Here is a 576,716-nt window from a genome sequence, read left to right as displayed (position 1 = left end):
CATTGACAGGCCCGTAAATAGGAATTCATTGTAAAAACGTCTAATAGCGAAAGAGGGTTCCTGTGCTCGCTTTGGGGCAGCAAGGGGACCGTCGCACTAGGGGTTACTTGTCTGTATATGGATAACGCGCGAAGGCCCCCCCCAATGATATCTCAAACCTCCCCTATTTTTTTTTTAATCTGATCTCCGCGAATAAGAACTAAAATGGAGAGTTACAAAGAGAAGTAAAAATGATAAAGTAGCTATAAAAAATTGTAGGGTGACTTAATATCGTCAATACATTAATTAAACAATGTATATATCTATGTATAATTTCCGTATAAAATACTGGATTTTCTCTTCAAAAAATTTTTTTTAAGTTTGATATAGAAAATGTACATAAATTAGAATAAAATCTCAACACGTCCGTCTTATAAAATATTTCAGTATCTTGCGATTAATGATAAATTATCTTTCGCCCATCAATAACACTTAAAGGTTGAAAAGAATGGTAACGTTTTTGGGACACATAAATCAGCTAAAAATCACGTATGATATTTAATTCAACGTCACGTTACTTCTGACGTTATCGAAACGCGCGAACTCGACGTGTGACAGCGCTCAAAAATTCCAGTCGGACTTCTCATGACGACGCGATCTCGCGTATGTAACGCGAAGCGACGAGTCGCTAAATTCATCGTAAAATGTGTAATGCGGAGGATATGGCTTTGCCAGGTATCGATCCCTCATCAATGTCATGACGTCCGCTAAAGTAAGTCAAACTAGAACTTTTTCAAATGTCATAAAACTGTTTTCAAGAAAGTCAAACGTAACTATTTTCTGAATGCTTTTCTGTTTCTTGGTTTTGTAATAAAGAGTTATATACTTGCATTGTACATTTCTTATCCTTACATTAATTTTCTTCAACTCTACATATTTTTTTTTCTTTTATATTATAAAAAACAAAAAAAAATTTTGAATAACCATTTTTCTTTAATAGAAATTGAATTTTTTTTCAAAAATTTGAATGTTTCATTTTTTCTAGCCCCGCAAAAAAAATATAGGACCTCGGTTTCGCGCTGTTATGGGTTGTCGTTTTGCAACAAAGCCTGCGTCGCTTCCGACATTTAGGCGTATACGACGTATCGACTGTACCGCCGAGGAACCGCATCCATTGTAAAAGCCACGGGTCGGGAGAGCCGGCGGCAACCCGGATTGATTTCCATTTGGTTTCATAGTGTGTGACGAGGTAACCCCAAAGTACTCCGGGGTGCCTTCCCTTGCGCTAGAAACGATCCCGGAGAACCGGCCGTGAACCAATCCGGACTGCTGCCTCGCCCTGTTAAAACTATCGGAATAGCTTGAACGGTACTTGGAAATCAGGGCTATGGCGAAGGGCAGAGCGTGCTGCAACGGTTTGTTGCGTACCGTAGGGTTACTCGAGGTAAACTCCGCCTGCGTTACACGAATGCGTTACAACACGCCTAGGTGTTGGTTTGGCCCGTACCGAGGGCAGAATAGCGGTAGGTACCGTAAGTAGTGTACACAGCCAAGTGTTTGTCTTTCGAGATTTATATCGATCGCTCCCTTCTTTTTTTGTCGTTTTAATGAAATAACCTAATTAACGCGCATTATAGACTGCTTATTTAAAAAATAAATTAAATAAAAACTCAAAAATAAAAAGATTAAAGTTAAACATTAATTAAATCGAAATCTAATTAATAACTAAAAATAAAAATTATTTAATTTTATGCAAGTACTAAAAATAGGAATCGATATACAGAAAAAGCATGAAATCAACCTAAAATTATATTTAAATTGTTGAATTATTTTTTTTTTGTTTCGTCACTTAAGATTCTCGAAACGCGACGCAATATGTTAATGTCTAATGATAAAAAGGGGATTGTCGCGCGGAAGAAAATGAAAAATAATCACGCAGTGCCGATCGAAGGGGGTCAGCTTTTCGGCAATCGTAGCGTGAAAACGGACGAGGCCGTGGCGAATCATCGGCGGGCAGTCACGCCCAGACACTATACTCCCTTTTGTATTCAATCCCTCCGTCGCCCCTTGGCAATTTCGTTTACGTGGCCCAGTGGCTCACAATGGCTGGTTCACAAAGGGATGATCGGGTCGCCGCCAATAAACCGGGGGTTACAGGGGAAATCGGACTCGTGCGTCGGATTCTATCGCGAGGATGAGTGGGTCAACCGATAAATGGCACGCCGTCGGCGACGCCGTGACAACGTTGTCGTCGGCGACGATGACGGTGACATAAGCGATCGACGTTGGTGACACTGAATATCACTGCGCCGTTTTGTCAAACCGAGTATAAGATGATAGATGAACTTATTTTGAGATCTCAGCGATCAATATAAATTTCTAGGACATCTTAGAAACCCGGACACTCTCGGTCGTAGCGATCAAAATTAGAGAAATAATTGTTTCAATAAAAAAAAATTAATAAATAAATAAAAACGTCAATAATTTATAGAGATAATTTTTGATACAACTCAAGTAAAGCTTTAATAAATGATAAAACTTTTTTTTTGTCCATTTTAATCTGTGCTAAAATTTAATTTGATACCTAACCGTCAAGAGATATTGATATGCCCAAAATAAAAATCTGAACAAAATAATGTTAATAAAATTAGTTTATATTACGTTACCCTCACATACGCGATGGAAAAAGTTTATAAAAAATTAATTTCTTATTTATAAATGCACGTTACATTACAGTAATTTATCATACAATCTTTTAATAAATAAAAAATACCATGCAGGCATGATAGAAAATTTACGACATGTACAATTTAATTAAAAACAAGTCTTGTGCATAATAACGTCTTTACGCAGAGAATATTACAAGTGCAAAGGGTTAATCCATTTAAATATTTGCAAAATTACGCAGTTGCACCGTACTTAACGTAATCACAAATTGATAGAAGTCGTCTCATATATTCGGTCGCGGCGCTTAATATAACGCAAGTTTACGCGATTTGCGGAGCAGCAATATGATGGAATTAATCTCTCTTAAAGGTCACTGAGTCGTGCATAGGTGAATTACTCTTGAGAGGATTTGAAATTTTTATCGGAAAGCGGCTAAAATCCGGGCGAATGAATTAACTTAGTCAGAAGCGCTTTCGGATCGTGTATGATAGTGCTGAATGATGAGTGAACTGTAAATTTAAAATGCGCTAATCCATCAGAGGCATTATATACAGGGCCGGGCGGTCGTCGGAGTCAAAGAACGGCAAGCTTATCTTAAATTAATCGTGATTCATAGTCGCAGATTGAATACAAAACCTTTAACTTGAAATATACTACTGAAAAACATTCAGAATTATAATGACGTTTAGAATTTTGATAATATGACTAAAAAATGCGTATTTAATTAACACGATACGATTTAGAAAATTAAAAAGGATTGAGAAAAATCATATCCATATAATCTTTCAATTACTAAACTATATAAAATATTAAAATTTGAAATATTATAGTCACGTAAAAAGACGACACAAATAAAATGCACAAGACTGGTAGATAAAAAAATCCATTATATGTATAAAATTAATAGTTATTGTCATTTAATTTACTATTTATTTTAGTAATTAATAAAATCTGATTTTATTGTAACGTTAAAAAAAAATTAGAATCTCTATGTTAAAAAAAAAGTGTGTCTATAAATAATTAACTTAAAATAAGAAAATATTTTTTTTAACGTCTGTTTCTACGCCCGCAGTCGGCTCTCGAAATGCGTCATTTCTGACGTGTACGAAAAGAAAATTATTTCCCCTATCCGGAAGGTTAATCAGCGTGACGAACTTCAGACGTCCAACCATTACTATAGGGACGGTCTGTCTAACGACTCCTTGTTGAGAGTAATCTCGGTGCGATATATGGAAGGATCAAGTCTACGACTAAGCTTTCGATCCCAATGAATCAAATTATCCTCGGAATTAATGCGCCAGTATACGTACGTGCCCGTGAAATATTATGATAGTATCTATCGCTTCGGAAGCTCGAAGGGAGCCACAAATCAATCTGGATCAAATATAGTTGATCCTTCATTCGATTTTATCTAAGAAACCGTGAAAAATTAATCCGTATCTAATTCAAGTTAAAAAAAAAATATTATTTCGCAGTTACGCCAAAAATGGGAGAACGTGAAGCTAAAGCAAAATAACAAAAAGCCTAAATTAAAATGTATTCAAGTGTCTAGATATTTTCTTAAGCAGCCACGGAAAGTGGAATAGAACAGCTTCGTAAAAAGTGAAAAATTTTAACCAAACCCCGCTGAAATCCTTTCGATAAAAATAATTTGATCAAAGCGACAGAAACAGAAAGAGAGAGTAATGCAGCAAATGCGTATTAACAATTATTTATGTTTAAAGATATATCGTCGTAAGACGGCGAAGGTCTTTACACAAACAGCCTTATAAATACGCCCGTATAAAACTTGTAGCTTCAGCTGCAGCTTCAGCGACGCAAAACTTCTCGAGAAGCATTTCTGACAAACGCAAATTCGCCCCGCGGTTCTATGTGAACGTGAAACTTATTCTTAACTAACAATGAATTATACAGAACTTCCCTGGCTACAGAAATTCACTTGACGTAATCGATAAAAAAAAAAGGGGGGGGGAGGGGAAAAACTTTTGCAAGGATTTACGCAACATGTTAACAGCCTATAATAATTATAACATCCGTATACACACGTGCGTGGCCGCGTGCGCGCGTCTAGTAAGCAAGCACGATAAAGCGTAGCAAAAAATAAACTCATATTTTGCGCTATCCTAAAGCAAACGTTCATTTAAAATGCGTAAACTTTCGCAAAGAAGTGTGCATATATTTACACGACGCACTATGTGCGATTTCGCGAGCGCTATTTAAATCGTAATTGATGCGTGGATATATTCGTCTCGGCCGTATTTAGAGCCGTGTTGGTCGCTCCAATTAAAACATCGTATAATTCTCGATATTTAGATAGAGCCAGAAAATTGTGGCTTTCACAAGCAAATTCGCTAAATACACCGAGTCATTTACATTTAGGGATATTTACTGTGAACACTTTATTGATGAGGTGCCTTTTCTCATTATGCAAGCAAGATAATCAATTCAAACTAAGTAAATATCGGTATAAATCTATTTCGTTGAAATATTTTTAATTGAGAAAACGTTAAACCCTAAATGCGGAATAAATTTCTCAGATAAAGATAAAACTGTCCAAAAGAGTTTTTTTTTTTTTTATTATTACATCTATATTTTAATTAAGTGTCACGCGAGAATATTAGATATAATTCTATCGCACACAATCTCGTCACTACCGAATTCTTTTTCTTATTAAAGAAAAGCGGGTCGGGCGGGCGCAGGAATAAGACAACTTGATGAAGAATGACATGCCGTAAGAAATTAAAACGATAAGGTCGTCAAGCGAGTTGGGCTTTTGTTCATACGACGGTCGCTTCCTCTACGTGAGTAATACGAAACGGCGGGAGGCATGAATCAGAATCAGGGGAAGCCAGCGAAAATGAATGACAACCTATTTGTATGACGTGCTCACCCCTCTCTCTCACCCCGGGCCCTTCTCTTGACCCCCGCGAAACCCTTCTCACCCTCCCGCTCATGTAACCGTCGCGTCTTCTTCCTCAGCCATGTCATAGGCAGGTAAAATATCGCGCGCGCACAAAACACGGTTCTGGTTACCACCCGGTGTTACAGCGACGTGCGCGCACGAGAGAGCGAGCGCGTAGGATAAGAAACCGGAAATCTCCGTGACCTATACGGACAGTAAGGCCCCCGCGATGTGATTGCCGTGGGTTCCAGTTTATGCACTGACAGTGAATTATGAGGTGGACAAGAGCCACGGGGGGAAAGCGCGGGCGCCACGTCGAGGCGTTAGACTCGTGCCGGGTTACGATCGTAGGGGATTCCGGGCCTCTATAAACTTGGAACGAGAACGACCGATGTCATTCCGGGACTTGAAGGAGGCGGAATGAAGTGAATGTTATCTACTCACGGAATGCACGCTCCTTTCAGCCACCCCGTAGCCTAGCGATATTTGATAACCCCGCCTGGAGGCGTTAAACCGATATTTTATGTATTTTTCTGTCGTATAATTTCTGTCGTATTTTCGCAATTTTTTTTTACTAAAAGAAACCGTACGCGCGCTATGCGTGAGCTATTTTTTTTTAAATCCCACCCGATTGCAAATTATAAAAAAAAAATAATGCGACTTACCCATCTGCCTCAGCGGAGTTGAAAAATTCGGCCGGTGACTGTAACATAAAAAAGAAAATATTAATTTAGACATGTCAGTTAATTAAGCAGATTAATAAAAAAAAAGAGATTTTTTTTTAATTTATACTTACTTAAAAGTTGCTCCGCCGATGCAGGATGCCTATCCGAGGCCTGCTCCTCCTCTCAGATGGGACGTGACGAGCCATCCTTCCGCGCACAAGACACTCGCGAACGCGACCGTGATTTTAATTCGCGAAAATTACTCAGTGATCACTCTCGCGCGTTCCATGCTCGGCACTCGCGTTTAGAAGTAAGTCGTATGTCGAAAAACTACGCCCGAATACTCAGCGGAACTCCCGGTACGACCGACGAACCGACTGCGGTTCGTATAGTTCTTATCGGCGGTGACGACGCTCGTTGACGACGGCGGATGCAACTGCGTCGATCTGTAACAGAAAGAGATATCAAGTTTAATCGTAGTTATCGTGCTGGATGGGTTTTCGTTAAAGGGAAGTGCGAATTACTTTAGGTACGGAAACATGTGCTTGCTGTGCCGTGCGTAGTACGTGTGTGCTCGCGCGACCGCTGGAGAAGGACAAAGCGATAGTGGGAGTAGTGGGGGAATATACTTGGCGCGCGGCACGTAGGCTCGCGCTCGCTCTCCCCCCCGCCACCCCCTACCCCCCGCGGCTAATTATTCGTTACTTTCGTTCGATTTAATTGTAATATTTAATTAGTATGTCCAGACAAAGACGGTACTTCTGCCAGGTCGTCCTCGATCTCGAAGACCGTCTTTGCCTGGACATATTAATTAAATATCAAAATTAAATCAAACCTCAAAATCAAGCCAAGCGAGAGAAAACTATAGAGAGAATAAAATTGCATTGAACGCCATGCATGATAACGATACGTCGGTTCACGGAATAGAACCAGTTAAGAGGCGAAAACATCCGCAGAAGGAGCTACTCCGGAGTTTCCCTTGGGAGAGTTGAAATGTTTCTCGAGAATCGTGTCGTGCTTCGTTTCTAATTCCGAGTACTATTGCATAGACTTTTCCCACTCCCATTTCGCATTTCTATTGGCGTCTACAAGGGACTAATTTATAAACTGTCTGCAGATTCATTTATTTGCACCGATTGATCGCGCGTGGTATGTGTTAACAGAAACTGTATCACCCATTTCACTGAATTATAAGTTCACGTATACTTTATATGTTCAATAAATGCCTGATCGAACATTCTCAAAATATATAAATCTACCCGGGCTATGTGTTAAATTAATGACAGTATTTTATATAAAATGTGACTACTGTTTTGCAGCATGATGAATAATATTTATAATATGGAAAACTTGATGTTCTTAATGTGATTAATATTTTCCAGTCGCATGCGCTCGGGAATTTATATCTTTTAAATAATTATATTCAATGTAATTATAATAATTAGGATAAAGTTTCAGCTTTAATGAGGAAGAGAAGCAAAATATTTATCGAGACCGTCGTTACACGGTATCCGCTAAATGGAAAACATTTTGTTGATACAATTAAGATAATAAAACTAAAATTAAATGATGATGAATAAAGTTTTATTTTATGTTAGTTGCGTTGGTGGCGATAATAAAAAAAGCTTTATCCCGAGTTTCCTAATTAACATAAGAGAACACGAAAGCATTCACTAATTAGCAGACGCTTTCGTGCGTTAAAATATCAGTCATAAATTCCATGTAATTTTATAGTTTTACTGTAATGCAAGAAACAATTTCATTATTACTTATTGTTGTTCCTATTATTCCATTTGCACGTGTATATAACAGTCTGCCCGTTTGAAAGTGAAAGAGAAGTCTAAATATCACTTAGAGTAATATCCATAGAAATACGTGTTAATCTTTTAATTATTACGCGCATCATATCTTTACACAAAACTTAATATCTCCGTCAAAAAGTAAATAAAACGTATCTTGGAGCAACGCATTCTGTTTACTCGGCGTTTCCCACGTTACAAAGTTTATGGCGACTTTGGCACGCGACCATTTACGACCGAAAGCATAGCGGCGACGGCATACTGCGATCAAGTTTGAAAACCAAAGCGAAGGGGACGTATAATTCCAGCCGGCGAGCGCCAGTCGTATACCGATTTTACGACCATTTCTCACCTTGAAAAACGCGTACGAGCGGTAAAGAGAGGAAAACTGTTATAAAAGACATATAAAGAACGTAAATGCCGTCGTGCGCGAGGGTGGGTTGTGTTGTACAAGCTGGAAAGAGCTTATTGCCGCCAGTTAGTAGCTCGAAGCGGGCTGGAGGCGATTCGGATAAACTGCGTTTCAAATTATCGCTCTTCTTCCGAAGCGGCGAACAGCGGTGCCACGGAGACGTTTATTTCCCTCGCGACACGAGTTACATAATCTTATATTCGCTCCCTTTTATGCAACACGCCCGAGACGCGAATCTACGTACAAGTCCCGAGACACCGAACAGAAATAGCCATGTTTCCTTTCGAGAAATTCGAGGACATTCTCTCGAAAAGTTTAAACGGAGATCTCCGCTACAAACTAATTATTTTAAAATCTAGCCTATTGTGATTTTTAATTCCAATGGCGGTTATTAAAAGGAACGATACTTAAATTTATACTGCCGCTTCGTAGATAAAATGGACCTCGAGTCTGTTATATCGAACTCGGATAATGGTATGCAAAGAAATTCATTTACTTTACCACTGAGAAGGAAAAAAAGAAGGGATTATATGTAACTTATTACTTTTGACGTTGTGATTCAACATGACTGCAGTTTCAGATCAAGAGCTGTAATTAGATTGACGACCGAGGCAGGCTGTTATTTAGAAACCCATTATAGTAGTACAACATTTGCCAACTAATTTTCATCAGGAATTTCTCGAGTGAAAACTGATTTGCAATTGAAATAGAACCAAAGAAGAAGGGGACATGCAAACGTAAATAGATATGCATATATATGAGAGTATTCAGCATAAATTCGATCCCCCAATCTGATAACGATAAATCATTTCTTGTAGGGTAACTGCAATTGTACATTTTGTCTAGCACATACAATATTCGGAAATGATGTCTACTATGTCAATTATTGATAATACGTAAAGCGCTAATTTATTATTTTCAAATATAATTAAAAAAAAAGTTATTTTCTGTCCTTTAAAATGTCATGTAATATTAAATTATAAATCATAAAATGTAAAAATATTAAGAGCAAAATTTTACTCATAAAGTATTGAAATAAAAACAGTTTTTTTGTGATTTAAACAATTGACAATTGGCTCAGAAAAATTCATAGGACAAATATTTCAAAACTGTTTAAAATTAAAAAAATACGTTCTCCTTTACTCGATTATAAAATTATTTAAGACAAAAATAAACGGGTTTTGTTTAGAATGTCGAAAATACAATCCGCAGTTTAAACATTAACAAAATTGAGAGATAGCTTTTAGCGTGTCTTTATAAAATCACATCTTACATTTCGACGGCGAACAACGATCTTCCGATTCCTTTCGCGACAGCTGTCCAAAGTACCGATCTTCGCAGGAGTAATTTAATAGTACTCGACGAAGTAAAAGCCTTCGCACAACGCTTGCGCCCAAAACTGCGAGCGAGATTCGGCGCTTTCCTCTTCGACGAAGTTCGAAACCTTTTAGTGCTTTGTTGAACCCTCCGGTCTCTCAACTTGCCCTCAATCTCATCCCTTCCCATAGTATGAATGCCCTTTTCCCTCCCCCCCCAACCGTCATCGTTATCCGGTACATTTAAGTAACTTTAACTCCTGCTTGGGAACATCGAAGGGTGCTCTTGCACCGCGGCTCGGTGATCGAACACGTCAAGTCGCTTAATATTCTCAATTCGGCTTTACGCTCAAACGACAACGAAAGTTGCTTTAGCGTTAAACACATTGTGCGTAACTTAACGTTAATAAAGAAATTTTCTAAAAGAATCCGAACTTACTTTAAAATTTTACTAAACTATGTTAATACAATCGTCTCCTGCAGACGCAATTTCCTTTCGTTCATTTTCAAAATCCTCTTGCCCGTCCAACCCAACTGCAGCGGTTCGTCACCCCCTTGTCTGATCACCCCTCCCTCCCGTTCATTCCGAAACCTTCCCTGCGCGATTCAGCCTTGTCGTAGTTATCCGGTACATTTAAATAATTGCAAATCCCGAGCACCATTTTAGCGACGATAATTTATTGGAGCAATTCGCGTCGCTCGCTGAAGCGACTCGCTCCGTGGCGAATTCCGGTGCAGCTTCATCCCACCCCTCGTTCGTAATCGTTGTCGCGGTGTATCCACGTGGATTCACCCCTATTCTATGTAACCTTCTTTCATTGACGCCTGGGGCCGAGTTACAAGCTGAGAGGGTAGCTCAGGGGAAGCTGCTGGACTTAAGCCCGTCAATGTTACATCTAAAAACTCTGCGACACCCTCTCTTTTTTTTTTTCTCTCCCGTTCTCATAAGTTTCCTATAATTATCTCAGCCTTGCCAACTTTTGCCAGACAAAATTCTACAACGAGAGTTAGAATATTTCAGAATTTACGTGGGTTAATTAAAAAAAAAACTAAAGAACTGCATAAGTAAGAAAATGGAAAAAAAAGTAATAATAAGTAATAACATTAAGCGAAAAGAAATATCGTGAAGAATGGAAAAGCGGCGTTATAAAGTCACCCTCGTGAAATATGTTCGTGATGCAGCGAGCTGTGGAGTCGATCAGGACTCACGTCGTTTTTCATTCGATACGATGGTAAGCGGAACGGGTCGCATTGCGAAACGTCGGCCATTTGCAAGCGACATCGATCAAAACGCACTCGAAGATTCGTCAAATTTTTATACGTCTCGGTATTTTCAGTTTCACCGAACTGGATCGCACAAATGCAAAAGTAATTCTTTACGCGTTCTTAAAGTGTCAGCGTCGAGCATACAGCTGGTAAAAAGATGTCGAAATCTATTACCGTTTCATTAATAATTAACAAATTAATTTATTAATCAATAAAAATTGTTTTTTTTTTAATCTACTCGTATTGTTATATTGTTCTTATCTTTGAAAAAAATTACATGAAAAAAATATTTTTATGTCGTGAAATTTTTTTAATCGTACGTGATGTTATCTATTGTAGTAGAGTGCGTCATAAAAAAAAAACTTTAATTAGCTTTAATTTACCGGTGCATTATCGCTCCTTTAGTAGCCCATTAGCGATCGAGTTAATTCACGCACTATATGTAATTCGATAAAAATGCTGGGGCTAATAGTACGTGGCTGAAGGGATTCGATTATCACGGACGGCGGTCACGCATACGCGCGGCGAATCGACTTCAAAAATGTAAATGGATAAAAATTAATAAAAATAAATTTTTCCAGTGAAACACGCGCCGCTCGACGAATTAAATGTCTACACGCATGTGGAATTTTTGTCGTCGGATATGTGCGACGTGTGCAAAATACATAGTATTACTGCGAACATATAACAGTTAGGCAGAATTATATGTTATACTCATTAAAGTAATAAAAAATAATTTTTTTTTTAATTCAAGCGTATCATATTTAAGTTACGCGCAATTATACACAATAATAATATTTAATGACATTATGTGATTTTAACGCTTGTCCAAAAAAATTTTGATAGCTGATTTTTATCATTTTCTTGTCAATACTAGACAGTACAAAGCGCGCCCGTAATTTACCTTTCTTCCTTCTGTATTAAAAAAAAAAAACTATTTTACATTCAATAAATGTAAATTACGTACACATTCGAACGTTAAATATATTAATTAATTTCTTTAAAGTGATTACGGAAATTACATACAATTGACTATTCGACAAATACCGTAACGTGTCAATCAGTTAAAAACTTATGATACGTTGAAGTTAATATTGAATATAATATTCAACGTATACATTTTTTTACAACGCGCTATTCTGTGGAAAGATAAAATGTATACAACAAACAATAGCTGATGGCTGGCCTTAAAGCGTACGTGCTTCGCGCGACTTTGCCGTTACTATGCTCGCATTCCTGCGCCGCAGGTGAAACAGATAACACGTGGATAGCGAAGCTCCATCGTACGTGTCGGAAAATAGTTACATTAAAATTGACGAATAAGGCTATCGCCTATCGCGAATTAGCTTCTGTACTTGATGATTTTTACGGTAAGAGTACTTTCAAATGCAATACTGTACGCATAATATTTGTAATTACCTCTAACGCCGTAAATTTAGTTTTTTTCCTTTTTTTTTTTCTTATCCTACTTATAATCGTGTGGTATATATGTATAAATTATTTCGTACTATGCGTAAGAAAAATACTTCTCACGAATACGAGCTCGTCGCGTTATGCGATTTTTAGAAACGCGAATTCTGTATTTAGAAGTGCTCCCTTTTAAAATAGAATCAGTAAATAATATCAGTTTTATTGGCATTATTCATTTACGTGTATTCTTTGCTCTTTAACCGAAAATTAAAAATGGCTGCAAATCAAATAAATAATAATAAATATATGCTTTCATCGTTTTCAAGAGTACACAATAGATTCTATACGTTACACGGTGAGAGATACACTGCGTGCAACATCCGCAATATTTTTCGATCCTTAAAATAAGCGTCAAATAGCAGCATATGCGTCGGCAAACAATTCGTAACAATCTCTGCAATCGGCAGCAATCGAGACCGCGGTGCAAATGTTGCGCGTTTTAATGAATTCGAGTATCATTTATCCGTTTCAGGTTCGAAAATCAATTACAGAAGTACGCGGTAACGTTTAACGAGCAAAAACATATTTTTCGTAATTTTTTAATGCGCCCGTTCTGACACTGCGATTTCACCAAGTGTTGCAACGATGCAACGTGCCGGCAATTTAAATTGATTCACACGTACGAGTGTTTTTCACTGCACAACATCGAATAGAAAAAAAAAAAAAATGAAATAAAATCAAATACGTTATTTTTTTTTTTTTTTCGTAAACGTTGGTTGTAATTCAAAATCTCTAACAATTCTTTTAAATTGAATTTAAATAACGTAGATTATTTCACAATTTAGATCGAGATAAAATAATGACCCCATAAATCCCGATAAATAGCATCGCTTATTGATTTAGCGTGTATCGATATCACAGTCACTGCTTTTAAATTGAAAATCAAAGTTATATGTATAATGGTAAGATAAGTTTGCGATCATTCATTTGTAAAGTGTAATCTAGTGTATTACACGATTAAATACGACTGGAAATAATATTTGCAGAAATATAACGGCATTTCCAAATAAAAAAAGCAATTTTGTTATTATTATACAAATTAATATATGTAAATATTTCATCACGAGTTATACTTTGTTTTAGATATTACCTTCATTAATAAACTTCATTAAACTAATTATTAATTATTCTTCTATTGCCTATAATTTGGCAGTAAAATAATGTGGAAATGATCTTAATAATACATGTGCGATATAACAAACAAGCTTTCTTTTCATGTTTTGCACTGTTAAAATTATAATGCTTACTCGTGCAAAAAAAAAAAAAAAAAAAAATTATACGCAAGGTAATGCATATTAATGAAATTTAGATTTCAATATAATTTAAAATAATGCCAAACTACATTTTAATTGCATTTTGAATGTACTTCGTCAAGAAATTCGAGAACAAAAACCTATCAGTTGATCAATGTTACATTTGTTGTAGCCATAAACCGTTTAATATTCATTTTGTCAGATTTGAACATTGTAATTACACAGGAATTAATGGCGTACACAGATTGTCAACGAGCAATAATAACGCATAATATTGCAAATGATTGAAAAATTAAATTTGTTACGTATTTTAAAAGCTTATCAATATTCATACGATTGTGTAATAATTCCCCTTAATCTGTTAAAAATTCTAATAATAATGGACTAAAATATTGCGTTCGCAAAACAGCTTCTCGCGATCATGCGGCATCAGTTATCGTGGCAGTTTTGCGTAATAAAATTACTGTCCTTTTCCGTAAAATCCAACGCGCAAACAATTTTGTGATTTGGAATATAATAACAATTGCAAATAAAATAAATCAGGTGGACGGGACGACTGAGAGCAGAGAATCTCGAAATACTGTTAGTCAACATTGCCTCGGCACGTTCGTTCACAGTTTTCTCTATTGCTTCGCACAATTTAATTCGCTCTAGTAAACTGCTATATGTTTAATACAAATTGGGATCTCTTAGGGAACAAGGGAATAACATTTCAATCAATTGCACCGGTACCGCGCGATACATCGTGATGTAGCTGAAAATCGATCTAATAGTTCATAGATAGAAATTAGCAACATGTGTTTGCCATTTTTCAACAATGTCGTGTTCAATGTTAAATAAACGCAAAAAAAAAATACACGCGATTAATTAATCGATAATTTGTATATTAATACAACGCGCTATTGCTACGGGTAGTCATCCTTTATGGAATCTGACTGGTCTATGTTGAATATAGTGCCCCTTCGCTACCACGAACAATTCCACGAGTATCCCTTGGGAATATGCGAATGTATGGCGGTGTTTCCATAAATTTAACAATTCCCCGTCCATCGTTCCGCTGTTGTTACCGCAGAAACGAGACTTTCATCGAGAAATGTTAAATAAAAATGGGTTTGTTTAGAAAAAGCCGCAATATTAAATATTCACAATACTGTTATAATTGAATGTAAAAATAATCAATTTTTTTTTCTTCGATTTAATAAATGCTGATATTTAACAAAAACTTCGGTAAGTAATACTACACGGGTAAAAATCTAACATAATCCACTGCAGTTGAAAAAATGATTTTTCTCATCATCAATTAATGCTGGCCTATTCAACAAACAAAACGATAATAATGCTAACCTATTCTTAACGATAATGATGCTCGATAAAACTTTTAATCTAATTTTACAACAGATATTAAACAGACATTAAGAGAGAATTGAATGCTTGTACTGGATGCAAAACAGAATTCTACGTTACAGTGCGAAACAAAACAAAAAAAAAAAACAAACCCCCTAAAAAAAACAAAAAAAAAAAATGAGAGAAGGAACGGAGGAAAGGGGAAACGAGTAGAGAAGTACAGACTCGAAACCATATGCGCAAGCTATACGGCGCACGTCCGAGCGATATCCGGGAATTCTTTTTATCTGCGTTGTAAACTTTTGTGTCTACCATCCGCGCAATTCAACTTCATCGGATAAACCGCTCTGCCATACGCGGAACGCGGCGGTCTACGGGGACGAGTGAAGAATAGCATACGTTTCAATAAATTTTGCCCGACGAGCCACCCACGAGCCGCCACCTGCAACCCCGGGAAATCCATTAAAAACGAATCACTCGAATCAACGTAACGCGATTTCGTAGGTCTACCTCTGTAAAATATGCGGAATTGCGCCGTGATATTAGTTTATTCTTGCTTTCGTCAGTGGCATCGATGTTTTTCATTTCCATATTTTGAAGAAGCCCATTCGTACATTTCATCCTGGTGCATTTCATCCCCTGGTCACAACACCCGACGTTGCGCCGAGCGTTGTGTCGCCACCGAAAAACGCGTTACAGTGAAAGATTCATTCATTACTCCAATTTACTTGATTGAATTTACCCAACTAACATGCGTGTCGTTTAAATTGTTTTAGCTCTCATATTTCTTCTCTTAAAAAAAAGAAAAAAAAAATTGCAACTTTATACCGTTTACGCGAAACATTTCAGATTAAAATAATAGGACCAAATATAATTTCAGTTTAATTTCTTTGGCGTTCTTTTACACTATTATTTGCATACGCGCATATTTTCACGGATTTTAATACGGAAATAATTGACCAATTATAAAATACATCCAATTAACTAAACTAAATCCTAGGACCAGACGTAAACGTAGTTACGCAGAATTACGACCAAGGTAACCGTTTCTTCGCCGCCATCGCGCTTAATTCGACTGTATTGGGCAAACTGTTATGCGGTATAGGATCCGGTCCCGAGGGAGGTGCGGGGCGTAGCATGCGTTTCAATAAATTTCACTACCATGCCCCATCCTTTCCGTCCTTCCTGCCTCCCTTCGTCTCCTAGCCTCCTACACATCCGCGTCGTGCACTCGACTGTACTACAAATTAAACCGGCGTGTACTTCGCTCATCGAACAAAATTTCAACACCGGCTCGACTCGAAACTCGGCACCGTGGGTGACGAAGCATCGCGTTAACACGATGGTACATTCGGGCCCTCGTTGTAAGCGCGACTCGTCGACGGTAATCGAGAGAAGGAGGGGAGGGAAAAGGGTAGCAAAGAGTTGTGTGTTTGGATCTTTGTTGAAATGTAACGACACGGGCGGCTTTCGTTACTATCCACCTTCGATTGAACGAGCAAGCTTTTTCGAGCGGGATTAATCCGCTGCCAGCTCGCTGGAACAAATGTAATGGAGGACAGAACGTTCTCCTGCTAATTGAATGGTGTTATGGAGTAGACATCCAATACATACAGGATAAAAGCTTGTACGCTTTCTATAAATGACGAAAAGCACTTCCTATTGTTCAGACGTGATGTTAACTCTTATTCGTTCACGTTTTTTTTTTTTTTTTTTAAATGGGATTATATTTCTTTGACGTTATACGATTAATGAAGAAAATTCTTAATGACATTAGCTGTCAAAATTGATTTATGTCGCAGGTATCTTTTAATTAGATAACAAACATTTTGTAATTTGTCAAAAGAATCTGCACAGCGCGTAAAATTTTTTAAGTAACTTCACTGATCTGAAGAGAGTAAAAAACTTTAATTGCCTCGTTTATTAAAAAAAATATATATCTGATTACGTTTGATAAAAATACATATAAAATTTCTTTACAATATTTACATTAAAAAGTAAACGGGAAAGTTTTCGACACAAGAAAAATCTTCATTAAATCGTTTAACTATATCGCGAGTGTAATATCGTTAGCAAAAGAGCACTCTACACATTAAACACTAAATATTCCCTCTTCATTGATATCGCGATGTATTCGTGATCCCAGAATATCATTACGAGCTTCTGATGATATTAATCCGACTTGTTTGCATTTACAAATACATTGTATTTATGCCGTTAAATGCTGCAATGCGCAACACATGTAGAGACTCATTTCTATTTCTATAAATGGACAGGAAGTTGCTTTAAAAAGCTCTGAAGAACGAAACGCGTTATTTTTGATTTTACCAGTTTATTTTGCAACTAATGAAAAAATGTTCGCGACAAATAAATCTTGCATTTTCACACTGTATGAAAATCTGATTTTAATTTGGCTCCACAATGTAACAGCCATTCAATAAAAAATATTACTTTGATAACGCTAATCTATATTTAAACAAATGATACGTTTTTAATGATAAAATTCAGTGAACATGATGTTAATAATATTAACTCGATAAATATTGTTCGTAATTTTTAACTTATAAATATTTTATCTATATGTATAATTAAACTAAAATATATTGAGTTCTTTACCCGAAAATTTTATTAAACTAATTGTTAATTTATTACTAGTTATTACTGAATATATTATTAATAACTTTCGTAACTCTCGATGCTATTTTTTGAAATATTAAGAAATTCTATAATTAAAATTTTGTTTAAGTTCTTGCGGTGTTTTTTATGTATCCTATACTTTTTATTATGCATAGGATGTATATGCATATATACATATACACAGCAAATAACTCATTAATATGTATTATCGCTTGGATAAATTTTCGAGACGCTCGTGCAATATTTACGAATGAAATATTCGTGCACATCATAAAATTGAATACACGATGCGATTTATAACGTTGCACGTAGAAGAAAGTACACTAAGTATTAATAAAAAACATTAATAAAACTTTATTTCGCAGCAAAAATTACCAATCAAATTTATAATTCTTGAAATAGAAATGGTAATTAGTAATGTGTTTAGATTTACCTAAATGTATATGATCTAATTTCGTAACGTTATTTATCAACTATGTGTTATAAATTGCGTATGTATGCATATACATATACATTACTACAATTTGTAATATATTATTGAATGGTTAGGTCGGTTTAAATTGCAAAAATTAGGAAAAAATCACGTTTCTAAAATCTCTCTCGGTATCCGAGCGACTAGATTAGGTTTTCGTTTCATTTGAGCGAGCCTAATGTAAATCTAAATTTATCAAATTCATTAATAAGATAAAACCACTAGTGTTGCTATTTGGAATTGTACGAGCGACGGTAAAAGGCTGAAAAGAGTGAGGTGACAACGACCGGAGTAAATATTCGACCATTCGTTTGGAGAGCTCTCTCCAGTTCTCGATCTCTCATTCTTTCTCTTTCTCCCTCACTTTTGTCTATCACACATATACTCCCTACTTGTTTTCGTAACGTGTGCGAGAACGCCTAAATCTTTCGAGCATTTGCCTCAAAAATTTTCCCAATAACAAACATCGCGACGCGTGTTTGTTTACGGAACGTGCCGAGCATGTTCTTTAAATATCGGATACCGTCGAACGCGCCTGACGCGCTCTAATCCTAATAGATGACATTCCACTCTACGATTTTCTCTCAAGATCTAACGTAGCCGTTGATTTATTATCTCGCGTGTGCTTCTCTTTTCTCTCGTCTCTTTTTTTTTTCTTTCCATCGAAAGAACGGGTTCGGCAGTGCACCGCGAGGACCTTTGTTCTCTGAGCGTTCCCCGGGGGGTAGAGAAACTCGTCCTCTGCGAACTCCTTCGTCGGAACTATCCCGTCTCCAGACGGCGAACGTGGTCCATTCGCCCACCAAGAAATATCCTAATTTATTCCGTAACCCGCCTCCGCGTTAGGAAAAGTCGGAGGATCGAAAGAGCCCTTTTCTCGAATACTTTTACCTACTTTTTCACCGCTCAAAGTGCCGAATCGCTTTTGTCAGTTAAATATGCTAGTCATACGACGACAATTAACGATACTAAGGAGCAAATGGATGGGAAAAATATAAAACTGTTCTAAAATGTCTGCGAAGGTAACCCATCATTTATGCATCGATAAAAGAAACAGGTACCTTAACTCGAAGAATAGTTATTATATTTCTTTGACCCACTTTCTTCTTTATAGAGTTAAGAAAAGTGATTTATATAAGCTTTATATAAACATATTCTAAAGTCCTTTTTAAATTAATAATAGTAAATTATAGATTTAAATTATCAAATTAACTGCAATAAATTTTGTTAAAAAATTACGTTAAAAAAAAATTAGACCAACAAACAATTCGATAAAGTTTATTTTAAAAACGCCGATTCTATTCGCGAGAACAGAATTCTCCAGCGTTCCTTAGAGATCGTCGCTGCACATTCGTATGCAATGGATTACGTTCAATAGACAGAAAATATTCCATTTGACAAAAAAGTCGCACATAATCGCGAAAGCTAAAGAGACGCTTGGGAAAATAAGAGCGACAGTGAATTAAGTACAAAAATGAATGCGCGCGAACGATAGAATTATTAAAACGGACGAGGGGTATTGAGGCAATAAATTATACAGAAGACATGGAGCGCGCGTAGAACGAGGAGGATATTCCCCTCCGGGAGATGAAATAATACACGCTATACTTCCTTTATGCAACGCGTCGCGGTGTCTGCCTCGGCGTTTCACCAACCGGCGGATTTTAGCGTCGCCGCAATGCGACCATCGTAATTTCGTTTTCGGCGAGACAAGTGAATTATTTGACTATCTGTGTACGTTATCCAAATAGAGCTATAACACGTTACTTCATCAAAGACGAATTTAATCACTGCCGCCAAAACGATTTTGTCGTTTTGCGTTTATTTAGCTAATTTTTTTTGTCTTAATTTTTTTTTTTTTTTGGTATAATAAACGAATATGATATTTTAATTCCACATAACGAACAAGTTTGCATATGTATACACGCCTCTTTTACAACAAACATTTTTATATAAATATTTCCTCTTCTCACGCGCATTATGTTACGTTACGTCTAGTAAATAAAATTACTATTAACACCCTACGTTCTGAAAACTACTTTCTAAAGTATTCGCAATTCCAAACGTCACCTCTACCTTTATCGATCCCGAGAGTGTCTTTCGAGTGTGACGTCAACAGCGATAATCATCACGCCACCCAAATCGTTTACCTGCTAGCGCTGGATTTAACTTGTAAATTCGGAAAGCGTCGGGCGGACCAGCGAGAGTGAATAAGTAAGCGTATAAAAATATGCGAAAGAGAAAGAGATAAAAGAGAGGAGAGGAACAGTAAACTGTCCCGAAAGATTCTATCGGTGAAATCGCAAAGCGAGACGTGTTTTCAATGAGACATCACGGAAATAAGATATCTCGTGTTTAGACGCGATATTCACTGTCGGTCGATGGGCAAACACAATCGTCGCGATTACAAAGGCCTAAATGCGGGGGAAAAAAATACACACGCGGGACCACTTCGTAGCCCACTTCGGTCCCTTGGGTGCAATCGAGCGTTTCCTACGATTTTCTACCTGCCTCGAAGTAAAAGGCGGCGGTACCTTCATTTTTCCCTCACCGAATGCCGAACCTGCCCAAAATATTGACACTGTGGAAAACTTACGGGCTCGGCGAACTGCCAAAGTACACGGAGAGGCCCGGTCGAGTCCACGTGGTGGAGCAACAGTTACGAGCTGACACGGCTGCGCGAAGCAATTTCTTTCTCGACAACTATATGCGCGATATAATCTAGCGAGAGTCACAAAATTTCGACCTCTGTCTCTAGTGATTCTCTAGTGAGAATCTCGTTCAAAGATCTCGCGGAAAAATTCAAACGACGTTGCAAATCGTGGAGGGTTTTTTTTTTTTGGAGGGGGGACGGACACCCGATCGTCGGTTTTATGCAAAACCAAATATCGCCTGCATCTGAAATAGCAGAGTGACGCACCTAAGATGCAAAACCGAGAAAAGCTACTTGGAATTCTGAGAAAACTCATAGAAATTCGTGTTGTACCTCTGAAGTAGAATGATCTCGTAAAGTGAAGCTACAAAGATTCGTTTGGTCCTTTCTTCAGAAAATAGCATCACTTCAAAGTAATAGCGTACGTTAAGATTCAATGATAAATTTTTACATGGGAAATAAACCAAATAGCTAAATAAACTAAACTATTTTGCAACAGCACAAACATGATTACGTAAAATATAAAATTGAACTATTTCTTGTTAAATTACCTAATTTACGAAAATATATTATATACACACAGTATATATACTTCCAATTATTAAATATTCCCTATAACTTTTTATCTAAAAAAAAAAATCCTTTAAATTTCTTTAATATTAAAGACTTACATTCAAACAAATAAATAATTAAATAATAAAACATTATTATCTTATCATAATCAATCTCTAGTCTCCAAAGATTAAGAAACGCAAAAAGCATTAAAAGTCAAAAGATTTAACATACGTTGTACGAGACCGGACAAACGAAATGCTAAAGCTTTACTTTTCTCGCGGTGCAAAAAAAAACAGTCACGCTTACTTACAAGACGGCAGCGCAAACACGCAAACCAATTTTCCGGGAGGAGCACACCCTTCATCATTGTTCCTGATATAATCTCGCGGAAATCATATTGTCCCGCCACCGACGACTTATTACAGCTACCGATGGAAAATTGCTGACGCACGGAGTTTAATCCGCCGTATAGTTTTCGAGGGGAGGGGGGATTTGATAAAACACCGTGCACCGGAGAAGTACCGAAATATTAAGCCACCAACGCCATCAACACCCACTACCACCGACAGTGCTACTAACGTTGAAACCACCACCACCATTATCGTGCTCGGCCTCGGTTTCACGCACGGAAGCATAACAGAACGATACCATTGGAAATCACGACGGGGCAAATGGCATTTAAGGGCGCTGGAGGATATATGAATTATGGATCCGGTTAGAAGGGGCGTTTTTGCTGATTCTCATATATAAAGGGACGCGACGCGCGGAAAAACTTTCACCCCGATAGACTGCGACGTCCTCGGAAAAACGCGTTAAAGGGCGTCGATAAATGGCGTGCCGAAAAGGGAAACGTTCTTCCTTTAAAGAAATCTCGGGATGATCGTGCAAAAGTGGCTTGAGAATAAATAAGGGTTTTCGATCGAATTGCGAAAAAAGAACGAGGCGCAAAGGGACTTGGACCAGTGTCAATTTTACAAAGGACGAATACGTCACGCGGCGTTTTGCAACCAGTTGCTCTCAAATTGAAACCGAATTTGCGATCGAGTGTTAACCACTTCCTTATAAATTTTGATAAAAAAGATATGACTACGAGAATAAAATTATTTCAATGTATTAGATTCCGATTAATTTTTTTACAGCAAATAAATATACTTTTAAAGAGATATTTAGAATTATAAGCTAAATTAATTTTTTTTATTTTAATATTAAATTATTTCTTAATTAATTATTTGCTTTACAAGAACTTTTATAAAAATTTTGCATGAAAATTTAAAATAATAGTAATACTACCAATAACTACTTTTTTAAATAAAAGCAAGGAAGCAAAGAACACCTGATAGAAAAGCATTACTTTATGCAGTACGAAACGTGAATGATCCCCTTGTGTTATTGGAACTTAAAATTCAGACTAATGGCTGTAACCGCCATGACTAATGGCAATACGCCACCATAAAGTTTTGTAACTACATAGTGAAATCCGATTGCGTACGCATTCATGCCGTATTCTTCGCATTTACCAACTGGAAAGCACGATGAATCACATGTGGTTCAAATTTAATCGTCTGGCGATTTAATCGGCGAGAAACGTTTCGCGATAAGAAAGTCAAGTCGAATAATGCGACATTGAATTCTCTAACAATTGCTATTTTGCAATAACACTTAATTAATATACACTAAAAAAAAGTGTTGTATATTTTTAACTTCGGAAACAATCATTTTCTTTTCAGAAATTAAATTAAAATAAAAATAAATAATAAAAGTATAATAAATGTTAAATATAAAAAAAAAGTTTTGCACTCAATGCATAAAAAAGCCTTTCGCGTTTCCGTAATAGAACAGAGATATAATGAATAGAAAGTCATATATTTATAGAATGATACGACAATAAATTGCGCTCCTGTATCGCGTATCGTAAAAAGTGTCGAATAAAATGTCGCTACGTATTGTCGTCACGCTACCTTTCGCGATCGTACATTTGTGCTCGCGTACATTCGAAATTCGCGACAAACGGGAAAACGTTTTTCTTCGCGTTCGCGCAGCGGCAGTAGTGCATCGCTCGCACAATTACATAGTGCGTATGTGCACGACACACAGCCGAGCTTTTCTCACGAGTATTCACTTTTGCGAGCCCATCTGCGGTGCATTCGAAGCGCGTTCTAAAGGCGCGCTCGCCCCGATAACGATCCTCATTAAATTTATGTACTCGCAATAAATAATAAACCGGCGCGCCGGCGCTCCCCCGAGTGTACATTAAATCGACGATACGTGTACCATTCGACATTATACGCAGCGGGGCGGAGGTGCAAAGTTCTCATTACTTTCCTGGTCCGGCGCACCCCACGCGCGGCGGGTCCGGGCATCGCCATTATTTATCGCCGCAATGGTTAGCCAAGCTTCTTCTAGCGAGAGGTGAAAGAGAGGAGGAAAGAGAGAAAAAGAGGCGGAAAGGGGTTCCTCGGGGTTGACGCTGAGTTTAAGCGAGTCCATTTTTTATCGCTCGTGCATAGAAAGAGGGAGTTTCTCTCGGTCCGTCGAGTCCGCAGACTCGGTGACGACTCTTTCCCACATAGACAATGGGCCGACCCTACTTCTTCCAAGAAGAAATAACCCTGTTTGCCTTGCCACTTCGCATTGACAAGTGTATCACTTCGCGCTAATGTATCGATGGCCGTTTCCTTCTCTCGAAGCTCTTTACGAGTCGGTACAAGATTTTTGAGAAATTGACGTGGGAATGAAAACAGAAGGCACGCAAAGAATTATTGAATTTAAATCTTATAAAATAAGAAAAAAAAATATATATAAAAGAAAGGATAAAAATAATTGTTTTTTTTTCATTATACTATTAATTGCTTTCTAATTAAAATTTTTTTTTCCCCCTTTAAAGTCATAATTCTATTAGAATGCTTCAAAATATGGCCACTAATGTGATTTGTTAAAAACATGATAATATAATTGCTAACACGAGTGCTAATCTGTATTTGCGTCACAGTATCATAATTTTGTCTTTCGCAAAAACTTTCTCAGTCACGCTTCATAGATTTTGTCCCCCCACATTGTTTATTTTGTCCAGCTAAATTTCGTCGGCAGCAGAGTCTCGCCTAGCAGGCGCCGACAAATTTAAGTAAAGCCATTTTTTACGGCACGCATAGAGAGAATCGTAGTCTTGGTCCGGCGAACATTTGGTCGAAGACACCCTCCCGCGGGGCTCGGCAAATCCCGATAAAGTGCTTGGGAATTCTCGCAGAAAGTGCACTTTTCGAACAACTTCTCGCTTGACGTGTTCGCCGATCCCGCAGACGATCGCGCCAACCGGTCATATTTCATATATCTATCGCGATATTGGGGTCAGAGGGGCCGCGCAAAAAAAAAAAAAAAAAAAAAACCATCGACTTTTAATGCACGTATCGTGTCGGTCCTTTTTTTGCCTCGGCTCCTGAATTTCCTGCATATCGATTCGCCAAAGAAAGGCATTTCCCCGGCATAAAACAGTTTTCTTTTTTCATTCGTACACGCTTTAATTGAATATGTAAAGATCCTTGTAGCGCTACTGTATAAGAATATCGATTTAATTATTACGTTCAATTTCGTGATTTTTAATATTCCAAGTCAATATGATTGTAGTTTTAATTTGAAATGCGAACACAGTAGCGAACAAAGGTAACTCCTTGCAGCATCGCTGCTGGTCGTTAGGTCGCAATTAACATTTCAATTCGCGTTGTAAATTTACTCGTACATGATCGTACTGAACATGCACTAGACTCACGTTTGACCCTCTTCTCATTCGAGCATTCGACGAAACGTGCGGTTATTGATTTCGTTTTGCCAGCCCGATCGCGCTGCCGCGGAAGTGCAATAATTTCCACAGACATTTCACCGGAATTTACGAGTACTTCGGGAGAAAAAATACAAAGCCTCCGATGGCTCTTCATTTGATTGGAAAGCCCCGTGTTTTGGAAACAGGCACGCTTCCGCTCCCGCTGCCTATCGATATTTACTATCGTTCCGTTGCCGCGCCAGCGTCGATTAATTATCGAGTATCGCTGACCCGATTAACGAAACAATTCCACCTAATTACGAACAGAAGGCCCTCGCGAGTCGTTTAACCTACGCCTAAATCTTACATTCATTGCCGGGCTTTCACGGAGAAATGTGAAATTGTGAACCGACATTTTACACCTTAACTCGCACGAGAGGCGCCGACGTTTCATATATGCTCGCCTCCTCAATTATTATAATTCAAGTCTCATGTAGCACGTGCACGTGTGGCGGGCAATATATCGTTCTTATTACCCCGACGATCCTCTGCAGCGACGCCTATTTCGCTCCTTCGTGGCACAAACATTCGCACCCCTATATGCCGCTCGCGAAGGATACAGAATGTCCCGGGAGGGATATGCCAGACCTCGGCAGTGTATTATTCTAGCGATTTTCAGCAGGAGAAGGTCGCATAAAGATCCGTTTCAAAATACCGACTGGATTATAAACGAGAGATAAACCCACGTAAAAAAAAAAAAAAAACTTGTACATTATTTTCGTATTATTCAAATGTAGAATAATTCATTACAAATTAACAGTTTTCTCCCAAAACATCCTAAATATTAAACAATCGGAGCATATAACGAGAAAAATTAACTGTATATCTATACACCAGCTGTAGAAGGAAAGGGGTTAATGCAGTGGCAAATTATAAATCGTCTTAACGAGTTTTTGATTACCCACGCCTTTTGCATACAGCGCATAAAAATGTCACCACCGATCGAAATGGCACGAGCATTTCGCTTATCCGCCTTATCCGCGGCGCGTGTTACTTTATCCCGTGTGGAATTGCACGATAATCAAATAATTTCTGGCACGCTACGTGGACGCGACATTTCAGCAGATACAACATGCATCTATCACGCCAATTATCAAGCCTTTCATAGAAAAAGCATCGTTCGTGTTTGCTATTTTTCGCAGAAATTGCTAATCTTTTGGATTTTGTATTAATCTACATTGATATATTTTCCTTATTATCCACAATTATAATTATATTATAATTGTATTATAATTATAATATAATTGTACATAAAGATGTATAAATCAACACATCAGGCAATAAATGTTAATAGACATGTAGACGACGAGCTTATAAAAATAGTATATCAAATTAAAATAATCTTTTAGTGGAAAATTGCAGCAGTACAAAGTTGCAATTGTGTAAAGAGAACTCTTATGATAATGGATATCACATCAAAACGATCGAAGCCGATTGAAAACGTCAACCCATTTAATTTGCGCTCGTAAAAGTTCGAAGAACGCACTGGTTAGAACAAGCTCCAGTGAACACGATAAATGACAACAAAGGATGGACTCGCGTATTTTCCACGATGTGTTATTTCCTTTATCAACAACCGCGTTTTTAAAAAGCACAGAAACGAGAGCGAGTAAGCACAGACGTTCTATTTCCATTAACGTTACTATTGATACGCGAGGAATCGTTACTTTCTTTGAAGAAAGACCTTTTAAAAAGTCCGAACCGTTAGTCGGTCGCGCAGTGAGCACAATTAGATCCGATCTGACACATGAGACGTAGTTCCCTTGCGGTGCATCCGTAAAAAACCGCGCTCTTTTTGTAGAAAAATCAAGAATTTTATTATATCATTCACGACTAAGGTAAAAAAAAAAAATTAATTTTAATAAATCCAGACGAAAAGGAGAGCAGATTATTTTAAATTAAAAAAAAAATAACTAAAAAATTACTGATAATATATATTTTAATTGCATTTAAACGTAGTAGAAAGAATTAGGTAAAATCTAATTACTCGCGATTTTACCTGCCATCTTATGACAGTTACAATTACATATATATTCAAAGAATTTTTTTTTACGAAATGCAATCTAACACATTAATTTTATTCGTGGATAACGAAAATGGCATTGCGGTCATCGTTAAATCTTTTCGTATGACAGCGAGATTCGCGAAGATTTTTTTTTTTTTTTCACAGAAATTACGGTTATCTTTGCCCTATCGTGGCTAACCCGTGTCCACAAAAATCGTTTCAACCCCCGGCAGGAAATGACGCAGCAGCGGGTGGCCAGAAATAAGCCATTTTTGTGCCGGAACTGGTCAGACTATGTCCACTAGCGAACAGAGAGCAAGAAAGCGTACGAAAGAGAAAGACAAAGATAAAGAGGGAGAGAGAGAGAGAGAGAGATACAGAGCTTCACACTATTCCTCGCGGTAATTAAATCAAATGTTCTCAAGAAGAAAGTGCACGGTTTCGAGGACGGTTGAATCGAACGGCCAAGGCGAGGGATTTGTCGTGAAAGGGGCTGATTGCTCGCTAATCTTCGCAAAATTGCGCCGCACGGTACGGGAGTTGAACGTCGGCGATTAGTCGAAGATTTCCAACTTCGACGGCATTGTTTCACAATTCGCGCGGCGGAGTCGCGCGAAAGCGATTAACGTGTAGGAAACTGCTACTTCCTGACTTCGTATTCGAGACAAAGGCGCGTGAGTGCCGGAAAGTGCTTTTCGTCATTAACGATGGCATCGATATGTGCCGGTTGTTGCATATTCGATCGACTGTGTGTTAACAGAATTGATTTCTCCTTAGAAAACTTGTAGCATCGTGAACAGAAAATTAAAAAAAATAAAAAGAAAAAAAATACGAGTTTAATAAAAAGTTATATTTATATATTTGATAATATTTAAATAGTTTGAAAATTAAATAACACACTTGATTGTGTGTGATTAAACAGAATTCTTTTCACTATAAAATTTTCTTTCCTTAGAAAGGCAGCGAAGAATTAAATTTATTAGTACAAAAATTTGCATTCTTTGCGCCTGTTTTCCATTTCAAGCTCTACTGTACGCATAAGGTTTATCTTATCTTCTTCTTCCAACACTTCCCGTGTCATCTCGAGCGTGAAAAAAATTTCTCGCGTGAATAATCCGTGGACTATATGAATCCGGTTGCGCGCGTCCACAAACCCGCATATTTACACGAGTAGCAGCAAACCAGCGAGATTTCAATCCGAAACAAAGGATCATCGGCGGGCACGGGCGAGAGTGGGTTTGAACATTAGGAATACGGATATACTTATTTATGCCGCAGTCGCAGACTGGAATAGAGCAGATACGCGTCATCGTCGCGACCCGGAATTGTATTATCTCCATTCTGCCGCGGGGGACTAACTGAAATTCCTACGCGGCCATAAACACAACACTCTAGTGCGCACACGAACATGCACGGGCATCGAGATCCGGCATTAGTGGGTGTTGAATACTATTCAGTCCCGTTCACGACTGGACCCTTCGAAGCTCTCCTTCTCTCTCTCGATAGCTTGCATTGTGAATGGAATGAAAAACATCCGCTAAAAAGCGTTCATATTTAATGGAAATAAATTGTTTTCGAGAGTGGAGAAACAGAGTTGTTCGTCGTCATTAGAATAACGGGATAAGTTATACATTGATATAAAATCACGATTAAAAAAAAAAAAAAAAAAACCTACATTATTGAAATCAAGTCTGAAATTATTTATGTGCAATAAATAAAAAAAAATGGCAACTGTACGAGACAATTATATTTAAATTATTGCAAAATATTACTGAGAAAATTCAATTTATATATTGTTTAAAATTAATGAATAAAATATAAAATATGTAATATAAAATAAGATATAAAATGATATCTCGTTACTCGTTCGGTCAACAGTTACAACCGAAAAGCCTTTCTCATACGTAACATGTAAGCTCCCTATTAAGGTTAAGTGTTAGGTACTAGACTTATTTCCTTCATTCGCTTCACTGTTCTCTCTTTTATCCGCGCAAGTACAAGAACATGGTCTCCGTCTAACCAGTAAAGACGGAAACGGCGAGGAAAGGGCCTCCCAGTTCTCTAACAATAGAGGAAATTAACCGTCACGCGTCAGGTAGTTCCGTCATTACTGTCCCTCAATCATTCTGCTTCATTCGTGGCTACTCTTTTTTTTTTTTTTTTTTTTTTTTTTCAATATACGTTCGAGTACGATTCCGCTTTCAATCCTTTCTTCTTGAGACATCAAAGTTAATTTATCGCTAATAATCTTTTTTCTTATTTAAAATTTATTTTAATCCCACAGCATATAAAATATCTATCTATTTATGACTTTTATTTTCTCTTTGTAAACACATTTTATTAAGCCACCATGTACAGAAGGTACAAGTGGAAAAGAAATACGATCAAAAGAACACGTGTTATTTTGTTACATTGCGAATGGTCTTTATTAAATTGCTACTGAAATACTGCTATACATTTGCCTCTTGATTACTTGTAAGAGCGAGTATTACCGGCAACGTCATCAGTCGCCGTGGAATCTTTTAAAAGCGTATTATGTTCGTGACATTTACACCGTAATAAAGAACTGATATCGCGCAACTCCGAAGCAAAGCATATAAAATATCCACGCATTGATTTAAAAATAAATGAGACATGACATTTTTAATAATTCGAATTAATCGATTCCACAAAAGCCAACATAAAATAATCTACCGTTTAATTTTATAATTATTCGTTGACCATTATTAGCTACTTCAAAAATTCATGAACTGGAATAATAGACTGGACGAATTCTCGATTATTACATTCTTCGCATACTCTTACTTTCTCTCGTTAATATCGTGCACAAACCCGAGCTCGACTTGAAAGTGGAAGATGTCGAGAAGAAAGGGAAGAAAGGGGCCCCGTCGTCTCACTCACAATGCCCAGCTGACCTGGGCCGGACGGCTCGTCGTTATTAAACCTAAATCATTTGCGTCAGCCACGACTGCCATAACTCACGGCCGCCTTAGTGAAATATGACCGCCGTTCAAATTATTGTGCCTCGAAATCCGCCCCGACCCCTCGGCCGCCCATCGACAGTGTTTCTCGCCAGAAGGACGAGAGTCATCCTGATCTTTCTTCTTCTTATTTTCCCTTACCCCAATCATTTCGCCAGAATCTTCGTCCCCGCGTCATCTGGTAACGTGCCGCGGCCGAGACGATTCCGTAACGCGGCTATGATTTACTACGCGTTTCGGAAACCTTACATTTAAAGCCTCTCCGCACTTGATTTTGCGACCTCGATCACCGTACTTTTTAGATAGACGGGCAATCTCATTCGGGTCTTTTTAAGATTCGCTTTCTGGGAACTCGAGCCTTTTTTTTTTTTCAAGCTTCTATTAATCTCCGTATAATTTCGCGTCCGAAATTTATCGCGCAGGTATAAAAATTTAACTGATATAAAGTTTCGACTAACGCGGCGCGTCAACGTTTCTCCACGCCTTTTTAAATATTATTAAAATATATAAATACGCGTGAAATGCAAACGCGAAATAAATTAATTTTAAATTTACGTTATCGTAAGATTTTTTTTTTTCAGCTTAAGGATAATATACTTAATATTTTTGGAACTTGATACTAACATCCGTCCAAAAAAATAATGATTCTATAAGAATATTCGTCCTGACGTGCATGTATTTATTCATTTTGTTGAACATGTGCGACCACAAAATTGCATCGTTTATATACGACAACTGCGTTCGGCAAAGTGCGCCCTTGTAGCGAAATATCGTAACATGTATCGCATAATATTAAGGCTCGTCGGCGAGCGGCCGGCTGAAATCGTTCAGCTTGCGTACGTCTTATTTATTAGTCATGTAACCGCGTCGGCCGTATTTTACAAGGGCAAGACACAGGCAGACTAAAGGACAGTTTGATGAATCGCCGCTGTTTATGTATTCACTTAAGCCCGAATAATGGCTTTATAAAACATGCTTCGATATTCGGCCACTTGTTATCATTCGTCTTTTATAGCCCTAATAGCTAATTGGAGTAGAAAAAAAAATTAAGACACGCTGACCTTTCAACGACAAAAAAATCTATAGTTGTAAATAAACTAGTACGGTATCAAGGTTGCATACTTAATTAATCACAATTTTATTTCAATTTTATTTCGCGTATTTGTCTCGATGTCATTCTAATCAATTAAGTTGTACAACTTAATCCTGTATTTATGTGGTTTTAACTCAGAATTTTAAATTATTCTTAAAAAAAAAAAGGAAAAGAAAAAAAAACTGTTTATAATTTATAATTATTTATGAAACTAACTTTAGAGCAGAGTAAATCATCAAAAATACACGTTATGCACAACACGTGTGTAAATCAAGAAGATACGGATGCGTTTCGTAAAAAGCAGCGGTGTTAATTATAAAATTCGATTGTCGAAACGAGACGGCCGACTGGTGCCGCCGCGCTTCTCAAACCGTTGGAATGTATTTCTAAAATTTGCACAAGAATCTCTTTATGTCATTTGTGTTTTTATGAGATTACGCGCGTACGTTCATTTCCGCAAAAGGTGGCGACTGCGAGCGAAGTCAGACTACAGCACGAGTGAAATGTGGCGAAAGCTTGATTACTCGGAATTAGATTTCCAACGAGTTTAATTTCTAGAAAGGTTCCCTCACAATTGACGTCGCTGCTCGCTACGCGTCGCGTGGATACTTGCCGGTCTTTAAATAACAAAGGGCGTTAATGTAGCCGACCGACGATTCCAATCAAAAGTTCGAAAAAAATTAATCAAGAAGAACGTGATTTTTCTTCGCAAGAAGTAAAGGTTAACAATTATTGTTTTAACGTCACATAAATATGATTATTTAACAAGAATTAATTAAAATTCGTAAGTTAAATTGTTTGAAAAAAATTAAATACTCTAAATTTGCTTGAATATTATTTACGAGATCTTTAAGTGCTATTGCAAATTTTCTCATTAACGTGTATTTTTTTTTTTTTTTTTTTTTTTTTTAATTAATATAAAACCTGTCTTTTATACGATAATACAATTGACTAAGCTTTTATTACAATTTTTCATATGTCAACGTAAAATTTTAGTAACCGTCGTTATTCTTAGTTCGTTTCCTTACAACTGAAAAGTATAACGATGCTTCTGCGTACGAGAGACTCTGATAATATATCATTCTCTTTTATATTTGTAATGCACGGGAATCTCAGTAAAAGGATGTAAGAATTCAACTGTCATATAAAATGTAAGTTGTCGGAAATTAAAAAGAGAAAGAAAAGATATCGTAACTGGCAAGTGATTGCAGCGGTATAATTCTGAAATATATCTCGGAAGAGACGAAGGGCCACTTATATTCCGTATACCGCGCCATAACCGCAAGGGGCGAAAGGGATTAGTCAACTCTGCCCGTTATATATCACGGGCTTAGGCCACAAAGCGGTGGACGGGTAAAGTATCCACGGGGTATAAACATTCCGACCTGTCGGCCGCTTCAAATTATGGTGAAACTAACATGTCGGAGAAGGTGCACTTCGAAGGATACCGTATCACAGACGTAATGTCGGAACGGTTTCACGCTGATGTCGCGTCACGGTTGTTTTACGCTCGTCTTCATATCCCGCGTTTAGCGTCAAATCCGATCGTATCAATCTCGGCGCGGAATAATATCGAATACCACGTCCATATATTAACCATACGTATTACAAAATCAGAGGCGAGCGCATTTAATAAAATACGAATCGCGATACCGGATTTTGGAGTATTATAATGGTTAATGATGGTTACATTACAATGGAAAATTAATTGACAATTAGTCACTATTGAAAAGCAGGTTAACGTGCGTGCATTAACAATGCAGGGAAGGAAGAATAACTTGGCGTAACATCAAAACAAAACAATACAATGCTATAAAAAAATCTATAAAAATGAGCGGGCAGAATGACACTAAAACGAGAAAACAAAAGTAGTATGCTGTATCAATCTCGTATCAAGCTATGCGATCGAAACGGTCTGACCCTACAAGCTCCTCATTTTTTTTTCCTTTTTTTTTTACCTGCCGCTTTCACACCTTCCTCTCCCTGACGCAACCGGTGTGTCCTTATCGGAACTGAAATTAATCCAACAGCAAATGACTCGCGCTAAACTTTAGACCCGTCTGCCCGGTGCCGCACAAAAGAGATGCTCAAAAAAGATAAAACGTGACCACACTAATCAGCAAGAAATCTTTCTTCTTGACAGTGTTTTTGACCGCGAAAGAATCTGCTTGCCCCGAACCGTGGGATGTAATTGTAGCCGGTTCGGGAATGGTGTTCTTATTCGAAAAGTAGGACTTTCTGCGGGAATACAATGGACGTAATGGGAGGTTGTGCGGGCAGACATCTCGGTGGGCCAAGGAGTTTTTCCAGACGGATGTAAGAAACTCGAAGAAACACGCCGGGAGGTCCTTCAACGTTTCCTCCCGCGCGTTACCTCGCTTACCGATACATCATTCTCCTCACAATTTGTCCAAAAGCCGTGAAAGCTGCGGGTTTTCCTAGAAACGACGCGGAAGCACGGCAACGGAAGCGACAGCTACTTATCCCTTGAGGTTACACCCTATTGCGGTGGAAATTTTTCACAGATGACCTTTTTCTCCCGCGACCCCCTCTGCCTCCTTTCCCCGTAGAGACCGTGTCGCGACTGTTAGAATACTTTGAACGGATTTGGATTAACCGTGGAAATCGACCGAAAATATATACATCTTTTACAATATAATGATTACAACACGTGCAAATGTGTGCATTATTTTAGATTCATTTGGTGAAAATAACGGACGATATGCAAATGGCATTACGAATTTAATGGAGTTAAATGGAACTGCATTAATTTGCTTTAATAAATCCGATAAATCATAATAAAATGTAATTGTCACTTATGAATACATAAGAGCAGCGTAGCGTGATATTAATTAAATAGAATGTGTTGTGTAATGTACGTACGTGTAAACAAATAATTAATATCTTAATAAATCCTATTTTATTTTCTTTTAAAATAATATACTAAACCAAGTAACAAAGATCTAGCGCATTAATTGATACGCAAAGTAATAACAACGTATACGATATCGATTTCGAGAGATCGTAGAATTTATTTATGACCAGACGTAGCAGAAAGCGCGCTATTAACTTCTTAATTTTAATTGTATTCAGTTCTTGAAAATAATTTTCAAAAATACAAATAACCGATCTAATCGACGACGTATCTGAATTCAATCCGATTTAACACGGCTTTTTAAAATAGGATTACCTATACACGCTCGCAGTTATATATTTTTTTTTTATTAAGATATTAAGCTTTAAATGTAGAGGCCACGTAACGTAGAGGATAGAGGTTGAAGAGTGGATCGTAGATAATAGAGAACGAACAAGATAGAAAGAAAGACAGAGATGGAGAGAGAGAAACAGAGAGATAGAAGAAGAGACATTGGGGAGAACCAGGAGAAGATGGTTGTATATCGCGTGTCGGGTCGAGTCTCATTGTCTTCCTGTCAGGACCGCGCAAATATTGCCACCATCTACGGAACGACGACTATGGCCATATACCTATGCAAACAACCGGATAATATGCGCGCGTGTACGTAGGTAGGGTAAGTGGAGGGTCCGTATTTCTAACAAAGCTTCCCGTGTGCGTCACTCCTTTGACACGAGCACGCCGGCGGTCGTATAAAGGATGACAAATCTCGCGCGAGGGATTTTCGCGATCCCCGACGGACGGTCTCGTTTCCGTGAGAGACTCGATAATCTTTTGCCCCCCGGAAGCTCCTACTCTGTATTTCGATGAAACATGTAATACATTCTTATAATTCTCTACCAATTAAATTTTTTTTTTTTGGATCTGACACTCCTATTAATTACCTCGTTCATTTCTGAGAAACTATTCGAACCCACCCATTACACAAAATTCCTATTTCTACATTTAAAATCTACCCGAAGGATATAAAATGATGTGCGGAAAAAAAGACTGGTTTCTTCGTATTTCAAACATGTACACGCAACCAAGGCTTAAAAAATTTTATAACCATTATTACTTTATGATAAATACCTTTTTGCAATTCTTATATTTTACTCTAATTTCAAATTATAAATTGAATATCGATTGTAATGCATATAGTTGCATAAAACTAATTATTTTTGAAAGATCGCAAGAGAGAATTCTGATAAAAAAGCAATCTCTATTCAAACCGCAAAAGCAATCCGAAAACAAATGTACTATTGAACACGCGATTACGTGAACGAAATAATGACGTATTAATGAGCACTTTGTAAGGTATAAAGGTGCTGTTCATTTATTGAAAGCTCCGGCGCGTTTCGGCGGAGCCAATAGTTCGCTCTTAGAAATTTCCATTAACCTTATGCCTTGGCCGGGTGTTGCTGGAAAACGTCGGAATTGTTACAAAGAGCGACCTATCGCGCCAGCTGGTCCAGCCAGGCGGCATGAATTAACTCCTAGGAACCACACCAACCATTCGCCGCAGGTATACATGACCACATTCAGTAACTTGGCTGCAATATGTGTATCCGTTCACTTTACTAAAACTATCTGTATATTGTTGCTACAAAAGCAGCCAAACCAAATAATTTCAAAGCACGATAGCCCGTCTGACCGATCGATTTCACTCTAAATTCTTATCCATCGGCTCTGTACCTGACGAGACTTTGAACTCTACTATAGAATTTTTTATGATACAGTAAAATTTCACGGGAACCATATCAATCAATAGCAACAAATTAATTTACGAATTACGATAATTTACTTGGCTCAGATTCGTGACAATCAAACTTGAATTTTTTTATTTCTACACTTAAATTTTCCATGACAGTTTGTTATTAATTACGTTTAGTGCTATCTGGCTTATTCGCTATCACTATTGGTCATCGTATCATGACTCAATATTCCTGGAAAGCGGCAGTGTGATAGGACAGTCTGTTACGTCATTCCAACCCACCGACTTAAGCTACGTGAATTATGGCCAACCATTCGCCGCGATAAACCATCCGAATTTACGAGCATTGATTCTTACTGTCTGACTAGTTTGCCGACCACACTCCGAGGTGGTTCTTTGAGTTCGACAGAGCACTAGTAATGTGAATAAAATGAGTTACGAGCATTCTAAGAACGTTAAGGAATTTTAGATAAATCCTTTAAACGTTTATAAATTGCTATGCGTCAGAAAAAGATTTTATTAAGCTTCCATTATTAAAAATGTTTTAAAATTCACGAGTGTATTAATATACAAAAAGTTGTAGAGCTTTGATAATATTTTTAATTCTTATAATAATATTTTTCATAAAAATAAAATTCAACGAGTCGTATTATAACATAATAGTATATGTATATTTTAGAACGAATTAAATTCTAGATTAAAAATTTATATTATTAAACGTTTATACCCCAAAAATAAAATATAAGTAATTTACAAGTAAATTGGTCCTAACGTATTATAAATTATGCCGAGTGCATAATACATAAACTTGATGTGCCTATAAAAAATATAGGCTCATTTTAACTTATCAGTAACGCAATAAATATTTTATATGGCAATTGTGATTTTTGCGTATTGCCTAAAAGCGTCATTCTATTCAGAAATAATTCGTAACAAATACTTGAATTTCGAAATACGCGAGTCCTCATAAACATCGCTAGCGTTACGATCGCAAAATTGAGATTACAAATGCACGGGGAGACATTACGGCGATGTCACAAAGCCCGTTTCGGAGTACAGTCGTGGAGCGGGTAATAGCTTGAAAGCCGAATTAACGTCACGCGTATATCCCAGAACGCGGAATCGCAGGTTAAAATATTCTTACCGTCCCCCTGGCGTAATCCGGCCGCCATCTCTTTCCCGTTTTCTCGGTTCATCTCGCCGCTGATAAGGCGCCACCGAAATTGAAAGATCAAAGGATTACCGTTACTGCTTTGTCCTACGATTCGCGTTTTTCACGAGTGCGAATTAACTCTTTCTCTCGAATTAAAATTTGTACCTGCACGCGTGTATTTACACCTGACTGATAATGCATTATATAATGATCTAGTTCGAAAACTTTATCGCACTTTAGCTGAATTATGTGTATAGGAGTTTTAATTATTTATGAATTAAAATTGTAAATTTATTAAAAGTCCACTCTGTATGATGATAGAGATTATTATTAAATTCGGCCAACCGCGATTACGAGATATATAACATTTTTATGAAGGTGCCTCAGGCTCATATTATCGGGTCCTATTTTCGGTACGGTCCGCGTTCCGAATAATGGAGTACTGGAATAACGAGAAATCGATACGACGTGATACCACTTATTTTTTGACGAAAATTTCACCCGCAATTAACTCTCTCGACGTTTTTAAGACAATGTATTTAAAAAAGAATTAAAAAATCTTTTGCATATCATACATATATATTTTACAAATAAAAATATGTATGTAACTAATGTGTAAATAGAAAATATGTGTAAATGTCTATCTATAATAACGGGATACGAGAAAAAATATTGAAACATAATCGATAAATTATACAATATTAATAAAAAAAAATTAAGCGTTTTAATAATAAAGCAAAACGTTAAATGAGTTCACTCACCAATCGTTGCTCTCAGCAGAAAAAAAACTGGTCCGCCTCGCTAAATATGTCGCTGTTATCGTTGTATTTTCCTCTTCATGAAAAGTTGCGTCAGTCACGGATGCAGAAATAGACGGCTGTGTGTCTCATTAGGATCCAGGACAATTGATACTACGCGACACTCCCGATTCACGCACAATTTAACACGCGACGCATGAAAAACGATACGATTACGATACGTACGAGTATTTTATCACGTCGTTACCAATCGTATGTCGCAATTCAACTCAACTACTGTCGATATGAACATCATTATACGCTAGAATAATCACGCGTTTCTATATTTTTATTTCCCCCGATTTCTCGACATACAAATATTAATTTACGAATAATAAAAACACGATTTTAATCGTCCGAGAAATTTTGCTTTACCGACGCGCACTCGAACACCTGAAAATAAAAAAATAAATATAATATTGATCAATTAATTGCACATGTAAATGTCATATATTTTAATTAATATACACATGCTAGCTATTAATGCGTTAAATAAATTTTGCAAATATACAATTAACCGTGCTCACATGATGAAAGTTTGCACATTATTTAACAAGCCGATAGATTTCTTGCACGGCATTAAAAATACGTGTTTAAGACTCGTACAAAAAACATATACTGAAAAGCAGATACGGCATTTGCTTCGGCGACGGCGGTAAATGTACGTGACCTTGTCGTGGTATGTGTTAAAACACACACGACTCCGCAGCAAACGCGATGTCTTTCGGTGTATCTTTCAGTAGATTCAAGTGTCGAATATTCATTACCTGGCCGAGATCTGCTCCCGCGAACCTCAATTCTCGATCTCCTCGGTGACGTTGGAAGTGGCCGCGAACGATTTCCTTTGCGTCGACTAGCGACCAATGTCCCGCAAGAATTCTCGCTTCTCGTCTGGTTCTCAATCCGCACAGCAACAGATTCGGCACCTCATTGTGTTCACGGAAGTCTTTTTCGGTCAAAGTAAAACTCGCGATTCAATACCGGCAATTCCGCGACGACTCAAATCTCCCATTTTTCGGTGCTTCACTCCGATGCCACTTCGCATTTGGTGTCGCGCACGCAGAGTACGCGAAGACGACTGTAGTCGCACGCGAGCAAAGGTTGCTCGAACGAACAGACTGATCGACGCAGGGTACGCGAAGAGGAGTGCTCGTCGTACGCGCTGTCTATCCTTTGCGTCGACTAGCGACCAATGTCCCGCGCGAATCTCGCTTCTCGCCGCGTTCTCAATCCGCACAGCAACAGATTCGGCACCTCATTGTGTTCACGGAAGTCTTTTTCAGTCAAAGTAAAACTCGCGATTCGATACCGGCAATTCCGCGACGACTCAACTCTGCCATTTTTCGGTGCTCTACTCCTACGCCACTGCGCATCTGGTGTCGCGCACGCAGGGTACGCGAAGACGACACTCGTCGTACGCGAGCATAGGTTGCACGGGCGAACAGACTGATCGACGCAGGGTACCCGAAGAGGAGTGCTCGTCGTACGCGCTGGCCATCCGGACCAGCGAACACGAAGTCAACGGAGACGTCTCGTCGTTCGCGAGTAATGGTCGAACAAATGCGAGGTACACAAAGACGACTTCTCCTCGTACGCGAGCAAAGGTTACACGGACCAACAGACGGACGGATCGACGCAGAGTACGCGACGACGACGACTTCTCGTCGTACGCACTGCCTGTCCGGACGAGCGAACACGAGGTACGCCAAGCTTACTTCTCCTCGTACGCGAGCAAAGGTCACACGGACGAACACATGAACGGATCGACGCAGAGTACGCGACGACGACTTCTCGTCGTACGCACTGCCTGTCCGGACGAGCGAACGCGAGGTACACCAAGCTTACTTCTCGTCGTACGCGAGTAGAGATTACATGGACGGATGAACGGATCGACGCAGGGTACGCGGAGACGACTTCTCGACGTACACAAATAATGGCTGGTCGAAGGGACGAACGAAAGGCGAGGACGACTTCTCGTCATATGCTCGTGATGGCTAGACGAACGGACGGAAGCAGCTGATTTTCGTATGACCGATATTCAACAGAATTATTGCCAGGTTAGTTTTAATTCGAGTCTATTACACGAAATCTCTCGACATTCGCGAGAATCATTCGGTGTACGACACGTCGTCCTGACCGAAAGAAGGACGTAACTCGCTTCGGACGTTACTATGGATTTTCGCAATCGACCGACACGACGCGGAATCATATGGGGAGTGCGAGGACGACGATCATCGCCCGAATTTTCCCGTTGCAAGCAACGTAACATTCGGCTACCACCGTGGAGTAAAGAGGAGGCGGAAGGGAGTTTGACGAACGTTACCAAGACACTTACGACTAGTCAGCTGATTATATGTATTTGTATTATATGTAAAAATATGTATTATATGTATTTTACGAATCTCAATCCCACTCTCCCATAAATATCTTGTCGCGTCGCGGAGAAATGTATTCGTCCCAGCGTCTTATTCACTAACCGCGTTCGACCCCAAGCTGTTTATATTATCACATCAAGATACTTTCAGCTAAAATGTATGCGGTTGAATAAAGTCCATCGACTGTATTATGTTCTCAATCTTGTTAGAAAATAGATATGTAACAAAGAAAATATTCTTCTGTTTTAGATCTATCAAAGAAGTAACATTGGTATTTGATACACTGAGGAAAAATTGTTTTGAATTAAGTAAGTATATTTTGTTGCAGTCTTTTTTTTCTTTACGAAAATAGCTATTTATTTTGCTGAAGAAAAATTATTTAGTTTTAAACAAATATACAAATTATTAGATACATTATTTTCTACTAATATGTATGTATATTTTCCAGATTCAATGATTGCATTAAATGAAGAAAAGTACGACATTAAAATCAAATGTACGCAACGTCGACGTGACAAATAAAGCGGATGGATCTCGATGAATCAGTCAGTCAGCGATGCAACCAGATCTTCGACAATTCGTGAAATCAGCTGCTCTTCGAAGAGTAATACATGCGGCGAGATTTACGTCGCGTATCTTTCACTGGAGTCACGATGTCACTCAGTCGTATTTCGGTTTACGACACAGATGCATTCTTGAGGAACATGATGGACAACGAGATTGCCAAATGTTGCTTTACGAGTCTCCAACACAGCCCATGAGCCACCGATAAAATTTAGACGCTAAACACATAAAAATGCTCGTCTGCTGAGCAATAATATTTCACGTTGGCATACGGAATATCTACGCGGATATGCAAAAAGGTACACTGACGTTATGACGCATTGCTATGATTTAAATAAATAAATTATTTATATGTCACCGTTAAGTTTTATCAAAATGCTGGCAATTAACCGTGTACGCTCTCTCGATGCATGACGAGGAGAAGTATTTTATCGTAATTAGTAATATTAATATGATAAAAATACGCTAAAGCGTATTTCTGAAGAGAAGAGTAAATTATAATTATGAAATCTAGAGTTTATAATTACTCAAATTAATTAACGTATAATTAAACATATAAATGCATTTATTTAATAATTAAATTTAATTAAAATTTATTAAATTATAGATTTTAATTTTGTGATTATTAAATTCTACTAATTGCACACTATTTATTCGTGTAAGCGGATATATAAAGTAATTAACATATTAAATATATTGAGAAAAAATTAATAGCGTATATACGTCATGAATTTGGTTAAAAAAAAATAAATTTATATCTTAATCGAAAGTATTTTTGCAAAATGGATAATCAATAAAGATTCAATCTTCTCGTCACCAAAAATCGTTTGTTGCGCGTGATTGGTTTAGATTAAGAAAGAAAAAGCGTGAAATTGCACTGTTAGACTCGTATTCAATAAATTCTATATGATGCAATTTTAAATGGTTTTTATGTGCGAGGGTGTTTCGAGAAATATGCGCGAGAAAATGTTCGCGGCTTTTTTACAACAAAGCTATTGACGCGGGTGGGACCCTTAAAACCAATTTCGTCGGCATTGTGCGTAAATATTGAATCATTGATGCAACTTCCTTTTTTCCCTTGTCGATGTGTTTAACGGTCTTTAAAGCCGAAAATCCAAACGTGCGTAAGAAGACAAAATTCGACCGTCGAAACCATCATTTTTCATTTTTTCCCTTGTCCTTTCAGGTAATCGATTCTTGCGTTACAATCGAGTACCACCCGGAGTTCTTCAGCAAAGTCATGACTCGCTGTAAAATTGATACGCTCGATCAGGTGTGATCGCCATCTGGGAAAGCAAGTCAACAATGAAGCATGCAACCTCACGTTTAACACAGAACTTTTAATGTCACGAAGGTATTATACTAATCAGTCTACGATTAAAATTAAAGATTAACAATATTAATGATTAATAAAATCGATTATGAAGAAAATGACTCAAAGAATAAAACTGAATTACAAACTTATTAAAATATTTAATTTTATCAACGTCGTCAACTATGTTTTAGGTTTATACGTAAATTTTGAAAACTATAAAATATAGAAGTTTACAAATATATTACATTAATAATTTATATTTTATCATGTAAAATTGTTATCTTAGTAGACGTTTCCATTCATTGTAATTTACTATATATTAAAATATGAAATTATGTTTAATTGTTATCCTAATACAAACTTCGGCATGATTGGATTTATAGGTATCGCCGATCAATCAGCGTTCGATATATAATTCGCAAATGCCGGCGTCGGCTCCTCTGTTGGAATTCACGAACCATTCGTAGGCGTTGAGGAAGCAACGGGAGAATTTCCGTGTATTTCGGTGACGATCGACATACGTCGCGCGTGACGCTCACCGTCGACGATTCCTACCATTCCTGATAATGTATGTATGAAATTGCAATTCAGTTTATCGCTCAGTTTCGTTGAAAATACAGATTGCTATGCATCGCAGTGGCGAATTCGAACTTAAGCTCAACTTAAAGCCGCACTACATCCGTGTATGTCACGCGAAAGACTTTAATTTTAATTAAATTAAATAATTAATTCGATAGTACTTAGTATCTGTGTTTTTCGTAAGTCTTTTGCGTAGGAGAAAATTTGATCCGTCTTCCACACGAGATAATTTATATTCAATATTAACACATGAAATTTAAGACGGAAATTATTATATCGCGGATTAAAAAAAAATTATATTTACGAATCTTTTTATTTTAACATGCGTAATTATTTTGTTTAAATTATTTAGACGTTTTAACAATTTGTTTATATTTTACAGATCAACGTAGTTCATAATTCTGCAGCTGCACATCAGTCTCGGTGAGTTAAATATTTTTTAATTTTTTATTAAGATAACAGATTTATGAAAATTATGTCAAATTAATAATTTTTATTTAAGATAAATACAAATATCATATTGTGCATCAAGATAATAGCAATATTTTTATTTTTAAAATAAGTTTGACGTTTTATAAATCTGTTACTTAACGTTTACTTGTGTAACAAATTTATAAGAAATACGGGCGCGACTTTGGCTATGTTTTTGATCATTTATACGACCTACATTTTATTCACACGTTCGTTCAAGTTTCCGTCGCGTACGACGGAAGGATACAGAGGATACCGCACGATCGGTTAAAAATGCAGTGTTCTCCATCACGTAGCGTCGATACGACATCCTTCCGTTTGCACTTTATCTAGCAAACATAAATAATGAAACTATAATCGCCACGATTGTTATCCGCGCGTGAAATACCCTTATACAATATTTATCGTTTACGAGTTCGTTGAAAAATCCAACTGAACAAAATGCGTGACTGCAGAAATCCCATTAAATTAATATTTTAATTCTAATTACACATCAGTTCTCATGGAAAATTTTCCTGCAGTACGATTTTTTAAATTTTTCTATAAACGTTTTTGACAGAAATGTAAATAAAGCTTATATTGCTTTTCAATGATTAATATTACATTGACTGGTACCTTTTATACTTCATACAACATAATTTTCCTATAACAAATTACATTTTTAATAACAAATTTGCAATATGCTTTAATTTTGTTTTAATTTTTTAATTTTGAAATGTCGAAAATAAATATACATATGTAGACATATATCAAACATTGTGATATATCATATAATAGAAATGTATACCGAAGTATATTGAAAACGTATTGGCGAGATTAACCAAAACATTTTGATTACTGCAAGAGAACATATTAACAAAGGGATTTTATTATAAATTCTATATCACGATAATAATTACATGAATTAGTGTGCAATTCGCGCGATATTAATTAATTCCATCTTTCAATTGCTAACATTTGTAAAATATTTCCGAAGGTCTTACCGTGGTTCTTTGAACCCTCGCAAGATTTTAACAACTCACTTACGTTCTGAAAGATCGTTGGCGATGTAGTGTTGATAAATTTAACAGAATTTAAAGTCGCATTAAAGAAGAAAAGAATCCGCCGCGTCACTGCGCTCAACGACCTCATCGCGAGAGGATACCGCCGATTCCTCATCGACTTTATGAGACTCTGTCGCGGGAATGAATCGCCGTCGGTCGCGCTAATGACGATTTCGTCCACGCAAGTGTTCCGTAAGAAAGACTACTCCGCGCTCACGCATGCATTCGCTTACGATCACCGCGATGCTCACGAAATCGGAGTCGTGTCGCCACAGGGAATCACGTAACGCCGCAGGTGTGCCAAACATTTTTCAGACAACGTGAATATCCGCCGGCTCAAAGTTATATGAAATTTCCCGTGGTGAAGCCCGTTTGCCTCTCGTAAATTTTTCTTTCTTTTGCCGTGTAAAGACATTCAAGTTGGAATCGATATGACATTCTTATAATACTTTATTATATTGAACAAATCGATAAAAAACTCGAGTACTTATTAAAGCAAAACAATTTTTTAAATGTAAATAAGAGAAAAATAAAAAATTATAGTCTAAAAAAAAAAAATAATAATAAAATAAAATATTACACTAAACTTAAAAATATCTTTGCAGAAGAAGAAGTTTACGTGTTATATCATGAAGATAATAGATTCTGACTTAAATGTCTTGCTTGCAAATCGCAGTTTGAAATAGAACAGAAATGTCTTTATTGAGTAACGTAAGAAAGATGTATTGCTATCGCGGAACATAATCGTCGATATTCCAGCAACGTCGTTCAAATAGAAGAGCTTCGCGATGCCGGAAAAGCGAGACACGTACATGCTCAAATTTATGTCGGTTAGTCGCGAATGCATGTCTGTGAAGTATTCCGTCTAATGACGCTTTATGCGAACATGCGGACATAATTCACTGAGTGGGTTCTCCCTGCCGTGAGGGAGATCGCACACAACTGTTGATGTAGCAAATATTTTCTAAAATACGTGAGCGCCATGTAATTCGAAATTACACGGGTTCTCTCTTACGATAGTGTCATGTCCACATATCATTTCATATCTGTCTTGATTTATTCGCGACAAATATTGTTTAAATCTAAATCGAAAACAACTGTAGGTACAATAACGAAATCATATAGGTCAATCGATTATGAGATTAGCTGTGATAATTTACAGATCCGAAAAAGGAACATCGGTGCGACGAATATAGCACAGTTAGTATAGTTGGTATAAATATAAAATTACATTTTGTCTCGAGATAATATAGCTCACACTTCTCAACATAAACAGATCACATATCCCGTTGTTTATCGTGATCGTAAGATCAGCTGCCGAGCAATAGATCAGTCATGGGGATGATGTAACGGTGCAGGTGTTCCAAATATTTTTTCAGGAAGCCCTAGCATCTAAATTATGTGAGGAAGTTCTTAGGAAAGGTCTGACCACTGAATCCGATTTCACATATCTTCGTTTAGCCGTAGTAAGAATCGCAGAAACTTTCTTCTGTTACGCGACTCTATTCGTCGCGACAATACTGGTAAGGGATGCATTTTCGTTCGACGAGCTTCCAATATTTTTGTAATAATGTCCAAGCCACGGGGATGAAACGATAGGCAGACAAAATGGGGGAGGGAGGGGGGGAGGGCCAACGGTGACAGGAGCAACAAGGGATATGTCTCAATGTTTGGCTCGATCCTTCAGCTGTCGCTATTGTCGGCATAAAATTGACAATGGCACGGTTCAAATGACGTTCTTAACCTGTATACCTGCAGCGCGCGGGCAATCCCACATCGCGGAGGTCCTATTTCGAAACGATTCTGGGATACTTTTCGGGGACACTTAAGATCATCGCAGCAACCGAACAGTTTGCTCTTTTGTGGCTCCGTTTACGAGCCTCGGCACGCTCATATACCTCTAAAGACCCGAAAAGATAGATGCCTTCCCGTTTTCACTGAAGCCCAAATGTCATTTCGGTCGGAGAAAGTTCTATATGATCATTGTACCGTGATTTTACGGGCGAATTAAATATTGGGAAATTTAGCGTATTAAAATGACATGAAAATTATCGAGTGTTACGACAGACGTGGTCGAAAATAAAAAGAAAGATCCCGATTGTATGGTTATCGAGTGAGTTCGCTAAAATAACAATTCTTAGCTAAGATCTAACTCATCGTATCTACCCACACGAAATAGTCTATGCCACATTGTTTAAATTATCGCCGCTACATATATAATTACGTAATCGAAAGATAGTATTTTCCGTAATGGCATGATTGCGTTGTTTAAAGGGCAAAGCTCTTTAATTTCTTGGTGTTGTTTCTTAAATCTCGAGTCTCCGCGGGCACGAAATGAAAGGGTACCAGCTTCGCCCACACATATATCAATCCTAGGAATCTTCGCGAGATATTTCGGCAGTGTGCCGACCAACGGTCCAAATTACACGGTTTACTCGATCACTTAAACGATAGAAACCAAGTGTTATAGTGCCTGTCTGTCAAACGTAACGCCACACTGCAATTACTCGATAATCTCGGCATTATTTTACGTAACTGACATCCGAAATGACAGTTATTTAACTAAGGTAAATTGCTCATCAAAATAATTCGAATTAATTTGTAGAACGATCATTAACGTCGTTGTTTCTCGGAGTTGCCGACAACGCGCGGCTTCCGTTTCTCGTAAAATACCCTCGGCATAATTAAGAAACGGCTAAACATACATATCGTGGCAAATTCGAGGCGGTAGGAAGCGCGTCCGCTACGTGTTTTGACATCAAGCCCAGAAAAGGCGAGTACGATAGAGGGCTGGCCTTACTATTTCTCTCTCTTCACGTTTCATAAATCTTTCGGCCAGGGTGGTCGAAGCGGCGGCACGTTTGGCATCGAGTTTCGTGTCACGTGTCACACATATTTTATTGCCGCATTTGAAAAATCTCGAAAAAAATGGGAGCAGCTGTTTGTTAGATATATGCGCCGAAAGGGTGCGAGGGACGCGTTTTGTATTTTTGCGACGTATTTTGCTCGACGATCTTTTAATAGTAACGCTTTGATTACAAATTGATAGCGAACGAAGCGACTGGCCAAATGCGAAAATCGTACGAGTCGCTGCTGAATACTTTATGATGTTATAGCGTGCTATGGGTATTCACGCGGCGCGGCCAATTTCGCAGCATATCTGATAAATATTTCCTTTTGACGGGAAGCCGTAGTTATTTATTTTAATCAAACGATCGTCGACGGGACAATAACTTCGCAATTGCCTTCAAACTGTTGTATATAGCAAATTTGCACTTTTACAAAATTGCATGCAAAATTTGCATTACACTTTGCAAATTATTTAACGTAGCTTGCAAAATAAATCGCTATTGTGTACGCTAATCTTTTCAAGCTCCATTTGCAGAACATTGTTGCTGACTGATAAATTTTTTAATATTCATCGATTAGGTCGATATTAAATTACTGTTTTCTTGTAATAAACACAAAGTTATTTTGCTTTTAAATGTCATGTTTTTTTTTGTTTTTTTTTTGTTCTCTTTTTTTTAGTATAGACGTACGAATCCGTTTATAAATAATAAATTTCCTTTGTCGTGTACCGTGTGACTAACCAAATTTCGTTCGATGCAGCCGCATACATCCGTCATTAATAACGCGCGAAACAACGTCACGCTCGTATACGCTGGAATCTCCCGACTAAATTTGCGAGGATTAAGAGAAAGGGTTTCAGCGCGGACGAATCTTTTTTCCGGCTAAGCCCCGCGTGTGCCACCCTTCCGTACTCGAGTGCCTCATAGCTTTCCGCCACGAGCGACAACACACTCGTCATTTACAAAAGCTGCTCGGGCGAGGCTGTCTCTCGACTCTTCTCTCCGCTCTTCGGTATGCGTCCGACTCTCCCTTCCATCAGAATAAATCCGCATCACCTTTTTTAAGGGTCGTCCGCCTGTCGTAGGGATGACTCCCTTTCTCTCTCGTTCTCTCTTCTCCCTTTCTCGGTCGTTCTTCTGTCCGGTGTAATCCGCGTGTTGCGCCTCGGTGCGCATTTCCGGGAGAAAACGAATGCGCACCATGGTCCTATGATTAACTTCTATTCACCGATGGCTTAACCGACCGCGGATTTCAAAGGACACATTGGAGCAATCTCTCTCCCTATGCCTGTCCCGTCCCATCCAATTTGCGAATGCCGCGCGATTTCAAGATGCAATTGATATAGGTGCCCTATATGCGGCTATATTTTCGTCGTAATCCAACGCGGCAGGGCATTTCTGCGATGTGGGGTTGATCTAATTTGATGCATTGAATTAACGCGATTGGCTTAGCGTGGTCGATATTTGCACTTGACTGATTAGTTACTGTGTTCGCATTAAATGCGAGCATTGTTTCTTATTGATCAATAAGATGAGATAGATGATATTATCAATCTCTAAAGTGGGTTGTCGTTATTATTTCATTTTTGCTTGGAAGAAAGAAATACTTCAATTTATAAATAAATATACAATAAATGCACATGACCACTTATGTGAAAAAAAAATATATATATATATAATGAATAAATGAGCTAGATTAGCTATTCGCGAGATATACATTTCTTTCAAACAAATTCAATGATCTTGTTCTATTTTCGCAATCGTGAAACTTTCTGAGATGAAATCGCAATGCAGCGTAGCACACGCAATATTTACTTTCCTTGTTCTCGAAATTTGTCTCTCCGAGGAACGTTTTAATTTCTGGAAACGTGTAGTCAAGTACAGTATATAGTAAATGGTACCCCATTGAAATGTTCCTCCGTTGATAATACAAGCACTACAATCTTCCAAACCGTTATTACTGCATGCGGAATTGCGAATGCGTCGTTGCACCTGAACTCTGTTTCAAAAAACACTTTTTGATGTAATTCTTTACGGTAAATACGTATTCAAGATATAAAAAAAATATATATATTTATAGTAAAAATTATTAAAAATTACAAGAAAAATATAGTACGGTACATTCTCTTTAATCTTTCAAGTTATTTTAGGCACGCTATGTATCTACAGTCATATAAACAGAGAGCTATTGATTTATTGCTAGCGATAAACGCGGAGATTCAAAAGATATCCGTTCACGCAAATAACTGTCAGGGCACTTTCGAAAGCAAACAATCGTTCCGCGAATGTCTGCGCGTTCAGTTCAACTGAAATGCTTGGAAATTCTCCCGTCTAGAAACGACTCTGTCATACGTAGATTGCACAAAGTTTCTCCGCGAGTCTTAATGAGCGCTTAATTAATCGGACAACTTGCACACATCGCAATGTCCATTGAGCCTTAATATGATTCTCGTCAAAGAGGCAATCAGAGACACTATTGACACAAACTTGCCTGGACTTCATAGACTATAAAGTATGTATGTTCGGAAAGTATTGCTGCGGAAAGTAAATTACCTTTCATATTCGTGTAAAGGAAATATATTAGAAATAAGCTTAACACGCGATTTTCAACGTTTAGTAGAAAACTTCAGTCATGTGCACAATTTGATAATAAATATAAAATTAACTTAACTTAAATTACAAAGTTGTAACGAGGAAAATTTGATTAGATTTTGGAATTGACGATCTTTGCTACTTATTATTTAGAAAAAAAAAAAAAAAGAAAAGAAAACTTTGTATTAAAACGCGAGCCATTTTATTCTACTTTAAGATGACACCAAGTATCTTGGTAAACGACATACGAATTTATCGAATGTTACGCGAATACACGCACGAGAGGCGTATGTAAATTTATCTGACGAATAGTTTGCGCCACAAGACGTCTCCGCAGCGCGTTGTAATACCGCGATGTCGTTATGCCTATTCGGATTTCTAAAGCTTGTACACGTGATTCCAACAGTTCTCGTGAGAATTCCGTAGTTCGATAATAATGTTTGACAGGTAATCCTAATGCAATCTGTAATGAGAGCCCCTACCGCGAAACGCGTATTTCTTCATTAACTCGCCTTAGATTGCGACATTCCGTCTCACGTTGTGCATAAGCTGACGTCCTTAACGGAGCTCGATCTCATTTCACATTGTCGTCTCGTCGCACGTCCGCCCGTGTTCCTTCCTTAATAGGTAGGTACCGAAGTGTTTGGCCGAGCAAACGGGCGTGTGTAACCGAGAATAGTCTGCTACGGATTCAAGTTTTCGTGCTAGACAGGAAGCCCGCTGCAGCATCGCTGAAGTTTGCTGCAGCTTTAATCTCCCACATTAAGGGCAGACGAGGGCTTAATTAAGGGAGAGACATAAATCGCGACATATCCCTAACCAAAATTTTGCCTTCGAACAAGCTATCGATAAAAGCATGATAAAACGATGTAACGTTTTCTAGACCATAATTTGATTTGATTTGATTTTAATTAATTTTTAATGCTATCACTTATTTTCTTTTTTTTTTTTTTTTCTTTTTCTTTTTAATGAAAACTGTGAGAAATACTGAAAACTGAAAGAAATAATTTACTTTTATATTATGTCGTTATAAAATAATTAATTAATAATTGTAATTATTAGACATTTAACTAATATCTGAAATTTAAAATTTTCTGGTATCGTCGATTATTCGAATAAACGTGTGACCGAAATTTGTTACAGGAATTTTAAAACCGGGAATGTCGTCAATATGTGTTACTTGTGGAGATGAGATCTGAGTGCTGAGAGGAGGAGCAGGTCTTGGACAGACATCAGGCTTCAGCGGGGCAACCTTGAGGTGAGCTTCATTTTTTTTATTTGTCAAAACTTCGATGGTTTTGCAAAATCGTTTTAATATCAAAAAAGTTTTATACTTAGTAAAGAAATTAAATGTTCAATTATAAAAGAAATTTAATTTAATATCTTAGATATTTTATTCGTACAGTAGAACTTTGGTTTTAATGGTTTAATTGAAAAACTTATTAGAGACGCGTAATTTTTTTTTCTATATACATCAAACATTTTGATCTCTCTATAATGTAATTTTTATATTTGTTTGTTTCAGATTTACTGAAAAACTCCGCTGCTGCGCATCTCTTCTTGGTGAGTCACATGATTTTTTATTTCATTATACGCTATGGTGTTGGAGAAAAATATTACACGCGAATAAATAATCGTAATTAAAATTTTTTTAATAATAAAAAATAAATTGCTATACACACGACACGAAATGAAACTAAGGGAGGGATACCAATTAGTACCGCGGAAAAACGACAATGAATTCAGTTCGATCTAATGCGACTTTTTTAAGATAGAAGACTAAGTAAACACTCGTAACGATATAGTTCCATCATTTCTCTTTATTGTTTCAAGAAAATTCACTTACAACATTTAAAACCAATTTAACTTTGTATATCCGGGAAATAACATTTTGTAGTATCCGTGCTTTTTTCGATATCATCAAAACATGGCACCATAATACTGTTGTCCCAAAAGAGACAACCATTAAGGCGCGCTATTTTCTCATCGCAGGCGGTGAAGATTACTTTGCTATCTCTGCTACGTTTTCTCATTTACTCCGTCTTACCTCGAACGGATATGTCGGACGAAATCGGTTTACGCGAGTTTAGTGGAAAAAGAAAAAAGATCTATCCAATAAGTACGCGATCGCTATTAGTTACGTAAGCTCTTAATTGAGCCGCACGTATATATCGATCTGCCCAGTCTTTAACTCCCGTTGCAGAAAAAGGCTATCAAATTCGATGGTCATTGAACCTGACTTCGACGCAAACTTCGTTACCTCGTTTTACAAAGCTAACTACTTCAGTAACTCATTTTTTTTTTTTTTTTTTTTTTTTTTTTACATTATTCCTCATCTTTTTCTTCGTCAAATCATTTTTTAAGAAATAATAAATTGGGGGAATTTAATATTGTTAAGGTATATGAAATAAGACGTAATACAGTGTTAGCACGAATTTTATTATCGAGATGATTTTACGACGATTACACGCTTAATTAAACAAAAGGAATATATTACATTACGCTCATCTTATCTTCCATCCTCTTCGGCCTTCTTACAGAAGAATATTACTGTACGGTAATCTCGGGAACTTACGTCTCCTCACTATCTTCTTATATGAGAGCAGCGTGTACGGTTTGCTACCATAATACTCGTTCTCATTTCGCATTCCCCTTTACGAACTGACTATGTCATAATACACAGAAATCTTATTTAAACGCCTCCCCCAAGAACCGTTACAATTTACATTGTGCATTCACTCGATGCACTTGTATGTCGCTCTCATTCTTTAACGTTCTCGCACGTCCACTGGTTGATAACGCTATTAAAAAATTTAATACATAAACGTTTAATTTAATGACAGAGAGAATTTTGCAAGTGTGAATAAAAAATGCATAATTACTTTTACAATATCGGCACAATAAAATGGAGATGTAACAGACGTCAGAGTTTCTTTCATGCTTATTAAATTTACCGCTTAAAAATTTCTGAAAGAGCGCGTGTTACTATTCACGAATATAGACCCGTCATGTTCCCTTAATACGTTGCGTACGATAGAAAAAAAAGCAGGCTCTACTTCGTGTTCCTTCTGTTCGGCCCTCACAAGCTACCGTGCACGCTTCCACAACTCGATCCCACCTCCTCGCGTCGCTCGGGCGCAAGTTTGCTCTTCCTGTGTAAGCTCGGACGTTCTGCGCGGACAAGCGCTTAATTAAGCGAATAACATATATCATCTTAACGCCTAACGCCCACCTTCAACTTCCTCGACTACCTTGCCTTGCGGAGGTACACGGTCAGGGCAGGCGGACCCGTAGGTACATCGGGCCCAGTAGAGCCGTTCAGTTCCACCTACCTCACCTCCCATGCCAAGAGAGCTTTGAGCTCCGAGCCACCGAAGATTCTTGTCCTCGTTCCACCACGTCGACCGACGCGTCTTAATATGTTCCCTACGTTTACCGTGTTCCCTACGATCGCGGACGCTGGAAAATCTATGGGGTCACCCGGAAACGTATTACACACTTCGGCGATATTACGCGTTTACACTCTGTCATCCGCACATTGAAAGAGATATTTAATACGAGGAACGAAATAGATTCTGAAAGTGTTACGGTCGCGATATTACTTACGACTCTGTTTATGAGGGTAAATGAATTACAGTCCCAGCAGCATTTTATCGGTTCTAATTATTGAACTTTATTTTTTTTTTTTGTACGCATTTTCTTTTAATATTTGTAGACTAATGAAGTATTAATTATAAAATTATCATTAAAAATATGAATCAAAAATCGGACAGAATTTACGCTTCTATTTAAACCATTGGCTTTGGATGTTTCTAATGTTCTATACGCTTCTAAACGGTTTGATTGCAATTAAGAGCTTGTATACGACATAGCCTTGGGGATTACGAGGGTAAGATAACGGAACGAAGTCGTCTTCTGATTTCCAAAGTGATCGAACGGGCATTTATTGACCTCTCACGACGGTGATTTTAAGGTTAAATTTAGTAGGAAAATGTTTTCGAATGCGTAATTTTCACGGAGAGTAAGGAAATGTTACAAGTATTTCAGGGAGAGAATGAATGTCGTCTCTTACAATGTAATGAGACACTAAATGTAGGAGTAAGAAAGACACACGATTCATACTACCAAATGAAATTGTACGACTCGAATATACGTATCTCTGCTTATCGCTTAACTTATTTACTATCGCGTAGGCAATTATCTTTAAAAAGAAAAGAAAAAAAGAAAGCAGGCAACATTTTAATTTTACAGTTAATATTGAAAGAATTTTTGTTTAATTTTACATAAATTGTGAAATATTAAATAAATGCTTTTATAGATTTATACAAAACGTAGAATGTTTAAAAGTTTGAATACAATTATAATTAATTTTCCACTGAGAAATGTTAATTCCTCTTTTTTGAATATCAATAATATTAATATATGCAGTAAAAGAAAGAAGAAAGAAACATAGGAAAAATGAGAAATTTGTTTCTACTTGTCAGAGATAAAAATTACTTGTGAAAATTTACCTCTCTGGATTCACGTTTCTTTTCTAACTAATCTCAGATACGTTATTTCCTCTGGGATCCTGAGAACAAAATGTTTTAAGCTTGCAAGCGCGCCGGGATTCAACGCGACCTCTTCGTCCGTTAATACGCGGAAAGGAGCTAGCGCGATATTGAATTATCATTAGCAAATTCCATTATAGGACAAACAGCGCAGTCCCCCTGCTAATTGTAACTCGTTAAAGCCTTTAACTATTTGAGTTGGAAGTTACCTTTCTGTAATTTCAATGGCGCTTTCACGGTCGTTCTCTATTCATGCGCGATGAGAGAAACTACTGTCACACCGTCGGGTAAGGACTCCTCCTAAAGACTGAAACGTGTCTAGCATAATTGAGACCATTTGAAATGCCTGCATGAACATTTTCAGTACTCCGCCGACATGCCTGACCTCCTAATAAAGTTATATTATTCAAAATCGTGCGACGGAATGCGCTATTTTCTCTCTTGAATAAGTAGGTAATTCAAAAATTCTTTTAGACCTCGCTTACTCTTAGAATTTTCTTTCGCTTAGGGACAAAAATATAAATTTATAACAGAAAAATATATACGTTGTATTTATCTTTGTTGCTTTAATATTGCGCGTTGCAGTTATACGACGCGTAATAAAACAGTTATAGGCGTTAAAAAAAAAAAAAAAAAGGAGTATAATAATAAAATTTCCGCAAATGACGTATACGTTAGTTGAACGTTTATTAATAGGACATCTTTTCTAAGATGCAGTTTCTCGGGAGTTAATAGAACCGTAACATTACTGTTATCTGTCGATTCATTCGTTCGTATGGGGATGTCATTCATCATACCCAAGGAGTGATCGTTTATATCTTTGAGCTGCTGACATGTTGACAAGTAGCCACCTATTTGAGAGACCGGCTCAGGTCGTGAAGACGTGTGATTAATGTCCCAGAGATAAGAGAGGTAGATCCGACTTCCGGACAACTGACTTAACTTACTCAGACAATGCGTACAATGAAATCACAAGTATCAGTTAATGAAATCGTCAAATTTACCTTACGCTCCGTAAGAAGAAACATCCGCGATCGCAAATACGGAAGATTCAAGCGTCGGGAAAATAGGGATTTGTAGGAGAAAGCTTGCACGCCTTTTCGTACAAATATTTGAAGTTACTTCCCAATGTGTCCCCGTTTGTCACAAATAAAAATTTAATGGGCAAGCTTGTTACACGTAATGTTATTTTTACTTTGACGATGTATAAATGCATCGAATTATTATTAAAGAATTTTTTATACATGTATATGTATAAATAAATTAAAAGTAGCAATGCCTATTTTTTAAAATAAGTTAACATTATCGGAAATTGTTTTTAAAGTTTTTATCGACTAAAATTTATCAATAACGTATCTTTATCATTGAAAAATAAAAGGCTTTAGAATATACGTGCCCAATAATTGATAACGAGATAAATAAGTCATATTTTATAATCGGTTTTCGATTGAATTATAAGTATTTTATCAAGCTATTTTGTAATGGGTTTTTGTAATACGCAATTATAGCTGCATATAAATTACAAATTTTGCAATTGCAATAGTGTATGATAATTACAATTGAACTAATACTTTTTAAAGGCATAAATAACGAAATAGCATAGGATAAAGTACAAAATATTTAGAACCGCCTAAGAAATACGTGATGCAATGCCGTGTAAGCCTTTCATTTAAAATCAGCTTAACGCAACGTAAGCATAACGGCCATCAGCGAAGTAATTTAATGTGTCAGCGGTGGTTAAGTCAGCTCGTATTGGGTGGGAATTACCGCAAATCGTATATTTCGCATTTAGTTGGTGTCAGCGGCAACATACTCGCATATTAGTTATTACGACTGGGCACCAAACAGCTCGAGTGTGTGCCCGCGCTCAAAGCAAATCCAGAATGCTCCATTCTACCTCTGACCATTGCACTCTGCTGCGGTCTGCTAGCGGAATGCGCGCACTTCGAGACAGCCTTTAAAATCCAGCGTCAGGAAAGACATCAAAGGCTTTGTTTGGCGCAATTACTATCGGTGCACAGTGCACCAACCCGCCGGCAAATCCGCTTCGCGCTGGACCGGAAGCGTAACGACGCGAATGGGCAGTGCATTATAAACAGTCGAATTCGTAAACCCCGTGCCGCTTCAGGTTATCCGCGCTTTCTGTTATGGATTGTTCAGTCAATTTGGAGCAAATTTTTAACAATCCCGAGGCAGCATTTTATTTTTGAATTACAAGCGACAGAAACAATAAAAAAAAACAAAAAAAATTGAACGCACCCGGTAACGTTTACAAATTAATCTATTAATAGCAGCAGGTACTTTGGGAAAAACGTAAAACGTAAAATATTTATATACGAAACTAATAAAAGAGATACTTGATTAATTACGAATTTAAATATATTAAAATACAAATTTCTTGGTACATCGAAAATTTTTTTACTACCAGCACGTTATTAACAATTTATTATCAAACAGTTAATGATTGTAAATTTATTTATCAAAGGAAAAATTTTTTTTTATTTTTTTTTGTGATTATCTACTTTTCGATGTTTAATCTCGAAATAATGAAAGCTAGACTTTAAGTCATCGATGGCAAAATTTTGAACTTATGACACGTCTGATAGAACGTGTCACTCGAAAACACGTGTTTATGTTTTTCCTGATGTCGTTTCGAGAGAGGAATTAGGGTTCGACAGACAGAGTGACATGCGAGAGCAGTCGAGGGTCACGCCCGTCTGCCAGTCAGCCTCATGGCAGGAACTTTGAAGTTGATCGATTTAGCAGCTGCAGTCACTCTGTAGATCGTACTCTCTTTAAGCTCGCACTAATGAATCAACCAGTGGAGACAAAAATATCTTAGGATTATCTCATACGTTAGTCGCTCTTGTTAACCTCGTATCTATGTTTTTCTTACGTTTAATTTTAACAGAACAAAATTAAAGCCGTATTTTTAACACGTTTCGATCTAATTGAAGTAGAAAATTTATAAAATTGATGTAATTACCCGTTATTATACACATTAATATTTGGCGTTCCTTTTACGAGAATATCGTAGAGCTCTGCTTAGGGGTTGATAAACGTGGAGATAAAGTGTTGGGATAAAAGAACAATTATTACGGTGTCTGATTCTATTGTATGCAAATAAGAATATAAATGCGGACTAATTTCACGTCTGGCACCTGCAGTGTATACACAGCGAAAGGTCCATCTTGCTTCTCTATTCATGCAGTAAAAGCTCATTACGACTAGTGCCTCCGGAGAAATAAGAACAGGAAAAAGCCTTTTAACATCATTTTTTACCCGGCAATACCATCTTTTAATGTAATTATGCAAAAACTGGGCTGTAATGCAATTATTTATCCATTATCAGAGAATGCATTACTCGTAAAGGTGAGATTTCAAAGAGTCAGGTGTTTGCAAAGTACACATAGGATAAATAATGTGTTCTCTTATCAAAAGAATTATATTAATTTGTAATATATATAATATATATCATAGATTGATTAAATATGATAAAAAGTGTAAACGCGAAGTAACAAGTAATTGATATAAAAATGTCTTGCAAAATAATTTCTACAATTTTGTCATCCACAATTGTTTTTTTTTTTTTTTTTTTGAAATTTTTAATATGATATTCGTTACATTAAAATGAAACAGTTACATTTGAAGATGGAGTAAAATATTAATTAACGTTTTCTCTTTCTAAGTTATCTAAATTATATTACAATTTTCCCTTTGACAATTATATACGCAGTTGAAAAATTATATTATAAAACGTTTGAGTTTGTTGAGTCAGGTTTTTTATTTGAATTAATTCATTACCTCAAATTGTGACCTGAGCTTTTCCCCGACAAATTCAATAAACTTTACCAGCGCACCACTTAAACGATATCGTCCGAATCGCGGCAATTTTTACGCGGAGATTTCCATACGGGCGCGCAACCAGGTGCAGGTGCATCAGACGATCCCCCACAGGTTATTTAGGAAGCGTTTTGCATTAATTATTCAAATGAGCTTGCGCGCCGCCGAGATTATCGCAAGTTACGTGGCTCCTCTTCTTTCGACGACTTCATTACGGGATGCTAACCGACAATGTAAAAGAATATATTTTTAAAAATCAGGAAGTGGCCAACTGGTATCGCCAATATTACTATCGATAGTATTTTTGATTTGCCATTTTATCGTTTATTTATTATTAAGAATGATTACAATCTGGTTTTTTTATTGTAAAACTTAGTAATACAGTCGTACAAGGGATATAACAATATACAAAATTAAAACGAGGACATTTCGATTTGCGATAAAAATTGGATTATTATATGCAGATGATTTTCTCTTTTATTAATACTTCTTAATTGACAAATTGAATTAAAACGTCGACCGAAAGTTTTATCAGTATCTTCTTCTGAGACTTGGAAACTAGAAACTGTCGGGTGCAATGTCAACGGTTTAAATTGGCTTAAGAGACAAGCTTTCTTATGCGACTGCTATTTAGCCGGTGGTATTACCCGATTGCTATGCAAAAGTCAAGAAAATTTCATTTCGCATCCAGTCCTATCGCGTAATTTAATATTACCCCGTTGGAATATTGGATATTCAACCTCGACAGGCGCTGTAGCCCGCGGCAACAGTTGTCTGTTACTGAGCTGGCCGGTTAAATATGCAAAATTCATGCTGAACACGGCAGAAGTGCCCAAAACTACTCCCAACAACCGGACAGTTTTATGACCGTAAATATACTCGCGGATCTTCGTCATTCTAATAACAGGCCGCGTCGCTGTAACAAATTTTATGATCACGTTGAGACACTAATTGCAATTTCATTACGCTAAGAAGCTTTATTATTTTCCCTTTTCTTTTTTTTTTCCTTTTTGCATACTGCACAAATATTCATCTATAATATAACTTCTTACGTACAAAATTGGTAAAAATGTTTCTTGACAATGTCAAGATAAATTTTATACAATTTATTTGCATTATTTACAAACTGCTTTTGCATGTTTTTTTTTTTAATTTTATATATTACTATGTTTTTTTTATTTTTATTTCACTGGTTTTTTATAAATTACATGAATCTATTTTTAGAAAAAAAACATATACGATATCTGTATTTGTACATACAGTAAAATACATGCCACATTAATTATTTTTAGTTTAATATTTTTTGTTGTAACAATTTTGCAAAAGCATGCAGCGCAATTTGCGACTTTTTCTGCATTCAGTTCTTTAATTGTTACGTATCGCAGTACAGCTTCGTTTGTTGTTTCTATTTTCCTGAGGAAAATATGAAATTGTTTCAGAACGTATGGCACTTTAATTTGCGCTAGATAACTTTTCGCGTTGCCCCGTGTATCGTGGCGTAAATACGAAAATAATGCACGAAACAACAATAAAACTTATTCAACCGGAATAAAAATATACAGCGGTAAAACACTTGCGTGCATGGTAGTGGAATCACATTTTTAATAGCGAAAGGGTTAGGTATAACCATCGTCTCCGGCTTCCAACATGAGCAACATTCTTTTTATCTTGCACACCTCTCTATTCCACCGTATTCGAACCGAAAGTCACACGCGCGGTGGCTTTTAAGACTTCTGGCCGAAGGATGTGATATCCGTAATAAAATACGACGCGACTCGAGCACTTAGCGCCTCAATGTAGCGATATGTGCGGGGGACTCGGGCGAAACCACCGTAAAGTAAGGCCCATAAACAGCCCGACGATTTGACCAGGAACGAGCCGGCCGCGTTCGGAATTAAGACATAATTTAGTGCCGTGGCGGCGCTCATTTACGTACCTTTTACGGGAAAAAGATAAACACCGCGCCGAATGCGAGAGATGGCTCTCGCCGTGAAATTACGTGCGTCATTAAAAAGCTTACTTTACACTGATTAAGCGTTTAATAGGGCTGCCGTGACATGCCACGTATATGAAAGCGCTTTCCGTACATGAATATGAATGAATCCTAGTGTTACAGCGACGGGGGGACTACAGGATGGTCGCTATCGATGTTCGCGGCGTGGAGTAGCTTATCGTGGTCAATAATCGTCGTAAGGTTTTTTTAAATAAAGGGGGAGAGGGGAAAAAGGAAATACGAGCGAAGCTAGTTTCTCATGCGACATCGTCCCCGTGTGTCGTGCGGAACACGTAGATGTAGGAAAAATATATGCCGACCGGTTGTGCCGCGTCGAGAAATATACTTATCGTGTTGTAAGTATTCCGATCGACGGAGTCACGCTTGCGTATAACATGAAGAAAGCACATGGCATGTATTTTTCCACGTGGCTTACCGTAATAAGATCCAAAGCTGCGCGAACGAGCACGATATTATCAAGATAACGAAGGCTTCCTTACAAAACACAGGATATAGAGATCTCTTTACGATTCTTATGGAAATGAAAATCTGAAGATCGGCAGAATTTCATCTGTAGTTTACGGAACTATATCGCGGATAAAAATTTCGTAGAAGTCTCACGACAAATTAAAGCTACGAAAAAGAAATATTTTTTCCAATTTTGTTAAGTATTTTTATTGCGTTGAATTATGGCGATAGATTGACGATCTGAAAAGAATTTGATTTTAAAAGAATATACATTGTACGTAGATACCAGAGGCGCGTGCTGGTGTTAGAGGTGCGTGGTTTCAAGGTATTCTTAGAAAATGACGTCGTGTTCGAGGATATTTCGTGACATAAACTTAACATAATTTTTCAAGTGCCGTTTGAAAGTAAAGCACTGTGACAGCACGGAAGCTGTTGAAACTTCCCGTCCCTCTGGAAAACTTAGTTGTGTACTTACTGCTAAAACGCTTGACGTAAGCTGGCGAATAATTGAACGTGAACTAACACGTAATTTTCACGATGAAAAAGTGCAATGCGGCGCAGTTTTAAACGCGAGGCGAAATAGGAGGGTAAACATTTTTAAAGTTGAAAATATCCGTGTTTCGAATCCCGATTACGTCGCCGCATTTTTATAATGCAAATTCGCAAAAACAACATTAACGATGAAATCGCGAACGCAGATATCATTATCCTTGATTATTCACCTATGCGCTTAAGCTACGGAAATATCAACATATTTACCGCGCGGATATTTTCAAGGTATATGTGAAAACGTATATAACGCTATCGATCGCAAAACTACACGAAAAGTACATCTCGCCGCGAAGCTTAATCCATGCTTTATTCTCTCTTTATACGTATTATATCGCTATCGAAAAAACACTCAACTTAAAGTTAAAAGCCTTCTATATACATATATATCATAAAAATGATAATAAAAGATTATCTTACGTATCGTATAATTTTTCAAAACACCGATTACGCGTTTAAAATAATTATTGGGTTAAAATTAAAAAGATGTGAATAATGAGAAAAATTGAAATTAATTTAACATGCAAATGCCTCTGTAGTTATCAAAAAATTATATTTAATAATAGGGACCATATATTTTTGATGGCACAATGCGTTTAATTTTTTGCACTATGATATTGTTCCAACGTTTATATAAACGTAACAATGCGACATTTTGATGCGTGATACGTTTCACAAAAGATATCGCAATCAAAGAAAAATATACGCCCAGCATTTTTGTCGGTTTCAATGAATCCCAATAGTATCAAATATCAGTATAAAAAGATCCGTTGACAAAACAAATATTAAATTTGTTATATTTGTTACCGTGCAAAAAATTTTATTTTAATTAATTAAATCCGGCATTTATTCGCGGCCGAAAAGGCATGAAAAATGCAAATACACGAGGTGCGTTAAGACTCTTCGAAAACGATCGTTTCACGACATCAGCAACCGATCGCGTACTTTTTTCTCCATTTCTCTCTTCAACCTCATCCATTACATCTTGTTGCACTCGAAGAAAGATTGCAGAATGTCGCGTCCCACGGGTGGGCTACCCACAACTTTCGCCACCCTAATTTCTCCTGTACGATCTACTCCAACACTTTCGACCCTTCGGTGTATCAGCTTCTTTTCTCGACTGCTAGTAAGAATAGTAGAGGATTCTCGTCTATCTAAAAATAGATGTGTACTTTAAAAACTCAATATGCGAAGCACTTTAAGGCAGGCTTCAAAATTAGGAAATTAATTTTTCAGGTTTTTTTTTTAATATTTTCTTTTCAAAATCAAAGCGCGGAAAATAGGTATTGTAAAATGTGAATATTGTAAGAAGTCAAAAAGCATGAACGTGATAAAATATTACAAAAATGACAATTATTCTTTAATTTATTTAGTTACTTGTTTCTGTTAAAACGTATATTCACTTCTTTACTGATTTTTCTTTTAAATAACATTTCGTGAAATATGTGTGCGCATTTTCAATTTATTCCACGTTTGGGATCACAAAGTCACGATTCGCTATTGTATTGCTACGGACATGAGTAAAATACTGTGTCGATTGTAAGGAACGAAGACATCGTGTCTCCCGAAATTGTCTAGCGCGAGAAAACTTGCTCGAGGCGAAACTGACGAAGCAAGTAATCACGCAAACAACCAACTCTTACACTCCAAAGAAACGGAGAAAATACGAACGCGACAGTAACGCAGCCTCGAGCATTTCTATGAAGATTTGACCGGAAATACATTGGATTGAAAAAAACTTCAATCTTTGATTTTGAAAAGAAAAAGATTGCAAATAAATACCGATGGATTTTGTTTCTTTTTTTTTTTTTTTTAATTATCGTAGAACAAATTTTTACAGTAAAAATAGGAAAAACGTGGAATATTATAATTAAAACATCTATTAAAATTATAATAAATAAAAACAAATAAGTACTTAATAATTATATTACATTCGTAAAAAAATTAAAATAAAACACTAGATATTTTAGATTCGGAAAAATTTTTAATCTTGTGAATAAAGTCTTTTTATGAAAATTGCTTGTACAAACTAAGTCACGTGTCTCAAAGCACTTGAAGTAGGTAAATTAGAAACAACAATTGGCATCTTTGACAATATAGTAAAAATGTAGAAAAAAAAAAAGAAATAAAATTTGAAAAGGGGGTGCGAAAACCGTGGGAGGAACACGCATGCACACAGAATCACAGGGATGAATTGAATTCGACAAATCTGAAATAGATGGCGAAGGCATCTGGACGGGCTTGCGGTTAATAGAATAGCCGTCGCAGAACCCGCGCGGAATGTGTACACCGAATACGGACGCCACTCTCGCGAAAGAGATAATTCAAGCGTATCCAGCCACGTACTCGCGGGAACTATTCCGGTCTCTTCCACACGTCCGGTGTCGACCTACTTGTACATTGCGTTTCTCAGTACAACCCGTTTGAAAACGAATCGATGCAGTGACAGGCATCTAAAGAATTCACTCGACGACATATGGTTTTCTGAATTCGTAAAACTGATATTCGCGGTAGGCGAAGAGGAATCGTGCACGAAAATGTCCCGTATTTCTTTCGACTTATGGTTTATATGTTCTATTTCAAAGTATATTTTTACGTTTTGCTTTTTTTTTTACATATTATATTGTACATATTGTATAACGTGTTGAAGTGCTTTAACACATTATATGATGTCGATGCAATATGAAATAATCGCAAGATAGTTTATTTCTAACATTTGATCGATACCTAGATAATATTATTAAAAAAAAAAATTTTTTAAGTTATAATATTTTTATATGTTAATTAATTTTCTTTTTAAATAAGCACTTATAATATTTACGATTTATTGTCAGAATGAATATTGGAGACAAATTTTAAATTAGTCTCCTCGGAGCAAATAATAAAAATATCGCGGGATTCTTTCAAGTTTTCGCAATTTGTCATATTTTTTGACCAGAGGCTGGACGAATCGGTAATTCATATGCATAATAGCTCGCGCTTTAGGTGCCATAACTTCTAACCAATTTGGCGTTTCTTTGAAGTGCATATTGGGAGAGTCTTCGACTAAGTGGTTGCTCTCAAAGTGAACCGGCTCTTTCGAAGATCTGTCAAGTGGGCAAGCTTTTAGAGCGAAGGCAGAAAATGACAGGCTGTATGGAATATTGAACGCGGATGCGTTTGAACAGACAACGGCGCGATTAGGGTACACGAAAGATATTTAATAGCTTTTATAAAAACGCTCTTAGTAACTAATAGATATTAGTTCACATTTCAAATCTTTTATTAACGTTACATACCTCTAAAAAGATATTTATTAAATTTATTGAGTGAATAAATTTTTTTTTCTTTTAATATAAATTTGAAAAGAAATTTAATGGAATGATTCTTTGATACAGTAACTGTAGCATAAATAAATTTATTTTTACTATAACCTTTAATAAAAATTAAATATAAAAGCCACGTGTCGTTTCTATGACGAGTACAAATCTGATGTAATTACAGTCGGCACGTAACACGCAATGAATCACGCGTCGGGGATAAGTCCGGACACGTGGTAATCGCGAGGAACCACGAGGGTACGTGGCATCGAATTAATGCCAGTAAAAGCTCGTCGAAAGGCCTAAGAAGTCTCCGGATAAAAATCGAGATCGGGGGAGAAACCGGCTGCAATAAAACGCGTTAACTCACCGTACGATTATTTATAGCCTTAATCGCGTTAATATAGAACCGGCTCACCGACCAGATTTGCCGTCGGTCGATTTTTTAAAGGTCGATTTCTGAAACTTAATAGTGATATATCGAGAACAATCGGCTTGTACTTAACGCGCTATTCATTAGCAGCCGTCTCTCGTCCTACCTTTCGTGCAGTGCGCCGGCTCCTCGTCCTTTATTCCGATAAGCAGGATCGGCGTTACTTAGGGATAATGTATAATTAACGAGACACCCAGGCCGGAATGTTTGAAGGCTCGGCTGACGCGTATAATCCAATCAAATTCGCCTGCGAAGGTGATGGATATCCGTAAAACACGAGAAGATAGTACAACGAGAACAGCCGACGTCGCGTCGCGATGATAATCGAAAAATTGAACGTATAGAAAATCGGATCGTGACAGCTGCGGATCGCGAAGAAAGCGTGGAATGAATAGTGTCGACGAAAAATACAAGACTGTATAAGGTACCGCGTGAGAGACCGTATTCATTTTTCAAAGCAACAAGTCTTGAAAATCTAGTTGAGGTAAATTCTGCACGAGATCAGAAAAATTCTTTATCCCTTGAAAGCTAAATCTTTTATTCCATATAACATCCGTTAGATTTATATATGCGCAGCTGTTGCTCCGATATAGAAATATCCTTTTAAATTATATAAATTTTTATCTTCTTTGTCTCGCGAAGAAAATTCTCGGCACTGCCGTCACAGCTGCACGCTTTTATTTTTCCGGCATCTCATCAGCCGAATATATAAATCTTTACGGCTAGACAAAAGCAGGGAAAAGATGAAAGACATCAATTAAAGACAGGCCTTGGTCTGGTTCGATGTTCGGAAATTCCGCGATGACGGGGGCGTGTGAGCCCCCGGGGATCTTCATATCTCACAACTGACAACATATATGTCTGCAAGATGTTGAGCGCTCGTAATTACGGTTCAGGGCCGCTATTTTCCATGCTTGTAGGCGTTGATGGTTTTGTCCCTGTTAGTAAATTTATGAAAAAAAATATTAACGTATGTACTCCTTTTTTTTTTTTTTAATAGTATTATTGAATTTTTCGATTTTTATTACATAGTACAATAGAATGTAATTAGAAATCAATGTAATTTTTTTAAGCATTGTTAACAAAACAACAATTCGTTTTTTTATTCCTCGAGTAATTTTATAGTGAATATCGATAGCGAACCATTCCTTTTCGCTTATTAAAATCACCGGAGAGTTGGAGTCGCCATAATTAAATTCACCTCGGTCGTGCATTAAGTTCGGTCGCTGATGGAAAGCACATAAAATTTCCGGTTCGTTTACTAATGTCCATCGTGGACGGAGGCTCTCTCCTTATTCGTGCCCTGATGTATTTCCGACGGGACCGTATCCCGCTTTGAGCTTTTTCCTTTTTGATGAAATGGTTATTACTGTCGCAATGGCGAACAGTTCTTTTTCGTTCCGTTTCAGGTCGCAAGCATTGAGACATCGACATCAATGCTCTCGGGTAAACCGACCTATACTTCACGTCGAGACAAATATCGCGAAGCAACCTGAACGTCCATCAAATATTTCTATATAATACATATCTTTTACTACATATAACATATATGAGTAACGTCTACTAAAGTTCCTCTCTTTTCTTCTTTTCTAGACACGATTATTTAATTTGCTGCATTGGTACGATTGAAAGCATCATAAGAGAGATATGTGTTTTAAAATTTATATTACTATAATAATAAGTAAACTTATCATTAAAAAAATTTCGTATTGCGTAATTTTAAACTGGAAAATAATTTTATTACAATTATAATTTTATTATAATAAACGGGGTGTAGTGATTTGACTAAATTAATATACACTCTAATGATGTAATTATATAATAATTTCGTACCGACAATTAAAAATTTATTTATTATTATTTAATATTTTTTTCTTTTTTTTTTAAAGATATTAATTTATCTGACAATGATATTTTATCAAGTCTCTTGGTAAGAATTTTTTTTTTCGTGCAAAAAATATTCTTAGAAATTGTTGACGAGAACACTGCTCGAACTAAGTTCTTTGTTCAGTGACGAAACGTCGCTTGTAACTCGCGACATGCATAGAAACATTTCTGTTTACGAAATGTAGGGTATCAGAAAATGTAAAACATTCCGCCGTTACGGCGGCGGTCGAAGAAAAGTGCTTTTTACCGGCAATTTCAGCGTGGTGCATCGCACCGGTCGGTGTTGAATTTTTATCGAAACGTAGCCGATGGCCGTCCTCTAGACGTAAGGATTTTCATTGTTCAGTGTCCCGGAGATGCAATGCGAGTAAACGCGGAATATGTATGATTCCCGCTTACGGCATCGGCGGCGAGTTATGAATAAAAACATTTTGCGTCCGGTAAAGCAAACGGATACCGCGCACCGGCCGACATATGTACACGTCCATTTTTCTTTCCGTGTCAATCCCTCACGATAATGTGCTGCGCTGTGGAACGAGTACGTGTACCTCGTTCCGCGTTCTCGATCCCATCCCTCGATCAGATCGCGACGGCACCTGCACGCGCGAAACCAGCCACCTGGAGCTACCGTATTTTTTTTTTTTTCTGCGAGCGCGATTAATAATTTATTTCCAGCGCGTGTCGCCCGGACATTTTCGCAGATATGCACGCTACTTTTTGTCTTGTTTAAACGCTTGCTCGTTTAGTGTTCTCGAAACGAAGTCGCGTTAACTATATTACGTTGCTTACAGACCTGCATTAAGAGTTGACGAAACTATTTCTATATTAATATAAAAGAAAAGAAATATATAAAATGACGCTCGAAATATATTATATGTGGACACTTTTTTTTATTCGCAAAAGCTACGTTTGATACTCGTGTTCATACACCGATCTGCATCATTCTAAATCATTTCCAGTACATCGTACGGTCACTATCGTCGGGAATACACGTATAACAACTTCGAGTTGTTGATAGGCAGAATTCATTGCGCCGTATCAGGCTGGTCCGCCGCCGTTCACGGAAATATGTGACTTCATAAAGTCGATTCGTGTTGGGGCGCCTTATCTCGTTCCCGCAAAAGCTACCGCGGTAAACATTAGACAGAGACAAAGGAGAAACTAAAACGAGGGAGAACGATTCCGTTTTAACAGAATTTATGGCTGCGCGTGATTTTCGGCCGCGAGGAAGATTTCCGAGAGCGGATGAGAGAGAGAGAGAGAAAGAGAAGAGTGGGAGAAAGGAAGAGAGAACTCTTTCACGTTCTTTCGCCGGTGCTTCGCAGCCGTGAAAATACTTTTCTTCGCCGATAACGCGGAAACGAGACCGAACGAGATTGCAATAGCTCCGGCGAATGTGTGCATTATAAAGAAATAGCGCAATCTTCGCCGTGTAGAGGCGCGGAAGCAAGAACGGTGAAAAGAAAGGTAGGGTGAGGCGGGTGGAAAAATGCGAAAGAGAGCAAAATGGGAAACGATAAAGAGAACATTCAGGTAGCACGATTGTCCCGGAGTCACAGTACGTCGCCGCGGCATGCGTATCTGCGATTCACACGCAGTCACGCGCCGCGCCGGCACACGTACGTCGCCCGTCGCGCTTTCTCGCTCGTTGAGTCCTTGGCTTCGCGAGACGCGCATGTTACCGTCGCAAAAGAGCTCTTCTACCCCCGGCGGGTGAGATATGGATCTTCCGGCTCGTCGCACATACAGAATAGCGCGCACCGTTATGCGTTAGGTCGCGTTGCGTCACATTACGTTACGTTTGAGGGGATAGGGTTACCCTGGCCAGCCCGGGTCTAGAGAAGAGCACGTAACCACAACGTCACCCCCTCGCCGCACGATCGTTCGACGTTATTATTAATACGCACTCTGTGCGACAATCTCGCGCAGATTGCGCCACGACGAGAAAGGGTCCATTAAGTCTCGCTCTCTCAGAAATAAAATATTTTGTAAGTCATAAATATCGTTGGATATTTTATACGCAAGGAAGTCGTTTCTTTTTTTTTTTTTTATGAGATAATGCGAAGGGTGTACATTATGACTACTTTCCTTTATGAGATTTAGAATTTTGTTAACATTATGATTGAAATATTAGTTAAACTCTATATTAAAAATATCGCAATACAAATATTTATTTTCTCTCTGAGAAAAAAAATTTTGTCTTTTTTTTTTTTTTAAATTTAATAATATTCTTTTCGCAGCGTTTTTAATATTAACGGACGTAAATAAGCGTCAATAAATGCGTGTATTGTTCTAAGTAAGTAAAACGAATGGGAGCTACATCGCGCGTAAGCCCTGGAGCACTTTAATCCCATCGTCGTTTTGGCCCTTTAAAGTTTCAAGCATTTGAAGATAGCCGTTTGCGCTTCGCGCGCGAGAGCTTTATAGATATCGGAGCTTAAAGTACCGCAAGATAACGGATATCTCAATAATAATACGGCAGGGTGGTGCAAACACAAACGCGATGTTGGATTACTGGGCTGCAAACCGAAAGGCCGCGACATCGGAATGAATTAAAGCTCTCTATCCCCTTTAAGCGTTTGCACAAAGCCCGAAGTTTAAGCGAGACTCGTCGGAGAGCACTTCGTTGAATGCGTGAGATAAATCAGCTTCATTATAGAGAACGGCTGTGGTCGCGCGTAAAAGGCGGGCGAAAGAGAATTGCGTAATACATAATACGAGAGTCAAGTATAGCGTGATTCACTGTGCGCGCTTTCTCGGGGCGCGGGCGCGTTCAATTAATACGCGATTACGTACAACGTAGCGGCGCCGCGTAAACGTATAGCCGGAGGTACTATGGGGAGGGTAGCGCGCGAGGGAAGAAGGAATCCTGTGTCGCTTTTCGCGTTTTCCGCCCGTTCGCGTATTTATTACGTCGCCCGACGGCCGACAAACATGAGATACGAAGCACTGCGTACGTGCAGCCCGCGGCAAGTTTGCCGTCTCGTGAAAAGCACGCGCGGAATAATTATGCGCGACGCATCGTCCCGGCGTATTACACCGCGATACTTCCTGTTTAATCCTTCCGCGCTTTCTCTTCTCTCTTACTACATTTCAGCGAAATTTCCACAAACTCGGGTAATGTGATTCTAGTTTAAACAAACCCACGTCCATACATACCATTTGATTATTAAGTATTAAAAGATATCAAGTGAGGATTAATATTTAATGTTATAGCGCAACGAGTAATAAATAATGTACTCTTCTATATCCCCTTTTTAAAATAAGATTGTATTCTTGAAAAAAAAAAATAATTTCGATAAACTGAGAAAAGATTAGGTCCTGAAAATATTACATTATGCCTTTTACAGAATAAATTAAGTTTTTAATTTCTTTTTTTTTAATAATTGTCGGCAATTTTAAAACTATTGAGCTCGCGATAAAGAAGTATTCGAGCATCCTTATTCATAGTAGAAAGAAAACGCGCTCGATTAAAGACACTTTGCAAACTCCAACGAGTTCTTTGATTCATCGCAACCAATATTGCAACGGACATTGCTGAATAATTTTTACATTGACATCTAATGGAAAGGTCACCTCCGTGCGAATTACGTACCGAAGCAGACTGCCAGCTACCACCAGCGTCTCTATTAATCTCGACAATAGGACTCATCGTTGAGCGCAATTATGCCTTTCAGATGCGCTCTCAGTTATGCATCTGAGCAATTACTCTCGCGCGACCCGCAAGCATTGATGCACAAACCGACCGTGTCGTGCAAATCAAAAGAACTACCTCTGGGAAGGGCTCGCAGTAACGAGCAACTTTAAGTCAAGCGCCGCGATTATTACAAGAACAATTCTCGTCGGCGTCTTTCCAATGCAAATCTAATTGCCGTTGGTATCTCGCGTGATATCTCTCTCACAATCAGTCAAGTTCACCATCGGATTGTTCTTGACGATCGCGCGGGTGGCCTCGGGAGAATTAAGGCAATCCATCTGTTTCTGTCTCTTCTGTACGCGTGACGCCACGTTAATAGGCTCATCTCGCATCGACGACGAGATAGTTGATCGTACAATAAAAAAAAATGCAGATAACTATATAATGAACGCGCGTTATCGGGTCGTTTATTTAGTTACGCGTTTCCGCGCTGCGCCAAGCCAACGGTTGGCTCGACACAGCGGAACAGTAGCTATAAGCTTGACGCTCAATATGGCATCCGTTCGCCGAAAACTGGAGCATAATCTCGTTTCCACGGTTTCGTGAATTCGAGGAGACCCGCAGCCATAACGGCGGCGGCGGCGGGCTGCCGCACCGCGTTGCGCCGCAGCGGAAAATCAGTCCGATAACGATAACGACATTTGCAACGTTGCTGCGCGTTTACTCGCTGGCCGACCGACCGGTCGTCGCTCGATCGGTTGTTCGCCCAAACCGAATCATCCTGTATTTGTCCCACGATTCCCGCCGTTCCACGCCGCAGCGATCGGAAAGAAGAGTTTATCGTTCCGTGAAATGCAAACTACCCGGAAACGTAAATAAAACGTTTAACGTTGCCGGGATCGCTGTTGAGTTGAACGTTGCCTCTCGTTGCAAATCGCCACGATAGCATTAGTTTAAATTGGGAACAATCCGTCCGCAGGAAAACTGTAATCACATTTGATTATCTCCTTTGAGAGATAAAAACATTTTTTTCTCTCTCTCTCTCTCTCTCCGTTCAAAGGTAATCGACATTCGTATAAAATGCAATTAAAAATTATGATACTTAAATCGACAAACGGTTTTTATCAATAAGTTTAACTTTAAAATTTTTATTTACAGATTTATAACATACTTTTATAATGCTATTACGACTGTATATTACGAAAATATGTAAATAACGTTATTTCTCTTTCATCGAAATTATATTTTGCGAATCGATTTAATGCAATTACGTGGCACATTGTTTCGAAATGTATGAGTTAATATTCGCGGTAACTTTCGGCAAATATTACGAAATATGAAATCGCGAAATGTGCCGGACGAAGCGACGATCGATCACTTAATTTATTCATCTTGCAAGTCCAAAAGTGATTAGCGCAACGAGGCACGACTTTAGCGAGCCGCGCATTAGCGAATCCGCTTCGATAACGATAACGACATTGGCGTTGTCCCACAGGGCCACCTTGTACCTATCTATCGAGCTACACCCCGACGAACAATTATTCTCCGAACAGAATCGCGTAGTCTTGTTCCGCGACGTGATCCCGATTGCTATGATCAGGCCTGGAACGAGCGTGCATCGACGCGTGAAACACGAGTGGAATGATTATTTCAATTATCCAAATGAACGTCCGCATTGAGTTAGACGACCGCAAGCATCGTCCCGTTGTTGCATCCGTTTCTCGCGAGGGACTTCGAACGAAGCACCGAAATTCTATCAAAGACATATATATTGCGCGCGCCCGAGTGACGCCTTTCTCCAGTTTCTGAGCCGTTTTCCGATGAACACGGCGATGAGAGTTTTCGCCCGACTTGCCGGGAGTTTAATTTCGCGGGCGAGTCTCCTTGACGGAAATGACGGGGAGGACGCGACGGATGGGAGGGAAAAGGGCTCTATTCTTACCGCGAAAAGGGCATGTCTTCCCTTGGCGTGCGAAAGAGTTTAATCCTAGAAAGACTGAGTGATAAAAAGAAACGTCAAGACGGGACAGGCAGAACTGCCGTAATTGAAACCGATTGGAAAGTTTGGGAAAGCTTATTACGAACCGATGCATTAAAGTGATGAACAGAAATTATTTCTTTGTCATCGATAAATCGCTTTTTGACATTCCCGCTTTTAATACAGTAATTTATCATTTTAATTAATATATCCTAATTTTGATTTTATGATAAATCTCCAAGTCGCTCGTGAGCGTATTTTCTTAACGTAACTTCGAGACAGTTACGAAAAATTGAATCTACAGGTAATTTCGTTAAAAAAATTCAGCGTAGCAATTTTCCGAGACATTTTACGCGAATATTAAGACGAGGTGTCTTCCAAGTAAGCGAAAAACGTAGAAAGAGCACCGCTAACAAAAAATTAATTACAGAATCACCGGAGGCAAAGAAACCGCGTGGAATTTTGTTCTCCCCATTGCTCTCTTCGCGATCTTTCGGTTATCGAGTCCCTTCTCTTCGGCATCCGAATTCGATGCCAATCCCATTCTACCTGCTAATAATGTGGGTTCTTGTCCCGGCGAGCCAGAATGCAAATTATTATGCGTGAATAAAATTTCAGCTGCCGCCATTCAGATTCTGCGGTTGCCTCTCCCCCTTCTCGTCCCTCGCTCGCCAATCGTTCGGAAAATAATACTCGCACGAACCACCGTATGTCCACTGCAAAATGCATATGGAATCTACACACATTCGGCCGATGCGTTGTTGTTGCTTATGTTGAAACGTATTAGAATAATTAATGTAATGGAACATTATTGCATGCTTTCAATACTTTCAATTGCTCTTAATAATTAAAATACGATGATATTAAATACAGTAAAATTAACATATACGTTGTGATATAGATTTTTTTTTTATATTTGTTTCAAATATAAAATTTAGCATATAGGATTTAGATAATTGATAAAATACAACATATTAATATGTTACAAAAAAATCAATACCGAACGTTCCGCGTTACAGCGTCCGTTTTACATTGACTAAAAAAATAATTGCTTTTTAAAAGACGGTGACATTTTTGCGCGAAAAAGATTAATCTTTAAATCAATCGTATCATCGTTTTGCATGAAAATGAAATCGCGAGGGGGTGCATCGCAATTTTGTTGCTCGAATGATTAAATACGGTCGCGTAGCCTCGTTATGCTACGCACACGCCATGCAACTGAAAGATCGATTATCGCGCGTTGTCTCTATTTGAACTATTTCGAACTGCGAATCCATCCTCGGAGACAAACGGGCGTCGCGGCATTTGCGCGAATGGTCCAGCGGCCGGCCGTAGTTACGCAGCTGGCCACGTTCCTCCATCACCGATATTAATACGCGCGCATACGTCATTTCGCGGCGTGGCCGAGTAATGTTTATCGTGCGTGCAGATCAATCACTGCGTCGCGGCAGTACACCAAATCGCTTTATGATCTCTCGCAACTATCCCAATCCAGGAACCGCAGCGCGTAAGAATTGTCCCTGGGCATTATCGATCTTCTCGCTTCGGGGTTTGTTTATGACAGGGATATGACCGACGGTAGGGGGATCGGACACTGTGAGTGCGATCATGAGGAAAATCCGACAGTTGTGGACCCAATGTGCGTGACAGTGGAGTAAAGTACTGCCCATCATTTTATTTTTTTTTTTATTTTATTTTTTTTTTAATATACTTGATTGTTAGTCATTAAATCACTCGAGGTACAGGCATAATAAAACGGGATATTCTTTTGACACGGATCATCTCTGTCATTTAAATCGTACTGCGGATGAGCTCGAACCGTAAATGTCGAACCAAGCGGAAAATTAAACAGAAATGTCTAGTATATTAAAAGTAAAATTTTCTATGTATATAAGTACATTCTTTTTAAAGGATTTAATTATCATATTTTTGTTAGTTTAAAAATTAAAAAATTACATTGCTAAAAAAGAAAAGTTAATTAATATAAGTTGCAAAAAAAAGGAAAGATAAATTATTTAAATGAATAATTTATTCACAAGTCGATTCTGATGAGAGCAATTACGTCGTTAAATATTTGACGTACCTGATAATATCTAACGGGATAATTAATTCTAACGAGACTATAGCTTTCGTTAAACGGGCGTAAATTTCACATGGCTCTTCAATTAGACCTATCTAAATTACACAGCCGCCGATTCCGGCCAATCCGTGAACGGTAGGGCCCGTTTATGCTAGCTAGACACCAACACACGTCATACCGCAACCATTGGATTAGACTTGGCGGACTTGACCGTGCGGGAAGATATGTGCGCGACCCAGCTGTGATTCTCATTGAGCGCGCTCATCAATCACCTAAATGTAACACGCATGGCCCGATATCGCGGGTAACCCCTTCGTACCATCTCCCCGCGCACTCTCCGCTCACTTTGTCCTGACATCTGTCAAACGCGACGCAGGCACAGGGCCCACCGCACGCCGGCGCATCCTTTTTACTTTTTTTCCTTTATTATCCGCCGCGGTCCGGCCGCGTCTCCGCGCGCATAATTTCGTATGCGTCCCTAAATAAGTCCGCTCGGATGGCCATTACCATTGATACCGCTTGTCCGTCCGCCTCTCTCCTCGCGTCGACCCTTTCCATTTGTTTCCGACCGGCCCGAGGCCCGAGCGCACGCACGGTCATCACGAGCTCGCCCGGGACAGGTTCGTAAAATATGAAGACTTTAATCAAAAGGGCGACGGAATAAGAGCGAGAATCTCAGACGAAAACTACCGCGACGCGGACAGTGAAGAATTAATGATCGACGCGACCAGAGAAGGGTCGACGATCCTTGAAAATGAGCTGGCCGCGATATTCTGTGTTCTTTTGTGTAACGAACGAACGGATGTATGAACGTCCCGGGTTTGTCAATGCTCGGCCGCGATTCCGTCCGTTTGTGCGACGCGACTTGCTACGAAGATTGATAAACGCGCTGGTCCCCAAAGCAACCGAACAACAAGAAAAAAATATTCGAAAGAAAGGAATTCCTACATCGCTCGCGTTTAACATGAGCTTTTCATATGAGCTTCTACAACTTGTATAGAAATATCGTCACGTGAGACATTGGGGGAATGAGATTTATCTAATATCAACTGCATATTTATTGTAAAAATAGATTAGTTAAATACGTATTACGTACAGTTAGACGATTTGCTTTTACAACTGAAATTTTCCAAAAGATCTGTTTAAAGAAAACTTATCCGCAATAAAGTTCTATTTTATTTTCAGAAAATTACTTATAAACGTGATTCAGATTCCCTTCTGAAATAACATGTTTAATAGTACCGTCGCTACCGGAATTGCGTTTTTATAATCCGTAGAACAACTTTCGCAAGGAAAAATGCTCGCGTTAATGGGGGAAAAGAGAGTAAAAAGAAGATTTTATTAGACAGGATAATTAAAAATGTAATAATTTACATCACTACGCGAAATGAAGGCTTTAATGAAAAGGATAAGAGGCGCGAGCGGGCGGGAGCGATTGGAGGAAAATTGCAGCGACGTCCGGAATAAAAAGTTAATGAACACTGCAAGACTCGTCTGACGTTATAATGCATTCCTTATTGATTATCTTACCCGTTCTGATGGCCCGGTAACGTAATAATTAATTGTGGAATATTGATTACACACGAACATCGTTGGGTTCAGTTTTATTCACATACGTTCAAGTGGAAGTTTAATTCTACATTTATACAATAAATTATTCCGTTATTACCGCTATTATTCATCGATTTTAGATTAATCCATCCACCGATCGGTTTCCTATTTGCTACGTACGAACACTCGCATACCGCTTAGCTTATATCTTCTACTGTCGCTCCTACTGCACACGATCGAATTCGAGCACCTTCGATTTTAGCCGTTCATTGTTTATTCACAACTGTAATGTGAGTATCAGAGAGTATGAAAAGCAAGTTTCTTTATGACGCTTTACGCGGGCGTATCAGGTTACTTTTTACTCGAGTTATGGAGCAGCTGGAAGTGCGAGAATAGCTTGCGCTCAGAAGCAAAATAATTGAGAAACAATGTACGTCGGTTTACGTATCCATAAAATATCGAGACCTTAATTAAAGCAGTAACAGACGGGAGAGAATGAAGCAGAATTGTAGCGACGGCGGCAGTGAAAAATTAATAATAGGAAGCGCGTCGTACTTGAGACACATTACAATTCATCACTCGACTTAATAGATTTCTGTAATCAGATGTTATTCATTCGAAAGGAAATATGACAGCATGTTGAAAGGATTAAAAGGATTGTTTTCCCATTATCATATTTTAATTTGTGGCTGCGTGTCGCGATTTTTACTCTTATCATAGCTCAACTACGATAAATCAAATACATATTTTCTTCTCTTGTGTGTTCTAAAATTTCATCGTATTTAAAATCATAAATTCATAGTGCATATTTTTATGTCGTGTACAAATTCAAATTTGTCTTTTATGAAGTAAATTTAGTTAATTTAAATTAGTATATCTTAAAAGAAAGAAAGTACTGTAAATTTTTTTTTTTTCTTTAAAACGTTTCGCACGCGATTGCAATAATTTTCCCGCATAAATGGAACGTCCGCTTCAGCTGCGTTTCATTCATCTCACGAGCCGGTACAACTATTATTTATGCATACCGCACGTACCTATTACCTGCTGCATCCCGCGTAATCGTAGCCTAAGTCGAATCTCGCACTGGCTCCCAATATATCGAATCAGTTTGCAAATGCAACGCGGAGGAGGAGCGGCGGGGGTAAATGTAATCATCTACATCTAGTTTCCATACTAGACCGGGACCTAGTTAAATCTGTCTCGCAGCAACACCATGATCGAGTCATAATCATAGACAACTAAGTTTCGTATCCGCAAATTTTACATGTTACGTCAATTGAATCGTTACGGAAAGAAAAGTTTGCCATTTAACTGTAAATTTTGTTTAAAGTTTTCCTATTGGTACATATAGAAAAAAAAAAAGAAAAAATGTTTAATAAGCTCGAAGCAGTTTAACAGATAAAAATTAATGGATGTAAAATTTGTAAAGGGAGGAACTTTAATACTGCAATTACATTAGGGTAATGGCAGTTTACGCGTGCACTCGCGTGAAGATTGATTGTTTATGCCGCTCCTACGAAACATTCAACGCGTAAGAGAGCAAGCATCAATTACCTCCGCGCTATAGTAACCGCGAAAATCCGTGGCGCGAAGCAGTTTTTCTCTTTCCACTTTCAGTGATTGCCAAAGAGATTTAGTACCGATGTCGGGGATCGTTTTCGATCGGGCCAAACACGCAGGTAAGATCTACACCTTGGAATTTATTCCACTGTCTGGCCTAACACACGCGCGCGGCAGTATGCCCGTGGAATTTGAACGCCGTGAACTTCACCGGGTTGATTTACGCGCGATGGATAAGTTGTAACTCACCGTTTATATTGATATCAGAGATAGTAAACGTGTTTGATCTGACATTGATATGCTACCGTGGCACATAAAATTTCGGACCCACGCTATCCTGATAAGGTTCTCTTATAACTATACGAAATAATTATTTTCACAAAATTTTAAATTATCTTCTTAACGTGTAACAATTTTTAAACTCTATTTAATGGGATTTAGACAATAATAATTAAATTAAAATACTAATAATAATTAAACTGCTATATATTACTTTGATATGGAATCATGAGAAAGAAAAGATTAAAATACTCCGCTCAGAGTAACCGTGTGGAAGGATAATAATTCCTTATATACACACGCAATTCAGACGAAGACTGCGGCGACGTGTTCGGAATCTTCTACAATCGAGCCGGAATTTGTCGGACGTCGATCACGGGGCGGATTTTCTTGGCGCAGTCAGTAATTTCCCTAAGGCACCGGGCCCGATCAAAGACGAAGTTCGATATTTCAGTAGACGACGCGGCGCGCGGATACAAAGATAGGTGTGGGGGAAGGGAAAAGCAATAATCCCTACATCGGTACGGAGCAATTCATCGGCGAGGATTTCGTGCGGGATTGCGTCAGATTTAACCGTGCTATCCGGTTAAGTTCTCGCGTTTCAAGACTCCGCGGACGACTTCGAGACTCGCGAATGATTGAAGAATTCAAAATCCGAGGAAGAATGATCGTTGCACGCGCTCACGCCGGATAGATAATGCTCTTCAATTTTATTCCGCCGCTCGAAAATCCCTGTATTCGCCGAAGGGTTGAAGTAGGCGCGCGCAATCGGCAACGTGAATAAAAGATGTTAAAAATAAAAGTAATATTCACGCGCAAAAGACGAACGCGCGCCTGAGAAGCTTGCTAACTCTCGAGGCTTTAAATCTTTCTGCGTTGAGGAACATTATATTAGAGCGAACGTAGCCACTTTGCACAAAATTTTCACCCGACTGCTTCGAAATGCAATTCTTGATGTAACAGTCGCACAGTATGCTAAAGAGAAGATAAGGTAATTTTCGAAAGACAGGATTCGCTCCGGCGCAAATCGTGCGCGGACCTAAATGAATTCTGCAATCGCCGGTTTAATTTAAACTGCTGCGCCGACATCATGTACCGACGAAAGTTGATTTAATTTAATGAAATTTAATATAACGTATTCGCGCGCGTACTACGTATGTACGTAGTGTGAATTTGCATAGGTTAATTCTGTTATTCTGCACCACCGGCGTTCATATCTCGTGTCAATTTTTCTCGATAACATTCCTCCATTATATTCATTTTGTCCTAAGTAAATTATTCCACTACTTCTCGAATTGCTATACGCCAATATCGTGAAATTCAACAATTACGCAATAAAACTTTTACAATTAATTTTGTACGTGAGTTTAGTAAAATAATAGAATCTAAAAATTAATTCCGACGTATTCGGCCTACGTCTAACGAAATTAGCTATCGTGGCTGAAAAAAAAAAAAAGTTTTTGTGCGATACGCTTCCTTTGGAGAAACCCATAATACCCTTTCAATACGCAAATCAGCTCGAAAGAGAAGCCATTATACCAGGGCGCTCATCAATTGGATACCCTCGATATCGCGCCGAAATAATACGGCAATCGCGTCCCGCGCAAGAATAAAAACCGGTCTTTGTTCCGGCGCAATTAGTTATGCTGCAACACTTGGAGTTCAATCGACAGCAAAAATCGCGCCATTATATCGCCGTGTGGGAAGAAGAAAAAGCGCGCATTGTCCGCACCCGCGATCTCTCGCCGCGATTTATTTCTCGAAAGGCCCCGCGGGCGTGCGAAGTCACATCGTGATGCGGCTGACGCACGATGATACGACATGATGAGATTTAATTATTGGAATCGATCACGTATATACGCTTTTAATCGAATGGGCGTGGACACGTCGATCGCACGAACAAAGGACCCGGGGAGTTGGTCTCGATTCAGAGAGATCAGGGGAGGTAGAATAGCTCAAGCCGACTTATAACCAACGTATAAATTGGGGTAAACGCACGCTCTCCCTCTCCCTCTCCCTCTTCAGTTTTGTCCCAGGCAAAGGGTTAAACACGGAACGAAAGGAAATAGCAATTAACCCCGAAGTCGCTCGGACGGACGTATCTGAGATTCTCGTTGAAATCGAACGCTGTGTGCGTTTACCATCGTTGAATAAACGGCTTTCAACCTTTTATTCGATAGACTGGATAAGGGTGATTCTTCTAAATGAACGGGCGAAAATTGCGAATATATGTCGAGTAGATTTACTCTCTTCTTTATAGCTTTCATATTACGAGATGCTAGAAAGAATTAAGATCGTAGGGTACAATATAATCTTGAATAAGAATTTTAAGTCTGACGATAGTAATTCGAAATATTACGATTTATTCCGATATGATCCGTTTTAAGTCGAGATTTATGCTTTTGAAGCAAATAAAATTCTAACTACTACTGTATCTTAAAATTGCATTAATATATCTTGATATTTTTATTATAGTAAAATTGGTATATTATATAATACAAAAAGAAATTAGGTAACATATGTACATCATATATGTTTTATACAACTTGTTTTCTTCATTTGCAATATTAATTATTATTGAGATATTTCTCACGGAGACCGTACGAAATTTCAATTTCTAATGCACGAATCGTCCAGTATTTACATATGGGCAAATCGAAATTCCACGTCGAATCCCACGCGGGTTCTCCGTCGACGTCCAACTAAATTATCAGAATTTCGGCGTACTAATTCGCTAGTAAATCCAGCTTTTGAAGTTACATATCGCACACATGCGGTCGCTCGCGGAGCATTTTGCGTCCGCATGAAACTCGCAAATTCGCATTCACGGGATCGCCGCGAAACCGGCGAGGGCGTCGGCGGCGATTCGAGCCCAGCGGGAAATCCACGGAATTGTAATGAAGATGGAGAAAGGGTAAAGAGAAGGGTATACATATAACGTCAAGAGTAAGCGTTACGGGTGAGAAAGGGCGATTAATTCCCAAGACATAGGATTTCCCAATATTCCGTTCCTCGCTCCCTTCGAACGGTAAATCACGGTCGCTGTCTGCGCCCAAAAGGCCTGCCGCTTTTCCGGTTCTTGGTAGTATTCGCGAAATCAATAACGTCGATCGCGCGTCCCACTTTTCAACGCGGAATGTTCACCGTCGCCGCTGACAGAGAATGCTTTATTAAAGTCCAATCAAATCGCCAAAGGCTACACCGGTTATGGCGCGAGCGCGAGCGCTTGTACGTTATTGGGTTTATCGGAAATTTGCTGAGTTCACGCCTTGCGAGCACCCGATGGCTCTGGCTCGCCGATGATTCCTTGCGATCAAATGGAAAGCTCATCTTTAACTCATGAGTGCAAAAAAGAAAAAAACAACTTTCGACTTTGGAAATATTTGGAACAAGAAAAGTTTAAAGTGTTCGTGGCTGCAAAAATTATATCATTAAATTAAAAAAAAAACACATACACACATATAATTAAAATAAAACAATAATAATTATGTTTTAAATAATTTTTTATGTAATTGTAATAGTGCAATTGCATAAATATACACATACATATTTAAAAATCGAATTAACACTATACAGAACATTTTTTTCACCAGAATTTAAAAATGAGCTTTGTATACAGGCACGTATTTTTATTTTTATTGCAAAATTTCGCACTATTAGAAATAATTATAAGCTTATCGCGCGATAATGAAGCAGCCAACGACCAGCTGTTATCGGCCAATGATTCTGCCTTCTGCAAACGACGTTAAACGCTCTTTGATCACCTAGGTTGGGTCTAGACGTCGCCGGTTATTAGTTTGTTTTAGTGGGCAAATCCTCCCTTCCATTTTGCTTCTTTTTTTATTAGCAATTATTAGGCCATCATCGTTCCAAATGAACCTTTCCCAGGCGTGATTTAATCATTCCATCGTTTTTTAACACTGTTCATTGCAACTTATATTAAACATATATTAAATGAGAGCGCGAGTTCGTCAAATGAAGCGACAGAGATTCGATGCGCGAAATTCCTTTGTGATGGCCTGTAATTATTTGGTATATATCGAGCACAGCAATTTAATTGCTTTTTAAAAACTGGTCTTTTGCTCTTCGCGATCATTTTTATAATACGCAATGAATATACACAAGGTATCTTCAGGGATATGGTAATCGGTGATATTCTTTAATGAATACATAAAACGAATAATTTTCTACATTGAAAAGATCTCAGGTGATTAAACGAATATTTTATTTAAAAATATTTAGCACCCGCTGCATGATATTAAAGAGTATTTCAAGTTTAGTATCTCAATTTGTAACATGTTTCTTTGTAATGACAAACAAACATTGCACCTGCGATTTTTTTCTACAGTTTTACATATATTGTATATCTGTACAAGCAACCTCGGCGTTATCCAGCCGTCAACGTTGCATGACGAACGACTATTCGTCATTCTAATCTGATCCGGACTCTTTAACGTGTGCGTGTACATTAAAGCTTTATGCGTATATATTAAAGCTTATTAAATTTTATACTTTTCATTTACAATTGACTTACCTTTTCTTTGCGATCGCGTTTGTTTTTACAATAGAATTACTAAATCTTGGCATAAAATTATTGTAAGTCTTGTTTTAAAAGATTAGGATAATGTCGCAAAATTTTTTTTGCGTTTATCTTATTTAAATATTATTATTATTACGTGCAATTATGAACTTAGTATTTTGGTAAACGTTTTAAAAAATTCGAGAGACGGCACGTGTTTTTAAGAAATGTATTTTCTTACGTCATAATCGAGCAACTTGCCGCGCAATTTGATCTAAGTAGGCGATTTTACGCGGAGATTTTATCCTTCTCTTTTCCCCGTAAAGCTTCTTCCCGGACGATAAATTTGGATCATCCAAATGGATCTTCCACTGTGAACGCAATCGCGCAATGTCACTCTGCCTTTCGTTCATCGGGTGGATTTAGTAGGGATGACGAGTCTCCAAAATCCGTTTGATTGTCTACTTTCGCTTTTTTTTTTCTCTTCCCCTTCGTATGTATTAATCTCTTTTTCTCATGCACTCGTGTCAGATGATCGATTTTATTCTAAATCTGTAATCAAAAGACTTGTTAAGTTTTCATTCTTTTTTTACTTGCAGTATAATCTCTTGTTTAAGTAAGTTGTTTTTATTTTAAATTAACATATTTAATTAATAAGAGCATAGCAAAAATTTAAATTCTTAAAACGTTTTATAAATTATTACGATTTTATTAATATGATACAGATGGGATGAAAATATCTCTATGAAATTTGATGCTTTATTGGTAAAAGAAAATTATTTAACGACAAACTTTTCACGTTATTATACACATTTTATATTCTGTTGTACAAAAAATTAAATCTTAGTAATTCAAATATGTGTATAAAAAAATAACCCACGTTACCACATAATATCACGATGTATTAAAAAGAGATTAGTAGAACGGCGTAAATATTTAATAAGAAACATTCCGAATATCTTATCACAAAGAGAAATTATATGTATATTCATAACGTTATTCTCGAAAGCGCGTTCATATTCGACAAGATACAACTTGAGGGATGTAACGTAATTGTACCCTGTGGCAAGACACAAAGTTGCAAAGTGTCATCCGGGTTATTGCATCCGGTGCTGTCGGCTTTCACGCAGACAGTTCTCTTGATTGCTACGTCGGGCCCCGAATCTTGCACGATCGTCCACGGGTTGGCAAACGCGGGGGACAAAGGGGCGGGTAGGCAAAGGACGTTGGAGGCATGGCAGCGTCTAATTATTATCGGGAAAGGGGAGGGGGGTCTTCGTCGAATGAAGGAGGGCCGGCTGCACGATCCCGGTCCTCCACGTGTGTCTCCAGCCGTGATTGCACATCGCTGTTGCCTTGTAATCTCACCTTCTCTCCTCGGTGCATCGTCACCGAGACCCTCATCCACCTACGGCGTCTCGCTCTTTCGTCGCGCTTTCGTCATCGATTCCCGATAGCCGAAATCCATTACCTCCGATTTCGCCGCAATTACGTTATGCAATCGATTTCCTATTTTATCATACTACGAGAGAAAACTGATTTTTCAATCATAATAATACGCACAACAGTAATATTGATGCATATTTAATATAGATTAGTTGTAAATTAGGACATATAAATTGAAATAAATATTTGATATTATCGGTGAATCAATGAATTTGAATTTAATTAATTTCAGAGGAAAAAGAGAATAGTGTCCGATTCTCTTATTACATTAATTAATTAATGTCAGTATTATTATTATTATTATTAATCTGTAGCAGCACTAACATTAATAATTTTAACAAAACAAAAAATAAGTATTTTATCCATTAGTATTTTAATAATTTTTTTTAATTCTTTCGACCGAAATAAGATTTGCGGTGTCATTAAAGTTTTATTTCGTTGCTCGTTTTAGTTCGCGGCGCTCTAAAGTCCTTTTATTTTCTATGGAAATCACATACTTATAACATAATTTGACATAGTAACGTTACAAGTTTTCGATTTCAATTGTCGAGTCGTGGATCGACTTACTGGAATTTCATTACTGTGCACTTTGAACGCCCGCCTACGCATTACTGTAATCGCTATTATGAAGGATCGTTCAATAATGCATTTAATGTAATCTCACAGCACCCCTTGTTATCGTCGAGCCTTCGATACATCCTCATCCTTTGACATCCTAGTCGCACACCTCTCTCGCTCCTGTCATTCACATTGATTATCTCGGACACATGAGTGTCGTGGAGTACAGTTCTCAACATTGATTCTGTTCTAATCGGTATTACGCAATCTGTTCGCTTTTATTGTTAATTCTTTCTCAACAATTTTCATACACCACTATATAAATTACAAACGAAATGTTACGACGCAATGGTGTCGCAGGAAATAAATATCAGTCGTAGTAACAAAACAGTAAAACAGATATACACGTAACAACAGATAAAGTACATGTCTTAACACTTGTAGAAATTAATATTTTATGTGTAATAATTTCTAATATAGCTGTACATTTAATATTTATAATAATTCACTATAGTACTTTTTATTATTGATGTACGCATTTATCTTAATTAATTGCTCCACCGAGGAATATTGGAGTATCAATATTTATCACATCACATTAAAACAGGCATTTTCAATGCACTTTTATTTGGCGTTCCTTTCGCATCTGTCATATAATCGGCTTGGCATTATGATTACGGGTCTCTAACATTTGATAGGAGTCAGCGATACTTTGGAATAATTGACATGAATGAGCGGTTGACAGGAGCGATTGGAACGTCAAAGAGTGAGGAAACTAAAAGAAGAGGCGCGTCATGATACTGAAAGGAGCACGTCAGATTTTGAATAGCAGTAGACGCAGGTCCGAGCTATAATCGAAATGAATATCTAATAACGTGATAGATAATAAACGACATCTGTTTGTGAATATAATTCAGTATTATGAGTTTTATCTTATTTGTAAATTCATAAATTATATGAATTTCATATAAATATACACTTTTCTTATATAACTTATTATAGTAGAAACTTATCCTTTTTTATTTTATTTTATTTTATTTTTTTTTTTTTTTTTGTATTACAAAGTATTAAAAAATATCTAAGTCTCAAGATACTATTATATTTTTATTAAAAATTGTAGTCTATGAATTGAATTATGAATAAGTTTGACGTATCGGTCGATAGTTACTGAAAGTTAAAGAATTGATTATACTTATTTTTGCAATAAAAAAGCAGCAGAACCGATTCTTGTTTTCAATTTTTAACTCTTTCATAATTAAATAACTGCACTCACAGCACCGTCTTCTCATTAAAAAAGTTTTCTATCCGCCATCTGCGTTGCTCACTCCATCTTCATATTTTATTCTTTAAGAGTCATATATAAGCAGCCTGGTTGCAAAAAAAAAAACCCAATTTATATTCATCTAAGTCGGTTGCACAAATCCGACGTGCTTGTTATTTATTTTATTTTTGTATCTCGTATAATATCTTGTCACATAATGAACACCCAGATCTTTTGCGCAACAATATAAATTCTACTCGGCTGTGCAAAATGAAATATTTTTTAGCGTGATATCATTTTACAGTGCGTACTTGCGCGTTACAAAAAGTTTTATTTTACGCACGGCAACTAATTTAAAGCGCATGCAGTACACGTATTTACAAAATAACACATTAAATTATAATAATGGGTTGTCTTGCTAAAGGTACCGGAGCCGTATTTTCGATTTTAAATATTATCATTTTACGGATATTTACATAAATAATAGCATCGATATATGGAAATGGACGAAAAATTATGCAGCGAGTATCAAACAATACGTAGTCTGAAGGGGAATAAAAAATAAAAATGGGATATAGGCGATAAAGGAAATTAAGATTAAATTATATGAGGAGCGTTATGCGATTAATTCCCTCAAACTTTGTCTCTTTAATTAAAAATTGGACGCGGCGACTAACGATCGAACGGTCAACAACAGTTAGGTGTGCATGCTTGTGATCAAAACACGATTACGATCGTATGACCAATACCGATATTTATGGCCGGTGAGAGCACCCAAATATACATGCATCGTCTTTTCGGTCGGAGATGTATAATAGCGCCGATCACCCGCTGGCTTTCTCCTTAATCCTGACCAGTCACTGTTCAACAATAAGCGCCTTCAAAGCAAGAACTTACCCACGACAAGCGGTCACGTTAACTGACCGAATAGGACTCTCATTAGCTCCTCTTTATTAACGCAGCCTGGTCATTATCTCTGCGCTCGGACTTGTTAGGTCAATAAAACTCGAAACAATTTGTCGCCGTTCAAGAGCAAACTCGAGACGTTGTCTGTTACTTGCGAATAAAAAGAACTTAGTGAAACTTATTTTAAATTAAAAAATTGATATGACGCTTGAATTAATTAGTGATCGATTCTTACGTTCTCGCTTAAAACTTACGTTGATTTTGAGGTTTAATTTTAATATGTAAATAATATATTCAGGCTAAAACGTTTTATTTCTTTTATTTTAGAAGCAGATGCCTCGAGCTCGCCGAACGCATAGAAAAAACGTAAACAGATTTACTCGGCGTTCAGCTCAGCACTTCCGAGAATTTGGTCGAGCTCGGCGCTTCCGAGAACTCGGTGCGATAAGGACACCGGTCAGCTGAGGACTGGACCTATTGCTGTCTCACTTTTTTACGCGGTTGTGTCGTTCTATCTAATGGCCGAAGCCTAACGCTTAGTCTATATGCGGAGCCTCGGGCCTGTGGACGTGACGTAATCGCTCCGCATTTTCGCGTGTTTTCGACCGCGAGTAGGATAATCTCGCATACGAATTAGCGTCGACATCGTTGATTCAATAACGAACGATCGTTTTCTGTACTCCTCTGTTGTACAAATCGTCGTTTTGTGCCTCGTTACGTGGCTCGAAAAAGTGCTTCGGAGAAAAGAGGTTACGTCGCGAGCGGAGAGCGCGAAGCGTCCGCCTGACGTTAGCCGCGTGACGTCATCGAGCTCGGCAACCATCATTACTGACTCGATTCGGTCGCCACCATCTTCAGCTGATTCCAACGATTGTTATTGTCAGAGCGCGAGATCCGCATCTCGCCCGTCTTCGTCGCGGCCGTTTTCATCAAGTGATTTTTTGAACTTGAGAAAGACAAAGTGCGCGCGGGGGAACATTTCGTGTCGCGGCCCGTCTCGTTTCGCTACTCAACGGAAGTTCTCGACGTTCATCCCGCCGACGAGAATCGACGGTGACTCTTGGACCTCGCTTTAAGTCATAGACAGTTCCTTGTTGAAGACGAGCTCGAGTGAAGACCCGGTGGAAGCAAGCGACGCCACGAATAATCGAGAGTGCAAATTTATACAACGAATAATAGTTCGTCGCGCTTCTTAATTTTAATCGCGAAAATTTACCGTCATTCTTTCGATCGTCTCTCGAGTGATGGTATTAGTGATTACAAAAAAAAAAAAAAAACAGAACAGTATAATACAGCATCGAACGATGTAAAGTGCTACAACATGTGAGGATAATTCAGAAACTGCCACGGAAGGAAGGAAGGAAGGAAGGAAGGAAGGACGGACGGACGGACAAACGGAAAATAATCTGCCCTAACCTAACTAAAAGCTACAAATGTAAGTAAACCGGCAAACGCCGTCTATCTTACTTAGATTACTCAATTGCAATGATAATATACTAATTATTATAATAAATTAATGTCCCGATTTATAATGACTCGCGCGAACTAGGATCTTTTGAAAAACTTCTATTATAAATAAAAAAGTATGTGAATAAAAAGAAGGATCCGAGGTTTATAATAATTACTGTTACATCGCTATAAATTTACAAAAAGCACGTTAAAAAAAATTCTTAATGAACTTTGAGATTTGACTGTTATACATATAATTATGAACGCAATGACTAAAATTAATTTCTCGCAAAATGATAGTTCTTTCGTGTAATTATTGATAAGGATAATATATTAAAAAAAAGTAGTTTAATATTCAATGAAACCCCTACCATGCGTCGTGCATTTTCTGCGGAATTTTCATCAATAGGCAATATTTCGCGTTATATCTCGGTCGAAACGCGCTAAAATCACACGGTGACCGAATGAAATAAAATCAACACGTTGGCTTGTAATTTGCGAAAATGTCCGACCGGACGTCGCCGCCGCGTTACGACCCGGTGTTTGTTCGAGCACTTTCAATATTTATGCCGCTTCTGAACGCGTAAAAGCTTCAATAAGCCGGGCTTAATCGTGCAACAGCATTCACGGTGAGCTGCTAATCCGTTGGTGAACGAATAATTGAACGAACATTGAGTCTCGCTACCTTTTGGCAGGTAAAAGAGAAAGGGGAGGGAGGGGTGGGTGAGAGGACGAAACTGCAGCATTATCGAACTGTTCCTATATTATATTATGGTCCCGCGGTAGCTGCATCTGATGGCGATTAGGCCAGTATCAATTAACGCGCGCCCGGCTGCAATTGCTCGCATTAATCTCCCTCCCTTAACGGGTGTCCCTAACAAACGGTAGTAAATCCGCCAGCTCTATCTCGCGCTGTATACGTGTGCGCGATCAAATATTCTATTAATCGCGCATGCTCGTCAAATCGTTATCACCCCGTGTCACTCATACGCCGCGAGTTACTGCTAATGAGAAACGACGAGCGTGGAATATTAATCCGGCAGGGTCAGCTAGCCGCATGAATTTTTTAAATGCATCTGCTATGCACTTAGGTTCACCTTGCGCAAAATATTCGAAACCCGGCGGTACGCGGCAAATGCGCAGTTTTTTTAATTACACGCTAACTCTTAAAATATTACCTGTTGTAACTCCAAAAAATTTTTACCCAGTTACTTCGTCTACTTGCCTCTCCTCTGATAAAGTCACGAAAATATGAATATGTTAATTTTAAAAAGCACGCAAAAGATTTTTGCGATGTATAAACGACGGGATAATTAAAAATCCCAAAACGTACGTCCATTAATTTTTGCACACAAAATATGGAAAGTCGCGCGATTTCTTCGAAACAACAAAACATTTTCTTAAATTATTCCGTACGTGAGATATCATTGAACGAATTATTTTCTCAAGTTATGGAACCACAGCGACATATTTTCTTTAATAATATATACGTAAAAATAACGTGAAGTACGTAATCGAATTTTTATCAGACATTATTTACGACAGCGCATTAAATATTGAATTCTCACTTCCACGCATGGTCCTTCACCCCGTATATATGTATATCAATCCTTTCTTATGACCATCGCAAATTTTTACTGCGGAACGAAGAGCCTCAGAGTAATCGGCACTCAGCTTTAAGTAGAATCGTTCGAGGTCAGTTGTTGCTTCGGTTAAACTAACACTGATCAGCAATTCTCTCTTCTTTCTCGGATCGTAGTTCTCGTATAGACAGGCAGGGAAAATGGAATTAACTGCGGTCAGCATTAACCGAAATTGGCTCTGGCGAAAAGGTAACGCGAAGGCGCCCTCACCCTTTTTCTTAAAAGCATCCCTTTCTTCCGCACAACCATCGTTGTAAAAATATTTACAAGTGCACCCGGCATATTCGATAATCACGGCGAGAAGGCGGCGTAGCTCTGCGCTTCGTAATCTCTTTGAAGCACGATTATTGTATTTTGCAACCCATTTAATTGTCACATTCTACAATATATGTGTATCATGTTTCGTGCATCTTTATTAAACACAAAATTATCATCAAATATTATTTGTTAGTAATGCATCGCGAACGAAAAATATATTAATAGCGACAGAGACGGGTGGGAAAAGACACTTTAAATTTGTTTGTATTTGCAGAAATTTGCTAGAGTGCATCATTGTTAAAATCCGTGATATTAATTTACGTACGATAACACATCGTATTAAAATAAGTTTATTACTTAAAATTTGTTAATTGCCAGATTAACTCGAGACGATACGAGATATAAAAGATTTAGATTGCGCAGGTCATTAAAAATAAAATGCTGCGAGGGTGCAATGCATCCGTTCAGATAACGAGGGCCATTAAAGTCGCGACTAATTCGCAGCATTTGTAAGAAGGACCATTCTTGCTTGTGTATCTTATCGCAGTATCTTTGCCTTGCGCAACTGCTCCATTTGGCAATAAGTAACAATTAGTGCTATTGTTTATTCTTCTCTACTGCGTATCATGCTATCGTGTTACATTAAGAGCGTACTTTCGTAAAGAAAGATAGCCTTCGATTGTACGTTTACTCAAGCTTTTCGCGTCACGTCATATCGCATGAAGCAAATTGTGGAATCGTAGAAATCACTAAAAAAAAAAAAAAGAAATACTCGCGGAAAAGCGGGTAAAATATACGTTTCTTAAATAAATTCGTTATCGATTTTTTTTCTCAGCGGTAATTAGAGAACAAATTATATCATTAATGATAATTTATTAATGTAACATTTTTTATAAGAGCTACAGGTAAAAATTTTATTGAAATAAAATCCACGCCTAAATCGAGAAGCGACACTTAATTATTCATTCGGAGGGTAAATCCAATAAACTTCTATTCCGCGGCTTTATAACTTTCGATTTATTTTTGCGATTTTTGTCCTATCAATTATAAAACTTTCTTACCGCGTATTTTTAACATTTTTATTCAGCGTACGTCGTAAATAGCGCAAGTTCAGCGCGACCCGCGGAAAGCGGAAGATTGATCGGTGCTTCAATATCGCGGATTATCCGCATCGTGGCACAAAAACGAAGACACGTTGTAATAACTCCATTGATCTATATTTTTTCTTTTTTCTTTTTTTATCTCGAGCCATGCAACCGTTAACATTTGTAGGAACCCACGCAAGATTGCGGAGCGTGTGGCGCGACGCTGTTGCGCGTTGAAATCGATAAGTGCATGTTTGCGCGAGAGATATAAAAACATTAACGGCTGGCTATACCGAGCCACCGATCATTATCGCGTTCGTACCGAGAGCAATAACCGTGGTGAGTATGATCTCCCGATTCGCCGCACGCAACGAACGATAAAGTATTTCCTGATATTGTGAAACGAGCGTAAGTTCGCAGAGCCACCACGCGGTTTTCCATGGATATTTTCTACACGCGACAAAAATTCGCTCGTTACAAAAGTGATTAATAACGCGACGTTTGCTAAACGCGTGCATCTGAAGGAGCAATAATTCTCGTGTAATTTACGTATTCCTAGATTTACGGCGAGAGTTGTCGGTTGATAAAAGCGCGGATGTACGTCCATTTAGCTCTTAGGTTTCTTTTTTCCCTCGCGCTGAAAAACACCTGGCTACCTACGCATCGATATCAATGAAAATACACCTGCGGCCGGGGACAGAATTATACTCCCTTATAGTTTTTAATGTCTCTCGAGACGCGTATCGGCGCCAAGTCCCATTACGCGACCACGTTATCCGAGATGCGCACACGTGTCCGCGCGCGCATCTACGAATCCGCCCGCAACGTTCGCCAATTCGCGTGTATCTCTACGTATCCCATAAAATTCCATCTCGGTTACGAGGGACGTGTGTACCGCGAGAAGCCTCGAAAGCCATTGAAATAATTGAACGAAATGGGGAAGCCACGGGTGTTGCGCAACATACGTATGTGCGCGTGTGGCGTTGTAGCACACGTGCACCAGCCGAAAGCAGCGTCGATAGAAAAGCGCCGGAGCGTTTTAAGCCCGGGGTAATCGTTAATTTCACCACAGCGCTCTGTATTGCCCCTTACTTGAGTTCCGGGTGAATTCTTGCAGTATGGCGCCGACATTTCAAGCAACTCTAAAGCCGATACGTGTGACCGTAGTGCAACCGGATAAATTAGAGAGTGAGAGAGAGAAAGAGAGAGCACGTCCAATCACTGTAATTAATTACTCCTTGGAACTTGCAATAAATTCACGCGTCTATTACATAGGGCTTTAAAATTATTTCAAATTATTAAGCGATACATTGACATAAAATTTCGTAATTTTCTGTTCTTAACCACACACACGCGCGGACGTGTTATAAAATAAACATTTATTAATTATAGACTACTATAAGGGGATCCATTGAACTCCAGCTAAACTCGCATATTTTTACATTGTTTGAATAAAATAAATATTTAAAACAAATAAAAGTTACAACAATAGAAAATAGAAACACGAACAGGTAATGAAAGCAAATCTCTTATACATTTTTTTTTCTTTTTTTTATTCACAAGAAATAAAAGCATTAAAAGTACAAACATGCTAAACGTTTCGAATAAAAGTTGCCAGTATTATAAAAAGAGAATTAACTAACGCCGGAGGAGTAACGTAAACTGACAGTATCTATTCACGTCGTTCTCCATTCTCAGCTCGCCCGCTGCTAGCCTCGTCCCACGGTGGTAATGGAAATCTCCCTTAGTACGCGAAGGAAGGAGCACAATTAGAAGCTTTTTGTAGGTCGCGATCTCTTAATTACGGGATCGATCGATCGGCTGAGTCGCCCCGGAGGCGGCGCGGCCCTTCGACGGTCGGCCGAAGGACAGGAGAGTGTACCTTGATGAGGTTGAAATACATATATACACGTGCACACATCTATTTCTATCCGTATCAGAGAGAAAGAGAGAGAGAGAGAGAGTGAGAAGGGGGGGCAGAGAGATAGAGATTGCGGGCTCCGGGCGGTCGAGATGCCTCCCGTCGAGCGGCGTTCTACCACCCGCGGCTCTTTGTCCTTGTTTAGATCCCGCGCATCTCGACGAACGGGCGGGCTTACCGAAAGAGACCATTATATCGGCCCGCAAAGGCCCGCTCATTAATTCCCGTAAAACGACCGTGGAGACCGCTCCGTTCCGTTCCGTTCCGCAGCCGGTACGCGATCCGCCCGGAGGCGGACTCGCGTGTATACCTCGTGACGTAGGCCACGCTAAGGCGGCCTCAGATACGAAGTCGATCGAAATAATCGCGGTAATGACTCGGACGCGATGCGACGATACTTTTTTTTTTTCCCTTCAGTTATCTATCCAATCAAGATAATTTTCTCGTAATTTTAAAAGACAACAAGTCCGACAAATAAGAATCATAGTTCGTATTGTTAAATAAAACAAGACTCTATATTCTAGTAAACCGAATTAACTTGAAAGACTTCTCTCTACTACAGTGGAATTATAAAATATTTTTAAAACATAGTAGTAACTTTACAATTTTTTAAAATGATTGAAATGATATTAATTATTAGAAATAAAAAAAAATTAAATAAAACTCACTCTTGTCTACATCTCTCTCGCATATATTACTATAAAAATATCGTTGGTTATTCGTAGCAAAAGATGTTTAAAGAAACAAATATGTTTAGCATATTAATAAAGAGGCCATACGCGCATATACGTTTTCCTTGTTGAAAAAAAAATTAATTATCAATCAAATCCAGATGCGCACGATTTTGATAGCACACAGCAGTTGTTAAAAACTGACGGCTGCATCGATCGCCACGGTCTACATACCGCGATGTAAAGCACATACGCATTTACTCTACAAGTGTACGCGTGCGTATATGTGTGCCTATCCTCGACATACCTAAGTCGTATACATAGCTCAGACGCTGAAAGGGTGCAAGGGTGTGGATGAAGGTCCTCGTGGACGTTTGAATTACGTTCCTTGAATACAGGCGAATTCTAGTTCGACCTCTATCCATAGCTCCAAATGGAGATATAACCCGAGAGCAGTTCCTGCGATTTAGCTTTTCACGTAATTCGCAAATGTTAGATCGACATCGAACAAGCGCGATCTTCAACACAATTCCATCATTTGCTTTAGTACTTTATCGATTTTACTTTTTTACAAACGTGCACGCATGTACAGACACAGAACGGATACTGAGATATTATTATTATTTTTTTTTGTTTTTTTTTTCTTTCCTCTTTGCGTAATTTTTCTTAAATTAAACAACGCTGTAACGCGATAGACTCCACAATAACTGAATGGTGCTATTCCGCTGCGAGCACGTTAAAAATTCCCCGCGATTGAGCATATACAGTACAAAGATAATAACGACTGGAGGTTTAATAAGAAGATAATTAAGGACGAGCGGTGTGTAATTTTGCGCAATTAGAGAGAAACCGCAGGTAAAGCCGCCGTAATATCTCAACCTTCAGCAGCTCGGCGCAACTCGTAAGATTTATGAGTCGAAAATAATCCACCAAAATTTTATTTCGCTAAATTAGTAAGTTTTAGATGTTTTTTAATTTATATAAATACAAACTGCTGAGAAGAATATTTAAGAATTATTTTTTATTAATATGGAAATAATTAATAATGTCATATTTTTAAATATGCAAAAAATATGTATCGACCAAAATCGTTATATCGTTGAAGAAAAAAATTTTTGTGCCGTTATATAATTTTTTTTTAAATTTTTTTTTTTTATAGCAGTAGTAGTAACGGTTGAATCAAGTAAAATTACATAATTTTCGTATCAAAATTATTACAATCGATCGGATAACAGCTGCGGGCCGATGCAATCTCTCATCGATCAAAAATCTGGGATTCGCGAGTTAGGTTGAATCGTGTGAGACAGCGGAAACGTCAACATCTTAAACGAGCGGTGAATCGGGGCCAAAGTGGCGTGTAATTTTTAAGCAATTAGAGAGGAAATCTCTCGTCGATCGAGGGTGACGAGCCGCGATCTAAAGTTTGACCAGCGGTTCTCTCTCTTTCTCTTTCTCTCTCCTGATCTTTCTTGATCTCTCGCTCTTGATTTCTCTGTTTCTCCTTCTCCGAGTATAATGGCCCCGAGCCCGATAATACACGTCGTGCCTTTTGACAGATGGTGCGAGGACCGGCAAATTGCCGCTTTAAGCTCGTCCGCTGCGTTTATCCCTTCTCACGCTAATGCGAGAACGCGAGCCCGAGACGTTGTTTTGATAATTTATTGAAATCGTCGAGGGTCTAAGTGCCGCAACGCGCTTTACGTAAAAGCGGACCCACCGTCCGTGAAATATATGGCCCTGCGAATTACACGAGACGTCGGACCCGCGTCAGTGGGCAACCCGGCGATACGAAATTTCCCGACGGAAATACGAGAGCGCGTCTCCATACTAATATTCTTGGGACACCGAACACTCAGAACACACAGCTTGACATAAAGTACCTTATCAGTATCTAATAGAGTTTTAACCCTTTCACAATTTGACATCTCTGATTACCCTCTTCGATCTATATTAATAGATTTGGTATAACAATAAATTTTTATTGTGCCGTATATGCTTTTAATTTTTTCAATTTGCATTTCAAAGTTTAGAAAAATAATATTACGATATGATTATTAAAACTAAATTGATTTCAAAGGCCGCAAAGTTATACGAAGCACGCATTTCACTTGTATAAATGTAAGACGGTAACAGCGGGGAATTTGTATTCAATCCGAGTTCCCAATTCGGGTATCCAGCGGGATTAAAAGGGCCTTGATTTAAGCGGGACCGGGGGGATTATCGGGTCTCCGTTATCTCGCACGTAAACTGCATAAAATACAATTGTATCTTTAGGCGTTTCCACCACTGTTTAAGTCGTCTAGTGCATCATGATTCCGTTAAAATGATAAAATTAATATTGCTCTTATCAGTGCTATTGGTAATGGCGACTAACGAAGATTTCATTACTTCATTTATAAGTTGAATGATATATTTAAACATCCTGTATGAACGAACAAAGTTGACACGAAACGAACAGTCGACACACAATCTTTTTCCAAAAATATCAAGTCTTATTTTTGCATAATGTCCAAATAATTATTATTAATTTATCTTATTAACCAGATATTTCCGCGCGCAGTTAGGTATATCTTCTCGGTTAAGATTTTCTCGTTTTGCACATCGAATTCATTGAAAGCGGTATACAATTAGAAGAATTAATGAAGTCTTCGTGTTGGAAGTCTGACGGAAACTAAATAAATAGTCGGAGCATTTTCGTTGCGAATCGACGTTTGACCCGTTTTCTAGTAACTGCTTCTTGCAGACGGACCGAATTTAATAGCTAATCCATTCCGCGGAATACGGAAATACGTCCGTCAATCATCCTGTGATTTCACGCGACATTGCGATGACGGAATTACTCTGCAAATTAATTCACCACTCCGCACGTCTCGTATTTCTACACGTCGATCAGTAGTGTTATATTCATGGATTTTTATCCCTGCGATGAGAACGAGAGGCTCAAACGCTATTGATCCTGGCCAATATAATAGGACAGATTTATTGCATTGCATATTTTACGATGACAGACCTCGCCGGAATACTGTACCTACCTACGTATAAATTTAAGAGTTACACGTTAAAAACCGTACTGGCGAGCCGCAGTAATAATGCACCACTGATAACAATAATAGCAGTATAATTTTTTTTATTTTAATATTTTTTTAAAAACTTCCACCCACACATATATCCGTCTACATTATACGGCAATAACTATTGTAAAGTAATTATTCGAAATTACGATTTTAATAATGATAAAAAATGTTAAAGCGCGTAAAAATAACATTTTATATCAGCGAAAATTTTCCGATGATTACGTCGCTTTTATCGGGGCTGCAATTTAGTCTAATTTATGTTAAACGGCTTGAAATCGCGGGGGATTGTAAAAGATCGATCTTCCGCTTTATTCGTGCAACTCGCCCGTTTCTCTCTTCAAGGGGGGCGGGGGGAATCTCTATCAAAACGGTACGTGCATCGACCCGGATACTATGGAAATGAATAAATAATGTCTAAACTAGTTAAACGATATTGCACTCCTGGAAGCCACCGCGCGGCACCAGATCCTGCATCCATTTGCTTTTCAGAGACGATCTTTCCGTGCTTTCGTCTATTACTTGGCCTCTGAAATGATTAAAAGCGTCGGATGAAAGATTAAAAAAAATGCTGCACTGGAAAGGGGCGCTAACATAATCGCGCGAGCGGCTAAAGAACTTGATAGCGCGCGCCAGTCTGGATCAGATTTGGCGTATCGTAACAGAAAAAAAAAAAAAAAAAAAGAAAGAAATATATTACTCGCCATTTAAATTCTCTCGCGTTAATTATCCTTCCGAAATAGTAAATGATGCTTCTCACGATCATTATCGTTCTAATTCATATTTTATGACGTACATATATTTCAATTGTTTGCTTTTATTTTTTTTTTTAATCTTATAAAGATTTCTCACCGTAAATGGTGCGTTATTTTGTGCGTATTTCGAGGTTCGACTTAATTTTAATATTTAATTAATATGTCCAGGCAAAGACGGTCTTCACGATTTTTGAAATCGAGGACAACGTGGTGGAAGTGTCGTCTTTGTCTGGACATACGAATTAAATATTACAATCATATCGAACAAGAGTAACGAATAGGTAGGCGCGGGGGGTGGGAGGTGGCGGGAGGGAGAGCGAGCGCGAGCCTACGTGCCGCGCGCCAAGTATATTCCCCCACTACTCCCACTCCCGCTTTGTCCTTCTCTAGCGGTCGCGCTAGCACACACGTACTACGCACGGTACAACAAGCACGTGTCTCCGTACCGAAAGTAATTCGCACTTCCGTTTAACGAAAACCCTTTCGGCACGACAACTACGATTAAACTTTGTATTTCTTTTTGTTACAGATCGACGCAGTTGCATCCCGCAGTCGTCAACGTGTATCGTCACCGCCGATATTAATCATACGAACCGCGGTGGGTTCGTCGGTCGTCCCGCGAGATCCGCTGAGTATTCGGGCGTAGTTTTGCGACACACGACTTTCTTCTAATCGCGAGTGCCGAGTATGGAACGCGAGAGTGTTCACTGAGTAAATTTCGCGGTTATAAATTCACGGTCGGGGTGTTCGCGAGTGACCTGTTCGCGGAAGGATGGCTCGGCACGTCCCATCTGAGAGGAGGAGCAGGCTCAGGACGGGCATCATACATCGGCGGAGCAACTTTTAAGTAAGTATAAATTAAAAAAAAAATTCTTTTTTTTTTATTAATCTTATTAATTAACTAACATGTTTAATTAATATTTTTTTTTTTATGTTACAGTCACCGGGCAGAACTCATCAACTCCGCTGAGGCTCATGCAGATGGGTAAGTCCCATCAATTTTTGTAATATAATAAAATGTAAATTTTGTTAACTTCTCGGTTATCGGGTGGGAATCCAATATTATCGATTCGGCGATAATACTTATCAACGCGGATCTTAGTAGGATTTAATGAATAGAGAAAAGAATATTTTTATTTCAATCGATTTCCTCGGGAATACGTGCTTGTCACCGATTAGATATCATCGGCGTTAAACTCTCGATGTGAGGCGTGGGCCCTCGCGAATACCGGCAACGGGTTAGCAATTTATACGTCTCTCGTCGGTACTCTAATCGCCAGACTGACCGAACCATTGCTTCTCACCTTGCTCGGACCGGCGCGGTGCAAAAAGAGAAAGAAACGGACACCGAACGGCGGGAGAAAAGTGGTTGTTTCTTTAAGTGTGGACGCCAGCAGGCAAGTGGAATCGCTTTAATTTCCGCAACGGACGCTGTAATTAAGGGCCCTAGAGCGGGACTCTGCAACAATTAAAATAATGACTAGAGCACCGCGCGACTTGGAAACGTTTAACTCGTGACGCAGGAACCGACGAGGTTGATCTAAATCGATAGTTTTTGGGGCGTAATTGGCCCGCTTTCTCTCGTGGTCTTAATCGTTATTGATTGCCCCCTCGCAACCGCACGCGGAATAACGATAAATTAGAGTCGCGTGAATCACTTTTCTGTAAGTCTCCCGAAGTATTCGTAATAACACGCTAAATCGTGCTTCGTGGCCGGCGAGCCTGATTACGGCCGCGGGCGTAAACCTTCCAAGTAACAAACGTTAGCGTTGCACGACAGGGATACGGCGCCCTCGGGACAGCGGCCTTGTAAAAATAGCGTAGGAACGCGTTAAGGAACGAAGTGACGATGAAGGGAAGAGCGAGCCAACGTTAAGACTCCGACGTAACTCGGAAATAAGAGCAAAGGTACTATTGGGAATGTTTCACTCGGCATATCATGAATTTAAATCGATGTATCTCGCTGAAAGTTGAAAATGAGCGAGATATATGAAAGGTATATACAAAGCGCAGAAATATCAAGCCGGGAAAGTAATGTAAGCAATGTCTGCGATGATGAAACGTTACATAGTACGTTACGTTACACCGCGACGATCACGGCATCGAGAATTGATAGGTTCATTACAAAATATGCATACGTCTGTACACGAGAGAGAAAGCCGATCGGTTCGTACTCGTTCTCGTACGCGATAATAATTATATGAGATGAGTAGAGAAAACGCGCGCGCGCGTACGGAATTGAGGGACTGACAGAAAATTGCTAGGCTGAGAATTTCGGGAACGAGCCAAATTAGGTTTAGCTTCTTCTCTAAGGTTGCGAAGAGCAACAGTTGTCTTCCACCTATTTCAATTCCCGATACTTCCGAACCGTGGAGAACGTGCTACTTCGTAACGGCAGCGGCGGCACAATTCTCCATTGTGCCGTCGACAGTGCAGCGTAATGTCAGCAAACGCCTTGAAAGGTCCTCGAGGGAAGTGTGTTCAAAAGGCCATTGTTCCATCCGTGAAACAAGTGTACGAGTCATTCTTTTAAATTTGATTTGGCCGCACAACGGCACCGCAATCACGCATCTTTCTCTTTCCCTCCGGCCACCCTTCATCCTCCCTCTTTTTCTCGCTCTTTCGCTGCTTCCCTTTTCTTTGCTTTTTTTTTCAACGACTCGCAAATACCTAAAACTGTTACTGGATGTTCACTTTCGGTTAATATTAGGCACTAGGTGAAAATAAATTTTTAGACATCGTAAATATTAAAATTTTGACAAGCTACTAAATATTTTCTGTTATCTTTCTCGGAGTGTCGTATAAAAATCCAAGTTCCCGTTGTCCCTAGTAAGTTCATGGTCGTAACCCTGAGTTATCTGCTTGCAAATTAGCGGCGTCGATTCTTTGAAAGATGTAGATATGCCGCGGATACGGTGTAATAAAAATGGAAATCGACAGGGGGTATCCTGAGAGATCTCCAAGAGCTTCGGGATTTTCGCGCGCAGCTCTCGTCGATAAATCAGAGGTTTAACCTGGATGATCCTAACAAGGACTCCGCAAACTCTTATCTGAACCATATTGATTTGCTCCGTCGCGAAAAGTAGTTAAAAACTATCGTAGTTCTATTATGCAACCTGCAAAGGCAATAAATTATCCCGTAAAAAGACCTTTGTGTTAAAAAACACAATTCTGATCTCGTTTTGAACTTAAAGCGATCGGTCTTATAAAACAAATTTACATTTAACGTACATATAATTTAGCACGTACGACACATTCGTATATACACAATTGACACTACTGAAATAAAATTGTTAAATTTTGCATTTTATCTTTAATTAAAATAGACGTTAATTTGAAAACGAGCAAAGCTATAAGGTTGAATAATTTATTAAAATAAATGGAAATAATGAATACTGTGCGCCTTTATGATTAAAAAGTAATAATTGACACTTTGTTCTTTAACGAAATAATTTCGTTCATTATGAATAATTACTGTACGGATTTTTTTTTTTTTCCAAAAGAAAAAGCTTCGTATTTTTACCACATACATTTTCCTAACTTTCTAATAAAATATTAGCGTGCCGTAAGATTATGCCAATTCATGCCCAACGCATTATTCGAAGCAATCAAGTTCTCTTTTCGGGTCAGAACGAAACGTGCATAACTGGGCGGGTATAACTTCGCTTCAAATTAAAACGGTCTACATTCGCGACCTATGACACGGAGCTCGTTGCCGCACAAAAGGAATGAACTACGTCGTATTTAGCAGACACTTTGCAAAGATATACGATTCGACAAAGTTTGCCCGCGGGGCAAGAAATAAAAGTTTAGTCACATCCAAAACTTTCGCCGCGATATTCGCGATGACGGGAGCGAGAAAGACGACAGCGGTTGAGGAGAAATGGAGAGTGCACGCTTCGTTTCGCCGCCGCTTCCATAAGTTCCGAGAGCAGAATTTCCGTTACAGGGCAGACGTACTTGTCATGTAGATACTTGGCCAAGTACTTCGCTTCGTTCTCAGTCAAAGTACCTACGACAACGAGATGATTCAAAGGCGGTAGCCAAACGCAGTCCTCTCTCTCTTTCTCTCTCTCTTTCTCATTCTCGCTTTCTTTCCTTCCTTTCCGCTCTTTTCTCCAGCGAGCACAAATGTGCACGTCGGAAAAATGCCGGCATAGTATGTACTTTATTTGGAATCTAGCAGACATTTCACAATACCTTGAGGTATCTTAAAAATGTATCACCATTCGCCTTGCACACTGCGAGAGCGGTGCATCGAAAAATAAAAATCGACGTATTCGGAAAAATAATATTAATTTTTACATAATTAATTTAATTATTATGAATAAATGTAATATAATACTTTGACAATTAAGACACATTAATTTTTTTTTTAAATCTCACTTAACGCGATGGACTTTTATTTAATTTTTAAAATAAAATTATCTTGTATTTAAAATTTAAACTGTTAACGACAAGAGTTTCTCCAATATTTTAGAAACAATTGCTAAATCGCGTCACGAAGTAATTAAATGCCCTTCACTCGGAATTCGGTGAGATATTTCCTCGTTCCCGAAACTACGCTTTCGCGCGTTGCGAATTCGTCCGTTCGATCTCCCGTATTTTCACATGTCTCGACGACCAGATTTTCCACGTCGGAAAATTACCAATAAATACATCGTCGTGGTAACGAGCCGCGGCATGAGACGAAGGGAAAGAAGAGAGAGAAAAAAAAAGGGGTCGCCGATCAACCGGGGGTCAACTCGACGGTTAATAGCGCGCGGCCGCGGACGTCTGTTCCCCGTCGGCGTGACAGAAAGAGAACAGGAAATTGTATCAAATTGGAGAGCGGCCCGCGGATTAAGGATCCCTCGAAGCTCTCATGGCTTTTCCCTCCTTTCTCTCTCTTTCTCTCTCTTTCTGCCTCTCTCTTCTTTTTCCTCTCGCGCTAGGCGGTAAGTTCTCGCACATGCCGCGTTGATCCGGGTATTGTTGTGCAAATCCAACAAAAACCGAAACCCCCCCTTCCTTCCCTCTCTGCCGTTCTCTGCGCCCGTCCCGTCTGCCTAATCTCGCGAACCCACTTGAGATCGCAACATGCGGCCGCGAGGCCGCACAATTAATTTATGTAGCATCTGAAGCACTCGTGTGAAAGAGAGAGAGAGAAACAGAGCACGCCACGTTCATCCCCGTTGAATCTCTTGCGCCGTACTCACATGTGAATTCGTCATTGCCATAATCTCGAATAATCTCTCGTTGCCTCTTACTGGATAGTTTTTTTTTTTTTTTTTTCCTTTTAGTTGTCCCCTATATTTACATTTAAAATCACTATGGATTATTTAACTACGGGACATCCCAGTCTGAAATTAAAAATCCGTACGTTTAAACCTGTTGTTTAGCAATGGATGATATATGCGAATGGAAAATAATTCGATTTTTATTTGATTTATGTAAGATCGTAGCTTTAGATTAATTTCTCTCGTTTGAAATACTTACCGTTTACGTGCTGTTATTATTTAATAAAGCTATAGCTAATAGCGGAAGAGGATAATATAATAAATAAAAACAATTACAGCGTGATATCTAATTTAATTTAATAACGTTAACGTGATTTAAAACTTTCGTATCTTATTTCATGGTTCTTGTTTGCAGTAATATATGTATACATATATATGACGCGTATATCCCAGCTGGTAATAGAATATACATATTAATGTCGATGTATTGTTCTTACTGTGCACTTTCTACGCATTATTATTCCACGTAATTTTCCACGATGCCGATGTACGAATGCATACGGCATTTAATTACAAATAACATCGATTTAATTCGGTGACTTGTCTCATTATAACATCTCATATATTTAATTATAAATGATTTAATTAAATCATCACATATTCGTTAACGTCGCGTTAATTTGATAACACGTTTAATTAATACGAGACGACTTGGCAACGTGAATCGTTACTAACGAACATGCGTGAACTGAGCAAAAATAATGGTTAAAATTACGAAAACATTCAACGAAAATTAGAATCTCCCGTAATGAATTACATCATATTATTAGTTAATTACACTACGGCCGTCAGGTATAATTAATGTTCTACGCATGTAGTCCAGTTTTAAATTATATTCTGCGTAGGAACGGTTCCCAAATATCAATCGACTAAAATTCTGATTTGCATTGAAATTTCGGCTATTTTTTACAGTATATTCATTTATCTACTTAATGTTATAATTATATTAAACTATATAACACGTGCGATTTAATTCTTATTATATGTATAAATTACTTTTATTAAACATACGTATGTCGATTTTAAATATATGCGATTTAGGAGACTAAACGATATCTAACGATATCTTAATTAAATTATTAAATACACATTTAATGTCTACTAAAACTAGTAATATACATAAGGTACAACAGTAGCACAAAGACACAAGTTTCTTCGTCACGTGGGTATTAAAATCAGATGCCGTTCCGAAATTAGTTAATTACATCTGATTGTGTGTTACGTCTAACCTATAAACAATTTTTGAAAAAATAAAACGTGAAAAATTACATTATTTATCTCGTAACACTATATGAAACTAAAAACAATTTCGACGTCAAATTAATATAAAAAATAATTTGCGCAAACAAGAAAACTATTAGTTTTAATTTTCTAATTTAAAACTTGATGCACCTTTCGATTATAAATGTTTATAACTCATTATACTTGTAAATTTATTTCACATTTTAGTGATCTCAGTATTTTAATATCGAATTGCACGAGAGCTAATTTATAAAAATAAATATATATATACATTTTTTTTTTTTGTTTTTCTGTTTTGCTTTTTTGTTATGCGTAACAATTACACATTTTCGTCGCGCTGACATTATTTTTATCTCGTGCTATGTAATACCCCGCGACTTTCCATTTTCAGGGAATGCATTTCTGCTCGGTTGGACTGCATTCTCGCACATTTGCATATTGAAAAATCCACGAGCGCGCCGTTTTACCAGGAATTACGATAAAACGTGTATGTAACTCATTTGATGCGGGACAACGCCGAATTGGATTTCACGTGGCATTGCGTAATGTCATTCAATCACAATAGTGATGCTCGCTGATTACTATCTGAAATGTCACTTGACATTTATGAATCTACAAACAGCGCGCGTTATGTACACATATTATCCAAATACACTGCAGGCAGCACGTTTCGCGAATTTATTACTCGTTTTATTTTAAAAATATTACGGGCTGGAAATTTAACGGTCGCTACAGTTTTTACATATAACGTCATATGAATAAAAGTATTCTGACGCTCGTCATATGATACTTAAAAATAAATGAAGAGAGACATTTGCAGGCTAAATTGATTTTCGTAGAGTCATTGAAGAATTAGAGCAATTAATATTGTAATGTATTTCAGAATGATTTTATTTGCGAAGTAAACATGTTAATATATTTATATATAAAATTAAGAATATTTAGACATTTATGTCGAAAGGTGGACCATATAACTCTGAAGTTTATTTTTAATTTTGACTTTATATTATACAATATTTTCGTAAGCCAAAATTAATCCGTAAAAAAATTTATTTCTAATGGATAAAATTTAGAAATGGATTTAAAAAATATTCAGGAGAAAAAGATTTTAGCACGAATCGAGATTCGCGGAATTACCTTCCCTCGTAAAATCCTGAGCTGTCGACCCTTCCGAAACCTGCTCGTTTTTGCCGGACATTCGCAAACGGCGCGATCACACCCCTGTGCTCGTGGGCGCAGAAGTGCATTGTGCCATTGTAAATATAAACTGCGTCTATCGCGAGAGCCGTTTTCCCGACTATTCGTCGCGTTTCTCGGCATATTGCACGCCGTAACCATTTAACCGCGCTCGCGCGCGCTTATTGTACGCGGACAGCATATGGCACGGAAGGTAACGTCTCTATTATGCATCTCTTCCCCCTTTTTGCTACTTGATAAATGGCTGCTCGTATTTAACACGACTAATCGAGCTACATGCATCAATGAAAGAAAGTATCGCGCGAATAAAAATGGACAGTGGAACGTCGAAAGAGAGAATACATTTCTTTTTTTTTTTAAAGTATCCGTCCATTAACTTATCACTTTTACCGGAATTACATTTTAATTAGCGTAATATGGAATGGAGTGAATGATCAGTGAACAGGATCAAAATAATTTATAATTTTAAGCTATTAATAGCTGCTTTCATTGAGCTTCCTCTACTTCTATTCAACGGATAATTAAAGGACCGCTGGTCCGCGAATAACTAAAAATGAGTATAAAGTAAAATCAATGAAACTTTATGCTATATACTATAACAGACAGGAAACCGCATTTATAAGTCGTCGTTACGTATGCGAAATATTAAGTTATTTTATTTTTTTGCCAAACTTTATTTTAATTGAGCATTTTTTTTTTTTTTTTTTTTTTTATTTTGTTAAGTTACATTTTTAGAAGGATTTTGTTGATTTTTTTTTCCACAATCTGTTATTTTATCAGCAGACATATGTCATTAAACATACAATAAATATAAATTATCTTATTCTATTTTATTAAATAATTAAGATTATAACGATAAATATTTTTTTTTTATTCGAAGTAACGCGTCATTATTTTTGGAAGCGTTAAAGATGGCTTTTCGATTTTTCGATAGTAACGCAGCCTGATTTGCGATCTCTGTCTTTTTTCCTATGATTATAAAAAATAGCCATGTAGAAAATACTGGGCAATTTAGTCATAAATCAGCGTTGGCTATCGGTGACAACGTTTATTTATAGAACGGCGGAAACAAACGCATGTTTGGAGAGTTATAGTATATAGGAAATACGCTATAAATACTTGTGCACTCGATCATAAAATAACCAGACGACGATCGTTTGTTTTTCTTTTTTTTTACGTTTAAATATAGTTGTTATTTATAATGTTTTTGCCGGTGTCAAAATCGGTGGTTTGATTTATTTTATCGGCGAACAAAATTATCGTACATTCTAATGACTTCTTGGCAGCGAGAGCTAGATCAAAATATGTTACAAAAATTTTTTTCGCGCTAAGAGAGAAACTAAAAACAAAAAAAAAAAAAAACAAAAAAAAACAAAAAAAATGTCGATATTCTTCTCTTGTTATACGATTAAAGAATCTTTATATAACATAAGGACAATCGCGGCGCGTTTACAAGACCACATTTCCAAGTCAAGTGATCGATAACTCACTCCGCCGAGGGCCGAGCAATTTCGTTCGAACGTGCGGATCGCTTCGTTCACCCGGGTCGTCGTGGCCGTGAAACATTTCTTCAGCCACGCCACGGAAAATCTGTCGGACGTGACGAGCCTGTTCACTTTGCAGGCAGTCGCGCCGACTGCGTGGCACGCAATCACCAGGCAAGATTAACGCCGCGAGTACCTGGCGGCTAATTGAAAGAGAAACACGGCGCAGGCAGGATGTGCCACATGCGGGATGTACTGTCAGCGGAATCTAATAAGCGCCGGGGCCAGGGTATACGCGAAGCACGGGGATGCTTCTTTCGTTTTGAGCGAAATCGAATTGCCGTCATCCCCAGTGTATACAATTGCGATGCACGCGGAATCGGCGCGGCCGCGCCATAACTGTCCCTCCGCCCACCCTTCTATTCTGCCCTTGCTCACTCTTTTTCTCTGTCTCTCTCGCCTTCTCGCGTTCACTCCCTGCCTCCGTCGTTCTCTCGCTCTCCGCAACGAGATTATGGTAATTGACTATCCGACTTGGAAACCCCCATCAGGCATATCAATTACGTACGTATGCATCCCAACCGGGAATTTGCCTTTGATCCGCTCAAACTCCGCGGTAACACAATTCACGCCTGCGTCTAATCTCAAATGGGATTGCCTGATGGCACAAGGGACCCATCGAAATGGGCTTTTCCGACTTCGCGGGGTCGCGAAGACCTTTCGGGACCGTCGCGAAGAGCCCTAATACCCCCCTCGCGAACAAAACGTAATCCAGTCGTTCCCGTTCCGCCGCACAAGCCGTAGAAACAACCTAAGAATCTTGATAGTTGCAAGTATCTAACCGTATCGTGCGATAACGTCGTCGTGATTTCGATAGCCAGCTTATAAATAATTAAAATCTTACACAAATGTTTCTTTTACGTTAATTTAAGATTGTGTACGTAATTACAATGAAATAATTCGTAAAAATACAAGTAATATAAAAAGATTAATTTTTAAATAATCAACGCTTTTAATAAACGATACGTTTATTTAACACCGAAAGTAGTCTGGGCGTTTCAAGATTCAGCCGGGGCTGCGTCGAAGACGCGCGTGATAATTCAAACGTCGATAACATCGCACTTAATCGCGGTATGAAAGAAATCGTTCCGTCAATCGGCCACCCAAAGTTGTCGCTTATTTGGACAGCGTGACGCGCTTCATCGTTTTCGTGCTTCTTCTTCTGATCGTGCGCCACGTCCGCAGCGTAACGGGTAAATCGTTAGATTTATGGTTCTTCCGCGGTTCCACCCTTTCCCTGTAGGGTCGGGGGCCATCCTGGGGCAACCCTGTCTCTCCTCTTCTTCCCATCGCGCGCGGTAGTCCTCCCCGTGCAAAAGCCTGCACCCCCACCTTTCGTTTGTTTCGGAATTTATCGAGCGTCGCGTTTTTCCTCGACGAGCAAAAAACGAGATCGGATCCGTTTCCGCCGAAAACCCGTTCCCGGTTTTCGGGCTGCGGGGGTGGTGATCGACGAGAGGAGTGCTCGAGTGAATCTCGTCGCGCATCGCTGCGGGCTACGCGCTAATCGGGGACACATCGAAATGATATATTTGCAGAAAATAGCGTGAGCTTCGCGGGTTTCGTGGTGACACTGAAGGCGGAGCCAGTCGGGACGCATTAAAATGCACCCTCAAGATTAATTGGGGTTTAAGTCTTTTTGCACAAGCCGTACATTTACTGGCTAATTCTTATGCTGCTCCGTCATCAAATTTAATTTGATTTTATTTTCACCTGTATGTGACAAACGCGTGAAACTTTAGCGGAATTCGTCGCCGCGAGCAACACCATACGATCGGTTTTATCTGTACTGCGTCTATAATCTACCCGTTATGTCGAAAAAGAAAATAAAAACTAACAATCGCTGATACAAAAATCTCTTCATGCCGCGAACGCACGAGTTATACTATATACATACTATATTAAATCAAAAGAAAATAAAAATTAGATTTTTTAAAGTCTGCGTTTTTATATTTAATTTATCATACTATAAATCAAGATTAAAAAGTTAAAATGAATACAACATAAGTTAACTGACAAATAAGACTAATTTTAATTAAAGAGTAAATTAAAAATAAAATATTATATTACGCTCGCACTTAAGTTGAGATCAAAGAGGGGAAAGAAGATTTTTTTTTTTAACACTCTTTATAACTTCCCGATTTTGTAATAAAAATGTTTTTTTTTTTTTTTTGAAACGATAACCGTGCCATTGGTTTGCTATTCAGGTAGCGAACATAATACGTAAGTACATTCGCTTATGTCTTATCGCTCGCAAGTTAAGCCGCGTCCAGCTTGCGGTAAAAGGGCAAAGATCGAAATCTGGAGCGTGCATTACGGGTTAGCAGATTCGATCATCGCCCGCGATTACGGCGAGACTCTCCCTGTATGTCAATTCGCCTTTATCGCGATGGTTTGATAAAATCGGTCAATGCCGTCGTATTATCCGTACATACACGCGCGCGCAAACGCACACTCGTGGGATACCTACGCACGTGCGGAAAACAAAATAACGATCAAAATGCCGCCACCATGAGAGCGCTAATGGCAAACGTTTTCCGTCGAAATGGACGAGTTTCGAAATAGCACGTCGAAAATCGCTATCGAAGCTCGAACAATTGCCCTTCGCGATGTGACGAGTAATGGTTTAAATCCGCTAAAAGGATTGACACGATGAGTTTAGCGGAGAAACTGAAATTGGACGTGCTGTGCAATAACAACTTATTTGCGCTTATATATACATATATATGTATATGTTATATATTAAAATTCAATAATTTTAGGAAGCTATAAACAATGGAACGGAAAATAACAGCACCGTGTAGCTGAACAATGAATTTTGGAATTTAGTGTGGCGAATATTATCGAATAATTTATTCATTTATTGATTACATTCCGAATCCGCAATTATTGATTATCTATATATCGTTTTGGAAAATTAAAAATCTTGCAAATAACATAATAAAAAGTAGAATAGAGATGACTAATAGCAAAATCAGTAATTAATAATTTAACAATTTACTTTATAGTTTGTAATTCTTTTTTTTTTTTTTTTCTTTAATTTTGCATACGTTATGTGTGGAATTACAGTTAAATTTCAAAGTAAAACTGAAAAATAAGGCGCGATTATTTTTACGATCGTTCGCTTTTCTCTTAAATTCTCGTAAATTTGGCGCACTTCGATTGCGCAGACGGGCAAAGGTTCGTAGCAATAAACTGTCGCAAAATAGCAGCGTAAAAATAAAAGTAACGATCTGGGCTTCGGGCTACATTGCAATCGGCGTTCAGACGTTTCCCACCGAAAACGCCGCTTGCTCTCAAAAAGAGCGGCGAGCTTCAGCTTTTAACTGGATCCGCGTGGAACGTGTGGAACCTGCCGAGCCTTGAATGCGCCGAATAATCTTCGATGTCGCTAACGAGAGTACACCCCTTGCCGGGGGTTTACAGGGAGGTTCCGGTCCGAAGTTGTACCAACTCACGCCAACTTGCTATAATAGACGCCTAACGAGATAGCCGAAGCTGAATGCGAGCTATCGCTGTTTCGGGGAACACGTAGCTATCGTTAAATACGATGTAACAAATGCTAGAAAAACAGAGAGAAAGGAAAGATACTTGTAACGTCAGGTCGCACGCCACTTTCTCGTTAATACAAAAGAGAAATTTCATAAAAGCAAGAATTAATAAAAAAAAAAAAAGAGGCGAGGAAAGGGCAGGATTATTTTACGATCAAAATACAGAACTGATAGATTTTATATAATTATGATAATAATTAAAATTTAACAGTTTACGCATCAGATGAGCTGAGGTAGCAATTGTTCGTTTGTGATAAGCCTTAAGAAGGTTTACGTAACGGTGGGAATCAATTTCCACTCGGGTACATATAAAGAAATATTTCAAATTGCTCTCTCTTTCTTTTTTTATAAATATATAGTTTTAATATTAGTTGTACGTATAATTTCATTTATGGCAACCCGTGGAAACTTCAATAAAGCGCGTGATACGATTACGATCGTGATAACTGAATCCCCGTGGTACAGGTATAATTAACATGCATTAGGAACTTGACCATTGCTATCGCTAAGCAGAATCTGATCAAATTATTGGAACGCGCATTACAATACGTGAGATAGGTATGCTGTTAGCGCTGCTTCCTAATCATGCAAGATGTATGATCAATAATAATCTCTAACTTGGATACTTATATTTTAACCAATAATTACAATACCAATACAGCTAGAAAAGATTGAACATATTATAAAATAATTAAACTTAGATCTAATAATCATATAATACATATAATACATGATCCAATTAATATCTCACACAAACTCAATAGAATTTTTCAATAAACTCGGTAGACATGACTTAGCTGCGTTTCAAGTTTTTTATATATTATTAGGTAACGAAACGTAAATATCAGTATTTTTTTTTCTTTTTTTTAAACAGCCATAATATTTGCGGGACAAAGATATTTATATGTTCAGTGAATTAATTTTCTGAAACTAGAAAAAAGAAATAGAATTCTAAAATATATCGTCGACGTCGTTACCAGCAGTGAGCTTAATAGCGCTTCTTTCATGAACCAACGTATAATCGCGAAACTAATTAACTAAGTAATCTCGAGATGAAGAGATAGCTAAAGTTATTTGCTAGGATGGCCTGCAAATGCGCAACGCTTGACAAACTCCAAGGTAACGGTTACTTAAAAACTGCTAATGTCTACTTTTATATATACGCGTCATATATTTGGCGCAACGGAGACAATTAACAAAGTTGTATTAATAATATATACATTTATGCCGCGCATTTTACGATCCGTAAACATCCTTAATACATTATGAATCTCAACGCTATGCATTTGAGCTTTTTTCGCTTACAATCAAGAATAACCTTATCGCTTTACAAAAATATATCAAAAATTAAAATTAATATAATTATAACGTAAAAAAATTTAATTGATTTTTTTTTTCATAACTTTATAAAATAAATAATATGCGTGCATTATTTGGATGAATACTTTTTGGCGAAAGCATAAGGGGGGTATCGTAAGCAAAAATCGTCTAAATAATAGCCTTTGCAAACGAATAAATAATTTCCGTTGATCGCATACAAATATGAACGACGATAATAATGCACTGTAACAGAAAACCCTCTGATAAAAGAGCGATATTATCTTTATCCGCTTCGCTCACTTACTTTATGTTTTCGATTTACGAGAGAGAAGCGAAATTGCACTTTGACGACGCGTTATTAGACGTTTCCTTCCAATGAGACGCGTAGTATGAACGGCTTTTCAGAAATCCACCGTAGTGGCCGGGCAGACGGAAATAGCCGTCAGCCCTCGAAATGATCCAGTTCTGTCTTGCCACATCCTTCCGTGCATGCTGGACAGAACAGTTCATTACTGCCGGTAGATCCGCCCCGACGGATATGGAATTTACAATGACATAAGCCATCGATATACGACCAGCCGCGGCTACTCCGAGTACGGATTAGTCATCCCGTGTAAGTACCACGGGCACGGAGCCGTGTTACGTGCGTAGTAATGTAACAAAGTCACCCTAATTGCCATGCCACGTGTGTGTACGTACACGGCGTATGTTGCCAAACGAACCACGCGTAAATCACTATTACATTAATATTAATTAACGACGCGTCGCGATTGCAATTTCGTGAGACGCGCATCATTTTCAGCAGCGTTATACCTGTCTCGATATTTTAATTAAATAACTTTGACAATACGGGATATAAATGAGACAAGAGCAAGTCTCGCTCTCTTTCTCTCTTTCTCTCTTTTTTGTCAGTGCTTAAGACGTTATCCTGGAAACAGTCGATAAATGACTATCTATTTCTTTCACTCTTTTATTTTTTTAAAGAACTTGAAAAAAAAAAAATTAAAATAAATGTTTTATAATTTTAATTTAATTTATTTCAGTACAAAATATATAAAAAGTAAGGTTTAAAAAAAAGTAATGTAAAAGAATCATTTATATTAAAAAAAGAAAAAGATAAAATTTTTTATCTAGAGGCATATAATTACTTTCTTTTTACGCGAACGTGTATTTAATTTAATTTTATAAATTTTAAAGAAATACGTGATATATAAAAATTGAAGGATATTTTCTTTCAAGTGAAAATTATTGAATTGTTGCATGATATGTTAAATTTATCTCTGACAATTTTAGTATGTATATAATATTCATAAGGTAAATTAATTATTTTCATCAAGCAGTAGATAGCTAAATATATTTATTAAAATAACCTATTCTAGACAATCATCGGGGATATAAATATCTGAAAATAAGCTTTAATAGCAATAGAGATAGATTATTATTTCATCGACATTAATTAACATCACGTCACGATTGCAATTCGCGCAATATACCTATCCCTCATTCAATTCCAATATTGTCGTGATTATTTCAATATTTCGACTGAATAACTCAGGACAAATCCGCTTACTATGAACCCGCTACATTAATAATGATTAACGACGCGCCGCAATACCCTCGATTACACGATATATGCGCGTGGTCTCCGTATTTCTATATCATTTGGTAATCATTTCGATATTCTAATCGGATAACTCGATGTTACACTCGCTATAATTCGGTTTCGGGGCACATCGTGCGTAACGTCGTGCCAAAGTTCCGCATAATACGTCCCGATAGCAACATGACCCCAAATCTCAGCCAAATTCGCGAAAATGCGCAAAAGATTACATCCACGTTCGGTCGACTTCGTAGTTTAGAAGTCGCAAATAATATGTCATCGGTGAAGATTTAACGCGAATTTTCTGCGAACGTTCAACGGCAAACGAACGAGACCTCACAGCGGCGGAATAAACATCTGGAAAATCTCGTGCTCCAAAAAGTTGTCCCGTTCTTTACGCCGAGATACCAACGGCTTGATGTACTCGCGCACACTCGTCGCGCCGAATGAAATCGATTTCCAGGACGAAATATCCATAAAACACGAGAGAACGAGCTCTTCTCTTCGCCGTTGCCTCTCTATTTTCTCTCCCGCGGCTCCGTGGACTTAAGAGAACCCGACAAATTCTCGCGACAACCGATTCCCGTTTGTCCGATTCGTAGGTCTCGCAGGAATTCCTTTCTTCTCGCAGACTACTGTCGCTTTATATTCGTTCCGAGACTACCGTCCCGAGGACAGTAACTGGACGCGCATAACCGAGCTCATCAGTAAGAACGGTCAGTCGCAAGAAGATTGGAATGTATTTCGAGATAGGATATGTCGTATTCAAGAAATATAATCTAACCGGTCATTGTCGTGACCGTCGCAATAATGCGGCTTCCTCGGCTACGTTTAAACTCGCGAGGCTTTTGCGTACACATACGCTGCTCTTGGCGTCATTAGTCGCGGACGCGATTTCCCTTTGAGATCCATTGGTTTGCGACCGGAAGATTCCGGTACCGCCGAACTTTCCCTCGTCCACCTTCGAGCTGGAACGCGACTCAAAAGAATCTCAATATTGATCCTGATTCCTCGCTTATATCCGACGGCCTCAACGAATCAAAGTCTGTCCTGTAATTGGAAACGGCAGCGACTCGTTCGGCTGGAAGATTCACGACTGAATTGCCGTAGGAACACAATTTACGGTGGCGCGCGCGGATGGTGGAAAGAAAAGGGCGGCTATCTTGCCGCCGCGCCAGTGTAACTTTGATATTCCGTTCTTGAGCGAGGGAAGATATGCTAACGATCTGTAAAGAGCACGGCGTGGAAGCTGAACAAAGATTCAGACTACATAAAGATTCGCTGGATAAGTCGCGAGCTAAATTAATCATTGCATTATTACACAGTCAACATATGGGATATTGTTTATGCATTGACCTGCGACGAAAAGACCTAAATTTTAATACGGAAGATAGTTAATTAAAAAAAAAAATTTTTTTTTATTTTAAGAAATATTTTATTCAATAAATCAGTATTTTGATGAAATTGATAGTTTAATACAGGCATAGGTTAATAAAAAATTTAGTAAAATTAATATTCATAAATCGCTTTACGAGGTAATGATAAATATAACATGAATTATTAATTAATTATAATACCGATGTAATATTAATTTGATTGATTATACATTCTCTTGATAAAGAGTTTGTAAAACAATTTTTATATTAAACTTTAAGCAGAGATATATTAATATTACAATATCGCAGAGTATGCGGCTGTTAAATGAAATCAAATTACGTATTAATAATATATATTTTGATATTATTAAAGGCATTATTGAGAGTATTGGTTGTACGTTTAATGCTTCATCTTATTTTCCTTAATGTGACGCGAAAAGTCAACACAAAGATTATCGTCGAGAAAAAAATCGTCAGATGAGAAAAGGCGAAACAACTGTCGGAAAATAAATATAACTGCAATAAATCCAAGCGTTGGAGTGAATTTGTCCATTGGCGAGTAAATTGAGGAGCCGAGGAAAAAATAATTTCAGCCCGGACTGCTGTTGACAGTTTTCGTTCGTTAAGGACTGAATTTGTAAGCACTCGATTTCGCGAAACTCGATTTTCTTGTCGAGGCCCGGGGGAAAAAAATAGAACGGAGCTCGCTCTCTTTTTCGCGTGCGACGATTTCGGAGTGACGGAATTATTTCCGCTCGCAGCTAGCCGATAACGAGTTATTGAACTCGAAGGATAGAAATTGTTGTTCGTCGGTTGCAAAGATTGTCATGCGACGCACAAACAAAACGCGAATAAATTTGAAACGCAGTCATCAGGTCTAAGGCGTCCGGAATTTAATTAACTCTTTCAAAAGTAACTTTCGAACGCGTCATGTACCAAATGTAATCGCATTTTACATCTCGTTCGTTATCTTTCTCTCTTTCTCCAAGTTTGTCATCTTAAACAAAAGTCCTTTCAAGTTAACAACAGTTTTGCATTAAAATTATATGTTTTCGATTTTATTACATATTATCTAACGTTGCTGTTTTGCATTTTTCAACGACAAGCGGAGAGAAAAGTATTTGTAAACTGAAATTAATTGATTCAATGAAATATTCTTTATATTAAAAAAATGCTCTATTTTATATTCATTTTTTTATTTATGCCGGATTATACGGCGAATAAAGAGCAAAATGTGCAGGCTCGGGCAATTTTACCTTCCGTCACTTTTTGCGGTCCTCATCAACGTTTTCATATCGCATATCGGTTTATGTACTCAAAAGTATCAAAGGTCTTCATTAACGTTCACATTAATAACGCAATTTATATGTAAAATCTCGAAGAAACATATCAAAGGCAAACAAAACTCTTCAACAAGTCAAACGCTTTCCTCTGCTTTATGTTCATTAGTTACGTATTATCGCGGCGATGAATCGATACGTTCGTTTATCCACGATGTGAAAAGGGATCTCTCGGTTTTAAAAGGCTGCATTCAGATTTAATCTCGAAACCCGTAAAGCTTATTTGCGTAAAAAACATATTAGCTCTTGAGCATTCAATTGACATGGATTAATATGCGAATTAAAAATAGGAAAATTAGGAAGAAAAATATTATTTAAATGCTCTTACGACAATTTATTATCGTATTCAAAGTCGTACTACACTTACTTTACCTGGAATAAGTTTGAAATAATTAAATATTTACGTAATTACAAGGTATGCACGTACGAAATGTATAAATTAATAAGGTTAATTATGTAACATTTTAATCATTAAGTATTTTTTTTTAATGGCAAAGTGACGTTTTACTGTTTATATTCTACTGCTTAAAACTTCCGTAATGACGCTTAAAAGTACTTAAAGCACCGGTTATAAAGTACCATCCGAGGCCAAAGTTCCTTTTCTACATGGTTGACCTAAGCAGATTTTTTTCCACACCGTAAAGAATAAATTATAGAGCACTATGTCAACCGTTCAGCGCGGAAGTACTTAATCAGACTTGTGTTTAGCCACTTATAAATTATATCTGGTATTAATAAGCTACATTTAACGCAAAAAAAAAAAAAAAAAATAATAATAAATACAGACTCGTGCGTTCGCTAATGAACTAATTTCCGTGGCAATTTTTACAGCCATCAAATAATTGATACGTCATAAATTTCGAATTTTAAAACTGTTACATCAATAATAACTTTTTTTTTTTTATTAATAATAAAATTACAACTAAAGTTTTAATTTAACTGATTTATCAGATACTTTAGATCAGACAGATATTTATTCCGCTTTAGCAATATTACTTTTACATAGCGTAGACGTTCGATTATCCAGCCTCTATACAGTTGACAAGCTACAATCTCCCACTAACTCGATTCTGTATTAACTCGAAATGGAGTTTCCGCGTCTCCGAGTTTAACGCGACGTAAGGCCGTTCAGTTCTAAGCCCGTGCACGCACGCACGTGTATGTATACACTCCTCCAGCGCTTCCTCTCTTCCGCGTGCAATAATATTCCATTTGCGCGTACGACGATTATGCGAGCCCAGACAATCAACGTGCGCGCGCGTGCAGTCACCTCCCGCGGGCGATTATCCTCCATGCTTTGTGAACCATATAGTATATCTCACTCTCTCTCTCTCTCTCTGTCTCTCGCTTTCCTTTCTCTCTCTCACTTTCTCGCTTTCACTCTCGTTTCCGGTCTCTCTTTATCTTGCAAGATTCTCATTCGCGTGCGTATTTCCTCGCACCGCAATAACAGCAATGCCGCGTGGCGCGGGATAATAATAAGGAGAGATAAAGCGCGCCGGGTGTGTGCGAAACTTCCATCGGCGAGAACCAATTAGAGACTGCTCAGGAATCTGACTGCCGACTGAGTTATACGGCTTTGTTACGTAAAACTCGTTCGTCGTGATGGGCGATGTAGCAGAAGTGGTGAGGAAAGTTTCTTTCGCAAATGATCTGCGATTCTCCGCGAATCGAGGGCGCGAATCTCGTCGAGCTTGACCGGACCGGGCTGGACCGGTGAGAAAGAGCGAAATTATTGTTCTCCCTTTGGAATTTTACGTCTTTGTTTTTGCGTCCGAAAGCACCGACGCGTAGCAAGAGCTCGAAATTGACAAGAGCATTCGCAGCGAGGGGTACTTGTATACGTACCCGCGATGATGTAACGATATCGTTCGTTGACTTAAGGTAATAACCTTTGCGCACGTGTGTGTGCATGTATATTGCTTGCGAAGTGATGGAACATGTTGCGCGCACGCTTGCACTGGCATTGGCATGTGGCAAACGGGGAGGAAACCATCAAAATCGCATTGTTAATTTAATTAAGAAAATGTTTACGTATATCTAACCCTTTCGAAATAATTGACGTTTAATTTATAATTATTTAAATTAATTTCCATTAAAGTGTCTAACTTATATATAATTACTTCATTAACTTACAAAGTCAAGAAAACTTAGAAATTAAACATTGCTCTTGTGTTAAAAACAAATTTTCTTTTTTAATTACAACGTAATTTACCAAAAATTTTATTAAAAATAAATGCGAATATTAAAATATCAACTTTATCGCTGCGAAAACGGAACGTTCTCCACACGATTTCCTCGTACTCGATCGCGAAATCGTTAGGGCTCAGATTGCGGGCAAAAAAAAAAAGAAAAAAAAATAGAAGAAACCGAGTTTCGCAGTCACGAAAGATTGCCGGCGTTCTAGTAATCTCACGGGATTAATATTTAATAACCGGAAGGGCCGCGAAGAGAGCCAGTCGAGGGCGAGCACCTTTTCCCCTCTCTCGTCCCTTCTTTCCCCAAACATATCAGGTTTCTGCAACTCTCCAGCAGTTGATCCACCGCTCATCGTAGCGTTATCTCTGACAAAAGCTGACGTGCGCACCCTTATTTCGCTACCACCTGGAGCTGCGACCCTTGACCCACTGTTTTAGTCAGACCATAGAAACAATGAAGCGATCCGACGGCTTCTCATTTCGTCGCCGGTTTCCAATGAGAAAGCAATGTCGATCCAAGAGCTCGCAGACGTATCATTGCCGATGCAAGCTCACCTTCCCGTTTTGCGCACCGCAATCGCGACGAGTTTCCGTTCGACTGTCGCCGACCATTATTGCGGAAACGTCACGGCGGATATTGAAGCACTGTCGAGCGATACGCGCTACGTATCACTCCTAGCTTAGTCGGAAAAAGTACGTGTATTGACCGCGATATTATTCAGCTACGATCCGTCATTTCGAGAGGAGCACAGAGAATAGAGCGAATAAACCGGTAATTGTGTCCCATTGTATTGTAAGGAAAATCTGACGAGACGAGATATTGTCTCTGTACAACTTCCTACTTTTTTTCATTCTTTCTTCACAAAAGAGCATTTCAAAATAATCCGATTTTAAATAACGTGGCTTACGAGTTTTTACAGAAATTTTTTAGATTATTATTATTCGGCAAGAATCTTGAAGTAAAGGTGTAGATTTTTTTTATTTTTTATTTTTTTATTTCTAATACACGTTTGTGTGAGGTTTCTTATTCAAAGTAATACTTTAAACTATCTATAAAAATATCCTCAATTATTTGAATAACGTAAAATACAGCATTAAATTACAAGTGCGTGTGCGACGTCGATTCTGATTTCACAGATCTTTCTGGCTCGTTTACTATTTCAGTTTCCGAGTTCGATTTCAAGAGAGAGAAAAGAGAGAAGGGAGAAGGGTGTGGGTGTCACAGTCTCACGTCGAAACGCGCAAATGTCCGAGGCCGACCCCGGTTTTCGTACCGTCCCTTCGTGCGGCTTTTGTAAAATGTTGGCAGACCGCACAGCACCGCGAGAACAAGCGTCGCTCGGCTATCTCTCACCCCCGTTTCAATTATCTAATTGAAAGTGACGGCACGCCGGCCGTTCGCCCCCGGTCGTTCTCCGCACGTTCTCCCTCGCGCGCTTTCCGCACAACGATTCCACACTCCAGATGCGCGTAACCTGCGATAAATCGTTCCGCACCTCTAGAGAAGCGCCTCTCTCTTCCTCGCATTCTCTCCGTATGCCCGGCCAATAACTGTTAAAGATCCCCATCTGCTTTGTTCCCGGACACGAGCAACCAGGCCGACCAACGAAGGCAATCAAGCCCTTCGGGCTTTGCTGACGCGGGTGTCCGCGGCTCCGCAATTACAACGCACGTCTCGTTATACGCGTGCGTCGCTACGGGGGCAATACGTCTCTTCGCTCGTCCCGATCCTGATTTCCCGACAATTGCGTGGGTGCCTATCGCTTTAGAACCATATCCGATAATATCTGGCTCCGACATTTCATCATGGCCGAAGAACTTTAAGTAGCTCGCAGCCACGAGCATCTCATTTTCTTATTTATTTCTCTCTACCGTTTGTCGTGATAATACATTTTTAATAATTAAAAATATCAATTTGAGCATCCCGATTTATGTTACAGCTCAATAATTTTTTTTTTTTTAGCTTTTTTTTTTTTTTTTTTTTTTTTTTTGCTCATATTAAATTCTCCAGTATGGTAATGTCGGTAGATTTTCTGCGCCCCATCTAGAAATAGTCCTGCTGCGTGTGCACACACGCGGCCACATTGTACAATCGAGCACGCGGCGCATCGTTAGCACATGAGAAAAACGGTCCTTCTTTTATACTTCCCCTTCGGAACGTTGCTCGGAGGTAAGAAAGTTTTTCGCGTTGCCTAGCGGAAATCATCCTGCGGCTTGTTTGCAGGCTCGACATGACAACGATGATTTCCAGAAGCTTAGAATTTCTAAATCCTTTTTTTTATTCTTTCTTTAACATTTTTTCAACTACACATTTTTTTAACGCCATTAACTTATAAAAATAATGTTAAATGCGTGTGTTAAAAAATTATTTTACAAGTTCCATCTAACATCTAAACATGACATTATCAAAAAGTAACAACTGCGGATTAAAAAAAAAAAAAGAAAAATAAAACTTAACTAAAATAATTGTTTAAACAGTTTAAGCTACTCTAACAAACTTTTCTTTTACTGTAATGCACCGTTACTCTCGGCCAAAGTAACACCGTCGGACGTTACACATACGTGTCGTTGTCCGCAAAAAGGATAGACAGTTTCGCACTACGGGTGGGTATGCCTGCCAGCCTAAGAGCCGGCATAAAAATTCATGTCAGGCCACGCCGCGTCGGCTATAACAAGAAGACAACCGTCAGGGGGAGAGAGACCGTGGGTAATCAAGAAACTCCGCGGAAAGGAAAGTAAAGGAGAAGAAACGAGAAACGCGGAGCACTTCGTAAAGTCGGTTCGCATTAGATACTTTTCTCCTAAACTCGCTAAAAGCGAGCCGGCCACGAAACAACGAGGCGGCTCTTTCTCTTCACCGGTCCCGTCCGTCGTGTCCGCGAACGGGAGGCGAACGAAGGTGGAGGAAGCGATGCTCGGGCGCAAACGAACGGCCGTTATACGTACATCCCCGAAGGAAGCATACGTGCTGCCCCGCGTTTTAACAGACAGAGCGAAGCCTCGGCGCGTTTTCGTGACGTCGACTAAAATAATTTGCCCGCTCGATTCGCAAGAGAGTACCGCGATGCTTTCAAGATTAGATTTGCTACCCGTACTCGGAAGAGGGTAAAAATGGGGGAGGGAAGGGGTGGGGTAAAAAAGGAAAGAGATAAGGAATTCCGCTTTTCGCGGAGTTGGCGCGATAGAACTGATTTTTATTAAATTCGTCCGCGATACAATTCCGCTTCGACGGCAAGATTTATCTTCTTATAGGTAAAGAAGATATTTCCGTTCTGTTACTCTTTCCACGGCGAGGATAAAACGCGCCAAGAAGAATAAAGTCTTGTTCTCGAATCTTGAGCTGAGAAGACACTCCGACGTGGAGTAAACTAAAAGTTATATGAAATATGTAAAGAAGGAAAATGAAACTAACAGAAGTAGCATGGAAATGTCATTTTTACATATTGTCAAGATTAAAATTAATTGATTGAAATTTATTTTTCTTGATATTATAATACGGCATAGGATTTCTAAACGTTAAAAAATTTTTATTGGTAAGATATTAATATAAAATAATAAAGAAAAGAGATATTAACTGACGTTAAACTGCAATAAATTATTTAATTGTTATAACAGAATTGAATTGAATTACTGCGTTGAGAGGTTTTGTCTATATCGCGCAGTAAAAAAAAAAAAAGGTTTTATTCAATTTTTAATAAATTAAATGTGTCCGTATTATATCAATATCGTAAAATAAACAAGGCTAGAAATCCGAATGTGTGTTGATTTGGCGCGAAAATTGGTACCAATATAATATTTCTTATCTTTACACGTTCGTATAAATTTCATCCTATCGTCAATAACGAAACATGTTAAATACGCGAATATTGATATGATTGGATATCGAATTCAGCTGAAACTTTAAACGAATACACAATTTATTGCGATTATATTTATTTAATCAACGACGTATACCGTTACATATACGTGCTATATTTCCAACGTTCCTGTAACTTTAAGCGTAAAGTCAAAAATATGCCGAAAAGTGCAGTCGAGACGGAGAAAAGTTTGAAAAGAGAGAAGGAAACGATTCAACCGTTACGTGTGATAGTGAACTAAGGTCGTGGAAAAATCGATAGTTTATATGCACCCAGGTCGCACGGATTGTAATCGTTAAATGTGAGCAACGACTCAACGTTCCTTCCAATAAATCCCAAGCGCCATTTGCAGTAAAGAATCACAGGCTGTCGGCGGACAAATGTTTACGGGTGTGAGTCTGTATCGGGTGCCAATTTCGAGGCGCACGGAACCGGTTTCACAACGGATTAACCCACTTTAATCTCTCGCGCCTTTATTATTTCTATTATAAATCTCTATTACAATCCCCGCGCAAAAATGAATATCGCGTTTATCGCGTTACGGCCGTCACACGTCGTGCGTTTCACTTTTCGTCGCGCGCACAAACAAATGTAGAATTTTCTATTAACGATATATTTTATTATAAAGTTGAAAGCTGCTGCCGCGGATTATATCACAAAACACGCCATAAAATAAATAAATTGCGTTAGTAATAAACGACAGCACAGGTAATTATTAATCTCTTCGTCAGTTATTAAATTATGAAACCGTATATAAAGAAAATAGATATCTTTTTACTTTCAACTAATGATATTCGTATTGATTAGCAAGAGATAAATTTTAATCAGTTTCTGTCAATCGAGTAAGCTCTTATTTTCTTATTTTAATTACTCTTCTTAAATTAACGTTTGTAATTTTACGTACATTAATTAAAAGTAATAAGCTTTTACGTGTTAATTATTCTCATGAAAAAATTCAGAAGAAATTAAGTATTTTTATCTTTCTTTTCAACTCGATGTTTTATATAATTTTACAAAAAATATACTTGTGAGACAAATTTAAAAGTTTATATTATTAAACAAATTATATATTTTATGTAATAAACTAATAGTTTAATGGAATCATAAAATAATTGCATCAGTGTCAACAAATTTACACTTAGGTACGTGTGAATTAATATATGAGCATCTGAATAATAAATACAAGATAATTTTACACAAATATCTCTATGATACCTGCAAATTATATTATAATATGGAATTTGTAAAGTTTTTGTACGTCTATTATCGTGTACATCTAGTATCGCGATGTTATCGTAAAGCGCGATGTAGTGATTAATTAATACAGCTCGTCGTTTTTAGACGTGATGACATGCATCTATCAAAGAATAGAATGCGATGAGACAGAAACTAACGCAGTTGGAACTAACGTATCGTTTCGCCGGTGAAAAACAAAAAGGGGAAGAAAAATATTTTACGAGTCGCCAAATTTTTCATCGCATCATCGCTTTTTTTTTTTTATTTTATTTTATTTTATTTTTTTTATTTTACGTCTGACGCCTCCGTCTCATGCATATTCCGGCGAAATCAGCCGCGCAGCGAGAAATGTGAATTCGAGAGCGAGTTATTTTCAACGTGATATTTTAGCGGGGGTTCTGCCGCGGACGGACAAGCCGCGTAAAAAGTTAGTAAGGCATGAAACAAGAGATAAGAATAGTAAAAGCGGCACGGCGATGCGGGAGCGAGAGCGGCGTGAAAATGCATACTTCTCGAAGCGAAATGCATCACGTTTAAAAATACGTAATCGCAAAAGTTTCGGAGAAGCACGTACTCGTTATGCAACTGCCGTTGCATCACCGCGAGGACCCGCGCGAATTTTCCGCCGACGTACAACTAGACGACGCAATCCGTGCGTCATGATCTGATTTGTCGGAAAGAATCGACACGATCGCTCTTAGAATAAACGACTCTAACGTCGCGCTCGCGAGCAGTAATCCGTATCCGCCGAAATGTTCGACTTTGCAGTTGTAAAGAATTTAATGGATTTAATTTTGTTGGTTTCCTATAATTTGTTAGCAAAAACACTGGGAGTAATATCGTTTCTGTTTATTTTTACGGTGATTAACTTTGGCTTTTGCCGTACCAGCGTACCAGAATGAAAGTTGCAACTCTTTGTGTTCCAACATATCTAATCCAACTGTCAGGAAATACTGGGGGGGTCCCATATTATGTATGCACTTCGTGAAGCTTGCTTTGAAAATTTCTCACATACGTATTTTCTAATTTCTTAATGCATATCATTTTAATGATATTTTTAACAACAAATAATCCCGAGTGGAAATTTATCTAGCAAATCTGATTTTGCAGCTAGTGATAGATCGCGCAGATTAAATATATAACTATCTTCAAAGAATTAAGTTGTCATTTAAAAAAAGAAAAAACAAAATCTGTCTAGTATCGATCGTCTAGTCACTGTCCAGCGCAGATCATGTTTGTAAATACAAGATATCTAGACGTTTTTTTGTCGCGTGCTAGTCTACTGTTGTTGTTCTGACCTGACGCAAGGCTCGCTCGACTGCCGAATTCGCCAGGCAAACCGGTTCCTACCGACCGCCGCCCGCGCGTCCTCCACCATGCGAACTTGGAGCGCGAGTTCGCTGGCCGCGGTCAGCTGTGAGCACGTGCGTGTTTCCATCGGCCAGCGGCCATCGCACTGCAAGTCCACGTGCGCGGGTCGCGCGGGCGGCGGGTTCAGTAGCCAGCGGAAGCAGCAGTCGAGTGCGAACAATTGCAAGTGAGATGTGAGAATGGTAAAAAGGCCTGAAGAATAGCCCGTAGGAAATTATCTCCTTTCCGTCTAAACAATCCTCTTGAATAGTTCTCTTTGCGACGCTTTCTATTTTCCCCGTCAGCGTTGATTTAACACACAAAATTTAATTAACGGAGAAATACCAGACCTCTTGTCGCTAAACAGATTCATTCGCGGGAACAGTATTTCGGCCTTTTGCAATTTACTGTCGCGTTTCTGCGCATACGTAATTCATCACGGTTGCTTTCATACGCGTGAAACGTGCGCCGGCATCGCATTATAATTCGTCAATGCTGGAACAAACGAGCCCGCCCTGCCGCACGCATTAACTCAACGATCGTTTAATGCATTTGGATAACGTTAATATTTTTTTTTCCCCGTCTCTCTTAAAACTTTCAAGCATTATACATCTTAGAGAATTTGATATTAATTCCGTTTTATGATTGGAGCCTTAGCAAATATTTTTGTTTTTACATTTACAACGTAGCTCGTAACAGATTTCATACCTTTTAATTTAAATTTTTATGATGAAAAATATTCTGTTTACCTTTATCTTCGATGCAGGTACAAAATTTTGAAATAGAGCAATAACGATATCAAGTATAAACGTAAAATCTCTATACCAACCAGAACGCTTTACACACACGCGCGCACATACACATCTTGTTATTGGTCGCGACTTGTATCCTATTCCTTTAATATCACGATCCTCTTTTGCGATCATACTAGCATACGAGAGATACATACAGATTTTATATTATCGACTTCATATACGGGACGAAATATTTGCCTTGCGGCTATGTTCGATTTCTCCGATAAAAACGATATGTTCCTCAATATTTCTGCTACCGTATACAATCCGATACACGTTCAATTTGCCTTACGTGTAATTTTATGCGTTACGTACGTCCCGTCAGAGTATTAATAGATCAACGTTCGCAAATACGCGAGAACCGCGTGAAAGAGAAACATGGTGCGGATAACAGCGGCAGTTCTTTTTTACAATATAGTCTAATCGAGGAGCGGTTAATTAATTAATTAATTGCAAAACCGATTTGCAATCACCTGATAATTAATATCGATTGTCATACCCGCAATAGAGCCCTAATTTGCTGTTCTTGCCAAAATTCACTATGCGATAATTATCGAGCTCAAAGCTGCGCATTACTACACGCGGCCGCGTGGACGATTATTTTACGTAATACCCCGCCGCCTAATTTACAGAACGGTGAATATGTCGAGACCACTATTTGAAATCAGGGATTTCAGAATTAGCAGTATGTATATTATCTTTATATTACAGACAAAATTGAACATTATACGGTGACGCGTATACCATTCGTGTTTAATTCCATTCAAAATTCACGAAACGTAAAGTAGTTGCGTTTCTTTAGTATTAAAAGAAAAAAAAAAAAAACACTTGAAACGCTGTCAGTGATAAAAATTCAGATTAGGAAATAAAGTTCTTCTTCCGTGGAAAGATTGACGTGAGATGCTGTACGCGTATTAGAACACGCTTTGCACGCGCATTCCGCATAATGTACTCAAGTTGTACGAGCTGTAGAAGGCTGTGCACCTCTATTCGCGCGGAGCACGTCCTATTTTCCTACTCGTTTCGCGCAATTCCGAATAACGAGATTAACAAGTACCTGAGCGCGAGTTTTGTTTCCACGATGTCGACGCGTTATCTCGTTTCGAGCGCGCACGCGACTTGGACTAATTACGCCGGGGGCTTCCTGAGCGCGCTAATCACGAGAAAATTGACGCAAGTGGCCCGTTGTCAACGCCGCCGTCGGCCTGGGACGTTGCCGCGCGAGATGCGGCCGCGACTCGCGAGGGAACTTTCAACGTGTCATTATCGCGAAATGCAATTTGCCGTTATGCCTTTTAGTGTCTCGCGAGCGCCAAAGAGAGGATACGATCGCGGAAATTTTACAGCGTATATTAAAAGCGCGCCGATAATACCCGCGAGCCCGTAACTACGTGACGTGCGATATGCATAATACCATCATTTTAATAGCCGCGCCGACACCTTCATTTCGTTCATTGTAACGCGAGCTCATCATGTCCCTCGGATCTCCCCTCCCCTCCCCTCCCCTCCCCCGCGCCTCTTTCCATCCCCGATTGCTCGATAAATACATTAGAGCATACGCGCCTGAAATGAATATTTAGTGGCGGCAAAATGCGCTTAGCCGGAAATGTTATTTTGGATCCGTAAATCGATTAAGCTCGTCGACCTGTTAATTAACGCGCGAAGATTGATATCGAGGTCGATGAAGCGAGACTTATGCATATCTATTTGAAGTCAAATCAATGGAAATAAATTCCTTCAAGGAGGAACAAGTCCTGCGATTTAATTTAATTAGTTTTATAATTTAACGTAATTTTCCTAATTTTCTAAATGATTATTTCTAGCTGACATAGATTTTATTTAATTTTTTTTTTATTGTAGAAGACTTGAATAATTAATTAAATACTTACGTTATAAATATATGTAAATAATTTAAACCAATTTTTAATATTTTAATAAGAAGGCTTGAATACTTTCTTTTATTTTTAACTAAATTCTTTGTGTCAATTGTCAAGATCGTTAGTCTTTATTTTTTTATTCACAATGGAATCTGTTAGTTTTTTTTTTTTCTTCTTCTTGATAGCCTATTTATTTTACATTTTCACACATTGTACAAAAAACCAAGTGCTGTCTGATATTTTGACGGCGTAAAAGCGATATGTAAATGTGTAACTTGGACATTCGGCATTTAAGCACGTGGAGCATCGAGCGTTCATCGCGCTCCAAAAAAGTGCCGCCCCATTCAAGACATGTGTTTCTAATATCTCAAGTTCCCGAGCCCCGTCTTCTTAAGCAGATATATTTATATACCCAGAATGTTATACTACATTGCCCCTGAGTCGTCTTCGCGTATTACATCCTTCGCCACAGTGCACGATGTAAGTTCTCCCTCTCGCAACGTTTCACGCAGCAGTGGATCGATAGAAACAAGCGAGATTAAATTTCAAATCTCTCTAATCGCTAGCGGGGACGATGAAATAATTTTGTTCAAGCATTACGTTACAGCATAAGATAACTTGATGCTCCCCTCAATTCTTGTACAGCAGGATTAATAATAAAACGACTAATCAATTTTAATTATTCAAAAAATAAGTTTATTGATAACAAATATCATTTTTATTAATAAATCTAACAAATTTATAATCAATATTCTTACATCTGATAAAAAATAATTTCTAATGTTTTTCTACATTTGTGCACTTCTTTTATTTATTGATTACAATTTTTTTTTTCGCGCAAAACGCAGTGCAGCACTGCTTAACTAATTGGTTACTGTCGTTAATAATTCACGTGAAACAAAAATTAATGCCTCTTGCCGCTTGGTTAGACTTTTATTGAGAACCCCTCCCCCTCCTCCGGATATTGTTATTACCTTCCGGTCTGAAAAAGCCTAGTTCGCTCCTAGTGGCCCTTCTCTCAGCTTTGCTTTTTACTTCAAGAATTTTCTCGCTGCTTGTACATTTTTCAACACGCTTCCCTCGTTCTTCCTAACACTTTCCTCGCTTCTCGTTTTTGATTCAAGCTACGTGGGGCGGCTGACTCTCCTGGGATGTCAAAGAAGGGCGGGTCGACAACGTCCTAATCATGACTCGATCTCGTGGAGGAAGTCGTAAAGACGGTCCCGGTCTCCGGTTCGCGATGGTGATATCCGATATGTCGCAGTTTCCTCTTTCTATTCGCCACCCTTTTGAGCTCTTGCGTGATCTCGATTGTGTGATCGTCACTAATGCGTTTACACCAACCGTCACCGACAGCTCTCCCCCACGCGATTGGTGATACACTGTTATCGCTGCTACTAGATTTTACTTTCGTGCCATGCACGAAAGAAGGGAAAAAAAAACGCGATTTTAAATTTCCATCTATATCTTGCAGTTGATAATATACATATAATCAATAGTGCAAAAATATTGCAAAAATTTTTATTTACATATATATGATGTTATTAAAAGTATCTCGTTATTTTTATTAAAGTGAAGTTTACGCAGTATCAGTGGAAAAACAAAATTTTGTTATTTAGCTATTACGTAAATATTTTTCCTGAATGCTACATAACAAAGTGGCGGCATGATAGCACGGTACTAGATCCTAGAAGTTGGGAAGCGTCATTAATCAAAATATTCAATTAAATGTACGGTACCGTTTCATCGTAATAAGGTTTCTTATTGCCGCTAACAGCGGAAGCAGAGCCGAGTGATTGACATATAGAAATTACAGTTGATTGAATCTAACGGAACGCAGTTTCGCCTAACCGTTTCTCTTGTCACCGAGTTGTTTCCCTCGCGTTTCCTACGCCACTCGTAGCCGGATCATAGATCGCGCGCGACCCTCCTCCAGAATATCGACAAGGGGTAGAGCATCCAAATCGCGTCTTAATCTACTCGTGGAAACGCCGAGGCTGTCGCATTTCCCGAGCTCCCCGAGAAAGAAGGGTAGTTGGAAAACTGTCTAAGAGCAAAAGGGAGAAAGACGGCGAGGAAGCGGGGCTCTTGATCCGCGGGGACTGAGCCCGGGGTTTGATCCCTCACACGTTAAACTAAGTCTCGAAATAATTCAATAACAGCATTAGCAGGCAACGCCCCCATCGTCCCCGGTAGGGACGGAACGTGCCGCGCTCATATATCCCTCGGTGTATAAGCCAGCCCAGGACTCGTGTCCTGCGAGGAGGTGAATTAGTGCCAGCCGCTCTTCATCGGTCCGTCCTTTCTCCCACCGTTTGCAAGATAGATCTGATGCTAATACCCGCCGACTAATTGCATCCCTGTAAGAGCGCGCAGTCTTGACGAGCAGCGCGACCCGCTGCTCGTTCTTTGAGAAGAATCGCCTCCGGTAATCAAAGATCAACGCCCTTCTTCCAGGCTAATCGAGAATAATTTTAATGACTTTAATTTTAACGATAGATTTCTCGACCGTACGATTCCTCTTTCTTGACTAAAATAACGCGGTGCCAATAGTTATTGAATTATAAGTTATCAAGAACGAAGGGCTTATTGTCAGATTCCAAGTTATAATTGAGTAACTAAATCTTTCACGGCTCAAGCTTCAATTTGTACATTAATTTCAATAAAGACAAATAAAGTTTTAAGATTCCTAAGAGTATATTTTAACAAGATTTTTGTTGAAGAATTTAAAAGCCTTGAGGTATGATATAGTTTAATGAAAATGTCTTGAGAGTGAATTTTCTTATTTGATGGTACATTTGCTATCGCGATTTAATTAAAGAATTTATATAAAGTTTGCCGTAAGATTAAAATATTGTTCACAATAATTTGCGAAAAATTAGGTTTATATAATATAATTCTTAATATCAACGACAGGTATCTTGAATTATGCTGCTCGAAGCAAATAAATTGCAAGGAATTTCAGGAATTTAGAACACTCTGTATATGTGACATGTAATTTTGGGACGTGGTTTACAATTTGTGTCGCAAAGGCTCCTAGTACGCGGGACGGAATATTTGTCCAAGTACAAATTCTCTTAGATGAATTTAAGGTCTATTTTATTTGATTTTAGCAAAAAGTTTTTTTTCCTCTTAAATATTTAATAATTAGTAATTAATAATTTATTCAACATTAAAAATAAAAAGTCAGCAAATAAACGTACTATAAGGAAAAAATATTATATATAACGCGCGTATAGTTTTATTTAATTAATTGAAGCGTATTTTTAAGATAACTATAATTAATATTTATATTTCTTTTTGTTACAGATCGACGCAGTCGCATCCGCTGTCGTCAACGAAGTGCCGCTCGCCGATATTTCATTATACGAACCGTAGCCGGTTCGTCGGTCGCTCGGGAGTTCCGTCAGTTATCGGGCGTTTTTTCTTTACGATAATTTTTTACGAGAGTGCCGAAAAATAACGCGCGAAAGTGTTCAGTAATTTTCGCGATTGTAACTTCACCCGGTCGCGTTCGCGAGTTACTTGTGCGCGGAAGGATGGCTCGTCACGTCCCATCTGAGAGGAGGAGCAGGCTCAGGACGGGCATCATACATCGGCGGAGCAACTTTTAAGTAAGTATAAATTAAAAAAAAAAAAAATCTTTTTTTTTTATTAATTTTATTAATTACTTGACATGTCTAAATTAATATTTTCTTTTTTATGTTACAGTCACCGGCAGAACTCAACAACTCCGCTGATGCTCATGCAGATGGGTAAGTCGCATGACTTATTTTTCGTAGTTTGTGATTGAGTCTTAAAAAATAACGCGCGCGTAGCGCATGGTTTCTTCTATATTCTTCAAGAAGCCAAAGAAACGTTAATACGTATATAGTTCTATATTTTAAAACACCAAAATGAGCAATTATCTGTTGCATTAAAATTGACTGCGCATTAATAACATGTCCCTGTGCATTCTCTTCGATAATGCATCATCACATTAATGAAGAAGCGTCGTTTGCATCTTCTTTTCATAATATCCATTATCGATATATCTGGTGGCAGCAGTCACGTCGGCCGGTTATTAACGACCCAAGGCATTAATTTTCGCGACTCGGAAATAGCGCGAAATTTTTCAATATAAACACCCTCCTTCCCTTCCCCCTTGCCACTTAGAGATAACTCGAAATATATTCGCTGCTGCATGTAAAATGCGCACCCGCGTAGAAATATGTACGCGCGCTCGCGTTCGATCGGCGTAACGCCGTGTCGGAATTCATCGGCATTATGTAAGTATACTGTCAGCCACCGCGTATCCTGCAATAAATCCGGGAAATGCCTGTAGCCTAGAATTTCCACGTAATACATCCCGAGCAACATTGCGGCGAGACGTATCGGAATTATAATACATCTCTCTCGTTGCAGAATCGGGACGGTCGCTCACCGCCGTTCACCATCTGCGGAATTATTTATACCGCCTGTTTCGGTTTTATCTCAACTATTTCCAATCCAAAACTGATATTTTATATTTTAAAAACTATATTTGACTTAAGCACATTTTTATAAATAAGGTTTCACGTGTGCTCGTTTTTGGAATTTTTTAATTATCTTAATTATTACTGTCCACATCCGTTTTATCTCATGTTTTCTATTTAAAACAATTATTTCTAATTTTCTTGCGACAGTATAAAAAGAATTATGTCTGACGTTAGTACGTTTCTTTGTATGGAAATTCATATTTAGCCATTTTTTAATTTTTTTTTTAATTATTATTATCTTAATTATTATTTTCTATCGGCGTTACGCGTATAAATTTGAAGATACATTTAGGCGACCGGCTGTGCACGAAAGGATAATAAAGTCTGCTTAATTTTGCGTAATTACACGCCGAGCTAATAAGTTCTATTCAAACTCACGTCCTTTATCATGACGAGATAAATTACACGAGAGAAAATATTGGGCTTTAATTTATTCGCGAAATATTGAATACCGAAGGGAAATAAATAACGCGGCAGTGTCAATGATGCGCGTTAGTAAAAGCGATCGAATAGTTGTGAGAAGTAAATCCTTTTACAATGTTATTTATAGTTTTGATATTTATTCGCACTTATATAAAATATTTTTGGCTTCTAGTATTTACTGTCCGCAGATTTTCTGACCAGAGCGCCAAATCCGATAATTCGACTGCAATCGCGTTAGTACCCACGCGAGAGTTCATTTCACCGCGTTGCGTTATCGCGACGCGGATAACACCGAGACCCGGCCATTAATACGCTTAAAAATGACCGCAAAGCATTGCTTGCGTTCAAAAGAATCATTACTCTTTTCCTCCCTATATACAAAAGTTGACACGTCGAATAATTAAGTTGCCAAACTACGGCGCTCGTAAGAAGTCACAAAGTTCTTCGTTAACAATTTATTAAAAAATATGTATAATTATTTGTCAGACATATTTTCGCGCCTTTCATCGAAATAGTTTTTTTATTCCGGCATCTTTTTCGCGCTGAGTGAAGTCTCACGAATATCTCATTTGGTCTCGACTGACAAAAAAAAAAAAAAAAAAAAAAAAACGAAAGGAGAAAAGGGACGCCGACTAACCGACTAATCGTGTCTTACGCCCGCAGACGCACTTTTGATCCGCGCCGAGTTCACTCCCATAAATATCGCAGACTAGGCAGACTATGCGTGCAGACGAGGAGCACATGGCTCGAGTCCGAGGGCCACCATCGGAAAGACACGTCCTGGGCGGCGGACAACCGTCACCCGACATCTGGCTTCGCCAGTGTGACGATAGCCTCGTTAGTTCCACTCTCGTAATCTTATTATAGGCCGCGTGCTCTTTCTTGGATTTTATTCCGAGTCGCCGGTTAGCCGGCCAACGACTGGCGACCGACGCCTGGTCCACTTGGGAAGCGCAATTTACGATCATTTTCGATGTACTCGTCCTCTTTTTCCCGCAACGTCGTCGGCGTAACCGATATCGCGAGACGACTAGCTTTCGTCCCACCCGCCACTCGCGATATTAAATTTTCAAGCATTCGACGACGCTGCTGCTGGCGCGCTACTCGTGACATAAGTAGCACACTGCCGGCGATATAATATTAAAAGAAGTAGATTATAGATTAGGAAGAACTTACAATTAAATATGGAACGTTACGTATATACATATAAGACGCGATTATTCAAACTGGAGCAATACTTGTCCTTCTTAATAACATTTATAATTCTACTGAACTTAATTATTACGAATTAATTAATTTTTGATTGCACGGTTTTTTGTTTAATTTAATAGTTAATGGATGAAGATAAAATATTTCTGCTTGTTAGGTTGTGTAATATTCTTGACAAAAGGTACTCTACCGCATCTTCTTCTCTAGTTTGTTCCTGCTTTGTTACAGAAAACTTTACAAGTGCTTCCTTCCAGTCTTGACGTGAATTTTCCTTCACGTGCAAGAGGTAAAGAAAATTATTCTGTTCTACTTTTGCATAAGCTTTGAAAACGTCGGTTTGACAGAAATAATATATCCATACAGATTAAGCTAGATAACAAGGGGTCATATATTCTATTTTTTCACTGGTCAAGTTAAATTAATCATTATTGTATTAGCACTTAATTTGTGATTTGGTGACGGCACTTTGCGACATCACTTTGACACTTCCTGCGACAGTATTTGTTTCGCATTATACATATAAAAAAAAAAAAATCTCTCTTTCAAAAAGCTCACGACGAGCGATCGTAACAAGCAGGGCAATCTGTATCGGCGGGCAAATACAATCACGGTCCCGGTAAAATAGAAAAAAAAAATCCCCCAGAGAGAGAGAGAGGATAAAAAATACAAATCAACTGCGCCTACCTCGTTCGAGCATCGAATGCGAAACAACGAACGAGCCGAAGCGCGGACGGCGGAGTAATTAGTCCGGGGCACTTACATAATTCAAAAAGCTCGAAAAAAGATCTCGCCGCAATTTCCCCGGCTTTTTTTTTTTCCTCTTTCTCCGCTGGCCTCCCGTCCCGGACCTTCTTTCTATCCAGCGCCGTACGAGAATACTCAATCACTGTCCCGCAAATAAAGTATTTTAATGCGCGGTCGTTAGCATGCTAATAAACGGTCGGCTTGCATAATTCTCGGCGAGAATAAAGTGGAAGAATGGAGCGGTAGGGAGACAGGAGGGAGAACGGCGAAGAAGACCACGAGAGAGAGAGAGGGTCGATCCTCGGGCCCTCGGGCCCCCTCGCGATTAATTACCGCGCGGTCAGACCGTCATGGTCGATGAGAGTCATTAGTTTCTTCGGGAAATCTCGATGCCGTGGCAGAGCCGGCCTGGAAAATCATGGGGCCTGACGCAAAGTTTGACGGTAAAATCTTTCCTTCTCTGCTTTCGCAATTATAGATATTTACAATCGCGTAATATGTGACACATCGACGTAGATATATGTATATTTGATTTAATTCGGTTTATTCCAACTGGCAAACTCATAGTGCATCGTCGGATTTTTCTTATCGACTAACACGTCGCGGTTTACTCGCGCATGAAACTTGGAGGTATAAATAATATACGAAAAATCTGATCCGGCGTCGATCTAGCGACAGATGTCAAAGTAATAAAGACGTAGAAAAATCTTGAAGAAATGCACTCGTAACAAGAAGCAATCGCGTCGGAAATAGCCCAGTTTCCCCGCGTTATTCCGGCAATGTTAATCCCGCGATCCGCCGTGACCGATCCATTTTTAATGGACGCAGATGGATGGGTCCAGGGGTGGTTTTTTTCCCCTCTCCCCTTTTTGGCCTGGTAAAACGACGAGAGCACAGCGTCCCGGGCTGAAAACCGGCGCGTGGTGTTTGAAGCCGCACGCATCGTACGCGTCGCACGCGTGCATCGTCCCGACAGCCGGCCCTGCCAACAGCCGATGAGACGAAGCGCGAGATTCCGCGCGAGAGCGGCGGGCATCGCTGGGTCGCGGCGAAGCGCTGTAATTACGGCCGTTAGTTCGCGCATACATCAATTATCGATGACACGACGACACGGGTCCGCCGCCCCGGGGCATAGCCCCGACGATGGGAAACGCCGCCGCGTCGCGTCGCGCACTATATCATCGCGCACGCCGGCTTTCCACCGAATCCCCGCGATTCGGCGTTCGATATCAGCACCCCGACGTGATAATCCACGCCGAGACTTCGTCCACCGGAGACACCAGCGAACGCGAGTATCCCTCCAGAGTTTTAAGGTCATCCTCGTATTAATTAATATTATTTCTATTCTACACTCGTGCGCGAGAACAAACGGAGGAACGTCCACCGTTGATCTGGAGATAGAAACGCCAGTGAGAATTTCCTCCTGGACCTCTTTGCAGCGCGTTGCTCGAGCGCCTGGCAAATTGAAATCGAGTAGCGCGTATGCACCATCTTCTAAATGTGACAGAATAGTAGGATTTGCCTTTCTCTTTTTTTTTTTTTTTCCTTTTTTATGCTGCTCGCCCTTCTCTCGAATTACCCGAAACCGATGAAAAGCCCATTAGCTCGCGTCGAAATCAAGCCGACGTGACTAAAAACGCGTTTAATGATCGACGGCGCGCGCGGCACAGCACAGCACCGGCGGTCTTTTCGTTGTCGAGTCATTAAGAGCCAATTTCTCGCGGGGCTTCTATTAATCATGCGCCATCGGAACGCCAGCAGCTTCTACGATCGTTTCCGCGAGCGCACGCATACTTCGCCGCGGATTAATGACCGGTTATGTCGGTACGTATTATTACGCTACACGAGCCGGAGCTCGAGTACAGATGCTTAATCGTCAACGTGGTTGAATTTCGGTAACGTAACTACCACCGAGGCTCGGGATGATCCTGATAAACGGAGGATATAATAAGTTATCTTAACAGATCGTAAGATACGGTCCACTTTATTTTTCATTCGCGACGAACATAAATAATATACAAGAAAGATACCGGATGCGCAAAATTAACGAAGCATTTTTGGATTAATTTTTAGCTTAACGTTGAGGCATTGTGTATAAATTATTATAAAATTATTTGCAAATTATTTTACGCGAATAAATTCGAAATACTACTACGCTCATAATTCAATAGTTCTCGCTCTCTCTTTCTCTCTCTCCCTTCTGTAGCACACAAAATATCAAATTTCAAAAATTTATTACTGCGAATGGGACAATTTGCAATATCATTTTATTGTATTATAATATCGATATTTGCTTTACGCAAATTCCGCGAACGAACACAGATCGTTTCTACAAATGGAATTGTAGAACAAGTTAACTTGATATTAAGTTAACTGGTCGGATATAATTTGGAAAGGAAATACGATAGGAAATACACTTAAAAGAAAAGCGATACCATCGGGAGGAAATAGAGGACATCCAGAGCTGGATAAAAGTGGCATAAATCTGCTGAATCGAGATATCGAGATTGCTGAGTAGTAAAGTCGTTATACGATTTCTTATTTCCAAATAGATCGTAGAAATCTTTATATGTACAGACTTAGAACATTTATTTTAATTAAAAATTATTATCTCAAGTAAAATAACTTCATTCTATGTAGGGTTCGTACATTTAATTTTAAAAATATTAATTTGTCAATTTTTTATTTTAAAATTATTTTACATACCGCGCAAGGTGATAAGATAATCGGTGATTATTTTAATATTCTATAAATAACAGTGAAGAATTAACAGAATATCGATAGACTTGCGGCGATAATTCTGAGTAACATCGTAATAAGTGTTCCCATATCGTTCACATTTCGTGCTCAAACCGGATCCTTTAACATTATAAAAATCAACCTCGGCTGTATACGTAGGCATCCACATTCAGTATCGAGTATAACGATGAACCGGAATCGCTCCGAAATGCCCCGGAAATCGCTCGCGCATTTTCACACGTGCCAGGATTCACGAAACGCGTCCGCTTCCTCCGCGATGCAGATGATATCGCGAAGCCATAAAAACAATTTCCAACGTAGGTCTTCTCGAATCGGGATGATCGCAGCCAGCCGGCGGTATCCTCTCGGAACTGAGAAATCCCTCGTTTCGGAGGAAACGAGGACTTAAATAAAGTCGCGCGCGACCCTTTTTTACGACTGATATACGTTAGCCTGGTCGTTAGCGACAAGCGTGATCGTGCTCTTGACTTACTCTACGTTGAGTCGGTCGAAACATCTCTTCGGGGATATCTGACGCACCTGGCGAACCGCTATGTGAGGTCGTTCTCTTCCTAAGGTGACGAAGATCCTGGAGATTTCAGTGAGATGGAATAACGTTGTATCCGTGTGAGTTTGAAATCCGAGAAAATTACGGCGACATAAAAATTTTTTTTTTAAACAGAAATTGCGACGACAACGAAAAAAAAACCCTGGTTTTTTTTTCTTTTTACGTTAGATTAAATTTTTTTTTCTTTTTACGTTAGATTAAATTTTTTTTTCTTTTTAAATAAAAAAAATTAATCGTTACATTTTTTGTTACGTAAAGTTTTATTTAATATTTGCAATTCATTATTTCTTCGCTGAATCTCCACAAATTCAATTCCGGTTCGTCTGTAGTACAACACGGGTGGGATAACATAAGAGCGGTTACAGCCGCGGAATAGGACAGCAAGGGTCGAAGAGTGATGCGCCTCTTGACCGTGGACCATACGTAAAGCGGACGAAATTAATCGCGCAATAAAAGCTGACAGCTGGACACTAACGTGCTAGTGCACTCCAAATTCCAGAAAATATATCGTTCACACCTGCACGACAAGCAAGGTGAAGCCGAGGCGTTAAAGGCAACTTTATTAGCTTACCTCGAACTTGCCAGGGCAAAATTAACTTGTTGAGAAAAGTATGCAGCAGGTGACATTAATTACTTTAATTGAAATTATAAATAGACACACATCCTTATATTTGAATTAAAATAATTTCCCTCGGTTATTCACATTTTATATTTATATACTGTAAATTATAATTAAATTTACTTCATGTACGTACAATAATGTTATAAATTTTTCCTGCGTGATAAACAAAAAAAAAAGAAAAAGAAAAATGGAAAATGTAAAACATTATTATATAACGAGCGCGCCACGATCTTTGCGGAAGAGTCGGAAAAGTAATTGAGCCTAAAAAGAAAAATACGCCAGTCTTTTAATTAACGTCTCAATCATTAGAAGTTTTAGTTACGTCTTACAGGCAAGTGATTCACCTGCGTGTCTCACCATTATCGCGCGCGACAGCTCGTCGCTCGGGGTTTCGAAACTCGGGGAAGAAACGCGTCGTGTCGCGTTGCGCCGCGCGCCGCTCGAGAGAGGAGCAAGTGTAATTCAATGCCCGATGTGTGCAAGCAGGCAGAAGTAACCGTGCGATAACACGGCATTCCGCTGTGAGAGGCCAGTAATTAAGACCTTAACTGGTCCCAAGAGGTCCCCGACGAGCGCATCGTTCCCTTCTGTCTTATCGCGTGGCGCGCTCGACTGCTCGACGCGCTCGTGGCTTATTTCTACAGACGCCTGAGAGGATGCGGGATACAGCTCAAGTGGCGATATAGTTCTTTCTCTTAAGTAGCTTGTCTCCTCGGATATGGATCGATCGTGCTTAAGACAGATCCACCCGCGACCCGAAAGGTTTTGCACAAGTCGTCGCGATTTAAGTCTCGTTTCGTTTCCCTGATCAATATTTTCAGATACATCGAATATGCATTTTTCTCGCAAAATCTGCTGTTATTATTTTTTTCTTTTTGGTTGATACTAAATTAAATCTTCAAAGATCAGTCGATATCGAGAGTACCGTGCATTACTCTCGTCTCGATTGTATGTACGTATACGTAACGCTGATAAACGCATGCCTAATGGAAACGATTTCACGTGCTCGCTCGCGACGACTGCCGAAACGCGGTAATAGACAGTTTACATTCGGCAATCCTGGCGAACAGAGCGAAACGTTTACCGTTAGCGGTAACCGATTGTTACGTTCGTCGTGCGTGTTCCCAATAGCGCAGTACGGTTCCTTCATGAGTTACTGATTCCCGCAATCAGTGAGAGAGCATCAGACGGCTCAGAATCCCGAAAGATCGCGCACGAACGGGAACACGACGCATCGCAAATTTGTCGCCGAAATAGACGACGGTCGGAAACGTTATCTCGTAAAATACTAAAAAATTAACGCGCAAACGATATATCTTCAACATCCAGAAAATAAATCATCAGAATTGTCTCGATTTTCTTGTGATAAAAGAAAAATTAATAGAATAGTACGAAATTAAAAAAGAAAAATGTATCGTTAATTATCTCTGCTGCGAATGTCCATAAAAAATTTTGTAATAGTAAATCTGGCGCAACTTTATATTTTATTCGGTGCAAACTCGTCGGTCGTAGAATATCACGTACGTTCGACACCGCGCTTAAAAGTTCTTCGGAGATCCCTTTCAGGATCAGGCATCGGCGTTTCCAACCGCAATCGCGATAGCTGTATCTCGTGCCGAGGCACGAGATCGGCCGAATTAGAGTTCTCGGCGGTTTACCCGCGGCCAACGGGGCACAAATTCGACAGGGGGACCGTCGTCAATGGGGGCAGGTGAGCCGGGGCCGATGCTCGAGCATGCATGAAGCACGCGGCCGATTCGGCTGCACTTCAAACGCATTCGAGCGATCGATGCACTCGAAGATATGGGATAGGATTCGTTATTTTGATAGCGGACTCGCGCGATCGTATTCACGGCCACGTCGAGTTGAGTTAAGAAAACGTCCGTGATCGCCGGAGCGATCATAGAAGCATTAATTCTCTGAGAAAAAAAAAAAAAGAAATCGCAAAAATAAATTAAAATTAAACAGTTTGTTATAAGACTGAAATACAAATAGTTCGCTTACACGAGCGGGACTGAATTAAAATAAATTCTCCCTGAAATAAAAGGCATCCTAGCAGCCGTTCTTACATTAATTCACATAAATATATATAAATGAAATATTCATCGCGTATTTAAGCCGCTCATTAAAACATCCTCGGTTATTTGCATTTGACATTTCAGGCGTCGAACCGAATTTATCTGCATTTCTCATTTTAGGGATTGAATCGAGAAAGGGCGCGTTCAATTCTTTTCGCGTTTAAAATTTACTTTTTCGCTGTTTACGGTAAATGCCAGTCAAGTTGCGTAACGGGAACCGTGCTGAATTACCGCACTTGCGTTCTCCGCGGAGGTGAATTTCAGCAGATAAGCCAGGACACCGCACCGTGCGCGTCAGTAGTTAACAGAAAAGGCGGAAACTTTCGGAGCGAGATACGTATAATACGAAGGAGCAACGGGGGCGGTTGTTGCGTACGTGAAGAAAAGTAAACCCAAGCATCCGCCGCCCTTAGCTATCACTTGAAGCATGTAATGCATCCCGTGCACCTACGTGCGGTTTTACCCTCTTCTTTTCTCTCCCCCTGCGGTCCCGGGGCGATTTTCACGGCCGCGTGAACCCTTTCGAACGTGCTCGTGATGTGATCGCGAACGATAGCGTGCCCCGAAATATTTTGACCGGTGCGCGATCACCCTCGTTCTTACAGCGAGCCACTTCGACCGTGTTTCACGACAGATGAGCTAAGAAAAACGCGATAATAAAGAACAATGTTCAGCGTATAAACGACTCATATGTGTAACTTTTTTTTTGCAAAATTGGTCTTATTCTAAAAATCGACGCGACGTGAAAAGAACAAGTGTGTAAGAGTAGCAAATAAACCAATCCTTTTATTTACTCCGCGCGAATGTATTACGTTTGGATAATAAAGCAAATTTCTCGCGGACCACCGCGCGAAAGGAGAAAATAATGCGCTGTTATCGAGAAAAAAAAAAAATTTTTTCTCGATACCTTACGAGGGTCGGCGGGCGATTCGTGTCCCTGGCAATCTTTCCGCGGCAGTCTCGCGAAATTACGAGGGACTTAGGGCAAGCTAGCAGTTGCGCGTGAACAAGGCGAAAACTCCCCTAAACTGACTAACACACGCCGCACTTTCCTGCAGCCGCTTCCAGCGGGTGCCGCTTCGCAAACGGCGAAACTAGACGCAACACACAATACCGACCCGACCACCTCTCTTTGGTATTACTTCGGGCATGTAATAGAGCTCGCGAGGTCGACGGGAACCAAAAGGTGCATCCTTTCCAGGCAAATACCGCCGTGGTACCAGCAGCAACGCGAGAACAAATATTTGATGGAACAAACGATGCATAAACTTGTACCGAGACCGGGGCTGAAAAGCAACGCCAGCAAATACGCGAGATCGCGCGATCGATATATGTATTATGCCACAATATGATATACCGCGTCTGAATTTATTTAGGAACAAAAGAGAAATCACGGAGATATAAAGCGACAGCGCCATTTATGGACATTTGTTTTAATAATGAAATAATTGCCGATATATTTAAGCGATACCTATTGAATATCAAAAGCGCTTTCCTTCGCTTTTAATTCTTCGCTACTACGACTTCAACTTTTTATACATAATGAAAATTAATTTGAACTTTATTTGAATTGCATTAGTTAAATTCAAATTAAAAGTGGAATAATATTATGTATGAGGTATAATTATATTTGAACTGTGCTAGACATTGTAAAAATTTTTAATATTAATTTTATTATAATTAGATATTACGGACTTCGCGCTTGGTGCACGTTATTTACTTTTACTTGCACGTTAAAAAAAATTTCTTTTAATAATAAAAAACTGTTTTGCATGTAATAATTTTTGGCAACAAATTATGGAGGTATTCATATATCTTACGTGGTACTTCGACGCTTCTCATTTTTTTTTTTTAATATACTTCACATATACATTCGGACATTATATTCATCTTTTTAAGATATCCAAATGAAAGAATGTGCCATCGGTTAAACTTACAAGAAACAGTCTTCTTCGGCGCCGATATTTCTTTATTATTTAATTTTTGCTGTGAAAGCATTGATAAGGTTACTGTCTTCCTTTATTAAAAAGAACATTAACAATATATAAGAGTATTGAATATTTAAACAAAAACGGCAATTTAATCACGGGATCGTGTAAAGGGTGTAAAAGATTGAAATAAACGAAAGGATAAATCTGTCAAACTCGAGGTTTCCCGGCGCGGAGATTCCATAAATGCTCAAGAAGTAACAGAAATTTAGGATGAATAAGAAAGTGACCAAAGCCAAAACTCATAGCCAACGTCATCCTTGATCGGCAGCGAAAAGCTCGAGTTACATATTACTCGATGGTAATAAAAATGGTGAAACAAAATTTTACCATCGATTCTACCATTAGAGCTTTCCGCTGTCTAATTAATTTGTAAATACGTATACAGATGTAATATCATTAATTTACTAATATTATAAATCAATATATATATTTAAACATATATTGATAAGTTTTCAAACACATACAGCAATAAAATTTGTAAATTTTCCTTGCAATAATACATTAATTTTTGTGAAATAAAAATTTAATTTAACTTCTTATCGTATTAGATAATAAAGAGTAGAAATATAATTTAAATTAATATTAGGTTAGTAATTAATTAAAGCTTCTGACAATTTTATACGACGATTTTAATAACGAAAGTTTATAGACCACATCCGTAATTACCTATAATTTATCTATGTTGATTTGTTTTATTTGAATACATTCAATTTTATCAAGTGTAAGTATATGTAGTGAAAATGAACAGAGTTGTGACATGACATTTTGCAATAAATCTTGCGTAATGAAAAGCCCGCAATGCGTTCGCACTTTCGGTAAATGCACGTTTCCGGTGGAAATGCAATACCTCACTCACGACTCATTAACGAATTGAAACCCGATAACTATAAAAGGTGCACACATTTGCAATAATGTAAAACCTTTTAACGCTCTAAACTCGAAATGTAAAATGTTTGTTTCACCCAAAAAGAAAAAAGATCGATATCATGAAAAATCGTGGGGCGATACAAAAAAAAAAAAAAAAAAAAAAGAAATGGAGACTAATGTTCTTCTCATTTTTCAAAGCCTTTCGACCGCGTTTTTCGTCTTGACGTACAAGAAACTGCTCGTGTACGCGGTCTTCAACGCTAATTAGTGCATTCTTCGCAGATCCTTGACGGTAACTGACGAGTTTTTAAAGTAAAACGTCTCTTAATCAGCTGTTAAATTTACTAGGACCTAATATGATCTTAATTTGATAGAATGGATTTCATCGTACAAAGGTAAAGAAAGTAATTTGTTTCAACCATGGCAAAGTTTTATTTTTTTTAATAAAATTAATTAAAATACGTACGCGCGATTGCTGTAGAAAGAAAATTAATTAAAATTTCCAATTTATTCTCAGGATAGAATAATTAATTTTATAAATTCCTGTTCGATTTGCAACATTTTAAGCGTCGTGTTTCGATGAGGTCATCTTCGTTCGATTACTGTTAGACTATTCATCCACGAATACATACAGGATAGGCGAAATTACGCGAGGAACGCAGACGTTACATTTAGCAAATTTGACAAATCCTTGCTTGCTCACCGATCATTAAGCTGAATTGACATAAAGCGCAGCCGCCGGGCTATCAGTCGAACAATAGAATGTTTTCATTTCTACCGCATCTGTCGTTTATTCATCCTCGTGCAATTTGACCCAATTTATTATTACTCAACGATTAAATATACAAATGAGCAATTATAATTATATTGAATAGTTAATATCAGTATCATTTAATAAGGTACTTGGTACAAGTTATACAAAAATAATAGTTGCATACATTTAGCTTTAATCTGATAAATATTCTCTTACATTTACCATATTTATCACAGTAAGTAGCAATACTTCACAAAATCGTCAGTATTGCTGCATCATTATTTCATTACGAATCATGCCTTAAAAAAAATATAGAACTAAGATTAGTGCAAAAGTACAAAAAAAATACATTTTATGATGTAGTAATATAAATTATTTGTATGCTTGAACTACTAAAATGATATACTTATTTTAGAATTGACACATGAGCTCTATGATCTTTCAATATTACAATATGGCATATTACAATATACTTCCAATATTCATTTTTTATATTGAAAACCTATAGTATTTACTTGGCATAAATGATAAAATTTTTATTTTGACGTTAGTACTTGCTTATTAATAATAATATAAAAATTATTATTAAGTATAATTAAATAAAGTACAAGGAGTCAACAATGCAAAATTTTTGTTAAAAATTTCAATTTTTTTCAACTTTTTTTTTCATATTCTACATCTCCATTAACATCTTCACTTTCACTTTCAGACTTGCATTTTTTACGTTTTTCTCTTTGATGTTGCTCTTCATATCCAGCATCGCCTCCAGCAAAATCTAATATACAATAATAATTTTATTTATTTATAAAAATATATATATCATAACTTGCCATTTTTTTAATATTACCATTATCTCCTTTTAACGTAATTTGCTTTAATTTTTTTGAATCTTTCAATCTGTTCCTAAACGGAGTTTCCTGCAATAAAATAAAATGTACGTACATGTAAATACATTTACAGTATCACAAATATTATTTTAGATTATTATTTTTTTTAATATTACAATTAAATTCGTAATAATTTTTTAAAACTATTCTATTAAATAATCTAACAAAAGAACCCTTACGTAAAATTTAATAATTTTAAATCAATGATTTTATTTACAAGCATAAACAAAAATAATCTTAAAAAGTAAGCAAAATATATAATACCTCATAAATTCGTTCAATGCGTTCTGGTGTCTTATTAGAATTTTGTCTGCCTTTTAATCCCAAGCTAAAGGGTCCAAAGCCAAATTTAATATATCCGCCAATGAAGATAAATGGTATTAATACTATACATCCACAGAAACTAAGAAATAGAGCATATACAACCGGATACTTGAGGACGATGTTTAACCTTCCTGCAAAACAATGTATAACATAACTAATAGATCGATAATGTTTGAATTTTTGCATTATTAATATTATATCAATTTACTTACCGGTGGCATTGTCTACAAATTCAGATATAACTACTCCAAAGTAGCTTAAAGGTTGAAAAATAACCGTACTTAGAAAATAAGTCAATGCAAAAGCTGGTGTCACTTGCAATGTAGGATTTGTCATAATTGTCTCATAATATTTTTCACAATCGTTTGTGGCTATAAATAAAAAGCATATATTAATTTCTTAAATATATTCGATAATAAAAATATGTTACTCACAAGAAAAATATGCGAGTATCTTATCCCATAGACCCATTTTATGCGGCTGGCAAGTAATTGGCATTTCTGCAAATTGTGCTTGTGCCGCCATTAATTTAATTTCTGCTTCCTGCAAAGTAAAAGAAATTTTTTAGTGAATAATTATAATTTATTATCATTACAAATTTTTTTCAATAATTTATAAATAAACATTTGTTAGAATATATACATCATCTGTAATAAAATTATATATTTGTAAATTACCTTTATAAGTCGCCACCAAGTTATGAAAAAACTAATCACACATATAACATCAATTGTGAGGAAAATAAGTAAACCTCGTGACCATTTTTGCCTCTTGAAAATCATAAAACCAAGTATGACTATAAAAGAGATTATAGGTATGTCCCACTGTAACAATTATAAAAAAATCGATTAAGTTTATGTTATTTTAATACACTCAAAATGTGCAAGTATGTCTCTTACAAATTATGCATAAATAATATTATTCTTACGTGTTCTTTCATAAACAATAGACAATATGTCCAATACTGCAATGCTTTGCTCGTAAATAAATCGAAATAATAAGCAGCTTCCGCTAAATAATGACATGTTGAGTATTCAGATTGCTTAATTGCATTGTCAAGAATTCTATCAACCTCCCTTATCGAACCTTGGCCGTTTATGAAATTTTGAAGATACTCAAATTGCGAAGAAGACATGTCTATGCCAAGCGTTCCGATTAATCTATCGTCAATTTTCTGCAAACAAAATTTTTCAAATTATTCCATATACAAATATAAATTTGTGTATTGTATCTCTAAAGCAATAGACTGTCACAAACAGTTTTAGGCTTTATTCTGTTTAATTACAACAATTTACCTGCATTGCAAAATTCGATAATAATATATTAATCAAACGTTTATAGAAGATTGCTTCCTGAGTATTTCGTTCATCTAGTACACGACAGCTGCATGGCTGTGTCATGGTAAGTGATTGCTCATTTTTTCTTGTCTCTGCCACTAAACTAAAAATTTTTAGATTAAATGAAAGCCAAAACAACTTTATAACATGCTTAAATACTCTATGAAATAACATGTACCTTGGTGTATCTTCTTCATTTTCTTTTTCTGAAGACATATAGAAGAAAGAATATATATTTTTGAGCTCTGGAGTAGATCTAAAATAAAAAAAAAAAATATATTACATTTATATACAAAGTAAAATTTCTGTATATTTTCCATAAACTCTTTGATCAATTTGGATTAAATTTTACATAGTTATTCTCTAAAATCCTAAGAAAAATATAGGCTCCAACATGAAATATGAACATTCTACTATGATTTAGCCTTGCCAATTTTCTAAATATATGCCCAAACCATCCTGGGCAAGTAATTTTAGGTTGGTATAATAAAATTCCCACTAAAATTAAAATACTACTTACGTGACATCATCGATTATGTCAACTTCCTGGCAATGGACATGTAAGAATGCATGTAGGTGAAATGCAATGAATATCAATAATTGAAAGTCATGCATGTTGCACGACGCAAAAAGCCTTTTTACACGTCTCTGGAGAGGTTAAAGAATATTGTTTTATTGTGTCGATTGTGTAGATAACTCGAAATTAAACCACTGCTACTACTCCATAACCAGAACATACGCTCAGAAGTATTCTGACGCACACCGGTACTTTAACTCCTGCAATAACATTATGGCAGTATCGCCAAATTATTAAAAACAACCACCCTACAATTTAGTTCCCTCGAATAATTCTACAAGTTCACCAGACCGGGTTTCTAACCTAATCTATATTTCGCGCGCGTAAATTTAGCCCCTTTTCCGATATCTTTAGTTACTCTGATCTCTGATCAACTCAGGAATCAAACTTCAATTTTTTCACGAAAAAGTTTTTTTTTCGATTATCTTAAGTAATTATCGCGCAATTCATTATGTGGGACGAAAGCTCTACAAATCTTGGAGGTGGATTTTTGAACGATAGCACGCAAGGCGGTGGTTCCGGCAAAAAAGGGCCGCAAAGTAACGAAAAGACCATCGTTCCTGTAATGATAAAACATATCACGTCTTGCACGGGAGATCTACAACTCGCGGGCAGACCCGTGAATACTCTGACAATTGTCGGAGTCATACGTAATATCGAACAAGATACGACAAAGATCTCGTTTACCATCGAAGATGACACAGGTTTACTGTTTTGTTAATTAAAATCTTCATTAATCAGTTATTTTTTTGTTGTTAGCGACAGATTAATTTATATTTGATTTTGTGGAATAGGTGTAATTACTGCCATCATGTGGTTAGAAGCTGATAAAAATCCTGAAGAAAGCGATAATCAAGTGCAGCTTAATACGTATGTGCGAATCTATGGACTGCTACGTACGCACAATAATCAAAAACATATATTAATCTTGCGTATGCATCCTCTAGAGGATCTGAATGATTTGACATGCCACTTCATGGAAATCATGTATCATATACTAAAAGCTAAAAAGCCTAAAGAAGTTTCTGCACCTCCTGCTAATTCATTTATGAGTGATAGCATGATAAGTGGCATGTCTCCTGAACAAATGACAGTTTTAGAGGTTGTCCGGTCGGCGAATGATGTAGACTGTGGTATCGAAAAACGAGATATTTTACTACAAGTACCTAAACATGTAATACCTCGTGTAGATGAGATTTTAGAATTCCTTCTCTGTGAGGGACATATATATACGACCAAATCTGAAGATTGCTTTAAAGCAACTTAAACTATGTATCATCTTTGAAAAGTTTGATCAAACTTATTTGATAATTACAGATACATTTATATTAATTATGGTATTTCTAGTTGTACGTTACATTACTTTTTTTCTTTTTTTTTGTAAATAAATTATTAGAAATCGTAATCTAATATTAAAAGGTTAATGCAAGTAATATTTTTATTTTAAGCATATTCCTGTGTGCACTAAAGTACTTAATAAATTTTGTAACTCTACGGGTATTGAAATAAACTATATTTTTGTATTCAATAAAGCATTTAATAAATAAAAAAAATAAGTTAAGAACTAACTGATCACAAACATACGGGGATAATATTCGACTACGATTGGTTCATTTCTTACGATTTATTTCCATCAATAGAAATTAAGTTTAATTCTAATTTTTATTTTACTTTCTATTTTTTTATCTTAAAAATTAGAAAAAAAAAAATTAAACTTAGATTAATACATCTATTTTGTAGATTTAAGTTTGAATATGTTTGTCCCAAGCTCTTTATTGTGAACATGCATAATAGATCGCGAAGCCATCTTCCCTAACCCCAATGTTCATGTCTGTACTCCATTGTTTGAAACTTTAAAGTGGATTTTTGCAAGCAACATTGTTTTCTATCCACAAACATTTCCGCGAGCGAACTAAATGTTTAAATCGAAACGTTTTATAAGAAAAAGTTTCCTTTATATCTAACGTTAAACATTTTTTTTCAAAATTTTTGTGCGCTTCATAATTCACTACTATGAATAATACAAACGATGTTATGATAAACATATACGACACCTTAGTGCATTTGCGATATCCGCACGTAACTAACGTAGAGTCGAAGGACTTGGAGACGACGATTCTCGACGGCGAAAATAGGATCTCGTTACTTGCTTGGCTCTTAACAGAAAAGTCAGCATCAATTAAAACCCATTTGGGAAAACTAAAAGATGCTGCCTTGGAAGGTACTCTTTTTTTATTCATTTTTCCATAGTATACATTTAATTATTAATTAAAAATTGTATATATATATATGTATATATATATATTTTTTTTTTAGATCAGTTATATGAATATTACTCTCATATTGGAATTTGTAAGAGCAAAAAGATATTATTGGTATGTTTAAGAAATATTTTATTTAACTGTTAGACTATAATAATTATATTGATATTTTACAACAGTGATGTATTTTAAATTAGGGTAAATGTTCCTTAAAAGAGCAACTACCAACTTTAAGACTATTATTGGATTTTATGAGAAAAGTATATGTAAAACCTTCAACAGGTACAAGTGAGGAAGAAGAGACACTTGTGGATATTATTAAAGTATGATTAAATACAATAACAAAGAATAAATATTTAATTAACTGGTATATGAATATTATTAAAATATATGATTAATATATGTTTTTAGTTGTACAGTAATAATGATAGTCAGGATTCTTCTGCTGTTGTTAAATCAAAAATAAGTTATGATGATGCTGTTAAATATTTCGAAGAAAATAAGAAAGAATTATTGAATGATGACAGTAAAGAAACTATAACTGATTTACCTGAAGACTTAGATACAAAGGTATGGCAATGTTATATTAATAAAATCACAAAATAGTATACTAATTATTTAATTTTATGTAAAAAAATCCAGACTGATAACAAACTAATTAAAGAAGATCAGGATTTACTATTTGATAAAGAAAAAGAAAAGTTTATTGAAGCATTTGATACAGTTTCATCTTGGCCAGTAAAAGCAAGAAGCTTAGACGAAAATATTTCCAATTCTATTTGTTCGAATATTAAAAGTATATGCTCTGATTTTTCTTCAGTGAAAAAGGTAAATTTTATCTATAAATTTTACTTACTATAAAATTTTTACGAAAATTAGAATAAAAAATATTTTTACAAAATAAAATATTAAAATCTACAATTATACTCGTAGGTACTGGAAGCGAAAGAAGAGATATCCAATTCGACATTAACAAATGAACTATCAAAGACTTTGGCACCTTTAAATTCAATTATAGAAGATATAGTTATTAACGTTGAGGAACTTCGAAATCTGATGAATACTAGCGATGAATAAGTCTATGTTTAGTATAATTTCTAAGGCTTTGAATATTTATGTAAATACAAAATTACAAAACTATTTATAAAATTGTGTTACAGAAGCATCATATGCTATAATGGTATAAAGGAAAGTACTTTGATAATTTAAAATAAAATTATTATATAGGTTTTTAATTTCTTTTTTTTTTTTTTATTTGTCAATACATTTCTGATAGCTGATAACTTAAGATCTAGGTCGTTCCTTCTTTTCTTTGTAAAGGGCAAGCAAAGAAACGTTTGCAACTTTCACCACCTTGAATCGTACTCCAGGGATATCACCAACGGCGTGACCTTTACGACCAAATCCTGCCACTAAAACTTCGTCGTTCTCTTCGATGTTATTCAGACAACCATCTCTTGGTACAAAAGCTGTAATCTTTTTTCCATTTTTAATCAACTGCACTCTCACGCATTTACGGATAGCAGAGTTTGGCTGTTTGGCTTCGACTCCTCTATTAAATAATAAAAGACCAATAAATTATGACGATAAAAATTACAGACAAAAGTTAAAATTATCACGCGAATATTATACTTACACTTTTTCTAAAACAATGCCTTTCGCGTGAGAAGCACCACCGAAAGGATTAGCCTTCCATCTGGTTCCCAAATGTGCCTTTTTGTAGTCTTTATCGTTCCATCTCTGCTCACGTCTGTGATTCACGTGCTTACGCGCGGTGCGAAGACCTCTTGGTTTACCTGCAATGTGAAATGAAAAATTAGGTTATGCACTATAGTAATGTACTTTCCCTGACGTATACTCTTAGTACGACGAAAAAGTATTATAAATATCTGCATATATTCACATATAAAACGCAATTATTGTGTCGATGTGATTTACGTTAATGTAATTTATTAAATATTATCACGCTGTTTTAATCACACGATGTACATCAAAGAAAAAAAATGCAATTAATGTACTTATAAGTGCACGCAGGATAAATATATTGAGAGAAATATATTCGTCAAATCTTCGTCAACAGATAAGTACTTTTTATAATTAATATGTTTTAAATTACGATAATATTAGCGAAACTCGTAACATACCCATCGTGTCACATGCGATCTACAACCGGAAAGACTCGAACGTCCATGTGCTGAGTGGTGCTGACACGCGCGTTGTACTGTTCCGTTCTGCGTTCCGTTGCATGAGTTTGCACCTTAAGGTTAGATTTATGCTGGATATACACCACCGCGATTTACATCGCGAGCGACACACGCCATATTCAATGTTGTAAAACGATAAAATTGGAAAACATAACTGCAGCAATATTAGTAATAAATTGAATTTACGATCTAAATTAGTTAAACATCATAATGGAATTAGACGAACAACTAGAGATCGTGGCCAGTTATATTTTTGATAATGACAAACTGGTAATTTTGTCTTGCTTATATTTATTCTACATTGTGCCTTATATATACATTTTATTAATTATTATTTTATATTTTTATTAATGTGATAATATTTTTAGGTAACTTACAAATGGTTAAGCAAAGAGCTGCGTGTCCATGTTAACACAGCAAAGCAGATTTTATGGAAATTTTATCAAAAATACAAGAATGATAACATTGAATGCACATATTTGCTAATTGGTCTTCTAAAGGATAAAGGAATGCGCGTAGAGATTGTTAGAGAATCGAATATATCTAAAGCTAAAGAAAAATTTAGTAAAATTTTATCTGAACATATTTATAGTGTTCATAAACCGCTTGTTAATTTAGAACTACTTGCCAATTCTGATTCTGGGGATATAAATTATAGCACAATAAAATGTGAGGCTTGTAAAGAAAGAAGTGATAAAGAAATGCAATTATTACGTTGGGGTGCAGCTGCTAAAAAGATTACAACAGAAAATATGACAAATTCAAAACCAATAGATTCAAAGTCTTCAAAAACAGTACAAAATTCAATGACAGCAAAGAAACATGGATTTACTAATTTATTTAATGTGGGCGAAAAACAAAAATTGGCTTTAAATGATACTGATTCGTCGAAAAAAGATAAAAATCTTTGCAAGGATTCAGTAAAAAACAAAAATTCAATGGGAAAGAATCAAGAATCAACAGAAGAAACTGAAGAATTAATAGAAAAAGTAAAAGATACTGCAGAAAAAGATAAAATCGTCGAGAAAGATAAAAATTCAGTAGAAAAGATTAAAAATTTAACTAAAAAAAATAAAAGCTCCAAAAACAATTCTGCAGCTAAAAAGGTATCTCCACAAAATAATTCTACAAAAAAAGGAGATTTAAATAGTTTTTTTGCAAAGCAAACGTCTCCTACAAAATGTGTAACAGTAACACCGGAAAAGAAAAATGATAATATCAAAGAAGAATTTACCGAAAAAAAAGTAACTAAAGAAAAGAAAACTTTGCATGGGAAAAAACGGAACAGAAGTATAGAAACAAATGAAAATGCTAAGAAACGAAAAAGAATCGTTGTACAGGATGATTCGAGTGATTCAGAGGTGCACAGTGATATAGAGATGGAAGAACCACAACCCGATCCAGAGCCAGAAACTCTTGTAAAACCAAAGAGTCCCTCTCCACCAAAAGTAAAACATGAAAATGGTAAAAGAAAAATATTAAAGTTAGTTAATAAAACTTATAAAGAAGGAGAATATGTTGTAACAAAAAAAGAACATGTATATGTAAGCTGTTCAGAAGATGAAGAAGAAAAAGAAAAAGAGAGAGAGGAAGAAAAAAAAAGAAAAGAAAGAAAAACGGAGATTAAGATAGAGAACACGAAAAAAAAGCAGTCCACGTTAACGGATTTTTTCAAAAGATCTTAGTATCGCTTCAAAATTATATGATTAATTTATAGAAATTTAATTATCTTTATACAATGACAAATTAAATTAAAATTGTTACTTTATAATTTTTTTTTTTTGTATGGCATGTTCTGCAATTTTCACTATAAGTTTTAAACATGTTAAATCGAATATTAAATTTCTTTCACATTGATATTTTTCACAATACGATGAGTAATATGCAACAGATTACATGGCCGATCCACTTATCTGATATGCTATCAGGATCGCCCGTATAGGTGTATTTCTAATGTGACCAAGTATTAATCATTTGGTGATAACTTGTACGTGAAATTGGAATATGGATATCATGTTAAATGTCATTATATTATTTTTATTTGTGTGTAACCAATGTTTATGCGATATATGTAAAACTTGCGTATGTTCTACTTCAAGTAAGTTCAAAAAAAAGTTTGTAAAATTTATTAAATTAATGATAAAAATATGTATCGTTATTTTTGCAGATGAAGGACTAATTATTAATTGTTACGACAAAAACTTAGGAAATAATGAAGTTCTCAACTTCGATCTTCTCACCTTAGATAAGCGCCGACCACTAAACAAACTTATTCTTTCAAAAAATAATATAGTATTTCTACCCATAAATGAACTGAAAAATTTGAAACATTTAAAAGGATTAGATTTGTCTCAAAATCAACTGAATAATATACATTCAGATATTTTTAAACATTTAAACGAGATTGAAGATTTAAACTATTCCAACAACTTACTTTGGGCTTTCGACATTTCTATTCTAAATACAGTTCCTTCTTTGTCTAAACTTAATTTGAGTTATAATTATCTCAATAATTTGGAGTGGAACTCCGAAAATGCAACAAAGTTAAAAACTCTCGATGTTTCTCACAACAATCTCATTGATTTGGTAAATTTAATAAAAATTTTAATTTTGACACTAAGAAAGTTTTTCGTGAAATTTAATGTACGTATTGATATTATTATATACTATACATATATTAATTTTATTTTAATACTTTACAGAATTTTCTTGATGGTATGCCGAAATTAGAATACTTAAATCTCTCCTTCAATAAATTGGCCAGCCTTCCAGTCGATTCGTTACTCAATATGCGGTGTCTGAAAATTCTAAGTGTTAACAATAATGAGCTTCTCTCTCTAAATTTTCAATATTTTTCATTGTCATTATTAGAACTTCATGCAAAAAACAATTTTATTAATACCGTAACATTCGATAAATCATCAATTCATATTTTAAATATTCAAAACAACAGTATTTTTAATTTAAATAATAATTTAACATTATTAGAAGATTTAAAAAGTTTAAATATCAGTAAAAACTTCTTATTGGACTTTCCGGATGTAATTCTGAAAAACTTAGAAACGTTAGATGTATCCTATAATAATTTAACGATAATACCTGAAACAATTTCTAATAAAAATTGTCCAAATTTAAGAATTTTTAAAGCTAATGGAAATCATCTGAAAGATGTAACAATTTGGTCTAATCTAAACTTGGAAATATTTGAAATAAAATTTGTAGAAACGATTGAAAAGATCGATGAAAAAACATTTCTAAAATTAAAAGAAAAAAACAATAGTTGCATTAACATTACTATTTCGAATAATAAAAAATTGAATACGATTCAGGAAAATGTTTTTCAACATATGAACATGTGCTCTGTAAGTATCTTTTATATAAAATATGTACTCGTTATTTTATAAAAGATGCATTTATATAATTTTCTTTCGTTTTTCAGCTAGATTTGAGCAATAATCGCTTTGTATACTTGCCACCAAAACTATTTAATATAAATAAAAATATTTCAAACTTAAATTATCATATTAATATACAAGAAAATCCATTTGTTTGCAACTGCTCGTTGCAATGGATGTTGAACGAATTAGTTCCAAGACTTTACATTAAAAACCGTAATTTTTTAGAAGATTTGAGGTAATTATATAAGTTATACATAATTAAAATATAAAACATTGTGTATATAAATTAATATTGTTATATATCTTATATTTTTAATTAATCATTATTTTTCTTACCTCTTATTGTGATATAACTCGTCAATAAATATATTATTTATTTTTACAATTTATTAGGTGTGCTGGCCCACCTCCATTAGCGAATAAAAGAATGATCCATTGGTACAAATGGGAAGGAGAAGTTTTTTGTGATGAATCTTCACATTTTTTGGAGAGAATGTCTGTTAATATTGCAGGCGTATCTAGCAAGCAAGTAGTGACATTCACAACTGGTCCTGGAACGATCGCTATTCTAGCTACGGCAATCGCTTTGCTTACAATTTTAATGATAATCGGCATTCTATTGACTCGAAGAATGATCGCAAAGAGAAGACGAATCAATCGCAGACTCTAAGTTTTTGTTCTTAAAAAAAGAACATGAAAACCACTGTTGAAAAAAAAATATAAAAGATATTTTTTATTATTTTCTTAGCTTAAATTACATAATAAGCAACGTCTTGCAAAAATTGCATATATTAGATGTCACATTTTATAAATCTTTTTTAATATTTCACCATAATACTTATTGTATAAGAGGAACGGTCTGCAATAATAAATATTAATATAATCAATTACAAGTATACGTGAAGAAATAAAAATTTTTTTTTGCAAACACAAACATACTTTGGTAAGTATAAAATTAAACTTACTTTAATAAATACATTTACAATTTATAATATTTCTTCATACACCTATAAATCACATATTTTTAATATTTTCTGTTATTTTTAATTCATATATTTCCACATTAGAGAATCTCTCTTAAGATATTTAATTATATTTATTTTATAAGTAACATTTTCCTGTTACTGATTACTTTAACTAATTATAACTTGTTCGTAATACGTAAAAATTGCCATCATAGTTGTAATAAAAGACAATAATAAAATTTATATTGAACGCGTAATATTACTAAACATTATCGATTTGCCATTGGCTAGACGTTACCCTTGGAGGAGGATTTTCTCTGAGCTCCGTCAAAAAAGCATTAATGTTTTGATAATAGTTAGGTTGACACCAAGTTTCATTATGTGTGCCATCCACAATTGGAAGTATACGTTTGTATGTGCTTCGGCAATTCTTGTAAAGATCCTGCATCATGCGAGGTGGTACCAACGTGTCCGCCAGACCAGAAATGAACAGAGTGGGCACTGTGACCGAGCGAACTTTCGAAATAGACAAATACTGTAACGAAAAAAGCATAAAAATATAAAAATATATAAAGAAAAAATATATAAAATATAAATACTCGAAAAAAGTAATTCAAAGATGTCATGATATTTTTTAATAACTAAAAGAGTAATACATGGTGTAATTTACAAAATTTAATTTTTCTGTTCTGCTTACCTTATTTTTATATACAAAGAGTGGCAAATATTGTAAAAATTTAGATCCGACAAATAAGGCGGCCATATCTGGAATACTAGTGAAAGTGTTTTCGAGTATAAGGCACCAAATTCTCTGTGAATTTTCTTCTTTTGTGGCTAAATCAATAGCTACTGCTCCACCTTTAAAATTAAAATTCAAAGTTAATTATTATAAACATTTATAATTTACGTAAAAATTAATTATTACAGATTTAATAAAATTCAACAAACGAAATATCTCTACCTAGAGATCTTCCAAATACTATGATTTCATTGGTATTTATATCTGTTCTACTAAAAAGGTAATCTAATCCCGCTCGGGCATCCATATAAAGACCTTCTTCTGATGGAGTGCCTTGCGACAGGCCATATCCCCGATATTCTAACATTAAAATATTACACTGAATATTATGATATAATCCTACTATATTCTGCAATCTGAAAAAAAAAAAATATATATTGTGTAAATCAAACATATCACATAAATAGTACAACTTATTAAATTCAAGTAATAAATAATAAATACCGATGACCCATATTGCCAGCATTGCCATGAAGGAACAACAATGTAGGTACCTTCCTGATTTGATTTTCTGGCTGAGAAACAAAAAACATATGCAATATTGTACCATCTCCAGCTCTAGTATATACACTTTGATAAGGCAAATTAAATAATGAGGGAGCTGGTACATAAACTCTTGAATGGGTTGGTAGTTCTGGATGATAAAGAAGTTGATCTTCTCTATGATAGAGAATTCCTGTAATAATTAAACTAATTAATATTTCTCAATCAATAATAATATTTAAAATGTTACTAGAAAATAAAAGTTTCTGCAGTGAGAATTATATACAAACCAGTTGTGGCAAAACACAGCAAGAAGAAAGCTAAAACTCCGCCATATAACCAATATAAAAAAAAGCATACAAGAATATATGCTCCACTAAAAGCCCAACACTTCATAGCTACATTCCCTAAAAGTCTGATTGGCCTGCTGCGAGCTAAACGTATTCTGAAGGACATTATTTATACTTTGTATAATAAAATTTTGAAGACTTCGCGTTATCTAGATAATCCAATTATTTTTAACAAACAAATGGTTTGCTTTGATTTAATAATAGCCATGATGAACCATTAAATGTACTGCTGTAACTTTTCACATCTTTTCCTATAAAATATTTAAAAAATTAATGATAATTTTAATAATATACTATAAAAAAAGTATATAGCTTTGATTTTCTTACTTTTATTTTTCATATGTAATTATTTTACAGTATTTTATTACATTGCTGCCGAATAAAAAGTAATATTTGTAATAAAAATTTCCTTATTTTACTTACAGATTATTTATTGAAATCAAATCATATTTACTGATATAAAGTCAATTTTTTTAATCTTAATAAACGGATATAAAAAATAGTAAGCAGATTATTTTTGTAAATTATTAATAAAAATTATGTATGTAATATAATCGAACCTGGAAGATGTGATAAGACCAGTTGGATCACAGAAACTGAGACGATCGATTTAATGGAAAATATTATAATAAAAATTAAGTGTTTATGGATCAAACGTTTCATAAAATAACCATTGCTTGTTATTTATCAAGTTATTTCACAATTATTATCGTTGAACGGCACTTGAAAAATCATTAAAAAATTCAGACGTTCACTTAACCTCAACGGTCAACGTCTTGAGTTAAAAAGTTAAAAAAAGTACAGAACGCACAGGCGTACTATGCAGTGTGCGGTAAATTAATCGGACGTGGCAGTGAATTTGATTGGGTCTGCTCCGGTCGCCATATCTAAACCATTCTCGAATAAAAGGAGAGACCGGAGCAACCGGAGACATTAGGGCTTCAATTTGGAGTATGTATAATAAGTGTCCGTTTGCAACGTGTCCAATTGAACTGTAGGCAAGTGCATCGCCACCATATAACCAATAGATGTGTTGGTTAAAAAAGAATTATTATTTAACAATAAAGTTAATTCCGTTACAATCAGTAAATTAACAATTTTTAAGTAAATGTCTTAAGTTATTATTTCCGCGATTCAAGAACTGTATACACTAAAATAAATCAATCAAAGCGCAAAAAAATATAGGCATAAAGAAATAGGCGGTCGTCATGGTTACTGCTTGCAAACGTAAGACATCAGCGGCTATACACTTGTCAAATGTACCGTAAAGTCCGACGTAAGTGACCGCAGGAGCATTCACCTGATACTTTGACGCATTGTTTAAACACTATATGATCGACAAGTAGAATGGATTGGGCCACCGATCTGGAAATTACATCGAAGAAGGTAATTACGAAATTATAAGCGTAAAAATAAAACAAGTTTTCCTATTTTAATGAATTAATGTAAAACTTAACCGAATAAAAAAAAACTGTGACATTTTAATAAAATTGGGTAAACAATAGATCTCGTGCTCCACATAGATTTAAGCTTATCATCCTTTTTCTAATTGTTTTAAATAAAAATCTATTTTACGGGACTCTTCAAGGTAAAATATATAAAATTGAAAAGATTATTACGCTTATCATTTCGTTTTTATTATTATTTTTTTTAAATATTTTGTCTTTTATATTCTTTTATTGTTTTGTCAGTTTTAAATGATTGGTGTAATAAAACTTACAAATAATTAATTTGCAGCTTCTACCTCGCCTGGGTAGGCGTGCAGGAAATTTAGAAGACAGTAAGTTGGATGAGGATCCACTGGAGAGTCCTATTTCTTTGTCATCTGGAAAGTCTGTAGCTATGCAGAGACCGATAGTTCCACCTAGATCAAGGAAAACTGGCTGGGGAGATGAATTAAAAAGTGCCAAGTAAGTTTTAAATATGACATTCATATGGGATTTATGATAAATATATAATTTGTAATGTGTGAACCAATTAATTCAGCTTATTTTGCAAGTGATACATTCAGAAATGATATAATAATGAATTAAAATCAATTTATTAAATTTTAAATTTAATTTAAATACAACCAGTTAATAAAATTCTTTTTTTTTTTTTTCAGATCAAGACCGGCACCAAACATCATTGAACAGTAAGTACAGTATATAAAAAGAAAAATCAGGTATATACTTAACTAATTTTGACAAATTATTTTTTAGGGAACGTTTTCGAGTGGCTGAAAAAGAACAACAAGAAGATGGTGAGTTGATTTAGCATGAGTTGTATATTGATAGACTGTTTAATTGGAATTTTTATCTCCTTTATTGAATATATTTAAATCAATTCTTTATTATTCACGTTGTTGCTTTTTTTTAATATTATCTTTTGTACTTCTAGATATTCCAGTCATACCAGATTTGGATGAAATCCAGGAAGATAATATCTCGTCAGAGATTGCAAGTGCTCCTATGTAAGTTTTTTTAAAAGCCGTATATATAGATAATTAATAAACAATTCAAAATGCAAAAATATTAAATTTTTATTGTAATAAAAAAATGATAAAGAGATTTGTATATTTCCAAAAATAATTTTTAGAATAAACGCAAATAGAGTGACTGCATACGAGGAATTGGATACTGATTTAGTAAAAAATGCTGCTTACACATCGTTGGATGGCGTCAGCCTTTCTCTCCTTGCGGATAAGCTGTACAATGAGAATTTAGTGAAGGAACCGGACGAAGTTTGGAACTGGAATCTCCTCTTTACGCAAATTTCTTCGGAGATTAATAGCGAGACACAGAAAAAGATCGAAGTTTAAAGACGCGTTAGATGACGAGAATTAAAAGTATTTTTGAAAATACTTTTATATTTTAAAATAAAAATTTTATGAATGTTACAACATACTATTACGGTATACTGAAACATACTGGTACTATTATATTTGTTAATATATAGCTCTTTACAATTAAAAAATAACTCTAGAAATTAATTTATTTTTACAATGTATAGTTTAATATCAAATTAAAGTTCATAAAAGTGCATAACATTTTCTTTTCCCATAAAACAGCAAACTACCGAATTATAGTACTCCGATTTGTCGGAGAATAAAAGTCTAAAAAATAAAGGGCAAAACAGTTAATTATCAAAAAATGGCGAACCGCTATCTGCGGTGCCTTCATATGGAAGCGACAAATTACCTCGTCTGACCTATTCGATTACCCCCCAATTTGGAAATCGCGGTACTTCGAGGAGTGACGTGAAGACTCATACCGTGCAGGCGTGCAAATCCGTGGTCGCAAGAAACCACGAACATGCATGCGCAATCGGGAGTCTGACACTCAAGCTACTTGAAGCTTACGACAACGTGACAACACCCACTGAGCAGATCTGCCATATCTCTACGTTAGCGATCAATGTTCAGTTGTGCCATCACTAGCACACGCTTCCGAATGCGTTATGCTTCCAGATAATATATAAAGACTCGACTGATTCGAAAGCATATGTGAGAAACACGAAATTTTTTACCATCGTAAATTCGTCGGACATTTCGTTCCACGCTTCTCCATAAAATATTTCGCGAACGTGAGATGTTGCTAACCCGCCATTAACGACAATCTCGTGTTTATTGTCTAGAAAATCGGACATTGTGAAAACCAACTATTAAGACCACGGCCATCTAGTGGTACATCGATGATTCTATAACCAAACAATGTGCATGACGATATGTGCTGAATACACCTTCAAGCCATCTCATACACTCATACTGACGAAAAGAGATATCTAGTCTCGTAACTAGATTTAAAAAACAGCAGCGTTTTTATCAAATACCGTTCATCGCGACCAGCGTGGAAGATCCTTTATACCGTATGTATCACGCTCCAATACGATCGTGTGTGTAGATGAATATGTATAATGCTGTACTTTGCACCTTTTTAAAAAACATTATATGCCAAGTTTTATTAAGTGTGTAAGTACGCACGGTTAATTTTATATTTAATTTCTATCTGTTAAGCGCGAGTGACATGGCTATAAATATTATCAAGAACAGATTATCCGGATCAATTGGAAAACGTAAGTTGCATACAAAATATTTAATTATATTCTTTGATTTCAATTCTATTACACTCTGTTTCATAAACTCACGTACTTTTGTTTTTATCTTGGAACGATATACAGTGATTAGATTTTCGTATAGTTATGCTACTCTTAAATTTTTTTTAATATTATTGAACTGTTTTGCAGATATACAAACTGCCACTGCTTTGAGGTTCTCCACAGAAATGTCGTCATACAAAACGTTAATGGTATCTACTCCAAAACCATTCGTTTACATGGTCAAGCTAAATAGGCCAGAGAAATTAAATGCAATGAATTCAACTATGTGGAAGTAAGTAATATCTTGTTATCCTTAGACTGTGCATGCATTTAAACGATACGTTATATATGATTTTATTGCATACAATTAGAAAAGCGATTTTACTTTATCGTTCATCGTATGAAAAATAGAGAAAAACGATTTTTTATTTTTATTTAGAGAATTTAAAGAATGCTTTGATGGATTATCAGTCAATCCAAATTGTCGAGTAGTTATTCTGTCGGCTGCTGGCAAAGTATTCTGTGCGGGTAAATTGCGAAATAAGTAATATTATTATTTGTCTGAATGTTGGAAGAATTTTATTTCATAATTAAATAATGTGGCACTGCAGGAATCGATCTGCAAAGCATGATGGAATTAGGCCAGAATTTAGCGGAACATGAAGACATTGCGCGTAAATGTAAAGTTTTAGAGCCTACAATTAAAGATTATCAAGATTCATTTACTGCTATAGAAAAGGTATTGCTATCCATAAAAAAAGAGGTTTTGAGTTTATTTTATTGTGTCTCTATAATGTGTATGATTAATATAATGAGATTCCGTGCAATTGACGTTAATTTGACAGTGCTCGAAACCTGTGATAGCCGCGATACATGGTGCGTGCATTGGTGCAGGTGTGGACATGATATCCGCGGCTGATATACGTTATGCTTCTTGTAATGCATATTTTCAAATAAAAGAAGTTGATATAGGCATGGCTGCCGATGTGGGTACGCTTCAGAGATTTCCAAAAGTTGTAGGATCCGATAGTTTAATAAGAGAACTTGTCTATACGGCGCGAAAATATCCAGCCACTGAAGCGCTGGAAAGCGGATTTATAAGCCGCATGTTAGATAATGAAGAGAGGTAAAATAACAAATACATTGAGATAAAAAACCTGTGATAATTGCATTAGTAATATAAGTTAATTTTTTTCTTTTTAATTGATATTTATATTTTTTTTTAGTTTGTTGAATAAATCATTAGAAATTGCTGAAGATATCGCAAGTAAGAGCCCAGTTGCAGTGCAAGGGTCAAAAATAAGCATGGTGTATTCCAGAGATCATTCTGTCCAAGAAGGATTAGATCATATTGTAAGTGTTTTTTATTATTTTTTAAATATTTTTTTAGAGTTATTTTTCGTTATAAATATATGAAATAAGTCTTCTTGTTTGAGTCTTCTAATATTTTTTATAAAATGTATTATTAAAACAATCGGCTGATTGTTTAATTTATTTATAACACGTTTTATCTCGAAAGGCAATGCATAATAAGGCGATGCTTCAAAGTGAAGATTTTTTAAATGCAGCTATGGCACAAGCGGTAAAAGGAGATCCTCCGGTATTCTCAAAATTATAAGTTATGTCCTTTTTAATATTAATATTTTTTATAAATATTCTCGTTACGGATATATTATTTAGACTATTAATGTGATAATAATTAATACATAAAAAATGACATATATATTTTTTAAAAACATTTATGTACTAAAATATGAAATACATTTATATAACTTTTAATTATTGGTTTTTAAAATATGTCTTATGTTTCGCATAAATTTCTATCTTAAAAAAAAAAGTATAAATATAAAACGCTATCTTTTTAAACAAAATGTATATACAAATTATTTCTTTATTATTGTTTCGTATTAAAATACAATAAATTTAGATTTAATCAATAGCATAACATGATGTATAAATTAAATAATTGCAAAATATGCGTTCAGAATGTACGAACCACATTATACAAGTAATCATTTAGGAAAAGTTTATATCTATTTTTAATATAAAAATAGTGAATCGACTATATAAATATAATACACGTACGGTTAAAAATGAGCCGTTTGTCGATCAATTTCAATAATATCTTCAATAATCTCTTGAACACGTGTTCCAATTTTCTTGGCCAAATCTGCTTTTTCATTATTAGGTAAAAAGAGGTAACGCCAAACCAAATCACCATCAATAATACCTCTTGCAGGATTTCCTTGGTTTCGTACGTAACTTTTGTACGTACTAAATAAAAGAAAAAAAAAATATATATGTATATTCTCGCATTTATATAATTATCTATTTGAAACTTACCGATAAACCTTTGGATTTAAGCCTGCGATATGACAAATGTGCGTAACTAACACGTTTTGTAACATAAGTAATCTTCGATATGTTTTTTCCGGTACTGGTAGAATGTAACCAAGACTGCCATCCAATGATGCTAAAATAGTAAAAAAAGATATATGTGTATATAAAACTTTAATTATTTTAATAAATTAAATAAAATTTAATAAATTAACAAATTAGCGTAAAAAATATACTTTTAATAGAACATTATTTCTTTTTAAAATACACGCTTTGACTTACCATACATAGTTACGTGTCTTTTATCAGCTCCGGAAAAATGCTTTTTGTCATTTGCAGGATCAGTGACTCTGCATCTTATGCGAAAAAACGTGTTTACTTTTTGTCCTAGGTGAAAATCCGCTTTTCTGATTAATTTTTGACCTCCTAAACTTTCTCTAGATTCCGGTTGATACATAAATAAAGCTAAATTGCTCTCTCCATCAGCTACGACAAAACCTAAATTGGAATTATCAATTAAATATTCTATTGTGTATACTTCCGCAGGTCTAAAATCCTGTAACAAGATAAGTTATACATTTTGAATAAATTTATTTAAAAAAATATATACATATATGTATATCAAAAAATTAAAGAAGTAACTTACTCTGCTAACAAGAGAAAGTGTCCTATATTCTTCCTGAAATCTTAATAAACTAATAGATTTGTAAACGTCAGCTATCAGGATAAGGCTTTTAATACTTAGCATTTGATGAATATAAATTTGAGTATCGATAAAAGCGACTCCAACGAGATCGTTATCTTTTAATTGCCAAATATATATCTGCGAAATAAAAAAAAACAGTTTTTAATATCATTTGCAATAAACGGAATTCTCGAAAAGATCGAAAGAATGTACTTTTTGTCCAACAGCTGAGACTAAAAATCCTGATACTTGTGTTATAGCAGTTATAGGTCCTTTTTGCTCCTTCGCATAAATCTGTTTGAATCTGTTTTTTGTTAATGGTTGGCCAGGTTCGGGTACTACTTCAATTATGTCGAATATAAGTATCTAAAAATATTTTAAATACGACAATTTTGATGAAATTTGAAAATATTTTTATGTAAATGTAATACTCACTCGTCCTCTGCTTGTAATATCTTCGCCGTAATTATAATTTGTTCCTAATACTATGTAACCTTTCAGACCAGATCTTGTTCCTTCATAAGCCAGAGATACATTCTTTAAGCAAGTTACATGTTCCCATTGATCCAATTCGATTTTTGTATTGGGAATAGTTTCCCACGAAACTGGAGAAAATAATACAATGGAAAATTGTTCTTGAGAAGGATAAAGAAATCTTTCTGAACGCTCCTCTTCCGTGAATTCCTAATTAATAAAAAAAATGTATATTAGTGGATATTAATTTTTAGCATTATTTTTTAGATATTTAATTTAAAATATAAAAATATGTTCTAAAAAATATAAAAACAAATATTTTTCATACTTTATCTTCGCCATTAAATCTGTAATAACTTTTCAAAGGCTCAGCTGTGCTTATTATAACGCAATAAGTTTTGCTTTCTAAATGATATGTAACAAAATGCGGGGTACATCGTAAAGGAACTTTTCTAACTGGCCATGGAGCATCGTACGATAAATGAGTTGGTAAAACACATATCCGTAGTTCTTCCTAGAAAATGAAATGTATATCGTCTATTATATATAGATTAATTTAAAATATGTTAAGAACATAATACTGTACCTTTCTATTAAAATATAAAAAACCTTGAGGGCAATTAATATTATTAAAAGCAGCGAAAGATGTGATGGAGCCATCAATGCCCATTGGATGCGTGCGTAACTCGCCGCGTCCAGTCAGAAATATCCAATGCGGATAATCACTGCATATAAATACTCCGTTATATCCAGCGATATTGCTAAAGTAGCGCATTACGCAAATACGAGTGTCACTTGTGTTTCTTGGAATATCTTCTTCTTTAGGTCTTGGACTATAGAAAACAAAAATTATTATTCTACATAATAAAAAATAGTGTTTTATAAAATTATTCGAACCTTAAACGTCCGGGAATTATTCCATGATCCAATTTTTTAAACCTTAATTTTAGATATCCTTTTGGGTACCTGTACGCTTGATAAATTTGTAATTCCGAATCAAGACGTACTAAAAGCATTGGGCGATTTCCGTGATGTCCTAGAGCAACCATTAAAATTTCACGGACCTGCATATCGGGATGAGGAATCTCATTAATTGGTGCCGATTGCAAAGTTGTGGATTCCATACTGTCGTGTAACACGTATTGGCCGAAACCAAAATTGCGAATAAGATAAGATAATCGTAAGTCAGGCAAAGAATAAATTTCCAACGTCCCACTGTCTCTATACACAAGAAGCCAATACGTTGATTTCATTTCTTGTAAATGTCTTTGCCACCAAGGTGATTTTTTAACAACTCCATCTGATGTTTTAGGATGCGATGGTGCAGGCATTTGAAATGCTGGGGCATCGCCATACAATAAATCGTCTTCATTGTCGATATTGTTAAGTACGGATGGTTCTTCGACATTATATTCTTCTTCAGTTTGCTCATCATCTGCGTTCTCTGGCAATTGCGTTGTAAAAATTCCACTTACATCTCTATAAGCGCATAACGCTTCTATTTGAGGGCGAAACAGTAAATTAGCAGCTTGAGCGTGCAATCTTGCTGTACCTCTTATTTCTTTAAGTGTTAGTAACATCACTTGTCCATCTTCCGAAAGTAATGCTACGTATGGATCGGCACAACTTGCGAGTACAATTGGACAGCCAAGATCTATAGGCATATGTTGTATTTGTTCGATGCCTTGCAAAAGACGCACTCCCATTTGAGTAACTTGTACAATGTATCGATTAGCACCAAGATTACCGGCAAATACTGTACTCCCCTGTGTGCTAAATCCACTTTGATCTACTTCGTTAATCTCTTGACCAGTTTGCAGAATCATAGTTGAATCTTCTTGACTCAATATTAAGAAAGCATGAGATCCCTCGGTTTCTGTCTTAATTTCATCATTATTTAAAGTACCAATAACAGTCCACATATCTTCACAGCCAGGTAATTCAAATGTCGTCACAACTTGAGGACGTATAGAACGTTGCAATACGCAAAGTGCACCGTTTTTTCCATATCCGGATGTCGTCACAAGTTCTACGTCAGGGTCTTGATTTTGTAGAAATTCTTCAGACAGGAAGGCTGGTTCTCCCATAGAAATATTTCCACATGGTCCAATATTCAATAAACTGTCACATACCTACAAATCGATTGTAAGTATAAAAAAAAAAAATTAATATATTATTAATAATTAAAATTAATATATAAGAAACGTTGTACGTTGCAAGAAAAAAAAAGTGTCGATACCTCAAAAATATATGAAGTAATCTGAATGGATGTATGAGTTTCGCTGCCATATACTTCTAATTCTTCCGGATCTTTGATATCTAATACATCCGATGCCATCCAGTCGCTAAGAAAGTCTTGTTTCGCTTTTTTAGCTGGAGTTTCTTCACTTTCATTTTCTTCAATGGTAATTTCACCACCATTTAAGTTTTTTAATGTTTCTGGCTCCTTTTCCGTAAATCGTAGCAGTAACGAATTACCAAGTCGAGAACCAAGGAAAAGATAATTATCCTCGCACATACATACCTAATAATATATAACAAAGATGTTATTAAAAAATTGATATTTGCGCATACACACAAAATTAAAAATAAGGTAAAATTTGCATACACATGACGTTAATACACTAGCAGCAGCCTTGTCGAAGTGAAATCCACGCACAGATCGCATACTGTCGGCAAAGAGAGACAAAACATAGAGCTCTCCGCTTTTCAAAGAAATGACTAAACGATCCGCAGATATAAATGCTACCTGTGCTCCTTCTAAACTCATTTTTACGCCTTCTTGAGCCTCTACAAAAAAAAAAAAAATAATAATAAGTTTATATTTAATGCTTAATATCGATTTCACAAATCGTAATACGATATAATACAAAAAATTCTGCTTACTTAATGGAAAATTTGTACTCGTGTCTGCTAAACTATTAAGTGACACTCCATAAGGCGGTATACTTTGATTTAAATAAATAAGTGAATTAACTGCCATTATCAAAGTACCACCTAGCGGTTTTTTTACAGGTACAGCTTGATAACAATCAAATGGCAAATTGGAGACTGACCAAATAATAGGATGGACTCTTTGTTGAATGTTTAAAGATATGGCAACCATTGCACAAGTGTCCTGTCTCACTGCAATACGTCTGTAAATGTCGGCCGTAACAGTTCACAATTAATACATTTATATAAACCCGTTTCATTTACCTAATAAATATATAATACTTATCCTTACCCTGAAAACGTCCTTACTGGCTCATATAAAATTAATAATGTAGGTTCGTAATATCCATGTAGAAACTGTAAATCTATCACATTATCCATTTTCTCCTCCAATGTCTTCAATACTATCATGTATGAAGATAATATTGGAGTCTTATTTGAAGACGATAATTTCGCGGTATCAAGTAAATCGCCATCGTCAAGACTGGGATCTTTACGAAAGGGTAATACAACCAGTTTTCTACCAAATATTAACATAACTGCACATCTTCCTTCGGGATCCACTCTTACGATCGGAATATGGTGATGATTTGTCCATCCATCCTAATTAAATAAAATTATAAATTAAACATACTCGCAAAAAATCGAAATTTTATTTCTAAAATTAGAAGTTTAAATTTTTTTTAATTAAATAATTAAATTAAAAAATTTAATTAAAAATAATTTTAATTTGCTGACGATAACGTAAATAAGAACGCGTACGCTTAAAAAACTAAAAATTCAAATTTAAACCCGATCAAAAATTAAGTGTATCTATTCAATCGGCATTTTCACGAAAAAAAAATTAATTAATTAAAAAAAAAAACAACATTAAACACAAATGCTTAAAGAACTATTAACTAAGTCACAAAACATAGGAAGCTCAATTAAATAGTAAAAAATAATGTTTAACAAACAAAAGGCATAGTTTTCCAAAATAAAACAAGCTTAAAATTACTATAAAAATTACAACCTTTATTTCTTCCTCTTCAAAATAATGCAATGACACAGTTCTTAAGTCATGAATATCCTGATCATATTCAACAACTGACAGTTTTGCATCACGGAAGCTGAGCAGCAATGAATCCCTTTGTGATCCAATAAGATGAACAGCTTGCATGGACATAATGTTTCCATGTAAAGTATACTGTGCTAAGCACTCCAATTTCATTTTAGGAGGGCGTAATTCTGAAAGAAAAAAATATATATATATAAATATATAAACGCGCATATACATCTCATTCTTAGAATAAAAAAATCCTGTAAGAGAATTAAAATCTACCTGTGTATTTTTCTCTTCTTGTAACGTCAACGTCGGGAATTAGGCGAAATACTCGTATGACATTCGCGCCGGCTACAACGAGACATTTCTCGGTGCGGTTGAAAAAGTGGCAAGTAATCGCATGCTCGACTCCCGTTGCGGGATGAGTACTTTTACATATGGAATACATGACTGAGTTCACCGGTTATCATAAATTGTCGCGAATGTATATTTTAAAAAGATGTTTACTCTAAATAGATTCGCTCTGTGCAGCGTAAACTAGTTGCAATATACAGGTTAAGAAATCACGTTTGAACCATGGAGGTAAGAAACTTAAAATAGATATAAGGAAGGAATGTGTAGGCGCCATATTTAACTTAGACTATCGCGCGAGTGGCGCGACTTCAAATAGTAATTTATAATAAATAAAAAAAAGGTGAAAAAATTCATAAATAAATCATTATTATATAAAATATAGTGCAGTGCAACACATTCGTATTATTACGCGGGTTCACCAAACCCTATTGTTTTGTATTTCCGATATTAAAAAAATGTATTTTAAGTGCACAGAGTGCTTTAATAAAGTACAAAACGTCACTGATCTACAGTTTCGTGGATCCATGGAGTTCGTTGTGTGGATTTAATATTTAATTATTTGGAGTAAAGGAGGAAACTGTGCGGAGTACATTGTGCGTTGGGCGTTCTGCGTGTGTGATTACAGTTCTTACGATGCTCAATACGTTTAACACCAGTAAGTATATCATCAGAACGTTCCAGCTACGTGTAATCGTATCGCAATAAATTAACAATACTGCTCCGAAACAAAAGTATCATTTTCTTAAATTTTTCAATAATTTTATTTTCGAAAAAACAGTCGACTATTTATTTTTAACGATAAGCTTTCGCGGAATGCTTTGAAATTATTTAACTACAAAATACGTATAATATAATACGCGTTATTATGTAATATTAAACGTTCAAAGTACTAGCAAAAAAAAAAAAATTACGATCGTATCTAAATATTTTTATCTCTCGAACATGCACGGATTGCAATTTACTTTGCATTAAAATTTGATTGTATTTTTACAGCACAAAGTATGCAAAGAATTTTCCTGAGGGCTTACTCTGATGTGAAATTTCCTCAAATTACCACTCATTATACTGTGAAATCTAGGGAAACGGATTCAAGATGGAAAGGTCTGCATCTGTTACAAGTTTTTTTATTATTTTTTTACAACGATATGGATGTTACAGATTTAATGAGAATGTTATTTTTTTATTTTCCAGATGTGAACATGGAGAGATATGTGGATGAAACAGACATTTTAATTGTTGGTGGTGGTCCAGCTGGATTATCAGCCGCTATTCAGGCTCGTAAATTGGCTGAGAAACATGGGAAAGAACTCAAAGTTACTCTTGTTGAAAAGGCATCTGCAATTGGTGGACATATCCTCAGTGGTGCTTGCCTAGATCCATGTGCTCTGAATGAGCTTTTTCCAAATTGGAAAGAATTAGGTGCTCCATTAAATACTCCTGTTGCAGAAGATAAATTTGCATTTCTTACAGAAAAAGGAAGGATATCTATACCTATTTTCAAGGGAATGCCAATGTATAATCATGGAAATTATATAGTAAGGTAAATATATTAATTTAGCAAGACGAACGCATCCCGGCATCGTTCTCCTCTTTTAATAATTATTCTCAATGGCACTAATTATAATTTTTTTTTTCTGTATATGTAGATTAGGCCACGTAGTGACATGGCTTGGTGAGCAAGCGGAAGCTGCTGGTGTCGAGATATACCCTGGTTACGCGGGAGCGGAAGTTTTATATCACGAGGATGGCTCCGTTAAAGGAGTTGCTACAAATGATGTGGGTATTGCTAAAGATGGGTCACCTAAAGATACGTTTGAACGTGGTATGGAACTCCATGCGAAATGCACCATATTCGCAGAAGGCTGCCATGGACACTTAACAAAACAATTGTCAAAGAAATTGAATCTTCGGAAAGATTGCGAGCCGCAAACATACGGCCTCGGATTAAAAGAAGTAATTATCATTTAGTTACATATCTATAAATACAAAAATTTTATTTTTACTTTTTCTAAAGTAATTTTATTTTATTTATTTATTTATTTGTTTTTTAATTTTTTTTTTTTAAGATTTGGGAGATAGAACCAAGCAAACATCGACCTGGGCGAGTGGAACATACAGTTGGTTGGCCACTTAATAGAAATACATATGGTGGATCATTTCTATACCATTTAAATGAAGAAACACCTTTAGTTGCAGTAGGTTTCGTCATAGGATTGGATTACACCAATCCTTATCTATCTCCATTCAAAGAATTTCAGCGGTTTAAACAACATCCTAGTATCAGGCCAACATTTGAAGGAGGAAAAAGGTGAGTATTAATTTATCTCTTTGAAATAAATAAAATAAATACACTTGAAATTGTAATTGTATGTATCGCATTATATGATTTTATTTTATTATAGGATAGCTTATGGAGCTAGAGCATTGGTAGAAGGTGGATTTCAATCTATTCCTAAATTACAATTTCCTGGTGGTTGTCTCATTGGGTGTACAGCAGGTTTTTTAAATGTACCAAAAATTAAAGGAACTCATAATGCCATGAAAAGCGGCATGTTAGCCGCCGAAAGCGTTATTGAAGCGATTGTAGACGCGGAAAGTAACACTTCGCCGACGAAAGGCTTAGAGCCGAAAACCTACACAGACAAAATAAAAAGTAGTTGGATTTATAAAGAATTGAAAACTGTAAGAAATATGAGACCCAGCTTTCATTCTTCTCTTGGACTTTACGGTGGTTTAATGTATTCTGGATTCTCTATGTTATTGGGCGGAAGAGAGCCGTGGACTTTATCTCACGGAGGTAAGAAAATATTTATGCAAAAATTTTATTAAAAAATTAAAAAAAAAATCCTAAACGTTATTTTTAAGTATAATACGTTAAACAATTTCGTACCGTGTGTTTACAGGTCCTGATCATAAAAAGTTGAAATCTGCAGCTGAATCGACGCCAATAGAATACCCTAAACCAGATAATGAGATATCCTTTGATCTTCTGTCGTCTGTAGCTTTAACTGGTACCAATCACGAAGGTGATCAACCACCCCATTTAACTTTAATGGACGATACTATTCCAGTTGAGAGAAACTTAGCTGAATTTGCTGGTCCAGAAGGTCGATTTTGCCCTGCTGGTAAGTCGATTTATTTCACGCTTAAACATTATTTTATAATAAATTATAATTATTGATATTTATGGATTTAATTTTTATTTGTAATTTTTAAACTCATTTCTAACTCTCCGTTATAATTGCAATTTAGGTGTCTACGAATTCGTACCATTGGAAAGTGGAGACGGTGAAAGATTACAGATCAACGCGCAGAATTGCATTCACTGTAAGACCTGCGATATTAAGGATCCGAGCCAGAATATTAACTGGGTCGTGCCGGAGGGTGGCGGCGGACCAGCTTACAATGGCATGTAAAACGGATCCATTGATCAATTCATTGATTGGTTGATGTTGCAAATATTGGATGGTCCATCGGTCGCTCGATAAAGTGGTAATTTGTGATAATTGGTTTTATATTTCTTTTTAACGAAATGAATGAACGTATCGCAGCATCGTAATAACGTTTTTGATTACGTACTGTTATAAAGGTCTAATTATTGAAAAACATTATACAAACAGCATAAATAATTCTTATTCAAATGAATCGATATAATTTTGAGAGGCAGTGAATTTATTAGGAATGAAAAGTATATTTTTTAAGCTATACTGATGTATTTTCACATACATCATTTTTTATATTGTAGGCGTGTAAGAGATAATTTTTCGACTGAAACATTTATTAGGTTCTGTTGAAAAGATATAGTATAAGAGAAACAGCTGAAATGTTTTTATATAAAAGTGTTACTGTTATTTTTTTCATAGAATTTGTATAAATAATTAATCTACATGTTATATTTTTATACAGAAAGGCAAGTATACATATGTACAATTTAATTAATTGCTGGTGTTAATACCTTTTGTTATTATCTCTGTTATCATCCTTTTTCGTAATATTAATCTTATCTTCAGATTCAAGACGCAACAGAAAACTTTTTAAGTTCTCACATTTTAGTTGTTCCGTCGAAAAAAAAAAAATAATATGGTCATTTATGATTAAAGTAGAAAAACCATTTTTGTAGAACAAGAACTTAAAGTTATATCTTTAATCTAAGTTATTCATGTCATTTTTTTTTTTTGCTTACAGCTACAAAATATTTATTTGAAAGACAGCAGCAAGAATAATTGAAACAATTAACATTTTTACATCACAATTTACTAATACAAAAATGACGATGTTAATTACAAAAGAATCATAAAATAATTTAATTCCATTAACAGACGGACAAATATAATAAACTATAATTGAGGATGTATTCGATTGGTAAGCATTATCTGCCTTTGCATGTTCATTAAAGTTTTGGCTAAAAGTTTTACTTTTCCAAACGTAAGTAATTTACGTTCGAATATACGTAAAAATATAAAAGTCTCATCGAGTGTTTACAAATTAGCATACGCTCCTTAGTTACGATTTCTTTATGTAGGTTTTAGCGTTAGATAACATCCGGGTCCCTCTCCCGCAGTTCGCGAAGAATCACCGCGATGACATTAGTGATAACTGCGGAGCGAGCAGCTTTTTTAAAGCGGCCGTAAAGAGTCGCAGGGATACCATTGCGTCTCTCGCCATTCCGCGCACGAGAACGAGAGACGGAAAGTGTCGGTGGCGCGCCTTGCGTTCGCAGCTGATCGCCCTTAGTGTACGTTCCCTCGTGACCGCACGAGAAACCGAAATCGTGACCAAATGGCTGAGAATTTGCGGTGAGTTATTTCGTGGCTCGCGCTCCTGTATCTCATCATTTTCTTTTTCCTATCTCGCGATCGTGCCTGTCGCGCAAATTAGACGTGATTTCATCTATTTTTTTTAGAGGTTATGGATTATGGGTCGCGATCTCTCGATTCATCAAGGTTACACATGGCGCGCCGCCGCTTAAATTTGTAACGTGATATCCCGGCGACCCTTGTCACGAGAATCGATTAATCTTTATCTGTAAAGGGATTCTCCTGCGAAAATGTGCCACCGCACTCGCGCCCGTCCTACGCCCTTTTTTAATTTTCGATTTAAAATACGCATGAACGGTGACATATTTGCGCTGGAATTTAACCAGATCGCGGAGAGAGATATAAAGATTATATAATCGTCAAGGTCGATCGTCTTCGGCGCGATTTCATCACCTATCCACGACGCGGCCGCTTCAAAAATTATATTACGAGACGCGAAAATTGCCCAGGTGTGTTTTAATTTTTTTTGTATTTTTGCAGTATTGCGAATATTTGTTTTCCACTCGAAGATAAACCGCTTGTTTTAATTGCCGTCAATGTAGATTAATTCAATTTCGGTCTAATTTGCAAAAAAAAAAAAAAAAATGTGTTTTAAAAGATGTACAGAACGTATATGGATAGAAATTGTACAAGTAACATTCTCAAACAAATGTTTCAGGGAAGGATTACTGTTAGGCCTGGGGAATCCTCTTCTGGATATTTCAGCAAACGTCGATCACGAATTCTTACAAAAATACGATCTAAAGCCTAACAATGCCATTCTCGCCGAGGAGAAGCACAAGCTTTTGTATGAGGAACTAATGGAGCTGTACAATGCTGACTTTATAGCAGGTGGATCAGTGCAAAATACCATGAGAGTAGCACAGGTAAATAAAACTTGACAATTGGTAAAAAATTATTGTATTTATTTGAAACAAAAAAAATATACAATAAAACTGAATACATTTTCTTACTAGTGGCTGCTGCAAAAACCGAAAGTTGCAACTTATATGGGCTGTGTCGGCAGAGACAAATACTCGAAAATCCTGGAAGATAAAGCAGCTGCAGACGGGTTGAACGTACGCTATCAATACACTGATAAGGAATCAACTGGAACGTGTGCGGTGCTCATCACAGGAAAAGAACGCTCTTTGTGTGCCAATCTGGCAGCCGCAAATTGCTTTTCGCCGTTGCATATCGAAAAACCAGAGAACAAGCATCTGATAGATATTGCGAAATACATTTACATTTCGGTAAACGCAAAAGATTTCTTAATAAATTAATAAGAGAGGAATAAATGATAAAACTTTGCTCTTTATTAAATTTATGCTGTAATTTAGGGATTTTTTCTGACTGTCAGTCCGGAATCCATACAAGCAGTAGCCAAACATGCTCACGAAAACGATAAAGTGTTTATGATGAATCTCAGCGCGCCGTTTTTGTGCGAGTTTTTTCAAAAGCCGATGATGGCGGCTTTTCCTTACGTGGACATTATATTTGGGAACGAAACGGAAGCGGACACATTTGCAAAGGCCAACAATCTCGACGCGACCGATAGAAAGCAGATCGCGCTTAAGATATCGGAAATGGAAAAGATTAATGACAAAAGGAAAAGGATCGTCGTAATAACGCAAGGTACTGAAGCGGTTCTTTTGGCCAAAGACGGAACGATAACGGAGTATCCTGTTATAAAATTGCCAGAGGAAAAAGTTGTGGACACTAATGCCGCCGGAGACGCTTTTGTCGGTGGTAAGTACGAATCTCTCGGTTAAAACAAGCAATTTGCGAATTGTATTGATTGAAAAATTTGTTTCAGGCTTTCTCGCTCAGCTCGTACAAGGAAAAAGCATAGATACGTGTATAAAGTGCGGCATTTGGACGGCGGCGCAGATCGTACAAAGATCTGGATGTACTTACGAGGGAAAACCGAATTTTCAATCTTGATCGATGCCAACGCGGTAGCAGTTACAAGAAATTCTGTACTTAATAAACCGTAATGAATTTTTTACCCATTATTTTTTGTATCTGAGTTATACATTACGAGTGCAATTGTAGCTGAACAATTGTAAAAATATTTATATTTATAGAGATTCAGCACTCTCCTTGTTTTATTGGTACTTAAGAAGATAACCAGATCAACGATCGGCGACGTCGGGATATCGAAGGAAAAAGTGAGAAGAAAGGAAGGCAATTATTTCCCGAATTGATGAAGCGAAATGTCGTCTTGCAAGCGACGCGTCAAGCCGTGAACGTCCACACGGAGACAAACTGCGCAGAACTTCTCCCTCGCGCGTACTTAGATCGCGACACGCTAATTTACATACCGTCGAGGAAAATCAATACGATCACCGAGATATGTAGATATTATACCGAGAATTTGCCGGTTAGCTTCGCATACGCGACCGCTGGTCGGGCGGTATCGTCCGGGAGAGCGTAGGGCATTCAATTATGCGAGACGCCGCACGCGTGCGTCGTGCGGACAGCGGTACGATATGCGGCCGACCTGCGGAGTTCGGAGCGGGATAAATGGATGTATCGAGCGGCAAACGAAAGAGAGAGGAACAAAGAGAGCGAGATGGACGGACGCGGCTGCGGAAAAGGGACGGTTCTTAAAAAAAGATCAATAATCTCATTACGAAATTGCATTGGACACATATCGCCCGTTTTACATATAAACAGCACGAGTAACGCGCTGCACTCGGCAGTGTCATATTAAACCCAGCACCTTCATACGTCGCGTCTTTCACGGCCAGTTACGCCAATCGTCCGATTGCGATATCAGTGCCGGTTTGCTTCTGCTACGAGTAATCGTCACACCTTGCTTCTTTACGCGAACAGATATATAATAACAGAAGCAAGTACAAAGGTAGAGTAATGTTTGACGTCAAAGTTCCGTCGCTGTTCCGCGACGGTCCGTTTTAAATAAAGCTATCGATTTCCATTTAGCACGATAAATATACCCGCAAGGCTTTATGCGAAGAACCGTCCAAGATAAAAACAAAGTCCAACACGTATAAATTGCTGGTTTGTTCATAAGTCCATTCAAATTTTTATAAAAATTAGTTTTTCTTGAATGAAACGTACTTGCTGCATTTCAAGAGTGAAAAAAAATGTATTAGTTATCGAATTTTCTCCTAAATGTCAGACGTTAAAAAAACGTCAGTAAAAAAAAAAAAAAAAAAAAACGATAGCAAAAATTAGCGCGCTAGTCAATCGGACGTTGCTTTAGGTGCTAAACGGAAAGTTTGGGAAGGAGAGAGTAAATTTTTTATTCATGATGTGAGACTAAAAAAGTGATCGCGCCGGAATGAGAGGGAAGACTGGGAGCTACTCCCGGGCGAGTATGTCTCTGTTACGTCTCGTTTGCGGGCAGTTTTCTCAGCTGCGTAGCACTCGTCGCCTTGGCTGGGCAAGCCGGGCAAGCGGACAGCCGTAGTCTTACCAGAGTCTGCCAGACTGGCGGTGGACAGTGGCCGCAAACGAGAACGCGAGAGGTTTGTGCATACGCACACGTTACGCGCGGACTTGTATTTCGCGCGCGTTGCACACGCACGGTAGCGTGCAGGCGTGCACGTATGCATGCACGCGCGCGCGCACGCAACACCTGCGACCGGTCAGCGCGATCGTATTCGTGTAGTGATAGAGTCGGGCGCATTAACGGCGCATCATCGTGTGCACGGAACAGTCACGGATGCGCTAAGTCGCTAATCGTCATTCGCAGCTGGCCGGATTGTCTCTACGCGACGTTCGAGCATAGTTTTTCGTCCGTTCGCGCAATCGCGGAACGCGGGAAAGCAGCTCGCTTCTACGGAAGAACGAAGAGATTTTTGTCCCTGTGAGTGCAAGCAATGTTAACCAATTAACCAAGTCAAAGACCGCGCAGCTTAATAATTCTCTCCGTCACGGTTTTTTATTTTGCTTCTACGTGGTCTTTTACGAAACCCGTCTCGAACGTCTTCCGCATCTATTCATTCGTGCGAACGATCATTAATTTTGGTCAACCCGTTTTTTTTTTCCGGGCAGACATTACGTCATGATACTCGCATCGCACGTGGTTTTGTGCCCGACCGACCGATAGTCGGACCTCGCCGAGTGTACGGCCAGATTATTAACGTGTCCAACCGTACCGGCGACATATGCGCGATTGCGCGCGTTAATCCAACACACGGTCGTCTCGCGACGTACGCGCGTACGACCAACGTACGTGCGACGCGTATTCGCGCGCGCAACGTATATTTCGGCGTAGACGCCATGTGATCGAGCGAGAGGCCGCGGGGCGGTGATTGGCCGACGGAAACGCGTGCAGTTTCAATACTTCGCGGTTCCGCCGTCGTGAGCCAGGCGGAGTAGCGCGCGCTGTGCGCAGTGCACTCCCCATCGCGTGCGCGTAGCGTGTAACCCCCGCGCGACCGCCATCTTTGTCAAGTGGGTAACCTTTGTTGATTTGTGTGAAATGTGACGCCGTTGTCGCGAGATAATTGGTGATCGTGATTACGTATTCCCGTGTTACGGTACATCCGCTGGACCCGCGGCCGCGCGTCGTGCTCTATGGATATATCGATGGGATTGCAGCGCACAGGTAAACGCGCCGCCCGTCTGGGGCTATCGTCGAGACGTATCGTGCGTGCTGGAAGAGCAACCACGCGACCGTCGGCGCCGTCGCCCGATGCCGTGCGAGGCCGGGAGCGGTGGCCGCGGTCGCGCAACGAAAAGAGAGAAAGAGAGAGAGAGACATAGAGTGAGGACGACAACGACGACGAAGATGGATTTCTTGCTTTGCGACGCGCGATAAGCCGCCGGACGTTTTTTCCGTCGGGCCGCGGTTCATCTGTCCACGCGCGGACTCGTACGACGGCGAGTTGGAGGAGCGCATACGCCCGGACGGCGCGCGAGAGGTGTCCGGCGGAGAGCGGAGAGCCCGAGAAGCGGCCCGTGCGACTCCGGCCTCAAGATGGCTGCCCGTCGCACGGGCAGCTCCGACGGCGGCCGCCCGTTCTCGGCCGTCCCGGCGCCGACGGCCAACGGCGTTCGAAGGACGCGTTCCGATCGCCGTTTCCCCACAGACCGCTTGCCTTTGCGTGTCTCGATTAGTTCGTCGCGAGCGCGTCGTTGCGTAGCTTGGTGTCGAGCTCATTACAGTCGTCGCTGTCAAACTCAAACGCGTATGACGTCGGCGCTCCGCTCGTTTCACCGCGATTCGCAGCACGTCGTGGGATCCTGTGCGACAACGGGTACTCAAAATGGCTACCCGCCGGACGGCAAAGTGCCGTTTAATGCGCGGCACCGATCTCGCGAATCCGTTCATCGGCGTTCCCGCGATTTTCCGTCCAAGCGCGCCAATTCATATTCCGCCACGGCCGATCGATCGGTCGCTCGTTCATTCGTCCCTGCTTTTTTACCTTTTCGTCGCGCGCGATCTCTCTTTCTCTTTTCAGCTACATCTCTTTTTTTATTTTACATCCGCCTTTTCGCGTCGCTTCGATCACACTCCGCCGCCGAGACGAACACACGCTCCTCGCGCGTGCACGCTTCGCCGAGCGACGGGCGGCCAGCAGTTGGGGTCGTCCGTTCGCGACAAACCGCTCCTCGGTAGCCGTCGGCAGCTGGCTCGTTCTCTCTCCCTCTTCCTCTTTCTCTCTCTGTCTCCACTCTTCTTCGCGTCCTCACCTTCGCTCGCCGTCGCTCAGCTTGCTCGCTCGCTCGCTCGCTCGTTCGTTCGCTCGTTCGTTCGTTCGTTCGTTCGTTCGCTCATTCGTTCGTTTGTTTGTCGGGCGAGAGGGGCCCCCGACAAACACTCGCAGCCGGCGGCCTCTCTTCGCCCTCGGCCCATCGTCTTAACCGGACGAACGACGGACAAACAGACGGACGTGTTCGTTCAGCCGGTATTTCATTTTGCCTAATAAGATAGCAGCGCGCGAGTGAAGAAACACGACGGAGAGGAGAGCGAGAAGTCCGGCCGCTCTCTCGCCTCCTTCCTCCGTCGCTTTCTACCTCTCTCTTTCCCTCTCTATTCTGTCCTACGCAGTGATCGATCCTGGACTCGTCTACAAGAATTGTAGCGCGTCCCAGAAAGACCTAATAATTTTTCCGTCGGAAATTCGGACCTCATCCGCGTTTTCGTCGCTCCGATAGTGTACCGCCGTCCGTTGCGGAAATTCCTTTCTTTTTTAATTTTTTAATTTTTTTATTTTTTTCGTTCTTTCGCACCGTCTCTCGTGCACTCGTCAATGAGACGTTAAAAGTCCGGCGATGCGTAGTAAAGACGCGAGTACTACCATATCTCTTTTTTTTTTCTCTCTCTCTTTCTCTCATTAAAGCCGCACGATAAAACCGCAGCGATAAACGCGTGGCATTCCATTGACGTTTCCGCGCAAGAAATCTCGCAATCTTTTCTCTCCCGACCTGGACGCTTCTCGCGTCTCTTTGTGCTCGTACGGTTTTTTTCCCCCAATTTCTCGGCCGCGTTTCTTCGAGAATCGCCTTCCACAATCGTGATACCTCACGACTACCACGGGCAAGCAGATAAGCGCGATTGGCGTCAGTCAACATCGCCGGAATCTATATTAATGACTCGCCGCTTTTTTCCTTCGATAGCGGTTTGTGTCTCAAAATACAAAACCGAGATAATGGTCGCTAATCAACGCCGATGCAACGACGAACGTCAGTGCGTTTCGCCGCGTTGTTGCGTCAACCGTCGCGTCATTCTTCCGGCGATAATAATACGCGCCGCGTAACTGGCCTCTTTTTTTTTTTTTTTTTTTTTCCAAGTATCGCTCGACAATAGAATTTTCCGCGACGGCGCGAGCATTCGATTCGCGCAATCTGTTAAAAAAAAAGAAGAATACCCGTGCGCTTTCGATTCTACAGCCGCATTTTCGGTACACGTGTCTCGCATAGATTGTTTCGCCTTCTTCTCAGCCGGAGAAAAGCTTCCGATTTTAGGGCTCGATAGTTACAATTATACCTCTACACCGAAAAACATCGAGTTACCAGGGAAATATTCTCCGGGAGATTTATTCGCAGGGCGACAGCTTCCAGAACGGCCGGGCGTTTTCGAAGCAGCCGTCTTCCGGTTGTTGGGGGATGGGAAAATTCCTGCTGTTGCATTATGCGCGTCTCATTGCGTCGCGAACAGCCGGGAAGACTAGTTGTCGGAAGTCGGGTAAAGTTTTGGCGGGAAAGCCGGGGACCGTCGTCCCCAGGCAGACGTCACCTTCGAGAATAGAACGCGCACATGGTGAGAAGTGTTCCGGTAGCTAAAGAGGGTTAGGGCAAAGCCGGTTTGCTGTCGGTGTCGCCTTTTTTTTTTTTTTCCGCCCTCCTCGACGGGTGTCGGCGCCTAAGCCGCCGGTATACTTATTATCATTGGCCTAGGTCAACTCGTATCGCGACCGCATCGCCGGCGTTACAGCTGTGTCGCCCGATTCTCGTCTAATTAATTCCTTACCGTCGCTTTCGACCACGAATTAAAAAACGTTCGTGTTCATTAATATTTCATCAGACATATCTGATCTACATATAATGCGCGGTTTCGGAAATTTTCAGTCTCAGATTATCGCGGTAAAAATTATTTTCGATCGGCAACGCTCTTACTTTGCCGGTTATTAATTAATTTATCTTTTCAAGCTAATTATTCGCGATTCCCCCGAGACTGTTGTACGAATTGTGGTTTTTACGGACTTAGAAAAATAATTTACCCTCGCAAAGGAAGGGAGAGGTTAATGAGGCTGTAGATTTAATTACATTTAGTAAACGGGAGATATTTGCAGCTAAGTAATGTAATTCCGGATTAAGCGGCTGTTATCCAATTGCCAAGCGAGCGTCATCTTTTAACGCGATTTTCGTCGGTGATCGGAGCCGGGCGATATGGATATTGCACGAAAAACGGTGGGTGGTCTTTGTCTCCTCTCGAACAATGGTTCTGCCTCGACCCGCGGCCGAACTCTTCAGCTATTCTTGCCTGAGAATTGCGCCTCGTGTATCCCGCGTGCACCAAATGAACGCTGCATACACGTACTCAATCAGGAACGTTTAAACCGCGCCGACCACTAATGCCAGGCATAATGTTTCTCACGCTTAGACCAGCAGAAACTTGCAAAAGCTAACGAGAGTTAATTTTTTTTTCTTTCTTTTTTTTATTCTTTTTTTTTTGTGTTTTTTAGCCGAAAGTATAGCAGTTAATTTGACAACGTTTCCAGGGAAAAGGTTGCGAGAAACCTTCGTGTGGCTTCTCAACTTTGTTCCAAGAAGTCTTTTTCCAAATCAGCGCGCTTGTTTTACTTCGAAACTTTTGAATTATTATTTAATATTAAAGTGAGTTTCTTTTTTCTACATTTTTTTTTTCTTTTTTTGTGTAAATTTACTATTCACAAAAAAGTAAAACAGCGTTACTTAAACGATTAAGGGTCGACTGTTCAAGTTTCACCTGTCAAGGTAAACATTGTACGCGTCTGTCTTTATTTTCGTTCTTAAATAGATAAAGATGCATGATAGGTGGCCGTCAGGTGAAGCTTATCAGGGAAACGTCCGCTTTAAAGCGGTCGAGCGTGTGTAAAACGGTGGCTCGTCGTCGGGGTCTTAGAATTCGGATTTTCGTGGCTCCTTGTCGGAGGCAGTTACCTCGGCGATCAATCGATATACCTGCTCTATTCTTATTTTTCGTCGTATCACGACCTCGCGCAGATCCCACGGCGACGGTTCAATGCTACGTATTCGCGCGACCGACTTTAATAATCCGCAGCACACGGCTGAGCTGTTGGCGCGTTGTTGCGCAATACGCGCAGTCGAGCACGGTGATTTTAAATATTTGCTCCATACCGCAATGTGTGTGTGTTTGTGCGCGCGCGCCCCCACGACTCACGCATGCACGCACGGCGTACACACGCGCGCAGGAGAAAGTTCATCGCTCAGGGGGGAAACCGGACAAGTCGTTTACGAGCGGAGTCAAAAATCGCGTGACCCGATCGTAAAGAATCGAACACGCGGTGTTGTATAACTCCACGCGGACAAAGACGCGCGTCGAATAAATCTGTATAATATACTGATCTCCTAAGTCGGTATAATTTCGACGAGTTTGAACGTTGCGAGCACGCGAGGATTACCTTCATGCTCTCGAGCCTGACAACGAAGCGCGCGCTAAACAAGCGCAAGTAAAATTTGTTTTAACGTGCCGTCGCGTATTGCTATTTTTGTACAACGCTCGTAAAAAAAAAAGAAAAAAAAATGATTTGATAAGTTAAAGAATGTAATATGAGCGCGACGCGTCGGAAGGATCGTTTAGCGCCGGGAGCCGAAACTCCGGCAAACTCCCACGCGCGACTTTTGCAACCCTCTTGAATCGCACTCTGGTTTCAGGGTCAGCGCAATAGCCCGCGGTGAGAACGTGAGGAGGCGGAGAGGGCTTAGCATCCAAGCCGGGAAAGCGAAGAGTCATGCAGAATGTAAACGTCCACCGTTGACCGTGACGTCGCCAATCGGCAGGAGGCGGAGGAGGCAGAGAACAAGGGGAGAAGCACTGGCCGTGACTTCGTCACCGTCGTCGTCGTCGCCGTCCGCGCCGTTCGCGCCGCCGACGGAGACGCGATGGACGAGTCCGAGTTGCCCGAGACGTGGTCGGCATGGTTTCTAGACGCGATCCGGAAGATCCGCAGTCAGAAGCAGCGGCCGAGCGTCGAGCGAATATGTCACGCGATACGCCAGCACCACAACTTCCACGAGGAGGAAATCGCCGAGCACCTGGAGTTCGCCGTCAAACGAGGCGACGTGCTCAAGATCTTCAACAAGGGTCAGTCCTCGTACAAGGATCCAGGTATACTCCAAACGAAGAAGCTCAAGGTCACCAAATCGACAGACATAAGCAAGGTTTTGAGCAAGGCTGTGCGCGAACTTGGCGAGCGCGAAGGTTCGACTTTGAGAAATATCGAGAGGTACCTTAGGCAGAGCCATACCGTCGAGGAGGATACTGATGGCGACCTTAGAATCGCTCTTAAGCTCTCTGCCAAGCGAGCGGTTGACCGGGGGCTGGTACTTCAGGATGGCAAGCTCTTCCGGCAAACGGACAGGCCGCCGTTTTTCAAGAAGTTGAACGATGCCAGTAATACGCCGCCCGCGACACCGCCTGCACCTAAGGTGAGTCATTTTAACCAGCTTGCGTCGTACGTGCGTCGTTGATGAATCATTTTCAGGGAAACGCGTCCTGCGATCCACCAAATTTACCAGCCAAGATGTTGATTTGATTGCAGCCTCTTATTTTCTGTGTATTTTCACTGATATAATTTCTTAAAGATAGGAATCTAATTTTATCTTATTTCAGATAATATACATACGTCTAATCTCAGCATGCAATCGAATAGTAAAATTAACTGAAAGTACTGAGATATTTGTCAACTTTAATTAGCCATTATAATGCTAGTTATGAAAATTTTTATTACTGCTAAAATTCTAAGAAGTATTAATAAAGGTAATCATTTAATTTCAGTTTTTATTTAAAACTGAACAGAGTAATAGTAAAATCTCGAGTGAATGACTGGAAATTCCAACGCGTGCAATCATCATTAAACTCTGTGGTAGCTCTGTATTGAGGATTCACCTTTCACGCTTCAATAATAGTTTTCCTAAATCTAGTACGCTGCACAGACCAGATCGTTCTCGCGATCAACACAAAATTGACAATGGAACAAACGGAGCAAACTGCTTAGATCGTTCGAGTCGTAAGGCGTGTGGAGGCAACATTGGTATATACGTCGAATCTAATCGCGGATCTCTTCCCACCGAGTCGCATGCGTTACGCACCGCTCAGCTCGCGCGCAAACAAGACCGAGGCACGACTCGAAGTCGGAAAAGTATTGCCGGGTCACGCCGTAGTGCTCACGTTCCGGCGATGTTGGGAATGTCGGTTGGCGACCGCTCGAGTGGGACGACGGGGGGGAGGAGGTCGCGGCTGGAGAACGGGCCGGAAGGAGCCGAAAGGTCGAGATCGCGCCGGGACGACTTCCGTCGGGCTCGTTTTGTATAACGTTTCTCTCTTATTGATCCTCCACCCGCGGAATCGCGCTCTTTTTTTTTTTCTCTCTCGCCACGTTTCGAGCGCGAAAAATCGCGACGCGCCGACGCGGGTACTACCACCGATACACCCTCGTCGCGCATCAGGTGGCTTTATCTCCCTTTTTCTCCCGCGCGCGCGAGAGAAAGGAGGAATGACGAGCGGCGTACGTTGCTTGACGTCCATTTCCCGCGCTTTTTTTTTTTTTTTTTTTTTTACCCTGCGGCCGTCGTCATTGCGCCGCAAATCGTCGACCTCGGATGCGATCGATTGCCGGCCGCGCGCTGTTTTCCGGAGAACGACCATTTTGAAAATAACATAGCGGGCGAGACCCGGCCGCGGTCGATCGCGACTCGTCAGCGATGGTCAGCCCGCGTTGGTCCCGCGCGCTAACCCGAGTCGCCCGAATAAAAATACCTCCCAGAAAGTTATTGATTCTCAAGCGATCCCGCGAAATGGAACTCACTTGGCTAGGTTTCTACTAGAACGCCGATTGCGCGTGTATTATTAGTCGCCGAGGAAATATGTGGAGCACGCTGGCAATTCTGTCGAGTAGTAATCTCTTGATACATATATTAGTCGGAAAAAAAGCTGAGAGATTCGAAGCAAATTTTGTTGAATTTTCTTATCGCGAACTATTTGGTGCCGTTCCGGAAAGACGGCGGACGGCATCGAGTTTTATGTGACTCGTTAAATATCTATTTAAATAAGTTGCAAATTAAATAGCTGGAACAAATAGATTTTGAGGGTTTTATCGGAGACATGCCAGAGGGTGGTGCGACTTGACATACCGCCGTCGGACTTTGTTTGGTAATGCGATGCAACTAATTTGAGCATCCAATTGAATTGTCAGTATTGGTAACGGCCCGACACAGCGGGGCGATATGCCTTGAATCGCAATGACCCGGGGCGTGTTTCGCGCGACTCCGTCGCGGAATGGAATTAACGGGTGACGTTGGCGCGTGAAGCATTTGCAGCAGGATGCACGCATAAAAGCGCCAATACAGCAAGTCGTCGAATCGTGCAACAGGTCGCAGGCAGCGGCCTGGTGCGAGAAACGGAGGCTGCTTTTGCCCGCATATATATTTTCTCACTAATTTATTGTCTTCTTTGGATTAAGAAAAACAGCAGCCAGCCCCCCGTGTCCGTCTTTTTAAGAATCACTTGCGTCTCATTGCCCTTTGACTTTACTACGTTACTCTCTCATTAAATTGCTAATACGATTAATATAACTTTTAATTAAAATTGTGTTATATAAATTAAAATTATTTATTTTTATTTATCGTAAGCTCCAAGATATTTTTTTAAAATTTGAGATTTAAAAACGAGGACGAGAGAACAGTGAAAGATACTACTTTGTTACGTTTCCGCGCGTGTAGAGAATATTTGTGAAGGACCGTTTCTTGGAAATAATCGCTATATAGTTGCTGCATCGTTGGCGCAACGCGCTCTTAATAAGATGCACCCCTCCGACGCATAAAAGTACCCGCGCAGTGTCTAGCCAGTATTGCCGCGTTACCGGCATTGAAATGAATAATTACGTTCCACGCCGGGACTTACTCACCTTTTACATATGCGATACGTAATGATAGATGGTATCGAATCGCCGATATGTGGAGGCTGATACGCAGATAGCGCGCCAAGACTTCGGAAATTTTTGCTGTCCAAACTACTTTTATAAGTTTCTATAAAATTTTGCGCATTTAAATGTCGAGATTTATTTGAAGATCTGACGTTATATCTCATTACCGCGCATACGCACAAGTTAAGTTATACTTTAATGGATAGTCTTATTATATTTTTATGATATTTATATTTATAATATTACTCAAGACTGATAGATTTTTATCTATTTCGCAGCTGCCAGCTCCATTGCCGATATGCAGAGAGTGCCTGGGTGCCACGATGGCTGGCAACAACAACAACAGCAAACGGAATGCCAACGAGAAGCTAAGCAGGTGCAGCGTCTGTGGCGCGGCTCTGCACAATTCCTGCGCGCCTGCGGATCTCTCGGTGCTCGTCGATCGAGGAATAACCTGGTCTTGCGACGACTGTTCGCCAACCTGTGCTGGCTGTCAGCTAGAACGGGAGTCGCAGAATTATCTCGTCAAGTGCGCCGGCTGCGTAAAATGTTTCCATCCCGCTTGCCTCGATCCTGCCCTCGACAAGAAAAACAAGGCACCCTGGAAGTGTCGGCACTGTCAAACGGCGCATACCCCGGTGAGCAAGGACGACGGGAAACGCGGCAAGACGCAGGATACGAATTCGACCGATGACACGCCAACGAGCGCGAGGAAGAGGCTCAGCAAGTTACGCGAGAGTCGAAAGTGAGTGTATTCGATTAACGATTAGAATAATTTAAATAGAATTAAAATTTAAATTAATATATATTAATGCAATTTTCTATATCAAAATCAATATGCACTTTGTTGAATTTATTGCAGATCGATGGTATCCAGAAAATGCTTGGCGAACGCAACTCCAGGCAAGAAAGGCAGCACGGGAGTGACTCAGGTGGACAACAGCTCGGACGGTAATGCGGGTGTTGTCTCCCCTCGTCAACCACCTTTGATTTCCTCTCCTTTACCACAACCCCCCACCCCACTCGCAGGCCAGGGTAGGCTGCTAGAGGAAAAGAACGACAGGATTTCAAAGGAGAAGCAAAAGTTTTTTAGATTGAGCGCGTTTAATGCCGAACACAGTAAATTGAAGCGGGTGGGGGGCGGTGATAAATCTAGGCCCTCGCGGAGCGTTAACGTTAGGTCAACTCGGGGCGGTACTACGAATCCGAAGAAAGTCGCAACGTCGCGAGTATCTAGCAGCAGTAGCAGCAGCAGTAGCGAGCCCGGTAATAGCAGCGAAAGCTCGGATGGTAGCGATAGTAGCGATGAAAATGACGATCAAGACGACGAAGACGACGAGGAGGGCAATAGCTCAAGCGAGAGCAGTGACTCCTCTTCGTCGGATGAAGCTCAGGATGGCAGAATAGAGTCTCCTAAGGCGAAGGCACCATTCATTTGTGACCTCAACGAGGACAAGCCGTGGGGCTTTGCTGCTGCCGCCGCCAAACTGAACGCAGAATCGCCTTTCTTCAGTAATATTACAAACACCTTTGGTGCGTCATTACCGAAACTCAACGTGGGCGATACGCCAACATTTGGTTTGCATATACAACAACCAGCCGCAGCAGCCAGTTCATCCGACAGTAAAAAGAAAGAAAAAACCGAACGTAACAGCACGCAGACGATCGGTCATACGAGCGCGGATAACAAGGTTAAACCTGGAATTGGCCAATTGAAAAGTCTATTTGATGGCTTGAGTCACTTTTTTTCAGCACCTGCGAACAGCAGGGCGAGACTGGCCGGTGCACCGGCGCCGAATTACGCGCCAGATAGAAGAAAAAGGCCTAATACCGAGGATACTGTTCGAGCGAACAAAATCCCGAGGAGCACGCAAAGAAATAAAGTGGAAGACTCATCTGGTACGAATAAACTCAAAGATCGTAAAAAGACTGAAGCTATCACCGAGATATCAAGAGTACCGAAGCCCGGTATTTTTGTACCTTCTGATGAGAATGTATTAAGCTCGCTTGATGAGAAATTGCCGAGAATGACGCCCTCGAATCTCGTGAAAACCGCGGTGAACAGTAAAAGACACGAGCACGAGAGGAGAAAGTTAATGCGAGATGACGCGTCGTCGCTTATAAAATGCGCCTCTGATGCATCCTCGCCGTCGAGACACGAGCAGCAGCAGCAGCAGCAGCAACAACAGCAGCATTCACGAAAGAAGCAATCAGCTTCGGATATAAGTACGCAGATACGCCACTCTGTACCCGCCGTTGCGAAATCCTCAGGCCTCGGTTCCGATCCTGTCAAGTCAAATCCTAATCCAAAGTCCAATCCACGAGCCTGTACTAGCGCCACCACCACCAACACCACCACGACACCCCGCGCGACACCCTGCTCCACCAGGAAGGGTAAGAGTCTACCCCATCCATTCACAAATCCTAACCTCAATGATGCACCCTAAAAAAAAGTCATGAGAAGACTTCCTTCTAATCTAATCCTCGCTCACGACCACGTGGATGTGTTGGCGGTGTGGTGTATTAAACTGTGTGGTACACGTGCGTCTGATGACCAATAACTTTTTTCAAGAATAACATGACTGTTCCGATTATATTGTACAGTAATTATTCAATTTAAAAACGTATTTAATTAAAAAAAAAATTTATTTTATATTAAAAATATTAATTACAATTTAATATATAATAATGACTGATTTAAAAAGAGATTGCGAACGATCATGTTTTTTTGATAAAACATTTATCTGCTACATAGTGTAAAACCAATGACAATTTGCAGATGTTTAAAAAAAAAATTAAAATATGTATATGTCTTTTTAATTAAGACAGTTCGTCATTCGTTTAATTTGTTTTACACTGTGGACACTATTGTGGTTATTGCATGTTGTTAATCATGTTATTACTTGGCTCTGGCATTTTTTCCTTTGTCCATGCATACATACATTTGGAGATGGATGTCAAAATCAAAAAAATACTAAAACAGTTTTGGAGGATACGTCCTTATGTAGAGACCTTCATCCTGTATTTTAGATTTAGTCAATTTTCATTTTTTCAGGATATTTGTACAGGATAAATAACCATTGTCACATCTACAAATGTACCATATATCATGTACATATAACATTCACACAATTTTTTTTAGAGAAACTTTGGTCTCACACAGTATAATATTTAACTTATTTTTTATTTCGGTCAATTCATCAATTTTTATTATAGACATGGTTTCCATACGTCATTCGCGTAAGACAAGTCTTCTTGAATTTTGACAAGTAAACTTACAGAGACAGATGACAAATTCTATTTTCCAAAAATATGTACGAACAATTGATTTTGCTTGTATACTTTATGCTAAATGGAATCTATTTTGCATATTGTACGACGCTTAATCAAACACTTTGGACTGACTTATTCTCTGTTCCTCCCCTCCTTGTACAAAAAAAATACCAAAATACGATTTCCAGGCACTGAAGATAAACGGCACTGGGTGGCACTTTAACCTCACTCAGCCGCCCTCTTGTACCATTCACACTGGAGCCTACCTGCTGCTGCTGACACTTAGCAGGCACTGTTGTATACCACCGCCCCTTTACCCCTTCACGAAAAAAAAGAAAAAAAAAAGAATAAGAAAAGTTCCTGCCGTCGAAGAGCCAACTTTGATACTCTGCCAACACATCCCAACTAATCTAACCCACAGCTTTGCTTTGGATACTACTCACATTATTAACGGCAAACGAATTATTATTCGCATTCTTTTCTCATATATTAGATTGCTATTGTTACTATGCTAATGCCGTTCGATTAATTTTTTATCTCTATTTGACCAACTGATTTCTCCAACAGGACGTGACTAATACCCTATTTTTTTTTGACATTTAAGTTAGATTAGATTACTTAAATAATTAGTATTTGAATCGTGGTTAATAATTAATAAAATATAAAAAATTAAAATTAACAAAATTTTTTTCTTTTTAATAAAATATTTAAAGAGTGTCATTGTTACAGTAAACTTTTACTTTATAACTTGTGACATTATTAAATATTTACTTTAAAGTTTTAAATTTTTAAACTATACGCACAAAGATATTATAATGTAACATTGAACTATCATATCAAGTTATTTATGACATTTTTTACTTATAACTTTGTTCGTTAGGTTTACTTTTTTACATGTAAAACACATAATTTTTTTCTATATTTTCTCATACAACAAACTATTGCAGTCGTAGGTAGCAGTGTCTCGTACGTAAAGCAATTGCATCGGTGACTTAAATGTTAATTGATGTATGAAATATATATATATATATATTATAAAGCTGTTTGATTAGAGAAAGAAAAATATAGAAAAGAAATGATTGAAAGTTGATAATGTTAACATATACAAGTCACAGGACGAATTCGGTTAACATTCGTAATAATTTTTTGTCTTTTTACAGAGGAACTGATTGTGCCGCAGACATTACCACCAGGAGTTACGCAGAAGGACGTGGATCTCATTAAGGAGGCTCGCGAAAGAGCTCAGCTGACAGTCAGCAATGATGAGAATGAACAACCGTTGTGCGTTAATACGGTAAATGCGTCTGGAAATGCACCACGGAATCCCGCTGCGATAGTATTCGGTAGATACGAGGTTGAAACATGGTATTCCAGCCCGTTCCCTCAGGAATATGCGCGACTACCGAAATTATTCTTCTGCGAATTTTGCCTCAAGTACACAAAGAGCCGAGCGGTATTAGACAGGCATATGGATAAGTGTCAATGGCGACATCCGCCTGCCACCGAGATTTATAGGTGCGATGATTTGTCCGTGTTTGAGGTACGTGACCGTAATAAATATTATAATTTTTTCTTTTGTTTAATTAAGAAACCACTAATACGAATGCTTTAATATTGCAGATTGATGGCAACGTAAACAAAATATACTGTCAAAATCTGTGTTTATTAGCCAAGTTATTTTTGGATCACAAGACTCTCTATTACGACGTAGAACCGTTTCTCTTTTACGCAATGACCAAAAACGACAAATACGGTTGTCATTTGGTCGGTTACTTCAGCAAAGAGAAACATTGTCCAGCTCAGAGGTATAACGTGTCCTGCATTATGACTTTACCGCAGTATCAACGACAAGGTTTTGGCAGGTTTCTTATAGAATTTAGTTACTTGCTATCCAAAGTTGAAGGCATCCCGGGAACGCCAGAGAAACCACTTTCGGATCTCGGTCGAGTGTCGTATCATTCCTTCTGGAAGAGCGTAGTACTCGAGTACCTGGATACGCATCGGAACGATACTAATGTCAAGCTGAATGACATTACAAAAGAGACTGGCGTATCGGCGCACGATATCGCAACAGCGATGCAGTTGCTCGGATTTATAAGATCAGTTCATCTACCGGGAGATGCGAACACTAGTAAAGTGGCTGTGGTAGTTGATTGGAGCAAGGTAGATGCTCACATGGTGAAAGTACGGAAAAGTTTCCGCATCAAGTTGGATCCCGATTGCCTCAGATGGATACCGCTGCTCACACAAATTCCTAATCCGTATCAAAATCCAGAGGAGAGCGGTGACACTGGTTCTGAAATGTCTCCTGCGATAGAACCTAAGCTCGTGCCAGCTGTCGTTGAAAAAATACAAAAAGTGAAAATTAAAAAGAAGCCTCGAGGTAGGAGAGTAAGCCAAAGGAAATCGACACCTTTAAAATCGACATCTTTGAAATCGACTCCTTTAAAATCTACATCTTTGAAATCAACATCTTTAAAATCAACATCTTTGAAATCGACATCTTTAAAATCGACATCTTTAAAATCGACATCTTTGAAATCAACATCTTTGAAATCAACACCATTAAAATCAACCCCGTTGAAACCGAAAGCTTCACAGAAAGCAACAGCCTCTCACTCGTCCAAGGCTTCGTCCAAAGAAGACAGGGATGTTAAAGATACGAAGGAAATTAAAACGATGAAAGAATTAAGAGAATCTGCGAGAGAAAGCCGTAATACTGAGAACGCAGAAAGTCGCAAAGATTCTCGAGCTGAAACAGAAACGAAGACCTTATCTACGCTAAGAAATGCGCGCAGTCTTGGTTCGACAAGAAACGCAACTCCGATAATTTCGCCTAAATCAACGCAAGTAACAATGTCGAGAAGAAGAATTAGACCACCTAAAACGCTTATATCTGAATCAGTTATCACGCCTTTACGAAAACGAAAACATTCCGAAAGGATAGAGGCCGAAGAAGAGAAAATAGAATTAATCAGTAGAAAAAGAACGCGAGAATCTCTAAGAGAAAAAGAAAGAGAGCGGGAAACTGAACGAGATCGTGAGAAAGAGAAAGAAAGAGTCAGAGACAGAGATAGTAAAGCAAAAGAAAGAGAAAGTCTGAAAGAAACTTTGGTGGATACTAGAAAAACACCTCCGAAATTAGACTCGCCGAGTCCGTCGAAGCCGGCAAAGAAACAATGCAAAGTGGATGATCTTTTGTTGAAAGTTACCAACCGGCAGACGAAAATGCAGGCAAAGGAAAAGAAAGCTCTGGAGGAGACGATGCAATGTAATGGTAAAGAAGAAGCGCGGGATATTAAAAGCTCGCCAGTATCCAGGCGGAGTAGAGGTAGTAAAACGACGGCGGAGGCTCTGAAAATGCCACAATTAACGCCGGAGTCTCCCAGCACGAAGAACAGAGCTGAAAGTCCTGTGATACCGCCTCCTCCATTATCTCCGCCGCCCGAGTCGATAAAAAGTTCTCCCGTTCGAAATAATAAACAGCCATCGGTGCCACCGTTAGAATCACCGTCCACGAAGCATTCAAGTAACAATGATAACAAGAGCGAAAGCGCGGAAGACAATGGTTTACCTGTTCCCACGGAAACGGAAGTAGTATCCGCAAGTTCTGGCGAATATGAGGGCGGCGATGAGGATGAAGGTGAAGAGGAAGAAATAGCCGTGCCGACGCCTAAGCCCGTGACGCAATCGGCCTCGCCCAGCATAGAGAACCCCGCAAAAGAATCGTACGAAGACGACAAAACGGATAACAAATGTCAAGAGAAAAGCAACGATGAAAATTCGTTGCGGATGACGGAAGCAGCGGATTTATCACCAGCGGTCGGCGACGATCAGACTGAAACTTTAAACGAATGTGATAAAGACTCCGAGACTGAAAAGCGTCCAGTTTGCAGTCCGGAGGCATCGAAATCAGTACCTGAACCAGTTGCTTCACCAAAAGAAGAGGAAGTCGAAAAAACAGAGATCAATGTTATACCGAAAAAAGATGAGAGTGAAAATTCTTTGAAAGAGGAGCTCGTTCCCGAAACGTCGAAAGATACGAAGATCGATCTGTCTTTGGTTTCGCGAGCAAAAACAGAATCTTTGCCTATAGAGAAAAGAGACGCGGGAGTATTAATTAACGCGACGGTAACGTCAGAAATCGAGCCTCTCGCGTCGCAAGAAAAAATGTTCTCCACTGCGGAGAGTAATCAAGATACAACGTTGCAATTACAGAATCAAACGGAAGAGCTGAAACAGCATTCGCCTGAGAGCGGTAAAACTACTCCACATTTAGAGAATCCAGGCTCAGTAAAAAGAACACCGCCATCGCAACCGGATCTGCCGTCTATGGGAGTCTACACACCGGATTCGACAACTAATTCCGTGCATTCGCTGCATTATAGTCAATGTGACTTGGACGTAAGCCAGTTAGGTTTGGAGTCGCCTACTTCTATAGCCAGCGATCTTGCATCGCAAAACAGCGTGGAAAGACCGCCCAGCGCTTTACCATCTATCCCGCCGTCTGTAAGCGTGCCGATTTCAGTATCTATGCAGATTACGACACCAGTTACGTCGTCAGTGTCGGTAAATATGCCGCAACAAGTACAGTACACCGACTGTTCGATGCCGCAGCATACTCCACCGGGTCATCATCCAAGTATTCATCCGATGCATCAGCCACATACTCCGCAATCTCTTCAGCAACCGCGTACTCCGCAGAGCATCCCGACTCAGAGCCCGCAGCCACTTCCGCAGAGCCATACGCCGCAACCATTGCCTCAATCGCATACGCCACAGAGTATACCTACGCAGAGTCCGCAACCGTTGCCACAGAGCCATACGCCGCAACCATTGCCTCAATCACACACGCCACAGCCGATGCAGCTGTCGCTGGCACAGCAAGCGCAGAGTCAAAGTATGGCGCACAGCCAGTCTCAACAGACGCAATCGCAGCAGCAGCAACCTCAGCCTCAAACACCACAGCAGTCTCAGTCACACAGTAAGCGCGCCAGCGGTTCGCAGACCACGCATCGATCTAGATCGACGCAGCAGAGCAGCAGGTCACATCGGGCCACTCCACCAACGTCACACGCCGCGCAGAGTTCTCAGCACAGTGCCGCGACATCACAGACCAGTCATAGCAGTACCGTGGCACATACTGCTCACGTTACGGTACCGGCTCAGTATCAACAATCGCCGTCGTCGATGAGCGTGCCCACGGCAGTACCGCATCCTCACTCGCATACTCCGCACGCCGCGCATTCACATAACATGGCAATGATTTCGCAGGGCAATTACATGGCAGTGGCGGGCTCGCAAGGCTTTCCTACACAGAATACCTATGTAATTCAACATCGCAGCGGGCGTTCTGGTGCACCAACGCCTTGTACCACCGCTACAAATTTCTACATACAAACAAGCGCGATGCCACCGCATTCACATACTCCGGCGCCGAGCCCGCTTTCTGCCTCCGGTGGTAGTCACCAGACCACTAATTCGTGTAGTCTGGCGAAACTGCAGCAGCTGACCAATGGTTTGGAAATGATACCGCCTACGCCTCCACCTGCGATGAACCTCACGCCACCACCGCCCATCCCGCACACTATGACGCCACCGCAGACATCGCGGCAGTTACCGACGCCACCTCAAGTTGGTCCTCTAGGTTATGCGAAAAATTATTATAATGTCAACAGTGTGCCTCCTGGTACGCCCGGACCGCCCAGCCGATCTACTTCGCGTTCGTCCGCGAATAACATGCCGTCGCTCACGCAACCATATCCCAGCGAGAGTTTATATCGACAGACCCTCGACCCGGGTGGTGCCTGCCCGCAGATGCAAAGTGCCGCGAGCCGCGTCAGTCCGAACGTCGCAGCACTCAACACGAATCTCATGGCCGCTCAGTACAGTTACCGCGTAGCCCAACCAACCACCGGATACATGAATCAGGCAGCACAGCTCGGCGGGTTCATGAATCAGGCGAGTCAACTACCGGTTGGTGTAGTCAATGTGCCGGCTCCGTATCCGCAAGATCCGCATCAACAAAATCCGGCGGCTGTCTACACCACGTATCACGGCTACATCAACGGTGGTCTTATGCAACCTCTCAACAGTTCCATGAGGCCGCGTTAGCCACGACACCAGCTACCACGCTAGCCATCGCGCTCACCTACTCTCAATCGATTCATTATCTTCGATGTTCGAACGGACGAATTAACTTCTTCGCGCGACAAGTTAATGCTCTCTTCGATACGACCTTCGACGAGTCATCTTTAATTTTTAACTACGTGACCGACATCGCATTGGTGGTACTGACTTTTTCAACCAACATTCGCTGTCTTCATCAGTGCTGTTTGCCAACGAGATTTGAGTCTTTGCAACCTTCTTTTTGATCCAGGTACTTTATACAGCCTCCGAAGACGACGATTCTTATCTCGCTACTATTGGATAGTGCCGCGTATCGCGAGAGAACTTAGTGACGCACTTGCAACAGAAACAGGATTTACGTTTGATAATTCAAGTGTTCAAGTATGCTGCTATATTTTTATTTTTTTTTTATTTTTTTTTATTTTTATTTTTTTTTTTGACTGAGTAAAATATATTCGTGAATTATCATAGTGTATTAGCGTGTGTTATGCGCAAGTATATCTGATATTGTTATGCGAATATATAATGCTCATTATTATTTTAACTACACGTTAAATTTCAGAGAGACAAGAGGAGAAAGAATAAAGAGATCTAATCTCTCCACCGACATCTGCTGATAGTGGGATACTTTCTGACCTCCGTACTCGAAGAAGATTCGTATTAAATTGATTCTTAACTTGTCGACAAAGATTGCACACAAGGTACAATTTAATCATAGTTATCGATCGGTGATTCTCCGAAGGCACGAGTTCGTTTACTTGTGCGTTTCAATTAGAAGAAAAATACAAGGGGAACGTGACGTTATCTTGACGGATTTATTTCGACCAAGGTACCGCTGCCTTTCGTCTCTAATTTGAAAGAAAGAAAGGATAAGTGAGGGGAAAAAAAAAAAATAAAAAGTAAGAAATGCGGATACCTATTTTTAGTAGGGCATTCCTTCGCGAAACCGCAGCAGTGTTACGTTTTATGTATTTATATATATAAATATATATAAATATATTTACGAATAATATTCTGTTTGATATTATCAATTGTTGAGCATTGTTGTTTAAGTTGGCACACTTGTACTTTACTGTATTATAAAGAAAAAAAAAAGGTAACTGCGTAACTGCTATGATAATCCTCATTGTATTATTACGAAAGTCGATTAATTGTCGCCGACATCGTCTCACCAATGTAAAATCTTCAATCTCGATCGTCAACGCTATCGTTCACATAATTTTTATCAATTGTTATTATTAATTATTATTATCATTAATAATCATTATTATTGTGACAGATGAAATACACGCAACACGCACATACACACACTCTTATCACACTCACATACATGCATACAGGCTCACACGGGAAATGTAATCATACGTTATATTTTAATTGTCACATATACGATGTCACGCCTTCGTTCGGCATTCATTATTATATGTTTTTATTACCTAATATCGCGAGAGGGTAGCTCTAGTTTCGGAAAGAATAACGGAGCGCGCAATCAGGCCTTTCCACGAAGCGTCGCGGGACTCGTGCCGAAATTATTTTTTGTATCGAAATCGCGAGAGGAAGCGCGCGCGTACGTCGATTTCCCTTCGCGAAATGAAGGAAAAGGAAAAAGGAAAAAAAAAAAAATCGGTAACGTAAGCAACGTTACCGTCAACATATTACCCCGAAACCGCGTAATTTCCCTCCCTCGTTGTGGGCGACGCTTCGCGGAACGGTCGTGACGACAAAAAAAATAATATATTTATGGTACGAAACGTTACGAGTTTAATTTTTTCAGACGAGAGAACGAAAAGAAAAACGAAAGAAAAACCGGCGGATCGCCTAGTTTAGAGTAATTGAATAATAAGATAATTAATAATGTATAAAAATACATCAATATTTATTGTACATAGATCTAAAAAAAGACTACTAACAAATAAAAAAGAAATCAAAAATACGTGATTGTGCGTGATAATGCTTGATTATTTTTCAGATGCTTCGTATGATATGATAACTCAAAATTCTTCTGTGTGAACTCAAGCCTCCGAGTTTAATTACTTTGTCCTGAAAACAAGAATGCGATTAAATATTTAATTTAGTTTGGAGTGTATTTTTTGTTGAGTTTTATATTCTTGTGATTAATCAAATTTATTGTTCGTTGTAAGTATAAGATAACGTTATAAACTTGGTACATTTCTATGTTACACAATTGGCTTGATAGTGATTTAGCGCTGCCTTTTTCGTGGATTACCTTGCATATTTAGACGAACGTTTTCTCTTCCGTTTCTTTTTCTGGCGCAGTTTTTTCTCCTCATTGGCAAGGTCCACGTATTTTTTTCTCTGCTGGGAAGTCATCTGGGACCACTGTTTGCCCGCGGCTCGTGCTATCACGGTGACGTGCTCATTCGGATTCTTGCCACAAAGTTGTAGGAAGAAAATGATGAAAGGGTTTGTTGCTCGGGGCTGGATCTTGTGCTTAATTTGCGAACTCTGGCCTGCGGTTTTACCGCTTCCACTCGCAGCTTGTCTACCTTTCCCGGTATCTGCGCTACGTGAAAGGTAAAACTGCAAAGTACGCTTCTGCGTGCTGTGTTGTGCTCATTGTCTACATTCTGTGCTACGGCGGTAAAAGCGAACAATTGTTGCTTTTACGTTTATATAAATGATTATTAAGTTACACGCGGGACCACGGTATAAAGCAGAAAATGTCTTACTTGCTACGGTCTTCCTTACGATTTTTTTGAATATTCGGTGGTTGCGCGGAATTGCTGTTTCCCATTTCTCACCTTACGTCAAATATTAGCGAATTATACAATATTACTTGATGACTTAATATTTATTGAATAGTTGTCACATTGACATTTGTACCGCGAAGTACAGTCCATTGTTTATTCAGACAACGCTACCGTCGCGGCACTCGCGACTTGCTGGTAGCGGCTCGTGACTGAGTTTAATTAATTTGATATAGCTCCAAAGTTCTCTCGGATTCTCTTCGGTGACGGTAGCGTCGAGAACGGTTGGTAAAGGAAATATCTCGGAACTACCAAAATCGATGTAACGTCACATCGATTTTGGTAGTTTCAAGATATTCCGCTTACCAAGTGCTCCCGGCGCTACCGTCTGTTAAAACATCGAGAGAGGTTAGAAAGATCAATGATCAGATAAAATCAAACAATTTAAAATAAAATAAAATAAAGTTAAATAAGATAAAATAAAATAAAGCACAATAAAAAGAGAATTTATTAAATAATAGCTCATCAAAGTGCGTAACTCAATCCGACTCTGACACGATTTTAATCCTCGATAAATATTTAATTAATAATTACAAAAATGCGTAGAAAAGTTTTTAATTAATCGGATATAACATATAAAAAGTATTTTAGAAATGCGTTTGTTATTCAAATATTATTAATTATTAAATTTATACATTTTGCTATAATAAGATGCCAAAAAATTTATCTGTGTCACATTTTTAATTAATTGTATCTTGTTTAAGTACAATAGTTATCATTTTTCTTCAACATTTCTGTATTTGTATTTGAATTCGGTCTTTATCGGTACGTAATTATTTTTTTTTTTTTTTTTCGTTGAGCTGCTGGCAATCGCGCGCGCTCTCTAACTTCACAAACGATTATTAAATTCGAATTCTACACACGAAGCTGCTTACGACCGTTAGAAGTTTCCGACAGTTATGGTTGTGGTGTTATGGACTGACGACGCCGAAGATCATGGAGCTGGGAGGCAGTGGCTTACGTTTCGGTCAGAGCAAGCGGGCGCTGGAGACCTGCGAAAAGCCTCGTGCCAAATGTAAATATTTCTGCGATCCAGACGAGAAATTACAGAAAATGGATGCGAGTATAAAACAAAGAGACAAATTGGCTCAGGAACTAGTGGCTGTCAGATCTGATTTAGCTGGTATCCGAAGAAGTCTGGGTATTGTATCTGTGATTTAATTAATGAAGATCTCAATTATATACTTTAAATATATATTTGATAAATGTTAAGAATACAGTTTTCATGCTCGATTTTGATTATTAATTTTTGTCATATTTTTTTATACTGTATGATTTTTGTAGCTGAAACTGCAGAAACAGAAATTGCAACAGGGTCAAAAGGATCTCCATACTTTGAATATAAATTTCCTAAGCATTTGCAATCAGACAAGTTCTCTAAGGAAAAAATGGAGCTGGAAGCAAAATTAGATGAAAAAAAGAAAGAAGCTCAAGAGAAGCAAAAGAGAATAATAGAACTACAGGATAAAGTCAGAGAATTCTGTCAGATGGAATCCAAGGTAGAGGAGAAAGCACGAAGATTGGAAGCTTCTAACAAAGAGAGAGATATATTTGAGAAAGAACTGATAGCTACAAGATCAGAATTAGCAGGAATTAAAAGAACATTAGGTACATGATAAAGCATTAATTATATTATCTGAATTTATGTCTTATTTGATGAACAAACAATTGTGGAAAATATTTTACATGGTCCACAGTTGTTTTAATTAATATATGATATGCTTCTTATCTAATAAAATTTTTGTGTGTTGCTTGAGTTAGAACTTGAACGGCAAGAAAGAAGAGATTTAGAAACTAGAGCACTTGGATTAATAAGAGACGCTAAACGCAAATGGGAAAATGCAGAGAAAGATAAAGTTGCACAGTTAAATAAGTATATTGAGGCACAAACTACAAAAATTACAGAACTATGTACAAGTAATAATGAAATGAGTTCAAAGCTGCAGAGAACAGAGTGTGAACTGCAAACTGCAAATGCAGAATTGGATAAATTACGTGTGTTTCAAGTAAGTAACTTTACAGTGAGATAATTTGTACAATTATAAATGTGATTAATGTAAAACCATTAATAATATTAACTCTTTATTATTATGTATATTTATTTAGACACAGTATAAAGAATCTTTAGCAAAGACACGCGAATTAAACAGACAAAGTGTTCAAGGTGTAGGAGTTAAATTAGATGAAATTGCCGCACGCGCTCATACTCAGCTCGCTGAATTGCGAGCGAAATTGGACTTTGAAACGGCAAAAAATACAGATCTCGAGACAAGATTACGAAACGAGCAAGATTCGAACCACTGCCGCGAGTCGAGATTGAACGTTGCTCTAGAACTTGCTCAAAACGAATTAAAAGACTGTCAGGAACAGTTACGTACTATACAAGCCACATTACCCGCGAGAGATAACGAAATCGATACTTTACGCAAACAACTGCAAGAGCGAGCAAGACAGATAGACGATTTGAAGACATCAGAACAAATGCTCACAACTATGCAAGAGCAATTAGAAAAGATGAATTTGGAAAATGAACAATTAAAACAACAATTGCAGGTAAGTACATGAATATTTTCTACACGAACGACATTTAGAAAATATTAAATACAAAGATACAAAATGTATTTAAATTTAATTACATTTCATAGATTGCCAAGTCTGACTTAAATGAAACTATGATGAATTTGGAGCAAAGTGAGGCGCTTGCTGTAAATTTGGAACAAGCGGCTCAGGATAAGGCTGTATTACAGAAGAAATTACAGGACTCTTTGGAAAAAGAGGGTAAATAAAATCTAAAAAACAAAATTATAAATTATTTTTGTTTTATACTCCGTTTTTTAATTTAATTTAATTGTTATTTAATTGCAGAAGAACAATTACGCAGAGTTGGTAATTTGGAGGAATTGTTGAAACGTTTGGAACACAGTGTCACGAAATTAGAAGCAGAAAATGCTACTCTTAGGCACTTGGATGATATGCCAGGTGCAACTCGCACAGCAAATATTGAAATCGATACAAAAGTATTTCATGGTCAAGAAAACGTAGAAAAATTAAAACAAGACATTCAAACATTAAAAGATGATATAAAAGTTGAAAGACAGACAGCAAAACAAGCTCAGTTAGCTTTATGGAAAAAAGAAAAAGAATTATCAGACGCTAACTTAGATAAGCGTATAGCAGTGAGGGAAGCTAAACGAGCTGAGGATAAAATAAAATCATTACAAGAAGAGAAACAAAAGTTACAAGAAAAATTAAGTGGTAAAGCAAAAGAAGAAGAAGAAAACTCTAAAAAATTATTGAAAGAATTAAATATTGCGAAAACATCGTTAAATGATATTACAAAAGAATCGTCGCGAAATAAAATGCAGGCTGATTCAGCACAAAGGGTACATATTATTAAAGTGTTAAACAATTTTTAATATAAATTAAAATTTTTGTAAAATAATTCTTATTTAATGCTAATTATTATTTATTTTTTATATTTTTTAGGCTTTGACTCAAGCTAATCATCAAATCGAGGAATTACAGTCTTCTAGTGCATCGTTACGTAGGGAATTAGATGCAGTTCGTAAACAAATGCGATCGAATCAAGAGCGTGTTGATACCCTGAATGCTGAAAACAGACGTTTAACACAGACAATTGCTAAGTACAACGAAGAAAAATCTGAACTTGAGTCTAAAATCGTAAAATTAGAACAGGATATCAAAGGCTATGAAATAAATAACGAGCTTTTAAAAGAAACATGTACAGTCCTAGAGGAACAATTGACAGACTATGAAAGATTAACAAGTGATCATGAAACACGCGAAAATATGTTAATTCAAGATAAAATGAAATTGCAGAAAGATTTGGAAGCCGCAGAGACAAAAATACGTGAGGCACATATTGCACAGAACGAAGAAAAAACGCGAAGAAAGGTGGCTGAACGTAATATCGAGCGATTAGAATCCGAAACGAGTGATATAGAAAGCGAGAGAAATAGCCTTATCGTTCAAAAAGATCAATATAAAAAACTCGCTCAGCAACTTACTGTACAAGTAGAAGAATTGACTACGAAATGTGGTCAAATGAAGTGCGATATTTCAGAATTAAGTCGTGCTCTGGAAATTGCTAAAGGAGAATCAAGAAATGTGAAAGAAGAAAGTAGTGAATATTTGACGAGAGTACATGAATTGAAAGAAGCAAATTTCGCGCTTATGGGCGATCTGCAAACCAGTATAGATCAAGGCCAAGAATTAAGATCAAGAATAACAGAGTTGGAAAATGTCTTAGAAGAGATGAGACAGTTTTATCAAGAAAGAGAAGTTAAGGCCGAGAGCACTCGACAACAGCAAACAAAGCTGATTGATTACTTGCAGTTAAAATTAGAAGAATGTAGTAAAAAGAAAAAAACTATGTGTGACAAAATACTCGGTGTAAAGCAAAAAGAGAACATGCCACCTGTGGGTACAAGCATGCCTGTAGGATATCGCGAATTGGAAAATCAACTTGCAAAAGAACGGGCAAAGGTTAAGACGTTGACGGATCAGTTGTTAATTCAGAAAGCTAAAACTGCCTTTTCGTCTGCATCTGCACCTGCATCTCCGACAACGCCAGAACGCGAAAGCAAAAAGATGAAAAGTTTTGTAGAGACCAGTAGCTCATTACTTAGACAATTATCTCCGCAGCGGATGGGACATATTTCACATAAATTTAATGTTGGATTACCTATGCGTGCTGGAAGATGTGCGGCGTGTTCAGAGGATATACAATTCGGAAGACATGCCAGCATATGCAGCAAGTGTCAAATTATGACGCATATGGAATGCACATTGTCTGTGTCTACTAATTGTGGAGTATTGAGCGATTTTTCTAAATATTGTCGGGATAGTGATGACAGCTTATCGTCGATTGGAGATAGCGTTCAGACTTTAGCGATTGATCAGCCGGATAAACCAGATGCGGTAAAAAATTGCATTTTATTTATTCTTAGTCTTAATATTTTTATGACAATTTATATATATACATTTTATTTATATATATACATTATTTTATTTATATACATACATTATTTTATTTATATATATACATTTGAATACTTGTTATATAGGATTTACAAACTGCACCTTGTAAAGAACATGAAGTTTCTATGGAAGGCTGGGTAAAAGTGCCTGGTAGATCAAAATCCTGCTGGGAGAGAAAGTATTTGAAATTAGAAGGACCGTGCTTATGCGTATACGAGCATCAGCCATGTGCAGGAATGGCACCGATAAATCGTTTAAATTTAATAGAGAATAATGGCTTTAATGTTTCCGAAGTAGTACAGCAGCCTGACGTATTAGGAACAGCAAAATCTGATGTTCCATTCATCTTCAGAATAGAATCAAATTCTGTAACGACTTGTTGGCCTTCGTCTAGATTGGACGTCATGGCACTGAGTCAGGCTGATAAGAGAAAGTGGATTAAAACTTTAAACTCCCTCGTGATTCAAAATTCATATCCTATAGCTAAATGTAAAAAATATCAAACTGTACTCAGATTAGAAAAACATCAGGTGAGTAATTATTGATAATTTTGTATTTGTATTATATTAATCTTCTAAAATCTAACACGTTTTCTAGTTGGATCTAAATTGCGTTGTGGATTTGGGCACAGAAAATGTGCTTTTGTTGGGTGCACAAGAAGGCCTATTTTCATATTGTGCTTCCAAATCTCAGAGTCTTACTACAATTCGCGGTGTTAAACAAATACACCAGCTATCTTTACATTCTCACTTGGATCTAGCTTTAATGATAGCTGGTGAATACCGCGAATTGGTATACTGTAACTTAAGGTTATTAAAAAATAATGCATTAGCTGCTGATTGTTCTCGACCGGCAATTAACACGAAGAGTGTATCGTCTAATACTAATAGTTGCCATCTTTATCAATTGCAAAACGAGATACTTTGCGCCGCAACTAAATCTCATGTGATGTATGTAATTTTTAATTTAAATACGAATATAACATAGATTGTATTATAATACAATTTTTACTCGATTTATGTATTAATACAGATTATTAAAATGGAAAATTGGAGAAGATTCCGGAAAATTTGAAGAGATTCGTAAACTTGAGTCACAGGAGCCTTGCAGTTGTGCTATATTCACTACAAATTTTCTCATTGTTGGTTGTCATAAATTTTTGCAAATTGATCTACAAACTTATGTCGTAAATGGTAAGCATATAATTACATGCTTAAATAAGTTCTTAAATTTTGTAGTTTTTAAAATAAAACTGAAAATGTATAATGATTTTTATTTTAACAAGAAATATAATTTGGGGGGAAAAAAAAGTAAACCAATGCATTATTTACAGAGTTCCCAGAAGAGGACAATAGTTCAATTAAAGCGGCAATATCAAGCGCAGCGAAACTCGGTATATTTCCTGTTTGTGTTTTAAATATTTCCAGTACAACGTATGGCACGGCGGAGCTTTTACTGTGTTACAATGAATTTGGTGTATTTGTGGATGAAAATGGTAGAAGGACTCGCTCTGTTGATCCAGTGTGGAATAATTTACCTTTTGCTTTTGGTAAGTATCAATTACGTAAATGTAACTCATTAAGCAGTCATATAAATTATTAATTCTGTGTATTATTAACATTTTAGCATTTTGCAAGCCATACTTGTTTATTATTCATTTCTCGTCTGTCGAAGTTATAAAACTAGACATGGAAGCGTATAATTCTTCAGAGAATAATCCCGAACGTACTTTAATCGAATTATCTAGTCCACGTTATTTAGGTACAGCTGGTTCAAAAGGAATTTATGTGGCTACTATTAATTCTTATCTCGAATTATTGAAGATAGATGGTTTTACCAATATGACAACGTTAAACAGCAGTTTAACAAGTCTCGATACATTGTATGTCTTTTTTTTCGAAATGAAATTATCTTCACAGGTAAATCAAAGATATATCAGATTATTAATCGTACTTTTTATTTCAGGGGTCAAGAAGACGAAAGCAGCTCAGAGTTTAGTTTTACATCAAGCTTAATGGAGGCTTTAGATGGACAAGGAAAAAAGGTACACTTTGTTGGAGTGCAAAAATATTGAAATTAATTTTACGTTAAATAATCTTGAATAATATCTAATTTATAATTAATTATTATGCTTCTCTACAAAAATGGTTTATTAATATAAAAAACACATATGTTTTATATATTTAATGAATATTTCAGAACTTGCCGTATTATTAAACCCTTTAATCGTTACAATTTTTTATACGTTTAATCTTACTGCCATTATGTATTGATTTATTACATAATTAATTTTTTTTACATAATATAATTAATAAATATTTGTTTATAAGTATTTTTAAGACATTTGTAATTTAATCAAATAATGTCTAAAATATCGTTCACGTATTATTAATGAACTTTACATTACATAAATTCACTACGTTATAAACGATTGGAGGGTTAAAAAGGTTAAACAATACGCGGCTTTATTTCATATTAGACTTACAAAAATCTTTATATCATTAAGCTTAATTTTTTTTTGAAGTACAATTAGTAAAATAAGGACAATTTTTATCTATAAATAATAAAAGTACGCGTACTTAAATGATTATATCGTGTAAAAATTATTACGATAGCAGCATATCATAATATATTATTTTATATATTAAAAATAACTTTTATATTTTTATAATTTAAGTAGTCTAAAATAAATATAAAAATAAAAATATTTTAATTGCAATATCTGATATTTATATCACTATTTGTTTTTAGAAAATAAGTGTATATCTAATGCTTAAAAATAAAGCCGAGTCAAACGGATACGAACAATTCGGTATTTTGCAGATTTCAAGCGTACATATATTATTATTAATAATATCGTTATTTACAGTTAAACATATCTATTAAATATTGGAAATATTTTTTCCGTGGAGAAACGCTCCAAATAAAATAATTGCAAATTATGAAATTAATAGGCAAACGATTTCCTCTTATCAGATTGTGATGCAACAGAAAATTGCAATCACGAACGAAAAATTTGCGTTATTCCAGGCGGTATACAGAATTGATTCAAGTTCGTAAAATCTTGAGATCATGAATTAACAGTAAGTATATATAACAATACTTAAAAATATTGTTTTTATTTGTTTCTGTATCTTTTTGTATTTTTTTCTTATTCTTAATATCTCCTTAATATCTCAAATACCTTCTTAATATCTTTCTTTTTATTGAAATAAAATGCTGCAATTTAAAGAAATTTCTTTAAATGTTAAAAAAATAGATTACAAGTATTTAATTTAAAAAATTCGCTCGATATTGCATCATACTATGCGTCAATGTAACTAATACAGAATGTTAATGAAGGCATATATTACGTATTCTGATACGATATCCGGCCACCCTTGACTTCTATCGAATATTCATTAGACAAACAGCAGGAAAATATTATAAAAGAAACTTCGCTTGTAACTTATTATAGTTGAAATTATATTGACAGTACTTAATTTTTTATTTGGCTTAGTTTGTTATATTATTGTTTTAGATCACTTTTTCTTATATATAACGATTCAGATTGGAACAACAGCTGCATGAAATAATTAAAAATATATAATTTTTATACTTTTATTTTATATACGTACGTACATATTTGTACAACTTTTAATTTAATAATTTTTTTCTGAACGAGTGTATAAATATTAAAATTTTTTTATGGGTAGAAAAACTGATAAACGTTTCTACACAATGTTATAAAAATTATTCAAATTTATTGTAATTTAGCTTGTAATATTAAAAATGTATATCGCCTGCAAAGCAAAAGTAAGCTTTTCTATTGTAACGAGATTGATAAAAGCATGCTAAATAAGACGTAGATATTCTCATTACAAAATTATTGTCTGTGAATAATAGGTGGTTATTAATAATTTTGCCATTATTTGTAATATTTATGTCTTTTAGAATAGTGCTGAAAATATACTAAGCTATTAAAAAATCGATCTTCTTCACTAGCGATGCATATGTTTAAGAAAGGTCAAAGTAACAATAATGGAATTCATAGGGGGTAGGGAGTCTTTATTATAAAACGTCGTTGATTTCCGCTGTCTCATCTTTTAGTCGCGGTTTGTCGTTCACAAAATCGGTTCATGAGCTCGTCAAGTTGCTTAGAACACTTTAAAACTGTTATATAGTGCAAGAATTAATAAGAAATTTATTTATAAACGTTTTTAGTAATTGATGAAATAACTCAATTAATGAGATAATATTTCAACAATTAACAACACTTTTCTTATTGAGAAAACCATTAAGTGATTTTGGGAACGATGTCTGCGACGAAATCAACTAGAAAAACTTACAAGGCACCTCTACCTGGAGAAGAAATCGTGATCTCTGGTATTGCTGGGAGATTTCCAGATTCTAACAATGTTGAAGAGTTTAAGAACAATTTAATGAGTAAGAAAGATTTGGTTACGGATGACGATCGCCGATGGAAATTAGGTGATTAATAAATCAGCGTAAATTAAGAAATATCTCAGATATAACATGATACAATTTATATATTTTTTTAAATGCTAACAGATCATCCGGATATCCCTCAGCGTACAGGGAAAATTAATGACGTTAACAAATTTGACGCGCTGTTTTTTGGAGTTCATTTTAAACAAGCTCATACGATGGATCCGATGTGCAGGATGTTATTAGAACATGCTTACGAGGCCGTCGTCGATGCTGGAATTAATCCAAAGCAATTACGAGGATCACGAATTGGCGTTTTTGTGGGCGCATGCTTCTCGGAATCGGAAAAGACTTGGTTTTACGAAAAATTACAGGTACGTTATTAACACGTTGAGCGCGGCGTCAGCCGTCGGTGGCTGACGCTGGACTTTTCGTTTAGGCCGCGTTAACCACCGGTGGCTGACACTAAATTTAAGCTGCGTCTGCCACCGATGCAGGGACACTAACCTTTAACATAGACCGCGAAAAAACAACTGACTGACATTTTTGTCGTAACATGATTTTATATCGTCGTAAGTGACGCTTCTAAGTGGCGCGCGTGGGGACTGTTATTAAAATCGGTGCGGCGCTCAAAAAATCTTTTTGATTAGAAATTTCTTTGAGGTAACACATTTGTAACACATTAATAACATTTTTTTTTTTAATTTATAATTTATTTGTCTACTGTTAAACGTAGGATAAAAAGGATGGATAAGTAATGAAAGTCTTAACAATTAAAGAAAATGAATTATGTTCTATTTTTACATACAGATTTTTATTTTAATTAGGTAAATGGTTTTGGAATTACTGGATGTAGCAGAGCCATGCTGGCAAATAGAATTTCTTATTGGCTGGGAGTAACTGGACCATCTTATACTCTGGATTCGGCTTGTAGCTCGAGCTTAGTCGCATTAGAGCATGCTTATCGATGCTTAATAGATGGTCAATGCGAAGGTGCTATCGTGGGAGGATCAAATCTGTGCCTTCATCCTTACGTGTCACTACAATTTTCTCGTCTTGGTATGATCGTTTATTCTCAATTATGTTATAAAAAAAAAAAGATTGATTGATATTTGGAACTGTATATCAAAAGAAATATATAAAGATAAATTGAGAAAAGATCGAGACTTTTGTTAAAACTTGTAATTGCGGCTATACAAGAGAATTAATTAGAAATAAATAATTGAGAATATAGTAGATTATTTTCATATATATTGTAATGATTTCAGGGGTTTTGTCGCCTGATGGTCGTAGCAAGGTGTTTGATATCGATGCGGATGGCTATGCTCGCAGTGAAACAATTTCTGTTATATATCTGCAGAAGGCAAAGAACGCGAAACGGATTTACGCCACACTGGTCTACGGTAAAACGAATTGCGATGGTTACAAGGAGCAGGGCATCACATTTCCATCAAGCAAGATGCAGAGCAAATTGATGAAAGAGTGTTACGCCGATTGCAACTTATCGCCGAACGATTTGTCGTATTTGGAATGCCATGGCACAGGTACCAAAGTTGGGGATCCCGAAGAACTTTACGCGATTGAGACAGCTATATGCAAGGAGAGAACAAACCCTTTGTTGATCGGAGCTGTTAAATCAAACATGGGTCATTCTGAACCCGCTAGCGGCTTGTGTCAAGTTGTAAAGGTAATTTTATTAATTTTTTTTTTTTTAAAGAAATATTTATGAGATAAATAAATTTAATTAAAATTATTGTCATTTATTTTAGGTAATAGGAGCAATGGAAACCGGATTAATTCCACCTAATTTACATTATAATCGGCCACGAGAAGGCTTAAAAGCTCTCGAAGACGGCAGGCTCAAAGTTGTTACCGAGCTGACACCATGGAATGGTGGTTACGTGGGTATTAATTCCTTCGGTTTCGGTGGTGCCAATTGCCACATTATATTGAAATCTTATACGAAAAACAAAATTAATAATGCAGCACCAACTGACGATTTACCGAGGCTCGTAACAGTATCTGGACGTACGGAGGAATCTATTAAAGTATTCTTAGACGACGTAAGTAAAAGCAGTTAAAAAATAATAGATGTGCGGATTGCTTTAAATCTAAAGCGAATCGAATATAATTATTGAAAGCTTAATTAAATTTATTTTTAAGCTATAATATTTTTTCGGCTATCACTATCAACTAAAAAAACTTTTAATTTTTTATAGATTGAAAAGCATCCGGTAGATACTGAATATATTCGTCTGTTACACGACATTTATTCCGATGATATTCAGGGACATTTGTATCGAGGATTTACAATAGTCGGTTCCAAGACTTCGGAGCGTTCCATAAGAGAAACAGAAAATTATTTGGGAGCTGCCAGACCGATTTGGTTTGTGTTTTCTGGTATGGGATCGCAATGGCCTGGAATGGGTATGTATTACATTAATTTCCACAATAAAATTAAAAAATAATTGTATTTTATTTCAATACTTTTTATATTCGCTTTATTAATTTCAAATGTGCTTTATTAATTTCAAGGTGCTGATTTAATGAAATTCCCTGTCTTTGCTGAAGCCATTAAAAAATGCGATGCAATCTTACGACCGCGTGGTGTAGATATTATTAATATATTAACAAACAAAGATAAAACTATTTTTGACAATATTTTACATTCATTCGTGGGTATCGCGGCAGTACAGGTGAGTCACACATAATCGCGTAAGTATTATACATATGCACATGAGATTTTTTAAATTGTATTAATTCTTTATCGTATTTTAATGCAATATAAATTTTATAGATTGGTCTCGTCGATCTCATTACATCAATAGGCATCGTGCCGGATAATATTATTGGTCACTCCGTCGGAGAGCTTGGTTGCGCTTATGCAGACGGATGCTTTACTGCTGAACAAATGATTTTATCAGCATACTCGAGAGGTTTAGCGTCCATTGAAACTAAAGTAATTTACGGTTCGATGGCAGCGGTCGGTCTTGGCTATGACGACGTCAAAGATATGTGCCCGTCTGATATTGAAGTGGCTTGTCACAATTCTGCTGACAGTAGCACTATCAGTGGACCTGCTGATTCGATGAAGGAATTTGTTGCTGAACTACAGGTCTACTTTTGTCTTTTTTTTTTTTTAATAAATTTATATTTTAAATTATTATTTATAAATTAATAAAGCTATTTTGTTGATAAAAATTTGCAATTTTCACAATTTAAAATAATGTTAAAATAATTGTATATCAGTTAAAATATAATTTTAATTAAGCTTATTTGACCAGGCTAAACAAATCTTCGCTAAAGAAGTTCCATGCAGCAATATACCTTATCACAGTCGCTACATCGCGCCTGCTGGACCGAAACTATTGGCTTACTTGAACGAAGTAATTCCTGAACCAAAACCGCGTAGCCGAAAATGGGTGAGCACATCTGTACCTCGCAACAAATGGTCCACTGCGTCTGCGAAGTTGTCGTCCGCCGAATATCATACTAACAATCTTCTAAGTCCTGTACTGTTTGAAGAAACGGCACGTATGATTCCGAAGGACGCTGTGACTATCGAAATTGCGCCCCATGGTCTTCTACAGGCCATTCTAAGGCGATCTCTTGGTTCAGGAGTCACGAATATTGCACTCACTCAGCGCGGTCACAAAGACAATGTCGAGGTCTTATTACAAGCAATCGGTAAGCTTTACAATGCTGGGCTACAACCGAATATTGCGAGACTCTATCCGCCTGTTGAATATCCAGTCAGTCGTGGTACGCCGATGATTTCACCTTCCGTTAGGTAGGTTTGCAAAAATAATTTAAATGTTTCAGTGATTTTTTTTTACAGGCGCGCGCGTAACTCGCGTCTGGGTTTTTTTTTGGTAAGATAATAAACTGAAGTAAATAATTTGATTTTTTTTCAGATGGGAACATTCTGACGATTGGTACGTAACGTCATACAAGACGCAAAAAAAAATTACTTCCGGAGAGAGAAACGTTACTTTGACATTATCAGACGAGGACACTGAATATATGAACGGTCATATTATCGATGGGAAAACTTTGATACCTGCCATTGGGTATCTTGCTATGGCATGGGAAACTATGGGTATGTTGCATGCAGAAATGCACACAGAGCTATCGGTCGTTTTCGAAGATGTCACTTTTATTCGCGCTACCCATATACCGAAGGAAGGCGAAATTCAATTAACAGTTATGGTTCAAAAAGGTATCCTCGATACTTTTAAATATTATATATTCTCATTAATTATAATATATAATTAATCGCGGTAATTATTTTTGCAGGCACTGGCAGATTCGAAGTAACGGAAAATAGCAGTGCTATTGTAACTGGATTTATTCGAATTGTGAAGAATCCCGCGCAAGAAAAGATACCCGCTGCGCTTTTGCCAGAAGATGACGAGGAGGAAGAGGTGATGAATACCAAGGATATTTATAAAGAGTTAAGGCTACGAGGATATCAATATTCAGGAATGTTCCGTTCTTTAAAAAGCGCATCTAAGTCAGGAAACAAGGGACATATTGCTTGGATGGGTAATTGGGTAACGTTTCTCGACAACATGTTACAAATAATGATTCTTGGAATAGATACGAAAGCATTATTTGTACCTACGAAAATACGGAAGATTGTGATCGATACTAAGCTTCACCAGCAAGAAATTCGAAAATTAAATCCAGAAGATAGACGTAAGTTTATTTATTTTTTGACTTTATAATGAATAATTAAATTGTGAAATATATTGTAAAATATATAATTATAGTATAAATTTTATTTTACGAGTTTTGCTATAAAAATGTATATAATAAAACCAGTTACAATTTTTTATTCTAAGATATATTACTTACGGGTAATAACACATTTTTTTATATAAATATATTTATTGTAGAATTTGCTGTACATGTGTACAAAGATATGGACGCTATAATAGCAGGAGGGGTTGAAATCCGTGGTGTTAAAGCTACGGCTATACCTCGTCGATTGACAAGCGGTGATCCAGTTCTTGAAGAATATAAATTTGTGGCTCATCGCGACAGAGCACAAGTATCGCTGAAAGAGGCAATTAGTTTATCCACGCAGATCATGCTTGAATATCATCAAACTATTCATGTAAAGACTATCGAATTGATTGATGATTCCGACGATGTAACGGAGGATAAATTGGCATCACCCATGCTTACTGAAATTCTGGGTAACTTACCCTTGATTCAGTCGAAGATTTATTTGTCAGCACCATCTAATCGTTTTAATGGCAATGACGATTTGCTTTCAAATGTGACTGCCATTGATATAAATAATATACCCAAAGAAGAGAATATTTTACTTGCGGTTGGTATTGGGTTACTCTCAGTAAGTAAGAATCATCAATTAGATAAAATTTTGTCAAAATTGAAAAACGGTGGTTTTATACTGACCCGAGAAAAATCGTTCAAACCCGAGAATCTTTCGATACCGTCAAAATACAACTTAGATGTGATTTTAGAAAAGAATACAGGCGAAGAAACTATTATACTTTTAAAAAAGAAAAAGCAGCTATGTAGAAAGACAGAAATTATCCGGGTTAACAATGATGAGTTCACCTGGCTCGAGAAATTAAATTCGTTCATGAATTTAGAAAATGAGATCGCTGACATGAGGATAATTCTCGTTAGCGAAGGAGATTTAGAAAGTGGTTTGTTAGGATTCGTGAATTGTTTAAGAAAGGAACCAGGCGGAGAAGTGATTAGAAGCATATTGATACAAGATACCAAAGCTCCTAAATTTTCGTTACAAAATCCATTATACTCGGAACAGCTTCAGTTAGATTTACCAATCAATGTATTAAAACCAGGAAAAATATGGGGTTCGTACAGACATCAATTGCTGTCGAGTTTAGAGCCAAAGTTAGTTCATCATGCATATATCGATCAAATGGTACGTAGTATGTAAAAAAAAACATAACTAATATTTTTAATTATTTCTTTACATGCAATTATATAAAGAATTATATATAATATATATTCTTTTTATTTTTAAATAATAGGTAGCTGGTGACTTAAGTTCACTTCGTTGGGTTGAAGGTTCTATACATTCCGATATCAATCAAGATTTGGTTTATGTAGCATACGCGCCACTCAATTTTAAGGATATCATGTTGACTACAGGAAAACTCGTTTTAAATAATAATACAAGCTATGGTCATGATATCGGTTTAGAATGGGCTGGTATCGATACGACTGGTCGTCGCGTAATGGGACTTTGCACTCAAAAGTAATATTCTTAATAAAATATTTTTAACTTTATTTTTGCAAAATTACAACAAAACACCTTTTTTAAAATATTATTTTATATATTTTAAAATACTTTAGTATCTTAAGATTTGTGTCATTAATATATTTATCTTTTTTTAGATGTTTATCGAATATTGTCAAACCTGATAGAAATTTATGCTGGAATATACCTGACAATTGGTCGTTAGAAGATGCGGTCACTGTTCCATGCGTGTATGCAACATGCTATATGGCTTTGTACGTACGTGGCGAGATGAAAAAAGGTGACAAAGTGCTCATTCATTGTGGCTCTGGCGGTATAGGTCAGGCGGCAATACATCTTGCACTTCACGAAGGCTGTGAAGTGTACACCACTGTAGGAACTCCTGAAAAGCGAAAGTTTATCCGTGAAATGTTCCCATCAATCCCGGATGATCATATTGGAAATTCGCGCAATATCAGCTTCGAGCAAATGATTCTTCAACAAACAAATGGTGACGGAGTGGATATCGTTTTAAATTCATTAGCCGAGGAGAAACTCCAAGCGTCGGTTCGTTGTTTGGCGCAAGGTGGTCGTTTCCTGGAGATTGGCAAGTTTGATCTTGCGGCAAATAATCCTTTGGGAATGATGATCTTTTTGAAAGAAGTCAGTTTCCACGGAGTTATGCTTGACAATTTATTTTGTACCTCATCAGTTGAAGAAAAGTTATTTTTAAGAGATCTTTTACACGAAGGAATAAAAAGTGGAGCTGTCAAACCGCTTACTAAAACAGTTTTTAATAAAGACGAAGTAGAAACTGCTTTTAGATATATGGCGGCTGGAAAACACATAGGAAAGGTAAATAACTTTTATTTAAATTTTATTCTTTATAAATACTATAATTAAACACAATCAACTGCTATTGGTTTTTTTTTATTACAATGTTAAAGTTATTTTCCGAATCTTAAATAAATTTTTATTGTTATCAAACTAATTTCTGCTAAAGTTTAATAAGAAAAGTTAAAAAAATTAATAAGTTTATATTACATGTCTTTTATAGGTAATTATAAAAATTTGCGATGAGAAGGAACTCTTTGAAAAGAAACCTATTCTTGCTGATCCTCGATATTACTGTGACAGTAACAAAACTTATCTTATTTTGGGAGGATTGGGTGGTTTTGGATTAGAATTAGCTGACTGGTTAATAATTCGAGGAGCAAAAAATGTAGTGCTGACATCAAGAACAGGAATAAAGAATGGTTATCAGCGCATGAAAGTCGATCGGTGGAAGTCTTATGGAGTGAACGTGCTTATTATTACGGGCGCAGACGCTTCAAATCGCAAAGATTGTGAATTTATACTTAACTCTGCGGAGAAACAAGGCCCTGTAGATGCGATTTTTAATCTCGCCGTGGTGCTGAAGGATTGTATTTGCAAAAATCAAACGCCGGAGTCGTTCGAAGAATCTTTTAGAGCGAAAGCTCGGGCTACAAAAATGCTGGACAAGTTATCCAGAAGTTTGTGTTTAAAACTTCAACATTTCGTAGTTTTTTCTTCGGTTTCTTGCGGCAGAGGAAACGCTGGACAGACAAATTATGGTATGGCTAACTCCGTAATGGAGAGAATTTGCGAGCGTAGAGTAGCGGACGGTTTACCAGGATTAGCTATTCAATGGGGCGCGATAGGCGAAGTTGGCCTTATTGCCGACTGGCAAGACAACAACAAGGAGCTCGTTATAGGTGGTACCTTGCAGCAAAAGATATCTTCTTGCCTTGAGAAACTGGAACACTTTTTACTACAAGATTGTGCGGTAGTATCTAGCATGGTGGTAGCGGAGAAACGTGTAGGAGCTTATGGAGCTGCCAACATTGTGGAAACCGTGGCGAATATAATGGGTAAGATTATTATTTTAAAATAATTATCTAGAAAAAATTAAAAAAGGAGTTAAAAAATAATATGCGTTACATAATTCAATAATTAATGCAGTTTTTCTAAATAAAATTTTTACTATTGTTAAAGAATACATATTAACGATAATTATACTAAATTTAATTATAATTCTTGATACTTTTGCAGGTGTTAAAGATCTAAAAACTGTGGCTCAACAAACTTCATTAGCCGAACTCGGCATGGATTCAATGATGGCCGTAGAGATTAAGCAAACATTGGAACGTGATTACGATGTCTTACTCACTGCGCAGGATATTCGCAATTTGAACTTCGCCAAATTAATGGAAATGCGCGATAAAGATTTGGAACGAGAAAAAGCGAATAATAAAAACAACGAAGAGGCAGTCGAAATAGCTGGTATTCATTTGTTCATTCGATTTATATCAGACAACAATGATTTATCTACCGACACATGTGTGGAATTAGAAACAAGAATGGATCCGCGCAGGATCAAAGTATTCCTCTTACCAGATGTGAAAGGTTGCGCACAGATATTTAATCCACTGGCATCTAAGATCAGATCTACCGCGGCAGTTCTTCAATATGGAATAACACAAATGGGCCCTATGTCGATATCGGAATATGCTGATCATCTTTTACCGGTACGTATATGTGTGAAAAATAAAATGGCATATTTATTCAATTTTTTTTTAACAAAAGTTTTCATTGAATTAAAAAATGTTTAACCATGCCAAATTAACATACGTTTTATTTTCATTTTCAGTACATTTTACCAAAAGCAGAAGAACAAAGAGGTTTTGCCTTAGTCGGATATTCGTACGGTGCAGTAATCACTCTCGAATTAGCAAGACGATTGGAAAAACGAGGTTTGAGCGGAAGAGTAGTTCTAATTGACGGTGCTCCTGAATTTTTGCAAAAGTTAGTGGAGCAGTTTCTTCCATCTACCACGGAAGAAGAACTTCAAAATAATGTCTTGCTTGCAATCATGGATAATATACAATCAGCTTTAAGCGGAAAGGTAAATTTTACTACTGACTGCTAAATAAAATACTTGACGAATGTATCTTTTTATTAATATCTCATTTTTTTTCCAGCTACTTTTGGATCTTGAGAAGTGTATAACTTGGGAACAGAAGCTCGAATCTTTCATTTCGCATATTCCTGAAAATAAAGTAATGTTTTCCACTGAAGATACGAAAAAATTATGTGAAATTATTTATATGCATATTCTCACTGTCCAAAAATACGATTTGTCATCGTTGGGATGGATACGAGCGCCTATAACACTTTTGAAACCTACAGTACAATTTGTCAATATGTCCGATGAAGATTATGGTTTACACAAAGTATTATGCTTCTATATATTTTTTTTATAAATTCAAAGTTTAATTTGCCGTAATCGACATCTAATAACGTAATATTAAAACTATTTTAGATTACGCGAGACAAGGTAGACATACATTATGTCGAAGGCAATCATTTCACGATATTGGACAGCGACAAAGTCATGGCTGCAATTAACGGAGAATCGCTACTTGATCCTAAAGCATTCAGAAAGCTTTTATCGGAAGATCGACCATTCGAAATCGAAGAGCCAGAACGTTCAAGAGTTTAAATTACAAATTGCGGAAACATTGTAATATATTTAATTTATAAATAATATATATGAATATATATTTTTATTAATTTTTGATTTTAGGCCTGTACATACGATGTATTGCACGGGCATGTTCGAGTTTCTGAATAATTAAATTCATGTAATTAATTAATCTAACACATTTAAAACTTAATTTTTTTTTCAACAGCTTTACAAAATATTGTCTACAATATAAAATAACATTTTGTTGCTTTTAAATATCTATTTTAAAGTAAGTGATGTAGGTTTTTTTATTTTTCGGGTAAAATTATTGTTACGTAGTTTAAATAAAAAAAAATTTTTAATAAAACGATTAATATAAGGTTTAATTAAGTTGTAATTAATTCTTTACAACAAAAAATTAATCCAAAGCTAATTAGTTTAAACTTTTTTCAATAAACAATACACAAGTATAAAAAATAATGCATACACTTAAAATAATTAATAGTAAATTTGTATTAACTTTCTTATTCTAAAATTGAGAGATTAAAATTTTAAATGCAGTTTTGTGCATTATGTAATTATATTTCAATGCAAAATTAATACATACACACTAATATATATCCAACCATTCATAATAAACGCTCATTACATGTTATCATTTATTATTTTCATTTTTTAATAATTATTTTTCATTTACTCAACATTATTTTTTAAATATCAATTAAAAAATGTATTAGTGATATAAAAGTTAGAATTAATTTGCTCTATTCTAAGAATATGTTTTCGATTTTTTTAAATTAACTTTTTTTACATTTTTCTTTCACTACTAATATTTGTTACTAAAATTAAAATTAAAAAAAAAAAGGAGAATTGAGCGATTTTTCTTTTCAGAAAAGAATAAAAACATCGCAATAAACGCATTTTCGTAATTTGAAGAAAATCTAAGGTAGGATGTTATACTATATATTTACTATTAAAAAAAATGTATAATCATGAAACACAAAATATAAAAAGATACTTCGGTAATATCCATGTGCCATTAATAAGAATAAAGATTAATGAAATATTTTTTTATTAAATAAGACTTCAGCCCAATGATTTTAGAATAAATAGAATCAATTTAAATATGATTATTTAATAAAAATGATATATTTAACATGCGTTTCAAACTTATGCAAATGCAGAATCACTCAAATGATTATTATTTAATAAGAAACATATCTTAATTCTTATTCTAATCTACTTTACATATTGAAACTTTTTCAATTCAGAATACAATATTTATATATTTTTGTTTTTAATATATGTATAGAAATGGAGTAAGCTGCACTAACCAAAGATCCTCATAATTCCATTGGCTCGAACGGTGATGTCGTGTTGGATAATATGCTATTTAAATCAGGTATAGTGTCGTTATTATTATTGTTGTTGTTAGTATTGTTATTGTCATCAGACGTATTCGGAATTGGCGTTGGAGTATCTCTCGATGGTAGAATGCGAAGATGTCTATTTGGTGGTTCCCAAAGTACTAGAGCCATAGACGGCCTTTCTCTACAAGAAAAAAAAAGAAGCTTGATTTAGCTCTTAGAATACATGTAGTAGATATACAAATTTTTTTTCTCTCTCCTTTTTGCTTTCAAAAGTAAAACGTTATATTTTAATAAAATAATAATGTGTACTTACAATTTAGATATAAGAGTTGTTGGTAGAATAGGTTCTTCTTGCAATCGCTTAAGTTCCTCTGATAGAACCAGTCTTGGATGTAATTCGTTTGTTTGTTCGGTATTTATTGTATTTGCTGCATCAACATCTAGATCCATATCTAATAGCTTATGACAGGAAGATGATGTGTGAGCAGTAGAAGTTGATGGCACTGGATGTTCTGTTTCGAAATTAGAACTAATATGCAGATCTTTAAAATGTGCAGTTATTTTTTCCTCTGTTATAAATTGCTTTGCTTGACGCCTGTTTAAGGAATAACATGTTAAAGATTTTTTTTTTTTTGCACAATTAAGTTGTAGGTATTGTATACAATGCATAGCACTCACATATCTATAATGTCTGGTGTTTCTAATTTCCTTTTCTGATGTAGTATTGGTCCAGAACTGGTCTCCCCAGTGAATCTAACTATTTCTGATTGCTGTAACCCTGGTACACTCCATGGAATACTTATTGGTGGTACCTGGGGTGTTTGCATCCATGGTCCAACCTGCTGCTGCTGAGGATTTTGTTGGTTCATCATCTGCTGGAAGATGGACTGTGGTGTACACAAGTATGCTCCACCCATTGTATTCTAAAATAAAAAATATGAGCATGCAAACAAGTAAGGTATTGCACACAATAAAATAAAATTTTCCTTGTAACAGTAATATAAAACAGACTACATAAAATTATTTCATGATTTAAACAATATAAACATTTAAATGTACAAAGTATTCAATAATATTAATTTTAGCAGAACATATGTTTGATATTTTATTAACCAAAATGCTTACATTATATCACTTTTGCATATACAGTAGATTTTATAACATTAAAACAAAAGCAACAAAGGCATAGAAATTTGCTAATTAGTGTAACATTTGTCTCCTTAAAAAAAAAAAAAAAAAAAAATTTAGTCACATTATGTATTCAAAATATATTCCATTTTAATTAATAATAATTAATTACAAATCGAAGCATTAGTAAAACTACATCGTATAAAAATCGTAGAAATTCTTACAGACACTGACGACCAAGAACAGTTCTTTATTTCGCGTTACTTTTATACCGTATACACGTATTACTTCACACTCACTGTCATTTGGCACACCGGAGGACTGGGTTGTGAGTCTACAGGACGGTCTTGTGGATCCAGGGTATCGCTCGATTATCTACAGAAACGTGTTAACGTAACGTTGTCAATTTACAGGTAAATAAACGGCTGCTCCAAAGGATTGCAGCGAGTCTTCTTGGCCAGACGCTAACCTGCGCGTCTTGGAGCCACAAACGGACGTCGCGTCGCAGTCTTGTTCACTTTGAGAAACGTGCAAGGTGTCGGTGCCACTCGTGTTGCTCTGCACCGTACCGTGTCTCGCCTCGTTCTACAAGTATCGCGCCATGGATCGCGATCTTGGGAAACTCGAGAAAAGTTGTGAAGCTTCTCGAACTTCTCTGCACTTCTCTGCTCCACTGCAATGTTTATACAATCGAGTGCGGGCTTGCAAGTCAGATACGAGCACTGCGGATTCGTGATATGGCGTATAATTATCGTTGATCGGTAACCAGAAGCTCTATTGGCGACAAAGTTCTCGATGTCGACGGCACGCAATGTACCTGACGTCAGACGCGCGACATAACTTTTTAACGCAACGGCAACAAAAATATGAACTCTGCGAGCAAGGTGAGAAGGCTAAAGCTGCCAGGTTTTATACATCCCAGTCGCGTTTCGTTCTGTTATCGCTTTGAGAATCGCGCGCGATGTCGATTGTGAAGGAAGGAGTCGCGCAGTCGGCTGAAAACAGTAAAACAATTAGTCGAAAAGTATTATTGTATTTTTAGGTTAAATTGATCGAGGATATCATTTCGATTTGGTATAATTTAACGTTAACAAGCACGTGTGATTGAACGCAATTAAAAAGATACTTACGTTTAGGTGGGCGAGATCTTCGCTGCGGCCGGTGTGGCCTTCAACAAGTTAGGCGAGCTAACAATGCAACTGCATCCTACCTCGGATTCCTTAGCCGGGTAAGTTAAGTAGAAATAATCTAGAAGATATGTAGTTTCAACGTATAGCCCGGAAATAAAAGTGTAGATAGATCTGAACCACGTCTAGAAAATGCAAGCAATTAATTATGAGGCTGCATAAAAATCGTATAAAAATTAATTTGTCATTGTTATAATTGTTTAAGAGTGTGAACACGTGCAGTGGAATAAAGCAACTCGGAACGAGAGCAGAATCAATTACAAGTGTTCGATTTACACTTGCAATCGATTCCACTCTTGTTGCTTTATTCCGCCGTGTGTTTGCACCTTAAGACAATTCCCCGGTAGTTTATTACATCTGCCATAAAATAGTCTCGTTGATTTTTCAATACGGTTGCAATATTTTCGATCTCTTACGTAATTGCAACAAGCCCCACGTTCTTATTTTAACTTCTCGACCCCTCGTTGTGTAGTAAGTGGGCTGACGAGGATATTGAGATGCTCCGTCAGTCAGTCAGGGTCTTCAGCGAAGAATTGAGCAGAATAAGCGAGCACATCAAGAGTCGGACCGTGTAAGTTTTTACAGACTGCCGTTGTGGCGGTCAGGTCCGGATCTCACATCGCATCCATCGCTTTCTTTTCCAGCTCCCAAATACGAACCACCCTGAAGAAGAAGGCGTTCGAGGAGGCGGGGATGACGGTCAGGCAGCAACAAATTCTACCTCAGCAGTCGCAGCAGTCGGTGATTCAGCAGCAGCAGGTGACCAAGCAGCAGTCGACGTCCGGCAACCAGAGTCTGATGGGAAAATCTGCGGAAGTTACGCTGAACATGCTCAACGCGCCTGAAACCGAAGTGGACGTCGAAGGGCTACCCGAGGAGTGCCAAGTGAAGCTCGAGTTCGAAGAAGGGGCTACCGAGGAGGTCACCGGGTAGCTCCCTTGTTCAAAAGTTAAGCGAAGTGAACGAGTAAAAGAATTGACAGTATCGCGTTCATCTTTTGTATCATTTAATTGGCCGTTAAGCATTCGAACTTTGACTAATTCTTAAGCATCAGTTTCACGTAAACCTATAATATATAAGTTACTCTTTTGTAATAAATGTGGGAAAACCTAGCGCGATATTACCCTTCCTTTTCCTTACTTATTTTTTTTAAGTACGAACTTTATTACAGATAACGCTAAACGCTTCGTTCGTAAGTTTCCGACGCCAGTGTCATCCTTGATCGACAGCGAGAAGCTCGAAGTTGCGTATGCCCGATAGTAATTACCCTCGCGTGCACGCGTACTTACCGATTGTGCCGCCGTGTGTGACGCATCTTGTAGATCCCGCCAACTGACAGATTAGTCGTTCAGTTCAACATCTGTGGCACTCGTTCAGTGACAGTCGCGCGATGCGGTTGTCGGAGTAGGTAAGCAGCATTGTTCTCTCGATCGCAGCCAATTTTTCGCTCGAATGTGCGCGCGATGACGTAAATGAGGGGAGAGAGAAACGACTCGCACAACAGCGAATTCATCACTGTCTGGACTCGATTACTCACGGAGAGTGACCGTGCCATCCGGCCAAACGAAACGTTGTTCGTCACAATAACAACGGAAACGCCGACGTCATGGAAGGAGGCGTCGTAGAAAGCTCGAGCAGCGACAATCTGATCCGATCCGAGGACGAGGAGGCCCTCCAAGGATGCTGCAGCCCGAAAAAGATGCCCTACCGATTTCTGGGCCTGGCCCTCATGTGCCTCCTTGGATTCGGTACGTATTCGACAACATTGTTTGCGTTGCATGAACGTTTGCGTTACTCATCTGCCACTGCTCGGAGAAAGGATCCGATATCGCGTTGTCCGTTGTCTCCCCTCGCGAGACTCGTAACTTTTCCCATTTCTGCGATTTCCCCTTGTACAGAAAAGTATTTCATTCCGAAGTTATCGGTCATTCTCGCCATTTCTTTGTGTTTGTTTAATTGATATTTATTAATTCCAATTTAACAATTTACACGTTTTATTATCAACATTTGATTAAATTAATATTGTTAGTTAATTATTAATTAAATGAGAAGGGAAATAAGAAGGAAAATAAAAAAATGAACTGATCAAGAAGTTTGTATGTTTGTGAATTGCAACATGTACTTGTAATTCTTTTATGACTCACACAAGTCAAAATATACTCAATGGGCCTACTTAAAACTTAAAACCCGATCAGTCTAACCGTTCGTTATTGAGATCTCGAAATCTCATCTATCGCGAAATCGAGGTTTCGTATAAATGATAAGGGGTGATCTCGCTGATCGTATAATCGATGTATGACGCTACCTCGTTTTTTAATACAAAGAAAAATAAAGAATAAGAAAAGCATTAGTCGAGCTATGATAGAAATAATTTAAAAATATCGTAATTTACTTAACTTATTATTAATTGACGAAAAATGTTTAACATTGAATAGATAACGCGTATCATAATCGTTCTTTTCGTGAGATTTATCGCATGATTTTTTTTTTTTAATTATTGGCCATATGTTGTATAAGTGATGTTAGAACCTATGACACAATCGATCTATGCATACACGATAGGATATCTTTATTTATCAGACTAAAGCTATTAGCAAATAACATTTTGATTTATCTAACTAAAGAGAGGAGTGCTAAGCTTTTTAAAAAATTGCATTTTCCGCATTGCGATTTTTTTAGCAAAACTTTATGAATGTTTTTTTATTTCAGGCTCATATTTCTGCTTCGACAACCCGGCAGCTCTGCAGGATAATTTTAAAGCTGACTTACACATGTCAACTAGTACATTTGTCTGGCTGTACTCGATATATTCTTGGCCAAACGTCATTCTCTGTTTTATTGGTGGATTTCTGTTGGACAGTGTCTTTGGAATTCGATTAGGTACAGTGATATACATGGGACTCACGTTGATCGGTCAAATTATTTTTGCAAGTGGTGCAATGATCGATGTTTTCTGGCTAATGATGCTCGGTCGATTTATCTTTGGGTATGTTTTTAGTATTATTCTTCAAATAAAATGTTTTGGGATTAATGCGTTCGTATGTAAGATCGTTAAATTAATTGTGGTTTTTTTTTTTTTTAAGAATCGGTGCAGAGTCATTAGCGGTTGCGCAAAACAGTTATGCAGTCCTTTGGTTTAAAGGTAAAGAGATGAATATGGTATTTGGACTGCAGCTGAGCTTCGCCCGAGTAGGATCGACTGTGAACTTCCTAGTAATGGAGCCAGTATACAATTACGTGTCTCAATATTATACGGGCCCAAAGTGCATCGGTATAGTTCTTTTTCTCGCAGCTATCACTTGCGTGATGTCAATTATATGCGCCTGTGTATTGGCTTTTATGGATAAACGGGCCGAGAGATTGCTTCGACGAGGAGAGGGACAAGAATCACAGGTTGTTAGTTTAACAGACGTCAAAGATTTTAAGCCGATTTTCTGGCTGGTCGCGGTTATTTGTATTGCTTATTACGTCGCGATATTTCCTTTCATCGCTCTGGGAAAGTAAGTGCTTAATAGCATAAAAATTTAATATGTAACACAAGTTTTATCTAATAATATCATTTATTCTGTTTCAGAGTGTTTTTCGAGCGGAAGTACGAATACGATCCATCCTCTGCAAATACAGTAAATTCTCTAGTTTATTCGATATCGGCGATTGCTTCACCTTTATTAGGTTACCTTGTAGATAGAACGGGGAAAAATGTATTGTGGGTATTTATTAGTATCTGTACGACCATTGTTGCTCATGGGCTTCTCGCTTTTACTTATCTGAATCCCTACGTGTGTATGTGTCTCATGGGACTGTCGTATTCTATGCTTGCTAGTAGCTTATGGCCTCTGATTGCTCTTGTGACGCCAGAGCATCAACTCGGAACTGCTTATGGAATGTAAGTAATTATTTATTATTTTAAAATAAAATTAAAGTGCTAAAAGTCAAATTAATTTTTTTTTTTCAGAGCGCAAGCTGTACAAAATTTAGGTCTCGCTGTAGTTTCAATAGTAGCTGGCATAATCGTTGACAAGGGTGGATATTTAATGTTGGAGATGTTCTTCCTCGGTTGGCTCTGGAGTATGTATTTGATACAAAATGTTCTAACAGTAATTACTTCCGAAAACGCGTCCGTTTACTACGAGACACTTTGTATTTTTAAATTTAGAAATCTCAAGATATGATTTCCATACAATGACGCAGAAAAGTTTATTTTAAATAACATATTTTATACTTTTGCAACAGTTTCGTTGATAACTGCCGGTGCAATCTGGGTACTGGACATGACTACAAGTGGTGGTTATCTTAATATGACACCAAAACAGAGGGAACGATACGATGCGGTTCAATATACGCCTGAAAGTTTGGAGCGAGAAAAATTATTGTCGTCGGAATGCACGTCTGATTTTTCCGCGGATAGTCTTATGCAGCCACAGTCTGACATCAGTATACGTAATCGATACTTGTCACGCATTGGTGCGATGGTGAGTTAATTCTATTTTATAATTATACATTTTTATCTCTTAAACAAATGTTGAAAAAACGGGCAAGAATATAAATTGTAATTCTTTAATAACTTTAGTAATTAATAAATGCATTTATAATTGCAGGTACCACCACATGCGATCACGCCGATTCATCGGCCATTACGATGATAACTCTAGGTACAAATTTGATAGGTGTAAAAATGCTAAATCTCGAAATATTGGCCCATTGTGTCTTCCTTCACACAGCTTGATCTGTGATAATTTTTTAACTCAGTCAGTAATCGAGATTACATTACAACATTTGAGTGTACTGCAAGCCGCTTCCTTGACAGTTTTCGATCGATGGCGATTGTAATCACATGTGATATGTAAAAGGAGAATACGTATCGTAGGTATATCATGAAAGACGCGGCAATTTTACGATTCTTTTTTTATTAATTTATAATAATGACAACCATATTTTTTATCCGCGATGGTAAAGTACGAATTATTTTATCTCTTATTTAAAAAAAACTAATCATTGCAACGTTACTTGTTCGTGAAACATTTTACGTGTAGTATATATTGATGTAATATTATAATAACGTTCGATAATAATAAACGTTCGATCTCTTAAGAATGTCCACATCACAATTATTATAAGAAAATAATTGATAAATTGTATAAAACATCCAATTAATTCTGTGTTTTTTTTAATTTCATTTTAACATTTGAATGAGCTGACGATTTCCTATGGATTGATGTTATAACCCAGTGAACTATTGCGCGTTATAAACATCAGAGGGCGCCGCCGACCGAGTAAGTTGGCGTAGTAAGCACAGGACAGCTGTAGTGGCGCAACACGTGCTTTGCTGGTTGTAGCATACAGTGGATTAGTGGCATATACGCGTTGCACCGCTCGTATCGCAGCCACCGCAGGTACTCTTCGACCGGGCGAGATGAGGGTCCACGACGATGCGGATCCCAAGTACAGCGCGATGGGGAAGTCGTCCAAGTTGACCGTGAAGCGACCAGGTGCCGTCGTGTTCCACGAGGGCTCCGGCAAAGCGCAGAAGACGAGTGAGGAGGCCAAAATCGCAAACCCGACGAAGGGCAACGATCGGACGAACGTCGGCATGCATCAACGCAGAAAATCACTGCCCGTCTACATTTTGCGTAAACGGTGAGTTTCTTGCGATCGACACATGCCGGGAAAAGCCGATTTTATGTATGCTTGAAAGAAAAAAAAATGGGGAAGGGAGGTGAGCAATGTTTGGCGTCGTGTCGTTCACGCGTGTACAGGGTGTTTCAAAATGGAGGCTCTCGCTAATTGCAAATTAGCAGTGGGTCGTAATTTCGGTACGTCTGCTCGAAGTCGATAACGTAGAAAATACTGAAGTTAGTGAAAAACATTTCTTGAGATTTGATTTAATTTTTCGTAATAATTATTTCTGGGATTTTATTTAACTAATTATTTAATTTTTTTTTTTTTTAATCCTATGCATGTGAATAAAATAGAAGTATCATAAAAATTTTATTTTGCGTATTCCTAACGTTTATTATATAAAGAAATTAATGTTTTAGGCTCGATTTTACGAATGCGAGTTAAATTAATCGGTCGATTAACTTTTAAGGTTGCAACTGCTGAACATAAAAATGTCAAAAATACATTAATTTTATAAAATGTTGCAACCCAGAAAGTTAATCGACCGATTAATTTAACTTGCGTTCGTAAAACCGGGCTTTGAACAGTATTTGAAGCCGATTTAATTAAAGAATGCCAGATATGACTGCTGCCTTTTTGTGAAACTTCAGATTGCTGGATGAAATACGTCGACACAACACTCTCATTATAATAGGCGAAACTGGTAGCGGTAAAACCACACAAATTCCACAACTGTTGCTTCAATCTGGAATTGCTGGATCGTCTGGCTGCATTGGTGTCACGCAACCACGTAGGATAGCGGCAGTCAGCATAGCGCGCCGAGTAGCCCAGGAGCAAGGTGTAAAACCAGGAAAATTGGTTGGTTACTGTGTCCGTTTCGAGGATTGCACCTCGTCACAGACGAGAATCAAATATTTAACGGACGGCATGATGGTGCGAGAAGCGATGACCGATGAGATCCTATCAGATTACTCGGTATTTTATAATTAGATTTCAAATAACAAGTTTGGATTGCAATAAAATTTATTTTTCTGATATAAATTACTAATTTTGCAACAGGTAATAATACTTGACGAGGCTCATGAACGATCCGTGCAGACCGATGTTCTGTTCGGAGTGGCAAGACGAGCGCAGAATTTGCGAAAGTTGAAGAACTTGCCGCCGTTGAAACTATTGATTATGTCGGCCACGATGGACCCTGTTAAGTTCAAAGATTATTTCCAAGCACCGGCGTTGTACTTGGAGGGCCGTCAACATCCCGTGAGGATTTTTCACGCGGTGTCCTCGCAGCAGGACTACGCATTCGCCGCGTTGGCTACGGCGTTTCAAATTCACCGTGAGGCACCAGCAAAGTAAGCACCAGCAATTTTTATTCTTATACAAAAATCACACGTTCTAATTATATATTTCGCCAATTGTTTTATTTTTTAGTGAAGACATTCTAATTTTTTTAACCGGTCAAGAAGAAATAGAAGCGGCTGCAGTGGCCGCTCGACAAGTGGCTAAACAACTAGATGGACAGGAATACCCGTCTCTGAAAGTCTTTCCTTTATACGCGGCATTGCCCACCCATCAGCAGTTAGAGGCTTTCAAACCTTCGGCACCGGGAATGCGGAAATTAATACTATCGACAAATGTCGCTGAAACGTCTGTTACGATTGGTGGTATGTATACATTATTATTATTTTTTGCATTAATTAATTTTTTATATAAATAAGATTTTTATAAAGTTTTTTTTTAACGTAAATAACAAGCAATTGCACTAAATTAATTATTTAAGTATTATATAGTATTTAGTATTTTCAAACTTAAATCATTAAAAGTCGAACTTGAATATTTAATAAGAAAGTTAAACATAGGAATTCGCCATGTGATCGATACCGGTGTCGTCAAAGCGAGGACACATCATCCAACGACAGGATTGGATGTATTGAGAGTCGAAAAAATCTCACAAGCTCAAGCCTGGCAAAGAGCAGGTAGAGCCGCTCGCGAAGCACCAGGGAAATGTTATAGAGTTTACACACGAGAGGAATTCGAGAAAATGAAGAATATGCCGATACCTGAAATTCAAAGGTGCTCTCTCGCGGGAGTCGCTTTGCAACTGCTCGCCATCGGCGTTGACATTACTACATTCGACTTTATGGACAAACCACCTAAGGAGGGTGTGGACGTAGCTGTCAATTGTTTAGAAAAGCTGGGTGCAGTTAAAGGTAACGAAATTTCTATTAATTTTTATTTATGTCTTTAAAACAAAGGTTTCTTTTTTTTAATATCGAAATAAAGTGTAATAGATTTTTTTAAATATTAAGTAGATGTTACGAAAGAAAATAATTGATCAAATTTTTTTTTGCGTTGCTATTTATGCATGTAATGAGAGAGTTTTAAGATGATAAAGATAAATTCTTGTATGATCTCTTTTAAAAGGATCTCCACCACAGCTGACTACGCTCGGCCGAACAATGTCACTATTTCCGTTAGATCCTCGCTTTACCAAAGTGATCCTCGCGTCGGTGGAACACAGGTGTTTGGAGGAAGCACTGACAGTTATCGCTTTATTATCGGGGGAATCGATTTTCATGGACCCACCTACGAAGAGAGAACAGGCTCACAATGCACGCTTACGGTACGTCTCGGCTTTTGCTCATAATCTATTTATCGTCTAAAAATATACTGGAAGATGGAATCGAGATAAATATGTATGCATTTTATTTTGGTATATATTCTTGATAGAGCAATTTTTGTAATAACTCGCAATTGGCTACGTAGTTATTATTTAATAACCATCGGAGTAACACTCGTTGGGGAATTTCAGATTTGCTTCGCCCGAGGGAGATCACGTAACGTTGTTGAATGTGTTCCGGACATACCAAAGCGCAACGCAGAAGAAGGTGTGGTGCCACGAAAACTTCTTGCACCATCGAAATCTGGAATACGGGTCGGAAGTGAGGCAACAGCTTGCGGCGCTGGCGGAACGTGCGAATTTGGAGAAGGCGAGCTGCGGAACGAATACGAAGCAACTCAGAAAAGCTTTCCTCGAGGGATTATACGAAAACCTCGCCGAGCTCCAGAGGGACCAGACGTATGTCACGGTAAGTAAATGGCTTCTCTCTCTTACGATATTATTTATTATTGAATTATATTCTGCTTGTTCTCTAGTGTTATGTGGAATAATCTTTTTTTTTTTAACTAATTTTATTATAAAACCCTACATGATGATCAAACATTTTTCAGACATTAATTCATATAATTTTTAGATTTTTTGTTTAGCGAAACAAAAGCTAAACTATTATTTTTAACGATATAAAAAGAATTAACGATATTTATTTTATAAACCAATGTTAATTATATTAATATCTTGAAACTTTTTTAATCCAAGTATCTTTCTTTGTGCTACGTTAGCTAATTTTAATCAAGAAATTATTCTTTTGTTCAGATTATTTTATATTTACTTGTTCTTTTGAATAGTAAAGATTTAAGGGGCTACAGAGAATTGTGCAGAGTTCATCATAAATAATACTAAACTATTTCTACTTTTGTATTTCCTTTCGCTGTTTGCATCTCCGCTTTGTATCTCGAATTTCCTTCATTGCAAACAAGCAAAGAGATATCTCCTGTAATCGTATTACGTGTACGGTATAGATGTACTCCAAGCAGCCGGTAACCATACACCCTTCTTCGACGTTGCATGGTACGAAGCCGTCGTTGTTGCTGTTCACGGAGATCGTAGCTACTGGAAGATGTTACCTTCGTGGTTTGTCCGTCATCGATCCAGCGTGGCTGACGCAGAAGAGCATCGGCTCTGGAAAGCGTGACTGACGCAATTTTTTATTCCACAACGTTATTTATACAGAGCTTATTTTTGTTGACGTGAGATGGAACATTGAGGCCACTGAGTAACGGAGGTAACGCAGTGATTTTTTTCAAATGATAAAATCGATAAATAACACAAGAAACGGCATAATCGTGATGAAAAATTGCTGCACCGTGTCCTGTTATCGCGCTTATTTATTCAGCGGTATCAATTGTGCCATTCGGCTCTCCCACGAGGGTGCAGTTTTGTTGTAGATATAAATGTGATTTAGAGGAATCGTCTTTTTTACCACTTGTACACATTTTAAGCATTGTTATTAAATTTAGTTAATACAAATTTTAATCATGCGTGCTATGGTCTCTTATGTAAAGTTGTAAGTTCTTCAATATGCGCCTTGAAACATATCCCTCCTGGAAAATACTATCTTCGTCCACTTTCCCAATTCAATATAGAATAGCATATAGATCTTAATCTTGTTTAGTTTTATTTTAGTTCTTTATTCGTTTTATTCTAGATATATTTGTTCTCTTTCGCAAAGTAGTCGGATGAGTTTAGTCAATTATTTATGATTCTTATTTAATTTGGAAGTAAAGTTTTAATTTCGATAAAATAATAAAGATTCGTTCGATTAAACTAGAGATAAAATATTCTATTAAAATATTCTATTAAAAATAAAACCTCTAATTTAACGTTAATTAAATTCCATCACTATTTCGATTTACCGATGGCGAAGGCAGTCGATTTGTCGGTAAATAATTTTTTTAATTCCGAGGAAGACCGCTACGACTCGCCACCGCTACTGACGCCGTGTCGCGGTAACGATGAAAGTCGACAGCCATCTTTGCCACCGGAATATCGAGGTAGCGGTGAGGATCAATATTCGTCAATAAGACGTAATATTCTGTGTTCAAGATCTTTTGCAACCAGTTAAACTATACGGAAGTAACGGGCGAAAGAATGAACATTGGTCGCGGGCGGCCGATCCAATGTTTTGCGCTGCATCGACGTGAACACTGCCGCATTTCTTTGCCGAAGATCGAGCAGGTGCGTTACAGGTTACAGAATTTTATACGTGCCGAAAAATCCTTATATATTTGACAAATAATGCTATCGGCTGACGCGAATCAGCTTCTGTGAGTAATATTTTTTCACGCGGAGAATATTTCTGTACCGTTTCGTTTTCTCAAAACGCCACGTAAAATTTTACGAGACGCGGCCGCCTCTTTTCGGATCAAGATTTTCTTTTTAAAGATTTTCTGACGTCGCGTGATTCGTTGAAGCCCACGATGTGTTGTTTAGAATTTTACACAGAGTTATTCGCAGGTTGTCCGGTTTAACGCTGTCTGGATGTCGAGATACGTTCGCCGATATACCAGAGAAGATCCAGTGTAGGATTAAACCGTCACAGAGTTGGTTACATGACGCGAGGATATTCGCTTGTCCAGGTAAGATCGAATTATGTCTCTTTTCTCGACTTCCCATTCTCCCTGCGGCGCACAGATGCGCAAATAGCTGTCTCTTACTTGCTTTCTTTTTTTACTTTTCCGGAAGAATCTTGGAAAATATTTTCCAGGACGATGGCGATAATGATAATGATCGCGCTAACGAATCTCGTCGATTTGGATTTTTTGCGACTTTATTGTGCGCTTTTTTTTTAATTTACCTTTGAAAACTTTTTAGGATAACGGTAATCTTCCGCGTTTCTATTAGAAAAAGGCGAATTAAATTTATTCGATTACAGGCAGAGCAGTTCAGATTTCGACACATAATTTGACTAGATAATACGAATGTGGCGGTAATACAAAGATGCCCCTGGGGTACAAATAAAGCGAGGCTTTAATCTAGAACGCTTGAGAGTTCGGTGAGCGTTTCGTCAGTGAGTAGCCCTTGCGTATCTAATTTCGTTTCTCAAAATAGCGTTGCATTATAGATTTTCCTCAATATGAAAGTAATTATCTATTGTTTGCTAGGTTGGAGTTAGGAAAGTTGAAAATAATACCATAAACGTATAAATCAATGCGATCTCTCCTTCAAGCTAATACTCACGCGTACAATCGCAATTGTGAGCTTCCGGACGCGAAACACATTGCGCAATTTCGACGTCGCGCGATTGTAATATGAAAGCGCTCCGGTTCTCTCTCTTTTTTTTTTTTTTGCGAGTCAGGATATGTTGGGGACCTTCTTTAGTCTTTGTAAATAATTGTCGCCGCGAGATAGGACGGCAGGGAGAGAATCTTTCATCCCTGCTATCGCGGCCCCTAGGAGTCATTCCCTATCCACCTGTGCGAGGGTGGCCACTGCAAGCGGTTCGGTATCCGGCGTGATTAAGAATTAAATATTTATGAACACGCCGAGTCCGCGTCGGCAGCTGTATCGCGCTTTCTTCGGGGATTCACTCCCGTTGATAGGGCACTCTCGTTATGAATAGAGCGTCGTAGAATCGCGCGAGATACCGGATAAGCGCGCTGAAAGCGGACGAAAATAGGCTTCCGCCAGGGCTTCGGAAGCGCCGGGCTTTCTCTTTCTTTCCCATTTACCGCCTTTTATAATTCAGAGCAGTCCCGTTCGCAACGCAAAGACGATTCTTTGTGAGGATACTTAAGAGACTCTTTAATAATGAATTTTCTCTATAGGCGATCTGACCCATCGTTTGTCACAACGCGCGACGCGACAAGTTGGAGAGTTCAGCTCATCCGCGGAAACAAACTCCGGTCACGTTTTATTTCCCTCTTTCACTCTTTCTTTTTTTTTTCCCCTCCTTTTTTTCTTTATCAAGCATCTGCTCGTCAAAGTGATGTCCGCAGATCCGCTAGCGTGTTAGCACGAAGGAATGAAAAGCCGCGCATCTCTCGCGTATTTCGGCCACTTACATAATTAACCAGCCTCATTTCGTCGCGCCTTTGATACCCGCGTCCGTGCTTTTCACACACTTTTCTTTACGGCCTTCCGCGATTGCCTCGCGATTGATCTATTTTCCTGTTTGCAGTTCTTTAACCCTCGCACAGACGCGATCTTCATTCGTTGCAGAAGCTGTCGTTGAAATTTTTTGGTGTTTTATTCATTGACAGCTCCCGTTCGTGTATCTAATTTTTATTAACAGCTGTGTTTTTTTTTTTTTTTTAACTAAACCTGGATTTGTTAGAAAATTCCGATACTTGGTATTCTCAATTAACGTAAACAGATAAAAAAAGGGGGGTAATTTAAAATTGAGAAGCGAACGTGTCCGCCGTCTCTTCCGGAGAGCTTCGCGACACTTTGAACGTCGATCGCATCATTGTTGCAACATTATCGACATAATAATCGTTGTCCTAGTCGTGGCACGATCGCGAAAAGAGGAGAGGCCTTCGAGCGGAGAAAGACAACGATAGCAACAGGTGGCATCAAAAATTCATTCGCGATGGGTCTCCCCATCAGCGGGGGACATCTGTTTCTGGGGGCCGCGTGACCTCCTTAATTACAATTCCGGACGGTAATTAGCGTTTGCGACGTCACGGGTGTATCATTTAGAACAGCGCGGGCTGTGCCGCGGAATCCGCGCGCGAGATAAATATATCATTGTAGATTAAAGAGCGCCGTAAAACTGCCCCGGGGTGGAAGGTTGTCTTTCCGGATCGGCTGCGAAACTAATCGGAAGCTCCTCTTTAATATCAATAAAGGGCGTAAACGTTTGTATGCGGGGATAAATGAAAACTCGAGATACGCATATTACATTAATAATTTAGAATAGATAAACTGTACAAAATGATGTTAAGTGGAAACACGCATCAAGTCAGAAAGATACACGCTAAAACGCGTAAATGTTGACGCATGTGTTGTCTGGAAATTTAGATAAAAAGACGAACTTGACTTTTAGAAAGACTTCTTACCTGCGCCGGTAATTTTTTGATTTCTAATTTTAACAGTAAATTTATAAAATAATTTTAAACGCAAAAAAATATTAGGAAAAAATTCGGTAATACTTTAACGGTTTAGATAGTTCTTTTTTTTAATTATAAATTAATTTTGAAATGTATTTTTGAAGTTATGAGATTTCGAGACGGTGACTAAAAATTACAGAGTCCTGTTTCTCTTAACTGCCTTTTAATTTATCCAGCATATGGCCTTGTCATCGGAGTTTAATTTGTTAGGTTACATTACAGTGTGAAAGCTTTTTAAGATAATTTTTACCCGCCGCTATCAAAAGTGTGCACGGCCATATATTTTTTTAGTTGACAATCACAATTTTTTAGACATATTTTTTTGCGAGAACAAAAAAAAAAGAAAATAATTTTATGATTTGTGAAGTTTATACTTGAAATGCAAGGCTGCGCGAATTTATTCCGACTGATACGAAATTCGGTGTAACTCACTTAAGCGTTCCTAAAAAAAGAAAAAAAAAATATTCTGCCGAAATATGAATATCGTGTAAAAGCGGGAGCTCTGTGAATGAATAAAACGCGGAATCTTTTTCGCGGGATTAAAAGAAATGTAAAAATACCTGGTGTGTCTCGTATTAAACCGTCATCACTGACGCTCGCTGGTACCTCGAACCGCGGACGCGGCGCCGCGGCGCCGATGATATTCAAAGTTACCGGCGATAACGAGCGCCGGCAATCGGGAAAAAAAATACACATCCACCCGAGTGTACGATCGCGCCGGTTGCGTAACGAGTAAACGCGGGTGTTTGTTTTTACAAAACAATAAAAAAAAAAAAAATAGAAAATAAAAAGTATAAAAGGAAAAAATTGCTGTAATCGGATTTGCGCTCGTAAAAAAAAGGCCCCGGTATATTTACTCGGAATGGAAAGAGAAAGATTTTCTCTTGGTGGCTTTAAGCAACGCACTGGCTGGCTTTTACGACGGGGACTTCGGTGTAGCCGCCGTAGCCGGCCAATTAAGACCGGCGCCGTAAGTGCGTAAAACGCATAGCTCGTCTTGTAGGATCCAGGTCTCGCTCGTTCCAGGTTCATTTCTTACGCGGCGTGCTGTGTTTGCCTCATTTCTGTATCGTTTACTTTCCTTCGATGCGAGTAGTTATAAGCGGGGTTGACAGAAGTATCTCCCAGAAACGAGGATGACGGGCGGAGAGTAGGTAGGTTGCATTCCCAGCATCATTCCTCGAATAATCTTAGTGCTGTTTGTTTCAAGCGGAGTCCCAGGATTACCTGACACCGCAGCGATTTAGAGGGCTGGGGAAATGGATATACGAGGCGACAAGCATTCACCAAAAAAAGAGAAGGTGGGTATCTTCGTGTCTTCCCTCGTCTAGACTTTAGAGATATCAGAAATAGGATTGGAAGGACTCCGTTGTACTGATAGCGTGCTACGCACGCCGGAAGTACGACGGAAGTTGTAACAAAAAGCGATATCGCGCCCCACGCGGATAATTATTGCGGTTTAATTGAAGGAGTTTAAGCGCGTAAATAAATTGAGGGTGTTTTAAACTCTTGCGAGGTATTTGCGAAACGTGTTGCTGAAGATCGGTCGTGGCAGCTCGACCCGTCGTATTAAGAACAAAAAAAAGAGTACTGTCTTTTTAATGAAAATATATATACCACGAGAAAGTACGAACAGGAAATAATTGTCCCACTTCTCTCGTTTTACGTTACAAAAACACTTCGTCAACAAAACAACGGCGTGACGCGGTCTTCGCGATTGACGCAAAAAATGATCGAGCACATGTTCGCTAACATTTTAGACACTTATTTAATACAGACGATATGTCATATGCGTCGTGGTATCAGGAAGGAATATAACGAGCTATAAAAGGTTTACGGCTGTACTTTAAGACTTGATCATTGCGTGCGCTTTAATAGAACCGGGTAATTCTTTGCTTCAGCTGCACTCGCCCAAAGTAACCAATTAACGAATTACCGGATCTTTATCTGCCAGAGCCGTTTGCCGTTTTCTTTGCCCGTTTTGTCCGTCACGAAATAAAGGCATTCGTACGTCTGTCGCTAATTAACAGCGAAAGCGATTTTGCAGCCGCGCTTCTTCCTTTTCTTTTCGCAGCTGGATTTATGGTAGCGCGAGCTCCGCCTTTTACAACTCAACAATGAATGAATTAAAGTCTTTGAACCCGAAAGAGCGCAAGCAGCATTATTTTATATTTTTATTTAGCCTGTTATTTTATTCATCATCTTCGTTGTGAGATTTAACAATGTGGAATCCCTACGTTTTCGTGGACGTATTATAGAGAACGATTCGTTCGGGAAAGGCCGTAAAAAAAAAAGGAAGAAAATAAAATTATCTCGCAGTATATTTCTTAAATAAAAAAATTGGTGTAAAATCGACGCTGATTTAATTTTGATATTTAGTTAATTTGTCGTAAGCAAAGACGGTCCTTGCGATTTTCCCTCCTCTTACCGCGCCTCACCTGAAATCGTATTCGAACCACATTGTCGACGTTCGGCGACGGTGCGGGGAGATGAAGGGTGACTCTAGCGCGCCGATTAATCAGCGCTTCCTCGATCGCCTAATTCGCTAGCGGTCTACGTGATCCGTTGCGCAGTTGAGAAGGTACGCCGGCCACGTGGAGAGATCGAGTCTCGAGACGATGGTTAGATATCAAATCTGCAACATTCGCGATCGAAATCTCGTAGAAACTCAAATTCCGGGATCAAATTTGCGTACCGTGGTAACTTTATCATTATCAGTTTCTCTGTTCGCGTACACTGATCGGAAGGCACCTCGCCTGTATTTTTTGTCGCGGCCGAAACTCTCGTTTCGTTTAAATAATGTAATTTTTGAGGAACTTGAGAAAGATAAAGTTCGCGGAGAACATGTCGTATCGCGGCTTGTCTCATTCGCCGTACGGCGCACGTTCTTGGCGTCTTTCATTCCGCCAACGAGAATTGTTGTAATCAAAAAGTAACTTTTGGACCTTGCTTTACGTGATTACAGGAAAAAGCAGAGCAGTGTAATACAGTGTCCAGTAATGTGAAGTGCTGCAACACGTCAAGATGATCCAGAAACTGCCACGGAAGGAAGGAAGGAAGGAAGGAAGGATGGATGGAAAATAACCTACTCTAACCTAATCGAAAGCTGCAAATGTAAGTAAACCGGCAACACGCCGCTGACCGTATATTACTCAATTGTAATTATCATAATGATATTATTAAAATTAATTAATATCCCCAATTATAATGACGCGCGCGAATAGGGATCTCTTAAAAAACTGTGCGCGCGTAGCGCGCACATGATTTCTTCCGGTCCTATCTTAAAAAATTAGTGCGTAAAAGAAAAAAAATAGTAGAGATTTATAAAACTTCATAAATTTTAAAGCGGAGGCCGGCCCGCGCGCGCGATAACTCGCCCGTGAGTGCGCGAAGGGGTTAAATTACACATTTCTCATCCCGCGTCTCCTTTTTGCTCCTTCTTACCGCGCCTTTTCCCACTTATCCTCGTCGCTCGGTTGTTTTTCTCCGCCCCAGTTTTCCGCTGTACGTAACAGAGGATCCGGGGGTGGAAAAAAAGCAGTGCTGAGCGCACGGATGATCCACGTAACCGCACTCCCGTCGCCCGGGAGATCCCGGAGCCCCTTAACCCCTCGAAACACGACGAGAAAGCGATAGCTGCCTTCTTCCCATTGCCTCATCCCGCACCCCGTTTTGCGCCGTTTCCTCTCGTTCTTCCCTCCTCCCCCTCGTCGTCGTCCTTTCTGTCTCGCGCGCCTTCCGTTTACCGCCTGCCTACATCCGGAGCACTCCACTTTGTCTTGCGCCCGACAGTTACATCGACACTCACTCGTCTGGGGTGAGCCTGACCGGCAATTCGCGCTAGAGTGGCGCACGGATATGAGCGACGGCGGTCCACGGGCGCTCTTCTGGAATGTCAATCGCATCTCCACGAGACGAGAATGGAATAATTGGAGCACCGGCCTTCTCGCGATAACCGAGTCGTTTATTATTTTTTTATTTTTTTCCTTCCCTCCGGGTGCTGCGTCGGAGCGAGCAATTTTTTCCTCGTCGCCGCTGGAATGAGCGATCACGAGGATAGTAATTGAGAGCATTTCGCTTTTCATACGGCGCGTCATTACATTTTTCCTTGTCGCGCGTATTAAAGTTAATCCGCTTCCGATTTGTTTAATATTCCCGTGTACGCGCACGTGTTCATATTTAGAAAGAAGTTTGAGACGCTACTTTTAACTATTTTTGCTTTTTTTTTTATATGATGTTTAATTATTAGCATAGTCTGTATTAAGATTAACAAAACAATCGCCTGAAAGCTCCGACCTTATAAACGTGTTGTAGGTAGCCCGCGGCAACTTTTCGTAACGGAGTATTAAGATTAAAGTTTTTAGATTCTTCAACGTGTTACAAAGGAGGTACATAAATCAGCTCTTAAGTTTTAACTAAATGACAAGCAGGGGGCTGGAAAACGGGCGTCTAGGAGGAGAGTAAAAAACGATGTTATGTGAGCAAAGCTCGCTAAGCTGCTTTCTTGTTCGGTACTTTTCGTATCGTCGATCGCATTTGGCTCAATTTGCCATTGTGTTTTTCGAGAGCTCTCGCGATTATAGGTATGCGCTCGATTACGAAATGCGGGGTAGGATAAAACCGGATTTTCGATCGTTATCTGTCGAAGGAAGTCTGACACGGCGATATTTGAGTAGACGCGGGCCGCCGCTGAAAAGCGAAGCGGATTCGCGAGCATGTGCCATTTGATAAACTCGTGAGGCAAGATATCTCTGATAATGAAATCCCTCTCGCGCGCAGTGCCGCCGTCGTATCGATATTTTCCGACAGCGATAAAAAATTCTGACGAAATCGAACGCTAATGAAAGTTTCGTAGACGAGCAACGAGCAAACAACCTAAAAAAAAAAAAAAACTAAAAAATAAACTAAAAAAAAAAACATCGAACGAAAAAAGGATTGAAAATACTTTTCAATTTTATTGAATTCCCGTCGATTCCCATTTCGATTTCCGCATCTAAACGAGGGATTAACGAAATCTGTTGCCTTCACGATCGTAGTCGGAACATTATTACCTTGCAATTAGAAGTCTAAACAACCCGAGTGGAAATTGATTCCCACCGTTACTTAATAATTATCTAGTCAATTCGTGGTTTATTTCATGCGGCACGATAATTTATGACTAGTACCAAGCTAATCACTAGTTAAGAAATATATTTAATCTGCGCGATCTAATCACTAGCTGCAAAATTAGATTAACTAGATAAATTTCCACTCGAAAGGTTCTTTTAAAGTTAAGAAATGCAGTTAAAAAAAATAAAAAAAATTATTTTTTGTTAAAACCGGGTACAGCTGCAGCGATGAATTCAATTCGATTAAGTACAGCTTTTTAAAGATGGGATTAAATTAAATTAATCTGAAGTACGTGTTATTTAAAATTGCGACGGCAAAAAGGTGCTAGAATACATTTTAATTTTTCACAGGTATTAATTAAAAACTTGGAGGGTGGGATATTGAAGGACGGGTTCGGGATTTGTTTAGGAGGTCGCGCGATTAAATTTCGTCGATCGAGTCGGCTCGGTTTGCACGTACCTCTGTGTGCAAGAGCTTATCAAAACTCGTTATTTAACTATACTAGATAGAGCCCGGCCGGTTTATACACACGCCGCCGTCCACGCAATTTTCTGTATTTTCAGATATATTTCCGGTTATTACTCTTTATGGTCTAGCCTCGTTACAGCACCTACGCGGCGCACTCCGGGCTATTCGTTAACCGCGAACGGTGGCTTCGTTATTGTATTCCTCGTGCCTCGGTTATCCTAAAACAGCTGTCACTCCCAGATACTCCAGAAATGATCATCTTCATTCCGCGTTCGCCGGGCCGCGCGACAGGCGCGTCCTGGAAATGAATTTTATGAATCGCGCCGCTACAAAATCCTTAGCCGCTAACGATTTATTGCGAGCCCGGGTAATTGTCGCAGCAGCCCACAGTGGCAGCCCGTGGTAAAGACAAAATCGCTCTCGTCCGCGGGAAATAATAATATTTGATGATATTTGCGCAATATTTCAAATTATAGTCGCGTTTCGAATGTATGCCGAATACATCGTCGTTTACATACGCGTAGATAATTAATGGACGTGCGCGCACGGAAACGCGAAGGGCTTTAAAATATTAGAAATTCATTCGAAAACTGCGCGAGAGAGAAATGCCGGGCCGTTTTAACAATTGTTTTAATAATAATTAGCTGCAGGCAGGCGCGACGAGTGTAATTTGCAGCGAGTCGCGAATGCCTTTGTCCTGCGCCTGACGCCCATTACAGCGACGTGCTTTCTTATTTTTCCGCGATATTAGCGCACTCGCGCGTTTACGCGAAACGTCGCGCGCGTAATATTTTACGTCCGAGTATCGGATTAACGTAATATCGGATTAACGCGGGCGGGTGCGCGGCGCGATATAATCGCGTTTTACGAAAGTTGCCGCGCGAGAAGGCGCCCGCCGTAACGAGGATCCGTTCTGAGACCGCGCGTTTTAAGACTTCACTTTGTCTCAGCGCGGATAAAAGCCCGGCGTCGAGTTGAAAATTCGATTCATTAATCTGGCCGCCGCGAAACGACCGCGAAATCGATCGAGAACGCCGCCGCGGAAATTGGGGCGGCCGTCGCTGGCACAGAGAGAAAAAAAGGTGGAGACGGAAGAAGGAAAAGAAGGAAAAAAGAAAGAGAAGAAGAAAGAAAAAAAAAAAAAATAACAGGAAAACCGGGCCTTCTTCTCTCGCGACTTTATTCCACCTAACTTCGCCCTGGCGGTTTACGACTCCCTGAATACAGCCGGCTAATTAACGGCGCTTCCTTAGCGGGCGAGCCGGGAGTAGCCAATTTCATTTCCGCTCTCCCGGTTTTATTTTTCTCCCTCCGGTTAAGCGGTCTCGCTCTCGTAATTCAGGGTTACCGCGCGAATGTCTCCACCGTGCTATCCGGCGGCGTTAACCCCCTCCGTCCGAGGGAAATTCACGCACTTTTCAATTTCGCCGCGCCCGCCTCTTACGTCCCCGCGAAAAGATCCACGTTCCTTTTTATCAACTCGCGAGGCCCTCGCGCGAGAGACCATTTCCGCTTGTCCCGCGCACTGTTTTCCACGATCGATCTGCCGGAAGACCGTGGTCTGCAATACGTGGCGCTAAGGGTCGTCGATTATCCTAAATTTCGCTATTCGCTACCGACCCCTGCTTTTCACAAACCCCGGCGTATTTGTTAACACCGCAATTTGTTCGCCACACGTCGCACGTTGGAATTCGCAAACTGAATGGCGGCGATTTCATCTCTTGATTTGATTTAATTACGTTCGCTTAGACGCGGATTCGGACGCACCGCTTGAACGTTTATTATCTCAACAAATGCGACCTTTCAATATGTATCAATTAAATATGTATCTCTTGGCGACGCACTACTCGGCGATCCTGAATTATTCTTCAATTAGCCAACGGAAATTAATTACGAAAATGGAGATACCCATCCGGGCTTTTATATACGTATGTCGCAAAATCTCAAGTGTCCGGACGGGATTCGCGCAAAAACGGCTAATTTCTCGGCTCTGTCAGTGTCGGCCGCCGGTATTTCCAAACTTTGTCAATGTTGTCGTTCGACCGATCGTGTCCGTTGTGGCCGAAGGGACGGTTTTGCACGCGCGGGGAGACGCGAGCTTGCACTTTAACGAGCTGGTTGAATTGATGTATTCTCGGCTCGGTTTTAATTAATCGGAGTGATGTTTCAATTGGGTGACGGGTAAATCATGGGCGATGCGCCGGCAGGAGAACGAGAGCGAAAAGGGGAGTCGGGGACGAGAAGGGAACGCGAAAAAGCGAAAGAGAGGCGAAGAACAGAGGAAGTAGCCTAGCGCCCGTGTAGGCGAGCACCTCGCGCGAGTCTGACGCCAGTGGAGAGTATGAGGTTTCCCTCGTTAAGGGTCGTAAATAATGGCGACGGCGACGATAACGAGGCAATTTACCGGCACGCTCTCGCGCACGTTTCGGCATCGACGTTCCGCCTGGCGATTTGAATCCTCCGCGAGCTCGCGATCTCTACGCGCCGCACGCTCGCGAGCACCACCGCCGGCGGATGAAGGACCTCGATCGATCGGCGAGTGAATTATAATAGCGGGACACAACGCGCGCCGGTGTTTTATCGCCCGTACGAGACCCGTGGAAATGAGAATAAAAGTCCGATCTTCTTCCCCGAAAGTTTTTCGGCAAATATGTACCCATCGCGAGAGACGTGGAGATTCGAAAATTTCGATCCTCCCGAGAATCGCGCGAAAGTGTCGTAACGAGAACCGCCTCGGATTTTGACATTCAGCAGAAAGGAAATTTCACCGCGTATTGCTTTCTCGACGCTTTCGACGTGCGATAAAATATCAGGATAATGAAAAAGTTCCAGTTCGAAGCCGTAAAAGTGCCGCGAGGAAGCTTTCAAAAAAGAAGAAAAAAAAAAAAAAAAAGAAACCGGCTTGAATTCCATACCGAGGCGCTTTCGTAAATCTTTAAGCTCACAATCAGACAAGACTATTAGGTATGAAATATCCCAACGGCCGACCCAGATTCGGACAGTCCTTTCAAACGAGAAGAACCCCCCAATTGCCCGAGCTCGATTATTCGAGTGTATGTGAACTCGTGGGCTCGTAATAAATGTAACGCTGCGAGGCCATATGGTCATAGTATACGGGTATTTCGTTCGCTAATGGCTCGCCCGCTCGTTCCGTACTTCTCGGAGCGCGGCACCCAATTTCTCAGAAAGTACAGAACAGATATGAACAATTTAAGTTTTAAAATGATCGAGGGTGTTAAAGAAAGAGTTCCAGGTGTTAGCCCGACGGAGGGATCTATACAATATTAAGCGCCACGAGCTTGTACTTTCTTAAATAGACTGCTGCAAGCTCGGTGCTTTAATGAAAAATTTATTCTCCTCTTCTCATTAATATGCCCGCCGCCGAAATTAATTAAAGCGCGAAAAATCTAGGTCTCGCGCTTAATGCATGCAAAAAAAAAAAAAAAAAAAGAAAACATTCGGTAAAAGTAAAAAAAAAATAAAAAAAGAAACACGTGGGCGAACGTGGATCGCGAAATGACCGATTTCGCGTATTAACTCCGAAGCTCCGGTAGCACGAAAACATGCTGTAACCATAAATACAACGCAGCACCGCGATAACTCTTATTGAATCCACAGAGAACGTCCGCGAAAGAAATAAAAATATTTTTTTCCCTAGTTTTTTTTTCTTTTTCCGCGCAAGAAATACTTTTTCGCGCGATATACGTCGGTTATTAGTTTTCCTTTTACACGTGCCGGAATCTGCATCTCGGAGAACCGACGGGTTCATCTGACTGTGCACGCCGAGGAATTAGTTCGACGATCGACGATACCATTCTGGCGGAAACACAGCCGCACAAACGCCAGCTGCTTATTTCGCGAGGCGCTTCGCGTGGGTGACGTCTGCCTCCGGCAGCCTCGTCGTTGCGGAACGGAAAGACGAAAGGCGTAGGGAGTAAGCGAGAGGGGGGAAAAAAGAGAGAAAGTAAGAGAGAAAGAGAATTCGTTTCGCACACCGAGCAGCCTCTTCAGGCAGCTCTCGCTCGTGCGCTTCTCGTTCCCGTATGTGAAGAAGGACAAGCGGGAGCGAAGGGTGGCGTATGTGAAATGTGGTGGGTGCCGAAGGCGCAGCGACGGCGGCGGCAGCCGCGAGGATATGGAGCACGAGCCGGCGGCGGCCAGAGAAAAGATGCTGCGCGTGCAGCGAGGAAGAAGCAGGATGGAAGGTTTTCGACGTGGGGGTGGCAGAGGCGGCGCGAGGGGTTGCAAGAGGCTGTAAGCGAGAGAGAAAACGGGATGAGGAGAAATAGAGAAAGAGAGTGAGAGAGAAAGAGAGAGAGAAAGGGAGAGGAAAGCCGGAACGACCCGGGGGTTGCCGTGGTGCTATCGACCGGGCCGCTGGTCGGAATCAAACCAGGCGTCGGCGCCGTGGCTGTCCCGGCTTCCTCGAGTGCCGGACCATCCTCCACCACCACCACCACCACCACTGCCGCCGTCGCCACCACCAGCGGCAAGAGCAGCAGGCACCAGCACCGCCACCTCCGCGGAGGTCGCACGGCTGCTGGCCCTCGGCGCGTTAGTAGTTCCCGGGACAGACAGTCGATCGCGCGCACGGAGGGTGCGGGTCGTCCTGGGGGTTGTTGGCTGTGGATTCGGCGGTCGGTCGGCTTGGTTTGTTGGTTCGCGGCAATCTCGCTTGCTCATGCAGATCGCTTGCGGTCGTCCGCGTGCCGCGTCGCGATTCAACAGCTGGCGAGAAGGCGCTCAGGCGGAAGAGAATATGTCGACCTGAGGCGATTAAACATCTAGCTCCCGCTTTATCGCGGTCTAACGACGCTCCAGGCAATCTGGACCGCGGCTCGGATCAGTAGTAATTGGTGCCGTTCTCGAGACGTCAGCCCCGGACTTTTAACGTGATGCCAGCCGCGTTGAATGAAGCGACGCGTTGCGTGTTGGTGCGTGTAGTGCCAGAGCGGTAGAATCGAAATTACTTGGACCAATGCGAAAGTTATCCGACCGAGAGTATCGTCGAGTGAATCATTCTGCGCTATGTGATATGAGAAGATATTCCCTAGATAAGGAATTGGATGTTTCTCGGTGCGTTCTCCATTTTTTTTTAAAAGATTATCCCATAAATGGAAATATAAAAATACTGCTCTAAGAAAAAAAGTTTGACGACGTTGATTTAGTAAGAATATATTTTAGGTAAATGACCATTCAATTATTCTTTCAGAATTTTACTTTTACAATTTTTTAGCAAATTTTAAATATATGGTATCGATGTTAGTTTCGAGATTTCAAAAAATTCACGTATCGTTTTTGATCAATACATATTTGAGTTTATCGCATACAGATATATTGCAGAAAAGAGCAAAGTTTATCAGCAACATGATAGCTGCGTCACAAACTATAATTAATTCTTACCGCAAAAGATAGATAGTAATTTCTAATGTTTCCAGATTTTATTGACTACGTTTCAAAGATTAATAAATATTATTATCATATGCAAAAATTTAAATAATTTAATTAATTATCTACAGTTTTAGAGGCAAGATTACATTTTAAAGAAATTAATTTTTTAAACTTGTTTCTTTTTTTTTTGTAATATATAAATTTTCGGTCATATTAAAATCGTTATATAAAGATACGGAGTGATATACAGGAAAGAATTGAGAGATGCAGTCACGATAGTGAAGTTAATCCTCAATTTCGAAGATTGGGGGGCTCGTAATTTTGTAAAATGGATCGCCATCAATTCTCTTTGACTCATCCATTTCTTGCAGGATGCGCTCTCGTTGATCCGTGCAAAAATGTCACGCCGGCACTCGCGCAATTTCCGCGATAATATATCGGCGTTTTTCGCGAGAGATCCGTCCCCTCTTCCCTCTTCACCCTATCACATTGTCGTTGCCGCCTCGATAATTCCCCACGGATTCTTCTCCGTAAATCCGGAAACTTCGAACTTATCGTTCTCGTCTGTGAATTATTAATCGCCTGGCCATTGCCACTCGCTCTCGCAATTAGCGCGAGCTCTGGAATTTAATTTCGCCCACCAGATTGTCGCGCTTATGATTCGGCATCGGCATTCCGTTTTTGCTTGTTCGCTCGAACGCCGTGGAATTGGAACATAATCCGCCGATAGTTTGCTCCTCTTTTCGAACTTGCGAGTTTGCGTCGGCATCGCGCGGCTCGGTCGACGAAAGACCCCCGGGGAATCCGATCTGCAAAGTACTTAGGAGACAAGTCAGACTAACTCGTGAATCGGGAATAGCCGCCCCGGCCATGCAGTCCGCTTTGAATAACGAAAGTGCGAGGGAGGGAAAAGAAGAAGAAAAAAAAAATAAAAATAAAAAAAATTTATACTAGCTGCAAATTAACCCGCGAAGTAACTGCGTCAAAAAGGCATTGAATTAATCAGGTTTTGTTTAACATTGAAATCACAGATATAATATATAATTAGCATTTGAACTTTCAAATAACCATTTACGCGCCGCGCCATTTACATCCAAGTGAACTTTGCTTTTCATAATTCTGAAGTTTCTTTCACGAGCATGAATAGCATTTACAAATAACACCAGAAAATATTACACCGGCCGTGATTTATATTAATTCCGCGGGCGGCCGGCATATCATTAAACTGATGAAAGGCCAAATGGGTGTTATAGGGCGAAGGGAGTGTAAATAATTAGCATCTTCAGTTTTAATCCACGCTGATTGCATTTACCTCTCGTTTGTTCCTCGCCGTTATATATAGCAGCACCTATTCGTCACCGTCGAGAAAGCAGATGGTTCTCGCTTCGGCGTGCTCGCCTCAAGTTTCAGAAAAATAAATGCGCCGGGCGCAAGAAAATGTCGGCGTTAATATGGCTTGTCTTAGCAATTGCGCGCACGACGAAGTGCGGGACTATTACGTCGTTTCGCCACGTAGGCGGGACCTCGCGGAAAATATTTCCCCTCGCGTTCAGAAAAAGGGCATTGTAACGGAAGAGCGCGGTCGAAACTTCGTGATAATTTAAACGCCGGACTCCACCCCCTCTCTTCATCTCTCCGGGCGAAGGGGTTGCAATGTACCGAAGCCGTAATGTCGAATGCACAAAAGGGGGGGGGGCGGGCGGGGAGTGTGTAGTTTACCTCAAGTTGTAAATTGCAAATTCTCGCATAGCCACAGTTGAATGCTATCGGATTTCGCGCTATTCGAACAGCTTGAGCAACTCATTCGAATCAAACTACATCGTCATTGCAATTAATTAGATTTTGTCGGGTGGCCGGCCGCGTGCGCTTCGATTTTTCATTACCTTCCCTCAATGTATATTAATTACTGATTTACCGAACGTAAATTTCAAGTCCGCCGTCGCTGAATTCACGAAAATTCGATCCAAAGGGTCGATGCATACATCTGCATATTAATGCGCAATCGGAATGGTCAAATTTGCGCTATTACCACAATGGGGTCAGTTTTCACCGCAATAATATATGGAAATATATATTATCACGGATTGAAAAGCAAAATATCTACTTTATTTCTCATTGCGTTAGACATAGCGAATATATATGTATATACGTAAAAAACAAAGTCAGCTCGTGTTTCAAACTGTGTGTCGCTAATAACCGAGCGAAAATCAATACGCTAAAAATTAGACGTTTCGCTCTATCAGATATAGATTTACTTGTTAAAGAATACATACGTCGCTCAGACGTTATATCTTAAAAATAGAACGATCAATGAAGCGGGAATTGTTAAGACACGAAGAACAAAGAATCTTTGAAAATCGCCGAATCGATTCCCTGCCTCGAGACAGGGGGAAGGGCCCGGAGAAAGGCACATCGTTGGGGGCACACACGCTTCACGCATGATTGTCTTCTTGAAAGTATATCGAGCATACATTTTTCCGGCTCGCCGGGCGGACGGTAACAATTTTCGCGCCATTTGTTAGCAAGAGAAACATCTGTCCGCTCGGGGGCTCCGTGGAATTTCGAATCGTACGGGAGGGTGATCTTTCTCAGGTTAATAAGTTTATTATACCGACGTGTGACCGCGATCGAGTTAGCCGGACGTGACGTGAAATTAATTTCTAGAGAAGCCGCGTTAACGAAGTGCTCTTTATGCGTTGTTGCAGCGTGTGGCGGCGTGCGGCGTGGTGAGACCAGGTGGTTTCCGGTGGGAGACGGAGACCCGGAGACCGAGGAATCGCCGTTGGATGTACGCGCTTCGAGGACGTTGAGATATCGGCGACTCCGAGGGCGGCGAGTCGGATTATCGCATCTCCGGGCGCCGATGATTTCGTCAGGCTCGTTCACTGCCGACGATCCGAGCAGCTGGTCGATCGTCAACGGAGTGCGGCGCGCGGTAACGACGACCGGTCGCCAGATCGGTAGCTCAGCGTCTACGCGGGCAACGTACGCATCTGAGAATGGAAGTGAGAGTTTGCACGGAGCCGATCAGCAGCAGAAGCGCGATAGTAGCGAGTCGCTATTCTGAATTCGAGACGGCGGACAGGGAGCAGGAGCCGCTTGGAGGGCGCGGGACTGGAAGTGGCGGTAAGCCGTACCGGAAGCTGTGGGAGTGGGTGGACGGTGACGACGGAATAAGAGTAGTGGCGGCGGAAACGCGAAAGAAGGTGCAGGAAAGCAGGCGCAAAAAATTGTCGACGGCGGCGAGGACAGAAGGACGAGAAACAGGCGAGAAGGCGACGGCGGCAAACGGGAAGGAAAAGCGGAAATCGGAAGAGGAAAGGGCTCGTCCACAGGCAGGAGGGCCCCACAGATGCGGGGCCCGCAGGGGCCAGTCCGCGGCGGCGTGACGCGATGCGGACGTCCTCCTCCTCTTTGCCGAGGAAGAGGAAGAGGAAAGACCTCTCGCCTCCCGACACCGTCCCTCTCATCGTTGACTGGCGGTCATCAGCTAAGCATGTCCTCCGGCGATCGTATTCTCCGCAACTCGATGTTATTATACGCCGTCGAACGCGACGCAAGGATCTTCACCGAGACCGAGATGCTCTCTCGTTGCGCCGTCAGAATCCCGAGAGGCTGGAGGGTCGGCAAACAAGTGAAATTTTCGGCGAACGACGCTGGTTGCGGGAAGAGCGGAAGGAAAGCAGGTGCGACAGAAGGTACGACGAAGGAGATAAGCGAAAGCGACGACCAAGTGCGAAGGATATTGTGGACAACGGGGACCTTCGCAAAACCCAGTCTGACGACGGCATCGCCAAAGGCGTCTTTCTGCTGGTGCTCCTCTGCGCTCAGTGTTGCCTGGCGGGTACCGAGGCGCTGGCCGGCACTCAGAAGTACAGCACGAGAACGGTCAAGACCCGGTACGGGATGCTGCGGGGCATCGAGGCCAGATCGTCCACGGCCGTTGAGACTTACTACGGCGTGCCGTACGCGACGCCGCCGCTCGGTGCGTTGCGCTACATGCCGCCGGTCACCCCAACACCCTGGCGCGGCATCAAACTCGCCGATACTATGCCGCCGGTCTGTCCGCAGCGGCCACCGGTACCGGACGAGAGCCTACCGCGGCAGAGACAGGCCTACCTCAGGAGGCTGGTGCCCGTCCTGGTCAACCAGAGCGAAGACTGCTTGTATCTGAACCTCTACGTGCCGAAAGCTCCTCACGGTAAGTCGCTCATTTAAAAAAAAAAACGAAAGTAAAACGAACAGCAAATTTTACCGCTGCTTCTGATTACTTCTTGTTTTGTAGAAAATAATATACTCCCTTGCAGCTTTTTGAAAGGTAGGAAATACGTAATTAAACAGTAGTCCTATCGTGACGTATGAGATAGATTAAAATGTAAAATAGAAAGTCGTGCAAGTTAAAATAAAAAAAAAAAAAAAGAAAAAAGAAAAAGGCATAGAAATGTTTAAATTAACGTTACGGCATGTTTTCCTTTGCATCGCCGGGAGAATAATGTTAAAAGTTCGCGGCAGTGTTTCAGATATATTTCGTAAAACTTATTTTCCACTTTCTCGATGTGAAGGGCTCGTATTTGAAATCCTAACCAAAATTCCCGTGAAAAATATGTGAAAAACACGTGAAGCTCCTTGCGACATACTGTTTCGGGAATTCAGGCGCCATACGGTCCATTGTACGATACAAAATTCGTCGCGGAAATATAAGCCGAAACTTTTTCGGAGCGAATAAAGGAGTGTATCTTTCAATGCAAAGTTTCGTGATCTTTTCGCGAGGGTCCATTTCGGAACGTTCAATTCTAGGGGGATTAGCTAACTTTAAAGCGCGTTGCTAACCACCAACAAGGGAAGGGAGGAGAGAGAGAAGGGCACAATTTCATTCCGCGATGATTTGATTAGCGAAGCGTTTGGAAATGCGTTATGACACGTGACAATGACATCGCACGCGTATAATTCCGTGCGACAAGCAGATACGTGGCCGCGAATTTTTTTTTTTTTTTTATCTACCTCATTTTCCGCGCATCCGCGAGCTTTACAGATTCCGCAGAAACTTTTGCAAATAACATCTCGTTTCCGCTGAAATTATTCAGCCGCTCCGGATTTCTATTTCTAGAATCACGATTCATCCTGCGACTCTCCGCTGGAGACGCGCGGCTGTATTGTACAAAACGACGTCCCGTAATTCGGTCGAAAGTCCGAGCAGCGCGAGGCGTAACGAGCTCCCTTGAAGGCAAAATTATCCATCCAGAAATTATTACCTTTCCTCATATCGCGAGGTACCTAAGTGCTATCGCCCGCATTCGGAATTTGGATGAACTTTTCAGCACCGAGAGACGTGTTGACCTTAATTGCTTGCTTAAGTTTCTTGCTGATGAAAAATACAGAGGAGGAAAAGGATGCGGAGAAAGAGAGAGAGAGAGAGAGAAAAAGCGAGACCTTTGAACTCGCCTGACGGTATTAGGTTGCCTCATGAATGATCCATGCGCGATATTACGTGGTATCACGATCACCGTCTGCTGTGACGTGTATATCTTTCATTCCGCTCTTCCAAATATTGAAGCGCAAGGCAAAGATTGCGGGCGCGCTGTGAACAATTCGTTTCCGCCGGCGCTGATTTCCGGTAGGTTGTCGCGAGCTACTTCGATAAGGCGCGCGTCGGTCGGGCAAGGGCGGAATAAAGGGAGTAAAAAAGGAATAAAAAAGTGGGCCTCGTAGGGCGCGAGCTCGACGCTGCAACCTTCTAGAGTCGCGATTTCGCGCTGTCGCGATGCTGGTTTTCCTTTGCAAGAAAACTACTCCACGCTCCTAACGTTTTTTTATTTATTTTTTTTTTTTACTTCTTTCCCCTACTACGTTTTTCTCCGAGCGTGGGGATGAAGCGGGAGCGGGTGTTCGTAACAAAAGAGCGGATCGATCGGCTCGCGGAGACGCTTTTCTGATTGCGAATACAGCGCGGGAGGACTTTCAGATGAAGTGTAAACGCGAACCAATATACGGATCATAGATAGATATAGAGATCAACGGCGGGAATACATCCCGCGATAAATTCTCAGATGGGGATTTCGATCCGGATTTGTTGAATTCTGTAATATTCCCCGCTGTGTGTACAGCGGACCTGACCCAGTTTCAGCTCCTGAAACAGTTTGGCTTTGCGGTGCTGCAAGATAAATATGTCTATTCCAATTTTCGCTAAGACAACGCATGAATGACGCGTGCACCGGAGAGAAAACGTCTATCTCTCTCCGCGTGGGGAAGATTTGTGCATCGCGTATTAACCGGGAGGGGACGTGAATCGACGCGAAAAATATGCAGCTGCCCGAGATAACGCGGGTATCGGATTAATTAAAAGCGAAGGCGCGCGAGGGAGAGAGCTACGTGGATCTTCAAGGCGCGATCGTGGATCGGAGATAGCGCACGTATGGGAGGCTAGATAGGGAGACAGAGACGCCGAAGAATCTCCACGGCGCGAGATTCACTCGCGATTTTTTTTCCCCTCCCCGCACTTTTTGTTCTATGGGATCTCGCTCGCAGAGAGGAGCCGCTATTATGCCGTCGAATAAAAAGCCGTAACTACCCGACGTTTCAGCCGGATTAAAGAGAACGAGCCGTCCGTTGCTTCCTTCGCTATCGCGCGTTGAATCCTCTTGCAACTTTTTACGGGTAGCGAACGCTTTTTCTCCCGCGCTTGTCTCGCTGACGGCGCACGGGCGCGCAACACCGTCGCCGCTATCATCGCCGCTATCGTCGCTGCTCGCGCGTAAGCAGCTTAGTTCTCGATCCTCCGTCTCCGGATATCGTCGCGGAAAATTCAGCCCGGGTAGGTTTCGACTCCTTCGGCGACCGCGCCCGCGAGCGAAATGCGTTGCTGACACGCTTTATTGAGACACGATTGCAACATTGAAACTTCAACGAAACGCATTTTAATTCCGATCGCACCGATGACGCCGCTCGGGACTAGGAATCTAGAATATTATTATATGTATGTACATCCCGAACTTGGTACGCGACGTAAACAGGGGAACCAACTATCCCCGGCGACGGGGAGGCTCGATCCCGACCTCGCGTTCGCGTCTAAAGTTTCGTTACAGCATTAAAAGTGTAATTTGCAAACAACTAATAGAAGTTTCGCGTTGGATGATGAGCGAATCATGCGAAGTTACGAGTAACACGTAGACAGCGCGAGATGGAATGCGCGGTGCATCGTATATCACACGGAGCTCGTGCTTATTTCAGCAGCATGTCGTTTATCCGGCGGATTGAGAGCTCTTTCGTTTTAGATCATCGTCGCGAAATTATTCTCACGGTTATATCTCATTTATTATTATGTAACGACAGACGGCGATTCGTAACTCGGGATGATATCGTTCACGGAGACGCGGTGAACGAAGAAGTTGACTTCACGACTATTTCAACGTGTTTGCGATTATAAATTTATTTAATACGAGAGTAAAAATTTTATTTATTATAATTATTTTATTATTTTAAAAGGGAGACGTAAAAACAGAATTTTTTTTATAACGTTAATGTTCAAGAAAACCTTTTTTCTTTTTTTTTTTTTTTAATTACCGACTCAATACGCAATTTAGTACACTGTGCGTGCAAAAGAATTTGCACGCCGAATATTGCATCCATTATTAACTTCGATGTACCACGAGATTGTAACTCGTGGATACATTGCGGTATTTGTCGGTTAAATTAATTATTTGTAGTTTACCTAATTAACCAAAATAAATTAATATAATTAATGTATGAATGTATATATAAATTACATTTAAAGGAACGGAAATTTTTAAAATGCCATGTAAGGTACATACATCTGTAATTTATTGCTGAAGTGAATAATTACAAATCAGGTTTTTTTTTTTTTTTAACGTAGAAGAAGTAAAAGGCAAACGTTTAGGCGCATTAAAAATAAGATTTATGGGGCGTATCAGCGAATAAAAAAAGTAGCTACGATCTGCAATTAATTAAAATGAATGTGTGATTGTACATTTTATTTGTACCATTAACGTCGGAATTTCGCTTAATATGATCATGATGTGAAAAATTATTAAATTTCGTGTGGTACATGTATCGATCATCTTTTTCATTAACGTCAACTGCTCGGTGAACGTTATTTCTTTGTGACGCGATCACTCAGAGAAAAATTTGACACCGGTGGATTTAATACAATACTCCGCGGCAATATACTTCGATACGCGGAGGAACGCGCCACGGTGTTGGTGAATACGGATCACGTAAAAATAATATTCGGAACACGGCGGGAGGACGCTGCCGCGGGTTCATCCGGCTGTCGTTTCGCCGATCGAGCGGCGCGTATCCCCCTGGCTTTGTGCGTATCCGCGTGCCTCGCGTGAGGAATCCGCGTCGCTGTGAAGAAGAATGAAAGAATAAAGCGCACTTTTATCTGGGAAAATGATGAGAAAACCAGGGTGCCTCGGCGGCACAATGGCGAGGCCGATGCTGCATACGAGAAGAAATGAAGCGGACCGAAGGGATCCGAGATATTGGAAGGACAAGATAAAGCGACGACGAAAGAAGTAGAACGTGGGAGAGGAAGGGTAAGAGAGAGGGTGGGACAGGGAAAGAAAGAGAAAGAGATTACTGTAAAGGAATGCAAGTGTAAGGATGCGTTGCATCCTCAATTCCGTAGTGCATTGCAGTCGATTATTTGATTCACGTGAGAGAATCTGCAAGCACCGCGGGAGTGAGGTGGCTTCGTATCGGATCGACGTTCTTCTCGTCTGCCCGCCACGACATTAATCTCGAGAGGAGACACGATAATGAAGAGGACTTTCCAAGTGTCGACATATGTACATGCGCGTTACGATCGATTCTTTAATCTGTTCGCACTTAAGGACCGCGATCGAAGACCGATCGTTATCGACAGTGGACGTACAATGGAATCAGAATCTAGAGAAGCTGATGGAAATTTTAATTAACCGTTCCACTTTATCAAGCTTTTTTAATTGTGCGCACTTAAGCTGCCTAGGGAAAGTATTTATTTAAGGAAATCCGACTCCGAATATTTTTTTGCTTTTTTTTAAAAAAATATGCACGACGTATATCTTGATGATATAAATAATTAAAAATTAATTGTACTTAATTTTTGTAATATAGAAAAATATTTTAAAATTATACATTAAAAAAAATTTTTTTGTAATACTTTACGATATCTTTTTAAATATAATAAGCATAATTATAATTATAATTAAGAATATGTTTGTAAAAAACTTTTACAATACTCATGTGACAAAAAAAAAAAAGTATAACTACGCACATAAATATAACTTTAAAAATTCATGAAAGCGTAAATTAAAATTTATAAAGTAGGAGATATCATATGGAATTTTTCGAAACCTCGATTTTTGCCCGCCTGGTGTTTATTTTTCATCTGGTTTAAAAATTTGAATCGTTTTTTAACTTGTACATGAATTGCAAAAACATTTCTCTTTTCATTTGAGATTAATTGCAAGCAAAAAATATCAATTGCTCTTCAATTGAGAGCAATTTGAATTTTATTGGACGATATTACGTATCTTTATTTTATACGTATGTAACCTTCGAGTTTTTTTTTTTTTAATCGTAAGTACACGTTGGAATCCTTTAAAATTGCTGTTAGTTTACGGTAACGACTACGCGAGCTCTCGTTAAGACCTCGAGATAACGACCTTTTCGCATTAAGTGCAAACTTTAGTGCCTGATATATGCCAGGTCGTTCAAAAAGCTCCCTCATTTCCGAATCTCCGCTAACTTGCTTATGAATTTATTGGTCCCCCGTATCTGCTTCTCCCTCTTTTCCAGCATGTTATATAATCGTGTTACACGCCGAGTTGGAACGTATGCAGAGGCCCGGGCGCTGCGGGCTTCGTACGTGCGGAACCAGAATTTCACCCATCGCTTGCGATGGAAGATTATACTTCTACCATTATCATTCTGAAAACGATGTAAAAGACGAAAAGGAAATAATTTCCTTGAAAGTTCTTCCGATAGAAGTAAATACGTAAAATAGCCCGGCGAATGCGTGAAAATTTGGTAAAAATCTTAACTATCCAAAGAATACTTTATTCTCATTTAATTAAAAAAAAAAACTCTGCGAAACACGTTGTACTAGAGTCAATTAACAAAGGGGTTAATTAAGTAGCATTTAGAAAAAATTAAATGTTCGAGTTTCATGTTGCTTATAAATATCAAGATTAAAAGAACGCCGGCAAATCTCGCGTCGATGATAAATAGCCTGGGGAACAACTAAAGTGACGGTGTATTGGTACTTTGCGTTCTTAATAATAAAAAAAAAAAAGAAAAAAAATATATATATAATTTATGAACTTCTGTGAAGAACGACAAAGATGAGTCGATACTGAGGAAGCAATAAAAAGTGCCGTGTCGCTCGTAAACGTTTTGAGATACGATCGCAAACAGGCGGCCGGGTAGAGAAGTAGGTTTTCGCAAGCTCCCAATGGAAAAGTACGCACGGAATCACGAGGACGGTGTGTCTCGAGCCCGTGTTCGCCTACTCGTTCACCTACTTAACTTTCTGTCGTCTAGCGTGCGCTATCAGGATCGCAACAGGTGTCTCGCCTTGCCATCACTTAGCTCGGCATGATAGTTCGTTCCCGGGATGATTATATTTCGATCGCCGTTGCGCATTACGGGGAATATGACGTCGCGATTGATAGAGACAGCTGCATTACTCCGGCAGGAGTTAAGAGGGAGTAAAATGCAGATTTTATGGAGAGTCACCCCTTCAAGATTTACGTATAAATCGAGATTTTTCGCTCAAGTTGAGCTAAACGCTTCGTAATTTACAACACGCGAAATCCCTTTATTGAATTGACATTTTGCCTATGCATTTAATATGTCTGCAAATATATTACATAATTATTTATTAGTTATAAATATTACGTACAAATATATATCTATATATACACGTCGTTATAATTATTTTTAATATGTATAAGTAAATATTTTATGTGCAATTTATTTTTTAATAATTTATCGTACATTACAGAGCGCGCGACCTGCGCGTCATTTACTCTTACTTCTTCTAGGTAAAAAAAAAAAAAAAAAAAAAAAAAGAACTGTTTAACATTTAATATTTTTTCGCACCTACGAACCACGAATGTACGTGCATATCTTACATGGCAATGGCTTTCGTTCCTTTAACTGTAATTAAAGTTTTTCTTTTGGCATTAAATATATTCTTTTTTTTTTTTTAGATTGATAACGTAAAGTACAAATAATTATTTAATCTTTTTTTACAACGCGTTAATTTACTTAATTTATTTAAGTACAGGCGAGATATATAAAACAAAGGCCGTCGGCCGGTCGGCCCATGGCCTCGTTCTGCGTTACTACTGCATTCCTTCGCCGAAGGTTGAGAGCATGTCTCACGCAAGTAGCAGAGCTCCATACGTGCTGAAAATCATTACACATTTAATCAACAATTAATCTTTAAACGGAGTGTATTTATAAAACACTTGAACAGTGCGATAACGAGACGTAATTAAGTGATTATGAATCGATGCGATAGTGTCGTGGAATATGTTATCTGCGTAATATTGTATTTTATTCGCGCATGCATCGTGCGCTTTGTGCTTGCAGAGAGATACCGTGGTAGAATGTTCTCTAATGTTGCAGGTAGCATTGCGGACTCGCTGCCGGCTCTTCTCCTTATTCACGGCGATTCCTATTCGTGGGGAGCCGGAAATTCATTCGACGGAACCGCCCTGGCCGCTCACGGACGCCTTATTGTCGTCTCCATCAATTTTCGTCTTGGCGTGCTGGGTAAGCTGGCAATACTTACTCGATGAAACAGACCGTCGCATCGCGATGCAAGACACGCCTTGCAGCCGTTCGCAATTATTTTATTCGACTGCACGAGCGTACGTCGCGATCGTTTGCAGGAAGACAAAGCAAAGCCCATTTTTAAAGGAATCCTTACTCGTTTCGCGTTGTCTTCAAATAAACAAATTTACCGAAGAAATGTTCTCTTAATTTTTTTTTTAATATTTGTTTTTTAATAAAAACGTGTTTCCGCGACAGCGCTAATGACGAAAAAATAAAATAATTTACAACCCGACTGTGTTTTGCTGGGAAAAATCGACTGGAGCAATTATTTTCTTGGGTAACAAAGCGTTTGTCGGCTGACTGACAATTTGACACCTCGATCAATACCCAATAAACGCGCACGCTGCGCCCAAGAAATTATTGTCTCGAGCACGGCGGCGGACAATGCGATAATCGGGCGGTCGCATTACTATTTCGTGCGCGGGGAGTTGATAGAAAGTTTCCGCATTATAAAGTACGCCGAGTTTACCGCGCTTTGTTTATTACACGGCGCGACTAGCTCTTTTGTTCTTTCGACAGAGTTAAAGAAATGATCTCATTATTCGTGGCAGCTAGGAGGAAAAGTTTGCCGAGATCTCGCCAGATTACTTTTCCGCGCAGTTATATATATGGAAACTCTCCTGCGGGGGTTGTTACTTCTGCGATAGTTGAGACTCTTTAAAAACACGACGTCAACTCGGATATAGGTAACGGGACAGGAGTGCGAGACCGGGATGCGTGTTTGAGAGGAAAAAAAAAAAGAGACAGAGAGAGAGAGAGAGAAGGGTGGTCGCGTGTGCATGTGCCAAAATTAAAAGCGCGGGAACAAAGGGGGAAAGAAACAAAGGGAGTTTAATGAGGACGAAGAAGGGGACGCGTAAGGCTAAGGGTGTTTTTGCGCGAGCGGATTTTTTCGCGCTCGTTTGAGGTGCGACGAACGGCTCTCGGTCGGGCATCTGCTAAATATCGTGCGCATAATTTAAACTGGAGCACTGCGGGAACGGCTGCGTGAAGTGTAATCGATACTCGCGTAATGCGAGGAGCCGGCGAACGGATCGGCCCCCGCTACCCGCGAATTTGCGCCACTCCCCGGATAAATCACATTTTTTTTTTTTTCTTTTTATTCGACTGACTCGTGAAATGAATTTTATCTCGGCATCGATCACTCGGTGAAGATAAGACCGCAATTTTGCGTTAATTAAAAAAGTATTATTCCGCGGCTTCACGCTTTATTATCGCCCGTCACAATGCGATCCGTGGTTATTTTTTCCGCGTTTTCCGTTCCCTCTGAAGGTCCGGCTTCTAATCACAAATTGATAAAACGATAAACAGCCCATTATTCGGAGGGTGTGCGTCCGTGTTTACAGCATCGTATCTCCCATTCATGAAGGAGAGGCCCAGGGCAGCCGGCGGAACAATTTTCGATATCGATACGCCGTATTTTCACCAAACCGGGAGCTGGTTTGGCGCTTTCCTTTGTCGGTACGCTGCAGTACCGCGTGCGTTTTGTTCATCGTTGAAACGAAACAATGCTCGCGGCGTTATCCAATACCGCACGGCCGGCCGATTCGATTCTTTTCTGTCTTTTTTCCCACCCCCATCCCCCCGTTACTTCACTTATTACCGGTGCTCTTTCATCGGTTTCGCGCCCATTTACGATTTTCACGCCACTTACGGCATAAATAAACCTTTAATTGGACGTCACGTTAAATAATATCAAGCGTATTTTTCGTCGCTTCGCATATCGCCGCGCTCTTTACACTTAAACAAGATGAATCTCGACGAGGGAAAGTGAAAATGCGTACAAATATGATAATTGTCGAGGAAACATTTACCCCCGCGTTTTGTGCGAAGGAAATGTTATTTCTCCCCAGCGCTAAACGGCAGCGAAAACATTTATTTTATATCACTCTCGCGAGTCATTACTCTGTATGACGTGATATTTATTTTTTTTTTTTTTTGCGCTAAATGCGAACGTAATTAGAGCTCCGGCAGATATACCCGAATGTGATTAAAAGGCGAATCGGATTGAAATGGAAAACTCTCCTCGCAGGCAGATGGCGAGGTAAAGTGACAAGCCCGTAGGTGGAGTCGGTACAGCAAATTGAAGCGGGCGGGATTGAGTACCGACGAGCAAATATTTAATTTTAATCCGGTTTATTCTACGAGTTCAGCTGGCTGTTCCTCTCTTTCTTTGTCCCGCAGTTACAATAGCGAAACGTTTGTACACGCACGCGTGCGGCTATCCCGGCTTCCTTCCCACGCCCGCGACGATAACCAACTTAGCGATAATTAATTAACTCCGACGTGCCTTTCGGCTGCGAAGCGGATACTAAAAGTGAGCGCGTCGAGTTTGGCGAAAGTTTGCGATTAACATAACAGAGTTTTGATCGTCCGGTTTGCGGAAGAAGAAAACCATCCCGGGAGGAAGACTCGTGCTCCCGGATACGGATCTCCCGAGTAAGTTCGCGCCCTTTCACGGCGGCAAGTTCCGCTTCTCGTTTTCGAAGTAAGAAAAGTCCGGGCGCTCGGTGTCGCTCTCAGAGAATTAGGCGAGGTCGAATATTCGAATGCCCGGCCGGTCGATCTCGTTCGGCCGGGCGTAAATGAGGCACGGCCTTTCTATTAATTCGGTCACGTTGAAACGGCAGGTTTCCTGAAGACCGGCTCGAAAGGGAGCGCGCAGGGCAATTACGGATTGATGGATCTGGTGGCGGGGCTTCACTGGCTGCGCGAGAATCTCGGGGCTTTCGGAGGTGATCCTGAACGACTGGCGCTGCTGGGCCACGGCACCGGGGCGGCCCTCGCCAATTTTTTAGCCGTCTCCCCTATGGCAAAAGGTAAGGCGTTTAATCGTTTTGCGGCTTGCGGCCGATCGTTCGCGCCCGCGGTCGTGACGGCCGGTTAACGTGCTGTCGGCTGCATCTCGCCGCGTCCATTTCGCGTGGAGACCGATGGAAAAGCGAGCCGCGAATCTGTTTGAGTTTCCTCTTTTTTTTTTATCTTTCTTTTTTTTTGATTTTTTGTTTTTTTTTTTGACAACGTCAGCACGCCTTGTTTTGTTTATTTATCGGAGACGCGGTTTGTTTTATGGTCCACGTTACTTTTCTGTTTTTATTTTACATCGCCTTCGAGAGAAAAAAAAAAGAATCGATGGCGTAGGAGCGATGAGGAGTCCCGTTTATTTCCACGGCGGGAAAACTTACGTTAATTAAGCTACACTACTCCTGCAAATTATAATTCCACTTGCGAAGGAAGGAAATTAATTTAATTACATTTAACGCTGATTGATAACACTGATCCGTCTGCAGAGAAACGAGCTAATTGAAGTTGATTTATTGACGCACTCGATACAGCGCTGGCCGAGCGCTCTTCAGTAAGAAGGGAAAGGCCGGAGGAAATAAAATTTAAACGAGGGTGGGCTCCAACCAACGCGGAACGGATAAGGGACTGATTTTCTGTTTGGGAGAAGACCGGGCTTTCGGTTAATGAAACTGCTGCCGGGGATTATTACTACCCCTGGAATAATTACAGATTTATCGGACATTCTGCACATTTTATTAGCTGCATTGTAATTAACGAGAATGTATTCCGAATATTTTAGAGCTGATCGGGAGAGTGATTTTGCTCGGCGGTTCAGCCCTTTCGCCCTGGGCGGTGCAGCGCGATCCGCTGGCGGTTAAGCGCCTCGTCACCGAGCAGACCGGATGCCCCGGTGACGTCGAGGCCGACGACATCGCACCGTGCCTTCGTCTGAGGAGCGTGGAGGAGCTACTGGCGGTGCAGCTGGACCCGCCGAGGTTCACTTCCGGGTTCGCGCCCTTCATCGACGGAGCCGTTCTGCCGCCGACGGTCAATCAGGTGAGACGATTCGGTCCACCCACCGATAATCAATAATCTCGGGACTGGAGAACGGCGACGCGCCGTTTCTATTCGCTTTACGATCCGCTCCGCCCGATTGCCTCAGTTTTACTGCACCGTTAGCTATAACGCCGCCGTTAATTAATCTTAATCGCGGCTCAGTCGATTGTGCTTGCCCGTTACGCGGCTTCGAATTTCGTGGCAAAGAAAGGGCTGGATTGCCACTTGAATCGAAATTAATGTTGATCACGACGGAAATCATTGCGCGTATCGCGGCCGGCGCACTTCAGCTCGGGTTGTGCAAACGACGCTGATATGACACTGTTATCTGGCCGTTTTCGGAACGCGGCGCGCCCGCCCGCTTTTGACGTTAAGCTATTTTTCATAAAATTTGCATTTACACCATCCCAGTTTTCTCGCGGAGGGTATCGCGCGTCCATTGTATATGCGCACACGTGCTGCAGGTACCGCGCTCGCCGTTTAAGCGCAGATTACGCGTGGAATATCCACCGCGATGTAAATAAATATAACGGCAGGTGTTAAATAAACATAGGGGGAGGGCGAGGGTGAAAACGCGACACGCGTTTCATCCGGGGACGATTACGGAGCTCCGCGAATGTTGTAATTGCATACGGATATTAGCCCGATGCCGACGGCCGAGCGGCGTATTGATTTTGCGCAAGAGCGAACGGGACGACAGGTAAACGATGAATCTGCTAATTGAACGGGCGGCCTGACGGATGACGGATCCGAGAATCGTAATAGCTACTTCGTGCATGCTCCATTAACTCATTCGTTGATAGTGTCTCTCGGTGCTCGCGCTCGTATCGCGACGTTAAGCGCGAATTCGGGCGAGATGGATGGAACGCGCGTGCATTATCGCAATCGCGATTTATTGCGAAGTCAAGCCTTTCCTCATGTCGTCTTCGCTGCAAAGTATACGTCGGCCGGAGCCGGCTTCGCGCGACGTTAAAAAGAAATCGGCTGGCGTTGGTGTGAGACTACGGGATGCGCTCGATTGGCAGAGATTTATCTAGCGATGCGCGAATGTCGAAATTAATAAATTAAAAAAAAAAAAAAAAATAGAGTTGAGAATTTAAATAAATCTTTGCTTCGCGAATTACTTGCGAATATAAAAAAGAAAATTGTTTATCTAGAATTTCCAGCCCACTGCCTCTTCTTCGGGACTAATGCCGATCGTGCCCGGCCCCGGCGCAGAATTCGCGGACTTCGGCGACCGTGATTTGCTCTTTGGTTTGACGTCCGAGGAATCTTGGGTAAATCTCACCGAGGAGGATTTACAAGTAAGTGGAACTCATGATTATCCGGGAAAAAAAGTTACATCATTCTTTTTCATCTTTAATTAAAAAAAAAAAATTATTGAAAGCTGAAAGAGTATACTTCCGATAAAGAAAAAAAAAAAAAAAAAAAATTTTCCCGAGTTCGAGATCGCAATTTCGTTTCGAGAAAATGTCTCTGTTGAGAGAATAAAAATGCTTCGGACTTTTTACTCTGTTTTTTCTCCCCGTCGCTATTATTAACGTTACGCTTTTATTTTTGTATCGATTTTATGAAGAAATTCATATTAGAGCGGAAGTAATTTTCTGATTAATGACCGAGCACTTCATGCATAATATGTAATTGACATCGATTGGATATAGTTTGACAAATTGACGAGCTTTACATGATTGCGTCGCAGGCCTGCGCTCGCCAATCGTTCCGGATATTATTGACTCTCCGATGGTCACGGCCACTAGCCGTCGCGCTATAATAGCGCGCGTTTGCTTTACGATTACGGCTGAATTAATAATCTATACGTGGACGTAACGTCGTCTGATCGTGCATGTAAGATCTTCCGGGGATTGCTCCGAATAATCGGCGCGATAAATTCGCAAGGCGCGCAGCGAGACGCGCGAGCGTTCGCGAGTGTTGCACTGCCGCGTCGTAAAACCCGGCGAAATTCTTCCTGCGCCTTGCAGAATGGCCTGAACGAGACGAGGAGGGACCGTATACTGCGCACTTACGTCCGGAACACCTATCGCTACCATTTGCATGAAATCTATTCGACCCTGCGGAACGAGTACACCGACTGGGAGCGGGGCGAGCAGAGTCCCGTGGCGATCTGCGAGGGTCTCTTATCTCTCCTCGGAGACGGTCAGGTCGCCGCGCCGCTCCTCAGACTGGCTCTACTGCATTCGGCCTCAGAGGGCCGCGGCTATTTCCTGCACTTTCAGCCAGGCGAGCAGCCGAGCCAGAAGGGCGAGGAAGTACCGTATCTCCTGGGTATACCTCTTCTGCGCGGCGAGGTCACGTCCACGCTGCCCGCCTTCGGCAACTACACCCTCGCCGATGAGAATCTGTCGAAGCTGCTCGTGCATTACCTGGCTAACTTCGTGAGGCGCGGGTAAGTCCTTGTCGCTTTATCTCTCGCTTCTCGCCGTCATCCCCCGGCGACGAATGTGACGCCCGACTGTTCGTCAAAGACAAGCTCTCCGGGGTCAAACGTAAAAGTATCACTTCCCAAGGATATTTCGAATTTAATTGTACGAATAATTTTTTTTTTTTCTTTTTTTTTTTTCTTTTTTTGCGAGCATCGCGATAAATTAATTTGCTCGGGAAGTTAAGTGTGCCGCTTAACTAACAATGTATTGAGACAAAATATTGCGATCGGCATTAATCGACGGCATCACGACGCGAAATAACCGGCGCATGGGCGCGAAAGGGTTAATCGGATAAGTGAACCTCTCTCGTTAATTCACCCGGTTCAAAGTTCTTTGGAACTTAAGCATCTCATACACTTCGATTACTCTCCGTGAGGGGAGTCTGAAGGTTGCTGGTGGTAGTAAGGGTAAAGTTACAGCTGCGAGAGGATTTTGGAGCCAAACTCCCGCAAAGGCCGTTAACGCGCTCAGCGAAAGCTCGCAATCTCGAAGTAGAGTAGACTTGTTAGTGGCAAAGACGCGAAGTGATTTTGGCATCTCTAATTGCGGATCGCCGGCTATCTGGATGATTAGTCTGTCATCGACACGACGGATTTTCACAGCGAAATTTTGCTTCCGGCGAATTCTCACATAGACGCGTAAGATCGTTTATTGAAATTTAACCTCCAGTTTCCAAGAGCTTTAAACAATTTGCTGCAGACAGAAAAAATATAATAATATATACATAATTATTTTAAATAAATAATGCTGCAATTAATTATGTAAAAAAATATATTTTATATTCAACTATATGTTATTCTGGATTTTTTTTTTTTTTTACATTTTTTTACATTTAGCAATGCAATAAAATAAAATAGTAACGCAACGTAAAGTGCAGATTTCCGCCCATTTGCCAAAGAGTCGCGACTCGCTCGTTGTTTTAGGGATCCGAATGGTGCGAGTCCCCTGTCGACGCCGTTGGAGAACGGTTTGCCGATGAGCCCGCCGTTCTGGGACTCGTACGATTCCATAAACCAACTGTACCTGGAAGCCGCTCACAGCCCGGAGATGCGCTCGCACTACAGGGGCCACAAGATGTCCCTCTGGTTGAATCTGTTGCCGCAGCTGCATCGGCCGGGATACGAGATCAACATGCGGCATCATCATCTCGCGGAGAACCCTGGCCTCTACGAGGGTCCAGTGCGACCGCAGAGTACGGCGGTGCCTCTGGCAGCACCCCCGTTGCCCATGCCGTCTCCCACGGAACCCTCCTCCATAATGACCGTGCTGTCGACCACAGAGTGCACACCGAACGCGACCGTCGCGACGACCATCACGCCTACCACCTCGCGAACGTTACAGATCTCGAATCTCGGCCCGGGTCCTAATAATCTCCTGCGCAAGCTCGCGTCGAGTCACTACCAGAGTTACACCACAGCCCTCACGGTTACCATCGCGGTAGGTGTGTTTTTACTGCTGCTGAACATCCTGATCTTCGCGGGAATTTATCATCAGCGCGACCGGAGCACGAGCGGCGGCGGATTATCGGGCGGGTTCAGCAACAAAAAGAAGGAGGAATTTTTGGAGGCCGGGTGCTCCGGCTTGGATACCTCGGGTAAGCAACGACTGCCGTCTTCCATGAGCCTGATGGACTCGTCGTCGTCGATGATGCCACCGCACAAGGCGAAGCTCGTGCAGGAGCTCGAGCTGCAGCTGCAGGAGTTTCAGTGCTCGCCGCCGCCCGGCGGCGGCAAACGAATCCTGGAGCCGCCGTCCTACAGCAAGAATCCGTGCATCCAGCGGACTCGCACGCCGTCGCCTTGCGTGGACGCTACTATTGCTCAGATGGACGACGTTCACAACGACATCAGCGGCCTTCACCACGACAGCGAGGACGATAACGAGGAGCTGCCGGAGCCGCCGCCGCCGCCTAAGGCCCCGGCGCCCAACGTTGGTCTCACGTGCCCTGGGATTCTGCGACAGCCCGGGACACCCGGTAGTGCGAAGAAACGTGTACAGATTCAAGAGATCTCCGTGTGATAAGGTGCGGGATCTCGGTCTCTTAAGGTCTTTGATGTTGGAGGACGCGGCTCACCGTGAACGAGCGCGCGGAACGAGAGGACGGCCCTGATCGAGATCAAGTGCAGCCGAGGAGCGCCTTTGAACTTTGATTATTATCGGAGATACACTTCCCGCGACGCGAGTGGGCTCGTTCTTCTCAGTTACTGTCGAGGCGAATTTCGTTCCTCTCACGAGATTATCGCTTCTCGTACGGGAACAAGTAGCGTGCTACCGCGCGTTTGTCGGTTAACTCGCGCGAGACGAGAGCGCGATCACCCTCGCGTTGAGGCGAAAGTGAACACGTATGCACGTGTTAATAAATCCTCTTCACGAAATCGTTCTCGATCTTGAAACTCGTTACGAACTGTCGAACGCTACTGTTCAAGCTCACGGCCCTCGTTCGAGTGATTATCGCCAGGAATAAATGCCGACGTCTGCGCGGCGTTTCCCCGACTGAAGAAAGTGAAACATAATTTTTACCCGCTCCAAAACGGAGCTGTACAGTGCCGTGTGTGCCCACGTGCAAACCAACAGCGTTGGAAGTGCACTTTATTTCGAGATGTTTCTCAGCGAGCCCTTCGGCTCCGCGTCGCTCAGCGCGATCTCGCGAACCCGCGGCGGGCAAAGTAAACGCATAAAAGAACACAGGAGGTTCGTAGTGGTCCCTTTGTATCCGAGACGTGAATCTTCGTCCGTCCATTCGGGACGGCAGCGTCTGGTGTTTGAAATTCACGGATCGGCCGACCCTTAGTTCGTTGACTCTTCGGCCGGCGTCCGATCCGGCCGTTGCGGCGCGCGTCGTACAAACGGGGGGATTGACGTAATCTCAGGAATAAAAAAAAAAAAAAAAAAAAAGAAAAAAGAAATGCAAAAGACATCTCGCGGCATACACGGTGCCCGTCATGGTGCTCGGGCTGTAATCCAGGCCCGAATCTTGCCACAATACTAAATGGAATTAATCGAGGAATTGGTAGTCTTGGGCTTCGACTTCTAGATTCATAAGGCGACGAGAGTGACTAGCCATTGATATGTATGTTCGTGTGAGAGAACGTGCGTGAGACATGAACGAGAGCGATGAAAGGGCGATAAGGGTAAGGATGAAATGAAATGAAAGAAGGAGTGGATAGAAAAAACTCTAGCGAGACACGCTGGCTTTTCGTTAGCGTAATTGGGCGTGCGTGTGCAACATTGTGCGAGGAATTAGAATACGTTTGACACAAGATAGGGCTAAATGGTTTAACGGCAACGAGGAGTATTTAAGGAGATACGGGTGACTCTTCGGTACTTGCTTTAAAAATGGACGTGTGATTTTTTTTTTTTTTTGTGAAATTGCACCGTGGAAGGAGTTCGATGCGCGAAAGTTTTAGCGCGCCATTGGAGGCGACTGCGTTATACACTCGAGACATCTTTACGATGTATACATTTGTCAGAAAGTATCGCGTTATGAGTTTTCTCTGACTTTAATAGTCACCTCAGACGAAAGAAAGAGGGGGAGGATCTAAGTCGCATTGTTTCAGAAAGTTATAAATTTGCTGCAACTTTTTGACGACCGCTATAAAAGAAAAGCGTTTAAATAAGAGTTTCTGTACGTTCGACCAATTGGAAATAATCGCATAAACGCTGTGAGTTATTATACGGCGGTATCACTTGATTTCGCGTTCGACTAAAGTTGATTTCTTTTCTCCTTTGCGCGCCGAAATTTTTATTCGTTTTCAGAAATTCGCCGGGGGACTGATTTAAAAGTAAATAAGTTCCGAAGTTGCTATACGTATTCGCCTCTCACTCGCAGTGAATTGACAGGAATTTCACGCAGCTCGAAATTTATTGCCGAGAGTCACTTGTATATTATAAATTTTTGTGCAATATTCGAAATATGGTAGTTGGAAACGCGAAAAGTACTTGGGTCCATTTTAATTTTTATATTTTTCTTTGGGGTGCTTAGACGCGTCGATCGGCCACTGATACACGGTCAACACGTTGACCCCGGTCAAATTTGTTCCGTACTCTCAACAAGAACTCTTTATCACGCCGGTAATTAAACAATTTTTTTTATCGCAAAACGATAGAGAACGGCGCGAAGACGTACGCTCGGCTTGTTTCACGGAGGCGTTTTAGATCAGAATTTAGCCGAGTCTCAAATTAACGAGGTGTAGCGTAAGGACGTCATTAGATATTGGTGCAAAATTTCCGGAATTGTTATTGAAATATAAATTGAACATTTTATATGTAAAATAACGTATACATATATGAGCTCTTCGGCTAGGCAAGGTTTTGATCTCGGTTTATATATATATATATATATATATATATATATATATATATATATATCGTCGCGTAACGCTTCGCGGCGAAATGCAATTGGAAAGGCGGCAAGAATTGAATCTCGACAGCCTCAAGGAACGAGTTCGTCGCGAGGGTATATCAGAGTGAAGAGACGGACGAGCGCCGTCGTCGCGAGCACCCCTACGACCGTAAGACTTTTCGAGTAAATGAGAGAGAGAAACCGCGCGAGGGGCCACCGTAAGTAATCTAACTCCTAATTAACCTAGTCGCGGGGAAACTTGCCATAATTGATTCGATTGCACTCGCGTGTGTTATCATTTATCCCGCGGGATGCTGACGATATCTAAGGATATATCGCCAGAAACGAGGGGTTGGGAGGAGGCATCGCGCTACAACAAAATCGAAGGGTTGTTCGAGCGATCCGCGAAACGCTTGGGATAACTAACAGTCGTTCCTCAAATTTGGACACGATCACCAAGTTAGCTTCATTTGCATTCGTAATTAATGCGGAAGTGGCTCGTTGTCATTTGTGCGACTAAGATTTGAACTCCGCGAGAGTTCTTCGCCGTCGCCGTTTCGCTCTTCCACGGATTCTCTAGTCGTTTGGCAACCTCGATTGGAATATTGAGATTTAACTTTTTAACACAACGGTGCGTAATTCGGAATCCGCGTATTTATATATATATATATCTCTGTGTTTTTTCGGGCGTTATTTCGTTCGTTACTCCGCGTCATTGGGATAACGTCATCCACGCTCAATAAAGATACGTTACATACGCGCAACTTTTGTATCATCCACTGTGACTTCAATTACAAATGGTTTTTTTTTTTTTCTCAATAATAGAATATTTATTAATTGATAAATATTCAACAATTAATTTATATTCCGCAGTCAGCGCTTTTCATTTATCGATTTATCGGTGCAATGTTTTTGTACGTAAAAAATTTAGTTATAGAGGATTAAATCATTCTTTGCTTAAAAACAGTGGAAAAAGTGCATGCTTTTCATTGGTACAATATCAGTTTGTAAGATGTTAATAACACAGAAAATCTATTTGCTTTTGCGTATTTAAAAGTTGTATGAAAATAATTTTGAAACATTTAATTAGAATTTTTCTTCGCGAAAAAGGATCGACCGCTATTGATTTAATTAGAGAATCTGCAGGCGAGAGAAATGGCGATGCTTGTGCATGACAGTGAGTACACGTGCAGAATTAACGAAAAGGAAGACATTATGGACACGATATAGATAGTCGAAAGGGCAATTGGTATGCTGCCACGATTCTATCTCGTGTCTATAAGAAGCGCACGGACGCAAAAGACACACCCATACGTATATACGCAATTATCAATGTTTGGAATGTTGGGATTTGTTTAAATAAATACTTAAAGAGTCAAAGCGGAGCTTCCCGATGGCGTTTTAATATTGCGCCCTAAGTCCTTCCCGTCGTCTCCTCAGCTTTACTTTCGTTAAAACTGCATCTACGATATTTGACTTCTGCTATAATTAAATGCAGTACGATATAAATCCAACTATAAGTTGTAACGTACTTGCAACATTATCTTTAGAAATTTTCTGCAAATTCTTTCAGTCGCCGAGCGTATCTTATCATTTGAGAAAGACGTAATATACTGCAAGCATATTAAGTAGATGCGCGGCGCCCGCCTGCAGTTCTTAAAGACGAGAGATTAGATCAGCCTTTGCAGAGAAGAGAGAAGAAGAAGACGAAGAAGACGAAGAAAAGGAAGGAAGGCAGAGGGGAGAGAGGGGAATGAAAGATGGAGAAGCGGACGTGAAACAAAGTGGGAAGATCGGGGATTAGAGTGCACAAATGCCTACCCGCCCCTTTCTCACGCCCGGCGCACTCGTATTGACGTCTCGCGGTTTTCTTCCCCGGGCGCGGGTGGGGTGGCCGAGGCTCGAGATTTAATAGGGTGCTTGCCGCCCCTCGTGGTGCCGCGCAACGAGATCCGTCGCCGGCTGAAGTATAATTAGTCATGCTATACAATACCACAGTGGCGTAGACCGAATGCATAACTATATATTATATATATATATTCGCCGTGCGCGCAACCGGTGCTCGCCGAGGAAAAGGGGTGCGAAAAGTACGCGCGGGGGTTGTTTAGTAATTGGCGATACGACGAAAAAGTCGAGCAGCGGCGAGACATGAGGAATACCTCGAATCAATCTCCCGGAACGACAAGGAGGAGGAAAAAAAAAAAACTTCGGGACTCCCTAAGTTTTATTAAATCACACGTTTCCATTTACAAGTAATGAAAAGCAATTTAATTTCCTTTTGATGAAAGGGACTTGGTGAAAAAGCGATCGCGTTCATTTGATCACGGTAACGCCGTCGCGTCAACGGTTTAACGGTGCGCACTCGTGTTAAATGCAATTTCGGTGAAAAATGGATCAAGTGCGGCGGTCGTGGATCTGTAAAACTTTTTTTTTTTTTTGCCGTTATAGTAAGTGGCAGGTCGATATTGATATTGATATTGATGCCGGCATCTGTGCGCGACATTGAAACCCACGCGTTCCTATCGTTTTATTAATGAAGATCTCGATCTACGAAATCAATGGATTTGCGTTTTGATGCGCTTAGCATCGGAACCGAAATATCTTGGTTCCATCGCATTTTTTGATCGAGAAATTATTTTTTTTTCCGGAGAAAACGGCGCCCTAAAAATTATTCTTTGTTGAGAAAAAAATATTTCGTAACAAGATTCGATCTACTCGTCCGTTACAATTTTTTTTTTTTTTTTATGGAACAGCGAACGTTTTTCTCGTCGGTTTAAATTGGTATGGATACACCCAGGCTGTCTTAATCGGTTTAGCTATTTGATCGTTACGGCTGACACGTACACCTGCGTACCACGCGACCTTTCGCTTTTTTTTTTTTTTTCTCCCCCAAACGCGATGATCCGAAAGGATTCATATTTTTTTTTTATCCGCAGCTTCTGAGATAGCGTAAGCTCGTTACATTTTTCACAGCGCGCGGATCGTTTCCTTTGGCCGCGTCCAAAGGAGGGAATAAATACGTCTTTCCTCTTATGAAGCGGCAAAGTAACGTGATCTTTCATTTAATGCGCGCCGCCCTATCTCGCCGATCCGACATCAATGGGATCGCGTGGGTAAAGCGATTAAATCATTCCAGCCGGGAGCTCGGCAGGGAAATCATTAAGAGAACAAAATAAACGGGGCGCGTGGAAGAGGAGCGACCGCGCAACACGGCGCTATTTGGAGCGGAAAGAACAGCGGGACGCTGCGCTCACCGCCCTACCGCGGGCAAATGTGGGTTATCGCGGTTTACGGACGTCGCTAATTAATAATCCGATGCTATTTTTACGCAGCCGCCGCGAGACTAAATGGCAGCCGCGAGTCGGTCCCGGCTGAAGGAAAATCGATGGGGTCGTGACGCGGTGGCGTTACGCGTGAAGGCGCGGACTTAAGTAGCGGGTATCGAAACGGGATATCCGCGCTCACCCTCTTCCGGCGTAGCGCAGCCTCAGCTTTCCGGCCGCCGCGAGCTTACTTTTAATAATAAAAGTTAAGCGCAAAGCTGAGAAAACGCGGCGGAGAGGACGCGCCGCGTGTACCGATTGACTTTCCAACAAATCGCATTGAATGGAATCCGCTCTTCTCTCGCGGAACAAAGTAAAGCGATGATGTAGAACAAAAGTGGTGCATGTCACAATCGGAAATGAAGGACCTACTAAGCTCGAATCATCGCGACTCTCTCTTTGACTTTAGAGCTGCGGGGCGCGAGCTTAACGTCGCGAATGATTTCTTTGTGCAATTTAAAAAAAAAATTTTTTTTTTGTATATATATTATTATTATTTTTTAAAATATTTTCTCTGATGTCGTTTTCCGTTATTTCTCTGCCTTTTATCTTTGTATATAAATGTAGTTTCCCCGCTGTCTATATTCGCTGAGGTATACGACCGGTGCCGCCGGTAGACTTGCCGGTGATGGGCGAGGGCGGGAGAGGGTGAGGACACGTTTTGCAGATGAAATACAGTGCGGCGCGATAAATGGGTGCTGACACGATGCTTCACTGCAGAGACGTGCCCTTTTACTGTGAACCTGGCTTTATTCCCGCCGTGCTTTAAGCGACTTCGGTATAGGTCATGTTGCCGCGGAAGTTGCCTCCGCTTTTGTTTGCACCTTGACACCCGACCGGTTGTCAACGTCAGTAACCATTTTCCATTCTTTAAGAAATCGATAGCGGGTATAAGCTGCGGCTCTTAACGCGCGTACCGTTATATAATCCGTAATTCACGTTACGGCGAGTCAGTCGTTCACTCGCGATGGTGCCGTATGGACTTGAACTTTATCACCGAGTGAAGTGTACGCGTTTTAATCGGCCTTGCAATTTCAATGACAGCAATCAAGAGTTACCAGACGCGCGTCCAGGATACCAGATACACGTCAAGTTCACCTACCAATCGGGGATTCGATTCTGAATTACGGCGCTGGAGAACAACGAACTCAAACAGCTGGAGACGCGCAGGTGATCATTTCGATTCGCGACTTTGCTAAGTTTCTTCTATAGAGGTAAGTAACATTGCCATTTCCTGTTTGTATCTTCGGCGACGGCGTGGCCATGCTGAACCGGCGATATTTTGTAGGTCGAAGATATTTTAATATTTTATACACGGGGTATGAGCGCTGCTCGCGCTGAGTGAAGTAATACGGCACGAGTCAGCACGAATATAAGTTTGACATTACGTTGAGGTGACAGGTGAAACAGTTTATTTTATAAAATCGCGAAAATGTCATCGCGATCAAATGATCGAGATCCTGTATAAGTATATGCAACCAATTTTTGCGTAGGTTCTCAAAATAAGAGAATTTATTCATGCCGTTCTGTCAAAGACAAACTTCAATTTCTGTTTTAAATGTTTTTTTCAATTTTTTTTCTTACGCCACGTAATAGCGCGTTTCTGTTCTGTTTCGCTGAATAAAATAATTATGAAAGTTTTATTTTAAAACTTGTAATTTGAAAGCAACAATAATTGCGAATGATTTATTTCTTATTTCGAAATAGTAAAACAAAAGATGTTTAATGCAAGTCAAGGTAATGTCGAACTTTTAATGACTATACATATATAGAGGATTAGAAACAGGAGCGAAAATTTCGTCGTTAATTTTTAACCTGCCGACGAAGTTTCACCGCTAAACTTTCGCGGGCAGTGACAAACATGCGCGGCTAACGTCAATTGACATCGAGACTTTTGAACTGTTTTTCTCAAAAAAAGACTTCGCTTAAGGTGTCGCATATTTGGGATTCACTCACTGTAAACTTTTATTTTACGCAAAAAAAAAAAAAAAAAAAAAATTTGAAATTCATGAGTTAAAATCACAGGCAAAACTTGTATAGCTTCGCTCTTTGTACGAAAATATAGTTAAACACAAAGGGGATCGCGTTGGATTATATATTGGTTATTTATCTGAATAAAAGTTCAAGAGAATCAGATTATTACGAAATTTCCAAATACGCGACACCCACCGAAGTCTCAGCTGGATTCTGTGGAGATTCTGTATTATTCATCAGATCAATTGAATGCTAATTCTATTCGAACGTAATTGCGTCCATTCATATCGATCTGCAAAGGTATGGACTAGCGGTTCGCCAGCTATGTCTGCATATAATTCTACCTAATTAAGCCTCGCGAGTGAGCGTATCGGTCAACCAGGGTTTTCAAGGGTGTCTTTTTGTCGATTTATACACTTAGACATTATAAATTTATATCTCGCACGCGTGGTATAGTTTGAATTCTATAATAAAACAGAATGCCGTTCGCGGAAAAGAAAAAGAAGAAGAAAAAAAAAAAATAACTGCGGTGCCACGAATGCGAATTAAAGCGAACTCGCCGCAATGGACAGACCGCAAGACTACTTCGAACCTCGAGTCGCGAGGATCGGATTTGGAGATGCGAGCTATGTAGATCCCATAATTAAACGGATCGCGCAACTAACTTCCGCCGGGACCCAGTTGCGAGACATTGATACCCTGAAGTAGTAGACCCCTGCGATCCGCCTCATCCAGATTAGCGTTTCGATTATTCAATTATTCCAATTTCGCCGCGCGCAGCGTCGCGTTCTCCGAAGATTGGAATATTTCGGGCGCACCTGGGATTCGCTCTACAATTCCGCATGTCGGCAAACGGCACCGGAAACGGACGTCGAGCGCAAATTGCGCCGAGCACGCGCGAGAAGACGAAATCGCCGAGTGTTCCGCGTCGGAGGAAAAAGAAAAAGAATGAAAAATCTCAGTTGCGTTTGAGTCAATGTTAATCCCCTCCCACTTGTGGTACATCGCGACCTCGCGCCTTCTTCCTGCACGAGTCAGAAATCGCGATAACGAGGGCTAATTGAACGTGTCGGAGACCACGCGTGGACTCACGCGATGGGGCAACACATGTTGGATTCGGCTCGGTTGACGAGAGGAACGTCGCGCCGTTCGCGTTTTTTAAAACAGCTAATTCGCTCGCTCGGATTACGGAAATTAATTCGACAACTGCGTTCATTGTTTTCCGCGCCGATTGTTAAAACGACGAGAAAAAGTATGATTAGCGAATTACCTTTTTGCTTGGAAAAATGTTTTAATTTCTCAAGGTAAGCATATCGCGCAGAACAGAGGGAAGCTCACGTCTCTCTCAAAGCTTATAGAAATTATTAAGTTTAAGCTTTGAAAACGGTAAGCTTCGATGGAAAAAATGAGAGAGAGAAAGAGAAAAAAAAAAAAGATAAGAGATCACTTTGCAAGTTCTCCTTTTTTTTTTTTTGACACAATTTTCTGCGCGAAATGTGATATTTGCGCGCAAAGTGTGCATAGATTGTGCAAGATTTATGCGAGCGGGAAACAGTTCTACCCGTGACAATTTTCACAACTGCCATAACAAGAGCTAATAATCGACGGTAGTCATTAGCGGAAATCCGTCACAGCACAATCCTGGGGAACGTAATCCGCTCCGATGATTATCAGTATGTCGCGATTACGTTCGCTGCAATGCGGCACTAATTAATTTATCGTATAATACACTTGAGAAATACGTTCAAATCTGACAAAAAACAAAAAAAAAAAAAATAAAAAGAAACTTTATACTTACTTTAGAAAATACCAGTAAATAATTCAAGAAGTACAAAATATTAAAATAACATTAAACTGTATTTAACTTAATTTTCCGTAATTTTCTGATCCTTAATCTTCTAATTCAACCTAAATTAAAGTACCTTTGTTCTATAATTTCTTAATCTGTTTCCTTCTCGCAAGCACCACCCAAGAGTTTAGTCGCGATCACAAGAAACTTTTAGTAAGATCCATAGGAATCGTGGACTGTATACTCATAAACCCGGCATATACCATTTTTTTTTTTTTTTAATTTTTTATTTACTTTCGCTTTGCGACAGATGAACGCAATCTGTCGCGTCACGCTTTGCAGAAGGCAATATGAAAAGAGAAAATATTTTAGTTCGTCCCGCGTCTCTCACAGCAGCAGCAGATGCAGAAAATTGAAACGCATTAAAATGCATTACGAATCCGTGGCGGTGTAATGTGACACGATTCCGCAAAAGCACCGTAAACATGCCCGACGGTCGCGATCCGTCGCATTATGGGAATTGCAACTTTTTTCTCTCTCTATCACGAGTGTGAAGTAATAAGCCGAAGGAATGCAGCGCGACATAACTTCGACCAAATTCAATAAAAATAATGATATCGCTTTGGAATAAAGGAGTCGATAATTGCCTAGCTTTATTAGAAACTTTGTTGTTAGAATTAAAAATTCAACAGTAGTTTATTAGTAGTTTATTAGAAATTGTATTTATGCGGTCGCTGACGATTTAATATTTAAGCATGCAGTTGCGAACCGACTGGCGATTCGAAGGAGAGTGCAATTCTTTTCTGTCCTTCCATCCCGACATTCGTCTCTATCGCCAAGATGTTTATGTATGGATGCAACGGTGCAGCAGCTGCACCTTGAATTACTTACCTAGATTCTAGTCGTGTTATCGACGTCGCATCGCATTCTTTTTACCGTGTAATATAGTTTTCGCAAAAATTCCCTTCCGCCGTAAATACATCGAAATTGCAATTGCAGGCGGCCCGCGCCCGCGCGAATGAATAATGCAAGAGGCGCGATTATTCATATTCCTGGCGCATATTTAACGTACGGTTAGCAATGATTTTAGTTAAGTAAATTTGTCGAAATTCGGTACACTTAAGTATCGCGGACGCTTCTAACCGTATACAGCCGCTATTTAACTTGCGTGCTATTTGCGTAACGTGGGGATCGCGTTTAATATAAACATGAAAGGCGAGTCAAAGGGTAAATTTACCGGTGAATTTATACCGTGGATACGTGCCGAAGCTCGCGAAGAAGACGGAGGAAAGAGACAACTTCGTCCTTGCTTGTTGTGTGCGCCGATGAATGCATATAACAACGTCGGAGTTTCGTGAACGCCACTTTGGACCGCGACAAGCGCTAAAATGTCGCGCGTACCCGATGCAAACTAACGCGGCTATTATCATTTCCATTTCAGTTATGGCAATTCCCATCTCGGACACGCGTCGACAATTCACTGCGGGGATAGGATTCGCCCCGAGGCACCGTCGCGTACCCGAAAGATCCTCCGGCAAATGCCGTCTAACGTTGATAAGCGAGATAGGTGCTCGAGCTCTTCCTGGCAAAAAGAATAATAAAAAAAAAAAAAAAAAAGAAAAACCAGGCGCTGTATTGATGTACGAGTCTATTCAAAATGGGGCAACAGAGGGAGGGTTTTTCGTTCGCTCTTACAGGTTGCCAATATTATCCGAATCTCGGCAAAAACTGCGACATTTGACCGTCATATCGGCGTTGCCGGGGAACCGTAAAAAGCTGCAGGAAGATCGAAAGTGGGACGAGCGATAATCAGCGCGACGGCGCTCTCGAGTAAAAACTCCCTGCGACGTAAGAAAGATGGGTCGGGGGAGGGGTTGTGTGTAAAAATATATTTTGATGTATCGGAAAAAGGAGGACGCGCCAAGTCGATTGCGCAATCTCTCTGCCTCTCTTTATCTTCCTCTCTTCTCCTTTTTTTCTTCTCTCTCTTTCTCTCTCTCTCGTTGCTCTATATAAAGTCAAAACGAATTGCCTTTCAATTATTACGAGCTGGAGAACAACCGGCACCGGAAAGGCGTAACGATTTTCCATTTATCTCCGCGCGCGGAAGAGAAGCGGCCGCGAAAAAGCGGGCGGTTTGTCACACATTCGTCGTAGGTGACGTAATTACTACAAGAAAGGGACTACGCTTTCGATCGCGGGGCAACGCGGTCACGAGGCTGCGGCAAGAATTTTACGGCGAACCGGTGATCGGCAAGGGGGGTAGTTTCGGGGTACGTATCCTTGGCCGCTCCGCGGGGCGAAGGGGAATAAATAGATAGCGCCGTGACGTACAATTTCTCTTCGTTTCTACCGCCGAATTATTACGGAGGCCACAGGGTGCAGCTGCGCAATGAACCGCCTATCCGGCGTGTCGCCGAAACCACTATACTTTCCGCCGTCGTCGTCTGGCAGCCTTTTATCTCCGGGTGATATATGAGAGGGCGAATAGGGCTCGTCTCCGAGCGCGTCGGACATGCCGGTCCATGTCGCGAGGCCGCAGCATCCCGCGCTGCCCTGGGGCTTTTAAGCTAATTTGACGTAGCCGCGCGCGGTCATTTCCCGCGACTTGGCCGCCTCCTCACGCCGTTGCCCTTCCCGTCTTTCTCTCGGGACGAGAGATCAGACGGGCAAAAAGAAAGAAAAAAAAAAAAGGGAGCAAACTTTAAACGCACGCGAGGTAAATAAAAAAATAAATTCTGCAGCTGTAATTTTAATGACGCTCGCGGGGAGAAGCGCAAAGCCGGATTTCGCGCGTATTAGCCGCGATTCGAGCGATCCGGTGACATAAGCGGCTTTTAGGTCATCTTGAGTGGGTGCTGAAATTATTAGAACAGCGGTGTAGGAGCAAACAGAGCTCGTTACGGCGTCACGCGCTTTGAAGCCTTGGCCCGTCTTAAAAAGAGCGTCCTCTCGACGGCGTGCTCGCAGAAATCTGACGATTTGTCGTCCGGCGAGGATTCTTTGAAGCATGCCTGGCGATATGCACCTCGCACACGGTGCTCCGGGGTCAGAACAAGGCGAGGTGGGCGGGCGGTCGATGGAGGAGCGGAGAGATAGATCGGCGAGACCGGGAGCGACCGGAGCGACGGAGAAGAGGGATATTTGCAATTCCAATCCCATCTTCGACCTCGTCTCTCGCGCAACCTCCGTCTGCCCGTTTCACTCCCCGCTCTTTCGAGGGACGTAGATATTTCCTCGCGTGACTCCGCCGGCCGCGGAATGTCCGACTGACGCAAGAAACGATACCGGATCGCGATACACATCGTGGACTTTATTATTATTATTTTTTTTTTTTTGCGATTTTCCGCGCGCCGAATAAAAAGATAAAAAGATACGCGAAAAACGAGCGCTTTTAATTTTCCGCGCCCCGAAATTTCCATAGTTTGCGCGGCGTATCTATATGAAACGTGAATATCTCTTCATTTTAATGGACCGCCGCGCGGCCGACAAATGGCACGAGAGAATGCGTTATTACTCCGGAAAAAGAGATGTGCAGTCGATCGCTTAAACGTTTGTGAAGTAAACTCAACCGATATCGTTTACTTAACGTTTTGCGTTATTTTCAGACATATTATTTAGAAAATTGAAAGAGCTTTCTTTCTTTTTTTTTTTTTTTTTTCTTTAGCCACCGGACGGCCGCTGGGAAATCGTAATTTTACTTCGTCGGAATTGGCGTGCGTTCTCCGCGAGAACCCTACGCGAACCCACTCACATTAATCGGCTAAATAATGTTTCAGATTACGAGACAAGAGCGTTATCTACAGAGGACGCATGGAGCCGTACGAGAACGCTGCGTTAACGAGGGACGACAATGCTCGACTTCCGCAAGCGTGCCCAAGAAGCGTACGATTTCGTCGTTAGGAATCTGATTCGCGACGCATCGCGGGATCTCGGAGGAAGGTGAGTTAATGCCGGTGATTTTTTATAAAAAGACGCCTTCGGCAAAACAGGTTCGGCACGTTCTATACGCAGATATTTATCTCGTTTCCCTTCGCGCGCACATTTTTCAAAAGTGTCGCGCAAAGCAATCGTAACGTCCAATATAACAAAGACAAAATATACAATTCTTTGCATAAAACGTATCGCGTGTCGTGTTACGGAAAAGGTATAAGAAACGACGTCCCCGCGCTCTAAAAAATAGGGCGTGAAATCTTCTATTAGATTTCGTCGCGCGTATACGTGATTTATGTCCGCGCCTTTTTCTTTTCTGCCTCCCTTTTTTTTTCCTTCTTTCTTTTTTTTTTCGAAAGCTGAGCGTTTCGTGAATCTGTAAATTTTCGTTCTTAAACGATTTTATGGTTCCCCCTGTTTGTCCATTCTTTTTTCTTCATTAAACTTGATTGTGATGTCTTGTTAACGACGAAACTTCGTCGATAAATACCAGCGGGGGAAGGAAAAGAGGTAGGAGGACGTGGGCCAGCTATAAATTCTTCCTGTTTTCTGCACGCGTTTTCTTCTACAGCGAGCCGTCTCTTCAGCATATTTCATTTCCTTCTCCGCCCACGTGCGCACTTCTCTTCCCTCCTATATATATATTATCCGTCTACCAGTGGAGAAATAAATTAAAATAGAAATTTGCAATTTCCTGCGCTTTAAGAGTTCAATTCTATTTCGCCCGACTTTCGTTGATTCAATTCGCCAGTTTTTAATGTAAAATTAAACTTCATAAATTGGCAGAGAGAGCGCTTAACGAGTAAAAGCGAGGCGGAATAACGACGTTCGCCTCTCGCGGGCAGATTACTGAAATACTTGTTTGCGCAATTAGTTCATTCGCGATACGTAATATCGCGTTAACGTCTCGAAACATTTTAACTGGGAGAGGCCCCTGCTCGTTTCGCGGACACCCCTCGGCCTCGTTATTTCGGGCCTCCGCGCGTCTCGGAGTCCCAAAGTTCTCGCATAATGACGCCGTTGCCCGGAAGTTAATTTTATCGGCCCGAATCGGAGACGTCCATAAATTGAATTTCGATAGACCGAGTTCGAAATGGAGTTACATACAATTGTACGGCCAAACAAGCGCGAACGAAGCGCGAACAATAATATTGACGAGGTAGATAGAGACAGACGAAACGGAAGTGCTCGCGCAAGTGTACGATAGATATATATGTGTGTACATGTGCACGTCGATCAATAGACGATGGTACAGATCGGTGAGAAAGAGCAACGGCGATCGATACGTAGTAATCACATAGTTACCGTTGTCGGTTGGACGCACATCTAGCGATCTCCGGGCGACCGTTTGCGCGTGTGAGCAGAGAAACGCGTCGGGTACGTTTCTCCGTGAAGCCCGAGACGGATCATCGCTCGCGGGAAATCAGGGTGAATCGACGGGGAGAGTCCGTAGTTCAATTAAAACCGTCAGTTTCGATCTCGCGGTCCGCCGCTCCCGGGAAAGCTGAAGATTGCGCGCTCCGGTCATTCAGGCGCTCGCTCGTACATAATCACGGCTCTAGACGAATTCTCGGCCGTGCCGTCGACCCGTCCGCGTTTTTCGTCGCTCCTCCAGGTTCCCGAAAATCGCAGGGAACGCGTCTCTGCGGCGAAACGGGCGTTATTAAAATTGTCACAAGGACTCGCATCCGGAGATGTCGCCTGTCCTGACGAGGGATAAGCCCGGGATCAAAAATTTCATTCCAATCCCGTAATACCCCGACGCGACGGACAGCGGACGCTTACAGCGTGTGGTACATGGCACCGCTGAATTATTAGTAACGCCCGCGATAATTCAATACGATCTCTCCCCCGCTTGAACGACGTGGTACGACTCTCGCGGAACCGCTTCTTTTTAAAATGCAGAGCGAAAACGTTTTCCGCCGAAGTTGTCGGCGGATTTAAACCGAGTGTCGGAATACGAAAGTGGGAAAAGCTCGCGGAACTTTTCGTCGGGTCTTATCCCTCGTGTTTTCGATCGCGTCAGCTCTCCGGGTGCTTTGGGCTGTCGATCCGGCGGGCAGAGGCGCGGCGGATTGCTGCCGGTTTGTTAATGAGGTGGCCGGCTGTGCCCATCCTGTGTGCATCGCACGACAATTATCGTCGCGGACCGCCGTGACCGCCCGTGCCCGTTCGTCCGCGATTCGAGTTCGCTTTTTACAAGCCCCACTACCATCGGCTTAAACGCCACCGCTTGGCACGCGCATTAACCGCTTTTAGTCGCTGGTTAACCGTGCTATCGCGCTCGCGACGACCTGCATCGGCGCTCGACTCCGTTATCGCGCGGAGCTTTAACTACATCGAGGCACAAAGACCCAGCGGGATGTTACCGCTCGCGTTCGCGATCGCGTCCGAGAGCGCGAGGACCGCTCCACCGGGTGAGATCAATCCGGTAGACCAGTGAAAAAAAGAAAAAAAAACTCTTACGAACCAACGATCGGCACGGTGCTGAAATGGATCGGACGTTTGGTCCCGAAAACAACGCGTGCTAACGTCGACGCTAACGAAGAAAACAAAGCTTGGACCAACGGTCTGGTAAAAGCGGGCCAAGGTGTCAAAGACGTCAATCATCGTAACGCATTAGCGTCGTCGTCCACCGATCTACCGTCGCTGTCCCCGTTCCCGGCCCCGGCTGGAGTCTCGTCACGAGACTCACCCGCTAACGATTGCCGTTAACGTGGCGAACGCGTGATCCGGGATCCGTCGCAGTACGTTCAGCGACCGCACGCAGCCACGGCCTTTCCCGATCGTGATCAATAGCGCGAGTGGATCCGTATCGACAGGTGTGCCTCCGCGAAACGGAGTTTTCAAGGCAAGTCCGCGAGACCCGGTGGTTCCCACCGATCGGACGAGAGATCGGCCGGTCGCACGATCTGCATATTCACGGGCGTGCACCGCGCCGCGCGTTTGACAGAACTGTAGTGGAGAATACAGAGAAGAGGAGACTAAATTTCGTTCGCACGCCCGGCCGGCGAGTCACGTCCGAGGAGTTCCTAACGGTCGATAATCCGCCGGCGGAAAATGGAGATCGAGATGGGCAGCAGGACGAATAAACCCAGCGAGGAACTGGCGAAGAGACGGGTGTCGATCAGCGATCAGGTCATGGGGCTCGATAATCCCGCGTTCGAGCATCACCGGCGCATCAGCGCGAGCTCGGAGCACAATTCCGACCAGGGCAGGCGGAAGTCGATCCTGCATCACGGCGGCAGCGTGGAGAACATCCCGCAGCACAAGTTCGATCTGGAGAACGGTAGGATCAACGGTAACAGAAAGAAATCGGCGTACAGCCTGTCCAGCTCGATCAGAGACAAGATCGAGTATTCCGAGGAGCTCGAGAGGTGAGACACCCGATTACCTCGGCAAACGTTACCGCGAACTCTATTTGTCGATACTTCCGCGCTGACAAGTGTGCGTCCGGGTCATTTTTCTAGATCTAGATCGTCCTAGATCGCGGAGACGTCTCTCGAGACTCTTCCCGATCGCTTTGGAGACCGCGATTCTTACGGATTCGACGAAACAACCGGCGCTAACGGCGTAAATTGTCTCTTTACTCGCACGGTCCGTGATAATAAGTCACGTTGCGGCGAAATCAAACAGTCTACTCGTTAATAGATGACAGTGGACCGTAAAAACTATGAGCTCTTTTTGTTACACCGTCGCAAATTAAATACAACTTATCGTCGCGAATTACTGTTGTACTTTGATCGGCACGAATTGATATCTCTTTAAATTCCACTTGTCGTCCCTCTATTGCCTCCGTTTCTTCCCAAAATTATTTAAAATCAATGCCATGTTTGTGAATATTAATTACGATTCGAAATATGCATTTATTAATGATTTTTATACTTTTTATTATTATTAATGGAGCAACGAAACTCTTCTTCGTCTTCTATTGCCTTAATTATCTTTCTGCTTTTGTGTTGTGCAATTTAAAGCTTAAAAATATGTCGATTCATTCATTACTTGATTTATATTACAGGTATCTTGAATCGACAACACGGCTGAATCTGTTTGCGCTACTAATGCGATGATCAACATTAATTATTTTACTGCTATCATTTATGGCCTATTTTCATTTTCTTGATAACGATTACTTAAGCACACAAATTTAAAACAGTCTTTTGCTTTCCGAGGTTGTCGATTACTTCGAACGATTTTGAACAAGTTGTGTTAATACAATTAATTCTCACATTAATTAATTGTCTTTTTTTTTGTAAAAACATTGCGATTAGGCAGATTCTTTCAATTTTTCAATATAACAAAAAATGATACAACTTTATAAGCGGATCTTTATATCTTATAATGTCAAGCTCATTAATTCAATAATATAATCTTTATATTCAAAAATTTTGCCGTACTTTTGCAACAAAATATCTTAACAATTTAATTAAATCGCGTAATAAGAAAAAATTAAAATGTATGTTGGATCAATATTTATGTGACGCTCTTCTTAGTTGTAAATCGGTATAGAACATGTTTCAGAATTACCGTATTCTATTTTCAGCGACCCCGTATCTCTCGAGTTATACATCAAATTGATTCTAGTAGCAAGAAATTAATTAGAGACTTAATAATAGCGTTGCTTACGCGTAATAAATCGAATAATAGAGCGCGAATGTGCGAAAGTCCTTTTTTTTCCTCTCCCGAAATGCACGGCTGATAAATTATTGATCAGTTTATGAATTATTAATTCTTTATGACTTATGAATGAACGGGTGTAACATAAATTATGATATACGTTTTCGATTCTATAATGGATTCGTTAGTCCGTAATTACTGTTGCACACGCGGCATAATATACAATCTAATACACTGCTATACACGCAAAATTAACCATTACACATGTTTAACAAAAGCAGACAAGTAGATATTATATACGTAACTACAATAATCATTGGTTATTACATTATCGCGTCGAAATCTAAGCCAGTTTAGTAGTTAGAAATTATCTACGCGTATAAGCCGGTAGATATTGGAGTAGACTGAAGTTATTGACGCAGCTATTTGAAGATAATTAATCAAAGCAAACCCGTTCTAAGCAAATAACATAACAATGTATTAAACGGAGATTACATTATACGATAATTTTTTTCTTTTCTTTTTTCATACAATTTTTATTCGACGATTCAAGGTACTAGACCGTTCTATGTAGCGAAAAAAAAATATCAAGATATTAAATTGATCATCCGGTGCGCTTTGATCGTCGTATTATAGGAATTAGGAATTGTTGACCAGCTCCTACGCTTTGGTTGTTCCGTGCTTTATCTAATTTACGTCTTTTTTTTTTTTTCAGATCGTGGCTATATCTATTTTGCGCACGATGTCACGGTCGCGACGATACGCCGTCGTGGGAGCCACCAGGATGGAGAAGAGCGTGCCCACAGCCTTTCTGTCCAACGTACAGGAAATTCGCTCGCGTGCTCTGCCTTTGTCTCTTGGGCCTGCTGTTATGGGGCATCGTTTACACGATGATCGGCAATGACGCTGCCCCTGGTGGTCAACTGTTCAGTTTGGCCGCCCTGTGCATCGCAGCACATTTCGGGGGTTGGCTGATCTCCTTGACCACACTTCCAGCCTTGATCGGCATGCTGATCACCGGACTTATACTGCAAAACGTCGGGCTCGTCAAACTCGAAGGGCAGTACACCACGGCGGTATCCTATTTACGGTGAGTCCGCTTTCTTGGAATTATTATATTTCGTATAATTTTTAAGCAAACTTTTCGCCGACGACTTGATTAATTCTAGCTACGACGAAAAAAATTGTTTTAAGTGTCGGGGAAAAATCGTCAGGTTTTCGAGGGATTTAATTTAGAGGTAGTCACGGCCGCAGTAACATTTTTCACCGTTCCCACGATATAAATTGTATATTCGAAAAAGAAATTTTAATTAATTATGCTATTTTATTACATTTGCGAATATATTAATTTTATTTTTATTGACAAAAGGAATTCATTAATTTAATTAATTTAGTAAATTTAATGTAGAATCACTTTTGTAAAAAGCCATTTAATAATTTATTTAACTGAAATGAAAGAGGTCATCTTTGATCAAAAATAATAATATAATTTGCGAAGTTCAAGTTTGAAAGGTAGGAGAGAAAAAATTTTTTTAACGAGGTACACTTCGCCACTATTTGATATTTTTAAATGATATTTTTAGAAAGTTAAAATAGTATAATTTTTTTTTTTTTACGAATAAAATAATTTAAACTGCGGGATAAATTTCGGGTTTATAAAATTATTGTTCTCTATCACGTGGAAAATAAAATAGTGAAACATAAAGCTTATAAAATAATACCTACTTTTTTAAATAAAATACCGAAAAAAAATTTTCCGACGTACATTGATATATGTATATTTTACATAATTTCACGTAAAATCAATCGTTATTTTAATTCTGGCAATCATTAACGTACAGTGCGAGAGAACAAAAACGGAAAGCGTAAGGGATTCTTGACGGTCCAATTTCTTACGTAAACTCGAGGCTGAGCCGGTTAAATCGCTTTTTCATTGCGGACAGTCGAATTATCTCCGCACACATGTCATTATTGAAAAAACGTGCTATTATTGACGACAACGACGACGGCGATTACAATGACGACGATTACACGAAGGTCTCTCGAATGTCTCCGAGATTAACGATCAGCTCGTCGCGATCGCGAGGTGGCCGCTTTTTAAGGTCGAGGTCTAACGATGGCGAATCGCCGCGGACACGCACGACGGCGAGTCTACGCGCGGCATAACAAGTGCGGCTTTAACGGCAATCAAATTCAAGCTGCAGCCTCGCTAACGAATACCGTTGACAAAAGGGTCGGATAAGATCCGCCGGAGTTTCCCGCAATCAACCGCCTTCTCTTCGCGCGTGCTACGGGCTCTTCAAGGCTTCCCTACATTTTATGATAGAGGAACGCATTTATCCATAATCAGACGGCGCGAGTCTTTGATCCCGCCGGCAGCCGCGCGGCCGCGTGGAATAGAAAAAAGAAAAAAAAAAGAAAGAAAACCAATTTAATCCAGCGCAATTTGTCTATTAATTAATTAATTTATTTATTTACGTCGCCGTAAATTAACAGCTCAGGTGCGTTCCAGCCGTGAGAAGTATGCAAATGAATCTTTAACTTCCCGGCGCGTGTACTTGACCCACTTTTGTGCACTGATCGATGTCATCACGACGTCATTACCAAAGTTGACGAAACCCGTAAATCTCGTCTCCTTCGGCAATCTTTGCAACTAGTCCGACGGAATTAGAACTTCTCGATCCGCTGCACGTTGATGTATTAGTTCACGAGTAGCGTATTGGATTCCGTTAAATTTTCGTTCCACGATAACCGAGTTACTACGCACATATATTATGAATTAACGTTCGCGGGTGGAATACGTCGAGTTTGAACTACTCATTACTGACAAACGGCCCGTAAAATTTTCCAGTAACGAGCAGTCGAAGAACGTTCCGATAAACGATTTCATTAATATGAAATGACAGCAATTATCATTATTACGGCGATTATAGTCGCTTGCGGCGCCAAGATTTCTATTCCTTCGGTCTTAAAATAGATTTTCCGTAACCGTGTTTGAATTTGCTCAGTCGTCCTCTCTTCGATTGGTCAAATTCGCTTTATGACTGGAATAGCCTACTAATGACAGAGAAGCGCAGCGAGAATCGTTAATGCCAGCGAGTTATGGGTCACCGTAGAAAACGTAGTGTCTGACCTTGTTAAGAATTTAATCGACACGACGGTAGTTCTTCGTTGATCACTGGCGCAATACAACTTCTTCGTAAAAAAAAAAAAAAAATTGAGGAAAACAAAATTGAAATTTTATTTTACACTTGATTTGTAGCGATTATTACGAATTTTTCTGTAAATTCTCATAAAATTCAGAGTGACAGCCAGTTGAACCTTTTTAAAAACTCAATTCCCTGCTTTATATAGCTGTCGGGTTGAAATTTTATAAAAATGAAACATCAAACGTACATCGGGCAGTTGTATTAACGGATTATTCGTTTAAACGTTAATTATTGAAAAAATGCATTGGAAAATGTGTAATAGAGTTGTTCGATCGTTTATCCGGAATTTGAGGAATATAAGCTAGACTGACGCTCTCGATACATTACATATTTTCGTATTTTTTCGGATTTTATCTCTTCAAGTATTGTATTTACAAAGAAAAGCGTGAGCTTCGCGCACATATCTAATATTGTCGTAATATACATTCGATATTTCATAATACAAGAACTTATTCTTTCCTTCACGAGATTGGAAAGATATCTTCTCCGCTGATAATCCGCTGCTCCGTTTTATTATCGGTGCACTTAGATTTATTGATAAGTATCGCGCGATAAAAAGCACGCGTATATAACGTTTAGTAGCGTGTGAAACGAGATCTTATTTAAAGACAGACAAAAGATCGTATAATCGTACACAAAAATTACGCAAAACCGTGTAACTTACAAATTTCCTTTACAATTAATTTAAAAAAAATCAAAATAATAATAATTATAAAAATAAAATAAAATAGTTTAGCATTTCAATGAAATTGAAAACGCTATTAAAAATCAATTTCTCATTTCTTCAATAGCTCGTCACGTTTCTCTCGCGCGATTTCTCCGCTTCAACTTTATCATAATTTACCGCTCATTATTAGCAATGCAATTCCAAAAGTAACGCACGCAGATTGAGCAGTCTTCGCGACGTGGAGACTTCGAAAAGTGTCTGCTTCTCGAAGTTGGCCTCTTGAAATTTTCGCATTATGCAGATTGCACGTCGAATATACTATATTGAATCGAAGGGAGACGGAGGACGGCTACGTTTTTGACGGAGCTGTCGATAAAACTCTGTCACGCGGGGACGGTTTAACGTAACGGTGGCTTTAGTGTTCACCCATATCGTTAGGCGGTCGTGCACGCTCAGGCTAAATGTAGCTAAATACGAACAAACACAGGCCGCGCGTAGTAAGCGATTTGCGAACATATTCGCTTAAGCGAAGCCACCCCTGTATGTTCAGGTAAACAGAAGCCCCAGACGCGGTCCACATCGACTGCAAGACTAATAAAGTGATCAAACCATCGGGCGCTTATTGACACGTGCAATTTACTGTCAGTTATTAGGAAACGACCGAAATGCAATATCGCGAAGCCGACTGGAGCAAACTGTTACACGCTCGACAGCGATGCGTTAAAAAAAATTTTACTGCGCCAGAACCGTTTCCGCGCGATTTAATGAACTGTAATAAAAATGTTTCCACTGGCAAAGTATTAAAGAAAAAGAAAAAAAAAGAAGATATTGCATTACAAAAAAAATTACTTATTTATATATGTTATGTTTCAATTATAGATTTCTCGATATCGGTCGCGAAGAAGTTCTCTTTATAATCATTTCCTTCGTCGGTTCGTGAAAACTTTTCATTCGTCGCGATATCTCGGCAATGCGAGCCGCTTCGCATTTTTTTTTTAATTTTTTTTCTTTGAAGAACCTTCCAACGTCGATAAGACGTACGAGTTCGAGTCTCCCGATAAATATTCTTGCACGACAGTCAAGGTGGACGCGACTCTTATATGCCGCGCTTCATCATCGATCGCGAGATTATCGCGACGTGCAGTCGTTGTTCGCGGTATGGAGAACCAGGAAGCACCTGGCTGGGAAATTGGGCATGCACGGAAAATCTAAAGGCCGAAGATTGAAATTTCCGCGCGTTAATTCGATATCCGTGCCAAACAACTACGCTTTGCAATTTAAATGAAATGCCAACGAGGGCCATCCGCGGCGCGCACTGAATTATGTCTATATAATCAAATATTCAATTTCGTTTGCATAATCATGAAGTCATACGGACCGCTTGTGTGTTACATACGCCCGCCACGCGGCCACGTTGCATTACATGACAATTAAGCAAATATCGAGACGGGCATTTCGCGCTTCGCGAAATACCGCGCAAACGTATCGGGCGTCGTCAATTATCGTGATCCCGCCCGGTCTCGATAATATTTTTATTACCCACCGATCCGTGACTGATAAACTGCCGACTCCTCCACTGCGAGGACGGGGTAATTAAATTAACGTGTATCAACCTTTTTCATTGGGCTTTAATTAATAAACCCTTTTGCTGTGCGCATCGTAAGAGAATTATCCATTCGAACCTGAAACACGCGCCGTTGAAAGGCCGCGCTGTTTCATTTCAGCTCATAATACAACGGCATAATGTACATAATAACGAGGCTAATCCTCGAGCGCGTGATTTTCTTTTTTTTTTTTTTTCCCCTCAAATAATTATAATTAAACCCCCTCTATGCGCGGTAAGATCCGCGAAAATACCGTTTTTCACCACGCGGGGAATATTATATCCGCGTGCGGAATATTACGTACGCCAGAAATAATTAATAATATTAATAAAATAGTGCTGGACAAGGAAGGAGAAGGGTGGAAGGAGTGGGAAGGAGTGGGAGTTCGCTTGCACGTTATGTCCATGTAAATTCGACGCTTTTCCCTGCGACGGAAAGGCGACGCGACGTCACGCCGCGCAAAATACACGGCCGCCCGTGCAGCGACTTCGTAAACCTTTCTCCCGCCAGGAGAAACTCGTAATAGGATAAGTTTCCGTGGGTGTGCCTTTCCTAAACGGGTTTTCGAAAGTTCCAGACAACCGAGGCTTCAGCGATCGTCCGTACCTGAATTTTCATCGTAAGCTCGCGGCGGCGACATGTCCGCGCCCGCGCGAACTTTTACCGCGCGCTTCAGCACCGCGCGCGAAACGTCTCTCCTTGGAAGACGTGGGAATCCGCGGAAAAAGAGGCGCATCCCTACTTGGCAAAGCGCTTGGTCAACTCCTCGCCTCGCGAACGTTGCATCGAGCTCGGTTTCGCGAAGAAAAGGGAACTTTTCCGCCGCCCTTCGGCGCGTCGTAAGATTACCTCCCCTCCGGCGGGATATTCCTCCCGCGGTAATCGAACCTTCAACCACCTGCCAATACTATCCCCCTTGCACCGTTCTCTTCTTTGCAGGAAAATCGCCCTGGTTATCATACTTACCAGGGCGGGCTTGGATCTCGACCCGGCCGCTCTGAAAAGATTAAAAGTCACCGTGCCGAAGCTCGGCTTGATACCGTGGGTGGTGGAAGCCACGGTGGTCGCCACAATGACGAAATATCTCCTGGATATGCCTTGGGTGTGGGGCTTCCTTCTCGGGAGTGTCATAGCAGCCGTCTCGCCGGCGGTCGTGGTGCCGTGTCTCTTCAGGTTACGTAGCAAGGGCTACGGGGTTGCCAAGGTAAGGCCGCTTATTCACGGCTCTTTGTCGGGACATCTGAATATTCACCTGTCGCGAGGTCTCCCGCCTTTCATTCGTAAGAACGATCATAAGTCTCCGGGAGCTAATTTCACTTGACTTCCGCGCATTAGGTAGTAAAATAGATTTATACTAGATCTCGACTAAGCGGATGATAAATGGCGGAGTTAACATAATTTTCCCTTAAGAATAATTGAGATTTACTACCGCGAACCAAAGACGGTTTATCGACGCGGCGTTCTTTTCCTCCCGTTTTTTTTTTTCTTTCTTTCTTTCTTTTTTTTTTTTTTTTTCTAATAATGTAATGACGCAGTAATATATTTCTCTGCCATACATTTTTCTGTTCGCGAATGCAATCATAATTCTGTCGGTGCCGACGATTTAAAGTTTAATGAAATTGGAGAGAAAAGCCAGGGGGCGGAGAGAAGCGGTTAGAAAAGTAAATATCATTTCACGTATCATACAGATTAGGGAACGGCACTGGCGAGTTGTTAAATTAATATTTAATCGTAATTGCCCGAGTAATTGGATTACATCGCGGTTCACGTTTTATATTAATCGAATACGCGGGCAAAGCGAATTTATATGGCGACCCGCTAGCGCGACCGCTAATGTTTGACGCGCTCGGTATTAGCGTATTAGAGAAGCTTCCACGTTAATGAACGCAGCGCGAGAGTAATTAAATTTCTTTCGTCTCGTTATGTGCCGATATCGCGGCGTGATACGCGCCAATGGCTCGTCCTCGCGAGCGCCTATCTCGCTGAGCTCGCACGTGAAACACGATATTCCACGCGCCTTGCCTTCAGCGGGAATCTGTCGGCTTGAAATCAATCGGAATCGACACGCGGATCGTTTTGACTTTCCCATTCCGATCTAATTACGAGAAAGATCGTGCGAAATTGCCGGAGCGCGACGCAAGATGAGGACCCCGGGGTTTCGGCGCGGCGGAATAAAGACGAGCCGGAGAGAAACGTACCGGGGCTTAAATAATTCAGTTTGGAAAATGGAGCGGAAGACGCTTGAGGAGGAGTACAAAGACTATTGCGGCGGATGCGATATTCATGAGCCGAAAGACCTGGACGATACTTCTTCATTTGGCGTAACGCGATGCAACGTGGATCCTCGCCGCGCAGGCCGGGCGCCCCATCGGCCGCGAAATCGGGCATGCTTATCGCGTCGCGGTTGGAAAAGCTCACGACGGGGACGTTGACTGATCGTGCAAACCTCACGAGCATCCCACGAATATTCAGGCGGACTCGAGACGAGGTAACACGAACCGCCCTGACCCCTCGAGCCGATTTCGCGCCGCGATCTATTAAACGTTCGTCCTTTTCTCTTCTTCGTTACGTATAAGCAGTCCAGCTCTGAAAATCGCGATAGTCGGCGGACTTAAATCCTCGAACGAGGTATCGTGACACCGATAACGCTGCCCGGGACAGGATCGTGCTCGAGTGTCGTCGACCATACTCGATAGAACTCCCTCTTTCTTTTTGATTCTCTCAAACCCCGCGCGCTCTTTGTTTCCCGAGATCTTAAACATCTTGATTTTCTTCCACGGATTATTTTTCTAGGTCGGCTGACAAACGCCGTCGGCATCCTCTAAAAGATTTACGGATGAATCTTTCGCGATTTTAAACCACGCACCGCCGGATTATTCGCGGAATAAATATACTTTGGCGATTATCGTATTATTGCGTTTGAAATCACACGACGCGCAGCGATTCGTCTATAAATGTTACGTGATAAACAAATGAATAATTTTTGACATTCTGATTAAACGAAGAACGTTGAAAATAATTGAATAAATTCGAAAAAACGTTATGAATAAATGAGATGTAATTCCTTTTTTTCGCTCTTTATTTTCTTTGCTCATTATTCGTTTTATATATATATATATATAGAAGTCATAAACGTAATGCAAAGCATCGCGTCGTCTATAAAATGAAACAGAGGTACCGAACAGACTCTCCGAAACTGTGTCGTTACAAATAAGAGAAACGGGAAAGTTTTATTCGTTCTAATGAACACCAAGTTAGAAAGAGCTGATTTTTCTTTTCCCTTCGCAGCTTTTCTTTTTCGTTAGCCCCCGGGCATCGCTCTATCGCCCGTCTTACTTCCGTAGAAAGATTCTTTTTGGTCGGTTTCTACCGTTCGTGCAGGCGTTTCTTAATCACTTTGAAGTCGCTCGAAATCTGTTCGTTCCACAAGTGCGACGTTAAAAAATTCTCATTAACGAACGGTATGTAAACCGAATCCCGGTGTCTTGAGGTAAACACTTAGAAAAAAAAAAAGGAATTGTCCAGAGTACTTTCTTCTCGCGTTTATTTGCCTCTGCGTGCTGCTTCGCGATAAGTATTTTCAAAGGCGTTATAGTATCGCGGAAATATCCGCGACTGAATAATGTAATCGATTCGAGCTTGAAAGCGTAAAGTTTCTATTTAGAAACGAAATATATTTGCATCAATCGATCAGTTAATGACCGCGCGTTCTGATGATTGCGCGTAACGCAAAATGTGTAAAATGATATTAATCGTGCCTCGGTACCGAAAGTCGACGTCGTTGTCACGTTTACAGGCTCGATTATCATCAACGCGAGTCTTACGCGACGCGAGGAACCGATCTTTAACTTAATGAAAATGTTCGACGTGAAGGGTGATTTTTCTAACGAGCCAGCGGGTGTGTTTTCAGGGTATTCCAACGCTAATCATCGCCGTGGCCGGGATCGACGATGCGGCGTCTGTTGCGGTTTACGGTATCGTGAAGAGCGTCATGTTCTCTCACGACGCATTGTGGTACCAGATCCTTCAGGGGCCCATCGCGATTATCGGCGGTCTAGGATTCGGCATCATGTGGGGCTGGTTAGCGAAATACGTACCGGAAAAAGGCGACGTAAGTATTTTCTTTCTTGCAGCCGCCCGCCGGCGAGCTACATTAAGAATTACGATTCTGCGGGCCACGTTTCCCATGGTCGTTCAAACGAGACTTTTTTTTTTTTTAAAAAAAGGAAAAAAGAAAGAGAGAGAAATTACTTATTCCCGGGCTATCGGGCGCTGGAAAGATGTCACGCGATACCAGGAAAGACGTGGAGTTCCTGCGCGACGCCGCAGATGCGTTTTGAACGTCTCCCTTAAATTGCAACCTTATAGCCGCCTTTCGCAAGTTATGTCGTCCGCGGTGCGGAAAAACGTGCCTCCGAGAAGAAGCCGGCTAAAGTTTGTAATATACGTAACGCAGCGGTGTATACGTTTTCCGCCGCCCTCGAAATTTTCTCACTGTTCGATTCTTAAAGAGCGCGCGCCAAGAGTACGGGGCGGAATCGCTTAAAAGATAACGGCGCCGGCGGCTTTCGCAAAGTTTCGAGAAATAGAGGCATCCTCCCCAGCCCCTTCGCCGTAAATGCGTGCAAAATTTTCGTGCTTTACGTCGTGATTTGCTACTCCCACGTGCGTATCGTCCGATTGCGCGAGATGGTGAATTGACTGCACCAGCGCCGGGATATAAGAATAAAAGGCCGCGGCGGAAATAGGGTCAACCAGCGGGGTGTCGTTCACCCCGCGCCGCGTCGTGCGATGAATCTCTCCCGCGGCCGTGCTAGATTTCGCTACACACCGCGAAAGCACTCGCGGGGATCGGGCACGTGAGCGTAGATCCGAATAAATCTACTATCACCGGATAAATCCACTTGCGCGGTTATCGTCCGCCCGCGAGGATCCTGTAAACACTTTATGAATTGTGTACCGTGGATCGATGTACCTCGGATCCGCAAACCGCCGAGTGTCCTTCGACGGCAAAAATCTTCTTGCGCCTCTTCACTCAACGGGGCTTCGAGCGCGGCTTAATAGCGCTAAAAGTCTTTTTCTTTTTATGAAACTCAAACTCTCTTCGAAGGAAATCCTTTGCTCTTTTTTTTTTTTTTTTTTAATATACCGAAGTTATTCAAAATGTCCGTCTACAATGTTTCCTTCTAGCAAGGAGTGCGCGTTCGTATTTAATGGAAAATTGATAGGCGGTTTGTAATTAGTGCGAGCAACTTACGCAAACGTCGGCGGGCGGATTCGACGGAGAAGTCGACGGGTATATTTGGTCACTGCATCGCCACCTCATCGTATCTAAAGTATCATTCACGTGAGAATTAGCGCCGTGGCACTGCGACGGTGGTTGCAGTATTCTTAGCTCCCCGTAGCCCGATTTATCCGGTTTCGGATAAACTTAAACTGTTACAACGTGCGCCGAGTCAAGAGGACGTATTTTCGGAGGAATGGCATTTAGAGCCGTTCGCCGCTTTATTCGCTAATGCTATTTAAATCTCAAGTGCTCGCTAAGTTTATATCGTTGTAGACTAAACGCTCCCTTAAGGCGGCTGTCTCGGGGTATTATAAAATATTCGTAACAAACGTTGGTTTAAAATTAAAAAATAAAAAAATAAAAAAAAGAAAGAAAAAAATTTTGTTTAATATTCTGTTTTAATTATTTTTGTGATAAGAACGTTTACGAGAGAGCCGCGAAAAGCTCGTGATAATCTTCGAGCATTCGCAGTGCATTACGAGCTTACAATACCCTCTTAGCCGTCGCAACAACTTGCCTGACGTCATTTACTTTTATATCAAGAATGTATTATCGAAAGGTGCCCATATTTCGGAACTTATCTACCGTAATGAAACCGATAAATCACTTCGTAGTCGTGACACGGCGCTTTCTATTAGGTCCTAACGCTTCGTTTATGTGCTAATGTTATAGCCCTTCATGGTGCCTCTGAGAGTGCTGATGTTACTTGGGGGTGGCCTGCTGGCGGTTTTCGGCAGCGAGGCGATCGAGCTTGGCGGCGCCGGCCCGCTTGCGGTCGTGGCTGCAGCTTTCGTCAGCTGTTACTTCTGGCAACAAGAAGGCTGGGACGTGGACAACGTAAGTATAGATTTACAATGTGTCCGTCGTGGAATTTACAGTTACGATTTTAATCCGATCGGAAATTAAGTCGCCGACAAGAAATTAATCTTATGTTCATCTCGCTGAGGTCGGCGCACTTGCATTAAACAGCGATTTAACTTTCGCAAACACGTGTTGTTAAATTAACAATAACGACATGCTTTCAAGTCTTGCTAATTTAATAAAAAGAAAAAAAAAAAAATACGAAATGACCGAATCAATTCGAGATAACGATTTATCTCGCTGTTCGGAGACACTTCGGATCGATTTCGTGATTCCGGTCTAAGTGCAGCGGATATTAAATATTTAATCTTTCGGCGGAAGAAAAGACGTGTATCACCGCGACGATGGGAAGCCCCGTTCCCCTAGCCCAATAACTTCAATCCCGTGAAATATTCAGACCGACGTATCGTCACTGTCTGGCGAAGTGTGGATTGGGAGTCAACCGGCTCGTTCCTATTTCCGGGTCGCATTCCCCGCTGTCGGCGGCGACACGTTCTTTCGCACGGGGTTTCGTGACGGGACTGTAACCAGCATCTGTCGATATTACTGCCGTATGATATGCACGTCGTGTGTTGCGCGCCGGCATAATTTATTCCAGCTAGATTAATTACTACGGAATAATCGCGCGCGACAAGGCGCCGACAGTAAACCGGCCTTTTACATCGAATAACAAAATAATTTATTTCGATAAAACATATATATATATATATATATATATTTTTTTTTTTTTTTTTTTTTTTTTTCATTACGTGTGTCGCAAACATATAATTACGGTTGCGTCACCTCTTCCCGGAGATTCATCCGGCTGGTTCCGGGGGTTGGATGTAATTACATTTTAGCAGGGCAATTTGTATGAAGTATCGGACGCGCGCGGTGGTCGGTGATTCGGTCGCTGTTTAAGAAAGTGAGGAAATTGTATAATTAATTAATCGACGAATTAATTAAAGCGCTTTAATGTTATTGAGAGGTAGGGACCGCGTAAAAAGCAAGAGTTATCTACAAATTTCTTGTGTTTGTGGGACACGCCACATGTATTATCCGGAAATTGCACGGAATTAAATTAAATAAATCAATATCGACGAGATTTCCTACGCGCCACAGGGGCATGTAAACAATAGCGGTAAATACGAGCTTGCACACCGCGTGAACTCTGGATATTCTGCATTTCCATGCAACGCTGGAAGATTTCCATATCCCGATATCGAGCGCATGGACAATGCGATACGAGATATCATCGCCGAATACCGAATCGGCTCTCCTTTAGAGGAAAATTTGTGGAAAATGTCATTGTACCCGCGGCACTTTAACATCTAGTATCTCGCGTCTCGGCAAATCGAATTACATTGCCGCCGTTATTATCTTTCAATTTTATTCACCGAATATCGTTCCTTTGAAATTCAAATGTCGAGGAAATAAAAATATAATCGGCTTATTTACGAAACATTTAAACGTGCAGAATTCAGGCTAATGTAAATTCACGACAAAAAGTCGTGCGCTCTTAAATTCGAACTTCGCGACGCACGTGTATCTTTTTCTTTCTGTTTTTTTTTTTTATTTTTCTTTTCTTTTCTTTTTCTTTCCAGAATCCAGTGGCTACATCTTTTGAGATTTTTTGGATGATATTCGAACCGATTTTGTTCGCGTTCACCGGCATGCAGATCAAGATCGAAGAGCTCGAAGGAAAGACCGTTTATCTTGGATTAAGTTGTTTGATCGCCGGTATAGTCGTCCGCATTGGAGCGACAGTACTAGTTGGGATCGGTTCCAAGCTTAATCTCAAAGAGAAGATATTCATCGCGCTATCGTGGATGGCTAAAGCGACTGTGCAGGCGGCCCTAGCACCCGTCACCCTCGACGAGATTGACAAGAACGATCGCCAGCAGGTCGAGTACGCCGAGACGGTGCTGATGATGTGCGTGCTCTCGGTACTCTTGACCGCGCCGGCGGGAGCCATCATCATCACCCTCTCGGGCCCGAAGCTACTGACGAAAACCACCGCGCCAGTCACTCCACCGGAGGCTTGGAAAACACGTAGACCGTCGATTCGCGACATCTCGATTATCAACGAGGACCCGGACTTGGAAGAGACCGCGAACGAAAGGAAGCCCTGACAATCGCGGTTAATCTGCATTCAAAGCCAACCCGGCGGGGGCCGGTTCTCATCTCCCGGCGTTCCAAGAGTGCCAGAACGTGCCTTTATTTTAAATATTCGAGGCGCGACTTAACGATCATAGGCTTACGTTTACGGTCACTGATGAGATATTAAGCGATCATAGAAGGACTAATGTTAGCTGACTTGGATTTATAGGTGCTCGTGATCGAGAATGAAGTAATCCCGGCGATATCCCGGCGATATCGCGGCATGAACTTTTTATCTTTTATGCTCGGAGGGAAGATTTTATTCAACTTGACATTAAATCGTCGATATTGCTATACTTTAGGCGGAGAAGCGATTGAGCTTGAGCGATGATCCTAGTCCGCGCAAAGACTTTTTGTACGAAACTGGAGGACGATCGATGGATCGAGTCTCGCATATCCGTACAATAATGCAAAATTCAGAGGTTGCATTTATTTAAGGATTCTTGGGATTTGAAAATTCGTGAGTCCGCGAATTGAGAATTTCCTGCGAATGCCGTGATCTTGAAAACTTATATACATATTACGCGCGCGCCACTTGCTGACGAATTTATAATTATAATTATAATTGTATATTTTATTACAATTTATTATAATCATAGTTATAATTTTTAGGCACGGAATTTATTAGACGTTACAAACATCTTTTATTAAATTTACGTATGTTATTTTATTGAAATCACTGGCAATATTGACTTTGTGATGCTTGTAACGAAAAGAAGGAGTGCTACGGAAGAGATTTATGTGCAATTAGTGATAATGTTATTGATAACACTAGAAAATAATCGTTCGTCGTGAACGACAGGTTATCATGTGACACGTGAAGAGATTTTTGTAATAAACACCAACGAGATATGTGATTGTGCGGTAGATTGCTAATATCAAGTTTTTTTTTTTTTTTAAAGCTCTGTGAGTGAGATTGATTTATTAGGTGTCGGTTGTATTACGACGACTTTATAATTTTAAGCGTGCAGTTGTCGGAAAAGAAGTGACTTGCACAAGCAAGTTTGATATTAGAATCGTCGGCTACGAAATTATATCTTAGTCCTTTTCGTTAAGTTTTTTTTTTTCAGTGACAAGAGAAAAACTGATTTTAAGTTTCATAGCGGCACGAAAATTTAGTATCAACGTTTCTGGTATTAAAAAATGTAGCGCGCGTCTAAGAATGCGTCCTGGATAAATAGTGTAAATAGATATATTGTTGCAAGAGATTATAATTTTATTGTTAAACTCCATTTGAATATATATTTAAAACAAAAGCAAATTTTGCAATCTGTGGACTTTCTGATATTTATTAATTTCTGTCAATTGTTTTTATGGAAAATTAATTAACTGCCAGTGAACGCGTGCTTTAAAATATTTGGTAAGACTTTTCTGATATTAATTAAATTAATTATATTGGTTTAAAATGTTGATTAATTAATTTATCGTTAAGTTTAGATAATCAGTTACTCTTAAAGTATCACATACAGTTTCTACGCCTCTTGTAATCGTATGAAGATATTTTCTTAACATAAATATGCAAACGCACAAGTGCATCAAGAGCAATTTGACATTTAAAGAATAATAATTAATATATTTTTTCAATTATATCTATTATAATGTCTAGCTTATGCATGTAACAACGTGCAAAAGTATTGTTCGTAATTTACAGCCATTAAAGATAATTTAATCTTCTTTGGTATTCTTAGCGGCATTTGTTGAAGTAACTGCTGTAAGATAAATGTAACATTCATAAAAGTAACGCTCGCGATATAGAACCTAGTATCATTTTCATAACTTCTCGCAGAGTATTTCTGAGAGCCAAGAATAGCAATTATGAGCAAGTTTATTATCCAAATGTAAGCTCGTACAAAAGGAAACTTATATAATCGTGTTCTATGCCAGGCTCTATTAATCCGCGACAGTCAGGCTACTTAATTGTCGTACCTTATTTATTAATAATATTTTACGGCGCCGAACTAATTGCAAACGCAGTCGTTAGCGTACTGCTACTTGTACTTTTCCTGACTCTATAAGGGTCGTGCAAAGTCGTAGTCGCATTGCCCGTCGGTTTTTTCTTAGAGTCTAATTTGAATCGTCTCCGAAGTGCTTGATATACACGACTTTTCAAGACGAAGAGAATAAAAATTAATAAACCTTGGAGACAATTGAAGACGTCGGTAGTGTAGAAGAATATGTGGTGCCAGTGCTCATAATTTAAATATTTTGTCAGGAAAAACGACACAACCTCACAGATCCAAGACATTCCCATAACGATGAATAGTTTGACGTTCATGATAAATCTGTTAGAAAGAGATATAAATACAAATTATTTTTCTGTAAACTTTTAAAGTACGAACGATTAGATACAGATTACAAATTAAATTTAGAAAGTGCTTAATTTAATTAAATATAACTATTATTTTTCACAATTTTTTTTCTTTTCCGTTTATAGTTGTCTCCGAAAACGAAAAGAAGATTGTTTTTACTGAATTGATAAATGAGCACTCACCTTTTTCTGTCGGAACGAAATCGCTTGTTCCTGGGATCCATTGGATTCGTGGTTACTCTTTTTATTTCTGCTTTCACTTTATTACAGTGTGTAGCTGTAAGGACGAAGAATACCACATTGGAGATCAACAGAATCATCACCGGTCCGATGAAGAAAGTCAGCTCTCCATACGCATTTCGTGAATCTGTAATAAAAACATATTTAGTTAAAATAAAATAAAAATTTCATTAAAACATTTTTTATATTTAATAAGATGTAAAAATTTTATTGTTGTTCGTTTTTTCGTAATGCTGATTGATTCTTTTGTTTCGTTCATTTCGTGAAGTAAACGTCAACTGGATTTTTATTATTTTGTACGCTGCGTTCTAACATTCCAAAGAAATAAATTTATTTAAATCATTTAATTTCGTTTTATTTAATATACAATTTTAAATTTTACTTTATCATACAGAACAGAAATTAAATTAAAACGTATAACTCAATAATTATCTTAGGCTCTTTGGTGAAACTCCACCTTCGCTTTGAATCGCAGACTATTTGCGGAGAATTATATTTTTGCTTAATCGTTATCGAAGGCAATTACTTTGACGATATAAATGATACTTATTACGCAAGCAGTTAGTTTAATTGCATTTTATATATCCAGCGGCAGTGATGTCTGAATTTGCTCTAGCACGATCAATATGACTGCTTGAAAAAGTTTTTAATTATCGGATAATTGCCGTACTACGATAGAAAGAAAACTTTACGTTTGCTTTCTCCTTGATACGATCAACTTCAAATGCGAAATGAATTTTCCGACTGCAATTCGTCTCGTACCCAATTCTCAACTTTATCTATTCCCAATGTATAAATTATAATAGCAAGGGTGAGGAATAACTAGCGCCGCGTGAAATCCTTCATCGCAAGAAGTCGATAATCTTTCCGAGAACTCCGCAATTAGCGTCAGCAAATTTGCGTTACATCATCTCAGACAACAACTATCGGTTGTAAGTGACTCACGTGTAAACCAACAGTTACTATTGCCAATATCGGGCTGTAGATAATTCGGCAGGATATCCGTGCTGTCGGCGACGATAGCGAGGATTAGTATCAGGAAGGAGAGGCCCCACGCGTATAAACAGTACAACATAAATTTTTTCCTATGTTCGCGTGCCTCCGTAATTGTACTGCCACGCAAAACTCTGCGAAAAAAAGAAAAAAAAAACGGATTATTATTATTTTATTTACTAAGATCAAAAGAAGTCGCGATGCAATCGGCGATGTATAGAGAATAATCTATCTTAAATAATTAATTAAAAAACAATTCCGATTTTATTCTATAGTGCGCTTCTTGAGACGACGCTTTTAATATTAATCAAGCGATGAACGGGGAGAACTAAAATTGACGATGAGGTGCGCGAATGACATTTAAAATGCGGCATTGAGGAAGATCGAAGCAAACAATCCGACTCGTCACGATAAAGTACGGAAATTCGGGGAAGTCCGGCAATTTGGTACGTGAAATTACCGCAAATGCGGCATGAATATCGCATGATTAACTTTCCCAGCCACGTAGAACAAACGTCGTGAAAAAAATTCTGTAAACCGGTGGGATTCCCGATCTAGAGATCAAGCGCGCGGGTCCGTCGGCCAACATTATACTAGCATCGTCGCTGCGGTGTGTGGGATTCTATTTTCTCCGTATATTTACAAATCTCTCTTGGCTAGAATAGCGTCTTGAACACACAAACCATCGTGGCCGGCAAGAAACGACGGGTAAGATACGTCCAGTTCCGAGCAATTGTCAGGCCGATCTTGAGACATAATACGTGCCGTTGTTTCTTTCTTTGATAAAAATTTCGTAAGGAATAATCCCCTGTTTCTATGATTTTCCGATTATAACATTAATCTTAAAAGAAATAATAATAAAATAAGAGTAAAAATATTTAATAAGTCATTACTTTATCTGCAAGTTGCAGATCTTTCAACTTAAATTGTTCGGACGCTTTTTCGTGTGCAGTGTGAGCGCTATATAAAACGCGTTGAGTCATTTCGATGTTTAATGTTTGGCGATGTATATTTCTTTTTTACATACCGGCGTACTCGGAATACAATGAGTTCACTGAGAGGTATGGCAGCGCTCACAGTGACTGGGAAATTAATGAGCGCGGCAAGACGTTGGTGGATACTTTGCGAAAGATCGTTCGGCGCAATTGAGATCGTTGACGTAGCTATCGGACAAATGAGAAATATAATTTCGCGCGACGACATATCCCGTAAAATTATTAAAAAGGCTCGATTAATCCACTCGTCGACCGTCAAACGAAGATGATTATTGATCCTTCTGTCCGAGAAAATTATCGCCTTGTTCGTTCAATATTTCCAATTCTCTCGCTTGATTGCGTGATCGCGAGCGACTTACCCGAATGTCCACCATATGTCGAAGCACATGACGTTGAGCCAAGAAAACGCCGATAGGAAAGAAAATAACGTGGTATATGCTGGAACAACAGATTTTTTAGTTTTTTTTTTTTTTTTAAACGCTCGTGTACAGATATTTTCTAGCTGCGTACGAACCTAAGGCTTTGCACGTGGTCGTGTCTAATTCCTCTTCCGGGTCAACGGGCGTGATCCAAGTGATGACGGCCAAACAGATGAAGGCCAGGAGGAGGCTGCTTACATGGCACATGAGCGTTTTCCCGTGAAGATTCTGCAGACTCGGCAGGCACACATACACCAACAGGGTCATCAGCAGGAAGGCACAGCTAGTCAGCTCCAGAGCGGTGTTCATTCGGAGCCTGTCGACATACATTCTGCGCTTTATACTTGCGAGAGTGCTCGCTCGTTCGGCCCGGTCGTAAGATTGATTTCCATCAGTTTTACAACATTGACAAACGTGCCTTTTTCGCGCCCGTGTTACACAAGTAAAACGCTTACAGCCCGCGAATACCGGGGCATCGTTTATTGTGCGGTATTTCGGCACGCTACGGTTGTTTGACTTGCCCAAAGTTTAAACAAATAAACAAATCAAGCCCGCTGAGTTTCGCCAAATTTGACAGAATTCGCGGCTAGAGAGACGGGAGCTCGAACGCACAGAGGTGCTCTATCGCCGTGCGTCAATAAAAGGCTACTGCAATAACGCGCGTTTAATGCTTTAATTTCTGAAAGCTTGGCGCGAGCTCGTACTTTTCTGAAACAACCTTTCTGTAAAAAAAAATTTTTAACAATTCGCGATATCTTTGTTCGATCACATCTACTGAGTAAGTACCAGAATAACATGGTTGAAGATGAAAGAAGATAGAGGCTGGTAAACGTACCTTACTAAGTTCGCCTCTTTCGTCGCGTTTGGATTGTCGAAACATATGAACAAGTAGAAATTACGCTCGGGGATCAGTTTGCTGTAAAAAATATCCATACAGTATTTGTTCTGGTCGTAGACCGCGTAATCCTGAACAAACACGTGTCCCTCTGATGTCAGCAGCCATTCTTCTTCCTTTGGATCGACTGGGTACATACCGTATTTGCACGGCTTCCCAATCAAGACTCCGTAGTCTAAGCAATCAAGAGAGAAGTCTGTTAATTTCGTTCCTTTGCGCGTACAACTGTCGTCGACAACTTGTTGATTGTTATCGATTATCAATGGATGTTTAATTAATTCCATTCTTAGAAAATAAGTGCATTTAAATCTCATTAAAAAGAACCTTTAGTCACGGCGAAAGTTGACGATTTCGTCTGATTCACGGCGTTTGCGAGAGCCACGTGAAACTCTGTTGGCTCGTCAGGTACAGGGAGTTTGTTACATCCATCGGCGTAAAAAAATTCATTTTCAGCGCAGCACTTTCTGATGCACGCGTTATCGTTGCAGAATCCTGGATCTCTGCAGACACGAGCTACCAGTGTGCGATTCAGCGTCATGTCGAAGCAAGCGGTATCCTCGGCAACGAAAAGTTCTTCTTTAATAAAATTATTTCGGAACGTTGGAACCATCACCTGTTAAATCATTTAACTGATTAAATTATTATTTAATAACTTATATTATTTAAAAACTGAAAAAATATACATAAATTCTTAAGATACTTGCGGTAATAAATTTATAAAAAAAATAATTAAAGAACTAAAGAACTAAAGAGATGAAGCTTGGGAATCACTAAAAAATTTTTTACTTATTTTGCTTTTCTTACCGAATATGTATTATTCCGCAGAATGATATCATTTTCGCCAATCACGTAATCGACGATAGGTTTTTTGCATGTAGGTGAACCTTCGGTAGCCACCACCACAAGTTCCGTGTCGGCCGATTTACTTCTCAAAAATTCTGCGAGGCTGACCGATTCGTTTGATCGGGGCACGCAAGCTTTCGTGCGGCTATCGAATATTGTATCGTTAGGGCAACATTTTCTGACATACGCAAGCTGTGGAAGAAACTCGTTGATCGCTTTCATTTGTCGGTCTTTGTTCGAACGGCAGTGAACGACTATTACGGCGATTCCTCCAGCTACTTGCTCGTGAAGTATTTCGAGGCAAGCCGGCACCTGAAAACAGTTCATTAAATTAATAAACGAGAATGATTCTTTTTCAAAGTCTTTAAAGCTATATTTAAATATATATATTCAACCTCGCCGCTTGACATCATCGATTATGTAATTGGTTACGCTCTCGGTAGACATTTTTCTTTTTTATCGTACCATGTGATAATAGCTATCATTAAAGCATTGTTAAAAAACCATCAAACGCGAAAATAAATTTTTTTTTTTCTCATTAATGAACATGTAAAATAGTTGAGTCTGTTTCGCGCAAAGAAACGTACTTTACGTTATTAATATATATTATTAAATAAATAATATTATTTAATTATAAAAGATTATTTTCTGTTACATCGTGTGATTTTATTAGAAACGTGAGAACACATTTTTTTTTTTAAGTACTTCTTTTTTATTGAAGATACTTGACTTCACGTTAAGCACCAAGACCGCGGTCCTTTATCTTAACGAGGAAAATGAAAGAAAATGATAAAGAAAAATGAAAAGAGATTAAGAGAAAATTAGAGACAAATTAGAAGTGTTACTTTATAAAAGATATTATATTTTCTACGTGCTTTATTATAAGTTTTTATTTTACGCTCTTATTAAGAGCACATTTTTCTGCTTACTTCTTCGCTGAGGATGTTTAACTTCTATTTCGTCAAGCATCAAGGTAATGCGCCTTTATCTTAACAATAAAAACAAAAAAATGAAAAAGATTAAGGCACAATTTAAAAAGAATATAAAGTGTTAGGAAAAAAAGTGTTTAAGAAAAGTATTTTAAAAAAGATGATTGAAATTATGAATTTTTATTACGCATCCTATTAAGAATGAGATTCTACTCTTTCAGGCAAGACTATTTTGTCAAGTGTCGAGATGTCGCGGTTAAAGATAGAGAAACGAGATTAATTCAGTCGTGACAGGTTTACCTCTAAGAAATTATTGGAATCGAGATCGTCGAACTTCGTTGTCATAAGATCTTCGGGTTCGTCGCACTGAGGAATTCCTTCCGCAGTGGTGTTCCATTGACGAACGTAAAGCTCCATCGCATTCCTCGGTTTTGAAACACACTCCACAGTGGAATGGCCAGAGAAGATCTCTCCTGGCGGGCAACATTTCGCAAGGTAGGTTCCCGACGACACTTTCATCAGAAACAACACTAAACCAAGTCGAATAAATCTTGGCGCGGCCATAATGAGTTAAAATATAATTACACATTTATCTAACGCGAACGATTTCCCAATTTTGTCGCTTTTCCTGTTATCACGGATGTCCTGTTATCTCGTTGTATAACGCTAATACTTGATTGCTATTTCCGCAGCTCTGTTTCAAAGTTACGGCTTTAGATATTTTTTTTCCCCTCTTTTTAATGTATATTTTATTTGTACTTTTGTAAAAATTTAATTAACGCTAATCGCGTCGACGACTTTGCTTTAGAATAATTTTTTCTTTTCGAATCACGTTCTACATTCACATTTGTTTTCACTTCTTTATATTCTTGAATCATGTTACTCTTTTGTCTTAAATTGCCTCTGCGTCAGCTGATTCGAATTCAGATATCTGGCCGTGTACGTGAACGCTATTAAAAGCGTAGTTACCATACGTTTAATGACAGTTTGAATTACTACCTTTCTATTTGAATCGTTTCGCGTAAAAGTTAATGATGCTCGAATTTTACATCGTTTCACACAGCATCCGATATATTAAGTTACAAAAGGAAAGTTAACTTTTTCAAGCAGATATGTTTCAGAGTCTACAATTAAAACGTTCTTATTACTCAATTTACTTATCACGTTTTGTTCATTCGCCGAACATCTTCACATAAAACTAAAACTATTCAACGTATCATTCAACATATTCTTCATCTGCGCTCTCGATCGAATCACATTGTTTCTACAAGTAACAATTAAAAACACTCATGACTGATTAACTCTGCGACCTCCGCGTCGTCGTCCCGTTCGACGTTAGATCTTAACATATGAATGATTACTCTTATCATAAAAAAAAAAAAAATATCCATAATTCGCACCAATTCGCGCAGCAACTCGTGCGGCGAGCGTAAACGCGCGGATGAAACCAGCGAGACTGCGTCTCTCGATCGAATCAGGGTGAAACGAATCCAGTGTGTGAAAAAGCGACGAAATGGGAGACGCTTCGGTCTAGTACGCACCGGATGCATCGAGAAACGCCTTCGCAAAGAAAGACCACTTCCACGGATCGGTCTCTCATCCTCCTCTCTCCTCTGCGCTTCTTCCTCGTCTTCTCTTTTTCTCTCTTCTTTTTTTTCCCTCCTCTTCCGCGTCGATCATCTCACTCGTGTACGCTGAAAGACAGATATGACGATCGACGGCAGCTAGCGAACGTAACTTTAGCGTCGTGTGCGTAGAGTTTCACGTGTAAGTACCGCATGTATATACCGCGCCGGCCGGTTTGCCGATGACTGATTTCTCCCCGTTCTCTCATTCCCTGCCTCCGTCGCCAAGGGTTACGTACGCTAGCCGCTGTCGCCACAAAAAATACCATATCTGTTTTCGATGTACTCACTTGTTTCCTCGTGCACACACAGCCTCCGACCAATATTTCCGTTTGGAGTGGCGTTCCGCCGCTACGATCCTTTTCTTCTCGAGATTCCTGGAATTCCTTGAGTTTTCACTTGTCTCTGGTTTCAGTCGTCTCTATTTAATACACTCTTCGCGAAAGTCTTGGACCATTATTGTACGTACGAGAGATTATTTGAACGAGAAACGTTGTGCTGGAAAAGATATGCACCTGCGCCATCTGTGATTGATCGCCAGAAACTCGTATTACTCGATGGTGAGATTTCTATTACCACCGGGTAAGTTTTATAAGGGCACAGCACGTAAAGCTAAGATGTAGGAAGCGTTACTTCTTCTCCCCGTTATAGAAATTATTCGCATCCCGGTGTCTCAATTACTATCGCGTCTTAAATAATTAAAACTTCCTTCCGTGTACCTCTTTTTATTAATCAAACCAAAAGCGGATCTTCAAGAGACGACATCATACAGCTAGACGTACCGACGCGACGTGGTATATCGACCGTGGAGCAGCAAAATGTTACGAGGTGTCTAATAACTCTGACAGCACTTTGTTTTCGTTGATTATATTTACCTAAAAAAGCCGTAAACGAATCGAAAAGCGAAAGATTTAATTCGCCGTTTATTTTACTTTGTTAACACGATCGACGTACGTAACATATATGTATTATGATGAAACGCAAAAACATAGGTAATTATAATTCTTTTTTTTTTTTTTTTGCTTACGTTTTGAAATATTATATTGACACAGTTCGAAATGATAATGTTTTTTAGCGAGCTTTTATGTACTATCAAAACTAATAAGCTCTGACGCAATTCGATGATGATTGCAGACGTGCTGTTCCATAGTCTCGTTCTCACGCAGAATCCAATAACATATTTTGCAGTACTTCTGACAGTGAAACTTAACGTGAGTCGACAACGAAAACAAAGTGGCAATCTGCTCTTGGCAGAGATTACACGCGTACCTTAAAGCACGTCGATCGGCAGCCTGAAAGTAATTTTACGAAACAATGGAATTGACGATTATTTCAAGAAATACATTTTTATAAAAGCGGGACTACAACGGAACTTTGTTTTTATATAATTTTTAGAGTAATTATTCGAACACATCGTTGTGATAAATTCAAGTAATATCTACTTACAATATTTGCATCACAGTCGTTTGCCAATTTTTCGGAAATTACAGTATAATGCGGTATTCTCGAGGTGGTCTCTTTTCGCCTTAGTAGAATAATTGGTTGTTTTTGTATTTCAAACTGCAAATTGCAAATTTTGTAACTCACTGTGTTGCGCATCTTAAATGTTAACGATGAACAATAATGTATGCACACAATTTTCCTTCAAATTATAATTGTTACCTCTCAATTATATCGTAACTCGGATAATTTTTACTATAGTAAGAAAAAAAAGTTCTCGTCGAGCAGTGAATGAATAGATACCTTTCTCGTTTGTACAGGTGTAGGAATGTCATAGATAAAGTCTTTCTTCGTCATTTTCTCACTGATGTTGCGATTACATCGAAGATTGTACTTTGAGACATCCAACAACTTCGCGGTTGAAGCAACCTCTTGGCAAGAGTTCATAATTTGCATTTTGCTAGTCATTTTTATCGTGTTTATCCAACTATCGATTGTTCTTACAAGACAAAAGCTTTCTACATATGAAATAATTGAAAATCAGGGATCCTTAAAGCAGTATTTGATTTGTACACTAGATAGTCCAAAGCAAGCGTTATTTACTGTTAATTTTTTTCTCAAAGAAAGTTGTTTAACATTTAATATTTTTTTCGGTAAAAAAAAAAAAAAGCTACGGACATACGTATTTTAGATAATACTTTAGCACCTCTCTCTTAAACTATACGAAAGATAATGTAAATTTAATTACATTATTATTTATTATAAAATTTATTTTTATTTTTGTTATAATTACAGATGTTCCTTATAGCATAGTTCTTCATCTTATAAGAATCACATCGATATAAGATTTAGCAAAACGTACCTTCTATATTTAACATTACTTGTTACATGTTAGTTTATTTAAAAATCATCAATTTCGCATTAAGTTATTAGATGCATATATGTATAAACAGAGAATAAGAGTGGCCTAAATTTTCGTCTTAAACCTATTTCGTAACAACCTCTGTTATGTCAAAGGATGAGATGCAGCTCATACCATTAACTTTTACGTAATTGTCGCAGGTTTGAAAACATCGCGATATTATGTACAAATGATTCTACCCTAGTCATGAAATTCAGCCGCCGTCATACATATACATATATTTATTTTATATATATAAGTGTATGCGAATATGTGAGTGTACATAGTAATATATACATGCATATATAAATATACATATATACACGTATTTATAAGTCAATAAAAATAACTGTTAAAAATAAATAAAACCATTTTACTTCTAAAAAAAAAAAGATATATTACGGCGCGATATTAATTTCGTATGACTAGAGAATTGTGGCATTGAGACATGACAAAAATTATCAAACAAGTAAATTATGCATTCTTCTCCATTGGTTAGAGACATTAATTTGTTTTTTTTTAACATTCTAAGGAAGAACTATACTAAACTTTATATTTAATATATACAGTTGCCTTAATAGTCTCTGGACAAATTTTTGATATATGCCGTATTTCTAGCATAACCAAGCCGTCGGTGGATTAAAGAGTTAGATCTGTATAGAAATCAGTATAATAAAAGTATATAAATCATATTAAAATAATTAGAGAACAATAATTATCACAATTTAGATTAAAATATTTCAATAAAATAATTATGTGATATTTATGTAACCTTAATTAGAGTTAATAAACAACTTCATAATAATGTCGAAAGATTTAGAAATTTTTGCGTTGTTTAAAAGTAATGTAATGTAATGTATTCTTTATAGAAATTAAATATAATAACTTATAGTAAAATAATATAATTAAATAACAAATATTAAAGATAATAAATTTATCTAGACGTATTGTATTATGTCGATTACTTTAAAAAGTTTAAAAAAAAGTTTAAAAAAAAACTTTTTTATTGTTACTATTAAATCTAACTCTTTAAATCAATTGAACTTTTTATAATGTAGTGTTTTGGTCATCTACGTCAAAATATAAAATATAATAATGTTATTAATGTTAAACCTGGATATTTTATGTAAAATGTAAGTTTTTAAATAGGCCTCTAATATTAAAAATAGGCGTTATACGATCGTTGACCACACACAAAGAGAGGGAATGAGAGAAAAAAAAGCATATATTCTCTCTGCATTCTGTCTACTTAATTAAAAATATTTAGAAGACATTTTCTATGTAACCGAGATGATCAAATAATTTTACTCTCGGATCTATTGCGCGATTATTTACTTATTGTAAAATAAGTCGTGGATTCATCACATAAAACAGATAGAAACCACTTTATTCTTCTAAAAATGACGATTATTGCAAAGAATCTTAACTTAGAAATTTCCGATTCGGATACTAAATGAAATTTCTAGGGTTAAGATTCTCTGTTTTTTCTTAAAGAGGAATCTTGGTGCAACAAAAGCGGTACTCTTTCTTGTCTAACCTCAGGAAGAGTTGCTAGCTCTTGAACCGGACTCGGCTGCCATATGCTTCTCGTTGCCATTTCTTGATAACCCCTTCTTTTTACCTAAATATCGAGTTTTTTTTCTTAAATATCTGATTATTCTTCTTAAAATTACATGCAATGTTTTTGATATGTTACACAGTCGCAACGTTTCTTATATTACGAAAATATATCGAGATACTTACTTGTCTATGATGAAGTTCGTGCAGGTACAATGTAGACAAAGACATATCGGCAGCAGTTAATTCTGAAGGTACATGTGAATCTGTATATTCCCTGTCCATAACATAACTATGACCCGATCCGAATACAGAAGCTCCTAATGACTGATTTGATATACCCTGTTGCAAATCATACAGAAATCCTTTATCATTATGTAACGGACCTTCCGCCTTAGTTAAACCTCGACGTAGAACGTTCCCAGCAGACGATTGATCGAGGGTGACCGATGTGGCAGATGTACCCGGTTGATTTGTGAAAATGTTACTCGTACTAGGTACACTCACTTGATTTAGCGTACTTAATATAATGTTTGATACATGATTTTTATACTGTAATAATATATCAATGTATTAATGATAAATAAGGCAAATAATTTTAATAAAATTATTCAGTAAGTAAAAGAAAAATGAAACACTTACGCCAAGACCGGACAGGCTATTCAAACTAGCTATTAAAGGATTGTTATCAGGTTCGGCAGTTACTTCCTTCTTAGCTCTTTCTCTCAAAGCAGTTACGAAATTTTCCGCGTGAGACGGTGGCTGCCACTCAGGATTCGTTAAAGTAAAATGTATGAGAGACAACTCGGTCTTACCATCTTCGGCTTGAGTATAATGATTCGACATCGGTATATGATACTTGTCCGGATCTATATTCATGCCATATTGATTATCGTATCCCGTACTGTGATCATCCGGTAACGGAGAAACTGTAGGGCTGTGTGCCACAGTCTGCCACATAGGATTGCCATGTTTACGAACATCCATTTGAGCGAAGCTACATACGTCACCGACTCCAGCTACTTCGATCGTAAAATTACGAAAAAAATCTACAATTTCTAAGGCTCGGTATCTCATACGGAAGCACAGAATGTACGTTGTCACGAATGGAGAGACTAGCTCTTCTAGGATATGTACCGCACGATACTGGAACAACTGTGCTACTTGGGATCTGGTGGTATGTGTGTGAGCGGTTCCTCGCCAACTGTCCGGTCTGTAATGCGTATGAGCTAGTACAGCAGTTAGCAGAGTTTCAGGGCACCAAACCATATTTTCATCGGGTATGACTGCCTTTGCGGCTGCTGCTACTGCGCCCACCATAGTCACGTAGGCAACGAAACGCTCCATCGAAAATGACGGCTCGTAAAGCAATGTTATAAACAGTAACACCGCCAATATGCTACCAGCGAGAAATGCAATCTGTCGCGCAAATATTGTCATTAATGGCGATGTGAAACTGTTCATATACTTTGAAGCAGGACGGTACGCGCGACTGAGGCGCGCGCTCAATTCATGATCAAGTTCGTTGAAATGACGTAGATACAATCGACCGTACAAAGACCACGTCCGCATTGCTAAAACGCTTGGTTCGCGTTTAATAGTCTGTTAAAAATATTACTATGTTAATATTATATTGTTAAAAATCTCATTTTTGCAAATAAGTATAATCACTCACCTCAGCATAATTGAAAAACGTATAAAGAAACTGCCACAGAAGAATAAGAAAACACAAGACGAAATTTGCGATACCAACCCACAGTATATGTTTAGATAACGATCGTGCAAGTTCTTGCCTTTTATTCAGTTTTTTATAATCCTCTTTTAGATGCCAATTATTTTCGAATGGTGACCATGGCCCCCCTAGATAAGTAATTAAATTATTAAGTTATTTTAAATAAATGTTATATATGTTTATCATTCCGTAAAATTATACTTACAAAATAGTAATAATTCTATATTATATTTTAATCCACGTGTTAAAAAAATGACTTCCCCTATAATGGGGATTTTAAGTCGTACGGGCAAAAGAGACTTGTTAACCATAGCTACCATGTAATTTTTATGTCTTAATATCCTATGGTATATATCTAATTCCGTAAGTTCTCTTTTGTGAATGCACATTTCTTGCTCCTTTTGCACTTCTATCACACGTTTCTGAACTTCATGCCACGTAAAATTATCTAGTTCGCCATCGGCGATTTTGAGTGCCGTATTGAAAAACATTTTGATCTCCCAATACTGCGTTAGGTGATATAAAAATTTAACGAGTTGGAGGATAATAAAAATTATCGCGACTACAAGGAGGATCCAATATAACAAAGAGATTGACTGTACACAATCTCCCACAGATAGTATGGCATCGCTTTTGTGGCTGGTATCGTTGGTATTTCCACCGCCACTAAAAATAGAAAATTGATTAAATCTTTTTAAAAAAATGTTTGTTTAACTACAAAATTATTCGTATTTAAAGAAAAATTTATAATATACCTATATAATTTGTTGTAATCGATGCAATGAAAGACAAAGGTAAGAAGTATGACTACAAATGTGAATTGCACTAATTCCAAAAATTCTTCAAGCATCATACAGAGGAAGCCGTGTTGTTGGTGATAGTGGTACATTCGCGTAAAGAATGAATCTAGATCTTCGATGTGATTCCATCGTGCTCTGTTTCCCTCTGGTACTACATGAATAATGACACCTGATTCTTGAGGCGCTTCGTCGCGATCGCCTTCATCATCTGCATCCTCTTCTTGCCCTTCATAAGGCTGTATGCGTTGATAGCTATTGTCCAATACCGTTGTCATCTGCAAATGCAATTTATGTCTCGATAACTATCTATAATAGTTATACTTTATTTAAAAACTTGAATGTTTAAACAGTTATTTTCAAATTAAAAAAAAAAAATTTATTATACATAATAAAAAAAATACTTACTGTTTGCGCTCGTCGGTCAGGCTCAACACAGGTTATAACAGTTTCTCGTTTCATTCTTTCATGTCATAAAATTTATTTAGCTACCAGTTGATGGTTGCTTCACAAGCATCTAAAATGTAAAATAATTACTTAATATAATATTAAGGTAATAATAGTTTTATGATTGTTATACATTTTGCTTCATCAAAATAATAACTTAAAAAATACATAAAAGAACAATTAAACATAAATAATAAATTAAATATAAATTTTAACAAGAAAATATTAATATGATAAGCATTTCTGAACCTTTAACCTTCGTAAAACGTTAGAATTGCATATTTAATTTCATATTGTTGGAAAGCTTAAATTTAAGAATGTCTTTCGTGAACTCATTACAACCCAAGAACAAGATAACAACAAGGACAGTGATAAAAATCAACGTGTGCACAAAGAAAGTCACTTGCATCATTTAGAACGACGCACATTAGTTATCAAAAAAATCTAAAATCAACAACTGTTATTTAAATATCGTCCGGAATACATGTTTGAATAATTTTCTCATTATTATTTCTTTCGAAATTCTTTCCCTTTATTGCGTGCCTTATCGCGGAATTTAATATTCCATTAATCAATTGATTATTCATCGAAAATATACATTTTACCTTGAACACTTGTCTAGTATTGTATTAATGTGCGACTCACTTCTCTCTCGCGTCCACTTTCCTGAATAATATTTCGAGGCACTCAAAAATTAAAGAAAATGCCGAACACTTCGTTGCTCCGAGTTCCCTGTGCACCGCAAGACTGATCTCCAAGAAACAGAATTAACAAAGAACGGAACACGACGACCGGAAATGCTATTCGAAAGCCTGAATTAAGCTCCTAGAAAAAAAAAGCGATAAGAAAAAGAATAGACCCCCTCCCCGTTTCTTTCATAACTTTTAGAATTTCTACAGTGGGGGGTCAAAGACTTTTGTCCTCTCTTTCAGGTTTTTTTTTTTTTCTTTTCTTTTTTGACAAAGAAATTTTTATCTGTCCGTTGGGAAAAAGGACGCTGCGGTGCACGTTGTTGCATGTACCCTTCGGCCGGCCCTTGTCCGACGAAAATAGCGAGCGTACGCCTCGATGGTCGCGAGGGCGCGCAAAACGGGATGGGTGACGCGGTGTTTTGGGGAGCACAGCTGATCTCCATAAACAAAGGCATTCTGCGCCTCCGCGTACCTTCGTGCCGCGATCGCGAAACCGACGATTTGATCGTGGCCTCCCCCGCCTGGTCCACAAGCGAATCCTCTTCAGCCTCCGCGCGTTCAATCCCACTTGGCGGCTACGCGCGACTGCCCGCTCGTATATCGGTCACAGTCCGCGTAATTATTCACTGGCGATTTAGACATCGGGACGTCGCGAACAACAAACCTTCCTCTCCGCGTTACACCATCTTTGCTGAGCCTCCCCTCGCTCCTCGATCTCGATGCTCCCTTCCCTTTCCTTGTGACGAGAGTAACCAGAGAAACGAACCAAGTCACCGGTCGGTGGCGACGACGAGTAAGTCGACGGACAAATTTCGTATCACGAGAACAAACGCGGCGATTATCGACAGCTAGCTACGGACGGAACTAGGTGCAGTTTTTTAAAAGCTTTATAATATTGTCGTGCCAGCTTGGCGAATCGAAATCAAAACGTGACTCGATCGAATCTTTCGAGAAAGAAGAGCGTTGTCGCATTCTAACAGTCCCGGGAAAATTGTGCCAGCTACATAGTTCTTGGTCGTTAAATTGACTCGTTCAGTGCCCGTGCAGGCACAAAATTATTTTCAATCTTCCGCCTTACTTGAATATTTCGATTTCATTTCGTAACTGCAAAGTAGTGATTTTATGTTACGGTTTACCGTAACGCGCGAGGCGTGTAGTGTAACTGCAAAGCATTAGAAACTGTAATAGACTTTGTAAATCATTTCATTGTAAGACCAGCGGGACAAGTGTAATAAAATGCAGCGGGCAATAATTACCAACAAAGACGGCTTTGCGCATGCGTGTGCTCGGCTGCACACCTCTCGTCTCTCTCACTCGTTCTCAGCCGCCATTTTGTGTTCGTGCGGTGGCTTGGCGGGACGTGCGCGAGGGCCGGTGTTCGTGCGGGTCATTTTCGTCGTATTTTCCGGGTTACCTGGCCCCCGCCATACACTGAAACACGCGCCGCGTTATCAGATACACGAGGCGATATCGGCAAGGTCACGCAAAGCGACGCACGTGCGGTCGTCTTTTTCGCCAAGAACGCCGGGTGGCACGTGGCGCTGCTGCGTTGTGAGAATCGTTGGGCGCGTATCGTCGCGAGGGTCGTACCGTGTACTCCGCTATTAAATCGTGCCGATTGTAACGCGAATCGCGAGCAATAACGTTGGGAGAGTCGCGCGATGCGCCGCGGTCGGGTAGTCGGGTTTTGTTTGGTGAGATTTCAATCGTGCGTAGTATACGGTAGTGTCGTAGGGGTCACACCGAGCGTCGCGCGATTAATACTTTTATTTCAAAATTTATCCGCTACAACGGGTGTGAGATGCGTCGTGTCCGTACGGGGTACGCATAAAATTTCGCGGTCGCGGTCGATGATTAGCCGGGGCGTCATTAAGGGTCTTAATTTTCGCGAGTGCGTTGCCGTGAAGAAAGAAGAGGAGAGAGGGAGGAGGGAAGGAGAGAAGGAGGCTTGGGAAGCATCGGGCATCGGCCGGACATCCATCGGGTAATTATTTAATTTTTTTTTTTGCTTGAAATAATTGTGATTGGAATAATTCAAGGTCATTATTTAATTTTGTGTATAATGTTAATTATATTCATTTATTGTGTGTTCCTATAAAGATGGAGAAGAAGATGGACAGCAGGACAGAGCAGAACAGAGGAGGAGACGAGGAGGCTTGGATCAGAGCAGAGGAGACGAAGGAGGCTTGGGAAGCATCAGGCATCAACGGAGCATCTTCCAAGTAAGTTTTAATAAAACACCTATTTCTTTATCTTGGAATAAATTGGTTGGAACAACGCTTTAATATGATTTATTGCGTGTGCAAGATAATATTTAAACAAAGTCATAAAATAGTTTTTTTTAGAAAATTAATATATTAATCTTGCTCAGACTTATTTCTTTTAACTTACTTCTATTCCCTTTACTGATTCTTAATAGTTAACATCTGTATTATTCTTGTGAGACTATTACATTTTTGGAAAAGATAAAAATAAAATAAAATAAAATGTAACACAATTAATTTTATATTTAATTGCAATATTTACAGTGTATCTTGGAACATGGTAATTACAAAAGTACCCTTACGCATTGCACACGCAGTAATAATTCTAAAAACATCCTCGATGAGGATATTAGAAACATATATATGTATATCTATGCATGTATCACGTTAGAGATAGTACTTTGCAAGCGCTATTCATTAAATAAAACTCACCGAATTAAATATACGATAGTTACAATTATCGCAGCATTGAAACTTCAACGTACTTATTTATCTCGTTATTGCGTTGGATTATAATTATAATTATGATTGCCATTCGCGCGAGGGTGATACATATCGTGCTTATAAATCGGTTTAACGTAGTAAATGTATTGTCGATAGTTTATGATAAGATTGTTGATTATATTATTAAGATATTTGTTGAATATCTATCACCATTCATCATCTACTTCACCTAAGTTTTATGCGTGAGTTCTGATAAACAGAAAATTGCAAAAGGATAAAATGAAACGCTCGTTACAATCTTAATACAAAATTATAGTTTATATTAATGTTTTCTTGCTAACATTCTGCTGATAAATTTTTTTTATACGTTTACTATATCATATAATGAACATTGCACTCGATGCACGTTCAGAGAATAATTAGAACATTATTATAAACTTCGAAATTCTTTAGAACTGTTCTCGTAAAAGACATTATACATATCTATCATTTGTCGTAATACGTGAGGTGCCGTTTATTAATCAAAATATGAATAAAACATTGCGAGAAACGAAATATTATTAGAAGGTTTTACTTTGAGATTGGCACTCTGTGTATTATTTAATTGAGCGCGAACTGCAGGATGTACAAATTTGCATTTTTCCGGTCTTTTGTCATCTTGATTAGTCACAGGAATTGTCATTAAAATCTTCGAGTGAGTACGCTTGGTTTATGGTGCCAGTAGTAGTTGTTCATTATTTCTGAGCAACTATTTGTCCTGGACGTCGGGCCGGTATCCTGCGTCGAGGCGCTAAAAGGCCGCTCAGACCACGTGTTTCCTCATGTTTCGTGCTGGCAGCTGTACTGGTTTCAGCGAAGGTTACCTCGGTAGGTTCGATCTCGCTGGAAGTGGTCTCCTCCTCGACAGCCGTCTCTTCTTGGCTCGTTTGGGCAACTGTGGTTTCTGTTACCTTGCGTCGTGGTAGCAGAGGCGATCTTCTGATTGCCGGAGGCAACGGCGATTTTGTCGTAGTCTTCGGTTGCACTTGTAGTCGATTACGGTTGCGCAGTTTGTTCAGAGGATTAGATGTTGTAGCTCGTGTCGGCGGGTTGGTTTCTGCCGGTGCCTGAAAAATAGAGATAATAATTAGTCAAATAATTTAAACATGGTTTAATTATCTGAGAATTTGACATTCTATTGAATCTTAATTAATACACGAAAAATATAATTTTTAAAATTGTCACTAAAAATTTATTTATTGTAATAATGTTAGCTTTATTTTACGACATTTTTTTTCTCTCTTTTGTACTCTCTTTCTTTCTCATTTTTAATCTTTCGGTATTTTATTCTTAATGCTCAAGTATTCGTAATTCTTGACCGTGAAGTTTTACAGTCGAAAGGTGAAAAGCGATCACGAGCCGTCTCTCACTGTCGGTGACATTTCGAAAGGCCATCCAGTGAAAGTAAACTCGAAGAGAGAACTTTATCGGGTGACATCACGGCGTCCTCGTACCTAATCTTGTAAAGTATTCAGTATTATCTTCCAATACATTGTATATATTTAAAGCAGAATTTCAGATTGACCTTACCTTTGGCATGCGGAATTGCTCGATAAAGAGAAAAGGCAATCAATTATATGATTTTAATATTAGATACATTTGTTGCATAGTATTTGCATTCAATGATATTGATACGTAGAATTTAATTTACAAGAAATAATTTATTTCTTAAAACAAAAATTATTTCTTAAGTTTTTAATTTTGTTTATCGATTTAAAAATAAATCTTTATAGTTATTAAATTTAAATATATGAAGTTTTTTGTATTTTAAAACACCAAGAAAGAAAGAGAGAGAGAAAGTAAAATAATTAAAAATGCAAATGTAGGATTAAACCTCAACCTCGTGTGTCTCCTCCTCGGTTCCTTCTCCGGCAGGTTCCTCGACAGTTCCTTCGGGCACTTCTGGTGCAGCTGTCGTTGTGGTTGTCGTCTGTCCCGGTTTCTGTCTCAAGTTGACTCTGTTACCGGGTCTGATAGCCGGTCTGATTGCAGGCGCGCCAGGAAGTCTCGTGCGGGCGGCAGATTTCGGAGTTGCACTCTCTGGTGCGGTTTGTGTAGAAATTTGACCGGGTTCGGAATGCGCCGCTCCCTCTTGGGGCTCCTCGCTTCCTGGCGCGGCTGTGGTCGGTCGTCCTCGTCTCCGGTTATTAATGTTCAGCTTATTAAAGGTGGGCCGTGGCGCTCCGGCTGTCGTTCCGCCGTTCGACGGCGCCGACGTTGTCGTGGAAACGGGGATTCTGCCGCCGGTAGGCGTGCGGAATCTGCCGCGACCAGGCGGCTTTTCGGCGTTCGCCGAACTGGCACTCTCTTTCTGCACGGTATCTTCTTCTACCGGCTTGTGATTACCACCCGGTCGAGGTCGTTTAAATCCACCTCCGTTTGAGCCATTACTTCCAAAGCGTGCTCGAGTTCTTTGAGTCGGTTCTGCGGGTACCTCGGTCGTGCTAGTACCGCCGTTGGATTTGTTGTTGAACCTGGTGAAAAATTAAAGACGAAAATTACATAATTCTCGTTATTAAGAGGTAATAAAAAATTTTAAAGCAGAGGTGTGAGGAATTAAAATAATTAGGTACGTAGAAATAATTAGAATAAAAGTATACCGATTTCTCGAGATAGCTGGACTGCCAAGTCCAGGTCGTCGGAATTTTCCTCTTCCCGCAGGAAGTTGAGTGGTAGTAGTCGGTGGTTCCGTAGTTGTTGTTGTTGTGGTCGTCGGCTCAGTTGTCGTCGTCGTTGTCGTTGGCGTCGTGTTATTAGATTCGTTTGAGATTAGAATAGAGTCAGCAAGTTCCGCCGTTGTTGTTAAATCTGTCGTAATCTCGTCCGCTAACGTCGTGCTATCTGCAGCTGTTTCGCCAGATTCGCTGCTGGATGCGTCGATTAGATTGTTTTGTCCTTGTTGGAGGAAGGCATAAAGGTCCAGGGCAACCTTGTCCATAATAGACGGATATTCCGTCGTTGGATTGTCCGTAGGGTCGGGAGTAACGTTAGGATAACTTGGCGAAGTTTCAGTTTCGCTGGACTCATGCGTTTTGTCTTCCAGTGATACACGTTTGTTACCGGATCTTTCTTGTGGCGTATCTTCTTCATCCTCCTCTGCACTGACTCGTATCGGTTGACCTCTGCTCAGTTCCACTCCGGTCTGAAAATTAATTTGTTCGTGCAATAAAAATTTTTTATTTTACCATAATAAAATTTTCGTAATATAACAATATAATTTTATTAACAAAATAAAGGGCTTTTATAATAAAATATTTGCGAATATGCTTTATTCGAATACAGTTAAATAAAATAATTACCTCAGTTGACCCTGTGGTAATTAGACGTCTTCTAGGTGCCGGTGTATCATCGACGTTTTCTTCGACAGGAGCAGGATCTTGAATTCTTTGTGGTCTTCCCCGATTTCTGATCAAAGGCTTTTCCTCGTTGTCTTCGTTAGGCGTGACACCTAAAAATCTAACAGGTCCTTTCGGCAAGGTCTGCGGAAACTCCGGACCCTCTTGATGAGTACGAAAGCTGCTGGAATCAACCAAATCTAGATTTGGCCGCGGTCGGTTATTACGATTTCGCGATGCTTCTGTTGTGCCAGTGTTATGATTCGACCGTGATCTGTTAACAGTTAGTCATATTAATCGTAATTTATATTAAAATTGCCAACATATTATTTTCTATTTTTTTAATATCTTTATCTCTTAATATCTTTAAAAAAAAAATTAATAATTACCTCGGTGGGAAACGGGTGTTCGTCGGCAATCTTTCCTCGGAAATGTCGTCAGTTTCGACCAGCTGTCTGCCTCTATTACCATTTCTATTTGGTATCACTTCGTTATTGCTAGGCTCTACAGTCGACCTCTCTACAGTAGTATATTTGCTCCTGTTGCTGATGGAGCCCGATTGTCTTCTCGGAGCCGGTGTTGTTCTAGAAGGAATATCGTAAGAATTTGTCACAGGTGAACCCGCCGTACCTGCCTTGTCCTCGTCCTCGTCGTAGTAATAATACACGTACTCGTATTCGTAATCCTTTCCATTCGGGCCTTTCTTCACCTGTTAATTACAAAAGAAATGCAAGTTGCAATTTGATCGAGATTGTGATTTCTTAGTGAGAATATAAAAATATTAATTCACGTAGTTATATAAATTTATTTAAATTCTCACTGTAAAAATTTTTTAACTCTTTTATAACCTACCTGAATACGAGAGTTTGTACCAGCCGGTACCAAACTCACGTCACCCAGTTCTCCAAAACTTACGTCCGAAAAACGCGCAAACCCATCTTTACTATCCTCACGGATAATGTTAACGGGAACGAAGTCAAAGAGGCTATCTTTACTACGTGCTTCGCGTGGAGTCGTTAAGATAGGGAGCATAGTCGTTGGATACTCCGCGCTGAAAATATGCAAATAAAATTGCACGGTTATTGGAATACATAAAGAAATATATTTTATATTTTTAAAGATTAAAATGATATTGAGCTTTAATTAATTAATTACAATTATTATTGTGGATAATCAGAAATTTATTTCCTCGCGTTTTATTTATATAAAGATTTTCACAGTCAAGCGAGTTATACAAAAATGTCTTACCTGACGTAAACCCCTGGAATAACTTCATCCTGTTCAGACGGTCGCGGCCTTTTGGAGTCGACTTTCTTTAATCTTCCTTCCTGCAAAACCTTTCCAGTGTCGCTGAAATTTTCGAGTTCAACTCGCGCTTGTCTTTTAGCGGTGAGACTGTCCAAGTCATCATTTTCTCCCGAATCTAAACGTCTGGCGGGCTCGACAGTAGCTACCTTTTTCTCTGTGCTCTCTAACTTTTGATTGACTTTCTTAGTTTGCTTATTGTCTTTAAACGCGGCTTTCTTTTCATCGAAGTACTCGTCATCGTCGTCTAATGGTTTCGCTGCATTTTCCGGTAATTTGTGGGATGTTACGAAGTCTGAAAAATTTTTTTTTTTTAATTTATAGTATTTCTAATTCTACAAATAATTTTAAATTATTGTTCAAACATGCGACGTACCTTCGATTGAGAGAGCACGAGGCGGCTGATATGTCGTCACCGCGACATTTTTTCGTGTTAAACTATCATTGGATATCTGCACGATATCCGATGAACGGTCGGCTAGCGTGCCCGCAATGATACTGCATATTCTGTAAATTTTAAAACAAAAGACCAATTAATAAATCTGTCACAATCACATTTAGTGTCGTAAAGAAAGTCCAATCATATATGTATTGATTGACGTGGAGAGAAATAAAGAAAACTGTCATATCATTGCATAGCTTAACGCATCTCAGCGAAAGTGATAAGACGCATATGCAAGGAAGCGAAGTGTAAACGATGGTGGAATGTGTATAGCTAATGCAAGACTTGATTGGTAGTGAAAGTTCACATCTCGAATCGCAAGCTGCATCCGACGCTCGTCCGGTTCTTCTCTCAGTCACTCAATTCTTCACACCCATTGCGCAAAATTTAAAGTTCGCCAATAACAAATTCAGGCAAAACCTCGAGCCTCATTTGCAACAGTATTTTAGAAATTTAAAGAACTTCGTAATTTAAATTGCAGAAAGTAGCTTATCAAAATTTTATTAAAGAGTTTATTTTGTAATAAAAGAAATTATTCGCGATCAGCATACAGAATCGTTTTAATATATTTTCATCAATTTGATTAATGTTATTTATTTTTATTAAGAAAGAAAAAAAAAGAAATTAAGATCGACTAGTGACGAGCCTTCGGATTCCAGCATACGACCTCGTCCTCTTTTTTTTCTCCAAGGTTGCCGAAATTGGTGATCATGAGATACATACGCGTGATAACTTTCACAGTTGTTGAACTTTTAATGCCATTAACATTTATCTATTTCTATTATAGTACGTAACAGTAATAAAATCTCGACATTTATCAAATGTCGTCTTACAATTCTTAAAATAGAAAAATATCCTTAAAAAAAAATCAGGAAGATAAATTTTTAATAAAGAAAGAGCAAGATAATAAGATTCTTGAATTCATGATGTTGTATTTGCAAGGACGATCAGTCCCGATTAATTTTCTTTATGAACGAAGGAGAGCCACTTTTGTTTTTAAATTAACACAAACGTACAGAACTTTTTTTTTTCCATCGAAAATGTGGTCGGCAAGGGCACTGTACGATCATGAAATTGTAATTTAAAAAAGTAATTTTTTTGACGTAATGCTATACGTATATTTTTAATGTACAGTGGTTTCGCAGCTTCACAATTATAATTTGCCGCAGTGTGTTATTTTATATTGTAAAATATGCAAAATTTAATTTTTTGGATATATCATGATTTCCATTGTGCCTAATTGTTCTCCTTAATATAATTGTTTATTACTTTAGATTAAAGAAAATTATCTGTTTTCATAAAATCATAAAATTTAATTATATGAACGGTTTATCTTGTCATTAATTTGTTATATCTCTATAGAAAAGAAAAAAAAAGTCTACGACATTTTCAGGAAACTATTAAATAAGCACCGTTCCATTTGAACGATCTTCCGGTACAGGAATAATTTACAACTAGAATACATTTACAAATAAAGTAAAACAAACTACAAGTTGTTTCACTCCTACGCGATCGAGACTGATATAAATTTAATATATGAAAATAATTATATTTTAATAGAATATATATATAAATGATAACGTTTTCACTCCTTTGAAAGTATATTTTTTTTAATACAAAAGTATTCTTTTCAGTAATCTAAAGTTCTAATTTTGTATTCCGTCATGTAACTTGAACAATAATTTAGAAGATTTTTTAAATTGTTAAAATCATCTTTTTTAGCACAAAAAGAAGTAAATAAAATAATTGTATTATGTGGTATTTATGCAAATAAAATCTAAGTCGTATTAAAATCTCGATTTATCAAAATTTTATGAAATATATAAACGAAAAATACCAAGTTCGATAATTAAGGGCTCAGTAAATCGTAACGGCACATTCATAACTCAATCTTAGACTCAATTTTATCCAGAATGGATGCTTAATACAAGAATTTATCGCGAAACCTTATGGAGAAAGCGGTCTCGCTTACAAGCGTATCTGCATAAACATACTGTACGTACGTAGGTATCTCCAGTGGCACGAGACAGTGGTATTACGTAAGTCACAATATTACGGCAAAAGCCTATTACCGACCCGTAAATATTTTTTCGTGCCGCCTACGAAACGCGGCTCTCTACGCATAAATTTGTTGAAAGTTAATACGAAAAAAAAAAAAAGAAAAAAAAATGCAAAGTTTTGATTTTCTAAAATTTTTATCAATTTCCTGCTTGCTCTTTCTTATCTCGTATTAAATATGAAACCAAAATTTAATTAATCTTCTAGCAGTATAACTCTATTATTTTAAAATTAATTATACGACGTCTTTGCGTAAAATATTGTAAAACATTAAGATTATTATACACATCTACATCGTTTTACTCTCTCGCTGAAGTTGACAACGACGTGATTTTAAGTGCACGTGGTCGTTTGGCCATTATAAGTTATGATTTAATTAGATTAATTTCTTTCTTTAATCGATAATTTTCAATCGAGGGCATGTCCGAGGATTTCTCCTAAATAAATGATACGTACACATACGCATGAATGAAACTATAAGTAATTGGCGTATCTAAGAGAGTGAGTCGCTGATTGCGCGCACCTTTCGCTACAATAATTCTCGTAATGCAGAAACGTAATATCTTTTATGTCCATGAAAAACCGCTTTCCTTCGTACCGATAATCATCTATTATCATTAATTGTGGCTACGAGTTGCTTAAAGAACTTTTTTTTTTTTTCTTCTTTATTATTCTCGTAGGTTACGGTAGATTAATGTAAATCTTATAAATGTTGCATATTACATTTTCTCGGTACATTAGCACAGTCTAATTGTTCTTGGGTAATAATCATAAAAAGCATTAGTTATAAAAATCGAAATAAAATAGCAATTAAAATTATACGTCATATAAATATATTTTAATTTTATGTATTTTTCTGAAACGTAAATTTTTCATTATACGTAAAATATACCGTAATATAACTGTAGTACCAAGAAAGAAAACTGAATTTAAAAAGTATCAAATATTCGCGGTGTATTTTATATAAAAATAGCATGTTGTAGGAACAACTAGCAAATAAATGCGGTGTATAGCGTGTTGATTATATCAAAGATACGCATGAAGTATCGGCTGAAACATAATTAACATTTTCAGTGAACGTAGGAATTTTGATAGAGAAATTAAAATTCAAAGAAACTGTGTCGAATCTATAATTTTACTCGATTATTATTTGTGGATAGCCGGCATTCCGTAATTAAGTCTCCATAACTTCCTGAATTTTTAATATATTAGAAAATTGCATTTAAATATTTTAATGAATAGTAACAGTATTAAGTTTCTGTTTTATATAACTTTCATTCATGCGTTTTTTTTTTTTACTGGATTTTTTAACACATAATTTAATTCCCGTCATGAATAATAAAATAAATCTCTAGATTTTATTAAAAGAGTCCTTCGAATATTAATTGAAATATTTCGACAATCTAGTACTTTAGTGTTTCTTTATGTAGACTTTCGTTTTCACACAGAAGGAAATTTTTTTTGCAGCGTATGCAATATTCTTAATATTATGAAATTATTTTCTCGTTTCATAAAAAATAACTCGCTCAATTACGCTTAAAATTCTCACACTCATTTCACGAAGATCTAATTCTCACACTCGCCCGTCACTGAGATTGCTCTCTTAGATAGGAAAGAGATGATACGGATTACTGATTTCTCGAGTACTCACAAGAGCACGCTTCTTAGCCACATGTCTGCACTGCACACAATTCTCTTCCTCGTTCTGCTCGCCTTTTCTCGATTCGTTTCTATCGTGTTACGTGAACAGCTGCTTCAGATTGACGAAACTCTTCTCAATATCAATATATACCCGGCATGTATCGGCACTTACTCGATATATATTTTCTCAGCAAATACTAACGTTCTACATACGTATTGTCACCGGACACTCGCGATCATCTCTGTTCTCTTCTCGACCGATCGGGACCGGCACTCTTCTTTCAACTGCACGCTCTAGTCGCCGATATGTTCACTAAATGAGCCGATTCTCAAAGATACAGCGTCTGGACGTGCGTTTCGGTCGACGTGACCTCCGTCCAGCTTCGTGACGCGACTTCGCTGACGAGACGCGAAACGAATGAACGAGTGGCAAAAACCGAACGCGCACCAATAGATGGAGAGAAAGAAAGATCAAGTGAGAGTGCACACGTGTGCACACGCGAGAGAGAGAGAGACGGAGAGAGAAAGAGAGAGAGAAAGAGAGACAAATAGTGGGAGAACAGGAGGGGAGAGAAAGAAAGAAAGAGAGAGAGAGAGAAAGAAAAAAAAAAAGAAAAGATAAAAAAGTAGAAAAAGGGGCACTAAGTAAAAGTAAGAGGTAGCCGAAGGACGTGGTGAGGGTATGAGAACGGTGGCGAATGCAAGCCTGTACTTATACCGCCACCCACCACGGCCACCCGGAGTGCACCCCACCAGACCGTGAAAAGTGGACACCTCGTATTCCGCGTAGTCGATCTCGACTCAGCTCTCGGCTTGATACACTCGATCTGCACACGGGCCACCGGAGACCCCGACGGATCCTGTGCAGGCACGTTCGCCTACCGGCACATTATCTTACGTTACCCTCAGCCACCTGACTTTTCACGACGTCCCGACTTGACTTTGCGTAGCACCGTTTATATACTAAGTGCATTGAGAATTGCTTCGGCTCTCTTCACCACGCGCGTTCTCTCGTACATTGCACCGGGAATAGAAACGCGGGATTCTCGAGGACGCTGAGAATCCATCTCGAAGCGAAAGATGTACGAAAAATAATATCTCATTTGAGAAAGTGATTAACAAGTTTCAGACGCAATATTTGCGGGACTTTCGCTTGTTGATTGCTTCCCGCTGCTATTAAATGATTTTAAAACTTCTCTTCGCTGTAATGTAAAGCTACCGCTGCTGATGCAATCGCGTTCATCCGGATATTTTCGATTCTCATCTTTTTCCAATTTCTTTTTATAAAGACGCGACCTCGGCTCGTCGGGGAAGAATCTCACGAAAAATTTCGAGGAAGTCTTGGGAATTGTCTCGATTAGCTCGGACGCTTTCGTAATATGCAATTTCGCTTCGCTCGTTTCAAGTACATTGAAAAGGCGGTTCTTGGATTAGAAATGCGAAACTGATCGCGTCAAAGAGATCCTCCTGGAACGGTGACAAAATAAGAAAAGGGGTACGAGACCGTGAAATGTAGAGTCGCTCTTCGACGAGTTTGTCTTTTCCTCGCAGCGACGGCCAGCGAAGCGCAATTCCGCCACGAACACGAGAGCGAAACGTGCTTGAAAGGATCGATAATCTTTATTAGGGCCATTGCATAATCCACTGCAGTATCTTCACTTCCTATACTCAGAAAATATATCTCCTCTCGAACTCCACCTTCATCAGTTTAGATTTTTTATTCTAAGAAAGTTTCCAAATTCTTCTGATGGCTAGTTTATTTTTTGCCGTGTATCAGACGTATTGTATTTTAATAATCTTTAATAAATTTTACCGTTCAAGTTCCAAAATCAAAAGTATTGTACTTTAGCTAAGGAGATAAAGCGATTTAAAAACCGAGACTCGATTCTTTAAGATCATCACGCTCGATGCATTAATCGCTAGAGATTTTATCGTTAGAGATCGCCGTAAGAAATCATTTTTCTAACAATAATTCGTAAAGATGCGTGTCAATGGGAGGGAAGGGGGGAGGGGGGGTCACCGTAGGTGTCAAGGCCCAGTGAAACCGACAGCGTATAAATTATCCAGCCCGGAGCGTCGCGCCAAGAACCAGAAGGCAGCTACGGCGTTAAAGGTCTTTGCGTCTCGTTGCGCAAGAAGAATGTCGATCCATTAGGACCAGACCAGGCTATGATAATCCGCGAGCGAATGTTGAGAATATCGAACGATCGTGTCGGTTTGTTTTTTCTTTTTTTTTTTTTTCGGAGGAAATTTTAATAGGACGTGTTTTTAGGGAAACGCAGTAGTTAATATTCGAAATTTCCTAAACGCGTGATTTTAGGTATACCTCGCGTCATTAGCATGGCAAAAGAGTGAGGAGTAAAAATATAAAAAAATTTTATTGGACTTTTAAACACACATACACGCGGTTTTGTGAATTTATGCCTCATCGTCAATGCGATATGACTCTGTTCACACGCACTTATCGCAGCAGTTATGGTGCTTATTTACAGCGCAAAAAAAAAAAAAAAAAAAAGTGACAGCTTTCGCTGTTGCAGCGAATTTTTTTACTGTTATAACAGATTGATTTAACTGTCAGCGAATTTTTCTTTTTTTTGTATACAAGAATTGTTTTGCACTTGTATTTATAAAACAGAAAAGTAGAGCACAAATTAAAAAGAAAAGTTGTATACATAAATTATTTATAATAGTGTCGCGATATTTTATTTTTTAATTTTTTTTTTAATCGAGATTTATTGGATACATAAATATTTTTGCTTTTGAAGCAAGTAACTAGATAATTAACTAGATATCGAAGTACAAATTACGAATCATTGACCAGATTCTTCAGTCAAGTGTTTCAATAGCTACTTAGTTACTCGCGGATACGTGGACCAGAAACGGTGATTCTCTGTAGGCGTATGCACGGACGTGTATAAGTCAATAGGTATAGATGCTTGAATGCATGTGTACGCGCATATGTATCTACGAGACTTTCTCTCGGCAAGGAGAGCACCCGTGCGCGCCCCTCGAATAGGCAGGCACGTGAAACGCGAGAGAACAATGTCTGTTTTTTCTTTTGCCGCGCTATTACACCGCGAATGGGGTGACATAACGCGCAGTTCAATTGTCGGAACAAACTCTTCGTCACGTAGGCGAACGTAACATTCGAATTGCATTGTGCACCAGGTGGAACGGGTCGTCGCGCAGAAAGTTCGTAAAACAATATTCAAATCACAAGATCTCTTCTACTCGTCCGGCAAGAATAGTGAGGCAATCGGGTGGGAGAGTAGAAGACCGACTATGTAGAACACGATCGTTACTACGGTGCCGCCAATACAGCCGAGAAATGTACAATCTTCACCTCAGGTCCTTTCGTAAGAGGATCTTAACCGCAGCACCTCGAAAACCCGCCAAACTCACGGCTCAGTTCCTGCCTCTCGCGATAAGTTATGATTCGCAATAGGGATAGAATATTTGAATTGTGACGAACATGTCGTAACTTTATCCACAAAATGTATTTTTGTTGACCGAGGTTGAAACGTCAAAGTAAAAAATTAATAATAACTCTTGCGAATGATTAACGTAATAATATCATTGCCTTCGCAATCTGCTCCGAAAGCCGCGCTTCTGCAATCGAGTATTGTTTTTTTTTTTTTCTTTTTTTTCAATAATTACGTTTTGAAATTATTTTTAAAAACTTAATCAAAACGTATAAAATCTTGGACGCGGGGTATGATTTTTTGGAATACTTATTCGGTAAAGGAAGATACTTGTAGCGCAGATGATAATTTGTATAGACAGTGAATCAGCTCGGAGACGATTGCCATTCATCGCGGCGCGTGCGATATCCGCTGCAGCGGACCTTCTATAATGAGAATCGAAGGCTAAATACGACCGGCCATTGACTGCCGTGTACGAACATGCTTGGGTGTGCACGTGAAAATCGTCGGTGTCCAGCGACCTTGTTGAATAATAATGACCCTTCGCATGACCGAAATCGTATCGGAGAAACAAATCGTGCGAAAGGTATATATATATTATAAAAAAAAAAAAAAGACTGAGAAATTTCAGGGACAACCTTTCGAGTGAAATTTCCGTCTGTCGTTTATTTTGCAGTTGTTTTATTGCCAGTGTAAAGTCGTGTCAAACGTATACTTGTGTGCATCCGTCAGCGCAAGTAGCAAATAAAACCGACAATTAACGATAATTGAAACGTTCGAGGGATTCTTGTAAAAGAAAAATAATTAAATCTCCATCTTCTAGATTATTATTGAAATATATCTTTTGTCACGCTTATAATTAATTTACAAAAAAAAAAAAACATAAAATTTTAGAACAATTAATATTTTTTTTAAGTTCGATAACAATAGATGATCTTTATTTTCGATTCGCTTTCCGCTTTGCTTGCGAAAAGATACTTCGTGGATTCTGAAAGGCACGCGAAACGACCCGATGCACTTTGCATCTCGATCCGTAAGAGTGACGTGCTATTTTCCTTTCTATCGATCGCGGAGGGACTCCCGCAGGTAGCCATCGCTTTGGAACGGTTCTCGATCTCGATCGCGTGTCTCTTCGAGCCGAGGTCGTTGGACACATACGTGCACACTTTATAGATAATACATTCGGAGGTATGTATCGTGGCACCGTGGTATATTTGCGGGAAACGGAGAACCTTGACTGCACTTTCGCGGAACTCGCGCTGCATCCCAATCGACCTTTAAAGGACCAGCCGGTGTTTTCCCAGTACTTTCGAAAAGCAACTGTAGCTCACGAGCTCACATAATATCTGACTAGAATTCTTGATGCCGAGGATAAAGACGTTTTTAATATTAGCGAGACTCTGAAAACTCGCAGTGAAAAGTCTGTTGTCTGTCCGCGACTTCTCTTTCTCGTCTTTCGCGGTGTTTCATTGTCAAACGTCTCGACTGTAAAATAAGCTGTTCAATTATTCTCTGAAATAAGTTTTCTATCTATGAAGGAATCTCGGTCACAACGTCGTAATCATAAATATGCGAATGCGAAATGAATGGCATGAAAGTACTTTCTCAGGAAGTAGGTGAGATTGTTTATCTGGAACTAAAAAACATCTAATTGTAGACTGGTTTGCCGATAGATAATTAATAAATAATCTTCATGATATTATTATACGTGCTGATGGCGTGTGGAGCTTTTCATTTTCCATTTTACATTTTTTTTTTATTTTCTATATTTCCTCAAGTCGATTGGAAAGTACTTTCAGATTAAAGAAACTGATAAATATTGCTCCACTTTTGATAGATACTATTTAGTTACATTTTCACTAAGAAACGTTTGTCGAGAAATCAGACATTAGTATATTATAATTAAAATTATACAGGCTGCAGAACAGGTTGAATATTTATGTCGCAGAATATTTAAAAAGCGTACATTTTAATATATTTTTATTATGATTTAATGGTAGGTTTCAGAATGATTAAAAGATGAAAGAAATCAGCGTTATAAATTACATTTATTTTTTACATTATTCACGCATAAACTACAAATAATAGATTCAGCTGACTAATACCGTAAAATATATTTATATAATGAATACTTTGCAAAAAATATATATTATCACCTGTATCGCAGGAATTCCAATATGAACTAATGATGTGCCGATTACTCGACTTCATATCAAAAAGTATTTCTTTCCGTGGGCACGGTTTTGTCTGCGGTAGTTAGGCACAGATGTCTCATACTTGTAGATATTTTTTAAGTATAATTTTTCTTTTTTTGTTTCAGATGACGCCGTGTCGTACTTTCGTCGCCGATGTACAATACACGAACCTGGGAGGTTCGTCGGTCGGGAGTGTTTTTATTTCGGGAGTGTCGTAATTAGGTGATAGATTTCATTATGTGGATTTTATAAATGATACCGCGCGATTGTAGATAATTATCCGAGCGGGTTTTCGCGTGTTTCTCGTGCGCGGAAGGATGGCTCGACACGTCCCATCTGAGAGGAGGACGAGGTCTTGGACAGGCATCATGCTTCGGCGGAGCAACTTTAAGGTGAGGATAATTTTTTATTAATATAATGTTAATATTTTTTTTGCGGTATATTGCCTTGTTATTTTGATGTCAAATAAATTTAATACACAATTTAATAATTAGAGAAAATAATTTTTGACTAAAGAAAAATTTAATAATTTAATAGAGAATGAGATTATAAATAACTTAATTTTTAACTTAAAAGCTATTTAGAAGCGCGTAGAATTTTTTTTTAATACAGTTAATATTACATTGAACGCTTTTTTAATGTAAATTTTATATTTGTATGTTACAGATCGTCGTTGCTGTATAACTCCGCCGCTGCGCATCGAACTGGTGAGTCCAAATTTTTTTGACATTGGTGGTGGTGTAATTGTCAGTATAGGAATAGGAAATTAAACGTAACACACGTGGAAAAATAATAAAAATATTATAAAATAAAATTATATAATATAACAACGATTAAAATAATATTAATTCGAGAAAAAAATCGCGTGAATCGTATTTAACCCGTAAATAAAAATAAATTTACAAATTAATTAACTTAATATACAAAATTATAAGCGAGGTATACCGTACTTAAAGGTTTTCGGTCACAAGTAGAAAGTATTTCAATCGCGTACATTTTGTCGAGCAACATAGAGTGTGATTAATTCATGTAAAAGTTTCGCGGACGATGGCGACTTGCCAGAGACGTCAGCATTTTGAATAGTCGTACGCTTTGCAGCTGGGTATCAAACGAGATCGATTAAATGTAAAAACATCACGACAAATGGCGTGCGGCCAATAAACGGCTGTTACTACCAATAAGGTACACTGCGTACCATTTTTCAGTTCGGATTCACTTTTACGAACTTCGCTTTCTCTGAGAACACGAGAATCCGCTTCGTGACTTCTACTTTTGTAACGTGTTAAACGCGAGTAAACTTGCAACGATAGGTTATTCCACTATTTCGCTTCTTTGGCGCAATGTTATTTTGGTAGGTCTTTTCATGATTCGTTATAACGACAGCGTGATTGTGTGTAAATTACGCTCTTAAGTCCGTAAGCGTTTGTGAAGCTTTCGCGATACGTCGAAGTGAAATCCCGGCACATTACAAAACATCTTCTCGCATATCTAGAATCGAACACGACTCATTCAATGTTAAGGACAGGAAAGAATTGGAATTTCTAGCGGGTCTGCATTAATATTAATGAAGACGCGAAGACAATGGCATCATTGACGAAAATCGCGTGTACGATAGGGTAGTCCATTACGAGTTTATAGCCATACACTTCTAATGGTTTGCATGTCGATAAGCAAAAAAAAAAATAGGAAGGAGTAGAGAGTAAGAAAGTAAAAAAATTAAAAATCTTTCCGATCGCGAATGACGATACCGCTTAGGGAAAAATTAACCACGCTTTCACAAAAATCTTCCGAATTTGCTTGTCCCGTCTATTTCTTGAGCAGCTTTAACGTTAATCGCCTCGCCGCCGCGAATAAATCGCTAGAGATGAGGTACGGCATTCGCGAGCGATAATAAAGCGTTTTCGATCTGAGCGGAGACGAGACACGATGATGAAATTCGAGGCGCCCAAAGGAATTTCATGGAAAGTGCCTCCTACTCGCCTCTCTTTCTCTCTTTGTCGAGAACCGACCGGTCCAGCCATTTTCCTTTCTCGTTTATCCCGATACTCTCTCGTTCTCTCGACGTTAGCACGCGTCAACTAATAATTCCTAGCGCACGCATATCTCGGAAATAATCCTCGTGTTTTCCCCGCAATTTGCAAACGCACATTTGTCACGTGTTTGTGGGAGACGACATTCGTCGTCGGCGGAACATGAGCACACATCCGCAACGTATTTCTCTTAATAATTTATTTCTCTCTCTCTCTCTCCGTCGGGGAATCTACCGTTGTGCTTTCTTACGTAATGACGATACATTACTCCACTCGTAAAAAATAACGGGATAGAATTGTAAGAGAAACGTTATAACTGTTTGCAATGCGAGATTGACAGAGTAGAATCGCGACATAATATTATCTTCATTATTTTGATTTATTAATATATTAATCTTATCGTATTATATGTTATTCTTTACTTATTTTTAACGCACCACCGTTTGCCTGATAAAAACGTTGCGTACCTCGTAAGATTTTAAAAAGTAGCTCATAAATTTTTGAAGGGAATAACTTTTTCCACGTGACCGCTTCTTTTTCGCCGATTCCAAATATTTCGTACGCGTCTAATGTGCGGTATCGCTTTGTGAAGTGCATCCCGTTCGAGAATCCGTTCGTAGAGAAAGATCTCGCGCGCGGCATTCCGGTTTCGCAAAACCGGATATCAACTTGACCTACTTTGCATCGCGATGATCGCAAAGTTCTACATTTCGTTATGTGCATAGGAAACGCAGAAAGTATCGCGCGGCTGCCGTTCGAGAATGAGCCGAGCGAGTACCGTGAAACTACGAATAATTAGAAGTCTGAGCGTGAAAATATGAATGACTTTCCGATCGTAAACCGTCTCAGTTTCTCTTCCTTTCGCGATCAAATACTTCTGGTGCTTAAAGCCTAAAAGGATGTAAATTACGATAAGAGAATCTCTTTCCTGGGTTTATTTTAAGCCGGTCGTCTTGCGTAAGATGAAAAGGATCAATGACGATAACAAATTATTAAAGAACATGAATAAAAAGCCGAGGTAGGCGTATCATAAAATTATGATTAATTCCCAACATTACGCCGTGCAATAAAAATTCCTGCCGTTCCTACGTTACGGGGACACTGATTCTAAATGGCGATAAAAAGATAATATAACGTTCATTGAGGCGTTAGTTATTCACCGGCGATAGTTCTGAAATACCTTGTAGGGTGACCTTAACATTGATACATGCACATATGCGTACACGTGCGTACGAACGACATGTAGGAACGCGTATCGTGTGGGCGCCCAATATCAATCGCGCCGATGAAAACGTTATAATTATACTGTCACTCGTGCATATGTATTGCCCTTCTTACACCGATACGTTAATTCAGTATCCCGTCGAACGCATCGTATCCTCCGAAAATGATATTGTACCTCGCGATGATGATCGCATTACGCAATCGAGCACTTAAATGTAATAAAAAGTTGCGCAAGCAGTTAGATAAAAAAAAAAAAGGAAAAAAACAATCCCCCTTCAATAGATATGTGTCTCGCGGGCGAACGTACGGATTTATCGCTGCAATCATCGTTAGATAACCGGCTGAACAATTACAAATTCGTCACGGTAATTCATCCGATTTTCTCGAATAATTCCTTGCAATTTCTGCTTTCCCGCTTACGGTCGCGTGATAATATGCCGCCCGAGGTTTTTTCCGCATTCGTCGAAAATTTATACTATTTTATAATCGAGCGAGAGCGTTAATTTTCTTTCCCCGCTATATCGCCCTCGCGCGTTCTCGGATCTGCACGTTCGGCGCGCGTGGACGGATCCGATATCAGGGAAAGTGAATAAGGATCTCCTCTCCGCCCGAGAGAGAAAGTCCTTTCCTCTTCCTCCCATCTCCTCTCTCGCCGCGCGGTATTTCATTTTACTTTACCGCCGGACCCGCGTTATTACCGTTCATTGATTTTGCTGATCGGGATATAAATTGTTCGAGTCGCGGTCCGCGGCCGGTTACGATCGTAAACGTCAACGACACTTGTCGCACCTTTTTCTTATTGACACGCGTTCAATCGGGACAGAAAAGCTGTTAGCAAACGGGACATCCTGTTCGCGATTCTAAAGATCGATAACCGGGTTGATTAATTGGAGGATCGGAAATACGTGACGCGCGATTATTCAATACGTCCGTGTTTAATCTCGAGTGTAAAAGAATTTATTTGTTTTCGAGGAAGCGGAACACGTACTATTATAAATCTTCTTTAGTAGACACAAGACGGAGGGAAATGTAAAGAGATGTAAAAGTATTACCGTCAGAAAATTTTGAAACACAATTTTATTTGATATATCATGTATGGGAGGCGCGAAGTTTACACGGGATCATTTTTTGTAAAACATGATTTATTTAATCAGCCAGCTGATTAATTAGAATCTTGATCAGTGTACACTGTTATTATATTTCATTCGATACTTCCCTCGTAATTCGCTCTCGTCAATATTTCTCATCTAACAATAAGCGATGGATAACGTCTCATTATTATATTATTCCGAGATGAACACATCACGCATTCGCACATCTTGATGCGACGTCTTGCATAATTCTTAGCCCCGGGAGAAATGATATGTCAGGATATCTCTTTCTAATGTAACGCTCTCTTTTATTCTCGCAAATAAAGTATAATTACGAGCTGCTACATACAGAGCGCACGTGCAAACACACTTATTCGCTGTTAGAGGATATGCACTGCTACAGTTTGTGCAATACGTTGAATTATAATGCACGCCATATTTCCATAATCGTTTCCTTATGTTGCAATGACATTTCGTCGGCAGTGAATGCAATTACAGTTTGCGAGATGCGCATGTTTGTCATAATTACGTTTTTTTTTCGCGAGACGAAAACGTGTTCATATATCGATAATTATCGTGCGTGTATTTTAAAGTTATGTCTCTTTAGAGTCTCTAGACAAATATTTTACTTAAAAATAAACGCGATTCGCGAAAATATGTCGTTAGTCTATATATAAACGTGTAGACAGATGTGTAGAAAAAAAAAGAAAAAAGAAAAAAAAGAAAGTACACATAGAAATATGATTACTCTCCTGCAATTTCTTCTACGACATTATCGAAAGGTCAGCGTGAGACTTGTTGCATTGCCCGCGGTTTTATTTGTACTTAAAAGTCGTATATTATGTTCATCTCAGGCATTTAGTTATGTAATTGGTTATAATATACGCAATGGAATTAAATGTAAATATATTTGTACTATTATCTCTATTACAAGCGGTTAGCGATTTAGAAATGCATAGACAACATATAATAGGCAACAAATTCTTGCTTCATTTCCAATGAATCTTAATTTTGTAGAATATTAACTCTTAAATTTTAATTACCGTTTAATGTGATAATAAAGAACTTGTCGGCGAGGATAATACTCCGTGTAATTTTCGCCAAGGAGAAGACGTTTTTAAATTCGCCGAGGCATCCGTAGACAAAGAAACAATCAGAGAATGGATAATGTTCAAAGATGAAGTCAGGTTTAACCTTTGCCATAATAACAGCGATAATAAATCGTGACGGTAAATAGTCTTGCGCGTACATCCTGAGAAATTGTAAAATAACGATAATCAAAATTCTTTCTTTACCTTTTTTTTTGTATTTTTTTTTTTGTTCGTCGAAGAAATCGTTCATTTGGTACTTTCCTTCCGTAATAACGATAACGGTTTCGCTGCGGTTAAGGGAAGTGTCAACGATTGTAATAACTTGCGGAGGTCGAGAGAAACGGGAAATTCCTAATGGAATGCCGTCGCGATCAAGGATGACCGGTGAACCGAGCGAGATCACTCCGGATTCACGATTAGAATCTTACGTAGACACTGTCGCGAAAGTGTTGCCCATATACGTGCAATCGCGGATGTACATTTGTGAACATCCGTGTTGTTACTTTAATTTGCGATGCCTCTAATTGTTCCATTTATCATAATGTTTCTAATTATTGAAATTCTCTCCGTTGAGTTCAATATCGATTTTTTGGAATTTAAAATATTTAACATTATCTGCTGCGTTCTTAAAACATTTCGAATATCTAAGAAGCGATTTAATTAATACCGACTATTCTGTCGCGTAATTTTTAAATTTTAATTTTTTAAAATTAGATTTTGCAAGTATTGTATTTTTAGATCGAAACGTCTTACTCTGCCTATGGCATTTAATTTTCTTATCTGAGTTTTAAAAATAACGTCGATTTTTTTTTACTTACAGTTAGCGATGTACTTTCTTTTTTTTTTTTTCCTCTTTTTTTCACCTTCCCTTTCGTCGTTCGTCGCCAAAACGCGGTATCCCGGTGTCAGGACGCGACTCGGATGTTCTTTGTGAGTGAAATGTTCCTTGTAAAGGCCTCAAGGCCGACCAGATACCACATCCTCTCACTTTCCTGTCATATACCTCTGCTCTTACGATCCCTGTCGCGACAACCTTTCTCTCTCTTTCTCGTTTCTTTTCGTTTTCTAGTATTTTATCCACAATGTCTCTCTCAGATACTTTGAAAGGTTCATAGTCCCCTTGTCTCGCGATTTGCCGTGGTCTCAAGGCTGTGCAGGACAGCCGAAACCACAGATCCGCTCTATAAACTCCGCCCTATAAAATTGAGTCCACGATGAACTTTAAAGTTCAGCGCTCTCGTGCTCACGAACGAATTGCAATCGCTTTAGGTCGTGGAAACGTCGGCGCTTCGAATAGTTTTGGACTGCTTGTAGATTTGTATCGCAACCTGTCGATTACAGTTTCAGCATTCGGTGTCTTTGTGCCATCATTGTCGTAAATTTCTGTTTAATTAGGATATACTTTAATATTATTTATTTCTTGATAATTAGAGATATAGGTGGTGAGTTGCCTAAGCACTTTAGTTAAAGCGAAGCTTGAGTCGCGCTTTGTTTCGATCGAGACATTTCTGTATATCGCGAGCTTGGGTGTGGAAGAGACATTTCGATAGGGGTGAAAGGCATTAAAAGAGCGCCGTGAAGAGCGTCGTGATTGGATTATTTATTGGCAATAAAGTGGGTCGGTCGCACCAAACTTTCAGAGTTTCGGGAGTGGTAATGCGGTACTTCTCGTGCCATGCTCGCATAATGTAAGAATGCGGGAGTGCACGCCCCAAACGCCTCCAACATTCCAAAGTTCGTCGTAGGATGTTTTCTCCCGTGTGCACATTCCGCGAGGATGCGTGTGCATTATTTTTACACGGCTCGAGCATTTGCGAATTGTGACGGGACAATAATGGAGAACGTTAGGCGTTCAGCGTCGATCGGATGAGTCAGAAATTAAATGCATCTGTTACAAAATCATCTTAATTACAAATAAGTTATAGAAACAATAAGTCTCAATTTTGATAATGATAATAAAATCTTTTACATGCACGAGCTCAATAAAGTTCCTTATTTTATAATTTTTATCACATATTATTAAAACATATCTCTTAATTCATCGTATAATTAAATGGATTTTTTTTGTTATATTTTATTTTTGTTAAATATTTTACTGAAATTAAAATCAATGATACTTTCTCATCTATGTGCAATTAAATTTAAAAAGAAAGTTATTTTACAGAGGCTAGTCTCAGTTTATGGAAGCTAGATTTGATATATTTTATTTTCTTTTTATATTCAAGTAACGTAGTAAACGTTGATGTGTTAATTAATTATTTTATTAAGATTCATATCGTGAGAAAAATTAAAAGACTACGTAGAATAGAGTCGCTTTCCAGAGGAATTTTATTGTCACATTAATTTACATTTATACAATAGATGATTTAGGTGCTTGACGGATGACAGTGCTTTGCTATGTACACATCACTTTTCCATCATCCCTAATGCACGCGTCGATCGAAACTTAATATGGCTAAAAGAAAAATCTCGTTTCTTTCTATTAACATTCGTGATAATCGATACTTCTTGGTCATATTTTTAATGTTGCACATAAACGAAGTGATTATTCTTTAAGAAAGGTATACGGTCTTCATATGAATCGTGCACAAAGCGTATTACAATTCTTTAATGATAATTGTGCGTCGAAACGTACACGGGAGTCGAGGTTGCGCTCTGAATCTACGGCAGTCCTACGAATTTGGCAAGTAAGATCGTTTTATAAAGTTGTACAGGTGAGAAAGACGACGGTTTTCGGACGTTGGTCTGTTGTCAAGTTTGATTAATGCACGTTCTAAAAAATTGACACGTTCGGGCAATTCACGAGCGATTTGGCGAGTCGTTTTTAACTACGCCTGCGATAGGAGCTCGCTTTCGGCTTTACTTGGACCTCTTCTTGCTGGGTCTCTTCGACCTCTTCTTGAACAGTCTTTCCTCTTCCTCCTCCAAACCTGCCGCGATTCGATGTTCTCGCTTCATTACCCGGGGAGCTAGCTTTGTTCCGATTGTTCGTGCTGGCTCTGGAAACATATCACGCCATTATTATATAAATAACACGTCTTGCGTGAGAGGAAAAAAAAAGAGTTTAAAAAATTATCTTTATAAAATGCCGTTATTCATTTAAAATAAAAATATTTATAGCTCTGAGAATTATGTAATAATTTTTTTTTTATATATTGCGTTACTTTGACTTGGCTGTGGTATGTTCCACTGCCGATTGCGTGGCGGTAGTTTCACGCGAGTGACTACTGGATCCAGTCTGAGCTCTCCGTCTCTTCAAGGCAGCCAAAAGATCCTCGTTTGATCTGAAATTATATTAAATGGGACATAAAGTATTCGAACGTTAACATGCTCGTAGAATATTTTATCGCATAAATAATTATACCTAAAAGGCCTGACGCCACCGTTGTTCCGAAGTTTCTTCGCGGATTCGGTAGTAGTCGTAGGCGCATCGTGTTCCTGATTTTCATCCAGCGCGTCTTCGCCTTCCACTTCATCTTCTTCGGGCGCTTGCTCTACCGGTTTCAATGTCGTTGATTGTGCCTGGCACAGCGAAAAGAAAGAAAAAAAAAAAATATTAAATGCTTTTGCATACGATTAAAGTATCGAATATATTTTAACATTATTTTTGTGCAACGCTTGTTTTTTTCCCCCCCCTTGAGAGATGCTAAACTTACCGACGCTTTCTTTTTTCCTACATTTGGGACATTGATACGTCCTCTCGAAGATAAAAGACCTCCCAGTCGACCACTCGGTGGTTTTGTCGGTGCTGGGGTCACCGGCACTGCTGCCTCCTCTTCGTAGTCATATTCCTCTTCAGCTGATTTGCAGACAGTTATTATACAGAGGGCCAATATTCTGGAAAAAAAAAAAAAAATTATTTTTCGTTATATATATTTCTTTTCGACTCATTCCATCTTTTATAAAACGTTATATGACTCTATCGTCCTCGTTGTTTTATAAGTTTTATTAAATAATTATTTATTAAATAAAAATGTAGGCACGATAATTTTCTTTAACTGTGAGAAAAAAAAAAAAGTTTCGAGCTATCAAATAATCATTCGAAAACTGTAACAATTTATGCATGTTATTTAAGTAGTAGCGTAACACGCTATCGCGAAACAAGTTTACGACGTTTACTGCGGTTAAATTGACAGGCTGCACTTAGAAGACCGCGGAATACGCAAGACAGAGTGTTACCTGCAGAACTTAGTGGTTAGAACGCAAGATTGTGGCTGTTATTTTAAGAACTCAAACGTAGGAGCCATTTTATGTATTGCGAGACCCACTCTTTATATAACGTTACAACTTTTAATATTTTAAAGATCTTTTTGTTAGAGATTACGATTATTTATATCGTCCATATTTTACGTTTTACTTCTAACATTTTTTTTACATTATTTAACGGGGATAAAATTAAAAAAAAAAATAGACTTGTGATAGTACAGAATTTCTGCTTGCACGAAGTCAGAGTAATTTTCTATTTCTCGATCGAAAGTGCGAACAGAAATGTGCCGAGCGAATTTGCAAACGCGAGTCTTATGCAGGATATGCGCGGAACGCAGGTCGCAACTTTCGCCAGGATCGAAAAAGGAATTCGAGGACGAAAGATCCTACTCGACGTGAGTTGCAAGGATTATTACGTACGCTCGGCGCGGCGCGCTGTCCGTTCGTTCGCATGTCGCGTTCGCGTTCGATCGTAGTAGATCCGCGTACACCAGGTGGATGTTGACCTGTGACATTCACGTACACGAGACTCACTTTCTCTGCACGGTTCTCGTGCAACTCGCGCGCCGTGACGTTCAGGATTGGCCGCGCCGTTACGACGGGACATTCATACGTGAGACGGCTCACAAATGTCAAGAAAACCAGCCGAACTCGGGGCCTCGGCTAAAGAAAGGGGGAGAAATTTTCGAAGGATCCGCGGGAGACGACGAATCTGGCAATTTCGATCGATAGACTGTTACAGAAACGCGCACGATTGCGAAAGAACGAATTTGAAACGCGAATTGGAAAGAACATAATTACGACACATTCGACACTTGGAGAATAATCAGATGACAATGCCGTTTTTCTGTTAAGACACATAGTTAAAAAAAATTTAATATTTTCTTTTTTTTTGGTACTTCTTTAAACTTCAGTATTGCGCGACGTAGGAGGAGTATTCGTTCTTATCGAGTGATTATCGATCAGTAAAAATATAATTTGCATTTCAAGTAAACGTTTATTCATTATTCGTGCTTGCGCAGGTATATTGGCAAAATTCATTTAGAATACGCTACATGAACGTACACGTTTTGTATTCACCCCCAATTTCCAGCAGATACTTTAAGATATATTGCGGCATATGTATGTCCAAACTTCGTCATTGCTCGTGCAGAATTCGTAAGCAGATTTTTCGGGGCATCTATTTATCAAGCAGCATCATTTATAGGATAAATTTGTCAGAATTTCTTAAGACCACGATGTATCATGGCTTGCCTTGGCGAAACGAACGTTGTTAACAAATTTTAAGGCTATTTCAGTCCATATATAAAACTTTACCACTCGTGAATTTCAACGATGCGGTATAAATAGTAAGGACCGAGTTAAACGATGAAGATATAAAATAATGTTCTCTATATATGAAGTTAATTAAAAATAACTCGTATCATTTATCAAACTGCGAGACGTTATGACGTGTCCGATAAATATTCTTTTAATGTAAATGTATTAACGGCGGCTTCATTAATATTCTAGATAAATATTCTCGCTGTGTCGGCGATAAAAATCTGGCTCCTGAATTCTTTGAAGTGCAACATTGTTGCTTATTATTCATTACGGAATATCACGTTTGTACCGTTAGCAGGGACATTTACCGCTTACATTTAACGGGATTAGAGTACGAAATTGATACATTTTAATTGAAATGCAAATGCCACATTAAACATTTTTCTTAATTTGTGATTCACTCTGGATTTATATTTCCGTTCTGCTTTGCTTTGATATACATATACATATATAAATATTTTAAATAAGAGTTGATGACAAATTGCTAAGTAATATAAAACATTGATTTAAATTAGCAGGGAAGTAATAGCCATTAATTTATTGACTTATAATTATTAACAAGATGTTGCATCTCTGACATACATATTTAAATCTATTTTATATCTTAATGTAACTGATAATGCCGCGATGCTGATTGACACGAATTGATTCTCATTAGAATTATTATAATTTTATTTACGTCTTGCAATTTATTTCTTTTTTTTCTATTAAAAAAAAAAAAATTCAAATTTAATATTTTAGTAATTGAAATGTGCGAAAATTATCACTATCATTAGCCACTGATTATTTCAGTAAAAATACTATTACATAAATATTCTTGTTAGAAATCTAAAAAAGTTTTTAAAATTAAAAAGAAATATATATTTCGAGATTTCGGAGCGGCAATAATTAATACAAAGGTCTTAGTGGAAAGTTAAAATGAAACGTACAAGAAGTCATGTTCGTGCAATTGATTTACCCACCTGTGGAATCTGCGATCTACTTTTTCTTTTTATCGGTGAACCGGTTCACCGGCAAACGAGAATAGCCACTCGGCGTAATTAATGAGCATAATCCTCGTTGTGCGCGGGGACTGCGAAACTGTCCGAATGCGGAATATATTTTCGCGTTAGCATAATACCTCCCGACGTACGCAAATCTTGATTTATATCTTGCGAGTGAGGTAATTCATCGTCCGTCTCGACTATGTCGCATCGTGACGTGGGATCACTGAACTTGCTAGAACTTCGCCTTGGAGGGAAGCGATTGCATTCGCATTATATTCCGCCTGCAGGATGTCGTTAACGTTCACGCGTGGGCTTTAAGTCCTCCCTTAAAAAGTCTTTGTCATCTCTAAACCTCTCATCTTTTTCTCGCCATTGTGTTTCTGCTAATTCTTTAGCATATCTTAACATTTTTGTTTTCCTCCTTACATATTTTTTCTTCTGAATTCGTTGAAAGAAGACTTATTATGTTTCTCATGCAAGTTGAGGACGAAATCGTGAACCTCTGCGATACTTTTATTAAGTAATTATCGTTAGCTTTAATAAATAAATTCTTTTTATGAACAAAATACTTTAATTTATTTTAAATAATAATTTTATTTAAAATATAATTTAGTAAATAATATATATTTCGTGTAAATTAAGATGCATTATTTTTCTATATATTTCCTTTTCTTTTTTTTTTTATACTTAGTTGGGGTATTTTAGTTTCTCTTTTTTTTTATGCAACATATATATGTCTCTCGGGTTGTTATAATATTTTTTATTCGAATCTTTATTCCTTTGATTATAACGTGAATTTATTATACGCTGCATCTGATGCATTTTTTTACGTGCTTAAGAAATGTCGGTTCAAGAAAAATATTAAAATACGAGTAATAAACGTCTCTGTTTTGTCTTTACTCTGACTGAGGAACGAAAGCGTTACTACACATTGCTCATTAGTATTTACGTTAAAAAGAAACAATGGCAAATCTTGCAAGATTTTTTTTCTAGATTTTTTTCCCAGAGTAAACATGCGTTTATTAAATAACCTAAATAATAATCTCCGTTATGCGCTCTCACTCTCGCTATGTTTTCTAATCAATTTCCTGGTCAGAACCAGGAAAGGACTTCGAGTTAGCTACTGCACTCGCTCGTTTGCATAACGTGCCTCTCTGCATCCCGTTATTAATCCTCGACTCGCAGCCGCGTTCGCGCCCGAATATGAATCCGATCGGTAATGGTCGACGAACGGGAGGGTGGCGTGAAGTAATCAATAGGCGTCGGTTTATAAAACGCGGTGATTGAATAACTTCTTACAGAGTCAGGACACGTGTTTTACGATCGGCAGCCAGTATGCATTATCCTCGGTCCGTGTGGAAACGCCACGCTAAACGATACAGGATATATTGGCTATTAAGTGTCATAAATCGATCCGCGATTGAAAGTTCTCGGCGGCTTGGCAGCCGCAATTTCCGCGGGCGTTAGCAATTTTGATTATGGGTAACACGATGACAGATATTAAGCCTGAAACAACGTGTACATATACCTTTCAATCACGAATATACGATCGGCCTTGAAATTATTATACGATCGTGCGAAATTAACGGGCGAATGATTAAATTGGCGAACGTCACGTTAATCCTTTTTCGCTTCAACCGCTTATTATCGCTGAACAATGTAATACATGTAAAGGGATTACTGCCATTAAGTCAGTTTCTTAATGTTTAATTTTTTTTTTTCGCTCTTCCTACTCTGAAATTACGAAGAAATGCGTCGCCTGATTTCGTTCAGCAAAATAAATACTCGGTAAGAAAAATAGAGAAGCCCGTTACATAATGCAATCACTGCCAAAGTAAAACGCGATTGCAATTTTGTTATTGCGAAAGTAGTTTAAGTTAGCGGAAGAAATCGAGAAACAAGATTGATTAAATCCGTGATAATTTTTTTTTTTTTTTTTTTAATTATGAAAGTGAGGACTTAGTAAATTATGAATAAATTCATTTTTTATATTAAACCAAATTAATTACTCTCGGTGGACTCGTGAGCCGTTGATGGCGTACTCACGTGAATAGCGTAAGTTTCATGATGTCGGCGGCCTAGGGCGGATTTCTGTCCTTTGCGGGTGCCCTTCTGAGGTTTGCTAACGTGCGGAAACCACCGGTTTGTAACCGAGTGTTATCACTGGCGTGAGGCCCGCGAGGAAATGAATATCAGGCGAGACAACCTGGTGGAAGGAAACCGAAAGAGCACACCACTGCAATCGCGGAGGCTGTGTACTTTAGAGTGCCGAGTCGAGTTTCCCCTTCTCTCTATATATATGGCACTCTCACTCTGCCAGCAACCACCCGTGCTAAAACCGTTCGCGATACCGTGCGTACGATACCCCGATATCTGATCCGCGAACACTTACCCCCTTATGTCGCATATATGCACGCGATGTCGCGAATATCGGAGCTTTTGCGCTGGCTTTCGTACGAAATTAACGAGCCTCGAGTTTTAAATTATTATCCTACATTGGTTGTTCCGTCTACTTACATTTTGCAAGCTCGCGATTCATGCGTACGTTAGATGGTAGCGTATGACGTTAAAATATCTGCATATTGGGTGGGTGCTGCTGTCTTTATATTTAATCGCGAATTTTTTACGCCTAGATATTTTTATAATTTTTTTTTTTTTAATATTAGGAAATTGAATAAAAAAAAGTATTAAAGGTTTTGAGAGAAGTCGACGATCTTGGGCAATGGCGCACCTTTTCACATTTCATTGCAGAACATTTGCCATATATGCTGGCGAGACGGCGGTACACGTTGCCTGATAAATTAACGCGACAATATTTTCGATGGTATTATTTTATTTCGCGAAAATACGCGCGTAACTTGCGAACACATGTCAAATAAATATTCTGAAATTCTGCATAAACATTCACCGAATGTTTTTTCTCAAAATGTCATGCAATTGTCGTTTCCGAGCCATTATCGAAATCGACACAGTTTTATATTTTGTTATTTGACAAAAATATATTATTCCATGGTACCAATACGTCGCGATAAGAAAAATATTCCATTTTGATACGTGGGCGATATTCAAGTTTATATATAAAAATATTTTATTTAAAACCATTTTGCTGGTTTTTTTTTTTTATGTAATTTAATTGAACTATTAATAAAATAGAAAAGTTGTGAAATATTATATAATGCATAAAGGCTATTAGTAAAAAGTAACATCTCAAGACATTTCTCAGCAATGACGTTGTCTAAATCTTTTATATAATTAATATAACTGAAAAAGAAAATATGTAATACATGCAATAGTGTCGGATAGTAAATTGCTAGTATGTAAATGAGCCTTACATAAAATTAGTTTTTCGTAAAATTTTAGTGGAATAATTGAATATTAATTATTCTTTCTTTCCCTCTTTATTTCTCTCTCTTTTTTTTACTCTCACTTCGCCATCAGCAATTAAGTCCCAAAGACACCGAGGTGTGTAGCTTCTCTTGTAATTCTTCCTTTCCCTTTCATCTGCGATTTAGAAGCCGATCGACGCCGTATACCCACGTGTTACTCCTTTTTAATATCGTACCCGTCCACACTATCTTGATTGCCGGCGCCGCACACACACGTTTCGCGAAATTTATGCCACGCTGGAATCCGTGAGCTCGTCTTCGCCCAACGCGATGTAAATTCAAATTCCAACGAACAATCCTGCCATTGATGGTACGGCAAAGGTATTGTCCGACTTACGTCGGAACGAAATAATCGCTGTTTAAAAAGATTTACGCTGTCGCAATTGGCAGCGGGAAATATTTAATCAATTATTCTATCGCTTTCCGCTCGTTTTAATTGATGTCCGTGCTAAATCGCTTCAACAGTCCTTTAGGATGGAAAATGATGTCGCCGCGAGGGACAATGCGTCTTAGATCAGACCGCGAGTAGTGAAAGTAAAGACACGGACTCCTACGGTACATTATATTCAGGAATGCCATGGCACCCTGCTGGCTCCTACAGTTATGCCCTATCAGCCGTGTCATTTCGTCTCCGCGTTGTATGAAAGAAATCGCGGAACCAGCGTCACTCTCTGCGGCCGTGAAAATCGCGGCAATCTTCTTTTCCTCGATTTATCCTTTTCAGAACCAACCGCCTCTCGCGAGCGCCGGTAAATAACATTTTATATTTGCTTTAAAATTCGATTAAAATTTTCATAAATTCAATTACTTTGAAATTAATGAATTAAATTGAAGCTGTAGATATAATTAAAGAAAACCTACGAAAAAAAAAATAGGGTGGGAGAAAGCTTCTTGCGATGTTGATCCTAAAAGGGACATACGTTCGTGAAAAGAAAGTGCCTATCCGAATGGACCGCATGACGAATCTCGTATCAATCTTTGTAATCTGTCGTAAGTGATTTCTTCGTGCTCTCAAAAGAGAGAAAATATTCGGCTAGGCGCCACATCAAGATCAAACTGCTCCCCGAAAAGAAAGTTCTGCTATTTTCTTTGATACGCCGGAATGACGGATCATTCATACGCCGATCGACATATCGCTCGTGGTATCGTCAGATGAAAAAGTGCTTCGGTTCGTTTATCTCGATCAATCCGTTCTACTCATTCGATTAAGAGTTTACCACGCAACGATACTTTACTTCTGTAACAAGATCAGGTTCAATTACTTCGAGCAATGACAACTTGTCGCGTGGTCAGTTTTTGCTAACAATAAGAAAAACGATACTCGGCAGGAATAACGTTATAATAATTATATGCTTCTTAAATAAATTAAATTAATTTTAAAGTTATTTTTAAATTAATTATGCGAAAGTAATTTTCTTTTCTTGCTTAACTGTATAAAAATTTAAATAACTTTCAACAGTTTTATTTTTTACGAAACTATAAATTAGAACTCTCTCCACTTCATTATGAAGATACGTACGGGTTTCTGTACAGTATTCGTGCTGTCATCTGTCGGGCGACTTTTTAAGCAAATACGTGGAAAATAATTTTTACAATTATGTATTTTTTAGAATTTTGTAAAATTGAGATTGAAATTTAATTGTGAAATTTATAAGACTACTAGAATATCTAGTACGAATGCAATTCTACCGCGCAGTTTGAGGAAGATGTTAAAATCTAGAATTAATAATTCGGTCGGTAAATTAATGAAGATTGAAGTTTAGAACTTCAACATTAATATTTTTTATGAGCGTTTCTTAAATTCTTTTCTAAGGTTGAAAATTTAAGAAGCATATAATTTCTGCTTTTATATCTCGGAATTTAATTTCTGTGTAGTATTCTTCTGATATATGTTAATTTAATTGATATAAATATTCATACATAGTTAATATAATATTTATATTAATTTTAACATTATTTAATGTTACAGTATTTTGATCTAAAAAGTTGTCGCATTGCATTATTTATTCTATCGTCATAACCCGACAAACATAATCTACTGTTTAAAATAAAAATTATCTGTGATGATTTAAAATCATTAACATTTTTAATATCAAAAATATACTACACAGAAATAAAAAATTAATAACACACGTTCTTTCTGTGAAAGTCTATATACACGTTTATTTATCTTAATCTTTTTTTTTCTTCTTGCCACGTCACGGGAACAAAGTTATATTTATCACAAAAAAAATGCAATTTTTTCTTCTTTCCATTTTTTTTCTTTTTGAATATTTCTCCGAATATTAAAAAAAAAAAAAAATTTAAGAGAGCTCTCGCTAAAGTTCGAGAAGTGGCGCCATCGACGAGCACATGTATCTCACCGCGAACTACGAGCGTTCGCGAGCGGAGGTTGTCACTTGTTGCGTCGCTGTCGGGTCCATCGTCTGTTCCGTTTCGCTCCGGCTTCGGACCCGGCATGCTGCCGGTCGACCCGTGCTTGGTTTTTCCGCGCCAAGATCGTGCCGCGAGTCGCGCCGTACCGTTTCGAATCGCGACGCGTGCACAGTGCGGCGATTACGCACGCCGCGAGTGAAGCACGTTCCCTCGGTCTCGCGCACGACCGTGCAACGGTATCGCTCACCTTTCGTCGACGCCGATCTCAGCAAAAAATGATGGTGAGTGCAAAGATTGGACCCTGAGGCAGCGAGAAGTCGCGCGGCAGTTTCGTCTATTCTCCATTTACCCGCGTCCGCGACCCTCCTTATTATTTGACGTTTGAAATTGTACGACACGTGACACGGTGTGGCGTCATAAACAAGTTCGATTTTAATTTGAATCTGTGAAACATTTAAGCTAATCATCGTTATATTTTATACGTGCAATTTTTCATTTTTTTTAAATCTTTCTTTTTACTTATTAAATTTTAAAAAACAATTTTTTGTATTATCTGAAAAGTAACTCGCTGATCTATTAATTTTTTTTTTTACTTCGTCCTTCCTGCATCTGCTATGCGAGAGCAAGAAATAGCGAAGTAAAAACAACCGTGCCAATGCCATTCGTTTTGTATTATAATCAAGAGAATCGTTTTTATTGTATCCATATTAAAATCGATGATTTAGCTTTTTTCAATTTTTAATACAATAATCATACTCTGCGAAACGTCTCGCACGTGAAAACTTATCTCATTTATTATATCGCTGGTAAAGAGTTTTTGAACTTTTCGCACCTCCGTGTTTCTATCTAAAAGATCGCGTCTAACGTAGACAGAATTAATCCCCAGTGATCGGTGATAAAAGAATTTCTTGGCGAAAACATCGTACGTGCTGCTTTTTTCAATCACGGACGTGCGATGCGCGCCGCGAGAAGAGAAAAACGATGCACCGCCCTCGCGCTGCAAGCGAGACGCGTTCGCGTCATCGTCGCCGCCTGTTCTGTCCCGACTTTATCTGTTCCTCGTACTCGCGTATTCTGCCTCCGTCTCCGTTCGCTCCGTTCTCCCTTTGTCTCGTCTCGTACGAACGGGCTGTGTCCGAAGTTGCACGTGCGTCTGCGGTGAGAATCCCTGAATCGCGCCGTACGTTGACACGAGTTCGCCGCGTTCGCCGCAGTTACTTTCATTTGCCGATTGTTCCGATTGCTTTTCGAATTCGGCTCGACAAAAATTCAACTCGTGCCACGAATCGTCATCGGATTTTTGTGCCTTCAAACGATCTCGTAAACGCCGCGTTTGAAAACAAAATTCCGTGGAAACGCATTTTTATCGAATATAAAAAAAAGGTTTAATTTTAAATTCTACGTATCTCTCGCAAAATTACTAACTGATCGTATTTATTATACATTTTATCTTTCACCGTGCAATTTTTAACCGCTCTGGAAAACATTCTCTCTACGATAAAATATTTTATTTTCTTTTTTTACTTTTTTTTCTCTCCTTCGACCTCGGCCTTTTTATTTCTTTTTTTTTTTGCTTTATCTTCTCTTCTCTCTTTCTTCGATTCTTCGTAGCCACGTTTGCGTACGCGAGCTCTCTCAGAAACCAGTTTCCAGCTGTCAGCGTCCAGTTTCACCGTGCCGATATACCGATATATTACGCCCCGTACGCAGCGCATACGCGTTTTTCTTTTGCGCGCGAACGTACTCGTTGCATTCATATCGTCGCATGCGAGAGTGATCGGCCGGGCTTGTACGAATTATTTCTGAAAGAGAAGTCGTTGGAAAGACGTTGCATATTCGTAAGAATCCCGCGTTTTACCTGATGCGCTTTAACGCGCTATTTCCCGATGGGCTACTAACTTTTCCCACGGCTTTCCCTCCGCAAACAAAACTTTTGCATCGCTTTACGTCATTGCCTCCCTCATCCATATTTCAGGATACAAAAATTCCGAATTAAATTACGCGTTACGATATATTTGATATGTTATGTTATTGATATTTTATTTAAATCAAACAGTATCAAATTCGGCGGTATAATTGCAGGAAAATTCGATTGAGTCTCTGTATAAATTTTTTTCTTTTATTTTACGAATTATCCCGTACGAAATATACATTTATTTCGATACTTTTTACACTTCGGTCGATGAGTTTCGACTAACTATCGGTATTATGCAGAGATTTGAGTTCTATTGTCTTCGACACAAAGCATAAATCCCAGGGTTCTTTGTATGTAGGAGATCTCACGTTCACGGGAATTTACCGGTAACGGAGAAGCGATTCAAAGTATGGAAGGATAAGTACTATAATAGAATCCCTGTAACCTTCCGCGTCGCGAGGATGCCACGGACATTTCTGAACGATCGTTAATCGGGGCCGAATGTAGGAAATCGAGGCGGTTGTTGCTTTACACACGGAGAAAAGATCCGCTGCCCGGCTGCCAGAAATAATTTTCTCCCCCAACGAAAAGCGAAGGGCGCGCGCGTCTGCACCGAAATAGGCGGATGTGAGACGGACTGACGCTTTATGCTCACGTATTCATTCATAGGAGCGAGAGAAAGGACACGAGGCGCAGGAAGAGACCTCAGGGGAGGAGGAGAAACCTATTTGAAATTATAAGGCTCGGTTTAAACGCTGCCCGTTTTTGTTCTTTGACTTCGATCGCGATGGATATCGAGTTACGACGAATTATTCAAAAATTTATATATTTTAAATCAACTTTTGAACATCGCAGAGCTTTAACGTGTGAATAGTTGTATCTATAATGAAATTATATCCCCGATGAATACGGTTTTAAAATTCAGTGAAAAAAATAATTATTTTCATATTCGTCAAAAAATACATTTTTATTCATATACATAAATTTATATATAAAATAATTTACATAAAAATGCGAACGTTGGACGTAGGTGTTCCGTAGGGGAACGCGTTTCTCCGAGTAGCTGACGTTTTTCTGGGCCTCGTGTAATCTTTCTTTCGTGAAAAATCTCTGCAGAGGCAGATGGTAGCAGATGGTAGGCTACTGGATCAGGTCAGATCTCGCGGACAAAGAGCATCCGAACCTGCCGGTGTGAGAGGAGGAACCTCACGGTAAAACGCATTCCTCAGCTCGGGATTGGGCAGCTAATGTGCGCGTACCTGCAACAGGCACTTCGTGTAACGGGGTCTCTTCACAATCGGCGCTTTGTGGCAACGAAGTTGCCGTTGCATTCGCCTGAACTCGTTTATCGGCGTGTTAAGTCTTGTCCTTCGCCCTTCCGCATTCATTCTTAGATTCCCGAGTTGATTTAAGTAGCGGTGACGTCATTGCCACTTGAGTACCTTAGGGACCTTCGCGATCCGCAGATTTAACGCTACGTAAAGATCCACCGGCGGAACCCGCCACGCGTTTTTCGAATCTTTAATTTCCAATATGTGCACATTTCCTCGTAATAATCGGTACTTGACATAAGATCTTGTTAATTACGAATATAATGGTCAGCATTCATATCTCGTATTCAGCGCTAATATCGCTGTGGCGTGAAATCATCGTATTACACTCGATCTTTGTATAAGATGAAAGGCACAGAATGAGACGTTAATGCGGACCAGCTTATTACGAAGTATTCTGGAACAGAATAAATTTTATCGGAAATAAGTAAATGCACAGCTAACATTTATTAATTATTATTATTATTTTTTTTTTTTTATTTGCTACGTACATTACGAAAAATACACAACCAACCAAGAATGACATGTGCACGCTGTATTGATATTTCCATTGCAAGCGGTTATTTAATATTCATAATTCAATCCAATGCACGAACATGCTTATATTTGTCATTTGTTCCGGAGAATTACTAAACTATTTTGTTGGCATTTTGTCCGTGTTAAACGCAATTAGTATGTGTACGTTATGACAATAGATTACCGATATGTCTCTTTATTGCTGTACGCTCACCGAAATTATCGAATTGAAATAATAATTACGTTTTGTAATTCTGAAATTGGGCTTTGTCAAATTTTCGTTTAATTTTATCGTAAACCCGCATATATTCTAGGATAATGAAATACGCGAGTTTGAATAGTAGCTACAAAGTCGAGTAGCAAGAAAAATAATTTCTTACGACTCACCGCTTTTAATTGCAGTTGCTTCTATTTGCGGCGTATTACATCAATTGCGTGAAAAAAAAAACCCGTCTGTCGGACCAATAAAAAAATCAATCGAAATTAGAATTTAGTACAGTTATCTACAATTCAATACGCGTGAAATGGTACAATATTATTTCTACGTTAATCCATTGCGTAACGATTACGCAATAATTCTTATTACGTTTCTCTGTTATATAATACTGGTCTCTTCGTCGTTAAAAAAATTGAAACAGGAAAGATGGAAGATAATGTTATTGAATTAGTTTCATATAATGATTTCCATTTAATCGTATACGCGAACGTTAACAAAATATTCACTTTTTGTAAGATATAAAAAAAAAACAAGTGGTTCACAATTTTCGAGAATTATGAAACGTACTTATTGCTGCGCATAACATTCGTTGATGAAATTATCTTTATAGTGCGTTGTCCGTATTCGCAAAGTACGGCTGATATAAATCTAGTAAATAAAATTTTAAAATCCGCGATGCTAAAAATTTGCATGGACTTATACGTAAAAGCGAAAGAAAGGGAATGAGAGAAAGAAAGATATTGGAGGAAGAAATTGCGTGCACTTTGTCATACACATGTGCATTATGCAACGATGCTTGTTTCCTGGCGTAATTACGCGTTTTGAATTTATAAATATTAATGAGGCATTCGTCTAGACGGGTATTCCGCTCCAAATTGTTGCTTCGAGCAAAATCTCCTTTATCCAAAACAAAGAATCGAGATTGTATGTATCGTGAAAACGAAAAACCGATGTTTCATTAATTTAAAGAGTAGTAATATGATCCATGAAGAATATTTAGGTGATTGCGCAATTATAATATATTTTGAATTTTGAATATTTTATAATTTTTATAATGATTACGTATTTACATGCAAAAATTGGAAAAAAAATTTAAATTAATCTTTTAAAGTATAATTAAAAAAAAATTTACGTTGTAATATTTTTTTTATAAGCATGTCACTTCTTTTATTATTTTGCACAGTATACGATTATTTAAGAAATGATAAGATTTTTACCGTAAAATTTTAAAAGGCTAATTATTGTTTATGGCAATTGCCTACTTTATCGACTACTCTCGCTTTTCTCTCTTGCGAAATACCCGTCGTTTATCGACAGTAGGAGCACTTGATATTTTCTGAGTTTAAAGAACAGTGTCACCGGCAAAATCAAATTTAACAAAATTAAATCCGCACACAAATAAAATAGGATAGAAAAAACAAAAATTTATTTTCTTATATAAGTATACGTGGGTTGAGAGATGCCTAAAAAATTTTAGCATTTTTTTATTTTAAAATAATATTGGAGGTAGTTCGAATCTGGTTCAAATATTTGTACAGAATTTGCTTGTAAAATTAACTAGATCAGCATCCAGTTAAAAAAATTTTTTTTATTTGAACGACAGATAGGTATTAGATTAGATGATAAATCTTAACGTTGTAGGATAATATGACGCGTGGGTGTTGATTGAAGCAAATATTTATCAATATTATATGATTGCACACGAAGACGATAGCATTATACATAATTCAAATCTTCGTGACCTCGATATTTCGCTATTGAATTTTTTCGTACAGTTAAAGTAACATGCCGGCGTTCCGGTATCGAAACCTGGCTGCATACTCGACATTTCTTGCGCAAGCAGTCGTTTACCTTGTAACTCGAGTGCACTGTGTATGTAGGATCGATAAATTATTATCGCACGACCAACGTTTTGTTCGACCGAAAAAAAGAAGACCGAAAGGCAAGAAAAAAATAGAGAAACGGAATAAATATCCTGAAATGGATTTAAAAATCTTAGAGAATCGCGGAGATTCGATTCAATATGGGAGGGAAACGAAAATCCGAAGACGCGAAAATCGAACAACGAAAGACTTAGTCGAACGATTGATGTACGCTTGATTGAAATCGGAATAAAAAAGGAATTCATCTTGCGATCGAAGAAGGTCTCGAGAGATTGGAAGGCCATCTTTATCTTGCAGAAAACTTTAAGTCACAAGTCTTTCTTTCGCTTTACGGATTGAGACTATCCCATGTATTTGAAGAACACACGTTGTATCGCGACCGTTTCTATTTGCAATGCGATAAAAAGGATGATAGACACGAAAGGCTTTCATTATGAGACGTGTAACGAGTTTTCAGCTTTTTATATTTTTTATCGTTTCTTCGATAGGTTTTTAATAAATTATAGCGCATTAAAAATAATGTTTGTAGAGCAGGTACAATTTTCCAAACTGATCCTTTTCTCGCCCTTGAATATAATTTTCGGAAGATGGGAATAATCGCGATTATAGAGAATAGTCGTTCATAAATCAGAGATAAATCATACCGTTCTATAGAATCATAATAATACGTGCTGGCGATAACTACCTTCGCGGTAATTCTCAGTTCACACGCAAGGTGCTTTAATTAAAATTCCATTTGCTTGTTCAGTTTAATAGTAAGGTTTCATTGCCCAGGTGTTCCTAGGTATCTGATCGTTTTAAGTGAAACAAGTATAGTTAATTCCATATGACAATTTAGTTTCAACACCGGTCAGACATTACGAGTCGTATTACATCTCATACTAAAAATCATATAAATTAAAAAATACGTCACAATGCAAAAAAATATCACAAAATTTATCGCGAATATTAGAACAATCGTATGATTATAATACGAAATTATTTTTACTACAAGGAAATTAAATCAATGATGTAATTTTTTTTTTCTTTTTTCGCGAACTATAATACTCGCTAGAATTTACGTGTGCATTGATTCTCTATCTCCAATCAAGAACCGGCGCTTTTATCGATGACTGAGAATCACTGCAGTTTCCCACCGATACCTTGATGTGTCATTGACAAATACATATGTACCTGTAACTTGCGTGTTATCAGCGTTTAACACGCAGCTCGCTCACAATCGAGTCTTCGCTCGCGTGAGAGGAGAGCTCTCGCGGAGGCGCTCCGTCTCTTTGCTCTCGCCAGTTTACGGCCAGTACTCTCGTCCATTCTCTCTCTCTTTCCTCATTATTCCCTACTCCGGTCTCGCTCTTTCTCGCGTTCGTAGTCCCCCCCTAATATTCTCTCTTTCTCGTACTCCACGTACATTATACGAACAACTCGTCGTCAGTCAGTACAGAGACATCGTTGCCGGCGTCTCGTCCGTCTCACTCCCTCCTTCTCTTCTATTTCTTTCCCTTTTCTCTCTTTCTCTTCCCCCGTCCCTTCAATTTCCACCCGCTCTTTAAATTCGTTTAGTTTCTCTTCCCTCGTTAACCATGCCGTGTTATCGTTCTCCCCGGATCTGGCGCTTGTTTTAAAGTTTTATTTAAACGTTCTTATCCGCGCGCGTCCACCGCTCGATTTAAAAATCCCTTTACTCGTACTGGCGCGCGTGGAAGAAAATGCCGCGAAAAATCGCGCTACATTTGTTAACGGTGCGCGAAAGTGGCAGTGACAGTGTGCTCGTGTCCGAGGTGTGCCAACGATAAGAGCCTTTCCCCTCTACATTTGTGACGATAAGGTGTTTAATCCGTCGCGTATCACGTTAACCGGCGGTACCGTTCTCGGTTTCTTCCGCGCGTGTGGCGCGTACTCGGCAAACGCACTTGGAGAAGCATGTAAGCAACTCGACAGTCTATTCCCTTTACCGGCAATCGCGTTCACAATAAGCTCCAACAATACATTTCATCGCGCAAAAGTCACGCGAGAAGTCCTTTATTCTCTTATTCTCCGTTCCGCGTTACGTCGCGGCGCGATTTGATTTTCAAATAAATCCCAAGACGGCAGGCGCGACGGAACATAAATGTGTAAATATCATTACCTTCGTCGTAATCCTTTCGCCGTGACGCCTTTAGCGATATACGCATGAGCTACTGCAGCAAACAGCAGTCGGGTCGCAGACAGACAAAGAGTTTGCATTTTGCTTGTAAATCACGATTGTGTGTAAGTCCCGTCTTTTATCTCGCTCCTGCCACGTGCATTCATACCGGAGTACATCGATAAGAATGTCACGGTAATAATGTCGCGGCGGTAATGCTCGGTGGAAATATATGCGAGTGAAAACGTTGACGACTCGGGGATTGTCGCGCTAAACAATTAATTAAAAAAATTCAAGGCGATCGCAGGTCGGCGTGACGCCACCGCGACGACGACGATTAAATTTAGGAATGATCAATGTAATCGCGAATGACGCCGCTTACGACGGCGAGAGTCGTTCATTATCATATTAGAGAGAATTGTGGCGGCGCTCGTTAATCCGTTAAACGTTCACATTGACATCCACCGTGCGATCAGAACCAGAGCATTCGTACGATCAATCTGGCCCTTTTTTTTTTATCTCCGCCGCCGTAGATTTAGTCGTCAACACGTAGCATTCGATTGCGAGCGCGATTTTTTTTTCTGGGTTAATTAGTTCCAGCTTTTTTGATATTACTTGCGATAGTATTAAATAATCAATTGTTATTTTTTTTATGTATAATACAGAATATAATTTTATAAAAATATAAAACCCTACGTAACACCGAACTAAATAGATAATCGCGAAGCTAAGTAATCGACTTCCTTATCATTTGTTATTGATTAACCGGGCTGACTCAAAATTATTACAGAGATTGATTCGACTTATCTTAATCTAAGTAATTGCTTCTAGAAATATTGCCGCGATCGTATAATATTTTCGATAGCGGTTATTCATATTTATAGAATACAATTTATATTCATAGCACCGCGCGACATAGTTGAATTTATCGTCGCAGAAACTTGGAGGTTGTCTATCCGTTCAAAGGTACCGGCGTGCTCTCGATGGTTATCTCAAAGCAACCACTCTTCATGTGAGCGCATTGCATACTCGCGCACATTTGCGCTCGTTACATATTATCTCCATGCGAGTCAAGACATACGATATATCGTTGAAATGGTGAGAAAAGAAAAAAGAAAAAAAAAGGAACCGGAAAAAGGATATGAAATTTCCGCGAACTCTTTGGCGCGCTGAGAATTATTAAACGCCATATAGAAAACGCACGCCGCAGTCATTATCGGGATGTATTTAACGCGGAAAGAAGCAAACCGGTTTGCGATGCGCCTTTTTATCGTCGCGAACCCATACGTCGTCGGTACCAATATTTTATACACGTTTCCGTCGGGGATTGAACGAACAATTAATATATAATTAGATCCGTATATTTCGTTTTGTTTGTGTGAAACGTGCCAACACGCGTCTGCGATGTGAAATCGCGCGCTATCAGATAGCCACGCTCCGCACATTCGTTCTTGCAAATACGGCTGCAGGATTGTGGTTCACATAAATACAGCTACGAACAATACGCGGCTCGCGGATGTATAGGCTGACGTAGAAAAATCTTGGCACAGAGGCAAAAAGGCTCCGTATCGTTTTGTTATTTTAGTTAAAACAGTACATTTTTTCGATCCGGGCAAATACGCGTGACGACTTTTTTTTTCTCCAGTTAAGATTCAACTGTGATATTACATTTATTTCTACTTTAATTCTTTAAAGTCAAATTTAAAAAGATATTTATTGGATGTGCATATTATTTTTTTAATGTAAAAATAAATAATACTTTTTTTTTAAATTTAATATTTAATATTAATCAAACAATTTAAATTTGAGAATTAAACAAGTAGTCTGTTTTGACAGTTTTGAAAAGGTTAATTCGCGTATTGAATTAATTGCGTTGATTAAGCGAATAGGTGTCAGGCGCAGGAGAATTTATACTTTTGAGTGACAAAGAAATACGAGGGAGGTCAAACGCTATCTTTTCTGAAATCTGACAAGTATCTTTTTTTTTCTTTTTTTTTTCTTTATGTATATCTGCACATTTAGACGCTATCTCGTCGAGTTAGTGCATTCCGCCATCGTGTGCAAGCTGCAAACTCTGATTTTTCCGGTCGAGAGACCGGATCGTACTTCAGACACGTGCAAACTAACTTATGACCTTTGCATTATCCATCGTTTTGCCGATTTAATCTAATCGCGTGAGAAGGGAATCGCTATTGTGCTGTAGGTATATCGGCGCGAAACGGAGCAGCCAATAACGGGGAATTGGCTCTTAACCCAAAAACACCAATTTTAGTGGAACGTGAAATGTACGCGAAGAAAATTGCAAAATAAATTAAAAAAAAATTTCTAAACATTTCGAAGGATAAACATCTCGATTTACGAGGACAGGATTAATTTTTGTAATGCTTCTCTACATTGGTAAAGTCTCAAAACAAAAGAGAGTTTTAATAAAATACGTAAGAATACTTCAAAAATGGGATTTTCTCTCGAACAATAGAAATTATTTTTATTTCTTCCTTGCTGCGTTTATTTGCAACATATTTTTGTACGGAACTGTTTTTAATGTCCTGAATAAATTAGAGGTATCGAACAAATTCCTCTGTTGGATTTCTTCGCACGTGCGCAAGAAACATATCCCTCGCATACTTATGTCAGTATTTAACAGTAATCATGTTGGTTAAAATATCTTGGGTGGGATGACTTCAAATATACACACGTGTATTGAGTGCGCGTTCGGTAAATCGGTGGTCGGCAGGCTCCAAAGGGCCATTTCCGAATCGCCCACTTGGGATGCTATCTAATGACGATAATTAGGTAACGAGTCCCGCGGTAATTAAGCGAGAGTGCCGATGCGCCGGTTGAACAATGCGCGTCTGTCAATTACCGGCTTTGTTCTTAGGTTCCGTTTATTTCTGTATCCCGAGCCGCCGGTCGACTTGTCACGTCTCGCGAGCTCGCCGCTCAAGTTCTCCATGTAGTTGATGATCACGAAACGTGGATAAAAGACGACGGCGTTTCCGCGTTATTACCGCGTTACTTTCGCATACACTCTACTCGCAGCCGTTACTGCTAATCTACGTCTTCGGCTTTTATTATTTTTTTTTTTCTTTGCATCCGTCGTACAGTCATTATACCGCAAAGCTAGTTACGTCGGCAGATATAAATTAATCCTTAAGAAGGCATCGCGTGTAATTGCGGACATCCCGAAGTTCCTTGAACTCTTTCCGTAAACACTTCCACTTATCCTTGATTTAATTGCATTTCAGACCCTCGGCGAAATTATATGAACATACATATGTTTCGTGGTAATATCAGATGAAATCGAGTTTGCGAACGCATTTGCTCGAAACAAGTTCGAGTTGTCGTAATACCGTTGTTTTGTTATCGATGCTTGTGTTTCATGTTATGTCGTTATTACACATCGTTATGTTTCCTTCTGTTTTTTATTTAGAAAAAAAAAAAAAGAACACATGTATAATGCTATTTTTAAAATATTGCGTCGTGTTTGATAAAAAAAAGAAAAAAAAAATAACTTGGGGAAACCATCCACGCGAACGTATTTTTGCAATCGCATCGTAATTATGCACGCGCTGCTCCGAACAGCTATTTACGTAATCGACGGCGACGCTAATCAGACATTTTGCGAAACGATCGTGCCGTAAATTAATACAGCTGTATATTCGTTTCATGCGAATATTACGTTTCTTTCGCTTTCCTCTCGCTCTTCGCTCTGTCGTTGTCCACGCGTTCGCGAATAGCGAGCAACCTGGCCAGTTGATTGTTGAAACGCCTTCCGGGAAACGTCGATGTGACGCGCCGTTGTACAGCTAACAATGTTAAGCTTTATTTGCGCGCGGTCTCGAACCGGAACGTGCCGGTGAACGGTGCACTCACTCGGAATGTCACGTGTTGAATCGGAATTAGATGCACTCGAAGGTGCGCCGTGATAAACGCTAACTTGCTTTTTCTTCAGCTAAACTTCCTTTCCATCTTTATTCGCTCTTTTATCTCCACCCCGGGCGCGAAGTTTCATTTTAAAGCGTAAGACCGAATTATTAGACCGGAACGAACGCCAAGAGGATCATGTTATTAATCTCGATTAATAGACCCCTTGGTTTAATACGACAGTTCATGAAGTCTGATAGACATCCGCGGCTGATAATCGCGCGAGAAGGTACTCGGCGTTCAATTGCTCCGATTTATGCGCGATATTGAACGCATTGACGCCGGATTAATAACGAGCGTCTCGCTTCTTTGGCGAACGGCGGTGTAACGAGCTCGTGGCAAAAAGTAGTTCATTTTGGATATTGCCCCGTAGTTTCTGGGTTAACGCGCCATTAAATGAATATTACGTAGCATACTGCAGACTCCGCGGGCGGCCGGAGTTATTACAATCGCGAAATTAGGCAGGGGAATTCAGTGCGTGCCTGTCCCATCGATCTTTTCGCCTCTTCCCTCCTGCGTGATAAAGAAGAAGAAAAAAAAAAGGGAACAAAGTATTCCGTCACGCAATTCTTTGCCGAGTGGATGTTTTTCTATCTCTTTCTTCGTATTTATTGTATAATATGTTTATCTGTCTTACGTATAGGCAAGTTTTATCTTGCTTTTTTCCCCTTCAATTCATTCATCTCTGTCATTACTTTTCACGTGAGAACTTGGTCTTTCTTCTGCTAAAATCTTTTTTTTTTATACCTATTATTTAACAATGTGTCTTATAAAATTTATAAAACAACTCTGATTCCATACTTGAATTGATAACGTTCTCGGAAAGCATCTGCCCTACGAGCATGAACGAACGAACTTCTATTTCTGTTTCTTTCCCTTTCGACGCGTGTATCCTTGATGCTTACGTCACCGCGAAGGGAGTAGAGGGGAAGGGAATACGGGCGGAAGTGAACACAACGGTATCACGGAAGGGGGGACGAGGGGGGGGAAAAAAGGGACTCGGTGTGCCGTACGCGGTTGTAGATTCTCGTTTTAGACGCTTTGTAAGTTTCCCGAACGAATTCGTTACGGTCGTTGCACTTGCGACTACGCGCCGCCACGATTCCTTTCGACGTACGGAGAGGAAGGGAGACGTTGACCGCGCGAACGGAGGCTACGGACCGAAGAGATTTTCCGCTTCGATGTTTAGAGTATACGCGTATTTAGACTGCGCCAAGCCCGAGGGCTTGCGCACGACTCCAGGAGCGCCGGCACGTGCTGGCGAACGTACACACGGGGCGGCTGGCGCGCACATGGCCGCGTACCGTGGCCGTGCACCACGTACTTGACCGGGTCAAACATCGACGCGGCAGCCCGCAGTCGTGACAGACTAATGGGAAAATTTCAAACGACCACGCAGGCACTTATCTAGTTATCTCGAGTCCTCCCGTAACCCCCTCGACGCCTGCATCTCTACCTACATCGGCGTCTGCAATCGTATATCGAATATGAAATCACGACGAGATGTCCCGCTCGTATTCGACGTATTTTTTTTTTTTTTTTTTATTACTTTGCAAAGCACCCGCTTCACTTTCCGACGTGCCAAGAGGATCACGATGGAATTCTTTTAGGCGTCCTTAAAAGAAGAACGGCGCGCAATAAATCAGCATGGAATCGAAGAAAGAAGTCTTCGGTAGCGACATTTCGGAAACGGATGTGCGGTGTAATCGCGGCTTATTAAAGGATAACGAAACTGAAACGAAAGAAAACGCGCGTGTTCTGTCGGACGATAAAGTTACCGTAGAAAAGATCGTTCTCGAATCTTCGAACGGCTCGCGAGAAATATCGCCGACGAAAAATGAGACTTCAAGAAAACTGTCTCAGAGTTCGGAGACGAGATCGAACGCTGTTAAATGTTTGAAAGATAAGCGGCAAAAATCGGCAAGTAACGGTAGATTTCGAGTCTCGACACGGGAAGACGCATTCACGTCGAAATCAAAGGATATTAGTTGTAAGCCCGTCGCGTCGGGCGGTCAATCGAAACTTCCTGTTCCGAGGAGCCGGAAGAGCAACGGTATTAGTAGCGACGAGACTAGGATCGGACCGATTAGGTTTGCTAGAAGTTCATTGATCGGTGGCTCCGCTGTTGAGAATTCGAATTCGACGAACGCGATTGTCAAGAAAGCCACGGTATCATCAAAGATCCCGGAGAAATCTATAACTAAAAATGAACAGAAATCATCTTTAATAGCGACCTCGGTCTCTCTCGCGAAAGAAGAATTTTCAGAAGATTTATTGTCGAAAAGGGAAAAAGTTGTTGACGAGATAGTGACTGAGGTTAAGCAAGAGCAACCTGAAGAAGAACTTTTCGGAACGGAAGACGTTACTGGCGATAAAAAAGGCGACGGCAGTATAAGCCCCGAAATCGATAAACACGATGAGACGTTTGAGGTTGTGAATGTGAACTGCGAACGTGAATTAGATGAGACTGAAAAGCAGGAGGACGTTGAAAGTTGCGAAGGAGAAGCGAGAGTTGACAGAGACGTCCGGAATCGTTTGGAGAGGAGTCAGGCAACTATCGACGATCTTCAAAAGAATCTGAGCACAAAGATTCACGCTAGTACCGCGCGAAGCTACAAAGAGAAATTGTTGGGTCTTCAAGCGAATTATGCTTTGAAGCCGCCGGTTATTACGGACTCAAACTGCAGCGAGATATTAAGTTCCGGATTCGATAAGGATTTCCTTGAGAGGCACAATCTGGATAAGCGGCTGAAAATCGAAGAGAAGAGGCTACTGGAAACCGATCTCGATTATACGTCCGATAACGACAGAGGTAGCGAGATCGACGAGCGATCGTCGAAAAAAATCGACGTTAAACGCAAATACAGCGAGAAAGTAACGGAGGTGGAAAAAAGGTGGTCCGGGGAATTTTTAGATAATCGTTTACGCCGAAACTCATCGGAATCTTCGAAATCGTCTTACGTTGAAGAATTCGGCAGCGTGTCCTCGCGCGAAAGTATCGTCGAAGATCGTGACACCCGGTTGTTTTTCGACCGGAAGCATCCGGAAGCAAAATTCACGGAGAGGCAAACGTCGATCGACGAATCGAAGAGACGAACCTCGGAGGAGATTCTTGAAAACAGTACCGTGAGCACTGTCGATTCCGATTCGTGTCTAGAAGACAGGATTAAAGCCGTTGATGAAGATATCGCCGATGTAGTGAATGGAGAAGTACAGACGGATGATAATGACGATACCGATGGATTTGATCGAATTTTTCGTGACGAAGATGAAAATTACGCTCGGAATAAAGAAGTAGAAAGAAGTAACACCATTCTCACGAAAGCGATAGTTCACGAGGATCTGAGCTCAAGAGAAGAAAATATTGTAAAGAACGCGATTAACGTTGATAACGATTCAAACTCGAACGAAAGAAAAAATAATTGTAAAAAGAATATCGACCACGCAAGAAGCGAGTTACTTCCTGCCGATGAGAAGAATCTTATAATTGAAAATAAGAACGATAAAACGTCGAGTTCTTTTACAGTGGTTAATTCGAAGGAATCTATTGATCCGACGACTTTTGTTGCTCGAAATTATAATAACAGCGACGGTTACGCGAATCTTATAAAAGAATTCACGATGGAAGCGGGATCGTCCAAAGTAAAGAAGGAAGAAAAACAAAAAAAGAAGCTCGGCTTTCGGCGCCTGTTACCGGCTATCTTCTCCCCGAAGGATTCTCGAAAGGATTACAAAAAAAAGGAGCAGAAGGAACGAAGGAGGTACGACGAGCGACACTTCGCTCGTTATCAGCAAAATGGAAATTATACGAGGTCGCCGGACACGATGAATTTGAACGAGGATATCAAGAGAAATGTCAAGTTAGACAACAGTTTGAACGGCTCGATCATTGACGAGAGATTAGATGAAATCAAGCGCGAATTGTTTCCCGAGCAGGGCCCGATTACTAGTACACCCGATCATTTCCTGCAGACAGACGACACGCGGCTTCTTCGCGAGAGATCCAGAGGTCAAAGATCGTACACCGCTAACTCCAGTCTGAGCTCGATTGCGCCTGACGAGAAATGGCTGGAACGAAGCGGGCATTTCGGTATCTCGCCCGATATGAGAAAATACGAACAGAGACAAAGACGGGAAGAGCACGACAGTCGGCGATACGGCCATCTGGAGCGCAAGCACAGTTTGCAGGAGTCGAACCACGGCGCGCGTACTTACATCTTTCAAAGAAATCATGGCGCTTCCGGTCGGATCTCGGCGCCGCCCGGAGAACGATATTTGCGATCGCGAGCCATTCATCCCGTTGACAGGCCGTTACCCGAAATTCCGCAGTCGCGACTCGAGCTGGCGAATTACGAAAATTATCAGGACGGAGTTAATCAACTGTGCGACAGCCTTGGCGGCTTCGACGTTGCCGACAACGTGGATTATCGCAATCAATCCGGTCTTTATCAGAATGATAGAAGCCTCGAGACAAGTATAATTCACAGTCCGCCGCAGTCGGTTTCTGCGCAAGTTAAAATCACTCGACAGCCGATCGTGAATCAAAATCAGAAAGCGCCGTTGATTGGAAGAAGCTCCAAGTACCCGTCGCCCGGATCAAGCCAAAAATCCGGCGATTATGCCGACTCGAGTTGTACACCGAATTCAAGTCAGAAAAGCGAATTTTCGCCTACGAGTTCGAAGAGCGGCGAGTATTACTTAAACTCGCCCCGTAGCAGTGCTCGAACTTCGCCTGCTGACCGACCGCTCTTTGAAGATGCGCGTGATAGAATTTACGAAAATGAAGGTCAAACCACGACTTCTCAATCGTCCGGTAACTACATCGACGAGCACGTCTACGACGAAACCCCGTCGTCGCCGTGTCGCGAGAAACATTTTGCAAGCACGGAGAGCTCAGATTCCGTAACGAAGAAATCACCGGAGAGGAAAGATAATTTAATTTTCGAACAAAAATGTTCGCCGAGTCAACAGTCACCTTCGAAGAATTGTTCCTTTCAATGTTGCGAGAGCAATGAGAGCGTCGAATCGAAATGCGAAATTGAAAACTCGCGCGAAGATTGTTTAAAAAATTATGATAACGGCGACACGAATTTAAAGAATGACTCATTAGCGTGCAGTCAGGCCGACAGATCATCCGTTCAAAGCGTTTCACCGTCGAAATCCGGCACGACAGTAGCGATGTCACCATCGGCAGGATCACGAGGTAGAAAATCGCATCCTGATGATCAGATCTTAATAGCTTCGCCCAAGCGAGAAGTCATCTGCCAGTCACGAGTTTCTCGGCCGTTGAACGAGGCCAGACTCTGTGACGCGGAGTCGCCCGTTCCTATAGCGGATTCGCGCGACGGTATCTCTGGCATCGTTCCAATCGAAGCGCGAAATCAGTACGCCGGTCAGAACTCTTCCATCACGGGAATCGAAAGATCTATAGGACAAATGAGTGCAATGTCCTGCGGCTTCCCGAAAAATATATCGCGTCCTGAGCCGATTTACGGACATCGCGGACAAGCGAGCCCGTCTCGCAGTAACGCGCTAAGTTTAGAAATGCGAGAATTCGAACACGAGAACGATCAGTTGCCGCCACCCGATCCGTACGGTTCGAACAAGCCGTGCCGCGATGCCGACGAGAGAGCGGCTCGGGTTCAAGGTCGGAATTCGACGTCGCAGAGTCCACAGTCGTGCGCCACGGAGACGAAGCGAGTACTTAATGAATCGGGGAAAAGAGTAGCGCGATCTCCGATACGTGAATCGCCGACCACAGTTCAAGATATTTGTCAGCAACGGCGATACGATGCCGTTCAGCAACAGCGAGCATCGTTCGTGACGGCGGCGATGCTGGAGGGTCGGCAGTCGTCACCGACCGCGAGTCAGGATAAGATGTACGTAAGCGCGAGTTCGCTTCAGCGCGAGCCGATTTACGAGCAACGCCGACAGTATCAATCGCAGCAGCGCCCACGACAGGATCAAGAGTCGTACGTGCAACGAGTTGCCAACACGTTGTCGTGCAGTCAACAAGGTCATTCGACTTGCGGACTGTTATCGCCCTCGAAACGAGAGACGAGGCAGCGCTTGGAAGCATTTTATTGGCAGCAAAAAGCACTTGAGGCACATCGGAAGTCGGTCGTTTCGTCAGTGAATTCCGCTCCGAGACAGATCGCGCCGAAGATCGATCTGCCTGAAATGAGAGAGGCAGTGTACTGGCAGCAGTTGAAGAAATTGAACGAGGAGCAGCAACGACGAATCTACGAGCAAAATATGATGGAAGACGGGCTGTGCGAAACGTTTCACAAAACGAGAACTGGAAGTCCCATGATGTCGACTGCGTTGCCGAATCAAGCGTTTAATTCTAACATGATGCCGCTCGGTTCAGTCGTTCACGGAGACGGAGCTTATTGGGCGACCGTGCAGCAACGTTTCAAGACGAGTCCGACCGGAAAGCCGCCGTTAATGCAAGCGCAAAAGGGGCAGAATCAACCGGTATTGATAGTCAGGCCGCAGCAGGCGCTACGGGATCGTCAGGAGATGTCAATAAAATCCATGAACTTGCGCGATCCCGCGGGATACGACGGCCAGAGATCGAAGAGCGCTTCTCCGCATTTCCATAGAGGCGACGTTGAGCGTTCCAGCCTTCACGCGACGTACAGAAAATCTGTCGATAGAAGAACCAGTGCGGCATCTCCTGCGAGGAGGCCGGAAATTGGTGGAATTTACGAAGAAGACGGAAACGATAGCGAGGGCAAGCCTCGACCACATCCTATATTTAAACGAGGAAGTCTGATAGGAGGAGAGTCGGTGGAGTACGGAAGCACGGGCCCCAAGAGAGTCAGTTTCTCTAATCAACCGAATGCCGGGCCAGAGTTAGCTACTGGCAATTGGCCGACCAAACGTGGTACGGCACCTGAGCCACCCACCAGGCGACATAGAAGCGAGGACAGCACCTCGGACACCGACTCAGTGTTTTTGCATCACGACGGAACTCAGGACGCTTTATTTGTCACTCGTAACGCAAATCCGTCTCCGAAATGTCGCTCGGACGGCAGTTGCTCGGAGCAGGAGTACGACGCTAACAAGCCTCTCCCTCCTTTGCCGAAGGACTCTTTGATAATCTCCCGCCGTGGAACCAGTGCCAGAAATTACGTCTGCAATGACGCCCGATGGAGCAACGAGGAGCAACGTAGCTGTCGGCAGAAGCGCGGTGAGTCTCGATTTATTTTATTTCTCCGAAAGGTTATTATAAAGAGTATTTTTTTCGGCGAGATATAAGTAAAATTAAATTAAAAAAAAAAAAAATCTAACGTGCGATATTAATATTAAATAAATTACAATAAAAAAAAATCTAACGCGCGATATTAATATTAGATAAATTACAATTTAAAAAAAAATCTAACAGGCGATATTAATAAATTACAAATAAAAAAAAGAAAATTTTTAATATCTCCCTTATTGCGTGAATTCAATCGGGGGAATTATCGAGATGAAAGAAAGATTTTGCATTTATCGTTCCGCTGAATCGGCGGGAAGTCACGAGAATAAGCTTACTTTTTCATTAAATAATACCGGGGCGAGGGTGAGCTCTTTACAGCTCGTAATTCGGTCTAGACGATATGCAGGAACCGCATGACACGACTGCGTATGACCGTGCATTTGAATGAGCCTCTTAAGACACAGAGACGTGTGCATTGCTCTAGGGCACGTTCGCACGAACGAGGGGGTGCGAGAGAAACATCGTTCCCTTCGCTGTACTTATTCGGATTCGCAGGCGGTTGAGCATTAAGACGCGCAGGTCTTATGTGGATTTACAATTTTCTACGGGACTATCGCGAGGTGTTTGTTTCGCCTATGGAAGCGCAAAATGCGCTTTTAGTTTTGATTTTAATCTCACAATTACTTCGTTTACCCCTCGCTTATTCGCCTGTTTAGACGATCTCTCGCTAAGTCGTTTGAAGCCGTGCAAGCAGCGCGTGGTAAACCAAAGATAACATTATCGGCTCCGGCTGAATTTTAAGATTAACCGCGACGCGCTTGCCTCGTCACTTGAAACGACGTGATCCTTCGTGACTACGCAAATGCGCTTTTGGTCTCTAACACTTCCTTTATTCCATGAAGGTTGATTACGTTGCTCCTCAAAGGCCGTATTTTAATGTGTCCGACGCTATAACGTACCTTTCCGTTTCTCGTTTAAAGCTCGCTTAATATATTTATTTTCGTTTGAGAATCTCGGTAACAATTAATTAAATATTACTCAAAGAATTTATCGAGTATAATCGTCTTGATCTTTAATTAAATTATATTATTTAAAAAAAAAGAAGGGGGAAAAAAAACGAAACAATAATAATTATTTAATTTAATTAAGTATAAAAGCACTATTAGGTGTAATTGGATTACTAAACGAGAATCACGCCTTCAAGCGGTAGATCTTTCCGTACGGCGAACAGAGCAATTAATCGCTCGTTTAGACTGCAGTAAATAGGGTCACTGACATTGCATCGCGGTAAATTGTCTGACCGATGCGTAAGACGTCGCCTCATCGACCAATGCACTTTTGTACTCCCACGCTCTTCCGGTCGTGCGATGCATCGAATCGCCTACACGGAAGAAAGCTTCGCGCAAAATACGCTGTTGATAATAATGTTGCGTCACACGTGGCGTATAACGTTACAATTAACGATACTTTAAAACAATTTACAAGTTGCGCTAAAGTAAATTGCAAGTTTGTTTATTGCGCGCAAAGTAATTACGTTTTTTAATCGCGATTCTCATTAATTTCTTCGTATAAGTATTTGAAATTTAATGCAAAATGTATCTACGTATATACAATTGCCTGTAAGTTCCTAATCGTTTAATTGAGCAACTCGTTCGTGACAAATTGTCTGATAAATTTTAAAATGGCCATTGTTGTCCCGAGAGTGCTTTTTACCTTTTCACTTTGTAAATGAGGGCAGCGAGGAAGAAAAATAGCTGCGTAAGAAAACAAAACGTTGCAAAGAACGGGACTCGGTCTCTATTTGTTTCTACTCTGATCTCATCTTCACGGTCATTCATGTAAAATCCACGATGCTGCCTTGCTGCATTGCATTAAAATTTTATACCTACGAGAGTACACTTACAGCAAGTGTGCGCCGCTCGTCACACAAAATCTTGTTGTCTGACGGGGATGTTCCTTTTGATTCTTCTTAAAGTTTACGCGACGAGCTAAAATAGCATTGCATTTAAAACTTCCTGGCTAAGCTCACTAAAAACTTCGCTCGTTGAAAACATAAAAAATATTACAATGTACATTTATAATTACAATATATTACATTACAATAAGAACGCGATATGATGAATAATCGTATTACAATTTTAGTAGCACACGCATGAAAGTGAGCGTACGTTTATGAGGACTATTAAAATTAGCGAAAGGGAATTTCTTCTTTATACGATCGAGTGGGTTCAATGCTCTCTTTACGTTATTTTACCATCAAGTGATAGGGTGAAGATCGTAAATGATGATCGAGCTCTTTCAGCATTTATTTACGAAAGGTCGAAAGAGCGCGCGTGAGATTTTCTCTTTATTCTTAGCCCGCACGAGCGTCGGTTTCGTCAGATCTTATCTCATTTTCTATCTCCGAGACGAAGCGACGAAAAATCGGGGATCAAAAGACGACGGGCGAGGACATTATCCTTCTTTTAATGCCACTTCAACGCCGAATTGGCGCACAAGCGCTTTCCGGGGACAAAAGAATTCTTGATAGGAGGAGGGAAGGGGGAGAAGGTAGAGAATAGTTTGCCGAATTTCCACGCGCTCGTTGCACGGTGCAATATCTATGCAGATTAACCGACCCACAGATGCAGATTTGAATGTTCGATGTTTGGAATTGAGAGTCATTCCGACGCATCCCGGCCTCATAACAGAGGCAAAACAACCAACCGGCTATCTGGCGTACTAGTTTTATCATTAATTATGTCGTTATAGTTAGGTATAACCACGTTTACGATAAATAATTGCTGTAATTAATTCTTGCGCGCGTCTATTGATCTATCGGCTAAGCAATAGACATGCTCGTTATGTCATGGGACTGAGAAGAGTATATTGATACGTAAAATCGACACGTTTCCCAAGAGAAAAAACAATCGTAACAATCGTTATTGTAAACTGTTTAATATTTTTTTTTTAGAGTTATTGACACGTCTCGCGAAAATTCATATTTGATCTGTAGGGCCATCCAGCAAATTTGACAATTAAATTTCAATATAGTATAATCTGAAATACGGATTTTAATTAATACATTCTTAATTTTAGAAGTAATTAATAAATCGATTTCAAAAATAATTTTTAAAAATTAAATTTGTGCAATATTTATTTAATATCAAAATTAATTCCTTTGTAGCGATTGTTAATTCGGGAATTAAAAATTATTTAGAGTGCAAGCTCAAAATTATCTTTTCCGTGAAACATGTTCCTTGACAGAGCATGCTTTCTTTATTCTTATTCCATTTTCCCGCGCGCCGTTTCATCCCTTCGCGGGCTCGCGTTGCGACCGCACACCATCAGGCGAGAAATTACGCCCTTCCGCGCCCTTTATTGCATGGTGCGTGTCACGGGCTGCGTACGTACATCCGGGGGGTCGCTGGAGGCTCGCGGGAACGGTCGAATGTTTTCTATCCGGTCAGTACCGTTTGGGAGAGAGAGGATGCGGGCTTAGAGGGTGGGCGTTCGGGATCGATCCTCGACTCCATTCCCGTGACGTCACGCGAAAGGAAGATAGAAGGAGAGAGGAAGACGCCGGGAAGGATCGCGAATGGGAGGTACGGGGATGGTGTTAGCCGGGACTTTCCGGGCGTCCCAGCGACGTATCGCTCTTCTGATGGTGCCGCCACTGCCGTTGCTGCTGCGGCCGCTGCAGGTGCACCGACGTGTGAAACGACGTGTAGCCGGCGCGGCAATCGTGGTGGTGGTGGTCGTCGTGGTGGTGATTTGTACCTCATCGTTTCTCACGTTCGCCTCTCTCGAACGACGGGCGTCTTTTTCGAAAAGTACTGATCGATCGCGACCTTCGTCGTGGTGAGCCGTCGCGGGTGAGAAGTACGCGTCACTCGTCTCGTAGATAAGTCGCGGTGACATAGTCTCGGCTGATATATCTGAGGGAGGATACCCGCCGGGTCCTCGAGAGTACAACCCTCGCCGGTGGTAGTGGTGGTGCTAGTGCTGCTGCCGCCGCCGCCGCCGCCGCTACGTTCTGCATCCCCGTTCACCGCGTTCCCGTGAAACGACGTGTAGGTAATCGCAGTCGGCCGTGGTAGTGTGGTGTCCCGTCTTTCAAGTTCGTCCCCCTTCGAACGTCTAGCCGGTGAACCATCGACCGTGATCCTCGTAAACGTAAGGGACCGTCGCTAGATTTGTCGTAATTATCGGGGTGCCTAATTGCGACAATAAACCGGTCAAATGTTGTGCCGACCATCTTGATTGCGGTCCCGTTGCGGCACAGTGCGGAGCAACGTGCGGGCCGGTCCCTGTTTTCTCCACCTTCCGATTGTTAGTATTAGTTTCCTCGACGCGAGGAGGTTCTGGTCGATATGCGAGACTCGCGGATTAGGTCTAAGGTTGTTAAGGTGCGAACGATGCGGGCGATGTCCTCTGTCTTCCGTGACAATCGTATTTGCGCATCGTATCGATTAATGGTTTCGAATATCCTTGGAAGAAAATGGAGAACGGAACGTCGCCGGTAGTGTCCATGCTGTACGATGAAGGTAGCAATATGGTGAACCACCGAGTGCCTTGACCTCGATGCGGTCACCGTCCGCGTGCGGAGTAACACGTAGCCAGTATCTTCCACTACGACATACTTCTTGTTTAACATAATCCTTAGAAAAGTTTTCGGTATTTATTATGAATGGGTACAATATAGGGCGTATATATAATCCACAAAATAATCTGTTGCCTCGCTGTTATACCGACGCGAATGCGCTATTACTTTCGCAATCGAGTAAAAAGAACGTTTTATTATTACATAAAAAGATATTATTTCCGGAGGTGTGATGAGGGTAACCGTAATTTATCTTATTCTTCGCAGACAGGGCGTGAAAACTAAAAAAAGTAACAACTTATTTTCTAATTGTATAAGTAAGCTTTGTTCTTAAGTATTATGAGCGATACATTTAATAACTACGAAAAAAAAAGTAAAAAAACATAGTAAAAAAAGAACAAGAATTTATTTCAAAAAATTAATTTTTACAAATTAAAATATAATTAAATTAAATCGACCGTCTAATAATAATCGCGTTTAACGTTAACGAAACGTAACTTGAGAGCACAGTCACGAGCCAGTTTTTCCGTTCGAATTTTTCCAAAAATTCGCATTTCGACGCGCTTAAAATTCTCGTAGCTAGATACAATCCAATTCGATCATAAAGTAAGTTTCGCGGGCGGCTCATAAATCAAGATCAACGAATCGCAGGAAAGTGGTCTCGGTGAGAGATGAACGACCAAAGGGGTATTGCCAATCGAATGATTCGCGAATCTCTTTGCCGTGGTATTTGCTTGCTCGTTCGCTCGCTCGCTCGCTCGTTCGTCCGGTGACGAGATATCGAAAGGCAATAACTGCGCGAACTGAAATAACGGTTCATTTGGCGATATACGAGCGAGCAATCGCATCGATCCGCGAATCCAATTAATTACCGTTTTATCAAGGAAGCAAAAGATCCAATTAGTCGGGTTAATTAACCGGCACGCAACACCCAGTACTCTATTCGCTTTTCGGAGATCGTCGGTTTGCGTGACATTTAATTCAAAGGTGGGCCGCTTCTTCAGAGGCGTGTAAGCGGCATCAATAATGGTCGTCTTTCATTCTGAAGTCTCGTTGATAGTTCTCACTTCGACGATATTGAATAATTTGCACGATTATTGCGGGATTTTTTTTTTTTTAATTTTTTATAATTTTTTTTATTTTTTTATTTTTTTTAAAGAAAAAGAACGCGAGTTTCCATTTTGCCGGTTAAAACGCATTCATAAAAGCAGTCCGTTAAATTTGCCGGTTTGCGCTTTTCAGTTTGATCCGCTTTGATATGGTAAAAGCCAATAGGCGAAATTTCCATTAAAGCGATTTCTGTAGCCAGCAATGTTACGTGAATTATTAGTTTGAAATTATGCTTGGCGTAATGTTATTTTAGCTCGCGTTGCTATTAATGAGAACGTTACCTATTAATTAACTGTGACCTTTCATCTTATCGCGATCGTGTGAAACAATGAATCTCATGGCTGCATAAAGTTTGCGTCTCGATGGTAAAATCAGTAGTGGAAAATTAAATCTTATAACGCAAAAGCTACTTACGTGTTCTTTTAAGTCGATACATTTTATCGTTTAGCTTCTTCGATTTGTCGGGGAAAGATGAAAAATGTCTGAGGTTTGGCGTGGTTGCTGCGTCGCGGGCCGCTCTTTTAATATTGAGCGATGATAAATGACATCTAATTAACACAGTCGATGCCTTTGGCAAATTGTGATAGAATGACGTAGGAGGGTTCGTAGTCGGTAATAAAAATCATAAATCCTGAGACGGGGCTTGTTGTAGTCGGAGAAGTAGCGCGCGCTGTATCTTCATCGTTTTTGGCGTACTATCCATCATCGCTGTCTCTTGCAAACGTTCGTGGTTCCATTTCGAAGCGCTAGCGAGCGCGTGAAGGGATGGACGAAGTTGTCTCGCGATGGCCTTAAACGAAGGGCCGCCGTCACTTTGATTCGCTGATCCAGTTCGTAAGTTTGTACAGCCGTTTTCGTAAAATACTCCGCGACCGAAAGATGGCGAAGTTAGTGGCGCCGAGACGCTGCGGCGACAATCGCGAATTCCTCTCGAAATCAGCTATCGTCTTGATAGGATCCAACCCATCCGTGGAGTTGCGTTTCGTACCACGGAATTTCCGTTCTCCACAATGACCCTCCTTCATTTGTTAACATCGTCGATAAGATTTCTTTCGCTTTGAACGCGGGTTCTTTCGTCTTTCTCGATAATAAAAGAAGCGAACGTACTAGGGAGAGATTGAATTTCTCGGATACCTTTGCCATTTTCGGAATTCTTTATAAGATAGATAATTAAAGATATCGTTTGATTGTGAAGTTAGAGATGGTTCGCCGTTCGATTAGGCATTGCTTTAGTTAGCAGCATCGCACGATGCAGACGAGAATTCAGATTGTTAAAGTGCTTGAGAACATTCTTAACGACCACAGTTAGAAGTATAAATTTATTTTATCAAAGTCAGCGACTATTTTCATGATAAATTAAGAATACAAATTTTGTGTCAAATATTCATCATAAATATAATTAATTTTTAAAATAATTGATTAAAATTAAATAACTGTAGTCATTAATGAAATATTAACTTTTTGCACTTTCGCGATCAGGGCACGACGTGTCTTTCAGATAGGACTCTCGCCAGCTTGGACTTAACAGTTTGGATTAAGTCGCGTTTGCGAGTTATTTTCGTCTCGTCGCCGATTTCGCGCGGAGACGATAGAGGCGGAACGCATCTCATTTGTCGATGATGGACGACGTAACGAGGCGGCGCGATCGCGCGGCGGTGCGACGTACGTCCGTCGTTTCTATGCACCCGCAGCATCAGACGATGCATCTCGTGCGGCTACGCGCCACCTGCGGTTTGTGAACGTGCGCGGTGCGTCCAGCCGCGCGACAAACGCCCGCGCCGTTTTCGCGCCCGATGACGCTGCCCTTGAGACGCTGAGAAGGAAGCTGCGGAAAATGTTTGGACCCTGGAAGAGCAAGGACAAGAGTTCGAGCAAGAGCTCGTCCAGCAGCGGCGGCGCTGGTAAGAAGAAGCGCAAGTTCGGCAGAGAAGGTAAGAACCGCCGGTGTCGACATTCGGTCCCTTCGAACGTAAAATATTCCGCAATCGGCGATCTTGAATCTCGTGCTAAACCTTTCGCGAATATAGAATCGATAATTTCTTTAGTCAGGAAAGAACGCTTGGTTTCTGGCAAAAAAAAAACAGAAAAAAGAAGAATTTTAGACGTTTCAAAGTTATAGGTAGTTGGAGCTAAGAACGAAGAAATTTTTTAATTTTTACTACCCGAGTTTCGCGAAAAGCGAATTATTAAAGCATACTTTTTCATGGAATGGAAAGCAGGAAATTTTTTAAAGATGTTGCCTCGGTAGAATTTTAGCTTAAAATGTTTCATTATTAATTAATGATTGAAAGTAAAGAAATGCGAATTTTCGATAAAATATTAGTTTTTAAATCTGAAAAATTATTTTTAAATCAAATCATAAATTAAAGTTATTTGGTTATGGTAATTTTAAATGTCAAAAGATCAGAAGTTCTGAGTATTTTTAGCGAGATGTGGGTGGCTCTATTCCGTGCAATTTGCACTAGATCTATGTGGAAATACTTGTAATTTATTTCAAGCTCTCGTAAACTGACGTAATACGAGAGCTTACTTAAAATGAGTGCTGCTTATCTTTTTCGCGGTAAGACGTTCTTTAGAAAAGATAAAGTAGGTGATTTTTTCGCTACAATAACGGAGCTTATGTCAAGACAGCTAGAGTTCTTATTGCCAATTAAGCGCTTAATTGGCTTACTTGCGTTATTTTAAATTAAAGTAGAAAATGTATTTATTAATTATTTATGTAACTCACGAGAGTTAAAAGATTGTAAAAATTTTTAGCTCTTATTTAAATGTGAATTTTTGATCACAAGTTTTTTTTTTTTATTTTTTTCCATAAGTTACTTCTTATAGAAGTTAAAATGCTCGGAAAGAAAAGAGGTAATTTGAATGATTTTTCTCTTCGCACGATTTTTCTTTCCCGATAAATGTTTGCTTCTTCTATTCCTTTTTAAATTCTGGAATTGCTTGATTTTCTTCTCCATTCAGCTGCAGAGATTAACGTTGTTATTACGTTTAATATTGCTGTAGAATCCCGTGTTTCTTCTGTTATCACACTGAAATTGCTTGTCCACGTAATTTTAAATTGCTCGCTCTTTCTTCTTTCCTCTTTCATTTTTCGTTTAACTTGGCGCGAAGGGACTTGCAAGTGCCGTGTGATTCGCAAAGGCAACCTCGCCTATCAGCTGTCCGTACAGCTCTGCCGATATATTAACGATTATGCGCGGCGAACGATGGAAAGCGCTGGTAACAGAGGCAGCCATCGGGTGCTGACGACTTCATCGATTTTCGATAGGCGATTCTTTCATGAAACGACAGGGTCGAGATCGTTCAGAGTCTGAGGAACACGGCGGTAGATGGGGGAGCCATTTCTCTCCGTGACCTGACATTAATTAAAAATCGGGCGGGCGCCAACGTCTTTGATGGCAACTGAAAATCCGTCCTGTCCGCGATTCCCTTCGATTTCTCTTTATTTCCTTCGAAAAACGTCGAAGGCAGACGGAGGCACTTCGCTTTTCTGAAAGAATTCGGAAAAGTTTCTTAGAGATCATAGTAGTTTATTTAACGTGTTTTTTTTTTTTTTCTCCTCGAGAAACAGAGTTAATTAACAAAAGTACCGTAAGTGTGTAACAACGTTAATTACACTTTTAATATTATTTCTATATACTAGGATTGGAAAATTAAGCGCGAAAAATGTTTTTTCTCTTTTAAAGCACCTCTTTCTCTCGTATAGCGTGATATTCGCAACATGCTCGCGCCGCTACGTTAAAGCTACCGTAAGTGGTTGTATCTCATTATAATCGTTGTTAAGGTGGATCGACGTCGACTAGTGAAAAGTTCCGAACTTGTTTGTCTTGTAGGTCATTACGGTTTGAGCCAATACTTCGAGTTACGAGTTTGGAAGTTTCCGAGAGACAGTGAGACAAGTTCGAAAGACCAAATGGATGTATAGCGCTGTCAGTGTCGCGGGAATTGTCGAACCATTTTAATAGTTAAAGATAAAAGAAACCAAGTTACACTCGCTACGTATTTACAGTCGCGCTCCATCCAAGGAACTCAGTCGAAACTGAGAAACTAAGACGCGATACTCGAGATACGTGATACGGTTTAACAAACAGATCTTGAAAGTCTATTCGATATTCACCGTCATATTTACATATCGCGATTCGATGGATACGTCGGCGATATGCGTACAGGAATACTAAATTTTAAAGTTCATTTGCGGAAAAAAATTTTTATCTACGTTTTGATTGGATATATTTTAATATTTTTATAATCTTTTTACAAATACGTAATATTTGCTTTAAATTAATTATTTTCTGGTAATTCCACACAAAGAAAAAAAAAAAAATAGGAGTTGAATGAGGGAAAAAGTTTTGTCTTCCTCAAAATTCTGCAGCTCTTCTATATTCTCCCTGAATGTTATACTCTCTTGTGGCTCGCATTATTTCGTTTCCTGCCGTTCCCTGTCCGCTCCTACCCTTGTAACGCTTTATAATGATCCTGAATTAGAGACGTGCTAGCGCAATAAATGTTAGACGTAGTGCATCAAAATGTCGTCCGTCGACGTGAATAATAGCCGGCCGTGTAACATCGTGCTGCTACGCCAAGTCCGTTTTACATCTTGCTAACGCTCTAAGCGGCGTTTGTACATATTATTAACGCGCTGTTTATGACAACGTTAACGCGAGAGCAAAATTATTCTTATTTTGATGCTATTTAAGAGGAATAACACGTAATTTTATGACATTGTCGATGGTGCAATGATAAGATTCTAGTTGAGCGCGATAGAATTATCTTTTTTTTCGCAGATCTTGTCACGTTTTAATAAAGTCTACAACTGTAAGAATGCCCTCGATATAAAATTATTACACTATTTAATTATTACAAATTTAATATCAAATTTGTAATAACTTTAACCCACAGTTGTATTACACTGTATTAATTTCACACAACTGCTTAATCCTCCCACGATCAAACTTATAATCCTTGGCCGTTGAGTGCTTGTTAGATATCGCAGAAGTACGAGTGCTTCTTTTAAGTTAGTCAATCCTACTCGACCTGATAAATTCAAGAAGCAACGTTTCTCGAATCTAAGTTTAATGGTTCTTACAGGGAAAAAAAAAAAAGAAAAAAAAATGGTTATCAATATCATTGAGATTTTTCTTGTTTTTTGCATTCTGTGCTCACTTATCTCTTTCATTATTTTTATTGCGCTTTTTATATTTTTGTACTTCATTACTCGGATTCAATTAGCGTAATTTTGAGCGTTGGTTAAATCTGCACGGTTAGCAGATGGAATTGTTCACATCGAGAACTGTTACATAAAGTTAACGACGAAAAAAATTGATTACTGTTACAAAATAGCCGCCGGGAAATAAATTAAACCAATAACATCGAAATATTTGCAATAATAAATTATTAAGTATTTTGGACAGATTTTTAATTAAAATTATTAATTATTAAGAGTGTCTTTGTTGATTTTTAAAATTCATAATGTAAAATTGAAATCGCGTAGATATTATTTATTTCAGTAACTTTTGCAATTAGCTTGAATTGCATATAAATGTTTTATACATGAATATAATTATGTTTACTTGGAGATAAAATTTACTCGATACACTGGATTATTAAATTACTTCGTAGGTATATTTATCATAAATCTGTTTACGCTTTACATAAAAGATTATAATCGCGATGGAAACCGGAGGTCGCAGGACGAGAGGATCAGATTTCCTAAAGTTGAATGACGTGATATGGTTCTCATCTCTTCCTTTTAAATTTGATCTCGGAAAAGCGGTAGATAAACTTATAAGTTTACGAGAAAAGTACATTCGGCGCTTTGAATCCGTAAAAACAAAAAGGACGAAAGAGAAAAGTTTCTTTTTCAAAGTACCGAAACAAGAAAAATGTCGAGGTTCTGATCTTTTGCGCGAATAAGTAAATTCAAACACTTTGTATCTAAATTCTAAAGTATCACGTTATACAAAAGTGCAGATAACAATTTTTTTCTTTTCTTTTTTTTTCTTCTTTCGAATGTGTAAAAAGAAGACTCGATTTTAAAAAGCACGCTTTCGACTACAGATAATAGACTTCTCTGGAAGTGAGAGGAAAGATTAATTTCAGTGACATCGAAGGGAGAGAACAACGGCCAGGATACGTTAACGTAGAAATAACTCACATTACGACAGTTCGTTCGCGCGGTAAAAAAAAGCTCGCAGTTAGCAACTAGAGACAAAAGGATGAAACGGCATTTTAGTACGTCCCACGACAATTATTATTGTCCTACATCGTAAACCGATGGAAAAGCGGAACGGTGATGATCTGCGAAATAAAACAAATCGAAGAGAAAAATGAGGAAATATATCGAAACGCTTTGTCAAGGAAAATTTGCGGTTAAATTGTCTCGTATCGACGTATCGCGCTTATCGCGTATATTTTATGGCTTTGAAATATGACTCGATAAAGTATCTAATTTTTTCACTTTGATATCCAATCGTTATCTGTTGAACTTGCTCTAAAATTTTTGTGGGCAAAAAGAACATAAACGCAAATGAAAATATTCTCGCAATCTCTTTACGAGCTAATAAATTTTGTAATACAAAATTGATGAGACAAGATATATTTTTTTCTTTTAAGTAACAATTACATTTTTTGTTTTTCCGCGTGGATCATAAAAGCCATTATAATTTTTACATTTTTCTATCTCACTTTTGTATCTTATACGTCTGATTTATGCACTTGATTCGCTTCAATGACTTCATTTGCTTTTAATAAGCTACATGGAGTAACAAGTTTAATTTTCTTTTTTTTTTCTTTTTTTTTTTTGCTGTTTAAAAACGTTTGCCGTTATTGTGCATCATAGCGAGGCGAAGCGAAATGAGAATAAAATGGGGGAATATTCCAAAGCCGCAACAAACGTTATCGCGTCTCGTATCCGTTCGCCGGACGGCGAAATGGGCGGCTCGTGGGAGTAAGACTAGAAATTCGTGCGAGGCAACGAAAGGGTAGTGCGAGGGATAAAGCGGTGCGCCTTTACCTGTCTACCACCTAGGATATGCATCTCGACGGGCAGATAGGCAATGCACCACGGCTACACCCCATGAGGGCTGCAGCACGCTTGCGCGCAGGTTGCGCGCACTCCGTTCTCCACCCCTGCCCCCCTTTCTTCGCCACCTCACCGTCACCCTCTCCTTCTCTTTTTCCTCTCTCTCTCTGTCTCTTTCTCTCTCTCTCTCTCGTTCCCTCCGTCTCTCGCAACGGCCTGTTCTCAGTTTGTGTCCCGGGTGTGTGCACACACCCCGTACTACAGTCGCACAGAGCGGCGTCCTCCATTCGGTGTGCCCACCCTGTTCCACCCTGCCGGTCGCGGGCAGTGGTCCTCGTGAGAGCAGTTAGGTCGTATCGTCCTGCCGCGTAACACCGGCCGCGGTGAAGGACCTCGGCGTTCGCGAAATCGCATTACCGACTTCCGAAGTTGTTTTCCCAACGACCATTGACTCGCCGACGTGTATCCGTGACGTAAATAAAAGAAAAAAAAAAAAAAACTTAAGGAGTAAAGGGTTACAGTTGTGCGAGAGGTTGTTGACTGAATCGATAAATTAATTTAAAAGCTCGAGGAGAGAGTAAACACGAAAGCAAGGAAGGGACGAGTGATTTAATCTAAGATACGAAAAGCAAACGTATTAGAAGTAGTAAAAGATATGTAAGAATAAAGGGAAAGAAAAGATAATTCTAAATAATAACGAATAATTCTAAAAGGACCAAGAAAAAGAGCAGCAAATTTTGGTAAAATTAAAAAATTGTGAATTAAGTTGTGAAAAGTGATAGAATATTCGTTGCTTTAAAGTAAATTTAGTGTGGATCGATAATAATAAAGAATAAATAATAAATAGCATTTTTGAAAAATAGAAAAAAAAATTTTATGAACTAATTAACTCTATTAACATATTTTATTTTATTGAAATATTAATTGGTACAAAATAAAAATCGCGTATATAAACATAAAATACTAAAGATTCGCTCGCACTGTGATATTCCTTTCCGCACCGAAGATTATAAGTTTATTACTGATAAATCCTAGTCTTTCTCATTATTATTTCCATTTTATTACTAAAATAAAAGAATTTAAAAAAACAAAAAAGACAAAAAAAAAACTGCTGCGCATCGTAGATCGAAGATCGATTGAAGAGAACGCTTTGAATTAGGAAAACAGCACGTTCGGGAAAAGGAGTGAATTTCATTTCGAATCGAGAATCATTCGTGACAGAATTACATTACATTACCGTAAGAAGAAAAGCGAAGGCGCTAGAGAATGACAAATAATCAGCGCAATCGCGGGAGCGAGGAAAATGCTTTCCCAATATAGAAACTCGAAGGGGACCAATCGACGATCTCGAATAGGAAAAGAGGAGCAGCTGGACCGTTAATAAATTTAGTGTCTCATTCATATGGATGAAGAGCGGGGATCGATGAAGATGATCGCCGCCGTTCGTCAACCGGTTGCCCGCCGTAGGCTCACAGATGCCGGTTCTTTTCGATCAGACTGCACCACTAGATTGCACGGTTCTCGACTCTAAAATCCATCCGGGGGTCGAAGTCTTTCAAATTGGATCGATCGTGTGCCAATACGTGCCAAAATCCGCAGAAAACAGGAGCACATATTCGCTCTTAATGGACCGAACATTCGGCGCGTTCCCGGTGGCCGCGCGTTAACTCGTACCCGCTTTAAATACCGAGCACAGGAAAATCGATTTCTCTGGCCAGGCGATTTTTGTGTGTAATTAGCGTGATTTAGGTAGGAGCGCGATTCTCGGACCTCGCAGAGATGCGCATTTTCGTCTGGAGGCATTGCGTGTCGTTGGACGGTAAGAAAGCGATCGCATCATTGATATCTTAGCACGAGAGAGTTTCTGGCTCAATAATGACGATTGGTGGTTTTTTTTTTATTCGGCTGACGTTGAACGTATTTTATATGAGAGTGTATTTGATAGTCATATTAATTGTTAAAAATAATTTTTTTTTTTTTTTTAATTTTTAAAGAGTGAAAGATATTGAATATACGTTACAATATTTGAAAGCAGGCAAAAAGAGAGATTTATTTTATTAAAGCTTGCAGATTTAAGAAGAACGTACATAAAATATAATCCATGTAAATTATACATAGTTCAATATTATTTTTTCATTATATGTGAAATTTATTATACGATAAATCATACAATACGCTGTTAAATAAAAACAGCTCCTAGATTTCGAAACGTTAATTTTTGCAATGAATTCACTGAGAATGCAATTGGCTAGTAATTTTATTAATTTCACTGTAAAAACATTTAAATTAGTATTTCAAAATTTTGCACACGTCATCATTGACCAAAACTTATTCTTTCTTCTTTCTGAAAAAAAAAAGAAACAAAAAAAGGCAATTTGTTAAAAAATATAATAGTTGAAATTGCCGATTTGTTTGTAATAATTTGTAGGTGATTGCTTCAAATTACTAAGACTGCAAAATCACTGACGTTGAGTTACATAAAGTTATGAGTGAACGCTCACCGTTATTATTGTCCAGTTATAATTAGAACATTGAGACGCGTTTTCGAATGCACGATATTTCTTTGCTTTTTTTTCCTCCATTCTTACGTTGAAGCACATCGCGGATCGCGATACCTGCATTTACTTTGCAAGAAACTTGACTGGCACGTCTAAAATGAATGCCGCAAAGTTTGGAAGATTTCAAACTGGGAAAGTTTCTCGTTACGTCGTATGTAAATCGCGTCTTTTCTCGTTCCGTCGTACAGCTTGTTTCCGTTTAGCAAATTTTTTTTCCTCGATGGAACATTGAAAAAACACATGACAGAAATTTTAAGTAAGGAACGGAGACAACGGACTTTGTGATGAAACGATTACGATTTATTCAATTTTCTTTGAGTATGTTTATTTCAATTTTAATCAAAATCCAGTTTTCAATTACTTAATTTTCTCGTCATTGTTTTCTTTAAGTAAGTAATTAAATTTGTAGAAAGTAGAAAGACGCGAGGCACATCCACTACGCGATGAGATATTCAATTAAAACAATCGTAGAAAGATTAATTGCTTTACAAAGAAGAAATGTACGCTTGATTATTAATCAGACTTTGCGATACAAATTTAATTTTAATTAAAATTACAGCTTTCCACTGAATTCTTCCAGACGCTTTATTGTACGCACAGAATTTTCCTTTCTCTCTCTCTCTCTCTCTTTTCGCGCATAAAGATATCACGGCCAAGTGCTCCTTTCCTAAACAGCATGTGGCATGTCGCGAGTACCGCTCTCACCAAGTTTCGCGATATTTTAAGGACTGCTGTCCACTTCACCGTAAAAAGGGCTGAAACATTTGCCTGGGACCCGTCTAGCTGTCCTCGCGAAAATAAGATAATGTGAAGGACAGAAATTTGCATTGTTTTATGAAAGAGTTGAAATAGGTAGCCTCGTACTTTTCGTTCTGTTCTCGGTATTCATGTTCTATGAGCGCCGATTCAATTGCGGTACGCCTTCGTTAATTTTCGCTGATGCAATTAACGATGTCCCAGTCGGTCGCGATGCTAATTAGTACATTTCACCGAAAAGTAAAGCAAGGAAATTTGCTAAATTTTGTTTCGCGATTATTATACCTTTCCGCTCGAAGCGTCATATTCTCGCGTACCCCTGCGACGCGTCACACGTGTTAATTTCGTTCAGGAAATGGGTTTTTCAACAACACCCATATGACGCAGCGCTGCTTGTCAATTTAAATTTTGCATCGATTTACGCGTTCGCGTTACTACGTTTCTACGTTAAAATATGATTTTTTTATTTTCTCTTTTATTTGCCGTTTTAAAATATCATTGTTTTACGTGTCATTTTTTTATTCGCGATACTGTTGAAAAATTTAATACACGTAATGGTCCTCATATATATTTTTGCGTACGGTGCTGGCGTAGAGACGAGACGTAGGCCAGCCATCGTGAAAGAGTTTAACGAGCAAATAATGTCTTACTTCACGATAATGATGCGAGCACACGACGAGCGTGCTCGTAGTACGGAAATTTCCTACGCTATTTTGCAATATCGTGACCTGCTTATTGTACGTTTTCATGCTAACTTTCAAGAGCCGTATCGGTTCGCATTTTTCTTCTCATCCCACGAATATCGATTTACCTCGCGTAAAGATCGTTATTACGATTGAATAAAAATCTCTCGTTACGAAATTATTGACGATATATAAACGCATAAATCGGTGAACGAGTCGAAAACGGGACGAGTACACACGATTACGATAAGCGAGTGATTGTTCAGCATTGTATAATATTTCGTAAATGTACAATGTTATTCATCTCCAAGAGTACCTACGGATATATCAGAGATGCTTACATTTCCCTTAGGAAGAAGGGATCTTATAAATTGATGATGTAGGCCTCAGGGTATGTGTGCAATGAATAAATTGTCTCATGTGGTTATTTTACGACAACGGTAATGCGGATATAGAGATGCACTTTCTGCTACACGAACAGCCGTTTATAGTTTACCATCACGTTGACCCAGTTACGGAAAATGTGTTTTGATCCCGATAGTTATCGTATTATTTTACTTCGTGTCCGCGAAATATAAAAATCGTCGAGAATCTTTCTAACAATCCTAAAGTCGCGGATTGATAAAAAAAAAATCTTTACTTTAATCGTCTGTATTTTATAAATAACATAAAAAGACCATTGTTTTTATATTAAATAACTCGAACGTATTTCTTGCGTTCTCGGTAATTAGTTAAATTAATATTGCAAATTATTAGCTTATGTCAGTAAATAATTTAATAAAATATTTATCCTCGTCAATTAATGTGATAAATATGTACATTGGCAGGCAGATACGGCGCTTGCTGCACCGACAGCATTTAGCGAACGTAACTTTAAAGTCGTATGCGTCGATTTTCACATGTGCAGCATATATGTACCGCGCCGGCCGGTTGCCGATGACTGATTTTCGCGCGTTCTCTCATTCCTTGCCTCTATCGCCTAGAATTACGTACGGTAGCTCCCTGTCGCCGCAGAAAACCTCATATCTACTTTTCGGTGTACAATATAAATACATATAATCAATATAATGGACATTTATATTTTTTAATCGCAATAACGGTGTCATTATCGTCAGTCGCGAAATATCTCTCTATTTAGCTTAGTTCACGACACGTTTCAGCAAAAGTTCCGCCGTAACGATCCAATTAGATACTCGACACATCGACATAAATCTCCTTGCATATATTCTTTCTTTTCCGATACAGTTTTCTCAGCAATAATTCAGAAGCAAATAACAGGGAAGCACGGACGTGGTGTATAGTTCGCCAACATTTAAGCCTATCTTCGCCTCGCAAGATTAATTTCGACGTTGCTTTCCGCAAGACCGAACTTGCCGCGAAACTTTTGAGATCGCGTAAATAATACATTTACTTCGCGGGGATACATTATGATTCGCGTAAGGTTAATTAGCTAACGTTTCATAATAATAAGTTGTATCGATGATAGACGTGAAAAATTTTAATTGCTGTTGAAATCTCTGTCATTAACCGATCAGTTTTAAAATCGTAATAATAATAATTTCGATTAGGAACATTCGTCAATTATTCCAGTATTCATATTCATATTGTTTTTTCGCGCAATTTTAGTTAAAATGTTTTCTTTCTATTTCATGAAAATTGCAAAGCTTGTATGATACACGCAATGAAAAATATTTATTATTATTCTTTTTTTTTTTTTTTTTTATTTTACATTCGCGATGTAACTAGCAAGTGGTTGATAAAATTCGGGCGCTGCAGACGACGGGAATGCTTTCTATGCCAATTGTGAGTGATCGTTTGTCGTATTCGATGTCGTAGTTATCGTTTGATTGATTTTCAACTGTGGGTTTGGCGATGACCTAATTGCGGTAGGAACTGCCACCGCGATTCGATCTTCCGAGACAATTAAACCACGGATTTTGAGAGGTAGAATGTGGAATATCTCCAAACATATTCCTCCCAATATTGCAAGTATAATAGACTCGTTAATAGGCTACACGCTTAAATGTCGCGCTGTAAAGAAATTAAAAATACGATTCTAATCAATGAAACATAACGCCACTGCGTATTTTCTTGCGTTGTAATATTTTTATGCAATATACAATTTTAGAACGTTCGTCAGTCTCGTGTCCTTTTTATTATTTTACGTGTCTGTGTCTTGCGATTTAATTATGAAAGCTTTATTTATATCTTCGCAATTATTTAGATTTTTAACAGCTGTTTTTATCAGCGAAATACTTACTTTAAGAAAGTGACGATTCCGAAAGTAGAAACAAGTGCGAAAAATATGCCGCGGTAATTGTAAATTGCTATAGCGATTTAAAAGATATCGGTAGGGTTACGTAATGGACCATATGGTTTTATGATACGGAATCGTGGACATATCTTTAAATAGGCTCTCGAAACGTGCGCTAGTGACCTAATTACGATAAGACCCCGGGATGTTTCGACCTTTAGAGATAATTAAATGACTAATTTTATGATTTATGAATTAGTCTGTCCATCTTGGTTTAATAAACTCCGTTTCTGGAGTGCTTATGAAAAAAAGAGATACACGTCGGCGTGTATTTTAAGGTATATTTAAAATCGATCTGGCGGACAAGAAGATGCATTTAAATCATTTAAATATCCTGCAGTAAAATATTTTCTTAAGAAACACCGCTCTCGATAAACTCTAAGAAAGCTTTGAAAGAAGCATCCTATTGCAAGTGCATGATATTGGAATTGCTCTTATTTGTTTCCTTGTTTACGCTCCTCCGGTCCTTTGCCATTCACAAGCGTAACGGCAATATAAGTTAAACGGTAATAGGATTGCGCGAGGATTTTGTGTATGCATAAGCACATTTACATAAGTCCAACTTTCCGTTAGACTTCTTTATTTGTTCTTATAAATAAATGTTTATTAAAATAATTGTCCCTGGGTGGGATTCATAGGCGTTCACGTTGAGCGCGAGATCGTCGCTGGTGATAATGAAAAATGCTAATCATCACTCGAGTTATAAATCACGGGAGACCAACTGCTCATGAATTAAACACAAAAGGCTATCATTTTAATTAAAGGGGGATTTATTTTATTTTATTTTTTTTATTTAAGGTGGACTTGCTTAAATGGAATTTTAATTGTTGGCTTACTTAATTACTGAAATATCCAATATTCAGTCGGCGAGGCAGCAAAAAAAGAAAGAAAGAAAAAAAAAAAAATTTGATAATTCCATCGGGGAATATAATTGATTTTATATTTCTCAAGGGGTCTATATACGTGTTCTCTTATCGGCGATTCTGCTCTGCGAAATATATGTGCGCGCGATCGATGGCCGCTATATCGAGCACGGGATTAAGTTCGGCGAATTAAGTTCGAGGCGATGCACGTTTTACCTTGAAAGTCATCTCCTGGCGAAGCGTTCATCCAAGCCGGCGGCATGCAGACGGCCTTTAAATTGATCTCCTCCGCCGTGACCCACGTCGGTGACCTAATTGCGGCGGCCGTTCGCCGCCGCGTTCCGATCCTTGCGGATAAATTGCGTTCGCCGCGCGGAACCGGGACCCCTAATTCAACCGATGCCTCGGAGGCTTCGTTGAAGTTAATCTATCCGCGTGCTTCTCGCTCGCCACCTGATGGAAAATGCAATGGCGTGAGCGTCCGTGCCGTAAATGTTTTAACAGGCCTGAGTGCCACAGGGGTTACACGAGACGCCCGGCGTGGTGTAGTCTCTTCGCGCCTAACCAGCGGAAAATTTCCCGACGCTTCCGTTTCTACGTACATACGTACAACCTACATCTCTTGATTGCGCTTTCGCCGCTCGATGTTGCTAAAAGTGTCGGCGGTTTTGCGTTACAAATGTCACTAACTTGTCCCGATGTCGTAAGTACGTAAAATTAAGATCGAGAGAAAAAATTATCACGGTCTGCGTATAATATTTTTTATCCGTATAATATTGTTAACAAATCTAAAAAAGGACTGATTTAATTTTATAATTTTTCTTGAAAACATTAATTTTATTTTACTTTATTTTATTTTATTTTTTTATCTTTAATACGTACGCGGTTTAATTACACATAGCGAAGTGTCGCGCATAAAAGGCGAGCTGTATTAGCGGGAAACGAAAGAGAATAAATTAATTGCAACACCGTCAGGAAGAACGGAGCAACCTCAATTTCAAAGCTGATAATTAAATTCGTGCTGCGCATCTCGTCAATTTCCAAGAAAGTCGTCGTCGTAGTCGTCTAAGTTCGTGTTTGCGGGCAGCGTTTCAATGCCGTGAAAGGATTCGATACAACTGGAGTCGCTTTAAGAGACGTGTGTAATCACCGCGCGAAATAAATCGACACGCTGCGAGGGAGTTCGATGGAAAAAGCATTTCGCGACAGTTGTTCGGTAAATTGAAAAAGAGAGGAAAAAGTAGAGAGATAGAGAAAAGGGGGGGGGGAGGAAAATACGGGTTACGAGAGAAACAATTGTCCAACGGTTTCAAAGGCATTATCAGGGCAACGCGATTTCCCCATTTGTTCGCCGCGTCACTTTGCAACGCTACCGCGAGTGCAGCATGCGAGGTGGTCGTCTCAAAAGCGTCTTTTTTCCCCGGCGAAAGTACCGGGAGATAAAGAAATAACGGACGTCACGTCATCGTGCCCGATGAGGACCGTAAGAAGGCCGCGAGACTGTCGTCTTGAAGAAGTGTCTGAATAATTGAGACCCGACCGCGGCATCGCGCCGGTCGATCTAATCGACGATCATTCTACTTCTTTCCCGCGATATGAATCGAAGTCTTTCTCTCACCCTTTCCTTCTCATTCTCTTTTCGTCTTCGTTTTTCGCCCTAGTACCTCGCCGTTGCTTTCGCGCCTCTTTCATCGCGGCACTTTGCAGATATTGCTTTTATTCGGGCGCGCTGATGTTGCCGCTGAGTTTCAGTTTTCAATCCTTTTAACTTCGTACGGAGCGTGACGCGGTATATGAAGATTTAGCACACGCGAGATAGTATAAGATGAAAACGAGCTCGAACCAGCTTGGGCCCCCAGCTACCGAAGAGATTTTAAATGGCTTTCAGAATTGTGTTACGTCCTGCGGAGTTTATTTCTTTCGTTATTCTGAACTTTGTATCTTACCGTAGCTAAGAATTATTCCGCGAAAAGGTATACTAAACGGAGCCTGGCATCTTAAGCTCGGCTTGAAATTTATTATTTTAAGTATACCTGGTGCGCGCCAGTATGCGAGAAAAAAAGACCGGGCGAAGCCGCAATCGAAAGCGGCTTAAGAGAATTTTTACGTGGAACAGAAGGAAACGACGTAACGTATAGCCGGCGCGGATGGGAAGGCGGAAAGAAAGGAGGACGAATGAAGACAAAAGGAAGGCTGGTACCTGGGGCTCGAAGGGCCTTTCCGTCGTCTCGTAAGCTTCCTACTCTTCTGCTCTCTCATCCAAGCGCCGAGCTACGTGCTTAGAACTCCCGAGCAGCAAGTTGGCTGTTCTTTCAGGTTGCTCAGTTTCGTTTCGTTCCGTTCGAATCCCCAAAGGGAGCCAGCTTCTTTCCCGTTCGCGACCTCTACTTCCATTGCTTTCTATGAAAGGCATACATACATATATATATATATATATATATATATATATATATATATATATATATATCTTGTAGTTTAGAAATACGAACTCCCTTCAGTGCATCTCGCGCGATGCACCTCTTCGGGTCGTCGTAAATTTGATAAAAGTGCCATCCTCGTTGACTACACAATGCGGAAAACCGTGTTGGCACACTGCAGTGAGTATTTCCACGTGTGCGAAATGATACGGCTCTTATTGCGCGACATATTTTAATTACAACTTAAAGTTTGAGTTCGAAAAGTTCGTTTATTTGGGTCTAGAGCGGTTCTACGTAATTTCAAACCTACAGCCGGCATTGTGTATTACAAATTTGCAACACGAAATGAAACTCAGAAACTACTTTCGGCGCAATTAATACGATACGCGCGGTAAACTGATTCTTAATACAATTTAGATGAAGTTAGCGATTTAAATTTTTAATCGGTATCGGTGTACCCACACTTCTTTCCTTCTTATCAAAGTAATATAGCTAAAAATGTGAATATAAAATTCAATAAAAAGTTTTTTAAGAAATGGACGAAATAAAACACGTTAACGTCGGATAAAACCAATACCACGGCGAATCAACGTAGCGCGAGATATGCCGAAGATTTATTGTCGATTTTCTCGTGGATAAAGATAGTGGGTGATGCACCTATCCGAACCGCAGAGAACGAGATGGAGTCAGACGTGTGTTAAATCCGAGCCAGGAAGGCAGTCAATTTTGTTAAAATATCGACGGGAAACATGAAAAATATTGCAATCAAGGAACGAGTTATATTGGAGCTACTTTATATCGATAAGCTTTCTAATTAATTTAGTTTCTCCTGTGATCTTTTTAAATCCCGACTTTTCTTGCGAACTGTCGATAACTTAAAGAAAAAAATTTTTATTTCTAAAAAGTTCTTTTTTTTTTTTTAATAAAATAAAATTAAAATTATTTTTTATTTAATTTTTATTTAACTACTTGATATTCAATAACTTTCGCACAAAGACCATATTTTGATAATGGCGTATACCAATTTTAATTTAATGTATTACACGATATTTTAATTATTCGTTAAATTACTCGTGATGGAAGCGTCGTATGTTTATGCGGCATCAAGTAGCGTGACAGTATGATTAATCCGTAAGTATAACTGACCTGAAATAATAAATATTGACGGACTCATTGAAGATTCTGAAAGCATCGGTAGATACTAATGAAATGTAGAGCATTTTAATGTGCACAATATGCGTTTGAAATGCACGCTACATTACAGTAATGGATGCAATATGCCGTCCACAATTTAATGACGTGACGTCCACAATATTATATAGTCGCTAACCTGATTTTCGCGATTACACGTTAAGCGATTACAGCAGCTCATCGACTAATCGAAAGGTCATGCAAACACGATGTATTTATAACGTGCATCGGACGCATTAAAGCTTACGCATTGATTTTTAATTACGTTGTACATTAACATCATCGATAATGTGAAAACTTGTCAAATTTTTATGAGTCACGTTCACGAGGGATTCGGTGTTATCTGTAATTAGGACGAATAGAGAAATATCATACCGCATCAATTTTTTTTTTTTTTTAACGTTCGTACTGTCTTTGAAATAAAATTTGTCGTGTGCAAGAAGCGCTTGTAGATGAACGCGGATTAAAGTCCTCGATGTCTTTCCACGGTCGCTTATCGTTAATTAATAAAATTTCAAAAACTTGATAAGCGGAACGTGGACTATCTTTCGCGTGAATTACAAAGCTTTTTGAAGATAAAATAAAGAAATGCCGATAAGCTTGAATGACGTGTCGGGAGGGCTTTGTAACCACGGGCGGCAAGCAGCGAGCTGCGATATCGACGTTGGCGCTCGCAGAAACTCCGTTCCTTCCTCAGTAAAGACTGGGCCGGGCTTACCATTCGCATGTCTGTTCCACTTACCCTGCTGTGAAACGTGCCTCGGATAAAACGCGCCTCGAATCGGTACTGCTTCGCTCATGCAAACATCGGTATCAATATTTGTGCAGCTAGCTCTCGCAAGATACGAGATTTCAATTTTTGTGAAAAAACACTCGTGTCGCATGTAAAAAAATCTGTTGCGAAATAAATTTTACCGGCGCGTGAAGCATTCTCAGAGACCGTCGAAATGTGCGCTTGACAGTAAAATCTACATCACGCTCTGTAATTTAACAATTGCATCGCGTTAAAATTAATTTTGCATTCTTTTTAATTGGCAAATCTAAAAACGAAAACATACGAGTCTGCCGATTTTATTTTAGTGGCATTTTATTTTCAATATTGCTGTATTAAAAAAAAAATCTTTTTTATTATGTTTTTATCACTTCTTGTGACATGTGCCATAGTAAATTTTTTTTTTCATGTTAGGTAGTTGGAAGTTTAATATAGAATTAATTTTAAATAATATATACATTTGCTTTACTAGATCCACTTAATTAACTTGATTTTATCTTGAATAGCGTTTAATATGGAAAATTGAATGGCTGGCATATCTCATTAAAATTTCCGCGAGAAAGATTTACTCCAAACTTAAAGATCTGCGCGTAAAATGACGTAATTACGACATGTTAGAATATTTTTGTGACAAAATTTTTAGACAGAAAAAAAAAAAGAAAAGAGTACAAAGATTAACTTATTAATTAACTTTTAGATAGCTATTCGCATCGTGCTGTGACGAACTTTGTTTCTATAGGGCTGAAAAGCGGTTCGCGAAAGCCGTGATACCTTCAAATGAATTTCCTTTCGGATTCAGTCATCAGTATTCCACATTTTCTCAATTTCGTCTATTTCATTTCCAAACTTCACGTACGCTTGCGGGGCTCGGAAGACATCTCACGAAATTCGTTAACTTTCGCGGATTGCACTCTCTTCAAACCTTACAATTAATTAAAACTTTTGGCATGAAAATAGCGTTGACTATCAACCGCCGGCGTGCCGGTTAAATTTTCCGTTAACGTTTCCGGACGAATAATTTTATCGAAACGATCCTCGCAAAGTGTCTTTTAGCAAATTTCTTGTTTACAGTAATTAATTTCGCATTTTCGATTATCTTCTCATTTAACGAACGTGAGATATCACTTTTGCATCGAATTATCGCACAGTTGATAAATCGTCCATTGAATATAGAAACCTAATAACGCGGCTTCGCAATCTGTTTATTACAATCACGGTGAAATTTTTCAAACTCGCGATCGAGTTAATAGCCAAGGTCTTAATCTTTTTACATTTCAACTTTTAATTTCCCCAGGTAGTTAAATTTATGTGAAATTTGCAGCAAATAGCGTGTTGAGAGTTTTTATAGGAACTTTGTTTTAACTTTGTTATATTAAGCTAATATCCATGATTTGTTTTTGGTACATAAATTTCGCACGCTTTACGTCGGTTCTTTCCCTGAGAAAAGATTTTTTCCGTAAAAGAAATTTAAATTATATACTTTTACGCCAGATGTAAAGATATCGCTTTCTGTTTATGATATTGATTAAAATCCTGAAAGTTAAATATGAACGAGGCTGTGAAAATATTGACTAACAGCGCATTTTAATAGCGAATTAAGTTTTAAAAGGGGATCGATAATTATTCCGTAAATAGAGGAGTTATTTTACGAGTCAGTTGCACCGACAGCTACGATTATTAGCAAGATCTAGCGACTGTCTTTTTAGATCATCCTTCTGACTACAATTCAAAGGAGTGTAATTGCGCTTGCCGTTAAAAGCTGCTTAATACACTTGCAAAAACTGCCTTGAACTCGATTATTTCAAGTTAATATCTCCTGCCTAAGACAATAAAGAGCGATCTAGGCAATTACCGTTACGTTAATTACTGGGTCATTTCGTACAATACATTGGCTGAATTTCTTCAATTTAAACGCGAACAAAGGAAACGCTAGGAGGATCGATAAGCGATGCCGGGGAGTTTGCTTCAGACGAACTTTCCCTTGAGTAAACCCTTACGACAGCCATGCGAAATTCTACGAACCACGAAATTATGGCGAGTCGATGACGTCGAATCGAGGTAAAGTTCCACACCGAAGTTTCCCTCCTGAGGTCCGCGCCTTCCCGAACTCGCTCGCGAATTCTCCGTCGTGCTGTACTCGTTTATTTTTCAACGTACGCGAGGCGAATTACACTTTCTCCGTTACGCAGAACTGATTCAAAGTGAGAAAGAACCAATATATCGAAGACGATTTTACGCTAATGATACAACGAGATCGCGATGATTCGTTGATTGTAACTTTTTACGACGTGTTAATATTTTCCAACGTTTAAAATGGTAAAAATCAATTTTGAAAATATTGAAAAATATTCAACAAGCACTTTATACAATTTTCATACAATTTCCTGAGGCGTTCGGTATGTATAATCCCCGCGAGTATTCCAGGAAATGCGATTCGACGTGATAGTAAGAGACGGAAGTAGGAAAAAACAACCCTCCACTCGAACTACTCACGCATCCTCGGTCTGTCGATTGCCGTTTGACCTCGTGAACCAAGAGGAAGCTTATATTATTCGATCTATCCCGCGGGAAATGTACTCTCATATCGCACTTGTATGCGTTTCGTCGCAGGTGCGTTTCTGTCGGCACATTCGGTTGCATGAATTTAATAAACGTTAAGTTCCAACTTTTATTCATTCTCTGAATCAAGTTTCGATATCCAATGTTTCCTTCCTTCGAAGGGCTCGACTTAATACTTGTTCGTCTTCTTTCTAAAATTACGGTGCAACACGAAATAATTCCAAACTCGTAAATAATCTAAGCGGCGAGAAACATTTGTACGAATTTCTTTTCGCGTTTGGTAAAAATTGTCGATTAATAATCTTTTGAAAATTAAACGTTTGGTACAACAAGAGAATTGTTGGGATTTTACTTAATTTTCCGGGAGGTCTTGCGTTGCCGTATCTTAGTCAAGTATACGAGTACTCGTACGACGAAGACAGAGAGAGGGATCGTTTGACGTCGTGGAGGAGGTCGAAGAAAGGGTTGACGTTGCTGAGAGAACAAGGAATTCCGCCGCGAGGACTGCAGCTGTAGGGACGTTCGGTCGTCGTCTCGGATGAGAGGAGCAAGGGGGTCAGGGGTGTTCTGGACCAAGGGTCGGGGTCGGAGTTGTCGGTTCAGGGGGATGAGGGAAGACCGCACCCACCCCGGTTTATCGACCGGGTTACACCCTTAGCCGGCGCTCTCGCAAATTTCCCTCCTTACCTGCGCTCTCCCATCATCCTCTTTCCGCAACGCGTTTTCTTTCCACGGCGTACCGAGCGGTGGAGTGCATTACGCGTTCGAGTTTCGGCACTTCCGGCTGGGAAACGCTGTCGTAACATCTGCGGTGGCGAGCTTGAGGCGAGATGATTACATGACGAACGATCGCGTTGATTAAATTTATCGTTGAAGGAATCCGAGGTCGATATTTTATCCTCGTACTTTTCACACGGCATTTATAAAATACGATATTTGTTAATTTAATCCTTGGAAGTCGAGAGTACATCGAGGGATTTCCGATGACATATAATTTGCAGGAATGAATTCTTTAATAAAAGTTTCTCCGAAACTTGAGTTCTACTTCGGAATTAACTCTAACTTTTTCGTAATTTAAGGTGATTTCATTTAGGATTATATTTGACTCCTGAGAACTTTATAATCCTTGTTATATGTCCCGGGAAGATCAGCTTAATTTTCTCGCTATTAAAAATTAATGTTATCGATATTTTTAAATTTTACTTATTTTACACTTGTCGCAGTAATACGTGCAATGTTTTTTTTCCCTTTTTTTTTTTCACACGTTCCGTAAGTAATTCTTATCACCGTAGAAATACAGTTCCTTTTAGTTGCATCTCAAGGGACGCATTTATATCTATTTTTTTCAGATATGAAAATAAAATTTCCTTCTGGATGTATATTCGAACGAACATTTCGTCTCTATATGTCCCTTGGTTGTACAACGTTTGTCCCCTTTAATGTCTCTACTGACGAGTTCTCGTTGTTGACACGGATTTCCCGTGAGATATGATCGTCACTTGAACCAGTGATATTACGTATAGTGACGTACGATTAAATGCTGAGTGTTCCAAAGTCATTGTGCGTCGATGTTTTGAAAGCGAGATTCCACAAATGAGTTCTGCTCACGGGACCGTAATTCTTTAAAAATTAACTGTTACATTTTTTATTTTTTTATTTTTAAAAAATATATTTTTTAAGCGATCGCCGTTATGATACTGCGAAATACATATATATCGTTTTGTGTTAATAAGAAATATAGGAAATATTAGATGTAATTGTACAACCTATAACTATTACTTTACGTCGCGCTGTAGAGGCAATTTACGTTTTGCAGTAACATCATACTCGCATCTTCGCGCCGGCCATATCCTGGGTGTATATGGCTAGGGAATAATGTGTGTCTCATACACTCTTTTCTCATCTTCTTCTCTTTCTACTTCGCCCGTTTCCACCGCTAGCCAAGTATTGCCGGCGCGAGCGTATGACTTTTTCTTGCAAAACTGCGCTTTGGCTTTATCGTGCCATACATGCACGTTGTGCCAACGTTTAATATAACGCGTACACGTGGTGTTACACACGAACGCCACGGTGAGCGAAAGTTAAGCGGTTGGATTAAAACGCGCGGGCGATACATTTCGCATTCATTTAGATACACGAAACCGCAAACGAATTCGGGGAGACATTTTCGTACATCGGTAGTCAATTTAAAATTAACACCTTCAATTTATCTGAGGATGCAATTCATAGCGTAACACTTAGCATTTTCTAAATTAAAAATAATATGACAATTTATATTAATCAACTCAATAATAATGCCAATAAATTTTTACGCGTTATTTTATTCGAAACAATTTTAATAATTGCGAGAAACGTGTATTCGCAAGCGTTTTATTTCGAATTACGTTGCAGATAGAGCAGTTGCAGTTAATTCCGATGAAAATGGACTTTACTCCGTTCTTGTTAGAAGATAAGATAACTTATTCTTGATTTAATATGCTTCTCGAGTCTCGCAATTTTTTCCCCGAGCCTTTTTAGCAAACGTTTCACGTAGGCTACCAGAGAAGACGTATGTTCCCTACAACGGTTTTAGTTTTATCGTCACGAGCAATATTAACCCCTTCTTAGTATAATTTATGTCGCTGTGCATGTGAAAAATATCTTAAAGCTTTAAAAAAATTGCCATTAATATATACTTTATAAAATCTTTTTTATTGTTTTTTTTTTTTTTTTTCTTAATACATATGTAGGTCGAAGTATTTTTAAATTATGACTCGCGGCTATTGTCGATGTAGCTGTCGATGTAGCTGTCGATGTTCGCACGTACACGATATATTCGCCAAAGGCGGTTTTTGAAGCCGATTTTGTGAGGAACGGAGGTCGCGCACGACCACGATCGCGTGTCAGTCAGACGTTTCATTCTCACACGACTGATTTCGTGCGTTCGCGCGTGAAAAGTTTATACGTTCGAAAGAGCAGATTCCTGTTTGCGGTCCACATAGTGATGCGATCGCGAAATATTAACATGATGTAAAACCTAATGATACGTAAAACGAGATTGAGATTTCTCGCTCTGAACAGGAAACAGTTGTTTAAAAAAATGACGAATACAAAATAATTTTTCACATTTCGAGAAATAAAGAAAAAAAATTTGTAGAAATGTACGATTTAAATTCTAATTATTTTGTTAAACAGAAAAACGGAATGCCGGTTTTTTTTTTTTTTAATAGAACCGCGTATTTGCCATTAGATGCATCTGGTGAGAAATGCTCAACGATATTTTAAAACGTTACTATCGCAAAACTCACACGGATTATTCGATCACACTCGGACGTAAACCAAATCTCAACTTTTTTTTTTCCTCTTTTCGAATCGGTCACATGCAAATTATTTGTCGAGACGCATCGTGCAACCGCGTCGCAGCAATTCGCGCGGATCGGTCTAATTCCCGCTGATCGTCGAATAACTCGCGATGAAAAACGCCGCAATATTTCTCAGCCCCGCGCGCGGTTCTCGGTTACCTGTGTTTTTCATCCGCAGACGTAAATAGCTCGCTTTCTTTCGCCCTGTCGTTTTAAGTTAGCATTTTGGCGCATTGTAAGCTTCAGACGGCGCTCATATCGTCGCGGTCTTACGAGGTCGAAGATTAATGGTCAACGGAGCCGGAGGGGTCGAAAATCACAGGGGTGAGAACGTGACGTTTTCGAAACGGTATTAATGCGCCTCATGAAAGATATTAATGCCAAACGAGAGGCATGTTTCGCAATTTAATCTCGCCGTCGTCGGTGTCCCCGGCTTTGCAGTACAGTGGAACGAAGCCACGTCGGTGGCTCACGAAATTCCCGACAACGAATGAAACTCGAGCGGTGGGTGATCTATGTGGAGCTAGCGATAGACGACAAAGTTCAGTCGTATTAATTTCAGCCTGTTGTTTAGACCGAATTTTCCCCTGTGCAGACTTGCCAGCCGTTCCTGGTATCAGGTCCGCACGCGAAAGTTACCGAAATACGAGCGGAAATGTGAAATATTATATCGCGCGGTAATTAATACCAGTATATTAAATAATTTTCTATATAAATCAAGAAATGTTGAGTCAGAAAAAAATATCACACGCATATAATAATTTTTTTTTTTTTTTTTTTTTAACACGCTGCGGAGCGATAAAGTATTGATTTAAGAAATAGAAAGAAAAATAATACGATCTTATCAGCGCGTGTTCCACAACTCTTACGGTGAAATAAGAACTTGGTAAAGTCTTCAGTTTTCTTACAATCCCGCAAAGCTGATTGACTCGAATCGAGTAACTCGGCTTGGACATCTTGCCAGAGGAACGTCGATCTTGTAATCGGTCGCGCGAGTCAGTTGCCGAGATATCGGTACCGAACTTGAATCGTTGCCAGCATGGCTCGAGTTTACGAACAGCCGGCTCTTTCTCGTTCTTTGACCTCAGCGAAATTCTCCAAAAATGAATTCTCCCCGAAATGCAGTCTCAAAGGAAATCGACGGAAGAGTAGAAGAGAGAAAGAGGTTGATTATGTACTCTCGCAAAAAGCTTGTTCGTAAAAGTGGCATGACGCCGACTAAGTGCGACCCCCGCAATTAACGACTGCAGCGGGCGAAGTCCGTTAAATGTGCGCCAAAGGAATCTCCGCGAGAAAATAAATTCAACGAACGTAAGGTGGAAAGGAAATTAGAAAGCGGGGCAGCCGGCGCCGATTAAGAAGTACGCGAGAATATAAAAAGCTCCGCGTTACATCACGCTATTCCCATCGTTGCGCGCGATCGTTATTCGATACGTTTGTCCGTGTCTTCCCGAACTCCCCCTTTTTTTTTTTTTTTAAGAAATCCGAAAGGGATTAAATTCGTTCCGCCAACCAAGATAGAACGCAACGACGGGGTCATCGATGAGATCGAGGGTAGTACGCCGGGAATCCATGCGTTGATCGCGTAACGATATCTCGAAATCCCAGTCGTTTGTTTCGCACGGTGAGTTTTTAAGGGTTTCCTCCCTTCGCGCCCTCCTACACGTGCGACGGTGGTTGCGGCACGTACACGCGTACGCGTCGAGAGCAGGGTAGTCCGCAAGTGCATCAGCGGATCACGCCACGTACGTGGTGGTCGTCTGGCGCATCGAGTCCTCCCTTCGCGATTCCCCCCTTTATTTCCCTCTCTCGCCCGGCTCTCGTGTACACCCGCGTATTTTACTTTGGAGCATAAGCTACGAGTAACTCGACTGAGGAGGAAGAGGGCCGTAGGAGAGACGCCGCTATTGTTCACGGCATTGTCTCGTCGCGCGTTTACCCCGTACGACGGCGATTATCCCGGCATGCAGTAAACGTTGCACTACTCCCGTCCACCCCCGCGTCGTTTCCTCCTTCTGCGTGTGTATATTACGAAGACTACGGAGAGTAGCAGTCATCATTTCGATTGTTATGCTTTGAGTCAGAGAATGTATCGTTCTGTGTATCGAGGACGCGAATGCGAGGCGCTCTCCGCGGATTGGGATGGGAAACGACACCGAGAGATAAGCGAATTCTTTATTCCGAATCTTTTTTTTTTTTTCCGGATTTATGTTTAAACCGACGTGCGTGTTTCTGCCTTACAATGCGGGAGGGAAATTTCTTTTTGAAGCAAATAACTCTAACGAAGAATAACTCCGTCGATTTTAAATATTTTAAATGTTAAGAGGATCTGATAAAATACTTTCGGCGTAAGAATAAAAAAAAAATTGTTAGGAAATCAAGCGTTAATTCAATCGCGGTAATTTTCATTACGCCAAACGATAACAACTTCGCAACAACTAGTCAACTCATGGTTTCGATCTGTTGGCGGTCGATCATCCTCGCGGTCTTCCGGCGTGGAAGCGAACGGTCGTGGTCACTTCCGCTTGGTTTCGAGTTTCGCCCACGAGAGTTACGGACCGAGACGAAGACACAGAACGGAGACAGAAACACGTACGGCGACATCCAGACATGCTTAGACTCGACTATGCGTCACTTGAGGTACTGAATGCACAAGGAGGGGATTCCGAAACTGCATTCGCTATCGGGTGCAGACAGTAGAGCTCGTCCGGGACAGGAAGGACAACCGCTTCTGTATGAGGTACGGGATTAATCCGCGTTCGGGAAGCGAGGATTTTGGCAAGCCGACTCACACGACACAATGCAATATCGGTAGCGGTGTAACATTGCGCTCGACCCGGCGCATTTCCACGAAAATGCCGCCGCCGCCGCCGCCGCGATGATCGTAACGCGAAAATCGTGTAGTGAAATATGAATTCATTGTCGAACACACGCGTATGCCGCGATACCGGATCATTCGCTCGGCGCCACGGAAAACGCGAGTTATAACGCAAGCATGCAAATGAAATTCAGATAAATCGTTCACCGAGCAGATCAATGAAAAAAAAATTTTTTATTTTTTATTTTTTATTCAATTTAAAGAATTGTCAAGCGGAATTGATTAACGGGGAGATAAAAAAAATAATAACGAACGCGAGATGAAACTACAAATCTCTGTCTTGCGGAGCTGCAACAGATCACGGAGCTCGCTATAAGATTCCGCGACGTGTCATCTTACTCGGGTTGTTCGAGACGCGTTTTCTTTACTGACAACGCCAATAGAAAAAGCAGGCGGGTGATTCTGTTTAGAGTAAGCGATGTACGCAAAAAAAAAAAAAAGAAAAAAACTTTGCTGCCAACGCATCTCAGCGAAACATCGCAGCTGGAAAAACTTACGAATCTCTGTTCTTTATCGACAGTGAGATGAGCTTCGCGTTGAGTTTATTTTTAATTTTTTTTTTTCCTGTCAGAAAATCATCGCGTAGTATAACACATTTTCTGCTATTTAAAGTTTTAATAGACGCGGATAGTACCTTTGAATTAATTTACATTATTTTGATAAATCGACCTGCAAAGAAGATTAATTATATTTTGATATTTGGACGCGGTCTGTTAATTTTTCTTTTTTTTTCTTTTTTTTTATCGTGAGCTTTTATTTCCATTCGATTTGAAAAGTCTGTACGTGCACTGATTTTTAAATATGTCGGTTTATACGCTCGATCGCGTTTTAGTGCAACGATATCTCGAATTACTGTCGCAGTTCTCTTCGCGATTAGCATACAATGGCACATCTTTTTTCGAGATTTGCATTTTAATTACATATTTGTAGTTCCGCGAATACGGCAGTTAGGAACGATCGCAAAATTCCCTGAGCTTTTAATACTGTCGTTGTTCTTGAATATTAACATGTTCGTTGATATCGTTGAAATTGAATAGCGATTTCTTAATAATTTTAGCAATTTTAAAAGCAACTTTGAAGTTTTAATTAATATAGTTTTAATCCTCCATTATTTTTTGGGAAATAATCTAGAAAGACATGTAACGAGATTTATAAGACAAATTCTTTGCAAACAAAAGAGATTTTATTAAAATTAAGTAATTAAAAAAAAAAGAAAAAAAAAACACATACACGTTGATTGCAATACAAAATTATTAACAGAAAAATGGAGAGGAACGAAGTGTGAAGAAGCGATGACGAATACGTTGACAGATAGGAAAAAGCTAAGTGCAGAAGTAGATCGCGGCGGGATGAAGCAAGGGAGGAATGTAAGAGGGTGAGAATAAATTTCGACAAACCGGGAAAAGGCAGCTGGGACACGAAGGCCCAGAGACAAAACTTGATAACGCAGGCGGGCAGGGAGCGAAGGAGAAAAACGTAGCGTAGGAACGTAGGTGGTTCTCTCGGATGAGATCCACGAACGACCGAGTGAGCTGATACGTAATCCGGCAGCTAGGACGGAGAAAGAGAGCGTAAGGGGAGGAAAAGAGAATGTTGCAGAAGTCCACGTGAAGCGGGGAGAGAGGCGGAAAAGGAGTGATATAGTATATATAGAACTTGATGGCAAGGGAGCGCTGAAACGGGGAAAGGGCGGAAGGGTGGCGGAACCCGTTGGGACGGAAAGAGATGGAGAACGGAAGAGGGAAGAGCGAAGACCGGGGGGGGGCCAGGGGGAGGGAAACGGAGGAGCGAGAGAGCCGGCGATGCGGGTGGGAGCGGGTGGATGCGGGAGGACTGCGCGTAGAGTGCGAAAGAGAGAGGGAGGGTATCGCCAGGAGGCGGAGGCGGCGGCGACGGCGGCTTCGAAGCAACGGCGATGTCAGTGTGCACGCGGACGCCGAGTCGGCCTCGGCGTTGGCGTAACGTCGCGACGCAACCGCAACGCAAACGCAGCATCACGGTTTGCATCGTGCGCGCCGGGTCCGTCTCTCGATTCTCCCTAACGCGTTGTCAGGAGAAAGTGCGCGAACCTCGGTAGTGATAGACGGCACGCCGTCACGTAGGACATCCTTAGTCGCCGGCGACGACGACGACGACGAGAGCCGCGCGGCGTTCGGTGTGTGCGCGAGATTTTTCGTTAACCCACGTTGCTGCTGTGAAGTGTGTATACATGCGACAGCGCAACGGTACGTCACGGACGCCTGGTTTATGAGGGCAAAATGCAAGCGTGCAACTCGTGATTTTTCACGAGGGCTGTAGGATTGTTGGCAGGCTCCGCGCGCGAGTTCCGATGGCAGCTGGAAAATAAACGAGTCCTGCCGCGTGTCGGCTCTGGTTACGACTGTTGTCCGTCAACGCACGATACTTGACAAATGACGAAGGCCGCTAAATGTTGAATCACAATAATTCGAAAATTTTGCAATTATTTTAACGATAAATTAATATTAATGAATATTTGTGGCAGTACAATGGCCGTTTATACTTCCGATTACGAGCGTCGACTGTTGGCGAAAAGGACCTTCCTCGTCTGGGAAGGATTGTCGGTTTGTTTGATCACGATTATACGGAGATTAAAATGATTTGTTCTAGCCCATCTATACACGTAGCTCTAAGTTATTATCGTTAAATAGAGTTCTTTTACGGTCGACGAGGATTATTGGATACTTTACTTGATAGACTTTAATCATTTTACTGTCCTACTAAGTAAAAAAAAAATTTATTACCGTCGAAGAAAGATTTGTCAACTGGGGTGCTCGTCAATACAAATTTAAATTGAAATACTCGCAGTTACAATTTTATTATGGTATTATTAGCGATTAGAATTATCTTCAACCGATGACATTAGGAGTCCCTTAATTTTGTTTTAATTTTTTTGGTTTAATTTCCGATAATAATAATATACAAATTAGTTTCAGTTTAAGCACGATCTTTTTATCTTGTGAATAAGAAAATTTTTTTTGCTAATAAGTTTCTTCTGGGACGATGAGAGTCGTCCGGGTTCTCGCGTATCTGCACGCACAATCTTTTTATTTCACATCTATTATCGGCGATTAAACAGAACTCCGCCATCAGCCAGGATCGTTCGGCATCTGACTGCAGAACGTTTTTACGTGATTTTTTTTCAATGATCCACCGGAGCTATGAAATAGGTCGGGGGAGGGGAGGGAGGGGGACGAAATGCGAACACGCTGGATGTTATGATCATTGATAATTCACAGATGGTTCTTTTACGAGAGCGCGATTTTTACGGAGACGTACTCCCCTACATTTATGCCGCGTTATTATTTTTATAAATAAATCGTAATTGCTGCACGCAAGTCGATAACGCCAACGCAAGCGGCAAGTAAAGGAAGCTGGTAATTGATAATTAACGTATGTTTAACTTGTAATAATTTTTCGTGCTCGAGCCTGGAATTGCGTGACTGTCAGGGAATTAATAAATGGCACTTAAACACTTTGGTGGCCTCAGCCGTTGATGTCATGCACGTACATTAAAAGCGGGCGATTTGATGATACGCGGTCACTTAAAAACAGGTTTTTAACCCGTTACTCCGTCTTACGTTACTCAACGAGGCCCTTCTTCCGTTAATGTATTTCATTATATCGTATTCTTGTCCCAATAACGAACTGCAAAGAATATAGATTATCGAAAACAGGGAGCGGTACCACGTCACGGTTAAGAGGATTTATTTTAACGGGTGACGAGCGTCGATCATACTTTTGTAAGATTATCTTCGTTTGACCTTATCTCCTTCTTTCTGACATTCATCTTTTGCGTGGTATCGCGACGTCACGAATATGTGACGTTAGTGCCACGCTATCTATAGAGAAAATGTGTCTTATTAGACGCTGATTGAGGATAGAATCTACTAATTGCGTCACAAATCATCTCGATGGTTGCAAACTCTGCGCGATTACACGGAATCGAGGTGGTGTGCAACAGTTGGTCTATAATAGCGACAGATGACTAGGAAGATTCGACGGGATAGGCTTCTATCGGGGAGACCGTTATCAGCGTGTCAGTTCCGTGTACTTACCGTCGCGGCGGAAGTCGCGGATCGCCCGTAAACTCGCGAACTAGCCTTGCCAATTTTCTTAATGACGTCGTCCGCGACGGAAATGGCTTGAGTGCACGCAGGAAATTGATGTATGCGAACGCGAACAGATCGCACCCGGCGCGCCGCCTTCGCCAGCCAGAGAAATATGCGCTCGAGACGACGACGGGAGGTCACGCGTGAATTTTTAAAACTCGCCCCGAGTACTTTGCACCTTCCTTTTTCCTCTCTCTTTCTTTCGCGCCCTTCCTGTCCCTTTCTCTTTTTATTTTTTTTTTTCTTTTTCTTTCTTTCTCGGTTCCGCCATGCGTCCTTGACCCGCCGGAGGCGTTTTGCACGAGAGGGCATGGACCAGTGAACGCTGGCTCATCTCCGCGCTCCAGTTAATCGTGTTAATTTGATTATCCGCGGAATAATTGAGGTGACCGCGTTTTAAAAGAGACGCCGAGGCGAACGCCAGCCGGGAACGATCGTAGCTTTGTGTCGGGATCCCCTTTGAGCGCGAAATGTTTGTCGACTTATGATGTTTGCGTGCGTTCTCATTTCGGTTTACCGTAAAACGAAGCTGTAGGACTACGATTAAAGCCCGTGATTAAAACTCGCCAGCTTTTGGTCGGTTATTTACAAAAGAATTGGAAATTACATGGTATTTCTATTAATCATTATTTCTGTTGATTTACTTCCATAACGTTTCACGATTTTTAAACAATGAGAGGGATAAATTCAGATCGTTTGTGTGCTTTAATAAATCTGATATTGGTTCTTTAGTAAATTTTACTAATATATGCTATAAATCTCTACGAGCACAATTAATTTTTGTCTTTTATACAACTGAATGAAGAACGATATTGCGTTATGTTTGCATTTACTTTTTTTTCTTTTTTTTATTTAAAGAAATACTTTGTCTGAATGTAGAGCAATGATTTTATGTTCATGGACCGTTTACAGTAAAAATTTATTTTGCTGCCCTTAGCTGCTATCGCAAAAATGTATGCTCTCGGCATAACATTTCTTGAAAACTTCTCTTGCGTTCCTTCTTTGCAAAATTATCATGCAAATATTTCAAGACGAGTAATTCGACGAAGTTGACTCATGAATTATGGAACTTTAGTACTTTTCACGGCTGTGAAGTTAGTATCCCATTTTTTAAATTTTGATATGAATTGATAGAGTTCTTGCTCTTTGTATTTCAAAGAGAGTTTCCGGGCTTTGAATGCGCATTAAAAACAAATTTTAGCAATTAATAACGATAAAAAAAAAAAAAGGCAAAAATGAAACCAGAAATAACGTTTCGGTTTTAAATACTTTTTTTAAGCTTTTATGAATTAATTAAACCAAATTTTTTTTAACGTTTTGATATTTTCTCGATATATTGCTTCAAGAATTTTATTCCAATTAAAATAAAAAATAGTTGTTATGAATTTTTTTATAACGAAAATTTGAATTTTGTGTAGCTTATATCAGTAAATTTTTATTTTTTAATTTTAATCATTAAAGCTAAAGCTCTTTAAAAAAAAAAATGTAATAGAATCTTTTTGCCAGGGTTCTAAAAATTATACAGAAATTCTGAAAATGGCATGTTAATAACATAAAAGTGTACTTTTCAACTCTGCTTCGATGATCAAGTACTCGGATAGCGATCGCTCAGCGACGCTTTTTGCTGCAAATTCGCAGCATTATGATCGGTTCTTATAAAAGGTGGAACGCGAAGGGTGATTGTGTAGGAAAAAAGGCTTTATAACTGACCCCGATAGGCTGTCGCAATAGTCAATCGAACGGAGGCTCGCACGTGTAAATTTAGATTGATCGCTAATCATCCGGTCTCCCTCACTACGTGACTATGTCTGCGGGCCGCGATTACTCATTTACTAAGTTATAAACTGTTTAATTGGCCGGTTTTTAAATACCTCGTATTTCGTTATTTTTCTCCGGAATAAAAATAAATCTTGCAGAAAAGGTGCATCGCTTTGCGATTGCCCTTGACCCGTCAACGGGATTATTCACGGGGAAGTAGAATAATCGCTCGTTTACACGCTCACGCTCTAGAAATACCCGCTACTCCCTCTATCCATTTAACAAAGAGGAGGCAACGCCGATGCAGGAGGCGGATCGAGGTTAAGGGCCGTTTTTCCGCTGATAGAATGGAGGAGAACTTTGAACCCTTTGTCGTTGCCGTATCTTAACAAGTTCCGTTCGATATTCCTCACCCTCGAAAAGACATAAATATCTCGCCGATTGCTGAATTAATTAAAGATAACAATATTCATACTTATGAAACGCGCGAAAATGAAAAGCTTCGGTCGACCATTTGACCAAATAAAGAATTAATGGGGAGGTCAAGCTGCCGTATTTTGCACAGAGTAGTTATGCCGGATTATTAATTGCCAATTATCCGACGTGAGAGCATCATGCCAGGTCGTTGAGCAGGATCGTCTCGAGTCAATAATCACGGGCTGATATTATCTACCGTCACAAAACGGTCATACTCTCAAAGCAGCCGCGGGACTAGGGATCGACGCTTATCCGTATCACTCTTGATTCCCCAACCTCTTGTCCCCTTTCATCTAATTTATTACCTCCATTCGACGAAAATCTACGTGCTAAAGATTGGGACGGGGCTTACACAAATTTATTATATATGTATAATACATGCCGATGTCACTTTTAACGGCAACATTTTCTCGAAACGATTTATTAACGATCCTACACGATAATTAAATTTAAATCAAGAGCGAATTCAATTGAGCAGTGAGCTCGTAATAACAATTCTGCAACGTTACGCGCTTCAAAATAAGATGTATCGTTGAAGATATTCGATATTCTTTTATCATCATTGTGTAATAAATTAAAGTAGTACGCTCTCGTGATATATTATCGCATCGCCTTCACGTGGTGCGCTATGGCGCGAGATGCAAAATGACGCGGTGGGCGCGCAGTGTTCGCAGAAAGTTCAACGATACATCAACTTTGCTCCCCGACCCGGCGGAGCCGGAAGTTCGCGATCAAACGAGCCCTGTCGACACGGGTGATATACAACGTATCGTCCTCGGAGAAGTGTATTTCCGTAACCGGCATCGTTCACCTCGCCACAGTATTGTTTCACTTGAATCTCTTTAAAGCTCCGCGCAAACCGTAATTACATAACTGCAGCTAAACTCCTGGCACACGTTGACCGCACGTGAGTCTCGGCTAACACAATTATCGCGTCGTATTATAATGCGCGTGTCAAGTTTCTCGACACGCGGCGCCCGCGGATGGTGCAATTTGTACCCCGCGTTCGTTTCCACTTACGTGCCGTTTCTGCACGTTGCAATTTGTACCTGAACGAATGCCCGGTTCCGGGACCGTCGCTTTTCGCCGTGAAACGCACGTGCCATCCGTCGCCAAGAACGTCGTAATTGTCTCGATGACGGGAGGGTCGGGATCGCGACCGTGCAAACGTGTCGTCGGAAAATCCCACGTTATATAAAAGGGGGGTAGCCTCGTGCTAAAATTCAGGAGAGAACGCCAAGGAGTAAACCGCTCCGTAATTACTGTCGCGCTCATCTCTCTCTCGGGTCGCTTTAATTTCATAGAGAACACCCAACCCGCCGGACGGCGCCTCGTTCCTTGTGATAAATGCACCGGGGGGAACGAAACGGGCGGGGGGTGGAACGTCTCATGATCTTACGGAAAATGACTCCTATTTTCTGGAGCCATTTTCGCCTCTGTTTTCCAGGCTTACGTTTCTGTATTTACAGAAATAACAATTTTACATAAAGTATTATAAAATACGTATTTAATAATTGCCCCAAATTGAAATGTTTCGGTTTTATTGGATAAACAATGATATCTCGCTGCATATATTGCGTATTCCGTTATATATATTATATTATTCCGTTAAGCGAGATGAATTAATCTTAAAAGGTCGAAGCGTTATGTTTTTAATTAATTCCCGTTTAATTGTTTCCAATTTATTTGTGCAATTGTAGCGATATTTCGCCAAGTTGTTCGAATTTCTAAGCAGACAGTCTTTTTTTCGCAAATAGTTTTTATTATCGCTGCAATTACATGTCTTTTTAGAACACTGTAAAATTGTAACAACCTCACAGTTTTTTTTTTCTTTTTTTTTTCCTTCGCCGCTGCTTCACCGACCATTGTGTCTTCTTTGTCCCATTTATTGCACTCACTACGTTAACGATCTCTTAAAGTAGGCCCGTCAAGGGCCACGACGCGACAAGCGGACAAGAAAAAGAAACGGTAATGCCACGGAGAAAAGAAACAGAGTGGACGGTAAACGGAATGGAGTAGTTTTGTTTTGCTCTTGTAATTTTGCTTTGTTACCTCCTTTGTTATCCCTTTTCATTCGGCGTTGAATTTTTCACTCCAATTCTTTCAGTCGTGGCATCGTGTTCAATACAACATTTTTTACGTTGACGTAAAGCCGCGCGTTTGCGGCTGGCTGTGTTTTCAAGATCGCGATTAGAATTGTAATAAAATTAAAAAGAGAAATTGATACCAGTTGGAACGTAACGCAAAATTAAATTCACGGCAGCATGTTGGCGTGCGATTATCACAAAGATAAGACGATACTGTCCGAATAACGGTTTGATTACGGCTGATGATTATAACCAAGTTAACGTCGGTTAAGTAGCTAAACCACTATAACTTTGTTCTTTAGTCCTTTACGTCCTTCTGCTCTTTATAGTGTCGGCTTATGGCCTGAGAAGAGAAAACCAACTAAAAGTTAGTTAATCCGGCTATTACGGCGGGAGCCAATACGATCTAAAAAAATGTCGATTTTTTCTTGTTCCCCCCCTTTTTTTTTTATTGCTCAATCATCTTTTCGTATACGCAAACTTTTGCGCGTGAGGAAAAAAATTTTGATAAATTAAAGTTTAAAGAACTTTTTCGAAAAGTTAATTAGAAAATTAAAGGATTAAAATTTATATATCGCGTGTCAAATTACGTGCCACGCGGATGTCGCTGTTATAATTACACAATTTAAATTCCCAATTAATATGATAATTAATAAACCGAGATTGTCACAACCGGCTTTAAGGATAAGATCTTCCATAAACACGTCGATTAGATTTCTCGCTTCATTATACGCGACAATAAATACATGAAGAATTATTAACGGTGACACCGAATCGCGAAATAATTAACACGTGGCGCACAGCGGACGCAAATCTGATTGCCTATTGTGTGTCGATCTGCATATTGATCTTTTTCGTTAATATTACAAGAACTAATACGTTCGCGTGTTATCTGTTATATTATTTTTATTCGAGTCAATTTTTCAAAAGGCGTTCCAAACGTAGAGTAAAACCATGTCCGACTATCAAGGATAATTCATGATCTGTTCTGCGTCTTATAACTCTCTCTTTCTTATCTTTTCGCTCATCCGTGACATACGGGGGGCCTCGAAACGCGTTCGGAAGAATAGCTATCCGCGATGTAACGATTCTCGCGCGGCGGTAAGCGAAGCGTAAGTCGTCCGGTATTAGACGGAATGAGTAAAAAGATCGAAAAGAGAGGGAGATGGAAAGAAAGACGAAAGAAGATCCTCTTTAGCTGGTCGTTTCACGGCGGACGGGTTAATTCCGTGGTCTCGTTACCACGCGAGCTGGACAGTGGGGAAAAAGGGGGAGAGTCGTAGAGTGAAAACGAGAAAAAGAGATGCCCGAATCGCGATGAGGACGAGGAGGAAAGAGAGAGAGAGAGAAAAAGAGAGAGGCCGGAGCAACGAAGTTAAGCTCGACGAAAGCCTCGTCTCCAATTACCCGGCGACCGTGTTGCAGATAGCGCGACGCATCCTCGCGTAATTCGCAGCGGTGACGTGGAGCGGCTACGAGCGCGGTAATTACCACCGCGAGAGTAACCCTTAATACTTTGGGAAGGGCATTTCCGCTCGTCGAAGGCAACCGCGATTCCTTGGAGAACGCCATTCGGCGCAATCGTCGTTTCCCCGCCGATTCCCGCATTCCCCGTTTCGCAACGAGCGTGCTCTGCACCTTTACTTGTCGCGGATTCACCCGTACGTTCGTCCAAGTCACTCGTCAAGGAATGCTCTGAAATTCCTCGGAGCGAGCTCAACCGAGCGGAAACCGGGACGATTTTTCGAAATACCTCGCGCGAGAATACTTCGATTCCGCATTCGAAAATCGCGACGTCCGAGGACTCTCGATAGCCTCCCGACTCTTTTGTGCGGCTCGCAATAAATCTTATGGCTGTGTCGCGTATCGCAGGGAATCGTCCGCGAGATTTGCGGCGCTCGTGAATCATCCGTTAATCGCGGCTGTTGGAGATACTTATGAAATTTATTTATGCAAAGCGTGGTAATGCGATGGAGAAAATCGGGAAGTTTAATCGATCTTCACAATGTACGGTCCAGGATTACTGGTCGTCATTTCCATGAGCGTGGAAGTTTGCGAGTTTTATGACGGTAATTAATAGCGACATCACTCGATATCAATCGAGTCACGTCGTATTTATATGACGCGCACGTGTACGCTGAGGTGAATAATTGTTTAACTTGTTACTAGAGAATCTGCGCGGAAAATCTATGTCACGGTACTTGCTCTTGCTACATTCATATTCTCGTGCATCTCTTCGTGTGTTTTTCATTGACGTAAAACGGGACTCGTTTTGTTGGATATCTACACCAACGTAACAATTATTTTAGGAGAAATTCAAATTATTTTTAATGAGTAGTTTGTCACAGACAATAAAAACACCATTAATTAAATTTTGTAATTATAAATTTTTGTAGGGAATTTTTTAAAAATAATTTTAAAATAATTTTTAAAAAATTGACAAAAGTAATGAAAAAATATTTTTTTAAAAAGTAGGTGAGCTTGCCAAACACTTTTGTCTTGACAAAAGCGATTTATTTGGGTTGGCAAATATTTAAAGTTTTGCGAGAGAATAGGGCGTAACTGCTTTTGGCCTTTAAATTTCACATTGCAATGGCGAAATGGCGAACGCCTCTATGTGATACGTTTACGTGGGATAGAAGCGAGAGATAAAAGGGCAAAGAGTGATCGTTGTCGAGCTTAAGACCATTTTCTCGTTCGAGGGCCGGGAGATCGACGAGTATCCGTGGAACGAAACGGAAACCCTGAGCTGACCGGTACATGCTCTATTGGAGCAAACTTGGGAGGCGCTTTCCGATCTTCCGTGCGATACGTTCTGGTGATTGGAGGAGCTCGGAACGCCGTCTCATAGCCGCCTTGGGGAGGGAAAATGTCTCGGGCACTTTGGAATTTCAGAGCGGATTTAGAGTTGTCGATATCGGCACTTGGCGCTGAGTGTGTTGCCTCGTTAACCGGCCTCTCATGGACGCGATGACGTGCAACCGAAGTTTAGCAACCACATCGTGCAATTCTATGCAATTGATACGTTGCCCACTTTTCTGATCGATATGCAAACGCGAGAAATAGTTCACCGAGTGCACGCAAGTCATTTTTGAGCGATTGATCGGTCCCGTCGATACAGCGGAGAATTATTATTTTAATATAGACACAATTTATAAAAAAAAAAAAAAGAAAAATTAATAAAAAAATGTTTAGTATTATTTATTAGCTGCTACGATAATAACATTGTTATATGCGGATCGGGCGTACGATTCTAAAAACACATTCTCCATTTATCGGCTCGTTGCAGCCATCGTTGAGTAAATCCCCATGTGTAAAACAGCTTCCTGCAAAGGGTCACTTTGTGAACTATTTGAGCGTGCCTATAGACTTGTCTCGACATCGTGGAATAACACGAAGGGGAGCATTTTCCGGACTTATGTTTAGCAAAACTTTATTTAACCTTTCGGCGCGCCTCGCCTCTAAAGTTTTACTACACGTTTTAACCCGATATTTTAATAGAAAAATGTTAATATCTCTTACACATATCCCTTGTAAATTTTTAACGTTCTTTAAAGTCTACGCGCTATACTTCGCTGAACATTTTAATAAAATATATCTGGTAATTGATAAAACGGCAAGATACTTTTGAGAATTTTTCTTCTTATCGATACAAATAAATTCTCACTGGCTTGAAATCGATACCTTTTTACTCGAGCAGTTTGCTTCGCAAATAATTTCGTTGCGCGAAAGTGACGTAACGAATTGTTATTCTCCGGAGTAAAATCGTTTTCCCAATTCCTTTTTTGCGTTTTTTCAAACGGCGTAGTTAAGGTAACCCGAAGGTCGTCGACCCGTGAAAACGCTGACGTAGTTATCTGTTTCTTCACCGAGTTCTTAGTTAATCGCCACTTAAGAAATAACTCGGCTACGCCTCATTGCGTCATCGTATAACTTGAGAGAGAGAGAGAGAGAAAGAGATAAATATTCTGTCTTTACATTACCTTCCACTGCTCTTGAACTTCCCTCTTTTCTCGCCGTTTATTTTTGATTGAAATCCATCATTTCCTCTCTCAACATTTTGCCTTACAATTTATATTTAAATAAAATGAAAAGAGAAACGCGGAACTGCTTGCCGTAGATTAATTAATTATTGGAGCAAAAATTGGTAGATGGAAGCGAATTTCTTTTTGGTTTCATTAAGATATTAATGTTATTAAACGTCAGTCCAACTTGTACTTACGAAACAAATCGTATTACATTTAAAATTTTACAGAAACACAATTTATTTCTAATTTACTTAAATTTTTAATGAAGCAAAATTAAAGAAATTAACTATTGTGTTTATGACCGTGATTTTAATTTCTATTTGTAGAGCTTGGAATTTAATTGTTGACAATTTTTTTTTCTTTTTTTTTTTTTAAATAATCCAAGTCGTGAATCTTCAGTAGCTGACGCAAAACTGAAAGTCTTCCTTGTTTTCTGATATTTTTCCTACAATATTGATTTACCATTGCTTTCTCCAATTTATTCTGTCAAACTTACGTCTTTCAATTTATTTTTCTTTAGTAGTATTACAGTTTTGACGCTTATCTTCTATTTCTAGCGTTAAAAATTTCTATAAATATAAGAAATCACACTCGGATGACGGATAAAAAAATTTTTTTTTTTTTGCGGCGTTATCATAAAATACGGAACGCGATAAAAATTTTCACCGAGTTTAGCTTTGTTGTGCAACTTTTTTTTTATAAATTGGAAAATGCTCAAGTAATCCTCTTTTATTATAAACAGTTACTCTATTGCTTTTTATTCGGCTCCCAATTTATTTTCTTTGTACTCTTCGTTATCTTTTTATACCTTTCCCATCGCCTGAGGCGATTTTACTCGCTCAGAGGCGACGTGAAAAGCAAGAATGGAACCATAATAATTACGGAATCGCCCATTGTTATAAAGTGTGTCCATCGATACACTTTAAAAAAAAATAATATTCTGACAGTGCTCTTTTTTTTTTTTTACTGGACGTCAGTGCAACGTCGAATTACACGTCTGCCTTTTTAAATTTTTCTGCAAATATTATGCGGTTGTGACGTGAATAAAACTTGTAAAATTTAACCATTGTAAAGATTTACGCAGCTAGGAAACTTTTTACTGCCGAAAAATTCAGCTACTTTTAGCCGCGTCTGCTTAGAAAATTATCTAAAGCACACAAATGCAATTTGATTGTTTGCGTTACGGTAAACGTCGATAATAATCGTGATTAAGCGCGGCTGAGAGATACCGGGGTTGGGAACACACGTATGAGCGCATGCTTAACCCAATTTCAAGACAAATTTCGTCCCTCGTTCGGGGGAGAGAGCCTCCCTGTGGTGTGCGGATGTCCAGATTCCAGCAACCGAATTACGTTCAATTTGAGGTGGCGTAACTGTGCGCGCGTCCACTTGACCCAGCTTCCGCGCATATATACATACATATACACGCGGGGCATGTCAAAAATTATTTCCAACGAATTTAATAGAAGTTTATATCAGCGTGAATCAAAGTATAATAGAGAGTTTAAGGCATTCAAGAATAGTCATTACTGTTAAATTATTTTTGATAAAAAAAAAATGATAGAGATGAAGGGGACGAAAGTCGATGCAAGTTGAAATGAAGTAACGCAGTTGACGTAACATTTATTCGTATAATAAAACTGTCTGAGCTCTGCGAATACGTATTTATCATTGAAATACTCGGGCGCATTCAAACGGAAGTACAGACATTGACACTCACTTCGAGCTTCAATCTTACGAGGCACGCGACGATGCTTTTGCTTTCATGCGTAATTTATTGCTCGTTGTCACTTAGATATTGCGGTAGAAATGGGGGTTTCAGCAAATTATAACGTCGTGCGTTCTCAATTAAGATGCAAATTCGATTTTCCACGCTGCACGAGGAACATTCTTAATGTCCTTGTTTTTACACAAGAGCTTTCGCAAAGTGAGCTTACATGAATAATTCAGTACTCGGAGTGCGGTACAACGTTAGGTCAATATACGTCGTGCCTAACTCGCGCGGTGACATTAGGCTATCGGATACACATCTGCGCGTACTGTTGGATTAAAATACGTGCCTTCTCCGGTCCCGTGGAATTTCATAAAATCAGATATCGCGATGAATCGATGTGGATGAACCGCGTTATAGGATGAGCCGCAAAATGACGAAGAGGAGAACGAAACCACCGACGATTTCAAAAGGTATCGATCAGAAACCCGTCGACGGGAAACGCGCGTCTTTAACGTCATCGTGCGACGCACGTATCGGCGGGGGCTCGCCTTCACAAACGAATCATCGCGAGCGATACTTGAACAAGACACCCGTCTCGTAAAAATAAAATAATAAAAAAAAAAAAAAAAGAAGAAGAACGGTCGTGTCGTGAATACATTGCGGGCTATTTATCACGGCCAGTCGGGCGTAAAGTCGATAGATCCACGCGGAACGTGATAATTAAAAATACCCCACCGACAACAGGGATGCCGGCGACGGCGATAATTTAAAGGAGATTTTATTTTTAAGTCCGGCCATTTGCGGGCTCTAATAGACGAAGCCGGGGATACCCCAGGAAGTTCCTACTACGCTCTGGAGATGTATTGACGTCGCATCTATCTCGTTTTATTTTCGAGCACATTTTCTCTTTTTCTCTTTCTCTGTTTTTTTTTTTTTTTTTTTTTTTTTTGCACGCATATTTTCGTAGCCGCATACATTTCAAAGCTCATAAGGTACACGTCAGTACGGAAGAATAATTTACCTCTTTCCGTTTTCTGTTTAATTTATTAATTACACGTGAAATGATAAATTCCCGTGAACTGGGAATTTACAAATTATTCTCTTCGTTACGTTACGTTATCAACCGGACGCGGTCTAAATTTTAATGAGTATAAACGTTCGTGGGGTTTTCTCAGAATGAAAAATAAAAGCTATGAATATCTCTTCGCATGTTTTCCTGGGCGGCGCGAGGCTTCGTCGTTACGGAATAAATTTGTTGATGATATTCCTCGCGTATGAAAAACAGATGATATATATTGGTACGGTACTCGCAGTCTTAAGGATGCTACGTGCAAAAAATCACCGACTTAAATGGAGGGTGCGTAAGATGATGGGAATAAGATCTGAAGAGACTTAAAGTGAAATGACATGGGATTGAGAAAGAAAATTGCGGGATGAGGCCGAGGCGGACGGAAAAACCGGCGCTCGCTCTCGCGACATCGTCTTTGCCCAGACCCAGACTTATTTCTCGAATTGTTTTCACTGTGAACCGCGATTGCTGGCGGCGGGAGGCATCAAAGTACTCGCGTTTAGATGACCGCGTAAAATGATACGGGGAATGTAAAATAAATTGCGGATTTCGCTTAATCGCACGCTCAAAGAACGAACCCGCGACTAAACACAAACCTGCTCTTTCTTTGACTCGTACCCACGTGGATATAAAATGTTTGCCGAGTCTTAATTAAAACATTCTTTTTTGCGATTACTTTACATTTAGTCAGCGATAAAAAAAAAAGTTTTTTACTTCCAAATCTCTTTCCCGGTTTGAAAGTGCGGGAAATTAATTTTGCAGAAGGCAGCGAGTGTTTCCGTGTCGGAATGACAAATGCACGTAAATCATCTACAATTTTACATTATTCAAACGTGGTCCAATATTCAAATCCTCTCATCTGTCTCTCTACGTGTAATGCTGACGCCACAACATCGTCGAAAGTGGTTCCCGGTGATATCTCTACCGGCGATAACGAGCGTCGATTAATCAAATTGCACTCGCGTCATTTTCTCCCGCGTCTCGTCGCAAAGTGTCTTTTCTGCTCGCGCGCATCGCTCCGTGCGTAATTATTACCGTCGCGTTTGCATCTCCGATTTTTCTTTCGCGTTTCGATCAAAGTGAATCGCAATCGATTCTGAACGCGCGCAAAGCACCGTTGCATCCATCCATCGCGCCGGGGAGAATCGATCAAAATGGAAAATAATCCCCGCGGTATGCGGGGAGATCGTCGGGAGGGTGGCGAGCGCTGGCGAAATGGGGTGTCGGGACGACCCCGAGATGCGTGCACGCGCATGCACGCGCACCTATCGGTCACCCATACCGCACGAGTACACCTTCGCCCCAGTGACCGATGCTGCGCGCAAGCGACTCCTCCGTCGCTCCGGTTATCCGCCCTCGCCCGCGGCTCCGCGCAACGCGATATCATTTATTCACGATACGTACGAGGTCAATCGCACACGCGAACGCTTGCGACTTGTTGGACCCTCTTCGGCAGCCGCTCGCTATGGGATAAACGCGTGAGCGAAAGCTGTGGGCTGTCACACGAATTGTCATTCAACGGAAAAATTTTTTTTTTTTTTTTGTTCCCGCAGCCACTCGTTTCCGTTTTCTCTTATTGCTGATAAAACAAAAAATCGTTTGGTCGGTACTTCTATCGTGGAAAAAAAAAAATTATATACGGTCCGCGAAATTCTGTTGGCACAGCTTTGTGGCAATTGATTTGCCAAATACAATCGCAGCCCATTTTTTTTTTCCTCTGCGTAAAAAAATGAACGAGAAAATCGGAGGAGTCTCACTGATAACCTTTTGGTAGAAGGAACAATTTATTTCGATATTTCGCTTCGGTACCATCGTGGCGTTTAGTTTTTATACTGGCGATTTGATTGATAGTGCGTGTCGATAAAGATGCCTCTCGTGCGCCGGAATTCCGCTTTCAAATGTTAGCCGAAAGAGCTTTTGGATGCGATGAGTTTTCAAACGATATGTTCTCCGTCAAATGTGCCTGATTGACCTGAATGCGTTGCAGCAGGTGATATTTTAATGATAAAACCTGCAGCGCAGCATGGCGGAAGTAATCCCGTTGGCAACTGGCGAGGGAATTAAATTCTTTCCGTCGACAACAACGCATGCTTTTAATATCTGACCTTTACTTTGCTTCACGCAAAGCCGCTTGTTTTAAGCTCGGGGCTTAGGAGCAAAGTTACGAAAAATTGTATTTCTTATTCCGCGTCTTTAAACGTTATTGCTAATAGCATTCTAATTCCTCCTGATTTGTATTAGTGATAATTCTTACGAATAATTTTTCATGTCTGCTAATTGACAATTAATTAGATACGACACAGATATTTGTTTTCCATTAATTTTTTAATCATTATGCAAATAATGTAGCATTATTTTAGCGTTGACTATAATTTTTATAACAACGCTCGAAATCGCGTTAGAGATAAAGACGAGCAAACAGGTTGGGAAAACAAAACTTTTCCGGAAATCCAAATATGTTTTGCGCGTAATTAAAGGTTTTAAAATATTAGAAGGTAACAGTAAATTGGCAATAACATTATTATCAGACAGGAATTATGGAAATGAAATGGAAATATATATGCATATTTTTTCGATCGTTTCCTCTCTTCTCCCCTTAGTAAATACAGAAGACGAAATACACATGTACAATTACGACATTGTTTTATATGCGTTATTCGTACGCGACACTGAAAATAATAAACGCGATAATGATAGCGAGTCGTTAGTCTTGCGAGTAATAGGGTCGGGCATTGATACGATCATCAGTGACGAGCGTAACAATGGCCACCCACTAAATGTTTCATATTGTCGACCATCATTCACAATTCAGTCGATATCCGATCGGTATCGGCCCCTGACTCTCCGGTTACCGAACAATCGAAATTGATAATAACCATCAATTATTCGAATTCATTCGACATTAGCAGCGAGTTCTCCGTAACCGCACGGAGCCGTTTACTCCGCGAGCATGCAATCGTTCACGATGTCATTCGCGAGTGGATTCGAATAGATTCCTCATCATGCGATCGGGCCGTATTGCGGCCGTCTCTTCCGCGCTGCGTATTTTTTCCCCATTGCTCTAATTTCGCCGCGGTTTCGAACACGCTTCCCGGATCTGTAGGGCTTCCGCGGGACTTTAAAAGTCCGCTCGCGCACACGCGCGAGTGAACCTTCTCCCGGTAATCAACTGTGCTTTCAGTAGTCTTTGCGTGTTAGAAGAGCCTCTCCTGCAAATACACTCGGTGGTTCATCTAGTTTATGACGAGTATTCACCACGCTCATCCATTAGCATATTCGCGAGAACTGCGCGCTCCGCGTTTCACTTTCGCTAGGGTTAAATCAGGGAAGCTATAAAATATCAAATTCATATTCGTGAGTTACATACAACTGCAGCAACCAGCTATCGCTAATGGCCGTTATTAGGTTGCGTTTATTTAATAATTTAGCTCGCGCTCGAGTTATTATCAGTTCGTGATTGCTTTGCATCCGCGAATCTAACGCGAAATCGATATCACTTTTACAGTCCTAATAAATGCGAGAGACAAGAAGCGATATCATTTGACTGTTATATCCGAGTGAAGCACTCGTTCTAGGGCGGCATCGCCGAGATTTCTATTTTCGATGTTTGTGCGCGCTTCTGAATTTTAACAGCGGCGACTATCGCTTTCGGTAAAATTGGAATTTTTAATTAAACGCGCAGCGCTGTTGAATTAGAGCGATCTCGCCGCTGGACGATCGACGGATCTCAATGTAGGAAATTCCTTTGCAGTCAACGCACGCGGCTTTTACGATGGGAATCGTGAATCGTTGGTGAAACCGGATCCCACGGTTAAAACCGTCCGTTTGCGCGCGATAGTCGACGCTCGATAATCGGCGACGGTTTTCCGGATTTGGCCCCTTTTTACGCAGAACGACGGCGGTCACGCACGATAACGCCGACGTACGAAATCGCCACGAACGAAGATAAGTGCTAAGGGACGTTCACGTCGATTTTATTGCCGGGGACGATGTGCAGCAAGTGCAGTGAATGCTGCCAAGGATCGAGGCACAGTGTGGACGCTAGCCCCACGCCAGGCTCCGATTCCGATATCTCAGGTAACGATAGCTGATTTCCTAAGGAAAGGAAACTCGTTCGTCGGTCTCGTCAATTCTTTTTTTTTCTCTTTTCTCCTTTTTTTTTGATTATTCTTTTTTCCCATCTTTCGATCTCTGGTCTTGCTAGCCCCATAGCCGAACTCTCCGTGTCTGTCTCTAGTTGCATTAGCATAATAGGAAATAGGATGTGAATTCTTGATGTGGCTGTGATATTTTTGACACGTGTGAGCAATACGATTGACTTGATCGCTGCAACGTATTGGATGAAACCTGATTTACTGTGATCTAGATGTTATCTTATGCATCACATTCGTTTCGATTGCTATAACTGATTGCCAGTATGCGATAATCACTGCTATCTTGCAATTCGTTTTAATTACTTCCTTCCTTTTGCTGTTACTAACGCCAGCTAATTGTCGAACTTAGTTTCTGCTTGCACGTTGTTTCTACTTTTATCAGTGTACATTCTCCGTGAAATTACTCGAAAACGTTTTCTTTTTTTTTTTATATTGGCGACAGAGAAGTTTTAATTTTATCCAGTTGAAAAGTAATTATTTATCTCGTATGATAATTAAGGGAATATAATGGTATTGTCGTCCAATCGAAGACAAACTTTTTTTACGTAATTTTTTTACATTAACAATTATTTTTACATTTGCGACTATTAACACACAAGAGGAGCAATTTATGATAGAAAATTCCAAAAGTGGTCACTAAATACTTTAATTTTTTTAATTGGTTTTTATTACTTTCGTAAAAATATCATTTATTGCCGGAAATGGAACAGGTCGAATTTTTTTACATATTTCCATTACACTTCTTTAAAAAAAATTAATAAAAAAAAAAACTAGTTAAAGTGCAAGCTTGCAAAACAAGTTTTAATTTTTAAATTAGATCTGTGTTACCTAATCAATTTTTTATTTTTTTTTTATTTTTGTTCTCTTTTTTTTTTCGCTCGTTTTTCGCACACTTTCACGATGTCGATAAACCTTGATCTTCTCCGTGTTTCACTCGACGAGACGAATTTTGTTTGCCTCGTCAAATGGAGTTTATTTCGAGTGTTCTTTCAATAAAAGCGACTTCTGCAGAAGCTGCCAAACTTAAAATTCCGACGTGCTCGTTTTAAAGCACTCGCTCCTTTATAATCAACCTCTCGCATAACGTCAGCAGAATGCAAAGAAATTTCCATAACGTAGCATGGTGCTAGTAGATTTTTATTCTCGTTTTTATCTATTAATTAAAAATTAACATTTACTTGGTTTAAATTCACTGTCTTACCGTTAACAATAAACTTATGAGATATCCCGTTCCCTTCAATTTGAAGATAAAATGTTCGGGCGCTTGCGATATCTTTCACGGCAAGTATTTATTGTGACCTTATGGAATGAAAACCACAAGGAACACTTCTAATTCCAATAACGATATATATTTTATTACAGCAAAGTAACGTGAACTCTTTCGCGTAAGTTAGATTAACGACAGCAAAGTGTAATAAAAACGTGAGGATCCTCTATGACCTTACTCTACTTCGCTCCATTTTAGCTTTCTTCTGCTTCGCGATAAATTCGCGTGTCCACGCGCCTTTTTTCCTAACTTTCTTCTCCACGTTAAGTTTATGTTTCAGATGCTTTTAGACTCGGTAATCATCGGATTAAGATTATCGAGTTACGCGAACTCTATAACCAGAAGATTTTCCGATTTTCCGCCCCATATTTTCTTTCCGCGCAAAATTAATCATGTAATTTTGTACAAACACAAGTCCCTACGTGGAAAAACGTTAGTTTAGATAAAATGAATACGATCTGCTTTTATTCGATACGTATCGGCGATCTATTATTCGCCGTATTACGTGACATATTCCACGCGGTGGCAATAATGTAACTAAATTTTCCTGCGTAACGCTCAATATTCGTCCTCTCGCATATTTTCAAGTATTGTATCGCGTATCAAGATATAGATTCTCTCGTGTAGATATATACATATATTTTATCGTTTCTCCCCGCTTTTCTTACTCAGTTCAATCGGTTTTCTCTCGTTCGCCTTCTTTTCGACGAATTTCTCATCCTATTACCGCACCGGCCATTTCTCGATGTACACAAACTCCTCGTTGTGCGACGGATAGAAAGCATTCACGGAGCGCTTCTGAAATATGAGTATTTCAAGATGTATACTGTCGGCTTTTTGCCACTCCCTCGCGGCCTCTTTGTCAGAGATTTTACGCTGCACGAATTCGTGAATAAACGTTTGCGCGTGCAAGCCGGGGATGGGCGAGAGAAGGGTGAGGAAAGGTAGCTGATAAGTAAAAATCAGCTATAGAACTTAATAACGTAATGTTCGATACGCTCGACGTTTTTAAAAGTAAAAGTAACATAATTTACGACGATAAGATAAATCATTGTTGCCTTGTAATAATTTTTACAGGTGGCTGTTACACCGATATTAATTTAATTAGTTAAACATTTTTTTTTAATTTATCTATCTTAAGTGTAACGCGCAATTTATTTCGTATTATCTTAATGAATCCTCACGAACTTGATGAAGTTCGATTTTGTCGCCTTTTTATGTCGCGATCGAGTGTCACAATTCCGTGACTTACCACAGTAAGGCCAATGATAATCCGTCTACAGAAGACAGTAATCAGGATTACTTCCTCGCTGGGATTCATCCCGAGAGAGAGTTCGGGATTTAGACTCTTATCTCTGGACGCCAGGTTTATTACTGAAACCTCTGGGTAATGGATGAGCGATGGCAAACGGAATCTCTCATTGCCCTCGTCGCAATTTTTATCCTGCTCTCCATTTTTAAGTGACTTCGTGCCCTCGGGCAGTTGGCGACAATTCCCGGGAAACGAGTTTGCGCAACGATGCGCATCGATAATTTACGATATAGAAAATTGTCGTTTATCTGCTGGCGTAGTTTTCGAATGTGAATTTGATGTAGCCTCAATATCCACTCGACCCTCCCAATTGACGCGCAAACAACACGTGCGCGCGATGTGCGCCGCGGCTAGTGCGCTAATTTTCCATTGGAAAAATATTTGGCGGTTTAATCGCGCGCCCGATCGCTCTCGCGGTGAAAGAGATCGACGCGCGTAACACGTTTCGCCAATTACGCTATAGCGAACGATCATCTGCAACGTGAATTCCCGAAAACACGCGTATCGAATGAAATACCTATTGTTTTTTTTTGTCTTTTTTTTTCCCCTTTTTTTTCGGAGCGTGGTGACCGTGGACGCTGTAACGAGGAGCGGTGCAATTTCGCTTCCCGAGGCCGCTCGCGAAATACGATAAATTCCGTTTACCGTGCCAAACGCGCCGTGAAAGAGTTCTGGATCCTCGACCTGGGGGTTGTAAACGGGCTTGTGCGTCTGAAAGGAAGGTAGGAAAGAAGCGCGTGGCTTCTTCGGCGCGCCAGGGATGCTCACTTTTTTTTTTCTTTCTTTAATATCGGCATACTTTGACTCGTTTCTGCGCTTCTCGGCGTGGCTTTCTCTCAAAACTCGGGAGAACTCCACTTTCCATCCTCGTATATATTACGTACGCTATTTACTTTGATCGGGGCGTACGGTAATTTAAAATCTATGCGATTACTACCAGCGTAGAAATATATTTGACGAAAGCTAACGTTCGACTGTAAACCGAATATTATTTCTAAAAGGAAGAAAAATTGAACTTTTTAAAAAGGGGGGGGGGGAAAAAAATAAAACAAAATAAAATTGATTTTATAAATGTCTCCGAGTTGAAAACTCGTCCATAAAGACTCTGATTCCACCATCTCTCTTAATAAACAACATCAGTTAGCGCCGTTGTAAATGCGTTAAAGAGAGGAAGGTGGCTCTGTTAATGAACGTCGGCTTGCTAACGAGTGTTGCCGAAGAAAACGGGTCACGGGGCGTAAATGTAAATTTATATCTCCCGCGTGACTGAGAATGTGGAAGCGGCTGCACGGTGGGTCCTTATAAATTCACTCAATCATGCATTTACGTCATCAGGCCGGACAGGGCCTGCGTTACAGCGTGCATAACGAGCGCGGACACGTACGCACGTACAAACCCGTATTATGCATAATCGGCATGAAATATGCGCCCTTTACGTGCACGTGCGATATATAATATGCGTATATTATGAACAGAATGCCAGTTAGTTAATTATGCGACGTTGATAGTTCAGTTTTATCGATTCTCACGAATATTTTATAACGGCTACGCGAACTCGGCAAAGGTTCGACGGAACTTCTCTCAGGGTGAATTTCGAATATTAAGGATCTGCGAGGTAGGATGGCTCTGTCAGATTTAGAATGTTGCGTACACGCAACCGACACGGCGTTCGATGTCGCGAGCAGACGTGCGCTTTTTGCATAAACACACACGCGTGTTACTGTATGCAATTTTTTTTTATGCATATATCGACGTCCGCTACTCATAAATACACGTGCGATGCGTGCGAAATATCGAGATTAAAAAATGCACCGCGACGAACGCTTGGTTGGATTTTCGTACGATTATGCATATCGCGACCGCAGATGTCCACGTGAAAAATATAGGTACACGACGTGCAATGTGAAAAATATTTTAACTCTATTACGTATACGTATGAAATTCGAGTAACGTAGTTTAGGCTGTTATTTGAAAAATCTATATACCAATTAATACGCAGCTGTATTTTTTTTTTAATAAAATCGTGTATTTCTGGTTAGAAACTATCGCGACGTTCCAATCATTTTCGCGAGAAGACAGCCTGCGAGCTTTTCGACAATTCTCTTGCGCTTTTCTTAGACGCTCGAAAGTTGATTTGGAAAGTATGGGATGTGCGGATAGCAAGCTTCCACTCTATAGGCCTCCGTGGTGTCCGTAACTTTTCGAAATTCGAACTTGAGCCCGTCGAACTTTCCGATACTTGTTACTGAAGTTCGTAGAAACTCTCGAACAGTGGCGTTACCACTGTTATAATTGCAAATTTGCTAGTAACCAATATATGACTTTTAGATAGAAACGATTCGTTGACATAACAATTTGATCTGTGTAACTTATCGCTTGCAATTTAAAATTAATGAATTTGAAAATGCATACAAGAGATAATATTTTCCTACCCGTAGTTCTTATATTATAAAAAGAAAAAAAGAGACCTTTGACTCACAATACGATGCGCAGCAGATCAGTAACAAATAAATATACAATTTAAATTGTAGATATGCTGAAAATATTTATTAACTCGAAACAATTTTTTTACGCGGCTCCAAGTAATTAATTACTTAAGAAAAAATTTCTTTTTTAAAGCTTTTTGATCATGGATAGACTAAAGTTCTTAATTTGATATAAAGAAAAAGTGATACTTACCCAGGAGTTGCTTAGTTGATGCATAACGTTTCTCCAAGGCTTTCTCTCTCTCTCAAAATGTTCAGCTGAATTTTTCTTCGTACATAAGACACTTGCTTCTTCTCTCCATTCTTGTCTGAAAAAGACAAAAGTTTTTCTTGATCAATCAAGTACATCAATATATTATAAATTACAAAAATACAATGGATAATGTACAATGAAAAGCAGATATGGCATTTTCTACGGCGAGCGGCGACGGCGGCTGGCGTACGTAACTTCCCCCACTCTCGGCCGCCGAGAGCGAGGAGGTGTAGTAGGCCGCGTTCCATCTCAGTCCTCTGTAATCTGTGCTTCGTGATACATCTGCGCGCGCGCGCACGCTTCGTGTGAGATTCGACGCATCCCACGTCAAGATCACGTACGCTAGCCGCCATCGCAGCATCACGAATGCCATTTTTTACGGTAAGCGTACGTACTTTCCGCGCGTCGAATATTTGGTGTGTGTAGAGACCCGCTAATTGCGTCGAGTCAGCCATCTTTTGCAGGCCAGTGGCCTGATCGCGCGCGGGAGTTACGCTGTTACGCGCGTCATCGAGAAGTTTGTTGTAGGTTGCGCGGTTGTCGTAGATTCACACAGCTGGCGCTACGTGATCGGTCGCGCCGGTGAAGGTACGAGAGAGAGAGATACCGCGGAAAATAGGACGAGTAGGACACCCGTACATCAGCTGACGCGCTGGTCACCTACTTTCCGTTGCGTGACCAGTCGTCCGAGCCACGTACGCAGTGGGCCACCTACGGGCCCGTGTATCGCACGCTCGAGTTACGTACGCCACCCAAGAGTCACCTTCGCGCGTCATAACCTCTATTCATCGCCCGCTACGCACAACTTTTAACCCGAATATATCGCGCGTTATATAATTAACACGGAAAAGTAAATATATCGTAGTGTGTTTAATTATTTGCCTGCTAATGACTGATTTGTGCTAATTGTTGTTCTCTCTGTTTCTTTACAGAGGAAGAGTGGAATCCAGATGGCAAGGGTCGGCAGTCCAACGATACCGGTGAGTACTAAGCTTATCTTATCGCTACAAATCGAGTTCGCGAACGAGCTCCGTACTAATTTAGAACTCGAAGAGAGTGAAATAGGATTTCGAGGCGTGCTCTAAGCGTAAAGTATAAAAATCCGAACGGTAATCACGGCATTAAAGTACTTATTCGTACAAGCGTGGAAACGTGAAAGATTCACCGTCGCTTTTTTGCGTATCGAAGCGGATGAAATTGTCGCGAATAGAGTTATTTATTACTGCCTTACGAGATCGACTGTTCCGTGAAGGGGATTATCCAGATTGCATTGCTTGCAGTCGCCTTTGGGTTCTGTTCCTCCTCCTCCTCCTCGCCGCTCTTCTTGCTCTCGTCTTCTCCTTGGCCTTTAGACGCATTACGAGCTTAACTTAACCCTTGGAATTAGCGAGGTCTCAGTCAGGTTTCCCCAGTTCAAGTTTCACCCTTCCTCTCTTTCGTTCATTCTCTGAAGTGACTGCGCCTCTCCCGTTCGTGCCGCATGAAATTGATACGCCGCGTCTGTCGTCTTCATCGCGATTCCATTTCGCTGCAACTGCAGACTCGCGACACGAAGTGACACCGCGTTACAGAGCGGGAACGTCCCAAGCGTATTTTTATCGTATATTTAAAACGGATACTTTGACGTTTAATGAGCACACATCGGCGAAAAATTGGCCGTACGATTGTTTTTTTAATTTTATTTTTCTTTGGATTAAATAAAAATTATTTATCCGTGTGATTACATTTTAAACGCATGTTTATACGCACGCGCGTTTTAATACGATGCCAGTGTAAAATGATATAACAATAAAATTGCAATAGAGGTGGTCAAAAAGAAACCGAAGAGAAAATCAATTACTGGATTTAATTGAATACGGGAGAAATAAAAAAAAAAATGTTTTCTGCGTAAATAGCTCGATTGGAGATTGAAAAATGGTTGGAAAAAAAAAAATTAAAGAGTTGAACAACATTTCAGTTGCTTTATCCAATTCCCTTTGAAAATAATAAAACCAAACAGCGGAAAATAATTTCAGACTATGATTCTCTTATCTGATGATTAATAATCGTGGAAGAAAGTAATGCCTTTATATTGTATTAATTGAATTTAATTTTTCTTCATTTTTTTTCTTTTTATTTTTTTTTTTTTGAAAATAATATGTATTAATATTGTATATTTTGCATTTAATACATTGTGTTGTCGTATATTGTATATATATTTTGCACGATACACATTTGCGCGTATACACTGATTACAATAATGTAATATTTATTATTTGATTATAAATAAAAGATGGTTTTCATAAAAATTTATTACGCTACGTTGATGACACAGATAAATTATTAATAACGTAATTCGCGCAATTTTACATTGACATATTTTCATTTTTTCTTTAATACCAACCGCATTAGGGAAAATTTAATAGAAATATAAAGCATTCAGCTTGAATGTTTAATTTAATTAAATGTATGCCGATAGGAAGCTTATCGCGAAATGGAAATCCCATCGTAAAAGATCGCGGACGTAATTCGAGACCGTTTATGATATACTGAAAAAGAATAGCCGGTCGACGGATCGGGAGAGGCGAGGGGGATGAAAATAAAGATCTTTCAGTCAGAGATAAATCTTTTTAATCTTTTTCTTCAAGACAATAGGGAGGTTCGTTTGATGTGCAGAATATCTTCCCAGACACTTATACCCTTTTTTTTTTCCGCGTTCGTCTCCCATTTCGGCGCCAATCCCTCGAGGATTATTTCACGGTGAAACTGGGGTAATTCTCGTGGGGTAAACTCCGCGGATAACCCATCGGCGTGCGGCGTACCGGCTCTCTCGACGAGTGGAAACTCTCCTCGCCTCCGTCGGAGTTGGCTCCGACGAGATGGCGTGCTGGGTCCAGCTCGTCGACGTCTCGCATCTCGCGGATCTCGCCACACCCTGCTGTCCGTTTCTACAGCGAAACGTCGCTGAGAATTTTCCGCCGCACGTGTTTCCGGAAAAAAAATTGTTCTTCGGTTTTTTCGGGGTGGGCAAAAGAGAAGAACCGATTGAGACACCAGCGAAAAGTTTTACTAATTTTTTTTTAATTTTTGCACCACGCATAACTGTGATTTTTGCGTAGGGAAAATGGAACGCGTATGGTCAGACGTGGTAGTGCAGTAATAACGAGCGACACAGTTTTTAGATTTTATCATTTTTACAAACGGAACCGGCGTTAATTACACCGTTTGGCTGCATACGTTGTAAATTTTTTTTTTCGCGTATTTTAAACTGATTAAATTAAGGGGTTTATTTCGCACTTTTATCAATTTTTTTTTAGGCAAACATAGTGGCGGAAAACCGATTAGCTGAGAACTTAATTTCGTGCGCTTCTGACTAAAAAATTAACGTTTTTAAAAGTAATATCTTGTATTAATAATTTTTCGAAATGGGTATTATGCAATATTCGTTTTATCCCTGGAATCACTGCACAGATACGATGACAAAAAACGAAAGAGTCTTACGCATAACTCCAATTAAAACGGATATATTCCGCTCGCTACTCCAACGCTGCAAAATCGATTCGATAATACGATAAAACTTATTTTCCATCAAGCCGCGGTACAATCGGCTGAAATTCACGTCAACAACGCCAAATACACAATTAATCCGATCGACACAAAGCTTGACTTTCTCGTCGATAACAGCATTATCATTATTTGAAAGACGCTGAGAGTGGAGTTCATCGATATTTGTAAAATAAATCGTAATAAGTATTAATTTACACCTAGTTTCTCTAAGATTTTTTTTTTTTTAAAGAAAAGCTGTAAAGTGTAACCATTTACTTTCTTTTTTTCTCGCGCGTATAAGAAAAACATTTAGCAAATCTTAAAAAAAAAAAAAATTTTATAAAAAATAATCGCGGTGACGTTAAGAATAATTAATCATTGATCGCGGGTGTCTCCGTCCGTTGCTCCCCGGATACAACGTTCTTCCGAACGGAAACGGAACTTCGACAATCATCCGGTAAACGCAGAATCTCTGTTTGACAGCGCTTAAGTTCATTTAAATGAGAACAAATAGACTTCGCTCGGGTGCACCTATACAAATTTTGTTCTTAAGCTAATTAACGCCGTTCGCGAAACCGAGGCGGTGGTACGCGGCTGTTTTTCACGGGATCTTCGCCACCTAAAGCATCCCGTCGCGGAAGAAGGGTTGAACAACCCTTCAGGTGAACGGCTGAAACCCTCGACCGTCGATGCTAGCGGCTTATCGTCTTATCCACGCGCTGGCTCGCTCGTGCGAACGGGATGATAAAGAAGAGACCCTCCGTCGGCGCGAGTACATCTCTCCCTCGCAGCCTCCTCTAGTCCTCCCTTCCCCACGTTGTTCGACCCCCTACGTGACGAGCGGCGACGCGGCGCGGATTCACCGTCAACTAATATTGATTATAAAACCGGCGGCGACGGCGGCGGCGGCGGCGGCGGCGGCGGTGGTTTCTTCGTTCTCCTTTTTTTTTCTTTTGCCAGGCGAAGCCGCGGGCGGTGGTACACGCGCGCGAGACACAATACGCCGTAGTGTGCGTCGTGGCGGCGGCGGCGGCGGTGGCGGCGGCGTCAACGGCGACGAATTACTCCCGTAGAGAGTCGCCGGTGACGACCGGCTCGCCCGCGGTGAAGTGAATATAGCCTCGTTGGGTCGGACGCACCGAAGTGCCGTGGTAGTTTCTCGTCGTCTGATCGTTTCCTCGCGCTCGCCGGCTCCGGAAATCCGCGCGCGGACATTAGATACGACATCTCGTCGGCGAGAGGAACGCGGAGTAGGAGAGAGAGAAAGAGAGAGAGAGGAAGTGCATTGACTCCTGGACGCCGCAATGTAAGTAAACGTGGTACGTGACACGGTGCAATTTTGATCATGTCGCGGAGTTTTTCACAGTCGCGTCTCGCGAGCGGAGAAACACACTGCGTGGGTAGCGATAACTCGCGGAAATCGTCCCTGAAAATGTATACATGCGCGCTACACGGGTGTTTTTTAGCGGATCGTTGTTTTTCCTACTCTCAACCTTCGCGTAAAAGTGCGTTTTCCGCGAGCGAGACGTGAATGAACAATGTAACAGACTTTGCAAATTTTTATTTCTTCAACGGTAATTTCCACACGTTAGCTAATATTTTTTATAATATTTTTGTGCGATGCTGAAGAACAAGATAAAATCTTGTACGTTGATTTTACTAAACTTTGTGCGTAAAAAATATTATAAGAATTGAATTATAACAATGCAATAATTTTTAATTGAATCGTATTTCGCGAGGGTCGGGATAAATATTTTTTAGCACGTTTTACGACGTACGAATCAATTATTTCGAAGCGTCTGTAAATAATTGTTAGTGTTTTACTGGATAAACGGAAACGATTGTTTTAAATAAATGTCGAGATGTACTCTAAAATTATTGATAAACGTTTATAACTCCGAGTCGATAAACCACGTGAATGTTTCATCGCGCATACAATATTTCGTGAAAGAAAAACGAAAAAAAAAAAAAACTTGCAAAGCTTTTAAGCGTGCTCGCTATTACTATTCGTTAATATCTCCGTCAGGGCGCAATTTAGCGACATAAATAGACACCGCGATATCGACGGTACACTTCAGATGACTGAGACAAGATATGACGTTTAATATTAATGAACTTTTAGAATTTTAAAGCTTATTGCCCCGCTTGGCAAACTTTCTTTGCGCTCCGCTCTTACTCTTCTTTTCGAGAGGCATCATTGATCTACTGGGATCGTTGACACATTACGAACTATAGCTCGCTATAGAAGTTTTCGTTCGCATTAGCTGACACGAACGAGACGTTCTACATTCGCTGTCACGTTAAAACGAATCATTAGTGCGTTTAAAAGTTCAAATTTGATTATATGAAATATATTGTTTCCGAGGAAAACTTAATTGCAATAATTAAGGCAAAGAAATAAATACCGCGTGGTTGAAAAAGAGAAAAAAAGGAAAAAAAAAAACATCGTGAATGGTTATACGAAATATTCCGAGGTAAAAATCATCCCTCGAGTTTACGTATTTTCCATGAAAATCTCGCTTACGAGATAACGATTTTTAGTCGGTTAATGTAATCACCGGTGCCAAACGGTGCAGCCACATATACGACGCGCATCAGTATTATCGCCCAAAGGCAGAGTCGGTAATGTTATTACGCGTATATCGTGGGCTTTATTACGCGTGCCGTATCGCGTTCGGGTGCCTCACCGCGTCTCATCGTCGGATTATTGCTTCTCTTCGGCAAATACCTCATTGCGTTTGGTCGGATCGTTGACGCGCAACGCGATTAAAGCGGATAGAATACAGAATTGAAGCGACAGAAGTAGTTGCGCTTCGATAATTTGTACCTTTGGTTGGTCGCGGAAGCCGTTCGTATTCGCCGGTTTAAGGGTAGGCTGCGAGCGAGAGGGTAACGCAATATAAATTACCGCGGAAACAATCGCGGATGCCGCGATATCGACTTGTCGCATCTTTGATACACGCCCGCTCCCCCGAAACATCTGTCTTTTACATGCGCCGCACGTGTTCCGAGAATCACCGATTATACCTCATTAGGCAGATGGTATAACGCAATCGAGCTAATAACAGGGTGGATATATTCACGGCAGCACGTAATTGGTCTTAGCAAATTCGCTTCAGGCAAAACGTATCGTTTGTAAACTATTGCAAAATTGCAAATTGATCGAAAACGCGAGCGCCTATGGGAGTTTTACAATTTATTCGAAATATTGGTTACTCGCGTCAGTTATTATATGCGACGATAAACCCACTTTCAAAGCAGAGCTCCGAAACGATCCTTACGTCATCGCTCGGATGCCGAGCCTACAGAAATAGATATCCACATTCCATCATATGTGGAACGTTGCTTTTTTTTTTTTTTTCTACGCGATCTCTTTGTGCGAATATTAAAGTAGGTTGTATCAGGAGTAAATCGCTAAATTCTAAGGAAATATACTGCACTTTCTTCAATATTTAAATCTTACAGTTCTTCTTAATTAAACACCGAATGTAACTCGGAATTTAATGTCGCTCAAGTCTAATTAATAATCCGACATAGTCGAGAGGAAACGCTCGTAGAAAATCGGCGAGAGATAATCGTTTCTACTTCCGCGCGTAACAGGCTTTGACGGCGATCGGTTCACGAATCGATCCCTGATCGATGACCGGACAGGCCCCGGTTCTCCCGTTGCGTCGGGTGTAGGCCGGAATCGATGATGAGCTACGACCGCGTCGAACGAGGCTCTTCCTGCGTAGTCTGGGCCCGACTTCGCCCTCCATTCATATTCGAACGATATTTCATGAAGACGGAGTGGAGCGGTTCTCGTTTGACTGAAGTTGGTTCCCCCCTTTTGTTGGCGTCTTCCGGCGTAAAATCGATATGTCGATACCAACGCGGGCGCGTCTACGTTTCCGCGCGTACGTTGCGTGCGCGGTACGCGCGGACGATTCCGCGAAGAGCTCGGCTAATAAATATCTTGGCGGATGCCCGCGATCTCGCGTGGAAAGCGACCGGGGGATATTCGCGGAGACCGTGCGATACTCTTGGACTCTAATTGTAAGACGCGGGGCTCGAACCGCGTCAAAATAACGTCCCGCCGTCGGGCGCGGAGATACTTACGTCCGCGCGTATCCGTAGATTAATAAGCGAGCACTTGCTACAGCGTAATCCGCTCGGAGCTCACGGCGTGCGTACGAGAAAATTGTACGCGAGGCGGGTACGTTTCTAATTTGTTACGTCAGCCGGTGCGCACCGTGAGACGTATCAAGCGCGACGACCGTGCATTCTGCATAAACAGCGTAGGACGCGAAAGATATTAGTTATTAATTACCTCGGCGCTTTTACATTTTTGTCACGCGGGACGAGTTTGCGGAGCGGCCTACGTGAAATTTTATCGCGCGAATTGAAATTGTCAGGTGGACCGCGTCGCGTAAATACGTTATAAATAACGTGATATTATATTATTTATTTAAATAATCTTTACATTTTAATTGTAAAACCGTATCGACACGTTTCGATGCCAAGTAGTGATCTTGCGTAATCGCACGTGCGGCGCGCGCGCGACCAAAAATCGTCGTAAATGCGTTATTACGCATCACGTTTCGTTACGCTTTACCTTCCGCTCGGGACGTCATTGTGAAGTTCGAGAGACGCGAAAAAGGTCATGTTTCTATTTTATTCTCTTTTTATTACTGCGGCTTTGTAACAGGTAAACTCTCTCCCTCCGCGCGTACACATTGCCATGAAATTTCTATGAAATTGGATTTTCCCCGCGTGCACTTTACCGCCTCGCAATATACCTGTCGTTTGGTTCACTCGTTTCTCTTTCGGATTTCTCGTCGCTGGCTTTTATATGTTAACGGCGCAAATTGGTGGCGTAAAAATTTGCTTCTGCTTTACCGAGTCAATATCAAGCCGGTACGTCGTATTCGACTGCCCGAGAAGACAAACTAACGGGGAAGCGCCGTTAGAAACTTAAAAACTTTCCGTTCCACAGTTCGGCGTGAACCCGTATCTAACACACCCCCGTGTCAAGAAACTACTTGCACGCACGTGCTCCCGTATAATATCTTTTATCTTTTGCGACGCGGAAATATTTGCGAAGTTGCCGTCGCGGGCATATGTTCGCGTTTTACATAAACTGCTCCTGCCGCGCTTCCAATTGTTCGAAACACGGCGCGCTTCGCGGAGAGAAAGAGTTTCGAGATTCGGGAAACTCATCCGACAGCTGGTTTATCGCGTATCTTTTTAAAATTACAAGCGTTATCCTAAACTGCTCCAGCATGACGTGCGCCGGTAACCTCAGTCGTAATTGTTCTATGAAAATTTTTTTACCGTGCTTTGAGTTCGAAAACAACGAAAATTTAACTAATTCTTTCGGGCTTTTTTATTATTATTCTTTTTTATTTTTTCAAGTGTGATTTTTACAATTTAATATTAATTTGTATGCAAAATATTACGCGGAAAAGAGAGGTTAATATCGAGGGAACTTTTGCAGCGCTTTTGTACAAATGCGAAAGAGTTCAAAAAAAAAAAAAAACCTTCGGGTCGAAGCTCAGAGAATCAGCCGACACGATGCTATCGCGATACGGCCAGCCCGTCGATAACGCTCGTACACACGCACGTGCGTGTGCACAGGCAACGATCTCTCCCCCACGCAAGGGGTTTACGTGTATGATGTCGCACGAAAGTGGTATAGATTTCTTTTCGCCTTGTACGCACAAATACGCACGCGTCGACGTCGAGCTAGCGACGGCATTCGCATGGTCAGCACGGAAAAAAGCGTAATTAAGGAAACAGCAAATTCACCTCCCTGATCTATAGATTCGCGCCGTATTTCCACCCTACTGAAAGATTTCCGCTCTCCATCGGCGGTCTTCCTTTTCGAACTCTCCCTATTCTTTTTCCTGAATTTCAATTTGCGCGTCGCACATTTATTCGGCTAATCACGCGAATATAAAAAATGGCGAGTTCTTAGTTCGAAACGAAAATCTGATCGATCTAGAGGTATATATTTCGATCGTACACTTATTCTTTTTTTTTTTATTTAGTCGTAAATTGTGAAAATTATAATATTTGTAATAAAAATTTCAAAATATTAAAAATAGAAAATTAAATTCAAATAATTATAAATTTTCTCGACGTATTAATTGCGAAGTAAACGTCTTCTCGGATTGTCGAGACATTGAAGTTATCTGGAAAGGCTGTCTTGTCTGCGTAAAAGTTTGCCTGCCTGTTTTAAAGGATAGTTTGGCGTTACCAACTCAACTTCGGACAATTAAGGAGAATTAAGACGCGCCATGCTTTTAACTCTTTCGTTCGTTCAACTTGTGGGCGAGAAAGTCGCGTAGTTTGAGAGTATAAAGTCTTTCGTGAGTTTGACCGACGCAACAGCGCGTGAAAGTGTCGATTCCTCGAGCAAGGGCGTGCACTTCCATCGATTTGCTCAAAACATCGTTACGCTAACTCATGCGCGACGTGTTCCTCGATTTAATTTCGTACGAGACTTGCGCAACCGATATGAAAATTCGTCGAAGTTAGCGAACGAAAATAATTACGAACGAGATATGCGACAATTAAATATAAACTCGTAGCGAATTAACTGTGAATAAAAATATGCGGGCGGTATTTATCTCTGGAAAATATCTGTCGTCGAAAATCTATGAAATTCAAATAACGTCCTTCCGAAAAGTGAAATTACCTGCGGCAATATTCTAAATTTCATAATTAATCGCGGAGATAATTTTAAATCGCGTTGCTTCCGCTTCGACGTCCATTCGATTGTGGGAACGAAATTGAATTCAGTTTCAAATATTTGCCGTGGATCCGTACATAACGCTTGGATTGCAAACGCTTCGTGAATTTGTCTTTAATTCACGAAGTGCATGGAACCTTATATACATATACATTTACTGAGACTACTCGCGGTGAATAAGAAATGCAAATTACGGACAACTTAATCACTGTAAGGAGTCCGTGGCAGTTCTCGTTGCAGCAACGAGAGACACAGTTTCTGAATTATTACTGAACTTAACTGAAGTATTTTCAGCCAATCGACGGTCACACGTCGGGATATATTATAACGCTCGAGACGCCGGAGTCGTTGACCCCGCGCCGATGAAAATGGCAAAATTTTCCCCGAAACCTTTCTCGGCATCGCGTTACTCAGCTCAATTTTCCCGAGCTTTTTCTAATAGGTTATTGCACTTTTATTTAATTTGTGAGTTAGACGTGTAATAGTTTGACTATCTTAACTTCAATATTATTGAGACACGCGAGGACATTACGTCTAATAAATTAAAACCTTTTTTTTTTTTGCCCCATTACTCTCGAAAAGTGTCTAGACTTAGATTTTTTAAAAGCACTTTTTAACGCAGCAAGAAAAAGATTTAATTTGATTTGGACTTTGAATTTACGCACAACTTGCGAGACAGCAGAACGAAGTGTATTCAACGTCGGTGTAGGATTTCCGACGCCTTTCGATTCTTGCGCTTCCCTTTTCGCCGCTATCTGCCATTAAATTCCCAATACGTCCTGAATTCGCGGAAGGAGCGACTCGAGATGGAAGGCAGGAGGAAAAATGCGCGGGTGTATATTTTCGATACTGCCAAGACGCGGGAGGCCCTCGAAGCCGGCGAAGTCGAGTGCTTGGGAGTGAACGAGTCTCGCGGTACAGAAGCGCACTTTCGCGCGTATTTTTGGCCGGCGATAATCGATAAGCGGCCCTGCCCGAGGATGCTGAGATACTATTGTCCGACAATGCCAGCGCTCTCGCTCCGTCCGGAGGCGGACGATACTTTTTGCGGGTTTATCCGAAAGCCAACGGACGGCGAAGGGACGCGCGGTTTATGTACGCGCGCGAATACTTTCGTCGGATTTATGAGCGTTTCGATCTCGGAAGCAAAACGCCGGCCGTCGAAACTAAATGGCCATACCTCTGCGCGAGGTTGATAAATGCCGGAACAGATCGGACCTTCTCGAAATGAAAAAGACAGGGATCGAATGGAGAGAGGAGTGATTTCAATTGAATTTTAGATTCCTTAATTGTAACAGAGATTCGACCGTTATCTTCTCTCGCGTTGCTCCGCTCTGGCGTCTTTTTTACGGTGTAATTTAACGAACCTGTTTTATTACGGAGAGAACAATTAGGTACGAGATATACGGCGAAAAAAAGTAAAAAAGCGCGGTGAAGAACAGAGTTGAATAGAGACAGTGCTCGGTACGTTTGACGAAAACTTTCGCGAGTGTTTGTACCACGCCGTCCCGAAAATAGCCAAAATCACTTCGCGCTCCGTTCTCCGGACGGTGAAAACGATTGGATTACAAAGCTATTACACGTCCTTCTTCGTCGCGCGCGCGGCCCGCGGAGAGAAAAAGGGGAAAAAAAACCGATTTCGAAATCGATTTTGTCATGTCAACGGCTCCGTTCCTCCCAAGCGAAACTGAGAGTTTAGATTAGACGGAAACGCGCCGGAGGCAACGCTCTCTAAATCCCGAGAGACGCATGTCGCAGCTCGTTAGTTCGTCACATACGACGTTTGGCAATTTAGCGCACGTGGTGTCGACACTGTTTTGGTAATCAACTCTCCGGCGGTAAAATAAAACTGAGCAATTTCGACGCGAATCCGTCGCGGATATTTCAGCGCGAAATAACGACGATCAACGACGCGAAGAGACGAATAAGAATTGATAGGCTGTTAAGTCGCTGTCGGCACTGTCGCGTAAAAAAAAAATTGTAAAGGTGATCCCTCGGTTTTCCCGGCGAATGAATATGATTGTCATCGAATACGACTGTCACCGGTGGGCTCTATCGCCGCTTTTGAATATCGAATATCGATGCTGACGTCAGAAATCTCTCGGTATATCGTACATCAAATTATTCTACGCGTTTGTCAAACCGGAGCGGAACATTATCCAAACGATGTAGCGTTTCATTATATTTTATTATAATACTTAAAAAGATATACGTCAATTTTCATTTTTATATATCAGTATATTTTTTTACATTTTTTTTTCTTTCTCTTTTTTTTTATATCGCGCATTTATTTCGTTTCGTATTTTTGATAGGTTCAAAGGAACATGTAAATTTTCTTTTAAATCGAGGAGATTTTTCCTGAAACGATTGCTGCCGTTCGACGTTTTCAGTTTCTCCTTTGTGGGTTTCGTTCGCGACGCGTCATCGTCAATTTTTATTCACGATCCCTCGACGTCTCGGCTCCGTTTTCGTCGGGAAGATTAATATGTGACGCCTGCATCCATACACACTCGCGACGCCGATTCATTGTCGTCATTATGTAGCAAACCGTGCAATTTCGCATCCTTCTTTTCCTTTTTCTCTCTTTTCTTTCGCCACATATCTCTATTTCCGATAATACGTTTAATACATACGTACACATATACGTGCCCCGTGCGATCGTAGTTACTGGCAGTGTAATTTAAACAAAGACGAGGAACCTCTCTTAAATGGTCACTGGACGGCGTTAAGAGCCATTTGTCAGTTAGTTAACGGCGAATTCATAATCGTTTGATCGGAGCGAGAGTGATCTTAACTGGTCGTCGACGTACGGCCGTTTAAACGCCTCGCGACCACGTGCGCGAACCACGAATTCGAAGATATAATGAACGCAATCAAAATGTACGGCCGTTTACTCGCCGCTTCTATTCGAGCGTGCAACACTATCCCGCGAAACGTTCAGTAGGGCATGTCGGCGTATTATGCAAAAACACCGAGCAACAGATGGCACGCGGAGGTCGAGGAACTTAAAAGCGTTTCACGTGACGGTAGCTCCGGTAATCAGGCCCGTCGTAGCAATCGATCGTCTTGCCGAGGTGCATGCATAATGGAATCTTAATCGCATACGAGCGATTGGTCATCCGGGCGGTCATCCAGGAATGCACGCCGATGTTTATCGCGCCGGCGAAGCAGAAGGCCTCGCTTCGTTAAGCTACATCGGAATGCCTTAATTGATACGATTCGTAACTCACGGCCTTCTCTTCATTCTCTTAATACGGGGCAATTATTAATGTTCTCAAATTAGGAACGGCGTATGCCGGATAGTATTGTTTTTTTTTCTTTTTTTTAATTTTCTTTTGCCTTTATATTTATTAGAATGTTGAGAGGTGTTAATTAACTGGGCGCTTTCTCTTTCTCTGTCTTTCTTTTTACTTGATTCTTATTTGTAAAAAGCCGTCACGTTGCCGGGATAAAATAACATGTACGCGGGAAATCGCAGATACGTTTATCCCATCGACGATACGGGAATCAGGATTCGCTTGGAAAAATTGTTTATTTAGGAACTAACAGTCCCATTTGTGTAACTATTGATTTATTTAAAAGCACGACGTGGCGTGGTATAATACACGGTATAAACTCTACATCGCTCGCTTCAATTATTGCTCCCAGCTGTGTATTTTCTCCATTGGTATATCGATTTGATCTATTTTCGCACTCGGAGCACGCAGCGCGGATAGAAACGAGGTCGTAGAACCCTAAGTATCCCACCGACAGTACAGCCATCGTCGTAAGGTCGTCTCTATAATCTCGAGACTCGGCCACATAAGTTTGCATTAATTAAAATATTAATTTAAAAAGAAATATATTCTTCGAAAAGCAGGATACCTGAATAAATGCATCAATTTAAAATACTTAAACGTTTTGCAGAAAATATAAATTATTTTTCAACACTACGAATAACGAAATCCATTATTAGCAATGATATGTATTTTTATTATATTTGTCATCGGTTTTTAATTTTTTTTTTTTTTTTCTCTCTCGATATCTTAATTTCTTGCGCGGCCCTTCGGCCTTATCGGAACCGTTAGTTATTTCACTTCATATGTGTACGAACGTCAGCGTTCGGGGAAATCAGGATGTCGCTGATACGCGAGAGAAGCGTCCAGGTATGGCCCTCGTCGTACCTACATACGCAAGTATATACGTACGTACAGAATCTTATCTGCGGCCGTGGATTATCGAATTTCCGAGCGTTAGATTAGATTTCTCGACGACCACGCGCGCTCTCGGCACACGGCTACGTAGGTTTCTGAAAATAAACGCGTATGAGGATACCCGCCGTCATCGTCGCCAGTACTCCTCCCGGCTTCGTATATAACGTGTCGCGCCTCCGACGTGCACGTGTACATAGGGTGTATGTACTGTGTGCACACACGGAGTGACCCCAAGCGTGCGCGATCCCGAGGAAAGAGACGCCTGTTAATTTATTGAAATTATTTCTCGGACGTGGAGGATATCCCAGGAGAAGTAAAGAGGTCGAATTTTAACGACGGACATTCTGAATCTGTAGTCAATTCCTTTTTTATTTTTTTGTTTTTTTTCCCCCTAATTTTAAACGTTGAGTATTTACGCGATTAAGCCTCAAGTTGAAATCTTTGCGAGAGTCTACTGTAGATTAAAGAGCGATTAAATTATCGGTGCCTTGATTGGTGCTTCGAGAAAAATTCAACTTGCGACGATTTGAGGGAGGAGATTAGGAAGGGGCGAATAAACCCGAGGCGGAGAAGCAAAAACATGCGGAAATTCAATTTTATTCGTTACAGGGGTAGGACTTAAGGGTAAGAACTTATAGAGATAGAACGATTCGATTTTCAGTTAGGTCACTTTTATGGCACAGATGTAGTACTAAACGGGAGAGTTTTAAAGTACGGATAAACGTCACGTGTAAAATTTTCAATAAAAGGTCTTATATTTTTTATGATAAAAAAAGAAGAAAGAAAAAAAAATGTATTAGATTCGAAAATTTATTGACGCATTTTATTCAGAATTATTACATGATTATATTATCTGACTATTTATTTTGTAAAGTACTAGATTAGAATTATGTATTAAAGGTCTTTGATGACGTCAAGAGTGATCTTTAGCTTTTAATAATTATCTTATAATACTGCGATACGGTTTGCGATCGTGTTAGATGCTTGTTAGGAATTTCAAAGTAGTTCTCTATACTATAGTTTACCCACGTTGTGCCAATTACAGGTGTCGAGCCTTGGAGCGTAAACTCCTTTATTATAGAAACTAGCTGCTTATTGTTACAAAATACGCAAGGCAGCGCATTGCCTTGCTGTTACCAATTTTCGCACACGCGTACAGCTTTCTGTTTACCTTAAGCGTTAAGTTACCTTAAACGCAGTACTTTACCTAACTTAATTTATCTTAACTTAAATTGCCAACGAATCCAATCTATTATTTTACAATCCGCAATTACGACAACAAAAGAGTAATTATGGATAAGATAATAAAACTAAAAAAAAAATTAAAAAAAAAAATTTTTTTTAATTAAAAAGAAAAATATCTTTAAATAGAAATTTATTTTAAAAAAGTCATCTTTTGCAAACGTTAAATTGTACGTTGTTACCATAAATCTCTGGGTCTACATCTGCCAACAAATTTCTTTCGATAATATGTGATACCAGCTTTGCAACGTTCGCCACAACGATTTGACGTTCGCGCGGAACGGCCGCTGAAATGCACGACGTTCGAACGTCCAGGCGAGGAATGGAGCCGCCAGGACGGTCGAATCGCTCCTGTAGATCCGTCGGAATTCGAATCTCGTCATTAATTTGAGGACGACGCTGTCCAGTTCTGCTGGATACGTTACCCCGTCGGGCTGTGACCTATTTTCTCGCGAAGCTCCTTTCGCGCGCGATATCCATCCCTCTCGAACTTCGGTACGTTGTTAAGCCCCACGTGGTCAAACGGACCCGCTGAAATTGATTGTGACCTGGGGAGCACGTTCATTTGGAGAGGACGACGAGGCCGGCCGGTATTCGCCGGCAAGTTTGTATTTAATCAAGTCGAGAGCGACGCCGGGCAAACGAGGTAGCGTGACGCTTTTGCAAACCGGAAGCGAACGTTTCGCCGGGTTTACGTGCGTGCTTCGCGAAACTCGTCGCGCTCACCTGTTCTCAGGGATTGCCGTGAAAATGACCCGTGCATGCTGCGAGACTGTTAATTTCTCTGTGTTCCTTCTCGCACTTGGTTCACGGGCAATCCGAAGAAACGGAAACTAAAAGCGACCGATGTTGCAAAAGGCACGCCCGACCGAGCGAAGAGAAATAACATTGAATCTCGCGTGAGGTGTCCATCTCTTTCGGCTAGTTCCAGACACGTTATTACTTAATGCAATCTTCCTTTTTCTCGTATCAGCTTCGCTTGCCGGGGCAAGGAACGACGAAAGCGCGAGCACTCCCTCGCTGTGTACACGCACGCACGTGTCATCTAATAACTATTTCCGGCCACTTCCGTGAGCGCGTTATTCTCGGTACACACACTTTGTCGCGGTCACTTTCTGCCAAATAGGTCGCTGGGCCGACAAGCTATTTACTTTGATTCCTCATCGAGGACATTTATTAATAGGTTCTGCTTAAAAGCCCAATTTTTTTTTTTTTGTTAGACTTCCTTTCGTGAAAAAGTTTGTTTTTTAATTAGAAATATAATTAATAAAAAAAATTGTTATTAATAGGAAATATTTGTGATTACAGGTGGATCTGTCAGGGGGGAGGTTGAGCCGGGCTCGAACGAGCTCACACCTGGCAGACGGTCTGGCGGTGGAGGAGGTGGAGGCGTCTTGGTTGGCAGCGGGGGTGGCTCGGGGAGCCGGAGCTCATCCGGAGGTGGCCGCTCGAGAGACGAACCGAGGAGGCACACCCTCGGCGGCGATCATCAACCCTCTCTTCATCATCAGCAGTTCAACGCGGCCCAGAATTTACATCCCCTACATCCGCATCATCTGCCGCCACCACACGGGCAATACGGCACCCCGCCGTCGCGGCACACCACCATGGATCTCGAGGTGAATCTTTGCTCACGCAACATGTAAATACACATATTTATTGTTTGCGATAATTTCGTTAAATCTTGATAACAATTTTTTTTTAATTTTTTTTTTTTATTTCTTTAATTCTTAACCATAGCGTTCTATTGACGCTTACCCTACCGAAATTATAGACATATAGCTAATATTCCCATTTAAATTCAAGTACTGAGAGGTCCACTCTTTCTCGAATTGACAGAGCCCTGTAAATGCTTAGCTTTCTTTCTCTCCCGTTGTGGTATGTATTTTTTATTTCGCGTGATTTCAGTACGTGTATTTTCTAAAATTTCTATTTCTAATGTATATTTAAAATCTTATAGATAATTTACTTGATTAATTCCATTTTTGTGTGTGATATTAACTACTGTTCACATACGCAGATACATTTATATATTTTTTCTTAAGTGTTGAGAACGAGAAATTTTTACAAGTGTTTGAAAAAATTTTTATATCATATAAGATCTAATTTCTCTCTCTGTTTTTACGTACATTAAAGTTTTCTTTCGGGGTCATTAATACTAATATTTAAATTAACTCAAGCTTTTAATGAGTAACTGAACGTTTGAATACCGAATTATAATTTTAAAAATACAGAATATTATGGTTATATTTATTACAAGTGCTCCGCGATTTAATCTTATTTTACTGTAAAACGTGATAAATTGAGGAAGATAATTCGAGATAACAGTCTGTTGTCATCTACCTCTCTCATATTTCAAATCGGACGTGGCACGTGTAAAATTGATCCTCGAATGCATGAGCATTATCGACAGCACTCGATTTTTGCTATGTGGCATTTCTCTACGTACCGTTGTAATTCAAGACCGCGTGCAATCGAGTATGCTGAATGAGTGTATTGCACTTAAAAAAAAAAAAAAAAAAAAAATACGCCTGAATGAAAATGAGAACGTCGCTTATTCTGTTTTCACTACGTAAAATTACATTCGTCAAATTTTATTTTCTGAAACTTTCGTGTTATTTACGCTCGAGGTGTTCCGATAATCTCGATAAATACAAGTTGTTCGCCCCAGTTTCCCCGTGGGGTAACGGCAAACGTTCAGTTACTCGAATGTACGTACCGGTGACTTGCGTCGTTCGCGCAACGAGAAAGAAAATCGTCTTCGCATTGAGAAGCGACCGTATACGGGAACGCGGATTTTTCATTTTGAGAATGTTTCATTCAAGACAACCGCACTGGTCTACTCGGTGCATCACTATCGTACCGAGGGTCACCGTTTATTTATGGCGCACATGAATGCATACACGCTCGTCCCTCGCAAGTCCCTTTCGCCCGAATTTCTTCCCTTCCTTCAAGCCGTCGGAGAAAAATACGTATATTGTTTGCCCTAGAAGCATCCGTCTTGTAAGTTATACAGGGTTTGCGTTTTTGCGCGATCAAGCGTAACCCGAGGAGTGCATCGTAAAACGGGGGTTGAATTGATCTCGCTTTCCACGTAGCGTTTACAAACCGAATTTTTTTTTTAAAGACTTTTCTCAACGTGCGCGACGCTCCAAAATCGTACGACGAACGTCATTTTTACCGCGCGATTCGCGGCTCGCTCCGTAAATTGTGATTACGCGTAATTAAACCTTTCGTAATTGATGAACGCAAAAACTTAGGACGTAATTAAGCTCTTGTGACGTTATTACGAAACTTTCTCACGAGACACATTATGGGCGCCGTAACACTATTAAACTTATTATTATTACGTAAAATATTTACCGAATCATTAGCGTGCCGCGATAATTTCGTGCATTAATGATTGGAAAACATTGTTAGTGGAAGATTCATTTTGCTCCCGCACATCTGCGGTTTGATATTTAACGGAATTATTTATGTATTATATGTTAATAATATTTAATGTAGGCTATTCGATATCGAAGTGATGTACACATTTAACGGAAGTAGCACACATTCGTTACGTTTCGGTTACGACCTACTTTAAACATCGGTTAGATACGGGATTTAACAATAAAATTAAATCGCTGTACGTTAAATGAAGGATACGAGCGAAATGTTATTGCAATATCCACAGTTTATTGCTCAATAGGTACTGTGCGGTCAAGAACCGCTGGTAATGAGAGGAAACGGTTAATTAATTGGTATCCACCTACGACGTCCTCGTTTCTTGCGTTCGTCGTTTCCGATAATTGAAGGGTACCGACACACCGAACCATAAACGTATCTATGTAGCTTCATTCTTTTGACGTCCCAGATTTCTGACTCACTTTTCTACATTTTAATTATCTGAATGTTTAAACTTTTAACGATGATCGCTTAATAACTGCGAGCAATATTCTGGCATTTGCATCTTTGATACGTTCGAACAAGGAAGTTAATTTTAAATAAAATTTGGTAACGATACGTGACAATTACGTTTGAAGAAGCATTAAAAATATAAGAGGATGGGAATCGGTTTATCTGAAAATTGTTCGAAGTGGACGTAACGTTGAAGATAAATTTATCACGTTAAAAATACATAATTAAAAAAAAAAAAAGAAAAAAAAGAGAGGAAGTTACGTGTAAATTATCGTCACTGAAATGAAAATTTATTCTTGTCTCCACAAAATTATTATTAATAGCATGAAAAATGTAATACGCGCAAGATAGGAAATAGGGGAATGTCATTATTATCACGCGTATAATACAAGTTAGAAAAATGGTAAATTATTATTTTACGAAGTGTTATTATTTTTTTTTTCTTTGCTTTAATTATGAATGGTCGCGTTATTCACGTTGGGCGGATGTCGTACGATCGATTAGGTCTTGGCACGTGATTATTGAGCTTCCTCGGGGTGTCTCTGCGGTTTGGTAGAAGATAATCGAAATCGGAGCGCAGGTGGTGCACATTCAAGATAGCAGGCGCGAGCGTTACATCATCGTGTTCGCCAGTTCTGCCATTAATTGGTGACCCGCTCGGTTCACAGCACGTTCTGTCGCGATACGACACGACCTGGTTACGCGAGAAACAAGATTGCCGAATCACGAAATTACACCGTTTGAAACGGCCACGAGACCGCGTCTTTGAACTATATCGCTGAATAAACCGCGAAAGGCAGTCAAAAAATTTAATTATCTATTTAATTACGCTTCCCTGTATTTCGAGAACGATTAACTGTAGAAGTGATCGATCAGTTACGATTGGCGAAAAATAATTTGTCATAAACAACGACATCGTATCTAACGTAAATTTGTATGCTGAAAACGCGAGTCAGGGCATTAATATTTTTTACCAGATAAAAAGTAAGCAGACTCAGCAGTCTCTTGCTTTTTACTGTGTTATATACATATGTATAAATTTATATATATCTCTGTCCCCATCCCTCAGTTTAGCTCGACGCGCACAATGACCCTAACCCTTCGTTATAGTTATGCATTCACGTGTAATGGGGTACTCGGTTTTCCCTCCCCCATCACTCTCTCTCTTTGTTTCTTTCTTCTTTTTCTTTCTCTCTTTTTTTTTTTTTTTTTTTAATTCTCTTGTCTCTCCCTCCTACCTTTTAATCTCTTATCTGAAAGCGTTACCAACACGGTTGCAGGTATTTAACATGTGTTCCGTTTCTCGAACGTGAATTGCGTATGTAGATGTTGCACATCGTAAGCCCCCGTACCTCGCGAACCTCCATGACTTCACAATGCGATAATACGATCACGTAACAAATCAACGTGTCAGGAATGACTATCTTTGCGCGATCGCATTTTCTTTCGCATGGATATATTTTTGCAAACGCGCGTAACGGATAGTTCTACGAGGAGCAGGATACAATTCGGACTCGCTGGCGAATATTTCTTTTTCAAACGCAGCTAATATTAATTACCTTCGCATTTCCTGACGGGGATAACGAGAAACCAGCGTCTGTACTTCGATATATCCGGGCATAATGCATTTTACATGTTTTATTCTGTTTATACCTGTTACACTTTGCATTTTAGTAAATATACATGTACATGTGTTTAACTATGCATTCGCCGCGTTTCGTTTAAGTACGAAAGAAAATACGGGAGGCACTTCGTAATTTGCATCTGACGCGTACCCACGTGCGTACCCTTTTTGAACTTTTTAACGCTAACTACATGATTACACGTCTCGCAAACTACGTGCAAATCGTAGGAAGCAGGATATTGACTTTTGGGCTAACTATAATTTACTGGTTTACGAGACATGATGACATTTCGCTGAAACTAACGATTCGATTATCGCGAACGCTTTAACCGCGCACCTCCGAAAACCGAAAAACGGTTCGCGGAACACGTTTCTATTACGAACAGGAAGCTGTTACCTATGGTACGTATCGGGCAGTATTTGCAGCCGCAATTTACGTTCGCGTTACACGATCGACCTGTCAACGAACGGCAGCTAAACTGCCAGTGGTCTCTTATTCGAAACAATCGTTTCCGGTCGATTGTTATCTGTTTCTTTATTAATTAATTTTTTAAAATCTTTCTTGCTCACTTTTTCTACCGTTTTCTTGCCCCTCATCTTTTTCTACCCCGCAACAAATTACACATCTAACTGGATTTTACTTTGTGTGTGTGTTTCCGTTTTTTCCTGCCGTGCTGCCGACACAGATGGGGACCAAGTCTCGCCAGAGAAAGGTAATTTTTGAATCTTTGTGTTTTTCACGCAAGATTGCCTGCGAATTTTTATTTTTTTTATTTCCTTCTCTCTTTTCCTATTTTTTTTTTATCGTTGAAATGCATGTCGGCATGCTGACACAATCTCTTTTTCTCTAAGTGGCATCTGAATCCTCGAGCTCACCGTGTGTCTAATTGATCTAAAATTCTTTTACAAATGTATTTACAGCGGCAGGTAATAATAAAAATTTCGAGTAATATAACCGAGTGACATCGTTAAATAAATTAAACTAAAATTAGATTATTTCTAAATGCGATTGATGATAAATGAGAAAACTTACATTAAAGTTTATGAGTAGCTAATTAATAATTAAGCGCTTTTATCAAAAGACGCATCGTTAAGTATAGTATCTATATATGCATAGAGATTCCGGAGGAACATCAATGATATCTAAGTAGGAAAGGTTGAGCGCTCGGCTGCGCGTCAAAATAATATTCAACTTATAAAATATTCATATTATAAGTCGTCAAAAATGTATTTATCTTTGAACGTTAGCGCGAACATAAACAAGTCGCGCGAACAAAAAACTAGCCGCGCGAAGTCGGTCGCGCGAACGGTGTCCCCCCCACTCCTCGTATTCCCAAAGTCGTTCGATTGTGCTCGCTAGTCGGTATCGTCGGTACAGTAGGCAGAGGGCACGTAACAAGGCAGGCAACAGCGGCGGCACGCAATGCGCACAATGGTTCTCTACGAATTTCTCACACGATTCTCTGCATTTAGCGATCACCGGGATCACAGGTTCGCATTATTCAATTGTACTTATTCGATCGACAACTCGCGAGCGTTCTTGATCGTCGCGAGTAAGTAAACGACCCCGCGGCGTACGTACGCCGCGGTGGAACGCGGAGTTTTAGCCTTTCTCGAATCGTCGCCATTTTCTCGAGCGAATGTGTTGCCGCGAACAGATAACGCAATCTCGAAGATGCTCGCTCGTGTTCGCTTGCTCGAGGAAGTCGTTAATATCGAACGGATTCCTTCTGTGCGGATATATCATTTGATTTCCTCGTTGATGCCACTGATTAGCGATGTATATTATAACAGATTGCTAATGTAAGTTACCTTTGAAGATTTTTAATTAAAGTTTTATTCGCGCACTTCCAGTCGCCTCTGCCGCGTGGCTACCCACCCCCGTCTTCGACGATGCTTTTCGATGATGACCCGGGCATCATGTCCGAGGTGGAAACCTCCAGCACGGGATTTCGGCGAGGGGGCAAGCAAAGGAGCAGCCTGCCCGTCGTACGAACGCCCAGCAAGACTTTGGAGCGACCACTAGGTATTTGCCATACATACAGAATTTATTTCCTTTTTAATTAAAATTTAATTAAAATCTTTTATGTACGCTTTACTCCGCTGTCTTCTTGAAACTTTGTTGATTATGCTAATAAATGCATTTTTATATCTTTTAGGATTGGTGTTCCTGCAATATAGAAATGAAACGAAAAGAGCATTGTTACCGAACGAGATCACCAGCATAGACACCGTCAAGGCCCTTTTCGTCAGAAGCTTTCCGAAACAGCTCACTATGGAATATCTGGATAGCCCTCACGTAAAAGTTTATATTCACGACAGCAACAAGGACATGTTTTACGAACTCGAAGATCTAAGGTAAGAGCTTTACATCGTCGTAATCTTTTTTTTTTAATAATAAGTTCTAATTTTTATAATTTAGAATAGTCTGTTAAATAAGTATTATTGTCATATAATATTTAAAATAGAGGAACTCTGCATATAATTGTTTAATTCAATTTACATGACAGTAATTATTATAACAACGATTTTTAATCAATAATTACTTATCGCTGCAACGTAATATTTATAAAGGTAATTATTCTGATGTTTAGATCGCACCTGAGAGACATCAGGGATCGCAGTGTCCTGAGACTTTTCGAGAGTGTCGACGGAGTGACGGGGATGCCGGGACCGTTAGGAGTGCCAGGAGGCGGCGGTGGTCTGCCTCCTCATTGGGAAGACCAGAGCTACTTCAGCGAGCCGGAATTCGACAGCGAATATCAGCATCAGCACATTCACAAGAGCAAGGTAAGTGTACATTAACGAGGCTTCAACTTTAGTTCTACGTTTTTCATCTCCTTCTTTGGAGACAAGGCCTGTTAGGTATTTCTTTTTTTTTTTTTTTTACTCAATTTTTTACGTGACACGGTATGCGTTACCGCGCGATATTACGCTTGAGAGACACCCCCCTTAACTTGTGCGAAGCACACTTATTAAATAATTGCAAGAAAGTGAGACAGAAAATTTTTTTTATTAATTATAAACGTAACGAATGAAATAGAGTTTGATGCGGTTTATAAAAATTTATTCGGCATACGTTCACATGTACACAAAATGCATATACATCACTAGAGCTAGAATCTTGAGCGACCGAGGCGTACGTTGCTAATCGATTAAGGCAGTTTCCGTCGTGCAATTAAGTTTCCCTTCGACTCGTCGAAGTCGATCGATCAGCACGCACCTTAAAACCGCGATGAGTATTCTGGTAAAAGCGATTGTCGTTATTCGTGATCAGTATCTTGAACTTACAATATAATACTGTTCGTACATATGTATAATAACGCCGACGTTTATTATTTTAGTGAGATTTTTCTCAATTAATTAAATTCTACTCTCGTAGATAGCGACGTTGATCGCATGCTTTTATTGAGACATATTTCGGTCATTTAAACAATAGCAGCAATGCATTTCTGCATAAATAAACTTATTCAAATTGTAATATTTAAAACAAAACCTCGTACTCGCCCCTAAAATACTCGTGGAAGCTTCAAACTTAATCGTCATACAGTTAATCGGGCAGATTACAAATAAATATGATCGGCGAGATGCTTTGTCAAGCGCAGGTTCTTTCATGGCAATATCATTCGCATCTCCGAATGTTCGTAACGTTTACGAAGATACAACAAATGTAAAAAAAATTATAAAAAAAAAAAAATTACTGAGCTACGTTATCGAGGCACGGAAAGAGAAAGATTAATGAGTAATGAAGAGATGAGAAATCGGAAGTACGTCTATCTCGGTAAAACGAATGACAAACATCTTCGCCCGTAACAACTAAAGATACTCGACGATCTAAAACATGGCGTAGGGATACCTGAAAACGTTTTGTTTTCGAGAGACCATCGGTCCCTCTCGTCGATCGTTATCGGAGATTTGCATCGTTATTCGGCACAATCGGGAATCTTCTCCGTGTTAATTCACGCGACAACCCGGAATGTCGCCTCGCGCGCATAATCCCGTCCGCGTTATCTGTCTCGTCGGTGATTAAAACGCTTTGCATGCCGGTACAGCCGGCATGTACAATGCGCCGGAATAGAGTTTCTTGGGCACTGATCTCCAGTCTATGATCAACGCCTTCCCGAACGGCTCCTCCGCGCATCCGTCGCAGATATCCATCACTTGTCTGACCTCGGCCTCGGCGGGCTCCCTCTCGTCCTCCTCTTCATTTGGTCCCTTCGCGAGCCCGAAACTCGTCAATCCCGTGAAATAATCGTTGTCTAAATCTTGAGATATAGAGAATCCGTCATCGAGAATCGATCCGTCGCCTAATTGCAGCAGTCCCCGTTTCTTTTTATTTTTCTCGGTCTCGCGCTTTTCCAGCTTCTTATCGTCCTCCGTTTTTGCCACGAAAGATACCTAAAAGTCACGAGAAATAAAAATATTTAATACGTAAAATTGCGAGGATTTCTTAAAAGAGATTCAGTAGTTTTGATTCAGGAAAATCAGTCGATCATGCGAAGCAAATAATAAAGAATTAAACAAGTTACGAGTGCTTTGAACCGAAGTTTACTGAAAAGTAAAAAAGTTACTCAGCGTAAAGCAGATCTTTTCGAAACGGTACAATGAAAAATCTCAAGATCCTCGCGTATGCAAGTCAAACGCATTCGCTCGGAGATTATTTCCACTCTGATTACTCATCTTTCAATTTTTCTAACGTTAAGTAGGTCGGAAACTGTCGGGAATTTCCAATGTAGCGTTCGTTGAGAAAAAGTTTCCACAGATTACTTCAAAATCGATAGCGGATGTTCGAAATATTAATATTAAATTAAAAATGAAATTCAGCGATCTTAAGTAATGACGATAAAATAAATTGTTAACACGGGGCGCGAGATCGAAGAAATAAATTAACAGACAAAAATCTTGAAAAATGTTTCCATTAGCGTGCTCACGCTTGAACGAGATTAGATACCGAAAAGTTTAATCTAAGACCTGATCGCGCCTCACCTTGTCGTCGCCAGCCGCTTTCGTGATTTTCTCGGTGTCCCTCTTCGCGATGGATCTTTTCGGCTCGGCCAGACTCGACGTCGCGGTCTCGCTTTTGATATCACGCTTCTTAGATTCGTTCTTCTCCCGCTTGAAAAGATTATGATAGAGATCGTCCACGAAGATCGACGACGGCCGCTGCGGCGCCGGATTACCGAATTGCGTTGCTAGTGCGGACGGCGGTGTCGTGAAAACGTCAAAGTTCAAGGGCGGGAGCGGTTGCGGGGGTGATTCCGGTACCGGCGGTAATGCCGGATGACGGATGGTCACGCCGTTTCGTATGATCTGAATCGGCGCCCCTGGATTGATCTTTACCTGGAACATCGCATGCATGAAACATTTTGTGCTAAATTGAGCGCGGCGAGGCATAAACGATAGTTTCGTACACACGATAGACTAGCGCAGCTGCGAACGCGTGGGTTTCAAGTGGAAGGTATTATAGATGTGTGAAAGGCGTCGCGCCGAAGCGTGTGAAATAAAAGAGAACGAAACAAAAACATTCGGCCGGATGTTTCTAACTTTTCCGATGCCTCTCGGATGGCTTTTAGACACACGCGTCTTGTTTCCCGGTGACGTTAATCAGGGAGCGGAAGGTAATTAGCTTGATGACACGGAAGCGCACACGCGGGCGCTCTCGGGTGTAACGAAGTGAGAAAACGTGATTGTACTTGTGTATTGATCTGTCCCCCGGTGAGGAAGGGATGCGGCGGCAAGGGAGGTCCGGTTACAGGCGCTCGCGTGCTGGTCCTCGGTATGTTATTACTCGTGTCGTGTTCGTAATGATGAGCATGATGATGCTTGTGATCTTTGTGCGCCTTGCCCGCGGTCAGGGCAACGTTGTAGAGCTGCACCATCGTAAGTTCTCCCAAATAACCACCGGAGCCTGAAAGAAAACAGACGTTAGCGGGCACGTTGCGATGATAAATCACCGTGTAAGTTGTATTACTCGGTATACAATAATTAATCTAGTACTTCAGACGACAGGTTTCATTAACTATCGAATTCAACAAGTGTAAATTTTTTTTTTTTTTTTTTATTTGCAAATTATTAATTGTAAAAGTACTCTTACCTGGTGGCGCGCTATCACCCTCTAAGAAACCGCCACCCAGTTGCCGTTGTTCCTGGCCCGAAATCGCGATGCCGCCGCCTTTGATAACGTGCCCGACTAGCTGAAGTTAAGACGGGAACATAAATTTCTCTTGCACACTTGATAAACGTAAGATGTGGCTCTACAATCGTTCTTATACTCGCCGGATTGGGGGAAAATAAATGCAATTTGATTTAATACCGGCTTAATTGATCGTTTGAAGGAAACCCGAAATAAATTCAACGTTATAAGCCACCGATGCAAATAGAATGAAACCTCCGAATTGTGTGTCTCCCCGTGCGCGATATAACACAGTTGGATGGATTGCATGTCCGCAGCCGAGCGGCGTTATATGGAAATTTAAATTGGTTTCTGTCTTTTTTTATTTGAAAGTAACCTTGGTATCCTCGGATGAGAATATCGCGATATGGAATTCTATACCTTTCCATTTCCCGTTTATTCTATTTCGTCGCTATTCTTTCTCGTTTCGTTTTCTGTCCGGCGCAATCTAAATGCGGGACGCATCGTCGCCTTGACAGCTCTCGTGCTTTTTTAGAAAGGCCGGCGAAACGCGTCTCGCCCGTAATTACGAACCGCGTATCTCGATCCCGGCCGCAGCTGCAATTACGCGCGATAATTGTAACAATTTTATTAACATAATGGCGTGCGTTGGATAAAACGTTAACTTCTGCACTTCTAGAGTCGAACGACCGTTAATTCGGTTTATCACTGCACGTTTTACGCGATGGTAACGCATTTGCTAGACACTCAGGTGAATCTCCACACATTATACAAACGAAGCGACCGCGCAAAGTGTTACATTCAAAAACACGCGTTAAGTCGGCCAAATTGCGACGACACTCGCGAACGTGACTCGCATACGGAAAATACCGGAAGCCCGAGAAACTCTTGGCGCGCTTAACATAAACGATAATTAAGACAGTACGGAATCCTTATGTAACTGTGCCGTAATACCGTGCGAAGGGCTGCCTTCTCTCTCGTTGTCGGGTAGAACAATTACTTCTTAAGCTTGCGCTTAAAATGGCATTCTTCCGAGGAGTCTACGATGGTTGTATTATGTTAATATCTCACGGTATATTATACATGTCGACGAGATTATAGTTTCCGTAACGCGGACAAAATTGGTTAACGTTTGATTTTTTCGGTCGCGGCAATAATGCACGATTCATCGAGTGCAGTTACGTTTTTATGATTTATTTTGAAAAGGGAATATTTCGCGTTGATAACGGAGCTTCCCGGTCGTGACGCAGCGTATTATTTGCGTGCCGAGAGTAAGATTAGCGCGCTAGTATTCGTACGACAACACAGAAGTCGACAGGACGTGACTGTTGGTTACTTCGCGGTTACTCTTCGGTACGCGAATCATTCTCTTGAACGAGTAATTAGCGATCGTTCACCCGTGCGGCCAATTAACTCTCGCGATTAATAATGCTCGGTGAACGTTGGCGAGTCAAAGCCACGGCTACTTATCGCGTTATCTCACGCGATCCTTTCTTTTAAAGCGGGAATGAAATTCCGAACGGAGTTTCCTTGTAATTACGGACGCGGAGAACGCGGAGTAATAAATTGATCGTCGGATCAAGTACCACGATTAGCAGGAAATCGTAATATATCGGAGCTTAATAACGTTACATGATTCGTAAGCGCGGAACAAGCTCATCTTCGGAAGCTGCAATAAAAAGAAGGGAACGGCGTATCGTATTTTTATTATTCTCGCGTTGTTCGGTCATTGCTAAGTAATAAAATGCGCGTGTGTAAAGAAGAGTGCCATTTAAAGTGTCGCGCAATTATCGTACTCTAGTAATTAGCGCGATTGTAATTAACTATGCGAGTGAGTGTAACGAAGGAGCTTAAGGGGAGAAGGAAGTTTGGAAGGCACCGGTTGGCACTGGAACGGTGATGAGTCAAGGTAAACTTTATTATTTTATTTAATTGCAGAAGTATCGGAAAGAGTAGGCTGTCTGCGAAATAAATGAATTCCGTGGAAATTTTTCTGCTGGCTTTCGTATACCCAGATTCTTTTATAAACTCTTATAATAAGTTTAATAATTGTCCAGAATGTTAAATGTTTTAAAATACGTTACACGAGATATTTTACGAAACTTTTGCGCAGAACTTTTTGAAATTTTTATAAAATTTACACACTTTTCTAGTGCATTTATACGTCATGTGTCATTAAAATATAAAATTCGTTTATTATTTATTTTGAAAAATTAAATTTACCTCAAAATTTATTTTTGTAAAATGTTTGATAAAAATATTTTAACGAAATGAAGTACTATTAGATGAACTTTTTTTTTATTTTAACGAATTAATAAAAAATCTAATTAGTGTGTTGAGATGAACATACTCGTTTTAAATTTGTATCGTGTTTATTAGAGGAAAAAACAAAAAGTTTTATTTGAAAAAGAGAGAAAAAAAAAAAATTACGTAACTTTATAATAAAATAATAGTACACAAAATTTTTTTGTTTCGTAGTAGTATAGCTATGTATACGGTCAGAAGCGCGTTTTTTGGCCCGGAGTTATAGTCACTGCACAACACACATTAACGAAGGCACTTTTCAACGGTTAATTAATTTCACATCCGTTTCGTGCGCTCAATTTCATCGCCGTTGACATTCGCGCCGTGGGTTTACCGTGCACAATAATTAGCAACGCGTGATCACGAGCATGTTACACTTGCACTACATACATTTAACTTTCTAGATCAAATTTTGAATTGATTTTAGTTTTATTAGAGTATTTAAAATAAACTTTATGTATTTAATATTTATATATCATACTATACGCGCGATGAAATATAAGTCACAAGAGTAAAATAAAAATTAAAAAATTTAAAAAGTATGTGCTCCAATTAAAGCCGAATAATTATTAAGGATTGCGTGACTATTTTATGCGGACTATTTTATGCTGCGGAAGGACGACGAAAAGGCGAGTTTGCGACTAGCGGCGTTACGATTATAAAAGTTAATTCTAGAGACAGCCGGTGCAATCTTATTAGAATACCAAGGACAATGCGCCACAATTGCATTATCATTGTCGAGCTTGTTCGACCTGAATATCACCGCGACACGAGAAATGCAGTCCCAAGAGATCGCCGCGTTTCTTACACATTATCGGCGATTCTAACTTCGCTCGAGTTCCGAAATCGTTCGAGAGGGTTGGGCGCGCTCGTAACAAGTTCTTCGAATAAACGTAACAACCTCATTCGACGGTCCTGTCGAATTCGCTTAACGCAATCGGGTCCATGTCATTACAAGTTACAAGAGCACGTTCTCGGTAAATGAGAATCAAATAGCTTTCTCCCGGCGAGGCTAGAATTACGTATTTTCGACGAAAATCGCGAAGTTCTCAGCCGCGTATAAACATACATACGATGAATCGAGGGAATTTGGAAATAGCAACGGGACCAATGAAAGCAGGAACGATTTTAAGTTCGAGACGAAAGCTCTCTATTTGATTTCGGCTGCTTGTTAATATTAAATTTTACGAAATTTAATTACGTTCATTATACTTTCTGAGATATTTTACACATTTAGCTTTATCAATACTTATAGAATAGAATGTTAAAACCGTAAAAAAAAAAACAGTATGAAATTATACTTACCCTGTTATTGAACCCGCGACCTACACGTTCATCGTTGACCCAAATCTGCCATTCGCCGGTGCGACCATTCCAACTTGTACAGGAGTGGTACCACTTGTTAAGTCTCAGCGGATAATTCAATCTGTACAAGTTGTGGCCGTTGACGTTGAGCATGTAGTACGAACTCCTTGGTGTGTTCGCGACCCAGGCAAGGATCCCCCGCGGTTGGTCGCCGGCTGAAAGTCGAGGGTGTAAATTAGCCTGCTCGCGACGGAATGGAAAAAAGAAAGAGAGAGAGAGAGAGATACGGTTTTTTTTAAATCGCAAGAAGCGTGGACGTAACATTCCTATTAGGGACGGTAATTGTCGACAAACGCTGGCAGTCGCACACATAAACACGTAAAAGATTCTGACAGTTACAAGCGCGGGTTACGTTTCGTGTTTTTAAACCGGCTTTCACCCCAGAGCTCACGGGTGAAGAAATATAAAGTATCTCGAATTTGCGCCTGAAAGTAGATGTTTAATTTGACATTATATTAACGAGTGAACTTTTGTCGTTTTAAATATTTAATAATTACGATCAAAAATTTCAGTCTTAATATTTATATCTGATTATATATACGCGGTTGTAAAGAATCTATTATCAGAATTAGGAATTAAATTATTCACTAGATTTCTATTGATTTCAATCTATCTTTATCGCTCTTCTCTTCATGTAAGGGCTACGAAACTATTTGTCGAGGAATTTTTTAAAAGGCGCTTGCATTTCTCGCTGTAGTGTGATACATTTCCAGTATATCTATCGATTCTGGAAGCAAGAAGCGTTTTTAGACACATGCGAAGGCAGGGACTTATTGTTGGTGTATTTATGACACCGCGCATATCCGCCTATTGTCACGCACGCCTGCGCTCAGGGAAAAAAAAAAAAAAAGGAAAGAACGCCGTATGTATATGAGTGCAACTTTCTACCGGCACAAAAAACCACAAACCCGGCAGAACCTTTCTAAAATGCATATTGAAAATATAGCTGAACGTCATTGTTTGTACGCGAATAATGATGCATGCGGGCGTGAATTGATTCCGACAACGGTACATGCGGTATGACTTAAGTCAGTCACTAATTTACGAAAAGAAAAACCATCGCGTGGGAATTGATTATGCAATTCCGAGCACGTTCTGTTTAGCGTTCCCAACGCTCTAGAATTGTTTTGCCTTTGTTTAGCAAGTGTTAAACAGGTATGAGTAATGCTCGCAGGCGTTTCGAACATCGTTGGACCCAATGAAACGTAACTTCAGTAAGATCATGTAACGTTTAGAAATTATTTTTAATTTTTAATTGAATTTTTGCGGTGCTTATTTGTAGTTACCGCTAGTTAGTAAATAATATATAAATTACGAAATACTAGGTCAACGGTGAATTCATTCGCGTTATAAAATTTGTCGATCAAACACGCAACTCGTGCAGCAATTTAAGAAGCGTGAAATTTAGTCGAGAGTTACAGCGTGGTAACAAGTTTAAAAAAAAAAAAAAACTTGTTCTGCTATATTTTTTATATATTCAATATCAGATAAAACAAACTAGTAGCAAATTAGTTTCTTTTTTTGTAGCTTAAAATATATAAAGAAGTTTTCCAATTTTGATTAAATTTTAATTAATATTTATATAAATAATTTATATTAATTTGTTTTAAAATAACATTTGTGTATAAATAATATGGTTTCGAGTTAAATTCTGGGTGAATAAATTTAAAACTTATATTGACGAGCGAATTACGAAATATTGAAAAGTACAAGTTTAATTAAATTATGTTACTCGATATGCAAATAATCATATTCTGCGCGATATGCACGGCCGGTAATTTACTCTTAATTATTTCGTCGAAGAAACATTGATTCTAAATTACAATTATATCACTGACATAAAAAGTTTCCGTTGTATCGCTGTCATGTCGCGATGCTCGCGACACGGTTTACACGATAACGCGATACTTTCGGCGGTGCACGCAGGCGGACTTTCGCTTTCACGTTCGACATATCTCTCGGCGGTGATAAAAAGTGAAAGGAGAAAGAAACGCGTATTTCGGCACACTTACCTGCGTAAGAAAACAGGGGATGGTCGTTAGAATGATTGTGGAACTTCGTCCACATGCAGAGTGTGAACTCCTTCATGTCCGGCAGGTCTACTTTGTAATGGATGTACTGTAAGGCAGAAAGAGAAAGAGAGAGAAATAAAAATGTACGCGTGTACCGTACACATCGTTAGATTACATCGGTAGACAATCGGCACGGCCGACGTTGATTTCGCGCGCCTATCGCGATCCGAATTGTCAATGCACCCGGCGCGCGCGCGCGTGGTGAAGATTAATGCGCCCCCGTGCGATTTAATCTCTGGAATGTGTGCTTTACCGCATGTGCGCATCACCCGCATTATCCCCGGCCTTACATTATTAATCGCGTCGGCATCGATTCCCGCGAATACCGCTTAAACGAATGTTAGATAAACGCGTCACGAACGAGCACGTTCCCGCGGGTGAGCTCGACGCAGACGTAATCGAACAATAGTGGCATACGAGAGCGGGGCTGTTGTCCGATTCGACGTGGATGATTGGAATCTAATGAGAATTCGAGGTGCGTCTTTGCGAGTGAATTGTCGTCGAATAAAGGCGCTTTGTTCCGGGAAAGAATGATCATCTTCTATCAAAATACAGACGCGATTGCATTAGTCTTTTTCTTTGGCGTAGAGCACATAAAGCTGCAATGGCCATCGAGCACGTTTAAATTGGTCGATTATATTGATTGTTGACGCAGTACACACCGATCGATTGAAATTTACGTATGAACAGTGCTCCGCGCTGGGACATACATCAAATACATTGATGAACAGCGCACATACTCCGTGCCTTAGGCAGAGAAATTGCTTCGTGCAGAATCACGGTATAATAACTGACAAGCAAATATCGTGTTTTAATTTATGACCGTTCCCGGTATGCGCGTAACAAATGCGAATAATGATTAATGATATAAGTATATGCATATATTTATTTTTTGGGAATATAAGACAAGAAAAAAAAGTACATATTGCAGAAAGTTGTAGGGAAAATGTATTTCGAGCTTTCATGTCTGTGCGCGACACTTATTCCATCAACTTCTTTTCGTTTTTGAAATGTCATAATTTCTGTCGTAATTTTTTGCAACTTTTCACGTAGTAATGTAAAATATATAAATTAAAATGTGTTTCGCGTTCTTTCCCCTAAAAATTTCGTGGCGAAATTATCGCGATTTAGACAGGAAATCCGCGTTTTGATTTTATTCTTAAGGAGTCAGATCGTGATTCTTTTTCATCGACCTTTTTTTTTCCCTCCCTCGAAATGCTGCTATTATTCACATCCTGCTTAAAGTGAAATGAGTACACACTCGCGGGAATGCGCGCTTTTTCGCCTGCGATTGCATGAATTTGCGGTTTAATCGATTACGCGTTATTGATGGCGAGAGAGTCGTAGAGCCGCTTCGTGCGCTCGTAGTTTTTCCTCGACTAGGAGAACTGGCGGGGTTTGCCCTCTACCTCCGCACAGAGAACGGATTCGGCCAAAAGCGGCCGCGGAATCACAACGGCCGCGATCGAGATTGTACGTCCGGTTCCTTTTACGGCTGTCAGCTCGCATGAAACTTGCTCGGGCGCGTTGTGGCAGACGCTATAGAAATACGCGCGTCACCGCGCATTACGCTCGCCGGCACTTGACAGGCAATGTTTCAGCCAGCCTCTAAGAGGCAACCGTAAATTTGATGGGCGAGATGAAATATTCAATCGCGCACTCTCGGCGATACTGCTCCGCTCAATTTCCCTACTGTTTGCGTTAGAGTGATTTGTACCTGTAATTCCCGTGACTTATCGGCATGTCGAATTATAACGTCGCGCAGATCGGTCTTGGCGTGCTTTTCCTTCAACAACTCGAGTTATTAACGTCCGAGAGAAAATACGTATAATATCGTGATTAATCGCGCATCACCGCTAGACGTCGTAATTAAGCGACGGGTCATATTGAGTCGTTCGAGCGAACGTTCCACCGTTAGCTTGCGAGTATAAAATTGCGAAAAGAATTCTTCGAACATAGATCACGCGTCACGATGCTTCAAAAATACTTCCGTAACGAGATTGATTTTATTTCGCTCCGTATTTCCCTGCTGCTTTCCGCGAAACGGATCGGCGCCCGATGTCGCGCTCTCGATTTTTTTCTCGGCGTGATTGATTCACGAAAATCGCGTTTTCACGAAATTAGCAGCTCGCGCTTAATATCTCGGCCGCTATTATCGACCGTCACGACAGGCGTCAGTACTGCCGTTAATTGTGACGGGGAACGAAGCTGATGAGCGATCGGGCGATAGGCATTCTGCCTCGAGGAAAATGATCGTGTATTAACGATCGTAGAAAGTCGCGCCGTGGCAGGTAAGACCCAGGCCTTTGTTCCGTTTGCCTTCGGATCCATTTACGATCCGCGATTTCGCGACAGTCTCCTTTCCCCTTGCACCTGCGACTGCAATTACGCCCGCCCGACGCCGAGCCTGGACGAGAGGATATCACCTCGAACAGTCCACCGAATACAATAAATACACTCGGCTCGCACTTTCCATCGCCGGTTTTTTATCGCCTCGTTCACAATCACGGATTATTCATCGCGAGATTATTCGAATGGAGATTCCGATCTCATTTTATACCTCGACACTTTTCTCATTTTCTAAAAGCATCATCTCTAGTATTTTTCGACCGTATTTCAAAAATGATGACGCACTGCGTTATATCGTAATATCAAATTTATTTTAATTCGGATTTCATTTATATGATATCTTTAAATCGCGTTATAAAAAAAAAACAATTTTTTTAATAAAACTTGCACACGTTAAATACTTTTTGTGCGCACAGATATTTAAAAAATTAATATATATTCAATACTTTTTAAAGGAATTAATTATATTATAATTAGTAATAATAAGTAGCGAATCAAGTTGCATTTTTAATTTATATAATTGCACGTTTCAACGTGACAACTGTCACAAGAACCGTTCACTTAGTTAGGAGCAGAAACGCGTGCAATCATATTGATGAAGGCCATAGATATTACCATTCTAAATAAACTGGAGTGGTCTAACTTCCTTTCTCCTTAAATCAATCGGCTATCATTCGTAACGTGAAAAAGATCTGAGCTATCAACGTGAACCGTTGTATCTTCATATATTTTACCGCGATAACTCGATCGAAATTTCCTTTTATCGTACCGCATTATATAATATATCTCGGCGTCAATCTGATGCTATCGCGACGTATCTCTTATATATGTGCAACGTATAATTTTACGTAGCTCGACAATTTATCTCCCGTCCGCTTCCTCGCAATCAGTGAGCCTAAAATTTTCCATCTTTACTTTCCTGGTTATTATAGAAATTTGTCCAGGAATATTGCCGCTGCCGCATCAGACGAGCAAGTAAATTCACTTTAGATGGCACGTAGACTTTCTCGTCGGCGAGCCGCGTCGAAAACGAAAAAGTAGAATCGCTCGCCATTTATTTCGCCTTTAACTAACCGTAGAGAAGAACTCACGACATCTGATCGCCGCGGGGTCCAGGAAGGGCCCGGTTTTAAGACGCTCGCAACCGAGACCTCGTCTCTTTTTTTTCGGATCACGTCGATAGATAATAATCCAGAACTCGTTTCGTCTCGCTGTGGCCCGAGGGAACCGTCCCCTTTCCTCGGGGTATGTTTTCTCTTACTTTCGTCGGTCGCGGAACGCGTGTCATTTCGTTTGCGCCGCGAATCTCCCGGCCGGTGCAATGCCAAGCTGCACTCTCTCGTGCGTGAAGTCCGCTTCGCGTAGCACGTGAACGACGGAATTCCGCATTACTCGCACGCGAGACGCGCCCGTTAAAGTTGCGTGAACCCTGGGTGCTGTTAACCTGTTCAACTCTCGTTAGGTAGAGAGGCAGAGCTGAATAAACGGAAAGCTAAGAATGAGGGAGAGAGTAAAGGAGTGAAAAGCGTGAAATACGATTCGCGAATTCCGCTCGCAGACGAGAAAATTGTTACGAATCGTTACATTTACTTAAATACGCTAAATTACTGTTGGTTTACGATTGCCAATAATCGCGAATTACAATGCAATTATTTTATCGATCGAACGTAACGATGGAATTGTATTATAATGAATTACATGACAGATGATGCTGACATTATACTGTAATTCTAGTAGATCCTGTTTCTGTAAATGCGTTATCAAATCGCGTACGTGTAGCACGAACTAATTTATATTAGGCAATAGCGATTACAATTCATCTCCAGATATTATATATGTACACGTGTGGATATACAATAATATCAATGAACGCGAAACTAGAACAAACATCGTGTCTCATTGGTCGGAAAGCAAACATTCTACGTGCATAGGCATGACGTTGTCCCTCGCGTTTACGATCATTCTCGTTTCACGCGTATTTGTCAGAGACGCGATTCGAAACGTTTTGCGTTTTATAACTTTTTACCTCTGGTCTATCAACACTGAATTTTACTTCAAGCATTAAAATTGCCAATCTAAACCGTAACGAATATACCTAGATAGAATGCCAATTAATACTTTCGTGCAATTCTTGTTTGATTAAACTTGCCCTGTTTTGCCTTCATTTTAAAGCCCCGATCGCTGATCGTTAGAATTTTTTTTTTTTTTATCGCACCTCGATTTGCTTATCGTTCATGTCCGCGAGCTCGATGAAAATGTATATAATACGGGTTTTTTTTTTTTTTTTTTGCAATAAAAAAATTTAACGTTGCGCCCGGCGGCTTACCTCGAAGTACAGCTGCTGGTTCATAACGACTTTGTAGAGGGAACACGTATCTTGACTGTTCGGTAACAATAGATGATGAGAGCTGTCGACGTCGTAGAGCGTCTGCGTAGGCGCGTTTCCGAAAATCGATGCATCTTGATGTAGTATGCCTGCGTCGGCATGGCTCGGGACGATCGGTCGCCAGGACGACGAGATCGCCTGTACCTCGCACAGGAATACGGCGAGAATAGCGCATGCAAACGGGATTGACGTCATCTTCGGGCGGCTCGTTTCTCTCGAGCTACCTGCAAGTTGAAGGATCGAATTTTTTATTAATTATTAATTTTTTTTTCTTCTCAACTTTCGCGATCTGTTTTGCGACTTAAAACAAGCCCGTCACGTTGAATTCTTCGTCGTCGAAACACGCGTATTTTCACTTTCCGTTCCGTTTATTTGAAAGTAAACGGTAGTGCAATGTCATTATATTCGCGAGTGCCGCGTATTATATAAAATACGTCGATTGCTTTTTCAGTAGGTATCCTTGTGCGTAACGAAACGAGCGGCGCTGTCAAATCCAGAGAAATAAAACGGGGATTTAGGGGGGAAATGGTTCCTCTTCCTGCTCATCTTTAAATAAATGTCTGCGTCATTGATTGATCCCCGCGGGAAAAATTTGTAGGTGAACTTATGTATGCGAATACGAGCCAGCGCGCGTTCGGCGAGCTTTTTCGCACGATTATTAATTATTAATCGGAAGGTTTGTAACTTGATATACCCGGATATGTCAGGTGCAGGGAACAGACGCGAGAGGAGTCACGTTAAATCGCGTTACGATCGAACGATATAAGTCCAGCGCGATCGTCCGCCACCGCCGTGCATAATATAATGCAGAAAAGAACGGCGCGCATACGCAACGGCATCATTTCGTTGCGAAATTTAATTCAGGTGAGCGTGACGAACGAATGAGTGTCGCTTAGGAACGCAGTAATCCCTTTTTCACACGGTAACATTTTCATCTCGTTACGTCGCCGCGTCTTTGGTGTCATGGTATGTCGGGCAACCTCGCGACGAGATTTAGATCCAGATAAGATGCAAATATTGAGTCTAAATACCTTCTGCATTTTTTTTACTCCTTTTTTTTTTTTCTTTCCTCGTGCTTAATTAATCTTCTGCTAACTGTGCTTGTTTGTAAGTCGGGCAGATTCGCGCCCGTTGATTTGCACGACATGAGCTATATGGATACGTTTCTCGTGCGCGTTTTATGTAATGTAGGTACACTCGACGGTGCGCGTACAGCGAATAGTGTCTTAGAAAAAAAAAAAAAAAACGGCCGAGATTTTACTACCGATATAAATCGCCGTCTGCACCGTTATTTCTCGTTGATGCGCCGTGACGATGTGCTCTCGACTATGCGCACTTAATGATTTCCTAATTACTCCATAGCACACCTGCTTGATCTCAAAACGCCGATCCTTACGTCAGAAAATCGAACGCAAGCGACTTTTACATTAAAATCAGTATACGTACATGTTAATATTTTATCGCGGCGGGAAAAGCAGCTATGTTAATGCAACACCGAGCGCAGCTTGGAGGAACTTTCTGTTTTACCTTGATTGCAAACGGAACAACTGGATGCGGAGCCGTGAAACGGTAATGTTAACGGAACTGAGAAACGCGGGAGTGCAAAACGACGTAATAGACGACGGGTACTAACTTCCGATATTGAAAGGATCTGCATATTCCGCCGCAAACATTTAGATTCAAAATAATAATTGAGACCTGTCACGCTTGAATAATTATGTTTGACTAATTGCGTTAGAAACTCGAAGTTAGATGAAATTGAAAGTTGAAGTAGATGGTACGGTCAAGTGCTATTATGAGCCTTCATCTCGAACCGCTAGATATTATAACGAATTTTTGTAATAGTTATCGGGGTTTATCTTGCTGCTGACAGGAATATTAATAACGCGCTTGATAAAACGGTAATTACTTGATAGCGTAATTATACGTAATTATTATTCGAAATTATTTTGACATAATTCAATAGCTTTATTGAAAATTATATAAAATTGGTAATAATTTTAGTGAAAAATTTGATACCATTATTTATTGAAATTTTTAACGCACGTATTACATCTTTGTTAATATATTATATTTCGGACTTACGATCGATTTGTAAAATCTTTCGTATTTCTTTTTTTTCTCTCTCTTTCTCTCTCTTTCTCTGATCTCTTTGTGTTATTGCTTCTGGTACTTGTTACAACGGTGTCCATTCTCATCTCACAGTCATTAATGCAACCGTTCACTTTGTCATAAGGGTATCTCGTATAGAATGTAGATTGCCAAGTTACTTTGTGATACTGCCGTGACTAAACAATTTACGATCAACAGCAAAGCTACCAAAGCAAAAATTAAAATGCAATACCCTGAACACCCTGACATTAAAACGAATGTACTTTGCATGGATCGCGTCAATCTTCTATCGGATCGATGTCCAGTGTATTAAAAGTTCTCTTTTATAAAACGGGAAAGAAAAAAAAACGAAATTGCTTGCATAAAACACAGATAATTAGTAACAAAAAAAAGAAAAAAGATAATCTGTATAAAAAAAATTATACGTACAAATACGAGCATTAGCGAATTTAATTTGTATTAAAATCTTTATCTAATTTCATAAATAATTACCGAATTATTTTATGCGTTCTACTTATCGTTATCTAGTTTTCTCAGAGTAGCACTTTCGTAAGAAATTCACAAAATCGCACGGATATCGCGAATGGACATTCCTCGGGCAGAAAAAAAAATTTTAAACCACCACGCGATTTACACATTAAGTTCAATGTTCCTTTTGAGCGCGAAATTTCCGGTATCGCGAGGCGATCGGCGCGAGACTTACCCAGAGATAATAATCACCGTCGAACTCGGCACTATGGAAAGAGGTAGATCCTCACGGTCTCGAAACGGAAAGGTAACTGTCCGCTCGTTGAGCTCGTGGATCTGGTAAGGAGGTGTATGCACCTCTCCTACCCGGGTGTTTGATACACCTTTTGCCTCGTGAACGTTTTACCGCGCTCTTCCCCATACGTATCGCCGCGCGTATCGTAAAAAACTACTCTCACGTGTACACACCGAGGCATCGCCAGCATCGAATTTATTTGACCGCTCATTCTGCACGCGAAATAGCTTAACAAAAGCGCAGACAATGCCTTTCACAGTAGGTTATTTTTTTCTTAAAAAAAAGAAAAAAAGAAAAAAGAAAAAAAATAAATTAAAATTTATTTTTATATATCTGTTCGAACGTAATGGGTATAAAATATGTTTTTCATGTAATAGAAATGTACAGTTTAATTTAACGTTTATTGGAATGCAGGAATTAATTTTACACCTTGTTAGAACAAACTGTCTTTACGTTCTCTTTTATGTAAGTCTTTTATATAAAGTTGTTTTTTTTTTTTACACTCTTGTGTTTGACAATGTTGTAATATTAGTAGAGATCTTAATAAATATCTAGAAAGTAGTAGGGCAGAGGCGATAAATCGCGCGATCCAAAAAATGTCTGAGAATGAGTTAGCGGGTAAACTCGCTCGAGCGTTCGATTTAGAACGGCGAACGGCATCTCGTGGATGATTGTCGCTCGCGATCGTCCTTGAAGAAAAATGTCGAGGATTCTGCAATTTGTAACAATTTCTCACGATGTTATTTGGCGATATGAAATATTCATAGCTCTTCTGCCGTGTGGAAGATGATAGATTGCGTGCGGATAAATGCAGTAATTATTGAGTAAAAGTGAACTACTTTAGCTTCAAATCCAGCGCCGAGATCGCGATACTCTTTAAATGACGTTGAATTTTTTTTTTTTTATTTTCCCGCGATTACCGAACGACGTGTGATTTCATGCTTATTAAATCTTAATTAATTACGTTATTACCCGTTTAATGTAACATCCAATACCCTCGTTCTGCTTCATAAACGTCAATCAGAAGCTCGAGATAGGCATTGGTTCATTTGGCCTTCGGGCTAAATGCCGAAGTTGCTCTGATGCAACGAGTATTTATGCAGGTGTAACACGATGTAGTGTAACAGTTTACTATTAGTTACAGGTTTTATTTCGGTAATACAATCGGAATCATTATGCTTTAATAATCACTAGCCTTTTCAACAGAATACTTCGTTTCTGATATTTAGTTCTTTATTAACTTTACGTGAATCCGATCGATAACTTACGAATAAGATATTGTGTTGAAGCTTTGCATTGCGCAATTGCTGTATAAAAAAAATATATATATATATGCATGGCATTTAGAATTTCTCTCTGTGTAAATATTAAAAAAATAATCCGCCAACCGGAAAGAACGTTAAATAAGACGCACGTTCGTGATTTAATAGTAATTGGTGGAATCTCGAGTTACATATATTTCTCTCTCGTTTCACTCGAAACGCTTTCACAAGTTTAACCCGCGATTAGTTTTCAAATCATATATCAATTTTTTTTTCGTTTTGTATCACTCTGAGAGAAATTTTAAAGGCATCAAAAATCTCACAAATAATTGTGGGAAAATTTTATTATTAATTGGTATTGTTAACATTTGAATCAGCTGAACGTATTAAACATTCACGCGCAGGTTACATTTGCATTACGTTACGTTTACGAAATTTCACTTCCGCGAAAGATATACGTTTCGTAAACGTTGCTTCGAATATAAAGTATCTTGAAAGAATAGTCTTTGTTTTTGAAAATGTTTCAGAAAGAAATCTGATAAATATTTCGAAAGTGGAGTAACTAAATGACTTAAGAATTCACTTTCTTCTGTTGTAATTTTATTTTGTTTTTTTTTTTTATAACGTAATCATTACACAAAATTGTTATTTTAATGCGTGAAATTCCAATTTTTCTTTGAGTACTTCACTTTTTAAAATTGTACTAAGAAAAATATAAGGATATACGTATGTTAAAAGAAAAGAAAGAGAAAATGTCTATAAATAATAAGGAGGAGACATTAAATATGAGTCAAGAAGTATTCAATTGCTTAACTGTATTAGCAAAATACAGATTATAGGTTTTATTACGTACATATATGCCATTACTTCGATGTATTGAAAAACATTTAATATCCAGCTGTAAGTAGTCGTAAATGTGACAGTCATAAGAAATAACGGCTGCGCCATATTTGCTTCAATGTGTCGAACAAAGTAGCTTTAAAATTGTCACAAGTTTTACTACACGCATATCTTTCGCAAGTCGATATAATTATCATTTCTACATTTAATAAGCAAAAAAGATGCAAGGCCAGAGAAATTGATTTCAGGAAAGAGTTACAAAAGAATTGGAATGACGCCGGTGTGTGCTTTCGAAATAAATTATTATGTAAAGCCGGTGGATTTCTTACGTTTACTATTTCAGTTGGCTTCAAATATAATATTAGATGAACCAGGTGTGCCTTTAACGTTTGAGTTTAAGATAAATTGAGACGTTACGCAGTTACATCCGAGTACGCGCGCATTAAAATGAAGAGGCGCCGTGTAAGCGACTTTTTCGGTTACGTATACGTTCGTAATCTCGAGGAGACACCGTTTCTCCTCGCTTTTACTTTCTCTGGTATTTAGGTATAATGCGTGGTGCGTGATCGTTAAATCTGATCGGGATGAGATCGTGCTCTGCAATAACAGGCCGCGTGCGACCGCGCATTTCAATCGGAGAGATAATAACGCGCCGATAGGGCCGCTGACACTGGATAGTTTATTGAATTCCGACGAGAAGTGACGTCGGTCGATACGCATATTATGTCCGTTTCATCGAGGTCTGGTGGGTTTATTTCCATATTCGCAAATCGATCGGCGGAAACCATTACAGCGCCTGTTTGCGATTTCGCGACGCGCCTGTACGTTCTTGCGAAATTAAAAGGCGACTTGCCACCGCGACTAACTGGAAATGGGCCGCATAATCGAAGATGACAGCGGTTACGTATCGCAATTTGCATACATCGATCAGTGTAATGAACTCGGATTATCTCGTTGGTTGACCGAAAGTTAATCCTTCCTCGGTGAATATTGACAGAATTTTTATTTCGCGATCTCTAAGGCGCTTGCACGTGAAAAAAACTTGTGTGACATCTCTGAGACTTTTTTTTTCTGAACACATCGCGCGATTAAATTAAAAATAGAGAAAAAATAAAAAAATTAATTTATTATTCATGAAGTATAAAATACGATATAATTACTTGATAATTAATTAGAGTACATTATGTCCGTGATTACCGTTTCACTCGGCTTCAGTAAAATTCGTCTTAGAATTAGTCGCTGAAGGAAAACGGGCAGATCTAGACTGACTGCGAACGCGATTAAATGTCAGGAATCCAGTTCACTTGACAAAGGTAGTCTCGAAGGTGGTGAACGTGTCGTCACCGCATGTCGCGTCGCGGCGCGACCGCAATCCTTTTTTTTTTTTTTTTTTCCTTCTCGGTGCTCTCCTCCGCTGTATAGAAAGTGCGCACGAACGTCGGTGCGTGTGGTGCACAACGCGAGGGAAAACGGCAGGCTCGTTAAAACGACGTTGCGACTTGCGAAATCTCGGATTCGGATCTGCGAGCGTCTGGCTCGCGGCGACCAAAGATATGTGGCCCGCGGCTATTAAAAGTCAAATCCGTTCGAAGACGAAATACTTCCTTTCCAGATTGTAATAGATCTACCGGAACTACCGTACGAAATCGATTGTCAAAACCAGAACCTGGAAAGTGTACGAAAGTCGTCCTCGAATAAAGTACTCCTTTCTCCTCGAGCGTCACTTATGCGCGCTGCTTTTGACGTAATAAATGTAGAAAAAAAGATATTTTCATTACGACACGGAAGGGACAATCGTCAATCATCGCTTAATAGCTCGAAACGACGAGTTGCATAACTTTGAATTTTGTTGTTCGACGCGCTCGCTGTTGGCGACGAATTGCAGTGACGTTGATATCGCGAGTAACGTCTTAAAAAGAATGCGCATCTTGTCTGGTGAATCTTTGGTCAGATAAATTAAAAAAAAAAAAAAAAAATGATAACGATAATAAAAATAAATGAGAGAAATAATGTAGTCTTGATAATAATTAGAAGTCTTAAACGAGCGATTTTAATGGAGGCATTACGGAACAAGGAAGTCGTAATCGTGTTTTTTTTTTTTTATATATATATCTTTCGTCGCAATTTTTTTTTCTTTTTTCTTTCTTTCTTTTTCGTGCACGAAAGTTCGTTTAACCAGTGACACCCGGCCGTTAATAATTGACGCGAGTCATATATCCCACGTTATGACATCCTGCTGGGCTACGTGTCGTGTGACCGGTGCCATGTATCCGCATCATCGGGTTTCAAAACCGGATTCAGACACTGCACATTGTGGCCAACAAAAGGCGGTCCTTTCTCTCTTTCTTTTCTGAGATTGTCGATCGCGTTACGTAAATTTTGCGGCGTATATATATATATATATAGGTCCTTTTTCGCCGGGGACGGCGCCAAAGAATCGATATTTATTTATCTGGCTGGTTTCTTGGTAATTCTATTTGCTCGCGGTGCATTAGGAGAAGGCATAGGAGTAGAATCGAGCATTAAGGCGAATTATGAGTCATCGGGTTCCATTAGAGTTATTTACATCATTCGAGGATGGTAATGAGGAGAAAACTAAAATTGGAGTAAACGCGCTCGCCCAATGTGGTACTTCCCACGAAACTGAACGATTGCGTTTGCGGTCAACCGTTCTGACCCTGCTTCCCGGGGAAACGCTGATGGACCTGGAGCTAGATCACCGAGGATCTAATTGGTCTCAACTTGAACCGCGACCGGCTAGCTGCGCTAGATTGATCGATTCCGCGGTTTTATTTTAATGTATATCATATTTATTCCATTAGGTTATTATAAATAAATAATTATTTATCGCATCACGATCGACGGTATAAAACCAAGATTATCATTAAAAAAAAAATAGATTATAGGTCTGAAAAAAAATATTAGATTTGAATAAATGATGCGTATTTTAATTACTTTGTCATCGTTCCTGCAGATACAAAAATTGTAATTTAGATGCTCGTGTCGCAACGACATATGTAAACAGCGTAGGATGTACGCGATCTGACGTACATTTACATTTTAAATGCGTATGCATTTTCTTGACATACTTTCTGCATGAAGTACCGCGATGAAACTCGCGTTAACACTTTGATAATGAACTCGATGTAATTTACTTCTGATGCATTCGTATATATTTATTTCAAATTATTGCGCCATGGTATTTATAACATTAGGTCAGTATTCGCGTGTTACTTACCGCCGGACGCGTGCAAGCATCGATATTAAGTAGTCACGCAATTTTTTTTTATTCCCGTTCTTATTTTAACGTAAGGCTAATTAATTACAAATATCTTTTTTTAAAAATACTCTTTGCTTAAATAACATCTCATTACTCTCGCAACGTAATTAAATTCTTTGTAGGAGGAAACTTCGTTAATTTTAGCCGAATCACAGCTATCTGGCTTAATTATCTTCTAATATTAATTTTTCTTATAACTTTACTTAGTCCGACGTTGACGTTTTAAATAATAACGTTAAAATACCTTGAGAATATAAATTTTAATAGAAGATATCAAATTTATTAGTTTTTTTTCTTTTATTATTATTATTTTTTTTATGATAAAACGATGATCGAACGACAACGTTCGGTGCATTAGTTATCTAATTTCGACGATCGTTTCACCAATTTGCGGAATCCAATGTAAATTGAAGCAAGCCTCAAGTTCATTATGCAATTCGCGGCGAGGTAGTAATAATTGCCTGACACAAGAAACCTGGTTTGTGATTCTATCTTGCTTACCTGTAATGATTACCTGACGTAGATGGACAAGTCTAAACTAGTCTCGTTTGCTGTCCTTACCTGTCCGCGAGATATTACACCGATTTCTTTTCATGGTGTATACACCATGACGAAACTCGCGCCGGTCCCATTGAACCGCACCCAAGAAGATAATCGATCAAACTTCTTTGCGCGCTTTGTAGATAATAAAATGTTGCTTCGCAGTTTCGCAAGCAGGCTTTAATTCACTTTCCCTCGGAGCTTTATTTATCGCGTCGTGCAATGATGGAAATTAAAGGAGCACGAAGAAATAATAACGTTTAATTTTTCACAATTTTTTCCGAGGAAGGAAAATAAATCAGGGAAAATAAAACAATTTTTTTTTTAACGAAAAAAGAGGCTGTAATTGCTGCGAGAAATAATATACTTACAATTATACGTGTTATGTAATATGTATTATTTTACAAATGTTATATTTGTAATAACGAAATTACGGTAGAGCACGATGGTGAAGTCGAGAAGGGGAATATCCTTGCACTTGATATTCATGCGTCGTGAACACATACGTACGTGCATAACGTGCACTTTGTAAACAGCCGGTGAACGAGGTCGTACAAATCGCTGGCACGTAGAAATTCGAGATTTTTGATTGGCCTCCTAATTATGTGTACCTTTTCCCATTACAAACTGCCGATTTCTCTAACGAACGCCGACACGCAACGTTGATTCTCCCAGGCCAGTGGCTAATCACGGAATTAACATTATTTCCTGCTTGATCAGTAAATTACAATCTTACGTTCGATGGAGTATTTAAATAAATCTTTCTCTGTAATCGAGCTTATATTACGGATTTACGTAGTCTTTCTATTTTATTTAAACTTTTTATTATTTTTCGGGAAAAGAGTTTATTTTTGGAATACGAGAAACGATTCTTTGAGTATCTATGTCTGAAGATTTCCTTCGCTTTATTAGCGCATTTACATGAATTACAAGAAAGAAAGTTCGCCCATGGTTTTTTACATAAGCATATATTTCCGTCTGAATAAAAGTGAAGGAAAATTTCGTTCGTAAGACAAAAATTACTTTCAGGAAGAGTTTGCGCTTCTTACCACGTGGAAAATTTCTGCGATATTGAAAATGCCGTGGCGCATTATTGAAAAAATTAAAATATTGCTGAAGTAATATTATTTTTGTCTGGTACGTTTAAAGATTACGCCACTTTTGTAGTTTGCTTATCCACAATTTAGAATCCATGAGAAACGTAAAAATGTAATTTTTTTTATACATATATTCTCTTCTCTTATTAATTTCGTATCAATTGTACGGAAGTAGAAGTTACTACCTTTCGATTATACATATGTAACAAAGTAATTTCAGACGCCTTTCACTTCGCCCCAAAAAACGACCTTCGAGAAACTCGCTTCGCGAATGAAAAGTGTAAACTTATCGCGCCACATGCAAAGTCGGCCGAACTTGACGCGCCGTTATCTATATCTTCAGTCTTAAGCTTAACACGCTGCGTTGTTAGTTACCGGAAGCCCGATCGTAGATACCCAGCCGGGAAGAAAGTCTCTATTAGGTACGGAACGCACTCGTATCTCCCTATCTGCAAGCAGCGGAAACTCGCCGCGTGTAGTCGCGGGAAATGCATTGGGTGTTGCGAGAAAAATGCAGATCACCGCCTGCTCTTGTCCTCGCTCTCACCTGCGGCGTTTGTCCGCCGCGAACGTTCCTCTCTTTCTCTATCGAAGGCCGGAAGAATCCGACACGCGCGGCGAAAGGAGGATAGCCTCCTCGGGAAAACGAAAGTTGATCCACGCGTGTAATTACGCGCGCAGATACGCGCCCGTATGTCCAAGAGCATCATCACGTGAATCCTCGAAAGATTTATGAGACACGAGATCGACATATACGGGCGACGCTTTATTATTATTATTTTTTTTTTTTTGTTACGAACGATAGATTATTAATCTAACAAAATATTCATAATTGCGAGCAATTAGTTTATTTCAATCTGCTCAGTTTCATTCATTTTTTTTGCATGGAAAAAATGTGAAAAAAAAAAATATACGACGCAATCGACACCGACAGTTTCCAACCATAAATGTCAGCAACGTTTACTTTGTCGTGCGATTACTCCCGGCGTAATTGTCGTGTGAGCAGAGTGTCATTTATTGTCGTCGATTTGTAATTATCGCCCGATTATTTATCGCCTTTGCAGTCGGGATCTGATAGCTGGAATTTACGGAACGTCAAGTTTTTTTTTATAGCGCAGTGCCTCGAACCGTCGGGGGGGGGTCTTTTTTTCATTAGTCGTAGATGCGACGTCGTTAAAAATTGTATTAATAATAGTCCGAAAATGAAATGTGTTACGTTCGTCGACCGTATAAACGTACGATCGCTGCACGGCGAGCGCGGTTCGGAACGGCAAACCCGCCGCTTCGTGAAGAATGCGGACAATTTTATTAAACGCCACAAACACGCGAACGCCACGCTGGCGATTCGCGTGGCAATTAAAAAACTGAATTGAAAAATTCCCTTTGTTATTGCACGAGAAATGCTGCAGCCCTACGTTGTAAGTGGCATAGAGCTCGCGCGCGCCTCCGTTATTACAATTGGACTTCTGTAATTCCGCGCAGATAGAACCGTTAATTATCAGACCCGCTCGAATAAACTGTTGCATCATTATGAGCTTTTACAAATTACGTTTCATCATTTTAAATGCTTCTCCAACGAAATGTATTCATTTGCTGAGTTTGCACGCGCGATACTTTTTACCAACGTAGCTGACTAATAAATAAAAGGGCTGATATGGAAATAAATCAAAGCGGCCTGCGCGGAATTTAATATGATTATAATTAAATTACGGTTCCAATAAAGAACAGTAGTTATTTAGATCGATATATGTCTCTGTAACGAGATACTTTTGACTACTAAAATTAAATCGAGGCACATTTGGAAAGTTTCATGATAATTACGAAATTTTCGTCGTCTTCGTTTTTTTTTTTTTTTTTAATTATATTATTCACTTATGCTTTTGTATTTTATTTTTTTATTTTTCTTTGTGCTAGTGTTTAAAATACAAACCATATGATTTGTATCTGCCTTGTATCGCTGACATTTCGGTTTGATAATTTATTTGTACGCGTACGACGATTAGCTGTAACCTATAACGTTGATGTAATCGTAATTGGCACCTCGTATACGGCATACTAATCGTGATCGACAAAAAAAAAAAAAAAATACTTGATCGTACTTCTCGCAGTGTACAATTAACACGTAAAGATTTATGGAGAATGAAAGTCAACGGCACGAACATTCCGATACAAATTAGCAATGATCAGATTTTAATTGCAACTGATCGACAGCGTTATTCGTCAGACTCAAACTATTTCTTTCGATTGCCCAACATTGTTAACGGCAGCTCGGGGCGATTTACGTTTGTACGCCGCGGTTATCACTTGCTTACTCTATAGGATATCTGTGCGAATTATGTCAATTTAATAACATTCTGGTCCTCTGCCAGTTCTCGTTCATTTAAAATTGATAACGAGATTATTTTGGCATAATATATATTAAAATTTTTTTTTTCTGTAAGTAAATTTAGTCTTTTGATAAAAGCCAGATGTGTTTACTATAAAATAATCTAGATTATTTTTTAAATTTTAGTTCTGATATATTTCGACGGTAATGATTTTAACGTAATTAAATTTGAATTTATTTCTTTACGCGAAAATTTATTTTTGACGAAAAATAATATGTGATGAAACTGGTATATGTAATAGTAAGGCGCAATGCAATCCTGCGGGAATTACGTGACGTTAAAAAGCACGCAACGTTATAGCCATTGAAACGGCAGGAGAGCCCATTACCGCGATTTGGTACATGATAGGAGTGATATTTTGGTGAAAGTAAAACCGTAATCCGGCGTGAAAAGGCTTGGAGAGAAAAAGAGAGATAAAACCCTCCCCCGCGTGAATACAATACATATAAAGAATAAAACATCTATCGCAATATATCGTACAGCTGATTTGCGCAAATCATGAAAGTTAGAAAACAGGAAAAACTTACGAAAACGTGACGTAGCATGAATCACAGCGTGTCTAATTTTAATTATTTAACAAATAATAATTTCCATAAAATGTGCCATTGTGTATAGAAGATTTAGACGCGAGCGCAAGGTTTCTCAATTTCTCAAATAACACTTTACCTTGTCATACTTTTTTTTTTTTTTTTTTTTTTTTTTGAAATAAGGAATAAAAAAGATCGCGAAAATGATACCAGCAAACTTACGTAGACTTTCGTGCCAATCTCGTGCTGAATATTATCAAGTATGATCTACGTGGAAAAGCTGGCAGTTTCGAAATCTCTCGTCGAACCGTAGATCCGAAAGTAGTTCGACTTACTGTTTGTACGACTTAACGGGCGATGCAGATGAGTGGGTATAATGTACGCGATTTTTACATTATGTAACACAACACGCCCTCACCTGTGCATATTTTTACATTGCATGTACGCTTTACAATACGTTACTTCAAACAGAGAGAACGGTTGCAATGTCGTGTGAGTCGTGTAACAAAAAGAGATATATTTTACATAATCGCTTGACAGCGCTGCTCGTGTTTCTTTTTTTTTCGGGACACCGTAGAAATAGAGAAATTAAGTTTCACTTATTATTTCCTCGAATGTCACGCGATATCTTGCAATTAATGCACGTGGCATATAATACTGCAATAGTACAAATTTAAAATGAGAAATTGACCGAGTGAGAAATAATCTCGAGAGCTTATTTTTTTTTTAAATTTTATTTGCAAACTTTGAATAATAATTTTCAAAAATATTTCGTCTTGAGTCAGGTATTTATTTCTAATATGTATATCTATAGCGTTAGTGCGCTACGTTGCTCGTGGACGGATTAAAAGAGTTTTGACGCAGCGTGCGCTTGAATTAATAGCGGCGCTCATTAATAGTTTGAACAATAGCCAAATCCTCTTGTTTAATTGACTACTAAAGCACGCTCGCGATTAATGCGCTGCATTATTTAAACGAAGCTGTGGTCAGTTTGCTTAATGATTAGTACGTTAATAAATATTTCCTGGTTGCATAAATAATTGTCGGCCAAGCTGTATAATTTTTAGGGACATTGGTTTTCGCGTGCGCTTCCCGAAAATGTTGTCGCGGCTCTCCGAACAAATCGCAAAGCGAATACGTTCTCTCGTATGGATGATTACGGCTTATTATAATTACATGATTCGCGCTCTTTATTTGTCGATGCAATTACAACCGCGTTATTATTGTAATCTACTTAAAAATTAATGCGTCTACCAATAAACCGGGGACACAATTATCTTATCGAACATACAAATTGGCAATTGCCATTAAATTGAGAATCAACGTAATTGCCTCCTAGAGCGGAAATATTCGAGATAGCCGGGCGCAGTGTAGTAATGATGCGCATTAACGCTTTTGCTTTCATTCGCGCAGATAGATGTATCGAGAAAATGAGGAGTATGTAAATAGCTTGTGCGCATAATGAGTGCATTCGTCGCGAGTTGCCAACTGGCCAACGCATACGGTCACAATTAACGCGGTGACGCAAAATAATAATTGCCTTGGCAGACTCCGTTGTCTCGCGTGGCGAAAGTATCGAGAGGACAATGCATCGTTTTCCCTCCCTCCCTTCCGTTTTTTTTTTTTTCCCCCTATCTGATTCCGGCGCATCGCGAGACGTGATGCACTCTTTACGTAGCTTTTGCGAAAGAGGCCGCGCAAATGAGCAGGCTATCCGCGAACCGACGCCTCAAGTTCGCCAAATAAAGCACGACCGGAGGGAAAACGCATGGCAAGACACGCGTGGTTGATGTAACGCCGTTTATGCAATCCCGTTACCGAGCTATTTGGCATTGTGCGCGCTTTGCGATTTACGCCGACGGTATGACACAACGGCGGTTAGTACTATAATTAGATTAATTAGTAATTTGTAATTACGCACGCATGTGGGACCTTACGGCGGTAACTTGCACTTAGCGAAACGCGAAACGTCGCGCTTTGAAGGCATTTACGCGCGCGAGTAAAGGTAGAAGGTGGGAGCATCATATACGATGCGTTGTTATAGGAATATTTTACGAAGTGTCAGCCTCGTTTAAGTAGCATCTGCTGAGGCTTGATTAACGGGGTAATCTTCGGCTACCTTTAATAGAGCATTATAAAATATTATATGCGGCTTATAATCGTTCATCAAACACATCGCCGTAGGCGTTCTTCTGTCGCGTGCACGTTAGTGCATTAATTAGCGTGGACCGACTTAATGCGAACGTTCCAATTTTTTCCCTGTTATCGGCCTTGGTATACGAAAAAGCCTATCGTAGCCTTTGCGTCGCCGCTGCAAGGAGTAACGTCAGTTATTCGACAGCACGTTTTATTCGCCGGCGGCGATCCGGATTGCGAGACGCAAACGGAATTTCAACACGCGGTCCGCCAAGAGGAAAAGCGCTTTTAGAGCTGGATCCTCAGACACCGGCGCGTTCGCCGGCGTTATCAACGTCAGCGGAAAATCCGCATCCGTGAAACGTCAGTGTCGAAACTCCGTTTACAAAGAGACAACGGGCGACCAGTGGCGTAGCTGAAAATGGTTTTCGCGTAGTATTCGTTGAAGGCATTGACAAGAAAGCGCTTAAAATTGTATCGATAATTAAAAATCTCTTTAATATTCATATTTATCGGGCTGCTCCTTTTACTTTTATAAATAAATTATAAATATATTAATTTTATTTTTATATTATATTAGTTGGAAGAACTAAGGCTGCAGGCGACAAATAAGAGATACTACTTAAAGTATAAAATTCGATGCAATTTTCTAAAGCCATTTGCAAGAGAATGGAAAATCTACTCGCAGCGTAAATTTTTTTTTTTTTTTTATACAAAAGAGTTACGTTTAAATTTATACATTGCACTAATTCAGCGTTAATCAACAGTGGCTTTATACTAATTTTAAGATACTACAATACTGAGATAAGTCGCAATGAGGATTTCATGCAAATTTTATTGCTCCTACAACTGTTAAGACAATTTTTAAGCTCCCACTTGTAATGTGCCCTCTCGCTCCATTTGACTGTCTTCTCTTATTTGAAAGAAATTAGCTAATGAGCTCTTATTTTAAATTTTTTACCTCTTCGCTTTCATAATTTCGTTTGCTCTCGCGCATATGTATGTGGTAGCTACGCCTTTGACGTTCGACAATTTCGCCAAGCCGGAGTCGCGGTTTTCGAGGGACATTTCTCCTTCCCTCGCCGCGGTCGCGATTGCGTTCAAGGGAATTCTGCGAAACTAATTAACGCGCGACGTGGATCGATACGCGAAACGAGATCGTCGATTGCGGGCGGAGGTTTCCACTCGGGAGACTCGCGTGCGACCATAAATGTGTGGGGCTAGAGAAACCCCGAACTCATGCAATCACGAGGGTCGCGCGGTACTTGAATATCGCCGTGAAAATTAGTTTTATCCGTAAGTGTATTAATGATGATCAAAACTATTAGAACTACTTACACTTATTGCCTATTAGTGACTGTTTTAAAGTCGTTACGATGGCACTGATTAGCAAATATAAAAATGACGTAAAAAATGCAAATGTTTACTGAATAAAAAAAAAAAGCGTCTCCTACAAGAGTAATCAATGGCAATTAAGTATTTTAAAAAATGTAAAGTCGATTTTATCTGGAGCAGGTGCAATTGAAGACGGGAATGGAACGTGTCTTATCTAATTTTTCTTGACGAGATTCAAGAATTACATTTACAAAATAAAGAAAAAATAAAACAAAAAAATTTCTTTCCAGTTTTGTAAAGATTGTTACATGGTATAAAAATATTTTACGAAATCAAATATATTTAGCTTAAATTGTTTAAAAAAATTTTTTTTTAATTCAATTGCAGTTTTTAGTCTTTTAAAAAAATATCTTGTTTTTGACTCGACATCGTCCTTTCTCTGCGATCTTCAATTGCACATTTTTTTCGTTATCGCTCGTGGAAAATTTCTCAGAATTTTCCACATTGATCACCGACGTTTTTTATGATGGCGCCGCCGAACACTTTCACGGGTGTTCTGCTCCAGGAAACTAACATTAAGGGGCCACCTATGGGTGGACTACCCCTGCCCAGCTCGCAATGAACATAAGACAATTGCACTAATTGCAAACCTAAGGGGACGTTCAATAATTTTCCCAGCAAGTCTTTTACTCCGGCCTCGTTAACAGTATCGAAAGTGATTGCGTCGTCGAGAATTGACGATGTCTCTTCCTCTCGTGTGCCATTGATAATACTTGCTAGGGGTGGTGAGATTACAGAGTCCTCCTCCGTTTTCGCGTCGCTCGGTTGTGAAAGTCTACGGGACCAATTAGGGTTTAGCGCGAATAGTATCGAAACGAGCTTGTCGAGAACACGCGTTGCTCCAAGATCCAAATCGCGTCTCGATCTTCTCGTCTCGGTTTCCGCGTCGACGGGATCTTCGACCACATCGGCGGCTTCATTGGTCGACCGGAATAAAGGCCTTTGATGAAGGCCGCTATCGAGAGAATTGAACGCCGAGGCCAGGAGAAGATTGAATCCCAAAACCGAGCCCTCGATGCCCTCCTCGAGCCCCTTATCGAAGTCGGTATATTCTTGACCTAAGACGATATCACCGCCTTCCGCAATCACATGTCCGGTCCTCTGCAAGAAACGATTTTTTTATTAATAAAAATGCGCCGGGATGATTACACGAAGGGAAATTTATCTACGATAAAAATCGTATAATTTGACGTGAATAGATAATAGAAAAGTTTTTTATCTAATCGAGATGGCGAACTTTTTCGCACTTGAGTTCTACATTTTGAAGGTAAATCTCCGTAGCTGGATAATCGGATTTACCTCTTTCGAGCGACCTTGCGACACCAAATGTCCGTCGAGCCACAGAGCGTAACGACCGACCCGATTCTCCCAGCTTTGACATATGTGATACCAACGATGCTCGCGTATGCGAGCCGGCCTTCGGAATATCTCCACGCCGTCGATTTCCAGGTGAATGCTTCTTCCGCGCGACGATATCCAAGATCGAATCAAACGTTCTCGCTCGTTCCCTTTGACAACGAAAGAGGATTATGTTTGTGCACCGCTCCCTCAGTCAAGTTATAGAGATGTTTTACGAAGCTAGAATTTATGCAAGCCTGACATGCGCTCTACGCATTTTTCCCACCCGCTAGTACATATGTTTGTTTTATTACGTAAACAATTTTATCTCTTTTTTTTTTCTTTTTTTTTTTTTATTTGCACACCCAGCGTAAATATAATGTAAAAAAAGAAAGAGAAAAAAAATTGACTCGGAGATGCCTCCTGCAAAATCCTCGTTTTATTTATTCGAGCATGATTTATGGGGTATACTTTATGTAATTTATGTAATCCACGCCCATAAATATTACTTATAGGTACTACCGCGAGATTATCCGCTTTCTAATTACTTGCTATGTGTATTCGATTCTCCTAGACGACACGACATTGTTATACAAGGCGATTCAGAATGTAACGAGCTAATTAATCGTAAGTTACGTATTTTACAATGGGTGTATCAGCCCGCGGGCATTCCGTCATAAATATTCAAATTCTGGTTACGCCGTTATATTTCACATCGGGGAACAGTAAAATCCTGCTAGATTTCGTAATTTGCGCAATTAACGTTCCCGCGAGCGGGACCGATGTGCCGAGTCTCACACGTAAAAAGGATAATGCCACGGGGCAACGCGTTCGCTTAACATGCTACTAAACCGCAATGAGATAACTGCACGCGCGAGCGAAGAGACGAAGTGTTTTCCATAAACGAAGATACTTTCCGCGAATTCTGGCGCAATTACTTGGTGAATACTCGAGTGGATAATAAGCGCTGCGCCATGTAAAGCAGCTCTCATTACTATTTCCGAAACGACATAACTAGGTCAAAAATGGAGCCGGAGGTAAAATTAGGGTAGAGAGGGAAGTTAAGTACGTTTCTTATTCCTTAATTAAATATTATATCCGCTTGGATGTAGCTCAATTATTTAATGGATACCATTGGCCTCGACTAAATAGCATAAAAGGGAATTTTTATTTCGTACATATTGACCGTTCGCGAAATTTGTTTTTTAAGAACGGTCCTTTAATTGTCTCTACTTTTCAACCGCGGTGCAAACTGAGCTGAGAAGTAATTACAGTACAAGATAAAGTGACGAAAATTAATCGCGCGTAACATTAAGGCGCGATTTCACTAGCGGAATACTCACTTGAGTACGAAAAGATCGAGTGGGGATACGTGAGATCGGTCGACTTCACCCAAAGGCAGAATGTAAATTCGTGAATTTCCGGCACTGGCAATTCCCATTTGAGAAACTGAAAAGTGAAGATGATTAGGCAACAATATATTACACGTTAATTAGAGCGATGCTAACTATATGAGATACTCCAGATGATCCTCACTTTTTACGGTGATGGTTCTATAATTACATCTTTGATCTCTCGTAAAATAAATTTTTTAATACGTTCGCCAAACTTGTATTAAATTTCTAGGACAGGATCTCTCTTTTCAATTAAAAAAAAAAAAAAAAAAAAGAATCTTAAATTTTTAACGAACTTTATTTTAAAGAAAGGAAAAGAAAAAAAAATAATAATAAATTGGAATTTCTGAATTCTTTTAGCTTTACGAAACACAATCAAAGTTGATGAAAGTAGAGATGAATTTTTACCGAGGAAAATAATTTATTCCGAGTTAAGTTTAGCCGATAAATTTTTATATGCAAAAGAAAGTACAAGAAATTTAGAGCGCAGATGTAGAAATGGGTATGTAGACCACAATCGTCGTTTCTTCTGAATGATGAAAATTAAGCAACCGGTGTGAAACCGACTTTTTTTTTTTTTTCATGTGTTATGGAACTGCTCTCCTGCTCACGTAATCGATAGAAATCTCACGAGTTTCCATGCCTCGTTGAAATATGTGTATCTTTTATTTCCGACAACATGGCGATTTATCATTGTTTGTTCCCACCGTTTTGTTAGCTTTAGCACTCGCGATATATCTGGACACAAAGCGTTACTGAACATTTTGCGCGCAATATCTGTAGCCAATTTGACTAATCGTTTACTCAAACATTTTAGCGAATTAGAAACATTGAATCTTTGCACAAGCTCTATTTCGAAATAGTTTGAATTGCAAAAGATTAAACAAGAGTGTGTGTGCTTTTAAAGTAAATGTTAGAAAAAAAAAAAAAAAAAAAAGAGGAAATCTATTTCTATCGGATTACGTTCCACACGATTCTCACCTGAATATAACCCTTTTGTGTAAATTGAACACTGTGCATCGGCGTGCGCCGCCCAGCTCTCTTCTCGACGAGCTCGGCCGGTACTCTCGAAACCGCCGCGACGAGCAAGCCTAGAAAGATCAAGGACGCGGATGGAAAAATGCTAATTCCGAAGTTCGTCACGAATTTCTTCATTCTTATCTGATCATCGTCCTCGTTGCATCTAATTTCTTCAATCGCTTCGCGGCGAAAGTTTAGCGTTTGCTTTTTAACCAACCGCCGGCCGCTTCGTCTCGCTGTTCACCGAAATACTTATTCCCAAGGAAAAGATTTCTCTCTTTCTTTCTCTCTCTCTACCTTTTTCTCTTGGTTTGGTCTATCCTCCGTTTAATCTTATCCCGCGTCTATCTGATCGCGCTCACGAATCGAGAGAATTGTCCTCCGACGTTGTCCAGCGAACTCTTCTTGCCGGTATCTCTTTTTCAGCGGCTACGCGCGATGCCGCAAGACGCTTCGTTCTCTCGTCTATCCTCCCGGCAAAACTGCAGGAAACTACCTGGCATCTTCTCCCTCGTTCGCTGGCCTTACTCTCGCCGCTCGTCGATTTTTACTTCTTACTCGATCCTTCTGCTTCGCAAACTCTTTTTCGTGACTTATCTCACTTGTCACTCGCCAAGTGACATTTTCCGCGATCGGGACAACGAGACGACGGATTCTCCGTCTTTCGATAGCAGAGACGTGTCGTTAAGACTTTCTATACGTTTCCCTTTTTTTCCTCTTTTTATTTGCGTTTACCGACGAGAGCAAGAAACTAAACTCTTCGTCGTGTATATGTTTCTTTTTCCGGAACGCGGCGAGAAACTGGAAGATATCTAACTGCCGATTCCTCTTCGCGATACTGACGACTTTCGCGGCTAAAAGCACAAAACTCGCCGATCTTCTTTCTCTCAGCGTGCTATCGAAAACCTCGACACTCTCTTGGTCGTTACTTGATGATCTTTATAATTAAAAACACGCCGAGTGAAAATACTTTTCAACAGCCGCGGACTTCCTCTCGTATTTTCTGTAGATGTACAAAAGGTGAGTGGGAAAATATTTGTCTTCCTCTTCTTCATTCGACGTATGATTAACGCCCGCACAGGCTATTATTTTCCTTTCCCCTCGTTACTGCTGAGTTGTATCTTGTTTGCCACGAAGAAAGGTGTACGCGAGTTTCATACAATCGATCCTTTTCAGAAAGGAAAATTTTCAGGGTTTTTTTCTTTTTTTCTTTCTCTCAACTTTTTTAAAACGAGCTTCGAAAAATCACTTTCAATTAATTAAATTCTCGGTCGGTTTTCGTCCTTTCCGCGATATATGATCTCTTGCCTTTCCGGCTGATCGGCCCGGCGAGTGAGACGGCCAGCCGAACTCGTGGCAACGGTAAACAACGACTAAAAGCGAAATCGATGTGAATCGGCCGAGTGCGAGCGCGCGAGTAAGAAATCGGTAAGAGGGAGAGACTTTTCGTGGCGGCCGTGGGTTAAAGCCGCCCATTTCAGTCACCGAGTATGTCGAGCAATTTTCCTCCCAATACGAGCGTGAATAGACGGGAATAGAGATGAAGATGGGGGATCTCCGCCTGCGGATCGAACTCCCGGGTCGGGGAATTTCGAGAATGTGCTTGGCCACTTCTTCTTTCCCAGATGCGCGTCTGCATGGGACTTATATTTCGCCTTGTATTTACCACCGCGTATTTTACAATCGATTTCTGATACGGGCGGAGCAATGAAAACGAGGAAAAATTGCCAGCTCGACAGGAAGCTGCGAATAATGAAGAAATATGAAGAAATAATGATATGAAGAAATATACTTACAACTGAACACACTTCTTGCTCCCGAAACATTTCACTCCATTAAAGAAAGAACATTATGCGCTTTTATTGTACGCGTTATAATTTTTTTTTTCTATTTTTTAATGGTTTATTACACTCTTAACATGAATAGAGCATAAATCGCGACGGCGTTGAAGAATTTATTGACTACGTTTCGCCACTACTTCGACGCTATTTACAAGAGAAGTTTCATTTTATTAACCGTTTTAGAGCCTTATGCGGGATCGCTAATAGTATATTCCGCGCGTGTCATGCAGTCTACTATGTGATCGATATGGGAAAGTTAATCTTTCGTGGAAAGTTGCCGAGACAAGCAGCGCGAAACAAACGGGATGATACGGCGAATAACTTAGGCATTCCGTGCTGCAAACGGGTGCAGAATTACAAATTACGCTTGATTGCACGTGCAAACATTTCAGAGCGCATCCCGAAAACGGTTCGACTCTGCACTGCGCGACCTTGCATTAAAAAGAAATCTTTTGTAAACGAAACAGATAAATATTAAAAAAAAAAAGTTTTTTTTTTTTAATTTAATTACAAAAAAAATTAGCATTTTGAAATTATAAGTAAAGTCTGGCATTTATCACGCCTAATAAAACTTTGTATGTATAAAGAAATTGATGTGTACGTACATGTGGATAGTATGCATTTAAAATGATCGTAAAACGTTGGAAATTCGTGTTGGAAAGCTAACGTTAATGGCGTCGAGTCTCGAAACCTGTTGCGAAAGCGGCAGACCGGAAGATGTTTGTAGGATGGACAAGGCTCTATATCGGCGATAACAAGACGCGATTATTTACAAATGTTATTACGATCTAAACCAGAATCGGTGCTTAATTGTACGCGTCTCGCAACACGACCCAATTGGTAATATCTCGCTAAAATTGCCGTATCACCTTTTAATCGACACTAGCATCCGACCGTAGTTGCGACACGCAAGTCGATTAGACTATTGCGAGTCTTAATCGGCGAAGAAAACCAATCGCGAAGCCTTCGGCCTTCGAATTATTGGCTCGCGACCTAAATCTTTCTTTCTGACAAGTGCCTTTCTGATTGCAGACGGCCAAGAACTCGACGTCCGGCAGCGGATATTACGTCGGCGGAAGCAGCACCCTGCCGCGCGGTGGATCCCTTCTAAGGGCATACAGCCCGGCGGCGTCAAGTGTCGTCGGAGGTCCTAGTGCGACCCCGACGCAGCCCAAGACACTCACCACACCAGGTATACGAATGCCCACGTTCCTTCTTTTTCTCTTTCTCCCCTTATTTCTATACGTACGTGTCGTCGCGCACGCACATTGTAGACGGAAATCTCATTCTCAAGACCCTATTGACGCGATCCATTAAACGAGCGGCCCAACAATGCTCGAGAAATAATTTTCGTAATGAATTTCGAGCGTCGCATTACACGTCGATGCCCGAAATTTATTGTTCCATAAATATCTATAAACCAGAAAATTCCTCGCATTAAATTCAAAGCGAATGCCGGAAAATTTATTGCGCTCGATTTGAACAACGTCATTTTACAGTACTTCCGTAAGTGGATTACGCTTCATCTTTACAATTAATACGAAATTGTTGGATAAAAAGTTGATTTAATTTGTAAAATAAATTGACGAAGGTGTCAGTAATAAGCAAGACGGTAGCGCGTAGTTCTAAAGGAGATTAATGGAGCGACAACCTTGGGCCGTTCAATGAGAAATTTACCGCTTCGTGCGCCTGTGCATTTCCTACATGCCTGCATCGATGTTCTCCATCGTGTACCATCCACCTCCCGAGATTTGTGTAAACATATCATACAACGCGCACGTCCCACGTACTTTCGCAGTCCCTCAGATGTCTTATTCAAGGTGGCCAGAAACGTCGCGAATATAAAATTCCGAAATTTTCTTTGACCTCTTTAATCTCGAGGAAACGATGTAACACAAATAATAAATTATTCAATCTTTAAAATTACGAGAGAGATTTTATAAAATTTCAACTAATTAGAGTACAAATTTGATAATAAAAGAATTTAAAAAAAAAAAAAAAAAAAATTATAATCAAGAAATTGGAAAACTGAACAAATTAATTCCTCCTCATTATTTGAAACCGTTCGATTTTACTCAAGTACGAGGCAGATATTAAAATTCTGGTCGCCTTCTATGTAATACTCATCGATTCCAACACCTGTACACGATAACTAAGAAAAAATACGATTATCATTTATCGTTCTGTTGAAAATTGGTCGATAGTTACGTAATTACTTGGTATTCCAAATTATAATTTAATTGGCCAGCAGAGAAAGACCGAAGACAAAAATGAAATTAACATTGTTAGAAATTTCCCTTGAAATCTTCCTGAGACTCGACCAATTTTTGTTTTCAACCCATACCTCGTGCTTTGGAGCTTACGCGCATACATTCGCACACAAGCGCACATATTTGCAATCGCTCTCCATTCTTCATGCTTCCGATCGACGGTTGCAAGGTCGTTTCGATACTTAATCGTTCAACGGAGATCGTTACGACCGTCGGCGTTGGCCGAACGCTATTCGAAACTACTCAAAAACACTTAACAGTCCGCTAGCCCAAAGGGGGAAAGGATGGCCTCATTTCTGGCCGCCACGAGCGCTCTCCTTATTGTCGAGAGAAACGTTCCGCACGGAGACACCGAGCCGCCGAAAGGACCGATTCAGGATGCGTGAATAGCCCAATTTCACGTAGACCGATCGTGATTAATCATCAACTACTATGACGGGGCAGATCTGTTATGAATAGCAACGCGCGCGAGCGTTTTCCCAACGCTGTCAGTTGAGAAAAAAAAAAAAGTTAATTTATTAAACGAAATAATTTTATAAAAAAAGACCAGACATTTTCACTTGACGCGCTGCGATCATCGTGGTCGAGAAGTTCATGAATGTTAAAGCCAGATAGTTCTTACGTCAAAATTTTCACGATCCCACACGTAATCGCGCGATCGTAATAAGCACGTAGCACGAATCGTATAGCGCGTGGATAATCGTCGACAAATTCGAAAGAGACAATTCACGCCTGTTCGCTCGCCCCGGGCTCGCAATCTCTCGCTTCCTCTGATAAATCGTGCGCGTTGCTCGGTAACGTTATCGCGGCCCCCGGCCGAGTCGTGCGTCGACGTTTCGGAAATATCGAACGTTTGTTAGGCGTGCCGTACGAATTTCAATTGGAGAAGCCTGCGGAGATACGAGAGAAATGGCACGAGCCGCGCGCGGATTGCTCGTTCACCGGTCTTGTTCACTTTCTGCATGTGCACTGAACGCCGGAACGGCTTAGCGAGGGTGGCGGAGAGAAGCAAGAGATACGTGCATCGGAGCACTGGGTACATTGGTTTTTTTGTTTGGTTTTTTGGATGGTTGGATAGGTGTTGGCGGGGTGCCGCCGGCCAAGCCGCTTCGCAGCTACCAGTGTGGTAAGAGTCCCCTTGGAAGCCTCGGGGGCTCGGCGCGCTTCTCTAGAGACAGCTCGGTCTCCCTCTATAGTATACCAGGTCAGTAGTATCCTTAAACATTCGTCAGACACAGCTCGATCCTTCCGCGACGGGCCGCGGGACGATCGCCGATTGATAACACGTGCTTTACGGATATCTCTGATTGATCTTTGACACCCGACTCTAGCGAGCCAAGCAATAACTCCTCTCTTGAGTTCCACTGCGACGCATAAACGACCGCAGGTGTGCGTGTGTGCATAATAAAGTATTCTTTGAATAAATTTTGCGCAAGATGTAATAAGAGTTGTTGAAACCTAATATTTTTTTTTAGCTCGTTAGGTATATTACTAAACGAACTACCGAGTATTAATGTTACTAACCGTAATGGGAAATGATAATTACGTCCGCTACTAATTCAAAAGGTACGTTTACGGTAGGAAAACCCCTTGTGTCTAAGCAATGATAAAACTTTTTTTTTCTTTTAACTGCGCAACGTACAATTTACGAAACATTTTCAACAATTCAGAGCGCGCAGATTTTTTACGCAATTTTCGGTTTTTGCAACGTTATTTATATTGATATGTAGAGAAATATCATATAATACATTTTGCAAATTTTGTAAAGTAAAATAAAATCCGGTTGTAACGCGAAATAAAATTCAGTCGCGGAAAAAATAATGAAAAATAGCAGCGCGGCTATTTATTATTACTTCCATTATATGTATGTATAATCCACGCGATAAATAAATCTCTACAGACGAAACTTTTTTAAGAAACAAGACAGCTCATTTTTTTTTTTGCGTGCATCGCGAAAGGAATATTTTTTATTCTTTAAACGGAAGAAAATCGTTGGACGAAGAGTAATGACACGAGCTATAAGTGTAAGGCTAATAAATTTCAAACAAACCACAAATAGGAAGAATGTAACAATGTGGCGTATTTGTAATAAGGAGAAATTCAACCACAAGGGTGGCTGGTCGTTTGAAAATAACTGCGGGAAAACCGTGAAATTGGAAGGCGCGATTAACCAAGCCGGGTCGAGCCAACTTTAATTAAACGACCTCGAGACCGTGGAAATAGTGTTGGGAATAAATACCGTGAAATCGAAATGTTTTGAATTCGCGCCGGTAAAGTCCAGATGCAGTTGACGCGTCGCGAAGAAAAGGAAACCAAAACTCACGGAGAAATATGAAACTTTGTAGCTTTCTATAAAGCTAACCCCGAGCGAATAAAAATTTATGTAATCACTTATTTCTAAATTAAAAATATTTTCGTTAGTCATTAATTAATCAGAAATATTTTAACGCCTCTAATTAATTTTTATTAAATAATGCTATCCTCGACGTAAAAAGATCTCGAGGTGTTTTAATTCAACGTAAATCTTGATCAAAAGAAGAATCTGAAAGAATGTAACAGCTGTCAGATTCGTTACGAAGCTATCGTAATTCGATGTATTCCCAACACTAGAGCTACATCCCTCAGAAACCTTTAGAAACATATCCTACGTATGTCATCTTTCTTGTACAACGCTATGTGATATCGTAATGTACGAAAAACAGCATCTCTCATCCCATTTTTCATCCGCTCTCGCTGTCACTCGAGAACCGTAGATTGTGTGCCCTCCCGTAAGAAGCACGATCGTGAAGGATCTTTTTTTTCTCTCCTTTCCATATCACGACGACTGATATAAACGAAGTTCCTTCGTCGATACGGTCTCCTGATTGTAATTTCATTTACACATTTCGCGCCCCATAAAACTCATACTCGACGGAGGTATCGAGCCACAAATAAACCATCAGTCATAAAAGCTCTCTTGAAAAATATCCAAGAGACATTGTACGTAAAACAAGTAGAACGAACGTTGCGCAACGAATTCTTTATCGTTACATCGCTAACAAAACTGCTGATTTGAGTTGATTTACTAATTTATTAATTTTCAGTTATTTACTACAAAGTTTAATTTTTTAATAAAAAAAATTTTTATTTTACATTATTTAAAAACCAATGTTTTATTGTAGATATTTCTTTTACGTTTAATTTTACTGTTGTATTTCTAACATTATAACTTGAATTTGTTTTAAGACTATCTGTATAAATCAAACGTTTATTATTATTATTTTTTTTTAAGCATTTTATGTGTGAAAATACAACGCAGTGCAAAAAGAACTTTGACAATGTTTCATACGTCGATCTTGATTATTAATATACGAATCACTGAATCTGCAGATCGGTTACACGGAGAGAGCGGATACATGAGCAGTCCCGAGCGTGCTGGCGGCGTCGGTTCCGGAAGCGGAAGATATCCACCCGGGCCTTACAGCGCAGGCAGCAGCTACGAAGATCCATATTATTCGCAGTACTCTGGAACTGTTACGCCCGTTATCGACGAGGAAGCCAGGTAATCAGAATTTTTAAGCTAGACAACTCGTGATCGTTTCCATGACGGGTGATATGACTGACAAAAAGTTTTGCATTAAAAAGACTTTCTGAATCCGTTTCAGAGCTTTTGCGTTCCTCTTTTATCTAGAAATTTCCCTGACAATTGGCTTAAATCTCATTTATCTCTCTTCAAAATAATGATAAAAATTCGTGAAAATTGAACGTCTTAATTTATTAAATTTTAAAAATACAAATGAAGAAGAGTTTTATTTTTTATTCAAAATTTACGAATTTTAAATTTGATTTTGATAACATTTTTATTTGAATCGTTATTAAGTAGTATTTAAGCTTTTAATTTCTTTCATTAGTGAGCTTAAATTTTCAAACGGTAGAAGGTTGCGCTGCTGTTAACCAAACTTTTAAAATTCAATTAATTTGTTACTTAATGAACGTATTACATTATATAAAAAAAAAAAAAAAAAAATGTAAAGACTGTCCTACATATGAATTTTAACAGAGCGAGTAACTATTTAAACGTTAGCTACTTCATTATATCGAGATTCATTTTATTCGCTTTATTAACGTCCCGTTCAATATTTCATTCACGCAGAATACATTTTTAATCTCTTCCTATTTAAATACCCTGGAACTGGTTGAAATTCATTAAATTATCCGACTTGCAATATTAATAATTGCCGCACGAGAGTTCAACGCGATATGTTTCACCCCGGTAAATTATCGATGAAGCATTAATGCACGAGTCAAATTGTTACATACAGCGTCTTTAATAACGGCACATTTACCCATGCCACGTAATGCTACTATCCAAGTAAAATATAGAGACGCTGTACAAATTTCAACGAAGTAAACTCCTCGCTTGAAAATTCGTGTCCGCGAGGTTTTGTCGTGGCCTCTTTATACATATAAAAAAAACCCCGTCCTCTATCAAAATCCCACCCTCGAATGACTGAAACTAAGCCCTTTGTTTCGACCGACGTTGGTCACCGCACCGCGGCCTCTTCCACACGGATGTTTGATAGCGCGAATGTGTACGTTTGTTGTGGGTGGTGCAGCGATACGGAGCTGTTGGAGGAATCGTACAGCCTTTACGGCGTGAAACCACCGGGGCGTCCGCCGTCTGGTCCCCCGCGGTCCCCGTTTCCTCCGGGGGCGCCGCCAGCCTTGGCACCCGGCGGACAGGGCTACGACGCTACTCGGTACTGCACCCCACGTCACGCACACTCTGTCGCCTGCGTGTTTGTCTTGCGTAGAGATCTGCCTGCCTGCGCGGAATAAAAAGGAAATGAATAAAAAGAGAGAGAGGGAGAGGCAGAAAAATGAGGAGGAAAAAAAAAAAAGAAAAAGGGAAAAAGAAAAAGAGAATTGAAACCATCCGAGAATCGTGCCACGTCTGGTTGGCTGGTTAGCTAGCTGGCTGGTTGCTTGCGAATGAATACGAACTGCATGAGTGTCGTTTCGAACGGACTGCCCCTTGAAAGCGGAACGGTGGTGAATCCGAGATTCTTGTTGGCAAAAGTCTCCCTTAATCCCGGAAATTGTTCTACATAATTTTTACAAGCACAGCTACCGGCTAGAAACTTTCCAAGCAATCGCGTAGCGCAGTTTAAAACAAAATTTTTTATGATATCCTATTTGTTTGGCATCCGGATTTATCACTGAAAAACAGCGATAGATGCGCCCGGTGTTGTTAGTATTTCATCACGCGCACTGAAACGTCAAATATCATGAAAAATTGACAAAATATTTTTCATATTGGATCAAATAAAAATCAGGCCGTTTATTATTTAGTATTAAATCTTTTTTAAAAATAGCCTTTTCTTTAAATTTTTTATTTAATCATAAATTTAAAATTATTACCAATTATATTTTCCGTTTATTTATTTTTATGGAAAAATGCCCATTGTTTAATTATTAATCAAAACCAAGCAATTAAATTACAATATCACGTAATATCAGTATCCATTACTACACATTTGCAGAGTGACAGCGTTAACTGAATTGTTAATTTTCTTTTTTTTCTTTATTCATACATTTATTTATATTATCTCTATCGAAAGAAAGATTTTCACAAATTTTATACTAACGTTCACGGGCTTTATCGCATCAATCAGTTTATCAAACCGTTTTAATGAGGAATTTTTGGAATCTCGGAAAAAAAATAATTTCCAGTTTTATACAACTGAAAAATTCGTTCCTTTCTAGATCAATCCAATTATTTTACAAATACAGCATTTGCGTTCGTAAAATGTTAGTCTGATTGATTGAATTTCAACGCTAATGATTTCCGTTCGTATAAATTTTATTATTTTTCTACCGCGTTCGGAAAGTTATCGAAATTTGATTACGAGTTTCAATCGGCAATTACGTGCCTTCTTTTTAACGCTACAGCTTCCTTTTTCATGCGAAACAAGAACTCTATCCACGAATCTATTATGAATCCTCTGCAAGTGCATGTTGTAGAGTACATCGGATATCTTGATTGAATGATTATGAGAGAAAAAGAGAATTGCAGAAAGAGAAAGAGGAGAAAAAAAAAATGTCACTGCCCGTTTTATTCGATTAAATGTCTTACGCGAGGCAAAATTAAATTAATCAGTGGCACGATTCTTATGCATATACGTACAATTTTCCAAATTAAATTTTTTTTACCACGTTACGGCATAAAGCTGTATTAAAAATAATTTTTTATTTACAATTATTAATTTAACTTTAGTCTTTTTTTATTAAAATATAAATGTTACAGATAAATATTTATTTTAATTAATTAACGTTGTACACTGTATGTTTGTTTCCGGGATGTTTTAAAGATTCTCTCTATTATTCAAAGAATAAAATTTGTGTGTATTATATGTGTAAATATGCCATAATTATTGTGATTCAAAACGTATATGATACATATAGAAGTACAACTTGCAATTCGGTGGAATGCAGCATGCCGAATAGCGATCGTAGAAAAAAATGCATTGGTCATATACAGGGTGTTTTTGCACGTAAAAAATCCTTAATTAAATTCACAACCGCGCGAGCTACAAATTCATTATAAATATAAATATTCTTGAAGTAATTTTAAAGAATAGAATATCAAACGGTTTGCGAAGTTTCCTACAATTTAACCCACCATCATACAGAAGTCACTGTAATACCGTTTTACGTTTTATCACAATTAACCAATATAATATTTTACGTCTTACCTTACTTTAGTTTATTTTCGCTTAAGGGACTTTTATACAAGAATAAACTTTCTTTTGCGATAACTTCATCGAACGTTAACGTTAGATACTTCTCTAAGTGTATATTGGGAAACTGAACTGGACTACTTGTCGACTGTCCGAAACTCACTTCACTCTCGCGCAACTTTTCCAAAAGTTGTATCAAGCCGAAACTATTTGCCATGAGGATCACGTAGCCGGCTTGATTCGTCGCATGTCACATATGTCCACCCTGTATATCATTTTATGTACTGTCACCGTGATGTAGATTGGGCACTGCTGTCACTTGTCATGTGAAGCGTATAGATGCACGTGATTAGCATCGTGTTATGTAACTCATATCCGATTTCTGACAGGAAGTATATATGTATATTTGGAACAAATGGAAATTTTATGTACCGTTGACATGCGAAGAGTTTCTCTCGTCGCAAGGAATCTCATGTTCTTCCTGTGAAAACGGGTATACGTAGAACCACAATTTTTTTATTATTAGTATGCTGTAACGTAAAATCACGATCTCTTGTTATAGAACGAATGCCAAAATGTTAGATAATAATGATTAGATAGCTGTAACGATAAGCTTAGCGAAATTGAAAGAGATTTTTTTTTTCTTTTACTAAACGGTTATTTATTTTAAAAGATATTTGATATAAATCTAACGTACAATATGTCATTAATATTTTTTATCGATCGACATCATCACTTTTTTATATCATCATTGTATCGTTCTATATTCGGCTTATCATTATCATCATTATTCTTAGCACGATAACGTTACGAGTAATATGATTTAAGATAAAATCTAATTTGATAACGGAACTAATAGAAATTGAATTATTACTTAAATTATTTTATCTGCTATTTATTTGAATGCTTATTTTTTTTCTTTCAACTTAAGACAAATTGAAGAAAATATTAATTTTAAAAACAAAAAAAAAAAAATACTTAAATATAATATTTTACAATTTTCCATTTATCTTGCTAAATTTATTAATCATTGAAATTTATTAAGTAACACCTAAGAAGTATTTCTTTCGTTCTGTGTCTAAGGGATTGTCGTTTAGCGCATGAAACTGTCTGAAAAGATGCGTAACATCTGCTTAAAGCAGCAATTATTCTTGCAATATTCGAGCGCCGTGTTCGCCAAACGCCTATAACATTTCGGAGCTGTTACACCCGAGTGGAAATTGACGCTCAAAACGTCTCTTAGATACCAAACAATTAATACTGATTTAATAACGCTAGAAAAGTTAGATATTTAAATGGTTTTCGCCGCATACTAGTTTTTACTACGCGCACTGACCTATCCTTACGCGCGCTAGACTGCCGCGGTCGATGACCCCTGGGTCCGTCGCCCGCGCGACTCCTTCCACGCGGATCGTGCAGCGCGATGGTTGCCGGTAAACACACGCACGTGCTCGCATCTGCGCGATCTAATTACCAGTTGCAAAAATTAAAATTGATGAATTTCCACTCGGGATATATATAGTATATATATGTATATTTTTTTTCTTAGAGTGATGGATAACTGTTAAATGTTTCTAACTGAGACTTATTTGTCGCAGGATAAGAGTGGAGCACATGGAGAGACAACTGGCCAATCTAACCGGGCTCGTGCAGAAAGCTCTGACACACGCGCCGCACACCAGCCCATCGCCGAGGGAATACTTGCAGGTTCCACCGGGACGTGATCCTTACGCGAGATCAGCAGGTACGTGTTCCATAATATTCGCGACTTATTACCTTCCTCCAGGTTACTTTCCGTGCCTTCGGTTTCGCTTTCGCGAATAAACGTCATTTACCACGGTTTTTGGTAACGTATCGTAACACATGAGAACGGAGACTCGTCTCAAACGCAGCGAGAATAATTAATATTTAAACAATTTTCACCTCGAGAAAGAGACTGCGAACTGTGATTGTTCTCGTTACTTCTGGGACAAGCCGTATAAATGCTATCATAGCTTCAAATTTTGAGGAAGCACTGTCGGAATAAAAGCAAAAAACGAATTTAGTTCTTTAGCAATGCAACTTCATTCCATTCCCTTTCAGTGCTTATTTTACAAAGGATTTAGAACGTATTTACCTAATTTACTAAGATAGTTTCAGCTAAGAAGCATACGAGACTGCTAGACACCTCATATAATATCAATAGTCTCTACTAATATTCGTCATATTCGTTTCATCTGTGCCTGTTCATCTATCCATCTTCATCAACTTTCGACCACTTTGACATCTCGTAATCACGGTTCTTAGTAACATTGTCATACCGCAGATTTATTGGGATCGATAGTCGATAGCTAGATAATGAGAAAAGGCGACTACGATTTTTTTTTTTAACTTTCGGTATAATTGTAATTACAAAAAGAAATCAATTGCGAACGATAAGATAAGTATCACAAATTATTTTAGAAGCAAATTTGATTTTTTTCGTTAGAAAACAGAAATAGAAAATAGAGCTAAGAAATAAATACGTTATTAATAAAACAAAAGTGTTCAGCATTTGTGCAAAAGAAAAAAAAAAAGGTAAGAGTGTTTGACATGTGTTGGTTTGTACTGTTCAGTTTGTAATAATTGTCGTAGTCGCCTTCTAGACAAGTCCAGATTCGCTGAAATGACACAATTTTAGATATGAACGTGCATAAACATAGGTGTTGCGTGCATACATGCATATACATATATATTAGAAGAATTTATGCCGTGAACTACGCGCCAGTAACAATATGCCATTATTTATACCGAATATACCGAAAATTAATGCTAAAAAATATACAGGCGTGTTATTTAGTATTTTTAGTATTTTTAGTAAGCGATGATATTACTGCGGAATTTTATTAAAATAATTTGGAATTAAATAATATTCGTGGCGCAAATTTTCTGCACAATAATTACCTCAGCTCATCCAAACAAAAAAAAAAAGAAATAAATTTATATAAATTTTTATTCAAATTTTTTTTTTATAAAAATTAAAAGAGTCGACGCTTTTTTTAAATTTTGTAATGAACGTATAATAAAGACAATTTCGCGAGACATTATTTCGAATTGACAAATAACGTTGAATTGTCGTCAAACAATTCTGCAGATTAAACGCGAACGCAATCAATTTTATTAGCGAGATTCGTCTCGAGTTCAATACGCGTGTCAGCAAATATTTTCGTGTAACAAGCTCGCAAAAGTCATTTCCGAAGACGTAAAGTCCAGATGAATTCGACGGCATATAGTTGCCCGTAGCCGTGTAGTTTCACGGAGTGAACTCTCCTAAAACCCTGCTGTACAACTGCTTTGTTATTCCGACTAACGCACACACCAGGCGCCGGGGACGAGTTCGACAAACATTCTAGCTCCAGCTCTGCCTCACTGCCAGGTGTGTCTCTCATCTTCTTCTATCTTCTATTCACCTCCGAATCACTATATATATATAAAATCGTTATATATATATATATATATATATATATATTTACATACGTTTATTTATATATATATATATATATATAATATACATTTACATTTTTATATACTTTTTATATATTTCTATACATATTTATATATCATATATATTTAACGTTGCCTCCACCTTTATTGCTGTTAATAAAACGCGTGTCCTTTAAAATTCAAGTGTCTCAACCTGCCGTTACAGATGACTCGTACTTAAGGACTGACGTTAAACCGCCAAAATTAGGCAAAGGTGCGCTTCAATATATATGTTGTTTTATATATGCACTTTTGCGAATGCGCTCGCTATATTGTTGCCTCTTACTTTTTCGTTGTCGTCGTTGCACGTTCGTTCTCATACATCATTTCTCACATACTTGATTTATTTCATCTGACCGATCTCGATAGAGTTATTGGTAAATTTTTTAATTTTTTTTTATTAAAAAATTTCTAAGAATTTCTAAAAATTTCAACATTTTTATCGGTGTATTAATTTTTTTGTTTTCCGTGAATTAAAATTAAAATAAATATATCTTTTACTTATTTTTTTTAATAATACGTTAGGCTTTTTGTAATAATTTTCGTTTGCATGATGCACGCGAAAAGTCTCGACATCCACACCGTTTTATTCAGCGTCGGCTTTAGGGGTGATTTTCGAGAGTAGCCGTATAAAGCTTTTCAGAAATAAAGGTCGCGATACGTCTGAAGAATTGTATTAATTAAAATAAATTATAAATTACTTTGGGTAAAGAAAATCGATAGAAGTAAATTGAAGGAGAGCACAAAGTTGCACTTTCAATTTAATTAGCATTTTATGGCAAGTGCAATTCTTTCAATCGCACGAAAAAAAGAAAAAAGAAAAAAAAAAAGCGTTTTCCGAAAGCCCGCGCTGGTTCTTCATCCCCTCATCATTGCCGTGTTCTGTTCCGGTCGAGTGCGCACATTTTTACGTACACGCTTCTTACGCTTTTTACGCACATTACACTACGCGAAAATATGCTGATCAACATCTATTGCAGACAAGTCGGTGTCGTTTGAAAAGTCAGTGTCCTTCAGTGACGAGCCACCAGACATGAACTCTCCTAAACAACACTCCCCGCAACATGCAGGTAACGGCTAATGCACGTAAAAAAAAAAATCAAAAACATAATTGCAAAATGTAATGCTAAGCACGCTGTAAAAGCCAGAATATCAAGCCACACGGTTGTCGGATTATTTTTTAAAGAAGTGACGGACGTTCTGTGGCGTATTACCTCCAAAACAATTTGCCCGAATTTTTATCTCGCAATAATTGATACTTATATAAATTACAAAATCCTTCTTTAATCCCTTTTTAGTAATGTAACAAAATAAATAATAAAATTCCTTCGCGTGCAAATTAGAGATTCAATTGCAAATTAAAATTTCATCGGGATGGCATCGATCCTTTTCTTACCAAACAGAAATACAATTCCAATTTGAGAACGATTCAATGAAACTTCGTGATAATTGGCTGCTTCGTAACAAAGCTGAAACTGAATGCAATTTTTCCACGGGATAATATCAAAGTGCTTCAACGCGGTTAAAGTTTGATGGTAGGTTGCCACACGAGCAGAAGGAAGATCTGTAATTACAGAATCTGTATTTCAAATTTCAAAATCTTGCGTCGCTCTTGTGCGATTAACATTTAACTTCAATTCAATCGATTAACTAGAATAATCATTTGGTTTGGTAAATCCTTTTCTCCACGCATTTGCATAATAGATTCAATATTAACAACACCAATTACGTTAATGAATATGGTAAATTATGACACACTTTCTTGTGCCTTTTGCAATATTGATTTTCGAACGCTGTGTTCTTCAGAAACAATACAGAGTGAAATTTTTATAACAATTATTGCGACAATTGGTATTAAATATATATATATATATGTTTCTCTACTCTCAGAAATTTGTTGAGCGAAACAATGTAACTTTAATTTGAAAAGCATTTGAAAAATGAATATTTAAATCATCTGAATCTTGGACGTGATAAATTTTTCATTATTTCGCTCAACGATTTATATGATCCGTTAGTATCACGTCAATTATTAATTGTGATTGAAAATCGTTAGAAGTAAGCGTCTTGCATTTACATACGATAGTTCGTTTTTACCACTTCCTGCGAAATTGTTCAGTAATGAATATCGTATTCAGTGAGCGCGATGCTAGCGTTAAGAATTATTTAATCGTAAGAGAATATATTACAACTATATTTGTAAAGAAAAAAAAAAGAAAAAAAAAAGGGAGCGATTTCGACGCGGGTACTAACGCAATAATCTCTAACGCCTTCTCGTATTCGATTCTGCAATGCCTACCACGACTAGCGGACACAAAACCTACGAAACCGGCAATCAAATCCTCCACGTTGCCGAGGATGTCGTCGCAAGGTAAAACTTCCTCGTCTTTCTATCAGGGATGGAACTATTCGGCCCTATCTTGCACAATCAAACGATATTCAATATCTTTATTAATGCTGACGAAACTAAATTATTTAAAATGTTATTTTAATAATTTTTATTCTCGGTAATAAATATCTTATTAAATTTTATTCAAATTATCGATACATTTCTGTTAATATAATTTTACTTTTTATTATTAAACTTCTTTTTATTCAATTGCTAATACCTTTTTGATATTTTAATATTTAATAATGATTTTATATTTAAAAAATTATTAGTTAATTATAATTTTCGAGTTTTACGTTGAGATTATTCGATTATTTAATACTTTCATAGATATTTAAATGTTTCAAATTATTTGTGATTTATTCAATAATTGTGATGATCTCAAAGAACAATCAGATTAATTGCATTATCCGAATAGTTCCAGTCTTAGTGTCTGTGCTTCTTCCCTATGTGTCACGCTGTGTCTGTCATATTTATATGTTGCTCACACAGTGAGCGTCGTTCCAAATCTTTGGTGCAATCTTCTTCCACCGTTCCGTCGTTTTCGAATTCTTTTTCTTCCTTTTTATTTTTATTTCGTTCTTCGCCTTCTGGGACTACGCTGTATGGAGGGCACCGGAAAATTGTAAGTCCATTTCTCGATTAAAAAAAAAAAAAAAAAAAGCTGAGACGAGCGCTGCACGTAGCCGACGTTGCTGGGATTTTTTAATGAATTAACATGTTCATTTCCATGTAAATCGATTTTCAAAGTGTGCCATATGCGAGGAAAGGCAAACTACTGCTGGTCCAGTCCAGGTGAAAAAATAACTAAAGTAAATCGAGCCACGTACGTACAAACATCGTTCGTATGTTTTCATGTAAAACTCATCCGTGAAGCTCGCAAAAATTATTTTAAAAAGCATCTCGCATTTCATATCAATCATATTCAGTAACCAGCAAACGTTCTTTTTTTTTTTCTCTCTCTCTTTCTTTTTTTCTTTCTTTCTCCGATCAAGAAACCTCTCTAGAGTTATCTTTTTTTGAGATTATCTTTGGAGGACGACATTGCGCGATCTCAGGCTCAGAAAATCGCACGTTCCACTTATTTCAAAGCGCTATTCCATGCAGCCGCGTGTCGTTCACTATTGTCTTCGGGGAAAAGTGACTACGCCCTTTTTCCATGTGCCCTTCATATATCATCGCGTTGACCGGTCGCGGCCGCGCATTCGCGCGCCGAACAGGAGGCAATGTCATACGTTTGTATTATTTTGCTGGACACTTGCGACAAATGCATTTCTTCGCGACGCTCGCGTGTCTCGTTTCTCTCTCTGTCTCTCACAGTCTTGCTCCACGTACCTGTTCTCCAGCCCGAACGATATATGTCACGGTAGCGTATCTGTCGCTACCGATCACTCGGAAGCGTCACAATACATCCGTCTTATCCGTCCATGCCTTTCCGTCCTGCTGGTCCCGCTCGTAAATTCATCCTTTATTCATTTTGCCGGAGCGTACTTTTATTTGCCCGCCGGGCCGCGCTTATCATGGGATCGCTTCATTTGGGATTGTCTCACGGATCGTGTCGGATGTAAAATCGCGACGTGAGTTTCTTTTTCTCGACCACGCGAAGGGCAGGTGCAACTGGTGAACGCAGAACATGAATAATAGATACCTCGCTGCCTTTGCTTTATTTAATAAATACTTAAAAATTAATAGCGTATCGCTGTAACGCGTTTTTTTTTTTTTTTTTTTTGTACAAGAAAATTTATCGCCAGTTATTGTACGGTAAATCATAAAAATTTACATTTGTACCGTGGCTGCGTCATCTTTTGCGGAAACCGGTGTGCGCCTGCTTTACGAGTTTATCGAACTCGTAAATTGAATATTTCTGCATGCGTTTGTGCGCCGTGGATTTGTTAGGAAAATGCGATTAAAACGTTCAGAAACGGAAATAGACCTTTGATCGCGCGTTTCGATTTGATTCGCCGATGGAAGTATCGCCGCGGTCAAGCGGCCGACGTCTGCATCCGTAAAGATGATTATGTTATTGTAGAATAGCGCAGCACACAGCGAGATACGTCACGTAGGGTGTATGTCACACGCAAATACAATACGCACACACGACCCTTCCGCTTGGAATACCAGCGGCACTTTCGATCCGCCAGTTAGGTCATCCGTTGTCTCCTTCTTCCGCTGTCGTGCCTTGCGTTATCCGTCCAATAAAACCGCGGCAATAAAAGTGACAGTAAAATTGTGTTGTGTCGCCGGCCCGTTTAACCCGTTCCTGTCCTTCCATTACATCCGAGTCCCGCTCTTCTATCGTGCGAAGCGTTATCGTTATGACGAGGCGTCGATCAACCGACGCGACGAGTGGCGAACGTCAAATTTAATCAGCTGATTGAGGAACCGGCCGCGTACTCGAAATGCCGCCGACAAATCGTTTATCTGCCACGACGGCAATCACCACCCGCATGCTCCGCCGTTCGCAAACTTTGCACGGGACGCTCCAGGACATCCGATCAAAAGAAATCGAGGAAGGACAAATTCAATTGCATCCTATTAGTATTTTTGCAATTGACTACATCTAGGAAATTAGTCGAATTTAGTGATAATTAAATAAAACGCTGTGTATAATTTATTTTTTTATTTAATTAAAATTTTCTTAATCGCTTTCGGTTGTATCGTTCAGTCCGGTTTTGCTGGTTTGTTTCAAATTCAAAGATGCTCTTCGCACGAGAGAAAGAGACAGGTGGCATTCGAGCTTAATTCCTTAAGTGTTCGTGCAATACGCGGGTATTTACCTGGGAAATACGCTCTCTCACGTATCCAACGAACGATTTCAGAGAGAGACAGACACAAGCCGACACCACCGCCGAAACCGGCCGCACTAGTAGCCGGTCAGTACGTATACAGGGACCTGGCGCTCACGCCGGAGATGTACAACCAACTGCGAGGTTTGCAGAAGAAGGCGAAGGACCTCAGGCAAGAAGTGAGAAATCTGCGGCGCATGTCGCAGACCCAGGCTCACATGGTGCGCGAAACCATCAAGGACACGTTCATCACGATTAGGTATAAGCGCGCATTGCAGTCGACTGACCGAATAAGCTAATAAAACACTGCAAATACTATTACAAATCTGAGAAACATACGTAGGAAAGTTAAGAAACAAAAAATTATATATATTTATTTAAAAATAAAATGCAAAGATTTAATATTGGCTCACTTTCTGCCGCGACAGTGAATGTTAGTTTAATTTGGGTGCGTGCGTGGGTGTGTTTTTATATAACATATAAAATAGTAATGAGATTAAAATATATTTTTTATAATATTTTAATACAACGTATACGCTTCTTACTGACTAAGATTATTATTTCAGGGCTATGCTACTATCGGGAGGAGACGCAGCTTGGACGGCCGGAGACACGGAGAAGATTCGACTGAGCCGCGAAGAAGATCTCTACAAGCAAGAAATGATAAGGCTGGAAAAAGATCTCACGTGAGTACTATCCGCTTCTTTAGAAACGATGCTAAAAGACACCCCGCGGAAAAAGAAACTTCAACGAAACATTTGCGAATTTCAGCGAGCTCGAGAGCACCGTGGAGGAGCTTCGCGGCAACGTGATCAATAGAAAGACGCGTGTCAATATGTCGGATGTGGAAAACATGGCTCTGATATTGAGTAAATCCAGGTAAGCCACGCGCGCATTCGATTCCACGTGAACGGAGCGTCATGGTCGGCGTGTCGCGATTACACCAAACGGACTAGTAGAATTTTGAAAACGATCCATGGACGTTCAATATTTATCGCCGACGGAACATTTCAAATAAATCAGGGAACATTCAGACCTAAATAAGACGTGAAATAATTTTTTACTAACAATTTTGTCTTCTAGCAAAACTGTGGCCGATCTGAAGGTACGTTTTCCGAGTTTACAAGAGGGTATGAAGGGATTGCTGAGCTCTGAAATGGAAAAAGTGGTGCGCGAGGAGAAGTTCCTGAAGGAAGAACCCGAACGACTAGAATCCGCGTTGAGACGTTGCAAAAAACTCACCGGCACCCTCGTGACGCTCAAACGGTACGGCTCTTTATTTTATTAGAGTAATACAAGCGCGCCAGTTCTAGCTCGACAGGACTACCTTTTCCGAACGCTTGCGATCGAAAATTCTTACGTTTCGCTTACAGTACTAAAAACTTATTAAATAAAGAAACGAAGTGATATAACTTATCAAACGGTAGCTCCAAATTTCTTCAATTAATTAATAAAATATGAAATATTACTTGTATTAAATTCTCAATTAAATCTCTTAGCGATAGTTCTTTAGTCAGTCGCCAAGTTTTAAACGTGCATTCTTCTTGCTACTGGCAATCGATTTGTCCTAACAAATTCTTAAAAAAAAAAGAAAAAAAAAATTTATCCAGATTTTTTTTTTCTACTGATGAAACTCGGTTCTTCTACTTAGCTTGGCGTCGGTGCAAGAGCAGCGATTACCAAACGCAGCGAGCGTAGACACCGAGGACACGCCGCCTATAACACCGACGACGGCACAACATTCCAAGGTAACCGCTCCATTGATCCCGCTCGCTCGCTCGCTCGCTCGCTCTCTTCTATCTCTTTCTTTCTTTCTCTATCTTTCTGTCTATCTCTACCTTCTGTCGAGACCCAATCCTCTCACCAGTTTCCTGCTCCAATTTTTTCTTCACCGTCGCGATTCCCATAAAACGCACCTCTTTCTAATATCGAAAAGTACCGCGCCCTCCCCCAATGCATGAGATATCTTCTCGAGTTCTCCTCGATCAATCCTCGTGTCACGCTTAAACATCCGTATCCACGTTTTTTTCTCCCGGCCTTCCTCTCCCTCGAGGAAGAAGAAAAAGAAGAATCGGGAAGACATCGCGAGAAGATGGGGGTTCGTCGCGGGAATCCGCGAGATCGCTAATTCTCGATTAGAGCCTCTGGGTAGTCTCGTACGAGAACACATTCTCGAGTAGTCGTTCTGATTGCCAAGGGTACCTTTTCATAGAGAGTGCGCGTAATCGAGATACAACTGGTCGTTAATGACGCAGACTTTTTAGAAACTGGTCCTGCGACGAGAAATGTTCGAAAGAGTCGCCGTCTTCCGACTCGATCAAATGTGAAAAGCGAAATGTCCTATGAGTTTCCTACGTGCATACAATCCTTCCTTCTCGTTACGTGCACAATTTGTCGTGTGGCACACTTTGTCGCGAGTGGCACGGCACACGCACACTCAGATACGTGTGATGATCGAAATTAATATTGGCTTTCGTTAGGAGATGGGCACACCGAGCATAATGTTTTAATTATGAGCTTGACGTGTTTCAGAAGGAATGTATTATATTTTTTAATAATATATTCCATATTAGCAAACGAGTACAATTAATACTTAATATTACTAAGTTTTAAAGACGAGTTAAATAATTTTTATTTTATATTATTTTCTACTTTTATTTCGGAAAAATAGAATTTTTAATAGTCTTTAAATTATTAAACGTAGAAAATAATTATTTAACTATCGTTTGTGTATGATATAAAATAAAATTTTTATTTTTAATAAGTTTTGATTCTGTTACTTTATCGTATCACGTTTTATATTTAATAATAAATTAAATAAAACATTTTTTCTGGAACGCACATTTTTATAAAAATATATTGCTGCAATTATTAAAATTCCATTAAAGTATGAAGTAAAGATTATTTAATATATAATTATTAAAACAAAAATAAAATACAACATCGTGCCCATCGCAGCTTTTTCACCTCTGCGAACTCGTTCACCGAACACTGTCTTACACGGCGGCAATATTACAATCTGCTACCTGTTAACAAAGTAGAGCGTCGATGAGACCACTCTCCACGCTTCGTAGATCTTTCTTGTCCCACATAAGTAAGCCGGTATGGTATTTTGCAAAGAGACGTGTATTACTATCCGACCACTGCTTACCCCGTATTCCTCATTATGCTAACAAGCGCATGCAACGAGTGATATAGAGTTTTGTTCTGGTACATAATATATAAATATGTTTATAATTATCACGTAAAATACTCGCCTCTCTTCTTACGTATACATACGTCGTATACGTCATATGCGTTATACGTCATATTTTGTATATACGTACAAATAATAATTGTTACAAAACGCGCACGACTTTTGTGACGCGCCAATCAAATGTCATTGACACATTACCATAAATCGCTGCGATACGCGGGGTCATCAAAAAGTGAACATCACACGATATAACTATCTGTCTGACTGTGCCTGATTGTTAATTAAATTTTCGACGTACGTTATTTGTACGTGCGAAAATTATGTGAATAACGCCCGGAGCGCAATTCCATTAAAATGTCAGACGATCGTGAAATCTTAATATCCGTAAATTTTGTTAACATCAATAATAAAATTGTTATCACAAATAAAGTATAAATAATTGATTTTATCATTAAATTAATTTTATTTGGAAAATACATTTTTTTTAATTTGCAGCATCATTGAAGTTAAGAAGTTACATCGGTCGTTGATCGATTACGTTATTAAAAAAAAAAGGAACATATTAAAAATATATTTTTTGAAATAAACTAAGTATTAATTAGTAAAATAGTTATATTAAATTTACAATTGAAACTGTAGGATTAATTTAAAGCATTAATTTTATTTCTGGTTATAAAATTGTAAGTGGTACAATGACGGCATAGTCAGACAGACGAGCTATCAAATTGGCGGAGATATATTTATAACGAGAAGTTGGCACACGTGAACTACACAAAATTTACTAACGAGAAATTTATTAATTATTTTACAATGTGAATAGCCGTATTGTTAACACGTCTCGAAGTTTTACAATATTTACGTTCTCAATGCGCCGCATTGAATCGTAATTCTAAAATTAAATTCAAACTTTGAATTTAAGTAATCCCATTGAAAAGGTGCGTGCAGTATAAAAATTTGCCTGCTTGCAAATCGGATTGTATGATTTATCTATATAAATAGCATGGCAAGTAAAATAGAATTCGTGCGTTGCAAAATATTAGGTTTCGACATTACTTCCCAACATTGATAAACGCGGCAATAAAAAATTTAATAATCCTAACGATATATAATTTTGCAGCATGATTCAAGACTTTATTATTTTTTTTTTTTTTTAAATAATTTGGAAATTTTTTGCAGTGAGTTATTGTCAAATCGCGAAGACTTCCGCTGTCTTCGATCGTGCAATCAAAATCAAACCCCGCAGTTTCGTTTCCTCGGCTATCGCTCGCTTATTCCACGTCGTCGACAGTACGAAATCTGATGTAAACCTTTTACTTGTATGCGTATCTTGAAAAATCTGCCTCTTGCGTGACGTACATTTTAACATTGACAAGGAAATAACTCCCTCGTTCATTCGAGAGAAATACAATCCGACGACCGAGCGGCACCGAAGTAATTTAAAAAGATTTCATCAATTGCTGTCGTAATAATTAAACAAGCTAATTGTACTAACTTAAATGACACCAGCACGTCACAATTTGTTTCGGCGAACATATATTAATGTTAAAAGAACACCACCCGTCCCAAATCAGCTATCGAACAGCTCTATAGTCGTATATAAACGACTGATCCTGGGACTAAATTCTGACTTAGATGATAAGGCACTTAACATCCTGGAAATACCAATTATCTTCCAATATCAAATTAAATCACTGTTTCTCCCACGTTAGAATTAATCGTCGATTTACTTTTAATTGCATTTTTCTGTCGCGATCGAACCGCGAAAATCAGCCCGGACTGTCAGTCTTCAACTTTTACTAAATACGGTCTTATACGGAGTAAAAAAAAAAGAACAAAAAAAAAATTAACCGCATATACGAATACGATAATGACTCTTTTCTCTGTCTTTCTCTTTCTATCTATCTAACTCTTTCTCTTTTATTTTTTTCTCTCTTTTTCTCTACTTCTATCTTTTTTCGCGTATATCTTTACATATTTCCCTTCTCCGAAGATTCGTCTTTTTTCGAGCCAACAATTCAGCATCGCATCGAAAGTATTCAGCGGAAATAAAATGTGCAGTTCTCCTACAACTTCTCTCTCTCTCTCTTTCTCTCTCTCTCTCTTTCTCTGTCTGTCTCTCTCACTCGCTCACTCTTTCTTTTTTTTTATACTTTCTTTCCCTTTCTATTTTTAATTTATCTCTCTTTCTCTGTCTCTGTGATATGGACCTCTCCGTCCTTACCCACAAAACCAATTTTCAGTGTTTGCTCTGTGTCCCGATAGTATAGATATCTTTTATACATTTAGCGCATGGTGTGACAAAACATTCGTAACCGTCGATGCTTATCGTTCATGAGTATCAGAAGAATCGAATCGCTCGGATCGGCTGTCTCGAGCTTTTTTCCTTTCTCCCTTTCTTTCTCTATTTCTGCCTCTTTTTCTCTCTCTCTCTCTCTCTCTACCTCTCTTAATCTTTCTCTCTTTCTCTCTCTCTTTTTCATCGTCATTCACTCGTTTCGAGAGCGATTCGAAGATTGCTTGGCAATGCAACGTTCGCCTAAACGTCGCGTTGCTTTAATTACCTTCGAAATTATTGCCTCACTATCCCATAGAAGCGACTTCGCAGCCTCGCGTCTTGCGCTTTGCGTTTCGCCTCGCGATGCGAACGCGACACCGATGTAGAAATAGTAATATTCGAAAGGGAAATAATGATGAGAAATAACAACTGCAGTGCTTCTGTACGCGCAAAGCGCAAGATGAAGAGCCGTAAGATCGCCTCGATGGTATAGAGCGCATATCACCTTTTACGATCCTCTTCTTCGACGACGCCGATCACGATGTTTTGTCAGATCATTCATGAGTGTTAGTTGTGGTATAACGATGGAAAATCTGCGTCGCGACGAGTCTTCTTTCCCTCTCTCTTTTTTTATATCTTTTTTTTTCTTCTGCAAAAGTTGCGGGTGATTCGTCAAGACGGCTGTTCCGATCAGCGACGCCGATATTGTCGTTGCTGATAACGAGCCGAGATGTCTCGTTTCTGATGATAAGCGAAGCGGGAGAGAGGCTCCCGGTTTGCCAAAGCTCTCTCTTTCTCTCCGCATTTGTTTTTTGACAAAAAAAAAAAAATTAATAATTGAAAAGAAAAAGAAAAAAAATTTGCGAGCGACGCGGGTTATCGCAAGATATATTTCGTACACGAAAGTTCTGTGTACTAGAAGGATTAGAAAAGAAAAAGTAAGAAAAAAAATTTTTTTTATAGAATTAAAAGAAAAAGACAAATATAAGAAAGCAGATGTTACAGTCTAACAGATAGTGAAAATAATATTAATTTTTTAGTATGGCTGGAAGTGGAGTACTAACTTCAAGGAGGCCATACAGACCAGTCACGAGTAAATTTTTACTTATTCATACTTATAAATTATTATAATTATTATTACTATTATGAAAGATTACCGTTTTATTATTCTATTATTATTATTGCCATTCGTTATGATTATTATAATTATTATTATGTACTGTTTTTATATATATTATATATACACGCATATACATATATATCAAACACACGGAATATATTTATATTCATATTCTTTTTTATTCGGTATGTCTGCAGCACAATCGTCATACTGTCGATAACTGTTATCCTTTTCACGGCACTCCGGAGCATTCCGCCAGATCCTGCAATCCATTTTGTCATTCTGTTGGGATGTAAAGCGAAAGTTAAAAGCTTTTCTCTGTCTCGTAACTGTCCCTTAGTTTACGATTCGTGTACCATTTCAAGACCATTGTACAAAATTTCCCTAATTTGTGTCAAATAATTTGCAGATTTCACACATAATTTGCAGCGCACATACACACACGCACGCACACACATACACACAGGTACATGGAAAATTTATAAAACAATTGTCGTTATGAAGTATTGCCCCGCATATGTAAAAGATAAAGTAAATTGAAAGTGTTCTCATACGCGGGTAATTAAATAAATAAAATCTATATTGCGTATGTGTGTGTGTATATAAGTGTGTGCAGAGTTTTCAATTTTTTCGCTTGGGATAAAAATTGAGTATCTATCTAGCAGTTTAGCGGAATTCTTCGGAGTTAATCCAGCGAGTTTAATTCTCCTCGCCACACACGTGCTACAGTCATTTAACATTCTACTTCTCAAACACAGTCTTGATACATGCTTGTTCTGAGACGAATCCTTTGACTTTCTGACTCTCGATTTTTGTACGTTCGCGTTCTCTATCACATTGTGCTATATGGAGAAAAGTGTCAACAGCGACAGATGCTTTTCTTTTTCTAAAGACATTTTATTCTAAATATTAAAAAGCGTACAGGCGACCCACTGATTGGCATCGTGTTTGTATTAATCGTTTAAGAATCGCGAACCATGTTTCGTAACTTTAATTTTAAAAGAATCTAAAATGTGCAGTAGATATACGCAGCTTTGAAGAAAATTGCTCGAAAATTGTAGCAATATTCCTGCATTTTTGTAATTAATTAATTATTTTATAAAACAATAAATTTAGCAACTCAATATTATTTTTATATGCTTTATTAATAAGGCTTGATAAAATTTAATATTGAAAAGTTTACATCGCGTCATATCGTAGCGAACATTTTTCCAAACGTGCGTTTTAATGTTTCAAATAATTCTTTAAGTCATTCCAATTTTAAATATTAATTAAAAGTTTCTTCTTTCAACATCACGTTAACCACGTGTTTGCGGACAGATGCCTGATTTTTGTAACATTTTATATTTTTAAAAATTATTATTCGAATATATGAAAACGTGATACTTCAGGAATGTCACTTCTTTGTTTCTTTTTTTTTTATCTATCAAGCTCGCTTGTATCTACTGCAAATTTTTCATGGAGCACATTGAAAAGGAGAATCGCGACGTCCAAGGCGCAAGAAACGCCGCCGCGATTTCTCGCTGTTCTGAAATGATTTTGCACTCTACTTGATTTCCTATAGCTTTACACTTCTTTTCTGCTTGGAATCGTTCGAATATTCTGCTAGTGCCTGCGTTTCGATACAAATACAACAAGGGAAGAAAAGCCTTTGTCCTGCGAATCTCGTGGTACTTACAACTCGATGCGAAATTCCCGCGAGGAAATGTTTTTATGTGGCATATCGACTGTCCAAAATTCACTCATCAGCACACAAATACAAACACGTTCACACATATAGATTATATATATATTAGACATACATATTGGCTAGTATCACTTACAATTAACCAGTTCGAAAGACGAGCAAACTTTCATTAAGACTTTGCTGTGCTACGTGCTATACGTCTTTGATTTTAGCGCTCTCACTTCGCCTTTTTCGCAAGATATACCTATTTATTATATAATATGTATTTTTCCTCTTTGGTTTCTACCGAGCATTCGCGCGAGCACACCCTAGCTAGCTAGCTCTCACCGAAATATCCATGCCGATTCGACGCGAAAGAAGAAAGGAGAGCGCTTTTGCTCATCGAGTATCGGCAAACGTCGAGGATTGTCTGGCATCGTCAACGATATTAGATCGATCTATTCTGAATAGTTAACTAAAAAAAAAAAATTTTTTCCACAATTACAAAATGCTACAGCAAAACCAAAAAAAAAAAAATTCTAAAAATGATCTCAACAATTATCTGTTGAGATTAAACTGAAAAACGTAACTGTTGCATTCGGTTTTGTCGTTACAGCTAATAGGTTTCTTTTATAAAATCGTAAAAAGTTACGATGTATTTCGTCGTCACATGGCGGTGATTATCAAAGATTTTACATCGCCTCGATGCCGATTGAGAGTGACGATGTCAAACAGCTCGGCGATCACGACGTAGAAACGCGGCAGTAGTAGCGGGCCGACCTTTGCCAGACACATACACACTCGCTCCAATCCACTTCTTATAGTAAGGTCTCACCCTTCGCCCATCGTCACGACCCTCCTCTGTTCCCTTAATCGTCGTCTGTACTATCTTCGTACGTTTTTCAAGGTTTACATTGGGTTTCCCGTGCGTGACGTACCACGACGATGGCACGCACCCACCCGCGCGTGCAAGTGCATCTCACAGAGATCTCTCCCCTGTATTGCTGTGCTAGTCTTTTTTTCCACCGGCTCCTTCTTTTTCTCTTTCTCTCTGTCTCTATTTTTCACTCTTTCTCTTTCTCTATTTCTCTGCCTCTTTTTTTGATTTTTTTTTTTTTTAATTCTTCTCTGTCTCATCCCTCTATCACATTCGCCGGTCTTCATGGGACGACGAAGGGTCACTCGACGCGCGATGACGCGTCTGACCCTTGCATCGCGATTGCTGGTTGAAGTAAATCGGATTTCTTGCCGCTGTCACCAGCGTGTACATATGTATATATATATAAATATATTTTTTATACGACCCATTGGTATTAATTATCGCGATGGAGTCGTAATCGGTGTGCCGCCTCGTCACAGCACGCGCGCACGAAGCTCGAGAAGTTTTCACCTTCTCGCTGCAGCCCCGAGGAAATGTCTCGATATGTATGTACGTGCGCGCGAATATACACGCATTCAAGTGGAATAAAGTCGACAATTACGAGCGCAATCGTATAGGAATATTGTACGGAACAGAAATAATTTATATATTCATATCTGTAAATTAATGTAATTTTTACTTGATTTGCTCTAACGCTATTTTTATTGATCGCAGGATTGCATCGAGGAAAAATTTTAATTTTATTCCACTTACTGACATATACCATTATATCTCTTCTACCGTGCAATAGGCATTGATCGATGGGGTAATATTTTACATCTAAATGCATACGACACGGATTATTCCCGTGCAAAATAGCGAGGTGTATTCAAATTATTATTACAGTACATTTCGCCTTTTTTTTTTTATTAAATTTATTTGATTAAACTTATTACATTTGCTATTATATTGCTATTAATATATTAATACAATTTTCAAGCCTTTCATAATTCGGCTAAATAACGCTTACATGAATAAAACATACATAAAGTAATAAATTAAGTAACTAATCTTACTTATAATTCTAATTTTCTTTTTTTTTCTGTTTTTTTTTTTATTTCGTTGTGCTGCATTATCACTGTAAAGCTTATTTGGCCACATTTACACGCACTTACGTTTATAATCTATAAGTATCTTCGTGTTCACGCGCACGTGTGCAAAGATTGCGAACAGAAATCGAGATTCGTTAAATCTGTTTGATATTTCTAAGTGATCAGTTCCATGATTACTCGCGATACAATCAGATGTATTTTGTAAATTTCTTTTTTTTTTTAATTACTATTATAATATTGATTAAGAGAAGATAGATTTGATGAATCTCGATCAATCTTCGCAAATGCAATCGTAATCAGTTAAATACGCAATGACGAGGCTGTAGAGCACCCCGCCATCTCGAAATTGAAACAATTAACAATATTCTATGACTTAAAGATAAAAGGAGAAAAACGTTACATGTAAAAAAAAAATATATGTGTAATCTCAATAGCTTTAAGTCGTAGGGAATAATGTTAATCGTTTTAACTTTGAGATATCGGTATTGTACATCGCGAGAACTATTTGTCAATTGCAAATCGTGCACTTATTTGTACGGAGTGCCTATAAATTCGCGTATACAACATAACGTGGTAAAGTTTTTTTTTTTTCTTTTTTTTATTAAATCAGTATTTTAAAAAATGTTTCGCATATTAATCTTCTATTTGAAGAAGTAATTAATTTTATTTGAATCTCAATTGAGGTTCCGTAAAAATTCGTTTACCGTAAAAAAAAAATTGAATTAATCGAGAGAACCTTACTACGTCTACGAAACAGATGTGAATCTACGGACACTCCGTCTACACGCTGACGTGTAGGATCTTTAGAAATTTAATTAGTCCTCCCTCACTTGTAATTTGTACAATATTTGGGCTTCTTGTATGGTTCCTGATTTCTGGTACACTGTGTCGTACCCGTTTTAGTCGACGATTCGCCACCATGCAATCACCATTTTTTCGATTTCACCGATACCGATCGAACCATCGCGTCTCGCATCACGCTCGATATGCGTATTCCACCCTCGTGCAAGATTCATCATTCTTTCCATCACATTCTATCTGTCTTTTTCTCTCGTTCTGTCAATCTTTTTTCTCCTTTATTTTTTTTTTAATATGTATGTATGTACATACCCCATTCATCGGAGACACACTTTGAGAATCGAAATACATATATTATATATAATATATATATATTTATATTATGTAATATATATATATATGTACAATATATTTATATATTCTCCTTTTCTCTTCTCTCTTCCTCCCCTTCTCTGTCTGTTTCTGTCCATCTCATTTCTCTGTCTCTTTCTCTATATATCTCTGTCTATCTATATGAGTCTGAGTCCGTACTATATACTATATTGCCTTACTATAAGGATTGGACTGAAGGTTTTCTCTGTGTAATTTTTTGGCCGATATTTCCTTTTTTTTTATTTTTTGTTCCTTTCGATATTTATGTATAATATACCACCTTATTCTTTGATTTCTTTTGGATTTTGGTTTTACAACTAGTCGGAGTACTTAATTATTAGGCACGTTTCGTACGTACGTGTACGGCATGCGGCATGTATGTATGTGTACGTGTGTATGCTAGCGCACGTGTATGTATGCCTGTCGCGCGAGAAATACATACATGTGTGTAATTTTGCGTATACGCGCATGTAGTTTCGCATGGGAGAAGGCATCCTTGATTTCTCTTTCTCTCTTTCTCTTCGTTTCTTTTTTTTAATTTTTTTTTTCCCCGCGCCCTTAAAGTGCATGCTGTTGTGCATCCACTACGTGTGAAAGTCTTTTTCGTTGCTCCGAAACCCGGAAGGTCGGCGTTCATTTGTGCGGGCATCGACAATACTCGTGGTAATTTGTAAACCGGTGGACTCGGTAAGACAAAACGACTCTTTTTCTCTTTCAATGTAACTGCGATTTTTACATCTTTGCGCACCTCGATCATCGGCATGGGCACAAATTTCTCACACGATATGTCTCATTTTTATTTTTAAACAGGAGAAAGCCTATGCAAACGGAATACACGGGGTGACTATCCTTGGCGTACGTTTTGGCGACGACCCTTGTAGATAGAAGTAAATTTTTGTTGTAAAAAAAAAGAACAAAATTGTTAATGACTTTCTTAAATTTTATTTTGATGCAAAAGATTAATGTACAATTTTTAACAACGTCGCCAGTAATGCGCCAGTCACCAAAATGCTCTGTACGCTTTTTATTAACGTTTATATTATTACAAATCCATCCGATTGTCATCGAGATGTGACGACGACATCTTTCTGCATTTACGCACTGTTTCCTTTTTCCCGTCTCGCAGATTAACCGCGAGCTTTGCGGCAAATTATCTGAATCTATTGGTTCCGTGTGATTTTTTATTTGCTCACTTCTTTTTTTCGCTATTTCTCGATTCGGAGTCAGTTTCGAAGGTCGATGCCCGAGCGATGCGCCGCGCGTTCTTGACGGTTTCCTACGCGAGAGATTAAATGTCGATCGTATGGACGACGGGCGGAATATCGTACGGAATTTGATAAGAACTCAATGGGGAATGATCGCTCTATCGTGAAGTACATCCGACAACACGAGAGTTGCAATATCGCAGCCGCCACATTGAAAATTAATTACGACTTGACAATAGTAACATGTTCTTTATAACATAGTCGTATAATTTTATCGAATTCTAGACTTTCAATATATTAAAAAAAATTTTAAGAGAATAATAAATAATTAAATCATCGTACTTAACGCCGAAGCTCTCTTTCTGGATAATCTCGTGCTGTCGTATTTCACGACGTGAAACTTTTCCCGAACGCGAGGATCTTCAGGAGGGTGTTCTGGTCTTTTTGGACCATCCCTCGATGTGTTTTCACGGGCTTTCGGTCCGATTCACCTTCCCGTTTCGACTTTCCGCGCGTCCACGCGGATAAACGAGCAACATTTTCACGAGGAGCGACAGATCGCGTTCTATCTTTCTTTTTTTTTTTTCTTTTCTCACCTACACACGGTCCACGATGTGACCTCTGACCTCGAATTTTTGATTTTTGGTTTCTCTGTTTTTTTTTTTAAGTTGACTAATACCGGACAGCAATCGATGCCAAATGTAAAAGAGCCCCAAACGAGTACTGACTTGTAACACGCACAACGCACGCACAAAACGTATAACCGACCCGCAGGTAATTATCTAACGGAATTAATCATATTTACGTAATATGTCCTACGGATTGTGTGCCTCTTTTTCGTTCACTTATTGCGATTCACGACTCATCATTGCGCTCTCTCTTTCTCTATTTCTCTTTCTCTAACTTTCTGTCCGTCTTTCTGCTTCTTTCTATCGCCTTCAATCTCAATCTCTGTCACTTTTTCATCCATTTTTCTCTTGCGCATTTCTTCTCTGTCACTTTACTTTCGTCGCTCGCCATATTCTGCATTTCCACGATTTGCGCTCATTACGTCTCTTATCATTCATTGTTTCATAGTCTTTTATCACATCGTTATTACGCATGTACATTATTCGCACATTACACGCATGTCATAAAAAAGAAAAAAAAAAAAAGAAAAAAAAGTCGAAACTCGACTTCGCAATCTTCCGATCGTACGATCGTGGTGTGTCGAAGGGTATCTTCGTCCCCAAGTGGTCGCGCGGTTTAACATGAAACGCAGAGTCCGAATATGAATTCGAATACGTCTGATTATTCCAAGAGATTATTCCAAGATATTTCAAAGTCTTTGAAACGCAGGAATTATAATGTTAATAATAATAATTAACAGTTTCCTTGTCAGTGAATTATTAAAATGATAAATACGGCAATATGATGAACAATTAATTGTAAGGCATATCGGACCTTGCGTGATTCGAATACTATCATTCTATTATTTCTCTTTCTCGACTCATCTTTCCTCCAGTCTCATTATTCGGATCCTCGCATCGAGACGCCACTTTCTACGATCATCGCTCTCGTTGTCAGAAAAAGCATCCGCAGTGACGACATACTGTAAATGAGAATATGTATCACGAGACACGTTCAATCATCCGGTTGACTACTTCCGGTCTGCACCAAGCACGAAGAATCGAATTTAAAAATGTATTTTTTTTTTTTTCGTTTTCTGTACATACGATCACGTGTACATAATCGATGTGCGATTTTTCAAAGCTTTCACATATTATCGTTTTTCTCCACACCCTTACACGTCTATATGTGTCTGTGTATGTTCGTCGTGTCTACAAACGCGTAAGTATCTTCTATGTGTCGTTGTTACTTTCATATACGTTTACGTCAGAAAGTCGCGCGGCAAACATCTCGCGAAATACCGGAACGAGACGCGTCGCCAGACAATAGCGCGCGGGATGCTTCTTCTCAACGAGAGCGGGCTAAAACAAAGCACGATCACTCCCACGATGCCAAGGTGCGTCGCGCCAGCAGGCGGCAGACGGCAGGACGCCCGACGGTCCGCGTTCCTCAGGAGGGAACGCTGGCGCGACGCCGGGCCACCCTCTGGGTCGGCCGGCCGGCCGGCGCGATGTACTTGGCCCAAACGTTGATTCCACGTATCTGAACGAACAGGCAGCTACCGCTACCCCCGTGCCAGCGGAACGCACTGTCGTGGGTTCCTCAACGAGCGTCCTCGGGGGAGGGGGCCACCCTCACGAGTCATCCGCCGACCATCAGCAGCGTCCGGAGAACGCACTCGACGCTCTGCTAGACGAGCTGCAAACCTTCTCCCGGCCGAGCTCGCAGATGGGCCACGTGTCGAGCAGCCTGTCGGTCCATCCAGGCTCAAACGTTCTTCTGGCCGACATCGGCCGCGCATCCAGCCTTCGGGAGTCAACGAGCGTCGCGGCAACTACCAGCGGCAGCGGCGGACGCGCGCCCAACATCAGCGATATCGGCCGGAAGGGCAGCGTGGACTCTTCCAGCGGCATGCTGACCGCTCCACCGACCGTTAGCCTGATCGGTCTGCCGGGGATGACACCGGGAGGTACTCTACGTCGCCTGCATTCGTACCCTTCGAGCTCGGACACCGATACCTCGCCGCCCATCGCCAGGTTGCAGGCGCTGTCGCTGCAGGATCAACAGCAGCAAGGTCAGCCGGGGATGCCGGCGCTGCCGCAGAGCTTTTTACCCGGTCAGAAGCCGCCTGTGCCGGAACGGAACGCCGAGCTGTTGCAGATGGCGAGCGCCAGAAGGGTACCGCCGCCACCGCCGCCGCGCACTAGCTCCCGATCGCCCTTGGCGAGCCCTACCAGCCCGCAGCTACCGCCCAGAAATCATCCGTGCAATCTGCAAAGCGGCAACGCAACTTTGCGCCGACCTTCGCGCGGCAACGCCAACAATATCGCTGGCAAGGAGACCAAGCCGCCGATGGCCCTACCGCAGAACGTTCTGTCCACCGTGGATCAGGTCACTGGAACTTCATTGGCGCCGACCGCAGCAGGCATTCCCGGTCCGCACAATTCTTCGTCCTCGCAATCCTCCGCCGTGCTGTCGACCAGCAACTCCAGCTCCTGCGAGAGTGTCAACTCTCAGGAAGGCCTGCAGAGTAAACGCGGTCGGCAGGAACAGCTGGAGCAGCGGCATCAAGAGCTACTCAGGAAGCAGAAGGCCTTGCAGGAGCAATACGCCAGGTTGCAGCAGCTGCAGAGAAACGCGGCTGGTCTCACCACCGTGCCGCCGACACCGCCCGATTTGCTGAAGAAAACCGGTTCCGAGAGCAATCTCTTGGCGAAGATGGGCCTCGGCTTGAGCGCGGCAAGCTCCGGGTCTCTTACCAGCCTCAGTATCAAGCCTCAGCTTTCGCAAGAAGGCGTGAGCGAGAACGGCAGCCAAAGTAATCAGATAGTCAAAGTCGAAATTATCAACGGGCAGGCAATTCCGGCGACCGTCGCGATGATAGCTAACGATCAGGTTCCCGGTATCACGTCCACGGCAGTGGTACCGGGTATGGTGGCTACCGGCTCGGGTACTACAATCACCACCACGTCCACCACGACCACCAGCAAGGTCTACGAGACAGACATTCTGTGACCGAGAAGCCGCTCGCTAATCGGCTGCTCAACCGTCAAGGTCGCCACTGAAATCGCGCTAGCGAGTTAACACGGCGGCCGGCGGGATCGCGTGGTAGCTACCGCGTGATCCCTGGTCCTCGGACGACATTCCCCCAGGTGAATTATCCATCAGGTACGAAGTGAAAGGGGATGAAACGCGGACAGTCCAAGAACGAGCGGAGAGTTATACGACAAGGAATTGCTGAAGTTAAAATCGAAGCTGGCTGGGCGTACGTGAAAAAGAAAACGCGAAGAACAAGAACATCGGCAGAAAATGGAAAGGAAGACTGCTTCCGGTATCCTGAAGGACGAGGGCACCGCCGTACGCGGGCGTTTCTGACGTCTCTCGTACTACTCAAAGTAGAGTAAAGCGTAGGGATTCAGCGCGAGAGACGCGCGCAAATATACACACTTAATCGCTATGGTTAATATAGTGTTAATGATCGAAAGAAAGAAAAAAAAAAAAAAAAAAAAAAGATAAAAAAAACGGAAAATCGCGATTAGACCTCTCGACACGCGGACGCGCGACGAAATATCGAACGTCCGAGCTGAAGGAGAACAGGTAGCAACGCGACGCGAATCTCGCGTAGCGTATTCAAGGCGGGCGGACGAGCCACCCCCCCGGTTCTCGTGTCTTGCCCTCGGTCTCTCGATCTCTGCTCCCTCGGTTTTTCGCCTCGATCTCGTAAATGTGCCGAGTCGATCCTGGCTGGCACGCGTCCGTACCCCTTGCAACGTCTGTGTGCCAAATGCGAGAACGAAGGAGCAAGCACGGTACTCGCGTACTTTTTTTTTTTTTTTTCTAAGATAATTATACACCCGTAACTATCCGGCTATTCGTTCTTTCTTCATCGTAGTAGAGCGAGCGTAAGGTTCTACGTAGGCGATCATCGTATATAAATATTATACATATATACATACAAGCTACTTATGTACGCGCGGGCGAGCAGGAGATTTATATAAATATATACATGTAAGTGGAGCCAGATAGGATAGAGAGTTAAGTATATAATGCATAAAATTGTATATTTCATTAAATGAAATATACAACAGTCGTACACGTATTCGTATACACGCTCGCGTGCGTCGTTAATGCCGACGAAGCTGTAGGGCGATATTTCTTGCTAGACTGCGGCGAAGTGGCACGTGCAGAAACGCGTTTTGTTACACGATGACGACGGTTCTAATATGCGCATACGTGATTTCCATCGGGAGAAGTTTAAGACGATTGTTCCCGTGCGTGTGTAAAATTCACAAAATCGCATTTACACGAACGCGTAGCTACAAGCGACCGACGTGATCATCCTTATTAACGGTAAGGGATTTACGGGTGGCACTGCAAAGAAAAAAAAAAATACACGATTTATATTCGAGCAGCACGAAAGGACACAATAGTGGAAACCTGGGCACAACACGAGATGGTCGACGAAAGCTGCAGCAGAATGTAAACGCGACGAGCAAACTCTTAATCTATGCGCGACGTCGACGAGACGCGTTAGCAATAAGATCGTGCGTTGATTTATTCGGAGCCGTAAAAAGAAATAAAAGAAAAAAAAAAAATCAGGTGGCATAGAATATTCCTGTGCAACAATTAGCGCTAACTAATCTAGTATCGGTACGATTAGCTCGAATCCGGAATAACGTGACCGATAACGATCGAGAGACACGGCAAGATGCCCGAGCGAATGGTAGGCGAAGATTTTTTCTGCGGCCAAAGATGTGCGTTAGGAGGAATATTGCTCAATATTTGCCAACCCGAACGCAACAGCTCCGCTACATACGATACATCTCGCAGTCAACGCCGCGCCACGTGCATTCCGCGTCGGATTATTTGTATTACGGTCGCAATCATTAGCTAAATTATCATCTTGCGTCCCACCGTTACAGGATGATCTTCATCGCGCCTTCATCAGTCTCTTCTTCATTGTCGCGATTGCCGAAGGATTGAGCGTTTCGCGATCGAGGTGGCGGACCGGCTTAAGAAATATTGAAAATCAGTATCAACAGATTACGCGAAAGGCTTGCGCGTCACCTTAATCGTTTCTCGAGTGCGATCGCCGGTTCTCCACTACTTTATCGCAATTTATACCGCACGAGCTTGTCGTCGCGCTTGCCAAGCAACGCGAGCGTCCGAGCTTCCCTCCGGGATGTTAGAGCGAAGTGTCGGATTCTCCAAGTTCTGCTCACGTTGTTTGGACCACTGGCGCCCGACGCAGTCGCATACCTTGCTTCGAAAAGGGCCTAACAGTTGAAACTATTCGCATATATACGTATTTATTTATTTTTTACGCTTCTACCCCTTTCGTTAGCCCGGCCTGCGAATGCAGACCGGTTCGACGAGGCTTTCGTGTCAACCCTCGGATGCATTTACGGATTCCACCTCGGTGGACGAAAGCGCTAAGAGAACGCGCATTTTATTGGAACGTTTTTCTCGTATCTAACGAATCGTATATTTTAAGCGAACGGCACATTTGCCTATTATGTCCTGCGAAATTGCAAAATAAAATAAAACTCGCCAATAAAAAAGAAAATGGCAAAATTAACGATGAAAATCAATGTTCTATATTTGACTGTTTTCTAATTCATAGATTAAATATTTCTTTCGTTAAGTTAGCTAGTTGATAGTTAAGTAAGTAATTAGAGAATTATTGAAAGTTATTAGGATTATTAGGGATGGAATTACGTGCGTGCTACGACGCAAGATCGTGAATCGTAGGTTGCATCGATACAGTATACGTATTCGCGCCTTTTGCTAATATCGCGGAAGAAAAAGAAGCTGGAATGTCTCGCGATGTCGGATAGCTCGTTAATCTTATGATTTGTTAGCAATATTAGTGTGATAAGCGATGTAAATGTCCGTTGTTCCGATCGATTAATACTTATCTCGCGTGTCTTCGAAAGGGAGCGAGACTGCTTCGTCCCGAAGCAAAGAAAAAAAAAAAAAAAAAAAAAAAAGTAACGTCCGGGGGTTGAAATGCGCGGCGAAAAGGTATACCCTTATTTATTTTCCACTATCACACATACACAACAGATACATACACCGCAATCCGGAGCACGTCTTTATAGGGAAATAATAATTACCTACACAGTAAGAGTATACTAAGAATAAGGCGAATGATAATGATTGATAACGAACATAACGATTTGCGAATGCTTATCAAGTATTATAATGATAACGACGTTCCTCCAGCGGGGGGAAAGTTTGGAGGTAGGAGAAAAATGGATAATTAAAAAAAGGAAGTATCTCTTTTTGTTCTGCCTTTTTTTTTTCTCCTGAAAACGGTCGGGTTTTATACGGATGTTTTGCGTACTTACAGCGTATCACCACAATCATAACGTTGCATTTGTATGAAGCTACTTTGAACAGTAAGTTTTCTTCGTTCGTAGCGATATCGCCGGGTATCGACAAAGCTGTTATATTCGTTATCGAATACGTTTATCACCAGGTATCAATCGATCTCTTCGTTCTCATCTCCGACTCGATCCCTACCCCGGCTCGAAACGTAAAATAAAGCGTTTTGCGGAAGATATACGCGCTGTCCAAGGTCTATGCATGAGCTAAGCGCGCGGTCCGGTCAATTGATATAGATTTTTGCATTATTTTCCTCTCCTCTCTTCCGTTTTCTCTCCATAACGCGAATTAGCGAAAGGTCATTAGTGTAATGTTTTCTGACGATCCTGTACGCCAAATCGAATTGACTTGTTACATTTGTAAATGTTTGTAAGTACTACCGTACGTAATAAAATAATCGAGTAATAATCATCGAATTGCCCTGACGACCAACGTGTGTCTGTTATCCAGTCGATTAATTCAACCTTACGAACAACGAATAAAGCAAATCATGACATACTGCAGCAGTCTCACTCTTATTTTATGGGGTGTCCTATAAAAGAAGCACAGCGGACCACTATCAAAGAAGAAATCATCGCATTTCCTTGGTGGAGATCAAAAACTGCATACAATTAAATGCTCTTGTAATCCTCCGACATTTGTAAGCTAAGCATTATATGTATATTCTAACTTGCTTTTCTTTTTAATTTTTCAACAAGTTTTTCTTTCGAAACCAAACGTGTTATGTCGAAATATTTGATACAATTAAAATTTTTATTATTGATTACTCATTTTTGGCATCTAAAGTACATTAAACTATAATTCAAAGGATGAAAAAATAATTAAAAATTATATCTCAACAAGAAATAATATATTTATTGTTTTACATTTTTACTTTAACTCTTCGACGAAGTATCTTTACTTGTATTTGAAGAATCTTTATCCGTTTCTAAAGAAATACTTTTATCTGCTTCTAAAGAAGCATCTGTGCTTAAAGAAATATCTTTATCCGTTTCCGAAAAGGTACCGTACGCCCGTTTGACATTTTCATCTACGATTTGACGTTCACGTTGGAGTTCTCTGTACGATTGCAGAAGTTTCTGAAGTTTGTCTTTTTTCGGTGATTCAAGAAGTTTAATGTAATGTGTAACAAAATCCACATCGTCCATGTGCTCGCACGACTCAACCGTTGGCTCGGCTGTAGGATAAATCACATGATACAGACGTATCAGCAGTGCAGCATCTGAAATCCGGCTGGTCTCTATCATCTCGTGCAGCAGGTGGTCAATGTTATTCGTCCACACTAAGTGAAACACCATCGGTCCGAAGTGACGCGTAGATCTCAAGAAATCAAAATGTTTCTCGACGTTTATATGCTCGTATACTTCTCGGGTGACCGACTGATAATCTGGATCGTCCGGTTCGAATTGCACGCACGCACGATCCAGGATGTATTCGTACTTCTTGCGATTTAACAAATTCTGTAAAGAAAATTGCAACTTATTAACATTTACTTCGCACGAATATTACTTTTTTCAGCTGAACAAAATAGAAGCAATGTTTTACCTGTAAGTATTCGCCTTCAAACATTTTAGGTTTATTTATTTCTTTAATTGGTTTTGGAAAAAAGGTTTGTAGTAATCGATCTCGCTCTTTCCAAGTGGCATGCCTCAACGTGCCGTCCGGTTCTCTAATCACTATAAATCTTTCTTTATCTCTAACACCCTGTGAAATATCAGTGAATACATATTTAGCGGTATCGTAACCCTGCAGTGCAACATCTTTGTCTAACGTCAGAGATGAATCTACTCTCTGTTTTACAACTGGTGGCATTTGCAAATATCTCCTTGCTTTCCTCTGCGCCGCTTTCGTAGCCTCTTCGAGCTCTTCGTCTGTCATAAATTTATACTGCGGCGGTGTGAGTTTGTGTCCATCCTTGCGAGTCCGAAAAACTTTAGTATAATCCACTGTTGTTAATTGCGTCAGATATTTTTGAACTTTTTCGTCAAAAAAGAACGGCGCGGGATCTCTCTCTGACTCTGTGGAAATTATACAGAATACAATCAATAAATCTGTTCTAATTCATTCAAAAAAGTAACAAGGTTCAACACATTCTATGTTAATAATAAAAATAACATTAAAGAACTCACCAGCTGAGATTCAACATTAGAAAAATCGGAAATAAAAAAATATTCACATTATAAAAAAGCATTTCAACGCATAAAAAATAAAATAATTACAATTATATCAGAGTAAAATAAAATATATTATTTCTACTTAGCGGCATGAATATAACCTTAAAATTATATTCGGCACATAAATGCAGTAGTAAAAAATACCTGTTTCAACATTCGTCGAGGCGAATCCGCGGCAATTCGAGATGGCACGTGAATAGGAATAGCGCAAAAATTTACTCGTATGACGGGAAAGCATGATGTTTAACAAAAAAAAATTAATTTCTCTCACAGAGAGCATCAACCATTGAACAACACTGAAGGAATGCTGCCATCTGCTAAGAATACAGCTGTTTGTAGGGCGGTGTAGGCTGCAACACTTCCCCTCTTGCGCAATTGATGCGCATGTAGGCAGGAGAGTCTCCTAGCTTCTCCTCTTGCGCCTGAGTTATTATGTTGGTTTAATTGATAAAAAGAGGTACACGGAAGAAAGTCTTAATTATTTAAGACGCGATAGTAATTGAGACACCGGAGAATAATTTCTGTAACGGAGAGAAGTAAGGCTCCCTACATGAAGAGTGGGGATGAGCAAGCAGAGCGAACGGAGCGACTGAATAGTGGCGTGCTCTGTGCAAAGACGCATGAATCAATCGACACCGGGATCGCGCGCGGGAACGGTGTGTCGCGTTTCGTGTGCGTTTCATTTAAGCTTCGCGTGTTTCTTTCGCGTTGTGGACGTCGTTTACGCACGCAACGGGAGCTGGAATCTCTGTGCGAAGTGCTGAGGATGTTGCTCGACATACCACGTATCAACCGGGGCGTCTGCGAGTGAATATTTGCAGCAACGGAACATTCGGCCACTGGACAACAATTGCGGTAATGGCGACGCATCAATTTCGGTGAGTCGATTAATATATTTGTTCATTATACTTGGACGTTCGAATACGTATTCTCGGTTAAATTAATAGTTTTTAATTGCGTAAAAATATTGAAATTTACGACAATTTTGTTAAACGAACTTCGCGCGAGTTTAGTGTACGCTGAAAGGCAGATACGGCGACGACAGCTAGCGAACGTGACTTTTTAGCGTCGTGTGCGTCGAGTTTCATATGTTCCGCATGTATATACCGCGCCGGCCGGTTTGCCGATGACTGATTTCTCCTCGTTCTCTCATCCCTTGCCTCTGCCGCCTAGGATTACGTACTGCTAGCCGCTGTCGCCGCAGAAAACGTCTTATCTACCCTTCGTTGTACATTGCGTTGCACGCGGGAACGTGTCGAAAGTACTTAACGTTCATGAAATATCACACAAGAGGAAGGCACCTTTGTCAAAGGTTGACGAACGTAACAAGATTACACGAGGTGCACATATATGAGTAATAAAAATGTAATTGTTTTATAAAAATCTCGCAACTTGTATATTTCATCATTTCTTAGCTTTTTCTCTTTTTCGAGCGGCTTGTACATACATACATACATACACTTGGTTTAAATACATAAATAATACTTAGATAACGCAGAAAAATTTATCAAATTGTGAATTTTATTGACTTTAAGGAGAGAACAATATTATAAATTTAATACGGATTGAACTTTAATTAGAATTTAATAATATTTAGCGATCGCGTGAGATGCGCGAGATATCCCGATGATATCGAGATACCATTCGAATTTGTGAGCATATGAGAGATATCAGCCTCCCTCAGCCATGATTACCTCCTGCCTTCCTTGACGTGTAATAATTCAGGCGCTACGATCTTCAGAGTCGCGTTCACGTTCTCGCAGCAATTACTACAAACAATCGTTTGTCCACGTACTGAAAGGTCCTTTCCCAGCAGCTTGACGTTCTGTAAATGATCGATTTTATGTTAATTAGAACGCGACGTGCTAAATTATTCCCACGAATAAAACATCGTATGCTCGCGATAATATAAAACGTATACGAAATTAGAACTAAGCTCGCGCGGCAGATAATACGAATATGTGGATCGAACGGGATTTTTTCTAAATTTAACAGCGTATTATTTTTAAAACTCACTTTAGACGTACACTCACTTCTCTAAAGGTTTCCGCTAGTAAATTATGTACGTAATATTCAATGTGCTAGCTGTACAGTGTACGGAAACTGAAAAGCAGATACGGGTTTTGCCGCGGCGAACGGTGTCTAGGCATATCTGCCTTTCAATGTATGTGCATACATTCGATTGTTATAAGAATTTAGAAATTATGATAACAGCACGTATAGAGCGCTGTTTATTGAACAAACCTCGTGACAGTGCACCAGATCGACCGACTATACTTATACAAGTGCAAATTCGTAACGATTTTACGAACAAAGTAGATTATCCAGCAGTTAAATTCATTAACCGGCTCTTGTCAAATGTTTAATCTCAAGTGTACATAAAATTACCAAATAATACAGAAATAAGGACTAGGTGATCTAAACGCGATCACTTTTAGGCAATTAAAATATTTGGCATTTACGAAAAGTCAAACAGGCTCGTTATCGAACAAATTATAAATTTCTGTAAATGTCAGATGACGTATTAAAAGGATTTTTTTTCTTTTATTGTTTTATTCGATGAGAAGTTTATTCGATGAGGAAAAATTCCGGTTATTGATAAGGTTCGGTTATTCCTTGCTTGGGTTTTTTTTCTTTTTAAGTCTATCTGAAGAAGCATCTTATGTTATTGGAGTTTTTCGCGTCAAGTTTAATTGCTTACCTTTGCGACCGTAACATCGAGCCTTTTCAAATTCCTGCAATCGAGTATCACGTTGCATTCACTGTCTCCGGAAAGCTTCATTATGTTAGCACGCAAACGTTCCGCTGCTGGAAAAGCTATTGCTTCTTCAGGTACAACGACTATGACTGTTTCCCCTTCGATCTGCATTCGAGACAAAGAAAACAAAGATATTACCGGGTTATAATCGTTCGTTCCCGTAGATAGTCGCTTTGCAATACGATAATATTCCAGACATTGATAAAAACATGCGTAGGTATTCAGCACATTTATAAACTGGCACTTTGCCGATTTAAAAAGATCTGTTATTTAAGCAAATAAAAAAAAAAGAGGGTCGTATGCATGTTAAATAATCCTCTCAACAGAATACAATGCTGGATGTGCTATATAAAAAAAAATTGTGAGAGAGCAGAGAATTATTTTTAAAAGAAGAATTTGTTGGCACGAGAAGGCCAAAGAGTATCGAGAAGTGTATCGATTTCACCGGTAGCAGTCTGACGAGGGATGATAGGTCTCGATTACGTTTAAACGATAATAACTTGACTAAATTGGGTTAAGCTGAAAATATAGTGCTAGCGATTTAAGAGGACGGTGTCACTTATTTGTTGCAATAATATTGGATACATTTTTTCTCTTTATTATCGATAAAGTTAGCAGTCAATTTACTTGTTATGTGCGACAAAAGAACTCGAAAAATAACGGGCGAGCTAGAATGTAATTTTAATAGCGAAACGGCAATGTTAAATTACTCGATATTGAAGGCACTGCCAATTAATTTATAATCACTGTACCTGTTCAATTTTCGTCTGAATGGAGGGCCTCGCTGAGAAATAGAGCAGTGCTGCTAGATTGATTACGATACCAATTAAGATACCGTACTCCAAACCAAGGAAAACGCACGGAATCAACGTCACCATCATCACACAGAAATCGATCTCTAAAAAGATTTACAGACTTCATAATTTTGTAAAAGCAAATTCAAATACTTTTCAATCTATTCACTTTAATTATTTTTTGCCTCTTTTTTTTCCTTTTTTTTTTCTTTTTATTTTTTTCTAAAATTATTTTCGAGGCTAAGTTCGATAACAGCGAGGTTTCAATTTCAATTAACTTGCAAATTTTTATGTTTTAATACATCCAAGTTGAATACGCGAAATTACCTAGTAGTTTCTACCCACGCAGAATGACGTCGATCGCAATTCGCGAACGGGCGCGCACCGATACCGTCGGATCCACCGCGAAGCTGCAGATGAGCTCGAGATGAAGCCCGCGACAAAAGTTAACGGGAGCCGGGGTAGCTCCGTCTTAACAATAAATGCCACCAAGGGCGCGCTCGAGCATTATTGTTTCACGCGGGCTTTTCGAGAACAAATGCACCGCGAATGCATCCCGAGTGTGGGTGGTGCTCTCGCTCTGACGCCAGCTCCTTTTGTGCGACGTGCGCCATTGACGCCACACTGGTTAGATCGCGTGTAGGTGAATCGGGGCAAGAAAAAGAAAAAAAGAGAGGCAAAAAAAAAAGAAGCAAAAAGGAGAAAAATCTAGGAAACTTACTTCTGGCTCGCCACAGCAACCTATACGTCGGGAAATCGAGCATGTAGTACATAGCGCATACGATGAGACCGGCTAGCGTCGCTTTCGGTATAAAGCGGAAAGTAGACGTCAAGAGACCGAGCGCGAGCAGTACCAAACCGCCTAGAAAAGTTTCGTAATTAACAAAGAGATGTCTTCGCGTTCCTCGCTGAAAAATTAAATTAGTTCCGCGCTCGACTTTCCCGAAAGACCGGAACGCATTTGACTTTTTATTTAATTATGATCTTATATGACGAGTAGTTTAAGATTCAAATAGCTCAAAAATGGTTAGTCTTTACTAAGGAATTTAATTACTTCACGAAACATTTGCATAATCGGACGGTCGATTAAGGCATTAAATTATGTTAAATCTGAAAGAGATGAAAAGTTTCTGTTCGCAGTTTACTTGCCTGTAAATATTCCCCCTAATGGTGTTTTAACTCCGGACGCGTGATTAACAGCTGTCCGTGTGAAAGACCCTGTGACTGGCATCGAGCTAACGAATGATCCAAAAATGTTACACGTACCTAAGGCAATCATTTCTTGCGTAGCATCCAGAGACTTTCCCTTTGCTAAAATAATTGTTTGATTATTCTCTGAGATTAAGCGGACTGATATATCACGAAAGTAACAATAAATAAAATTGGATTTAAATTAAATGAAGTGAGAAGACACGTGAATAAAGGTTGAGCATGTTTTGTCATTCTGTTTTAGGACGAGACGCTCTCAAGCTCGCCGAGAGCATAACAAAATAACGTAAACAGTACTCGGCCTTGAAATCGGCGGTGCGAAAAGATTACGCGAGAAAGACTGGTCAATTGACGAACGACTATCGATTGTCTCACTTCCTCACGCGGTCGTATTGTTCTCTAAGAGTCGAAATCTCTACCGGTCACCTTCAGTCTAGTCGTGAAGCCTGAAGCGCGAGGACGTGTTGCTGGACCGGTCCGCAACTACGCGTATTTTTGAGCCGCGAATAGGAAGTCTCGCGTACGAATATCGACGTCGTCGGTTCGGTAAGAGACAATCATTTTCGGCACGCCTGAGTTGGACCGCTCGTCGTTCTGTGCTTCTTTTCTTGCTTCGAAAAGTGACCTCGGAAGGACAAGGTTATGTGGCGGCAGCGGCGCACGAAGCGTCCGACATGAATTACGCCGAATGTTCGGCGTTACCAACCACTTCGCTCGCCATCTCTTTCAACGACGTTCAGCGGACTCCGACGACCGCCATTACCCGGATGTGAGGACGGCACCTTGCCCGTCTTCTCCGTCGCGGCCGCCATTTGCAGTTTCGAGACGAGTGATTTTTGAGGGACTCTAGAGGGACAAAGTGCGCGGGGAACATTTCGTCCGAAGCGTGATGTTCGACATCGTGGCTCGTCTCATTCGCCGCTTGGTGCAAGTTTTTAACGTCGGTTATTCCGCCGATGAAGGCTCGGCGAAAGTAAGGAACAGATGATCGTTTGTAAAAAAATCGTCGCGATAATCCGCCGTCGGTCTTTCGGTCGTTCGTCTCTCGAGTGAAGACCCGACGAAAGTAAGGAACAGATGATCGTTCGTAAAAAAATCGTCGCGATAATCCGCCGTCGGTCTTTCGGTCGTTCGTCTCTCGAGTGAAGACCCGACGAAAGTAAGGAACAGATGATCGTTCGTAAAAAATCGTCGCGATAATCCACCGTCGGTTTTTCGGTCGTTCGTGTCCCGAGTGAGTGTTAGTGATTTTGTGATTTGCAATTGAAGTGCTACAACACGTGAAGAGGATCCAGAATTCTGCGATCACGAAGGAAGGAAGGAGGGAAGGAAGGAAGGAAGGAAGGACGGACGAAGGAACGAATGGACAACCACCTAACCTAACCGGAAGATATAAATGTAAGTACCGGCAACACGCCGTAGATCACTTAATTGTAATTATCATTAAAAAAAAAATTATAATTAACAAATATTTAAATGTAATAACTTGCGTGAATTAAAATTCTTTAAAAAACAGCGCGCGCATAGTTAATTTTAATAAAAAAAAAAGAAAACTCATGCTCTTACATCGGTAAAAGTTAGTAATAAAATCACACGTTTTTAAACTAAAAGCGTGATACGTAAAAACGTATCGTACATTTTACACGAAAAAAAAAAATTTTTTCCACTCTAAAGCTTTTGCTCTTCGAAATTGTGTAGAAGCGATAGCAGTAATTTAATAATAAAAATGTAATTACCGAAGGCTTTCGCGATGGCTATGTGTTCAATAGTTGATATTACTGGTATCGTGAACAGTGTCGTTCCCATTGCGGCAGTCATTTCCAAAAAATCGTACGTTTGATTTCCAACGGTAGTCGTAAATGGGGGAGGTGCAATCGGCGGTAAACCCTGTCCCATTGTACCTAAAATGCTTTGTCTGTCGTTATTCGTTTCATTCAACTCGCTGCACCAACGTGAAAGATAGATTGTCTTGAGATGTCAGCCCGTATAAAGTAAAGAATTTTTTTTTTGACGATACATTAATATTTGGATACGAAAAGAATTTACTCCGCGAATTAAAAATAAAATAGAAAATAATACCAAGCGAATGATTTATCTACTCACCTATTAAAGTAAATGGCTTTTGATCATTGATATAAAAAACATACGCTATGATAGTGCCCATAATTACGACGAACGCATTGCGAGACAAACCAAGGAACCATCCTATTTTTTGTAGGATCGTTCCTGTACGCCGTCCTGGTACATTCTAAAATTAAAAAAAAATATATATATATACACACATCGTGTTCTTTTTGGAATTATCATCATCTTTTTATAATATATGATGTAATAGAATGAGAATTTAATTTTTAAAGGATTTCTATACCTTAAATATGACTAGTACAATAATTGTACCAATTCCTAACAATGTATCTTCATATCGGAACTCGTCAAAATTTTTACAAATCGCTATCAAAGCGTCCAAAAGACTCTCGCTTTTCCCAGAAATACCCAGAAGTGATTTAAATTGCGAAGACGCTATGTTAATTGCCGCGGCCGATGTAAAGCCAGTAATTACAGGCAGCGATATAAAATCCAACAAGAACCCTTGAACAGTAAACGAAAAGAACGTCTCGTGTAGCACACATTCCAAATATGTATCTCATACGTACCTAAGTGAAAAATTCCTAAAAGTGCAATGATGCATCCTTTTAAAAAAGCAATTAGTATAGCCATGTCAGCATTATATTTTTCTACCAACGGTTCAACCATGGTAGCCATGATTGCAGTTGGACCAATGGTGATATTTTCGCACGAACCGAAAATAATATATATAAACGATGCCATAAATGCTGAGTACAGTCCATACTATAAGATCACAATAGTTATATGTTAGCATATAAGAGAAGAAAAAAAAAAGAAAGGTTATTTAAAAGAGTATTATTTAATAAATTAATAATCAGGCGTGCAAAAGAATCGTTCGCGTTACGCGCGGGATGGCACGAGATTTATGTGGCAACCGTTTTTTTTTTTCCTCGCTATCCTTACCTCAGGTGTTAAGCCGGCGACGGTTCCGTAAGCGATACCTTGAGGTACGGCGGTTAGACCGACCGTGATACCAGCCAATGCATCTTGAAAGAGCCACGTGGGCTTGTATCGCGGCAGCCACTCGACAACTGGCAATCTTCGCACAATATATTTTCCGCACTTATCTTTCTCGTACCATTTGGCCACTAAAAACAGATTCAGCCGTTTTTTTTTTCTCTCTCTCGCAGCACAAGTAACTTTATCGCGGCTCGTGATATCGAGTGACAAGGTGTGATTAAATATTTTCTTGAAAAAATTAAAAAAAAAAAACAAAAAAGAAATTGTATTACTTACTCATTCACTTGATTTTTTAATTGATATCAGAATGCACGGAATAAAATAATAGGTCCTTCAACACAGGTCTCTCGAGACTTGCTGGCAGAATGCTTTTTGAATATGCATATACAGAGCAGTATAAATTCACTTGACGAGAAAAATGCAGGCTGAAGAGCGAAAAAAAAAGAGATAATTCTCTTAATTATTTACAATCCTCGTTCGACACAATCCGGCTGTTATTTTTTATTCACTTTTCCATTGTAAATTGCACCGTTTTTGTTCAATAATCTATCTGCTTTCGATGATTAAAAAAAAAAAACAATTTCATAGACTATCACATTTTCATATAATTTATTTGAAATTGAATAATTATTTTAAACATTTATTTATTCATTTGAAGTAGTAATAAATAAATAAAGAAATTATATAACATGTAAAATTTAATAGAATTATAAAATAAGAAAAAAAAAAAGTAAAACTCGTCAATAGAACCGGTTTTTCATTCTGTACACGTATTTACAACACACAGGATATCACTAAGTGTGTGATTCGGCATGTCTTTCGTGCCGACTCACTATATTTGTCCAGTGTGAGAATTTCATACGAAGCAGATATCATTATGTTGTCGGATCAGCATTATATAAACGTTTCATATTATTATCGTCCGGCCATTGTCTTATAACTAGTTAAAAATATTTCATTCTCAAATATATCACGACCAGAGACGTGAATGCAATAGAGGCCAGAGTTTATCGCAGCCTAAAGGTCTATTTCACAATAGCTCTGCAAAATATTACAGCGCACGAGGTGATGTTAAAGTCGGAAACAAATTTTTTTCAGTTCGTAGAAATAAAAAGGTCGGATGTTAGATTTTGATTTAAATGGATTGTGTTGTCTGAGGCAAAAGTGAGGTATAAAACTACGGACGTAGAAGCACGATTCCTTTGGAGTGCACTTTTCTGAATGAAATTTCACTCACGAGTCGCGATCTAGTATTCCGATCGAGTCGTTATCGCGGCAAAGGAAAAACTTCAACTGCGGCACGCAATTGATACGAGCGATGTGGAACCGGCTTTAAGCGTACGGTGCACGAAATGTCTGTCGGAGTATGTAGCGCCACGTCGGAATAAAATATAACAGCCGTTCATGGACTTACGATATCGCAGGCTATTTGAGAACGACGGCTGTTTCTCCTTCCGTCTGCAACGACGGACCGCGAGTACGTTGCTGTCAGAGAGGGGAGATACCCGATATTAAGCGAAACACACGGAAGACTTGCTACGCGCGGCGAGATTGTTAAATTTTGATTATCCATTATGCAATAGATTCGCGATAGCGAGTACATTTAATCCCTTTATAATATGTATCTGCAAATCCGTGATACTGACAGTTATCTACGATATCTCGCGATAGTTTTTAATTTTATTTGATTTGTTTTAAGATAACGAAACGCAAGTAATGAAGTAATTATAAACGTACATAAGAATTTATTATTATTAAAGCTTTTTTTTTTTTAAAAAAAAATTTAATTTAAATTTAAAAAAGAAAAAGAACTTCTACCGAAAAGATTACGCGCTCCGAATTCTTCACGCTTAACAATAAAAACAAGACGAGTTACTATATTTTCTTGCGTGTAAAAATCAGACCTAGATATCGCGACGATCATCACGTCGGCTTTTTATTTTCGTTACGAACGTTCCGCCCGTGCTAAAAGGGTTCTCCAACTTGATCTCTTCCTCCGGCCGTTCTTATTACTCCGAGTCTTTTACATCTACGCGAAACAAATTTAAAGCGTGATGTTCCGCGAGTCGCCGACGTGACGGAGAAATTCCGCCGTCTCGGATTCCATAAATTGTAGCCGAATACCATTCGCCTTTTTCTTACGGGGGTACCGCGGCGATAAATCATCACGGCTTGCCACCTCGATCGCGTCGTTTTACGCGCCATTCCGTAGAAACTCGCGGACGGCGAGAGCTCTCTCTCTCGATTTCTTTCTCCGCGTCTCTTTCGCCGGGGCGGGATAATGCGTCGCGACGCCACCGGGGACCAAAGGACGAGCAACGACGAGGGTGCAACGCCTGCGCGACATCGTTGGCGTGCGTCCACGGGGGTGCCAACGATGAATGAGCTACCGGTGCTCCTCAGTACCGCGCGAAACAGCGAAACTCGCCGTCGCGACGCTATTCCGTACGCAAATATAAAATTATATTAACGTACCATTGCATTGAGGAAGACTGTGAGCATTTCAAAATTGCAACTCAATTCGACTTGATCACTTTGGTATTTCGATCGATGAGCACAAAGTCCGAGATTATTGTGTCGTAAAATAAAAAAGAAAAAAAAAAGAAAGAAAAAGAAACAGCTTTGACGTACGACAGAGGTATAAATTGCGTTCAATATTTGTGAGCACATGGTTAGAATTTTGATTTTTATTGTATAATTTTTTTATGTTATTTTATAATACGATTGACTGCTTAAAAACTAAGAAATTTATTTGAAATCAAATCAATCAGTCGATTAGCTGCAGAATTTTTGTTTGATAAATGCTTTAATATTTTTTTTTTTTTTTTAAATAATTTATTATCTTTCTTGAAAATATTTTGTTTATTCTTTATTATTTTTTAAGATTATTGTAATCTTAAATCATAATTACATTGTTGCTTTCACATATATTAATCCACATGATATTTATCAATTAGATATATATTTTATAATCACATGCATTAATTCTGATAACCGCAACACTTATCTCGTCACGTAAAAATTTTTAATTGATATGTAAACGATACAATCATTTTTCATTTTTATTAGGAATACATAACAAAGATTGAGATTTCATTTTTGTGTGCATAATTGTATCTGATTATTTATGTGGGCATTTATGAATTTAAATTGTTACTGAAACATTTTAATTTTACTTTTACTAAAACAATTAATTTTTTTGTTTTATTGTCCCTAAAAACGGACGAAATTTTGACATTTTAACGTGCAGTAAAATTACACAATTCATTATTAATGAAAACTTTATACTTGTTTAAAAAAAAATACAAATAGTTTATATTAATTTTAATATTAATAACATTCATCGATCATGTGAAAGTTTAATGTAAGAGAAAGTGGTAAAGAATGAACGCCTCGACATTTTCAAGAAATTTATGCCACAAAAATGTTATGTCAAATGCCATACCATTAAATTTATAAACTACCTGCATAAATTTGATAAAAAGCGTTACTTAAGATCCGTCATCTTAGATTCTATTGTGCTGCGAAAAGAATTATTCGCTACGAATTTACAGTGACCGCAAGGCTAATCATATCGGATGCAAAGTGCGCAAAAGAGATGCTTAAAGACTTCTTACATTGAAGAAAATAATCACGTTTGAAGGACAATGTGCGGAACTTAATAATGAACGTACGACGTAATTTTGCATTACGTCGTTAACCACTCCTGCGTGTCTTTAGGAATATAAAAAAAAAACCCGCTGTGCGAATTAAAACGTTTCCCTCAGGTCCGTAGAAAAGAGAATAAAAAGATCGATAATCAATGAATTAATCTAGGATTTTTATCCTGACGATGGTACAATAATATCGGCGTGATTGCGGGAATAAATTTACTCGCGGCGAACAATTAAATCGGTCGTTATTGCAGTGCGTATTAACGCAATATGCGCCAATGTTCTATGCATTCAACGAGTCTCCAACGCGCTAATAAGACAGTCGAAGAGAAACGAGGAGATTTTAATCTTAGCAAGTGGCGTGCTCGCCTTATTTCGCTCGTCGTGCTATTTGTCGACGGAAGAAATTCATTAAGGCGACTTCGTCCATCATTATTCTGTACGTTGTCGCACATCGGTGACGAATTAGCTAGACGGCGGTGTAAAACGTGCAAAACGAAGGTGACAAGTTCTGTCAAACCACATCTCTCGTCCCCGCGATCTCGAAATTCCTTGCCATGAGCATCCTAATGTACATTGTCCGAAGTGAATACAAGGGATCACCGGCAGAGACCGCGAAGCAAAACGCCGTAATGGCACGTACGCAAATCGATTTTGTCGGCCAGGATGCGACTAGGTGAGCCATATTTCTGAATAGTTCGTAGTAGGAATGGTTAACGTTAGATTAATTGTCCACTTCACTTATTTTATACATTTATTTTTCCCTTTATTACGTTTAATCTTTTTATTTTTTTTTCTTTTTGTATTTAACACGAGACTTAAATTTGTTGTATTATGTTTCATGCGTATTAAGCTGTAATTATATTAAATCAAGTTTGCTCTGTAGAAGGATAATAAAATGAGACTTTAAATCTTTTGTAAATGAGAAAACATTCTCTTTAAAGAGTAATATGCTATGGCTTATTTCTCTTTGTATAAAAATTTACTGCATCACATATTCCAATTTTTTTTATATTAAAGTCAAAAGTGCGATCTTTATTCTCTCTTTTATTGTGCACTATTTTTAGACAATAGTGTGTGGCATTTAGCTGGTATTAGAACTTCTCTTAGCTCACTGCATATTAAATAATGACCTCGGAAAGATAATAGTCTTAACTAGCGTTTAATATTCTTATACACGAATGTGAAACATTCTTTCATTTTTTATCACAAGTTTTACAAGAGTGTAGAATATATGTTTGCCTTTGCTCTTTACATATTAAAAAAGAAATTAAATACTTTTCTAAAATATATTCTAAAATATATTGTGAAAGGTAGAAAAGTTAAAAACTTTAGAGCGAGATACAAAATATAGATAATAAATGATGCAACAGATAATTTTCTGTTCTCGATTTTTACGTATTTATCCGAAAACAAAATTATAAAAATATTACATGCTGTCGTGTCAAGAACAATGTTATTTAAAGATAAAACTATCGGTTCTCTTATAGTTCTGAGTTTATTGCGCGTCGGAGTATCATAATTTTTTCTATTGATTTTTTTTTCTTTCTTACGTCAAATTTTTATCTTCTTTATTATCGAGATTTATAAAATATTTCGCGAATACGTACATTACGGAATTTTATATTTATAAATATGCAAGTACGTTATTTTAATTAAGCATATGTCTTACTCTTTGTCACCGATAATAAGTGATAAAGTAATGATAAAATAAAAATACAAATGATAATGCTCTTCAATTTTATCTATATTTTTAACACAAATATAAAAAGTTGCTTTTTCTGTTTTGTTACTTTTCGAGATACGTCATCTATCGAAAAACAGTAATATTTGTACAATTTACATACATATTGAAATATGACAAAAAAAAAGAAAGAAAAAAAAACTTTTTGAGTCGTACTAATAAAAAATTATAGGTAGTTACTATATGCATGTGTACAGAATAAATTATAACAATACAGAATTACTTTATTTTATGCTTAAGCTCAAGCTTGATTATTTTAATTCAAATTTTAATTGCATTATTTATGGCAAAGTTTAGAATATATTACAACTGATAAGAACGTTTACACGGAATTTATGTGACTGTAGAGATCGTAATTTTTGGAATGCGATTAATCGCCAGACGTGAAAATTTCTAATGTCATTTGCAGATTCTCCGGGAAATTAAGATACGTAATTCGTAGACCCGTGTGGAGAGTGTTTAAGACAGTCACATATATTGCAGTTTAATTATCGCGGTATCAAAACAATTATCGTTACATCTGCTTTTTACGGCAGTCACGATTTTATCGAAGCACTTTATAACATATTATTTATTTGCATTAAAACCCACCTAATTTTCCCCTCAGGCCTCAATTTAATTCTAAACGAACCACGAGATATGGTTCTCCAATAATATTTCAACTTTCGCCCTTTTATCACTTTTTATCGCAGTTTTTGAACTTTTTCCACGAAGTAATTGTGCGTACAGCTGAAATTAGTTAAAAGCAAATGCGTTTTACTCATTTACAAACGATGGTCTTCAAACCTTTATAATTAAATATGAAATTATACAACATGACGCACGTTTATAATATTTACCTGATTTTATGTTAAAATTTATTCTATCTGTAATACCTAATTTTTTAATAATATTTGTTCAGTTTTTATCGATGTTTTTATATTAAAAGAAGGGAGTTTATAAAATTTTACATTTTTTTTATGCTTAAAAAATTTCGAAATTATTTTTGCACTTAGTACAATATGTAATCCAGTTTTATGTGCTACACGAGGGCATATTTTTTTATGACTTTTCTTTGATGTCAGAAAATTATCAAGTGATATTACAATATGCAAGTGATAATGTTGTTACCATAACGGAGTTTATCGAACTTGTTCTGCGTAAGCTGTAGATAACTTTTGACGTTTCAAAGCCTTTCGAATGACTATATCTAGTAAAAAGTCAAATGCGATACGACTACTGTCATTTGTATGTACGTATATACGAAAATATTGCAGTAATTTACGAGATTTTTTCGAGAAATTCGAATTTTTACGAGAAAAATCACGTATAGAGATCGGGTCATTAAAAGAACGAATTATGTAGTCATAACTCTTAGGCAATAACGTTAAATTGAGGTTCATCTTGTCATCAAACTTTCATATCGTCAATTAGTGTTTTATGTCAATAATTATTAATAATTGTTAGTAATTGGAAGCTATTATTAATTATTCCTGCTATTATAGCATTACGTTACGGATAAATTCACTTGATTTCTTATTTATTAGACCTCTAATCAGACTTAAACTTTTTAAGAAAAAAAATTTTATTATTTACTAAAATGTTAATAACACCTTCTATCTGTAAGACAATAGAATTCAACGTTCAACGTGATATCAATGTTATTAAGCGGAATGCACTGCTAAGTACATTTCCTTTATGGGTTTCATAACTTTACACAATATCTAGTTTTTCGGTTTTAACTGCAGCAAATGTGTGCCCCCTTTGTCGAATCACTCGAGTTAGAATTAATTACTATGGCTAATATGCTTCTCTTATGACAGCTCTCGCTTCGCTTTCCCGAGTTCGCTTTACCGGGTTTCCGCGACATAAATTTAATTACTACATTTTGGAGGAACAATTAGAATTCAAAGGGCAGGGCATTTACGGTGATGATCTTAGCGTAGCGCGTAGTCAATTTTGCGCTTATCATTTTTGAAATCTTTATACCGGGGCTTTGTGTACCGTCCATGCAGCGGCACGTACTCGATCGCACATCATCCGTGATTGAAAAATCTTGAAAATGTATGCCGAGTATCTCATCAGTATGCAAATTCGTTAACAATTGATTTACTCGCGTTTCATCATACGCCCACCACGCGGATATTTGATTTACGACGCTGACGAGTATCTCCATTAACTATACGTGATATTGACAAAAGCAAGCGCGTGCATTTGCCGTAAGAAAAATAACATAATTATATTACCACAGATTACTTAAACAATATTTGATCTCTAAAATGTATTAACCTGATTAATTTTCCGTGGCACATACTGGTGTGTATCGTATATATATATTTTTTTTTCTATGCTAAATTTGGCGAAACAACTTCCTCATACAAAAGTTTTTCTTTTAAGTATATTACTAGAAGAAAATTAATACGTTGAAGTTAGAAGAGCATTCTGCGCGTGTCATATTAATTAAAATCAAATGCGACCGAGCACCGCGGAAAAAACCGACTCCAAACTCGGTTCTTTTTTTATTTTCAACAATTTGAATCAGTTTCTCTGCTTTATTTCTTTTTCTCGGCTCTTTTAAAAATCCGTCTGGATTAGATCTTTACTCATGGGAAAAGTTAACAGATGAAGTTAATGGCTTAACTTCGTAACAGAACATAAAATATAAAAAAGATACGTGCGCGGACTTCTGGCATGTACTTTATAGCTTACGATGAACCAACCGGAATTTAAAATTATTATAATGAACTTCGTAACTTTTTTTTTTCTGCAAATACGTATCTCGGTTTGAGATTAAAAAATATTTAGTTAACTCTTGAAGTGTAACTGGTAATATGCATCGCATTGAATTAAATAGAAAAGAAAAAAATTGGTCTTTAGAAAACGACATACTTTGAATTATTATTTAATATTGAGATTGAGAATAAATAACAATTACCGCTGTGTCAGCAGATAAGAAGCTCCGAGGGTTCTCTAAAATAAAATTTATTACAAAATTTAATTTAATAAAACATCATATTTTCAGATATCAAATTACTTTCGATTTGCTTTCTTTAGCGCTTCCGTGTAAGTTTGCTAAATGGAGTAATGATCTATTTATAGAAAAAGGCTGTCACTAAAGTAGATATATATTGTGAGATATCAGGTTATCCATCCACGACATTATTCAGATCGGAATAGCTTACATTTCGATTTTGATAAATTGAATTTGATCTTAAAGCGAACATCCGTTCGAATTGTTTCAGTGTTCTTATATAATCGCTAATTGTTTGTAAATTTATTTTGGGATTACAATCGTGAACGGATTGCATAATTAGACTATTTCTACTGGCTTATAAACTGAGCTCGTGTGTTCAAGTGGGAACGTTAGAATATCAATGTGAATCAATATTATAGGAAATTATATATGTATGAAACAACTATGGATATCGGCTATGTTAATATTTACACCCTGCTGCATTAGTGAGCTAATTTCTCGATATAGTACACCTGCTTCGAAACGAAACAGGTTCATTATCGTTAATGAAGCGACAATTTTTACTTGACGTTTCACTTTTGCGAGATAACGAAACTGCTTTTTCGTATTTTACACGCTTATACATATGTTTTTTTCTTTTTTTTTGCGTATTGTAGATAATCTAAATTATAGAAAACGAATCTTCCTTAAAATCGATATAATCTGAATACGTTAGACGCGCTACACGCGTTTGATTCGCCCACTATTCGCGTGGGAGACATGATCAGTTTTTACGACGTATTAATTAGTCCTGCAATACACTCGCGTAGGTAGTCATGTGGGTAGCTTGCTTGTCGCATATTACACGAAACACAGGTATATGAGTGGAAGTAAGATGAATCAGTCTCTGTAGAATTTCTGTGGGTTGTTTCTAGAGACTTAATTCGTCTTTCGGGAGGTCATTGTCTTAAAAGGGATGGAATGGGAATTATCCAGGGTGCATAAATGTTCATTTTCAAGAATATATTTTATTAAACATAATTTTTTTACAAACATATTAAATTTCTAGAAAATGACATTAAAAAAAAATTTATTACGATCTATTTGGTAATTCGTTCTGAAACTAGATAATACTTAAAATCGTAGAGTTTCGTATCTGAGCGGTAACATAGCAAAGCCCGGAATAACATTTATCACTGAGAAAGTAACTTAGACGATTCTAAAACTTCGTAAGGATTTAATGACGCACAAGTGCCTTTACTCATGTATGAAAGAAAAAGAACAGCATTTGATTTTGTAAAGAATAGAAATTTTTCTGGAACTGAGTAAGACTTGTTTCTCCACTCGCGATAATACATTCGATTCAGAAAACAATATTTCCATAACAATACTACTTTTTATCCATAACAATGACGGTGCTTTCGTTGGGAGAAAGTAAATTGATATCTTGAGATACATATTTCCGAACGATAGACATGCACAACTTTTATAGTCGACTATAAGATGGTTGATACGATATTGGAGAATAAAGCGCAGTGACTGTATGGTATAATAAGTGCAGTATTGAGCTCCTCCACTTGAAATCAAGTTGAAGAAAATATGGTAAACGCTTTAATACAAAAAAATAATAATAATAAATAAAATTAATACATTTCTATTAATTAACATACGTGACTGATGCGAATTTTGTCTAAGACGTTAATTATAAATTATTTTCTGAATGAATGTACAGAATAATTAAACTAATAAAAAGAATAGTCGAAATAGAAATAACCTTTCGAGTAATCAGGCACCTTTATCGGCGGGTGCGTCGAACTCAGTCAGTGGGACGAAATGTTAATTGGGTGAAACATAGAATGACACCTAGAACATGGCCTTTGTTAGTATGTATAGAACAAAAGCTTTCGTTACAAAGGTACGAAAAAGTTAATACCTACGTCACCAACGGGTGGATTATCACTGTCAACCTACACAGTTTCGACGAGGAAAGGCTAACGATGTATAAAACATGTCAAGCTTATAGAGACTAGGGTGAAAAACATCGTTGCTCTAATAGTGATAAAATATCGTCAACTTAGGCAGAGATATGCATCGGCGGATAAGAAAGAACAAACCTTTATACAGTTTAAGCTTGAGCTTAAGAATAATACAATATATTTTCACAAACCAAATGCTAACTCTTATTTATTAGAACGTTTTACTTAAATTAAATTTTTGAGACGAAAATTAAAAACGAGACTATTCAATTAGGTAATTAACTTTAAATGTCAGGCAAATTTTAATTTAATTTACTTAGCCTTAATATAACACAGCGAATAATGATTTTCCTGATATTATTTTCAAATAATAAATTAACTTTGAAAACTTTCTGCTTTTTAACTTAATATAATAAAATTTAATTATTATGCGAACGTAAATTAGTATAAAATTGAAACGTTTGTTAATTATGAAAACATGTGAAGTTTTAAAAGAAATAGAAAATTAATCGGAGACGTCCTACGTTTAAAAAAACCGGTAAAGATATATCGAGGTAAGGATAACTTTGAATTACAGGCGATTGAAAGATTCTTACAAATTAAATTTCAAAGACGGATAACGGAATTATTTTAATACTTCGTCGTAAGAAAGTTTGATTCACCCGCGGCGATATCACATAGCTCGCAGGAGTCACGAATTTAATCCAAAGAACACTCAATATTGCAAGTTACTAAACTGCACAAGTTTCCAGCCGCGTTTCCTCCGAAGTAAATCCTTAGGAAAAGGAGATGCGTATCTACCTTTGTGGCATATATATGTATTTCGCGGTGCAGGCACCGGCCACAAATTTTATCAGCTTCCCGATCGGAGCTACGAATATCGAGCAACGCTCTGTTCTCATCGAAGATACGGTAAATTTATCGCGCGACTTCTCTCTTTTTATCCCTTGGTCTTTCTAACTCTTGTTTGCGGTACAGAGTTTGCTCGAAAGATCTGGAGTACTTAGGGTTGCAAAATCAACACATCCATATGCGTACGATGTTGTACGTTATGGTGCGCGTACATGGAACGCAGCGCAGTTTCCACGCATTAACGATCGCTATCGTCGTTAATAATTTCACTGATAACAGTGCATTAACATACTTTACACATACGGTATAGATTAACAATAAATTTCGCTGCAGCAAACTGCACGAAATCGTTCATAAGATTAATTATATGAATTAATATTAGATGTTTCATTTGATCTTATATTCTCGCAGATCGTATCGCGCTTATCTCGGTCGTGGCGGAATAAAATGATCGTAATGTCCGATCTGTTGGTATTAATTTTTTTTTTTTTTTTTTTTTTATGGATTTTGAACATGCATGATTATGAGGCGTTTTGCTTGATTAAGATTGCATGAAATATGTTCAGTGTTACGTATTCACGTTCAACGTGCATGTCATCGCTATTACGTATTCAGAGATAACGCGTAATCTTCGAACGAGAAAAGCGGAAAGAAACTTGGATTATCGTCACGTTACATCGAACGGACAGCTTGATTATGAACAGTCTTTTCAGTAAAGCGTATATTCATGTGCAATAACGAACATTTGGAGATTCGTCGTCGCTCGTAAAATCCCTTTTCTGGCTTCAATTAAAAAGTAACTTGATAAAAAAAAAAAATATATTCAAGAGTTTTATCCAGTAATATTAGTTGCATTTTGTGACGCACTTGTGACGTAAAATCGACTCTTTCTCTTTTTGTTAACTTTTTATCAGTTTCACCTCTTTTTCAGTTTAGTAAATAATTAATAGTAATACAAAATGTTACGATTATAATAATAATAGTAATATTTAATACTTAATTGTAATATTTAAATTAAAAATTTGATTAATTTACAGTTAATAAACAAGCACTTACGAGCTGCGTACTAACTAGTAAAACAAGTGACAAATTTAGCATATCCTATTTCTAGTTTCAACTTCGCGAAATAAAGCAAGTTTGCGAAATACGCTGTATAATTAATTAATTGTTCTACGAGTATGTTCTCATTAGTAACTATCTTTTTCGTGTCACAATGAAAAAAAAAAAACTCGGGTTTTTAATAATAAATATTTTGCCAAAGACATACATTGAACGTCTCTATCACGAGCCGCGAAAAAATTTAGTAAAACATCTTTTAAATTGGTTTTCTTTTGGAAAATTAAATTAAAATTATATTGCAAACATAGCGCGCGCATGGTTTGTTCTAGTTTTGTTGAATAAAAAGTGAAAATTGACGTTGTGGCTGTAGCTCGATTATTGCGTAAAATAAAAAAAAAAAATAAAAAATTTCCAGCAACGATACACGACAAACATGCACGTTCGTGCTTGACTTCAGCCCTTTATCGAAGCGCTCACTTTAATCAGTGACAGCCTATCGCCCGTACCTTGTCCCAATCTCGTATTTGGAAAAGCTAATCCCATTTTCGGTCGATTCACGCTATATTCGCTTATATAGGATCGAATAATCGCATTTGCCTTGTAAACGTAACCTGTCACCTCGTATCTCCCCGTTACGCTTTTCACATAACGTCATGCAAGCACGTAATAAACACGAAACAAGTACAATTATGCTACCGTTGGCTCATATCTGCGTCCTTTTACATGGCACATGTGCGTTAAGCTGCGTATCACGGAAGGAAAGGATGAGTTTGACGAATGTGCGTTACGTATGCACATGTGCTCTATACATCACAGTCTCTCAGCCCCATATTCCGTCAGAAATCCAAAATTACACAGGTTTTCAGAGACGCAACGTTGTTATTTCTAACGTTGTTATATGTATTTTTGTTTTAGATAAAACAAATATTCGATATTGTTAAATTTAATAAGTCTTCTAAAAGAAAAAAAAAAAGCGAAAGAAAAAGAGAGAAACTAACGTTTCAATTTTATTATATATATTTTTTATTATACATATTTTTTTTATATAAAGTAATAAATAAAATAATAAACTTTTATTTATCTTATGCTTCGAAAGTTTCGGATTTTTATCGACACGTGTGCTAACAGTTTTTATAAAAAATTGTTAACAGTATATATGTATGTGTAAATATATAGATGTCATATTTTATTAACCACATAAAAGAACTTGCAATTCCATAAAGTAGAAACACGTACAAGCGTATATCGCGTATTGATTATCGGTGTACTGCAATTTTTATCTCACAATTTATTTCATGATACTCCTATAAATCCGTAAACTCTTATCTCATTACTTTAGCACTGGATTAATATACACGTATTCGTGTACTAGATGTTTGCAATCCTATGACAAGAAATCATAATCAACATTTTTTTTTTTACGCAATTCTAAAACACAAACAATTGATATATACATAAAAAAAAGAAATTATGTGCGCTATATTTTTTTTATTTTACTTTCATGTTACGTAAAGACTGTAAAAAGCAAAGATGAAAATGTCGTAACGATATCGTTAAAATACAATTTGAATTGCCATTCTTTTATAGCGCAAGAGCTGCGTATCTATTATGCAACGTTACATAATCTTATAAAAGGTGTAATATTTAATGACATGTATATAGTGTTTCGTTTTTGGTATTATAATTATTATGATATTATGTTCACGGTTCAGTATCATTAACGATAAATTCATTTTCTTTGTTACAGAACTCTCGGCGATCGGAATGTAATTCCTTATGAGATCAATAACAACGAAAGCTACATGAATAACGAAACCTTGTTTCACAATGTGTCATTGAGCGAAGATTACATCTTCGACAGGACGGACGTGAAAGTAATTTTCATCACTTTATACACCATCGTCTTCGTCTGCTGCTTTTTCGGTGAGTCCATTTTTTTTTACTTAATTAAAAAAAAAATCTTTGGTCGTTAACTTTAATGATAGATAAAATTACAATTTTTTTTTAATGTATTAATTCACATATATATCTTTTTGCAACAAGATATATTATTATTTGTAAAAGATACTTATTGGCTATATTAAAAAGAAGAAATTGTTTGTTGCGCTTTCAAAGATTTTTTTTTTCTATTTTTACATTTATATGAAATTTAGTTAAAAAATCGTGATGAGAGTGTCTCTCCAATTCGTAAGCTTCGCGAGTGCTGAAGGGTTAATCCCGCTACTAATTCACGGCGGGTTTAATCAATGTCTATCTTGAACCGAAGCAAAGGACGCGTTTTGTGCGAGACAGGGCTGCAATTTGCAACTCCTGTTTGCTTAAATGCAGATATGTCGCTGTTGAGACGCTTTCATTTCCTCGGAGATGTGAAACGCCCGCGTTGCGGATTACCGCGGAATCACCGTTAAACAGTCGATCGTTTCCGCAGCGCGGGTGTAATCAACGCGAGATATTTAGTCGATCGCTTTTAAGAGAAGGAAGCCTTTCGTAATTTGCCGGTCTTAACCAGAGTCGTCGACGCATTTACGGACTCACGTTAAGTGTAAATGAGAACAGGGTTTAATTATCCGGAAAATATCAGTTACCATAATCGTTTTAAGAATTTCAGTCGACGACAAGATAGCTAATTTAGTCACAAAAGAAATATAATTAGAGAGTGGGTCGTTGACATTTTATTGATAATCTTGAGCTAAACATTTTAAGCATCTTATGCGATATATGAGAAGCCAAAATTTAAAAACTGATACCGCGGTAAATGTAAAACTAAATTGAAATCGGAAGGAAGGTTTGATAATCTTCCGGCAAATCTCACGTTTGAATCGGTTGCTCTCGATATCAGATGATTAATGATCCTTACTTGCAACTCAATTTAGAACAAATGAGAACTACGACGATGCGGTTGCATAATCATGCGCATATTAATGAAACTCACGAGAAACATGATACATGGTGAATAGAAAGGTAAAACACAGAATTGAGAAGCAAAAGCAGAACGAAATACTGAAATGAGTATTTAGAATAGAAATATGCAAATTTATAGTTATTAAATTTTGCACGCGTTGTGTTGCAATAATTAGAAAATGTCTCTTTATTTTTTTTTTTTTTTTTTTTTTTTACTATGATCTGTAACTAAGTCCGTGATACACCGTAATTTTTTCTGGCCACTCGTAAATAACGTAACTGTAGTTCGCTAGATAGGGCAATAGCAAAGTTGAACGAAACGTCGATTCAATTCTTCAAACGGAGATTTCTTTTGATGCCGGCTAAAATTTATGCTCTCAATAAACGCGAGCCTGTTTGTCATGATCGCGGTTTCGAAATTTCAGATAAACTTTCACAAGTATTTTTTTTTTTTTAGTTAGCGAACGAATATTAAAAATCGATTTTTATTTCTCTACTTTTATGTATTTCAAATACGCCTAACATTAATTTTTCTTATAACTCATTATTATAAATGTTTGGTACGATAAGGTTCGAAATTATTTAACTCGGGGAAAAAAGAAAAAAAAAAAACAAAGCACTCGATATCCAATTCACGGTAGTGTTTCCCAAATATGCGATTTCGAAAATCACAAAGTCGAAACACGTGTCACACTATCCGTCGACCGCATCCATCCATCGTTAAATAATTAAATATCACCTTTCGAATTACGAACATACCGCCTGTATTTTTTTTTCTCTTTGTTGCGTTTTAAAATGGATAATATCGCCGTCGGCTACACTGATAATTAAATTGCTCACTGTGACCACATTGAAAATGCCCTATATCTCTATTTATAATTTTTAATACAGTTTCTCATAAAAAAAAAAGATCACTATTGGCGATTTATTACATTAAATTTTCCATAATTAATAATTCGAACAGACAAACATTATTCTTGGAATTCAGTCGTTATCCGTAATTATTTCGAATCTCTGTGTTGCGTGTCGTCGACAATTACTCTTGAGTCCAATTATTTTGGGCTCAATACTTGAATTTATCATCTTGTATGTATTCTACTGTAGCCGGAAATGCAAATACCGGTCGCTGGTGTGATAAATCCCGAGCAGTGCAAGCGCGTGATCGTTACATGCTGAAATTTCAATTTGTTTTTCCCCTCTTCTTCACTCGTTTTATCGCGATAGTGTACTCGCCAAGCGCCCAACTCTTCTGGCTTCTTTTTATTTCGTAAAGCGCATCGACGAAACGAACAAATCAAGCTGCCTTTCGACCGAAACGAACTTTTCTAGACTGATAGCTCCAATATCATTGAAAAAAATCTCATCAAATAGGATGTTACCTCAATCACGAGAGAGATATTGATACTCGTTTTGTAAAAATACTTTATTTGATAAATTCGTGAACTATTCGAGGTGTGCATTTGAGGAATTTTTAATTGGTACATGTTAAACAAAAGCAAGCACCAATATGTTAAAGAAAAAAGTTCGTCAAAAGCACTTTTTTTAATAAAACAAATCAAAGGAGTAACTTAAAAAAATTTTTTTGTTTGTTGAAAATTAGAACAATACGTATATAAAATATTATAAATCGTTAATAGTTGGTTTTCTACAATAATACATTTGCACATAATTGTCAGATTGACATATAATAACTAATTTATTGGAGTTTATGCAATATCAATTATTTCTGGAAATTTATATGAGCTTGTAATTGACAGCTTCCTTTACAAAGATATGTAATCTGCCACTCGCAGAGGAACTCGAATTGTAACATAAACTCAAGCATTAACTTAATTAGTAGCTCGTAAATTCAAGTAGCCAATAATTATGCGTAGTGACCAATAACTGTACGGTTTATTCTGTTACATGTGAAACAACGTTTCACAATAAATACTGGTATAATAGAAATAAAAAGTCGTAAAAATAATATAACATGTTTAATGCAATTAATTCTCGAAATAAATATGCTACATTTTATACGCCAGACATACAGAAATTCTATATCTCTGGTGATACTTTCAATTATTATTTTATTTAACACGTGTTTCGTGTTATTTGATTATTGTAAGTTCTTTTAAAAAACAACTTAAAGCGTTTCTAAATGATTTAAGAAAATAAAATTCAATTTTTAATTAATTTCATTGATTTATATATTTTAATATTAAATTTAGAGGCAGAAATTCTCTGCAAGAAGCATTAACGCTTTTATCATCACTTGAAGTCATTTACTATTAATCGACTTTTGTTTAATAACGTATAATATTAAAATAGAATACAAGTAGTATTTATGTATAACGTTACAAGTATTAATTTCAATATTTTAATATTAATGAAATCTCATATAATTATTAATAATGCCGATTTATAAATATTTATATCCTTATTATTTAATTAATTGTTTCTGGGATTGTAATTTGATAATTTCATAATTTATATGGTATTATAATGATATTAATTTTAATTGTTAATTATTGAATATAAGTAATATTGGATTATAGTACACTTTTGACTGCTTATTATTGAAAATTTTTTTTTTTATCTGAATATAATATTTTACAATGTAAAGAAAAAAAACGTTTCAACTTTCAATGCGCTTTTTGAGATAGTTGCATTATTCATGAATGCAGTTAAGCGTCAATCAATTACGCGAAACTTTACTATTGTTCTTTTAAGCTAACTTAATTAATGAGAAAGGAATTAATGAGAAAGGAATAAGAATGGGGTTACAAACCAGTGTATAAAGAAAGTTGGGATACCCGTTTAAACCCGTTCTATTTACCATTTTTTTGTTCGTCGAAAGTATACACTCTAAAGCTACTTTCTACTTCGATTTATTCGAAACGCTTTTCACAGCCATTGATTAAAAAGATATTTGTTTTAAACTTAAATTAATTCTGCTTTAGGTGTATCTAAAGCAGAATCAAGTGATATCTTTTATTACGTAAAAGAAAAAAGCGTAAATAATAATAGCTGTATTAAAAAAAAAAAAAATTAGCATTGTTATAGTAAAATTTTAAAGTATTTTAAACCGCCACTAATTCACAATTATGATACTTAATTGAAACTATATATATACGTACGTATAAAATGCCGCGAAATCGAAGTTGTAGAACTTTCATTAGTTGGAATCTTTGCTCGTCATCAATACTCGTCACGGCAAATGGAATTGGAGAATCTCGTTTTTCGAACAACAATTGAAAATAATCTGTTTTCCGCCATAGGGCTTGATTTCACGCTCATCCGCGATTCTGACCACGGTTACCGCGCCTGTATAAGTCGCGGTATCCTACGGACAAGGGCTGCTGTTTGCGAATTTATTCTTCTTTATACTCTTAAAACCCAATCGTAGTTTCGATTCAACACAGAAACTTGAACGAGATATTCACGTCCTAACAATGAACGCTGTTTCTCTCAAAGATACCGTATTTGAATTCTGAAATGTGTACAAAACTTAATGCAAAACTTTATTCGTTTTCATCGATAACGAAAACGTTGAAAAATAAATTAAGTTTGAATCAACAACTTCTGTTCCGGAAAATGCATTAAGTACGATGTAGCGAAGGATATGATTAAGTAATCGCTTTTTAAAAGTTAATAAGAAATCTTGTTAGAAATACGACTTATTAAGAAATAAAGCAAGCACAAGAAATAAATCAAAATGAACAAACTTTTAACTCAATAATAAAATTATGATAAAGTTACGATTCTGAATATTTAATCTCGCAGCTGAATCATAACGATATATCTTCTACAAAAATAGAGCTAAATATTTTTATCATTTAGAAAATACGTATTATTTGATTTTACACTAGCCGAAAATAACTTATTTAAAATTAAATAACCAGAAAAATTATTTACTGTTCAAGAGTATAAAGACAAATAAATTCTGTTAATTAAATGTCATTTATTTTTCGCTGGAGAAAAGCTTTCTTTTATTATTAATATCTATCATTAGAATGTCGTCTCGAGCAATTTTGTCTGTATTTCTTTATAATAAATCTCTTTAGTTTTTCTTTTAATCTCGAATCTTTTTAAAATTACTTTATTGCCATTTTTATAAACACACTTATTTTCTTCTTTATACTCTATTATCACATCATGCAGATTCTCGATAAAAATAGTTTTTTTCATATTTACGTGTTAAATTAATTTTGTGTTGCATGATGCAAAATACACGGCACATGATAATGGAAATAAATTAAAATTTATAAAGAATCGAGGAGGTAAAATCGAAGATGTTTATTCAAGATTGTTTTTTGAAGATTGTTGAAAATTTGATAAGAGTTTAAGATCAATGTTAGGCCTTGTTAAAGAAAGAATATCTTATGAAAATAGCAGGGAAACCTGGAGGAGAATAAACGATAAGCAAGCTAATATTTTAGAATATTCATCTTAGCGTCTCTCTTTTACTGCAATTCCATGATTCGAAGATTCATCATGTTCCTCTAATGGAAAAGACCCGGCGCTTCCGGTTTTTATTTTTCTCTTATTATGCCAATATGTGACAGAGAGCGATAACGTGCGTTTTACTTCTATCTGCTTTCACGGAATGGTACTTCAACATATTTTAATTTTCCATTTTCAACTTATCCAACTAATGCTGAGAAGCACAATTTTTTTTTAAAGCATGATAGGTATATTATTTTTTAATCCAACTCGCACGGCTTTCGCAGTTAATTCTTCCCCGTGTCGTATTTTAGAAACGTTCACATAATCAAATTTTGAAGAATATTTCGTAAAATCTTTCTGACACTTGAATTATATTTAATTAGAAAAAATATTACTTTGTTTCTTTGACATATTTTTCATTTAACATAATTAAATGAAAAATCTGCGATTTAATTAATTCATTTTTGTAGAAACAACACCACTATCGATAGTATAAAGTATAAAATAAATTTAACTCGTTTAATTCGCGTAAGGAACTAACGCAATATTTAAGTAACATAAACGTCTCAGGTTATCACGCGGTGGAATAATCAGATCTACATTTATGTTCAGAGGGCGCATATTTCTTTGCTACTAATATATTCATGCAGTAGATTCAAAGGGTAAAACGAGATCTCTTTGGCGAGACGCGAACGTGTATCCGTATTTCGAAACATTTGCAATGCACGTCAGTTGCAAAATAAGTCGTAAGATATAAACCGTGGCTCGTAATGCTTTGAGGCTAAAAACCTCTCTTTAATCTTCAGTTAAATGAAAAGAAATGTCGTGAATCCGACGGATATTTTACGAACGATAAGAGTGTTCGTATGTTACTACCATATATGTTCCCGCTGACCACGCGATTTCAGAAAATGTGACACGGACATTGCGCGACTTAAGCTTGGGGATTTTTAACCTTTTCGGTCGCTATTTTTTATCTTCGGAAAGTATAATTTTGACATACATTTAAAAACAATATTTTTTAAAGATATAATAGTTTTAATTTTTTTTAATGAAACGTGAAAACCATAAAAATAACTTACTGAAAGATTTATCTACTATAATTCAAACCAGCCAGTATACGGCGTGCTCATAAGATAATACACAAGGAAAGATAATTTCGTTTCCGTACACGTTATTATCCATCATCAGAAAGAAGCTCATACGCTATAGTCACAAATAATTATGAACATTGTCGAGCTGTTCGAATCTGCTAATTTTCTCCTTCCCCGTAATGCGCGAAAGACAAATTACATAGTCGCAATTTGGATCCCATTGTCTCAGACAAGCAACGTACAATTTTCATAAGCGAGTTATAAAGTAGGTACACTGAAAAGCAGATATGGCATTTGCTGCGGCGAGCGTAGACGGCGGTTGGCGTACGTGACTTCCCCTTTTCTCGGTCGCCGAGTGCGGGGTGGTATAGTAGACCGCGTTTCCCCTCAGTCCTTTGTGACCGATGCTCCGCCACACACCTACGCGCGCGCTTCGTGTGAGATTTGACGCACCCCACGTCAAGATCACATACGCTAGCCGCCGTCGCAGCACCACGATTGCCATTTCTGACGATGAGTGTACACTGGATATTGAGTTCTCGAGCAATTTAAACTTAACCAATAACTTATTTCTACATATGTTTAAAAAAAAAAAACATTTATTTTTTATTTATTTAAATTATTTATTTAAAAAATAGTAACGTTTCAACGTTCAAAACGTTTAGGTACGAGACAATTATTGCTACCTAATAATGAGTTAGAAAAACTTAGTTTTTAGATATTTAAATGTTTTCCGCCGCGTACTAATTTACTGTTGTGTTGCGTGTTGATCTTACGCAATGCTCGCTCGACTGCCGAATTCGTCGGGCAAACCGGTTCTCGCCGCCCGCGCGTCCTCCACCTTGCGAACTTGGAATGCGAGAGCTACCGGCCAGATGTCAACACACGCACGTACTCACACTATCGCGGCAATCTGGACAGTCGAGCACGTGTTGGCATAGGTCAATACGTGCCGAAAAAGCATAGAGTAACGGGTAGACTACTGCTAGATAGTTGCTTCTTGTTCTCGTTAATTTTATTTATTTATTAAATAATTTAATTATTGTTTAATTTTTAATTTTTTTCGTAGTAACGTTTATTGCTACGAAAAAATTTACTGACGTGAAAATAAGTTTTCTCTCGCTTTCGCGGGAACTGAAACTACACGGAAAGTTTAAACTCGGACGTTATTTTTACCACGGCAGATATATATATGCGACGCACGATTATTTTATTACATAGCGTGCAAAGAAGCTATATTACATATGTTACGCAAAAAAAAAAAATGCAGTAAAATAGCACAGGGTGGAGACTTCCGCGTAAAATTAAGTTACTTCTTTTTCTCTTTAAATTATAACACTTTTGTAAAACTTATTTTTTTTTATTTTTTTTTTATTAATCTTATTTTATTAAATAATTAATATTTTTGTTCTATTTTATTTTTCAAGTATAGTTAAAATAAAACTGCATAAGTTCTGTGTTTTATCTGTTGCGGGGAATACAACGAAAGGTCTTGTAACACCACAATAAATTTATTTAGGGAAGAGATAAAATTATTTATTTGTCTATTGATTTACATAAAAGTACGAGTATTTTCGCTGTCCTGAAAATGTGTTATTTAGTAATGTTCCCACGTTCTGATTATCTCTAATTTTCTAAGTGAAATAGATTGGATCTCGCTCAGGATGTTGCGAGAACATAAATTAAATAATTACAGTGGCCAGATGTGCAATGAAAAAGGTCGAATAACAACAGAATTTAAATTAAACTTTACCTACGCAAATGTTTTAATCGTTTGTTCATAAATTGTTGTTTTAAAATAACATTTTCTTTGATTTTTTATTATCGTCTTCTTCATATTTCATTTTTAACACTTGCAACTTCTCCATTTCGCGAATTAAATTTGTAACGTGATTTTCTTTGTCGTTACGGATCTTGTTTTTTTTTTTTTTTATAACTTTGCCATTCATTTACTCGACGCCAAAACTTTTCTACACATCGATTTATCGATTCGTGAATAAATTTGCGGCTCAGTAGTTGTAATGCAAATAGACAGTAATTTCCATGAGCATCAAAAAAAATATTTTTATTAATTTGCATTCTGACGTGTTGTAAAATTTAATGTAAAAGAGCGAAAAAGTTACCAGAGCAATAAAAATGTAATTAAAAATACAAGTTGGAGAAATTTATACATCGCTAAAATATTATGAAGAATGTTCTGCACATATTTTAGAATGAAGATTTTATTATACATATGTAATAACAGCTATTGAAATACGCGATTAGTGAATCTCTTACGAGCAAATTCCGTTTTTTATACATGTATGTATGCATATATTTGATCATTTCTATGCACATGCAAATTTATTCACCAATTGCAAACTTTGTGAACAGCCGGCGGAATTATTTATAATGCTGGTTATTTGCAAATAAAGAATTTATGGGACAAATCGATAATAACTTCATCAATCGTTATCTTTCTAAACTAGTTTCACGTTCAACCGTCTTTTTACATGTCGCGCTCTTTCTTTCTTTCTTTCTTTCATCCTTACTTTTTTTTTATTCTTTCTCCAGCCTTCTTTCTTATTCTTCGCAGAGAAAGTAAACGAAGTGAGAAAGTGATCGATCGAAGGAACACAATGGCTGTGTGATATGAAAAATAAAAAATTAAACACCGGGAAAAGAAGATAATTTTTATTAATAAAAAGTCCAACTATTAAAAAGAGATTGCGAGTAAAGCGAAAAATATGGTGATAAATCTTGTGATTTATTCTTGTAAAAGTCGTTAAATCATGGATTATCATTTCGTTTCTTTATCTTTCTTTATAGTACCGGCTATTGTTTCTATTCATGATCGCTAATTTATTGTTTATTATGCTTTGGAAAAATTCATAGATAAATAATAAGAAAAATTATAATGAAGGAAGCTCATTAAAATTAATTACATTTACGTTTATGACAATGAGTTTGGTATCAGTTCACTACAATTAAATGAAGTGCTCCATCATTAAAACAATGAGGTAACGAATCACGTATTTAACATATAATTGCAATCATTGTCGATTCCTTCGATCTTTTATATTTTATTATATAGAAAAAAAAGAAAATCTTTTATTTTACGTTTTATGCATGATAAAACGTATAGCTACATAAATAACTTTTATCATTTTACAAAAATTAAGCTAATTAGATTATCTTGCTTAAATAGGAAATTTTTAATAAGCGTCAGACTAATCCTGCAATATAAATTAAAATTGCTGTGAAATCTCTTCATGTCGAAAAAGCTAACAAATTGTCATCGACGCAATCGGTGTGAACGACGTGCCGTTCAATATCATACGACGCAAGCTATTCACATCCACATGCTCAGCATAGTAATAAACACAATCGCGAAGCTGGATCTATCGAAAGTGACGATAAAAATTTATCGTTCGTCAGTCCGCCGTAAATTCAATTTCTTTCTTTATTGTACGTTTTCAATCAAATTTTGAAAAATAGATTCTCGTTATTTTGTCCCTTTTGACGAAACTAGTAAAAATATTGAACGTTTAATAATTTTCTTCCGAATACAATTTTACTTAATTTTCAACGTACTTTCTTATAACAGTCGAGTATTTACGAAAGTATGTAGATTTGCCGTTACACGTCGCACCTTTTTATTATTGGCATCCGATTGAAACTATCTGAGTTAACGAGACACGATCACTGTCGGCAGATAGGTGTTGAAGCATTCGAGAGCTGCCAGGAATGTTCTATTTAACAGAGAGGGGCTCGTTCGTATTCTCCAGCGTCTGTCTGGGGATTGCGTTAGCGATATCCTGCAGAATGGGGTACCGACCCAGTAATTTCCGACAGAGAATATCCTCCGAATAGTACGGTATTTCTCGCCTCGACAGTAGCAGATATTGTGTCGAAATAAAACGAAAGGAGATTAGAAGATCTTGTATCAGGACACCGCGTAAAACGTAGAATTAATTCATTTTGTTAACATTTTTTTTTTGTATTAACAAGTACTAACTATTTACAATATTTCAATATTACAGTATTTTATCTAACATTGTTTAACATCGAACCGCGAAACAGTTTTTATATAAAAAAAAAAAAGAAGTAGGTATTTTATGGTCTCTAGATAAATCATTGCTGTTCACTTCACGTGAAACCGCCGAGAGAGTCGGGAAATTGAAGTTTCCATGCCGGAAGTTTCCAGTGGAAGAACCGTGCAGGTGCTACTTACTTCATTGCACCGTCATATTTCTGAAGTTCTACGTTATCGCGCGTTTACGTAAAGGGAGCATTTTACAGGATCCTAAAACACAATTGTTCAGAAATCTTTTCATAGCAAAATATCAAAATAATCTTGCAGCTGTAATGTAATATTTATCTGTCGTGATATAAATGATGTATAAATTTCCTTCCTTATAGAAAGATTTTGCAAACGTTATATTTGTTAATCAATTTAATAGCTTTCGCTTTTAGATTAATAATTAGTATGAAATTAATGACAATGTGAAAGAAAAGTTCGAACGCTTCCAAACTCATCGCGGTTTCGTACGACTTCGTGACTCGTTAAATATGTCGTTCCCAGGGAAAACTGATGAAAGCGCCAGGCAAACATATCTCTTACCATCTTCCTCTTTCACACGAGATTCATTTAGACATTCGTAGTTACCTCTGTGAAATTCGTGCAACTAGCTTCGAGTAAAATTCCCATTAAGCAAAATAGCTTGGGTTCGTATAGTATATTACTTAATTACGTGGGTTTTATTAAATTTCTTTATGTAAATGTAATTTAAACACATTAAATTAATCGCGGATGCATTTTTGCACAATTTATTAGAACGCGCTGCGAATAGTTTCACATTCCTGGTACTGGAGCATTATCTCCATAATAATATTATCTCGCAGATAAATGGCGACGGTATATTTATTCGCCTCTTACCGAGATTTTATACAATATAAGCGAGATAGAAATTACAGGATTAAGCTTGTCAGTATCTTACACTTCATAAGAAGGATTAACGAAGGAAGTAATCTTACTTATAAAGTAAGAAAAGTATCAAGTGTATTTATTCACTAAGCTTTTGCAGAATAAAATTAAGTCTGTTATATTTATCGTGTTTAAAAACAAGCAGAATAAGGAAACAAAATTCTGGTGTATTCCGTTCTACTTTAACATATTTTTTTTATCATCTTGCCTTATTTTTTACTGAAAAAAAACTTTGTCGTATATGTGGCGTATTTTTTTTTCTTTTTTTTTTCTTTTCTCGCGATGATTAACCGCAAGGTCGGTACGTTCGCTTCAATAAGCTACGTGTACCTGCAAAATATGTGAATAAATAAATTTCTCGTGACGCTTCTGGGAAACCGTGAAGAAGGAGTGTTATTGAACGGAAGGATGCTCAAAGCTTTTTCGCGAATCTAAATTGCGTACATACAAGTCAACGTGACGCGAAGAACCGTGGAGAAGTAAAAATCTCGGCATAAAGTACGATAAGGAAATGCTTCTTACGAAGTTCCTCAAATCGATAGTCCTCTCTATGTAGTGATAATAATGCTTGTACCGCGCATCTGTTCAACCACAAATTTCGCGTCGAAACAAAAAACAGAATATTCACTTAAAAAATATATGCATACAGTCAAAAGTGTTTGCCATCTAAATAAAATCTCGGTAACAAAAATTATTTTTTATTAAATTAAAATTAACTTTGTTGTAATGTCTCGATACATTAAATGTTTTAAAGTAATCTTAATTTAGTACAACTTTTTTTTATAATAGGGAAATCTTTTTACGGATTTGAATTTTTATTTCTAAACATTAAATTAATTTCGGGCTGATTTTAATTGTCATATTATTTCTGTGGTATCAATACGTAAATTAGAACAACGGCGATAAACGATCGAACTATGACAAATCCGGCATTTGAAATTAAAATGTTCGGATACAAATGACTCGTTATCAACGAAATTAATTGCGGGCGATACGAATTTGGAGGATCGATCTATGATTCGGAGAGAACGCATTAATCTACCGTCGCGGATCCCTCAACAATCGCCAGCAACATTTTTAATTCTACGATCGTCGCGGTCCATTTCTCACTGTCCTGTGGCCCTTTCATTACGAGTGAAATCTCACGGGAGAAATTTCGGCAACGAAAATAAGGAAGATTAAAGCAATTGTAAAAGTAGAGGAAATGAGAGTAAGCGGAAAAATATGGAAGTTGAAACGCAAAGCCTTTTTCGTCGCGTCCGGTATATAATTTTCAACTTTCAAAGACCACCAAAACTTTTCACTCCGGTCATCTCTTCTTCAGTCTCTTCATAACGAGCTATGAAATCGCTTTTTAGTTCTCTCAAATTCAAGTTGGCGTAATGCCATTTCTGAATGTTACGAGTTACAGAACGGCGTTTTAAGTGTCCGCTGCAAAAGCACATTAACGTGTAAATTATTTATCACACAAGCAACGAAAATATGATTTTTTTTTTAATTTACTGCAAAAAAAATTGCGAAAAATTGTATTATATTATTTTTTTTTTTTTGTATATATATTTACTCTTCCATTTTTTTTCCTTCGAGAGTAACAAGACGCACTTTGGACAATTGTGATAGACATATAAAATAGCGAGTTTTCTCAGCTCGCGTCATTTCATTTTCTGCATTTCATGCAATCTTCGTAACATACGCTTCTTTAACCGGAATAACGTCGTATACTTGCCACGGTCTCTCAAGTACGGAAACGAAGAACAAAGAATGACATTTTGTGACAAATTTGTAGAAGGACGAGACGCGGTGGATCCAATGCTATCATTTTCCCGCAGTAAAGTTCAAACATACAACGCAAATATAAAGAAACTGACTCAAATATTAAAATTATATATGAACTGGAAAGTAAAGTAAGAAGACTGATCACACTCATTTTCCGATAAAAGAAACCCATATAATTAACTGTATAAAAATGTTATAGGTACCCGAGCAGTAATCAATTAAAAAGAAAAATTTCTTTTGTTTTATTAAAATTGCTTAATTAACAGATAAATGTTTCTAATAATTTATGTCGAATAATGTCCGTATATACTCGATATATTTATATTTTCGTATTATGTGTAGGAGCTAGTAAATCTTAGCAATAAATTAATGTGGATAGCACGCCGTGCAAGCACTCACGGCGATGCAGCGTTAAAGCGTCCGCTTAATAGTATTATTGTATCATTATATCTTTTTCCGCGGTTTACTGATCCATTAGCTTGAAATTATTAAAAGTTTAAACCTAAGTGATAATAGACTTTGTTAAAGAATCTTTCACATTTTACGTTTTAAATTTGTCGTATAATTAAATATTACATATTTTCGTACTTGTTTTTACTAGCGGCAAGTTTGTTCTGTAGTAACGTGGAACTTGTACGTTTCTGTTGCAGGAAATCTGATGGTAATTTTCGTGGTGACGTTCTCCCGTCGGATGCGCAGCATCACGAACTTCTTCCTGGCGAATCTGGCGGTGGCGGACTTTTGCGTCGGCATATTCTGCGTCTATCAGACGCTCACCAATTACTTGATGAATAGCTGGCAGCTGGGCGACTTCCTCTGCAAGGTGTACATGTTTGTGCACGCGCTCTCGTACACCGCCAGCATACTAATCCTCGTAGTGGTGTGTACCGAGCGTTACTTGGCCATCGTTCATCCTATCAAGTGCCGGTCCATATTGACTAGGAAACGCCTGACGATGGTGATAGGTGTGGTATGGATCCTGGCGGCCATGTATGCCTCGCCGAGATTTTTCTACGTCGAGACCATCAGCAATCGTCTCAACGACGGGAACGTCGACATCATCTGCGTGGCCAATATTAAGAAGCACAACAAGAACGTCCTGGACGTAGTGAATCTCGTCTGCCTCTACCTTATACCGCTCTTTCTCATGTGCTGTCTCTACACCAAGATCGCCATAAGTCTTTGGAGGAGCAGCGCGACTCTCGGAGGACCCGGTTTAATCGCCAGGACAAAAAACGGCAGAATACAGCACGTGCACACGTCCAGCAGAAACGTCCTGAAAGCTCGACGCGGCGTTATCAGGTAAGTCTATATCTAGGAACCGTTATATAATAATGCCTTCGATTTCCGTTTCGCTGAAACCAATATCCGTTAAAGCGAAATTCACTCGACGATCCAGCGATATCTTTACAATGAGACAGATAATTAATGAGTCTGTGTTTATCAGTGCGTTAAAAGCTACGCGCATTTTAATTAATTTATATATTAAAAAGGGGGAGAAAAAAAAAAAAAGAAGACGTAACACTTGTAAGACGGTCGTTTTTTCAAGAATTGTCTTTCATTGCGCTGTTAATTAGGATTTAATTTCCGTTGTTTTTGATTAGCCAGTTTATGATTATTATCCATCGAGAACTCGTCGTTCTTAATTTTTTCTCGGAACGGCTCTGAGATTTGTAGCCAGCCACCCAACGTCTGTTTTTCAGAATGCTGATCGCGGTGGTGATGATGTTCGCCGTATGCAACTTGCCTCAGCAGGCGCGCATTCTCTGGCGACATTGGGGTCCGAATTACGATAACACGTCGGATTTCAGTACTCTACTGACCGTGTCGACTTTTCTCATCTCGTACATGAACTCCTGCATGAACCCGCTGCTGTACGCCTTTCTGTCGCGCAACTTTCGCAAGGCGATGCGCGAACTGCTGCATTGCAGGAGCACAAGGAACAATGAGGGTACCTTGGCGATGGTGTGCGCCGACCACAACCGACACGAGAACGGAGTCAGCACCCATCTGCCTCTGAGCTCGATCGTTCGAATGAACTCCGTTCAGAATAGCATATCGACCACGCATAGCACTTACGCCAGGAAAAAATAAATTATTCGTGCGACGGAATTAAATAGCAAATTTTACGACTCTCGATTTGCGGGAAATAAAATTGATTTTCAATTCGCAAATTGCGATGTTATAGTTTTAAAATTTCAGACTGATATTAATTAACAAATTTTGATGTAAAACGACCGTGCAGGTGACCACGCGTTTAATGTTTTATTACGCGGATAGGCATTCATTGTTTTTCGTTATTCGTTGTCGATCGCGGTCGTCCTATAATTTTTTTTTTTTAATATGCCGCGATGTGATTACTTTCCTATCGACTTTCGCAACTTTTCAGTTTAATCATTAAGTATCCAGGCGATTAAGGGAGTTATATTAAGGACTTAGACACGTATCTGAAAAATTAAACTTCGTTAATGCTCATGAAGCTTAATGCACCGTAATCCTTTTTGATATTGCGAGCAACTTCGTAATTATTCTTTGGTTTAAACTTCCACTCTTAGAAATATATCTGAGACGTCGTGGAGCATAAGTCGTTCATCGGTGTTCACGGTGAGACCGAGACACCGGTTGAAAAAATTTCGCTACGGCGTACAAATTATCGGGAACGGCGACATTGTCAGAGATCTCGTCAAAACTCTTCCCGACGACTTTGCGATCCTAACTTTGGGGTGGGTGTTTATAACTTCTGCCTCGGTTATATCAGGATGCACCGACGCTTTCGCGGTTATCATCATTCAAGCGTTATCGCCGACAGTTTTCCAGTTATCGTAATTGCGTCAATAAAACTTTATTCATCGAGGAGGCGTACAAAGAGAGGAGGCAGAAAATCTTATTAACTTAATTTGCCAACTAACTTATTTATCTATTTTTGTATAGATTGTTGTAATTTGTCGTTTGATATTACGAGTAACTTCGTAATTATTCTTTGGTTTAAACTTCCACTTTTAGAAATATATCTGAGACGTCGTTGAGCATAAGTCGTTTACCGATGTTTACGGTGAGGCCGAGGCACCGGTTGAAAAAATTTTTCTACGGCGTATAAGTAAGCGGGAACGGCGGCGACATCGTCAGAGATCTCGTCAAAACTCTTCTCGACGACTTTGCGATCCTAGCTTTTACGTGGCATTTGCGTTAAGTACTTTTTTTTTCCAAGGTATATTTTAATAATTCGTTATTTTCAATACCCGTATATATATCGTTTGATTCAATTTTCTCTGGAGCCCGTAAGCGTATCCAATTAGTTCGGAATATTGTTCTTCGCAATGAGAGTTGCCTGATTCGACAGTCTCCAATAAGTTACGCTGTTAATGTCACGCGATGTTGTAACTTCGCCCAAGAACTATATACGAGCTTTGTGCTATGTATAACCGCCGTGTATTGTACTTACTACCTTTCCGATGTTCGGAAATGTCTGCGTTAGTCAGTTTGCTGGACAATTCGCGGAGATTATAAGATTTCTATCAGAGAACGTAGCTGTTTCTTTCACGAGAAATACGTTAATATACAAAAATTATATCGAGATACGCGTAAATTTTCACAACTTCAAAAGCCAAAACATTCAAAATTTTAATTTATAAAATAGCTTTAAAAAAAAAAAAAAAAAATAAGAGAGAGAGAGATATCCTCCGTGGATAAATTTCATGTTTGTTTCATCTGGTGTATTTGGAGTCACATTAGTGCGATGTCACGTCTCCGAAAATCTACGGATCAATAGCGTAGGTTGGCGAAATTAATTACTCAAAGGAAGACGAGCGAGAAATTTATTTTTTAAAAAGTCCGCTTTGCTTGCGAAAGGGCTGAAGTTGCGCGTTTGAAAATTAATTCTTTAAAGCAACACGGTGCTTCGTAATATGTACCTGTCGACAATATTCTCGTGTTAGACAGAGTCGATTAGCCGACTATCAGAAATAAGGACTCAAGTTGATGTCGCAAGGGAAATTAATCGACTTCCAAGTACGCTCAGTCTACGAGCATACAGGCGACGATTCACGCTTGATATTATACGGATTTAAAGGGGAATGCTTAGACAAGTCCGTGCGTGAAATTCGAATAGTAGTGTGAGGTAGGACCCTCTAATTTTACTGATAATTTGGTTAATACGCTGGTAATCGTAAGATAAAAGAGTTTAGATAGAAAGTACATGCCTGAATTATAGAACATCGCACATTTGTTTGTAATTTAAAATTATATAAATTTAATTACGTCGTATTTAAAATTGAGAATAATGTTATGTGTTAAAAATTAAAACAAATGCGGCTTAAAATTTCTCGTGCAATTTATACGATAGTTTATAGTCTCGTTAGGATAGCTTCTTTTCCGTCACAGTAATGCAACGTGAACTCCAGTAATGTAGCGAATTAATGTTCCGCGTTTTTTTGACTCTGCAACTTTGAAATTTATTGGCATTACGTGACAAAGAGTTTTAGACTTTTTGTCTTTCAATGGTCTACCTGTTTTATTCAGTTTATTTTCGTCGACGTCTTTGAACTTTCCCATTCTTGATTTCGCGACTTAAAAAAAAAAAAAAAAAAAAAAAGGAAACTGACAAAGTGCACTTAAAATATAATTTATTCTTTTTCAATTGCTCACGAAGTTCAGAAAAAGTTTTTAAAACGCTCTTCGAAAATTATCAATCTTATTTTTCGTTTATAGATTAAATAAAAGTCGTTTATTAAAATTGACATTAAAGGTTCGTAAATACGGAATATAATGCACATTGTTTAAATCTTTTCGCTGATAAAAACTGTCTTTATAAATGCAAGGATCCTCGCGTATTTTTTTTTCTCGATTTAACGGGGTGCTATACCAATTAATGGCTATTGGCTTGTCGATGAATATTTATTGCGACTTTGTGGCTAGGAGAATCGTTATATTACGCTACACGTTTCAGACCTTGTTAGCGTATAAAAGTCCTTTTTTTTTTTTGCCGTAAAGAAAAATTTAAACCAAACTTTATCCTCGCTGGATTATAACGTTTATAATGGCTATTACATATCAATAGAGTGTAATAATTACAATATTATCAAGTCGGCTCAACAATTCAATTTTAATACAAAGCGATAAAGTGAGAAAGTTGCATCTTTCGTTGAAGAAAAGTTTAAAAGATTAACGATCAAACTTTTATGAATAATTAACCGCATCGCTGCACTCCGCACGTATGCGGTTTAAAGCAGAGTAAAATGAATATTATTCAGTGAAATTAGATTCAAAAGTATTAAAATTTAAATATTACAGTTGCTAAATAATTGATTATCCCTATGCGTAAAGTTCATTATCAAATTGTAATTTCGTTCTCTTTTGCTATGACGTTCTATTTGAGACAGGTCTAAAAAATTTTTTTGTAGTAAGTTTTCACTTTAATTTTTAATGGATGTGCAGAAATTACGCATACGATTTATATACATATATACTATTAACGAGTTCTTTAATCAATTGCTTTTGGCGTACCATGAATTGTATTTATTTGACTTTCATAATCGAGCTTCATGCTTTCGTGTAATTTGAACACTATTCAATATCGATTTTAATTCACGTTTAATTGGATTTTGTTGCGTGGTAATCCGATGTCATGCATGTTTAAATCGATCTTTTAAGTGGATTCCATTGAAAACGAAGGAGTCCTGTTCGTAACAAAGTCATTTATGTACTCAGGAAACTAGAATATCCACTTACTTGTCGAACAAAGTTTGCTTTAATTTATTCGTTAACAAAGGAACGCTTTAATTAAGGCCACTATTTCGAGGAAGTAACGAATATAAAGTTTGATACTACGATAGAAAATAATTAATAAAATACATTACTGTTGAAGATGTAAACTTCAATTTTAATCATAACTTGATTTAACTATTAAAAAAAAAAACAAAAAAAAATTTTAATAAACGACGAGAGAAATATATTTATCAAAGAATTAATTAAATTTTAATATAAAACATAAGATAAAATGTGTATCTCATAAAATTATTCAAACGTTTAGAATCTGTTTTACTAAAAATTAAATTTAATACGTTTCTACTGGACATTTATAATTTTTTGAAATCTTTAATAAAATATCTCTTTTAAATATACATAATAAAAATATATTAATTAAATAATATTCAGCCTTAGCCGAAAGTGTTTTTCACCTAAATAAAATCTCAGTGACAAAAATTATTTTTTATTAAATTTAAAGTAACTTTTAGTTATTGAGGCTTTACTTAGGCAGCAAACACTTTTGGCCAAGGCTGTATATATTATAATTAAATCGATATAAACTATATTATTTTAATTTAAAAAAAATGCACATTTTTACAGTAGTATAAAAAGCTCAGCATAACAATTGGACAATACTGGATTTTTTAAAGTTCGGACCTCTGCATGTTCCCTTCTCGAGGATCATTTATTGTCAGTATGTCTCTCATGGAAGCATGCAGATTTCTTCAAAAGCTTTCGATCCTATTCACTGGAATGGAGACATCTTGATCGGTTTGAATGATGACCCAGCTGCCATTAGCGTTCAAGTTGTGAATGTTAATGCCCTTTGACGAGAAAACGTTTACAATGCTCGCGAGATCCTGTACTCGGTTCGAGCGATATAGGCAAATATAATCCCTGAGTACAATACCGTTGGCAAAGACGGCATCGTCCAAAGCGAGCAATAGCGATTGATTGTCGCGCACAGTTCCTGTAAATATAAAATGATATGAATAACATAATATTTAGTTGTTACTGCATAAGAGGCTACATTTTTTTAATAACATTTTATTGGACATTTTATTAAACTGTTAATATCTAATATTTTTATTCGAGTGGAAATATTTCCAGCTCTTATTCTAGGGGACTTTTTAAATTAAAATTTATTTCATTCTTAATGTCACATTATGATTACCTTTGATGACATGTTCTCCAACTTTTACGATAACCGCTTTGTTGTCATCCTCAACGTGGCTCTCTTTCAGTTCTACTCCAATCTCTTGCGCTAAAGTAGGTGCATTGACCAGATTTAAACCATTCTTCGTCTGACCAGTTAATACGCCGACCAAAACGGCCGTGTGTATAAACTGCTTGTCCTCCATGCCGTTCCCTACGGTAAAGCTGTGAATAACTGTGTTCAGAGTCTTGCCTTTGAGGAAACGGCCAGCTAATCGACCTAATTTCTTCGACAATTCTATCCATGGTTCGTTCTCGTTTGTCATAGCTGCAGATAAGACCGGAGCGTTTACGATACCAGTAACAGCGTACTCCGTAGATTTACCGGATAGAGCCAGCAATTGCTGGGCAATTTCTACTGCTACTCTTTGCTGAGCTTCTGCTGTGCTGGCACCTACAATCAAATACAAATTTTTATCTCTATTGTTTTCATGATTAAGTTTAAAATTATTAAAAATTATTAATTATTTAATGAAAGATTAATAATTATCTAAGTGATGGTCAAAATAATGTCTTCATTTTTATAATAATGTCATCAATTTAATTTAATGACAGCAGTGGCCTATAAATTGAATAAATTGTTTAACAATACATACCGAGATGAGGCGTGGGAACGACTTTTGGATGTTTAATGAGCTCTAAAGTAATTGCATTCTTCGGCGGTTCCTCCACAAAAACGTCTAAAGCTGCTCCTCCACAATGACCGGATTTTAATGAATTTAAGAGCGCTTCTTCGTCAACAATACCACCACGAGCGACATTAACGATGTATACTCCTTTCTTGCATTTTGCTAGGGTCGTTGCATTAATCAAATCTACAAACAATGCACGATTAAACATATATTCCTTATACAAATATGACGAAAATATTATGTTACTTAATTTTTCTTCGAAATAAAGTTTCTGAACCTTTTGAAAAGGAAATGAAAAAATTCTGAGGAACTTATCGGATGAAAAAAGTATGTCGAAACTGTTACTTCTATTTAGCTTGAAAATTCCAAACTACAATTTCCTCTTTTACTTCGACAAACTCTTTTGCATAAAATTAATAGATTCGCATCGAACAATTCGTACTTCTCGTTTGAGGTATAAGCGGTGTGTGAACGGTGATGTAGTCGGCGATTGGCCATATCTCTTCCAGATTTAATTTTCTGATGCCGAGCTCGGCAGCGGTCTCGGCCTTTAGGATCGGGTCAAAGGCGATGATGTTCATGCCGAAGCTCTGCATTCTATGAGCTACTTCGCGGCCTATGCGACCCATTCCGAGAATCGCGAGGGTTTTGCCGGACAGCTCGTATCCGGAATACAATTTGCGGTCCCATCGACCTTCCTTCAGCGATTGCGAAGCTTGCGCCACGTTGCGCGCGAGGGTTGAGATCAAAGCACATGTTAGCTCGCAGGCGCTGATGCTATTACCTCCAGGAGTACTGCAATAGTTGTAATCGTGGATTAGATACTTGTTTATCTGTATTACGGGGAAGATTGAAGTTTCAGACTACGTATACATATATTATACGTACTTTAATACGAGTGCTCCTTTACGTGTGGCAGCTTGAAGGTCTATATTATCAACACCGGTACCTGCTCTTCCAACCACGCGGAGATTTGGGCAAGCGGCAAAAATATCCGCTGTAACTTTAGTTTCGGAACGGACAATAAGAGCATCATGATTCTGCGGAACAAAAGAGAAATATATGCGATTACTAATGCTTTCGTTTATTCACCAGAACAGTTAAAAATTACAACGTAAATTAATAAACCTTCTGATTCTTTTCTTACTTTTATTTTTTAGGTAAATCGTATCTCAGTTTAACGAATCTGTACTTGAGAAGAAAAATAACAAATTATCTTTAGCCGCACGATTAGGAAATATGATTCAGCTGATTGCTTATAGACACTACTGCTTTGTGAACTTGCGCAAACTGGTTACTGAACTTGCTCAAAGTGACGAGAAATTTATTCATGTCTAATCAGCTTCGGTATAATTATTCACGTAAAAATTGCGCGATAAGGATAACGTGTAGGGGCATGGGCGCCTGTTTAAGTTATTTTATTCATGTTTCTTTCTAATGGTACAAAACTCGTAAACTACGCGAAAACAAAGTATCGAAATAAAATTATGTAACACGCGTAAAACACGTTTAAAAAATACTTCACGCACTGATTAATACTTTCAACATGAAAGAGATACTTTTTACGTCAATCTCATATTTGTCCTTTTGCGAGAAAAATAATCGAATGTGCAAAAAGAAAAAGTATAAATGACGGAAAAAAGTTTTAATAAGTGTAATATTATTCAATTAAAAGTTCAACGGCTAAAAAAAAATAAAATAATTAAAGTCCCCGCTAGTTTCCTTCAATCGACTCGTGTTTCATACGAAATGTTTGCTCTCTTTCGGAATGTGATAAGTGACGAGCAAACTTTGAAAAAATTTTCCTCGTTTTTCTACTTATCTATTTGCTTTTTAACTTCAAATCTTCTCCTCCATTCACATTTCACGTGAGAGATCCAAAAAATCTCCAATTTCGACTCGCGTTATCCAACCGGAGTTCTTAGCTGCGTTACAATTTCTTCTTATCTTTATACCTCAGCTTACGGTTACGACGAATGAGTCACGAGACAGATGCGACGCGGGGATGCTTCTTATTTTACACTTGGATTTTTCTGTGAAATAAAATAGGGTAGGAGGGCCAGGCTCCGACGTGAAGTAGAGAGAAGAAATTGAGCGTAGAAATTGCCCGCGGAAATCTAATAGATCTATTGAGAAATGCGAATGGCGAGGGGATAAAGCAAATCTCCTTGTACGAGCGCCCATGTGTGGTGCACATGCAAAAAAAAACCGGTGGTACAACGACCCGTTGCGGATAACTGGTATCGCGCCAGTCGAGTCAACTGGATATAACCGGATCGCCGGCTCAATTGCGAGCAATTAAGAAAAGGGGAAAAAAAAGAAAAAAAAACGAATGAGGACGGAGAGAAACTGGCAGGAGAGAAAAAAAAAAGACGCGGCTCATATACATATATTACGTCCGTACAAAACGGCAGCATTAGGTTGAGAATGTCCTGTCTTAAGATAGATTGGTCACTCGAGTCACAGAGCGAAATTTATTCGATTTAAGAGAAGGAAAATATTCTCCATGTGATTATTTTTAGTTCAGATAGATTAATCTAAAATTCAAATCTCGATGATCGCGAAATTTAAATCCTGAATAACATTTATGACAAAAGACAAATTTTTTTGACGATTAAATCGTCATTAAATAATATTTTATTCCCAAATGTGAATATATTTTATAAATCGATGGTTTGACAATGAAATGAAAGGTATAATTGTTTTTCTCGTCGGTTATAGTTGAAATTTCTCGCCTATCATTTCATCTCGAAGCTAATCTTGAAAGATAAAATTATTCGCTGATAAACGAATAGAAATAGAGCACCATAACTTCTCTTGATTTAATGAAGCAATTATTTAAATAAAAAAAAACATTTTAATTCATGAAAGCAACGACCGCAGCTGATCAGTGCTGTCTTTAAAATAAATCGGACCTAAAATTACATTTATAAGTTTAGAAGGTCTAGATAAAAAAAATTAAGCGTTATAAAAAGTCCGATATTTTCGATTGGGAGCAATCAATGTTATTTCGTGATTAAAATTAGAATAGTCTAAGAATTTAAACGACCGGGCATCATGGAATTTCGAGAGCGGGGAAGAGATCGAGGTAGCTTTTTAAGTGAATACCTTTCCAAGTTTTAGACTTTAAATTACGTTCTCTTTTCATAAAGATCGCCCCGTTTTTACAACCAGTCATCGATGTTGGATATCGAGCGGAGCTCATAAACTTTGTGAGATGAACTCTCATCACGATTCGTTTCGGTTCAATAAAGTTCAGGAAATTACTTTATGCAGTTTCAAGGTACTAAATTCACTCACTTGGAGCTCGTTGATTAACTCATCCTTCGCTAGTTTATATTTCGTGGTAACTGGAATGCCATGCTCGACGAGTAACGCACCACAGGACTCGTCCACGGGATCGCTTATAAGAACACTTCTGAAGTTGATCGACATGTTATCCTTGAACAAATGTAATCCTTGAACGTGTTGTTTGTTTGAATAAAAAAATAAGAGATAAATGCTGCCGGCGACGGTATTTGACGCAACAGAATTATACTTTAAACATTTCCGCGGTATAATTTGATCGATTAAATTGCTATTGCAATAATAATCGATTTTAATTAGTTTAAGGAGAGGTCTTATAATCGGTCGATTATTATAAAAGTTCGTAACTGATGAAATACGAAATTGTGTCTATGTTATGTACAAAAAGAATTCTTTTAATTTATATTAATGAGATTAATTTTTATTGATCGTAAGACAGTATTTCTTGCTTTAGAAATAGCATTTGTTTGCTTCGTAAACCGAAATAAGATTTAATATATCTTGATTAGACGATCCAATGTGACAATACTAGTCATGAAAATTGTGCCACGTAATTGCTGTTTCCTGTTTCCTCTGTAATACCGAACTTAATATAGTGTTGTGCGAAGAAATAATTGAAAATTGCCAATTTATTCACTCAGGAATTATCAACACATATATTACTGAATGTTGCTAATCAGTGATTGTTACATAAGCGAAATAAACAGGCACACACCTGTATTCCAGCTTGGTAAAGTCAGAAAATTTACATTTATCAATGTACGTTTTGAGTCACTTTGTCCACGAAATTTTATAAATAAGACTTTGCTTTTCAAGACTTCTCCTTAATTACAAACTTTACTCTGAGACAAAGATCTTACCGGTTACGACCGTAAGATGCAAAATTGAAAAGATACCAAAATTCTAAAAGTTGCAGTCTTCGAAAGTTTTTCTCTAAAAAAAAAAAAAAAATTGTACAGCTAAACACGTTAAATTACTTTCCAGAAATACGGTCGCCTGCAAGATAAATCGCGAACTTTTGTTCTATTGCATTTTTCGATAAAACACCAGGTAAAGGACGGAAAGACCCCGAGGTTAGCAACAAGTGTCAGATTTTCTTAGGCGGCTTTCCGTGCCCGGCATGATTGACGAGCCAAATTTAAATATGCGTACCCTACCTCTTTGGTGTCTCTTCCTTTGCAAAATTTTGCAGTTTGCCGCAACGGGGGGTAGCTTTTGAAACTGGACACGGACAAGAGGAATACTTCTCGCAGCTAATCCGCGTGTACGAAGGCCCGACCGTAAACTGACTCGGTATACTGTTATTTTATCTTCTTATAGTAGAATCCCCACTCAACAGACAGAGAATCAAGTGCCATGAGAGAATTGTTGACTGTGCTCCCTCATTCCGCTCGCCGGCGAAAAACCGCTCGAGTGTGTAACATATTCTGTGCCACGCATGTCTTCACCTTGCTCGAATACGCATTTTTAGAACGCCTTCGGATAATTAATGTGTATATTTGCCACACTAATCTAATCGCAATGGATCAATTTCAATTTTAATCGGATATTTTCCGTCAACATTGTTTCATTTTAAAGAATTCTGGTATAACACTTTAAATATAACGAAATAACGTGCGTCATTCTTATCGATTTAGGACCGGTTTCACCAACTCACTTTTTAAATTCGCGTTATCTAACCAGCCGTTTAAGGACCTTTGTTTTTATAATCAAAATTTTATCGGTCATTGACGATACTTCACATTATCTTAATAATACTCAAAATATATTTTTTTTTTCTTGCGTTACTTAATTATTGCTTACGTGTGCCATGCTCATATAATTTTTTTATTTTTTAATGCAAAATTTTGCTTCTGCTGCTCGGAAATTTTTCACAAATTTAAAATGAGATATCTCGCAATTGCTATCTATCGCAAATTACTTCTCCAGGAAGAAACTCGCTCGTGTTACTCGCGTCATTTAACAAATTGGCACTTAGTGAGAAATTCGTATTGAAACAGCGAGCTCTTCCTGATGATAATAACGAGAAACGCGTGCATTGCAGAAATATAAAAATAGCATAAAACCATTATCTTAATTTATTCGATTATTTCTCGAAGGGAGATTGCAGAAGATAAAGCGGAAGAAAGCTTCGTGTCGGTTTTTCTGATAGCGTGATTTTGCGTCCGGTTCCAGAGCACAGACCCTCGTCTTCTTGCCGTCCCTTTCTCAAAAGCATCGACCCGAATAAAGTGCAATCGCGAGAAGACAGGCGTCAGAGCGACAAGGCACTTCGTGACGTTGAAAAGAACACAGAAGGGCCCTCCCTCGGTTATAGTCTTGTCTCGAACAATATCGATCGATCACCTAGTACTCGGTACAACCATTTGCTGACTGTACCAGCGATCTTGATAAATTAAATCTCATTTCGGCAAAACAATTTCGCTGATAATTAAAATTTCAAATATATTTTACTCGCTAGGTATTTAACGAGACGTTATTGTTAAGGCGATAAAACTTTTTGCTAGTGTTTGTCATCTAAGTAAAGCCTCAATAATTAAAAGTTACTTCAAATTTAATAAAAAATAATTTTCGTTACCGAGGTTTTATTTAGGTGGCAAACACTTTTGATTAAGACTGAATATCTGAGACGTCGTGGAGCATAAGTCGTTTTATCGGTGTTCACGGTGAGATCGAGGCACCGGTTGAAAAAATTTCGCTACGGCGTACAAAGTAAGCGGGAACGGCGACATCGTCAGAGATCTCGTCGAAACCAATACTCCTATACAAATTAATTCGATTTATTAAATCAGCCCGTAATTACGTGCCTCGTTTAAAGCCAATAAAGCGGATGATTCGCGCGTATATTGTTTTCGCATGTCAGCCCAAATAATAACGCTTGTTTCTGTGCGTCATTCAGCTGGGTGATATCGTCAGGCGTCATCGAGTAACGAGAAATCATCTGACTCTCCGGTACCCCCAGCGGACCGCGTTATCTTATCAGCGTGGAAAATAACTTCATTATTGCAAAGTTGTCTTTTGCGACATAACAACAAGTCGCCGCTATTAAACGCCACACGTTTTTATACCCAGTTTCTTCAGAGATATTATAAAAGAAAAAAAGAAAAAAAAATGAGAGAGAAAGAAATATGGGTCGTTATCTGCGAACAATGGGGAGGCGGTCGGGCCGTTTTAACCGGATCGAACGGCAATTAATCTAGTTCCGCATAACAATTACGTCCCCCGGAAAATCAACGGTCCGCTTGTTTAGGATGCCCCGGTTATTTCAGTCTCATTCGCTTTCCGAGAAGCTTACCGATACCAGTATTACAAATGTGATATTGATGCGAGGCGGCGGCAGCATACCCGTTAAATCGCATGGAATTGTAATTAGAACTACATTTATTTAGTAATAACCATCGGATAAATTTGAAATAGCCGTCGGAGACCGGTCTTCGGTGATCCGATACCCTATCTTTCTCTTTCTCTCTCTCTCTTCTTCTATCTCCCTTGAATCATGTGAGCGTTATCTCCAGCTTTTTTTCGTTTCACTCTCCCGCCGCCTCGGTGGGGTCTCGAGTTCACTTACGCGTAACCAGTTAATTCCAGTATATCGGCGTGCCTCCTCTCTCTTTTCCCCGCCGCGTTCGTACTGACACTCTTATCGATAAGACAAGACTACCCCCGTTTAACGAGATGTTGACGTATTTTTCTCGGTCGCAGCTGAAAGCTGCCGATACCAGCAAGTATCCGCTACAGTTAGACAGCTCACAAAGCGAAATCGAAACATGTCATCGCACTACGCGCAACATAGACTTCCCGTTCTTTTTCTTCTATTGTTTCAAAAAAGAAAGAAAAAGAAATCTAGATCGAAAGTGGCCGTCTTTCAGTGATCTTTCACTTTGATGCTTACGAATATTGAACTGTTCTACTGATATTAAAATAATCGACGTTAAGCAATAAGACGTTTCTTATATTTTGCGGCGTTTAAATAACGTAAATACATAGTTTTACGAGATGAGACGCGGCGACATCAATCATCCGCAAATGATTCTCGGATGGCGCTTGGAGCCCGCAAGGTTTTATAGCGCGAAACGCGCTCAATAACTGCATCAGTCCCGTGCTATGTTCGCTGAGAGAGAAGGTACCAGGATTTCCGAACAGAACGGGAAGATCTCCCTCGAGGAAGGTCCAGGAATTGCGAACGGTGGTAGGATACCGCAAATACGATCGACTTGTGACACAAGAAGCGCAAAACATTTCGCGATATCGACGGTGTTAACCGAACGATATTCTCAGTAGACCGGAAACTGATCCCCATAAAACGCTCGGTTAATATCTTTCCGAACGATATGTTCTCCTCCTGATGTAGGCTCCTTTGCGACCAAAATATATTTTTTATTTTTTTTTTTTTATTTTTCGGTGGCTTTATTAAAAATACGTGAACTAAGGATTTAAATCTAAGTTGAAATAAGCTATTAATTTTAAACAGGCTGTCGATTCGTTATGTATAAATTTAATATTTTACAACCCACTTTATCAATAAGATAACAATTTAATCATTCCTTAGAACACCTGCGTTTCTTGAGCAGTCGCTCCGCGCTGCTTCAAGGCTCATTTGAGAAAACACAAATTCCACGTATAAAATAAACATGATGTAGGTACCAATGTGAGGATGAAACCAGCCGAATGTGAAGCGTGCCTCGTCGATGAACTTTTACGAATTTAGTACCATGTTCCGCATTTCCTTGCCCCTGAGCCAGTCTTCGGAAAAATAGAGAAGGTCCGTCGTGATTTATGCAACCGATACTCGCTACTATTTTCTCCGGTCGGTTCTTATTTCTTTCTCCCCTGAAACCGCATACGTAAATTGCACGCGTGAAAGCGCTTGGGAATTTTTCGCGAGCAACGTGCGGCTCGAAGAAAATTGAGCGGCAGAAAATTTTTTATTCGCTGAAATAAAATTATTTCTAGGGAAAGGACAGACTGTAGCGAGAGAATGGTAGCGGGAAAAGAATTAAACGAAATAAAAATATAAAATAAAATAAAATAAAACAACAGGATCTCAACAAAATGCTCCCTCGCGAACAATCCGTGCGGAACAACCCCATGCGAATTAAGCAAACTGAAGATGCAGTTTGGCGTCGTTGAAACTGCATACCGAACTGCATACAGTTATACGTGACTGTGGCATTT

General features: G+C 39.1%; 33 protein-coding genes, 3 long non-coding RNA genes and 1 pseudogene across 73 annotated transcripts; 22 read left to right on the top strand and 15 right to left on the bottom strand.

Annotated features, from left to right (window-relative positions):
• The first annotated feature begins 38,985 nt into the window (after window positions 1-38,985).
• Window positions 38,986-51,909, top strand: LOC139109527 (uncharacterized). Its single transcript, XR_011546844.1, has 8 exons — window positions 38,986-39,897; window positions 40,465-40,523; window positions 40,664-41,078; window positions 41,966-42,133; window positions 42,478-42,662; window positions 43,056-43,096; window positions 50,772-50,886; window positions 51,154-51,909. It is a non-coding gene; the product is annotated as an uncharacterized lncRNA (long non-coding RNA).
• A 45,908-nt stretch (window positions 51,910-97,817) lies between these two features.
• On the top strand, window positions 97,818-132,526 carry LOC139109544 (uncharacterized). Its single transcript, XR_011546849.1, has 4 exons — window positions 97,818-98,125; window positions 98,219-98,263; window positions 130,349-130,653; window positions 130,751-132,526. It is a non-coding gene; the product is annotated as an uncharacterized lncRNA (long non-coding RNA).
• An 11,653-nt stretch (window positions 132,527-144,179) lies between these two features.
• LOC139109698 (chloride channel CLIC-like protein 1) lies at window positions 144,180-146,956 on the bottom strand. 2 transcript variants are annotated; one of them, XM_070668964.1, is made up of 10 exons: window positions 146,620-146,956; window positions 146,278-146,355; window positions 146,058-146,197; window positions 145,691-145,936; window positions 145,440-145,586; window positions 145,197-145,305; window positions 144,975-145,133; window positions 144,703-144,893; window positions 144,399-144,468; window positions 144,180-144,326 (listed from the first exon to the last, which is right to left on the bottom strand). In XM_070668964.1, exons 1-10 carry the CDS (start codon window positions 146,627-146,629, stop codon window positions 144,205-144,207), a joined length of 1,272 nt encoding a protein of 423 aa, XP_070525065.1. In that variant the 5' UTR covers window positions 146,630-146,956; the 3' UTR covers window positions 144,180-144,204. The 2 variants fall into 2 exon arrangements, with proteins under 2 accessions (XP_070525065.1, XP_070525064.1); XM_070668963.1 differs by having other exon boundaries at window positions 146,058-146,202; window positions 146,620-146,955.
• Window positions 146,957-146,987: 31 nt separating this feature from the next.
• On the top strand, window positions 146,988-148,109 carry LOC139109705 (replication protein A 32 kDa subunit). The gene is made up of 2 exons (XM_070668978.1): window positions 146,988-147,380; window positions 147,471-148,109. The coding sequence occupies exons 1-2, from the start codon at window positions 147,128-147,130 to the stop codon at window positions 147,941-147,943; spliced, it is 726 nt and encodes a 241-aa protein (XP_070525079.1). The 5' UTR covers window positions 146,988-147,127; the 3' UTR covers window positions 147,944-148,109.
• A 222-nt stretch (window positions 148,110-148,331) lies between these two features.
• Window positions 148,332-150,172, top strand: LOC139109703 (uncharacterized). The gene is made up of 6 exons (XM_070668972.1): window positions 148,332-148,897; window positions 148,993-149,051; window positions 149,135-149,260; window positions 149,349-149,507; window positions 149,580-149,765; window positions 149,871-150,172. Exons 1-6 carry the CDS (start codon window positions 148,690-148,692, stop codon window positions 150,012-150,014), a joined length of 882 nt encoding a protein of 293 aa, XP_070525073.1. The 5' UTR covers window positions 148,332-148,689; the 3' UTR covers window positions 150,015-150,172.
• On the bottom strand, window positions 150,166-151,208 carry Rps23 (ribosomal protein S23). The gene is made up of 3 exons (XM_070668986.1): window positions 151,082-151,208; window positions 150,574-150,733; window positions 150,166-150,489 (listed from the first exon to the last, which is right to left on the bottom strand). Exons 1-3 carry the CDS (start codon window positions 151,083-151,085, stop codon window positions 150,222-150,224), a joined length of 432 nt encoding a protein of 143 aa, XP_070525087.1. The 5' UTR covers window positions 151,086-151,208; the 3' UTR covers window positions 150,166-150,221.
• A 4-nt stretch (window positions 151,209-151,212) lies between these two features.
• On the top strand, window positions 151,213-152,826 carry LOC139109697 (DNA polymerase delta subunit 3). Its single transcript, XM_070668962.1, has 2 exons — window positions 151,213-151,411; window positions 151,510-152,826. The coding sequence occupies exons 1-2, from the start codon at window positions 151,352-151,354 to the stop codon at window positions 152,824-152,826; spliced, it is 1,377 nt and encodes a 458-aa protein (XP_070525063.1). The 5' UTR covers window positions 151,213-151,351.
• A 275-nt stretch (window positions 152,827-153,101) lies between these two features.
• LOC139109695 (leucine-rich repeat protein lrrA) lies at window positions 153,102-155,426 on the top strand. 2 transcript variants are annotated; one of them, XM_070668960.1, is made up of 5 exons: window positions 153,102-153,239; window positions 153,309-153,727; window positions 153,844-154,503; window positions 154,581-154,774; window positions 154,933-155,426. In XM_070668960.1, the coding sequence occupies exons 1-5, from the start codon at window positions 153,146-153,148 to the stop codon at window positions 155,207-155,209; spliced, it is 1,644 nt and encodes a 547-aa protein (XP_070525061.1). In that variant the 5' UTR covers window positions 153,102-153,145; the 3' UTR covers window positions 155,210-155,426. The 2 variants fall into 2 exon arrangements, with proteins under 2 accessions (XP_070525061.1, XP_070525060.1); XM_070668959.1 differs by having other exon boundaries at window positions 153,144-153,727.
• A 49-nt stretch (window positions 155,427-155,475) lies between these two features.
• On the bottom strand, window positions 155,476-157,842 carry Bem46 (abhydrolase domain containing 13-like protein Bem46). Of its 2 annotated transcripts, XM_070668968.1 has the most exons (7): window positions 157,697-157,840; window positions 157,464-157,508; window positions 157,077-157,387; window positions 156,748-156,979; window positions 156,466-156,659; window positions 156,202-156,362; window positions 155,476-156,039 (listed from the first exon to the last, which is right to left on the bottom strand). In XM_070668968.1, the coding sequence occupies exons 3-7, from the start codon at window positions 157,240-157,242 to the stop codon at window positions 155,767-155,769; spliced, it is 1,026 nt and encodes a 341-aa protein (XP_070525069.1). In that variant the 5' UTR covers window positions 157,243-157,387; window positions 157,464-157,508; window positions 157,697-157,840; the 3' UTR covers window positions 155,476-155,766. The 2 variants fall into 2 exon arrangements, with proteins under 2 accessions (XP_070525069.1, XP_070525068.1); XM_070668967.1 differs by lacking the exon at window positions 157,464-157,508 and having other exon boundaries at window positions 157,697-157,842.
• A 186-nt stretch (window positions 157,843-158,028) lies between these two features.
• On the top strand, window positions 158,029-160,171 carry Ift43 (intraflagellar transport 43). The gene is made up of 6 exons (XM_070668979.1): window positions 158,029-158,522; window positions 158,874-159,046; window positions 159,241-159,270; window positions 159,338-159,378; window positions 159,516-159,588; window positions 159,714-160,171. The coding sequence occupies exons 1-6, from the start codon at window positions 158,484-158,486 to the stop codon at window positions 159,934-159,936; spliced, it is 579 nt and encodes a 192-aa protein (XP_070525080.1). The 5' UTR covers window positions 158,029-158,483; the 3' UTR covers window positions 159,937-160,171.
• A 173-nt stretch (window positions 160,172-160,344) lies between these two features.
• LOC139109702 (delta(3,5)-Delta(2,4)-dienoyl-CoA isomerase, mitochondrial) lies at window positions 160,345-162,992 on the top strand. Of its 2 annotated transcripts, XM_070668970.1 has the most exons (9): window positions 160,345-160,620; window positions 160,752-161,085; window positions 161,167-161,189; window positions 161,361-161,505; window positions 161,653-161,741; window positions 161,825-161,952; window positions 162,059-162,339; window positions 162,440-162,566; window positions 162,733-162,992. In XM_070668970.1, the coding sequence occupies exons 2-9, from the start codon at window positions 161,018-161,020 to the stop codon at window positions 162,829-162,831; spliced, it is 960 nt and encodes a 319-aa protein (XP_070525071.1). In that variant the 5' UTR covers window positions 160,345-160,620; window positions 160,752-161,017; the 3' UTR covers window positions 162,832-162,992. The 2 variants fall into 2 exon arrangements, with proteins under 2 accessions (XP_070525071.1, XP_070525072.1); XM_070668971.1 differs by having other exon boundaries at window positions 160,345-160,982; window positions 161,131-161,189.
• Window positions 162,993-163,086: 94 nt separating this feature from the next.
• Window positions 163,087-169,252, bottom strand: Cpsf1 (cleavage and polyadenylation specificity factor subunit 1). Its single transcript, XM_070668955.1, has 15 exons — window positions 168,965-169,252; window positions 168,656-168,870; window positions 167,936-168,246; window positions 167,596-167,846; window positions 167,318-167,499; window positions 166,949-167,233; window positions 165,607-166,841; window positions 165,296-165,542; window positions 165,038-165,223; window positions 164,671-164,919; window positions 164,449-164,601; window positions 164,197-164,373; window positions 163,833-164,106; window positions 163,557-163,686; window positions 163,087-163,487 (listed from the first exon to the last, which is right to left on the bottom strand). The coding sequence occupies exons 1-15, from the start codon at window positions 169,131-169,133 to the stop codon at window positions 163,301-163,303; spliced, it is 4,251 nt and encodes a 1,416-aa protein (XP_070525056.1). The 5' UTR covers window positions 169,134-169,252; the 3' UTR covers window positions 163,087-163,300.
• A 265-nt stretch (window positions 169,253-169,517) lies between these two features.
• Etf-qo (electron transfer flavoprotein-ubiquinone oxidoreductase) lies at window positions 169,518-173,329 on the top strand. Of its 2 annotated transcripts, XR_011546884.1 has the most exons (9): window positions 169,518-169,694; window positions 170,033-170,140; window positions 170,231-170,579; window positions 170,686-170,992; window positions 171,106-171,347; window positions 171,442-171,836; window positions 171,943-172,164; window positions 172,292-172,531; window positions 173,225-173,329. XR_011546884.1 is itself a non-coding variant. In XM_070668958.1 (8 exons), exons 1-8 carry the CDS (start codon window positions 169,673-169,675, stop codon window positions 172,453-172,455), a joined length of 1,809 nt encoding a protein of 602 aa, XP_070525059.1. In that variant the 5' UTR covers window positions 169,518-169,672; the 3' UTR covers window positions 172,456-172,978. The 2 variants fall into 2 exon arrangements, 1 of the variants encoding a protein (XP_070525059.1); XM_070668958.1 differs by lacking the exon at window positions 173,225-173,329 and having other exon boundaries at window positions 172,292-172,978.
• A 131-nt stretch (window positions 173,330-173,460) lies between these two features.
• Adk2 (Adenosine kinase 2) lies at window positions 173,461-177,020 on the top strand. Of its 2 annotated transcripts, none has more exons than XM_070668965.1 (6): window positions 173,461-173,835; window positions 174,515-174,722; window positions 174,813-175,088; window positions 175,176-175,584; window positions 175,652-175,828; window positions 175,923-177,020. In XM_070668965.1, the coding sequence occupies exons 1-5, from the start codon at window positions 173,819-173,821 to the stop codon at window positions 175,777-175,779; spliced, it is 1,038 nt and encodes a 345-aa protein (XP_070525066.1). In that variant the 5' UTR covers window positions 173,461-173,818; the 3' UTR covers window positions 175,780-175,828; window positions 175,923-177,020. The 2 variants fall into 2 exon arrangements, with proteins under 2 accessions (XP_070525066.1, XP_070525067.1); XM_070668966.1 differs by lacking the exon at window positions 173,461-173,835 and adding an exon at window positions 173,943-174,305.
• A 456-nt stretch (window positions 177,021-177,476) lies between these two features.
• Window positions 177,477-197,793, top strand: Enok (enoki mushroom). 4 transcript variants are annotated; one of them, XM_070668951.1, is made up of 8 exons: window positions 178,251-178,414; window positions 183,190-183,963; window positions 186,737-187,203; window positions 187,321-188,852; window positions 190,892-191,271; window positions 191,352-196,021; window positions 196,111-196,241; window positions 196,423-197,793. In XM_070668951.1, exons 2-6 carry the CDS (start codon window positions 183,418-183,420, stop codon window positions 195,843-195,845), a joined length of 7,419 nt encoding a protein of 2,472 aa, XP_070525052.1. In that variant the 5' UTR covers window positions 178,251-178,414; window positions 183,190-183,417; the 3' UTR covers window positions 195,846-196,021; window positions 196,111-196,241; window positions 196,423-197,793. The 4 variants fall into 4 exon arrangements, with proteins under 4 accessions (XP_070525051.1, XP_070525052.1, XP_070525050.1 ...); XM_070668950.1 differs by lacking the exons at window positions 178,251-178,414; window positions 196,111-196,241 and adding an exon at window positions 177,477-177,670 and having other exon boundaries at window positions 191,352-196,110; XM_070668949.1 differs by lacking the exon at window positions 196,111-196,241 and having other exon boundaries at window positions 191,352-196,110.
• A 396-nt stretch (window positions 197,794-198,189) lies between these two features.
• On the top strand, window positions 198,190-206,414 carry LOC139109691 (citron rho-interacting kinase). The gene is made up of 14 exons (XM_070668954.1): window positions 198,190-198,395; window positions 199,526-199,769; window positions 199,913-200,236; window positions 200,390-200,634; window positions 200,735-201,181; window positions 201,274-201,406; window positions 201,494-202,011; window positions 202,115-203,569; window positions 203,716-204,159; window positions 204,227-204,579; window positions 204,662-204,822; window positions 204,963-205,178; window positions 205,256-205,511; window positions 205,595-206,414. The coding sequence occupies exons 2-14, from the start codon at window positions 199,565-199,567 to the stop codon at window positions 205,701-205,703; spliced, it is 4,866 nt and encodes a 1,621-aa protein (XP_070525055.1). The 5' UTR covers window positions 198,190-198,395; window positions 199,526-199,564; the 3' UTR covers window positions 205,704-206,414.
• A 1,271-nt stretch (window positions 206,415-207,685) lies between these two features.
• On the top strand, window positions 207,686-218,171 carry LOC139109689 (fatty acid synthase). Its single transcript, XM_070668953.1, has 19 exons — window positions 207,686-208,099; window positions 208,181-208,431; window positions 208,885-209,116; window positions 209,326-209,744; window positions 209,827-210,120; window positions 210,277-210,484; window positions 210,593-210,753; window positions 210,855-211,172; window positions 211,342-211,847; window positions 211,972-212,276; window positions 212,354-212,755; window positions 212,956-213,980; window positions 214,090-214,316; window positions 214,457-215,153; window positions 215,356-216,190; window positions 216,372-216,847; window positions 216,970-217,224; window positions 217,301-217,552; window positions 217,642-218,171. Exons 1-19 carry the CDS (start codon window positions 207,925-207,927, stop codon window positions 217,819-217,821), a joined length of 7,218 nt encoding a protein of 2,405 aa, XP_070525054.1. The 5' UTR covers window positions 207,686-207,924; the 3' UTR covers window positions 217,822-218,171.
• Window positions 218,172-218,274: 103 nt separating this feature from the next.
• On the bottom strand, window positions 218,275-221,519 carry LOC139109704 (uncharacterized). 5 transcript variants are annotated; one of them, XM_070668976.1, is made up of 4 exons: window positions 221,414-221,519; window positions 219,834-220,078; window positions 219,469-219,750; window positions 218,275-219,336 (listed from the first exon to the last, which is right to left on the bottom strand). In XM_070668976.1, exons 2-4 carry the CDS (start codon window positions 220,070-220,072, stop codon window positions 219,129-219,131), a joined length of 729 nt encoding a protein of 242 aa, XP_070525077.1. In that variant the 5' UTR covers window positions 220,073-220,078; window positions 221,414-221,519; the 3' UTR covers window positions 218,275-219,128. The 5 variants fall into 5 exon arrangements, with proteins under 5 accessions (XP_070525077.1, XP_070525078.1, XP_070525076.1 ...); XM_070668977.1 differs by lacking the exon at window positions 221,414-221,519 and adding an exon at window positions 220,753-220,876; XM_070668975.1 differs by lacking the exon at window positions 221,414-221,519 and adding an exon at window positions 220,695-220,822.
• LOC139109708 (chromatin complexes subunit BAP18) lies at window positions 221,033-222,582 on the top strand. Of its 5 annotated transcripts, none has more exons than XM_070668981.1 (4): window positions 221,033-221,167; window positions 221,420-221,511; window positions 221,943-222,041; window positions 222,115-222,582. In XM_070668981.1, exons 1-4 carry the CDS (start codon window positions 221,150-221,152, stop codon window positions 222,401-222,403), a joined length of 498 nt encoding a protein of 165 aa, XP_070525082.1. In that variant the 5' UTR covers window positions 221,033-221,149; the 3' UTR covers window positions 222,404-222,582. The 5 variants fall into 5 exon arrangements, with proteins under 5 accessions (XP_070525082.1, XP_070525086.1, XP_070525081.1 ...); XM_070668980.1 differs by lacking the exon at window positions 221,033-221,167 and adding an exon at window positions 221,189-221,307; XM_070668984.1 differs by lacking the exon at window positions 221,033-221,167 and adding an exon at window positions 221,260-221,357.
• A 213-nt stretch (window positions 222,583-222,795) lies between these two features.
• On the top strand, window positions 222,796-226,624 carry LOC139109696 (lysosomal dipeptide transporter MFSD1). The gene is made up of 7 exons (XM_070668961.1): window positions 222,796-223,218; window positions 224,180-224,456; window positions 224,554-224,970; window positions 225,045-225,356; window positions 225,426-225,538; window positions 225,704-225,942; window positions 226,069-226,624. The coding sequence occupies exons 1-7, from the start codon at window positions 223,077-223,079 to the stop codon at window positions 226,111-226,113; spliced, it is 1,545 nt and encodes a 514-aa protein (XP_070525062.1). The 5' UTR covers window positions 222,796-223,076; the 3' UTR covers window positions 226,114-226,624.
• A 148-nt stretch (window positions 226,625-226,772) lies between these two features.
• Window positions 226,773-231,247, top strand: Ath (ATP-dependent RNA helicase DHX33). The gene is made up of 8 exons (XM_070668956.1): window positions 226,773-227,107; window positions 227,740-228,064; window positions 228,149-228,441; window positions 228,521-228,753; window positions 228,949-229,299; window positions 229,514-229,712; window positions 229,902-230,178; window positions 230,729-231,247. Exons 1-8 carry the CDS (start codon window positions 226,884-226,886, stop codon window positions 230,903-230,905), a joined length of 2,079 nt encoding a protein of 692 aa, XP_070525057.1. The 5' UTR covers window positions 226,773-226,883; the 3' UTR covers window positions 230,906-231,247.
• A 13,681-nt stretch (window positions 231,248-244,928) lies between these two features.
• LOC139109852 (neuroligin-1) lies at window positions 244,929-266,812 on the top strand. The gene is made up of 8 exons (XM_070669235.1): window positions 244,929-245,470; window positions 248,491-249,986; window positions 257,420-257,566; window positions 260,260-260,448; window positions 261,213-261,469; window positions 262,627-262,773; window positions 263,449-263,873; window positions 264,834-266,812. Exons 2-8 carry the CDS (start codon window positions 249,179-249,181, stop codon window positions 265,927-265,929), a joined length of 3,069 nt encoding a protein of 1,022 aa, XP_070525336.1. The 5' UTR covers window positions 244,929-245,470; window positions 248,491-249,178; the 3' UTR covers window positions 265,930-266,812.
• A 2,944-nt stretch (window positions 266,813-269,756) lies between these two features.
• Nha1 (Na[+]/H[+] hydrogen antiporter 1) lies at window positions 269,757-298,057 on the top strand. 2 transcript variants are annotated; one of them, XM_070669242.1, is made up of 7 exons: window positions 269,757-272,789; window positions 279,118-279,280; window positions 284,604-284,978; window positions 290,308-290,572; window positions 293,279-293,479; window positions 295,328-295,492; window positions 297,100-298,057. In XM_070669242.1, the coding sequence occupies exons 2-7, from the start codon at window positions 279,192-279,194 to the stop codon at window positions 297,625-297,627; spliced, it is 1,623 nt and encodes a 540-aa protein (XP_070525343.1). In that variant the 5' UTR covers window positions 269,757-272,789; window positions 279,118-279,191; the 3' UTR covers window positions 297,628-298,057. The 2 variants fall into 2 exon arrangements, with proteins under 2 accessions (XP_070525343.1, XP_070525342.1); XM_070669241.1 differs by lacking the exon at window positions 269,757-272,789 and having other exon boundaries at window positions 279,188-282,648.
• A 213-nt stretch (window positions 298,058-298,270) lies between these two features.
• Window positions 298,271-307,019, bottom strand: LOC139109854 (G-protein coupled receptor Mth2). Its single transcript, XM_070669240.1, has 9 exons — window positions 305,578-307,019; window positions 304,310-304,660; window positions 303,830-304,118; window positions 303,446-303,680; window positions 302,706-302,926; window positions 302,551-302,629; window positions 301,149-301,330; window positions 300,147-300,330; window positions 298,271-299,937 (listed from the first exon to the last, which is right to left on the bottom strand). The coding sequence occupies exons 1-9, from the start codon at window positions 305,839-305,841 to the stop codon at window positions 299,601-299,603; spliced, it is 2,142 nt and encodes a 713-aa protein (XP_070525341.1). The 5' UTR covers window positions 305,842-307,019; the 3' UTR covers window positions 298,271-299,600.
• Window positions 307,020-307,885: 866 nt separating this feature from the next.
• On the bottom strand, window positions 307,886-309,139 carry LOC139109856 (uncharacterized). The gene is made up of 3 exons (XM_070669243.1): window positions 308,646-309,139; window positions 308,349-308,462; window positions 307,886-308,194 (listed from the first exon to the last, which is right to left on the bottom strand). Exons 1-3 carry the CDS (start codon window positions 308,808-308,810, stop codon window positions 307,985-307,987), a joined length of 489 nt encoding a protein of 162 aa, XP_070525344.1. The 5' UTR covers window positions 308,811-309,139; the 3' UTR covers window positions 307,886-307,984.
• A 1,099-nt stretch (window positions 309,140-310,238) lies between these two features.
• Window positions 310,239-315,178, bottom strand: Atg9 (autophagy-related protein 9). Of its 3 annotated transcripts, none has more exons than XM_070669237.1 (8): window positions 314,941-315,178; window positions 313,738-313,846; window positions 313,288-313,607; window positions 312,738-313,198; window positions 312,476-312,660; window positions 311,443-312,402; window positions 310,987-311,352; window positions 310,239-310,864 (listed from the first exon to the last, which is right to left on the bottom strand). In XM_070669237.1, exons 2-8 carry the CDS (start codon window positions 313,789-313,791, stop codon window positions 310,712-310,714), a joined length of 2,499 nt encoding a protein of 832 aa, XP_070525338.1. In that variant the 5' UTR covers window positions 313,792-313,846; window positions 314,941-315,178; the 3' UTR covers window positions 310,239-310,711. The 3 variants fall into 3 exon arrangements, with proteins under 3 accessions (XP_070525338.1, XP_070525340.1, XP_070525339.1); XM_070669239.1 differs by lacking the exon at window positions 314,941-315,178 and adding an exon at window positions 314,382-314,909; XM_070669238.1 differs by lacking the exon at window positions 314,941-315,178 and adding an exon at window positions 314,422-314,909.
• Window positions 315,179-316,391: 1,213 nt separating this feature from the next.
• On the top strand, window positions 316,392-335,016 carry LOC139109543 (uncharacterized). Its single transcript, XR_011546848.1, has 4 exons — window positions 316,392-316,452; window positions 316,569-316,690; window positions 331,739-332,005; window positions 332,280-335,016. It is a non-coding gene; the product is annotated as an uncharacterized lncRNA (long non-coding RNA).
• Window positions 316,951-326,741, bottom strand: LOC139109534 (mucin-5AC). 3 transcript variants are annotated; one of them, XM_070668660.1, is made up of 10 exons: window positions 326,007-326,741; window positions 322,232-322,362; window positions 321,799-322,150; window positions 321,403-321,601; window positions 321,222-321,259; window positions 320,940-321,134; window positions 320,515-320,824; window positions 319,816-320,357; window positions 319,050-319,689; window positions 316,951-318,282 (listed from the first exon to the last, which is right to left on the bottom strand). In XM_070668660.1, the coding sequence occupies exons 1-10, from the start codon at window positions 326,027-326,029 to the stop codon at window positions 317,911-317,913; spliced, it is 2,802 nt and encodes a 933-aa protein (XP_070524761.1). In that variant the 5' UTR covers window positions 326,030-326,741; the 3' UTR covers window positions 316,951-317,910. The 3 variants fall into 3 exon arrangements, with proteins under 3 accessions (XP_070524761.1, XP_070524759.1, XP_070524760.1); XM_070668658.1 differs by having other exon boundaries at window positions 320,940-321,259; window positions 326,007-326,735; XM_070668659.1 differs by having other exon boundaries at window positions 319,056-319,689; window positions 320,940-321,259; window positions 326,007-326,732.
• Window positions 335,017-338,550: 3,534 nt separating the features above from the next.
• Window positions 338,551-340,891, bottom strand: LOC139109846 (ABC transporter F family member 4; the record flags this gene model as incomplete). The annotated part of the gene is made up of 4 exons (XM_070669227.1): window positions 338,551-340,048; window positions 340,214-340,333; window positions 340,414-340,571; window positions 340,706-340,891. Coding segments are annotated over 4 exons (639 nt in total), but the record flags the coding sequence as incomplete, so codon positions are not given.
• An 8,469-nt stretch (window positions 340,892-349,360) lies between these two features.
• LOC139109532 (uncharacterized) lies at window positions 349,361-523,738 on the top strand. Of its 15 annotated transcripts, none has more exons than XM_070668643.1 (23): window positions 349,361-349,607; window positions 362,842-368,426; window positions 427,151-427,198; window positions 443,220-443,530; window positions 448,122-448,148; window positions 449,290-449,461; window positions 449,595-449,793; window positions 450,030-450,225; window positions 487,009-487,168; window positions 489,325-489,450; window positions 491,616-491,787; window positions 492,842-492,985; window positions 496,564-496,709; window positions 498,306-498,359; window positions 498,612-498,680; window positions 499,447-499,536; window positions 500,775-500,837; window positions 503,675-503,900; window positions 504,208-504,327; window positions 504,413-504,520; window positions 504,725-504,907; window positions 505,293-505,389; window positions 518,408-523,738. In XM_070668643.1, the coding sequence occupies exons 2-23, from the start codon at window positions 362,879-362,881 to the stop codon at window positions 519,866-519,868; spliced, it is 9,720 nt and encodes a 3,239-aa protein (XP_070524744.1). In that variant the 5' UTR covers window positions 349,361-349,607; window positions 362,842-362,878; the 3' UTR covers window positions 519,869-523,738. The 15 variants fall into 15 exon arrangements, with proteins under 15 accessions (XP_070524744.1, XP_070524743.1, XP_070524745.1 ...); XM_070668642.1 differs by lacking the exon at window positions 349,361-349,607 and adding an exon at window positions 354,465-357,107; XM_070668655.1 differs by lacking the exon at window positions 349,361-349,607 and adding an exon at window positions 510,153-510,205 and having other exon boundaries at window positions 362,250-368,426; window positions 518,408-518,689.
• Window positions 375,962-409,159, top strand: LOC139109584 (protein lingerer-like; annotated as a pseudogene).
• B6 (pentraxin-related protein b6) lies at window positions 451,133-464,283 on the bottom strand. Its single transcript, XM_070668669.1, has 7 exons — window positions 463,985-464,283; window positions 459,250-459,355; window positions 457,178-457,392; window positions 453,530-453,629; window positions 453,129-453,343; window positions 452,422-452,775; window positions 451,133-451,833 (listed from the first exon to the last, which is right to left on the bottom strand). The coding sequence occupies exons 1-7, from the start codon at window positions 464,237-464,239 to the stop codon at window positions 451,462-451,464; spliced, it is 1,617 nt and encodes a 538-aa protein (XP_070524770.1). The 5' UTR covers window positions 464,240-464,283; the 3' UTR covers window positions 451,133-451,461.
• On the bottom strand, window positions 480,730-484,473 carry LOC139109542 (uncharacterized). The gene is made up of 4 exons (XM_070668670.1): window positions 484,097-484,473; window positions 483,065-483,170; window positions 481,683-481,891; window positions 480,730-481,484 (listed from the first exon to the last, which is right to left on the bottom strand). Exons 1-4 carry the CDS (start codon window positions 484,268-484,270, stop codon window positions 480,813-480,815), a joined length of 1,161 nt encoding a protein of 386 aa, XP_070524771.1. The 5' UTR covers window positions 484,271-484,473; the 3' UTR covers window positions 480,730-480,812.
• A 330-nt stretch (window positions 523,739-524,068) lies between the features above and the next one.
• Mrps22 (mitochondrial ribosomal protein S22) lies at window positions 524,069-525,964 on the bottom strand. Its single transcript, XM_070668666.1, has 3 exons — window positions 525,559-525,964; window positions 524,786-525,258; window positions 524,069-524,700 (listed from the first exon to the last, which is right to left on the bottom strand). The coding sequence occupies exons 1-3, from the start codon at window positions 525,692-525,694 to the stop codon at window positions 524,116-524,118; spliced, it is 1,194 nt and encodes a 397-aa protein (XP_070524767.1). The 5' UTR covers window positions 525,695-525,964; the 3' UTR covers window positions 524,069-524,115.
• An 819-nt stretch (window positions 525,965-526,783) lies between these two features.
• LOC139109535 (sodium-independent sulfate anion transporter) lies at window positions 526,784-534,929 on the bottom strand. Its single transcript, XM_070668661.1, has 11 exons — window positions 533,539-534,929; window positions 533,206-533,390; window positions 532,830-533,025; window positions 532,544-532,764; window positions 532,279-532,423; window positions 531,912-532,076; window positions 530,116-530,277; window positions 529,688-529,828; window positions 528,925-529,070; window positions 528,116-528,277; window positions 526,784-527,239 (listed from the first exon to the last, which is right to left on the bottom strand). The coding sequence occupies exons 1-11, from the start codon at window positions 533,540-533,542 to the stop codon at window positions 527,105-527,107; spliced, it is 1,662 nt and encodes a 553-aa protein (XP_070524762.1). The 5' UTR covers window positions 533,543-534,929; the 3' UTR covers window positions 526,784-527,104.
• Window positions 530,564-564,305, top strand: LOC139109538 (trissin receptor-like). 2 transcript variants are annotated; one of them, XM_070668665.1, is made up of 4 exons: window positions 530,564-531,573; window positions 547,226-547,401; window positions 561,294-561,945; window positions 562,347-564,305. In XM_070668665.1, the coding sequence occupies exons 2-4, from the start codon at window positions 547,281-547,283 to the stop codon at window positions 562,735-562,737; spliced, it is 1,164 nt and encodes a 387-aa protein (XP_070524766.1). In that variant the 5' UTR covers window positions 530,564-531,573; window positions 547,226-547,280; the 3' UTR covers window positions 562,738-564,305. The 2 variants fall into 2 exon arrangements, with proteins under 2 accessions (XP_070524766.1, XP_070524765.1); XM_070668664.1 differs by lacking the exon at window positions 530,564-531,573 and adding an exon at window positions 535,646-537,591.
• Window positions 564,306-566,316: 2,011 nt separating this feature from the next.
• Window positions 566,317-572,896, bottom strand: LOC139109537 (hydroxypyruvate reductase). Its single transcript, XM_070668663.1, has 7 exons — window positions 572,699-572,896; window positions 571,536-571,676; window positions 569,124-569,275; window positions 568,678-569,030; window positions 568,200-568,418; window positions 567,563-567,997; window positions 566,317-567,358 (listed from the first exon to the last, which is right to left on the bottom strand). Exons 2-7 carry the CDS (start codon window positions 571,668-571,670, stop codon window positions 567,114-567,116), a joined length of 1,539 nt encoding a protein of 512 aa, XP_070524764.1. The 5' UTR covers window positions 571,671-571,676; window positions 572,699-572,896; the 3' UTR covers window positions 566,317-567,113.
• Between the last annotated feature and the right edge of the window lie 3,820 nt (window positions 572,897-576,716).

The sequence above is a fragment of the Cardiocondyla obscurior genome, linkage group LG18 (genome assembly GCF_019399895.1).
Source record: "Cardiocondyla obscurior isolate alpha-2009 linkage group LG18, Cobs3.1, whole genome shotgun sequence".
Taxonomy (NCBI): Eukaryota; Metazoa; Arthropoda; class Insecta; order Hymenoptera; family Formicidae; genus Cardiocondyla; species Cardiocondyla obscurior.
Note: the sequence above shows the minus strand (reverse complement) of the source record. Positions and strands in the feature narration are given on the sequence as shown.

Coding starts and splice junctions, on each gene's coding strand:
- LOC139109702 (XM_070668970.1), top strand. CDS start 161,018: ATGAATATGTATAATGCTGTACTTTGCACCTTTTTAAAAAACATTATA. Junction 161,086..161,166: donor TGCCAAGTTTTATTAAGTGT/GTAAGTACGCAC, acceptor TATCAAGAACAG/ATTATCCGGATCAATTGGAA. Junction 162,340..162,439: donor ATGTTAGATAATGAAGAGAG/GTAAAATAACAA, acceptor ATTTTTTTTTAG/TTTGTTGAATAAATCATTAG.
- LOC139109691 (XM_070668954.1), top strand. CDS start 199,565: ATGGAGCTGGGAGGCAGTGGCTTACGTTTCGGTCAGAGCAAGCGGGCG. Junction 201,407..201,493: donor GGACTCTTTGGAAAAAGAGG/GTAAATAAAATC, acceptor ATTTAATTGCAG/AAGAACAATTACGCAGAGTT. Junction 204,580..204,661: donor GCAACTAAATCTCATGTGAT/GTATGTAATTTT, acceptor GTATTAATACAG/ATTATTAAAATGGAAAATTG.
- Etf-qo (XM_070668958.1), top strand. CDS start 169,673: ATGCTCAATACGTTTAACACCA. Junction 170,993..171,105: donor ACGGCCTCGGATTAAAAGAA/GTAATTATCATT, acceptor TTTTTTTTTAAG/ATTTGGGAGATAGAACCAAG. Junction 171,348..171,441: donor ACATTTGAAGGAGGAAAAAG/GTGAGTATTAAT, acceptor ATTTTATTATAG/GATAGCTTATGGAGCTAGAG.
- LOC139109537 (XM_070668663.1), bottom strand. CDS start 571,670: ATGTCGATCAACTTCAGAAGTGTTCTTATAAGCGATCCCGTGGACGAG. Junction 568,419..568,677: donor GCTTATACCTCAAACGAGAA/GTACGAATTGTT, acceptor CATTGTTTGTAG/ATTTGATTAATGCAACGACC. Junction 567,359..567,562: donor TGGAGAACATGTCATCAAAG/GTAATCATAATG, acceptor TTATATTTACAG/GAACTGTGCGCGACAATCAA.
- LOC139109703 (XM_070668972.1), top strand. CDS start 148,690: ATGAATAATACAAACGATGTTATGATAAACATATACGACACCTTAGTG. Junction 148,898..148,992: donor AAAAGATGCTGCCTTGGAAG/GTACTCTTTTTT, acceptor TTTTTTTTTTAG/ATCAGTTATATGAATATTAC. Junction 149,508..149,579: donor CTGAAGACTTAGATACAAAG/GTATGGCAATGT, acceptor AAAAAAATCCAG/ACTGATAACAAACTAATTAA.
- LOC139109535 (XM_070668661.1), bottom strand. Junction 532,077..532,278: donor AAAGCCATTTACTTTAATAG/GTGAGTAGATAA, acceptor AAAGCATTTTAG/GTACAATGGGACAGGGTTTA. Junction 530,278..531,911: donor AGCCATCGCGAAAGCCTTCG/GTAATTACATTT, acceptor CAATTATTTTAG/CAAAGGGAAAGTCTCTGGAT.
- LOC139109704 (XM_070668973.1), bottom strand. Junction 219,751..219,833: donor ACACCAGACATTATAGATAT/GTGAGTGCTATG, acceptor TTCCTTAAACAG/GCGTCAAGCAAAGCAATTTA. Junction 219,337..219,468: donor ACAACTCTTATATCTAAATT/GTAAGTACACAT, acceptor TTTTTCTTGTAG/AGAAAGGCCGTCTATGGCTC.
- LOC139109697 (XM_070668962.1), top strand. CDS start 151,352: ATGGAATTAGACGAACAACTAGAGATCGTGGCCAGTTATATTTTTGAT. Junction 151,412..151,509: donor TTTTTGATAATGACAAACTG/GTAATTTTGTCT, acceptor TAATATTTTTAG/GTAACTTACAAATGGTTAAG.
- Ift43 (XM_070668979.1), top strand. CDS start 158,484: ATGGATTGGGCCACCGATCTGGAAATTACATCGAAGAAG. Junction 158,523..158,873: donor TGGAAATTACATCGAAGAAG/GTAATTACGAAA, acceptor ATTAATTTGCAG/CTTCTACCTCGCCTGGGTAG. Junction 159,379..159,515: donor AAAAGAACAACAAGAAGATG/GTGAGTTGATTT, acceptor TTGTACTTCTAG/ATATTCCAGTCATACCAGAT.
- B6 (XM_070668669.1), bottom strand. CDS start 464,239: ATGACGTCAATCCCGTTTGCATGCGCTATTCTCGCCGTATTCCTGTGC. Junction 452,776..453,128: donor GGGGACAGATCAATACACAA/GTACAATCACGT, acceptor GCGATGTTCCAG/GTAAAGATCAATCCAGGGGC. Junction 451,834..452,421: donor AAGCGGCTGGCGACGACAAG/GTGAGGCGCGAT, acceptor CGTGACTTTTAG/GTATCTTTCGTGGCAAAAAC.
- LOC139109695 (XM_070668959.1), top strand. CDS start 153,146: ATGGATATCATGTTAAATGTCATTATATTATTTTTATTTGTGTGTAAC. Junction 153,728..153,843: donor ACAACAATCTCATTGATTTG/GTAAATTTAATA, acceptor AATACTTTACAG/AATTTTCTTGATGGTATGCC. Junction 154,775..154,932: donor AATTTTTTAGAAGATTTGAG/GTAATTATATAA, acceptor ACAATTTATTAG/GTGTGCTGGCCCACCTCCAT.
- LOC139109856 (XM_070669243.1), bottom strand. CDS start 308,810: ATGACTAGCAAAATGCAAATTATGAACTCTTGCCAAGAGGTTGCTTCA. Junction 308,463..308,645: donor CACCTGTACAAACGAGAAAG/GTATCTATTCAT, acceptor TGCAATTTGCAG/TTTGAAATACAAAAACAACC. Junction 308,195..308,348: donor ACGACTGTGATGCAAATATT/GTAAGTAGATAT, acceptor AATTACTTTCAG/GCTGCCGATCGACGTGCTTT.
- LOC139109854 (XM_070669240.1), bottom strand. CDS start 305,841: ATGGCCGCGCCAAGATTTATTCGACTTGGTTTAGTGTTGTTTCTGATG. Junction 301,331..302,550: donor GACATATGGTGGACATTCGG/GTAAGTCGCTCG, acceptor TTTTTTTCGCAG/AGTTTTGCGTGGCAGTACAA. Junction 299,938..300,146: donor TTTCGTTCCGACAGAAAAAG/GTGAGTGCTCAT, acceptor TCTTTCTAACAG/ATTTATCATGAACGTCAAAC.
- LOC139109534 (XM_070668658.1), bottom strand. CDS start 326,029: ATGTGGCTAAGAAGCGTGCTCTT. Junction 322,363..326,006: donor TGGCTAAGAAGCGTGCTCTT/GTGAGTACTCGA, acceptor TAAAATTTACAG/AATATGCAGTATCATTGCGG. Junction 321,260..321,402: donor GTACAAACTCTCGTATTCAG/GTAGGTTATAAA, acceptor TGTAATTAACAG/GTGAAGAAAGGCCCGAATGG.
- Atg9 (XM_070669237.1), bottom strand. CDS start 313,791: ATGAAACGAGAAACTGTTATAACCTGTGTTGAGCCTGACCGACGAGCG. Junction 313,199..313,287: donor GATTACAACAAATTATATAG/GTATATTATAAA, acceptor TTCTATTTTTAG/TGGCGGTGGAAATACCAACG. Junction 312,403..312,475: donor CGTTTTTCAATTATGCTGAG/GTGAGTGATTAT, acceptor TATTTTTAACAG/ACTATTAAACGCGAACCAAG.
- LOC139109532 (XM_070668643.1), top strand. CDS start 362,879: ATGGAATCGAAGAAAGAAGTCTTCGGTAGCGACATTTCGGAAACGGAT. Junction 450,226..487,008: donor AGCACATTCACAAGAGCAAG/GTAAGTGTACAT, acceptor TTCTGATTGCAG/ACGGCCAAGAACTCGACGTC. Junction 498,360..498,611: donor CAGCTCTGCCTCACTGCCAG/GTGTGTCTCTCA, acceptor TTAAAATTCAAG/TGTCTCAACCTGCCGTTACA.
- LOC139109542 (XM_070668670.1), bottom strand. CDS start 484,270: ATGAAGAAATTCGTGACGAACTTCGGAATTAGCATTTTTCCATCCGCG. Junction 483,171..484,096: donor CACAAAAGGGTTATATTCAG/GTGAGAATCGTG, acceptor TTCACTTTTCAG/TTTCTCAAATGGGAATTGCC. Junction 481,892..483,064: donor CTCGATCTTTTCGTACTCAA/GTGAGTATTCCG, acceptor TCGTTGTCAAAG/GGAACGAGCGAGAACGTTTG.
- Bem46 (XM_070668967.1), bottom strand. CDS start 157,242: ATGTCCTTCAGAATACGTTTAGCTCGCAGCAGGCCAATCAGACTTTTA. Junction 156,980..157,076: donor GCTGTGTTTTGCCACAACTG/GTTTGTATATAA, acceptor TAATTATTACAG/GAATTCTCTATCATAGAGAA. Junction 156,363..156,465: donor AGTATTTGGAAGATCTCTAG/GTAGAGATATTT, acceptor TTAATTTTAAAG/GTGGAGCAGTAGCTATTGAT.
- LOC139109696 (XM_070668961.1), top strand. CDS start 223,077: ATGGAAGGAGGCGTCGTAGAAAGCTCGAGCAGCGACAATCTGATCCGA. Junction 223,219..224,179: donor CATGTGCCTCCTTGGATTCG/GTACGTATTCGA, acceptor TTTTTATTTCAG/GCTCATATTTCTGCTTCGAC. Junction 224,971..225,044: donor CCTTTCATCGCTCTGGGAAA/GTAAGTGCTTAA, acceptor ATTCTGTTTCAG/AGTGTTTTTCGAGCGGAAGT.
- Rps23 (XM_070668986.1), bottom strand. Junction 150,490..150,573: donor GGCATTGTTTTAGAAAAAGT/GTAAGTATAATA, acceptor ATTATTTAATAG/AGGAGTCGAAGCCAAACAGC.
- Enok (XM_070668950.1), top strand. CDS start 183,418: ATGGACGAGTCCGAGTTGCCCGAGACGTGGTCGGCATGGTTTCTAGAC. Junction 187,204..187,320: donor AAGTTACGCGAGAGTCGAAA/GTGAGTGTATTC, acceptor AATTTATTGCAG/ATCGATGGTATCCAGAAAAT. Junction 188,853..190,891: donor ACCCTGCTCCACCAGGAAGG/GTAAGAGTCTAC, acceptor GTCTTTTTACAG/AGGAACTGATTGTGCCGCAG.
- LOC139109705 (XM_070668978.1), top strand. CDS start 147,128: ATGTGGGACGAAAGCTCTACAAATCTTGGAGGTGGATTTTTGAACGAT. Junction 147,381..147,470: donor TACCATCGAAGATGACACAG/GTTTACTGTTTT, acceptor TTTGTGGAATAG/GTGTAATTACTGCCATCATG.
- LOC139109698 (XM_070668963.1), bottom strand. CDS start 146,714: ATGCATGACTTTCAATTATTGATATTCATTGCATTTCACCTACATGCA. Junction 144,469..144,702: donor GCATTGAACGAATTTATGAG/GTATTATATATT, acceptor ATTTTATTGCAG/GAAACTCCGTTTAGGAACAG. Junction 144,327..144,398: donor TACGTTAAAAGGAGATAATG/GTAATATTAAAA, acceptor ATTGTATATTAG/ATTTTGCTGGAGGCGATGCT.
- Ath (XM_070668956.1), top strand. CDS start 226,884: ATGAGGGTCCACGACGATGCGGATCCCAAGTACAGCGCGATGGGGAAG. Junction 228,442..228,520: donor CACCGTGAGGCACCAGCAAA/GTAAGCACCAGC, acceptor TTTATTTTTTAG/TGAAGACATTCTAATTTTTT. Junction 228,754..228,948: donor AACGTCTGTTACGATTGGTG/GTATGTATACAT, acceptor AGTTAAACATAG/GAATTCGCCATGTGATCGAT.
- Adk2 (XM_070668965.1), top strand. Junction 175,089..175,175: donor CGAAATACATTTACATTTCG/GTAAACGCAAAA, acceptor GCTGTAATTTAG/GGATTTTTTCTGACTGTCAG. Junction 175,585..175,651: donor CGGAGACGCTTTTGTCGGTG/GTAAGTACGAAT, acceptor AATTTGTTTCAG/GCTTTCTCGCTCAGCTCGTA.
- LOC139109689 (XM_070668953.1), top strand. CDS start 207,925: ATGTCTGCGACGAAATCAACTAGAAAAACTTACAAGGCACCTCTACCT. Junction 208,100..208,180: donor CGATCGCCGATGGAAATTAG/GTGATTAATAAA, acceptor AAATGCTAACAG/ATCATCCGGATATCCCTCAG. Junction 210,485..210,592: donor ATCGCAATGGCCTGGAATGG/GTATGTATTACA, acceptor ATTAATTTCAAG/GTGCTGATTTAATGAAATTC.
- LOC139109708 (XM_070668980.1), top strand. CDS start 221,245: ATGTCGATTGTGAAGGAAGGAGTCGCGCAGTCGGCTGAAAACAGTAAA. Junction 221,512..221,942: donor ACCTCGGATTCCTTAGCCGG/GTAAGTTAAGTA, acceptor CTCGTTGTGTAG/TAAGTGGGCTGACGAGGATA. Junction 222,042..222,114: donor CACATCAAGAGTCGGACCGT/GTAAGTTTTTAC, acceptor TTTCTTTTCCAG/CTCCCAAATACGAACCACCC.
- Nha1 (XM_070669241.1), top strand. CDS start 282,332: ATGGAGATCGAGATGGGCAGCAGGACGAATAAACCCAGCGAGGAACTG. Junction 284,979..290,307: donor ACGGCGGTATCCTATTTACG/GTGAGTCCGCTT, acceptor TCTTCTTTGCAG/GAAAATCGCCCTGGTTATCA. Junction 293,480..295,327: donor ACGTACCGGAAAAAGGCGAC/GTAAGTATTTTC, acceptor CTAATGTTATAG/CCCTTCATGGTGCCTCTGAG.
- Cpsf1 (XM_070668955.1), bottom strand. CDS start 169,133: ATGTATTCCATATGTAAAAGTACTCATCCCGCAACGGGAGTCGAGCAT. Junction 166,842..166,948: donor TTACTTCATATATTTTTGAG/GTATCGACACTT, acceptor ATCGATTTGTAG/GTATGTGACAGTTTATTGAA. Junction 164,107..164,196: donor CACTTTCTCTTGTTAGCAGA/GTAAGTTACTTC, acceptor ATCTTGTTACAG/GATTTTAGACCTGCGGAAGT.
- LOC139109852 (XM_070669235.1), top strand. CDS start 249,179: ATGCGGACGTCCTCCTCCTCTTTGCCGAGGAAGAGGAAGAGGAAAGAC. Junction 249,987..257,419: donor CGTGCCGAAAGCTCCTCACG/GTAAGTCGCTCA, acceptor CTAATGTTGCAG/GTAGCATTGCGGACTCGCTG. Junction 257,567..260,259: donor TTTTCGTCTTGGCGTGCTGG/GTAAGCTGGCAA, acceptor TTGAAACGGCAG/GTTTCCTGAAGACCGGCTCG.
- LOC139109538 (XM_070668664.1), top strand. CDS start 537,473: ATGAGCATCCTAATGTACATTGTCCGAAGTGAATACAAGGGATCACCG. Junction 537,592..547,225: donor GTCGGCCAGGATGCGACTAG/GTGAGCCATATT, acceptor TCTTTGTTACAG/AACTCTCGGCGATCGGAATG. Junction 547,402..561,293: donor CTTCGTCTGCTGCTTTTTCG/GTGAGTCCATTT, acceptor TTTCTGTTGCAG/GAAATCTGATGGTAATTTTC.
- Mrps22 (XM_070668666.1), bottom strand. CDS start 525,694: ATGCTCTCTGTGAGAGAAATTAATTTTTTTTTGTTAAACATCATGCTT. Junction 525,259..525,558: donor CTCGACGAATGTTGAAACAG/GTATTTTTTACT, acceptor TAATTTCCACAG/AGTCAGAGAGAGATCCCGCG. Junction 524,701..524,785: donor TTGAAGGCGAATACTTACAG/GTAAAACATTGC, acceptor TTTTCTTTACAG/AATTTGTTAAATCGCAAGAA.